We start from the raw sequence: 576,716 nt of genomic DNA, 5'->3' as shown, positions 1-576,716 counted from the left end.
GACCACTTATGACAGAGAGTATCAGTTAACATAGCTTTGGAACAAAACTAAATGCATGTTGTTGTCTGGTTCATGTGAATGCGAACTGTTTCCAATCTTCTTTTCAGATTGGAATAGAAAAGAACACATTCACCATATCTGTGTCTTACCTCACATATCTCAGGATGTATTACTTTTAGCAAAGATACTACATCTATCACAGTGGTTATGACTGGGAATGTTTATTGACTGAATTTGTGGTAGTTTATAGTCTTTTTCTAAGATCCATTCATTTTCTGCAGGAAGTAGACTTGTGAATTAAATGGCATATGATGGGGATAACATTCTTTTTTGTTTCTTTTTTTTTTTTAATGGAGACAGAGAGAGATAGGGATAGATAAGGACCGACAGGAACGGAGAGAGATGAGAATCATCAATCATTAGTTTTTTGTTGTGACATCTTAGTTGTTTATTGATTGCTTTCTCATATGTGCCTTGACTGTGGGGGTACATCAGACCGAGTAACCCCTTGCTCGAGCCAGTGACCTTGGGTCCAAGCTGGTGAGCTTTGCTCAAACCAGATGAGCCTGCACTCAAGCTGGTGACCTCAGAGTCTCGAACCTGGGTCTTCCGCATCCCAGTCCGACTCTTTATCCACTGCACCACCGCCTGATCTGGCTCTTATACATTCTTAAAGTTGCTATACCTTTGGGGTGTGATATTATTATTTATTTACTATATTGACTGTGAGAGTGGGAAGCAGTTTTAGGGACTTCTACTTGGTTTTTGTATCTATATAGTTCTTATACCAAGAATCAGTGTGGTGGTTTGGCCAATGGCTAAATTTTTTAATTTTAACTTTATATCAGGAGACCAGGGAAATGGCCACTGGACAAATCCATGGACCACTGTAAGTTGGACCTTACCCAGAACTGCATTTATTTCCATATGCCCCAATTCTAATTGGGGAGACATGATATTTTAGGCCTTTAAATATTAACGTCAATTCAGACTCTGTGCTCAATTGTCCTCAAAATGTCTCAATATGCCCCTGTTTTCAATGTGTAGTTTCTGAGGAGCAGGGATCATCAATTCCCATATGTGCCCTGACCTTGCAAGCCCAGGGTTTCAAACCAGCAATCTCAGCATTCCAGGTCGACGCTTTATCCACTGTGCCACCACAAGTCAGGCATACTTAATGTATTGTACACTTGAAAGTTGTGAAGAGAGTAGATCTTAAATGTTTCACCACAAAAAAGAAATAGTAATTACTTAGGGGATGGTGATATTAAGTAAAAGTATTGTGATAATCACTTCTCAGTGAATATGTGTATCAAAGCATTACACTGTACACCATAAACTTATATATTATGTTAATATCTCAATGAAGCTAGGAAAACATTCTTCTTCATAGGAGAATGCTCCTAAGTAAATGAACTCTTCCCTATCCAATTTATGTTCTGGTGCTCTTAATTAAGTACCTTCAGACTCTAATCCCCCATCACAAGTTTAATTCTATTATTAGGCAATAATTTGGAACTAATGTAATTGTAAAGAGAAAAATAAACATGGGCATCAGAATCACATTGTAGTATTTTTTTTAAGTGAGAGGAAGAGAGCTAGATCCTGCATGTGCCCCAACCAGGATCCACCACCCAGCAACCCCCGTCTGGGGCGCAAGATCCAATCGACTGAGCTATTCTCAGCACTTGGGTCCCATGCTAGAACCAACTAAGCCACTGACTGTGGGAGGGGAAAAAGGAGAGATGAGGGAGAGGGAAGGGTACAGAAGCAGATGGTCACTTCTCCTGTGTGCCCTGACCAGAAATGGACCCGGGACATCATATGCCGCCCTGGCACTTTACCCACTGAGCCAAGAGGCCAGGGCTTACACTGTAGTATTGACGGAAGGTAGGCATTCAGATAATAGGTAAAATGCTGATAATAGTTTCGAAAAGTTAACATGAAAATGAAGATATAAAAAATTTAAAAATCTCATAGAAAATACATGTTCAGGCTCCCTGGGGCCATAGGCCTATTTTGAGAGACATGTTATATTCATTTCTGTCACCTTAGTCTGGCATAATATCTGAGTAATATAAATGCTCTGTAGAGATGAAAGAGTATATCCCTTTATGGTTCCCTTTACTTACAATGACTGCTAATTTTCTTGGCAAACTGCTTATTTTCTGTCACTTCAGTGTGGATGGACTGTGAGGGTTTTCCAATGTTATTTTTCTCTATTATTTAGACATAATAGATTTGTACCCCTCCAAGCAAAAGACTTTTAGCAAATTGTTCACCCTTCCTGGATTTTCCACCTACTGGTACAATCTGGTTAAAATTGTTACCACTTGGGGTTGAAAGAAGAGTCAAGAACCAAGTTAGGTCTCATAAGTTCCAGTCCAGGGGTCTTTCCTCGAGGCTCTGCTACAGATCCCTTCTATGGAGTTAGATCTGTCCCATCGCCATAAACATCAGTATCGGTGAGTGGGAATGTTACACAAATTAATTATGTTTACACGGTTGATGTTATATAACAATAAAATGCACGTAATTATTGTTCTGAGCATGTGGAGTTGACATTGCTGGCCTAGTATTAATAGGACATGAATTACTTTTTAAATATGGTGTCATACTTTTTGGTAATCTATATACCTTGGCCACCTCCTCTGACATTGGTGGAACGGTTGGCATCTAACCACCGTTAATATATACAGAGGATACATTTCTAGAGCTCCCTGTGGATGCCTGCAACCATGGATAGTACCAAACCCTGTATTCGTATACAATCTTTCTTCTTATACGTACATACTTATAATAAAGTTTAATTTGTAAATTAGGACATTTGACAGATAGAACATTAGTTTTTACCACAGATCTTAGCAACCTCGGCATATGGTTTATTTTTGTTTTTTTCTTTCCTTATTAAGTCAAGAACTTTTACATTTTCTTGTAATGGAAACACAGTTTAGCTTCTCTTTGGCAAATCTGAATTGCCAGCATTACTACTCTTGCAATTTGGGGTCATTATCAAATAAAATGAGGCTTACCTGAACACAGCATTGTGATACTGTGACAGTCTTTCTGATAACCAAGATAGCTACTAAGTGACTACTGGGCTGGTAGCATATACAGCTTGTGTACACTGGACAAGGGGGTGGTTTATGCCTTGAGAGGGACAGATTAGGATGGTTAAATGTTTCATCACACCACTTAGAATGGTGTGCAATTGAAAACATACAAATTGTTCTTGCGGCAATGAATACACAGTACAATATACAGATGATGTAGTATAGAATTACAACTCAAACCTATATAATTTTGTTAGCCAATGTCATCCCAATAAATTCAATTAAAAACAAGAAAAGTATAAAAAAGTAAAACTTATGAATTGTTTATTTCTGCAATCTTCTAGTTAATATTTCTGAACCACAGTTGACCGTGGGTAGATGGGACCATGGAAAGTGAACCACAGATAAGAGGGGACAACCACAGTTGTGACTGTCAAGCAGAATTTTGCCTCTTTTCAGCTAATTTATTATATCACTTGAACCTGCACCCTTGGCTTACTTATCATAATGTTTCTCAATTAAGAAGTAGCTTAGGCCTGACCAGGCGGTGGCGCAGTGAATAGAGCGTCAGACTGGGATGCGGAGGACCCAGGTTCAAGACCCCGAGGTCACCAGCTTGAGTGCGGGCTCATCTAGTTTGAGCAAAGCTTACCAGCTTGGACCCAAGGTCACTGGCTTGAGCAAGGGGTTACTCAGTCTGCTGTAGCCCCACGGTCAAGGCACATATGAGAAAGCAATCAATGAACAACTAAAGTGCTGTAACAAAAAACTGATAATTGATGCTTCTCATCTCTCTCCGTTCCTGTCTGTCTGTCCCTATCTATTCCTCTCTCTGACTCTCACTCTGTCTCTGTAAAAAAAAAAAAAGAGAGAGAAGTAACTTAGATATTTGGTCTTAAAATATTATTGCAGGAGAAGATAAAAATGTCATGTCATAAAGTATGAAAAACTCTGAACACGAGGTTATCAGAATGTTACATATGTGTTCAGTATGTCTAAGAGTCAAAGCTAACCAGCAATAATCTATTTGGAGGAACAGAGATACAGTTTATCAATGTCCTCCCACTGATGGCAAGAGAAGAAAGGTCTTCTGTAGTCAGCTGGCTGGAACTAAAGGTCACATTGCCAGGATGAGGGAATTTGCTGAAAATGATGGTACATGAGATGAAATGATCATTTCCTTTTTGACAGTTTTGAAGTTAGGATACATAGTGTGGGAGGTGTAAGGACTACAAAGAGGATTAGGTGTAAAAATAACAAGGAAGAGTGGGAGGATAGCATTTAGTGCAGATTGTAATGTAATGTATTGTCGCTATATAGTAGGGCACATTAAAATCAGTGAAACATTATTTTAAAGTTGGTGAAAATAAATATTTTTCAAATAATTTTTATAAAGAACAGATATTAGCTTTTAATCAAGTTTAGGAATGGTTGACTCATTTATGAAATAAAATACCTTTTGATTATATTAACAAAATGAATGGATGAAGGGGATTTATAGAATCCTAAGTAAAGTGTTTGTGCCCATACTAAGTCTGTATAAATGTATGAATAGTATGTACCAAACATGGGACTCCTTTTTTTCTCAGTAGATATTGCTTGATATAGTTATGTTCTTCCAAAAAGTAAAAGAGATTCTTGATCAGCTTGGGTGGAGTGCAGAAGAAAATGCAGTTTTCTTGAGTAAATAAGCAGTGACACCACAGCACTGGAGAAAATTTCCCACACAAATTTCTTAACACTCCTGTACTTCTTATAAATGAGTGCTCCATAATAGAGAAGTCTGAGTGATCCGCACTGATTGCTGGACATAAAACATGCTTCAGCAAGGTTTTTATTCCCAGAAATGCCTAATAATAAAGTATTAGGAAAGATAGCTTTCTACTGAAATAAAAGCCCACTTTCTTGTGGGCAGCATATTTGTGACCCAAGAACACTGCCTGGTGCCTTGACAAAACAAGCATTCAATAATACTGTCTAAATGAATGTGAAAAAGAATCAGAATTGCACGCAATAAGGGTCTTTTCATAAAGAAGCTAGCAAGGGTCATGCAAGTGAAGTCCTTTGAGGGGTTTCAGGAAGGCCATTTTGCTCCTGGTCATTATCCCCATGATCATCACTACATTGCCTGCAATTGCCTATGGCAGGTTCTTGCTTTGAGTGAAGGCACTGCTTTCTATATGATTCCTTATTAAATAGAAAAAAAATTTCAGGGAAAGGTAATAAAATATCTACAATACATCACAGCACATAGATTTATACATTAGAAAATTTCCTTCCCCAAGACTGAAGGGAAGTAATGAGGGTGAGGTGAGGGATTTGGTTAGAGGGAGGAGAGATTTTGGTGGGGAGAAGAAAGAAAGGCATTTGCTAGGTCAGGCTGTATTTGTTAGGTGGTATGAAAATTACAACCCTTAATGGGAAGACAGGAAGTGAAGGAAAATAACAAAAGAAAAAAATTACTTTGTTATTTTTATATTAGAGAGGGGAACAAGAAGCTAAGTGCCTATTATATTTTACAGGAAATTTGAGAAAAATGGTAACAGAGGAGTCCTTGAATATAAGACTTCATGTTTTTTTGCCATGTGACTTGATACTTTGGCCGTAAGAGACCAGGGATCAGGGATTATGGCTAAAACCAAGACACACATTTGGCTGGCTCTTGGGTGACCTGGCCTGAATAGACACTCGCTATTGAGTGGTGATTGAATCAGACAAGGAGAGTGTCTCTCAGGAGTTTTGAATTCTGGACAAGTGGAAGCAGTCAGTAAAGAGAAAGGCAGACAAAGGGATACTGAATCATAGGAAGTAATTAGTTCAATAAACAAATATTGAATATAACAGGGGTTGGGAACCTATGGCTCACGAGCCAGATGTGGCTCTTTTGATGGCTGCATCTGGCTCACAGACAAATCTTTAATAAAAAATAATAACATTAAAAATATGAAACATGTATTACAATTCATTCATTTCCTACCGCTCATGTTCATGGTTGCGGGTGGCTGGAGCCAATCACAGCTGTCCTCCAGGACAACACCAAATTTTTATTGGCTAATGCATAATGTACACGGGTCGTTGTATGGCCCTCACGGAATTACATTTTAAAATATGTGGCGTTCATGGCTCTCACAGCCAAAAAGTTTCCCGGCCCCTGATCTATAATATGCCAGGCAATATCCTAAGGTGCTAAATATGCAGTAGTGAGCAAAAGTTTGTCTTTTTAAAAAATTTTCATTTAATGATTAGAGAGAGAGAGAGAGAAGAACATCAATTTGTTTTTTCACTTATTTATACATTCATTGGTTGATTCATGTATGTGCCCTGACAGGGGCTCAAACCTGCAAACTTAGCATAACTAACCAAATGATTTACCTATCCAGGGCCACAAAAGTTTGTCTTCATGGGTTTACATTCTATTTGGGGAGACTGGAAATAACTAAGAATAATTATATAATATTATTTCAGGTAGTGATAAATCCTGAAAGAAAAATAAATCGGAGAAGGGAATAGAATTCTTCTTTTAGAGTGAGTGGTCAAGGAAGGCTTCTCTTAAGAAGTTGTTGAATAGAGATCTAGGTGACATGAGGGAGAAAGCCATGAGGACATCGTGGGGGAAGAGTGTTTATAAGCTGAGAAAAGCTTTGAGGCAGAACTATGCTTGTCATGTTTGAGAAACAGCAAGAAGAAAGTCACTGTTGTTGGAACAATGGGAGATAGGTAATGAGATTAGTAGCTAATGAAATTAGGGCATATCTAATGATCAAATTATATAAAGCCTTACAAACCATGGTGAGGCACTGTTTTATTTTAAATATGATGGGAAACCATTGGAGGATTTTGATCAGGAAGGTGACATAAAATGATATGCACTTTAACAAAACCTTAGGAGGCTGTGTGGAGAATAACTGAGGAAGAGAGTGGAAGTGGAATGATGGGTTAAAAACGGATAGCAGAGTCCTGGAGAGAGATGATGGTGGGTTGAAGGTAGGGTATTGGCTGTGGAGGTCAGAAAAAGTGGTTGAATTCGGGCTATATTTTGAATCTAGAGCAATCAGGATTTACTCGTGGTTTTGTTGTGGCACATGAGAAACGGAGACTGAAGGATGACTTCAAAAGTGGTGGAGTGACTATAAGACAAGGCAATACCTACCTGAAACAGGAGCTCATTAGATAAGTGTGTTTTCAGTGCCAATAGTTGATTACTAGAGCTGCAGTTCGGGCTTTAAAACTATTGTTGTATCCTGAACAACAAGGAGCTATTTTTACACATCTCCGTGTTGTCTGTCTGGTCATGTGGCCCCGAGTCAGTCTCCTTCCTTCTCTATGTATTGTTGCAGTGAACTGCGTCACCTTGGTGCGTCTACATTCTCTGCAATGTAAAGGCCCAAAGAAGTATAGTTTTGCTGAGAATTCCCCAGGTTTACATAAATATTATTAATGTTATAATGTTTAATCCAAGAGTCTTGGCAGCATTCTCAAATATTAAGCTTTCATGTTGAAAAACTGGTAGCTCAGTTTAATCCTAATGTTTCATGTTTCAATAATGGTTTTTCAAAGTAAACTTAAAAATGTTTGAAATTTTAAAAAATCACCTGAAAAGAGACATGACATAATTTTTCAAAAATTATTTAGTTATTTGAATAGTAATATTTACATTATCCTGACAACTGGGTAACCACCTTGAAAACAGTAACTCTATTTGTTCATGGCTATAAGTGCCTTGCTTGTTACCCAGCAAACAGCTGGGTAGATGTGCAACAGATCTTATCTTGAGGAATGAATGAATTTATGCATGCTAACACTTAATTTGTATTGTTCTTTCCCCCCTGGGATATTCTGAGAGATTTAGTAATCTGGCACAAAACTTCTTTATAAACCATGTAGTCACTGATTTAAAAAGAGAGAGAGAGAGAGAGAGAGAGAGAGAACTACAGAGGGTAGATTTCAACTTATAGGAGTTGAGCCAGAAACTTATTTTCACTTAAAATGTGGATGTCATTTGTTTACTTGAAAAAAAAAAAACCCGCCCAAATATTGGATGTTACACAAAAATAAGCATAACTAGAATAGGAAGGGGTTATTTTTTGGTAACATCTGTGTGGAAATTATTATTAGCACTGCTAATCCAAGAGCTTAATCATTGGCATGATACCTGTATCATCAACAGATGCAAGTTTTCTGAACCTAACAGTAAAAAATGATTTTGAATAATTTTAGTATAATTTTAAAAAGAAACAAAAATGTAAACACTTTCCCCCAAGCTAGCTTATTGGTCTAAAGCTAGCCCATTTAAAAATGAATATTTAAAAAATGTGCCATTGTGTTTCTAAATTACAGTTTTTCTTTCATGTAAAACAAAAATAGATGTCTGTGAAGAGTAGTTGTTATGAAAACAGAATTTTAGTTGATGCACCAACATAATTAGAAAAAAATACAGAAAGATTTTCAAACAAACTCAATCCTCAAGATAAGAAACTAACTTTTGTTAAAAATGGAAACCTACCACTAGCCACATCTGTCAATGAAATGTTTTGTAGATGGGCTTGGGATAAAGTAGCTTGTGAAGACTCAGATTGAACTTGTAAAAGTATAGTGAGTTGCAGATAAAAGAACTGTTATGTGGCATTGGCCCGCAGCTTGCGTGCCCAATATTTGGTTTCTCCCAGTAGAGCTAAGGGTTATGTTGTAAAAAGGCTTTCTCTTCATCATATCAGTTTCAAAAGGTTAGGTTTAAAACATTGCAAATTTTCTTATGTTATTATAACTACCATATATCACTTGAAATAATTTTGAAGATATTTGTTATCAGTTTGTACTTCCTTGTGGATATCCAATTTTTCCAGCATAATTTTTTGAAGAAACTGTTCTCTCTTTTTGAATGGTCTTGGCACTCTTGTTATAAATTAGTTGACCATAGACATGGATTTATGTATGGACATATCAGTTCAATTCTACTGATGTATATAGAGTCAGCCCTTTGTATCTGTGGGTTTGGCAACCATGGATTTCACTAAACTGTGGATTGAAAACATTAAAAAATAATTACCTTCTTCCTATTACTATGTATCATAGTTAGGACTTTGATGATTGCTTCTGTCTGAACATGTACAGATGTTTTGTCATTATTCCCTAAATGATACAGTATAACAACTATTTACTCTGTATTAGACATTATAAATAATCTACAGATGATTTCAAGTATGTTGGGATGTGGTAGGTTATATGCAAATACTATACCTGGGGATTTGAGCATCTTCAAATATTGGCATTCGTGGGGGTCCTGGAACCAATTCCCCTCAGATACTGGGGGATAAATGTATGTCTAGCTTTATGTTTGTACCACACTATTTTGATTACTGTAATTTTATAGTAAGCTTTGAAATCAATCAGAAAACCTGAGCTCTCCACTCTGTTTTTCTTTTCCAAGACTGTTCCAACTATTTGAAGACATTTGTAATTCCATATGAATTATAGGCTAAGTTTTTCCATTTCTGCAAAATGGTTTTTGGATTTTTATATGGGTCACTTTGAAACTGTAGTTCATTTTGGGGGTGAATTGCTATCTTAAACATTGTAAGTCTTCCAATCCATGGAAGCAGGATGTCTTTTCATATTTATTTAGGTGTTCTCTAATTTCTTTCAGCAGTGCTCCAGGTTTGAGTGCACAAGTCTTACACCTGTCTGCTTAAATTTGTTCCTAAATATTTTATTTTTATTCTTTTTTGCTGCCATTGTAAACAAAATTATTTCTTAATTTTCTCTTTAGATTGTTTATTGCTAGTGTCTTAAATACAGATTATTTTGGAGTGTTGACCTTGTATCCTGCAATTTTTCTAAATTAGTTTATTACTTAATTTGTGTGGGATTAGCATTGCAGATCATTAGGAAAACATGTCTATCCAATTAATGGACCTGAAATAAGAGATTAACCATACAAAGAAAAAATGAAATTGAGTCTCTAATTCATACCACATATATATAATCAGTGATAGCTGCATAAAAGACAAATCTAAAAGGTATAACTTAAAACTTTAGAATAAAATATAAGATTTTTTTTAGGACTTTGGTATAGGGAAGAATTTCTTAAACATAATTAAAATAAACCATCTATAAAATAGAAGATTTAACAAATTTGATTATAATAAAGTTAAGATAATAAAAAAAATCTAAAAAAACAAACCATATCCTGGGGAAAGATATCACAAGATATAAAATTGGCATAGTGTTGGTATCAAGAGTATGCAAATAATTTTTATAATTTAATGAGACAAGATAAACTATCGATATTTGAAGAAATAGTGACCATTTCAGAGAAATTATGACTGGCAAGGAAATGTATGGAAAATATGTCAAATCTCATTAGATAATGTCATTATAATATATCATTATATTACCTATCATAATATCGCATTAATTACAATGAGATATTTTTATACCAACTAGTTTAGTAAGATTAAATTTGATAATTCAAAATGTTAGTAAGTATGTGGAGGAATAAGAACTTTTATATACAGCTGGTGGGAGTGTAAATTGGTACACTCCCTTTGGAATAAACTTTAAAATTAAACACATATATATATCATACAACCCACCTATTCCATCTAGATACTGGTTTTAGATAAACTCTTGCAGAAGTACACCACAATACATGAGCAGAATATTTATAGTAACATTGTTTGTAATAGCAAGAAACTGAAAAGAAGCCAATTGTTATTTGACAGGAGAATGGATCAAGAAATAGTCACAGAGCTGGAATGAATATAGTAATATAAATGGATCTTAAAAACAGGATATTGAGTGAAGAAATTATCATGTAGTATTATATAATTTTAAAATAAAAGTTAAAAAAATACAAATCTAAGGAATCCATGGTTTAGGGATTCATATACATGGGTTGAAACTATTTTGTTTTAAAGCAACAGAATGATGACATTCAGGATAGAGATTACTGTGAGGGAGGCAGAAGAAAAGATCAGAGAGGAACACAGATAGTTTTAGTACTATTGGTAATGCTTCATTTAAAAAATGTGTGGGCTCATATATTTTGTATGTATTTTTTGTCAAATCCACAGTAAAAAAATAAAAGAATATGAAATATTTTTAGTAAATGCTATATTGCATTTTTCTGTATGAATATTCACTAATGAGAATGAAAAGTAATATTCTTACCTTTAACTTTTCTTTGATATGGAAAGAAGTTTACTAGCTAAATAGCTGAGATATTGCTACTTTTAATAGGTCTTTCATGGGTGGAGGGACCTGTTTTGTTTCTCCATCTGAATAGATTAATGTGCATTTTCTAATTCATTTTCCCCAAGACATTTAAAACAGAATGGTCTCTGAGAGGTCACACCTGATTTACCCGTAAATCTTTTAATGGTCATTGAAGTGAGCCTTGGTAATGATTTTATTTAATTTTATATAACACCTTAGAATTCATTCATATAGTACCTTAGGATGAATTTTATGTTGGAGGTAACATAGTATATTGATCTTTTATTACTGTTTCAATAAGGATCTTTTCATTTGACATATTTTAGAGATGTATAATTTTACAAATTTTGTGAACATAATGCCAAGATAATAATGTGATAAAGAAGATTTTTTCTTCATATAATATACAGACCCAGCATCATTACAAAAATCTTCAAACTAACCTAAACACTATGTAAAAACTATGTAAATTCTATTGATTTAATGTAAGCCACAGTTCAGAGAAGCAGCCACCAAATTTTTACATGGTACCAATTCTTTCATTCATAAATAGGTGAGAATAATGCATTACCACAAAATATGAGCCAAATTTGTTCCTAAGGATCTCTCAAAAAGGTAGTTTAGGCCCTGGCCAGTTGGCTCATTGGTAGAGCGTCGGCCTGGTGTGCAGGGGACCCGGTTTCGATTCCCGGCCAGGGCACATAGGAGAAGCGCCCATTTGCTTCTCCACCTCCCCCCTCCTTCCTCTCTGTCTCTCTCTTCCCCTCCCGCAGCTGAGGCTCCATTGGAGCAAAGATGGCCCGGGCGCTGGGCATGGCTCCTTGGCCTCTGCCCCAGGCGCTAGAGTGGCTCTGGTCCAGGCAGAGCGATGCCCCGGAGGGGCAGAGCATCGCCCCCTGGTGGGCAGAGCTTCGCCCCTGGTGGGCGTGCCGGGTGGATCTCAGTCGGGCGCATGTGGGAGTCTGTCTGACTGTCTCTCCCCGTTTCCAGCTTCTATAAAAAAACAAAAAAAACAAAAAAAACAAAAAAAAGTAATTTAAACTACATGGTGCCTCTTCATTTCTAATTATGTCAAGGTGATATATATATATCATTATGATATATATATATATATATATTTGTATTTTTCTGAAGCTGGAAACAGGGAGAGACAGTCAGACAGACTCCTGCATGCGCGCCCGGCTGGGATCCACCCGGCACGCCCACCAGGGGCGACGCTCTGCCCACCAGGGGGGCGATGCTCTGCCCCTCCGGGGCGTGGCTCTGTCGCGACCAGAGCCACTCTAGAGCCTGGGGCAGAGGCCAAGGAGCCATCCCCAGCGCCCGGGCCATCTCTGCTCCAATGGAGCCTCGGCTGCGGGAGGGGAAGAGAGAGACAGAGAGGAAGGAGGGGGGGTGGAGAAGCAAATGGGTGCTTCTCCTATGTGCCCTGGCCGGGAATCGAACCCGGGTCCCCTGCACGCCAGGCCGACGCTCTACCGCTGAGCCAACCGGCCAGGGCCAAAATTTGTTTATATTTTGTGTTAGTTTCTGCTTTATTTGTTATAAAGTAGCATACCTTAATTCCACGGGTTTATGTAGAGACATCAAGGCAGGATACAGAAGAATTTTTAGGAGGAGATTTATTAATAAGCCGGCTGCATATGACTTACACGGGGTATAGCTAACCCAAATCATGTGTGTTCAAAATAGTCCTGAAGCTAGTTATATAGACTTGGTCACATACAGGTTGGGGGAAAAGAAGGGAGCATGACACAATAAGCTTACAACATTCATCTATAGGGTCTATAAAAACATTCCTATATATTAAAACTTACAAGATAACACAATAGTGATGTCGCTTTACATATTAAAGACATTCACAAATCTTTTAGTGTCTACCTCCCATTCTTTTGTCTAGAGGTATATGTTACTCTCAGGACTCCAGGAAGGGAGGAAGAGTTAAAATCAGTGTAGGATATGTAAATATTGTCTCTTATTGAAAAGAAAAGGAAGTTGTTCAGATAACCTTTATTCCTCAGAGAAGTATAGTTAAACTAACTAACCCAGTCATCCTTGTAAGCCAGGAAGCTCCCACATCCTTCTCCCTCCATTCTCTAAGGAAAGGAGGGGGCAAGAAGCCTGACTTTTTCTCTTTAAAATGGCGTTGCCAATACTAAGTTTTACAGTTCTTTGGTACCTTATTACATTCCCCATCGGTTTTATATCCTGAGTCAAATCCTTGACTCTTTTTAATGAGGTGCATGAGGCTGTTGAGTAGGAATATCAGCCTATAACATGCAACAGATATTTAGCAGGTAGACTTGATGTTTTCATTAATAGGAATACAGTCTACTGAAGAAACAAATGTTACTGGTTAATTTCTTCCAACCTGCACAAACCTTCTGCAACTTATATAAACCCTTGATTTTTATAAACTTTCTTCCTTTTTCTTTCAAAAGTATTTCTATATTTAAAAACTTTTATTATCAAAACCATTCAATTCTTTTTTAGTCAGAACTCCTATTTTAAAAATCTTAACCTTTAGTGACAACCAAGCTGGCAATAAGTAATTTTTAGTTTAAAGTATACTTCCTTTTGGAGATATCCTCCCTCTAAGTAGCTAGGAATAACAGGTTAAGTATAAGCACATATATATTTTCTATTTACCTTGTGGCTTGCCTTCTAGCAAAGGGACTTATACCTCCCTTCTGTATGACTCATAGAAGTACATCATCAAACCTTCAGACAACTTGTTCTGGCTTTCCTTTTACCTCAGTTTCCCTCCTTCCTCAAAGTCTACTTAAAAGGAGGTCCTCAGTGAGTTTCTTCATGCATTAGCCATGCGTAGACCAACCAGCTTCTGGTTTGTGGCTGGAGCAGGGCATGCCATTCTTCTTAGGGTCAACTTACAAGGGTTGACGGAGTCAGTCTCCTCTGTCCACAAGGGTGTTTCTGCTGGGACTGCAGGCTTCAACCGGCTGTGGTGGACCCAGGCGGGCATGCCTTCTACCTTGACAGCAGTGGGAGTGGTCAGGATCATGGTGTGTGGACCCGTCCAGGAGGGAGTCAGTTCTTGGGTGATGTACTTCTTTACCCAGTCTGAGTCCCCAGACTGGAAAGAATGTGCCGGATCTCCTGGCAATGTCGGAAGTGCCTCTCGGACAGTCTTTTGAATAGCCTGCTGAGTAATCTGCAGACCCTGTAAGCACTTGAGGCTGGGACACTCAGGGACAGACCCCCTCAGGGTCCTCCTGGGACAGGCTGATGCGCTCAGTGACCTGCTGGCTGCTGGAGGACAGCAAGCTGCCAAAGGCATGCTGGGAGAGGGTGGGGCACTGCCACAAATTTTGGGTGCCCACGGGCCCACTGGCACTCCTGCTGGGGGGGGTGAGCGCTGGTGGAAGTCATGGCAGTTCTTGGTGAGCAGTGTGTAGAGAGAGGGGTTGATGCAGCTGTTGCCGTAGGTGAGGCAAGTGGTCAGGTAGTTGACGATGCGTGAGCCATGGGATGTGAGCGGCTAGGCGCTAAGCTACTGGGCCAGTAGCTGTTATACCCAGAGGGGCATGAAGCATGCCCAGAAGAGCAGCACAATGCCCAGGATGAGGTGCAGCACTCTGGGGTTGGTCCGCCGCCGCGTCTGTGGGAAGGAGGCCTGCTGTGACAGTCAGTAGGCCCAGGCCAGGTGCACATAGAGCAGCCTGATGACCACGCCAGGCCCCACAATGCTGGTCTCAAAGAGCAGTGTCAGGTAGTCACAGTAGATGCTCTGGCCCCAGGCTAGCAGGCAGAGGCTCTTGTGTTCCCTGTGGACCAGCTGGAGAGCCAGCATCATAGGCAGCACCAGCAGCAGTGGCAGCAGCCACTTGCCAAGTGCCAGGATCTTGCAGTAGCCCTTGGAGTGCTGTGCGGAGTCCAGCGGCCTCAGTACTGTGGCATAGCACTCACTGCTCATGACAGTCAGGGTGAAGATGCTGGCATGCATGGTCAGGAAGTCCAGACTAAAGAGGACATGGCAACCCACATCTCCAAAGTGCCACTCCCTGGTGATGTAGGTGGTCACAATGAAAAGCATGCTGAGCAGCTAGAGCAGGTCGGCCAGCGCCAGGTTGACAACATAGACGTACATGGAGGCCGAGGTGCGCAGGAAGCGGCACACGACTACCAGCATGTACACGTTGCCCGCCACACTCACCACGCCCATGACCAAGAGCGCTGCTCCAATGGCACCTGTGGTCATCAGGTCCTCCAGGGAGCTGGGTTCCGTCAGACTGGCCCACGAGCTGTTGAGGGATGTGTTGGGGCGGCTGGATGGTTTGGGCACAGGGCTGCCTGTCATAGCTAGCACAGGGGATTCTGCTTGCAGGCGCTGGGCTCAGGGTTATCTCTGCTGCCTCACACTGGGCTGGAGGCTGGGGTGTGCTGCGATAGGGGCCTCTGTGGGTGACAAGCACATCTGTCGGTCACCACGCAGCAGCTTGAGCTCCCGCAACCGCACTGCTGCAAAAGCTTTGCCTTGCTCTGTACTGAGCAAACAAAAGAGGGCTGAGCTCTGTATGACTGGGTCCTAGTCGTTGCTGCTGCCCGCCCAGCTGCTGGTTAGGAATGCACCAAGGCCCCGCACCGGATATTAATAACTCAGGGAGCAGGTGCCAGGAAAGGGGGCACTGAGGGGTGCACCAGGAGGAGCCCACACCGGATGGAAGGGAAGACAGTGCTGCCGGCCCTGGAGGGGCGAGAGGGGGTACACATCACCCTAAGGAGGGCCACTTTTCACTGGTTTTTAAAAACAAATTTGGTTAAAGTGTCTTTTATGATTCGATTCATGCATTCTACCTGCCCTGAACTTTGGGGCCTGTAGGCACAATGTAATTTCCAATTAATATTGAGTGCCTTTTCCACTAGCTGTGAGATCTTGATACAAATGCAGGCCCATCATTAGGATGGGCAAGCTAAATCTGGAAAGAGTTTCATATAGCAATTTCTTAACAATTGTTATTGCGGTCTTATTTCTAGTAGGAAAAGCTTCTACCTAATTGTCAATTACTTTAGTAAAATCTATTTCTAATGTTTAACTCTCTCCCTGTTTCTCTTTATAATTTATTTATTTTGCTTAGTATTTATTTGGGCACAGACTAAACACTCGGACATTATGCTTTCTGCAGTAGATTCTAAGTCTGGCTTTTCTAATTTTTTCTTATTCTTAATTATCCCTTTCCTGCTGGCAAAATCTTTTTCTAATTGGTTGCAAATAAACCTTTTGCAACAAGGGTTCTAGTAAAGTCACTAAAATTTCCTAAAAACCCCACTGGATTTAGGGCTACTTTATTGGTAGTATCATCAGCTGCTTGGTTCCTCAGCTGCTTGAGTTTCTAGGGAGTCCCCCTCTTTTGGTGCCTAGATAGTGGATGAAGGCCACTATTTCAGGGGAGCAGGCTCTTGCATTGTTGGGGTGGGGGTTTGAGCCTCACCTTTGTTAGTTCTTAAGCTTTCTCCTGATGGCCCCTCTTCGGCTGTGCCTGTCTTAGATTGTTCCTGCCTTCAGGAATCTTACCCATCTTTGGCTGACCAGCCATCTTAGGGGCCAAACAGAGTTATGTGAGTGAGGGAGGAGCAATGTCCCTTCCAAAATAGTTTTATTTATTTATTTTTTTAGCAGCTGATGATGCTACCTCTTTTTTAAAACTTATAATACATTTCCTTTCTAATTTCTAGAGCTGATTGCTATGTAAAGGCTAAGTTGACTACCTTAGTATCTTCTCTGATTCTGGCTAACAGAAATTGGTGAAAAGTGTCCAAATTTCCTCACTTGCTTGGGTGTTAGAATCCCACTTAAGCCAGGCAACCAGAAACATTTTCTTGAGGTGGTCTCGATTGTCTTAAGTGGGACAGTGTATGTGCAGTACAGATTCTAACAGTCCCATTAGGGTTTGAGGCTTCCTGAGAAAGGGGATTTTGAGTTTTCTAACTCTATTGGTCACTTGGGAAAAAAGAATTTAAACTATTTCCTATTACATCTATGCCTCAAATTTTAAAGATCTAGTTAAAAGCACCAACTGAAATGACCAATATTTCATAAAATAAATCTTATATTCTACTTAATCACAAATTCCTTTTACATTCCAAGAAAAAATACCTTATTTATGCTGTAATTTTATGCACCTTAACAGATAATGTCTAAAAAGCTCAAGCAAGAGAAGCAGATTTCCATTCACATCCTTTAACTCTTTTAATCTGGGCTCAAAACTTAAATGTTTCCTACTACTACAATTAGTTATCTATTTTTTATTCTCTCCTTTCCACCTATTATGTTGAGAATTCTACTGTTAAGCCAATCAATAGTAACATTTGTCACTCTGGGTTTGGTGACCTAACATTGAACAATACTGCTTCAAAAATGATAATAAGCTGAACATTTATATACTATATAAAAAGATATCATTAATAATTATTACATTAATAATTCTTATATATTTCCTAATATTTAAACCAAGATTTCAACATCACAGGGCTATAAAACAGCAAATAAAAAGAATAACAAAAAAACTTAAAATAACATATACATTTCTAACATAGAAAATATTTTTTTCACAACAATGGATCCTTGTTACAAAAATGAAGTCTTTGTATATGGCAGATTATACAATTCTATATGCTTTATCATTAGTACAAATTTCATACAATTTACAATAAGAGGATTGTAAACCACTATCCCAATGAACCACTGATTTACTGAGAAAAATAAGGAATGGTAAAAATACACTCACTATTTCGTAACTACCCAGCTGGCAAAGAGATGCTAACCCTCTTTTTTACCCCAAGTGCTTTACACTATTAAGTCAATATAAGGGAATCAGTCTGGGTGCCTGGGATTCCAGGGAGAGGGGCAGGTGCCCAGAGCTGTAAGAGAAGCCTGTCACTTTATTTTTTTCTCTGCTGCTTTTTGTGCAGCCAGCTGCAGCCTGGCTGCCCCTACTTTTCCCACCCCCACTGCTGCCCTCAGCTGCAGCCTGGCTGCCCCTACTTTTCCCACCCCCACTGCTGCCCTCAGCTGCATCCTGGCTATGCCACCCACTTGCGAGAAGGTGCCCAGTGATAGTAGTCTGCTCTAAAAGTTGGCCATTTTAATTTACAGAGAATTTTCAAAGTATCTTTAGACAATTTTTACATTACAATTACTGGAAAATCTAATTTTGAAATTCTTAAGCATACATTCTAGTGGGCTTTGGTTCTTACTTTAAGAATCTTCTAAAGAAAAGTTCTAATTTTTTAATACTATTCCTACCCCCTACTTTCCAAATGGGTAAAACTTCTTTTGGTCGGTAAGTGGATATCTGAATATCTGAAACTAGTTTCTACTCTCTACTTCCTCTAGTCACCTCACCCTTAGTCGTCCCCACCACCTTACTCTAGCACCCTTCCCCTGCTGCTCCGCACACAGCACATCCCAGCCTGGCCTCGCACTCATCTCTAACCCAAACTGCTCACTTGCCAGCCCTTCACCTCCAGAGGCTGAAGAAACATTTCCTAGAGTGCGTCCCTCTCCTCCCATATTTAATGTCTGGGGCACTGATCTACAAAATTGAAACTGTCCAGGAGAATGCAAGGATCAGCACATCAATAAAAAGGCAAGAAAGATAAGACAGATAATAACTAGCACTCAGAATAAAGAATGTTTGACTATAGACATGTGAATTATCACACAAGAGCAGAGGCAGGAGTCGGCAGAAGAGGACAATTTCTTCAGGGGAGAAGTCAGACAGAGTGCCCTGAAACCAGAGGTCTTGGATCCAAGAAAAGAGATTTAGTGGGTCCCAGGAAAGAGGCCCATACCACGAAATGTCATGAGAAATTTTTCAGACAAAGAGAATCTACAGTACAGACAATTCATTATTGAAGAATTTTTAATACTTCTATGAATTTTGCTAGTTTCATAATTTGCGGGCTCCGGAGGACAGCCACTAAACCATATGAAGTTTATGAATTTTTCTTCACTTTTGCCCTCTGGTTTTAAGCCAGAAATTTCCAAATGAAATTACACCAGAGTTTTTCCTGACAAACAAAGAGAACTTACAAAACAGACAATTTACTATTTACATTTACACTTGACTTTTAGGCACACAGTTCAACAGAGGAAGAGGTTCCCTGGCAGGGGTCTCTCAGGTGCTCACCTGGCCGTGTCCCTCACGGGAGCTTAGGCTCAGGTACCAGATATCCCCACTCACACACCAATCACTCAGGGGTTTTAGACAGAAACAATAAAAGCAAAGAATGAGATCTTGACATGAACAGACAGCACAAAAGTGTCCCTGGAAGTCCAAGGCAGGACTGATGAACTCAGTTCCCACTAATGTCTTTCTAGAGCACAAACAGATGTCCCCACTAATGTCTTTTCCTGAGAGCACAAATAAATGTGTCCCAGAAAAGACCGAGGCAGGACTCAAACTCTCCACAATGTCTTGGTCTTAGAGAGCCCATTACATGAGTTAGATTGCATCCAGTTCTCACGCAATAATTCCAAATTGACTAGTCACAAACAGAAAAGCTAGAATTCAGGAAAGCAAAAGATTTGCCTCACTTACCTCTGGAGGTCAGAATTTTACACTCCTTGATTTTTCTGCCAAATCATCAAATTTGGGGGCTGGGGGGTGTCTGTCAAGGAGTTGTACAAACCCCACAGGAAAATGGGAGCCCTGAAATGTCTCAGGGGGCACCCCTCTTCGAGATCCAGTGAGGTCAGGCAACGCTCTGGAGAGGCTGGCTGGTCTGGGTGTCTCTACCTGGTGACGCGGAACACCAACATCCTGGACGAGCCCCCAAATGTTATAAAGTAGCATACCTTAATTCCGAGGGTTTACGTAGAGACACTAAGGCAGGATACAGAAGAATTTTTAGGAGGAGATTTATTAATAAGCCGGCTGCGTATGACTTACACGGGGTATAGCTAACCCAAATCATGTGAGTTCAAAATAGCCCTGAAACTAGTTATATAGACTTGATCACATACAGGTTGGGGGAAAAGGAGAAGGGAGCATGACACAATAAGTTTACAACATTCATCTATAGGGTCTATAAAAACATTCCTATATATTAAAACTTACAAGGTAACACAATAGTGATGTCATTTAACATATCAAAGACATTCACAAATCTTTCAGTGTCTACCTCCCATTCCTTTGTCTAGAGGTATATGTTACTCTCAGAATTCCAGTAAGGGTGGAAGAGTTAAAATCAGTGTAGGATATGTAAATATTGTCTCTTATTGAAAGGGAAAGGAAGTTCTTTAGATAACCTTTATTCCTTCAGAGAACTATAGTTAAACTAAATGACCCAGTTGTCCTTGTAAGCCAGGAAGCTCCCACATCCTTCTCCCTCCATTCTCTAGGGGCAAGAAGCCTGACTTTTCCTCTTTAAATTGGCATTGCCAATACTAAGTTTTACAGTTCTTTGGTACCTCATCACATATTCTTCCAGGGTTCTTTGTAAATTAGGCAAATAAACACATACATGTACACATTCTTGTGTCTCCTTTTTTATAGAAAGGGTGACATGCTTTGTGTCTTGCTTTTTTCACATAATATATCCTGAAGATCACTCCATGGTAGTACAAAGATTTCCCTCATTTTTTTCTATGGCTGAATGGTAGCTATCCATTTTGTGGATGTACCATAGTTGTTAACCTGTTATTTTTAAAGGATATTTGAATGATCTTCAGTTGTTTGATATGACAACTAATGCTACATTGGATAACCTTGTGGATATGTTGTTTGTATTTCTTGAAGTGTATCTTTAGGAAAGATTGCCAGAAGTGAGATAACTGGGCTAAAGAGAAGACACATCTGTAATTTTTGTGGTATTATATACTTGTTCTCAATAGAAATCACATCATTTTGCAATCCAACCTGTTTCTATACACTCTTGATGTGATGGAATGTGTTGTTAAGCTTTTGGATTTTTGCCAGTCTGATAGGTAAAAATGGATCTCAGTGTAGTTTATTTTGCATTTCTCTTATGAGATAAGTAGAGAATAGTTTAATTAGTTTACGGGCTAGGAGTATTACTTTGTGTGTGTGTGTAAACTGTTATTTTTTCACTTTTCTGTTTGTTCTAGGCCTTCTTTGTGTATATTATATATATTCACACATATATAAATACATAATTTTTGCCATGCAAACTTATTTTTTTAAATTTTAAAGTCAAACTTGTCAAATTTTTATTTTATTTATGGATTCTGGATTTGAAATAATTGTTAGAATGGCTTTCCCATTCCAAGATTATAAAGGTATTCAACCATAATATCTTCTACTTAATTTCCATTTATATGGTTTTAATTTTTATATTTAGACTTCAGAGGCATTTGGAGTTTATTCTGTCCTGATTCAATTTTATCTTTTCCAAATGGTTATCAAATTTTTCCAAAAAAAAAAAATTTTCCAGCATCATTTATTCAACTGTTCTTTTTCCCAATGATTTGAGATGTCACTTTAATGATATATTAAGATTTGACATGTACATGTTTCTATTTCTAGAAGTCATAATCTGTTTCACTGGGCTATTTATGTCTGTAAATTATAGAGGATTTGTAGTGTTTTTAAAATCTGATTGGACTAGCCACTCCCACTTTCATTACTCTTCTTTACATATAAACATTAGAAGGAATATATCTAGATCCAAGAGCTTTTGGTGTTTTTTTTGTTGTTATTGTGTTAAATTTAACTTTTGAAGAATTGATCATCTGAAGAGCATGATATATGTTTCTGTTGTTCATCTTTTTTTATGTATTTAATGAGTTCTATAGCTTCCCACATGTAGGTTTGCACATTTTTAGTTTATACGTTTTCTATTACCCACTAATTTGTATATGAATATTATTGACCCATGGGTTAATTTTCTATCCTGTTACATACTAAATTATCTTATTATAGTTTTTTTTTCATTGATTTTCTTGGGTTTTCCAGTTATATTACTATGTCATCTGATAAAAAATTTTCTCTTCCTTCCTAATTCTTATTTTTTATTGTCTTGAACTAAAATTTCCAATGCAATTTATATAGTTACTGACATTAGTTAGAATATATTCACCCTTCTTTTTAGCTTGTCCGAGGCTCTTTCTGTGCCTCACCAGGTCTGAATATTCTCTATGACTTTACCAAGCTATTCTCACCCATCTTCTTAGCCTTTATCCCAATCAGAAAGAACATGCTTTTCTTTGGCACACTTACCGAAGGCTTTGTTTTCCCTTCTGATTTGCAATTTTGTAAATGAGAAAAACTTTGTATTTGGTTTTAGTCCTTCATCAGTCAGCTTCAACCTAAATTTAATTCCTATTGTTAGGTTTTTAGTAGATGAGGACAAAGGAATAGTCCTTTTACATATGCAAAATTTTCCCATGTTTTAAGACTGCTGTAAACATATCACTCTGTCCTTACCATATAGTAAGATCATATATGTTTTATATGGGCAATTAAGATGAAATTAATAAAGCATGATTACTAATCATGGCTGTTGACTAAGCTTTTCTCACTCTCTTTTGTTTGGTTCCAAGCTTTCTGTCAGCCTGCCCATCTGCCTTTAATCTCCAAAGTGGACACACTGTATCATTGGTGTGAACTTCTTCATGATATAGAAGATCGAACAGGATGCAAAACAATGAAACGAATCTTACAAAGGTTGAACAAAGCTGAGAAGGTGAGCCTTAATATTAGGAAACAAATAATTTAAGATAAATTAATTTTTTTCTTTTAAATTTAACCTCAAGACTAATGTGAATAGAAAAACATTTTTAAAATTCTTTATCCATGTTTCTGAATTATTATTTTTTTGCTCTGAAATTTCATCATAATATACTAGGCTCATGTAAATTTGATTCAAAATGACACTTTTGATATATGGAAATAATATGAAATGTCAATCCCAAACAACCTAAAATCAGTACCAGAGATAGCAAGTAGGTTTCATCTCATGTCAATTTTAATTGACTGGCTGCTTAGAAGAGCATGTTAAGGATGGCTCTGAAGTTGTATCCAGGTTAAGGGGAGAGTGTGGTGATGTCTGCCAAGGGCGGTGATGGAGAAATAGTACCATAGGTGCCTATTTGAAACATCTCACCTATACTTCAAAGCTTTAAATATATGGGATTGCCATTTATGAACTGTGTTTTAGGAAGTGGCCCTTTTATTGATTTTTTATTTATTTAATTTATGTTTAAAAGTGACTTACATGTATTTAATGTGTCCAAGTCTGAATTTCTAAAGGTTATCTTTTTCTATGGTTAAAAATAAAAACCACTAAAAAATTATAAAAGTCTGTTGATGTTCCAGTAAGTCATTCATATGGATGATAGTGTGGTTAATCTCTGTTATGTGGGGATGATGGCAAGCTATTACTCAAAGTATTCACAAATTGCATTCATAAACTTGGGATCAAGCCCTCAGCTCAGTAGATTTAGAAACTTAATTTTGTCATTAAATTTAATTCATATGCCATGGGTGACTCACACTAACAAACTCATGAAATATGTTGGTTAATTTGTGTGTAGAAGTTTAACTTGAACAGGTACTGAAAAACCAGTCAGCCTGATTAGCTCCTGATACTTGTAGTCATGGTACCTGTAAAGCCAAATCTTAATCCAAATACAGGTATCAAATTATTGACTTACAATAAGCAATATGACTGTCATTAGAACTAGAACACTCAACGCTATGTGACTTGTTTATCTTCTCCTTGTAGGTATACCTTCATGGGAGATGAGATAAAGTTATATTCTTTTTTTGAGCATTAATTAGGACAGAGTTAGATTAATTTAATAGTTTTTTAGTAGATTTTGTTTTGGCCCAAACAGATTCCCCGATATATTATATAAGTGCTTGCATCAGGGGTGCCAAGATGTAGCTTTCTGAGGCTTCTTTATTTATATGGATTTTATTGGCCAGTTCCCCTTTGATTGACATATTTAATAAAGCTTATCATATAATTAATCACATAGCAGCCAAGTCTTTCAGGCCTGACTTCCGTTTGTCTTTGAAGGTGACTTTGCATCTTTGCTATAGAAGACCAACTTATTTCTCTAATTTGCAGGTTCTTGTGGGAAAGCCTCACTAGCTCATAAATACTTATAATTCATCTTACTAAAGAACTATGTTTAGGCTTATTTTTAAATGTGTAACCTGATGATTATTTAGTTATCTCAATTGTTTAAAATACAATTACAGAGTGAGAGGGGGGAGAATTAGATAAAGGTTATGAGCTGTGTGCAACACAAAGAAAGTTCTTAATGGATGTTAATATTCAGTAAAATCTTTGAGAAGTGCACTGCTTTTTGCACATTTTTTGCTGCATGCTCTAGCTGTGGCACTCAGACCTCCCATGCCGACAGCACATATGTTCGATGGGGTTGTGCTGTTTCAAGTTAGCCTCTAATGATGTGTGCTAGTCATCTGTGGTAATGGTCTTTGCGAAGCTGAATTGGGCTCAGGATATCATCCAAACAGTACTGAATAGCTTACTTGTTTCCTTTTTCCATTTTATTTGAGACAATGTTTCTAAGACTTTTCTCCATATAAACGTCCACATTTCTCAAATTCTGTTCTATTCAACCCTGGAAAACAAAAGCTGACCCCATCACCACCATTTCATTGGCAAGGCACACTGTTAAGCTTTACAGCAATACTTGGTTTTCTGTAGCAATTTCTAGTCGAGGATCTCTAATCACAGATTTCATGTCCTTCATTTCATTGGAACTGGGGGTGGGTGTTTTAAATTTACTTTAGTTCTGTGGTCCCTACATAGCTAATGGGACACATCATAAAATTATAATTGGTTATGGTGATGACTATTGTTTTGTATGAAATTGTTACCATTGGGTAAATTCAGATATAATTTAGGAACTTATTGCTTCATCTAAAGAGAACTAGGGAGAGTTACAAAAGACTTGTTTTTGACTAGAAAAAGATTTTATAGTTAAATAGTAAGATAATACTATACAAAACATAACCAAAAAGTGCTATTTTCCAAATAAACTACCTGTGTTTCTGAGTTGTGAAGTGGGAGGTGACCAAAGGAAGACTGTTTTGTTTAAGAAGACTGTGCTTCACTTAGATCATATGTGTTATGCACCAGATGACCATTGGCAATATTTCAAGAATATGAGAAAAACAGGTCCCAATATTATTCTCTGTGATTTTATTTATTTATTTATTTATTTATTTATTTATTTATTCTTCTTTTGCAAGTGAGAGAAGGGGAGATAGAGAGACAGGCTTCTGCATGTGCCCTGATGGGGACCCACCTGGCAACCCCATCTGGGACCAATGCTCTGCCTTCTGGGGCCATGCTTGCAAACGATGTATTTTTAGTGCCTGAGGTAGAGGCTCCATGAGCCATCCTCAGCACCTGGGGTCAATGTGCTAAAACCAATTGAGCCATGAGTAGACAGAAAAAGAGAGAGGAAGAGAGAGAAGGGAAGGATAGAAAGGTGGAGAAGCAGATGGTCACTTCTCCTGTGTGCCCTGACCGGGAATCAAACCCAGGACATCCACATGCCAGGCCGATGCTCTACCACTGAGCAAGACGGCCAGGGCCCCTTGTAATTTAAAGTTAGCGACATCTTTTGAGGGTGAGCCAGGAGTCTCTGACTAGGGCAGGTTAGAGAGGGCAATGGGACTGGTAGACCGAGTGAGGCAGAAGTGGGAGTGTTGGTAGACAGTGGGGGGTGGTAGTGGATGCTGAATCTTTGAGGCAGTGGATTCTAAAACTGATTCAACTTTTTTGGGACCAGTTTTATAAAAGGGAAGAGGTTGTGTGTGTGAGCACAGACCTGAGCCCTAAAATGGAAACACGTGGCACATGCGCTTATTAAGAAATGAATCTCCCTCTACTGAGCATAATGGGGGGGGGCACTATTCTAACATCTAGAAAGAGAACTCAGGCTCCAGTTCTGTTTCACTCCTGTCCTTCAGGGATCGGTTTTCAACTTTAGGAAACATTTTCTGAATTTAAGAAGCATTTTGCTTCCTTGATATCTGGGTTTCTCAGTTCAGAGGCATTTTTCCTTGTAACAGGATATTGAGTTGGACTTCTGTTGACAAAGACTCACAGCTGGGGACAAGGAGGCATCCAATACCTAGGACAGTCGGAAACAATTAGGGATAGACTCTGCACCACCTTAAAGCATAGACGAGGTAAGCAGGCTCGGCTATTCCTAATCATCACCTCAGCACCAACCTGTTCTCCCCTCCTCTCTCCTCCTTTGCAGCTGGATAAAGACCCAGAAGACAAAGTGAAAGAAAGGACAAGTACTGGCGCTGAGTCATTAGTCTGGTGGGAGCCATTGTGGCTTTTCTTTTTTTTTCATCCAGGGAACAAAGAGGGGCCCTCAACAACCCTAAGTCAATTTACTCATAAACATTTTTGAGCTCGGATATGATGTTTGCGTGTGCTGTAAATGTGCTGATCTGTACCTACTTGAACAAGAGAGTAGAGAGTTGGAGAAAGAGTGCACCATCCAGGAGGGGGCAGTGTGGAGCAGCCTGCACTCCCAGGGTAGGCTCATGAAGGATGGCTGTGCCTCTGACCAGTCCAGTGTGGATGTAGCTGGGCCTTAGAATCTTGACAGGAGCCCACTTAAGAGAGCTTGCTGCCAGGCACATACATCCAGGCAGAGATGTGAAGTGAAGGGCTCTTCAGGGGTGCAGACTGAAGCGGCGTGGGAAGAGAACAACCTGGCTGCAGGTTTTCCACCTCACAGAACCACCTTTACTTGATGAGAGTCAGCATCTGTCTCCTCCCCCAGGTAGAGCTCATTTCCCCCCCCCCCCCCCAGGTAGAGCTCGTCCTCCCTTGGCGTTGGCCAGGAAAGGACAACAGGGGTCAGATAAACCACTTCTCTCTTTCCAGCTCTTTCTTCCTTGCCACACAGACCTGGAAAAAAGGGTCCAGAAATGGCCTACGGAGGAAAAGTGAAAGACGAGACAATTTTCTTTCTTACTCCGATTCTTTAGGGCCTAGACGACACTACAGGAAAAAGGATGAAGTGAGCTATAAGTTGGAAGTGTCATTTCATAGCAGTTTCATACCATTCATGTTTTTTATCTGAAAAATGACCTAGAAAAACTTGTAATCTTTCTGAGATGTTTGCAATGGATAAAAAATGGAGACTTCAGCTAGTACAGCTAAAGGCAGTGATTGGAGAAATACGGAACCCTTTAGTGTCGACGTTCTGTTTGGGTCAGACCATCCTGTGCTCCGGAGCTGCCTCGCGCTGTGTGTTCCATACAAACCCAGACCCTTCTTGATTCACGCCTGTGAGTTGTGCATCAGCAGAACCTATCCCGCCTGCACCTGTTGCCCTGTGTACAAGTGTTGAGGGAGGGACTGAGAGAAACTGTAATCTAGTTGGCCCTATTCAGTTTGATCAGCAGCTCTCTTTCTTGAATAGAACAATGCAACTGAGACTCTAGAATTACAGGCACCAGTTCAAGGTGTTGCCTCAGCACCATGGTTGCTGCAAAAGCAGACCTTGCTTTAGATTCTGGCTTCAGTCCCTACCTGACACGGCCCCTTTCATCCAGCACTAGTAGCCCTCTGTCACAACCGGTGTGCTGAGATGGGATGGAGCCCCTAGACTCTTCTCCTAAAAGAAGGTCCTCAGAGATCCCTCAAGAGGAAGTTATTTATCATTAGTTTGGGATGGGGGTAGACTATTTTCTCAACTTTCTTATCACTAGGGTCTTAGGCAAAGAAACATTGTTCTCTGGGTTACATTTTGTACTTTAAATTGTGGTTAAGTAATATTCTATGTACATACTATTGGTTTTTCATTTTTCATATGGTTTACATAATCTTTATAATTATTATACTACTACATAATATTCTTCGAGAATATGTGTCACTTTTACCCCAATTTTGGACAGCGAGATGCATTTTTCCCCTATTAGAAATGTTGCTAACTTTTTTGTGTGCCTATTATTTTCCTTTTATGAATCTTTTATTTAAAAGTATTCATGGATTACTTCTTCAACAGAAGAATTTACTGAGTGTAAAGGATTAGACATTTTTACGAATCCTGAAATATATCTGCGATACATAGTTTTAAAAATAGTTTTGAATTGTCATTTGCCACTTCCAAACTTTCCACCTTTATGTCTGATCAATTTAAATACACTATTTTTTTCATATCATGCTTCTGTTCAAAACTTTTAATTGTTCTTATTGTCTCTTAGTTTGTATGAGTGAAAATGTAATGACTTCATGTTTTTCATTCCAATCTGGTTCCAGAAGTTCTTTTCACACTCGTCACCTACTCTTCCTGATGTGCAATCCTTACTCTATCCAAATCACTCTGCTCGCTGTCCCTGAAACAAACCACTTGCACTTCTTGGCCTGCACTATCCCATGTACATGAATGGGATGTCTCCACTTTCAAGCCTGAGGAAATTCTATCCATATATAAATGTGTACCTTTTAAAGACATATGATTTTTAAAAAATTTTATATGCCCAGTCCTACCCTCACAAACTTACTTTTCTCTGTTCTAAACTTTTTTTTTTTTTTTTTTTTACAGAGACAGAGAGAGAGTCAGAGAGAAGGATAGAGACAGACAGACAGGAACGGAGAAAGATGAGAAGCATCGATCATCAGTTCTTCATTGTGACACCTTAGTAGTTCATTGATTGCTTTCTCATATGTGCCTTGGCCATGGGCCTTCAGCAGACCAAGTAAACCCTTGCTTGAGCCAGCGACCTTGGGTCCAAGCTGGTGAGCTTTGCTCAAGCCAGATGAGCCCGTGCTCAAGCTGGACATCTCAGGGTCTCGAACCTGGGTCCTCTGCATCCCAGTCTGACACTCTATCCACTGTGCCACCGCGTGGTCAGGCTCTGCTCTGAACTTTTTTTTTTTTTAAAGATTTTATTTATTTATTATAGAGAGGAGAGAGAGAGAGAGAGAAGGGGGGAGGAGCAGGAAGTATCAACAACTCCCATAGGCAAGCCCAGGGTTTTGAACCGGCAACCTCAGCATTTCCAGGTTGACATACTTTATCCGCTGCGCCACCACAGGTCAGGCTCTGCTCTGAACTTTTAAAGTACTTATATTTTGTGTTGACTTTTTACCACTATTAATTTTTTCAGACTTCTCTTGTAAATATAAAAGGTTGTCCAGCATGAAATGCTCACGATTGAACAAACTAAACAAAAACCAAATCAAACAATACAAACAAGCCCCCAGAATATACTCACCCTGATGGGACAGATAGAAGCTAGAATAACTGTTATTTCAAAATAGCTGTCTTTCAAAAAAAGACAGAAATTTTGAATAACTAAGTATAGATTTAGTACTTTGAGGAAAAACATTTGAAGGGCTCTATTAATTGCCAGGAAACTCCAGCAACAACATGCATTTTTTATCCTTGAATGGTATAGTGACATAACCAGAAAAATAATATAAATATAACTCTGATATAGCAAGACTTTTACATGGGATGAGTGGTATGGTTGAAATTCTTGTTCTTTTATACTCTGAGTTATATGTCTGTTGAATTATTTTAAGAATATCTGTAAGAGGCGGAGCACAGTGCTGTTGTCTAAAATGTATACATGTCTAAGAAATGAGGTCTATAACTTGTAAGCACTGAGGGAATTCTGTCATTAACCTAAACTTTTGTATGCGGGGCGAAGGGAAGTCTGCCTACCTCTTCCTTCAGATGCTCAGGTCTGGATGGAACTTCTCTGGTTCCTTTGGTTTTTCACAGAGTATTAGCTCGGCTTGAAACAATGAAAGCATGTCTGATCACAAGCAGTTGATCCCCAGACATGTTTATTGATGCCACTATCAAGGAAAACAGCATACTGACATACAATACAAAGAAACTTGGCAGACTTTATAGTGGCAATTCAGTTTTGGCATTTATATTGGTAAAAACAGATTACAAGGCTTACTGCAGCTGAAACCTTATTTAAGCTTGCAAAATGTCTCATTCGATCAGTTGGCATTCCACTGAGAGCAACACCTCCAGCTCTAGGAATTCCTCTTAGGCAGTTTACACGGGGATAGTGTATTGAATGTGTTATATAACTTAATCTTTTTTGTTCTTCTGGGTGACCCCATTCATCACGCCCCGGTCAGTGTAATTAACAAATTTTTAACTGAACGGTGACACTTAGTGGCTAGAAATATTCATTGCAGTACTTTTCTGTAGGAATTTCCATTAACACGTCCCATGGTAATAAAGTAAATGATACCAAAATTTTGTCTTCTTGGCAAAGTAATATATAGTATTTGAAGTATTGTTGGTTTTGCAGCAGCTGTCATTCCATACCAATCCATTTAGTTAAAAAGCAAACAGGTGGCTCACACATATTGTTTGTACTACATAATTTTTAAAGTTTTCTTTAGTCCTACTGAAATAAGGACACTTTTGCTATTGATTTTAATTTATCAGAAGAATATATAAGAATGCTGTGAAGATATTATTAAGAGCCTTGTTCAAAATACTTACTTTCTTCTAAACAGATATCTTTTGACTTGAAAAATGAACAAGTATTTTAAATTAAAATAGTCAACTAATTTACACTTATACCCTTGAGACTGCCAGAAACACCCCAATCAGACAAAAGATTACCGTGTCCTTAATTAACTCCTTTGTTTTGTTACTAGGGCACATAAGAAGTTAAATTATAGTGAAGTTTAAAAATGTTTACTCCAAAATCAAGAGTTTATTTCCTTAAGGTCTAGGTTAAGTTTTCTGTCAACTTTATTGCATTTATGGATTTTTTTTTTTTACCTTTTAGTAAGGTTTTGGGACAATAATTAGTGTTTTATTTTGCTGCAGAATGAAAGCATACTGTCTTGCCTGAGGTTAATGTGTTTTTAAGTCTCTTGAGGTGCTGTGATTGGAAAGCAATTTAGAATGTTTTCTTCTGCCAGTTTCATATACAACAGAGAAATGAGTGGAAAATATCTGATTAGTGGGTGTGACAAAATATGGCATAACAGTTATGGGAAAAATGTAAACCATGTTGTTTTACTTAAATATTGGGTTTTTAACTACCAAAACAAATACAATGAAAAAAATTCTTTTGACAGAACTGATTTAGGGAGTGGGAGGGGTGAGGTGATACAATAATCTTTTACAAGTGTAGTGAAAAGGATTTTTAAAAGTACAATAAAAGGAATTACATAAAAAGCTGACTTTACAAAACAGATCAATTATAATGTGATTGTGAGATTTGTAGAAACATTTACCAAAGTCTTAAAGTAAACCATGTAGCATCCAAAACAATTGTTTTATTTAGGTACTTTGTCAGTTGAGTAAACTGAGTAAACAATTTAAACAATTAACTGAATTCTCCGCTGGTTATTTTGAACTCTCGCTCTTTGCACCTGCGTCTGTACTTTCTCTTCCAGCCCAGTGGGAGCTGGTGCCCCTCTTGGGTCCCCAGGGTATCATGGATGTACTCTTAATCCTTAACACATTGCATTGGAATTGCCTGTAATTGTCCATTTCTTACAGATGCCAAACTCCTTGAGCCTCGGTATTGTGTGTCTTAGTCATTGTCTCTAGCATCTAGCACAAGTGCCTGGCATTTAATAAGCACTCATTAAATATTTAACATTTGTAGGTGCCAGAATGTTGAATATACTTAAAGGGAAGAGGTGAAGTGAAATTTCTACCTGGTCTCTAAGGGGCAAAGGGACCCTTTACTTGTGGGGCTCTTTTTTGTGCTTGTCCAGGAGGGATGATGAGCTTCTACGCTATTGATATTATTTTTGCTGTTGGCAGTTTCAAGATATGGGTTCGGGGATCAGCCAGATATATAAAACAGGCTGTTCCAATCCAGAGTCTCTACAGTTAGGGTTCAGTTTCAGATGGTGTGCTGCAAGCTCTTTAAATAATTCTCTATATAGATCTCTCAAGGAGACTGTATTCACTCTTGTGGATGTGTGAGTTCAAGTACTGTGGTGGAAAGAATGTTGTATTTACTGAATGGAAGCTTAGTTCCTTTACCAACTGTACATTTAACCTTGATCTCATATTTAATCCCCAATTTCTTCTTTGAAAAAGTTGGATTGGATGACCTCTAAAGTTCCTTCTGAACAAGTTTTATTTTTTTAATTTATTTTTTAATAGAGAGAGGAGAGAGATGAGAAGCATCAACTCAACTTGTAGCTGCTTCACTTTAGTTCATTGATTGCTTTCTTACATGCCTTGACAGGGTTTGGGGGCTCCAGCCAAGTCAGTGTCCCCTTACTCAAGCCAGTGATGTTGGGTTCCAGCCAGCGACCTTGGGATTACGTTGATCCCTCACTTAAACCGACGAGCCCTTGAGCCCTCACTCAAGCTGACAGACTCAGAGTTTGGAATCAGGAACCTCAGCATCTTGGGTCAGTGCTCTGTTCACTGAGCCACCACCAGTCAGGCTCTACTAAGGTTCTTTCTGACTAAGGTTCCTTCTACTAAGGTTCCTCCTACTAAGGTTCCTTCTGACTAAAGCTTCTTCTACTAAGCTTGCATAGCTCATCAGACCATAAAACAAAGATGCTGAATTTTATTTCAGTTACTTAGAATGTCAAGACAGGGCTGTCCACCAGATGAAGCACAGACCAACAGGAATTGCCTACTCACTAATTCATTCTTTGATTTAATACAGATCTGCAACATAGGTATTTTGTTGACTAATGAGATAATCAATTTTATTTTCTTCTTTTAGTTCGATAAGCAAACAAGTTTTTGAACTTTTAATTTTGATATAATCATAGATTTACATATGGTTTTAAGAAATACAGAGAGAGATCCCATGGACTATTTACCCAGTGAAAACATTTTGCAAAACTATATTATAATAAAGCAATTGGGATATTCCATTGTTACAGGTTCCCTCATACTGCTTTTTCATACCCACACACACCTTCCTTCTGCTCCCACTCTTAAGCCCAAATAACCCTAGTATGTTCTCTATTTCTATAATTTTATCATTTCAATAATGTTATATAAAGAGAATCATGCAGTTTGTGACATTTTGGGATTGACTTTTTTCACATAATTCTCTGGAGATTTATCCAAGTTATTGTATATCAATGATTTTTCCTTTTTATGTCTGAATAGTATTCTATGGTATGGATGTACCACAGTTTGTTTAACCATTCACCCATGGAAAGATACCTGGATTGTCCTAGTGTTTGGCCATTATGAATACAGCTGCTATAAACATTTGTGTTCAGGTCTTTGTCAGACACTATCTCTGAGGTAAATGCCCAAGAGTACTATTTATGTGTCATATGGTAGTTACATGTTTAGGTGTTTTTTGTTTGTTTTAAAAGAAATAGCCAGATTGTTTTACAGAGTGGCAGTATAATTTTATGTTTCTACCAGCAGTATTTGAGTGATCCAGTTACTCTGCATCTTTACCAGCTTAAGGTATGGTCCCTAATTTTTATTTTAGCTATTCTGATAGGTGACATTGCATTGTGCTTTTAATTTGCATTTTACTAACGACTAATGATGTCAAACATCATTTCACGTGCTGATTTGATATCTGTGTATTCTCTTTGGTGAAATGTTTCTTTATAGCCCTTTACTTACTTTCTAATTGATTTTTAAAAAACTGTTGATTTTTTGACAGTTCTTTGGATATTCTAGACCAGGGGTCTCAAACTCGCGGCCCGCATGCAGCCCGCCGAACAATTTTGTGCGGCCCGCAGACTAATCCACGAAGTTCAAAATATTTTGGATAAAATTAAGTAAGCCTAGGGGCCTACTTGTATTTTTCATTTCTCTAGCATCCTAGCTAGATATTAGCTTAGTTAACAGCAGTTGTGATGCGAACTACAGTTTCTGGTCGTTTTGTGACACTGAGTAAACTGCATGTACGATTGTGCTTGTTGTACTGATTTTTTTTTGTTTTCAACTGCAGTGAGAAAAGTGTTGCATAACTAGTAACTAGACCTAGTGCGGCCCGCCGAACGGCTGTGATCTTGCTCTGCGGCCCACATGCTGAGTTGAGTTTGAGACCCCTGTTCTAGATACTAGACCTTTGGCGGATATGTGGTTTGCAAATATTTTCTTCCAGTCTATAGCTTGTCTTTTTACCTTTTTAACAAGGTCTTTCACAGAGCAAAACTTTAAAATTTTGATGAAATTCAGTTTATTAATTTTATAGATTGTGCTTTTGATGTTATCTTAGATATATGCCTAGTCCTGGATCCTGAAGATTTTCCCTATTTTTTTCCTAAAAGTTTTCCTGTTTTAAAATTTATATTTAGGTCTGTGATCCAATTTGAATTACTTTTTATATGAGGTGTAAAAACTGAAGTTTAAATTATTGCATATGAGTGTCAAGTTGCTCCAGTACCATTTGTTGACAAGACTACCTTTTCTCCATTGAATTGCTTTTGTGCCTTTGTCACAGATCAGTTGAGCATATCTGTATGGTTCTATATCTGTGTTCTCTGATCTATTCCATTGATCTCTGTGTCTATCCTGCTACAAGTACTACAAAATCTTGATTATTAGAGATATATAATAAACCTTGAAATCAAGCAGACTGATTCCTTCCACTTCATTTTTCTTCTTCAAATTTGTTTAAGCTATTCTAGTTTTTTGAATTTTACTGGAATTCTTATAGGAATTGTATTAAAACTCTATGCCAGTTTGGAGACATTTAACATCTTTAAGATATTGTGTCTACCAATCCACAAAAATGGTATATCCTTTTATTTATTTATAATTTCTTTCATCAGTTTTGTGGAATTTTCAGCATGCAAATAATGGACATTTTGTTGGAATTTCATTTTGAGCATTTACAAATAATATTATATATTAAATTTCAGTGTTTATGTACTCATTGCTACTATTTAGAAATAGAAATACATTTGATTTTTGCATGTTAATGTTGTATCCTCTGAAATCATGTATTAGTTCTAGGAGTTTGGTTTTGAGTGTGTGTGTGTGTGTGTGTGTGTGTGTAGAACTTTTGGGATTTTCTATGTAGATAATCATGCCATTTTTTTTAAAATAAATTTTTATTAATGGTAATGGGATGACATTAATAAATCAGGGTACATATATTCAAAGAAAACATGTCTAGGTTATTTTGTCATCAAATTATGTTGCAAACCCCTCGCCCAAAGTCAGATTGTCCTCCGTCACCCTCTATCTAGTTCTCTGTGCCCCTCCCCCTCCCCCTAACTCTCTCCCTCCCTCCCTCCCATGTCCTCCCTCCCCCCCCACCCTTGGTAACCACCACACTCTTGTCCAAATCATGCCATTTTTAAATAGAAACTATTTTATTTTTTTTTCTAATCTGTATGTCTTTTGTTTCCTTTTCTTGTTTTATTGCCAAAGCTAGCATTTTCAGCACTTTGTTGAATCAGGAGTAGAGTAGTCAAAGTGAACATTTTTGCCTGTCCCTAATCTTAGGGAGAAAGTCACCATAAATATGGTGCTAGCTGGTTATAGGTTTCTTGTAGATGCTTTTTGCCAAGTTGAAGTGGTTCCCCCTAATCTTACTATATTATGAGATCATGAATTTTATTGAAACCTTCCCTTTGATTGACTTTTTCTGATCCCACTCTGGCAGTGGAAGGAGGGGGGAGGTGCTCCATGTTTCTATCAGGTTGAGTAGAGTTCAAGTTTGTTGCCACTTGTAGGGGATGGGCTTCTTGTTACTGCTGTGTGGGAGTGGGGATTCAGGCTTCCCATATGGCTTCCTCTGACACTGTGGCAAGGGTAGCCTCATTCACTGGGTGATTGTGAAAGTCTTATTCTGCATGAGGCCTTCTTTGACCTTATTCAGTGGGGTGGGAGGTGCCTGCTGCTTTGGGGGGGAAGTTCCTCTTTTCATGTGGTCTCCAGTGACACCATGAAGGAAAGGAAAGTCACATTACTGGCCAGCAGGGAGGAGAGTCCCAGATTCTTATTTGGTCTTATTTGACACCATTCTGGTGATGGTGGTGAAGCACCTCTTGACTGTCTTTTGAGGGTAGAAGTGTAGGCTCCCCATTTGGCCTTTGCTGGTATGGGTGGGAGTAGAGCCATAGTTTTTCCTGTGGTATTGACTGGAGTAAAGCAGTTATTGCCAAAGTTTTTTGTTTCAGTAGGCTGACCTTTTCTTGGTCCTTTGATTAAAGAAAGCAAGCTTTTGTTGGGGCTATTTTGTTTGTGTCTGTGGGTGTTTCCAGGTTCCTGGATTCTTCAGCTGCAAGTCAGTGGTGTAAAAGATGGAAAGAAAACCCAAGGAATCCACCACCATGTAGTTTCTTGGGTTTTGATACTTTAACCAATCTGGCTTCTTCTTGCCACTTTTCATTCTTCTTATGTTTATATTATATGTAATGTTTGGGATTTTAGTTGTACCTAGTGGGAGGAATAAGGAAAAGTACCTCTACTCCTTCTTCCTTGAAAAATGTATCTTTTAATGTCTTAAAATGTAGATAAGAACATTTATTTGCTGCTGAGTTGAGGTATTGTTGTGAAAAAGATTGGGATAATTGACCCTGGCTGGTTGGCTCAGTGGTAGAGCATTTGTCAGATGTCCCAGGTTTGATTCCCAGTCAGGACATGCAGGAAAAGTGACCACCTGCTTTTGCACCCTTGCCCCCCACCCAGCCATGGCTGGTTGGTTTGAGTGTATTGGCCTGGATGCTGAGGATGGCTCCGTGGAGCCACCTCCTCAGGTGCTAAAAATAGCTTGTTGCGAGCATGGCCCCAGATGGGCAGAGCATAGGTCCCAGACGGGGGATACTGGGTGGACCTCAGTTGGGTGCATGTGGGAGTCTGTCTCTCTATCTCCCCTCCTTTCACTTGGAAAAGAAGAAGAAGAAAAAAGAATGGGTAATTGGGAAGAAAGAAAAAGAGTTCCATTTTTATTTATTTATAGTGTTTTTGAGTGTTTGAGAAGAGGAAAGAAAAACAAATTCTGTGACCCCCCCAAAAAAAATCAGTTCTAAAAAAAAATCTGAGTTCTGCTTGAATATTGATTCATTCATTCTTTTCTTCTCTTATTCATCATTCAGCAAACATTTATAAATTAACACTGCATGCCTGGCAGAGTGATTGTTTCTAGGGATACAAAGATAAGAAGATAATTTTTGCCTATTAGGATCTCAAAGTCTAGTGTGTTGGAGTCTGCCACCCAAATAAGCAAATAATCAAAACAACTCATGGTAAGTGAACTGAATCCTGAAGAATTTCTCTAGGTAATCTGGAAGTAGATAATCTAAACCAAGAAAAAAAAAAAAGAAAAGAAAAGGCTTGTTTAAAAGCACAGTATCATAAAATTTTGAGATTTAGGAGAATAGCAAGCATTAATGTGAAAAGTAAGGGATTTGTTTATGTCAGGGAATAGTGAGCTATAGGTTGGGTCAGATTATAGAGGGCTTTAATATATCATACTTAGGAAGTTTTACACTTTCTGCAAGCAATCAATAGTAATATCTAAGCTATGTGAGTGAGCATTTTAAAATAATGATTTTTGTTATGTTTATATTTAGGTCCATATGTATCCTTGAATATTCTTTTACATATGTGGGTATAAGATTTGCCATTCTACCCTCATCTCTCTTTTTCCTTCTACCTCTCCCTATATGATCATCTGTGGCTAGAAATTGGGGAGAGAAATGTTTGCTTAAACCTCTAGTTACTAGATACAATGGTGTAAATGTAACAGATGCACAAAAGAAGCTCAGGATGAAGCTATTGTTTAAAATCTGTTCTCACAGACAGTTGCATTTTCACTAGTTGTGAGTGTGAGTGTATATGTTTAAATATGGTATCACCCAGTTAATCCCAATAGTCACTTCACAATCTCTTCATCCCTCACAATCATTTCAGCCTACCTATCAAAATTGTTGTGTTTTTTTCCCCATAGAATCTAATAGAATTGTACACTGATGGGGCTCCATTAATTTTAGGAAATGAAAAAATCCGTATTTTGTCCAAGAAATGGGAATGTATGATTCTAGTTCATTATGCTAAAGTATATAAAATATTCTTTATCATGCAGAGTGTTACATTACTTTTTCATTGTTTTCTTTTTAATCATTTACATTATGGTCACTATCCTTCCTGTCTTTAGGCATATCCAGTTAGTATCTATAAACTCTTCCCCTCTTCTGCAATAGCATATATTTAAACCTTATGGTATCCCCAATGTATTGGTATATTTTTAAAAATCTCATATATAATAACACTTTATTTTTATGCTGTCTAAATCTTTTATTTAAAGACATCTGGCATGTTTGGCTCAGCGGACAAAATATGACAGTGCTGAAAAGTAGTATTAGCAATTCTTATGACTTCTTACATATTTTAAGATGTTTATGGCAAAAATTACATACTGTGGTGGATAGAGTAGCAGACTAAGAAAAATTTATGATATGCAATTGTTTACTTGTCTGTGACACTGGGAAAGCCATTAGCCTTTTCTATGATTCTTATTTTTTAACCTCAATTTTATAGTTATAAAAGAGGCAAAAATTGCCCCAAATATCTGCATAATAAGAATACTGAGATTTTAAATATTGGTCTTGGCTTTTTAGAAAAATATATACTATAATATATTGCTATTGTTAATGTTCCTGAAATGGCTCACTGAAATTTATTTTCTTGTAATGATTAAAAACATGCCCTTTATACGGCCATTGGTGGCTTTTTGGTTTGGACTTCTATATGAAATATAAATCAAAATATAATATTAAGCTGTACTTTCACTTGCCATAGAAATAGAAATTCTTTTTATTTTCTTAATTGTGGCAAAATTGGTATGCAAGATTCTATTTATTTCAGGTGTACAGCATTGTAATTTAATATTTGTATATACTGCATAGTGTTCATCACTGTACATCTAATTATTATATATCACTACTAATTGATCCCCTTCCCCATTTTGCCCTCCCCCATCCCCCTTACCCCTAGTAACCAGCAATCTGTTCTTGGTATCTATGAGTTTGTTTTTGTTTTGTGTTGGCTACAACACAGAGCTCACTGCTATATGATCACAGCGAGCTACCGGAAATGCCACTTTTTGTTTTGTTTGCTCATTTCTTTGTTTTAGAGATTCTACATATTAGTGAAATTATATGGTACTTATCTTTCTCTGACTTATTTCTTTTTAAAAAAAGTGGTTATATATATATATATTTAGACTTTCTTTACTCATTTTTAGAGAGAAAGAAGTGAGAAAGACAGAGAGAGAGAAGGGGAGGAGAGTAGGAAGCATCAACTCCCCTATGTGCATTTACCAGGCAAGCCTGGAGTTTTGAACTGGCGACCTCAGTGTTCCAGGGTCAATACTTTATCCACTGTGCCACGACAGGTCAGACTGGCTTATTTCGCTTAGCATAATACCCTCTAGGTCGATCTATGCTGTTGCAGGTGGTAAGGTTACATTTTTTATGGTTGAGTAATTAATATTCCATTATGTGTGTATGTGTGTGTGTGTGTGTGTGTGTGTGTGTGTGTGTGTGTGTGTATACCATAGCTTTTTTTATCCACTCATCTACTGATGGGCACTTGGGTTGCTTCCATAACTTGACTATGGTAAATAATGCTGCAATGAACATAGAGGTGCATACACTATTTTGAATTAGTATTTTGGGTTTCTTTGGATATATTCCCAGAAGTGTAATCCCTGGGTCATAATGTAGTTCCATTTTTAATTTTTTGAGGAACCACTGTACTGTTTTTCATAGTGGCTGCAACAATCTGCATTCCCATCAACGGTTGCTCCTTATAGTTTTAATTCAGACATGTTAATCTAGTGAATACTATCTCTGTAGTGAAATCATGATAAATAATGCTATTGTCTTACACATGTATAAGTACCAGATCACAGTTTGGCATTTCAGCTTGGGTGTGCTGTGCTCTGCTCGATGGAAAATGTTATCCTACTTCAAATGAGCAGAACCTTGCTACCTTATTAGTGATTTATTTTGCATAAACTTTGAAAGTCTTCGTGTTAAATTTACTGATGATATAGGGGGTTAATAAATGTTCATTCATGAGCCAGATTCCCTCATATAAGAATGATTCTGGGAAGTTCTTTGATTTATAAAATAATTAACTTCATTATAATTTTTTCACAATCATCTGTTAAATTCGTTAAAAAGGGAAACTTAATTTAATTTACTATGATGTGTGTGTGTGCATGTGTATTGAAGCCAGAAATCAAGATTTTGCTAAATCAGAGAATTCGACAGGCCAGGATCATAAGAATTTTTGTGTACCGTGACTAACATTGTGACATTTGTGAATTTCTTTTTTAGACTGAGATTATTTTAAAAATTGTGCATGCTTAGTAGAGGTGCATGAAAAGAAGAATGCTCGATTTTGATCTGATTCACAATACACATGCCAGCTATATTTTGCTTTCCTGAAAAAGTTGTACTATCTTTACTCCTCTAAATCTGTTGCCTTCTAAGCATGATACCAAAGGCAAATCTCCTGAAGAAAAAAGTGATATATTTTACTACAAGAATTGTAAAGCTTCTGTCTGCCAAAATTCACTATAAACAAGATTGAAGGGCAACTGACAACTAAGAACAATGGGGGTAAACATATGGTGAACAAGGGTGAAACCTCTTCTTTCAAAGAGCTCCTAAAATACAGAAAAGGACATAGTACATGCCAGGTCATCATTTCATGTAGAGCTCTAGGTGCTGTTATTAGTCTTATTTTATAGATAAAAAAAGTAAAGTTTGGGGAGGCCTTACTATTGGTTATGGATTCAGGCGTCAAACCCAAGTTGTCTCACTCCAGAGCTTTTACCCAGAACCACTATACTACATTGCCTTCTATTCCAATAGATGGTCAAAGACACGAACAAACAATTTGGGAAGAAAGACCTCCAATAGCTAGTAAACATGTAAAATTTTCCTCTTTCTAGAAATCAAATAAATGCAAATGAAAATAGAACACATTTTGTCTATCAAACTGACAGATTTAAAAAAATGGTAATGTTTATTATTAGCAAGATATAAGAAAATTAGACAGTTGATGAATACTTTCATTGGGAAAATAATCTTAAATATTTTTTAATATTCTGTATCATTTTAACATTGCAATTCAATTTTTAGTTCTTTATCTTGAGAGAGTAATTGTGCATATGTGAGATTTAGTTACAAGAATATGAATTCGATATTTGTTTGTAATAGCTAAGAACTGGAGCCAGCCTGAGTGGGGGATTGGTTAAAAAGCATTAGTCTGTATCTATAAAATAGAATACCAGTAGTTGTTTAAAAAGACATTTTAAAGGACTGTTTAGTGACATTTATATATATATACTGTGTATTAAGAGAATCGATCGTGTCATTAAATCATTAGGATTCTGTTTAGAATATGTGAATTTCTGCATTGATAAAAAAGTGGAAAACTTTATATAAAAATACTTAACAGTGATTATCTCTAGTTAATGGCACTATAAGTTAATATTGAATTGTCTAACTTTTCTACAAGTTTAACTTTAATCTTATTAAGAGGAAAAAAGTTACTATGAAGTTTCTTTTAAATTCTTGTTGCATCTAAGATTTTTTAAAAGCACAGTCATAGATTTACAAAAAGCAAAGTTTGATCTCTCCATCATTCTTTAATTTCTAATGAATGGTACATGTGGATCATTATTTTGGTCTTAAAATAGATAATTATCAGTAGTGTTATTCCCAAATGAACATGAATGACATTATTTTATTCATAATTTCCATGTGAATTTTTTGGTCTTATTTTAATCTTTTTTTTTCTTTTCTTTAACTTCTCCACATTTGTATTTGCCTTTCTATTTATTTTTTTCCAGAAGTATTTTCTACTTAAAAAATTGCTTCTTTTAACAGTTTGATGGTTTCCAGAGGGGAGAGGGGTTGGGGGACAGTTTCAAATGACGATAGGGTTGAGGAGTACGGACTGGTAGTAACAGAACAGTCATGGGGAGGTAAAGTACAGCCTAGGGAACCCAGTAAAAATACTGTAATCACTGGGTGTGGTGCTGGGCGGGCACTGGAAATATCAGGGGAACATCATGTAAAGTACCTGACTGTCTAACCACTATGCAGTGCACCTGAAACTGATACAAAACAATACTGAATGTACACTGAAATTTAAAAATTAAAAAAAAATTGCCTCCTGTTTTTCTATTTACTCTCTTGTAACACAGTAGTCCAATGTTCATCCTTTACATCCTTCTTTTTCCCACACAGTTAAAATTTTACACAATTGGCATAGGATGTGTTATAAGAAATGAACAATGCCTACTTGCTTATTTTATCTTTTATTACTTAACAATTAATATTTTACAACCTAGTTCTGCATAACATAATTAGTCATTTAATTTCAGCATTTGTTTATAAACTTCCATCAGTATTTTTATTTTTATTCTATGTGACTTATTAGTTAGGTTTTGTTTCTGAATAGCCGTACTTTTCTTTCCGAGCAAATTCTCTCTTCTCTGTTTTCAGCAAGTCATTTTATATTTGGAGACATGGCATACATAGTACTACTGTAGATGTTTCAAACAGGAAAACGTAAAAAATAAAAAAGCTCTGTTACTCATTTACCAATTTCTCCTGATCAAAGTTTCAACAGGTCACTAGTTATGCAGAATTTTTCATCTTGCTCACATGTATCAGGCAGAGTAAAGCAGGTAGAGACTTTGAATTGGTGTCTTTAAATCCAGAAGATGTATTTCTACGTTGCTGTGACAAATTTGGTGGTTTGATATGCTGTAATTCTACCGCTTGAACACTGAGTGGCACTAAAGCCTAGGTCACAGATAAAATATTGCCGATTCGAATTCTAAGATTCAGGGGTCTATTGATGGGCATGGATTTGGAAAAGTGCAAAAAGAATCAGTAAAAAGCACTTGAGCTAAAAAAGAAAAGCAAAGAAAAGTTAGTTTGATAATAAGTTACTTTTGGAAACTGGAAGTTTAACCGAACTATTGCTGTTATTTGCAAATTATTTGAAAACAAGAAGTAAACTGCGTTAAAATGACCAATCACGACTAATCTCTCTGCAACCTATTCTTCTCTTTTTCTCTGCAGGGCAGTGGGTGGCTGTACTTAGAAGACTGCAGACGGAGTGTACCCATATGTATGTTGCTAAGCTCTTGTGCACTCATAGTTGGCAATACCCATAGTAAACATTACTTCTGAACTCAAGCATCTTTAGAAATTATTCACTAATATCTATAAATAATGTGTTCATACATTTGACTGAATTTGGGAAATACCAATGTCACTGCAGTTTGAGAAAATTTGAATTTGGTTATTTTGGTGAAGGAAGAAAATTATATTGTGTTTTGTTGCTTCTCTAAACTTTAAATTCTTCATTCTTTTCTGCTACTACTCCATCGGTATACATATTCTTCTCTGAGAAAAGACATATTGTTAATATCTTGCAATTTGTTTCTAGCATCTATTGTATTTTGCGATATATTTCTTTTCATTATGTTAAACTTACATTTCTCTTAAATTATTTTTTCTAGGATTACAAAACACATTCTTAATTTTACAATCTGTTTAGAGTTAATATTGTGTGACTTTACCAAAAACATAAGAATTTTAAATTTGTAATGGTCCATTTGCCTGCCTCTTATCATTATTGCTGGTCATTTATAATTTTTAGAAATTAAGAGTAAAGAGAATATTTGTACTTATTCATATATTTACTGTTTCTAATGTTCTTAATTCCTTTCCTTCTAGAACTTTTCTGTGTTCTACTGTCTTCTGATCACCCTAATTTTTGATGAGAAGGAAGTTTCCATGTGAGTGCTTCTTCCCCTGTAAGTGCCTTGTCATTTTTTTCTGGCTATTTTGAACACTATTCTCTTTGTATTTGGTTTCCAAAACTTTGACCATATATGCTTAAATTTGTGTTGCTTGGATTTTGTTGGATCATTGAAATGATGCATTTATATCTTTCATCAGACAGAGATTTTGGGCCAATATTTCTCCAATTTTTTTTCCCTGCACCATTTTTTCTCTACTCTGGTCCTTGGATTTCAATTACACATGGTAGTGCTTTTGATATTTTCACACAGGTCTCTGAGGCTCTGTTCATTGACTTACTATTTTAAAAAATTTCTGCTCATAAGATTGAATAACTTCCATTGTTAATCTGAAATGTCACTGGCTCTTGTATTACCGTCATCTGCAGTAAAGATCATGTAATTAATTTTTATTTCAGAAATTGTAATTTTATTTCTGAAATTTATATATTTTTTACAATTTGTCTATTTAATTGAGATTTCCTTTTTTTTCATTCATTGTAAGCATATTTCCTCTTATCTCTTTAAGTATAATTATGATAGCTGCATCAAAATCCTTATGTACTAATTCTAACATATCTGTTATCTTGGAGTTGGGATATAGATTTATTTTCTCTTGAGAATAGGTTACTTTTTACTGGTTCTTCATTAGTTAATAATTTTAGATTAATTTATAGACATCCTAAAGGTTATGTTATGAATCATTTCTACTACTATAAAGAGTGCTGTTATTTTTATTTTAGTGGCAACTTTTTTGGTTGAATCTTTTTTTTATATATAAATAAATTTTTATTTTAATGGGGTGACATCAATAAATCAGGGTACATATATTCAAAGAAAACATGTCCAGGTTATCTTGTCATTCAATTCTGTTGCATACCTATCACCCAAAGAGAGATTGTCCTCCGTCACCTTCTATCTAGTTTTCTTTGTACCTCACCCCTCCCCCTCCTCCTCTCCCTCCTTCCCTCCCCTCACCCCCTGTAACCACCACACTCTTGTCCATGTCTCTTAGTCTTGTTTTTATGTCCCACCAATGTATGGAATCCTGCAGTTCTTGTTTTTTTCTGATTTACTTATTTCACTCCGTATAATGTTGTCAAGATCCCACCATTTTATTGTAAGTGATCCTATGTAATCATTTCTTATGGCTGAATAGTATACCATGATGTATATGTGCCACATCTTCTTTATCTAATCTTCTATATATTTTTTAGAGTGATTAAAGCCTTTAAGCAAACTCTTGGCCAATACAGCAAGAATCCATAAAAGAGTAGTGTCCTTAACATGTTCACCAAGTCCAAGTTGACCCCATCACCATGCCAAATCCCTGAAAAATGCAACCCAACCACAGTTCAGTCTGTTAGGAGCTGTCACAGGGAGCAGGAGTCCAGGAAAGTTCCCCACAGGAAAAGTCTGCATGGCACTGGAATCATTGTCACCATTCTACACTTTGCAGCTCACATCCAAGTCCCAATGACTGCTGCTTCTAGCTGGTAATGATTCAGGTAGACTGGAAAAGCCATCTGCAGCATGTGTGGATATGGAACTTCTGTTCTCCTCTGCCTGGAGAGATGAGACCAGGTTGCTTTTCCCTGGAGCTCTGCAACTGTGGCTTGGTAAAGAGAACCTTGGGATACACTAAGCTGGGTGGCAAAGGTAGATTCATAATAGAAGTTGGCAAAAGGGGGAAAGAGAGCTCTAAATTAGGAGTAGGTCCCAGCCTGAAATATGAGTGGGGCATTCTAGTAGGAGGAATAAAGGAAACACTATATATTAAACAAAGCAGCAGAAAATAGGACTATCAACACCCACAACAGAGATCTCCGAGGGAAGAATAAAAAACCTGACTATTCAGGCAAGACATAGTTAAGTGGCCCTTGTGCAAATGAGATCAGTTTACCTCCTTCTTGGAAGAAATACCCAAGGCTTGCCCACAGTGTCGTAGATGGGGCTGACAGCCCTGGGCACTTTCAGCCTTCAGTGGCAAACCCCAGCATTCTGGGCAAGGTTAGGTCATAGGAGGCTGGAGCAGGGCTGGAAGAGACTGAACCCTCCCTTAGAGGAGCAAAGGGGAAGCCTACCTTCCAGTGTCCCTGTTTCCTCACAGCAGAGGCATGTAAGTCTGGCAGGCTTTAGCTCAATGATCTTCCTTTCCACGATTGAAGCAGGACCCAGATGACATCCTATGAGACCCCTTTGGGGCATTGGAGCCTTTAAGGGTGTATCCTAAAAGCTGGTAGTTCCCCTGATTTCTATTGGGCTTTTTCTGCCTCTAGGTATCTTAAAAGCCATACTCAGAAGATCTTGCTGAGGGGTTTGAGGATCCCCATCCGCCTATATAAATCTTTTCCATATATCTGGAGCTATTTGGAAAAAGACAAAACAGTGTTATTAGCTGGATCAAATAAATAAGGTAGTAGTTCGCAGGCGAAAAAGATTTGGCGTCTCCTGTTCATCAGCATTCAAAAGAAATTAACTTTTTTTTTTTAAGTAAAAAGCATGATATGGTAGACCCGTAGGAGTTCCAGGATATGACTACTCCCTTTTAAAATTTTTTAAATTGACCTTAAAATATTTGCTGGGTACACTTTAATAATACCTTAACTTTAAAGATTGTAAGAATGACAAAATACAGTAAATGCTTTTGTTCCATATGCAGGAGCATTTTCAGTTTAGCCAGTTTAGGAAATCCAATAATAGAACAATGCATACAGATAATGAGCTATAACATGCTTAGCAGCCTCTCCTGTTCTGACAGAGGTTACTATAAATCCAGAATATGTATACACTGTAACGTGGACATAGGACTGTTTGCCAAATGAAGGTATATGAGTAACATCCATTTGCAAAGTTTTCCTGGTAGGGGTCCTTGAGGGTTAACTCCAAATGAAGGGGCAGATTGTAGTATAGGATCCCTTGGACAGGATTTCCCAATCTGCCATGCTGCTTCCCGAGAAAGTTGAAACTGTTTACACAGGGCTGCAGCGTTCTGGTGATGAATAGTATGAGACTGAATTGCTCTGTCTGTCATGGTTGCTCCAAATAATTTTCTTCTGGGTAGCTTGATCAACAAGGGCATTCCTAGGCCCTGGCCGGTTGGCTCAGTGATAGAGCATCGGCCTGGTGTGCAGGAGTCCCAGGTTTGATTCCCGGCCAGAGCACACAGAAGAAGCGCCCATCTGCCTCTCCACCCCTCCCCCTTTCCTTCCTCTCTGTCTCTCTCTTCTCCTCCCGCAGCCAAGGCTCCACTGGAGCAAAGCCACCCTGGGCGCTAAGAATGACCCCGTCGCCTCTGCCTCAGGTGCTAGAATGGCTCTGGTTGCAACAGAGCAACACCCAAGATGGGCAGAGCATTCCCCCCTGGTAGGTGTGCCGGGTGGATCCCGGTTGGGCACATGAGGGAGTCTGTCTGACTGCCTCCTCATTTCCAATTTCAGAAAAATACAAAAAAAGAAAAGAAAAAAGAACAAAAAAAAGGGCATTCCCTTGTGCTAAAGCTCCAGGGAGCATGGAGTGAGCTCGAGTATGTCCTATGAAACATGGAGCTCTATGTTGACATACAAGTCTTTGAAGAAGGAGGAACTGCTGAAAGAGTTCATCAGCATTTGTCCCTAAGACAGCAGTCTTTATAGTGGAAACACCATAAGTAAATATTTGCTGTCTGTATATAGATTAAAGGGGGAATATGGAAAATGCTGAAAAGCCATGATAATGGCATATAATTCTAGATTTGGAGCTGATTTTAAATTGACAGTTTCAGTATAAAGTTGTCCATGATTTGCAAGAGTGATTTGCCATTTAGTGGAAGTTTCCCAGAGCCATTGTTATTGATCCTTTAAAAAAAGGAACAACAATAATTTTGAGGCTCAAAACCTATAAGCTGTAAGGGTCACCTATGCCCCTTGATAATCCAGGAGGCAACAAGATCAAAATATGGAAGTGTATTCCATGGGCTATTAGATGGTTCAATGTGTCCAAGCTGTAGCTGCTCTTGTACCAATTGAGCAGCTTCCCTACATTTCTCCTGAGAAAGGGGCCATTGGTCTACCCATACAGGATTATCTGATTTCCAAGTAATTGGGTCTGCACAATGCATTACTGAGGTAGCAGGAGCTACCAAAGTCCCTATGCTAAATTTTGATATCCTAATCCACACCTTCTGGTATTGGGTGCCACTTCTATGGGGGTAAGAATTCCTCGCTGTTCTTTCCCTAGTCCCTTGGTGGGCAAAAATCCCTGATCAAGCATCTGAGTACTGACTAAACCATTAGGACTGACAAGCAACACTCCCATATTTTTCAAAACATCTCTACCTCACAAATTAATTGACTATCCAGGGAGCACATAAGGCTTAAAAAATCCAGAATGACCTTCTTAATCTTCCCAATGTAGAAAACTAGAACTTCGTTGAGGGGATTGACTCTGCTCTATACCTTGTAATTCTATGGCTGCTGCATGAGTGGGCCAGGAAGGAGGCCATTGTAGCTTAGCAATAACAGATACATCAGCTCCAGTATCTAAAAGTCTTTTAAATTTATGGTCATGTATTGTTAGTTCCATTTCAGGGCATTCCTGACCTATTTTTTTTTTAAATCCAATTGGCAAAATCAGAGGAGCCAAATCACCAATTTGCTTGGGGCCCCTTTTGCAGGATGTGGCCTGAGAAGCAGAATTAGCATCCTTATACTATTCTTCTGTCTGAATTAGCTGTGAGACACATTCTTTTTTCTTTTTTTTGATTAATTTTGATGGGGTGAGATTGATAAAATTGTCTTCTGTCACCTTCTAACTGGTTTTTTTTGTGCCCCTCCCCTCCCCTAACCCCCTTCCTCTTCTCCCCCCCCCTGTAACCCCAACACTGTTATTCATTTCTCTGAGTCTCATTTTTATGTCCCACCTATGTATGGAATCATATCGTTCTTAGTTCTTTCTGATTTACTTATTTCGCTCAGTATAATGTTATCAACGCCCATCCATGTTGTTGTAAATGATCCAATGTCATCATTTCTTATGGCTGAGTAGTATTCCATAGTATATATGTACCAAAGCTTTTTAATCCACTTGTCCTCTGATGGACACTTGGGCTGTTTTCAGATCTTTGCTATTGTGAACAATGCTGCCACAAACATGGGGGTGCATTTCTCCTTTTGGAGCCATTCTATGGTGTTCTTGGGGTATATTCCTAAAAGTGGGATAGCTGGGTTAAAAGGCAGTTCGATTTTTAATTTCTTGAGGAATCTCCATACTGTTTTCCACAGAGGCTGCACCAGTCTGCATTCCCACCAGCAGTGCAGGAGGGTTCCCTTTTCTCCACATCCTCGCCAGCACTTATTCTGTGTTGTTTTATTGATGAGCGCCATTCTGACTGGTGTGAGGTGATATCTCATTGTGGTTTTAATTTGCATTTCTCTAATCAGTAGTGATGTTGAGCATTTTTCATATGCCTATTGGCCATCTGTGTGTCCTCTTTGGAGAAGTGTTTATTCATTTCTTTTGCCCATTTTTGGATTGAATTATTTGTCTTCCTGGTATTAAGTTTTACAAGTTCTTTATAAATTTTGGTTATTAACCCCTTATCAGACGTACTGTCAAATATGTTCTCCCATTGTGTAGTTTTGTCTTTTTATTCTGTTCTTATTGTCTTTGGCTGTGCAGAAGCTTTTTAGTTTGATATACTCCCATTTGTTTATCCTGTCTTTTCTTTCCCTTGCCCATGGAGATAAATCAGCAAATATATTGCTGCGAGAGATGTCGGAGAACTTACTGCCTATGTTTTCTTCTAAGATGCTTATGGTTTCACGGCTTACATTTAAGTGTTTTATCCATTTTGAGTTTATTTTTGTGAATGGTGTAAGTTGGTGGTCTAGTTTTAATTTTTTGCAGGTTGCTTTCCAATTTTCCCAACACCATTTGTTGAAGAGGCTGTCTTTACTCCAATGTATGCCCTTACCTCCTTTATCAAATATCAGTTGTTGATAAAAGTGTGGGTTTATTTCTGGGTTCTCAGTTCTGTTCCATTGATCTATATGCCTGTTCTTATGCCAGTACCAGGCTGTTTTGAGTACAATGGCCTTGTAGTATAACTTGATATCCGGAAGTGTGATACCTCCTCCTTTATTCTTCCTTTTCAAGATTGCTGAGGCTATTTGTGTTCTCTTTTGGTTCCATATAAATTTTTGGATATGTGTTCTATATCTTTGAAGTAAGTCATTGGTATTTTAATCGGTATTGCATTGAATTTATAAATTGCTTTGGATAATATAGACATTTTAATGATGTTTATTCTTCCTAACCATGAGCACAGTATATGCCTCCACTTGTTCATTTCTTCCCTGATTTCTTTTATCAATGTTTTATAATTTTCCAAGTACAAGTCTTTAATCTCCCTGGTTAAATTTATTCCTAGGTACTTTATTTTTTTGGTTGCAATGGTAAAGGGGATTGATTCCTTGATTTCTCTTTCTGACAGTTCATTGTTAGTGTATAAAAATGCCTCTGATTTCTGAGTATTGATTTTATATCCTGCCACCTTGCCAATTCATTTATCAGGTCTAGTAGTTTTTTGACTGAGACTTTAGGGTTTTTATATACAATATCATATCATCTGCAAATAATGATAGTTTTACTTCCTCTTTTCCAATTTGGATGCCTTTTATTTCTTTTTCTTTTTCTTTTTTTGTATTTTTCTGAAGCTGGAAACGGGGAGAGACAGTCAGACAGACTCCCGCATGCGCCCAACCGGGATCCACCTGGCACGCCCACCAGGGGTGACGCTCTGCCCACCAGGGGGCGATGCTCTGCCCCTCCAGGGGGTCGCTCTGCCGCTACCAGAGCCACTCTAGCGCCTGGGGCAGAGGCCAAGGAGCCATCCCCAGTGCCCGGGCCATCCTGCTCCAATGGAGACTCGGCTGTGGGAGAGGAAGAGAGAGACAGAGAGGAAGGAGGGGGGGTGGAGAAGCAAATGGGTGCTTCTCCTATGTGCCCTGGCCGGGAATCGAACCCAGTCCCCCGCATGCCAGGCCGACGATCTACCGCTGAGCCAACTGGCCAGGGCCTATTTCTTTTTCTTGTCTGATTGCTGTGGCTAGGACTTCCAGAACTATGTTGAATAAGAGTGGTGAAAGGGGGCACCCCTGCCTTGTTCCTGATCTTAAGGGGATTGCTTTTAATTTTTGCCCATTGAGTATTATATTGGCTGTGGGTTTGTCATAGATGGCTTTTTATCATGTTGAGGTATGTTCCCTGTATTCCCACTTTGCTGAGAGTTTTGATCATGAATGGGTGCTGGATTTTATCAAATGCTTTTTCTGCATCTATTGAAATTATCATGTGGTTTTTGTCTTTCCTTTTGTTTATGTGATGAATCACATTGATTGATTTGCAAATATTGTACCAGCCTGCCTCCCAAGAATAAATTCCACTTGATCATGGTGTATGATTTTTTTCATGTATTGCTGGATCCCGTTTGCTAATATTTTGTTGACGATTTTTGCATCTAAATTCATCAGGGATATTGGCCTATAATTTTTTTTCTTTGTGTTGTCTTTGCCTGGTTTTGGAATCAGAATTATGCTCGTCTCATAAAAGGAGTTTGGAAGTCTTTCTTCTTGAATTTTTTGAAATAGCTTGAGAAAGATAGCAGTTAGTTCTTCTTTGAGTATTTGGTAGAATTCACTTGTGAAGCCATCTGTCCTAGTACTTTTCTTTTTTGGAAGTTTTTTGATAGCTGTTTTAATCTCATTTGTTGTAATTGGTCTGTTTAGGTTTTCTGATTCTTCCAGATTGATTTTTGGAAGATTATATGTTTCAAGGACTTTGTCCATTTCATCTAGGTTGTCTAGTTTTTGGCGTACAGTTCTTCATAGTATTTTCTTACAATATTTTTGTATTTCTGTTGTGTCAGTTGTTATTTCTCCACTCTCGTTTCTAATTTTATTTATTTGAGTCCTCTCTCTTTTTTTCTTAGTGAGTCTGGTTAAAGGTTCATTGATCTTCTTTACCTTTTCAAAGAACCAGCTCCTGGTTTTATTGATCCTCTGTATTGTTTCTTTAGCCTCTATGTCATTTATTTCTGCTTTGATCTTTATTATTTCCTTCCTTCTACTAGCTCTGGGCTTTACTTGCTGTTCTTTTTCTAGTTCCTTTACATGTAGGGTTAATTTCTTTATTTGAGCTTTTTCTAGCTTCTTGAGGTATGCCTGTAATGCTGTAAACTTCCCTCTCAGGACTGCTTTTGCTGTGTCCCATAAATTTTGAGTTAATGTATGCTCATTATTGTTTGTTTCTAGGAATTTTAAAATTTCTTCTTTGATCTCATTGTTAACCCATTTGTTATTTAATAACATACTATTTATTTCCAAGTGTTTGAATGTTTTCCAGTTTTTCTGTTGTGGTTGATTTCTAGTTTAATGCCATTGTGATCAGAGAAAGTGCTCGATATGATTTCAATCTTCTTAAATTTTTTGAGACCGCTTTTGTGCCCTAACATATGGTCTATTCTAGAGAATGTACCATGAGCACTTGAAAAGAATGTATATTCTGCTGTTTTAGCGTGAAAGATTCTGAAGATATCTATTAAATCGAGTTGATCTAATATGTCCTTTAAGTCTGCTGTTTCTTTGTTAATTTTCTTTCTTGAGGATCTATCTAATGATGTTAATGGGGAATTGAAATCCCCTACTATTATAGTATTGCTGTTGATCTCGCCCTTTAAGTCCATCAAAGTCTGCTTTATATATTTAGGTGCTCCTATATTAGGTGCTTAGATATTTATAATGGTTATATCTTCCTTTTGGATTGCTCCTTTATCATTATGCAGTGACCTGCTTTATCTCTAACTATGGTCTTTGTTTTAAAGTCCATTTTGTCTGATATAAGTATTGCTACCCCAGCTTTTTCTTCATTTCCATTTGTGTGAAATATTTTTCCATCCTTTTATCTTCAGTCTGTGTGCATCTTTTGATTTAAGGTGTGTCTCTTGTAGACAGCATATGTATGGGTCCTGTTTTCTTATCCACACAGCTACCCTATGCCTTTTGATCGAATCATTTAATCCATTTACATTTAAGGTTATTATTGGTATGTCATTGTTTATTGCCATTTTATTCTTTAAAACTGTATTCCTCTTTTGCTATATTCTTTTTCTCCTTTGATCTGTTTACAACAAGTCCCTTAGCATTTCTTGCAGCCTTGGTTTGGTTGCAGTGAATTCCTTGAGTTTTTTTTTTGTCTGTAAAGCTTTTTATTTCTCCTTCAATTTTAAATGATAGCCTTGCTGGATAAAGTAGTCTTGGTTGTAGGCTCTTGTTCTGCAACTTTAAATATTTCTCGCCATTCCCTTCTGGCCTCAAGTGTTTCTGTTGAGAAGTCAGAAGTCATCCTTATGGGGGCTCCTTTGTAGGTGATAGTATTTTTTTCTCTAGCAGCTTTTAATATTTTCTCTTTATCACTTAGCTTTGGTATTTTAATTATGATGTGTCTTGGTGTTCATTTCTTTGGGTTTCTCCTTAATGGAGTTCTCTGTGCTTCCTGAACATGTGAGATGTTTTCCTGCCTTAACTGAGGGAACTTTTCAGCTATGATATGTTTAAACAAAGTCTCTATCCCTTGTTCTTTCTCTTCTGCAGGAATCCCTATGATGCGAATGTTATTTCTCTTTATGTTGTCACAGAGCTCTCTTAGAGTGTCCTCAGACTTTTTGAGTCTCTTTTCTTTTTTCTGCTCTGCTTCCGTGCCTTTATTTATCATGTCCTCTAACTCACTGATTTGATTCTCCACTTCATCCATCCTGCTTTTAATTCCTTCCATTGTATTCTTTATTTCAGATATTGTATTTGTCATTTCTGACTGATTCTTTTTTATTATTTCAGTGTCCTTTTTTATATTTGCTATCTCTTCATTTTGGTTTTTGTAATGACCATCTATTGTTGTTCTAATATCTTTGCCCATCCTAACAATTGTTACTTTAAACTCTGCATCTGGTCATTTGGTTATATCTGATTCATTTAGGTCCTTTTCTGGGGATTTCTCTTGGTTCATTTGTGTTGCATTTCTCTGCCTCTGCATTTTCTCTTCACGGGAGTGGCTGTGATCACGTGCTCGGGTGCACAACCCTTGATGGCCTTGGCCTTTGCACTGCCCCCGTGGATGACGTTATGCTCAGTCCTGAGGGCACTGGTGAGCACCTTTGCTCAGCTGTTGGGCTCCACCTGTTTCTGGGCTTTTGCCCTGCCCTTGCAGGAGGAGCCCGCTTGTGGAATGGCTCTACTGGCCAGGCAGGACTGATGCCCATGCTCAGCTCTGTAGCGGAACTCTGCCCTGTTTTGGGCTTTTGGTTCCACCCTTGCGGGAGGAGCTGGCTCCCAAGTCAGACCACAAGCCTGGGTTGCACGGGCGGGACAAGGCTGTGCTCCTGCGCCCTTGCTCAGGGGCTGGTCTCCACCCTTTTCGGGGTTCCTGCCCTTCTCCCGCAGGCTGGATTACAGGCTGCCGGCAGCTGGGCTTGACCGCTTTTGCACTCCCCCTCCTCCCCAGCCAGGCAAGACTGAGCTCACACCTGAGCCCAGTGGTGGCCAGCTGGCTTCTTCCCCTGCCTACAGAACCGTGCCTCCACATCCTGCTGCCGCCCGCCCACCGGCGAGCCCTGAGCCACGTGGGTGCAGGCACTGCAACTCAGAGCCTAACACTCACTACTCTAGACACAAAAGCTCCCTCCTTCTAAGCAACTCTGCTCTGAGTGCTGTGAGGGAAGCTTGTTTGGCTGCTCTCCTGCTTCCCTTTGCTGGTATTGCTGTTTCTGGGGGAAATATTCACTTCAGATTTCGAGAGTGACTCATCCTAGGTGTTAGGATGGCTATCTCCCAAAATGTTTCTCCCTGTGCCTCCTAGATTACACTCTCTTCCTGCTACTCTGGTATTCTCCTCCCTCTCCATCCCCTGGAGCCCCAGGTGAGTGGTTGTGAGAGAGGTGTTCTGTGCGGTCCCTTTAAGAAGAATCCTGGGTCTGAGAAATCAGACACTTTCTCACAAACAGTATCCTGATTTGTTTCCAGCTAAATACTGTCCTTACGCCTCTTCTGGGCTCTGGGGATGCAGGCTGGGGCTTTGTTCCTGGGCCTCAGGACCCTCCCCTCTGCTAAACTCACTTCCCGCCACATGAGTCTCTCCCAGCTGCCATTCACTCAGGGGAGCTGTGCAGCCCTCTCCGCATTTCCGCTTTTCCTACCAGTCTCAATGTGGCTTCTTCAGGGTTCCTTGGTTGAAGAGTCCTCTTAGTTTAGTCCAAACTTGGTTTTTCCAGATGATAGTTCTTAAAATTAGTTTGTAATCCACTTTGGTTCTGGGAGGTAGATGTTGGTACGTCTGCCTACTCCAGCGCCATCTTGTCTTCCCTTGGTTGAATCTTTTAAGTATTGTGTCCCCTGAACGGTTGCTCAAATTTCAGTTTATTTATTTATTTTTTTAAGTATCTGTTTAACATTTAATAATTTTTGATTACAGATTATATTTAGTATTATATTAGTTTTGAGTCTACAGCATGATAGTTTGACATATAACTTAGGAAGTGATCTCTGTGATTAGTCGAATGCCCATCTGACACCACACATAGTAATTTCAATTTGTTGACTAGATTCCCCATGCTGAAACTTATATACCAATTATTATTTTATATCTGTTTAGTCTTTTAAACCTTTGTTGGGCTTCTTTATGCCTTCCCCATGCATGTGAGGTTCAATGAGACCCCAAAGATTGGGCAGATTTTACAGACAGAATCTGGGTCTCTATGTCTCTATTTTAATGTTTTTCATTGTACTCTCTATTGGGTATGGTGGCCCTAAACTCTGTCCTCTGCTTAAGGCCAGAAAAATTGTAGGTTAAAAGTCATACAAGTGGAAAACTTCATTCTGTGATATTCCTCTTTTCCAAGTTTTTAAAATTTTTTATTAACTTTTAATTTATTGTGTTTACATGGATTAAAGTGTCCCACTGAATATAACTCCCTCACCCCCACCCCTGTCCCCTTTTATACCCCCTTAACTCCCCTTGCCTTAACTCCCACCCCCTTCCCTCTAGCATTTATTATCTATATATCTGTGTTATGTATATATAGCTTCACTAATCCCTTTACCTTCTCTGATCCCATCCCCTTATCCCATTAATTCACAAAGGAAGAAAAGAAGAAAAGAGAAAGGATTAAACAATAAGAAAACACATGTAAAAACTATTTACAAAATGGCACTAGTCAGTCCTCAATAATCAAAAATTACTTTAGGTCTGACCAGGCGGTGGCACAGTGGAGAGAGCATCGGACTGGGATGCAGAGGACCCAGGTACGAAACTCCAAGGTCCCCGCTTGAGCATGGGCTCATCTGGTTTGAGAAAGGCTCACCAGCTTGAGCTCAAGGTCACTGGCTTGAGCAAGGGGTCACTTGCACAGCTGGAGCCTCCCATCAAGGCACATATGAGGAAACATTCAATGAACAACTAAGGTGCCGCAATGAAGAATTGATGCTTCTCATCTCTCTCCCTTCCTGTCTATCCATCCCTATCTGTTCCTTTCTCTGTCTCTGTCACACACACACAAAAATTACTTTAGATTTTTGAGATCTGATGGTGGTGGAGTAAGGAGAAGCTACACTCACCTCCTCCGAGGTCCAAACACTGGATTATAACTAAAATATAGAGCAACTAACCTGAATAACCAACTGAAGACATGCTGAAGAGAAGTCTATTTTTTAAAAATTTTTAATAATTTAATTTACTGTGTTTACATGATTCAAGTGTCCCACTGAATATAACTCCCTCATCCCCCACCCCTGTATCCTTTTTTATACCCCCTTTGCACCCCTCCCCCTAACTCCCTTCCTCCTTCCTTCTAGGATTTGCTTTCCTGTTATGTATATCTCTGTGTTATGTATATATAATTTTACTAATCACTTTACCTTCTCTGATTTTATCCCCTCACCCCCCTTCCCTCTGATTACTGTCCCTCTGGTCCCTGTGACCCTGCCTTTGCCTCTATTCCTTTTCTCAGTTCACTCTATTTATTAGGTTCCACATATAAGTGAGATCATATGATATTTTTCTTTCTCTGCATGACTTATTTCACTTAGCATAATAATCTCCAGCTCCATCCAATCTCCAGTTCCATCCATGCTGTCACAAAAGGTAAGATTTCCTTCCTTTTCACTGCTGTATAGTATTCCTTGTGTATATGTACCACTGCTTTTTAATTCACTTGTCTATTGATGGACACTTGGGCTGTTTTCAGATCTTGGCTATTGTACATAATGCTGCAACAAACATGGGGGTGCATATCTTCTTTTGAATCAGAGATTTAGTATTCTTAGGATATATTCCTAAAAGTAGGATAGCTGGGTCAAAAGGCAGTTTCATTTTTAATTTTTTGAGGAAATGCCATACTGTCCTCCACAGTGGCTGCACCAATCTGCAATCCCAACAGCAGTGCAAGAGGGTTCCCTTTTCTCCACATCCTCACCAGCACGTCTTGCATGTTGTATTGTTAATGAGCGCCATTCTGGCTGGTGTGAGGTGGTATCTCATTGTGGTTTTAATTTGCATTTCTCTGATGATTAGTGATGTTGAGCATTTTTTCATATGCCTATTGGCCATTTGATGTCCTCTTTGTAAAAGTGTCTATTCAATTTTTTTGCCCATTTTTTAAACTGGATTGCTTACCTTCCTGGTGTTGAGTTTTAGAAGTTTTTTTAATAAATTTTGTTTATTAACCCCTTATCAGACATACTGGTGAATATGTTCTCCCATTGTGTGCTTTGTCTTTTTATTTTGTTCATATTGTCTTTAGCTGTGCAAAAGTTTTTTAGCTTGTTATAGTCCCATTTGTTTGTCCTGTTCTTTATTTCACTTGCCCGTGGAGATAAGTCTGCAAAAATATTGCTATGAGAGATATTGGAGAGATTACTGCCTATGTTTTCTTCCAAGATGATTATGGTTTCACGACTTACATTTCAATCTTTTATCCATTTTGAGTTTATTTTTGTGTATGGTGTAAGTTGGTGGTCTAGTTTCGTTTTCTATTTTTTTTTATAAATTTTTATTAATGTTAATGGGGTGACATCAATAAATCAGGGTACATATATTCAAAGAAAACATGTCCAGGTTATCTTGTCATTCACTTATGTTACATACCCATCACCCAAAATCAGATTGTCCTCCGTCACCTTTTATCTAGTTTTCTTTGTGCCACTCCCCCTCCCCCTCCCACTCTCCTCCTTCCTTCCCACGCCCCCCCTCCCCCCCACCCCCGGTAACCACCACACTCTTGTCCATTTCTCTTAGTCTCGTTTTTATGTCCCACCAATATATGGAATCATGTAGTTCTTGTTTTTTTCTGATTTACTAATTTCACTTCGTATAATGTTATCAAGATCTCACCATTTTGTCGTAAATGATCCAATGTCATCATTTCTTATGGCTGAGTAGTATTCCATAGTGTATATGTGCCACATCTTTTTTATCCAGTCTTTTATTGAAGGGCTTTTTGGTTGTTTCCATGTTTTGGCCACTGTGAACAATGCTGCAATGAACATGGGGCTACATGTGTTTTTACGTATCAATGTTTCTGAATTTTGGGGGTATATACTCAGTGAGGGATTGCTGAGTCATAAGGTAGTTCTATTTTCAGTTTTTTGAGGAACCACCATACTTTCTTCCATAATGGTTGTACTACTTTACATTCCCACCAACGGTGAATGAGGGTTCCTTTTTCTCCACAGTGTCTCCAGCATTTGCTATTATCTGTCTTGTTAATAATAGCTAATCTAACAGGTGTGAGGTGGTATCGCATTGTAGTTTTGATTTGCATTTCTCTAATAACTAAAGAAGATGAGCATCTTTTCATATATCTGTTGGCCATCTGTATTTCTTCCTGGGATAAGTATCTGTTCATGTCCTCTTCCCATTTTTTTATTGGATTGTTTGTTTGTTTGTTGTTGAGTTTTATAAGTTCTTTGTAAATTTTGGATATTAGGCCCTTATCTGAGCTGTTGTTTGAAAATATCATTTCCCATTTAGTTGGCTGTCTATTTTGTTATCAGTTTCTCTTGCTGAGCAAAAACTTTTTAGTCTGATGTAGTCCCATTCATTTATCTTTGCCTTCACTTCTCTTGCCTTTAGTTTCGTTTTCTTAAAAGTACTGTTCAATTTTCCCTACACCATTTGTTAAAGAGACAGTCTTTATTCCATTGTATGCTTTTACCTCCTATGTCAGTTTTCCATTGTCCATATAGGTTTGGGTTTATTTCTGGGTTCTCTGCTCTGTTCCATTGAACTGTCTGCATGTTCTTATGCCAGTACCAATCTGTTTTGAGTACAATGGCCCTGTAGTATAACTTGATATCAGGAAGTGTGATACCATCCACTTTATTCTTCTTTTTTAAGATTGCTGAGGCTATTCGTGTTCTTTTTGGTTTCATATGAATTTTTGGAATATTTGTTCTATATCTTTGAAGTATGCCACTGGTATTTTTTTTTAATTTTCTTTTTATTTTTTAAATTATTTTTATTTATTTATTTTAGAGGGGGGAGAGAGAGAGAGAGAAGGGGAGGAGGAGCAGGAAGCTTCAACTCCCATATGTGCCTTTACCAGGCAAGGCCAGGGTTTTGAACCAGCAACCACAGCATTCCAGGTCGACGTTTTATCCACTGCGCCACCACAGGTCAGGCGCCACTGGTATTTTAATAGGAATTGCATTGAATTTATAGATTGCTTTGGGTAATATAGGCATTTTAATGATGTTTATTCTTTCTATCCATGACCACGGTATATGCTTTCACTTGTTTGTACCTTCCTTGATTATTTTTATCAATGTTTTATAATTTTCCAACTACAAGTCTTTAACTTCCTTGGTTAAATTTACTCCTGGGTTATTGATGTCACCCCATTAAAAAAATAAAATTATAAAAAAAAAATTTACTTCTGGGTACTTTATTTATTTATTTTTTTGCAATAGTGAAGAGGATTGTTTTCTTAATTTCTCTTTCGGACAGTTCATTGTTGGTGTATATACATATCACTGATTTCTGGATGATTTTATATCCTGCCACCTTGCTGAATTCATTTATCAGGTCTAGTAGTATTTGACAGAAATTTTAGGCTTTTCTTTCTTTCTTTCTTTATTTTTTTAATAATTTTATTTTTAATGGGGCCACATCAATAAATCAGGATACATATATTCAAAGATAACATGTCCAGGTTATCTTGTCATTCACTTATGTTGCATACCCATCACCCAAAGTCAGATTGTCCTCTGTCACCTTCTATCTAGTTTTCTTTGTGCGCCTCCCCCTCCCCCTTTCCCTCTCCCTCTCCCTCTCCCCCCTCCCCCAGTAACCACCACACTCTTATCAATGTCTCTTAGTTTCACTTTTAAGTCCCACCTATGTATGGAATAATGCAGTTCCTGTTTTTTTCTGATTTACTTATTTCACTTAGTATAATGTTATCAAGATCCCACCATTTTGCTGTAAATGATCTGATGTCATCATTTCTTATGGCTGAGTAGTATTCCATAGTGTATATGTGCCATATCTTCTTTATCCAGTCATCTAATGATGGGCTTTTTGGTTGTTTCCATGTTTTGGCCACTGTGAACAATGCTGCAATGAACATGGGGCTGCATGTGTCTTTACGTATCAATGTTTCTGAGTTTTTGGGGTATATACCCAGTAGAGGGATTGCTGGGTCATAAGGTAATTCTATTTTCAGTTTTTTGAGGAACCACCATACTTTCTTCCATAATGGTTGTACTACTTTACATTCCCACCAACAGTGTATGAGGGTTTCTTTTTCTCCACAGCCTCTCCAACATTTGCTATTACCTGTCTTGTTAATAATAGCTAATCTAACAGGTGTGAGGTGGTATCTCATTGCAGTTTTGATTTACATTTCTCTAATAATTAACGAAGATGAGCATCTTTTCATATATCTGTTGGCCATTTGTATTTCTTCCTGGGAGAAGTGTCTGTTCATGTCCTCTTCTCATTTTTTTATTGGATTGTTTGTTTGTTTGTTGTTGAGTTTTATGAGTTCTTTGTATATTTTGGATATTAGGCCCTTATCTGAGCTGTTGTTTGAAAATATCATTTCCCATTTAGTTGGCTGTCTATTTATTTTGTTATCAGTTTTTCTTGTTGAGCAAAAACTTCTTAGTCTGATGTAGTCCCATTCATTAATTTTTGCCTTCACTTCTCTTGCCTGTGGAGTCAAATTCATAAAATGCTCTTTAAAACCCAGGTCCATGAGTTGAGTACTTATGTCTTCTTCTATGTACTTAATTGTTTCAGGTCTTATGTTTAGATCTTTGATCCATTTTGAGTTAATTTTAGTACAGGGGGATAGATTGTAGTCCAGTTTCATTCTTTTGCATGTGGCTTTCCAGTTTTCCCAGCACCATTTATTGAAGAGGCTTTCTTTTCTCCATTGTGTGTTTTTGGCCCCTTTATCAAAAATTATTTGACTATAAATATGTGGTTTTATTTCTGGGTTTTCTATTCTGTTCCATTGGTCTGAGTGTTTATTTTTCTGCCAATACCATGCTGTTTTGATTGTTGTGGCTCCATAATATAGTTTGAAGTCAGGTATTGTAATGCCCCCAGCTTCATTCTTTTTCTTTAGATTGCTTTGGCTATTTGGGGTTTTTTATAGTTCCATATAAATCTGATGATTTTTTGCTCCATTTCTTTAAAAAATGTCATTGGAATTTTGATGGGAATTGCATTAAATTTGTATATTGCTTTGGGTAATATGGCCATCTTGATTATATTTATTCTTCCTAACCAAGAACAAGGTATATTCTTCCATCTCATTATATCTTTTTCGATTTCCCTTAACAATGGTTTATAGTTTTCATTATATAAGTCCTTTACATTCTTTGTTATGTTTATTCCTAAGTATTTTATTTTTTTTGTTGCAATTGTGAAGGGGATTATTCTTTTGAGTTCGTTCTCAATTGTTTCATTGTTGGCATATAAAATGGCTATTGACTTCTGTATGTTAATTTTGTATCCTTACTGTATTGGCTTATTGTTTCTAGTATTCTTTTTGTGGATTCTTTGGGGTTTTCGATGTATAGGATCATATCATCTGCAAAAAGTGATACCTTTACTTCTTTTCCGATATGGATGCCTTTTATTTCTTTGTCTTGTCTGATTGCTCTGGCTAGAACCTCTAGTACCACATTAAATAAGAGTGGAGACAGTGGACAACCGTGTCTTGTTCCTGATTTAAGGGGGAAAGCCTTCAGTTTTGTGCCATTTAATATGATGTTAGCTGATGGTTTATCATATATGGCCTTTATCATGTTGAGATATTTTCCTTCTATACCCATTTTGTTGAGAGTCTTAAACATAAAATTGTGTTGTATTTTATCGAAAGCCTTTTCTGCGTCTATTGATAAGATCATGTGGTTTTTGTTCTTTGTTTTGTTGATATGGTGTATTACGTTAACCGTTTTGCATATGTTGAACCATCCTTGAGATTCTGGGATAAATCCCACTTGATAATGATGTATTATCTTTTTAATATGTTGTTGTATTCGATTTGCTAGTATTTTGTTTAGTATTTTAGCATCTGTATTCATTAGAGATAGTGGTCTGTAGTTTTCTTTTTTTGTGCCATTCATGCCTGGTTTTTGTATGAGGGTTATATTGGCCTCATAAAATATATTTGGAAGTATTGCTTCTTCTTCAATTTTTTGGAAGACTTTGAGTAGAATAGGAACCAAGTCTTCTTTGAATGTTTGATAAAATTTGCTGGTATAGCCGTCTGGGCCTGGACTCATATTTTGGGGAGGTTTTTAATGGTTTTTTCTATTTCTTCTCTACTAATAGGCCTTTTTAAGCTTTCTGCTTCTTCTTGACTCAGTCTAGGAAGGGTGTATTGTTCTAGGAATTTATCCATTTCTTCTAGGTTGTTGAATTTAGTGGCATAAAGTTTTTCATAGTATTCTACAATAATTCTTTGTATATCTATGGTGTCCGTGATCATTTCTCCTCTTTCATTTTGTATTTTGTTTATATGAGTTCTTTCTCTTTTTCCCTTGGTAAGTCTTGCCAAGGTTTTGTCAATTTTGTTGATCTTTTCAAAGATCCAGCTCCTTGTTCTATTAATTTTTTCTATAGTTTTTCTGTTCTCTATTTCATTTATTTCTGCTCTGATTTTTATTATCTCCTTTCTTCGGCTGGTTTTGGGTTGTCTTTGTTTTTTTTTTTCTATTTCCTTAAGGTGTGTAGTTAAGTGGTTCACTTGGGCTCTCTCTTGTTTGTTCATATATGCCTGAAGTGATATGAACTTCCCTCTTATCACTGCTTTTGCTGCATCCCATAGATTCTGATATGTCGTATTGTCATTTTCATTAGTCTGTATATATCTTTTGATCTCTGCACTTATTTCTTCTTTGACCCATTCATTTTTTAAAAGTATGTTTAGTTTCCACATTTTTGTGGGATTTTATTCCTCTTTTTTGCAGTTGAATTCTAGTTTCAAGGCTTTATGATCAGAAAATATGCTTGGTAGAACTTTGATTTTTCTGAATTTGGTGATGTTGTTTTTGTGGCCCAACATATGGTCAGTTCTTGAGAATGATCCATGTACACTGAAGAAAAAAGTATACTCAGTCACTTTGGGATGAAATGTCCTGTAGATGTCTATCATATCCAGGTGCTCTAGTGTTTTGTTTAAGGCCACAATATCTTTGTTGATTTTCTGTTTGTATGACCGATCTAGAGCCGTCAGCAGTGTATTGAGGTCTCCAAGTATGACTGTATTTTTGTCAGTTTTTGTTTTAAGGTCAGTAAGTAGCTGTCCTATATATTTTGGTGCTCCTTGGTTTGGTGCATATATATTAAGAATTGTTATGTCTTCTTGATTCAGTGTCCCCTTAATCATTATGAAATGGCCATTTTTGTCTCTGAGTACTTTTCCTGTCTTGCAGTCAGCATTATCAGATATGAGTCTTGCTACGCCTGCTTTTTTTTGGATGTTGTTTGCTTGGAGTATTGTTTTCCAGCCTTTCACCTTGAATTTGTTTTTATCCTTGTTACTTAGATGAGTTTCCTGTAGGCAGCATACAGTTGGATTTTCTTTTTTAATCCATTCTGCTACTCTGTGCCTTTTTATTGGTGAGTTTAATCCATTTACATTTAGTGTAATTATTGACACTTGTGAGTTCCCTATTGCCATTTTATAGATTGCTTTCTGTTAGTTTTGTGTCTTGTTTGATCCTTCTCTTTCGTTTTTCTATCTTTTGTTTTTATTTGGTTGTATTCCATACATCTTTCCTCTGTTGCTATCTTTTTTATCTCATGTGCTTCTGTGGTGGTTTTTTCAATGGTGTTTACCTTTAAGTAATGAAAAGGGTTCCTACCCTGATCATTGTAGAGCACTATTTTGTGAGTTCTTTTGCACTCCATCGTCCTTTGCTACTGTTAATCTCCATCCTCTACCCCCCCCATTCTTTTTGTTGTTGTCACAGTTTAAATTTGGTTTTATTGTGTTCTTCTTGGAGCTTTTACTTGTGGCTTTGTTTTTTTTTTTTGTTCTTTGTATCTGATTGGAGAATCCCCTTTAGTAATTCCTGGAGTGGGGGTTTTCTGATGATAAATTTCCTCATCTTTTCTGTACCTGTGGATGTTTTTATTTCTCCTTCATATTTGAAGGATAGCTTTGATGGGTATAGTATTCATGGCTGAAAGTTCCTCTCTTTTAGGTATTTAAATATTGGGGTCCACTCTCTTCTAGCTTGTAGAGTTTCTGCTGAGAAATCTGATGATAATCTAATGGGCCTTCCTTTATATGTTGTATTCTTCTTTTCCCTGGCTGCCTTGAGAATTTTTTCTTTGCCGTTGGTTTGTGTCAATTTCATTATGATATGCCTTGGAGTAGGTTTGTTGGGGTTAAGAAAATTTGGAGTTCTTTTTGCTTCTTGAATTTGAAGCTTTAGTTCTTTCCACAGGCTTGGGAAGTTCTCATCTATTATTTGTTTGAGTATGTTCTCCATTCCATTTTCTCTCTCTTCTCCCTCTGATATACCTATTATTCTTATGTTATTCTTTTTGATGGAGTCAGATAATTCTTGTAGGGCTATCTCATTTTTTTTAATTTTTGAGTCTCTTTCTTCTTCTCTCTGTTGTGCCTCAAGTTGCTTGTCTTCTATTTCACTAATCCTCTCTTCTATCTGACCTGTTCTATTAGCTAAGCTTGTTACCTCGTTTTTCAGCTCGTGAATTGAGTTTTTCATCTGTTTGATTTGTTTTTATAGTTTCAATTTCCTTGGACATATATTCTTTGTGTTCGTCGAGTTGTTTTCTGAGCTCCCTAAATTGCCTTTCTGTGTTTTCTTGTATATCTTGGAGGATTTTTAGGATTTCTATCTTAAATTCTCTGTCATTTAGCTCCAAGGTTTCCAATATATTAAATTTTTTTCTCCATAGATTTTTCCTCATCTAGCTGTGTTACCTCTCTTTCTTTTATATCCATGATATTCGATTTTCTCTTCCTTAATGGCATCTGAGGGTGGTTTTGTTGATAGTATTAATGAGATTTAATAAAGAATTAAAAGTTAAAAAAATAAATAATCAAAAAGAGTTGTTTTTTTAAAAAAATTAATAATGAAATAAAGAAAAATAAAATAAAATAAAAATTAGAAAAAAGGAAATTATTCCCCCCCTCCTTTTTTCCTCTCCTCTCCTCTCCACTCTTTCTTGAGAAAACCTTGTGGTGAACTGTGAATTATATTGTACTAAATAGAACAAACAATGCCTGTAATGGAGGGCCTGAATTGGGGAGAAGTAATAAAGGGGCAAAAAATAAATAAATAAATAAAGGTTGTATGGACCCAGAAAAAGCAAATAAGAAAAAAAATTTGGGTCAAGAATAAAATGATTTGCTTTTAGGTGTTGGTTGACTAAGAGTTATGATGAGAGCAATAAGAGGGAAACAGGAAAATGGGGGGACAAATAAAACAATTGCTATTGTATTTAGGGGAACAAGAACTAGATAAAATGGAGAGCCAGGGATGGGAGCACTGCTAGTGTGTTAAAAAGGTGAAGTAAAACCCCCCCAAAATGCCACAAATATAAGTTTGAGTCCCAGATAAGATATTGTTCATTATTGAGGTTTGAATGAGAGGAGATGTAAAGGAGAAAGGAAGAAACTAATATAGAGGGAGAAAAGAAATAGAGAGAGAGAAAGAAAAGAAGGAACCACTAAAAGAAGAAAAAAAGATAAAAGAGGAGAGGGAGAGAGAGTTAAGGGTTTTGGAGTGCAACCCTCATAGAGAGAAAGGAAGAGGAAAGAAAAGATAATGGGAGATATAACACTTATGGGAAGTGTAGTTCAAGGAGAGGAGAGAGTATGACAGCAGAGAGTTAAACGACCAAATTGGAGGAGGAAAAAAAAAAATCAGGAATGAAGATAAGAGAAACAAACGAACAAATATAATGAAATGGGATAGGTTATAAAGTGTGCGGATTATTCTTGATTTTGAGAGGTTATCTTCTTGCTTTTTCTTTTCTCTCCCTCTTCCTGGTCGGTGACTCTGTACTCCGGGTTCTGCCCCTTTGGCACACTCAGGTATAGGTTTGCAGTTGATAAATATGTATGATGATGTCTTGTATTGTGCTTCAGTCTCATTGGCAGTCGAGGCTCATTAACATTTATAGGCTCTGCCAGTGAGAGAATCCGTGTCCCTGGAGCCTTTCTCCTAGTCTTTCCTTCCTCAATAAGTAGCCTGATAATCCAGCTATGGGGTTGCTGCTTCCTCTGCCTGGATAGTAAGAGGCTCAAAGAGCTGGCAACTCCCCACTCTATTCTCACTCAGCACAGGGCTCTGGGTGAGGCTCAGTCAGTCAGAGCTGCTAGCATAATCAGGCGGGGCTTCCGCCCACTCAAAGACCTCTGGCTCTGTCACTCTGTGGGATAACATGGGCGCGCACTGCCGAGGCACTTGGAGGAATCTCTCGCTCACTATCTGTGTGCAGACCAGGATATCAGGCCAGCCGCCTCACCCTCTGAGTGAAACCCCCACCCGCACAGAAAAGTTCCAGCGTTGGAATTGGCTCTCGCTCTGTCCCCGAGCGCGGCTTTTTCAAGGTGCTGGGGTGGCCCGAGATTCCGCTTTTGGCTCACACAGAGGCCCCTGACTCTGCGCCTCTGTGGGATAACATGGGCGGGCATTGCCGAGGCACTCGGAAGAATCTCTCATCTACTATCTGCGCGCGCAGACCAGGATATCAGGCTGGCCGCCTCACCCTCTGAGTGAATCCCCCTTCCGCACGGAAAAGTTCCAGCGTTGGAATTGGCTCTCGCTCCCTCCCCATGCGCGGCTCCCTCAGGGCGCTGGGGAAGCCCGGAGATTCCGCTTTCGGCCCACACAAAGGCTTCTAACTTTGCCTCTCTGTGGGATAACACGGGCGCCCACTCCCGGGGCTTTGGAAGGAATCTCTCGCCCACTATCTGCGTGCGCGAAACCCAGAGATCTGAGAAAATGGCTGCCCCGCTTGTCTTTCTTTGTCTGGGTTTGGTGCGAGTGTTAGCTTGTATTGTCCGGGTTGCGACAGGAACAGTTTTTCCTTGGCTTGGATTTCTGTGCCACAGCCTGGTTCGGCCATTTGTGCCACAGCCTGGATCTATTCACCCCCTTTGCCCGCCTCAGTTTCTATATTCTCAGTTCCCAGTGAAAGCCGCCTGTTTAGGTTAGTGAGGAAGGCAGAGCATTTCTTACTTCCTATTTCCTTCGGGGTTTGATTATATATTTAGCCAATTTTTCGCTCGACCATACCTTCGGGTGTATTGTGAAACATCTGGAGGCTCCAAGGATAGGTTTTTCTGTTTCTGGTTGAAGATCTTGTTGAGTTTTGGGGGAGATTTATCGGTATCGCTTCCTACCGCGCCATTACTCTGACATCATCTCCAATTTTAGGGTTTTCTATGTGCAGTATCATGTCATCAGCAAATAATGGTAGTTTTACTTCTTCTTTTCCAATTTGGATGCCTTTTATTTCTTCTTCTTGTCTGATTGCTGTGGCTAGGACTTCCAGAACTAGGCTGAATAAAAGTGGTGAAAGGGGAACCCCTGTCTTGATTCTAATCTTAAGGGGATTGCTTTTAATTTTTGTTCATTGAGTATAATGTTGGCGGTGGGTTTGTCATAGATAGCTTTTATCACGTTGAGGTTTGTTCTCTGTATTCCCACTTTGCTGAGAATTTTGATCATAAATGGGTGCTGGATTCTATCAAATGCTTTTTCTCCTTCTATTGAAATTATCATGTGGTTTTTGTCTTTCCTTTTGTTTATGTGATGAATCACATTGATTGATTTGCAAATATTGTACCAGCATTGCCTCCCTAGAATAAACCCCACTTGATCCTGATATATAATTTTTTTCATGTGTTGCTGGATCCAGTTTGCTAATATTTTGTTGAGAATTTTAGCATCTAAATTCATCAGGAATATTGGCCTATAGTTTTCTTTCTTTGTAGTGTCTTTACCTGGTTTTGGAATGAGGATAATGCTTGCTTCATAAAAGGAGCTCGGAAGTTTTCCCTCCTCTTGAATTTTTTGAAAAAGCTTGGAAGAATAGGTGTTATTTCTTCTTTGAATGTTTGGTAAAATTTGCCTATGAAGCCATCTGGTTCAGGCTTTTGTTTGCTGGGAATTTTTTGATAACTGTTTCAATTTCATTTGCTCTAATTGGTCTGTTTAGGTTTTCTGATTCTTCCAGGTTGAGTTTTAGAAGATTTTATGTTTCTAGGAATTTATCCATTTCACCTAGGTTGTCCAATTTTTTTTTTTGTATTTTTCTGAAGCTGGAAATGGGGAGAGACAGTTAGACAGACTCCCGCATGCGCCCAACCGGGATCCACCCAGCACGCCCACCAGGGGGCGATGCTCTGCCCCTCTGGGGTGTCGCTCTGTTGCGACCAGAGCCACTCTAGTGCCTGGGGCAGAGGCCAAGGAGCCATCCTCAGTGCCCGGGCCATCCCCGCTCCAATGGAGCCTCAGCTGTGGGAGGGGAAGAGAGAGACAGAGTGGAAGGAGAGGGGGAGGGGTGAAGAAGCAGATGGGCGCCTCTCCTGTGTGCCCTGGCTGGGAATCAAACCCAGGACTTCTGCACGCAGGCCGACACTCTATCACTGAGCCAACCGGCCAGGGCCGGTTGTCTAATTTTTTGATGTATAGATCTTCATAGTATTTTCTTAAATTCTTTTGTATTTGTTTGGTGTCAGTTGTTACTTCTCCCCTTTCATTTCTAATTTTGTTTATTTGAATCCTCTCTTTTTATTTCTTGATGAGTCTGCTTAAAGGTTCATCAGTCTTGTTTACCTTTTCAAAGAACCAGCTTCTTGTTTCATTGACCTTTTGTATTGTTTTTTTGCCTCTATGTCATTTATTTCCAGTCTGATCTTTATTATTTCCTTCCTTTTACTTTCTCTGGGCTTTATTTGTTGTTATTTTTCTAGTTCTTTTAGGTGCAGTGTTAAGTTGTTTATTTGAGCTTTTTCTTACTTTTTAAGGTATGCCTGTAATGCTATGAGATTCCCTCTCAGGACTGCTTTTGCTGTGCCTCATAAATTTTGAGTCATTGTATGTTCAGTTTCATTTGTTTCAAGGAAATTTTTGATTTCTTCCTTGATTTCATTGTTAACACATTAATTATTTAATAATATGTTATATAGCCTCAAGTGTTTGAATGTTTTTAAATTTTTTTTATTGTAGTTGATTTCTAGTTTCATGCCATTGTGATCAGAGAAGATTCTTGATATGATTTCAATCTTCTTAAATTTATTGAGACTTGTTTTGTGTCCTAACATGTGGTCTCTCCTAGAGAATGTGCCATGAACACTTGAAAAAAATGTATATTCTGCTGCTTTAGGGTGAAACGTTCTCAAGATATCAATTAAATCCAATTGATCTAGTGTGTCATTTAAGGCTGCTATTTCTTTGTTAATTTTCTTTCTGGAGGATCTATCCATTGATGTTAGTAGGGTATTAAAATACCCCGCTATTATAGTATTGCTGTCGATCTCTCCCTTTATGTCTATCAAAATTTGCTTTGTATATTTAAGTGCTGGTATATTAGGCACATGAATATTTACGATTGTTAAAGCCTCCTGTTGGATTGCTCCCTTTATCATTATGTAGTAACCATCTTTATCCCTTACTATTGTATTTGTTTTAAAGGTTATTTTGTCAGAAATAATTAATGCTATGCCAGCTTTTTTTTTTCATTTCCATTTGTGTGAAATACTTTTTTTCCATCCTTTCACTTTCAGTCTATGTTTATCTTTTTTTCTGAGATGGCTCTCTTGCAGACAGCATATGTATGGGTCCTATTTTCTTATTCATGTCCCTACCCTGTGTCTTTTTTTCTGAAGTTGGAAATGGGGAGGCAGTCAGACAGACTCCTACATGCTCCCAACCAAGATCCATCCAGCATGCCCACCAGCCGGTGATGCTCTGCCCATCTAGGGCATTGCTCTGTTGCAACCAGGGCCATTCTAGCACCTGAGGCAGAGGCCATGGAGACATCCTCAGCATCTGGGCCAACTTTGCCCCAGTGGAGCCCTGGCTATGGGAGGGGAAGAGAAAGACAGAGAAGAAGGAGAGGGGGAGGGGTGGAGAAGCAGATGGGAGCTTCTCCTGTGTGCCCTGGCCAGGAATCAAACCCGGGACTCCCGCACACCAGGCTGACACTCTACCACTGAGCCAACCAGCCAGGGCCCCTACCCTGTGTCTTTTGATTGGAACATTTAATCCATTTACATTTAAGGTTATTATTGACATGTACTTATTTATTGCTATTTTATTCTTTAAATCTACATTCTGCTTTTTCTTGATTTCTTTTTTTTTCATTTGCTGTTTTTACAGCAGGCTCCTTAACATTTTTTGCAGTACTGGTTTGGTTGTAATGAATTCCTTGAGTCCTTTTTTGTCTGGGAAACTTTTTATTTCTCCTTCAATTTTAAATTATAGCTTTGCTGGGTAAAATAGTCTTGGTTGTAGGTTCTTGTTTTGCATCACTTTGAATATTTCTTGCCAATTCCTTCTGATCTAAATGTTTCTGTTGAGAAGTTGGATGCCATCCTTATGGGAGCTCCTCTGTAGGTAAATAGATGCTTTTCTCTTGTAGCTTTTAGTATTCTTTTTTTGTCTCTTAATTTTGATATTTTAATTATGATGTGTCTAGGTGTTGGTCTCCTTAGGTTCCTCTTTAATGGGTCTCTCTGTGCTTCTTGAACTTTTGTTTCTTTTTCCTTCATCAATTTATGGAAATTCTCAGCTATGATTTCTTCAAACAGGTTCTCTATCCCTTGTTTGTTCTCTTCTCCTTCAGGAACCCCTATGATGTGAGTGTTGTTTCTCTTTATGTTGTCACAGAGGTCTGTTAGGGCTTCCTCAGTCTTTTTGAGCCTCTTTTCTTTTTGCTGCTCTGCTTCCATGCTTGTTTATCTTGTCTTCTAAATTGCTCATTTGATTCTCTGCTTCCTTCAACCTGCTGTTGATTTGTTCTAGTGCAGTCTTCATTTCTGATATTGTATTTTCATTTCTGACTGGTTCTTTTTTTGTGATTTCAATCACCTTTTTGATGCTTGCTATCTATTTAGGTGCTCATTATGTCCATCCATTGTTGCTCTAAGATCCTTGAGCATCCTAAAAACCATTATTTTATACTCTGCATTTGGTAATTTGGTTACTTCCATTTTATTTAGTTCTTTTTTCTGGGGATTTTTCTTGTTGATATTTTTGGGTGCATTTCTTTGTCTACCCATTTTGTCTATGTATAGACTACTCCTTTGGGCATGCTACTTGTGTAGGTAGCTGAATCTAGGTTTGGTGCTATCTGCCACCAGCTACTACTTGTGTTGGTTCTAGATCATCTTATGTTGGCATCAGCTGTTGTTTGTAACCTGCTGTGAGCTCCTTGTTTTCAGCTACTTCTCTTTTTACTGTTTGTGTCTGTGTTTTCTGTGCCTGGGTAATATGGGAGGGGCCAACCTGTGTATAAAGATCAGCTTACTCCTGCTTAGAGCTCACAGCAGCTCTGTAAATGCTGCAAGCTTTGTAAGATCTGCCTCTACTTTTTAGCTGCTCTGCTTCTTCTTCCTACAGCTGCTTGGTATTTTCACAGAGTCTTCTGCAGAAAGATTCTAGTTTGGACCCAGACTGGCCACACCCAACCAATTTCTCTACAGTTTGCCACCTTGTTGCTTTAGGGCATCTGTGGTTGGGATTAAAACATTAGCAGGACCCCCTTCTTCAGGGGTCTTTTGGGCAATATCTCAGTACAGGGATTGTGGCCCATACTCTAAAGCCTAATCCCTCAGCCACTGGTGGATACTCAAAATTTTATTTCTCCCCAACAAGGTGAGCAGCAGGTTCAGATCGAGTGGGGCTGACAGTCCCCTCTTCAGAAGTTCTTATAGCTGATGAGACCCTGGTCTCAAAAAGGAAGACTGGGAGAGTCTTCTCCTAGGGCTGACTGTGCCCCCTAGAAAGTGGCTAAGCCCCTTGATCAGATCCAACAGTAGGGTCACAGGCATCCATACTTTGAATGTCTATTCTCCAAGCCTCTTTCCTTTCCCTCTTTGGAGTCTAAGGTAGGATATCCAGTACCCAGGCCATATGACTCTGAAGCACCCTCCTATCCACTGCAAGTGAGCCACTATGCCAGTGCTGATCCCAGAGAGTGGGACTCACCTCAGCTGGTCCAGGTGTGAGTAGCCCTTCCTTAGTATACCACTCTAGCAAGGGTTGTTAGGTACTGAACCAAAGCTTTCCACTTCTTGCTACTGGATGTGCCAGCCCATGGCCTCTCTGGCAGAAATCCGGTGTAGACCAGTGGGAAACACTGCCTATGCCTGGCCCTCAACAACCTTCTTGGAGCTACAAGCAATCCAGAGTTTCTGGCTGCTTCTGCTGGGCCCAGTTGAACTTGGAAATACCAGCTGCACACCTAGACTGGCTTTTACCCACATAGTGCCTGGGGAAAGTTTACTTAAAAGTCCATGGTTCCCTAAGTCTGTCTTTCTGCAGCCTCTGTCTGCTGGCTGCTTGTTGGACTCGGCCACTGAATAAGTCTCTGCTAGAGTCTAAAGCCTGTGGTAATTCAGGCATTAGAAAGGGTAGTGGGTGTGGCTTCACCACTTGGCCCATGATAGTCCAGTGGGTGTGGCCTCTGAAACCTAGGGGTGTAGTGTTCCCACCCTCCAGCAAGTTTCAGTGGAATCTTTCAAGAAGTAGAAGCACCAGTCTTAGACTCAGAAGCATGGGGGTGCAGTGGGGTAGCTCTAACCTCAACACCAGAAAACTGAGTCACTGGCACCCCACCTGCTTCCTGGCCTTTCAGAACATCCCTTTTCCCTGAGTGGAGCAACAGAAACTCTCAAAGGCAGAGAAGTTGCTTTTCCACAAGCTGGTGCTGCACAAAGGGGATGCTCCACCCAAGAAAGATGGCAACTGCAGTATTGGAGAATGACTCAGCACAGAGGTTCCGGTGGCCTTCCACCACCATTTCTCTCCCTGGGCCTCCAAGTTTACACTCTCCTTACACAACTCCAGTCCTCTCAGCTCTCCCTCCACCAGACCCCTGGGTAAGTGTATGTGAATGAGATTTTTTTATGTGGGCCCTTTAAGATGGAACCTGCATCTCAGAAAGTTCAGTCTCTTTCTCGCCAACAGAAACTCACCTTTTTTCACTGCCAAAAGCTGCCTGGGAGCCTCTTCCAGGCTCTGGGGCTCTAGTCTTGGGCTTTGGGTCTGGGGCTGAGTGCCCACATCTCTCAGGGCAACCCTTCCTGCAGTGAGAGTCCCTCTGGACCCTTAGCCACCTCTCACTCCTGGGAGGGAGAGGCCCTTTCTGCATCTCTGCCCTTCCTATATGTCTCAGTGTGGCTTCTTCTGTGATCTTTGGTTGTAGACTCCTCTTCTTTTAGTCCTAAATTGGTTTTTAAGATAATTGTTCTTAAATTAAGTTGTAATCCAATTTGGTCCTAGGAGTCGGCAGTTGAAATGCCTGCCTACTCCATTACCATCTTGAAATCCTCTATAATTATTTTAAATATAAATGGCTTAAAAATTCCAGTCAAAGACACAGGGCAGCTAAATGGATAAGAATCCAAAACCCATAAGTATGCTCTCTATGAGAGACACACCTCAGAACCAAAGATACACACAGACTAAAAATAAAGGGATAGAAAAAGATATTTAATGCAAATGGAAATGTAAAAAAGCTGGAGTAGCAATATTTATATCTGACAAAGTGGACTTTAAAATGAAGACTTTAATAAGAGACAATGAAAAATACTACATAAAAATAAAGGGAACAATTCAACAGGAGAATATAAGTCTTGTAGACAGTTATGCACCCAACATAGGAGTACCTAAAAGTACAAAGAGAAACTTGATGGAGAAAAAAGGAGAGATTGACAGTAATATAGTACTAGTAGGGTATTTTAACAACACCATTAATGGATATGTTTTCCAGAGAGAAAATGAACAAGGAGTTAGTGGTCCTAAATGACACACTAGATCAGAAAGATTTAATTAATATCTTCAGAGCATTTTACTCAAAAGCAGAAGAATATACATACTTCTCTGGTGTACATGGAATATTTTCTAGGAGAGACCACATGTTAGGACACAAAGTAAGTATCACTAAATTTAAGAAGATTGAAATTATATTAAGCATCTTTTTGACCATAATGGTATGAAACTAAAAATTAATCACAAGAAAAGCTGAAAAACACACAAAGACATGAAGGCTAAATATATGTTACCAAATAATGAAAGGGTTAGCAATGAGATTAAGAAAGAAATCAAAAGATAACTTGAAACAAATCAAAACAAGAACACAACAACTCAATATTAGTGGGACACAGCAAAAGCAGTCTTAAGAGGGAAACTCATAGCTTTATAGGCTTACCTCCAGAAACAAGAAAATCTCAAACAATCTAACCTTACACTTAAAGGAACTGGAAAAACAACAATAAAAAAAGCCTAAAATGAACAGAAGGAAGGAAATAATAAAGATCAGAGCAGAAGTCAATGGAAGAGTATATAAATAAAATAAAAAATATCAATGAAACCAAGAGCTTGTTCTTTGAAATGATAAACAAAATTGACAAATATTTATAAGACTCATCAAGAAAAAATAAGAGAGTACCTAAATAAGTAAAATTTAAAGGAAAGAGGAGAAGTAACAAATGACACCAAAAATTACAAAGGATTGTAAGAAAATATTATGAATAAATATATGCCTACAAATTGGACCATCTGGAAGAAATAAATATCTAAAAGCATACATTTTTCCAAAACCTAATCAGGAAGAATCAGATCAGAGAATCTGAATAGACAGATTATAATTAGTCAAGTTGAGGCATTAATCAAAAGCTCCTAACAAACTAAAGTCCTGGACCAGATATCTTCCCAAGAGAATTTTACAAACCATTTAAAGTAGGACTAACACCTATATTTCTCAAATTAGCTTCACAAGCAGCATAATTCAAGAGGATGGAAGACTCTCAAGCTCATATTATGAGTCCAGCATTATCCTAATTTCAAAACCAGATAAAGACACTACAAAGAAAGAAAATTATAGGCTAATATCCCTTGTGAACATAGGTACTAAAATCCTCAACAAAATATTATCAGACCTGATCCAGCAATACATTAAAAAGGTCACACATCATGATCAGGTGTGATTTATTCTGGGGATGCAAGATTGGTATAATGTCCACAAATCAATAAACGCAATATACCACATAATCAAACTGAAAGATAAAAACCACATGATTATATCAATAATTGCAAAAAACGCATCTGATAAAATCCGGCACTCATTTATGAGAAAAAACTCTCAACAAAGTGGGAATGGAGGGAACATATTTCAACTTAATAAAGGCCATATATAATAATCCACAGCTACCATCACATTCAATGGGCAAAAACTACAAGTATTTTCTTTAAGTTTGGGAACAAGACAGGGATGTCCTCTTTTACCACTTTGATTCAACATAGTACTAGTAGTTTGAGCAAGAGCAATCAGACAAGAAGATATAAAAGGCATCCAAACTGTAAAGGAAGAAGGAAAACTGTCACTATTTGCAGATGATACGATACTATATATAGAGAACCATAAAGATTTCACCAAAAAGCTATTGGAACTGATAAATGAATTCAGTAACATAGCAGGATACAAAATAAATATCCAGAAATTAGTTGTATTTCTGTACACCCATAATGAACTATCAGGAAAAGAAACTAAAAAACAATCTCACTTACAATTACTTCAAAATAGAATAAAATACCAAGGAATAAATTTAATCAAGTATGTAAACCACCTATACTCAGAAAATTATAAGAGACTGGAGAAAGGAATTAAAGAAGATTCAAATATTGGAAGCATATATTATATTCATGGATAGGAAGAATTAATATAATTAAAATGTCCATACTATACAAAGCAATCTATAGATTCAAAGCAATTCCTATCAAGTTAACAATGGCATATTTCGCAGAACTAGAACAAATATTTCAAAAATTTATGTGAAAGCACAAAAGACTCCAAATTGCCACAGCACTCTTGAGAAAGAAGAACACAGTTCACAGAATCACACTACCTGATATCAAGTTATATTACAAGGTCATAGTAATCAAAAACAGCATGAGAGTGGCATAAAAACAGACATATAGATCAATGAAACAGAATGTGTAGCTCCAAAATAAACCCATGTCTTTATGTTTAATTAGTATTTGACAAAGGTGGCAGAAACATACATGGGGTAAAGATAGTCTATTCAATAGATGGTGTTGGGAAAATTGGACAGATACATGCAAAAAATGAAACTAAACCACCTTCTTCTTTTTTTTTTTTTTTTTTTACAGAGGCAGAGATAGACAGGGACAGACAGACAGGAACAGAGAGAGATGAGAAGCATCAATCATCAGTTTCTCGTTGTGCGTTGCGACTTCTTAGTTGTTCATTGATTGCTTTCTCACATGTGCCTTGACCGTGGGCCTTCAGCAGACCGAGTAACCCCTTGCTGGAGCCAGCGACCTTTGGGTCCAAGCTGGCGAGCTCTTTGCTCAAGCCAGATGAGCCCGTGCGGGACCTCGGAGTCTCGAACCTGGGTACTTCCGCATCCCAGTCCGACGCTCTAGCCACTGCGCCACCGCCTGGTCAGGCTAAACCACCTTCTTCTACAATACACAAGAATAAACTCAAAATGGATTAAAGACTTGAGTGTAAATCTTGAAACCATAGAAATCCTTGAAGAAACCACAGGTAGTAGAATATTGGACATTACTTGTAGCAATATTTTTTCTGATATATCAGCCCAGGGAAGAAAAACAAAAGTATTTTTATCAAAGTAAAAAGTTTTTGCACAGTCAAGTAAACCATCAAAAAATGAAAGGACCACTCACTTATCCAGAGGACATAGTTGCCAACAATATATCTAATAAGAGCTTAATATCCAAAATTTATGAGAAACTTATAAAAACTCAACAACTAAAAACATACAATCCAATTAAGGAATGGGCAAAGGATTTGACTAGGCACTTCTTCAAAGAGGACATGCAGATGGTCAATAGACATATGAAAGAATGCTCAACATTAGATGAATGGATAAAAGAGCTATGGTGTATTTGTACACTGGAATACAACTCAGCTACAAAAAAACCCACATATTATTTCACTTAAATGTGGAATAGACAAATAATAGATGAAATAAGTTAACAGAATAAGACTCATAGATACGGAGAACAGACTGACAGCTGTCAGAGGAGTAAGGGTGTAGCTGGGGGCATGGTTGAGATGGGTGAAGGGATTAAGCAAAGGGAAATAAAAAGAAAGACGGACACAGGCAACAAACAGTATGGTGATTGCCAGAAAGAAGGGGGTTTTGGGGAGGACAGAAGAGGGTAAAGAGGGAAATAAAAGGTATTGGAAGGAGATTTGACTTGAGGTAGTAAACACACAATACAATATATAGATAATCTATTTTATTGTATACCTGCAACTTATATAATTTTATTAAGCAATGCCACCACAATAAATTTAACTAAAAAACTATCTACCAACAAAAAAATTCCAGGACCAGATAACTTCACTGGTGAATTATATCAAACATTTAAAGAATTAATACCAATACTTCTTATACACTCACAAAATAGAAGAGGGAGAGGAACATTTCCAAACTGATTTTATAAGGCTAGTATTATTCTGATGCCAATGCCAGACAAACAATTGCAAAGTGGCTGCTGGCCAGGGTAGATTAGAAAAAAATGTCAAAATTGGACATGCATACTTGGCAGTTCTAGATATTAAAATGTTAGTCATGGCTGTAGTAAAAGATTTATGAAGTCAGGAATACAAACTTAATTCAAAGTGTGACATTCCTCCTTTTTGTTCATGATAGTTAATGATGTTATATAAAGAAAATAACTATATACTTAAACACAAGGGGATAAAATGGAAGGAAACATTTAAAAATACTGATAATAAATATCTTTTGGTGTTGGGATTGAAAGTTATTTTTTTCTACATTATCCTTTTGTTTACCATATTTTTCAAAAATGAACATTCATTTATTTATTTGTTGTTGTTTTTTGCTTTTAATCTAACTCACAAACACCATCTAAATGGGCAAGATACAACATTTTCTGAAACTACTTAGGAAACAAAAGTCTGTTTAAAATTTGTACTTATAGAATCATTCCTTTTTAAATGTGTAAATACAAAAATAAAAGACTAAAAATATGCAACTGTTAGTATTTCTTTTTTTAAACTTTATTTGGAAAATTAACTTTAACAGGGTGATATTAACCAATAAGAGTAGTACATAGTTTTCAAGTGAACATTTCTATAGCATTTGAACTGTTGATTATGTTGTATACCCATCACCCAAAGTCAAATTATTTTTTGTCACCTTATATTTGTATGTTTTTACACCCTACCCCTACTTTCTCCCCCCTTCATTCACTCAAATCCCCTTTTCTTTCCCCCACATTTCCTTCCCTCTGATAACCACTTCATTTTTATCTATGTCCATAAGTCTCAGTTTTATATCCCAACTATGTGTGAAATCATACAGTTCTTAGCTTTTTCTGATTTACTTGTTTCACTCAATATAATGTTCTTATGTTCCATCCACGTTGTCATAAATGTCACTATGTCATCATTTCTTATGGTTGAGTAGTATTTCATTGTATATATGTACCACATCTTCTTTATCAAATCCTCTATTGAAAAACACTTTGGTTGTTTTCATGTCTTGGCCAGTGTGAATAATGCTGCGATAAACATGAGGATATATGTTTTCGAGTTTTGGGAGTAGATACCCAGTAGAGGTATTGCTGGGTCATATGGTAGTTCTATTCCTAATTTTTTTTGAGGAACCACCATACTTTTTTCCATAATGGTTGTACTAATTTGCATTCCCACCAGCAGTGAATGAGTGTTCCTTTTTCTCTACAGCCTCACCAGCACTTGCTATTATCTGTTTTGTTGATAAAAGCCAATCTAACTGGTGTGAAGTGGTATCTCATTGTAGTTTGATTTGCATGTCTTGAATAGCTAGTGAAGATGAGCATCTTTTTTTTTTTTTTTTTTTTTTTTTTTTTTTTTTTTTACAGAGACAGAGGGATAGACAGGGACAGACAGACAGGAACGGAGAGAGATGAGAAGCATCAATCATTAGTTTTTCGTTGTGCATTGTGACACCTTAGTTGTTCATTGACTGCCTTCCCATATGTGCCCTGACCACGGGCCTTCAGCAGACTGAGCAACCCCCTGCTTGAGCCAGCGACCTTGGGTCCAAGCTGGTGAGCTTTTGCTCAAACCAGATGAGCCCACGCTCAAGCTGGCGACCTCAGGGTCTTGAACCTGGGTCCTTGGCATCCCAGTCCTATGCTCTATCTACTGCGCCACCTCCTGGTCAGTGATCATCTTTTTTTATATCTGTTGGCCATTTGTATGTCCACTTGGGAGAAGTGTCTGGGTCCTTTCTCCTTGTTTGCTTGTTGGTTGCTGAGCTTTGTGAATTATTTATTTATTTTGGATATTAACCCCTTATCAGAGTTGTTGTTTGCAAATATTTCCCATTTAGTTGGCTGCCTATTTGTTTTTTGTTTTTTATTTTTTTTAATATTTATTTTTGTATTTTTCTGAAGTGAGAAGAGGGGAGGCAGAGAGACAGACTCCCACATTTGCCCTTCCAGGATCCACCCAGCATGTCCACCAGGGGGCGATGCTCTGCCTATCTGGGCCATTGCTCTGTTGCAACCAGAGCCATTCTAGTGCCTGAGGCAGAGGCCATGGAGTCATCCTCAGGGCCCAGGCCAACTCTGCTCCTGAGGAAGCCTTGGCTGTGGGAGGGGAAGAGAGAGACAGAGAGGAAAGAGAGAGGGAAGGGTGGAGAAGCAGATGGGTGCTTTTCCTGTGTGCCTTGGACTGGAATCAAACCCGGAACTTCTACATGCCAGGCCAATACTCTAACACTGAGCCAACAGGCCAAGGCCTATTTTTTTTTTATTTTGACAGAGACAGAGAGAGATTCAGAAAGAGGGACAGAGACAGACAAATAGGAAGGGAGAGAAATGAGAAGCATCAATTCTTCATTTCGGCTCCTTAGTTGTTCACTGATTGCTTTCTCATATGTGCCTTGACAAGAGGGCTACAGCAGAGTGAGTGACCCCTTGCTCAAGCCAGTGACCTTGGACTCAAGCCAGTGACTTTGGGCTTCAAGCCACGACCTTTGAGCTCAAGCTAGCGACCCTGTGCTCAAGCTGATGAGCCTGTGCTCAAGCCAGATGAGACTGCACTCAAGCCAGCAACCTCAGGGTTTCAAACTTGGGTCCTCCGTGTCCTAGTTCAATGCTCTATCTACTGCACCACTGCCTGGTCAGGTGCTGCCTATTTGCTTTGTTGTCAGTTTCTTTTGCTGTGCAGAGGCTTTTTAGTTTAATATAATGCCATTCATTTATTTTTGCCTTTACTTCCCTTGCCTTTGGGGTCAAATTCATAAATTGTTCTCTACAGCCAAGATCCATGAGCTTAGTACCTATGTTTTCTTCTTACCTGAAAATGTAAGTTTCAGGTCTTACATTTAGGTCTTTGATTCATTTTGTATTAATTTTTGGACAGGGGGACAAACTGTAGTCAATTTTCTTTCTTTTGCATGTGATTTTCCAATTTTTCCAGCACCATTTATTTAAGAGGCTTTATTTTTCTCCATTGTGTGTTTTTGGCTTCTTTGTCAAAGTTGATTTGTAGTTTTATTTCTGTGCTCCTGATTCTGTTTCATTGGTCTGTATGTCTATTTTTCTGCCAGTACCATGCTGTTTTGATTATCATGGCCCTACACTATAAATTGAAGTTAGGTAGTGTGATACCTCTGGCTTCATTCTTGTTCCTCAAGGTTGCTTTGGCTATTTGGGTTTTTTTATGGTTTCATACAAACCTGGTATTTTTTTGTTCTATTTAAAAAAAAAAAGACATTAGGATTTTGATGGGGGTTGCATTAAATTTGTATATTACTTTGGGTAAAATGGTCATTTTAACTATATTGATTCTTCCAATCCATGAACATGGAATATATTTTTATTTCATTGTGTCTTTTTCAATTTATTTCAGTAATGTTTTGTAGTTTTCAGTATATAAGTCCTTCACACCCTTTGTTAATTTTATTCCTAGGTACTTTATTTATTTATTTTTTGCAATTGTAAAAGGAATTGTTTATTTGAGTTAATTTTCCACATTGTTGGTGTATAGAAAAGCAGTAGACTTTTGTATATTGATTTTGTATCCTGTGACTTCACTGAATTGGTTTATTGTTCCTAACTTTTTTTTTTTTTTTTTTTGGTGTAGTCTTTGGCGTTTTCAATGTACAGGATCGTGTCATCTGCAAAAAGTGATATCTTTACTTCTTATTTCGCAATATGAACGCCTTTTATTTCTTTCTCTTGCCTGATCACTCTGGATGAAACTTCCAGAACTAAGTTAAATAAGAGTAGAGAGAGTAGGCAACCTTTTCTTGTTCCTGATTTTAGAGTAAAAGCCTTCATTTTTTCACCATTTAACATGATTCTAGCTGGTGGTTTGTCATATATGGTCTTTATTATGTTGAGGTACTTTCTATTATGATTTTATTGAGTGTTTTAAACATGAAGAGTATTGAATGCATTTTCTGCATCTATTCATAGAATCATATGATTTTTTTTCTTTGTTTTGTTGATGTGGTGTATTACACTGATCAATTTTCATATGTTGAACCATCCTTGTGATCCTGGAATGAATCCCACTTGATCTTGATGTATTATTTTTTAATGTGTTGTTGTATTTGATTTGTAAGTATTTTGTCTAGGATTTTTGCATCTGTATTCATTAGAGATGTTGATCTGTAGTTTTCTTTTTTTGTGTTGTCCTTGCCAGGTTTTGGTATGAGGGTTATGTTGGCCTCATAAAATGTGTTGAGGAGTATTGCCTCTTCTTCTGTTTTTTTGTTTTTTGTTTTGGAAGACTTTGAGAAGGATAGGTACCAAATATTTTTTGAATATTTGGTAAAGTTCACTAGTGTAACCATCTGGTCCTGGACTTTTATTTTTGGGGAGGTTTTTGATAGTTGTTTTTATTTCCTCCCTGCTTATAGGTCTATTCAGGTTTTCCATGTCTTGATGGCTCAGTCTAAGAAGATTGTGTAGTTCTAGGAATTTATTCATTTCCTCTAGGTTGTTCAATACTGTGGTATACAATCTTTCATAATATTTTACTGTGATCTTTTGTATATCTATGATGTCAGTGGTAATTTCTACTCTGTCATTTCAAATTTTGTTTATATGAGTCCTTTCTCTTTTTTCCCTTAGTCACTCTAGCCAGTAGCTTGTCAATTTTATTGATCTTTTTAAAGAACCAGCTCTTTATTAATTTTTTCTATAGATGTTTTGTTTTTTATTTCATTTAGTTCTACTTTAATTTTTACTATTTTCTTTCTTCTGCTGATTTTGGGTTGCCTTTGTTCTTTTCTTTTCTAGTTCCTTAAGGTATGATGTTGGGTTGCTTATTTGGGATTTCTCTTGTTTCTTGATATAAGCATATAATAAAAATAAACTTTCCTCTTATTACTGCTTTTGCTGTATCCCCAAAATTTTGATATGTCATGTTGTCATTTTTATTTGCCTGTATATATCTTTAGATCTCTGCTTTTATTTCTTCTTTGACCAGTCATATTTTAAAAGTATGTTGTTTCATTTTTACAGTTTTGTGTGTTTCTTTACTTCCTTTTTACGGTTGAATTCTAATTTCAAAGCCTAAGCAAAGATGGCCCGGGCACTGAGGACGGTTTTGTGTCCTCTGCCTCAGGTGCTAGAGTGGCTCTGGATGCAATGGAGCAATGCCCCAGAGGGGCAGAGCATCGCCCCCTGGTGGGCATGCCGGATGGATCCCGGTTGGGTGCTTGCGGGGATCTGTCTGACTGCCTCCCTGTTTTCAGCTTTGGAAAAATGAAAAAAAAAAAGAAAAGAAAAGAAAAAAAGAAAATTATTCCCCCCCTCTTTTTTCCCTCTCCTCTCCTCTCCCCTCTTTCTTGAGAAAATCTTGCGGTGAACTGTGAATTATATTGTACTAAATAGAACAAACAATGCCTCTAATGGAAGGCCTGAATTGGGCAGAAGTAATAAAGGGGCAACAAAAAAAAAAAAACAGAAAAAAAGGGGGTGTGGACCCACAAAAAGCAAATAAAGAAAAATTTGGGTCAAGGATAAAATAATTTGCTTTTAGGTGTTGGTTGACTGAGAGTTATGATGAGAGGAATAAGAGAGAAATAGGAAAACGGAGGGACAAATTAAAAAATTACTATTGTATTTAGTGGAACAAGAACTAGATAAAATGGAGTGGAGAGCCAGGGATGGGAGCACTGCTAGTGAGTTAAAAAGGTGAAGTAAAAACCGCACAAAATGCCACAAACATAGGTTTGAGTCCCAGATTAGATAATTTGTTTGTTATTGAGGTTTGAATGAAAGGAGATGTAAAGGAGAAAGGAAGAAACTAATATAGAGGGAGAAAAGAAAGAGAGAGAGAGAAAAAAGAGGGAACCACTAAAAGAAGAAAAATAAAAAAGAGGAGAGAGAGAGAGAGAGAGAGTGAAGGGTTTTGGAATGCAACCCTCATAGAGAGAAAGGAAGAGGAAAGAAAAGATAATGGGAGATGTAACACTTATGGGTAGTGTAGTTCAAGGAGAGGAGAGAGTAAGACCGGCAGAGAGTTAAATGACCAAATTGAAGGAGGAAAAAAAAATCAAGAATGAAGATAAGAGAAACAAATGAACAAATATAATGAAATGGGATAGGTTATAATGTGTGTGGATTACTCTTGATTTTGAGAGGTTATCTTCTTGCTTTTTCTTTTCTCTCCCTCTTCCTGGTCGGTGACTTCGGGTTCTGCCCCTTTGGCATGCTCAGGTAGAGGTTTGCAGTTGATAAGTCTCTATGGTGATGTCATGTATTGTGCTTCAGTCTCGTTGGCAGTCGAGGCTCATTAGCATTTATAGGCTCCAACAGTGAGAGAGTCCGTGTTTCTGGAGCCTCTCTCCTAGTCTTTCCTTCCTCAATTAGTATCCTGATAACCCAGCTATGGGGTTGCTGCTGCCTCTGCCTGTATAGTAAGAGGCTCAAAGAGCTGGCAACTCCCCACTCTATTCGCACTCAGCACAGGGCTCTGGGTAAGGCTCAGTCATTCAGAGCTGCTAGCATAATCAGGCGGGGCTTCCGCCCACTCAAAGACCTCTGGCTCTGCCACTCTGTCCGGTAACAGGGGCTGGTGCCCACTCCTGGGGCACTTGGAGGAAACTCTTGCTCACTATCTGTGCGCAGACCAGGATATCAGGCCGGAAGTCTCACCCTCTAAGTGAAACCCCCACCTGCACGGAAAAGTTCCAACATTGGAATTGGCTCTCTCTCCCTCCCCATGTGCGGCTTTTTTAGGGCACTGGGGCAGCCTGCAGATTCTGCTTTCGGCTCACACAAAGGCCCCTGACTCTGCCTCTCTGTGGGATAACACAGGTGCCCACTGGTGAGGCACTCGGAGGAATCTGTCATCTACTATCTGCGTGCGCCGACCAGGAGATTGGGGAAAATGGCTGCCCCACTTGTCTTTCTTTGTCTGGGTTTGGCGCGAGTGTTAGCTTGTAATGACTGGGTTGCCACAGGCACAGTTTTTTCTTGGCTTGGATCTCTGTGCCACAGCCTGGTTCGGCCATTTGTGCCGCGGCCTGGATCTATTCACCCCCTTTGCCTGCCTCAGTTTCTATATTCTCAGTTCCCAGTGAAAGCAGTCCTATTTAGGTTAGTGAGGAAGGCAGAGCATTTCTTACTCCCTATTTCTTTCGAGGTTTGATTATATATTTAGCCAATTTTTCGCTCAACCATACCTTCGGGTGTATTGTGAAACATCTGGGGGCTCCAAGGATAGGTTTTTCTGTTTCTGGTTGAAGATCTTGTTGAGTTTTGGGGGAGATTTATTGGTATTACTTCCTACCACACCATTACTCTGACGTCATCCAATTTTTTCCATATATTGTTGGATTTGGTTTGCTAATATTTTGTTGAAGATTTTAGCATCTATATTCATCAGGAATATTGGCCTATAATTTTCTTTCTTTGTGTTGTCTTTGCCTGGTTTTGGAATTAGAATTATGCTCACCTCATAAAAGGAGCTCGGAAGTCTTTCTTTCTCTTGAATTTTTTGAAGTAGCTTGAGAAGGATAGGAGTTATTTTTTCTTTTAATATTTGATAGAATTCACTTGTGAAGCCATCTGTCCCAGAACTTTTCTTTTTTGGGACTATTTTGATAACTGTTTTGATCTCATTTTTTGTAATCGGTCTGTTTAGGTTTTCTGATTCTTCCAGATTGATTTTTGGAAGATTGTATGCTTCAAGGAATTTGTCCATTTCATCTAGTTTTTTGACATACAGTTCTTCATAGTATTTTCTTACAATATTTTGTATTTCTGTTGTGTCAGTTGTTATTTCTCCACTCTCGTTTCTAATTTTATTTATTTGAGTTCTCTCTCTTTTTTTCTTGGTGAGTCTAGTTAAAGGTTCATCAATCTTGTTTACCTTTTCAGAGAACCAGCTCCTAGTTTCATTGATCCTCTGTATTGTTTCTTTAGTCTCTATGTCACTTACTTCAGCTCTGATCTTAATTATTTCTTTTCTTCTACTACATTTGGGCTTTACTTCCTGTTCTTTTTCCAGTTCTTTTAGATGCAGAGTTAAGTTGTTTATTTGGGCTTTTTCTAGCTTCTTAAAGTGTGCTTGTAGTGCTTTGAACTTCCCTCTCAGTACTGCTTTTGTTGTGTCCCATAACTTTTGAGTTGTTGTATGCTCATTATCATTCGTTTCTAGAAATTTTTTTATTTGTTTTTTGATCTCATTCTTAATCCATTTGTTATTTAACAACCTGCTATTTAGTTTCTATGTGTTTGAGAATTTTTGAACTTTTCTGTTGTGATTGACTTCTAGTTTCATGCCATTGTGATCAGAGAAAGTGCTTGATATGATTTCAATCTTCTTAAATTTGTTGAGACCGCTTTTTTGCCCTAACTTGTGGTCTATCCTAGAGAATGTACCATGAGCACTTGAAAAGAATGTATATTCTGCTGCTTTAGGGTGAAAGGTTCTGAAGATATATATTAAATCGAGTTGATCTAGTGTGTCCTTTAAGTCTGCTGTTTCTTTTTAAATTTTCTTTCTTGAGGATCTATCTAGTGATGTTAGTGGGGTATTAAAGTCCCCTACTATTATAGTATTGCTGTTGATCTCGCTCTTTATATCCATCAAAGTCTGCTTTATATATTTAGGTGCTCCTATATTAGGTGTGTAGATATTGATAATGGTTATATCTTCCTGTTGGATTGCTCCTTTTATCATTATGTAGTGGACTTCTTTATCTCTTACTATATTCTTTGTTTTAAAGTCCATTTTGTCTGATATAAGTATTGCTACCCCAGCTTTTTTTCCATTTCCGTTTTCATGAAATGTTTTTTTCCATCCTTTTACCTTCAGCCTATGTGCATCTTTTGTTTTAAGGTGTGTCTCTTGTAGATAGCATATGTATGGGTCCTATTTTCTTATCTAAGCAGCTACCCTATGTCTTTTGATTGGATCATTTAATCCATTTACATTTAATGTTATTATTGATATGTAGTTGTTTATTGCCATTTTTTTCTTTACAGCTGCATTCCTCTTTTGCTATATTTTTTCCCCACTTTGATCTGTTTACACCATGCCCCTTAACATTTCTTGCAGCATTGGTTTGGTTGTAATGAATTCCTTCAGTTTTTTTTTTTTGTTTGGGAAACTTTTTATTTCTCCTTCAATTTTAAATGATAGCCTTGCTGGATAAAGTAGTCTTGGTTGTAGGCTCTTGTTCTGCATTACTTTGAATATTTCTTGTCATTCCCTTCTGGCCTCAAGTGTTTCTGTTGAGAAGTCAGAAGTCATCCTTATGGGGGCTCCTTTGTAGGTGATAGTCTTTTTTTTTCTAGCAGCTTTAAATATTTTCTTTTTATCACTTAGCTTTGGTATTTTAATTATGATGTGTCTTGGTGTAGATTTCTTTGGGTTTCTCTGTAATGGAGTTTTCTCTGCTTTTTGAACTTGTGATAGTTTCTCCTGCATTAATTTAGGGATGTTTTCAGCTATGATATGATTGAACAAAGTCTCTATCCCTTGTTCTTTCTCTTCTTCTTCAGGAACCCATATAATGTGGATGTTATTTCTCTTTATGTTGTCACAGAGCTCTCTAAGAGTTTCCTCAGACTTTTTGAGTCTCTTTTCTTTTTTCTTCTCTGCTTTCATGCCTTCATTCCAGTTGTCCTCCAACTCGCTGATTCGCTCCTCAGCTTTATCCATCCTGATTTTAATTCCTTCCATTGTGGTCTTCATTTCTGATATTTTATTTATCATCTCCAAATGATTCTTTTTTAATATTTAAATATCCTTTTTTATACTTGTTATTTCTTTATTTAGGTGTTTGTAATGACCATCCATTGTTGTTCTAAGATTCTTAAGCATCCTTACCATCATTATTTTGAACTCCGCATCTGGAAGTTTGGTTATTTCCATATCACTCAGTTCATTTCCTGGATGTTTCTGTTATGGTTTCATTTGGATCGCACTTTTCTGTCTTCTCATTGTATCTGTGTATTTGGGTGTTTTGTTTGTAGAGCTGGTTGAGTCTAGGCTTGGTGTTGTCTGCCTCCAGTTTTCAATTGTGTTATTTCTAGGTCTTCTTGGGTTAGCATCAGCTATTATTTGTAATCCACTTTTGGATTTGGGGTGCTTTAAAGTCTTGGTTTGTTTGTTTTCTTAACAGGTGATTGTCTTGTTTGCTGATCTCAGCAGGGGGCTTATTTGAAACTGTATCCAGGAATGCCATGTGTGACCTGAGGCTCTGAAGTCCTCTTCTGCCAGTTAATCTCTCTGGGGCTGGGTTTCTTTCTCAGCTTCAGTAGTGGGAGGTGTATCTCAGATCTCCATGAAGACCTGAGTTACTGCCCCTCTTCTCCACTTCTTGTTTTCAGCTTTGTTTTGTCACGCTGATTGGAGCTGAAGAGATGTCTGTATCTCTGTGACCTGGAAGTACTTTTGAATTTTGCTTTGTGGAAGGATCAGCCCCTCCCCCAGTTATGGCCACTTTCAGCACTGAATGAGTCAGCTTTTCAGGTCGTCACCTGCATTCCTCTCCCCCTCACTATCCGTCTCTCTCTCCTTCCTTTCTTTTTGGAAGACAAGCAGGCCCTTTCAACGCACCTCATTCCCTGGTCACCATGCAAGTGGCTGTGAGTGGTAATTACTGCTCTTTTCCTTGGAGTGAGAGCCCAGCCTCATCCCCCCTTCCTGTAAGCAGGGGAGATTCAGGCGCTCCCTACCAGGTTTGTTGTGGCTTCTTCTTTGCTCCTTGGTTTTTGAGAGCTGTTATTGTATTCTAGATTTGGTTTCTCATGCTGATTGTTCATAAATTAGTTTATAATCCAGTTTGGTGGTGTGAGCTGGGAGTCTGTGCATCTGCCTACTCCGCTGCCATCTTCAGGTCTGCCTGTATGTATCTTTTGATCTCTGCACTTATTTCTTCTTTGACCCACTCATTTTTTAAAGGTATGTTGTTTAGTTTCTACATTTTTGTGGGTTTTTTAACCTCTTTTTTGCAGCTGAATTCTAGTTTCAAGGCTTTATGGTCAGAAAATATGGTTGGTATAATTTCAATCTTTCTAAATTAGTTGATGTTATTTTTGTACCAACATATGGTCAATTCTTGAAAATGTTCCATGTGCACTAGAGAAAAATGTATACTCTGGCACTTGGGATGCAATGTCCTATAGATGTTCTTTGTCATTTATTTTTGACAACTTTTGTATAGTGTGCCTTGGAGTAGGTCTATTTGGTTTGTAGTAACTCAGCGTTGTTTGCTTCTTTGATTTGAGGCTCTCTTTCATTAAGTTTTGGAAAATCTCAATTATTTGTTTGAATAGGCTCTCTTTTCCCTTTTCCCTCTCTTCTTCTTCTGATATACCTATTATTCTTATAGTGTTCTTTTTGATGGAGTCAGACAATTCTTGCAGAGCTTTCTCAGTATTTTTTAAATTTGTGAGTCTCTCTCAAATTTGTGAGTTCTGTCTGTAGCATCTCTAGGTGCCTGTCTGCAGTGTCACTGATCCTTTCCTCTATATGACTTGTTCTATTAGCTAAACTTGCCACTTCATCCTTCAGTTTATGTATTGAGTTATTCATCTCTCTCTTTTTAAAGTTTCAATCTCCTTGGTGAGGTATTTGTTTTGTTCATTAATTTGTTTTCTGAGCTCATTAAGTTGCCTATTGGTGTCTTCCTGCATCTTGTTGAGTATTTTTACAACTTCAATATTGAATTTTTTATCATTTAGTCCCAAGGCTTCCATGTGATTGAGATATTTTTCTGGAGATATTTTTATTTTTATTCTGAAATACGTCTGTGTCTTGTGTAGCCATGGTATTTGATTTCTTCTTCCTCGATGGCATTTGAGAGTGGTATTGTCAAGAACCCTAATAAAAAACAAAAAATTGAAAAATTAAAAAAATACAATAAACATAAAAATTTTAAAAATATTACAATTAAAGAAGAAAAACTAAAGGATAAAAGATCAAATACAAAGAAAAAAACCAAACACCCACTAAATATAAGAATAAAAATATAAAAATTTAAAACATGATATTTAAAAATTGAAAATGAGAAAAAGGAATAAGAAGAAAAGAGTGTGGAAAAAAAGGAAAAATAAATTTCAGTTTTGAGAGTTTTTTTTCAGTAGGTGTTTCTGTATTGCAATTTTTAGCTCTGTGAAGTTCTTGGTCTGGCCACTGAGATGTTGCTGTCACAATTATATAGATGGGGTCACAGTTGCATTGGTGGATGGAGCATGTTGTGGGGAATTTACAGCTCTAACAGTGGCAATTTCAGGCTTCTGGGTGCTTCTTTTCACATTTCAACAGACCTGGGGAACAACAAGGAGCACCTCTGTTCTTCAGGGGACAGAGTAGCTCTAGACAGCTAGCTGTGGGGTTTGTCTCTGCCACTCTTTGTACTGTGAGGTGAGGGAGATGGGATCTGGGAGGCTGGGGATTGCACTTTAGCTTTCTCTGTTTCTGCTGAATGTAGGCTGCAGGCAGACTGAGAGAACACTGGCTGTGACCCTATGGTCTGGCTGCTTTGGTTTATATCCCCCTCTGCCCCTCTGTCTCACCTTTCCTCCTGGCAGAAGGAGCTCAGTCACTCTGAGTTTTCTTCTCCATACCCCTCAGGCAAAATTCAGAGAGTCCAGCTTTCCTCCTCCCCATAGTCCAGCAGAGAGAGAGAGAGAAAAAAAACCCCCAGTCATTCCAAGTTTGTCTCCTTCCCTGAGCCAATCACAAATGCATTTTATCTTCCACCTCCCTTTTCAACCCTGTCCCACCTTTAGTCCATTGAGTTCATGGATCTTTCAGGCATGCCTGTGATCCCACCTGGGGTTCCTTTGCTGTGTCATAGTTGTTCAATTTGTTGAAATTTCAAGGAGAGAGATCAAGAGTATCTCTCACATTATCATTACTCTGATATCATTTTTCAGTGTTAGTATTTCTAAGAAGTGAAATAAGAGTTGTTTTATTTTTTCCCCCAAAGTTTTTATAGTGAATATACATTGTTTTTAAATTAAAAACATTTCTAAATGTATAATTATGTGCTATTATGTAGGATTTCATGGGTGAGTTTTAAGGAGCCTATTAACACTTTGAAACAACATGTAAAATTGTGTGTGTATGTGTAAATCTGCTTTTATAACAAATTAAAGTATATACCTATTTAAACATCATTTACAATTTTCATTGTTTATATAACACATTTACTTTACTACATGTGAGTAGGTAGATTTATTAATTATCTCACTGCTGATCTAAAACTTTATAAGATAAGAAATTTTAAATTATTTCCATGAATTTATTTTTTACATTTTTCACATTGAACTTCAAACTCCTTGCCCTTCTGTGAAAGTAATCTAAAAAAATCTGGAATAAAATAGTTAACTGAGCACCTGTACTGTGGAGTTCCTGTAAAACTTTCTCCAAAAAATTATTCCACTGAAACGAGAGAAAATACAGAAAATGATGAATCCATAATTAATATTGGAAAACAGGAAATGAACCATCAGTCCTTAATTAAGAAAGTATGCTGAATGGAAACGTGTAGGAAATCACCTATCTGATTTTGGACCCTCTATAACTTGGATTAAGGAACTTTAGTTAAAACACCCTGAGTGTGAATGGTGATGTGAATGTAATCCCCTGCTACAAACACAGGGAAATAGGTTTCCTGAATGCCAACACCAAGAAACTGTGTGAGTGGGTGCCCTTTGTGCAATCACAAAGGAATGCATGTGAATAGGCTTTACAAAATTAACCTAGAGGTTTATAGATGCCCCTCTCTTTATGTTTGTTAATTAGCAAATAAAAAGAATGTACTGACTGAAACTAGCCCTTTTCCCATATCAACAATAATTACATTAGTCATTCTTTTCCCTGTATCACCTGATCTCTATACCCTGCAATCCTATTACCTTTGTTATGCTTCTGGTCAATAAAAGCTCTGGGATAAGGAGATTCAGGAGTTTAGTCTCCCTTGACTGCCTCTCCTTCTTCTCTTGACAACCGTTCGTGTCTTGAACAGTTTTTCCGTGTGACACCAGCAGTTCCCAGCGTGCTGGAGGACTACAAGTGGTGACCCATGACATGATTGAGTGGAATCCATGTGTGAAGAGAAATTTAGCAGCTGCATCCTACAGGGAATTCTGGTAAGAAACAGTCTCTACTCACCTTGAAGGGATCAATGCAGGTAGATCAAAGAGGGGTTTTAACATGGGTCAGGAGCTCACCAAAGAACAGTGGATTTATGTTAGGAATTTTCAACAATTGCTCCATGCTGCTCAGTGTACTGTAGAGACTAAAACATTATAGCAACTCTTACTTGCTGTATGAGAGCACTGCCCAGACTTAGAATTATAGGAGCAAGTAAGTAGAGTTTTGAAAAAGTGGTTTGAACAAGGATTAAAGGTTTCTGTTCCTCTTCTCACAACATGGAGTTATGCTTGCACTGTTTATATCCTTTGCATATTCCTGAACAGAAAGTAAAAGAAGAATCATGCACAGTCAACCTGAACCACCAGTTACAGCAACAGTGAAATTTGAGGAGGCCAATAAGGACAAAATATCTTTTCCTCCTCCCTTGCCTCTTAAGGAGCCTTCAGCTTCCCCCGATTCTCCTCTACTTTTTGCCTGGACCTGGGAAAAATCATACTCCTTCCTTAATGGAAAATTGTGTCCAGGAAAGACTAATGTTAGGAGGCCCAGATGCTATTGAAGCTACAGCTTTTCCTGTTATCATACAATAGAGACAGTGAGTCCATCAGAATTTACCTTATTCTGTATTTAAGGAATTGAAAAAGAGTATTCAAGTGAATGGAGCTCAAAGCCTATGTAAATAGGCTATGTAAGTGGGCATAGTAGAGACCCTAGGAAATGGATATGATCTGACCCCTAATGATTGGAAGGTTCTTGTGAAAACTTTAGTTTCCTCAGCTGAAGACACTGTCTGGCAAATGGAATATTATGACCTAGCTATAAGACAAGGACTTAAGAATTTTTAAAATCAGATACCTGTTACTATTGATATGCTTTAGGGGGTCAAACAATTTGCTACAAATAAAGCACAGGCAGATGCAGACCATTGGCTTTTTACCCAATGTTCTAAATAGCTGTACAGGCTTGGAGAAAAATACCTGTGTCTGGGCAGCAGCAAGGATCTTTTACAACTATACACCAGGGGGCTACAGAGCCCTATGTTGATTTCTTAAATCACTTGCAGATGGCTTTAGAAAGGCAGGTTTGGAGCAAAGAAGCTCAAGATATTCTTCTTTTACAACTTGGTTATGAGAATGCAAATAAGGACAGGGCTTGCATGTCATTATACCAGACACCCATATTGCTCAGACTTTATTGTTACCTTATGTACAGATAAATACTCAAAATAAAGAAAGAAACACTCAAGGATTTGGACATTCAGAGATTAAAGCATTCTGGTCATCTCCTATATCTCAGTGGTGACCTAAAGCAAAAGTTAAAATCGAAGGGAAAGATTTTGTTGGCATAGCCAATACAGGTGCTGATTACTCTATTATTTTCACTTCAGCCTGGCCACCTGCTTGGCCCACATGCCCTATTTCAGCAACTATGTTGGGTGTAGGAGGACTTAGTATGCCCCAGAAAAGTAGGGATCTTCTCACTTGCCAGAGGCAGGAAAGAAAAATTGGTAATTCCCAGCCTTTTATTCTTTCTCTCCCTTTTTCTTTATGAGTGAAGAGATATTCTTCAGCAATAGGGCATGACTCTACATATCCCGCCTTTTTAGATGGGGCCACTGTTCATATTACTTCCCCTTAAATTACTAACCTGGAAAACTGATGGCCCAGTTTGGGTTGAACAGTGGCCCGTAAAAGGGAAGACATTAAAACAAGTACATTTACTACTTCAGCAGCAGCCAAAGGTGGGGCACATTAAGCCATCCAGTAGTCTCTGGAATACTCCTATATTTACTATTCCAAAAAGTTCAGGAAAATGTTGACTTCCCATGATTTATGAGCTGTTAATGTGGTTATTCAACCCACAGGGCTGCTTCAGCTTGGACTGCCTTCTCCTGTCATGATCCCTGAGGACTGGCCTTTAACTGTTTTTGATTTAAAAGATTGTTTCTCTACTATCCAGCTCCACCCTGATGACCATGAGTGGTTTGCCTTTTCAGTTCCTCTTCTTAATGATCAGGAAATCATCCAAAGACATCAGTGGCGAGTGTTGCCTCAGGGAATGGGTAACAGCCCCATTCTTTGCCAATATCATGTTCATCAGGCTTTTCTTCCTATTCGGTCAGCTTTCTCTGAATCCAAAATATTTTATTACATGGATGGTATTTTAAATACAGCTTCCACTGAATAACTATTATATCAAGTTTATCATCATATTTGTCCGACCACTGTTACACATGGTCTGAAAGTTGCCCCTGAAGAGGTTCATCTTTCTATCACATGGAAATATTTAAGGTTCACTATTTGGGAGTGATCCATTCACCCACAAAAGATTCAGCTATAAATACCTCAGTCATTAACACTCAATATGCTCCAATAGTTGCTTGGCCATATTAATTGGGTTCAACCCTGTCGGGCAGATAAAATGTATTATGCTCACTTTGTAAAAGATAACGTTGCCCACATGGAGGCTGTTGCCCAGGTGATATTAATGTGTGTTGAGAATCCTTGTAGCCTGGGGCTTGGTTTTGGGATTAAGCCTTTCCCACCCTTTTTTGATGTGGGGTGGTACAATCCAATCATGCCTCAGAGAAGTGACTTTGTATTAGAGACTTCCCTATTTTGTATATTGGATTAAGAGTTTGGATTTCTACACTATAAAATAGGGAAGGAGCGGGAGCTGGCGCTCTTGGTTCCTGAGATTATCATTAGAGGAGAGAGCAGAGCAGAGAGCAAAAGGAGGCCACGTGGAGTAGGCCAGGGGAAGCAGCCAAGATGGCGGAGTGCTGAGTGAGATGCCAGTTTGTGTAGAGTTTGTATCTGGGATAAGGAAGGAGATGGGGAACTGAGGAGAATAAGGCTGGTGAGCTAGAAACCTTTGATTCTAGGAAACTCGGATAAGTCAGTGGCTTTGTGAGCACTGAATGTGATTGGGTTTTGGAGCCCAGTGTGTGTTTTTACTTGCCCGCCGGGTGCAAGCTAGAATTAAAGACGATGGCCCACCAGTTTGTGGCTCCGTTGTTTCTTTACCGACTGTCCGAATCCAATGCGAACCTGCATGGACCGGGCTGCTCTGATGCTGGCCTTGGCCCTGCCTCCTGGCTTTACAAACCCACTCTAGCCCTTGTTACTTACCAACTACATTCCAAAGTTTAAAGGGTGATTCTAATTTATCTTCTCCTCAGACCCTTTCAGATTCAGCACTACAAGAGTTAAATCAGATTGAAACAGCCCTTTAGCAGTGACAATTACACTGTTATAATCCCAGTTTTCCTGTCTCACTTTTCATTTTTAATACCACTCACACCCCTATGGGATTATTAGGTCAATTGATGCCTAATTTTTATTTTCTTGACTGGCTCTTTCTAGGAGCTTCTTATCAGAAAACTTTTACTCTACAGACAGATTTAATAGCAACTCTTATTTTTAAAGGGAGACAGTGTTGCACGCAATTAACCGGGAAGACCCATACATCGCTTATCTTCCCCTTTCAGCAGAAGACTTCCAAGCTTTGCTGCAATAGAGCTGCCACTGGCAAGCAGCGGTAGCTAATTTTTTAAATCAAGTGTTGCACCATTTTCCATCTTCCAAACTTCTTATTCTATTCATAAATGTTCCTATCTGTTTACCAATAAAAGTACTTAAAGAGCCTATTCCTACTGCTCTTATGGTATTTACTGATGCATCAAGTAAAATAGGAAAAGCTGCTATCACTTGGAAAGTTACAATATGGCAATCCTGCATAGAAGCTGGTTTTGCCACAACTCAGCGAGCAGAGCTTGGAGCAGTAATTTTAGCTCTGCAGATGTTTCCTGATCAGCCTCTCAATATCATTTCTGATTCATGTTATGTTGTCCATACTGTATTAAATACAGAGACAGAGCATAATAAATATATCCCAAATAAATCTTTATTGTCATGATTTTTAATGCTGCAGTCCCTTCTTGATAACCATATGCATCCTCTTTTTATTGCCCACATTGTGTCTCATACAGACTTGCCTGGCCTGCTCTCTACAGGCAATCAACAAACTGATAATATTGTTGCCACTTGTTCAGTTGCCTTTCAACAGGCTGCTACAGCTTATCAATTTCACCATCAAAATGACGGATCATTGAAGAAATATTTTCCTATTACTTTTTTACAGGCCAAACAAATTGTGAAGGCTTGCCCTTCTTGTCAACTTTATTTGGGAAAGACTTTAGAACCTGGCAGCAATCTCAGAGGTCTTACTCCTAATGGCATATAGCAAACTGATGTCCCTCGTGAACCTTCCTTTGGTCGTTTCAAGTATTTTCATGTTACTGTAGATACCCATTCAGGCATGATCCACACCACTCCTGCTGCCAGGGAAGCAGTACATCCTGCTATTCCTCACCTCTTAGAGTCTGTCTCTATTCTTGGCTGCCCTCAAGTAATTAAAACAGACAATGGCCCTTGCTCTACTTCTAAGGCATTCCCAATAGCTTTACAGAACTGGAATATAAACATGTTATGGGTATCTCTTCTAATGCAACAGGACAGGACTGTAATGAACGTGCTCACTGCACTTTGAAAACCTATCTTAAAAAACAAAAATCAGGGAGTTCCCATGGACAATTTGAGTCTCCAAAGAATTGATTGGCTATGGCTTTATACACCCTAAATTTTTTGACTCTTGATATGTACACAATCTTTTTGCTACCGAACAGCATTATTCCAAAACAACCAAACATTTCTCTCAGGACCAGCAGGTATAAGTTCACTGTTGGGATCCAGGATCTCCATGGGAAGGACGTTATCCTGTTTTAACATGAGGTCGAGGGTCAGCTTGTATGTCCTTACCTACAGGAACAGACTGAATCTCCTCCGAAGAGTCAAGAGACATCGTGGACCCTGAACAATTTGTCCCAGGAATACAATGCCTGAAACTGAATACAACACGAGAACCAACAAGACGTACCTCACAAGCCCTGGGAATTACTTAGGAACAACTGCAGAGCCTAGACCAGCAGACGGTAACATTGATAAATAATGTAGGAGCTGCTCCCACCCCAGAGAATAGATTCCTGGCATATTTATCTTTCATAGCTCAAAACAGTCAACAGGTATTTAGTAGAGCTCTTGTATGTTTAACTTTATTTCTTTTGTTTACTCCAACTATGTCCAATGTATATTGGGCACACTTATATAATCTTCCTTTATTTCACTCACTTACATGGTGGGATGCTGACCCCCCCTTGTCCTCCAATGACACTGCCTGGACTGGAGGTATATGGTTACCTCCTGCAGGCCCTCTAGAAAAGCAGCGGGAATGGCTTACAATTAATGAGTCTTTACACCTCCACTCTAATAATCTCCTATATGCTTTACTACCCAACCAGCTATAGAGACTTGTGTACATACCATTCCTCAAGAATGTCTTTATTATAAACCCAAAACAGATAATCAACCAGCTAACCTCACATTTATGTCTGCTGTAACTGTCAATATTATAGCCTTTAGAGAGATAAATTTTACCATACTGCCTATCATTCCACCCCGTGGCACAGGAATAGATATAAGCATTCATCCCATCCTGTTCCGTGGAATCCTTGTCATGTAAATGTTCCCTGTACCACTTCTCTTTTCAGGAATGGTACACTGTGGGACTGGGGACCCCATGGTCATTGGACCACTAATGGGCATACACTTTCTTTTAACAGCCCTTCTAATATCAGCTGAAGTGAACATGTGTTGTCAGGGCCTGTCTTACAACTCTCAGACACCCAACACTTCAGCCCTTTCCATATACAGTTATGGAGTCTAGGATTACCTTTCTATAATCGTATTCTTTCACATGGAAATTATAGTAAGCATTTCACCCTTTCTTTAGTTAGGAATCTTTCTGATAGTATTATGCTGTGCACTTCACACCCTTATGTGTTTATTATTACCCCAGAACCCCCTAATATCACTTTCACCAACCAATTATATAATATGACTGTTCCACATGGTTGGTATACCTCCGTCTCACTCATGAAAGTGTTACAAGGCTTAATATCACCTCATTATTCCTTTGCATCACTTATCCCAGGTGTGGCTACCAATTAATTTAATCCGGCCTTGGGCCGAATCTTTAACTTTACAGGTTTTAGAATCTATGTTTACCCACTGGAGACGTTCCAAGTGGTTCCAATGTACTCTTATTGCTTTTTTTGTCTCTGTATTGTTATTTTAGTTACTGCTACGGTTGCTTCCATATCCCTTACTCAGAGTATTCATACAGCTGCCACTGTAGAACATGTAATGACCAATACCACACAGCGTCTAGTAGAACAGATGCAAATTGATAAGGAAATTTTATCCAGACTGCAAGCTCTTGAGGCAAATGTGGAGTGGCTCAGAGACCAAGAACAAGCTCTTGCCACTCAACAGACTCTTAGGTGTAATTGGGAACATACCCACACCTATGTCACTGCGTTACCATATAATGAGTATCATCATTCCTGGGAACACATTAAGCAAAATCTACTTGGGGCATTTTCTACTAATTTAAGCTCTCAAGTTATTCACCTTGAGCCAGAACTTCATTAACAGCTTCTTGAAATTCAGAAAGAAACTCAAACCGATGCCTTACAGACTTTATAAGAGAGTTTCCAGTGGCTTAACCCTCCTACCTGGTTTCATGGAATTAACTTATCTTCTGGGGCATCTCTGTTCTTGTAATTTGTTTATGTTTTCTTTTAGTGATAATTTTCTGCTTTATCATCTATCTTTTCAGTGAAGTCTGAAGCCAGCGAAGAGTTCTCATGGCTCTCTTCACCCTACCGCCCACGTCTACGTCTCCTTCCTTAAAAACAAGGAAGGAGCAGGTGAGGAAATTCCTATCCGATCTTGCACTCACTTATCACTTGGATTAAGAAACTTTAGTTAAAAAACCCTGAGAGTGAATGGGGATGTGAATGTAATCCCCTGCTGCAAACACAAGAATAGGTTTCTTGGATGCAAACACCAAGAAGCTGTGTGAGTGAGTGACCTTTGTGCAGACACAAAGGAATGCATGTGAACAGGTTTTCAGACAGGGGTCCCCAAACTACGGCCGTGGCCACATGCGGCCCCCTGAGGCCATTTATCCGGCCCCCGCTGCACTTCCGGAAGGGGCACCTCTTTCATTGGTGGTCAGTGAGAGGAGCATAGTTCCCATTGAAATACTGGTCAGTTGGTTGATTTAAATTTACTTGTTCTTTATTTTAAATATTGTATTTGTTCCCATTTTGTTTTTTTTTTACTTTAAAATAAGATATGTGCAGTGTGCATAGGGATTTGTTCATAGTTTTTTTTTTATAGTCTGGCCCTCCAATGGTCTGAGGGACAGTGAACTGGTCCCCTGTGTAAAAAGTTTGGGGACCCCTGTTTTAAGAAGTTAGCCTAGAGGTTTATAGATCACCCATTCCCTTGTGCTTGTTAATTAGCAAAAAAAAAAAAAAAAAAAAAGAAAAGAAAAAAGAATGTACTGATGGAAACTAGCCCTTTTTTCATATCAACAGAAGTACATTAGTCATTCTTTCCCTTTATCACCTGATCTTCCTCCCCTGCAGGCCTGTTACCTTTGTTCTGCTTCTGTTAATAAAAGCTCTGGGAGAAGACTCAGGAGGTTAGTCTCTCTTGACTGCCTTTCCCTCTTCTCTTGACAACAGTTTGTGTCTTTCCATGCGACACCGGTAGTTCCCAGTGGGCTGGAGGACTACAGAAACTTAATTGTGTCAGATTATCCCATTTGCTAGGTAAAGTAGTTCTTCAAACTCCTAGCCCATCACTTTGTTAATCCAAATTCAGAGGGACCCGAAATATAGAAGACAGGAACAAGGTCCATCATTTACACATTAAAGCTTTATTGTCTAGCTTGGCCAAGCGGCGGGAACTCTGACAGAAATCTGACGGAGAGCGCGCTGGCCCTTTGTTCTACTTAGTTTTTATAGTTTTGTAAGTGGGAAGTACAGAAGCAAAAATTGCAATTGGGAGCCCCTTACCGCTATTGGTTATAGTCATATGTCCTTTAACATGATAGGACCACGTTCAATTTGCAAACCATACATCATTTTGGAGAAAACAAAATTTACAAGTCAACACAATGGTAGGAAGATATCTCTTTACATATTAAAAGGCCTTCCTATATTTTTTAGTGTTCATCCGCCATCTCTCTGTCCAGAGTCAGACGTATTAACCACATGCATTTACATAAGAGAGGTAGTTTCCGTGGGGACAAATGCCCACAAATGGCTCATAGTTATAAGAAAAGGTTTATTTTGGCTTTTCCCTTTCTGCACCTGGCTAGCCATTCACTCCTTTCCCCACAGGTGTGGTGGAAGGTCAGGGAATCCATGCTTTCCTTCCCTTTTCATTTACAATACAATGGCAAGAGCCATCCTGGTTATGCCAATCACACAGTACAGAGACTATGTCTCACAATTTCTCTGCACACCTTAACCCAAATTAATAAAATGTTCTCCAAGCCTCCTAAAATATTAATATTAATTCTGTAGCCTTTGGTACTTTACAACACCTGGGGGTGAAATGGCACAGTGGCTCCTCAACTTGTCAAGTCTTTTGAATATATTTTATAAATATTCCAGTAAATGTCAGGATGCTCATACCACAGGAATTTCAGTATAGGGCAATGGTTAGTAAAGGGGTACTGGTTTTAGAATGTAAGAGATAGAAATTGAGTTTAAATTTGCTTTGGAAAAAAGGCTTATTGGTTTTGATAACCAGACAACAGAAGATACTGAACTATAGTTAGATATCATGGACAATCGGTATTTGTCACTTACTACCTTTCTCTGTGCACGTGTGATTTAGATTATCCTCCAGGTACTTTTTTTTTATGAGACAAGGTCTCCATTAGCTCTAGAGCCTCAAACTTTTTCCACTAGAGAGACTTGGAGACTAGGTCTGTCTCCTGCCAAGTTTAAGAATCCAGTGGGAGCCCAACTGGTGTGGCACAGTGGATACAGTGTTGACCCTGGGATGCTGAGGTCCCAGGTTCAAAACCTCAAGGTCACTGGCTTGTTCATGGGAACACTGGCTTGAGGGTGGGATCATTGAAATGATCCCATGGTCACTGATTTGAGCCCAAAGGTCGCTGGCTTGAAGCCCAAGATTGCTGGTTTGAGCACAGGTTGCTGGCTTGAGCAAGGGGTAACTGGTCTGTCTGAAGCACCCCAGTGAAGGCATGTGTGAAAAGCAATCAATGAACAACTAAAGTAGCACAACTACGAGTTGATGCTTCTCATTTCTCTCCCTTCCTGTTTCTCTTTAAAAAAAAAAAAAAAAAAAAAAAGAATGCAGGGGAAGGCCCTGGCCAGATGCTGGTTGGTCAGAGCTTTGTCCAGAAGCATTGAGGTAGCTGGTTTGATACCTGGTAGGGGCACATACAGGCTCAGATTAATATTTCTCTCTCTCTCACTAAAATAAATAAATTAAAAAATTAAAACAAAATCCAAGGGGAAGATACTGATACTGATTGGCTCTTGTTGGCTCAGATACTCATCCCTAGATCAATGCACTCTGCCAAAAGGTTAAATGTGACATTTTCCACCAGAAAAAAGGAATACTTTTCCTGATAGGCAAAACAATACTTCCCAATATGCTATTTAAAACATGACTATAAACTTCTATCCTATAGATAGGGTAGTTAATTTTTTCTACCATTTTCCTTTACCCAATTAAAGTCTGAGACTAACAAAGGAATTTTTATATGTTTTGCGAATCCATCTTTTGGTTCTCTCTGCCTTCTACCAGTTTTCACATTCTGAAGTACAGTTATTCTGGAGATGTACTGGTGAATAAAGATAGTCTTGTAGTTATGCAAGCTATTTTCCCCCGTATCAATTTGCTCCCATGTGGCACCATTGTGGCATCATGTGGCCAGACAAGCTCAGTCTCCAACAAAGAAAAATCTGTATAAACCCTGGACTCAGAGTCCTAATTCCTCAACTCTTAGTTCAGAGCACCTCCTTTTCACGCCAAGTCTAAGACCTGATCAGGATAATTGACACAAAGAATCATCTATTTCTTTCAGGATACTTCTCACTGGTTCCCAAAGGTGTGGTCTAGTCTCTATTACCCAGACAGGAAAATCAAAATATTGGGCAATATGTTTTTTAAAGACTGTGTTATTTAGTCATGAATGGCATCAAGTGGAAGACAATATATGCAGGAAATCTCTTACTTTAGAAGGGTATGATCAAGCTAAAGATGAATCCAATTTATACTGTTATATGTAACAACATACCTATGAGTCTTCAACACCAGCATTCATATTTGTGGTGATTTCACAGATTACTATGTGGTTATTCTTTCAAAATAAAGGTACTCTTAATTTTATGAACAGTAACTGCTAGAAGCCCCTTGTACTTCTAAAGCAAACAAAACCAAATTAGGTTTTCCTTTGCCATGTACGACACTGAGGTTAGTAATAATATTTGATTTGGATAATCAATATAGATAACTTCTGTGTGGTCTTTAAAATGTTCTATAAATGTTGTACAGGTAGAGTGTGGTGGTTATTGTGGAAGCATTTTATTAGGTGCATCTCTACCTGTGATTTATTGTCTAATAAAATATCAAAAGGTTAAAGTACAGTTTATTCATACATTCATTTAGGTAATTTTTCGATGCTTTCATAAATTTACTTTATTATTAAAAAACATTTATTGAATTTGTGCATTTAGCACCACAATAGACCTTGGAAAAAACAACAGGGCAGAAGGCAGACTTAGTTTGTCCTGTCTTGGAACATAGACTAGTGGAATCTTTTGAATGAAGCCCCAAGTCAATATCTTTTTTTTTTTTTTTTCTTCTTGGGGGAAAAAAACAAAAAACTTCCTATGTTCTTTTGAAGAGAGCGGCATTGTTGTTATTCCTGATGTCCTGACCTGACTCTGGAAATTATATTTAGTTTACCTTAATGATTCATTCATTCATTCAGCTGAATGGCATTCTTTGCTTCCTGTCTCCAGCAGATCTATGTCTACCAGACCACAGGAATTAAAATTTCATGGTGAGAGGACTGATACTATGATACAGTTTAAAAATATTTGTGTACTTCTTATGTAATCAAGGATTTAATAAAGGAAATGACTCTTATTTATTGCTGATCAAACCAGTAAGCTCTTTTCTCAGTTAATGTTTCACCTCTCTTTATGTTAAAAAAAAAACACTTGTTGCTTATTTTATACATGTTCTTGAAGTTAATTTGTTTGAGGCATTATTGTTACACTGTTATAATTTGACTTGAATGAGTCTGGTTACTTCACTGTATTACTAACTTGCTGCTTACAGGGCAGAGGCTTTTACAAACAAAGCAAGAATTATCTCATAAATTGGATATGGTGAAATAATTTGAAAAGACAAGATAAGCTATTTGTTTTTACTTTACTGGTCTAGTTTTCAAGGTAAACAATAACTGATTTGTCTTTTTGAGTCCACTTCTCCTACCTGCTCCTGCCCTAATACTTCACTCCTGTCTTCCAATCTTCTAGAATATAATCGTCTATACTCCAATCTCTCCCTTCCTACTGCTTCTTAAATTGCCTCCTACAACTACATGAATTGCTCTTGTGAAAGTCCCCAATTTAACTTCCTTGTTGCTAAATACAAATGATATTTTCAGTCTTCATCTATCGTAGCTAGTGGAAATGCTATCCTTTTAGTTGTTCCTGACAAAAATGTCATCTTCCTCTTGTAGATCTCTTGGACCTGTTTTCTTTTATTACCACAGTTATCATAATTCAAGCTCTTATGACCTCTTATCAGCTCACTAGCTGGGGTCTCTGCTCCAGCCTTGCCCCAACATCTTCCATGTTACAGGTTTTCCTAACTGCCTGTATTGTCATATTACTTTTCTTCTTAGGATCCTTACATAGCTTCCTAACATTTATAGAGTAAAATCCAATCTCTTGAGTAGGGCAAACAAGGCCTTTAATAATCTGGCTTATATATTTACTTTCAACCTTTATTCCTGCCACTTCCTTTTATATGTCCCATGTATAAGGCATATACAACTTCTTAGAGTTATGGAATACATGCTATTCCTCCTGTCTGAAATCATTCTACTCTCTTTCCCCTGAGAACCTATTTCATACTTTATTATAGTAGTTGTCATATGGAGTATTAAATGACTGTTAGCCTTTTCCCACTTCCAAGTACATTGTTAGCTCTCTGAGGGTTTGTGTCTTATTTATCTTTATATTCTTTATAGCTCATGTCTACATGGTTGTATTTAGCACATAATGTAATTTATAATTTATTATAGCACATAGTCTACCTACTGCTTCATAAGCTCTGAATCAATGAACAAATGGATGGATGAATGGGTACATACATAAATACCACATTAGTAGGTTTATATTTAGGTTTGCCATCAAGGGCACATCTGTTAGACTGATTAGTTGAGAAGAGTAGGAGAGACAGCTGTGTGATTGGACTGGTTAACACAAAGTTTGGTGTGGGAAGAGTTACATTTTTGATATTGTTTGGGGATTAATGACTGTATGGCATATTTAGGAATTTGGGGAAAAATTTAAACGATAGGTTTGAATTTGTGTCAGTCTTCAATTTTACCTACTTTAGTGTCTGCAGCTGTAAAACACATCACCTTTAGTCCAACCCTCTTATTTATCCAATAAAGAAAAAAGTACTAGGGTGAGTAATCTGTCCATAGTTGCAGGACTACTAGAGACAGAGGTTTTCGATTCAATACTTTCCCTCTGTAAGAGGCAGTACAGCGCAGTAGTCGAGAAGTGCACTGAGTCCAGCCTGCCTGGACCTCAGTCCCAGCCCTGCCACTTACTGGCTTTGTAATTTGAGAAAATTCAGTATTCTTATCTGTAAAGTCAGGAAAAGTACCTACATAATAGGACTAATGTGAAGGTTAAATAAGTTAATATAATAAAGCCCTTAGAAAATGTCTGCCATATAGTAAGCCTTAAGGTATTACCCATCATTTTTTGGGAAAAGTACAGTAATCATGCCTTTTCTTCGCTACTGTGTTCCCACTGAGTCTGTGTTAGAGGATATGTCCTGCTGTATTACAGTTATTCTCATACCTCCATGTTCTTCTAGACTTAACTGTTTCAGAGATCTTGCCCTAGTCAAGGACCTAGCAGAGTGTCTGGCATACAAGGGACATTTGTACATATATTTTTAAAAAATAAGTGAAAGCTTTTTACTCTTAGAAAGTAACAATTGGATAAATATTTCACTCTTTGATACTAACCCAGGATTTATAGGCAATTTGTGAATTATCATGTTTGTAAAAGACAGTAGAAACATGGACAAAGCATGTTGGGTGCTATTTGAACAAAGAAAGACTTAAACCACCTGACTTGGGGCGTCACCACTACAGGATTTCTCACCCTGATACAGTAGTCACCACCTCAATTATTTTCTGTCAAGACATGGGTCACATGCTTCCTACTCAGTCTTTTCTGAATGAACTTCAATATGAAGTCTAAATATGAAGCAGCATTTCTATGCATCATTGGTGATAAAAATAAACTTTACATTTGGTTTGACCAGGTTCATTGTTTTAAAAATTTCTCAACATAGTACCAACTTTTTTTGTGTGTGTGTGACAGAGACAGAGAGAGACAGAGAGAAGGGCAGACAGACAGAAAGGAGAGAGATGAGAAGCATCAATTCTTTGTTGCGGCACCTTAGTTGTTCATTGATTGCTTTCTCATATGTGCCTTGATGGGGTGGGGGTGGGTCTACAGCAGACCGAGTGACCTCTTGCTCAAGCCAGTGACCTTAGTTAGGTTCAACCTGGTGAGCTGTGCTCAAACCGAATGAGCCATGCTCAAGCCTGAGACCTCACCTCCGGGTTTTGAACCTGTGTCCTCCGGCATCCCAGTCTGATGCTCTATCCACTGTGCCACCTCCTGGTCAGGCACCATGATACCAACTTTGAGTTTGTATCTTCTGCTCTTATTCTTCTTTATAGAAATTAGAACTAGGGCAAACATTTTATCTGGCAACCTGTACAAACTGGCAATCAGTTAGAGCATGATGCATGGATTGAAATTCTGACTCTGCTATTAGCTGTGTGACTTCAGCTAGTTATTTAAGTTCATTCAGCTTCAGCATGCATCTCAGGGTTGATATGAGGAGTACATGAAATAAATATAAAATAGTTGGCACAGTACCTGTAGTAAACAGTAAATAAATGGTAGGTGTTTGTTTTTAAACAGTGGATGTCACGTTGAGTCACTTAAGTTATATCCTAATGTAGTGCTATGTATTATCTGCTAAAAAATTATAGATATTTAAGATAATCATTTTTCTTTTAAGAAAGATACGTGCTATAGTTAGAGTAACATAAAGTATGGAAATCAAACTTGTCATAGGTGATGCATAGACCACCTTTATCAGGATTTCCTGTGAAAAATACAGGATCCTTGTCTTTAACTCAATGTTTTGAATTAGAATCTTTGGAGATGAGATGTGGGAATCAAATATTTTTAGAAGCACCCAAGGTTATCTAAATAGCTTATAGATAAACTTTAAGAAATACTTATCTATAAGATATGTGTTTTCTTAGAATTGTTGATTGGTTTAAATATTTCATTCTTATATGAAGTGATTTCTGTTGAATTTACTTAGACTCTAACATTGATGATGTAGTCAATGGAAAATGTCTTAATTTGTGAGGATTTGTAGTTATAGCGCCTGTATTTTCTAGATGGCATTTCATGTGAATTGAATTAATATTTCTATTAAATTTATTTTCAATGATATTAAAAAACATCCTTCTGGTTATAGTTTAATGTCCAGTTAAAAATACCATTTACAACAAGTTCAAGTCAAGTATTTAGTTTCTCTGCCTGTGTTGATTATTTAATCTTGGTTTAGAGACTGTCAACTTGCAACACCAAAACAAAAGCAAAAGCAAACAAAACAAAAACACAAAGACAAAAACAAACACCAACCTACACACTCTGACCTATTCTTGCTCTTAGACCCCCAACTGCGAGATAGTGGGTATTTCACTATATGCAATGTGAACATAGTAATGCTGTTAATGCTTTGCATGTGTTCCTTGTCTACTAGTAATGTTCTCCTAACTTTATTTTATAAAATAGCAAACCCTTCCATATGCTTCAGAATTTCTCTCAGAAATCATCTTCTTTGGGAAGTCTTGGCTGATCTCTCCTGTCTCTGCCCACATAGAAAGGATTAAGTACCCTTTCTATTTTTCTCATATACTGTCATACTCTGTTTGACAGTATCTGATTGTTTGTCTCCCTTCCAGACTGAGCTCCTAGGGGCAGGGACTTTGAATTTCTAGCATCTAGCACGATTTTGAATCAGTAGGAGCATTTAGTGACTGTTAAATGAATAAATCAATTTTTATGTATCACACTTGATTTATGAGATGATTATATTCTTGAAAAGTGGCATTAAATTCAAACACCTACATAAAAATTAATTTTTCTTACCAGAAGTCAAAGAGCAATTTTTAGTTGTTCAGTTTTGCCCTATTTTATTAATATTGAAGTAAAATAATCTTTTATAGCTTATCAAGTCCTCCCCTACCTGCATTTACTTAACTGCCTAGTGTTTCTTCATTTGGTCATTGGTAGTTAATGTCTCAGGAATGAATGATACAGTAGGAAAGACTGCTTAAGTTTCAGAAGCCTCAACCCAGCTAGACGCAGTTTCCAAATAACAGCACAGCAGGAAAAGGTGAAGAGCTAGGCTGTCCATAGCGAAAGATTCTCTGGAATGGAGGAGGGGAAGGACCAAGAACTTGAGTTGCCAATGTGCACCCTTGGAAAGAGTCCAATGTTCTTTCTTCATTAACTGAGCCCTGGTTTGAGGATGAGAAGAAAGAAAATGATAGATAATTCAAATAGGCTTGTAGAATTTGAAAGTAGAGAGAAATTGTGTCTGATTCTTTAGTAGAGGCTACGAAAGTTTCCCTCAGTCCTGATACAGCCAGGGAGACCAAAATGTTAACAGTGATTATCTCTGGGTGGTGGGATTATGAATGACTGTCATTTTTATCTTTCTCCTCCTCTGAATTTTGAAATATTTCCAGAATGAAATAGCCTTTTCATCTTGGTTTGCCTGCATTCTCCTGTCACCATAGTACATGAAATAATAATTTATTGATTTTTACAATAGAAGGTATCTTATTGATTTTTGTACCAACATATAGCACAGATTAGGTGCTTAATACATCTCTTTGTTGAATTAATAAGAAATTTAGAAAAAATTATTTTATGATTTGCCCAAATTACAGTTTCAGATGAGGTTGTCTCTATTAGAAAAATAAGCTCTTTATAAGTAATCTGGAAATACATACGAATTATAGAGCTCTGAAAATCCCAGTAAAATTAGAGCAAAAATTCAAGGTCTTAGATTATGTAAGAGCATGTACAAAATGTGTCTGAACATTCTGTTCACTAATAGTTGGGTTGCTTGAGATGAAGCTGAGAAATTGCTATAAGAAGTTTTGAGTTTTTTCTTTCCTTTTTCCTATACAACATTTATTGTCTTTCTTTGACAGTGTAAACTCAATAACAAACACTGCGAGATTTTTCTTTGTCATCATTTGAAAATATAGAGTAAAATTTACACATAAACACTAAATTATGATTATTTTAGTGTAACTTCATAAATTGATATAGAAAAAGGACAAGTTAAGCTATTATTTAGCTATAAGATTAACTCTGGGCCCTGGCCAGTTGGCTCAGTGGTAGAGCATCGACTGACTTGTGGATGTCCTGGGTTTGATTCCCAGTCAAGGCACACAGGAGAAGCACCCATCTGCTCCATCTGCTTCTCCACCCCTCCCCTTCTCACTTCTCTCTCTCTCTTTCTTTCTCTTCCCCTCCCCTCTTGCAGCCATGGAGCAAGTTAGCCCTGGATGTTAAGGATGGCTCCATGGCCTTTGCCTCAGGTGCAGAAAAAAAAAAATGGCTTCATTTGCAAGGGAGCAAGGGCCCCAAATGAGCAGAGTATTGCCCCCTAGTGGGCATGCTGGGTGGATCCCAGTATGTGGGAGTATGTCTCTGCCTCCCCTCCTCTCACTAAGCTATAAAAAAAAAAAAGATCAACTTTGTAATAAGAGTGATTGATATTGATTATTTTCAAGTTAGGAAAACAAATGATACATTCAGGACCATTTAACAAAGACAGTAATAATTAGGCTTAAAGGCTGGTAATTGGAGAAGTAAATATATTGAGGAATGCATATACTTCTTTTTTGAATGACAAGTAAAGAAAAATTAGATTTTTAAAAAATACACAGGCTTTTATTTATTTATTTTATTATTATTATTATTATTATTATTATTTTACAATGACAGAAAGAGAATCAGAGAGAGGGATAGATAGGAACAGACAGACAGGAACAGAGATGAGAAGCATCAATCATCAGTTTTTCGTTGTGACACCTTAGTTGTTCATTGATTGCTTTCTTGTATGTGCCTTGACTGTGGGCCACAGCAGACCGAGTAAACCCCTTGCTTGAGCCAGCGATCTTGGGTCCAAGCTGGTGAGCTTTTGCTTAAACCAGATGAGCTCACGCTCAAGTTGGTGACCTGGGGGTCTGGAACCTGGGTCCTCTGCATCCCAGTCCAACATTCTATCCCCTGTGCCACTGCCTGATCAGGCAAAATTAGATTTTTTAAACAAAATAAATACCCTACGGATTTAAAAAATCTGTACAGTAAGGGTGAGAAAAATGCTATTAAAAGTTAATCATTTTGTCTTTTGGTCTGCTTCTGGGTTTTTTTGTATATTTTTACCTAAGCACTTGTCAAATCGTATTATGTTTATTTTCTTCTAAACCAGGCATCCCCAAACTACGGCCTGTAGGTGGCATGAGGCCCCCTGAGGCCATTTATCCGCCCCCCCCCCCCCCCCCCTGCACTTCCAGAAGGGGCACGTCTTTCATTGGTGGTCAGTGAGAGGAGCACTGTATGTGGCGGCCCTCCAAGGGTCTGAGGGACAGTGAACTGGCCCCCTGTGTAAAAAGTTTGGAGACCCCTGTACTGTGACCTCTTTGAGTGTAAGGTTCATGTCTCATTTGTTCTTGTATAGTTGCTAGCACATGGTAGGTACTCAAATGTTCATTAAATTGAATTAAATTGGACTAAGATGCCACCCTCCAGTACTCAATCTAGAATGGAAATCTTACATGGGTTCCTCTGTATGGGTAAATTGGGGTAAAGAGTAAAAATCAAGTCTTTGTCTTAATCTTCATGATTGGAAAAACCAGTCATAAACTAGGAGAAGTGGAAATTAAGAGTCTTTTAAATCTGTACATTCCCCAAACATTGGAATGGACTTACTAATTACTTATTTTGTCTATTTCCTTTTCTGACAGTTGATGGCTAGAATCATGCTTATCAGGTTGGTGGCCAAGAACATCTGTAAAAGGGATATATGACTTGCCACCTTTCAACTGAAGTATTGCACAACGAGGCTCCTATTGTATGTCAGATTTGGGAGTGAGCATTCTAACCTTTGTTTTTAGCTGTCAAGAAAGAGCATTTTTGTTATTTCTCGAGTTTTTCAAATTTACTTAAACACTTCAGATTGCTAAATCTGTCAAATCTACATAACATGCTTTAAGTCATTTAGAACATTTGTATATGTCCCAAAAGATAGAAGTACAAAGGGATAACACATAAGTAAATGATATAAATAGTGCTATGATATATTTACATGTCACTTTTTTGAAATATCTTGAGCTAGTAATATTATCACCAACATTGTATAATGTTCAGAATATATTTCTGATTGTGTTGCATATATGAAGTTAATTTCTTTTATATCAAAAAGGGTCAAAGCAAAGAATTTTGAGTTCTAAGTCAGAAACCCAATACTACCAGGACTGAAATATGTTGTTTGAAATACTAATGTTGGCAATCACTTTTTGAATCCAGTGTCTTCTTTAAATACAATTAATATTAGATGGCCTCTTCTCTAAGATAAACATTGTATTAATGTGCATATCTTAACCCCTAGGACTTAAACAGCAAAAGGAGGTAGGAACTGAAAGGACATTGGATCCGTGCTAACTTGCATCCTTGGGGGATTAGTAAAAATTAAGATCAGCAAGAATCCCAGGATGCGGGACAAATCCAGGAAGAAAGCACACCAAGGTGACTCTGTTTCTTTCCTACTGGTCACAACATGGGCAGCTGGAGAGGAAGGTGGCTCTTCTGTTTAATGCTTTCTCTAATTCCTCTGTCTGTGTTGTTGGCTTTTGGCCGATTGCTACTTTTATTCATTCTTCAGAAAGGAAAATTCCACTTTAATTTTGCTGGGTGCTACAGGAAATAGCATCAGTGCCTCACACATAGTAGGACTGACGGAATGAAATCAGACTATTGTCTCATTCCAGTGGGGTGTCTGGGACATTCAGTTCTGTGGACAGATTCAATCTTGGAATACTTAATGCAGTGTTTGAAATTATTGCTCTCAAATTGTACTAATGAAATCTCATTGGATTTCTAAATAATAACAGGCTAAACAGGAACCCATTTTTAATCATCTGGGATCCAAAGAAACTTGACTATTGTGTAAAGAGGTTTGGACTTGGAGAAATATAAAAATTACCTGGAAGCATTTTTCTTTTTTTTTTCTTAAGAAACACAGAGAGAGAGTCAGATAGGGACAGACAGACAGGAATGGAGAGAGATAAGAAGTATCAATCATCAGTTTTTTGTAGCCACATCTTAGTTGTTCATTGATTGCTTTCTCATATGTGCCTTGACCGTGGGCCTTCAGCAGACCAAGTAACCCACTTGCTTGAGCCAGCGACCTTGGGTCCAAGCTGGTGAGCTTTGCTCAAACCAGATGAACTCGCGCTCAAGCTGGCGACCTCGGGGTCTGGAACCTGGGTCCTTTGCATCCCAGTCCGACACTCTATCTACTGCGCCACCGCCTGGTCAGGCTAGAAGCATTTTTCAAAAAGTATATTTTTAGCTACTACCTATTTTAGCATCCAACAAGGATACATAAGAATTTCCAAGGCAGACATGTGTAGTTGAAAATTAGCTGCTCATGCAATTTGACTTTCCTCTTGCCTTGCTTCTGTTTTCTTTGCCTCTGGAGTTTAGAAATCGATGGAGAAATTGAACTCCAAGGGCTTATCTATAAAACTCAGTGGTTTTATTGGTAAAAATTCTACTACTTGTTAATGCTTTCACTCCCAGTGAAGTTATCAATTCTATACCTATCTTGTTTATTGGGACTTGTTGATTATGTGGATATATTCTCTGAGGTATGAGCCTTAATTTTAAAGTTTTGGAACTATAAAATAGAAGTAGTGGATTGAGGGTCATTTTCTCTTTTTTTACTTTTCTGTGTTTTTGCCAGGCTAGCATTCTACATCTTGGATCAGAAAACTTTAGAGATATGGGCTTTCTTTATCTTTAGAGGTTGAATATCTGCTGTTGAAACACTGGCTAAGTTCTGTTACACTGATAGAAATAGTAGCTCTAACATATAGTAAGCACTCAAGAAATGGTTGTCCCAGCAATGTACTGGTAAGGTTTAATAATATTTATTGTAGGAAAATATTGATTAAATGACATTTCAAATACCATCTCATTTTTATTTTGACTCTTGGAATAAAGAGACTTTTTCCTAGTTGTGTTTTAAGTGGTTTGTTTTTTTTTTTGAACAAATATAAACTAGGTGACTTAGGGTTTTCTAGTGAATAGCCTTTCTAAAGACAAATTTTTTTTTTTCTACTCAGTTGTTTGTGATTATCTGTTAATGGTCATTTGAGTGGGAAGTGAGCTTTTATTCATCAGTTCGTGGTAGAATGTTGAGTCCCAAATTAGTAACTTCCTCATCAGATATCTTATTATTTAAGTCCTTGGAATCATCTAAATGTGTTGTGCTCAAAATTACCACTCAAATATATTATTATGATTAAAAATTCCCAAAATATATTCTTATCATAAAACATCTGAAATTTATTATAAAGAGTTGTATTAAGAAGGAAAACGATAAAAGTTATCTATAATTATAGCTGTGATGAGCATTGTGGAAAATTTTGGTGTACTGTTGAAAATAATTTAATATTCACTTCTGCTGATAAAAGGTTTTTAAAATCTGGTGTAAAATTTCATACTGAAGATAAACTATCTTAATAATTTTCAGTCATCCTCTCTTAACCCCTCTGTCATTTGTAATCTCCATGCTCTTAGTCTAGGGTCCAGTGATAGGTGGATCTCATCACTTAAAATACTTTAGATTTGTAATCAATTTAGGAAATCTGTGTAGTCATTCGGCAACAATTATCAATCACTCTTCCCTTCAAAGAGCTTCTCTTGACTCCTTTTCTTCCAGTGATTAGAACATCCCCTACCTGTTTCTTGTTGGGACTTTTAAGGCTTACTCTTATCAGATTTGTTATCTTTTCAAATGGCTTTATTTATCTTCATCATCACTGCTATCAAAATACTTTCTTTCCTTATTATTTTTGTTGGAAATTACAGAAAAGTATATTTTACTTGTAATATGTAACACATGGGTTTCTCACAATTAAAATATTGAAAATATGTCTACCTAATATGTACTGAGTCAAAAATGACTTAAATGTCTGATTATTTATGTGTTTATTTTTGTTAGGGCATACTTCAAGCTCCCTAAGGCATATACATTTTGATGTCATCTTAATTGTTTTTAAAGACCCCCCCTCAGATAGTCATAGTGGGACAACTAATAAACCTTATTAACATTATCTTGTTTGGATTATATCTCTTATGGGAATAAAGTTAATTGCCTCAGAGTGTCAACATCTGGCTGAGCTAGTTGGAGTCCACCTTGGACTAGTCTATATAAGAAGTTAGCATCTTAGGTAAGATTCATTAGACTTGCAGCACTGCTGGTTGTATATTATATGAGCAACCAGGTGTGAACAAGGATACAGGGTTTGGGTGATCCCTCTTACCCGCCCAGGGATCCAAGGCATTCAGTGCAAAACCTGGCCAGCAGCCCGAGTGAGTAGGAGCCATGTGACTCTGGTGAGTTGGAGTGTGCAACTGCCTCCTGCTTCAGAGCTACCTGATCCGAATACTAAGCAGAGCGAGTGCCGGGCTGAGTGTAAGACACTGAAGACACTGCAGAGAAAGGTGCTTATTCCAGAAACATTACAAAACATGGAGATTAAAGACCAGGGAGCCCAAATGGAGCCGCTGCTGCCCACGGTAAGAGACAACCTGCTGTCATGTAGATTTAACCGCATTTGCTGCAAAGCCTGTCAGGCAAGCGGTCTGCTAGCTAGGTGCAGCGAGTGTACTTTTGGGGGTGGTGGATAGCTCCCACAACATATGGACAGGGGTCTCCTCCCATCTCGGGTGACTGAAATGCATAACGCAAAGCACATGATTATTTCCCCCTTCTCAATATGGATGCACTACGGTGATGAAATGTCTCATGTTTGCTGCTGTTTGAAGACATGGCTAGGTTTTAGCAGCAGGGGCAGCTGTGTGTCTTTCCCTGCCTGTTACTGTCTATCTCTGTTTCTCAGGCTGTGCAGTGGTATTTCAAGTCCCTGCAAAGAGGCCCCCTTTTTATCACATTTAGCCGTGATAAATTTGCTCCTCATGCCTCGTCCCCCTGACAGGGAAGGGGATCCGCTGCTCTTGCAGCTCTAGAGGTTTAGTCTCTGCAGGAACCAGGGGAAAGGAGAGCAGAAGCCTTGCAGTGTGTGTGTGTGTGTGTGTGTGTGTGTGTGTGTGTGTGTGTGTGTGTGGTCAGTCTCTCTCAAAGGGAAACGTGTCATGGTTCACATACAAAGAAGGTATGCATTTTGGAGGAACAGGCACACAATTCAAATTTGAACATCTGAAAGGTTCCTGAAGTATCATTTGGAAACAGCCTGTTTATCTCTGGGTCTTTAAGCCTCTTCCCTAGATCTAATTCCTGGGTAAGTAGTTGATTTGCGTATCCTCTCCACAAATCTCTCTAGCCGGTTCACAGACTTTGTAGATCCTCAGGAAACATCTTCTGTATCCCGGAGCAGCTGATTTTACTGTGTTCAAAGAAAACAGAAAAGAAAAGAGAAGAAAAAAGAAGAGAAAAGAAAAAAGACCCAACAGTATTTTCTTGACGCAACAGAGATGCCAAACGAAAGCTTCCAGCATCTATTAGTGCTATCACAGCTCAGAATAGCAGGAATCTCCCTGCACCAAACCAGGCGGAGGGGCTGTTCTGAGCTCTCTGCTACTCAGGTCGGCGACCCACCTAGCGGACTAGGGACTGACAGCGAGCTGTCCATTCCGAGCCTATTTCTAGGTTTTGAACATACTTTTAAGTCAAATAATACCTCATGAGAGGTGGGCATATTCTAGGCCACTGTATTTTTAGGGCCTTACCCCTCCTGCCAGCTCAAAATTTGCAAGAGATTTCAGTTTGCATCCCGGAATCGGCTTTGGCTACTGAGCATGCCCAGTTTTCCTTAGGACGCCAGATTTGAGCCGGGAGGGAGCAAGGAAATGGGAAGAATGCAGGAGTCATCACTGAGAATGGAGCCTAAATAAAGGACAGGGAATAGGGGCAGTGTTAGAGAGGGGGGAAAAGGAAAACATGCCAGTTAGCCTGCTTACCTAAAAGCAGAGACCTTTCTTTGCAGATCAGAGTGGAATTATTTTACAAAATGCGAGTAAAAGGTTTGTGTGTCTTCCCAAACTTAAATAGATACTTGAGATGCTGTGGGTACTGAGAATAAAGGGTGTCAAGAATGTCAGAGAACTATTGTTCCCTGGATGATTGAAAGGAGCTATACACAGCAGTTGGGGAATGGATATTTAAGGAAGATTAAGATATGGGAGGGGGACCCTGTTTGGGAGGGAGGAGGTTGGAAGTTGTCCTAGAAAAGCAGTCTAAAGTCACTTTGATGTGGCATATGAGTCGTCACTCGTGGGGAACAGTTGAAGCAAATGAGCATTAACTGGAGGAATTTTGAAGAGACTGACATTATGGGCTAGATAAGCAATCAGTCTGTGGTTTGAAAGAGCAGGGAAAATACAAGTTTGTCTAGAAAAGAAGGTCTACAATAAGTTGATGGAAATTTTAGAAGAGTCCAAAGTTTGTATTTTATGTGGATAATGGCCAGTACAGAATAGTTTAATGGCAAGAGACGATTGTGTTAGCAGTTCAATTATAAGAAAAATAAGCCTGAGAGGTTGGAAAAGATGCTGAATTATTGGCCTACTTTTATAATTGTATAGAATTTTTAAGTTCCCCAAACGCTTTATGCATTTTTTTTAGTTCTGAAAACAATCATGTTAAAGCAGATATTAATATCTTATTTTTTTTAAATTTAGAAACTAAATTTATTGGGGTGACATTGTTTAATAAGAGTACGTACATAGGTTTCATGTAGACAGTGCTATAGCATTTGAACTGATTGTGTTGTGTGCCCATCACCCAAAGGCAAATCGTTTGCCGTTCCTGTATATTTGTCCCACTGTACACCCCCTTCCCTGCTGTAACCACTTCACTTTTATCTGTGTCCATGAGCCTCAGTTTTATATCCCACCTATATGGTATATATATTTGTCCCTCTTTACTATTATCTTAATTTTAAAGATGAGAACTTGAGGCACAGGGGGTTTAAATAACATATTTAAGGTCACGTAGTGAGTGATGAATCCAGGATTAGAATATAGGTCTTCTAAAACTAGTTCAGAAAAAAGAGCAGTTTTTTTCTTTTCATTTTTACATCACATTATTAACCAGGCTTATTATAATCAGATCCTGGAGTGGATTTTTATGCTTGGAAGAGAAAGAAATAGCTTTGGGTTCCATTTTAGAAAATTAGATGACTGCAAATAATTATATGAGAGGCAATATGATATAGTATTTAAAAGCAAAGTCTATAGGTCCCAGTGCAGCTTTTTACATGGTATATGATCATGGAAAAGTGATAAGCTTTAGTTTCTTCAACTGAAAAATGGGAAGTGAATGGTACATATCTCTTGGATTTTGTGAGCAGTAAATGAAATAACCTATGTCAAGTACCTGACATTTAGTAGTAAGTGCTCAAAAATTGGCTGCTATTATCATTATTGAAGGAAATATATAATAGAAACTGAGATTGAGTTCAGGTCTTCTGTAAGGTGGCTTGTCAGTACTACCTACTAAGAAGGAAATGTGGAGAGATGGAACACTGCTAAGGAAGGGGTTTTAGTTACCTCTGTGGAATCTTTGCAGGATGGTGGAAGAGCTAATTAAAAAGCTGTTGAAAACCAAGATTAGATATGGGACAGAAGCAGTCAGGTGTAGGAAGATGAAGAAGTCAAAGAGAAAGAAAAATCCCAAGACTAGACAAGTACACCTAATGAGTGAATGTGTGAATTTTGATTACAGTGAAAGGGAGAAAAGATTGTTTTTAAGCCTTCAACCTTTATCTTTATTTAGTATATATAAAGTCCGTTTTAAGGGTAAGTGAGGAGGAGTCTGTGATGTCTTTTTCTTTTCTCTCAGTTCTTCTTAGGACTCATCATTTTCTTTTGCTGAGCGTGGCATTATTGCATTTTGTAGGCCCTATCACTCGAAGGGTTGGGAAATTCAACTCGTGGGCCAGAGTACAGTCTGGCTTTGAGAGCCCCTGACTGTTATGTTTAAGGTTATTACAACAGCCATATTTCAGAAGAATTATTCACTTATTAAATGCCTACTATTGGTCAAACATTTATTTTAAAGATTTATATATTAATTTTTACAGAGAGAGAGGAGTTGTATATGAGGGGAGTAAGGGGTTACCAGGCAAGCCCAGGGTTTTGAATTGACAACCTCAGTGTTCCAGGTTGACACTCTATCCACTGTACCATCACAGGCCATGTGATCAAACATGGTTTTGATGCTGGGGATACAGCAAAGAACAAGATAGACAAAACCATGTCCACATATATCTCACAATGTTGTTCACCTAGAGATAAAGCTCAATTTTTTTTTTGAGAGACTGCTGTTTTCTCTTCAAATATTTAATCACTGTTAAAAGCTCTTTGAGATGGGCATATATGGAGAGTATATGCAACAGTCATGATGGTAATATCGCTATAGTAATGATTTAGAAGTATGTAGCCAGGAATTTAAGACATTACGTATGACTTCAAATTACATATGATTTCAAAGTACTGAATTTGTTTCTAAGAGTAACCTAAGAGTAGATTACTGGGCTATGCAAGATGCTTCCAGGAGACTATTTTTACAACTATTTCTATATTGTGCCTTTTACTCATAGGTGATATGTTATGGTTCCATGCTGGATTCCTTCTAAAATTCTGATGTTCTAAAAGGAACTTGTTTTAAGTTGAACTTATAAAAATACTCTCAGGTATGGAACTAGAGTAAAGATACTTTGTAAAGTAATTTGATAGTAAAGGATAGATGATGGAATTTAGCACCTTTAAAAAAGCAAATTTCAGATTTCCAAGAGGCCTGATTTATTGAATTATTTTATTTGTGAAAAACAGTTATGAAAAATCTCTTATATTAGTAAATCAGGGAAAAGAAAATGGGACTAAAATGTCCAAGTAACAAAAAAAGCACATAGTTGGCTAAGTCATATTGTTATTTCTATTTAACTTGAGTTGTAATTTAGATATAATATAAATGTAAAGAAAACATTCTTACTACATATGATAATACATAGGAAGCAAAATGCACTATAAGAAATCAATTCTCATTTCCACTTTCATGACTTGAATTGTTATTCTACAATGACAAGTGACTATAGAGATATAATATAATATAGGATGCTAAGGTTAGTAATGAGTAGTAGACTCTAAAGCTTACAGTATTAAGTTTATAATAAACATATTAAGTTTGGATGAGGAAGTGAGATAGTTTATAAGAGAGAGTTATAAAATATCTGGACCAACATCTGGAACTCAAATAGATTTAGAGAGCATGGTCAGAAAAATAATCACACTTCTAGTATTATTTTTTCTCAGCTCAGAATGCTGGTTACTTCAGAAGTAAACTGAGCATAGACAATAGAGCATTGCATGATGTCTCAAGTGAATGGAGAAATGTGCGTGCCACTTTCAACCCTTCTTTGTGGAGAAATTTCCATTTTTCTTTCTCTTGCCACATAGGTTACATTTCACTAGATTATTTGGCTCTCTATGAGGATACACTTTCAATTTATATAGTAAATATTAGTTAAGTGGTATTTACTTTTACTTAAAAATAGCTATAAATGAAAGTTCTAATATATTCTCCCATTTAAAAGATTGGTCTCATATACTCCCTGTGGTGTGTTGCTCTTATTTAGAAAGAGGGAATAATTAATGCATAATACATCTATTTTGTGAAATCACGTATGTTTTGGTCAGAGAAGAACTATAGAGATCAATTGGAGACTAGATTTTAGACTTACTCTTTAATTTACAGATGGTGAAACTGAATATCAATGAGATAAGGACATATATTTATGGGCATGCCATTTATACTAGTTAGTGGCCTAGAGTCCAAATATCTTGATTCCTACCTAGTTCATCATCCTTTTCACTATTGTATAATCCCTATTCAAGCGTAAACAAGTGTCAAATTAAAATGATGATGATGATTAGATAATCTTTGTGAACTAATAGATGATACTGTCTCAGGTTCATGCTAAACACAAACATCTCTAGTCTTCATAAATCCTGAAAAGTTGTTAATGTTATCTAGTCTTACAGATAAAGAAAACTAGGCTCAGAGGGTTGAATAAGTAACCCAAGTTCACATAGCTAATAAGTACTGAGCTAGGGTTTGAAAATATTGTTTCTAGTTGACTCTGCTCCCTTTAATGAAAGCCAATTAAAAAATAAAAAAGAATCTTATTATAAAATGGTCTATCACATCTACCTCTTTAAAAATCAATGTATTATGCTGCCAAGTGCTATAAAATGTAAGGCATTGCAGGTCATATATTGCATGAATTCAATTTATATAAAATATCCAGAATACGCAAATCCTTAGAGACTAAAGTAGATTAGTGGTTGCCAGGGCCTGCGGTGTAGGGAAGACTGGTAATAGCTATGCAGTTTCTTTTTGGAGTGACGAAAGTGTTCTTGAATTAGATAGTAGTGATTGTTGTACAACCTTGTGAATATACTAAAAACCACTGAATTGTACACTGCAAAATAGTGAATTTGATCTAAAAGAATAAGTTATTACTTGACTATTAACATTAATAGGGAGAATGTTGAGGGTCTCCAGAATATTTATATCAGTCATATTTATATTTATGAAAATTAAAGCATGCGCGCACGCGCGCGCGCACACACACACACACACACACTCTTTCTTCCAGATCGTCTGAACCACAAAATTTATTTTCTTTGTGATGAAGATAATGCTGAGTTTGGCCAAGGTTTCAGCAAACTATTTGTAGAACTAGAGGTCTTCTGGAATATATCTTCAAAGCTGAGTTAATAGAATAAGAAAATTATGGAGTAGAATATGTACAGAAAAAGAAGAAAACTACTTAAATTGGGCCAAATTGTATTTCTTTTCCAATCATCTTCTGAATTTTCTCTTGATTACTGAAAACTTGAACATAAGGAACATCAGGGCAAAAAAATTTCTAAGAAAAATAATTAAATTTCACTTTGTGTTATCAACATTGTTTTAAGATCATTGTTGGTCTAGCCTCATAAAGTGTTATGTTACTCTATATGTCAAACTCCAAAGAAAATTTTAATTAGCTATTTTATATTGATTTTTATAGTTTGTTTCTTCCAAGATCTCATGATGATAAGAGATGTTTTACAGATAATATATATACATAAGTGATTTACATATAAAATCTCCTATTGTAAGTGTATAATTCAATCATTTTCAGTAAATTTAAAGAGCTGTGTAGCTATCACTACAATCTGCTTTAGAACATTTCATTGCCTCCCCAAATTTTCTCCAGCCCATTTATATAGTGAATACTCCATTCCAACCCTAAACAGTGATTTGCTTTTTACTGATTTGCTTTGTCTCTGTAAATTTTCCTTTTCTGAAACTTTATATAAATGAAATTATACAATAGGTATTATTTTGTACCTGGCTTCTTTTACTTAAGTGACATGTTTTGAGTCCATACATGTGGTATGTATCATAAGTTTGTTCCTTTGTATTACCGAAAAGTATTACATTGTGTGGAGGTCTGACAGTTTGTTTATTGATAGTTTATGTCATTTATAGAGTCTCTAACTATAACTTTTAGCTGTTACAAATAATGTTGCTACAAATTCTCATGTATATGACTGTGTTGTTTTACTTGTACCATTTTACATATATCAGCTGGCCCAGTAATATAAGTGTTTTGGTTTCTCCACATTTTTGCTGACACTTGATACTGTCTGTCTTTTTGAATAGCCATTCTAATGAGTGTGAAGTAATATGCTGTTGTGATTTTGATTTGCATTTCATAATGACTAATTATCTTAGTCTATTTAGATTGTTATAACAAAATGCCACAATTCTGTTTATTAACAACAGACTTGATTTTGCACAGTTCTGGAAGCTAGGGAGTCCAAGATCAAGGAGCAACAGATTTGGTATCTGCTGTGAACCACTTCCCTGTTCATAAATGGCCATCTTTCGGCTACATTCTCGTAGCACAGAGGGAAAGTGGAGCTATCTGAGGCCTCTTTTATAAGAGTACTAATTCCTTATAAAAGACCTAATCAGCCTGACCTGTGGTGGCACAGTGGATAAAGCGTCGACCTGGAACGCTGAGGGCGCCGGTTCAAAACCCTGGGCTTGCCTGGTCAAGGCATATATGGGAGTTGATGCTTCCTGCTCCTCCCTCCACCTTCTCTCTCTCTCTCTCTCTCTCTCTCTCTCTCTCTCTCTCTCTCCTCTCTAAAAATTAATTAAAAAATTAAAAAAAAAAAGACCTAATCACCTCCCAAATGTTCTACTTTCTAATATCACATTGAGGACTAGGTTTTTTTTTTTTTTTTTTAATTTTTATTCGTTTATTTTAGAGAGGAGAGGGAGAGAGAGAGAGACAGAGAGAGAGACAGAGAGAGAGAAGGGAGAAGGAGCTGGAAGCATCAACTCCCATATGTGCCTTGACCAGGCAAGCCCAGGGTTTTGAACCAGCAACCTCAGCATTTCCAGGTCGACGCTTTATCCACTGCGCCACCACAGGTCAGGCCAGGACTAGGTTTTAACATAAGAATTTTGAGGGAGCACAGTCAATCTATACTACTAATGTTGAACATCTTTCCATGTGCTTATTAACCATTTGTATGCATTCTTTGACGAAATGTCTATTAAAATCTTTCACCCATTTTTCAAATTGTAAGAGCTTTTAAAATATATTTTGGATACAAGTTTCTTTTAAAGAATATAATTTCACAACTATTTTATCATTGGCCTTTAAGACAAAATGTTTTTTTAAATAAATATTTATTAATTTTAATGGGGTGACATCAATAAATCAGAGTACATATGTTCAAAGAAAACATCTCCAGGTTATCTTGTCATTCAGTTCTGTTGCATACCCATCACCCAAAGTCAGATTGTCCTCTGTCACCTTCTATCTGGTTTTCTTTGTGCCCCTCCCCCTCCCCCTTCTCCTCTCCCTTCCTCTCCTCCCCCGCATAACCACCACACTCTTGTCCATGTCTCTTAGTCTCATTTTTATGTCCCAACTATGTATGAAATCATGCAGTTCTTAGTTTTTTCTGATTTACTTATTTCACTCTGTATAATGTTATCAAGATCCAACCATTTTGTTGTAAATTATCCGATGTCATCATTTCTTATGGCTGAGTAGTATTCCATAGTGTATATGTGCCACATTTTCTTTATCCAGTCATCTATTGAAGGGCTTTTTGTTTGTTTCCATGTCTTGGCCACTGTGAACAATGCTGCAATAAACATGGGGCTACATGTGTTTTTACGTATCTGAGTTTTGGGTGTATATACCCAGTAGAGGGATTGCTGGGTCATAAGGTAGTTCTATTTTCAGTTTTTTGAGGAACCACCATACTTTCTTCCATAATGGTTATACTACTTTACAGTCCCACCAATAGTGAATGAGGGTTCCTTTTTCTCCACAGCCTCTCCAACACTTGCTATTACCTGTCTTGTTGAGAATAGCTAACAGGTGTGAGGTGGTATCTCATTGTAGTTTTAATTTGCATTTCTCTAATAACTAATGAAGATGAGCATCTTTTCATATATCTGTTGGCCATTTGTATTTCTTCCTGGGAGAAGTATCTGTTCATGTCCTTTTCCCATTTTTTTATTGGATTGTTTGTTTGTTTGTTGTTGAGTTTTATGAGTTCTTTGTATATTTTGGATATTAGGCCCTTATCTGAGCTGTTGTTTGAAAATATTATTTCCTATTTAGTTGGCTTTCTGTTTATTTTGTTGTCAGTTTCTCCTGTGGAGCAAAAACTCCTTAGTCTGATGTATCTTTGCCTTCACTTCTCTTGCCTTTGGAGTCAAATTCATAAAATGCTCTTTAAAACCAAGGTTCATGAGTTTAGTACTTATGTTTTCGCCTAGGTATATGGTCTACCGGAAAGTTCTGCCGTTTTTGGAATGAAACAAAATACAAATTTTTCTTGCCGTCAGTAAACTTTGTTAAATAATATAATTCCCATTATTATTAATGATTTTGTATATCCCATTTTTGAAAGATGTTTTATCTTTTTTTTTTTTTACTGAAGCTGGAAACGGGGAGAGACAGTCAGACAGACTCCCGCATGCGCCCGACCGGGATCCACCTGGTACGCCCACCAGGGGCGATGCTCTGCCCACCAGGGGGCGATGCTCTGCCCCTCCGGGGCATTGCTCTGCCGCGACCAGAGCCACTCTAGCGCCTGGGGCAGAGGCCAAGGAGCCATCCCCAGCGCTCGGGCCATCCTTGCTCCAATGGAGCCTTGCTGCAGGAGGGGAAGAGAGAGAGAGGAAGGAGAGGGGGAGGGGTTGAGAAGCAGATGGGCGCTTCTCCTATGTGCCCTGGCCGGGAATCGAACCTGGGACTTCTGCACGCCAGGCCGACGCTCTACTGCTGAGCCAACCGGCCAGGGCTGTTTTATCTTTTGATGTGAAAAATTGAACCAGTGCTTGTTTGATATCTTTTTCATTTTTGAATTTTTTGCCCTTCAAAAAATTTTGTAAGGACAAAAACAAGTGATAGTCGGAGGGTGCAAAGTCCAGGGAATGTGGTGGATGCGACAGAATTTCCCAGCATAGTTCTGCAATTTTTTGATGAGTCCCCAAAGCAGCATGTGGCCTGGCATTATCATGATGCAGTATGATGTTCTTCCTGCAACCTTACTGTATTGGTTTGTTTCTAGTAATCTTTTTGTGGAGTCTTTGGTGTTTTCGATGTATAGGATCATATCATCTGCAAAAAGTGATACCTTTATTTCTTTTCTGATATGGATGCCTTTTATTTCTTTATCTTGTCTGATTGCTCTGGCTAGAACTTCTAGCACAACATTAAATAAGATTGGAGAGAGTGGACAACCCTGTCTTGTTCCTGATTTAAGGGGGAAAGTCCTTAGTTTTATGCTATTTAATATGATGTTAGCTGATGGTTTATCATATATGGCCTTTATCATGTTGAGATATTTTTCTTCTATACCCATTTTGTTGAGTGTCTTAACGTAAAGTTGTTTCGTATTTTATCGAATGCCTTTTCTGCATCTATTGATAAGATCATGTGGTTTTTGTTCTTTGTTTTGTTGATATGGTGTATTACATTAACCGTTTTATGTATGTTGAACCATCCTTGAGATTCTGGAAGAATCCCACTTGATCATGATGTATTTTTTTAAATATGTTGTTGTTGTATTCGATTTGCTAATATTTTGTTTAGTATTTTAGCATCTGTATTCATTAGAGATATTGGTCTGTAGTTTTCTTTTTTTGTGCCTTCCTTGCCAGGTTTCTGTATGAGAGTTATGTTGGCCTCATAAATTGTGTATGGAAGTATTGCTTCTTCTTCAATTTTGGAAGACTTTGAGTAGAATAGAAACCAGTTCTTCTTTGAATGTTTGATAGAATTCACTAGTATAACCGTCTGGGCCTGGACTTTTATTTTGGGGGAGGTTTTTAATGTTTTTTTTTTTATTTCCTCCCTGCTAATTGGTCTGTTTAGGCTTTCTGCTTCTTCATGACTCAGTCTAGGAAGGTTGTATTGTTCTAGGAATTTATCCATTTCTTCTAGATTGTTGAATTTGGTGGTATATAGTTTTTCATAGTATCCTACAATAATTCTTTATATATCTATAATGTCTGTGGTGATTTCTCCTCTTTCATTTTGGATTTTGTTTATATGAGTCCTTTCTCTTTATTCCTTGGTGAGTCTTGCCAAGAGTTTGTCAATTTTGTTGATCTTTTCAAAGAACCAGATACTTGTTTTATTATTTTTTTCTATAGTTTTTCTGTTCCCTATTTCATTTATTTCTTCTCTGATTTTTATTATTTCCTTTCTTTGGCTGGTTTTGGGTTGTCTTTGTTCTTCTTTTTCTAGTTCCTTAAGGTGTGAAGTTAAGTGGTTTACTTGAGCTCTCTCTTATTTGTTTATATAGGCCTGAAGTGATATGAACTTCCCTCTTATTACTGCTTTTGCTGCATCCCAGAGATTCTGATATGTTGTATTGTCATTTTCATTTGTCTATATATATATCTTGATCTCTGCGCTTATTTCTTCTTTGACCCATTCATTTTTTAAAAGTGTGTTGTTTAGTTTCCACATTTTTATGAGTTTTTTCCCTTTTATTTTTTACAGTTGAATTCTACTTTTAAGGCTTTATGACCAGAAAATATGCTTGATACAATTTCAATTTTTCTGAATTTGCTGGTGTTATTTTTGTAGCCCAACATATGGCCAATTCATGAGAATGTTCCATGTACACTAGAGAAAAATGTATGCTCTGTCGCTTTGGGATGAAGTGTCCTGTAGATGTCTATCATATCCAGGTGCTATAGTGTTTCGTTTAAGGCCAATATATCTTTATTAATTTTATGTTTGGATGAACAATCTAGAGCCATCAGCAGTGTATTGAGGTCTCCAAGTATGGTTGTATTTTTGTCAGTTTTTGTTTTTAGGTCAATAAGTAGCTGTCTTATATATTTTGGTGCTCCTTGGTTTGGTGCATATATATTAAGAATTGTTATGTCTTCTTGATTCAGTGTCTCCTTAATCATTATGAAATGATCATTTTTGTCTCTGATTACTTTTGATGTCTGATAGTCAGCATTATTAGATATGATTATTGCTACACCTGCTCTTTTTAAAATGTTATTTACTTGGAGTATTGTTTTCCAGCCTTTCACTTTGAATTTGTTGCTTAGATGTGTTTCTTGTAGGCAACATGCAGTAGAATTTTCTTTTTTAATCCATTCTGCTACTCTGTGTCTTTTTATTGGTGAGTTTAATCCATTTACATTTAATGTAATTATTGACACTTGTGGGTTCCCTATTGCCATTTTATAAATTGCTTTCTGTTAGTTTTGTATCTTGTTTGATTCTTCTCTTTTGTTTTTCTATTATTTGTTTTTGTTTGGTTGTATTCCATACTTCTTTCCTCCTTCTTTAGTTGCTACCTTTTTTAAGTCATGTGCTTTGTGGTGGTTTTTTTCAGGGGTGGTTACCATTAAGTAATGAAAAGGGTACCTACCATGTTCATTGTAGTACACTATCTTATGAGTGCTTCTGCACTTCATTGTCCTTTGCTACTGTTAATCTCCATTGTCTCCCCCCACCCCTTTTTTGTTGTCACAGTTTAAATTTGGTTTTATTGTGTTCTTGGTGGAACTTTTACTTGTGGTTTTGTTTTGTTTTGTTCTTTGTATCTGGTTGGAAAACCCCCTTTAGTATTTCCTGTAGTGGGTGTTTTCTGATGATAAATTTCCCCATCTTTTCTGTATCTGTGAATGTTTTTATTTCTCCTTTGTATTTGAAGGATAGCTTTGATGGGTATAGTATTCTTGGCTGAAAGTTCTTCTCTTTCAGAACTTTAAATATTGGGGTCCACTCTCTTCTAGCTTGTAGAGTTTCTGCTGAGAAATCCGATGATAATCTAATAGGCCTTCCTTTATATGTTGTATTCTTCTTTTTCTGGCTGCCTTGAGAATTTTTTCTTTGTCGTTGGTTTGTGCCAATTTCATTATGATGTGCCTTGGAGTAGGTTTGTTGGGGTTAAGAAAACTCAGTGTTCTGTTTGCTTCTTGAATTTGAGGCTTTAGTTCTTTCCACAGGCTTGGGAAGTTCTCATCTATTATTTGTTTGAATATGTTCTCCATTCCATTTTCTCTCCTTTTTCTGATATACATATTATTCTTATGTTAGTTTTTTTGATGGAGTCAGACAATTTCTGTAGGGCTTTCTCATTTTTTAAAAAATTTTTGAGTTTCTCTCTTTTTCTCTCTGTTGTGCCTCAAGTTACTTGTCTTCTATGTCACTAATCCTACCTTCTATCTGTCCTGTTCTATTAGCTAAGCTTGTTACTTTGTTTTTCAGTTCATAAATTGAGTTTTTCATCTTTGTTTGATTTATTTTTATAGTTTCAATTTCCTTGGTAATATAGTCTCTGTGTTTATCGAGTTGTTTTTTTGAGCTCCCTAAATTGCCTTTCTGTGTTTTCTTGTTTATCTCTGAGTATTTTTAGAATTTCTATTTTAAATTCTCTGTCATTTACCTCCAAGGTTTCCAATATATTAAATTTTTTCTCCATAAGTTTTTCCTCATCTATCTGTGCTACATCTCTGTCTTTTGTATCCATGATATTTGATTTCCTTTTCCTTAATGGCATCTGAGGGTGGTTTTGTTGATAGCACTTCATGTTCAGTGTGTGGGACTTTCAGATGTTCCAAGGATAGATTTTTCTGTCACTGCTTGAAGAACTTGTTGAAATTTTGGGAAGGGGTATCGGGAGCGCTCCTCACAGCGCTATTTCTCTGACATCATTCCCACTTAAGTTTTTAATTTTGATGAAGTGCAACTTTTTAATTTTTTAATTATTGAATATACTTTTTGTGTTGTATCTAAGATCTCTACCTATGCCAAGGTCACAATGCTTTTTTTCTTATTTTTTTTTCCTAGAAGTTTTGTAGCCTGCTCTCACATGTATGATAATCAAAATGATAAATATATATAGATATTTTTTGTATTTTTCTGAAGCTGGAAACAGGGAGAGACAGTCAGACAGACTCCCGCATGCGCCCGACCGGGATCCACCCGGCACGCCCACGAGGGGCGACGCTCTGCCCACCAGGGGGCAATGCTCTGCCCCTCCGGGGCGTTGCTCTGCTGCAACCAGAGCCACTCTAGCGCCTGGGGCAGAGGCCAAGGAGCCATCCCCAGCGCCCGGGCCATCTTTGCTCCAATGGAGCCTTGGCTGCAGGAGGGGAAGAGAGAGACAGAGAGGAAGGAGGGGAGGGGTGGAGAAGCAAATGGGCGCTTCTCCTATGTGCCCTGGCCGGGAATCGAACCTGGGTCCCCCACACACCAGGCCGACGCTCTACCGCTGAACCATCCGGCCAGGGCCCAAAATGATAAATATTTTGAGTTAATTTTTATATATTGTTTGAGGTAAGAGTCTAAGGCTTTATTTTTTTTGCATATAGATATCCAGTTGCCTTAGCACCATTTGTTAAAAAGATCGCCTTTCTCTATTGAATTTCCTTTGCAGTGTTGTTGAAATTAAATTGACTATAAATATAAGGTTATTTTATCTGAGCTCCCAAGTTAATCTATAATGTACCCTTACCCTAATTCCACATGGTCTTAATTATTGAAGCTTTATAGTAAAATTTGAAATCAGTTTGTAAGTCCTTCAACTTCGTTATGCTTTTTCAAAATTGTTTTGGGTATTCTAGGTTTTTTGTATTTTCATATAAATTTTAGGGTCCACTTGTTGAGTTCTACAAAATTCCTGCATTGATTATGATAGAGATTGCTTTGAATTCATAGATATCAATTTGACAATATTGGGTCTTCCAAAACATGTATGTGAACTGTTTCTCCATATTATTAGATCTTTAATATTGTATGACAATATTTTTAAATTTTATTTGTTTTAAGTTGACTTCTATACACTTTATCAAGGATGTTATGAAAATTCCTGAAGCACTATTTGTACAGAAGTGCTTATATTAAGCATAGGTCCAATTTCAAATAGTTCAGAACTACAGAGTCTTCTCAAAAGATAAAAATGGAGGCTAATCTTCTGACTCTGTGGGATACAGTAAGAATGTATTATTGATGAGGACTCTGTATAGTCTTGATTCTATGATAAAGTCTTTTAGTATTACCAAGACACTCATTCATCATTAAAATTATGCTCTGAAGATCTAATATATTTTTTAAAGAAGAATTTTCCCCTTGCATATTGAATGTGGTAGGTGGCTAGAGTGCCTCCAACATTTATTTGTACCCTCCTTCTTCTTGCTAATTCTGAGAATTCAAAATTATTTAGAGGAGGCTATTGCTTCCTAATGAATATATTTTTCTTTTTGACTAATAAGGCTTTGATGTCAAAGATGATAACCTGTCAAATTCCAAAAAGCAAATGCCATAAAAAGTGGTTAGATATTGAATGGAATCAAAACATGGCTCTGTTTATAAAGCACATTTCATTATTGTTAGATTCATATTGCTTCTTTTATAAATGCATTGGTGATTTTGTGTTGCTATTTAAGCTGCTCTGGGAATAAGCCTACCCAAATGCTTCTGATTTTCTCAGAAATAAAAATGTGGTTAAGTTGGAAAAAACCCCATGTATACAGCAAATAATAGACCTAATGTACAATGTAATGTGTTTTTAGAGTATATGCTGTGTAATTGTATTTTATTAACAAATAACTTTATGATATAAAGGCCTGTCAAAAATAAGACATTATACAATTTTATAGAACACTTTTAATAGATATAAAAATTTAGTATTTCTTTCTCTTAAACAAATGAATTATTGAAACCTTAAACTCAAAAATCACCTGTATCAGAATCTTCAAGAGGCTTATTAAAAATGCAAATCCTGGTCTTTACTCAAGCTTATTGGCTTAGTAGAATATCAAGGAAGTGGTGCCAATGTACAAGCAATTTAATGAATGCCTGATTCTTATGTACTTTGCCATAATGTTAACATCTTACATAATTATAGTTCATTATCAAAACTAAAAAATTAACAGTGGTACAATTCTATTAATTAAGCCATGGTATTTATTGGGATAGTGCTGCCAGTTTTTCCATCAATGTCCTTTTTCTGTTCTAGAATTACATTTTGTGTTTAGATATCATGTCTCTTTAATCATTTCCAATTTGTGAGATACTCAGTCTTTCCTTGTCTTTTATGACCTTGAAATTCTTGCAGTGTACAAGTTAGTTTTTTGTGTGAATTATATCTCAATTTTTATTTGCCTGAGAATCTCATAATTAGAGGTAATGCATTTTTTTTTGTCAAGAATACCACTGAAGTGCTGTTTCCTTCTTAGTGCATCATATTATGGGATGGAATCTTATTTCTGGGGATGTTAACTTTGATTATAAAGGTGTCTGCTGGGTGTTTCACTGTAAAGTTAAAAATTTCCTTTTTGTAATAATGAATATCTTGGGGAGATACTTTGAGTCTATGCAAATATCTTATTTCTTCTCAAACTAATTTTAGCATTTAGCAGTGAATATTTTCTGCTTATTACCTACTTATTACTGTGGTGTTTGTCTAATGGTGATTTTCTATTTCTCTCATTTTTCCTGCATTTAGAAATTAGAATATTTTTATGTGGGAGAGCTGTCACTTTTCCATTGTTTACTTGTTAATTCAATTGTGTATTTTAATGTGGACTCAATGATATTTATTTTACAATATAGACGGTACTTCAGTTATCTCAGAATTTATTTTGTTGGCCATATGATTTCATCTTTGGACATTAGGAACTCCTTCAACTGGTTCTCATCCTTTCAATATGCTCCCATTATTTTTTGAACATCTCCTTAGTATTTGACACCATAAGATTTTCCAGAACTATCTCATATTTTCCCTGCCTTAGCTCTGGAATCAATCATATCTTCAAGGAGTGACGAGGCTAATTTTTGTGGTATTTATAAATATTGCCAAAATTTCTTCCAGAAAGATTGTATAACCAGTTTTCACTTTTACTAGAAGCTTCATTGGCACTTTAAAGCTTTGACAATTGGCCTGTAAAACATTTTATTACCATTTCCTTTTGTATTCCATTACCAATTTTGTTTGCTATTAATGTTGTTGTATAAAGTAGGTTCTTTTTAAAATACAGTTTAGAAGAAAGTTTGAACTATTTGAAAAATTCCTTAGTTTTGTTCACCTTACTCAAATAATATCAGGTATCACTGAAATGCTGCTTTTCTCTTATCTCTTTAGACAGTTGCTAACATCTCTTTTATACATGGCTGCCTTATACAATGAAGGTATAAACTGCTAGTCTCAAGCTCTGTCTGTACAGATTTGTACTAGATACTGTTTTAGTCATAAAATTTTGTTCTTCTTTGTATGAGTGAATTAAATGGTTTCTCTATTTTCTTAAAAACCATGGACATTCTTTAATTTTTCTTTTTAAGAATGAAGTTGAGAAAGGTCCAATTAAAGAGTCATTTTGGTGTCTTATCATTTTCCTCAGACTTCCTGGTTGTATCCAGTCTATGATAGTCTGGATACAGACAGATTTTATTTTTTGTATTAAGATGATTCTTGTGTACAGTACTTTCATCTGTATTATTCCTTAAGAAGAGACTGTCATTCTTATTTGAACCATCCAGGACCTTTCATGTCATCAAAACTGTGTTGAAGAAGTACCTGAAGATCCTGATAGATGATAGACTTGACAAAAGTAAAATTTCTAGACTTTCTTATATCCTGTCACTTAAAACATGGTGATTCAGATGTCATAATTCTCTGATTTAATAATTCTTTTTACCTTTATGTGATTTGAATAATATAGTCTTTAAGATTGATCTATTTTAAATTAAATAACTTAGTCACAGTAGTTATTTTGCATTTGTCTTTACATTGTAGAGTACTTTCTTTTTATATATTTAACATAAATACCCATTATAATGGTTATCATAAAAGGTAAACAGAAACACGTCCTGAATAGTTAGCCTCATAGCCTGATACTAGGAGCTGCTGGGATACTCAGTCATATAAAAGAAGTTGGAATCTCCAGTACAGACTATTTCTGTAAAGTAAGTTAATATAATATTTTGTCAAATCTTTCTAAGGACAAACATGCAGAAATGTTGAACTTAATATCAATTTTATCCATTAAAAATTCACGAAGCTTTCTTATAATTTGTGAAATTGTAACCATAGTGTGTTCATTTAAACATACTGTTTGCCTTGAAGCCAACTTTAAAAAGATCAATCCTTTACAAAATTATTTTAGTAGCTTATAATTTCACTTGTTCCCTTTAATGATTTAAAAACATTATCTATTTCCATCTTTATACTTACATTCACCATCTCTCTTAGCTATATAATTCAGTATTCTTAGTCTTTCTCATCTTATCTAAATTGATTTCCTCCATCTTTGCAGATGGTTGCATGGTTGGCACAGCAAAATAAAGGGGCTTATGTCTCTGATTCCCTAGGATACTGATATACCTCAGTGCAAAATATTCAGTTATCTCAGTAGCTCTCTTGATTTCAAATAGGCCAAATATTTTAGAATGAGTTCTATCACCTAACTTTCAACGGTTATAATGAAATTTTTAACATTAGAATCAGTTTTCCTTGGAAAAATATGCTTTTCTGATGTTTTTCTTGGTTTAGAAAAATACCTTGAAAAAATGAAAAGCTTTCAAAGTTTATTTAATCTCAGATTGTTTTATAAGACAATAATTTGATGATTATGTTTTAAGAATTTATAAATACATATTTACATTTACTTTAAAAAAGTACCTGCATATTTAGAAAACAGGAGCAAAACTGCTTGACAAAATGCATTTGAACACAAACATATGAATGGTTCATATGATATAATGAATCTGAAATATTAATTAATTTGTTTACATTATTCCCCTCCCTATTGGGTGAGAATAAAAGGGTAAAGAAGTAGCTTTACAGTCTTTTGAGAAATGAATCAAGGATTCCACCCATTTAAGGAGGTATAGTACCACCCATTTAAGGAGGTATAGTAAAATGTTCCGATTATGGCCTTAAGAAACATTTTGCACTGCTTTGATCATGATGTCTTTGTGCAGTTGATGCATGATAAAGGGAGAATAAGATCAGTATAAATAAGTAAGACTGAAAGATAATTCAGATAATTTTTAAAATTCAATCATTTCAGTGTTCTGTGTTCTTTTGTGAGATGGTAGCCAGGTGCAGCCACAGGAGGGACACAGTAGAGGATGCGGAAAACAACCTTGTCCATCCCAATCAGCAGGTCTTCAAAGGGAAAACAAATACAAATAAACAAAATAAAATTTTATGTCCTAAATTATTTTGGGACTTTTTGGACTACAATTTGAAATGACAGTTATTTAAAATAAGATAAGAATGGATGGATTGTAATTTATCTAATCCTTCATGATAAGTGATTAGGCATGGGAAAGTTAGAGACTATTTTCAGAATTAATAATTTTATAATCAGAAGCAATTGAGGAAGACATTATCCTATGTGAAATAAGCCAGATCCAGAAGGACAAACACTGCATTATCTCTCTTACACGTGTAATCAAAAATAGCCAAACTCATAGAAACAGAAAGTAAAAGAATAGTCGCCAGGGATTGGAGAGAGAAGGAAATGGGAGTGTTGGTCAAAGGGTACAAATTTCAGATATGCAAAATAATTAAGTTCTGGAGGCCTACTGTAAATAAAAAGTGAACATAAAAAATATAAAAATAATGTGGGAAAACTTTCATACAAAATATTGTGTCAACATTAATCAAAAGATGATTGAAATTATGTCAATTGATCAAGTATTGAAAATATATCAAGTGAAATTATATATGTGTCTAGGATAATATGATTATAAGAGACACTGCAAAATAATGAGGTAAAGAAAGGTTATTAAATAAATGATGTTAGGACACAGCTATCTTGAAAATTAAGTTAGATTCTTATTTCTACGTACTTTAAACTATATTGTAGATTGAACATGACAGAAAAAGATGTGGTGATCTATGTTCTTTTTGGGGTGTAACAGCACTAAAGAAACAGGAGAAATAAACATGTCTATACTATATTTATATATCTGTCTGTCTATCAAAGTAATTGAAAATTGGAAGGGATCCCTTAATTGTTCATTGATTCCTTGATTGCTTTCTCAAATGTGCCTTGACAGGGGGGGCTGCACTGCAGCCAATCCAGTGACCCCTTGCCTTGCTCAAGCCAGTGAGTGACCTTGGGCTTAATTTAAGCCAGTGACCTTTGGGCTTAAGCCAGCCACCATGGAGGGTCATGTCTAAGATCCCATGCTCAAGCCAGCGACCCTGTGCTTAAAAGCAGGTGAGCCTGCGTTCAAGCCAGATGAGCCTGCACTCAAGCCAGTGACCTTGGGGTTTTGAACCTGTGTCCCAGGGTTTTAGGCTATAGGAGTGAAGTGCTTTGTACCAGGTCCTGGGATGATTTAGGGCAGTGGAAATATTGGCTTGATTGTGTGAGTTAGAGGAGAAGGGAGTTGGGGATATCAATTTGGGTTTGGTTGGTTTGCATATCAAAAAGGTGTTTGTGGGAAAGCTGTTAACCCTCTTTAAAAGGCTTTAGCAAACATGGAAGGCTCAGTCTGTAAGGCTTTAAATACTAGAGCACCAGTAATACAGAAAACAAGAAGATATAGAACTATAACTGGCCCAGTGGTATGTGGTTGCCAAATAGACAAATACAGAATCAAAGAAAACACAGAACAAATGAATATCCTATATTGATCTATAGATTCTCTTTAAAAAGCAGATAGAAAAAGAGTACCTGTCAGGCTGTGTGTGACCATCTCACTTTATCTACATCCAAGGGTAAGAAGGATTTTGGGACTTCCCAGTAACTTTCTCTCTCTTGATTTTATATGCTCCCATAAAACTATGGACTTTGATATTTTATAAAATTGAATATATACTAGTAATATTTTTATACTACACAATCTCTTGTAATAATATTTGCTCAAAGCTAATATATGTTAGCATAGTAATATGAAAACTTAATAGAATGCATAGGGAAGAAACATGTAATTCTCATTAGCCTCACCCTGATATTTTCCACAATCTTTCACAAGTGGATTAGTGATCACTTCATGTTGGTCTCACTTTCTAATTACATATTCCTCTGATAAGCCATGACAGTGGTTTTATATTATGTGAATAAAGAGACAAGAGTTCACCTTTGATTATTTTGGATAAAGCCTGCACAAGAAAACAGACTGTATTGTTTGGACTGTGTTATATTTTCAAGAAGCTATGATTTTTAAAAATGTAATATTCCCAAAGAATTTAGTGTTGGCTGAACATTCAAATAGAAAACCAAGTAAAGGAATTTTACATAAATTTGAGAGCCAGTTAAAATAAAGAGCAATGAATGTTTATCAAATGCTGAGCATGTGTATGGAAAGTTCTTTAAGTCTTGTTCATTTTTGCTACCTGAATTATATATTAAACTCCCTTTAATATTAGAAAACATTTACATACGAATGAGGAAAAGTAAATAGCCTAAGGAAAAGGTGATAATTTTATACGGATAACACTTATTAATACACATGACAATTCTATGAATTAAATAAGGCTTTTAAAAATGTTTAGCAGAAGCTTAAATTTTCACTGAATATAAAATGTATAGTTTTATAAACTAGCTTTTATTATTACTAGGTTTAAGAAAAAAATGTCATGTAATTCTATTGTCTATTTATAATGCAGCTAAACAGATAAATTGATTAAGTTTCCATAAGAATCAGATTTCCATAAGAATCAAGGTAGTGATGCATAAAAATAAGGAGGTATTATGGTTCATAAGGAAAATATAGAGTATTCTCTGGTTAGATCTCTTAGCTAAAGCCTATTAAAGACTAGTTACATTTCTTAATGATGTTTTCAACTTGAGCTGTTAAAATTTGTTTCATAATTTTTAAAAATCAAACTCTTAGGATGTTAAAAATAAAACAATGCAAAAATTTCTCTTTGACTTGCTTTTACCAGTTTGAATTGTGCATTAAAAATATATAAAAATATTTAATACTATGAAATAGAAAACACTGGCTAAATTAATAATTTTTACATATAATTCCAGATAGTGTGGAAGTCTTTATAGCTACACATTGTGCTCAAATTCATCCTTGTACAAACCATTAACTGATTTGGAATTTATATGTGGGAATTGGGAAATATGAGGACATATTTTTAAATGTTTAAATAAGTAAATATATATTGTATAATCTTCACTATTGATAATGCTTTAGAATTTTAACTAGCAAATGATCTTTTTCGTAAATTAATAAATTGCTTCAAAATTAGACATAACCAATGCCATAGACATTTTTATCTTTGATATAGTGACAAAAGTCAAGCTACTATGATGAAATTCTCATTTGTTGAAATCCTATAGTCTACTTTTTATGTGTATTATTTCTGAAGTTTTCAGAAGAATTTGAAATATTAACCATGAAGAATTTGAAATATTAATTTATAATCAGGATGATATGTCACTCAATGCACAGGTCTCATTTTTATGCACATTACTGCAATAAAAGTAAATTTTTTATGTATTTGATCAATATTTTAGAACATTTAATACAAAATTATTTGTATATTTTTTGTTTTTTGGATTAAAGCTCCTCATTTTATTTATTTAAATTATTTTTATTAATTTTAATTTATTGTGTTAGCATGAATTCAAGTGCCCCACTCAATATAACTACCTCACCCCCACCCCCTTGTCCCCCTTCACCCCCCTCCTTCCTTGCCTTTGGGATTTGCTGTCCTGTTATCTGTATCGCAGTGTTATGTATATATAATTTAATCTCTTCACCTTCTGATCCCATTGCCTCATCCCCCTTCCCACTGACAGCTGTACTTCTGCTCCCAGTGACCCCACCTCTGCCTCTCTTCCTTTCCTCAGTTCACTTTGTTCATTAGATTACACATATAAGTGAGATCATATGATATTTGTCTTTCTCTGCCTGGCTTATTTCACTTAGTATAATAATCTCCAAGTCCATCCATGCCATCGCAAAAGGTAAGATTTCCTTTTATTTCATGGCTGCGTAATATTCCATTGTGTATATGTACCACTGCTTTTTAACCCACTCGTCCACTGACGGACATGTGGGCTGTTTCCAGATCTTGGCTATTGTAAACATGCTGCAATAAACATGGGAATGCATATTTTCTTCTGAATAAGTGTTTTGGGATTCTTAGGATATATTCCTAAAAGTGGGATTGCTGGGTCAAAAGGCAGTTTCATTTTTAATTTTTTGTGGAAACCCCATACAGTTCTCCACAGTGATTGCACCAGTCTGCATTCCCACCAGCAGTGCAGGAGAGTTCCCTTTTCTCCACACCCTCTCCAGCACTTATTGTGTGTTGTTTTGTTAATGAGTGCCATTCTGACAGGTGTGAGGTTGTATCTCATTGTGATTTTAATTTGCATTTCTCTGATGATTAGTGATGTTGAACATTTTTTCATATGCCTACTGGCTATCTGTATGTCCTCTTTGGAAAAGTGTCTATTCAGTTTCTTTGCCCATTAATTATTTTGGATCTTTATCTTCTTGGTGTTGAGTGTTAGAAGTTCTTTATAAATTTTGGTTATTAACCCCTTATTGTATGTATTGGTGAATATGTTCTCCCATTGTGTGGGTTGTCTTTTAATTTTGTTCATGGTGTCTTTTGCTGTGCAAAAGCTTTTTAGTTTGATGTAGTCCTATTTGTTCATCCTGTCCTTTATTTCACTTGCCCATGGAGATAAATTGGCAAAAATATTGCTACGAGAGATATTGGAGAGTTTACAGCCTATGTTTTCTTCCAAGATGTTTAGTTTTACGACTTACATTTAAGTCTTTTATCTACTTTGAGTTTATTTTTGTGAATAGTGTAAATTGGTAGTCTATTTTCATCTTTTTGCATGTACCTGTCCAATTTTCCCAACACTATTTATTAAAGAGACTGTCTTTATTTCATTGTATGCTCTTACCTCCTATGTCAAATATCAATTGACCATAAAGGTTTGGGTTTATTTCTGGGTTTTCTGTTCTGTCCATTGATCTATATGCCTGTGCTTATGCCAGCACCAAGCTGTTTTGATTACTATGGCGTTGTAGTATAACTTGATATCAGGAAGTGTGATACCTCCCACTTTATTTTTCATTTTCAAGATTGCTGAGGCTATTCGTGTTCTTTTTGGTTCCATATAAATTTTTAGAATATTAATTCTATATCTTTGAGGTATGCCATTGGTATTTTAATAGGAATTGCATTGAATCTATAGATTGCTTTGGGTAATATAGATATTTTAATGATGTTTATTCTTCCAACCCATGAACATGGTATATGCTTCCACTTATTTGTATCTTCCTTGATTTTTTTTAAATGTCTTATAATTTTTGAGTACTAGTCTGTTACCTCCATGGTTAATTTTACTCCTCAGTACTTTATTTTTGTTGTTGCAGTAGTGAAGGAGGTTGTTTCCTTAATTTCTCTTTCAGGCAATTTATTGTCGATTTATAAAAATGCCACTGATTTCTGATTATTAATTTTATAGCTTGCCACCTTGCCAAATTAATTTATCAGGGCTAGCTGTTTTATGACAGAAATTTTAAGATTTTCTATGTACAGTATTGTGTCATCAGCAAATAATGGTGGTTTTACTTCTTCTTTTCCAATTTGGATACCTTTTATTTCTTCTTCTTGTCTAATTGCTGTGGCTAGGAATTTGAGAACTATGTTGAATAAGAGTGGTGAAAGGGGGCACCCCTGCCTTGTTCCTGAACTCAAGGGGATTGCTTTTAATTTTTGTCCATTGAGTATGATATTGGTTGTTGGTTTGTCATAGATGGCCTTTATCATGTTGAGGTATGTTCCCTGTATTCCCACTTTGCTGAGAGTTTTGATTATAAATGGGTGCTGGATTTTATTATATGCTTTTTCTGCATCTATTATAATTATGTGATTTTTACCCTTCCTTTTGTTTATGAGATGAATCACATTTATTGATTTGAGAATATTGTACCAGCCTTGTCTCCCTGGAATAAGTCCTACTTGATCATAATATATGAACTTTTTAATGTATTGCTGGATCTGGTTTGTTAGTATTTTGTTGAAAATTTTAGCATTTATGTTCATCAGGGATATTGGTCTATAGTTTTCTTTCTTTGTAGTGTTTTTACTGGTTTTAGAATGAGGATAATGCTTGCCTCATAAAAGGAGCTTGGAAGTCTTTCCTCCTCTTGAATTTTTTGACATAGCTTGAGAAGGATACATGTTAATTCTTCTTTAAATATTTGGTAAAATTCACCTGTGAAGTCATCTGGCCCAGGACTTTTGTTTGTTGGTAATTTTTAAATGACGGTTTCAATTTCATCTGTTGTAATCGGTGTGTTTAGGTTTTCTGATTCTTCTAGATTGAATCTTGGAAGATTGTGTTTCCTGGAATCTTTCCGTTTCACTTAGGTTGTCCAATATTTTGGCACATAGATCTTCATAGTATTTTCTTACAATCCTTTGTATTTCTATGCTGTCTGTTGTTACTTCTCCTTTTTCATTTCTAATTTTATTGATTTGAATCCTCTCTCTTTTTTTCTTGATGAGACTGGTTAAAGATTCTTCAATCTTGTTTACCTTTTCAAAGAAACAGCTCTTGGTTTCATTGATCCTTTGTATTTTTTTTTTTTTAGCTTCTATGTCATTTATTTCTTCTGTGATCAATATTATTTTCTTTCTACTACTGCCTCTGGGCTTTATTTGTTGTTCTTTTCCTAGTTATTTTAGATGTAGGTTAAGTTATTTATTTGAGCTTTTACTTGCTTCTTAAAGTATGCTTGTAATGCTATGAACTTCCCTCTCAGGACTGCTTTTGCTGTGCTCCATAAGTTTTGAGTTGTTGTATGTTCATTTTCATTTGTTTCAAGAAAATTTTTGATTTTTTTCTTGATCTCGTTGTTAACCCATTTGTAATTTAATAACATGCTATTTAGCCTCCAAGTGTTTGAATGTTTTTCAGTTTTTCTATTGTAGTTGATTTCTAGTTTCATGCCATTGTGATCAGAGAAGATGCTTGATATGATTTCAATCTTCTTAAATTTATTAAGACTAGTTTGTGTCCTAACATATGGTCTATCCTAGAGAATGTACCATAGGCATTCAAAAAGAATGTATATTCTGCTGCTTTGGGGTGAAAATTGTGAAGATACCAATTAATTCCAGTTGATCTATTATGTCATTTAAGGTGGCTGTTTCTTTGTTAATTTACTGTCTGGAGGATCTATCCATTGATGTTAGTGGAGTATTAATATCCCCTACTATTATAGTATTGCTGTTGATCTCGCCCTTTATGTCCATCAAAATTTGCTTTATAGCCGGTATTGTGCTGTGTGCCTGTAGTCCCAGCTACTCGGGAGGTTGAGGTGAGAAGATCACTTGAGTCTAGGAGTTCTGGGCTGTAGTGCACTATGCTAATTGGATGTCCGCACTAAGTTTGGCATTAATATGGTGACCTCCCAGTGACCAGGTTTCCTAAGGGGGGGGTGAACTGGCCCAGTTCATAAAATCTGCTTTATATATTTAGTGCACGTATATTTGGTGCATAAGTATTTACAATGGTTATATCCTCCTGTTGGATTGCTCCCTTTATCATTATGTAGTGATCTTCTTTATTCCTTACTATGATATATATAGCCTTTGTTTTTGTTTTGTTTAGTTTTGTTTTTCTTTTTATTTATTTATTATTATTATTTTAATGGGGTGACATTGATAAATCAGGGCACATATGTTCAGAGGAATAAGAGGGAAACAGGAAAAAGGGGAAAAAATTAAAAAATTACTATTATATTTAGTGGAGCAAGAACTAGATAAAATGGAGAGCCAGGGTTGGGAGCACTGCTAGTGAGTTAAAAAAGCGAAATAAAAAACCCCCAAAGCACCACAAAGAAAAATTTGAGTCCCAGATAAAATAATTTGTTTGTGATTGAGGATTGAATGAGAGGAAAAATAAAGGAGAAAAGAAGAAACTAATATAGAGGGAGAAAAAAAAAGAAAGAGAAAAACACAAAAAGAAGAAAAAAGAATAAAAGGAGAGAGAGGGAGAGTTAAGGGTTTTGGAGTGCAACCCTCATAGAGAGAAAGGAAGAAGAAAGAAAAGATAATGGGAGATGAAACACTTATGGGTAGTGTAGTTCAAGGAGAGGAGAGAGTAAGACTGGCAGAGAATTAAACGACCAAATTGGAAGAGGAAGAAAATAATCAAGACAAGAAGATAAGAGAAACACATAAACAAATATAATAAAATGGGATAGGTTATAAAGTCTGTGGATTATTCTTGATTTTGAGAGGTTATCTTCTTGCTTTTTCTTTTCTCTTTCTCTTTCTGGTCGGTGACTCTGTACCCCGGGTTCTGCCCCTGTGGCATGCTTAGGTAGGGGTTTGCAGTTGATAAGTCTCTATGGCAATGTCATATATTGGGCTTCAGTCTCATTGGCAGTTGAGGCTCATTAGCATTTGCAGGCTCCGCCAATGAGAGAGTTCGTGTTCCTGGAGCCTCTCTCCTAGTCTTTCCTTCCTGAATTAGTAGCCTGATGATCCAGCTATGGGGTTGCTGCCGCCTCTGCCTTTGCATTTAGTGTGGAACTTCTGGAGGCTCCAAGGATAGATTTTTCTGTCTCTGGTTGAAGATCTTGTTGAATTTTTGGGGAGATTTATTGGTATCACTGTTTATGGTGCCATTTCTCTGATGTCACTCCCGGTACATATGTTCAGAGAAAACATCTCTATGTTATTTTGACATTTGATTAGGCTGCATTCCCATCACCCAAAGTCCAATTGTCTTCTGTCACCCTTTAACTGGTTTTCTTTGTGCCCTTCCCATAACCCCCTTCCTCTCCTCCCCTTCATAACCACCACACTCTTGTCTATGTCTCTGAGTCTCATTTTCCTTTTTTGTATTTTTCTGAAGTTGGAAACAGGGAGGCAGTCAGCAGACTCCCACATGCGCCCGACCGGGATCCACCCAGGATGCCCACCACAGGGTGATGCTCTGCCCATCTGGGGCATTGCTCTATTGCAACCAGAGCCATTCTAGTGCCTGAGGCAGAGGCCACAGAGCCATCCCCAGTGCCCAGGCCATCTTTGCTCCAATAGAGCCTTGGCTGTGAGAGGGGAAGAGAGAGACAGAGAGGAAGGAGAGGGGAAGGGGTGGAGAAGCAGATGGGTGCTTCTCCTGTGTGTCCTGGCCAGGAATCGAACCCAGGATTCCTGTACACCAGGCCGACGTTCTACCACTGAGCCAACCGGCCAGGGCCTGAGTCTCGTTTTTATGTCCCACCTACGTATGGAATCATATAGTTCTTAATTTTTTCTGATTTACTTATTTCGCTCAGTATGTTATCAAGGTCCATCCATGTTGTTGTAAATGATCTGATGTCATCATTTCTTATTATATAGCTTTTGTTTTGAAGTCCATTTTGTCAGATATATGTATTGCTACACCAGCTTTCTTTTTATTTTCATTTGCATGAAATACTTTTTCCCATCCCTTCATTTTAAGTTTATATGGATCTTTTGTTCTGAGTTGAGTGTCTTGTAGACAACATATGTATGGGTTCTATTTTCTTATCCATTCAGCTACCCTATATCTTTTGCATGGAGCATTTAATCCATTTACATTTAAGGTTATTATTGCCATGTAGTACTTATTTATTGCCATTTTTTTCTTTAAATCTACAATCCTCTTTTCCTAGATTTTTTTCCCTTGCTGTTTTTACAGCAGGCCCCTTAACATTTCTTGCAGTACTAGTTTGGTTGTAATGAATTCCTTGAGTTTTTTTTTTTGTCTGGGAAGTTTTTTATTTCTTTTTCAATTTGAAATGATAGCCTTGCTGGATAAAGACATCTTGGTTGTAGGTTCTTGTTTTGCATCACTTTGAATATTTGTTGCCAAGACCTTCTGTCCTCAAGTGTTTCTGTTGAGAAGTCAGATGTCATCCTTATGAGGGTTCCTCTATAGGTAATTAGCTGCTTTTCTCTTGCAGATTTTAGTATTCTTTCTTTGTGTCTTAACTTTGGCACTTTAATTATGATCTTTCTTGGTGTAGGTCTCCTTGGGTTCCTCTTTAAAGAGACTCTCTGTGCTTCTTGAACTTGTGTCACTTTTTTCTTCATCCATTTAGGAAAGTTTTCAACTATGATTTCTTCAGAGGTTCTTTATTCCTTGTTTGTTCTCTTCTCCTTTGATAACCCCTATGATATGTACGTTGTTTCTCTTTATGTTAATCACAGAGATCTCTTAGATTTTTCTTAGTCGTTTTGAACCTCTTTTCTTTTTGCTGCTCTGCTTTTGTGCTTTTGTTTATCTTGCCCTCTAAATTGCTGATTTGATCCTCTGCTTCATTAAGCCTGCTATTGCTTCTATCTAGTGCACTCTTCATTTCTGATATTGAATTTGTCATTTCTGACTGGTTCATTTTTATGATTTCAATGTCCTTTTTGATGATTGCTATCTCTTTATTTAAGTGCTCATTATGTCCATCCATTGTTGCTCTAAGGTCCTTGAGCATCCTAACAATCATTATTTTAAACTCTGCATCTGGTAGTTCGGTTACTTCTATCTCATTCAGTTCTTTTTCTGGGGATTTCTCTTGTTGATTCATTTGGGTAGCATTTCTCTGTCTGCCCATTTTGTCTGTGCATTAGGTAGTGCTGTCTGACTTTGAAATTTCTGTGGTGTCTTTATGAAGAAGATGGGCTTGGTTGTACTGACCTTCAGGTTACCTATTTTTCTTGTTTTAGTAATGCTTCTTTAGGGTATTATTTTCCCTCTTATTGTATGTGAGTATTAAATGCAATTGGTCTTTTCATAAGTATGGTTATCCCTTCAGGCTGGCTGGCCTCTAAGGGTCAACCTTGATTATATGTATTACACACTGTACAATGTCTGTCCTGTTGGGTGTATTTATTCTCCACAGGGTCCAGTGCCTGCTAGACTCCACCTTTGGGCATGCTGCTAGTGTAGGTAGCTGAGTCTAGGGTTGGTCCTGTCTGTTACCCACTACCAGTTGTGTTGGCTCTAGATCTTCTTGGGTTGGCATCAGTTGTTGTTTGTAACCTGCTGTGGGCTACCTGTCTGCAGCTATTGCCCTTTTTGCTGTTTGTGTCTGTGTGTTCTGTGCCTAGGTAGTATGGGAGGGCCTAACCTTTGTATAAGGATCATCTTACTCCTGTTTAGAGATGACAGCACCTCTATAAAAACCTCAAGATCTGTAAGGTTTGTCTCCACTTTTCAGCTGCTCCTCCTCCTCGTGCAACTGCCTGGTCTTTCCACAGAGTCTTCTGTAATAAGACTGTCATGTGGGCTCAGACTGGCCTCACCCAACCAACCCCTGTACAGGTTGCATGCTTGGTGGGATAGGGCCTCTGAGGTTGTGAATAGAACATTAGTGGAATGCCCTATGTCAGGGGTCTCTTGTTCAGGAGCTTAGAATGTGGAATGTGGCCCCTACTCCAGAGCTTAATCTCTCAGCCACTGCTGGATACTCAAATTTTATTTCTCCCCAAAAAGGTGAGCTGCAGTTTCAGATAGACTGTGGCCAATAGTCCCTTCTGCAGAATTTTTTTAAGCTGGTGAGACCCTGGTCTCAGGAAAGAAGACTGAGAGAGTACTCTCCTGGGGATGACTGTGCCCCCCCAAAGGTTGCTAAGCTCCTCAACCAGATCAAACAACAGACTCATAGGGACCCACACATTAAATGACCATGTTCCAAGCCTCTCTCCTTTCCCCCCATGGAATCTAGCCTGCGGGACAGGATATCTAGCATACAGGCTGGCTGGCTGTGGAGCTTCATCCTATCCAATGCACATGAGCCACTGTGTCAGTGCTGATCACAGAGAGTGTAACTTGCCTCAGCTAGACCAGGTGTGAGGAGTCTTTCCTTAGTATACCACTCTAGCAAGAATTCTTAGGTCCTGAACTGAGACTTTCCATACCCGGCCCCTGGATGTGCCAGCCCTGGGCCTTCCTGGCAGGAACCTGGTGTAGGCCAGTGGGAGAAACTGCCCATGACTGGCCCTCAGCAACCTTCTTGGAGCTATAGGCAATCCAGAGTTTGTGGCTGCCTCCGCTGGGTCCAAGTGTACATAGAAATAACAAGCTGCATTCCTAGGCTGGCTTTTACCCACAATGGGCCTGGGGGGGGGGTCTGCTTATAAGGCCAAGTTTTCCCGAGTCCTGCCTTCTGCAGCCTCTGTCTACTGGCTGCTTGTTGGGCTCAGCCGCTGAAAAAATCTCTGCTAGAGTCTAGCGCCTACAGCAATTCAGGGATTAGGAAGGGTAGTGGGTGTGATTCTGCTCCTCAGCCCCAGGTGTCAGTCTGTGCATACTTTTTTCACAGACCTCAGTGGGGTGTGGCCCCAGGGGTCCAGTGAGTGTGGCTTTTGAGACCCAGAAGAGTGGTCTGGAGAGAGAAACTCTCCAGACAGTTTCTATTGAGTTTCCCGTGAGGTGAAAACACCAGTCCTATAGTCAGGAAGTCTGGTCTCAACACCAGAATACTGAGGCACTGATGTGACCCTCGCTTCCTGGCCTCTAAGCATGACCTATTGCCATGACTGGGGTTGGAGAAACTCCCAAAGGAAGAGCAGTTGCTTTTTTCCAGGCTGATGCCGCACAGAGCGGATGCTCTGCGCAAGAAAGATGGTGACTGCAGTATTGGAGAATGACTCAGCACAGAGGTTCTGATGGCCGTCCCCCACAGTGTCTCTCCCTGGGCCTCCAACTTGATACTTTCCTCACGCAACTCCTGTCCTCTCAGCTCACTCTCTACCGGAGCCCTGGGTAAGTGGCTGTGAATGAGATTTTTTGTGTGGGCCCTTTAAGATATCTCCAAAAGCTGCATCTCCAAAAGCTCAGTCTCTTTATTACAGATGGAAACCCTGCTCTTTTCACTGCCAAATGCTGTTTGGGTGCCTCTTCTAGACTCTGGGGCTGAATACCCACACCTCTCAGGGCGACCCTCCCCCCAGTGAGACTCCCTCAAGACCTCAGCCACTGCTTGCTCCTGGGAGCTGGCAGCCCTTTCCACATCTCCGCCCTTCCTACCAGTCTCAGTGTGGCTTCTTCTGTGATCCTTGGTTATAGACTCCTCTTTATTTAGTCCAAAATTGGTTTTTCAATATGACTGTTCTTAAATTAAGTTGTAATCCAATTTGGTTTTGGGAGGTGACAGTTGGAATGTCTGCCTCCTCCATTGTCATCTTGGAATCTCTTCATTTATACTTTTAAACTAGTGTAGACATCAACCCAAATTTGAAATTAATTTAAAAGTCAACTTATAAATGTATAAATACATTTATCTAAGAAAATAACTCTGGATAAAAGATGCAAGCACCACATAGTTTATGGGAGTGAGGAGTTTATTTAATATGTTAATACTATGTAAAAAGGAAAGCTTTGGTTGATTGAGCCAAAAATAAAAGTTAAGGTTTTGAATACAGGTAATTTCTATTTCTGTATGTTATACATCATACATGATAAAAAAACTTCTTTTTTATCATCCTGATATCATATAGACCACACAGGTTGTATTACATTGGTGGGTCTAGTGTCATGATCCAGTTCTTTACTGTTGTAAAGAAATATCTACATACATTATTTGAAATAACTTTTGTAAGAAAAATTTATCTCTTCTCTTTTATGTGTCTATTTATATAACCATTTATTTATATCAATATGGACTCGTACATATTTATTTTTTACATTGGATTGTAACCAATACTATGTTATTTATTTTGTTTGCTCAAATTGTTCCACCTTTGGCCATTGAGAACTTTCAGATTGGATCGTAATTATTATTATTTTTTTATTGTTGCTTTAAAGAATCATGCGAATTAAAAGAAAAAGATATATGTGTCATGGATTTTAAAAAAATCAAAAGTAATAGCATATAAAAATATAATTTTTCTAAACACATTGACCTTTTGCTTTGAAAATACTTAGGACTTAAAGTTCTATAGGACCTTTACTTCTTTAGGAATTTTTTATATTTTGACAAGTCTTTTTATAAAATTATTTTAACTTACTACTGTCTAAAAAAATAGATCCACAAACATTTAATCCTTTCTTTTCCTGTTACACCATACAAAATTTATAAAAATAAAAGTATTTTATAGCCTATTGATAGATTCTTTTAGAATTAATTTCTTAGTTGAGTAAAGTTATTTATAACAGAATCCTTATCTTTGATCTACTTTGATCACTATTAATACCTTTAAAGAATCAATAAGACTACAATTTCATAGAATATTTTTTTTAGAGACTGGGACAGATTTTTATTATTTTATAATTTTCTGGGATCATATTTTATCAAGAGATTACACAAACATTTTATTACATATGATATGAATATAGGCATTTATGATAGATTTTGTAAATATATTAAAGCTATTTCTCTTATTTGGAAGTTACTAATATGGGGAGAAGATAAGATTTTTCTCAGAAATTAAAGTGCTGTCTTAAAAAATGAAAACAGGAAATAATAATAGAGATGGGACCAAGATGCAGTATTCAGGGCAATATCAGTAAGTGAAATAATTTTTTACTTGTTATTAACATGGTTTTTTTCTATTTTTAATGGTCTCATGCTGTAATTTCTTTTCTTTTTCCTTTTTCTGTAAGCAATATGTGGTTTTAGGTGTTAACTGATTTATTAATTTAGAAGATAGTCACTCACCTCAGTGTACTTTTACATTTTTTCTAGATTATCAAATTTATTGGCATACAATTGCTTGGATTAGTTTCTTATGATCCTGTGCATTTCTGTAGTGTTGTGATGTCTCTGCTTTCTTTTCTGATTTTGAGTCTTTTTTATTTTTTTCTTAGTCTAGCTAAATGTCAATTTTGTTTATGTTTCTGAAAAATAACTCTCAGTATTTTTCTTTTTCTTTTGTTTTTCTGGTCTCAACGTATTTTAGATTCCTTTTGCCAACTCAGTTCTTTGCCAAGGATATAAGATTCTCAGTCGTTTGGTCTTTTTTTCTTGTCCAAAGTCTATTTGGTGTCTGACTGGTGGTGGCACAATGAATACAGTGTCGACCTGAGGTCCCAGGTTTGAAACCCTGAGGTCCTTGACTTGAGCACGGGCTCATCAACTTGAGCGCAGGGTCACTGGCTTGAGTGTAGTATCATCAAAATGACCCCATGGTTGTTGGCTTGAGCTCAAAGGTCACTGTCTTGAAGCCCAAGGTTGCTAGCTTGAGGAAGGCAGTCACTGGTTTTGCTTGAGCCCCCCCCCCCCCACTAAATCACATATGATAAGCAATCAATGAATAACTAAAGTGATACATTTAGAGTTGATGCTTGTCATCTTTCTCTTCTTGTTTCTCTCTCTCTCTTTCTCTCTAAAAACAAACAAACCAAACAATAAAGTCTGTTTGGGCCTCTTGAAATATGACTTAATGCTTTTTATTGTTTTGGGGAAATTTTAGTAATTATATTTTCTTTTTTTGTTGATTGATTTTAGAGAGAGAGGAAGTGGGAGAGAGAGAGAGAGAGAGAGAGAGAGAGAGACATCAATTTGTTGTTCTACCTATTTATACATTCATTGGTTGATTCTTATATGTGCCCTGATCAGCAATGGAACCCACAACTGTTAGAGTATCAGGACAATATTCTAACCAACTGAGCTACCCAACCAGTGTCATAATTATATTTTCAAATACTGCTTCTTTCATTGTTTTTTTAATCTCTTGTCCTCTGACTCCATTTAAGTTGAACCGTATCACCATGTCTTTGGTTATCTCTTATTCTTTCTCTATTTTCTATAGATTGCCTCTTTAACCTTTATTCTAGATAATTTTTTTGGATTTCTCTCTCATCCACTGAGGTCTTAGTTTCAGTCATGATAGATTTTGTTTTGTCTAGTTTTTTTCTTCATAAATAGGCAATGTTACTTTATATAGTTTTAGTTTCTTAAGCTTTTTATTTGACTTTAATGTCATAACTAGTTTTAAATGCATTTTTTAAAAGAAACATTGTGTTAATTCTTTTCCATGAGGAAATCATGGGTCTGTTTCTGTTATCTGTTATTTATGATAGTTCTTATTCATGTTATTGTATCTCTTCTTTGGTTACTTGCTCATGTGCTGCAGATTGTTTATAAAATTATTAATACAAATAACTTAAGGTCTAGAATAATGTTATAATCAACTCAGATGATTTTTTTCCCTCTGCTACTTACTTCCAGGCACACAGAAAGCCAACAATTCAGGGTCATCCAAATGATTTCAATATTAGAGCTTTTCTGTGACATTCAGATATCTCCATGCATGCCTGAAGTCAATGTGTAAAGGCTGTTTTTACTTTCAGTTTATCCTTACATCTAGGTTACAGCCTTTTCACATCTCAATCACAACCACAGGTCCTCATATTTTGCTAATTCTAAGAAGCTGTTGGAAGTAAGGTTTAGCCTCTCAATCAGATCAAACCAGCTCAGAACAGCTAATCATCACTCACCTGTTTAGTTTTTGGTCTATATTTTGTCCAATAATTCCTTATTGTTTTATCATCTCTTCTAAGCTTCTAGAAAGATATTAGTTATAGTTCATCTAGATTTTAAAAAGATTTTATAAATGATTTTAGAGTTACTAGTGGGAGATTGGTATGAAATACCTAGTCCACCATTACTAGAAGTACAAAGTCCCTCTACAATGCCTGTTTGCATTGAAATTAAAGTATATCTCTAGGTGTTTCTTTATAAAACAAAACTTGGATACAATTAAAATTTTATTCTATATTGACAATTAAAAACAAGTCCCACAGCTATATTTTGCTGCTTGTTTGTTAGTTCAAATTGAGATCTGTTCTTAGAATTTCTCAGAGTGGATTGACTACATGTAAATTTAAAAAAAATCTTTAGTTTTGTAAGTAGAGTAACTAACTTTTAAGGCAAAGCATGAGTGAGTATATGGATGGCCATAATGTTCTGATAGAAATAAAATTTGTAATACCTGTTTAAAAATGTGGAACTTTTTTTGCTCCAAAACATTTAAAAGATGAAATAATGTTGTATCAGAAAATATATAGAACCATAGTAATTAGATCATATCTAATAAAAAGATTTAAAATGTTAATTCTTACCTAATGTGTAAAATTTGATTTTACATCTTCCATTTGACAACAGTTATCCTTGTGCATTTTAACTAAAATATCAAATTCATAATAAACTACTATAAAAGTTGCATTTACGTTTAAAGAAATAATTTTATAATTTATTTTACAATTTTTATAGGTTAAAAGCAATAAATAAGAGTGAGGTAACTATTTCCTTATTTTACATTTGAGAGAGTCCAATTCATTAGCTTTTAGAGGGAGAGTATCTCTAAATATAAATTTGTTTATTGCCAAGCACATTTTCCTTTGTTCCTTCTCTTGGATCACAGGTACCATGTATTTAGATTTTACCATGTTTTTGTGATTGCAATACTTGTCTTCATTAGCAGGAGTGGTTCTCCTAGTGATGATCTTAGGGCAGAGGCAAGTCAGTGAGAAGTATTTTGTGCACTATAGGTTTCTGATATTGCTCAAGTTGTCTTGGTCATAGTACTATTGTACATTAGGTTCTTGCAATGGGACAAATGAGTAGTGAACCAAGTAGGGCATACAATGAAAAGACAAGCCAGTGATCGTAATTTGATAAAAGCTCAGTTAGTAGATATTTTGGCATCATAAAAACATTTACCATTACAAACATTCTAAAACCCATTTATTTTTCAATAGCAAAACATTTGCCTTTTTTGTTTAAATTATTTTAAGAAATGCTATTGAGGTAAAAACATATTAATCCTATATTGCAGGTAATGTGATTCCTAGAGATCTGAAGAAGGAGTTAGAGGAAAATATGTAGCCAAAAGGAAGGAGAAATGTTTAAAAATAGCTATGGAGAGTTTTTAGTAAAAGTATATGAAAGAGAAGATGGTTAGAGAAATTGGGGCAGTTAGCTTTGTGTGCCATTTTTGCAGAAGTCTGCAGAGGTATAAAGATTAACAAAAGCAAAGGAATCTGAGAACAGATCCTGCAGGTGACATTGTATTTGCAAATTTCATCTAGGTTTCCAGCATTACAAAAAATAGAAAGCAGAGCATACATGAATGAACCTTAAACACATTATGATAACTGAAAGAAGTAAGTCACAAAACACCACATATTATATAAATTCATTTATATGAAATGTCCAGGCAAATCCATGTAATAGAAAGTAGTTTAAAGGTTGCCTGAGGCTAACGATGGGAGGAGAGTTGGCAGGAGAAAGTAAATGACTCTAATGGGTACAAGGCTTATATTTGGGATGATGAAAATGTTTTGAAATTAATTGTGACAGTTATACATCTCTGTGAACATACTAAAGACTATTGGATTATATCCTTTAAATGAGTTGATTATATGGCATGTGAATTATATCTCAATAAAGCTCTGAAAACTTAAAATTGCATAGTATTTTAGCATTTTATGCAACCAAATTATTTCTACTTTCCTTACCTCTCCTGATTTTATGTGTGGCATATTCCATCTGCTAAGTCACGAGTATTCAGAATTGAAAATGGAATCGAAAAATTTGCAGTAAGAACCAATGGCAGTATATGAGTGCATTATTGTTGTCAGGACTTTGACCATATTCAGCATATTCGTCAAAAGCCATTTATGGGCCTGACCTGTGGTGGTGCAGTGGATAAAGCGTTGACCTGGAAATGCTGAGGTCGCCGGTTCGAAACCCTGGGCTTGCCTGGTCAAGGTACATATGGGAGTTGATGCTTCCAGCTCCTCCCCCCTGTCTCTCTCTCCTTTCTGTCCCCCTCTCTCTCTCTCTCCTCTTTCAAAAAAAAAAGAATAAATAAAAATAATAATAAAAACAAATAACAAACAAACAAAAAAACTATTTTCAAAAAAAAAGCCATTTATGATCCTCTTGAATGAAAGTAAAGAACAAAGACACATTGTCTATTTATTAAATATTTTAGTATTCATTTTTATTGATTTAAATTTAGATATATGATTATATGAATAATTTTCAGACACACTTTCAGGTCACATGTTTTTCATTTAAAATTGTAGCCTGAACAATTTTAATTTATATTGTGTGATTTTTCTTTTCTTATTGCTGCTAATTAGGGTATTTTAATTTAAATTGCTTCTCCCCTAGCGTATCATAGAAAGTCAATTAAGAGTAATGTTTCATGACAATGTGGATGAAACAGATGAGGAGAAGGCATTCTCCTGACTAGATTTGGAGTGGAAGTCAAGACTCTCTAGACACTCAGCTTCTTTTTGAAAATGCTTTATGAAATTTTCTTACAGATTTTCTTAGAATGCCTCTGAAAATGTACTGCTTTTCTTTTAACATTATTTGTTTATGGACCTCTGAAGAATACATTAATATTTTTAGGCTTTCTATTTGCTGGTTCATTCCCATTTTGCAGAGCGAATTATTCAAACTGCATAGTTAACATGACTTGTCCAAAACTGAGCAGGAAGTAGAAGTGTTGAAACATAATTTTTCAGGAACAAATTATGTTTTTTCACTATAAATGAATATTTTAGTACATTCGGCCATTTTACTTCAGGCAACAGAATTTTATATAAACTTGCAGTATTTATAAGCTAAATACAGGATTTCATATCTGTTACTTTTAAAAAGTAAAGATAGTTTTATGAAATATGATTTATTAAGATAGTCACCTTATTAATAATAATTATTAAAGTGAATAATATCCTGACTCTGTTGAGCCATGGCATACTGTGAGTTTCATAGGTAGTGTATACCCTCTTGCTATCATAGACAATTGCTGAAGAGAACCTAAGGGGTCATCTAGGTTCTTTTCTTATTTTGAATAGGTTTTCAAATAGTTTTAGAGATTCTTCTTCTACAGTAAAAAATATTGCTTGGGTGTCCATTTTCTAAAAACTATATCTAAAATAACCAAGCTTCTTTATTCATTGTTTGAGGAGGCAAATACAGAGTGGCTCTCTAGCCTCCTTAAAATTGTAATTCTTTATAATTATTATAATAGTTTGTATAATATTTAAAAGAGCTTTCTTGCCTGAACTGTGGTGGCGCAGTGGATAAAGCATCGACCTGGAACGCTGAGGTTTCCAGTTTGAAACTCTGGGCTTGTCTGGTCAAGGCACATATGGGAGTTGATGCTTCCTGCTCCTACCCCCCCTCCTCTCTAAAATGAATAACGTCTTAAACAATTTAATAACAATAATAAAAAAGAGCCTTCTCTCTAAGGAGATGCAGGATTTAAAAGAAACACAAAAAACATTATCTGCCAATAATTCCTGTGACTAGAAATCATTCTACCCTGTCAAATAAATAGGTTAGATAGGCCGCATTACAAACATAATACGACTATAATAATAGTTATAGAAACCAACCACTTTCCTCTTGCTCCTAAGGCCCTGTTTCCCTGCATTTTTCCCCTTGGGCATCTCTACTCAGGCTGAGTCAGGTTGCCATATGATTTGCTAGTCAGTTGAAAGCTTGTATAGTTAAAATTGAAACAAGCACATTACAGCCTTGGCCACAGTAGGATCTTTCAAAGCCATATTCATATTTTAAAATTTAGCTCTAGGCCTTAGTACATCCATATTCCAGTTTCTTTACCTAGGAACTGAACCAATGACATATGCTCATCAATAGTTACCTGTTGGATCCTAACTGAAAAACCATTGTTATTTATGTGTGTCCTAAATAAAGCTTCTTAGAAGTAACTATTGTGTTTTGAAGTGGATATTAATAACTAGTTGAGGATGATAGGTTGATAACATTTCTCATTAACTTCCATTTGAGAGAAAAAATAGGCATGAACCAGGTAGTTTGGGTAGAGTCTGCTGCTCCCTCTGCCTGTGTGTCTTTGTGACGCCCCTAGCTAACCTGGTCGTTCAGTGTTGCCAATTAGATGAGGACTACAGTATCATGCTGTTCCTCACAATACCTCACTGGCCTTTTAGGAATCTCTCTATAACAGTTTGTTTTAATTGTTTATATCCTGTTTCATTTCTGAAGAGACTGAAACAATTTTTAAAATACTAGAACTAAGGTTTCCAGAGGAAAATAGTCAATTAAACCAATTTAAGAGAAATAAGAGTATATCCCCCCCCAAAAAAAAAACCCTCAAAACATATTCCCCCTGAAACTAAAGTGAAGAATGAAAACTTTACATTGGCTTGTTTTGTGCTTATACTCCCTCATCTTTTTCTTGGTGCCTAGGTGTTAGTTTCATTTTTTTTTCTACATAATTATTATAGTGACTATTTGCTACTTTCTCTGTTCTTTTTGGGTTCTTTCTTTGCACTTGAAAGACTGCATTTAGTTGTAATGTCAAATTGTGATTATTGCATCCCATTGGAGAGTAATATTATCTTACCCTCCTTTAAGATATTTGAACTTACACATAATCCCTGTTAATGGAGAAGTAAGGTAGAAGTGAGGAAAATGTAAGTTATGAAATTATTTACTTAAAGGAGGGGGGCCCAGGAGACGGGGGTGAGGGTGTTAACATGCAAGGGGAAGTAGGAACCTCTTTGCACATATAAGAGAGTTACAGAAATGTTGATAGAACAATATAATCTTATAAAATTATTTCTATATTATAATATGAATTTTTTCAACAGCTTCTGGTTTAGTAAGAAACCTTGACATTTATGTAGAAATATGAAGGCTGTATATTTCATAATTCTATGTTGTTGTTAATAGATATTTACAACATTAGGTTTCAACCTCCAAGATATTTTCTGAGGCAAAGAAACATGATCTTGAGGAAGATTTCTCCATTAGGTTTACTTTAATGCACTAGTGAAATGTAAGGCTTCATTTAAGAAGCATTTTTAATAGTGGCTATGACTATTGGACATAAAAAAACTGGAAACAAGAAGTTCTGTGGCTGTGACAATTCTAACTCAATTTATTTTTTAATCGTGCATGTAATGCTGTTTTCTTAATAAAATACATGAGAGTTTTGGCTGTGTCTATGACTGTCTTAGTCCATTTGGCTGCTTTGACAGCACCCCACGGGCTGGGTGGATTATAAACAACACAAATTTATTTCTCACATTTCTGGAGTATGGGAAGTCCAAGATCAAGGTGTTGACAAATTCAATGCCTGGTGAGAGACCACATAATGGTTCATAGAAAGCCATCTTCTTTTGCTGTATTTTTTACTTTGTTTTTGTTTTATTATATGGTGGAGGGGGTATCTTTCTGGAGTATATTTTACAAGGGCAGTAAATCCCATCCATGAGGGCTCTATCTTCATGACTTAATGACCTTCAAATGCCCCACCTCCATTTACCCTCACAATGAGGGTTTCAAAATATGAATTTTGGTGGCACACAAACATTCAATCTACTACAGTAACTATCACAAAAGTTTATGTGCAGCAATGAACAGAACAGTTGAAACTTTTGTGCAGTGCTGTAGAAAAAACACCTAAAAGTTTCCCGGGCTAGCAAATAATCAGAACAGCATTTGTGCTTAAACCTGGTAATTATACAATATTGATACAAAATAAAATTGGATATTTGATAACTAATGCAAAAAGCAACAGGAAAGAATTTTTAATTTGTAACCAGAGACAACGATCTATAGACAAGCTATTATATATTTCATTATAGTGTTTTTTGTAAATAAACTTTCTGTAATATATTTAGGTACTAAGATATCCATTACTAAAGTTAATTAGATCACTTAAATATGTAGTTCATATTTAAAACAGCCTTTTCTTATAATATTGCTTTCTTAAAAATGTTCAACATTAAAGACTTACAAAGAGAATGAAAATATAAATGGGAAACATTGACTTCTTATTTTCTAAATTTAGCAGGCTTCCCCCCCCGCCTTACAACATCAAAAAATTATATAGTACCATAGTTGCTTTTATGGGCAAAGTTAGGTCTTTTAGCTGAGCTGCTGTTCATATACATATATATAAGGTCTACCGGAAAGTTCTGTCCATTTCTATCACAAGTTTCGACACGTAAGCACATGTTTATTTGGCGCATGTGTGCCTCTCTATTTTTATCACTTAATGTATACATACTGACATAGCAAATTAACTAAAACAAAGTTGATTCACGTTAGTCTTATGTGTGAAGCGATAGTGTACCCATGGCTACTGATAAAGTTCATATACGCTGCTGTAATTTTTATGAATTTCAACAAGGAAGAAATGCTACAGAAGCATGTCTGTCACATCCACCATATTCCCCGGACTTATCACCCTCCGACTATCACTTGTTTTTGTCCTTACAAAATTTTTTGAAGGGAAAAAAATTCAAAAATGAAGAAGATATCAAACAAGCACTGGTTCAATTTTTCGCATCAAAAGATAAAACATTTTTCAAAAATGGGATATACAAATTACCCTCATGCTGGCAAGAAATCATTAATAATAATGGCAATTATATTATTTAATAAAGTTTATTGACGGTAAGAAAAATTTGTATTTTGTTTTATTCCAAAAACAGAACTTTCTGGTAGACCTTATATATACATTTTGTGGGCACATTTCTTGGGTGAGTATTTGAAGTTTTGAGAAACAGTTTAAAAAATAGTGGCAACACCAAAAATTCCTATTTCTATATTGACATTTATCTCATTTTAATGAAGATACTACAATTAAAAGTTGAACTGTATTCTAGAAAAGTCTTGTGTGACATTTGATATGCAAATTACTTCAGAAACAAGCACATATTTCTATAAGCAGAACTGAAAAGGTGTAACTGAAATAATCCTGTGAAAGACAGGTTAACCCCCAAATAGTTGCAGGTTTTGATAAATGCTACTGTGATAAGTCCTTAGAATGAGTTTATCTTCTCCTTGGAATTAATGATAAATGAGATTATCACCCACTTAAACTTTTCAAAAGAGGTTATTTTATTTTACTTTTCAGGACCATATCTTTAATGACAAAGATAGAAGATTAATATTTTAGTCTGGCCTGTGGCAGTGGGTAGAGTCTTAGTTTGAACGGAGCCAGCTGTGGTGTTCTAGTATATCACTAACTAAATATTACACATGTTTGAATTTTGGTTGAATCATCTTGTTTATGTAGTTAAAGATGTGTGTGAGGTGGCAATGATTTTCACAGAAAGAAGAAATAGAAAAGAGGTGGTCTTACAAAAATAAAAGCATGTTTGAATATTGGTTTCACTGTTCACATATCGGACCTGTGGATTTCAATTAAAGGCTAATTATAGTAGTAAGATACTTTGGATCACTAAACTGTCAAAAAAAAAGACCAAATCTTAATATATTTGATGATGTAAAGAAACATTTTTATTTTTAAGATAAACTCCATTTTAGCATAAAAAGTAAGGATCTGTACAACTTAACTCTCACTATAACACTGAGCCATAGAAAATCAGTTTGTATAACTTATTTTTTATTTTATTATTATTTTGTATTTTTCTTAAGTGAGAAGTGAGGAGGCAGAGAGACTCCCACATGTGCTCGACCAGGATCCACCCAGCAAACCCACATGGGGGTGATGCTCTGCCCACCTGGGGCCATTTTTCTGTTACAACTAGAGCCATTCTAGCGCCTGAGATGGAGGCCATAGAGCCATCTTCAGTGCCCGGGCCAACTTGCTCCAGTGAAGCCTTGGCTGCAGGAGGGGAAGAGAGAGACAGAGACAAAGGAGAGATGGAAGGTGGAGAAGCAGATAGTTGCTTCTCCTGTGTGCCTTGACTGGGAATCAAACCCGGGACATCCACATGCTGGGCTGATGCTCTACCACTGAACCAACCAGCCAGGGTCAGTTTGCATAATTTAAATGGTTGTATTTGAGGTGGTTGGATAAAACTAGAGAGAGCATAGGCTTCATTTTTCAGTGTAGTTTGTGTGTTGGTGTGTCATGAGCATCCAAATGCTTGTATTGTCTTTGTTCAAATTCAGGTCTTTCTGTGGAAACTCTTTTAAAACAATTTATTTGATTTTGAGAGAGACAGAGAGACAGAGACAGAAAGAAAGAGAGAAAGAGTGAGAGTGAGAGAGAGAAACGTTGATTTGTTGTTCTACTTATTTATGCATTCATTGATTGATTGTGACTGGGCCTGGGAATGAACCCATAAACTTTGTGTATCAAGGCTATGATCTAACCAACTGAGCTACCTAGCCAGGGTGAAAAATTCTTAACATAGCCTTCCAAAAGCTATCATTTGGTAAGAAATTATTTTATATAAATAACACTATTTGTCATTTTTTTTACCTTACCTGCAAATAAACATGCATGTTCTCAGCTATTAAAATTTTCAATGTATAAAAACCGACAAAATACTAGTAAAAGGACAAGCATCATATACATTTGATATAGGCAGATCTAAATTGAAATAAAAAAGCCATATTAGTCAAACAGTAATTGCTAGCAAAGAAATATTTTTGCGAATATAAAAATTAACATGTAGTTTTCTCATGACAAATATTGTACTGAAGAAAATTTCAGGAGCTTTGAAATGATACTTTCTTTGTTAGAGTGCCAGTTTCTCTGGCATGTATTTCCTTTTATCACCTAGGGCAATTTTTCCAACACGTAACACATGTGATGTTTTTTTCTGTGTTTGGGATAATCAGCTTTTCCCTGTGCTCATTAAGAGGAAAATAACTGCAGCCAAGGTATTAACACAAAGCAAGGTATTAACTGTGCCCAATCTCTACCAAATACCAAGTTTCTTTGTCGATTATCTAATTAACATACTTTAATGAGTTCACCAAGTTTAATGAATGCTTCATGTAAAACTAAGCACTTTCTACCTCATAGATTAATCTGACACCTGATATAACAGATCTGGCTAGATATATGAATAATTCATGACTAGTATTTCTCAAATAACAAATAATAAAGAATATAAAACATTTAATATGAAGGACTTCCTAAAGATTTAATGCATACTTACTTGAACATAGTATAATTCCTTCCAGCATCTTTTGAAATGCATGTTCTTGTTAACAATAGCTTGAAAGAAGCAATGTAATTTATGTAAATATATTTCTGTTCATGTTAATGATTTGTAAAATTCAATGAATCTTTTAATAATAAAACTCACTGCTAATAAGTTATATTCTAAAAATAGTATCGGTTATTTTGACACTATTCGGTTGATCTCCAAAGATTTTTTTAGTTTTATGATGTGAATAATAAACATTTATTTCATAAAAAATTGACTTTTGAAGTGTTGAAGTTGTAAATAGTATTTATACTAATATTGATCATTTTTGCTGACTTGTATTAATGTGTAGTTTGTGTATTTACCTCTATGTGCAACACTTCATTTACCATTATATTTGGGGGTATAATAGGTCTAAGAATTTTAAGCAACCTGTCTAAAGATAACACCAGGCTATTAAGATTTTTTTTCTCTAATTTTCTTCAGCCTCTTGAAAAAAAGAGGAGCATTTTTGGCCTGGTAGCTCAGTTGGTTAGAACACTGCCCCAATACAGCAGCGCTGTGGGTTTGATCCCCGATCAGGGCACATGCAAGAATCAACCAATGAAAGCATAAATCGTGGAACAACAAATAAATGTTTCTCTCTTTTCTCCCTCACCCCCTAAAATCAATAAATTAAAAAAAATAATAAAAAAGAGGAGCAGAGAAATTGTATAATTTTATGATGATATTTTTATAAATACTAAATATATTGGCAACAATCATTATCGTGTTTTAGGTTTTGTCTCAGAGCTGATAAAACAGACAAAAACCAACATCTCTGCACTCAAGGAGCTTAGACTCTGATAGGGAAGATAAGTTAATAAATAATTGCAATACAGTATGACAAGACCTATAAAGGAGTTCATTATCTACATACCCCAAACCATTTGTGATTCAGCAACAAGAGGAAAGGTTTAGTTTGATATTACACAGGGTAGAATGGGATAACATTGTGACAATCCCTACTTACCATTTCAGCTATATGTTTAGTATAATCTATAACCACAAGCTAATGTGGATTTTTTTTAACATATCAAAATATACCTACCATAGTGAGTTAATGTCAGTTACTTTGAGAAAAAAAAATATATTCAACTAATACTTTCATCATTCAAACTATTTTTTGCTCTTTTTCTTTTGAACGTCTATTTAGGGCCTATGGCAAAATGTTTTGACTATGGTAGCAGAGTTTCATGCTTTGAGGGTAGATTTAGTTTTTCAAGGGACCAAAAATAGCTAGAACAAAATATGTCAAATTGTTGTAAAGTACCATACCTTACTTCCATGGGTTTATGTAGAGACACCAAGTCCAAATGAATTTTTGAGGAGTTTTATTAATTAAGCCGGCTGCATATGACAAACACGGGGTATAGCTGACCCAAATTGTGCAGTCTCAAATATAGCTCTGAGGCTAGTTATATACACTTGATCACATACAGGTTGGGGGGAAAAGGAGGAGGAGGAGAGCATGACACAATCATTAACAACCTTATAACATTCGTCTAGAGCAGGGTCTCAAACTCAACTCAGCATGTGGGCCGCAGAGCAAGATCACAGCCTTTCGGCAGGCCGCACTAGGTCTACAAAAGGCAACTGTTACGCAACACTTTTCTCACTGCAGTTGAAAACAAAAAAAAAATCAGTACAACAAGCACAATCGTACATGCAGTTTACTCAGTGTCACAAAACGACCAGAAACTGTAGTTCGCATCACAACTGCTGTTAACTAAGCTAATATCTAGCTAGGATGCTAGAGAAATGAAAAATACAAGTAGGCCCCTAGGCTTACTTAATTTTATCCAAAATATTTTGAACTTCGTGGATTAGTTTGCGGGCCGCACAAAATTGTTCAGCAGGCCGCATGTGGCCCGTGGGCTGCGAGTTTGAGACCCCTGGTCTAGAGGATCTATAAAAAACATTCCTACAAATTAAAACTTACAAGGTAACACAATAGCAAAGGATATTGTTTTACATATCAAAAGACATCCTCAAATTTTTTAGTGTCCATGTGCCATCCCTGTGTCTAGAGGTACATACATCAATCACACAATTTCAGGATGGGAGGGGCTTACATGATGTCAGAGGAGAAACGTTTGTAAATCGCCCATTAAGGAGAAAGAAAGGGGAGAGGAAAAGACCACTCAAATCTTTCCTCCCTCTCCTGCACCTGGCTGGCTGTTTACCTTCTTCCTCACAGGTGTGAGGAAGGGAGGGGGTCCAAGTCTCCCTCCTCTTTTCACTCAAAACCCAGTACAAAAACATTTCTATTTATAATATAATAGCCCTTCCTAAGCATGAATGATCGGCCATGTTGAGCTGGTATAAATCACACATAAGTATAAAAATCATATTTACAAAATCTCTCTGAATGTTTGACCTAAATTATAAAATGCCTTTTAAGCTTCTTAGTAAAAGGGGGTTTCTTATCTCAGTACATAGTATGTCCCTGTAAGCCAGGAAGCTCCCACTTCCTTCTCCCTCCATTCTCTAAAGAAAGGATAGGGCAAGAAGCCTGACTTTTCCTCCTAATATATTAATATTAATTTTTTCAATTCTTTGGTACCTTACCACAAAATATGATAGCTAAATAACAGCACCAAATTATTATTATTTTTTGTTTGTTTGTTTTGGTTTTTTTTTTTTTTTTTCATTTTTCTGAAGCTGGAAACAGGGAGAGACAGTCAGACAGACTCCCGCATGCGCCCGACCGGGATCCACCCGGCACGCCCACCAGGGGCGAAGCTCTGCCCACCAGGGGGCGATCGATGCTCTGCCCATCCTGGGCGTCGCCATGTTGCGACCAGAGCCACTCTAGCGCCTGAGGCAGAGGCCACAGAGCCATCCCCAGCGCCCGGGCCATCTTTGCTCCAATGGAGCCTTGGCTGCGGGAGGGGAAGAGAGAGAGAGGGAAAGCGTGGCGGAGGGGTGGAGAAGCAAATGGGCTCTTCTCCTGTGTGCCCTGGCCGGGAATCGAACCCTGGTCCTCCGCACGCTAGGCCGACCAAATTATTTTTGTTGTTTAATAAAATAATAAAATAACAGATAAAACAATCAAGTAAGAGTGTGACTGAGGCAATCCATTCAATTTTCTTTACTTGTAAACTGACTCTAAAAGCAGTTTCAAAAGGTATCAAAATATTTTGCATTAAAGGAACAGTGCTGGCATATATTGCTTTAGTGACAGAAATTTTTTAGTAACAGTATGTATATTTTAGTTGAGTAATAGATGACTCTGATTAGAAAACTTTTAAACATGCTGCTAATTAGAGTAAGGAATGTCAGATTTTTATGGGTCCTCTTTAGGTCTTACTTGCAGTTTTGCATTTAAGAGGAGGATAGTTGGGGTTGGGGAGGAGAGTAAGAAACTTGAATGTGCCACTAAGGAATAAGTGAAGGAATCAAGAATATTTAGCCTAGAGAAGAGAGCATTCAGAGAGAGATGATAGCTGTTTGAAATTATCTGAAGGGCTTCGATGTAGAAGAATTAGATCTATTCTGTATGTCACAAGAGAATAAAACTAGAGGTAGGGAGTGTTTGCAACAAAGAAACAGTTTATCACTAAATTCTGAGGCACACAGTTTCAGAAGCTGTGATTTTCTCATCACTAGAAATATTCAAGTATATAATACATGAGCACTTAGTTATATTGAGAAGGGAATTGAAATATTAGATGACAGTATATTATCAACCTGTGATTATGTCCTTGACAGCTGAAGATTTTCCTTCCAAAATAGGTTTTACTGGTATAGGGAATCCATAACTTTCTTTACATATTTTCAATTCTCATATCTTTGAATATATTTGGGTATAATATAGTCTTTTGGAACACATTAGTTGATTTTTTTAATTATATACAGAGAATACGGATATGTATAATTTTTTCCTTTTTAGAGGAGACCGTTAAAGAAGATTTCCAAATGGGTTAATTTATCCTTATTCCTGGTTCTCTACAACTAATTTGTTCACAGAGAAAGAGGTGCATTTTCACCTTTCAATTTGTTTCACTTTGGATGTTCTACAAGATGCCATCTTTCGTTACTAACCCAAAGCATTGTGTCATGCTATCAAGGTCTAGCTTTTCATGATCTATGCTAAGAATTTTGTGTAGAAGGTCTTTCCCCTCTTTGAACAAATTATTTTGAATCTGCTTCAGGTTGAATCTTGCCTTTTGTCATGATAAGTTAGCTTCCAAATATAATTTGAAATGCTAAATACAAGCTATATGACTATAAAACAATTTCCATTAAATTTGATGAAAACAGTTTGTTTTTAGCCCAGTGAATTGACTGTCTTTTATTTTTGTGAAGGAACAAATTCAATGTCTTTGTTACCAAATTGGGATTATGGGATTGGGTAGAATTTGTGACCTTGTAGACAAAGCTTTTATTCAGGATCACTGAATGATGTATTTAAGTGAAAAGGCACTTAGTTTTTTTCACTTATTTGAGGTTATAATTAAAAAAAATACAGGTTAGTGTTTCTTTGGACTGTCCCTTTTCAAACGTAAGCAGAATAATTTGGTAATTAAATGTGCCATGTTTACTTATGGTGCAATTAGATTGGTACACAGGCACTGCTATATGCAATGCTAATGTGAGTGACACACTTAGATTTATAAATAGTTTTATGTAATGAGCACTTTTTATAGTACAGCAGGTTCTCGAATAATGGCATTTTGTGTAACATCATTTTATTATAACATTGATGAGATGCTATAGGAATTTAACTCTTGTTTATATCCATTAGCCTGTGGTAAAATTGGTTTAATTATACATTGTTTTGCTTAAAGTTGCAAAACCTATGGACAGCTTTAAGTGAGGACTTACTGTATTAAATTGATTATAAGAATATCATGTGATATGTAAACATAAGGCACAGTTGATATTTTAAAATATGAATAACCACTGATTTTCTAGAGTAGGCAAAGGAAAGTATGTTTACTTTTATTTTTATTTATAGTAACAGATGCTCATTGTTGCTATCACTCTGTAAATAGTAATGTGGTCAGTTATAATTTAGACTACCAATTAAAGCCTCCAACTGGCTGACTCAGTAGAACTGACGAGACTCATTCTGAAAATTTGATATTTTCTCCAAAAAATGATGAAAACCAGACCTCCTTTTCAGGGTTATAAGTGTAGGCTCTGGGGTCAAACAGTCTTGAGTTAAAAATTTTGGTTCTACTGCTTATTGGTTGTGTGTATCTTGCTGTCTCTCATCCTCAGTTTTTCTATCTATAAACTTGTTATAATAATTGAACCTATTTTTTGGGTTGTGATGAGGATTAAATGAAAGTGTTTATAACAGTGCCTGAGGCACAGTCATAAAATATTATCATTATTTCAGACTAGTTTTTTTCACAGTATCTAGTTTTCTGAGAAACAGCCTTTAAGTTTCTTCTAGTCAGAAGCCCTCCTCCTTCCCTCCCTTCCTCTCTTGTTTCTTTCCTTCCACCCACAAGCACTTATCGAGCATTTACTATTCTCTAGGCATTGTATATGCGGGAGGAAACTTTCATTTTCCTTGCTTATTGTATTGAAAAATCTGCTGGTCTAGAAGGTCACTTGCTTTGAGTTGTTCAGCCATACAGAATGAACAAGGCCATGGTATTGGAATCTTTGATGCTCCAACTCTTCTCATCTTTTGAGTTTGAGTTCTTTCTGCTCCTGGCTAGGTTATGTTTTATGTCCACGTAATTTACTTCCCTATGAAACTCGCTTTCAGATAGTTTTCAAGGTCACAGGATTAACTCTATCTGCAAAGGATTAGCATTTCCTATAGTCAGGAAGTTAAATTCTCCAGGGTCCAGATCAAACCTCACTGTTCTGTAAAGCTTTTTTAGACCACTCTAGGTATAAGATGTCTCTTCCTCTTCTGAGAACCTGTTGTATTCATTTGAGCCTCTTACATAGTCCTTGCTGAGTCTTTTGAATGCAGTAATTATTTTAGTATTTTTTGTATTCTTCCTCTCAGCCTATGGTACTGAACAGATACAATAATAATAAATCTTCAGTAAATGTCAGTTGATTTGATTTGTTGACACAAGGTACAGTTTCTTTATATTATGTATCTCAATGTAAAAATATAACATAAATTCAAAAAGTGCCTGAAAATAATTAAACCGTTAAATCTTTTCATAGCTTTTCAAATCTTTACATTTCAGAGTTTAGGGAATTTTTAACTTTTAAATTCTAATCATAATGCTAGGTTTTAGGGGGAACATTTAGACAGATAAAAATTATCTTTGATCTTAAAGTACTTGCAATTCAGAAGGGGGAATAGAGCATAAATAAGGGCAGAAGGAAATGGGTTTTTATTTGTGGTCACGTGTTTTGGTGGTGTGATGAAAGGACTGTTTAATTTTGATTGGGTGAATTAGAGAAGGCTAAAGTCAATGAAGTGGTATTTGAGCTGATCTTGGATGCCTGAAAGGAATTCGGTGGAAAGAGAAGGATGGTGTGGACAAACTGTCATTATACGAAGACAGGGTACTTTGTGGGATGTGCTGAGAAGTGAGGTTGGTGATGTAGTCTGGAACCAGGTTGGTAAAGACCTGATGGCTTTTGCAAAGTGAGATGATGTAGATCAAACTGTGTCTGCATGATAATAGCCCTGGTGGCCTTTCTAGAGATAAATGAGATTTGACTGATTTAAAATGGAAACTAATTTTATAATATGTTTTTCTGTTTTACACATTTTTTAGAAACTTGAGAAATATCTGGACTGCTTTGCAAAATTTAATGTTGCAACCCTTCCCAATTTCTAATAAGAAATGAGGTAATAAATATCCACCCCCCCCTTTTTGAAAAAATTAGAGACAGCAGTCTTTTTGATTATCTGAGTTCTTTATTTGCCTTATTAATTTTCTCCACTGTCTTTCACTTTGAGGGGTGTTAGAAACATGGAAACCTTTTATGCTGCATTTTTTTAGCTTTTTGCATATAGATGTTTGTGCTTTCAAGATGACATATAAACAAACAGTTCACTATTTGGCAAAATGAATTGTGGCATTAACTATTGAGGTTAATAGGCATTAACCTCATGATCCAAATTATTGATCTAATTCTCAGTCAGTATGAAAATCCCAGTGCTAAATTATACCAAAGAAAATATCTAATTTTACACATCTCTAACAATTATAAGTACTGTGAATGGATTTTTGATGTTTCCATTTAATTGTAGTAATTTTGGTGATTATAAAGATATGTGTTACAGAGGTACAAGGCAAAAGAAAAATATCTTGACATGGTGCAGTTTGGAAAATGAGGACAGTTATTTTAGGTCATCAAATAAAGGTCAATTATCCTGGAGTTTTCTGAGTATCAAGCTAATGCTTATATCATCTGGATATTTTAAAGCATGTTATTGCATGGCAAAATTGCCTTGGGCAGGGAGCTGAGGAATGAGTTGTATACTAACTGATGCACTAAACTGTCCAGCTAATAATGCAATTAGCAACATGGAATTAGCTATAACATTTCTTGAAATAGATATCAAAAGAGTCTGAGGCTAAATCTGGACTCTTCCTGACTGAGTGACTTTGATATATTGGTTTCCTATCTTTAAATAAAAAGCATACAATGCTTGCCTTGATTCCAGCTGATGATGGGTTTGTCATGAGGGTCATTATCATCACGTCACGGTGTACTTTGAAATAATTTATAAAAATATCTTAGTGAAATTTAGTCACTCTCTTTGGTGTTGGTAGTACTTATAAAAAGAAAAATTAACATTAATTTTGAATAAATCGTAAAAGAGTAGTAAACTATTTTTTTTCAAAATTCTATAAAAGGTACCTCAATATGGTAAGATTTCCCTGACAGCAATGAATATGATCTTATTTTAACAATTGGATTAAACAGACAATGCATCTTTGCATCTATATTTTGTTATAATGCCATATGAAAATTTAAAATGTCCTTGAAATGTGAGAATCTTGACTATAAAGAAATGAAGTAGTAATGCATTTTTTAAAAATGAGGATTAGAAGTTCATTGATTTCCAGACATATTTGAAAAAAGAGAATCTATTAAAAATTCTTTTAAAAAATTATTGATTGAATTTAGAGAAAGAGGAAAGGAGAGACTGACAGACAGATTTGTTTCTGTATGTGCCCTGACTGGGGATCAGATGGGCAACCTTTGCACATAGGGGTGGTGGTCTACCCAAGCGAGCTATCCAGCCAGGGCTAGGATGTATTTTTTACAAAAGCTAAGTTTCAGATGTCTGTTGGCCACATATGTATGACCTGTTTGGCAAAGGGTCTATTCAGATCTCCTGCCCACTTTTTAATTGAGTTGTTTGATTTTCTTTTTTATTTGATGTAGTCCCATTTGTTTATTCTTTCTTTTTATTTCTCTTGCCCAAGGAGATATGTTTTATTGTTGCCTCATATTTAATTTTCAAATATTTAAATATGAATGCTACTAATTCAGGTTTATCCAACCTATCTTTTATGCGGTTAATTTTTTAAATTTTTTTATTAGTTTTAATTTTTCAGTAACAGTTTACATTCAACGTTATTTTGTGTTATTTTTAGGTATACAGCATAATGGTTAGACAATCATACACTTTACAAAGCAGTCCCCCAATATTTCAAGTAGTGACCCGACCCCATACATAGGATTGGGAGAAAGGAAGTTACCTTTTGACATTACTACACTGGAATAATTTTTTTTTCTTTAGAAATAAAGATTTCTTTTGGAAAAAAAAAATACACCTTTCAAGGTGATGATCACACTTAATATCAGCCGAAAGGGCTTAAAATCGTATTTGTAAATTATTGATTAGATAAATATTCATTACGTGGTTCCTAAACAGGCAGTGTGGTGTACTGAAATGATGTGGAATGTGGTAGTAAACAGGTCTGAATTTGAAACCCAGAAATACTACTCCTGGATGTGAGACTTTAGGGAAGTATCTCTAAATCTCATTGTCCTAATCTAGAAAATGAGATAAAAATTTCCACTTTACAGAATTGTGAAGATTATGGATGATGTATCTAAAGTGCCTAATACTTGGTGGGTTCTAAGCAAATGTATTATAGCAAGTAATTAACAGATGATAACTATTATAATTATTGCTGCTGCTGCTAAGCACTGTGCTGGTAGTTGAGAATAAACATCTTTCTGTGCCAAAGGGAAAGAGTTTACTTTTTGAATACACTGTTCTAATGAAAAGGGAGACATCTGGTTGATCGCATAAAATTATATTACAAATGTTTTAATTTTCTTTTTTTAAATTTATTTTTAATTTTCATAATATGATTGAGAATAGATGACATTGTGGTTGAGAGAAGAAATATATACACGGTCTGTTTATATTTACTCTGATATGGAAAGAAACTCATTTCCTCACTTCCTCCCTGCTCTGTCTTTTCTACAAATATGTAAACAGTTTTGTTGAGCACCTACTTAGATGCAGCTACTGTGTTAAGTCCTGGGGATACAGCAGTGAACAAGACAGAAATGACTCCGGCTATTAACAAGCCTACATTTCAGTGAGAGATACAAACATAAAAAACTAAGGGAACTAATTTTATCAATTCAAACATTTGAAAACGAAAAAAAGAAAGAAAGAAACAGAGAGAAAAAAAAGAAAGAGAGAAAGAAAGAAAAAAGAAAGAAAACAAACACCTTTAAGCATGACATTTCTCAAAATGGGCAAGCATCTAGTACTTGTTTCTCTTTCCAAGTTATAGCAGCTTAATGGGACTTTTAATAAAAAGTTCTTAACACAGCAGACCTATTCCATTTCAATGATATTAAGAAAATAAAATCCATTCCAAGATTAGAATTGTGAAGTTGCAACCGGACCAGCTTACTGAAACTGTAATTAACTTCGTGTGACGGTGGCCTGTAAGGTCAGAGCCTGCTTTATGTTATGAGGGAGCAATTCCCACTTGACCACTGACTTAATTGTGCCCTCAAGGCCATCTTGAAACCTCCCGTTTTCTCCCATTCTATTTTTGTATTTTTTTCCTGATGACAAGGATGACCTTCCTCACCGTGACTATCATTCTGACGGAGGGGGCTGCACCTGAGGCCTGCCCCAGAGGGCCGGCGCAGCTTAGAGAGCTCTGAGTGTCAAATAGCACAGACATGGTACCCAACTGCTCCCAGGACCCATGTCTTGCTCTGGTAGGTTTTTTTCAAATAATAATTTTTCTAAGAATAAAAAAATAAAGTTTATTAAGTTTGTTTTTATTTTGGAAGACAGTTTTGAGATTTTAAAAACTAAGATTTAAAAGTAAAGAACCACAATACATGCTACACTTGACTACGTGACTGTAGCAAGGCTGTTAACCCCCTTACTTTTCCCTGCTCGTCTGTATAGTAGGAGCACTTGCCTAGATCTTTCCTAAGCTCCTTCTTAATTCCCAAAGAATTCTATACTTCTATAATTTTATGGACCCTGTTTTCTTGTTATCTTTCACATGTCTATGTTTTATTTATTTATAGAATATGTATTTGTAGAATTTATTTATAAAATAGCTATTTTTCTCTTCCAATTCACGTTTACCAAAAAAGAAACAATCAAACAAATAAACAATAAAGAGCCCCATAAAAATAGGCAAAACATATGCTGTTTATTTTTTAAATTTTTGAAAAAAAATATTGAAATTTTGGCTTTGCTCTTCTATTCCCTTTTTTTTTCACTCTTCTCTCGCAATCGTTTGATTCCCTCCGAGAAATAATGTTTTTGTTTCTTTCAGACTTGTATTCCAAACTAGAAATCTGTATTTTAATTAAACAGTCTGGGAAAACACTCTTTATTCTAAACCTCTAGATTAGAACTTGAGGATCTGAGACCAGGGGTATGTTTCAAGTGCTCCATGAATTACTTGAAATTACAGACACAACAGTCTGTGGATATGCTTTGTATACTTATGTGAGCAGATAGCTGTCATCAGATTACCAAAAGAGACCCGTAATTCCACAGAACTGAACATTGCTTACTACATCTGGTGGATCTCTGAGAGATTCTTTATGATATAACCATGGGATTAGGGTGGATATAATGCTTAGTTTATGTTGCGTCTGAGAACATTATGGGATCTATTATGGACCCTGGATGCAGACACTGAAATGTCACTTAAAATAAAAAGAAAGGTCATTCATTGTCTTTTTGGTTGGACTTCTGTTGAGAAGTTTGACGTACAATTACCATATCTTTTTCTTTGTCTCTATCTCATGTCTTATGTCAACTTTACACATATGATTATGTTGGATTATCTTTGCTATCTAAGAAACTTACTTTGTAGTTGATAATAGATTTCAATAACTATTATAAATTAAAGTTTTTTCTTCTAAAGCCTATGATATTTAAGTTGTAAGAAGAGCCTGACCAGGTGGTGGTGCAGTGGATAGAGTGTCAGACTGGGATGTGGAAGGATCCAGGTTTGAGATCCCAAGGTTGTCAGCTTGAGCGTGGGCTCATCTGGTTTGAGCAAAGCTCACCAGCTTGGACCCAAGGTCGCTGGCGTAAGCAAGGGGTTACTCAGTCTGCTGTAGCCCCCTGGTCAAGGCACATATGAGAAAGCAATCAATGAACAACTAAGGTGTCGCAACGAAAAACTAATGATTGATGCTTCTCATCTCTCTTCGTTCCTGTCTGTCTGTCCCTATCTCTCTCTCTCTGACTCTCTCTCTGTCTCTATATATATAAAAAAACTATATTGAAATAAATTTGAGTGTAATTATTGCAAATATTAAAAGTAGTACTAAAATATCTATTTTGAAGAATTTAAAGCCCTGGCCAGTTGGCTTAGTGGATAGAGCATTGGCCCGGTGCACAGATGTCCAGGTTTGATTCCCAGTTAGGGCACACACGAGAAAGCACCATCTGCTTCTCTTTTCCTCCCTCTCCCCCTTCTCTCTCTCTCCCCTTCTTACAGCCAGTGGCTCGATTGGTTCAAGTGACAGCCTCATGCACTGAGGATAGATTGGTGGATTCGAGCATCAGTCCCAGACAGGGATTGCCAGGTGGATTCTGGTTGGGACACATGTGGGAGTCTGTCTCTTTATCTCCCCTCCTCTCACTTAAAAAAAAAGAATTTAATTATTGTATATACAATATTATATATTAAAAGTATATAAAGTTTGACCTAAAACTGACCTTAATTCAAAATTTTTGAGGGTTACTTGTGCCTTGAGTTGCTTCAAAGAAAACTATTCAGGTATGTTTGGAAAATACAGGGCTGTCATGTTTTTTTCTCACATGTATAGTTTTATGTAAATGGTGCTTTTTGGAGTTGTGCTGTGTAGTGAACCTTGGTTAATGCTATATATATCCTTTTAGCCTATTACAAGTTCTGAGAAACTCTATAATAACATTTTTAACTTTGTTTATTTGATTGGAAAACGAAAAACAATCATATCTATTAAAATTTGGTAAAGCCAGAGCTCTACAGAACACCAGGAAAGTATTACAAATGGATTTAACCAGCTATTTTATTTTCAAAAAATAAGTTAGTAAATGTTACATACTTTGAAATATTCAGTTCAGTTTAAGTGATATGGATAGACATTCAGGTATTTTTGCCAGGTTTACTATAAAGTCTTGGTCAAATAGTGAGTGGTAAGTAACATTTATTGAGCACATATGATGTATAATCGTTATCCTAGTTATGTGATAGGCATTAGTACTAAATTTATTTCATATGTGAAAAACTAATACATAAAGAAACAGGTGACTTGATAAGATTTGACACAGTTGGCGAATGGTCGAATCAGAAATAAACCTGGATGATTTCACTATTGCATACATTGAGAGCAATACCTTTTGTTTTGTCCCCAAATCTTTGATTCTTATCATGGCAACAAAATGCTATTTTTAGAGGAACTCATGAGAGTAGGGTGGGAAGGAGTATGTCTTGAAATCACAAGGTCCTTCTTTTTCTCATTTGTTCTATTCATGGGTTCTCTCAATTTTTTAAAAGTATAGATAGAAGGCATTTTTGCTTATTATTTTCACCCATCTTTTGCTTTTTTTATTTTCCACTGTGCATTTTAAAATGTTAACTTTGGCCTGACCAGGTGGTGGTGCAGTGGATAGAGCATCGGACTGGGATGCAGAGGACCTAGGTTCAAAACCTCAAGGTCACTGGCTTGAGCATGGGCTCATCTGGTTTGAACACAGCTCACCAGCTTGAACCCAAGGTCTCTGGCTTGAGCAAGGGGTTGCTCAGTCTGCTGTAGGCCCCTGTCAAGGCACATCTGAGAAAGCAATCAGTGAACAACTAAGGTGTCGCAGCAAAGAGTTGATATTTTTCATTCCTCTCCCTTTCTGTCTGTCCCTATGTGTTCCTCTCTTTGTCTCTCTCTGTCTCTGTCACAAATATAAATAAATAAATAAATAAATATTAACTTCAGACAAATTCTTTATTACCTGACTTCCTTCAGGCCCAATTGAATTCTTTTGAGGATGCAAATTGGTCCTAATCTGCTGATTGGCTTAGATAATGAATTTGGGGGAGTGATTGAGTACAAAATGGAAATAGAACACTGTGTTCAAGCTCTCTTTGAGTACCTTCTAAGATATGGAGAAAGAACTTTACCTACTTAAAATCTTGCTAATTTTTATAATTTATATAAAGAAGTACTATATATATGAAGCTAGATGTTTATTAGTTTTTCTCAGACATAAATTAGTATAGAAAAAGTTTATATTAATGTCAAATTGAAGGATTACACAGATATTTAAAATTTTTCTTACTATAAAATATACACTTTAATAAAGTGCATAAATCTTAAGTGTGCAATAAGTGCATGTTCATGTCTACATATGCCTGTGTGACCACCATTCTGATGAAGACTCAGCTTTTCCAATGCCTGTGCCACCTCCCTCAAGCCCTTCTCAGTCACTGTCTTTCTCACCAAGCGCTAACCATTATTCCAATGTCTATCATCATAGACTAGTTTTACCTGTTTTTGAGTTTTATATATGTTGAAATCTTACAGTATGAACACTTCAGTGTCTGACCTCTTTTGCTTATCATGTGTGTGAGAGTCACCCATGTTCTTGTATATAACTAAGAGTGAAACTGTCAGGTCATAAGGAATGCATACATGTTGCTTTAGTATCTATTGCTCACAAGGTTTTCAAAGTGGTTTTATCAATTTACATTCCGACAAGTAATATATGAGATTTCTAGTTGCTCCACATACTTCTTAACTCTTGGTATTTTCAGTTTTAAATTTTAGCCATCCTTGTGAGTGTTCAGTGACATAGATATTTTACGCACTGGGAGAAACTCAAGACTTGCCTATCTTTAGTTTGTTTTTCAGTTCAACAAATATTTATTTTGAGCTCATTGTGTTCAGGGTACTCAGTTGTTCTTGGTCCAAGCTTATAGTCTAAAGTAAGTCATACTTTGCTTAATGGAACATAAAATCATTTATTCAGTATATATTTACTAATACTTGTCAGGTACTTAACTGTGTGTCTAGTCCTGGAAAGGACACAAAGTAAAAATAGAAGTGTTGTCCTTACCTTCTGTGATAGTACAGTTTGTCTAGGGCAGTAAAAACAATGCACATAAAATGTGAAATTTAAATTACATGATAGCATGTAAGTGTTAAATTGTATGTGACAGAAAGTAATACAGGAAGAAGGACTGACATTGGTGTTCTCTTGGTTTCCTTTAGAAACTCTTTTTCTCGGGTTCTCATTTTGAATCAATGAGTAAGTGCTATCAATTTTGCTTAAAAAATACCTGGAATAGCTTTGCATTTTCCACTGCTACTGCAGGTCGACATTTTTGGTTTGTTTGTTCATTCGTGTGTAGTATATTAAAATTGCTTTTTAAGTGGTTTCTCCACCTTCATTTTGCAATCCTTTTCCCCATTCTCCTATTATAAGATTCTTCCTTTAAAAGCTAGGTATCATCACTTGAAGTCACTCTCCTACTTAAAAATTTTCAACTTTTCCTTGTTGGTTTTAGGGAAAATTCAACTCCTTAGCATGTTACCTTAGACTTGATTATATTCTTGGCCCGGCAAATATTTCTAGCTTTTTATCTTGCTATTTCTCTCATACAATTTTCTAAATATTGAATTCCTTTAATCTTCTTGAACCCACTAACATGTTTCATGATTCTGCGTGTGGTATCTTCCTTTCTGTTTCTCTTTCTTAAAGACTTGGATGAAGGTTTACTTCTTTCAGGAAGCCATTTCTGATCTACCACCTATGTCTGATTTAAATGCTACTTTCCTGTGTCCCAAGTACTCAGACCTCTATGCATTATGCTTACAGAGTATTGTAATTGTTGATTCATTCATTTATTTTCTTTACTGGACTATGACCTTCTTGAAGACAAGGCTGCTGTCATTCATACTTAATAGATGGTCAGTAAATATATAGATTAGCTGGACTTTTAGCCACTTATTTTACAGGATTTGTATAGATAAACAGAATGGGATAAAGTATTTCTAAAAGGTGGAACTAACAGCAAAGCTATGAAAGTGGGACTAACATTATGTGTACGGGAATAAGTGGAGTTGTGTATAGGAAGGGAGCCTGTGTTGGAAGTACCTGACTCAAGGGATAGTTTACATTTAAAAACACAGGAATAGAGGTGGTAAAGTTGTGATGGAGGGCCTTGTGTCTGAGAGAGAGAGTTAGGCTTGATATGAACAACAAGAGGGAAATAATGTGATGGAAACAAGTTCTAAGTAATATTATTTCAATAGCAATCTACAGAATAGATTGTAAAGGACAGATTAAAGCCAGTGAGATTAAATAGAAGGCTTTCAAGGTAACTTAGGTAAGATGATGAAAGTTTAGACAATAATCATGGCTGTGCAAATACAGAGGAAGAGATAGATACAAGTAGTAGCTTAAAAACCACACTGATATGTTTTAGCAATAAATTGGGGCATTATTAAAAAAATTCTCCTCAATTTAGTAAGAAGGTAGGGTATTGGCTTATCCACTCTTATTTAAAGAATATCAAATTGCAGCCTTCTCTCTCCATCTTGTGAAGTTGATGCCACTTACTTTAAAATCTTCATTATTACTTGCTATCCATCCAAATATATTTGTACCTATCAGAGAGAACATAATGAACTCACAATCCCTCTCTGTGCAGTTGGCTGCTAACATTCATGCATGTGAGTCATATAATTTCTCGCTGTCAGCACTCCACATCAGCCATGCACTGTTTAAGACTTAATCATCATGTGGCATGAATCCAGCTAGAATCAGAATCAGGGTTTCACAGAATTTTAAAACCAGAAAGGACTGCACAGTCCATCTTCATTTTGGAAACGAGAATCTGAGGCCAGAAATATTGAGATCTATTAGTCCAGTATGCTTTCTATTAAATTATATCACAATGCATTTTCTAAACCTAAATTTCTATGTTCTAAGAACCCTTTCTAAGATCAAAAATTAGTAACTTTGTTCCTTGTATTCCTATACTCATTGAATAAATGCCTCGCTTTTAGTAGGATTCCTATATTCAGGAGGTACTTTACTTCGTTAAACATCTTCTTGCTACTTATGACATATTTGTTCTCTAGGACATTAATAGCTATTTTAATACTCTATTTCTGAAAATACTAAGTTTTCTCTTTTGATGTGATCAGTGTGGCTCTTTCTTCCTCATTTCAATTTTTGTGTTTCTGTTCCCAGAATGCAGACCTAATTAAAGAAAAAAAGGAATCATGGAATTATGCTGACATGAACCACCATAATTTCATGCCATTGGTTCTTAGTATTATTATACCTATCCCTATTTCTACTTTGAGCTGATGTTTCTATTTCTCTATTTTTTATTAAAGTATAGTATACATATAGAAAAATATGCTTTTGCTTTTGTCTTTTGAGGATAGGAAAACCTTCAGGAACAATTAGGCTCTCCTCTTTTTTCTTGACCTTAATGTAACTGTCCTTACTTTGTTCATTTTTCCAAAGTACATTTTGTAAGAAAACTAGTCCCACCAAATAGTTTGTGGAAAATATAAGGACTACCAGAAAGTTCTGTCCATTTTTGGAATAAAACAAAATACAATTTTTTCTTACCGTCAATAAACTTTATTAAATAATATAATTGCCATTATTATTAATGATTTCTTGCCAGCGTGAGGGCAATTTGTATATCCCATTTTTGAAAAATGTTTTATCTTTTGATGCAAAAAATTAATCCAGTGCTTGTTTGATATCTTCTTCATTTTTGAATTTTTTGCCCTTCAAAAAATTTTGTAAGGACAAAAGCAAGTGATAGTCGGAGGGTGATAAGTCCGGGGAATATGGTGGATGCGGCAGACATGCTTCTGTAGCATTTCTTCCTTGTTGAAATTTGTAAAAATTACAGTGGCGTAAATGAACTTTATCAGTAGCCATGGGTACACTATCGCTTCACACATAAGACTAACATGAATGAACTTTGTTTTAGTTAATTTGCTATGTCAGTATGTATACATTAAGTGATAAAAATAGAGAGGCACACATGCGCCAAATAAACATGTGCTTACGTGTCGAAACTTGTGATAGAAATGGACAGAACTTTCGGGTAGACCTTATATAATTCAATGTCAAACATATTTTGGGAATATTAACTATTATATCTCTTTTTTGAATTTAACAAGCTTATTAAAATATTCTCTAAGAAATTTAATAGTAAAGACATTTTTGCAAATTCATTTAATCTAGTGTTTTATAATTTTCTTGTCTATGAACCATTTTTGTTCTAACATTCATTAATATCCTTTAGTACTAATGCAACATAATGTGATTACTATTGCTAAATAATATCAATGCTTTTAGAGCTCTATATTTGTGAGAATGGTAGGTAGTACAGGGAAAAAGAAGTTGATTAGATGGAACTTGATTAGGAAGACAAATGAATTCAGCTTTTAGTTATTAAGATGATGACATATATGGAAATTTTTAGAGTTTAGGTTTAGTGAGATGCTGTTTTGTTTATCTAATTCTACATAACAAACTACCTAAAATCAATGGCTTAAAAAACAATTATTTATTTATGACACTTCATTCTGCCCTGGGCTCATTTGTATGGCTCTTTGGCTGTTCTCAAAGATTCTCATCTGGAGTTGGCTGGGAATGAGCTCAGCTAAGGTTGAGTGGCTGACATTTTTCTTTTCTCTTCCATGGTCTTAGATTCTCTCCCCCTCCAGGTGGTCTCTACTAGTGATGTCAAGGAAAAGCAGAGGCGGATTTAACAGTGGGTGCACCAGGCATGCACCCCGGGCCCCGACTTCGGAAGGGCCTCGCAAAACCTCAACTTTACACTTTTTTCTAATGACACCAAGTTTGGTTTCATATGTGCAATTTTAACATTCATAGTACATAATATTTTTTATTTATTTAAAAATATGGTTAACATGTATTTTTATTTTCTCCGTCTCTCTCTTTCTTTTTTAAGGGGCCCAATATTTTCTTCTGCGCCCAGGGCTTCAACTGACCTTAATCCGCCTCTGCCTTAAGGGTAGACTTCATGGCAGCTCCTGGTGCCCAGCAGTGCAAAAGTGAAAGCTACCAGGTCTACTGAAGGCATTCATTTGGAACTGGCACAGAATAATTGATGCTGCATTTTATTTTGTAAGCAAGTCAGAAGGCTAGTTTAGATTCAAGGTGAGGAGACTACAAAAAGATGTGAGTACAGGGTAAGCATAGTAGATTGGTGGCCACAATGTGGCAAACTACCACAGATGCCATGTAGCAAACAGAATAGAAAGTAGATCACCTTGAGAACAGGTGCTAACACTTACTATTTTTCTGTCACACATTACAACATTGAGGGAAGGATTTATTTGGTTTACTATTATATTCCTAGCCCTAAGCACAGTGTGAGGTGCTTAGGAGGAATTCAATAAACTTTTGTGTAATAAGTGAATATATATAAAGAGAAGAGCAGAGGGTTAAGTACTGGACCTACAGAAATGATTCACAGAATGAGAACGGTCAAAGATCCAGCCACGGGAGAGTTTTAAAATGAATCATAGTATTCATTGCAGCATTAAAGTCACAGAACATTAAGGGAGAGAAAAGCTTATAGGCTTTTATTTGCGTTCTTTGAGGTTGCAAATCATTTTTTTTGTTCTGTCTTCCTTTGATGGTAGGTTAAAATGTTTTTGGAGATTTCTCAAATTTTTAAATCTTTAATTTAACCAAATTTTATACTTTTAGGCACTTTAAAGAGTAATAGCCCTAGTGAATCTGTATTATGGTAATTTGACAGAGAGAAATAATGCTTGACAGGTAGCTGAAACATTTTTGTAAAGTGTTATCACTTTGTAAAATCTTTGATAATATGTAGGGAAAATAAAAGCTAGTAAGATCAGAAAAGACAATAGACTCTCTAGTTACAATCAGAAGTAGAAATCACATTCAATATTTTTTTATTGTGGTAAAATATACATGACTTAAATTTACATTTTAACCCTTTTGAGTATACAGTTCAGTGGCATTAAGGGCCATCACATTGTTATGCAACAATTACTACCATCCATCTTTAGAATATTTCCACATCTCATTCTGAAATTTTATACCTATTAAACATTAATTCCCCATTTTTCCTCCTCCTCATTTGCTGGTAATTACCATTATATTTTCTTTTCTGACTACTCCAGGTTTGTTAAGTAAGTGGAATCATACAGTATTTTTCTTATTGGGTTTAGCATATTTGACTTAGCATAATGTTTTTGAGATTCTCTCATGTTGACATATATATCAGAATTCCAGTCCTCTATAAGGCTGAATAACAGTCCATTGTATGTATATAGTGTGATTTGTTTATCCATTCACCTGTCAATATATATACATTTTTCTTCATGAGAAAAAAAAATTCTGCACTTGCTTTCCTCTTTGAAGTCGGTTTGAACTCTCCATATTCGCTCTTCTAATTCTACTTATTCAGGAAATTTTGGAAAAGTGCCCTGAAGAGAACAGTGAAAGACACATACCTAGTTGTAGGTAGAAAGCAGAGCCATATTTTTTCCATGTCTGGAGAAGGTCTTGAACAGGACTTGAAACAAGAAGATGGTATTAGCTGAGGATAGGGTTCTTCTTATCATAGGAAAGGGAAAGGATTGTGCCTCTGTGTGACCTTCAACAGTGTACTTGATCTGTCTGAGTCTCAGTTTCCTCAACTGTCTCACAGGTTTGTTGTGGGGATTAATGAAAGTACTTGGCTCATAAGCGGAATAAAATGAAGTTTCTTAATGTGTGTCTGTTTTTGCATCATGGATGGTGGCTTTTCACAAATACAGGCCAAGTGTTTGCAATGATATACAAGATGCAGGTTTGTTGCATAATCATTAAGGGGGCCTAGGAGAGTGTAGTCAGAAATGGGTAGTAATCTTCCACAGTTGCTGATTCTGAGGTCCAAAAAAGAATCTTCAGCATCATGTTAAGATGCTGGAGAAAGAGAAGGTAAGTAGCATATTCACATCCAGACCCCAGAGAGAAGCATTAAGTGCAGACAGCCTAATTGCAGGTGTTAACTTGCTTATCACCTGGGCAACTCAATTTTGTTAGATCCAGGGTGATTACCAGCAGGGCTTTATTTATTCAGTTATGGTTAATGATTCTTTTAAACAACACTGGGTAGATCAGTTAAAAACTAATAATAGTTACCATTTATTGAATACTTACTATGTTCTAGACCCTGTGTGAAATACATTACTTATGTTATTTTATATAATCCTCACAGTCATTCTGTGAGATAAGTCCTATTACTAATCTCACTTTCAGGGGTCTCCAAACTTTTTACACAGGGGTCAGTTCACTGTCCCTCAGACCATTGGAGGGCTGCCAAATACAGTGGTCCTCTCACTGACCACCAATGAAAGAGGTGCCCCTTCCAGAAGTGCAGTGGGGGCTGGATAAATGGCCTCAGGGGGCCGCATTGCGGCCCGCGGGCCATAGTTTGGGGACGCCTGTATGAAGAGAGGCACTATACACCAAAATGATTCAGGGTCAAAGATGTTGCAGGTAAGCCTGGAGAGGATGTTACAAAGTCACTAAATATTGTATTTTCCAAGTAATAGTGTTATTATTAACACTATTTTCCCTCTCAGGAAATTGTACTAGAGAAGAGGCCTATGCTTATATTTATTCATCTAGTGAATATTTTTAAAACATCTACTGGAGATTATATAAAGATTTTCAATATTAAGAAAGGCACAGTTCCTGCCTTCAAAGCAGCCATAGTCAGATGGTGAGAATGGATAATCAAATGCCATAATATCTAATACAAGGTCCTGGGGCAGAGACGTTAGCCCCCAAAACATCAGTAAATGTGCATGGTGAATCCCTAAAGTGGGGAAAAAAAGGTTACAAAAATCTGTATATTATGAATCTATGTGTGTAAGCACCGGAGGGGCAGACATCATAATGTTTTCAGTTGCTCTTCTCAGTGCGTTAAAACTGCAGGTCAGTCTTTCTTCTCTGTGCTGTTTATTTTCCATGTTTTCTGTAATAAACAAGCATAACTTATTAATTAGGGAAAATAGATATTTTTAAAATAATATTCCAGATTTATAAATTGAGATGATCATATAAACCAAATTTAGCAAGTGTCAGTTCACTTATGTAAGTGAATTATAATAATTTAAAACTTTAATATAGTCTTTCCTACTTTTACTGGTATTTCTCATCTATTCTTTTTTGAAAGAAAATGTCATGTAGACTTTTGTTAAGTAATGTCTACATGTTAAGAAATATGGTAATCAATGTTTATATTTCTCCTGCAGTAATTACTTTTTATTCATAAAAATAATAATATAAGTATATTTTATTCAATGATCAGAATAAGTGAAAGTGGGTTTAAATTATAACAAGAAAATTAATTATAAAAGTTTAAAATACATTTTTTCAAAGTAAACACTAAATAATATTACCAAGAAAAAATTATCCATTTCCTATTGTGTCTAAAAGTATGATAGAAAAATTATGTTTTCGAGGGTTTAGTTTTTTATCTTCTCTTAGGCAAAGTCATTTGACTTAATGATCCTTTGCTATTGCTTAAAATTTTGTAATTTATACCCTTCAAAGAAGAATCTTTTCTACATTTTTTTGTATCTAGAATAATGAAAAGTATATTCAAGAATAATGATTATCAAGTTTTTGACCCAAGTAGTCTCTCTCTCTCTCTTTTTTCTTTTTTTAGCAAGAGATAGAGAAACAGACAGACAGACAGGGACAGACAGACAGGAAGGGAGAGAGATGAGAAGCATGAATTCTTTGTTGCAGCTCCTTAATTGTTCCCAAGTAGTCTTTAAATACATCTCTGGTGTAGAGTCTGAAACACATTAGTGCTTACTGAGGTTTGGTATTTAAGACCTCAACTATTACATTATTTCATTCATTGTTTTTCTAATTTTATTAGCTAAAATGTCTATAATCCAAGCTATATTTTAAAAATATTGTGTTTTGGAATTATTTCATTGACATTATAGAAAATAACATTTTTTTAAATTAATTTTAATTTGTGTTAACATGGATTCAACTGTCTCACTCAATATAACACTCACTCTCTAGCCAAATGCCACTCATTACACCACCTCTGTCCCCCTTCAACTCCCTGCCATCCTTACCTCTGGGATTTGCTGTCCTGCTATTTGTATCTATTTATATATATTACTGTGGTTCCCCATGTATAAGACGCATTCTTTTTTGAAAAATTTGGGGACTAAAAACTGGGTGTGTCTTATACACTGTTTGTAGATTTTTTTACTTTAATTTCCTGCTTTTTAGAGCTTGTTTTTTGCGTTCATTGTTGAAGATAGTGATTCGTCTTCAGACACAGATGAGGACAAGATGATGGATGGAAGTTTTGACAGTGATGAGGAGCTGTATGAATTTTATGATGAATAAAACTTGAGTTCAATAACTTTATGTAAAACCTTTTTTTCCCCTAATTTCGGGCCCCAATATTAAGGTGCATCTTTTACATGAGAGTGTCTTATACATGGGGAAATATGGTATGGATGGACATATAATTTCACTAATCCCTTCACTTTCTCTGATCCTGTTCCTTCATCCCCCTTATCCTCTGACAGCTGTCCCTCTGGTCCCTGTGACCCCACCTCTGCCTCTATTTTGTTCCTCATTTCACCTTGTTCATTAGATTCCACATATAAATGAGATCATATGATATTTGTCTTTCTCTGCCTGGCTTATTTCACTTAGCATAATAATGTCCAGGTCCATCCATGCCATTGCAAAAGGTAAGATTTTCTTTTTTTTCATGGTCATATTATATTCCATTGTGTATATGTACCACAGCTTTTTAATCCACTGATGGACACTTGGGCTGTTTCCAGATCTTGGCTATTGTAAACAATGCTGCAATAAACATGAGATGCATATCTTCTTCTGAATCAGTGTTTTGGGATTCTTAGGATATATTACTAAAAATGGGATAGCTGCGTCAAAAGGCAGTTCCGTTTTTTAATTGAAAAAATGCCATCCTGTTTTCCACAGTGGCTGTACAAGTCTGCATTTTCACAAGCAGTGTGGGAGGGTACCCTTTTCTCTGCACCCTCTCCAGCATTTCTGTATTAATTCTTTTTTTTTTTTTTTTTTTTTTTTTGTATTTTTCTGAAGCTGGAAACGGGGAGAGACAGTCAGACAGACTCCCGCTTGCCCCCGACCGGGATCCACCTGGCACGCCCACCAGGGGCTACGCTCTGCCCACCAGGGGGCGATGCTCTGCCCCTCTGGGGCGTCGCTCTGCTGCGACCAGAGCCACTCTAGTGCCTGGGGCAGAGGCCAAGGAGCCATCCCCAGCGCCCGGGCCATCTTTGCTCCAATGGAGCCTTGGCTGCAGGAGGGGAAGAGAGAGACAGAGAGGAAGGGGTGGGGTGGGGAAGCAAATGGGCGCTTCTCCTTTGTGCCCTGGCCAGGAATCAAACCCGGGTCCCCTGCACGCCAGGCCGACGCTCTACCACTGAGCCAACTGGCCAGGGCCTCTCCAGCATTTCTTGTGTGTTGATCTGTTAATGAGCGCCATTCTGACAGGTGTGAAGTGGTATCTCATTGTGGCTTTCATTTGCATTTCTCTGGTGATTGGTGACGTTCAACATTTTTTCATATGCTATCTGTATGACCTCTTTGGAGAATTGTCTATTCAGTTCCTTTGCCCATTTTTTAATTAGATTGTTTACCTTCTTGGTGTTGAGTTTTAGAAGCTCTTTATAAATTCTGGTTAGTAACCCTTTATCAGATGTATTGGCAAATATGTTTTCCTATTGTGTAGGTCAGTGGTCCCCAACCTTTTTTGGGCCACAGACCAGTTTAATGTCAGAAAATATTTTCACAGACCGGCCTTTAGAATGGGACAGATAAATGTATCACTTCACCGAGACAAGCGTCAAGAGTGAGTCTTAGACGGATGTAACAGAATCTGGTCATTTTTTAAAAATAAAACATTGTTCAAACTTAAATATAAATAAAACGGAAATAATGTAAGTTATTTATTCTTTCTCTGAGGACCAGTACCAAATGGCCCATGAACCAGTACCGGTCCACAGCCCGGGATTTGGAGACCACTGATGTAGGTTGTTTTTTTAATTTTGTTCATGGTGTCTTCTGCTATGCAAAGCTTTTTAGTTTGATATAGTCCTGTTTGTTTATTTTGTCCTTTATTTCACTTGCCCATGAAGATATACCAGCAAAAATATTGCTACAAGAGATATTGGAGAGTTTACTGTCTATGTTTTCTTCCAAGATGTTTATGGCTTCGTGACTTACATTTAAGCCTTTTATCCATTTTGAGTTTATTTTTATGAATGGTGTAAGTAAGTTGGTGGTCTAATTTCATTTTTTTTTCATGTATCTGTCTAATTTTTCCAACACTATTTATTAAAGAGACTGTCTTTACTCCATTGTGTACTCATACCCCCTTTTATCAAATATCAATTGACCATAAAGGTGTGGGTTTATTTCTGGTTTATTTGTTCTGTCCCATTGATCTGTATGCCAGTTCTTATGCTAGTACCAAGCTGTTTTGATTACAACGGCCTTGTAGTATAACTTGATATCAAGAAGTGTGATAGGTCCTGACTGGTTAGCTCAGTGGTAGAGTGTTGGCCTGGTGTGTACAAGTCCCTGGTTTGATTCCTGGCCAGGGTACACAGGAGAAGTGCCCATCTGCTTCTCCACCCATCCTCCTCTTCTCTCTCTCTCTCTCTCTTCCCCTCCTGCAGCCAAGGCTCCATTAGAGCAAAGTTGGCCCTGGGGGCTGAGAATGGCTCCATGGCCTCAGGCTCAGGCACTAGAATGGCTCAGATTGAAGCGGAGCAATGCCCCAGAGGGGCCAAGCATCGTCCATGGTGGGCATGCTGGGTGGATCCTGGTTGGGCGCATGTGAGAGTCTGTCTGTCTGCTTCCCCACCACTTCTCAGTTTGGAATTATACACACACACACACACACACACACAAAAAAAAAAAAAAAAAAAAAAAAGAAGAAGAAGAAGAAGAAGTGTGATACCTCCCATTTTATTCTTCATTTTTAAGATTGCTGAGGCTATTTGTGTTCTTTTTTGATTCCATATACATTTTTGGAATATTTGTTCTGTATCTTTGAAGTATGCCACTAGTATTTTAATAGGAAGTGCATTGAATCTATAGATTGCTTTGGGTAGTATAGACATTTTAATGATGTTTATTGTTTTTATCCATGAACACCGTATATGCTTCTACTTGTTTGTATCTTCCTTGATTTCTTTTTCCAATGTCTTATAATTTTTGGAATACAAGCCTTTAACCTCCTTGGTTAAATTTACTGCTAGGTACTTTATTTTTTGTTGTTGCAATAGTGAAGGGCTTTGTTTTCTTAATTTCTTTTTCAGACAGATCATTGTTTTTTTTTGTTTGTTTTTTTGTATTTTTCTGAAGCTAGAAATGGGGAGAGACAGTCAGACAGACTCCTGCATGCGCCCGACCAGGATCCACCCGGCACGCCCACCAGGGGCGACGCTCTGCCCACCAGGGGGCGATGCTCTGCCCCTCCAGGGACGTCGCTCTGCGGCGACCAGAGCCACTCTAGTGTCTGGGGCAGAGGCCAAGGAGCCATCCCCAGCGCCCGGGCCATCCCTGCTCCAATGGAGCCTTGGCTGCGGGACGGGAAGAGAGAGACAGAGAGGAAGGAGGGGGTGGGGTGGAGAAGCAAATGGGCGCTTCTCCTATGTGCCCTGGCCGGGAATCGAACCCGGGTCCCCCACACGCCAGGCCGACGCTCCACCGCTGAGCCAACCGGCCAGGGCCTCAGACAGATCATTGTTGGTGTGTAAAAATGCCTCTGATTTCTCAGTATTAACTTTGTATTCTGCCACCTTGCTGAATTCATTTATCAGGTCCAGTAGTTTTTTGACTGAGACTTTAGGGTTTTCTATGTACAGTTTCATGTCATCAGAAAATAATGATAGTTTTACTTTTTCTTTTCCAGTTTGGATGCCTTTTATTTCTTCTTCTTGTCTGATTGCTATGGCTAGGACTTCCAGAACTATGTTGAATAAAAGTGGTGAAAGGGGGCACTTCTGCCTTGTTCCTGATCTTAAGGGGATTGCTTTTAATTTTTGCCCATTGATTATGATGTTGGCTGTGGATTTGTCACAGATGGCCTTTATTATATTGAGGTATCATTCCCTGTGTTCCCACTTTGTTGAGAGTTTTGATTATAAATTAGGGCTGGATTTTATTAAATGCTTTTCTCCATCTCTTGATATAATTGTGTGATTTTTATCTTTCATTTTGTTTATGTGATGAATTACATTTATTGATTTGCAAATATTGTACCATCCTTGCTTATCCAGAATAAAGATGTATGCTCTTTTTGATGTATTGCTGGATCCGATTTGCTAATATTTTGTTGAGAATTTTAGCATTTATGTTCATCAAGGATACTGGCCTATAGTTTTCTTTCTTTGTAGTGTCTTTACCTGATTTTGGAATGAGGATAATGCTTGCCTCATAAAAGGAGCTTGAAAGTCTTCCCTCCTCTTAAATTTTTTGAACTATCTTGAGAAGGATAAATGTTAGTTCTTTAGTGTTTAGTAAAATTCACCTGTGAAGCCATCTTGTCCAGGACTTTTGTTTACTGGGAATTTTTTGATAACTGTTTTCATTTCATTTGTTGTTATTGGTCTGTTTCGGTTTTCTGATTCTTGCAATTGAGTTTTGAAAGGTTGCATGTTTCTAGTAATTTATCCATTTTCTTAGGTTGTCCAATTTTTGGCATACTGATAATCATAGTATTTTCTTACAATACTTTGTATTTCTGCAGAGTCAGTTGTTACTTCTCCACTTTCATTTCTAATTTTATTTATTAGGGTCCTCTTTCTTTTTTCCTTGATGAGTCTGGTTAAAAGTTCATCAATCTAGTTCACCTTTTCAAAGAATCAGCTCTTGGTTTCACTAATCCTTCATATTGTTTTTTTTAACCTCTATTTAATTTATTTCTGCTCTGATATTTATTATTTCCTTCCTTCTGCTTCCTCTGGGCTTTATTTGTTCTTTTTCAAGTTCTTTTAGGTGCTGGGTTAGGTCGTTTATTTGAGCTTTTTCTTGTTTCTTAAGGTATGCCCCTAATGCTATAAATTTCCCTTTCAAGACTGCTTTTGCTGTGTCCCATATATTTTGGGTTGTTATATGTTCATTTTCATTTATTTCAAGGAAAATTTTGATTTCTTCCTTGATTTCATTGTTCACTCATTCGTTATTTAAAAACATGCTATTTAGCCTCCAAGTGTTTGAGTATTTTTTAGTTTTTCTTAGTTATTTCTATTTTCATTCCATTGTGATCAGAGAAGATGCTTGATATGATTACAACCGTCTTAAATTTATTGACTTGTTTGTGTCCTAACATGTGGTCTATCCTAGAGAATGTACCATAAGCATTCAAAAACAATGTATAATCTACTGCTTTGGGGTGAAATTTTCTGAAGATATCAGTTAAATCCAGTTGATCTAGTGTGTCATAAGACTGCTGTTTCTTTGTTAGTTTTCTGTCCAGGGGATCTATTGATTGATGTTAATGGGGTATTAAAATTCCCTATTATTATAGCATTGCAGTTGATCTTGCACTTTATGACCATCAAAATCTGCTTTATATATTTAGATGGTCCTATATTAGGTGCGTAGATATTTAGAATGGTTGTATCTTCCTGTTGGATTACTCCCTTTATCATTATGTAGTGTCCTTCTTTATCCCTTACCATAGCCTTTGTTTTAAAGTCTATTTTGTCAGATATAAGTATTGCTACTGCAGCCTTTATTTCATTTCCATTTGCATGAAATACTTCTTTCCATCCCTTCACTTTCAGTCTATACATACCTTTCGTTCTGAGGTGGAATTCTTGTAGACAGCATATGTATGGGTCCTGTTTTCTTATCCCTACAGCTACCCTATATCTTTTGATTGGAACATTTAATTCATTTACATTTAATGTTATTATTGACATATACTTATTTATTGCCATTTTATTCTTTAAATCTACAATTCTCTTTCTCTCAACTTCTTATTTCCTTTGCTTTTTATAGCAAGCCCCTTAAAATTTCTTGCAGGACTGGTTTGGTTGTAATGAATTCCTTGAGTCTTTTTTCTGTCTGGGAAGCTTTTTATTTCTCTTTCAATTTTAAATGATAGCCTTGCTGGATAGAGTAGTCTTGGTGCAGGTTCTTGTTTTGCATCACTTTGAATATTTCTTGACAATTTCTTCTGACCTCAAGTGTTTCTGTTGAGAAGTCTGATGTCATTCTTATGGGGGCTCTTCTGTAGGTAATTAGCTGCTTTTCTCTTGCAGCTTTTAGTATTCTTTCCTTGTCTCTTAAATTGGACATTTTCATTATGATGTGTCTTGGTGTAGGCCTCCTTGGGTTTCTCTTTAATGGACTCTTTGTGCTTCTTGAACTTGTGTCACATTTTTCTTCATCAATTTAGGGAAATTTTCAGCTTTATTTCTTCAAACAGGTTTTCTATTCTTTGTTTGTTCTCTTCTCCTTTAGGAACCCCTATGATATGTATGTTGTTTTTCTTCATGTTGTTGCAGAGATATCTTACAATTTCCTCAGTCTTTTTGATCCTCTTTTCTTTTTGCTGCTTTGCTTCTGTAATTTTGTTTATCTTGTCCTCTAAGTCACTGATTTGATCCTCTGCTTCATCCAGCCTGCTGTTCATTTCTTTTAGTGCCATCTTCATTTTTGATATTATATTTATTTGTAATTTCTGACTGGTTCTTTTTTTTATGATTTCAATGTCCTTTTTGATGTTTGCTATCTCTTTGTTTAAGTTCTAATTGTGACCATCCATTGTTGCTCTAAGATCTTTGAGCATCCTAAAAATCATTATTTTAACCTCTGTGTCTGGTAGGTTGGTTACTCCTATTTCATTTAGTTCTTTTTCTGGAGACTTCTTCTGTTGATTCATTTGGGTCATACTTTTTTTTTGTCGGCCCAGTTTGTCGATGTATTATGTAGTGCTGTCTGACTCTGAAATTTGTTGTGGTATCTTTATGAGGAAGATGGACTCAGTGGTAGTGACCTCAAGGCCACCTGATTTCCTAGTTTTTAGGAATGCTTCTTGAGGGTAGGATTTTTCTTTCTATTGTATATGAGTATTGAATACACTTGGTCCTTTTGTGGGTGCAGTTATTGCTTCAGGCTGGCTGACTGTAAGGCTCAACCTTGATCATGTGTACTAAACACTGTGCAATGTCTGTCCTATTGGGTGTATTTATTCTCTGTAGTGTCTGGTGCCTGCTGGACTCCTCTTTTGGGCATGCTGCTTTTGTAGCTAGCTGAGTCTAGGGTTGCTGCTGTCTGCCACCAGCTACCAGTTTTGTTGGTTCTATATCTTCTTGGGTTGGCATCAGCTGTTGTTTGTAACCTGCTGTGGGCTACCTGTCTGAGTCTATGGCTCTTTATGCTGTTTGTGTCCAAATTTCTTTTGCATGGGTATGTGGAAGGGGCCAACCTGTGTATAAGGATCAGCTTTCTCCTGCTTAGAAATGACAGCAGCTCTGTAAAAGCTTCAAGCTCCATAAAATTTACCTCCACTTTTCAGCTGCACCACCTCTCCTTGCAGCTGCCTGGTCTTCCCACAGAGTCTTCTGTAGAAAGACTATAGTGTGGGCTTAGAGAGCCTCACCCAACCAACCCCTCTACAAGTTGCAAGGGCAGCTGAGGTTGGGAATACAACATTAGTGAAATCCCCTACTTCAGGGGTTTCTTGGTCAGGAGCTCAGTATGGAGAATGTGGCCCCTACTCCAGAGCCTAATCCCTCAGGCACTGATGGGTACTCAAATTTTATTTCTCCCGAGCAAGATCAGCAGCAGGTTCAGATTAAGTGGGACTGACAGTTCCCTCTGCAGAAGTTCTTCCAGCTGGTGAGACCCTGATCTCAGAGAGGATTACTGAGAGAGTCCTCTCCTAGGGCTGACTGTGTCCTCCAGAAAGTGGCTAACCCCATCCACCAGATCCAACAATAGACTCATAGGGTCCCACACTTTAAATGTCCATGCTATAAGCCTTTCTCTACTTTTCCCCTGTAGAACCTAGGCCAACAGGGCTAGATGTCCAGCACCCGGGCCAGCTGACTATGAAGTTTCACCCTATCCAATGCACATAAGCCACTGTGCTGGTTCTAATCACAGAAAGTGGAACTCGCCTCAGCTCAGCCAGGTGTGAGGAACCCTTCCTTAGGACATGCCATCAGCAAGGGTTGTTAGGTTCTGAACTGATGCTCTCTGCAGCTGGCCACTGGATGTGCCAGCCCTGGGACTCCCTGGAGGGAACCTAGTGCCGACCAATGGGGGACACCACCTATGCCCGGCCCTCAGCAACCTTCTTGGAGCTACAGGCAATCTAGAGTTTATGGTTGCCTCTGCTGGGCCTATATGTACACCTAGGCTGGCTTTCACCCATACTGGGCCTAGGAGAAGGTCCCCAAAAGGCTGAGGTTTCCTGAGTCCCACCTTGTGCAGCCTCTCTCTTCTGGCTACTTATTGGGCCCAGCCACTGAACAAACCTCTAGGAGAGTCTAGAACCTTGGGCAATTCAGGGATTAGGAAGGGTGGTGAGTGTGGCTCTGCCCTAAGTGTCAGTCTGTTTAGATTTTTTTCACAGCCTTCAGTAGGTTGTGGCCTCCAGTAGTCTGGTGGGTGTGACCTCTGAAACCCAGAGGTGTAGTCTGCCTGCAGTCCAGACAGTTTCTACTGAATCTCTGTGAGGTGGAAGCACCAGTCACAGACTTGGGTGTGATAGGGAAAGCTCTGGCCTCAATGCCAGAAAACTGAGTCACTGAGTGGCCTCCTGGTTCCTGGTTGACTTCTCAGAACAGCCCTGTCTCCACAGGGTGGGATAGGAGAGATTTCCAAGGGTGAAGCAGTTACTTTCCCCAGGCTGATGCTGCTCAGAGGGGAGTGCTCCACTCAAGAAAAATGGAAACTGCAATATTGGAGAATGACTCAGCACAGGGGTTCAGGTGACCGTCCCTCACAGTGCCTCTCCTTGAGCCATCAACTTTACACTCTCCTTACACAACTCTATTCCTCTTAGCCCTCCCCCACCAGAGCCCTGGGTAATTGGCTATGAATGAGGTTTTCTGCATTAGCCCTTTAAGACGGATCCTGCATTTCTGAGAGCTCCATCTTTTTCTCGCAGACAGAAACCTCGGCTCTTTTTACCACCAAATGCTTGCTGTCTGGGCACCTCTTCTAGGCTCTGGGGCTCTAGACTAGGGCACCTGGCTCAGGGCTGAGGACCCTCCCTACTCAGGGCAATCCTCCCTGCAGTGAGAGTCCCTCCAGACCCTCCACCCTGCTCACCTGTGGGAGTGGAACAACCTTTTCCATGTCTCTGCTCTTTGTACCAGTCTCTGTGGCTTTTTCTGAGAACCTTGGTTATAGACCCCTCTTTGTTTAGTCCAAAGTTGGTTTTTCAAGATGATTGTTCTTAAATTAAGTGGTAATCCAATTTAGTCCTGGGAGGTGGCTGTTGGAATGTCTGCCTAATCTGTCGCCATCTTGGAATCCCAGAAAATAACATTCTTTATTAGGTTGGAATTGACTAAAGTATCTCTTTGGCACTTTTATGTCCTTTCTTTAGTCTTCCACTAACAACTAAAGAAAAACTTGTTTTCATAATGCTGTTATGTACTCTAGAGGTTGTCTTTATTAATCAGGAAGGAATAAAGAGAAAGTTATAAAAATAAGTAAAGTGCTGTTCTACCAGAGATTATTTCCAATAATTAAGACTTATAAATACTTCAGTTTATTGATTGCTTTCTCATACATGCCTTGGCGGGTGTAGGGGGGAGCTCCAGCTGAGCCAAAGACCCCTTGCTCAAACCAGCAACCTTGGGCTCAAGCCAACAACCTTGGGCTTCAAACCAGTGACCATGAGGTCATGTCTATGATCCCATGATCAAGCTAGCAACCATAGGGTTATGTTTATGATCTCATATTGAAGCTGGTGACCTCACACTCAAGCTGGTGACCCCATGCTCAAGCTGGTGAGCCCACACTCAAGATGGCGACTTTGGGATTTCAAACCTAGGTCCTCAGTGTCACAGGCTGGTGCTCTATCCACTGTGCCATGGCCTGGTCAGACCATATATATATATATATATATATATATATATATATATATATATTTTTTTTTTTTTTTTTTTTTTTTTTTCCCCCCCTGTATTTTTCTGAAGCCGGACACAGGGAGAGACAGACAGACTCCCTCATGCGCCCGACCGGGATTTACCCGGCACGCCCACCAGGGGGCGATGCTCTGCCCCTCCGGGGCGTCGCTCTATTGTGACCAGAGCCACTCTAGCGCCTGGGGCAGAGGCTGAGGAGCCATCCCCAGCACCCAGGCCATCTTTGCTCCAATGGAGCCTCAGCTGCAGGAGGGGAAGAGAGAGACAGAGAGGAAGGAGAGGGGGAGGGGTGGAGAAGCAGATGGGCGCTTCTCCTGTGTGCCCTGGCCGGGAATCAAACTCGGGACTTCTGCACACCAGGCCGACGCTCTACCACTGAGCCAACCGGCCAGGGCCATAGACCGTATATTTTTTATTAATGCTTTTGGGCAACAAAATTATCTCCTAGTTAAATAAACACTTCAGTAGGCAAGTAAGTACAGATGGCCCTTGGCAAAATTGTGAAGTAAAATAAATACATCTTTGGACATTTTACCTTTTCTTTTGGTGCATTTTCATTGAGCTTCTTTATCCAGATTCTTTTTGACATGCTTTGACCTGAGTACCCCATGCTCCTAGACTACTTACAATATCCTTGTACCCTGAAAAAAAAGGTGGATTTGCCTGACCAGGTGCTGGTACAGTGGATAGAGCATTGGACTGGGATGTGGAGGACCCAGGTTTCAGACCCTGACGTCACCTGCTTAAATGTGGGCTCATCTACCATTAGCACGGGTTTACCAGCTTGAGCACAGGGTCCCTGGCTTGAGCACAGGATCAAAGACATGACCCCATGGTTGCTGGCTTGAGCCCAAGGTCACTGGCTTGAGCAAGGGGTCACTCAGTCTGTTGTAGCCCCCTGGTGAAGGCACATATAAGAAAGCACTTGATAAACAGCTAACGGTCCTCAGTGAAGAATTGAAGTTTCTCATTTCTCTCCCTTCCTGATTGTCATTCCTCTTCTCTGTCTCTCTCTCTGTTTCTGTCAAAATAAAAAAGAAAAGTTGTGGACTCATGGCATATCCTAATTTTCAAAATGAATTTAAAAGTTCTATCTAAGTAACATAATTTTTTAATCTAGTAAGATATGAAATGACAGCTGAAGCTGAAAATATTTGGCACTGTTGGCATTTTTCCTGTGTCTTGAGTCACACTATGTGAGTTTGCCCATCAGTCTGCTCTGTCTCCGAGACTGTTCAGACAGAGCCCAGCTTACTTAGTGTCCTTTTCTACTATAGCAGGTGCCATTTGTATACTGAAAGGTCTCGGATCAACATCATGGAATCAATTCTCTTAAAATGGAATTTGAAAGAGATGATAACCATATTAATATAAATATTAATTATATATAAATATATACTATATGGGGACATAGATTATATAAAATATTATATAAGTTGTGCTTATTTTCTGCAATGAGCTATAATGCAATGAGATACAAATATAAACTTTCATTGTACATTGAGAAAAAAAAACACATTTATAGATTTAACCCAATAGTTTATTCCCCTTAAAAAGAGGTAGTTTTAAATTTAATTTAAAAGATGAGAGGCTGTGTTTCTATAGAAGTGTAGTTGTAATTGTCACTGTTTGAAAAATAAATAAAACTGATCACTATGTACTCCAGTCTATGACTTTTAAAGAATAATGAAATATGTTTCCTCTTTCAGGAGATCTCTAATGTCATTGAGGAGATAGTCTTTTACTCTTTTGTTTAGCAAACATTAGTCCTTTCTCTTGAGGAGCATACAGGCTAAGGAGGAGATAAAGCATGCACATAAATAGAATGAAACAAGTTTGTCAATGGTAAACTGGCATAATGGTAGTTCAAATAAAATATTGTGTGTGTGGAGGCCACATGCATAAAAAGAATATCAATGTGAAGTTGCACAGGCTAAATGACAAATGAGTGAGATTACTAACAGAGCTATGGAGGAAGGCTTCAGCACCTAGGTCAGGGGTCCCCAAACTACGGTCTATGGGCCACATGCGGCCCCCTGAGGCCATTTATCCCGCCCCGTTGCACTTCCGGAAGGGGCACCTCTTTCATTGGTGGTCAGTGAGAGGAGCATAGTTCCCATTGAAATACTGGTCAGTTTGTTGATTTAAATTTACTTGTTCTTTATTTTAAATATTGTATTTGTTCCCGTTTTGTTTTTTTTACTTTAAAATAAGGTATGTGCAGTGTGCATAGGGATTTGTTCATAGTTTTTTTTATAGTCCAGCCCTCCAACGGTCTGAGGGACACTTAACTGGCCCCCTATGTAAAAAGTTTGGGAATCCCTGACCTAGGTTGAAGACAATTTTTTTTTTTTTGGTATTTTTCTGAATCTGGAAATGGGGAGGCAGTCAGACAGACTCCCGCATGCGCCCGACCGGGATCCACCCAGCATGCCCACCAGGGGGTGATGCTCTGCCCATCTGGGGCACTGCTCTGTTGCAACCAGGGTCATTCTAGCACCTGAGGCAGAGGCCACAAAGCCATCCTCAGCGCCTGGGCCAACTTTACTCCAATGGAGCCTTGGCTGCGGGAGGGGAAGAGAGAGACAGAGAGGAAGGAGAGGGGGAGAGGTGGAGAAGCAGATGGGTGCTTCTCCTGTGTGCCCTGGCTGGGAATCGAACCCAGGACCCCTGCATGCCAGGCCGACGCTCTACCACTGAGCCAACTGGCCAGGGCAAGACAATTTCATATGTGAGATAAGACTTAAATTCTCCTTAAGGAAGAAAAAAAAAAGAAATGAAGCAGACCCTGTGAAGAGTATACTCCAGAAGAGACACTTGTATACAAGTGGTTGTAGATATTGATATATTAGCCTTGCCTTCGCATAAATTAGCAGTTTAAAGAGATTTAAAAAAATTTTAAAGGGGGAAAAATGGGGACAAAAGAGACTTGGTGGGTGGCAGCGATGTGTACAAAATACAAAACTGAGTTGCACATCTGAACCTGTATCCCCAAAATTCAATTAATAAAAATAAGTAGTTTTATGCAGGCATGTAGAAACACAAAATTATTAAATTATCCAAAGGAATATAGAGGAGTATAATTATTGTGGTACAATTTCTATGGGTTAAAACTTTGAACATTGAACATATTTGACCCATTTCATGGTAAGAAACATATTTCTTGTCTGCATTGTAGTAGAATTTTGTTATGGCAAGTTGTACTCCAAGTATTTGAATGTAAGATAGTGAGAGTTCCTTATGAAATTTAAACTTTAAAGCCAACACTTAATGCAATGTTCATATCTTCAAATATTAAGGGACCAAAAGATTCTCAAACCTAAAAAAGTTTATTAAAACCAACTTAAGTATTAATTTTGCTAAAGGAAGACTTCAATCAGGAGGAATAGTCGGCAGCCAGGAGAGTATGGACTAAGGAAGGTCACTGGGACAAACGCTGGTAGTATCCATACAGTCCAATGTAGGAAATTGTATGTGTGGACTTCTAACATCTCTACTGACCTATCTAGATATAGATGGGGTATCTTTATTTTGAACTATTAAATATTTGAATTTTATAACTAACTCTTCTAGGCTTGATGCTTTGTTAACTGAAAGGATAATAATAATTTGGAAAGACAATATTACCTCAGCAGACACATACTAATAATTAATACATCTTGGTAAGCAAACAATATTATATTTCTTAGGGTACTTGTTTAAGAGAAATACACCTTGACACATGCACTGAGGTAATGCAAATCTTTCAGGACTCTTGAGAGACAGCTGACTCTTCCTTTTATTATTCACTTTACCTACATTCTCCAATAATTTTGTCTAGAACAAGTGACTTTGAGACACATCATTTATTACATGTGACCTGTATTATAGCTGCTTAGTGTAAACAAACAAATTTTGATTTTTTGTAGGGTTGCTGCAACTAATAAATTGAATTTAGAAATTAACCCTGAAAAACCTCCACAAGGGTTCAGACCCTTCAACTCACAAAAAACTTGTATGTACACTTATATGTTTCCACTATTCTTATCTGTGTATAGGTTTCTTTTTCTCCAGACACACATCAAACTGCCTAAGGCCAGAGACCATGTTTTACTTGTTATAGGCCTCATAGAGTTTAAGCAGCATACCATACAATGAATGAAAATAAAAAACTACAGCTGCTTAAAAGAGGAATAGAACCTTTCTGTTTCTTTGTGTACTTATTTATAGAGGGAAAAGGGGAAAACAGCATTGTAAGGACAATGGCCTTACAGAGAATCACAGAGGCATGACAAACCATTTTGTTCATGGCTATAGCCAGAATAGTTGAGGTGCTTGTTTGATCTGCAAAAGGAGCATGTTTTATATGAGTTTGCTAGTTCAGGTAGTTAATTTAAAACAGAATTTAAAATCTTCTTAACCCATTTCAACAGTTAACAGGTAACCAACCATCATCAACAAAAAACAAGTTTGCAGAATTTCTTTTTTGGAAAAAATAGTAACATTTCATTCTGTCAGTATTTTGTATGTCTAAAATAAGTAATTATTTTAGTTTAAAATTACTGCTGGATTTAGATAATATTGAGATAGCTTGTTTCAAAATTCTTAGTGTGTCAACATTGAATAATTTTGTATATCTCTGTGTCTTGCAGTAAAAGTCATTATGGCCTTTAGATTTCACGAATCTGTTTAATTCTCCATCTATCTTTACACAAAAGGAATTGAATGTGAAATTGTAACTAAGAAAAAAAATTTGTTATGTGAATGTGATGCAGCAATCACTTTTTATTCTCAAAGTACTGTATTTCCCCATGTATAAGATACACCTTAATTTTGGGGCCCCAAATAGAAAAAATGTATTACATAAAGTTATTGAACTCAAGTTTTATTCACCATAAAATTCACACAACTCCTCATTATTGTCAAAACTCCCATCCATTAGCTCATCCTCATCTGTGTCTGATGACGAATCACTGTCTTCATATAGGATTTTGGAGACAAGTCCTCCCTTGGCCATTCCCTTATCTAAAATTTCAGTGATAATAGCTGTTTTCAATTTAATGTTTCTCCTTAAAGACTTTTATCTATGTATTTATAACAATTTATTTTTAATAAAACATTTATTTGTTGACATTTAGAGTTTTCCCAGCATTTTGCTATCATATACACTGTTGTTGTAAACATTATTGCACTTATTATATCTGTGTGCTCACATTCATTAGGATATTTTAATAGAATTTGTTCCCAAGAGTTAGAAGTTTTATAATTATTATAGTTCTTTTTACAGTCAGGCTTAAGGAACACACTTTCATTTAATTTAAGGCTAATTTCCACATTCTACAATCATAGCACTAGAGAGAATAAAACTCAACAGAATATATATTTAGTGACAGAAAATTGCATGATGTTTATCATATTTACCTTACTTGAATCATTTTTGAAACTACTCTTTGATTTGCCATAAGAGTACAATTTTGAAACATCTGTCTGGAAAGAAGCATGTATTTTAGTGCACTGAAAAATGACAATTGGACTTCATTCTTTCACTGTCTCCATAAATATTTTCAAGTACATATTAAGTTCAGGGAACTATATCGGGTACAATAAGAAAACAAATTGTAGGCCCTGGCTGGTTGGCTCAGTGGTAGAGTGTCGGCCTGGCGTGCAGGAGTCCTGGGTTTGATTCCCGGCCAGGGCACACAGGAGAAGCGCCCATCTGCTTCTCCACCCCTCCCCCTCCCCCTCTCCTTCCTCTCTGTCTCTCTCTTCCCATTCTGCAGCCAAGGCTCCACTGGAGCAAAGTTGGCCCGGGCGCTGAGGATGGCTTTGTGGCCTCTGCCTAAGGTGCTAGAATGGCTCTGGTTGCAACAGAGCAGTGCCCCAGATGGGCAGAGCATCACCCCCTGGTGGGCATACCGGGTGGATCCTGGTTGGGCGCATGTGGGAGTCTGTCTGACTGCCTCCCTGTTTCCAGCTTCGGAAAAATACAAAAAAAAAAAAAAGAAAAGAAAAAAAAAGAAAAAGAAAACAAGTTGTACATAGATTGTTGTCTTAATTAGCTTCATAATTGAGAATATGGTAAGGTAAAGTTATTTGTAGCTCCACAAGAAAGTACAAATGTTTTAGAGATTTCAGGGAGGAAAGTTCAGATTAAATAGCTGTGTGAGAGAAAACTAAGACCAAAAGCAGGTGATCAGGGAGGGCTTCATGGAAGATGTATTTTGTTAAATTTTGATGGATAGATAGAGTCTAGACCTCTGGATATGAAGGGGAAAGGCATTTATTCTAACAACATTTATTGAGTACTTATGCTCTGAGAAGGTACTGTGAGAATTAAGTACTTTATATTTTTAAGTCATATAATCTTCCAGGAACACTATGTATATAGGTACTTCATTATCTCCACTTTACTTATTAGGAAACTGACATATATAGAAGTTTTGTGACTTGCAAAATATTCAGGAGTTAATAAATTGCAAGGATCTGAACAAGGGTGAATATGTAATAGTACGAGCAAAGCTAGGGACCTTAGAGTGCAGAATGATTACTGGGTATGGTGAGGTGTTCAGTTTAGATAGACGAGAGGACTGTTGGTAAGATTGGATAGGTCTGCCAGGGTCATACCATGAAGGTCATCGAATGCTAGAGCAGAACATTTGTAGAGAGTTTCTGATTAGGTAGCAATGTTGTAGTTTCAGGTAAAGACAAAAAATATTGCTGGATTTGGTAACTAGCTGGTCATTAATATATCAACCATAGTTGTGTCAGGCTTGTGAAGGAAATGCTCCATAACTGAGAATGGTGAGGGCAGAGAGGTAGGAAAGGACCTGGCCTCTTCCATGATGCACTTCCCCCACCTTTAGCTTATCTTTTTATTTTATTTGTTTATTTTTAGTTTTTTAAATTTTATTTTAGAGAGAGAGAGAAAGCAGGAGAGAAACAGGGAGAGAGGGTAAGAAGCATGAACTAGTAGTTGCTTTCACTTTAGTTGTGTGAAAGTGCCTTGAGTGGGGCTGAGCTTCTCCTATGTGCCTTGAGTGGGGCTGAGCTAGTGTCCCCTTGCTAAAGCCAGTAGTAACCTTTGAGCTCAAGCTGTCATTTGGATAATCCCCCACTCAAGCCAGCGACCCTATGCTGACAAGCCCACACTCAGAGCCAGTGACCTCGAGGTTCAAACTGGTGGCCTCAGTGTTCGTGTCGATGCTTTGTGCACTGCCCCACCACTGTTCAGGATAGCTTATCTTCTTAAATGATCCATTAATTCTTCTCTTCATTGAACCAATAATAATAATAAATATTATTTATTGTACTTAATATAAATTAGAGACTGTAGGTGACGTCACAGAAATGGCGCCGTGAGCAGCGCGTCCGACAGCTCTCCCCTAAATCACAACAAATTTATCAACTAGAAACAGAAAAATTTATCCTCGGAGCATTCCGGAGTTCCACACAAACTGATAGCGAAAGGACTGTTATCACTTGAATCTGAGAGACGAGGGTGTGGAGGAATCTACCACAGGGACGTTCTTTCAAACCGCAAGGAAGTGCGCCTGTGGTGAGTCAGCCCATATACTTGGGAACCGCAAGCCGCCACCGTGAGCCGCCGCGAGCCCCCGCGAGCCACCGCGAACCGCCACCGGGAGCGGCTGCCACGAGGCGCGCCACGAGCCGCCACGAGCCGCCGCCGCCGCGAGCCGCCGCGAGCAGTCACGAGCGCGCCCGGTCCGGTTGAGCACCGCTGACGTTCCCAGCGGCCCGCACACTGCGAGTGGGGGTCGCCGGCCACCGGTGCCCGGAGCGCCCCATTTGTGCACGTGCCTTGGGCATTCCACGCACCCAGGGAGCCCTGCTGGCCCGCACACCCAGGGGACTCCATTATCCTGCGCCTGGTGCGGTCCAGCCGCCAGCGGCGGGGCGAGCAGGAGAGGCTTGGGAGATTCTCTCCGTGGGCGGGGCACCTCACCCAGCCATTCAAGCTAACAATCAAGCGTTGGGGGAGGGGCGCGCGCAGGCAGCCTAAAATACCTTCGGAAGCACAGCTGCGACCCAATCACTGAAATTAGCTTAACCCATAAAATCTGCGCACCCTCGGTTCTAATTGATAAGATCTCTCTCAGTTCAGCGATCCAAGACAAGAGGCGTGATATTTTTTAGTGCCTCTCGCTAAAGGGGCGGGGGCAACTTCTGATTGATAGAGCCTCCATATTCAGGGATAAACGCTAACAAGAAGGACTTGGCAGATAATAAGATCTATACTACACTAGTTGTAAGCAGAGACTAGAGCCTCTTCTTCCCTGCAAAAACAGGCTACAAAGTGTGGAAAGCCTGGGTTGAGAGGTCCAACTAAATGATAGGAGCTGAACAGTCACCTTGACAACAATTGACTCCCACCCCCGCCTGATTACACTGGAGGCTCTGACTGTCAGAGCCTTTCCCAAAGCCTTGCACTGAGTGGGGATAGAGTGGGGATTTCCCAGCTCTTTGAGCCTCTTACTCCCCAGGCAGAAGCAGTTGCATCCTTATAGCTGGATCACCAGGCTGCTAATTCAGAAAGGGGGGACTAGGAGAGAGAATCCTGGAAAGCAAATTCTCTCATCGTTGGACCCTGCAAACACCAACAAGCCTTTACTTCCAGCAAGACTAAAGCCAATTATATGACATTGCCATAGAATCCCATCAACTGCAAATCCCTACCTAAGAGTGACACAGGGGCAGAGCCTGGGGTACAGAGTCACCGACCAGGAAGAGGGAGAGAAAAGAAAAAGGAAGAAGTTAACCTCTCAAAATCAACAAAAACCCACAGACTTTACAACTTGATCCACTAATTTTTTTTTGTTGTTGTTGTTGTTTGTTTCTTCTATCTTTTTGCTTTTATTTCTCCACCTCGGTCCTTCTATTCTCTGCCCATCTTATGCTTCCCCTTTCTTGAACTACACTACCCATGAGTGTTGCATTTTATTTTTCTTCTTTATCCTCACCCTCCTTTAAGGTTATACTCCAAAACACTTAACTCTCACTCTCTCCTCTTTTGTTTTTGTTTTTTTTTTGTCTTGCTTTATTTTGTTTTTTTCTCTTTCTATTTTATTTCTTCCTTCGTTTTTCTCTTTTTCTTATTTTTTCCTTTCTATTCGTTTTTTCTTTTCTCATTTTACTTTCCTCCCATATAATCCTCAATCACGAACAAATTAGTTAATTTGGGACTCAAGGCTTTTTTTTGGCTTTATTTCTCTTTTTTGCTTTTGTTTTTATTTTTTTTCTTGTTTGTTTATTTTTGTGGCATTTTGGGTCCTCCCAACCCAAGGTCTCCATTGTATTTAGTCTTTGCTCCACTTAATACAACAGATTTTTACTTATTATTTTTATTTTTTCTTCTTTATTATTCTTTTTTGGTCCTTTTTTCTGGTTCCCTCTTATCCCTCTCATTATATCTCTTAGTTGACCATCACTTACAAGTAAATCATCTTATGCTTGTCTAAGATTTTCTTCCTTTTTTTTTTTTTGCATTTAGTAGGTCCCTACTCCCTTTTTTTTGCCCCTTGAACTCTTCACCCCAAATCAGGCCCTCCATTATAGGCACGATATTTCCCTGAGGAGGGGAGAGGAGGGAAAGAGAAGAGAGAAAAAAAGGGGGAAATAATAAATTATTACTGTTTTTTTTTTGTGGGGTGTTTTACCTTTTTTTTTTTTTTTTTCTTTTTACTCTTTATTAATTCTAATTAGTGCTATCAATAAGACCACCCTCAGATGCCAATAAGAAAGAGGAAATCGAATATTATGGATACAAAAGAAAGAGAGGTAACACAAATAGATGTGGAAAAATCTATGGAGAAAAGACTTAACATATTGGAAGCCTTGGAGCTAAATGACAGAGAATTTAAACTAGAAATCTTAAAAATACTCAGAGATATACAAGAAAACACAGAAAGGCAATATAGGGAGATCAGAAAACAACTCAATGAACACAAAGAATATATTACCAAGGAAATTGAAACTATAAAAACAAATCAAACAGAAATGAAAAACTCAATTCACGAGCTGAAAAACGAGGTAACAAGCTTAGCTAACAGAACAGCCCAGATTGAAGATAGGATTAGTGAAATAGAAGACAAACAACTTGAGGCACAACAGAGAGAAGAAGAAAGAGACTCAAAAATAATAAAAAACGAGAAAGCCCTACAGGAATTGTCTGACTCCATCAGAAAGAATAACATAAGAATAATAGGTATATCAGAGGGAGAAGAGAAAGAAAATGGAATGGAGAATATACTCAAACAAATAATAGACGAGAACTTCCCAAGCCTGTGGAAGGAACTAAAGCCTCAAATTCAAGAAGCAAACAGAACACTAAGTTTTCTTAACCCCAACAAACCCACTCCAAGGCACATCATAATAAAGATGACACAAACCAATGACAAAGAAAAAATTCTCAAGGCAGCCAGGGAAAAGAAGAGTACAACATATAAAGGAAGGCCTATTAGATTATCATCAGATTTCTCAGCAGAAACTCTACAAGCTAGAAGAGAGTGGACCCCAATATTTAAAGCCCTGAAAGAGAGGAACTTTCAGCCAAGAATACTATACCCATCAAAGCTATCCTTCAAGTATGAAGGAGATATAAAAACATTCACAAATACAGAAAAGATGAGAGAATTTATCAACAGAAAGCCCCCACTCCAGGAAATACTAAAGGGGGTTTTCCAACCAGATTCAAAGAACAAAAGAAAACAACACCACAAGTAACAGCTCCACCAAGAACACAATAAAACCAAACTTAAACTGTGACAACAAAGGAAAAAAAGGGGGGAGAGGATGGAGATTAACAGTAGCAAAGGATGATGAAGTGCAGAAATACTTATAAGATAGGGTACTACAATGAATATGGTAGGTACCCTTTTCATTACTTAATGATAACCACCCTTAAAAAAACCACCACAAAGACACTTGACTTAAAAAAGGTAGCAACAGAGGAAAGAAGTATGGAACACAAACAAACAAAAACAAATGATAGAAAAACAAAAGAGAAGAATCAAACTAGATACAAAACTAACAGAAAGCAATTTATAAAATGGCAGTAGGGAACCCACAAGTGTCAATAATTACACTAAATGTAAATGGATTAAACTTACCAATAAAAAGACACAGAGTAGCAGAATGGATTAAAAAAGAAAATCCAACTATATGCTGCCTACAAGAAACACATCTAAGCAACAAGGATAAAAACAAATTCAAAGTGAAAGGCTGGAAAACAATACTCCAAGCAAACAACACCCAAAAGAAAGCAGGCGTAGCAATACTCATATCTAATAATGCTGACTACAAGACAGAAAAAGTACTCAGAGACAAAAATGGTCATTTCATAATGATTAAGGGGAAGCTGAATCAAGAAGACATAACAATCCTTAATATATATGCACCAAACCAAGGAGCACCAAAATATATAAGACAGCTACTTATTGACCTTAAAACAAAAACTAACAAAAATACAATCATACTTGGAGACCTCAATACACCGCTGACGGCTCTAGATCGGTCATCCAAACAGAGAATCAATAAAGATATAGTGGCCTTAAACGAAATACTAGGACACCTGGATATGATAGACATCTACAGGACACTTCATCCCAAAGCGACAGAGTATACATTTTTCTCTAGTGTACATGGAACATTCTCTAGAATTGACCATATGTTGGGCCACAAAGACAATATCAGCAAATTTAGAAAAATTGAAATTGTACCAAGCATATTTTCTGATCATAAAGCCTTGAAACTAGAATTCAACTGCAAAAAAGAGGGGGAAAAATCCACAAAAATGTGGAAACTAAACAACATACTTCTAAAAAATGAATGGGTCAAAGAAGAAATAAGCGCAGAAATCAAAAGATATATACAGACAAATGAAAATGACAATACGACATATCAGAATCTCTGGGATGCAGCAAAAGCAGTAATAAGAGGAAAGTTCATATCACTTCAGGCCTATATGAACAAACAAGAGAGAGCCGAAGTAAACCACTTAACTTCACACCTTAAGGAACTAGAAAAAGAAGAACAAAGACAACCCAAAACCAGCCGAAGAAAGGAGATAATAAAAATCAGAGCAGAAATAAATGAAATAGAGAACAGAAAAACTATAGAAAAAATCAATAAAACAAGGAGCTGGTTCTTTGAAAAGATCAACAAAATTGACAAACCCTTGGCAAGACTCACCAAGGAAAAAAGACACAGGACTCAAATAAATAAAATCCAAAATGAAAGAGGAGAGATCACCACAGACATCATAGATATACAAAGAATTATTGTAGAATACTATGAAAAATTATATGCCACCAAATACAACAATCTAGAAGAAATGGATAAATTCCTAGAACAATACAACCTTCCTAGACTGAGTCATGAAGAAGCAGAAAGCCTAAACAGACCAATCAGCAGGGAGGAAATAGAAAAAACTATTAAAAATCTCCCCAAAAATAAAAGTCCAGGCCCAGACGGTTATACTAGTGAATTCTATCAAACATTCAAAGAAGACTTGGTTCCTATTCTACTCAAAGTCTTCCAAAAAATTGAAGAAGAAGCAATACTTCCAAACACATTTTATGAGGCCAACATAAACCTCATACCAAAACCTGGCAAGGATGGCACAAAGAAAGAAAACTATAGACCAATATCTCTAATGAATACAGATGCTAAAATACTAAACAAAATACTGGCAAACCGAATACAACAACATATTAAAAAAATAATACATCATGATCAAGTGGGATTCATCCCAGAATCTCAAGGATGGTTCAACATACGCAAAACGGTTAACGTAATACACCATATCAACAAAACAAAGAACAAAAACCACATGATCTTATCAATAGATGCAGAAAAGGCTTTTGATAAAATACAACACAATTTTATGTTTAAGACTCTCAACAAAATGGGTATAGAAGGAAAATATCTCAACATGATAAAGGCCATATATGATAAACCATCAGCCAACATCCTATTAAACGGCATAAAACTGAGGACTTTCTACGTTAAATCAGGAATAAGACAGGGCTGTCCACTCTCTCCACTCTTATTCAATGTGGTGCTAGAAGTTCTGGCCAGAGCAATCAGACAAGACAAAGAAATAAAAGGCATCCATATCGGAAAAGAAGAAGTAAAGCTATCACTTTTTGCTGATGATATGATCCTATACATCGAAAACCCGAAGGACTCCACAAAAAGATTATTAGAAACAATAAACCAATACAGTAAGGTCGCAGGATACAAAATTAACATACAAAAGTCCATAGCCTTTCTATATGCCAACAATGAAATATTAGAAAACGAACTCAAAAAAATAATCCCCTTCACGATTGCAACAAAAAAAATAAAATACCTAGGAATAAACATAACAAAGAACGTAAAAGACCTATATAATGAAAATTACAAAGCATTGTTAAGGGAAATCGAAAATGATACAATGAGATGGAAAAATATTCCTTGTTCTTGGATAGGAAGAATAAATATAATCAAAATGGCCATATTACCCAAAGCAATATACAAATTTAATGCAATTCCCATCAAAATCCCTATGAGATTTTTTAAAGAAATGGAACAAAAAATCATCAGATTTATATGGAACTATAAAAAACCCCGAATAGCCAAAACAATCCTAAGGAAAAAGAATGAAGCTGGGGGCATTACAATACCTGACTTTAAACTATATTATAGGGCCACGATAATCAAAACAGCATGGTATTGGCAAAAAAATAGACACTCAGACCAATGGAACAGAATAGAAAGCCCAGAAATAAAACCACATATATATGGTCAAATAATCTTTGATAAAGGGGCCAACAACACACAATGGAGAAAAGAAAGCCTCTTCAACAAATGGTGTTGGGAAAACTGGAAAGCCACATGCAAAAGAATGAAACTCGACTACAGCCTGTCCCCGTGTACTAAAATTAATTCAAAATGGATCAAAGACCTAAATATAAGACCTGAAACAATAAAGTACATAGAAGAAGACATAGGTACTAAAATCATGGACCTGGGTTTTAAAGAACAGTTTATGAACTTGACTCCAATGGCAAGAGAAGTGAAGGCAAAGATAAATGAATGGGACTACATCAGAATTAAAAGTTTTTGCTCAGCAAGAGAAACTGATATCAAAATAAACAGACAGCCAACTATATGGGAACTGATATTTTCAAACGACAGCTCAGATAAGGGCCTAATATCCAAAATTTACAAAGAACTCATAAAACTCAACATCAAACAAACAAACAATCCAATAAAAAAATGGGAAGAGGACATGAACAGACACTTCTCCCAGGAAGAGATACAAATGGCCAACAGATATATGAAAAGATGCTCAGCTTCATTAGTTATTAGAGAAATGCAAATCAAAACTACAATGAGATACCACCTCACTCCTGTTAGATTAGCTATTATCAACAAGACGGGTAATAGCAAATGTTGGAGAGGCTGTGGAGAAAAAGGAACCCTCATTCACTGTTGGTGGGACTGTAAAGTAGTACAACCATTATGGAGGAAAGTATGGTGGTTCCTCAAAAAACTGCAAATAGAACTACCTTATGACCCAGCAATCCCTCTACTGGGTATATACCCCAAAACCTCAGAAACATTGATACGTGAAGACACATGTAGCCCCATGTTCATTGCAGCACTGTTCACAGTGGCCAAGACATGGAAACAACCAAAAAGCCCTTCAATAGAAGACTGGATAAAGAAGATGTGGCACATATACACTATGGAATACTACTCAGCCATAAGAAATGATGACATCAGATCATTTACAGCAAAATGGTGGGATCTTGATAACATTATAAGGAGTGAAATAAGTAAATCAGAAAAAAACAAGAACTACATGATTCCATACATTGGTGGAACATAAAAATGAGACTAAGAGACATGGACAAGAGTGTGGTGGTTACCAAGGGTGGGGGGGGGAGGGAGGACATGGGAGGGAGGGAGGGAGAGAGTTAGGGGGAGGGGGAGGGGCACAGAGAACTAGATAGAGGGTGACGGAGGACAATTTGACTTTGGGCGAGGGGTTTGCAACATAATTTGATGACAAAATAACCTAGACATGTTTTCTTTGAATATATGTACCCTGATTTATTAATGTCATCCCATTACCATTAATAAAAATTTATTAAAAAAAAAGAAAAAAAAAAGAAAAAGCAATCAATAAACAACTGAAATATTGCCAAAAAAAAAAAATTAGAGACTGTACTGATTGCCCTTTTTATATTTCTTACTTAATCTTAAATAAAAGTTTATGAAAAGATAACATTATTACCTGTATTTTACAGATGAGGAAACTGGTTAGAAGCTTAAGCAACTTGCTCATGATTACTAATTGGTGAACCCAAGATTAACCAAAGCTTTTCTGCTTCCAAAGCCACTGCACCTAGAAGTTGTGTTACATCCCTGATTTAAAAGAAAAACTCAAACATTCTGTTTTACTGGACCTGGGGCGTCTATATTGCCATCCTCAGATTTGGGAAAGCTCCACTCAATCATGTATTGTTTCATAGTCTTATTTTATATGGTTGTTTTTCTTCACTTTTCTTTTTCTTTCTTTCTCTCTCTCTCTCTCTCTTTTTTTTTTTTTTTTGGTGCTATAAGAAGTCTATAACCATAACTATCTTTCTTGTAATGACTCTGCAAATATTGGTTCAATGATTACTCTGTGCCAGGCATCACTTTCACTGCTCCATGTATATCAATCACACTTAATCCTTACAACCATCCTAGCAGAATCATCATTTTACATATAAGGAAACTGAGGCAGAGTATACATAAAAATTTGAAGGTCCTAGAGCCAGGATTTAACCTTTAGAGTCTGACTCCATAGTCTGTCTTTTATGAGTCCTTTTGACAAATAAAGGTGAGTTTTGAGGTATTTTTATTTTTTTCAGTCCTTTTTGGTCTGTTTTTTTTTCTTTAAAAAAATTTTTTTTATTTAAGTGAGAGGAGGGAAGATAGACTCCCACATGCACCCCCACCAGGATCCATCCAACAACCCCTGTCTAGGGCCAATGCTCTGCCCCTCTGGGGCCATGCTTGTAAGCAAGCTATTTTTAACACCTGAGGCGGAGGCTCCACGGAGCCATCCTCAGCACCTGGGGCCAACAGGCTCAAATCAATTGAGCCATAGCTTCAGGAGGATAAAAGAGAGATAAAGAAAAGGTGGGAGGGGTGAAGAAGCAGATGGTTGCTTCTCTTGTGTGCCCTGACCAGGAATAAAATCCCTGACTTCCACACGCCAGGTCAACATTATACCACTGAGCCAACCAGCCAAGGCAGATCTTGTTTTCTTCTAAGTTGTCTATATAGATGTGAAGTACTTTTGTAACTGGTATAATTATTAAAATAAGAAAACAAATATTATCTAATATATTGTTATCTTTTTATCTTACTCTATTATGTGACCCACTATACAGATTTACTAAGAGAACTAGTAGAATGATGATGAAATTAGAAAAATAGAGCAAATTGAGTGGGGGAAAAGATAACATATTATTGAGATTTAGTCTTTAGACAGGTAAAGGTAAAGGTGTTCTACAATGCTCAAATACTTCCTCTGGAGCTGAAATTTAGTGTTGTGGCACTCGGCAGAATCTACCCCATCAAGCAGGAGTACTTATCATAGTAATTAACTAGATTTTCAGTGGGAACGGCCAGTTTCTTCATCATCTCTAAGGTCTTATATCCTGATATGTTTGCTACATACTATAGATAATTAGTGACCTATGCCCTCAAGTTCAACCAATATTCCTTGAAAAAATGAAAATAAGACAGTTTTCAACCACCTCTCAAAACAGAGAAGTAGGTACTCTGTGGGACTCTCAGTGCTTTCCATTATCCTGCTGTTTGTAATCACCACGATTGCACCATGATGACTAAGTGAGGCACACAGTGATGCAATGTCATGATACACAAATCCATTTTATTTCCATATACCAATGAAGCTGGTGTGAGAGCTTATTTGCCAAAATTGTCTGTACCAGTATTAAGCCAAAAATCATATACACATATATAATAAATGATATGCAAGGCATATATGGGATGATTTTTAAAGTATAGACAATCTCATAGAAGTAGATTTGAATATTTTTATGATATTAGAGTAGAAATATGAGTGAAACAATAAAGAGACTAAAATTTGAAACACAAATTTTAGTGGAAAGAGGAAGCATATGAGAAACAGGAGTACAACTATTAAAATTCTTCTCAGGAGCTTTTCCCTATTTTTATTATAAAACCATAAATTCTGAAGGTATATATTTATAAGATGAGTCACAGTGGGGGTTGTCTTTTAAAGTTTAATATTTTGTCTATCTTTTGTGTATATTTTACATAGTTGAGATTGTATACATAGATATACTGGGATCTTAGTTTTCATTTATATTCTGTGATGATACCCATTGTCCTTAGTCGTTAACATCTCTCATTCATAATATTCAGTAGTTACATGGCGTTTCATTTTTTTTGTTCTAACATAATTTAATTAACCTTTCTCTTATTGTTTCAATATTTTCCCCTTCTAAAATATAGCACCAAACACCTTTGTGTGTATACCTTAATCTGCATTATTTCATCGGTATTTTCAAACTGGAAATACTAGAAAGGATTGAATACATTTTAATACAATTTACCATATTACTTTGAAAAGTTGAACTAATTTATAATTTTTACCCCAGTAGTGTACAAGACAAAATGAATTACTTAAGTTTCCAGAGGTATTCTCTGAAATAAGTTTTCTTTAAAGAAAAATGAATAAATGCTTTATGATAAAATGAACTTTAACATAAAGACATTTGATTCTCTTGGATATCTTTCTGAAGTATTTACTGTTTCTCAATCTAACAAAATATTCCAAACAATATTAAAATGGAAGTCATTTTAATTGCTAAACATAGGGTATATTATTACAAGATATAACTAAAAGACAGTGATTTCTATTGGGATAAACCCTGAAACTAGGAGACAGGAATACTGAATTCTGGCCTTGGGTCTGTTTGTAAGTGACCTTGGACAGGTTGCTTAACTTCTAAATTTCAGTTACTTCTGTAAAATGAGAGCATTGAAGCATAGTCCCTGAGATAAAGAGCTAAATAAATGGTAATCGTTATAAAATTCTTGCTATTTTCAAGATGCAAATCCTCTACTATTTGGGATCTTCTGATTATTCAGCAAATCGTTAAATAGAGAAAGTTACTTTTGGCTTATGCTTTTCACCCCTTTGGTCTTTCCTCATTTAGACCAAGAAGTTTTTTTCCTATGTGTTAGCTGCTCTTCATCTCTTTTATTGAAACTTTGCTAGATAGACTGGTCAGGGAAAATATAGAAGCATTGTGCTTTACTATTATAAAAGTACCTTAATAACACTATTATGAGTAGCATATTGTAGGAATAAAAGTATTATTATTTTTTTGTGTGACAGAGACAGAAAGACAGAGAGACAGATAGATAAGGACAGACAGACAGGAAGGGAAAGAGATAAGAAGCATCAATTCTTTGTTGTGGCACCTTAGTTATTTATTGATGTGCCTTGACCAGGGAGCTACAGCAGAGGGAGTGACCCCTTGCTCAAGCCAGCAACCTCGGAGTTTTGAACCTGGGTCCTCTGCGTCCAGTCTGATGCTCTATCCACTGTATCACTGCCTGGTCAGGCGGCATCTATTAGTTTTTATTAGTCCATGCTAAATCACTGTTACATGGATCAAGTAATAGATTATAAATAAATAAATTTTCTGTTTAAGTTGATTTTATTAACTAGATGGTGAAAGGATTAAAAGCTTCTTTATACTCTGGATTTCATGTTTTTATTGCAAAGATCAATTAAATGTGTTGGCAAGAAAACACTGAAAAAATTTAGATTGTGTACACTAATTAATAGTTATCCAGAGATGGAGGATGTGGATCGTTCTGTGTTTGATGATGCAGAATTGCTCTAAGCAGTAAGCTTACTATTTTCAGAGAGCATTAGCAGCTTCAGCAAATAGCAAATACAACTGTGTCATCCTCCCTTAATACGGGGTGTTTGTACTGCAAAGGGGAGACGATAAACAGTACATGAGATCTGGGATCTTCAGGATAGCTTAAAAAGATACTGATGTGCAGATCTGCTGTTTGATGTTTCCTTCACTAGCCCTGAAGATGCTGAGACATAGAGATGGTTGTGATTATCTTTTGTAATACAGAAAATGCAATTTTTAGGGCTTTCTGGAAATAGAAAGGTCATGCAGTCTGGAACCTGTGAGCCTTTCCAATCTCTAAGTCATCAGGTATGACCTCATGAATTATAATAAAACTATTAGATTGTAGAGTTACTGCTTTTTCTAGCTCTTAGTCATTTGGAATATATTAATCTATTTAATTGTTTATTATTAGATTTTTCCCTAGGATATTTGAATAAGTAGTATTTATAGTAATAGACACCAGCTAAACAATATGAATTTAGAAGTGTGTGTGTGTGTGTGTGTGTGAGTTTGTGTTTATTTTAGCTTTTTGGGGGTAAGTGGGGATTAAGAAAGAGATTCTTTGTATGTGATTAAATAAGGTTTGGGGCTTTATAGATTTTCCCAGAGTAAGCCTGAATACTGTATCTTCTATTGGGAATAAAAGTAGCACACATTATTCCAACTTATAAGGATTCTTCATAGCTAGCTGCTTATATATAATGACATATTAAAGCATTTTTACCTGGAATTTCCTAGGCTTAGAAATAGGTACTGCTGCTATGGTGGTGTGCAACCACACAGCGATACAAGTGTGGTGAGTAGGATCATGTTTATTAGCATCTGATCTATAAGCTAATGTCCTGACATTTATATTTCAGTAACTGAACTGTCTTAAAAGGTATTGGTTTTAATAATTTCTCAGAGCTACTGAAATAATGATGCTTTTGGTCTGCATAGTGTAGATATTTGCTAAGGCATTGCTAATAGATGAAAGCAGATGTTAACTCTTGTTTTTTGGTTTTTTTTTAAAGCTGTGACATTTAAGCTTGTTTAAAGGTTTGACCCAGAGATACTATGTATTTGCTTACTTTCATTTTCAAAATAAAAAAAGGACTTGACTGCATTGAACATATTAACTACAAAGAATAGAGAATCATCACAGCAAAGAATTTAGATTTATATATCAGTTTTATCCTGAAACCTTACTTTAAGCTGTTTTTTCTTATCAAGTTATAATACATTTAACTTTACTTTGTTGTAGCATATTCTCAGAATTACATGCTTGGGTTATTACAAACTGTTCCTGTGTCTGACATTCAAATTATGAAGGAAAAATGTTTTGGTTTTTATATGATACATATTTCTGCCTCAATTTTAAGGACTTGGCAAATACTTGACCAGTATTCCATATTAAATAAGCAAAAAGAGATAAAATGTAGCAACATTTCTCACCAGAAAGACAGTTTTGAGTTTGTAATTCTATAGCATGATTAGGATTTAATGCTTCATTAAGGTGAAATGATATAGTATTAAAAATGAATATATTTATCAAAAGACAAAAGTGGAAGTCTAAAACAGTGATTTAATTCAATTCTCTTTTTAATTAAAACCACATTAAAAATTATACCTACTGATAATGGCTATAATTTATATGTTATTCAGGCTACTTAGCCAGCTTACATTCTTATTAGTAGGGAAGATTGCCATATTTTTAAGCTTGATTAGTTTTGGAATGATTTGAATATACCTTTTAGTTGCGACAAACCCTGTTTAATCTGTTAGAATTTATTTTCAGTATTTGCATGTATTAGTCACTATGAGTACATTCTGTTTCTTGGCATTGCTTTGGGATTCCTCTAAGTATTGGTTTCATAGCATTTTGCTGTTTTTTACTGTATTTATGGCCTTTCAAAAGAAACAAGTCATAAAGATTTTTTGATTACTTTCTTTTAGTAGCACTCAAATGAGATCTCAAAAGTTTTGTAAAGTGAAAAGGAATATTGTCTTAGAGTTGTTATTTCTTTTACAAACGAGAGATTTTCTCCATTGCTATGTCAAAATATGTTACATCAAAAAGTAATATTGGTTGGAATATCGCAGACATTTAAATGTAATGTCAACCTGTTCAGCCATTTTTCCTGTCCAGTAAGATGATCTTGACCTTTTAAATGGTGAAATTAATTGTAAACCTGCGGGGTAACAACTGGTCATTACATTTTTACAATGGTTGTTTCTGTCTGTATCAGTTAATACATGCATTTTATTACACATCACAAAGATTTCTAAAAGTAAGCTGCCTATAAGTAATATTTGAGTACTGTTCAATTCAGTAAACATTATGTGCACATTGATCATTTACACAATACTGTATTTTGTTTTTTGAGGAATACAGGAAAGAAAAAGTTACTTCCTGCTTTCAAGATCATGAGAAATCATATATAAGCTATGCTCACATTTTGACTTGACTGTTCAAAGGTGATTTGCTATAATCAACTTTAATTAATAAACTAATGAATCCTAGAATAAGTTATTCATAGCTTTTTCTTATGTAAATGCTTAGCATTAGAGAAATAAAATATTAGGTCAAACTATATAATTAAACATTTCATAATTTTGACAATTGTATTATATTTTTTTATAACATATATATAATTTGTTCCACCCAGGACATTACAAATTGAACCAATAAAATAACCTTATATATTTTACAAGTCTAGTTGTTCATTTATTTTGAGAATGAAGGTGCATCTAGCTCATTCACAGAAGGCAGAAGCAGGAACCCCAAGAATCAGCTCAAAACAAGACTGTGACCAATGCAGTCTAATTCCAGGCCAAGCATAGGGAATTATGTTTTATAGAAAGGGATTTTTGACTTCATAGGGATTAAACTTTAGAAATAAAGTGTAGCAAGTTTGAGAGTGTTTGATGTTAACCGGTCACTTGGGGAGTCCTTTGTATAAAATGAGCTGGGGGAGAAATGATTCACCTCAGGCTCTGAGAAGGGAACTGAGAGAAAGTAGTGTGGAAGTGGGCCTAAGCCGGAGAGCTGCTGGACATCCAGGCACATCTCTATGTCTCTTTCATTCCAATATGCCGGCGGAAAGTTGCAGGGGGGTGAATAGAGCATATGCAAACCCTTGTTTTCCCAAGACCCCAACTGGGGCATACTGCCCAATCATGCCTCCAATGTGCCTGTTTTCTTATATTAGAGCCTTAGAAAATTGATTCTAAATTCTTCTGGTTTGTTAGTATGACGGTTAAGCGTCTGAACTGCCACGTTCACTGTGTTCACATCTTAGCTATACCACTGACCAGCTGTATGACCTTGGGCAGGTTATTTAACTTATTTAACCTTGCTAGATATCAGTTTCCTCATCTGTAATATAGACATAGTAATAGCACCTATCTCAAAGAGTTGTTATGAAGACCAAGTGAGTTAATGTATATGAGTAGCAAGCACATCATTGCCAACATTAATTATTGACAGACTTTACTATATACATTCAAAAAGACAGAATAGGCAAGTGTCGGTTCATGCATTTAGTTTTGTTCCCTCTTTGTCGTTCTCCTTATTAAGTAGAAATTGAATAAAAAGCATATGGTACACTGAATAACAATGATTATAAAAAAGGCAAGCAAAGAAAAACGTGCTACCTCAGATTAAATTCTAACATCTATTACTGTTTAAAGTTTTTTTGCATCCACTCTTAGTAGGCTGATTTAAGCTTCTGTCTATAGTATTTTATGCATAGATCTTTTGCTTTCCTATGTCATAACAACTACACTCATGACCAAAATATTATTAGGCCTTTGGGAAAATTTAATAGCAATGTTGAGTCTTTTTTAGTTATAGTTAAAGATTAAAATTAAGGAGTAAAATCAAGGTTTAAAGGAAATAGTAGAGACAAGTTATATAGCTTAGATTTCATGATCTGAGTTATTTTTTAAATCCTAAAAAATTCTCAGGACAAAAATCCCCACTGAAAGTTAAGTGTAACTTGTCTTAGTAATTTTATTTTTTAATAAATATTTTTATTCTAGATGAAAGACTAAAATGAAATGTTATAAAGACAATACTATACATGAATAGAACATTTCAAGTTTCTATTTGATAAAGTATAATATTTTGAATCACTGGTGATTAATGTGAAAACATCTATTTGCTTAAAAAAATTGTCACGGTTCCTAGTACAAGTGAATAATTTAGTATGTATATGATATCTAAATGCTTTAGTGTTATATTTTGTGACATCTTTGCATTTTAGTTGCCATCTCCTGAGCAATTTTCTCTATGTGCAGCTGTTTCCTCTAGATTGGCACAGGATCAGGCAAACCTCGGCATAATGCGATTTGTTAAAACAAACTATCATACAAAACCCTACAGTGTTTTGGGCATAGTCCTGGGCAAGGATATAAAGACCGATGGGTTACTTCTTTCAGAAGGTCACAGCTAGTGAGTCATGCACTGTCAGTACAAATAACTATAACACAGTGCGAAAGGAGGAGTGCCGCAGAAATTCAAAAGAGGTGAAAGAAGCACAAATATTCTTCTGTGAGTACAATGGGCAGAATGTTTCAAGCAGAGTAGGGAGAGAAAAGAGGCAGCCTAGATGGAGTTTTAGGGAAGTATAGGAAAGAGAGCATCCAAAGTAGACCCTGAAGAATGGCCAGGATAGGAAAAGACCCTTTCAGGCAGAGGAAACAACCAGAGCAGACGAGGGGAGGCAGAAAGCAAGTAACAGGCTTGAGTGGCACAGAATAGTTCACTTTGGCCAAAGACTAGTGGGGAATTTAGACTATCACAGAGATGGTGTTATGGGAACAGATAGTATCAAGTCAGTTATGATTTCTAAACTAAGAACATTTCTGTTCTGGTCTACTTATTCTTGGGAGAAAATAAAATAAAAAGCAAAAGAGCATTACCTATATTTTACAGTCATTTTCAGAGCTGTAACCCTCCTGAGACTCTGGAAATGAAAATTAAATTCCTGAGTAGATTATTAGTAGTTAGTAGACAAAGTAGGGGGTAGAAACAAAATGAAGGATTTTAATAAAATTCTCTATCAAAATTGCACGTGAGAGTATTATTTCTCAGTCTATCCACAGCCACTCAGAATTTCTAGATTTCAGATCCCAGGGGACCTCCTGCTTGCCCCTGATGTAAACTCTATTCTACTGGTAGGTAATCTGATTTAGCTTTGGCTTTGTTTTTGACATTTCTTAGACCAACGACAATCTAGAAGGATCATTTTAATACAATGAATACACAGGCCACTATGGTGAATATTTGTATAATAAGGACTTTGTCTCAGTAAAAATTGAAAATAGAAATCGCAATTTATAATTACAGAAGTCACAGGAATATTTTAGCTTTGCTCTGTTCATTTAGAAGTGATAAAGTAAATCATCATTGCTAACACTTTTAATATGACTTCTGAATCTACTTTATCCAGCAGAAACATTTCAGTACTGCCCAAGGCTGGTTAAAAAACTGGGTAACATCCAAGAGCAGGTTTCCTGTAGATGCCATAGCTGGGATGTGACTTTTGTTATCAGGCTCAGGAAGGTGATATTTCTACACAGCGATTGTACAAAAATTGGTATTGAATTCCCTCATTTAGTACATCAAACATAGTATGTCAGAAATAAAACTTGTGTCAGTAAAAATGAAACCAGACACTTGCTCTTCTGGCTCTATCTTGAGAGCACTAGCAGACCTTCCTATAGAAGTCGCTTAATTAGAAAACCCCATTTTCTAGAAGTTCTTGTGAGGTTGCTCTTATTAGTCCCTGGGAAGGAGCCATATACACAGTAGGGAGCCAATGAGTTTCCAGTTCTTGTTTAAAATCATAGATCCATTCTTGGGAGAAACCTTGGAAATCATTGGGCTTTGGGTTGCTTTAATACTTTTAAACATTTATTTTTCTTAAGAAGCAAATAACAGACTTTAGTGAAGTAATCTTTTCCCCATCTGAGTCTTTTACAATAAAAATGATAATGCAGGAATACAGATAAGAGTAAATTAAAAACATAATTAAATATTTCTTTATCAAGCTTCTCTTTCTAAAAGGCAACAGGGCCTGGTTTCAATGAAATGCTTTGTAAAATGTAACTGCATATAAACATATACTATCTATTCCTGTTTTTAAAAATGTTATTCAATCTAATAATAATTTCAGTCTATTGTAAAGACAGGAGGGAGGCAGTATAGCACAGAGGTTAAGAGCTAGAGTTCTAGAACTGGACTCATTTGGGTCCCATACCTTTCACTTTACTGACAATCTTTATTTTAGCAATGTTACCTAATTTCTTGTTCCTAAGTATTGTCATTTGTAAAATAGGGATATCAATATGCTAATTTGTAGAATTATAAAAGAACTACAAAAGATATAAAACAAATCTATCTTTTCAAGGAACTTACATTACTGTACATGTAAAGTTATACACACACACACACACACACACACACACATTATACTTTAATTGTATATAGTATACTAAAAATATAACTAAGTGGCTTGCCGAAGACCAAAATTGCCAATAAAGGAAAGGAATATGTGGAATTCAAACCTGGAAGTCTAGCTCTAGAGCTGTTATTTTTAACTATTATGTTATACTACTTAAAGTTGTATACACTATTCCGAATGCCAATATGAGAGACAGTGTAAATTAAAATTGCCATGGCAGATATCATGGAAGAGGTGTAACTTGACTTTCATTATACTCCTTTCTGCTTTCTCTCTTACTACAAATAATATACGTAAAATCATTAGCACAGTTTCTGCTATAGGTATTTAATAAAATATAGTTGTAGTTATTATCATAATTTTTCTGATAATTTCTTCTCAATATCCCCTAATTGGTGCAACGTACTATTTGAAAACCATGACTCTGATCTACAGTAATGAGTTAAAATACCCATCAGTGATTCTTCATTGTGACTATGCACCAGAGTCACATATTTAGCTTTTTTTTTTTGTATTTTTCCGAAGCCAGAAACAGGGAGGCAGTCAGACAGACTCCGCAGTGCCCGACCAGGATCCACCTGGCATGCCCACCAGGAGGCGATGCTCTGCCCATCTGGGGCGTTGCTCTGTTGCAACCAGAGCCATTCTAGCACCTGAGGCAGAGGCCACAGAGCCATCCTCAGCGCCCAGGCCATCTTTGCTCTAATGGAGCCTTGCTGCGGGAGGGGAAGAGAGAGACAGAGAGGAAGGAGAGGGGGAGGGGTGGAGAAGCAGATGGGCACCTCTCCTGTGTGCCCTGGCCAGGAATCGAACCCAGGACTCCTGCACGCCAGGCCAACGCTCTAACACTGAGCCAATCGGCCAGGGCCCATATTTAGCATTTTAAAAACATTAATGCTTCAAGCTTATCCTCAAAGTACAAAATAAAGTCTATAATGATAAAACATTAATGCTTCAAGCTTATCCTAAAGTACAAAATAAAGTCTGTAATGATAAAACTCAAGCTTTTATATTTACAAAAGCTTTCCAAGTGAATCTGATGGGCAGCCAAGTGGAGAATGACTGTTTTACATGGCGCTGATTCCAAACCTGTACCCAAATCTACATCTTTTTTCTCCCCCCCCCCTTTTTTTTTTGTATAATATTTTTCTGAAGCTTGAAATGGGGAGAGACAGCCAGACAGACTCCCGCATGCGCCCGACCAGGATCCACCCAGCACGCCCACCAGGGAGCGATGCTCTGCCCCTCCGGGGCATCGCTCTGTCGTGACCAGAGCCACTCTAGCGCCTGGGGCAGAGGCCAAGCAGCCATCCCCAGCGCCCGGGCTATCTTTGCTCCAATGGAGCCTCTGCTGCGGGAGGGGAAGAGAGAGACAGAGAGGAAGGAGAGGGGGAGTGGTGGAGAAGCAGATGGGCGCTTCTCCTGTGTGCCCTGGCCGAGAATCAAACCTGGGACCCCTTGCACGCCGGGCCGACGCTCTACCACTGAGCCAACCGGCCAGGGCCTCTTTTCCTTTTTTTAAAGAAAGTAAGTGATTTACCCAAGGTAACACAGCTAAATTAGTAATACAGACAGGACTATGGAGTTAGACTATATATTATTAAGGATACAAATGGAGCTGTAGTAACATTGTCCATAGAAATGACTTTAAATTTTAAAAGTTTATTAGACAAGTTCAAGCATAAGCAATTCATAGCCGATATGAGGAATCACTGTTGTATCCAGTGACCCGTACTTCTGTCTCATCCTAAATTCACGGCTTCCACCTTACGGACCCAAATACATGCTCTGGTTCCAGCCATTCCTTTCACTTTCCACAAAGCTTGAAAAAGAAAAATGGATATATTTTTTTGCAGGATTTTGAGTAGAAGAATAGGTTAGAGGCTGCAAATAGGGGAGAAAGGATGGAAATAGGGAAACCAGTTAGGATTATATTGAGGTTATGCAGTTTTTTTTCAGTCCACAGAAATTATGTGTGTCCTTCTTAGTACACTGTGCCAGAAGCCAGAGGCTGCCAGTTTGTCCAATTACTAATGTTAACTTTGGTCATTTGATTAAGGAAGTGTCATCTGCCTTTGTGGCTTAAAACAGCTATTTTATTTTGCTCATATTTTTTCTGAGTAGGAATTCTGGAAGCTTTCAGCTGGATGAGTCTTATGTGGAATCTCATGCAGTTATAGTCAGATTTCAGTTGAGGCTGTAGTCTTGGCTGGATTGGATATATCCAAGATGCTCACTCACATGGCTGGCAGGTGAAAGCACTGTTACCTGGGGCTACGTGTGGCCTTTCCATGGGGCTTTGGTCCCTCATGCCATGGCAACCAGGTGTGAGAAGAAATGTTCAGAGAGTGAATATTTTGAGAAATCGAGGCAGAAAATATAAGAGATCTTCTGAACTAATTTCAGAAGTTACATAGAGGCCCTTCTGCTCTATATTGTTTGTTCCGAGAAGGCCGTTAAGATCAGCCCGAACTGAAAGGAAAGGGAATTAGACCTCCATCTCTCCATGAGGGGTATGCCCGTAGTTTTCAGTCATCTTTATTATTTGGCCTCTGGTCACAAATTATTTACATTCATCCCACTTATAAAATAGGTTTATCTGTAAAAGATATATTCCTTTATGGAATCAGACTCAGGCTGGACCTCGAGGTCCAGTATTTCTTCTAAACCAAGTCTAGGTACAGATGATGTTCCTTGAGTACAACTGAAGAAAGACACACCTGCAATGGTGAGGAAGGCTGGGATAACCACAGTGACTATTCCAAAAGAGGGACAGTGGGTGGACATAGAAGTGATTCTGATATCCAGCCAGGCATATATGGATTTTTCCCTGCTTAGGATCCAGTTCTGCTTCCTGAGAATGGTTCTTCCTAGTTTTGGATTCCCTCATCTGAATCCATCCTTTCTTTTCCATAAGTAATGGCACATGTCTGCAGCTAGGTAGCTTTCTCAATCTGCCTCCCTTCTGTTGAAATTCAAGGGTTCAAAGGTTCTTTTTATTTTATTCTCTGTCCCCTTTTATTCAACCAAATCTACATCTTAACCTCCATCTAACGTTTCAGACATTGCATCGTTCTAGATGTCTTTGCTCATTTATCTTATAGAGATCTCAGATTTAGTATGCCCCAAATTAAACTTATTATTTTTTTCTTCAAAAGCTTTTTCTTTTCTAGCATGATGACCTCGTAATCATTTCAACCTCTTTATCCCAACCTTAGTTCCAATTACTATACAAATTATGTAGATTGTTTCTCTTAAGAAGTCCAAAATCTGACCTCTTTTTCTTCATTGTCTTGACCTCAGTGTGAGTTCCTACTCGTTTCTCTCCTGGATGAATTTCTTAATTGGTATTTCTTTTTCTTCTCATCACTTATCCCCAAAGCAACCTCAGCTGACAAAGTACTGTTTCTGATATGTAAACCAGAAACAGACATTTGACTACTTAAACTTATTCTAAGCTCCTTGTTACCCTCATGTTAATTTTCAGAGTTAAGAATATACAATATTTGTTACTTTTTTTGACGTTTTCACTTAGCACAATGCCCTCAGGGGCTATCTATGTTGTTACAAGAGGCAAGATCTCCTTCTTCTTCATGGCTGAGTAATATGCCTTTTTATTAAATTTATCCATTTATCCACTGACAGACTTTGGCTGCTTCTATATCTTGGATATTGTGGATAATGTGGCAATGAACATGGAGAGTAGGTATCTCTTTGATTTATTTCTTTTGTATATATACTAAGAAGTGGGTTTGCTGGATCATATGATAGTTATATTTTTACTTTTTTTGATGAACGAGGAAGTGACATTTAAACTTAGACATCTTTAGTTAAACTTAGTCTAAATTCTACTACTTAGAGAGAGACAGGCTCTCTCAAGCCTTTAAAAATGCTGTCCTCTCTGCCTATCATGCTTTTATCCCCTCATTTTTCTTTGTTTTGTCTGTCTAACTCTTTCTTATGCTTCAATATTTATTTAGATCAAATATCACCTCCTTTTCCCTCATCTCTACGGAATGAAATAGGTGTTTTTCCTTATGTTCTTCTGGATTCCAGTATTTACCTTAATTGAAGCACCATACATGCTGTATTGTAGTCATTGATTTTCCTGTCTTGACTATGAACTGTTTAATGGCAGAGGCGGTATTTTTTATTTATTTATAGCCAGCACTAGTACAGTGCTTGGCACATGGTAACTACTTAATAAGTAAATTTTTCTTGAATAATAAAATGGGTAATGAGTATGAAATGTTCAGGGAAAGATATGGCCTAGGTCATTTGGGTAGCCATTAGAAATTAACGTTAGCTGAGGTATATAAATAGACTTGAACCAGACTCTGAAGTGATTTAAAGGTAAATTAAGGAATTTTAAATTTCATGCTTAATCAAAATAATACCTTTGTAGTGTAGCATATTGGTTAAGAGTTAAGAGTATTGACTTTCATTCAAACTGAATCTCTACTTCTTAGTAGCTGAAGTTTCCTGGAAAAGTATCTTAGCCTCTTCAAATCTAAAAATACTCATCTGTTTTGAAGACTTTTTTTTTTTTTAAGATTTTATTTATTCATTACAGAGAGGGGGGAGAGAGAGGGAGAGAGAGAAGGGGGAGGAGCAAGAAGCATCAACTCCCATATGTACCTTGACCAGGCAAGCCCAGGGTTTTGAACCGGCAACCTCAGCGTTTCCAGGTTGATGCTTTATCCACTGTGCCACCACAGGTCAGGCTATTTTGAAGACTTTTAATGGATAAATGTGTGTAAAGTTCTAATATGTACCTGGCACATTTTAAACCTTACAATGAATGGGTTAGTTATCATTATTACTGCAATTATATACAACATTGAGAAAAATCAGAGAGCTAAGTGACTAGCAGTTTTAGAATATAAAGTTGGAATTATCTAATGATTGACCATTCTGATGGCAATCAGAAAACCAAAATTTGGAACCTATATAACCTTATTAACCAACGTTATCCTGATAAAAGAAAGAAAATCAAAATTTTAATTCTAGTTCTAGTTCTATATTGACTTACTATAAATACTGAATCTATGTTCATATCCTCATACAAAAATTATATAAAATAATAGTATTAATGTTTTCCTCATCAAAATGTTGTAATCATTTGAGATGTCTAAAAAACCCAGACATATTTTAAAAAGTGGGAATTTACCTCCTTTGAAGTCGCTGATACCACTATGTTTTTGTGCCAGTTTCCTGTATTACTCTTCTTCCTATTCACCTTGATAATCTTATTTGTCCCTTAAGACACAGTTTAGCCCTGGCCGGTTTGCTCAGTGGTAGAGCATCAGCCTGGCGTGCAGAGGTCACAGGTTCGATTCCCGGCCAGGGCACATAGGAGAAGCACCCATCTGCTTCTCCACCCCTCTCCCTCCCCTTCCTCTCTGTCTCTCTCTTCCCCTCCCGCAGCCGAGGCTCCATTGGAGCAAAGATAGCCCAGGCGCTGGGGATGGCTGCTTGGCCTCTGCCCCAGGCGCTAGAGTGGCTCTGGTCACGACAGAGCGATGCCCCGGAGGGGCAGAGCATCGCTCCCTGGTGGGCAGAGCGTCGCCCCCTGATGGGTGTGTCGGGTGGATCCCGGTCGGGCGCATGTGGGAGTCTGTCTGACTGTCTCTCCCCATTCCTAGCTTCAGAAAAATATAAATAAATAAATAAATAAATAAAATAAAAAGACAAAAAAAAAAAGACACAGTTTAAGCATCAGCTAGTGGGTTTAGGTGGTCATTTATATATTCTTTAGGTCACTAAGCCTACTTCTTATAAAATAGTTGAAAAAACACATACTTGTATGTCATTTCCTTTAAATGTAAAATCCTAGAAGACAAATATGTCTTTTAAAACAGTATCCCCATTGTGTAGTACAGATTCTGGTGCATGTTAAATGAATAGTGAATTTTGACTCAATAAATAGACTGTGTTATATAAATTTATGAATGGTTAAGTATGCTTTAGGTCAGTCAAAAAGAAAAGGTTTCTGAATCTCATTCAGGGGTTGAAATTAGAAATATGTGTTATCAATTACAGTTAATTACAATAGGAGCAGAATCAATATTAGTAGTACAGTAATAGTAATAAGAATATATTACCCTGGTTGATATGTTCTGAAAATATAATAGAGTTAAAGATGAAGTAACATAAGGAGTTGGAATTATCAGATAGAATATATACAGTTATTTTCCTTTTCTCCAAAATCCTATTAAAAAGACCAAAGGTATTCTTTTAACCTTTTCTCTCTACCAAAACTAAATAAACATGGGAAGAATATGAGAGAAAAAAAAACCAGTAAAAAATTTTGAGTGACTTGATAACTGAAAAAATAGAACTGTAAACTGCCAGTGACAAAAACTGAGAACCAACCCAGTTTATACTGAAGCATCCTAAAAAACACTATGTACTTCTGAAAGGGAGAATCTATCTGCGAAAGTAAATAGTATTGCATTAAAATTTAATCACATTTCTACATCCTTTTCTTCTTTCACTTTAGCCAATGTGGCAAATATCCTGAATACTACTCCAGCAGTGAACTAGGGTTTTATTTTATGGAGACAGTTCAACAGAATCTTTATGGACTAAATAATCCAGGTACGGTTAAGGTAAAAAAGCAACATATTAAAAATGCTGTTATTTTAATTTTTTCCTCCATTTTGCTTTTAGAAAGCTGGAAGTCATGCTTTCCTCCACCAGACAGGATATTAATGCACCCAGTTAGAATCTAACAGGCTCGAGAAGAAGGTCCTAGAGATATTGACATCAAGGCTCCCCAGTGAAACAGCCAAACCAAATCACTTCTTAGTATTCTCTAAGTTGACAACTCCTAGCCATAGTCAGAACTTTCTATTTATTTATTTAGGTGAGAGTTGGGATCCTCCTGGCAACTTCCCTCTGAAGTTGATACTGAGTACTGAGCTATTTTTAGCTTGGACCAACCGAACTATCCTCAGCGCCTGGGCAGATGCTCGGACTTACCAGGCCACTGGCTGGGAGAAGGGAAGAGAGAAAGGAGAGAGGGAGGAGCAGAGAAGCAGATGGCCACTTCTCACATGTGCTCTGACCAGGAATCAATCTGGGACCATCTGCACATCAGGCTGATGCTCTATCCACTGAGTCACCAGCCAGGGCTAAAAAAGGCTTTCAATTAGCTTTTTAGTTGTATCTCTTAAATATGAGCCCACAAGCAAAGTTCATGACACTTGGTTAAGGAAAACTTCTAACGTAAAAGATAGAGGCCATTTTTTTTTTTGACACCAGAAGCAAAAGTAACAAATGGAAAAATAAATAAGTGGGACTAGTTCAAATTAAAAAGCTTCTGCACAACAAAGGAAACTATTAACAAAATGAAAAGACAACCTTCTGAACGGGAGAAAATATTTGCAAATTATACATCTAATTAGGGGCTAATGTCCAAAATATATAAAGAACTCATACAACTTAATAGAGAAAAAACAATCAGATTATAAAATGAACAAACAGAGGATCTGAATAGACATTTTTCTAAAGAAGCTAAACAGATGGCCAGCAGGTACCTGAAAAGATGCTCAGCATCACTGATGATCCATCCAAACAATGCAAATCAAAACCACAGTGAGGTATCACCTTACACTTGTTAGAGTAACTATTGTTAAGAAGATGAAAAAATAGAAAGAGAAGGAAACTTCTCCCATTTTAAAGGGCATCTCCCAAAAACTACAGTTAAACATGATACTGCTCAGAGGCTGAATTCTCTCCCCATAAGATAAGGATCAAGGCAAAAATGTGAATTCCCACTACCTTTATTCAACATTTTACTAGAAGATCTACCAAATGCAAAAGGCAAGAAAAGGAAACAAAGCCAAACAGATTAAAAAGGAAGAAATAAAACTGCCTTTATTCACAGACAACATGGTTATTTACGTAGAAAATCCCAAAGACTCTAACAAATAAACAAAACACATACAATCAATTACTTTAGCAAGGTTCTGGATACAAGGTCAACATAGAGATATCAACATACAAAAGAATGTGGTTAAAAGGGGATAGTACAAAACAGTTTCTTGGGGAGATGGAACTATCTTCTATCTTACATCTTTTTTTTTTTTTTTTTTTTTTGTATTTTTTTTTGAAGTTAGAAGCGGGGAGGCAGTCAGACTCCCACAAGCGCCTGACCGGGATCCACCCAGCATGACCACCAGGAGATGATGTTCTGCCCATCTGGGGCGCTGCTCCTTTGCAGCCAGAATCATTCTAGTGCCAGAAGCAGAGGTGCCATAGAGCCATCCTCAGTGCCCAGTCCAACTTTGCTCCAGTGGATCCTTGACTGAGGGAGGGGAAGAGAGAGATAGAGAGAAAGGAGAGGGGGAAGTGTAGAGAAGCATAAGGGCGCTTTTCCTGTGTGCCCTGACCGGGAATTGAACCCAGGACTTCCACACGCACGGTTGATGCTCTACCACTGAGCCATCCGGCCAGGGCCTATCTTATATCTTGATGTAGTAGTGGTTACAGAATATATGTATGTGATAAAACTCATAGGACTATATGCCAATTAAAAAACATAATTGTGCCTGACCTGTGGTGGCGCAGTGGATAAAGCGTCAACCTGGAAATGCTGAGGTCGCCGGTTCGAAACCCTGGGCTTGCCTGGTCAAGGCACATAAGGGAGTTGATGCTTCCAGCTCCTCCTCACCTTCTCTCTCTGTCTCTCTCTCTCCCTTTCTCTCTCCTCTCTAAAATGAATAAAAAAAAATTAAAAAACAAACAAAAAAAAAACATAATTGTAGGAGATTATTAAATCATTAGATTTACAAGATGCACTATAATATGAATACATGCAAAAATAAATGATGACAATAGGTTTTAGAAGAATTTTTAAAACTACAGTATGTTGCAGGTTTCTCAAGAAATTAAAACTAAAATTACCATATGATTCAATGATCCTATCTACCTATGGGTATACATTCAAAATAATTGAAAACAGCTCTCAAAGAGTTGTTTGCATACCTATGTTCATTGCAGCATTATTAACAATAGCCAAGAGCTGGCTCAAACTATCAATACATGTTTATTGACAGATGAATGGGCAAACAAAATGTGGCATATATATATATATATATATATATATATATATATATATATATATATATATATATAATGGGATATTATGCAGCTTTAAACAAGAGAGAAATCCTGTCACATTCTGCAAAATAGATGAAACTTGAGGACAATTGCTAAGTGAAATAAACTAATCACAGAAAGATAAATAGTGCATGATTTCATTTATATGACATACCTAGAGTAGTCAAATTTATAGAAATAGAAGGTTGAATGGTGGTTGCCAGGAGCTGGATGAAAGGGTAGTGGGATGTTGTTCAATGGGTGCTGAGTTTCAGTCTTGCAAGATGAAAATTTAAATATATGTGACACAAAAATGTGCATATAGTTAATGCTTCTGCACTGTACACTTAAAAAACAATTTGGATGGTAAATTTTATGTTGTGTGCCTAGGAAGCATAAAAGTGGAACTTCTCATTGAAAGAGATAAGAAGAGCTAATGCCAGCAAAATTGAATTAGAAATTGATTTCAAGGCATACTTTTGTTTTTCGTAGATAATCTATTATATTACTCAGCCTGATTTTAAACCATATTTGCAACAAGTGGCAAAGAATTGTGAAGGTTGCCACATGGGAAAGAACTGATACTAGTTTTATTTCTCTTCTGCATAGTGACATTTGGGACTTATGATTAGATAACTATTATGAGATCCTAAATCCAGTAACAGTTGATGAATCATGAAGACATACATTTCTAGTCATTTAGTAAATGCTATTATGAATTGAAATTGTGTTGTAGTTAGTTTCCTTGTTTGATGAAACCATCAATGACTTTGATGAAGCTAAAGAACAGTTTTTATTTTATTACAAATACCTTGTTTTAGTCTATTCTCTTTTGATTCCCCAGGAAAATGTCATTAAGGTGTATAACAGGGGTCCCCAAACTACGGCCTGCGGGCCGCATGCAGCCCCCTGAGGCCATTTATCCGGCCCCCACCGCACTTCCAGAAGGGGCACCTCTTTCATTGGTGATCAGTGAGACGAGCATAGTTCCCACTGAAATACTGGTCAGTTTGTTGATTTAAGTTTACTCGTTCTTTATTTTAAATATTGTATTTGTTCCCATTTTGTTTTTTTACTTTAAAATAAGATATGTGCAATGTGCACAGGGATTTGTTCATATTTTTTTTATAGTCTGGCCCTCCAACAGTCTGAGGGACAGTGAACTGGCCCCCTGTGTAAAAAGTTTGGGGACCCCTGGTGTATAATGTGCTCTCATTGCTTATAATTTTAAATCTATTTCATTTTTTCCTTGTTATGGTGTTTTTAAATTTTCTTTCTCTATATTCCTTGAATTTTGAAATAACTAAAATTTAAGAGCATAACTTTTTCTTTGGTTTGGTTTTGTTCTTTATTAGATCTAAAAAGAAAAATAAATAAAGCAGCCTTTCTCCATTCCCTTCCCATATTTTTGGCATTTGTATAATTAGGAAAATCACTTTGCTTACAGTTGCTATTAGTGTAATAAACATCAATTTTTTAGTATATTGCATACCTAATATTTCTACAACTTTATTAATGATAAAACATATCACTGATAATCACCAAGGTTAAAAGAAAAAAATCACTGACTTTTACTTTTAAAATAATTTTTTCACTCCTTTTCTTTTCTTTTTTTTTTTAAGTTAACATTTTTATTTATTTATTTTTTTAAAATAAATTTTTATTAATGGTAATGGGATGACATTAATAAATCAGGGTACATATATTCAAAGAAAACATGTCTAGGTTATTTTGTCATTAAATTATGTTGCATACCCTTCGCCCAAAGTCAGATTGTCCTCCGCCACCCTCTATCTAGTTCTCTGTGCCCCTCCCCCTCCCCTAACTCTCTCCCTCCCTCCCTCCCATGTCCTCCCTCCCCCCACCCCTGGTAACCACCACACTCTTGTCCATGTCTCTTAGTCTCATTTTTATGTTCCACCAATGTATGGAATCATGTAGTTCTTGTTTTTTTTTAATTTACTTATTTTACTCCGTATAATGTTATCAAGTTCCCACCATTTTGCTGTAAATGATCTGATGTCATCATTTCTTATGGCTGAGTAGTATTCCATAGTGTATATGTGCCACATCTTCTTTATCCAGTCTTCTATTGAAGGGCTTTTTGGTTGTTTCCATGTCTTGGCCACTGTGAACAGTGCTGCAATGAACATGGGGCTACATGTGTCTTCACGTATCAATGTTTCTGAGGTTTTGGGGTATATACCCAGTAGAGGGATTGCTGGGTCATAAGGTAGTTCTATTTGAAGTTTTTTGAGGAACCACCATACTTTCCTCCATAATGGTTGTACTACTTTACAGTCCCACCAACAGTGAATGAGGGTTCCTTTTTCTCCGCAGCCTCTCCAACATTTGCTATTACCCGTCTTGTTGATAATAGCTAATCTAACAGGGGTGAGGTGGTATCTCATTGTAGTTTTGATTTGCATTTCTCTAATAACTAATGAAGCTGAGCATCTTTTCATATATCTGTTGGCCATTTGTATCTCTTCCTGGGAGAAGTGTCTGTTCATGTCCTCTTCCCATTTTTTTATTGGATTGTTTGTTTGTTTGTTGTTGAGTTTTATGAGTTCTTTGTAAATTTTGGATATTAGGCCCTTATCTGAGCTGTTGTTTGAAAATATCATTTCCCATTTAGTTGGCTGTCTGTTTATTTTGATATCAGTTTCTCTTGCTGAGCAAAAACTTTTTATTCTGATGTAGTCCCATTCATTTATCTTTGCCTTCACTTCTCTTGCCATTGGAGTCAAGTTCATAAAATGTTCTTTAAAACCCAGGTCCATGATTTTAGTACCTATGTCTTCTTCTATGTACTTTATTGTTTCAGGTCTTATATTTAGGTCTTTGATCCATTTTGAATTAATTTTAGTACACAGGGACAGGCTGTAGTCGAGTTTCATTCTTTTGCATGTGGCTTTCCAGTTTTCCCAACACCATTTGTTGAAGAGGCTTTCTTTTCTCCATTGTGTGTTGTTGGCCCCTTTATCAAAGATTATTTGACTATATATATGTGGTTTTATTTCTGGGCTTTCTATTCTGTTCCATTGGTCTGAGTGTCTATTTTTCTGCCAATACCATGCTGTTTTGATTATCGTGGCCCTATAATATAGTTTAAAGTCAGGTATTGTAATACCCCCAGCTTCATTCTTTTTCCTTAGGATTGTTTTGGCTATTCGGGGTTTTTTATAGTTCCATATAAATCTGATGATTTTTTGTTCCATTTCTTTAAAAAATCTCATAGGGATTTTGATGGGAATTGCATTAAATTTGTATATTGCTTTGGGTAATACGGCCATTTTGATTATATTTATTCTTCCTATCAAAGAACAAGGAACATTTTTCCATCTCATTGTATCTTTTTCGATTTCCCTTAACAATGCTTTGTAATTTTCATTATAAAGGTCCTTTACATTCTTTGTTATGTTTATTCCTAGGTATTTTATTTTTTTTGTTGCAATCGTGAAGGGGATTAATTTTTTGAGTTCGTTTTCTAATATTTCATTGTTGGCATATAGAAAGGCTATGGACTTTTGTATGTTAATTTTGTATCCTGCGACCTTACTGTATTGGTTTATTGTTTCTAATAATCTTTTTGTGGAGTCCTTCGGGTTTTCGATGTATAGGATCATATCATCAGCAAAAAGTGATAGCTTTACTTCTTCTTTTCCGATATGGATGCCTTTTATTTCTTTGTCTTGTCTGATTGCTCTGGACAGAACTTCTAGCACCACGTTAAATAAGAGTGGAGAGAGTGGACAACCCTGTTTTGTTCCTGATTTAAGGTAGAAAGTCCTCAGTTTTATGCCGTTTAATAGGATGTTGGCTGATGGTTTATCATATATGGCCTTTATCATGTTGAGATATTTTCCTTCTATACCCATTTTGTTGAGAGTCTTAAACATAAAATTGTGTTGTATTTTATCAAAAGCCTTTTCTGTATCTATTGATAAGATCATGTGGTTTTTGTTCTTTGTTTTGTTGATATGGTGTATTATGTTAACTGTTTTGCGAATGTTGAACCATCCTTGAGATTCTGGGATGAATCCCACTTGATCATGATGTATTATTTTTTTAATATGTTGTTGTATTCGGTTTGCCAGTATTTTGTTTAGTATTTTAGCATTTGTATTCATTAGAGATATTGGTCTGTAGTTTTCTTTCTTTGTGCCATCCTTGCCAGGTTTTGGTATGAGGGTTATGTTGGCCTCATAAAATGTGTTTGGAAGTATTGCTTCTTCTTCAATTTTTTGGAAGACTTTGAGTAGAATAGGAACCAAGTCTTCTTTGAAAGTTTGATAGAATTTACTAGTATAACCATCTGGGCCTGGACTTTTATTTTTGGGGAGGTTTTTAATAGTTTTTTCTATTTCCTCCCTGCTGATTGGTCTGTTTAGGCTTTCTACTTCTTCATGACTCAGTCTAGGAAGGTTGTATTGTTCTAGGAATTTATCCATTTCTTCTAGATTGTTGTATTTGGTGGCATATAATTTTTCATAGTATTCTACAATAATTTTTGTATATCTATGATGTCTGTGGTGATCTCTCCTCTTTCATTTTAGATTTTATTTATTTGAGTCCTGTGCCTTTTTTCCTTGGTGAGTCTTGCCAAGGGTTTGTCAATTTTGTTGATCTTTTCAAAGAACCAGCTCCTTGTTTTATTGATTTTTTCTATAGTTTTTCTGTTCTCTATTTCATTTATTTCTGCTCTGATTTTTATTATCTCCTTTCTTCGGCTGGTTTTGGGTTGTCTTTGTTCTTCTTTTTCTAGTTCCTTAAGGTGTGAAGTTAAGTGGTTTACTTCGGCTCTCTCTTGTTTGTTCATATAGGCCTGAAGTGATATGAACTTTCCTCTTATTACTGCTTTTGCTGCATCCCAGAGATTCTGATATGTCGTATTTTCATTTTCATTTGTCTGTATATATCGTTTGATCTCTGCGCTTATTTCTTCTTTGACCCATTCATTTTTTAGAAGTATGTTGTTTAGTTTCCACATTTTTGTGGGTTTTTCCCCCTCTTTTTTGCAGTTGAATTCTAGTTTCAAGGCTTTATGATCAGAAAATATGCTTGGTACAATTTCAATTTTTCTAAATTTGCTGATATTGTCTTTGTGGCCCAACATATGGTCAATTCTTGAGAATGTTCCATGTACACTAGAGAAAAATGTATACTCTGTCGCTTTGGGATCAAGTGTCCTGTAGATGTCTATCATATCCAGGTGTTCTAGTATTTTGTTTAAGGCCACTATATCTTTATTGATTCTCTGTTTGGATGACCGATCTAGAGCCGTCAGCGGTGTATTGAGGTCTCCAAGTATGATTGTATTTTTGTTAGTTTTTGTTTTAAGGTCAATAAGTAGCTGTCTTATATATTTTGGTGCTCCTTGGTTTGGTGCATATATATTAAGGATTGTTATGTCTTCTTGATTCAACTTCCCCTTAATCATTATGAAATGACCATTTTTGTCTCTGAGTACTTTTTCTGTCTTGTAGTCAGCATTATTAGATATGAGTATTGCTACGCCTGCTTTTTTTTGGGTGTTGTTTGCTTGGAGTATTGTTTTCCAGCCTTTCACTTTGAATTTGTTTTTATCCTTGTTGCTTAGATGTGTTTCTTGTAGGCAGCATATAGTTGGATTTTCTTTTTTAATCCATTCTGCTACTCTGTGTCTTTTTATTGGTAAGTTTAATCCATTTACATTTAGTGTAATTATTGACACTTGTGGGTTCCCTACTGCCATTTTATAAATTGCTTTCTGTTAGTTTTGTATCTTGTTTGATTCTTCTCTTTTGTTTTTCTATCATTTGTTTTTGTTTGTTTGTGTTCCATACTTCTTTCCTCTGTTGCTACCTTTTTTAAGTCAAGTGTTTTTGTGGTGGTTTTTTCAAGGGTAGTTACCATTAAGTAATGAAAAGGGTACCTACCATATTCATTGTAGTACCCTATCTTATAAGTATTTCTGCACTTCATCGTCCTTTGCTACTGTTAATCTCCATCCTCTCCCCCCTTTTTTTCCTTTGTTGTCACAGTTTAAGTTTGGTTTTATTGTGTTCTTGGTGGAGCTGTTACTTGTGGTGTTGTTTTCTTTTGTTCTTTGAATCTGGTTGGAAAACCCCCCTTAGTATTTCCTGGAGAGGGGGCTTTCTGCTGATAAATTCTCTTATCTTTTCTGTATTTGTGAATGTTTTTATATCTCCTTCGTACTTGAAGGATAGCTTTGATGGGTATTGTATTCTTGGCTGAAAGTTCCTCTCTTTCAGGGCTTTAAATATTGGGGTCCACTCTCTTCTAGCTTGTAGAGTTTCTGCTGAGAAATCTGATGATAATCTAATAGGCCTTCCTTTATATGTTGTACTCTTCTTTTCCCTGGCTGCCTTGAGAATTTTTTCTTTGTCATTGGTTTGTGTCATCTTTATTATGATGTGCCTTGGAGTGGGTTTGTTGGGGTTAAGAAAACTCGGTGTTCTGTTTGCTTCTTCAATTTGAGGCTTTAGTTCTTTCCACAGGCTTGGGAAGTTCTCGTCTATTATTTGTTTGAGTATATTCTCCATTCCATTTTCTTTCTCTTCTCCCTCTGATATACCTATTATTCTTATGTTATTCTTTCTGATGGAGTCAGACAATTCCTGTAGGTCTTTCTCGTTTTTTATTATTTTTAAGTCTCTTTCTTCTTCTCTCTGTTGTGCCTCAAGTTGTTTGTCTTCTATTTCACTAATCCTATCTTCAATCTGGGCTGTTCTGTTAGCTAAGCTTGTTACCTCGTTTTTCAGCTCGTGAATTGAGTTTTTCATTTCTGTTTGATTTGTTTTTATAGTTTCAATTTCCTTGGTAATATATTCTTTGTGTTTATTGAGTTGTTTTCTGATCTCCTTAAATTGCCTTTCTGTGTTTTCTTGTATATCTCTGAGTATTTTTACGATTTCTATTTTAAATTCTCTGTCATTTAGCTCCAAGGCTTCCAATATGTTAAGTCTTTTCTCCATAGATTTTTCCACATCTATTTGTGTTACCTCTTTTTCTTTTGTATCCATAATACTCTATTTCCTCTTTCTTATTGGCATCTGAGGGTGGTCTTGTTGATAGCACTAATTAGAATTAATAAAGAATAAAAATTAAAAAAAAAAAAAAGCTAAAACACCCCACAAAAAAAACCCAGTAATAATTTATTATTTCCCCCTTTTTTCTTTCTTCTCTTTCCCTCCTCTCCCCTCCTCAGGGAAATATTGTGATGACCTGTGAATTATATTATGCTAAATGGAACAAAAACTGCCTATAATGGAGGGTCTGATTTGGGGTGAAGAGTTCAAGGGGCAAAAAAAAGGGAGTAGGGACCTACTAAATGCAAAAAAAAAAAAAGGAAGAAAATCTTAGACAAGCATAAGATGATTTGCTTGTAAGTGATGGTCGACTAAGAGATATAATGAGAGGGATAAGAAAGAACCATAAAAATGGAGGCAAAAAAAGAATAATAAAGAAGAAAAAAAATAAAAATAATAAGTAAAAATCTGTTGTATTAAGTGGAGCGAAGACTAAATACAATGGAGACCTTGGGTTGGGAGGAATGCTAGTGAGTTAAAAAGCAATGTAAAAAGTACCCAAAATGCCACAAAAATAAACAAACAAGAAAAAAACAAAAAACAAAAGTGAAAAAGAAAAATAAAGCCAAAAAAAAAACCTTGAGTCCCAAATTAACTAATTTGTTCATGATTGAGGATTAAATGGGAGGAAAGTAAAACGAGAAAAGAAAAAACGAATAGAAAGGAAAAAATAAGAAAAAGAGAAAAACGAAGGAAGAAAAAAAAAGGAAGAGAAAAAAACAAAATAAAGCAGAACAAAAAAAAAACAAAAGAGGAGAGAGTGAGAGTTAAGTGTTTTGGAGTATAACCTTAAAGGAGGGTGAGGATGAAGAAGAGAAATAAAATGTAACACTCATGGGTAGTGTAGTTCAAGAAAAGGGAAGCATAAGATGGGCAGAGAATAGAAGGACCGAGGTGGAGGAAATAGAAATAATAATAATAAAGGCAATAAGATAGAAGAAACAAACAACAACAACAAAAAAATTAGTGGAACAAGTTGTAAAGTCTGTGGATTTTTTTTGATTTTGAGAGGTTAACTTCTTCCTTTTTCTTTTCTCTCCCTCTTCCTGGTCGGTGACTCTGTACCCCAGGCTCTGCCCCTGTGTCACGCTTAGGTAGGGATTTGCAGTTGATGGGATTCTATGGCAATGTCATATAATTGGCTTTAGTCTTGCTGGTAGTCAAGGCTTGTTGGTGTTTGCAGGGTCCAACGATGAGAGAGTTTGCTTTCCTGGATTCTCTCTCCTAGTCCCCCCTTTCTGAATTAGCAGCCTGGTGATCCAGCTATAAGGCTGCAACTGCTTCTGCCTGGGGAGTAAGAGGCTCAAAGAGCTGGGAAATCCCCCTCTATCCCCACTCAGCGCAATGCTTTGGGAAAGGCTCTGGCAGTCAGAGCCTCCAGTGTAATCAGGCGGGGGTGGGAGTCAATTGTTGTCAAGGTGACTGTTCAGTGCCTAGCATTTAGTTGGACCACTCAACCCAGGCTTTCCACACTTTGTAGCCTGTTTTGGCTGGGAAGAAGAGGCACTAGTCTCTGCTTGCGACTAGTGTAGTATAGATCTTATTATCTGCCAAGTCCCTCTTGTTAGCGTTTATCCCTGAATATGGAGGCTCTATCAATCAGAAGTTGCCCCCGCCCCTTTAGCGAGAGGCACTAAAAAATATCACGCCTCTTGTCTTGGATCGCTGAACTGAGAGAGATCTTATCAATTAGAACCCGTGGGTGCGCAGATTTCATGGGTTAAGCTAATTTCAGTGATTGGGTCCACAGCTGTGCTCCCAAAAGTATTTCAGGCTGCCTGAGCGCCCCTCCCCCAACACTTGATTGTTAGCTTGAATGGCTGGGTGAGGTGCCCCGCCCACGGAGAGAATCTCCCAAGTAGGGAAGACCGCCCTGGCGCCTCTCCCACTCACCCCGCTGCTGGTGGCTGGGGCACACCGGGCGCAGGATAATGGGGCACCCTGGGTGTGCGGGCCAGTAGGGCACTCTGGGCGCATGGAATGCCCAGGGCACGTGCGCGAATGGGGTGCCCCGGGCACCGGTGGCTGGGGACTCTCACTCGCAGTGCGCGGGCCACTGGGAACGTTAGCGGTGCTCGCTCTGCAACTAGACCGGGCGCGCGCCAGCGGCTGCTCGCCGCTCCCGAGTGTGGGCTGACTCACCACAGGCGCACTCCCTCCGCGGCTTGAATGAACGTCCCTGCGGTAGCTTCCTCTACACCCTCGTTTCTCAGATTCAAGTGATAACAGTCCTTTCGCTTTCAGTTTGTGTGGAACTCCGGAATGCTCCGAGGATAAATTTTTCTGTTTCTAGTTGATAAATTTGTTGTGATTTTGGGGAGATCTGTCGGACGCGCTGCTCACGGCGCCATTTCCGTGACGTCACCAAGGAAGGTATCCTTTTCTTATCATTAAAATTTATCTTCTAATGTATTATTTATCTTGTTCCTCACTCAGTACTATTTTAGTTACCTAAAAAATTTAAATATTTACTTTTATTTAATTCATAATACCTTATTAATATCATTTTATTATTTACACTCTGGCTTGGTTTGTTGGTTTTCTTAAATTAGGAAACTTCGTTCCATTTTCAGTTTGCAAATTATTGAATATTGAAGGCTGATTCATCGATAATTCATTAAAATACAGACACTAGGGACTTATTTCAGTTTAAACATTTGTATACTTGACTGCTGTGTATGTAGGCCAACTCAGAACTGTCCTAATTTATGATGAGAAGGTTAAATATTTGTGCAGTATTCTGATTTTGAAGATTCTTACAAAGTAAAGAACAAGACCTTATTCACAATGAAAAAGGAGATAATGCTAATTTTATTTAAAAATGTATATGTATACCTTTATTCCCTTCCTATAATGTATAATAATGACTCCTATGAGTCTGTAATATATCAATAAAAATATCAGGATTTTGGGTGGCAGGAAACGAAAAGAGTATTGATATGTTGGAGGATTATAAATGTTATAATCTTAGGCTAAAGCACAAATAGGTACTTGAGTGGAGATCAAAAGTGATTCTTACCCTGAAGTAGAAACAGCTTAATATAAAAAAAATTCAAGTATTGTCCAAATAGAAAGGATTTCAGAGGTTATGTAGTTGATTTTTAAACTTATCTTATTTTAATTTTCTTTATATTTGTTTATGTCCTTTAGATTCTTGGCTCAGGATTTCTTTTTGCATCTCAGATATACTTTATGAAATCATTTTATTTCTTCCTGAAGTATATACTTAGAAATTCCTTTAGAAAGGATGCCATGGTAGTGCATTGTCTCAGTTTCTGTTTTTCTTAAATGTCTTTCAACTATGTTAGCTTAGCTGGGTATTCACTTCAGATTAACAATTATTTTTCCTTAGTATCCTGAAGATATTTTACTCTCCTCTGGCTTCTATTTTGATTAGTTTATCATTTCTTTGTAGATGATCTTTTTTTTCCCTTGCTGCTTTAAGACTGTGTCATTCTGTATTTACACATGATATATGTAAGTGTGAATTATCTTTTAATTACCCTATTTGTAATTCAATGTGATTCCCGAATCCAAGGATTCATGTTGTCTGTAATTTTTCTTTATTATTTTCAATCAATACTCTCCCTCATTTTCTCTATTCTTATCTACTAGAACTCCACTTAAGTATATGTTAGACTTTATCATATTATCCTCTTTTTTAAAATGATATTTTTCATATTCTTGTCATTGTTTTATATTTTCTGTATTTTTTAGATTATTTTCCCCAGTTGTCTAATTCTTACATTATTTGTTCAGTCTATTGTTTCACTCATCCATAGAGTATTTCCTTTTAAGAATAATATATATATATATATCATTATGTGTTGTACTTAACACAAAATTTATAAGCTTATTGAGGGAAAGAACCATGTCTTACTGAACTTTGTGGCTTCCATAGTACAAATAATAATATAAGTAAATAGAATTTATTTGGTACTTAATACATATTTAGTAAACTCAAGAACTTTAACTGTTTTAATAAGTCGCTCGAGACATTGAAAAAATACAGAAGATGTCTGAAGTCACAAGCTATGAATTAACTGAAGAAAAACTTTAATCCAGGCTCCACATATCTCTCACCATTTGTCCAACACTGCCCTTTGTTGACTTCCTAAATGGGAGCATAAGCAGCAGAGGACTAGGTCATACCTGTAAAACTTGTACTTGGATACCAACAAGCTCATGTGGATGTGGCAGATGCTTAGGAAAGGACACAGCAGGACAAATGAAGAGAGGCCTGTAAGACAGATGGAGACTCAGGGCATTTATGAACAAACAATATGAAGAGACTAAAGACAGCATGAGATAGCAGTAAGAAAATGTAGCAGCAATTAACACCATTTTCTGGACACAAAATTTGGTTAGTAGGTGGAACTGAGACCCTAGAAAGATTTTTAAGAACAAGGTAAGAATCAAGTCCAGAATTCAAAACAAATCTGAAAGATCAGGTGGGCAAACAAGGCAGAAACTCAATTGCAAGGTATCACAACCCTTTAAAATACTCTGGCTAATTAAAACTGTTCTTAATTTTTTAAACACTTTTTATCTTTAACCATCAGATAGAAGGCTCATGAAGAAAGATCATATTCATTAGGTCATAGTGACAGTACTAAGTACAACACTGTATGTTGTGATGAAATTACTTCTGTACTAAGATTAGCTTAGCATTGGAAGACTTTCACCCCTGAACCTTTCAACCCTGAACTTGACTTTGGAGTATTTCATGTCAACCGATGAACTTTCCTTACTTAATTGTATACTTCTCAAGCTGGTCTTTAAAGTTTGCATAGGTAGAGTTTTCTTAGTAAATGAGATAAGTCTTGAGGTTTTTATCTGATGATTTAGTTTATGCCTTCTTAGCCTTATTCCTGTAAAAGAGGGTTTCACTCTCCAATTCTTATTCTCAGTTCTATTTTTTTCTTATATGTGTAAAGATGAAATAACACATTTACCTTGCATAAGTAAATGAAACCTAATTGCCACCTCCTGATTTAGATACTTTAGAAAGGAACTCAAATACTATTATTAAAAATATAAGGGAAGCTGTGGCCAAATGGCTTAGTGATGAAAGCATAGTCTCAGCCTGCCAAGGTCGTGGGTCTGAGCCCTGGTCAGGGCACATACGAGCAACAATCAATGAGTATATAACTAAACAGAACAACTAAGTGGAATGGCAAGTTGTTGCTTCTCTCTCTTTCTCTCCCCTCCCCCATTCCTCTATCTCTTTCTCTCAAATCAAAGGAAAAATTAAAACAAACAAACAAATAAATAAAAATATATCGGGAAGGAGATAGAGTGGTTTATTGGGCTAATTTAGAATAAATATATTTTATCTGATCTAACTAATATTATATATGATAGATTTAATTTGTATTATCATAAGGTTGTATAGCCTATATTTTAGAGTAGATACCAAATTTTAAATACCTAATTTAAAGTAATATGCTAGTAAAAATAAGTGGGTTTATTTTATTTTATGAAAATATAACATACTAAATGAAATTCAAAGTTGTGTTTGACTTATGCTTAGATTTCAGTGCAGCTACTATTTTATTAAATTCTTTTTTAAAAATTTTACTTATTGATTGATTTTAGAAAGAAAGGAGAGGAGAGAGAGAGAAACATCGATTTGTTGTTCCATTCATTTAGGCACTCATTGGCCGAGTCTCGTATGTGCTCTGACTGGGGATTGAACCTGCAGCTCAGGAGTATTGGAATGATACTCTAACAAACTGAGCTTCCTGGCCAGGGTCTATTGACTCTTATGCTATGTTAATCTCTGAGCTAATGCTTTCACATCTATTGTCCTATTTAATACAACATAATACAATTAGAGGTTAAAGAGTTGACCTTTTATATTTTGTAATTCTTTACATGGCATTGAAAAAAAAAGGAATGCCTCCAGAATAAATATGGAAGCATATGTTGAATATTAACATAGAATCTAAATGTTAATTTTTAATTTTCTTTATTTCTTAATTTAAAATAAAAGATAATGAGGTCAAGAAAACCAGAAAATTTAAATCCTACCTCTTATTGATAATTAAAAAAGGTAACTTCTATAGATTAAATATTAAATATTTGATGCATTTATTGAACATTAACATTGAATCCATGTGTTGATATCAATTTTTTAATATAATTAAAATAAAAGGTAATGAGATGAATTAGAAAACCGAGAAGTTAAAATTGTATGTCTCTTATATAATGAAATAGTAACAACACATAGTATTAAACCAAGGTATGTAAATAATGTGATGAAATATTATAATTGTGGAAAATACATGTTTTAACGTTAGTGAAATGAACATCTTAGCTTTCTGTGAAGTGTTTTAACATTAATGAGAAGAACGGCCTGACTTGTGGTGGCACAGTGGGATAAAGCGTAGATCTGGAACACTGAGGTCGCCAGTTCGAAACTCTGGGCTTGCCTGGTCCAATGCATATATGAGAGCTTCCTGTTCCTCCTCCTTCTCTTTCCCTCCCTCTCTTTTTCTCTCTCTATCCTCTCTGAAAATTGAATAAATAAAGTCTTTAAAAAAAAAAAGAAGAGTGAAAAATCAATCTATTATAGCTAGTGGGGAACTATTCTAATTCTTAAAATCTATTAAAAAAAGGCAGAAGAAAAAGTGCTTGCTTTTAAAAAAATATTTCTAGGAAGAAAAATTCTGAATTGAAAATGAACTGCTTCTTTATTAATTCGTTCTCAAATGAGATGAGATTTATCAAAAAGACATGAACAAGTGAATTTTCCTGCTCATGGGATTACTGTTAAATATTGGCTTATAAAACTAGAAAAGTTTAGTACATTGAAGAGTGTACTCAAGACTTTTGATAAATCACAAAATGCATTTTATGTATTCATAGAAAGCTTAATAATATTTATAAACAATCTTAGAAGAAATTTTTGACATGTTTATGTAAATATTTTAACACTTAAAAGTGCAGGGCCAACAAAAAATTGTGCAGGGACTTATTAGTTGCTTTTTCATGAGAGTTTACTGTTTCAAGGTCACTTCAAATGTGAGAGCTGAGTTAGAAAGCTCTTTTTTCCTCTATTTTAATAATTGTTCAGTTAAAATAACAATAGCAATAAAACTCTCCCCTTTAAAACCTTTTTTTTTATGGGAGATATATTTCCAATTTATATTAGTATGTTGAAGTTCAATACAACAATATACTGCTCGCAAAAATTAGGGGCTTGGGGAACATGCAGATAGATACTCCAGTACTTTCAGCCTTTTGTATAGTGTGTTTTCACCAATGAAATAAATGTTGGTTTTGCATCTCATTTGCATAATTGAATAACTTTCTTTGTCTTGCCATTTGCTTTTCTAATGTTCCTGTTTAATAAAAAAATCACATGCTTTTTTTATTGCTTCATATTCATTTTAAAATATCCACTAATTTTTGTGAGCAGTATATTTTAATGTTTAGAAGTAATCAAAGTTTAGAAATTATAGAATGCATTTGGGTTATGGCAATACATGGAGCTTGCCTTTAAAATAGCTGAATACAAAATCGATTCAGTCATAAGCAGAGTTTTACTAGCAAGGATCATAGATAACACTATCTTTTCCTTCTCTTTGGGGAATGCATGGTAGATAAGCACTTCAGTGGTAATAGGAAGAACAAATAGTTACTCTACTGGTGTAAAGAAAAATTAAGTCAAAATAGTTCAAGAAAAGATATGTGATTTATGCGATTACAGTAATAAGTTCTTAAATGTAACATGGCAGAAACTTCAGAAATTGAAAAATAATGACTTAAAAATAATGACTTGAAAAATAAAGCATTATTGTTTGTTTCTTTGGTTAGAGGCTTGCATTGATTCAAGATGTGATTTCTTTCTTTTTTTTTCTTTTTTTTTTTTTTTTTTTACACAGAGACAGAGAGTCAGAGAGAGAGATAGACAGACAGGAACGGAGAGATGAGATGCATCAATCATTAGTTTTTCTTTTTTTTTATTTTTTATTTTTTTTTATTTTTTATTTTTTTTTTCATTTTTCTGAAGCTGGAAACAGGGAGAGACAGTCAGACAGACTCCCGCATGCGCCCGACCGGGATCCACCCGGCACGCCCACCAGGGGCGACACTCTGTCCACCAGGGGGCAATGCTCTGCCCAACCTGGGCGTCGCCATGTTGCGACCAGAGCCACTCTAGCGCCTGAGGCAGAGGCCACAGAGCCATCCCCAGTGCCCGGGCCATCTTTGCTCCAATGGAGCCTTGGCTGCAGGAGGGGAAGAGAGAGACAGAGAGGAAAGCGCGGCGGAGGGGTGGAGAAGCAAATGGGCGCTTCTCCTGTGTGCCCTGGCCGGGAATCGAACCCGGGTCCTCCGCACGCTAGGCCGAATTCATTAGTTTTTCTTTGCGCATTGTGACACCTTAGTTGTTCATTGATTGCTTTCTCATATGTGCCTTGACTGAGGGCCTTCAGCAGACCGAGTGACCCCTTGCTCGAGCCAGCGACCTTGGGTCCAAGCTGGTGAGCTTTTGCTCAAACCAGATGAGTCTGCGCTCAAGCTGGCGACTCAGCGTCTCGAACCTGGGTCCTCTGAATCCCAGTCTGACGCTCTATCCACTGCGCCACCACCTGGTCAGGCGTGATTTCTTTTTGAATTAGACACTGTTAGTTGCAGAGCCATAGTTTATACCAATGGTTTTCAAATTGCAGGCTACCGTGCATTTTTAAGTTCAAAAATAAATTAAATAGACAATCACTAGTATTTTATAATGAAATAGAATATCCTACTAGAAAATATAAGAGTACATTGTTTAAAGTAAGAGTAAATGGTTTGTGAAATTTTTGTTTTGATTACATATATGTAAATATATGATTGTGTTGAAATACATATTTCTCTCTATGGGTAATAATATAAGAATAAAGATTATTTATTCTATTTACTGGAATCAATCACCTTAATAAATATTTATCCAATAGTGTAGGAAAAATGTATTGAGAAGCAATATAACACATTTATGTGTTCTTTCCCTACTCAGTGCTAAAATTTGTTCCTAAATAAGTAAATTCATATGGAAATTAGGATATATTAATGTATTTGATTTTCAACAAATCTGAAGAGATTAACAATACAGAATGAAATAAAATTTATTTTACTGGCATATTGGGATTACAACACATCTTCTGCATTCCCTTCATCACACTCCATATTTACTTGGTAATAACGTGGAAGGGAAATATCCTATTAAAAAGTCTTGAATAGTCTGACCAGGCAGTGGTACAGTGGATAGAGTATTGGACTGGGATGCAGAGGACCCAGGTTCGAAACCCCAAGGTCGCTGGCTTGAGTGCTGGCTCATCCGGCTTCAGAGTGTGAACTTATTAGCTTGAGCTAGGATCACTGGCTTGAGTGTGGGATCATAGATATGACCCCATGATCCCTGTCTTGAACCCAAAGTTGCTGGCTTGAGGTCAAGGTTGCTGACTTGAGCAAGGGGTCACTTGCTCTGCTGGACACCCCCCCCATCAAAGCACAAATGAGAAAGCAATCAGTGAACAGCTAAGGTGCTGCAATGAAAAATTGGTGCTTCTCATCTCTCCCTTTCTGTCTGTCTGTCCCTATCTGTCCCTCGCTCTTACTCGCTCTGTCTCTGTCAAAAAAAAAAAAAAAGTCTTGAGTAGTTTTGAAATGACCTTCCCTTCTTTTTAAATTGAATTTATTGCGGTGACATTGGTTCACAAAATCGTACAGGTTTCAAGTGTACAACTCAATAAAACACCATCTGCACACTACATTGTGCTCCAATCACCCTAAACAAAATCCCTTTCTACTTCATTTCCCCCCCTTTGCCCACCTCCCCAAACTCTCACCCTCTTTCCCTCTGGCTATCACCATACTGTTGACTATGTCTATGTGTTATTTCTACATGTTTGGCTAATCCTTTTACCTTCTTTCATCCAGTCTCCCCAACACCCACCCCTCTGCCAGCAGTCAGTCCGAACACATGGAAATGACCCTTTGAACTATAAACAAAGTAGATGAATTTTAGTATATATATATTAGTGTTCATTTGTGTCTTAGGAATTTTCAGCCTAAAAGATCGTACATTTGATGTATCTGTGAAAACTTTAGAGACTATTTAAAGGGAATTATGTATATAAAACCATAAAATGAGTCACTTAACATTGAGTTACATTTGTATTCTAGTTTGTAGTTCTTTTAATTTCAAAAAAATACTAAAACTAGGTTACTTCTGCTTGCAGAAGTAACTAAATAATCAATTATAGTAACAATAATCAACTATTTTCTATTTAGATTTCTGTCTGCTCTGTTGCAAAATTTCATTTTATCATATTATTTTTATATTAGCTAATCAATAGAATTATCTTTTGTATGCAAACAGTATATATGATGTATATAAATACAGAGAAAAACAATTTTGTATCAGTTAAAAATAATTCAGGTCCTTGAAATAAAAATAAAATATTTTACTGTGTAGGGTAAAACATCATCTTATATTTTATAAAAGCTTTACATTTTTCCAGTTGTTTTAAGACATGCCATTGTAAAAGATAGTGGAACAGTTTCTTTCTGACCTTTGAACATAGGTGCATGACTTTGCTTTTAGCATTCTTCTTAACAACACCCCAGAGGGCAGAGATATATTCCAATGTGGCATATATTTGAATTTGTTTTGCACAGAAAATAAGTTTGATTTGTAAATGTATCATAAAAAGATTCTAAATAGACTAAAACTTAGATTTGTCTGGTTCAGGAATATTATTAAATTGCCTTTAGTTTTTTCTGTTGCTATCATATTATTGCTCAAATCAAGAGATATTTAAAAGTTTGCCAAGCAGAAGAGCAACAGGCTCTGAATCCTATCTCCATTTTCATTTTTATCTTTTTCATTGTTGTGTTCCTTTATTTTTAAAAAATGTTTATTGTATTGATTTTAGAAGGAGAGGGAGGAGAGAGGGAGAAAAAAGCAGGAACATCAGTCGTCTCCTGTATGTGACCTGACTGGGGATCAAACCAGGAACCTCTGCTTCTGGATCATGCTCTAACCAACTGAGCTATCCAGCCAGGGCGATTTTGTGTTTTTCTTTTCCTTTTTCTTCTCTTTCCTTTTTTCTTTTTATAAGTGAGAGTAGAGGAGATAGTGAGACAGACTCCTACATGCACCCTGACCAGGATCTACCCAGCAATCTCCCCCCCGCCCCGCCCTCCGTCTTGGTCCAGTGATTGGACCAACTGAACTATCTTCAGTTGCCGGGGCCAATGCTTCAACTAATAGAACCACTGGCTATAGGAGGCAGAGAGAGAGAGAGAGAGAGAGAGAAGGGGGAGAGGGAGGGGAAGCAAAGCAGATGGTCACTTCTCATGTGTGCTCTGACTGGGGATCAAACCTGGGACATCTGCATACCAGGCCAATGCTCTATCCACTGGGCAATCGGGCCGGGGTGATTTTTTTTCTTTTTTTTTCTCCTTTAATTCATGATTTATATTGACATTTTCCTTTCTTTTTTCTTTTTTCAATAAAAATAAATTTATATTAATTTTAATGGGTGACATTGATAAAAAAGGGTACATATGTTCATAGAAAACATCTCCAGGTAATTTTGACATTTGATTATGTTGCATACCCATCACTCAAAGTCAAATTGTCTTCTGTCACCTTCTATCTGATTTTCTTTGTGTCCCTCCCCTCATACCATCACCTCCCCCCCATAACCACCACCTTCTTGTCCATGACCCTGAGTCTCATTTTTAAGTCCCACCTATTAATCATATAGTTCTTAGTTTTTTCTGATTTACTTATTTTGCTCAGTATAATATTATCAAGGTCCATCCATGTTGTTGTAAATGATCCGATGTCATCATTTCTTATGGCTGAGTAGTATTCCACAGTATATATGTACCAAAGCTTTTTAATCCACTCATACTCTGACGGACACTTGGGCTGTTTCCAGATCTTCACTATTGTAAACAATGCTGCCACAAACATGGGGGTGCATTTTTCCTTTAGGAGCAGTTCTACGGTGTTCTTGGGGTATATTCCTAAAAGTGGGATAGCTGGGTCAAAAGGCAGTTCGATTTTCAATTTTTAGAGGAATCTCCATACTATTTTTCACAGAGGCTGCACCACTCTGCATTCCCACCAGCAGTGCAGGAGGGTTCTCTTTTCTCCACATCCTCGCCAGCACTTATTCTGTGTTGTTTTGTTGATGAGCGCCATTCTGACTGGTGAGAGGTGATATCTCATTGTGGTTTTAATTTGCATTTCTCTAATGATTAGTGATGTTGAGCATTTTTTCATATGCCTATTGACCATCTGTATGTCCTCTTTGGAGAAGTGTCTATTCATTTCTTTTTCCCATTTTTTGATTGGATTGTTTGTCTTCCTGGTGTTGAGTTTTACAAGTTCTTTATAAATTTTGGTTTTTAACCCCTTATCAGACATATTGTCAAAAATGTTCTCCCATTGTGTAGTTTGTCTTTTTATTCTGTTCTTATTTTCTTTAGCTGTGCAAAAGCTTTTTAGTTTGATATAGTACCATTTATTTATCCTGTCTTTTATTTCACTTGCCCTTGGAGATAAATCGGCAGATATGTTGCTGTGATAGATGTCAGAAATTTTACTGCCTACGTTTTCTTCTAAGATGCTTATGGTTTCACGACTTACATTTAAGTCTTTATCCATTTTGAGTTTATTTTTGTGAGTGGTGTAAGTTGGTGGTCTAAGTTCATTTTTTTGGAGGAAGATGTCCAATTTTCCCAATACCATTTGTTAAAGAGGCTGTCTTTACTCCATTGTATGCTCTTACCTCCTTTGTCAAATATCAGTTGTTCATAGAGCTGTGGGTTTATTACTGGGTTCTCTGCTCTGTTCCATTGATCTATATGCCTGTTCTTATGCCAGTACCAGGCTGTTTTGAGTACAATGGCCTTGTAGTATAACTTGATATCAGGAAGTGTTATACCTCCCCCTTTATTCTTCCTTTTCAAGATCACTGAGGCTATTCATGTTCTTTTTTGGTTCCATATAAATTTTTGGAATATGTGTTCTATATCTTTGAAGTATGTCATTGATATTTTAATTGGTATTGCATTGAATTTATAAATTGCTTTGAGTAATATAGAATGATGTTTATTCTTCCTAACCATGAGCATGGTATATGCTTCCACTTGTTTGTATCTTTCTTGATTTCTTTTATCAATGTTTTTTAATTTTCCGAGTACAAGTCTTTAGTCTCCTTGGTTAAATTTACTCCTAGATACTTTATTTTTTTGGTTGCAATAGAGAAGGGGATTGTTTCCTTAATTTCTCTTTCTGACAGTTCATTGTTGGTGTATTAAAATGCCTCTGATTTCTGAGTATTAATTTTATATCCTGCCACCTTGCTGAATTCATTTATCAGGTCCGGTAGTTTCTTGACTGAGACTTTAGGGTTTTCTATATATAAATACAATATCATATCATCTGCAAAATATGATAGTTTTACTTCTTCTTTTCCAATTTGGATGCCTTTTATTTCTTCTTCTTGTCTGATTGCTGTGGCTAGGACTTCCAGAACTATGTTGAATAAGAGTGGTGAAAGGGTGCACCCCTGCCTTGTTCCTGATTTTAAGGGGATTGCTTTTAATTTTTGCCCATTGAATATGATGTTGGCTGTGGGTTTGTTATAGATAGCCTTTATCATGTTGAGGTATGTTCCCTGTATTTCCACTTTGCTGAGAGTTTTTTTTTATTGTGAATGGCTGCTGGATTTTATCAAATGCTTTTTCTGCATCTATTGAAATTATCATGTGGTTTTTGTCCTTCCTTTTGTTTATGTGATGAATCACATTGATTGATTTGCAAATATTGTACCAGCCTTGCCTCCCAGAATAAATCCCACTTGATCACGATGTATGATTTTTTTCATATATTGCTGGATCTGGTTTGCTAATGTTTTGTTGAACAATCTAGCATCTAAATTCATCAGGGATATTGGCCTATAATTCTCTTTGTTTGTGTTGTCTTTGCCTGGTTTTGGAATAAGAATTATGCTTGCCTCATAAAAGGAGATTGAAAGTCTTCCTTCCTCTTGAACTTTTTAAAATAGTCTGAGAAGGATAGGAGTTAGTTCTTCTTTGAATATTTGGTAAAATTTGCCTGTGAAGCCATCTGGGCTAGGACTTTTGTTTGTTGGGAATTTTTTGATAACTGTTTCAATCTCATTTGTTGTAATAGGTCTGTTTAGGTTTTCTGATTCTTCCAGATTAATTTTTGGAAGATTATATGTTTCAAGGAATTTGTCCATTTCATCTAGGTTGTCTAATTTTTTGGCATACAGTTCTTCATAGTATTTTCTTACAATTCTTTGTTTTACTGCTGTGTCAGTTGTAACTTCTCCACTCTCATTTCTAATTTTATTTATTTGAGTCCTCTCTCTTTTTTCCTTGATGAGTCTGGTTAAAGGTTCATCAATCTTGTTTACCTTTTCAATTAACCAGCTCCTGGTTTCATTGATACTCTGTATTGTTTCTTTAGCCTCTATGTCATTTATTTCTGCTCTTATCTTTATTATTTCCTTCCTTCTACTACCTCTGGGCTTTACTTGCTGTTCTTTTTCTAGTTCTTTTAGATGCAGGGTCAAGTTGTTTATTTGAGCTTTTTCTAGCTTCTTAAGGTATGCCTGTAATGCTATAAACTTCCCTCTCAGGACTGCTTTTGCTGTGTCCCATAAATTTTGAGTTGATGTATGCTCTTTATCATTTGTTTCTAGAAATTTTTTTATTTCTTCTTTTATCTCATTGTTAAGCCATTCATTATTTAGTAACATGCTATTTAATTTCCAAGTGTTTGAGTATTTTTCAGTTTTTCTGTTGCAGTTGATTTCTAGTTTCATGCCATTGTGATCAAAGAAAATGCTTGATGTGATTTCAAAGTTCTTAAATTTGTTGAGACTGCTTTTGTGCTCTATCCTAGAGAATGTACCATGAGCACTTGAAAAGAATGTATATTCTGCTGCTTTAGGGTGAAAGGTTCTGAAGATATCTATTAAATCCAGTTGATTGAGTGTGTCCTTTAAGTCTGCTGTTTCTTTGTTTATTTTCTTTCTTGAGGATCTATCTAGTGATGTTAGTGGGGTATTGAAATCCCCTACTGTTATAGTATTGCTGTTAATCTTGCCCTTTATATCCATCAAAGTCTGCCTTATATATTTAGATGCTTCTATGTTAGGTGCGTAGACATTGATAATGGTTATATCTTCCTGTTGGATTGCTCCCTTTATCATTATGTAGTGACTTTCTTTATCTCTTACTATAGTCTTTGTTTTAAAGTCCATTTTGTCTGATATAAGTATTGCTACCCCAGCTTTTTTTTCATTTTCATTTGCATGAAATATTTTTTTTCATCCTTTTACCTTCAGTCTATGTGCATCTTTTGTTTTAAGGTGTGTGTCTCTTGTAGACAGCATGTGTACGGGTCCTGTTTTCTTTTCCATGCAACTACCCTATGTGTTTTGATTGGATCATTTAATCCATTTACATTTAAGGTTATTAGTGTATGTAGTTATTTATTGCCATTTTATTCTTAAAAGCTATATTCCTCTTTTGCTATATTCCTTTTCCACTTTGGTGTGTTTATATCAGGCCCCTTAGCATTTCTTGCAGCATTGGTTTGGTTGTAGTGAATTCCTTGAGTTTTTTTTGTCTGGGAAGCTTTTTATTTCTCTTTCAATTTTAAATGATAGACTTGCTGGATAAAGTAGTCTTGGTTGTAGGTTCTTGTTCTGTATTACTTTGACTATTTTTTGCCATTCTCTTCTGGCCTCAAGTGTTTCTGTTGAGAAGTTAGATGTCATCCTTATGGGGCCTCCTTTGTAGGTGATAACCTTTTTTCTCTAGCAGCTTTTAGTATTTTCTCTTTATCACTTAGCTTTAGTATTTTAATTATGATGTGTCTTGGTGTAGATTTCTTTGGATTTCTTTTTAATGGAGTTCTCTGTGCTTCTTGAACTTGTGAGACATTTTCCTGCATTCATTTAGGGAAGTATTCAGCTATGATATGGTTGAACAAAGTCTCTATTCCTTGTTCTTTCTCTTCTTCTTCAGGAACCCCTATTTTGCGGATGTTATTTCTTTTTATGTTGTCACCGAGCTCTCTTAGAGTTTCCTCAGATATTTTGAGTCTCTTTTGTTTTTGTTGCTCTGCTTCCATGCTTTCATTTATCTTGTGCTCTAACTCGCTGATTTGATCCTCAGCTTCATCCATCCCACTTTTAATTCCTTCCATTGTGGTCTTCATTTCCATATTTCTGTATTTGTCATTTGTGACTGATTCTTTTTTATTATTTCAATGTCCTTTTTTGTATTTGCTATGTCTTTATTTAAGTGTTCGTAATGACCATCTATTGTTGTTCTAAGATCTTTGAGCATACTAACAATCGTTATTTTAAACTCTGCATCTGGTAATTTGGTTATATCTAACTCATTCAAGTCCTTTTCTGGGGATTTCTCTTGATTTATTTGTGTTGCATTTCTCTGCCTTCCCATTTTGTCTTTGTATAAGAAGGGTATGACCACTGGAGTCCAATGGGTGTAGCCTCTGTGATCCCTAGATGTGGTCTGTCTGCAGGCCCGCCACCCCCTCGGCTGCTGCTGCCTAGGGCATTTGGGTATGGTATTGCCATTGCCAGCCCGCTGGGGCTGTCACTGCACTTTCCACCTCTCCTTCATGGGATGAACTGTGATCACATGCACCAGTCTACAAGCCTCGAAGGCCTCGGCCTTTGCCCCACCCTCACGGTTGAGGTTATGCACTGAGCCTGAGCCAGAAGCCGCGGCACCACGGGCAGGGATGAGCACCTTTGTTCAGCTGCAGAACTCCTCCTGTTTCCAGGTTTTCACCCCGCCCCCATGGGAGGAGTTTGCTCGTGAGTCAGCTGCAAGCCTTGGTTTGTGGGCTGGGCAGGGCTGCGTACACATGCTTAGTCACAGGTCTCCACCTATTCTGGCCTTTTGTTCCACCCCCGTGGGAGGAGCCTGCTCTGGTCACCTGCAAACTTCAGCTTGCAGGTGGGTGAGGCTGTGTGCCCATGCTTAGTTGCGGGACTCTGCTTGTTCTGGGCTTTCTTCCCAACCCCACAAGAGGAGCCAGCTTGTGGATTGGGCCGAAAACCTTGGTTCTGTAGGCCAGGCGAAGCTGCGTGCCTGTGCACCCTTGCTCAGCAGCGGGTCTTTGCCCCTTCCCCCCACAGACCGGGTTGTAGGTGAGCTCACAGCTGGGCCTGACCAGTTTTGCACTTCCCCTCCACCCCCACTGGGCAAGACTTAGGTCACACCCAGGCCTCAGTCATGGCCAGTCAGCTTTTGCCCTTGCCAACTGAATCATGCTTCTGTGTCCCACCGCTGCCCAGCCTCCAACGAGCCCTCAGCCATGTAGTTAGGGGCACTGCAGGTCAGACCCTAACACTCCATATCAGGGGTCCCCAAACTTTTTACACAGGGGCCAGTTCACTGTCCTTCAGACCGTTGGAGGGCCAGACTATAAAAAAAAAACTATGAACAATTCCCTATGCACACTGCACATATCTTATTTTAAAGTAAAAAAACAAAACGGGAACAAATACAATATTTAAAATAAAGAACAAGTAAATTTAAATCAACAAACTGACCAGTATATCAATGGCAACTATGCTCCTCTCACTGACCACCAATGAAAGAGGTGCCCCTTCCGGAAGTGCGGCGGGGGCCGGATAAATGGCCTCAGGGGGCCACGTGTGGCCCGCGGGCTGTAGTTTGGGGACCCCTGCTCCATACTGTAGTCCTGAAAGCTTCCTCCTTCTAAGCGACTCTGCTCTGAGTGCCGTGGGAGAGCTTGTTTGGCTGGTGTCCTGCTTTTCTTTGCTGATATTTCTGTTTTCAGGGGAAATATTCACTTCAGATTTGGGGAGTGACTCAGCCCAGGGGTTAGGGTTGCTGTCCCTCAAATTGTTTCTCCCTGTGCCTCCTAGATTACACTCTCTTCCCACTGCTCTGGTCCTCTCCTCTCTCCCTGTCCCCCAGCTCCCCTGGTGGGTGGTTGTGAGAGAGGTTTTCTGCGCAGTCCCTTTAAGAAGAATCCAGTCTCTTTCTCACAAACAGTATCCTGTCTTGTTTCCAGCAAAATACTGTTCATATGCCTTTTCTAGGGTCTGGGGCTGCAGGCTGGGGCTTTGTTCCTGAGGCTCAGGACCCTCCCCTCTTCACTAAACTCACTTCCTGCCACGCAGTCTATCCAGACTGCTGTTCACTCCAGGGAGCTGGGCAGCCCTCCATGTTTCTGCTTTTCCTACCAGTCTCAGTGTGGCTTCTTTGGTGTTCCTTGGTTAAAGAATCCTCTTAGTTTAGTCCAAAGTTGGTTTTTCCAGATGATGGTTCTTAAAATTAAATTGTAATCCTTTTTGCTTCTGGGAGGTGGAAGTTAGTCTGTTCGCCTACTCCATCGCTATCTTTGACTTTGTTTCTTTAACTCTGATTTCAAACACTTTGCTTTGACTTGTCTCAGCTCATGTTTTCAGAAAGAGAAGGGTCTATGGGCTTTAAAACATGCCTCCATACTGTATACTTTGCTGCATGTAAAGCATATGAAAACTGACCTTTCTAGATTGAAATATGTTGTGTATAATTCTCCATTTGAAAATACTGATTTGTAAAACATAGAGTCCAAATCTTTTTAACATTATGTTCAAGAATTAAAAAGATTTTAATACAAAACAGAAATCTTACTTTTCTAATAGTGATATACTGTGACAAGCTAAAAGTAGATTTTAGAAGATTCATTCATCTTTAGTCTAGTTTTCATCTCTCCCTTTGTGCCTTGTCTTCACTTTTAAGGCAATTTTCAAATAGGTTTTCATGTTTATATAGAAGTTGGAAATAATCTGCGTTTTACTTCACTCAGTGTTTTGTATTTTGTTTATTTCTGCATGGGCAAAATGAATTATACTCAACTTTCCTCCATTATTTTATTGATTACCAAGTCAATGAGCATATTGCTTTGAGTGTGTACAATATGCAGAAGATAGAAGCTTTTTGCAGCCATTCTAAATAGGTAAATGAGAGAAGGAGAAAGGAAGAGAGAAAAAAATAAAGAACAAAAGAAAGAAAGAAGGAAGAAAGGAAGGAAGAAAGGAAGGAAGGAAAGAAGGTAGGAAGAAAGGAAGAAAGAAAATTGAATGAAAGTTTAATGCACATGACTGTACTTTACAGTTCAGTTTGAATAAAATGCATTATACTGAAGCAAAATAATTAGAATTGCAGTTTACCTAATAATTGCTGCTCATTGCTTTCAAGGGATTAGACCCCTAACCCCATTTTTAATGGCAGTGGAAATATGTCACCCTATCATAGCATGAGTAGTGTTAAAATGAATGATTTTTATATTTTTCATTTATCGACAAGATAACTGTTTGTTTTCTGTTTTTCATCTCACGAACAAATGATGCCAAGTGAAATGTTTGGCTGCCTTTGAGTTCATGAAGAAATTAAATGATATATTTTCTTTGAATATGTGGGCAAATTATTTTATTATTTTCCTTAAATTAACCCTTGGTTATCAAATAGATTAGTCATATACAAATAGGTTTAAGTGACTGAATTAAACTCCTAAAATATTAGATCATATTAAAAGTTTATTTTGTTTGTTTATCTATTGGCTCATTTGTTGGTTTCATTTTTATATTCCACATATGACTCTAATTGTATGGTCTTTGACTTTTTCTGTCTGATTTATTGCACTTAACATGATATTATCAAGATTCATTCATGCTCTCAATGGCAGTATGTTACAGACATAGACAACAGTATGATGGTTAGGAGAGGGAAAGAGGATTAGAGAGACCAATAAAGAATAAAGGGGCTCAAATATACAGTGACACAAGGAGTTTTGACTTTGGGTGATAAATACACAATGCAAAATACAGATGGTATATTATAAAATTGTACACTTATAACCTATATAATTTTATTTTATTAACCAATGTCACCCCAATAAATTTAATTTAAAGGTTAGAAATAAAGAAGAGAAAATACTTTGAACTTCTAACCTTAAAAATGCTATTATTAATTTTAATCATATTGTTATTTATTTATTTATTTTTAAGTGAGAGGAGGGGAGATAGAGAGACAGACTCCCACATGTGCCCTGACTGGGATCCATCTCTTAACCCCTGTCTGGGGCTGATGCTCAAATCAACTGAGCCACTGTCTGTGAGAGGTGAAGAAAGGAAGAAAGAGAAGATGGAAGAAAAGAAAAGCAAATAATTGCTTCTCATGTGTGCCCTGACTGGGGATCGAACCTGGGATGTCTGCATGCCAGGCTGGCACTCTATTCACTGAACCAAGTAGCAAGGGCCACATTGTTACTTTTTTTTAACAGACATTTTGTGAACAAATATTTTCATCTCTGAAAAAAAGTGTATTTTCTGAAATGAAGAGAATGTATAATACTATAGTTAAATCTCCCTTTCCTCATTTTACAGAGAAATGATGAAGAGGCGGTTGTGGATAGGGGTGGAACTCGTTCTATTCTCAAAACACACTTTGAGAAAGAAGATTTAGAAGGTAAGATATTTTCCCCGCTTGGTTTAGCTATTCCTATCTTGGTTTCAAAGAGAAATGTGAAATATGTCACAATGTGGAGAATTGCAAAAGCTGACAACAGAGTAACGCTGGTGGTAGTGGGTGGTGGATAGGATTGCTTTGATGCAGTCTGGAATACCAACAGGCAGACCAGAAAACTGTCAGACATTCATCCAGCAGACCGCTACTGAACCCTCTACTATATTCCAGGCGCTGTGTTGTGTGCCAGTCTTTCAGTATTCACTGTTTCAGAGACTTACAATCAAGTGGAGAATGAAAAGACAACAAAATGATATCAGACCCGCAAATGTGGTGCTACGTGAGAGGGGAGACCAGGACAGGAGGGACCACTAACCTAGCCTGTGTTGTCAGAGTCGCTGTCACTGGAAGAGAGTTAAAGACAACTGTATTCTTGTTTGCCTCAGACATCTGTGAGAGGGAGCAGTGCTCGAGACATCATTTGTTTGCATTCTTTTCAATAAGAAGAAGGTCAGACACTTCAACAGAGAGGCAATATGGTGTAGTAGTAGTTCTGAAACCAAATAGTGCTAGTTTCAAATACTAGTTCTGCCTTATTTGCTATGGAAGCTTCAGCTTGTTAATTAACTTCTCTGCACCTTTGTTTTCTCAATTGTTAAAATAAAGATAACAATGATAAAGATAATATATTTCCTAAAGTTTTTATAAGAATTAAAGGAGAAATATTTAGAATAGTACCTGACTTAAGAGTTATGTAAATGTTGTCAATTATCATTACATCACAATTTAATGTATATACATTATTAGTTCATTTTAATTTTTTTACCAGAAATTATTACAAGTGAGATACAAGGTATATGGTATTTTTTTACCTTTTGGTTGGAAAGTGAAGTTCAGGTAATCTTCAGTAAAACTAATCAGAAGTAGCTCCTAATAACCCATTACAGCTGAGAAATAAGGTTTTATTCCCCTTAAGAATTGTAATATAACCACTTAAATTGCAGTTAAATGAATTGTTCTTAGGTTTTGTCTTTAGCTACAACAATTAAATAACAGAAGAATTAATATAATACTTAGAGACAACTTTCAATAATTATACCCACTGTGTGCCTGACATTCTTGCTGCACAGCAAATACCCAGGTCTGGAAAGGTTACACTTATGACATATATGTAGTGATTTGCTATGCTATCCATATTCATTACACAAATGAAAGGGAACACAAACGTGAAAAGTCTAAACTGATTTTGGCTAATAAGATAATTATTTCTTGCATTTGAAATGCCTATATCAGTTTTTTTTTCAGCAGTAGATTTACCTTCCTACTCGTGTTATGATGTAAGCTATCCTTGTATTTACTTACCACACATGAGAAAACCTAATATACAAGTAAACTAAGAAATTAGCCTAAAAATATACTCAATTCCAAGGAAAAGCTACCTTGGGTTTAAAGACTACAATGAATCAGCCACACACAGATATTTGTAAGTTACCAGTTAATAATTTACAAATAATTATAGTGGAACACTGAAAGATATTTTCAGATGGAAAATACATAACAGAAAAATAACATTTAATAAGATTATTTTAATTTTCATGTGAACATGTGTTACATTACATTTTATTTTATTGGGCATAGTTAGGAAATATGAGTGACAATACTTATTAAAAGTGATTTCTGATTGGCAATGTATAATTCATAAACCAGATTTTGTTCTTTATATTGATGTCTATAGTGGATATTTTAATCCCAGAAGTGAATAATTATGATTCACTGGTGATTGAAATTAAAATCACAGAATGCAAGTATAAGGTTACATTTTAGACTTTTGAAGGAAAATAGGAAAAACTTTATTTGTATTGACTCTCTAGATATTTCTTCTGATCCCAAATCATTCTAAGAAGATACACGTCCCAGCATTTGAGGATGCTATGGAGGATATTGCTGGGAATCACACAAAGAATGAATCTATTAGTGTTTCCTGGATTAATTACTCTGAATCAGAAACTAATGTAGGGGCAATGTGTTGGATGGTGTGAGTTAGAAAAAATCAACTGGCAGCATAGGAGAGAATGGCAAGTGGGAGGCTGCCAGTTAGAAAGGCAGCATTACAAACAGTAATGGTGCTGGTTGTTTCTCCTTTTGTGTAATCCCAAGAAAAGAAAAGAGGTCTAGTTTTTTTTTAATTTATTTTTATTGTTTTTTTAGATAAAATAGAACTGAGAATTGCTATTGAAGACAAGCACATTTTATAAAAAAATCTTCCTCCAATTAAAATTTTATTTATCTATTTTTTCTATGTTTATTGAGATATAATGGATATATAACTGTGTAAATTTAAGGTGTACAATATGATGATTTGACACACATGTTTATTGAAAAATAATTACCGTGATAAGGTTACGTAACGCATCCGTAACTTCACATACCCTTTTTTATGTGTGGTGAACACGTTAAGATCTACTTTTTTAACAGCAATCAAATAATGTTATACAGTGTTGTTAACTATAACCATGCTGTACAATAGCTCTCCACAACATACTTATTTTATAACTGGAAGTTTGTACATTTGGCCAATATCTCACCATTTATTTCCCCCACCCTACCAGCCTGTGGCAACCACAATTTCAATTAAAATTTTAAACTTGGAAATTACTATTTTTCAGAATTGAATATATACTTAGTGTAGCATCCACCGGGTATGAGAACAAACGTCGGAGACTTGCAGGAGTATAGATGTTTCTTTATTGGCCAGTTTAACCTGCGCAGGGGCGAATTCCCTGATGTCCCAAGACACCGTGCTCACAAGGAGCTGCAAATGGGAATCTCCCCTGGCACTTACAGCTAGGTCCTTATATATCCTAAGTAAGCAAGCATTATACAGAAGCAGATGTGGCAGTTACCTATTCGCTAAGGGGGGCGCACACAGCATAGCAACAGGGGCTGGGTCTAGCTCATTGGCGAATTTCAAACATAAACTTCTGATAAGGGTCTTTAACCAATGGAATGCAAACATTTGTCTTCCTTTGTTCTCAGCCTTACAGGGTCCCTATCATTACCTCCCTGTCTCTGCTCCTACACTCTGGCAATCCCAGCACACTTTCCTTAATCTAACATTTTGATCTTTTCTTGGTCCTTACACTTAGCTTGTAGAAATACCAGGTGGTTAAAAATATCTATAAAGTTTCAGGTGAAATATGTTTAATGGAAAATGATTATCTGACCAATATCAACAGCTTGGTGTATATTAGAATATTTGTACATACTATACATTCTGATGAATGATATGTCAAATATATATTTTTTCTTCTAAATCTATTTATTCTTTTGTTTTACATATATCTTGTATTTTTCCTCCCTCTTCTCTTATTACATAAAATTAAGAGCATATAATTTTACTAGATTCTCTTCACTTCCTATTTTTCTACATCATGTAGACAGTGAATTCTTTGACTCTCTGCTCATCCCTTCCTTTTTATTCCTGTTGCCTCTGCTCTAATTCTTTCCCTTTCTGTTTGCTGTGTGCTATGTCTTTCCCACAGTCCACTCTCCTTGATATTGCTAATGCTCTTTCTGAGCATACTTCTGCTTCCCATGGTAAAATGTTAGCAGCATCGCATCCCTATAACGAGACATACAGGATTCTGAGTAGAGCAAAAATTGTTGAGGTTAACCAATTTTTGTTTTTGGTCCCCCATGTTCTTGTGAGATAATACTGTTTAAAGTATAAGATTATAAAAGGAGTGATGCATTAATACCCTTGAAATTCTTTCTTGCACTTGATCTTTAGCACAAATGTAGTGGATACAATGGCCAGATACAATATACAATGCTCAGTTCCATTTGAATTTTAGATAAACAATAAGTAACTTTTTAGTAGAGGTATGCTATTTAAAAATTTTAAATTACCTTTAGCCAGAGGGTGCTGCCTCTTGCCTATGGGCATACTGAAATCAATTCATGGTTAGTGAAGGAGTTGAAGGGCCTCCCCTCCCCCCAGACTCCATTTGGTATAACTCTGAAGGGTTTTCTCAACTTCAGAGTCTCCTGTGGAATCAGCTCAGGGCTTTACTGCAACTGAACCATAATTTGTCTTCTTTTGCTCCCCAATGCTGCTGCTCATATTTCCTAACAGATGTTATTGCTGACAAGTCTCTTTAACAAACCCCCTGAACAATCTTCAGTCTGTTTCCCAAGGAAGCTGGCCCACTTACTGGTCATTTCCCTGGTCCCTCAGCAGTACTAATGGACATATTTGGTAAAGGGCAGGACCTTCACATTGGTTTCATAGCCTGTGGGTTGAGATCTGTGGTAGTGATTGAGAAGGCTCTGAAACTCCTTGCCTTGGCCATGATAGGAAATGAAAATTAGTATTGCATCTGATGAGAAATGGCAGAAATTAGTGTCATTTTTAAGGACATAAAGTATGTAGCAATTTGGCCACAGAAACTTGTCAAATCCTCGAGGAGGTAATGGACTTGAAAAAATCAGCCAAGTGGTGGCATCAATTGCAGTTGCTGTATCAGATGTAGAATCTTTGTTAGAGCAGGTTAACATGGCTTTAGGTGCATGATTTGCAGCTGTTGTTCTGGCAATTTCAGTTTTTATAACTATCAAGAAGCAGCACCAGAAATAAACATTTGCTTGTAAAGTACAATATATATTTGTGGTCTTGCTCCAGGGTTGTGTTAACTCTCCTTTCTTGTGTTATATTGCAGTACAAAAAAGGATTTGGACTGAGTGAATGTTCTGCAGAACACATTGGTTCACTATATTGATTGAAAGAATAAGAATTCAAGTGTGTTGGACAACTTGAAAAGATGGGTGCATTCCAGAGTCTGTTTTCTAGAAAATCTGATTAAAGGATGGAAGAGTGTACAATCCTATACTGAGCCAGAAATTCCAGGGTGGATAGATGGATAGATGGGTGGGGTCAGTTTCCACATTGGCCCAATAAAAATAACCAAGTGCTTCTACGTTACACCTCTCTCTTCATTGTTCATCCTTGTGCAGCTTTTCTAAGAATGGATGCTTGCACTTAAAAAAAATCAATGAATATTTTATTAGAGATATGACCATTGTTGTATTTTCTGCAGACATGAAAGTAAATTCATGACAAGTCACTAAAAATAGCACACCCTATTAATAATTAGGTGATAGTAAAGAGGAAGGTATTTTGTAGCTAAAGATGGATGCTATTATTTAGCTATTTTGACTGAACTGATCAATTTTCAATCAAGGTTGATATTGTCAAACAATATACAAGTAAACTACATTGTTCTTTTTTCTAAAATAAAAATCCCACAACTTTATATTGTGGTAAAAATGCATAAGATAGAATTGACCATCTTAACTATTTCTGAGTATATAGGTCAGTAGTTTGTTTGTTTGTTTATTTATTTATTTTAATTATGTGAGAGGCAGGGAGGCAAAGAGACACTCCTGCATGCTTCTCGATCAGGATCCACTCAGCAAACCCCATCTTAGGGCTGATGTTCGGCCCCTCTGAGACTGTGGCTCTGTTGCTTGGCAACTGAGCTATTTTAGCACTTGAGGCAGTCCATGGAGCCATCCTCACCTTCTGGGGCCAACTTGCTCATTTGAGCCATGGCTGCAGGAAAGGAAGAGTAAGGGAGGATGGGGGGTGCGGAGAAGCAGATGATCATTTCTCCTGTATGCCCTGACAGAGAATAAAACCCGGGACTTCCCACCCTGTGTCCACACTCTACCACTGAGCCAACCGGCCAGGGCCATAGTTCTGTAGTTTTAAGTATATTCACATTATTGTGTAACCAATCTTCAGAACCTTTTCATTTTGGAATACTGAAACTCTATACACATTAAACACTACTCCCCATTTCCTGCTCCTCCTACCCCTTAGCAACTACCATTCTACTTTCTGTTTCTGTGAATCTGACTACTCTACATACCTTATATAAATGAATCATGTAGTATTTGCCTTTTTGTGACTGACTTATTGTATTTAGCATAATGTCCTCAAAGTTTATCTATGCTGCACATTGTGCTAGAGTTTTCTTCCTTTTTAAGGCTGAGCAGTATTCTATTGTATGTGTATAATATATATATGGTCTACCGGAAAGTTATGTCCGTTTTTGGAATAAAACAAAATACAAATTTTTCTTACCATCAATAAACTTTATTAAATAATATAATTGCCATTATTATTAATGATTTCTTGCCAGTATGAGGGCAATTTGTATATCCCATTTTTGAAAAATGTTTTTATCTTTTGATGCGAAAAATTGAACCAGTGCTTGTTTGATATCTTCTTCATTTTTGAATTTTTTGCCCTTCAAAAAATTTTGTAAGGTCAAAAACAAGTGATAGTCAGAGGGTGCTAAGTCCAGGGAATATGGTGGATGCGACAGACATGCTTCTGTAGCATTTCTTCCATGTTGAAATTCATTAAAATTACAGTGGTGTAAATGAACTTTATCAGTAGCCATGGGTATACTATGGCTTCACACACAAGACTAACTTGAATCAACTTTGTTTTAGTTAATTTGCTACGTCAGTATATATACATTAAGTGATAAAAATAGAGAGGCACACATGCGCCATGTGCTTATGTGTCGAAACTTGTGATAGAAACAGACAGAACTTTCCGGTAGACCATATATATATATATATATATATATATATATATATATATACACTATAAACACTATATATATAGTGTTTATTTATCTGTGATGGACATGGCTGCTTCTGCCTCTTGGCTATTGTGAATAGTGCTGTGGTGAACATGAATGTGCTCTTAAAGATCCTGCTTTCAGTTCTTTTGAATATATACCCACAAGTGGGATTGCTGGATTATAGGGTAATTCTATTTATGACTTTTAGAGTAACTGCCATACTGTTTTTCACAGCAGATAAACAATTTTACATTCCCACCAACAGTGCACAAGGGCTCCATCACCTCCATATCCTCAACCACACTTTGCAATTTTCTGGGTTTTTTTTTTCATAGTAGCCATCTTAATGAGTGTGAGGTAGTATCTCATTGTGGTTATTATTTGCATTTTCCTGATAATTAGTTATGTTGAGCTACTTCCCATATGCATATTGGCCATTTGTTTATCATCTATGGAAAAACCTGTGTTCAAGTTTTTGCTTATTGTTAAATTTTTTTGTTTGTTTCTATTGATTTGTAAAAGTATTTTATATATTCTAGATAGTAACCATGTATGATTTGCAGATATTTTCTTCCATTCTGTAGGTTGCTTTTTCAAACTATTGATTGTGTCTGTTGATATACAGAAAATTTTACTTTTGATGTAGGCAGTTTGTCTAGTTTTACTTTTGTTGCCTGTGAGTTTTGTGTCATATCTAGGAAATCTTTGCCAAATCTAATGTCATAATACATTTTCCTATGTTTCCTTCTGATTTATAGTTTTGGGTCTTAATATTTAGGTCTTCGATGCATTTTGAGTTAATTTCTGTATCTAGTGTAGAATGCTTACACTTTTACTCTTCATATTCCTTTGTTGCCTAACACTATACCTGTTATAGCTTACAGTCCTCCCCACAGGTTTTTTTCCCTTAAATAATTGATATGTAAAAAACCTATTTGATGACTAGTATTTTCAATTCTTAGAAAGTATTATTAACAAAACTTACTATATTTTAAGTCAGAAAACATAGAAAAGGAAAATTATTAAAGACTTTTTGTTCAAAACTATACCAAAATGATGTCTTCTCTTTGCTTCCATTTATTAGTGATTTTCTTCCACAAAGAAATAGAAGGCTAGTTCTGCCCATACATTGCAGTTACCAGAACCCTCTTGGCAGAATAATTATTTTCCTCCTCCTATCTTTTCTTGTGTCATATGCCGTGTTACTGCGGCATATTTTTTTTCTTTGATTATAAGTTCGTTGAGGGACAAATATTCACCTCACATGTATTTATTATGTTCTCCCATGATATCCAGCACTTTAAAACTAGATAAGTGCCAACATGTATTGCATTGAATTTCATTTCTATATAATTCAATCATATGTCACTAATTATGTAAGAAATTAAATGTATATAATGTAATTAGGTGCATAATTAACATTCGTCAAATATTTAATTTCCTTTCAAGCACTTAACATGTAAACATAGTAGTAGTTTATAATTATGTTTCACTTATTAAGATAAATATAGTCACGTTTTATTGTTATTCAAGAATTCATAAATTTAAAACTTTAACAGAAAAGTTAAACTAATCTTTAAATCTAGGCCTACAAATGAAATAAATATGACATTTTCTTTATCATAGGTTGCTTTTAGCAGATAATAAAGTCAAGGATTTAATAGAGAAAATTATATGCCTGTCTTGATATTCTTTTGCTCCTTCCATTTGAGGAAACAAAAGCTAGTTTACTAGTCTTTTTCTTTGGGGACCACTTAGTGTATAATGGATGCAATGTTCAGAGAAAATGTAATTAAAACACCTGGCACAAAGCTATCATACAACGTAATTCTGATTTATCAATGGTAACACCCTCCTATATCTTCATTTCACCCAGTGCATTCCTGAACGCTTAAGAGAACTGAAATGGTTTTCTAACCTATAATCATTGCAATGTCCAAAGTGTTTCCAAAAAAAAACAAACAAAAAAAAAAACAAAGATAAAAAAAGCGCTGATCCTATACAAGGGAGTCCTTAGGTTATGACAGTATCAACATATGACTTTTGGAGTTTATGATGCTCACTCCCATAAAAACTTGAAAAAAACTGAGACGTGAGTGTTTCAGCTTATGCTGTCAGCATTGTACTTACAGACTATGCGGGCAAACTAGTTTGGTTGTGTGCGGCGGGAGAATGTGCAGTAACACGGTATGTGAGTGAGGGAGTTGGCGTTCCTCAGTACACTTACCTACGCCATTTTAGACTGTTTAAAGTGCAAGTGTTCCATTTGTGTTAGGCTAGTGTGTTTTAACTTACACCAAAATCTGGGTTACATCACTGTCATAGGAATGGAACTGTGTTGTAACCTGAGGACCCTCTCTAGTCTATTTTTTTCGTGGGTAACCAAAGTATAAGAACCAAATAAAAGAATATTCTCTTAAAGTCTTTAATCATGGAATTTGCTTTTATTCCTAAAATTAACTCTCAGGGGAGTTATACATTATTTACATATTTCTTCATTTTAATTGTTTCACATAATTTTTGTATGTCACATCAATTTTTTGATGCATAATTTATTCATGATATTTTAAAAATCTTAAGTGAGTGATAGCTTGATAATTATAGTCTGCTTTTACAGAATATCATAATTCTAAGTTGATTTGAAAGATCTAAAGTATTTTTCTAAATTTGCACATAGTTTATTAGAACATTTGTAAGTAGTTATAGATGTGTTAGCATGAAGATAGTAACAAATTCTATTGTTTAGAAGTTATTAAAATTATATAAATTCAGTTAGAAAAATCCAAGAAATATAAAAAAGTGTAAGAAGGCAAACAAAACAAAAAACCCAAATCGTACCACCTAGAAATAATACAATTAATATGTGAGCATCTGTCCTTGATTTGTTTTCCTTATTCTTCACATTCTCCCTGGTTGATACACTTCCTAGAATGTTTCTTCCACCTATAAATACTATTGGAATCCATATGGACTCCCAGATCTATCCTGTGGACCTTCATAGAATAAATATACCTAAGGTAGATACACTGAAGAGGATGAATATGACCAAAGCAGAGGTCATCTCATACAAATATTGGTTGAGCACATTGCTAAGAAAATAGCAATGTAAGTGACCGCTAACATAAAGTATTTAAAAGATTGTTATATATAAGAGAAATAGACTATTATTTTATGTTACATTGAAATAGAAGAATTTTGTATGAAGAAAAACTGTTGTTTAAAATTTCCCTATTAAATATGACTACTTAGAAATATTTAGTTTTAGAAATGTTGTGTTAACTTGAACTCTTGTTAACTTCACATGTTAAAACGAGAGGTTCCAGCCTGACCTGTGGTGGTGCAGTGGACAAAGCGTCGTCCTGGAAATGCTGAGATTGCTGGTTCTAAAACTTGGGCTTGCCTGGTCAGGGCACATATAGGAGTTGATGCTTTCTGCTCTTACCCTCTTCTCTCTCTCTCTAAAAATGAATAAAGGCTTAAAAAATTTAAAAGAAAAATGAGAGATTTCAGTTAGGTGATCACTGAAGATATTTCCATCTCCAAAGTCTCTGATCTTTAAAAGAACTTTTAGAGTATGCTTTAAATATAAATTTTTTGTTAACTTTGATTAAATATCTTGAAGTTTTTCAGTTTTCTGACTGACTAGAAAAGTTCATTAGTTTTAAATTTGAAAAGGACTGCTCACTCTGTATAAATGAAGGTTTAAAAAAATGTTCTATACATTATTCATGGTTATTGAAAACCACAGAAACTTACTCTCTTATCTTTTTTGAAGAAGACATTTGAAGTAGAGTAGGCTGTGGTTAAAAAAAAAATCAAATATAAACTTTTTTAACCAAAAAGTTATGCCTTTATCATCTTGAGATATAAAATTAGGTCATATTTGGTTAGCATTTCAAATATAATTAACTCAGAGGCACTACCTGCCTGGCAGTATTCTGGATGTCTACGGTATTTCTCCAGGAACCCCGCCCCCCAAGTTTCCCTAGGGTTACTTTGACAGGTGATTGAATCATACTTTAATGTCTCTAACCTGATGCTAATCCTCAAGAAATGAATTGGACTTCAGACTCATTCATTCATTCATTCTTCCAGATCTCTATTGAGTGCCTATTATTAAGTGCCAGACACTATTCCAGGTACCAATAATACAACAGTGAAAAAATAAAAGATGAAAATATGGGCCTTATACACTAGACTTGCCCCTCAACTTTGATCTCAACAAACAGTTAATACTGGACAGCCTAGCCTATTACTGTAGTTTCAGCTTCTTCTGCCACCAGGTAGAGGTCTGGTGGCATCCAAGGAGTTGGGGTAATGCAGGTTGCACTAGAGTTATGTGACGACCCACTATTATTTGGTGCAACGCCCTATCCACTAAAGCTCTTGATCTTTCATAATTTATCTATACAATGTTGTCCAGCTGAACCTCTTCACCTGGCTTGAGCCTTAAGTGTTAAACTTCTTAGTGACCTAAGTTTTTCATTTCCCTTATTGTAATGAGACACATGTGTCTCCTTTCTCACTGAAGGTAAGTTCTTTAGTACCAAAGTGATCATCAGAAAGGCTTTAGCATCAGTCGTTTGATGGTCATAGGTCCAGCAGTGTATGTGCACACAACCTTTGTAATCTAGTGGCTGCGTTTTGGGAGGTGGGCCAGACTCCTTTCGCAGTGGGGTGTTTCCTGCAGATGGGGATGGAAGTGGAAGAATGTTATCTCTTCCTGCTTGTCTTCATAAACCATACTCCAGAAATGGTTTAGTGACTTTAACTCTGGAAGCAATGGGATTTGGGTTTAGCTTCTCTTTTTCCTGATAGACTCTTTGGGTTCTCTGTAAATCTGAGGATGAAAATGGATGCAGGAGCGAGGATGCCCCTAATTTTACTTCCCAACATCTTAGCTCTATGCTTGTCCTTTTCCTTGCCCAAAATGATTATTTTATATTCTTTACTCAGAAGTGGGTACTTACACAGCCTCCACAAAATTGCAGAAATGTGCAAGTGGATTTTCTAGAACATGCAGTCAACCTTATTAAAGTAAATGAATCAGGTCATTTCTCTGGTTAGAAAACTGTCAGCAACCTAAAAAAAGAAAAAAAAATTAGGAAGTTTCATCTTTATATCCCCACCAGACACCAGACAGTTCTAATAATCCTCACTGCCCCCACCTTGATTTATGGTTTTTTCATTTTTGAGGTTACTTTTTCTGTGACTGATTTCACAATCACCAAAATGTTTTCACTGAATGCAGAATTAGGAAGAGGTGTGCTCAGCTGATTCCAGAGCTTCAGCACCACACCGGGCCAGCTTGTGTATGGGAGAGTGCAAGTCATAGTTTTCATCCAAAATTTCCCATAAAAACCTGAAAAATAAGAAATGTAGTTTCTATATATCAGTGTAAATCTGTGTTTATTGCAATAAATGTTTGAGGAAATAATAATTGTTTACTTCCTGAATAAAACAGGTTAAGTATATTAATATATGTCTGTGGACCCTCTGTTGCCTCACCAGCCTTCACAAGACATGCTATCTGTATTTCACTTGTCAATACAAATCCTAGTCCTTAAAGCCTGTTCTCCTCCTGTGACCCAGTGTTTGAATTCTTCAGCCTACTGCAGCATAAAATGCTGTAAAAAGGCTAACATTAAAATTTGTTTTCATTGATTTATTTAAGAAACACTTGCTGAGCTCTTGATCTTCCAGGTACTGAAAATATAAACATGATTAAACAGACCACAGTGCTCTGCCTATAGATGCTATCTTAAGCAATATATACCTGATTATATATAAATAATTAGTTATTTAATTGAAACCTTGAAATTTTTATTAAGAACTATAAAGTACTAATGGAGCATAAACTGGTGATTATATATAATAAAATTAAACATATTTGATAGATCTGATTGTTTGGGGACATATTAGTTCCTAGGAGCAACAGAGGGAAAAACCGATGACCAAGTATTCTCTAGGCCTCTGTTTTTATTACATTTGCTAATGTTCCCATTGGTCAAAACAAGTCACATGGCCAAACCCAGCTTTAAGGATTGGAAGACTAGATTCTACCCCTGATGGGAGAAGCTGATTAAATATTGTGACCATTAAAAAAAAATCTATCTTTTTATTTGCAAATACCTATATAGGAATGTCAAGCGTTGTTTATCACTATCTTAAGAGATGTTTTGTTTAATTTCTTCAGTTTTACAGTTGGATTCTGCAACTGTCTTCATGGAAATTTGTTTCCTCAATGACTCTTCAGTTGTTTTCAAGCAAGCCTCTGTGTCCTTAATTCCTGTAATTCCCAGAATAAGCTGCTTTCTACATGTGCACATGTCTTTCGAATTAATACAATACAAAACTAAATCTGGGAAATTTTACAGTTTAAAATTTTTTCTCACTTCCTGACCTATTTCCCTGAAGCAAAGTGGCAGGGCTGTTCAGAAATCCTTCTCTTTTGTATTCATTTTTTTAGGTATCCTAAGGCAGATGTTGATTTCTTTTCTCCCTCTTTCTTGCCAAATAAAACCATAAAACATAAATGGTTTTAAAATATTAGTGAAATTGCAACCTTTTGTCATTATAAAAGTAGATGCCCTACCTCACCTCTTTTTACCCCTGCTCTAACATCCCTGAACACTTCTTTTTTTCTTTCACTATCTTCTTTTTTCTTGATTTCCCACTGTTTTGCTAACTAAAACCTACTTATTATGACCCAGTTCAAGTCTTACCTTCCAGTGAATCTTTCCTTGCTTGTCCAGGTTACCCTTGATTACATTCTGTTATGAACTCCTACAGAATTTAATGCCTGGTACCACATACCTTAGCTTTAATGCAGATTGGTATTATTTACTTCTTTTATTTGTATTCAAATTTGTATTATTCACTGTTGTTGTTTTTGGGTTTGAGTCCTAACAATTCGATGGCTGTCTTTTCTTAAATGCAGATATCATAACCTGTAAGCATTCTTCATTATTCTATCTCTTGATTAATTTCAACCCTAGAGCTCTCTTGCCCACTGTAAACATCAGCTTAAGATTGTTTTATAACCTATCAAAACTGTGGGGGTTTCTGTTTTTTTGTTTCTTAGAAATTACATATTGTTAGGATTCATTCATTTACTGAAGAACTGTTGATACTTACTATATTCCAAGATTTAAAAAAATAACAGTACTGTCTCAAGATACAAAACACTACGGTTGCTGTGTTGCTCAAGACAGTATTATAAATTGATAGGAAATAGTGTTTTTGAAAATATATTATAGTACCTTTTAAACTTTGTAAATCTCAATTTTTTTAAACTATGACTTTTTTGATTAGAAATTTTAGCATTTTCAAAATATCTATTTTCTGTACAAGAATCGTTAATCATGTGACCTTTGTTTTGTATTGATTACAAATATTGCCCTAGTGTCAAGTGACTATGACCAGTACTGGTGTTTGACTTTTTCTTTCAGTTAAACAGAGCAAGAAACAACAGTGCTATAGCCTAAAATATCTCTTTGCTTTACACACACAAAGTCAACTCACACACTCTTGGTCTCTTCTCTTTCTCTCAATTGCTTTCCTTCAGCAGAGAATTTGTATTGGACTTATAGTTCTTTGATATATTCTGACAAATGATGCCTTGTGTTTTCTGACAGTCTCCATGAAAATCAAGGATCAAATGCTTATTTAGCTTAATGTACTTGACCTTTACCCATGATTGACACATCTAAATAAAATGGCTGTAGCAACTCACTAATTATGCACCAGTCATGTTGTATTCCTCGCATAGAAAACAAACAAACAAACACCCCAGTTCTCTTCAAGTGTAGATAGATTGACTTCTTCCTTGTTGGCTAAATAAAAGAGAACAATTTATCATTATTATTATTATTATTATTATTATTAATCACAGTCAAATTCCTTTCCTTCCCCAATTGCATCTTTTTTCCTTGCTGCATTTTGTAAACAGTATACTATGACTACAGGTCATATAAAGTAGTTTCAGTACTAGTACCTCTTATTCAATTCAATGGAAATATTTTCGGTAATTCTGGACCTGTTCAACAAGATATCCACATAATTTAAGTATCAAAACCCAAGATTTGTTAGCAAGATTTGTGCTAAAAAATCAGTGTTATATTTAATAAATTCTTTGTTTTCCTCATGGGAAAACTGTATTTCCCATCAACTGACATTCAGGTAAATTCTGAATAAATTTTAGTGTTCTCTATTTATCTAAAATAAATATTTTCTTTTAGTATTGCTGTTCAATTCTCCATAATATTTTCAAAATATATTCATATTTCAATGATCTTTATTTTTATTACTTTTTGGATTTTTCACATGATATAAAAATCTATTGATTGTTTAGACTGATTTAAAAGATGCTCATTGAAAGAATTCCCTCTTTAAACTTGGCTTATATCATAAAATAAAAATTATTCCTATATAATCTTACACAATACTTTAGATTAGATTTAATAAATGTTAAATTATTTCAGAATAATGACATGTATCACTAAGTTTCTTAAACTTTTTTTTATTAAGCAATATCGATGAAAATGAAAAATTCAATTTTGGATATAGTATTATAGGCAAAAATTATGGAATATTAACCTGAAAATGTTACTTATTTACATACTATTTTCCACAGAATTTTAGGTGATTTTCCAGTTTCTTAGGCCAGGGTCATTACAATTGGAATTGGAAAAGTCAATATAGAAAGAAGCAGAAAAACAATAAAATAGGACAGGAAAATTTTATTTTGCCTTCATATTCATTTAAGACACTGAGGGTAAGGAGAGTGAAGGGAAATTGGAACTAGTAAATATGAGTGTCGACTGTATTGCAGGCATCATGTTCAATGTTTTTGTCTATTGTATTATCTCATATGATTTTGGTGGAAAACTTCTAAACCCATTGATAAATTTTTAATATCTTTACTTATTAATTTTGCTCTAAAAAGAAACAAGAGGTTTTTGGATCAAAGCAGGCTGTTATTACAGCACTAACCACACTGTCTCCATGCCCCATTCTTTCTCTTCAGAGTAAGATGATGAAAACCAGATGGTTATGCACACGAGTGGGGAACCCTAAGATAATGGCTCTGGGAATTTATATAGGAATTGCTATATCTTTGAGAGAGGGAGAGAAATCTTTCCTTCCTTTTGTAAATAAATTTCAGGAAAAAGAAGGGAAGGCCCTCAGTTTATACCCTTTGGAATATAAACTGGTAGCTTTATTACCTTTGAAATGTAAACAATAAACCTGGGAGATGTGTCTATGACTCTGAAAATCTCTATTTAGTCAACCTTTAACTATCAGAGTTTATCTTTTAGCCCAGCTGCCACAGTTCTTTGCTTTAGAAGTATCTAACCATATAGAAACATATTTTCTCTATGGCTTTATAACCATAAATTGTGGCATTTTCAATACTGTTACTGTGAAGTTTCTGGCCATTAGCTTTGTTTATACCTTAAGTTTATTGATGTGTTTATTAGCATACTGCATTACAGCTAGTGCTTGACTTATGACCATGATTGGTTCCAACAGACTGGTCGTAACACAATTTGGTTCTAAGTTGAGTAGGCTATATATGTACAGTACTGTGAAATGATGTTATAAAAATCTTTAAGTCAAAGACAAAGACAATGTCCTCTTGGTAGACATCTTGGGAGAGGTTTGATGAAAAATATCCAAGACATAAAACACAAACTGCTGTACTGAGTCTGAGATAACAGTTGAAATGGTGCACGCAGAGATGGTTGTGCTGCCGGAAGCTGGTCCGCACTCTTGTACACCCAGCTGGGCAATGCTTGCACTGCTAGACGCGGAGCAGTCGTGGCTAGTGATTGTGGTCATAAAGTCGAATGGTCGTAAGTTGGATAGGTTGTAAGTTGATCAATACCTGTATGTCTGTTATTTAGATATTCCACTTCAAATATCATCTCTATTTATGCAAAGATCTATATACTCAGCACAAACTTATTGAGTGCCAAGAACTATCAAGTACTGTTCTAGATAGTTGGAATATATTAGTGAACAAATCAAAGATCCCTTCTTTTCTTGGGGAAACTATATATTGAACATTCAACATCACAAGCAGTTGTATGGTATGTAAGTGCTATAGTAAAAATAAAAATAGAGGGCACTGAGTTGCATGGAGGGTCAGAGAGCATAGGGTGTAGGCATTCAGTGTAGGACTCCCTGAGAAGGTAAAATATGAGCAAAGACTTGAAAGAGTTTAGGCACTAGCCAAGTAGGGATAATATTTCAGACATTGAAAAAAGACAGTTCCCAGGGTGGCAGTGAGCATAGCAAGGAGGCTGTGTGGCTGGAGTGAGAAGGTGTGGGGGGAGGTCAGCAGGAGAGGGTGTCAGAGTTAACAGGAACGGGGTTTGCAGATCACAGAAGGCCTTGTAAAGCCTCAGAATACCCTTGGCCTTTTATCTGAGTGGAATTGGGTAACATTAGAAAGGTTAGCTGAGAAATGACATGATCTAAATTGCATTTTAAAAGGACTATACTGGCTGCTGTGTGTTGTAACAGACTGTAGAGTCTAAAGGTAGACTCAAGAAGACCTGTTGATGGGCTATGGCAATAATGCGGGTTGGGTCTGATGTGGCCCTGACCAGAGTGGTGAAGTGAAATAATAAGTGGGCCGATTCTGGATATATTTTTAAAGTTGTCTCAACAGATTTCCTGATGGATTGGTTGTGAGCTGATAAAAAGAGAAGAGTCTTAAATGGTTTCAAGGTTTTTGGTCTGAGCAACTAGAAAAATCAACTAAGATGGGCAAGATTGTGGAGGCGAAGTTTATTGGAGGGTGTTGAGATGGGGCAGATTAGGAGTTCAGCCCTGAACATGTTGATTTTAAGATGGTTTTTGGATATGCCGTGGATGTGTCAGGTAAGCAGTTAGATAAGCCTGTTTGGAGTTTAGGAAAAGGCTTGTGCTGAAGTTACAATATTGGGAGCTGCCCACATATAGAGGGCAGTAGGGGCAGATTTATATTTTGTGGGGCAGGAAGGTTATGTAATTTTGAGGGTTTTCTGAGAAAAAGGATTTAAAATTTGAATGTAAATTAGGTACAGAGGTGAATATTTATTTAGAATGAGGTAAATTTAAACAGATACTTATTTGAAAACTTAAAATTATAACAATTGAAGAAATAGCATAATATTTTAAATTAAGTGCCTGATATACCTCTGTAATACCTTAAGTGGTACCTTGAGATATGAACAGACCAACATATGAATTTTTTAAGATACGAGCTGTGACTCGGTCTGAATTTCTGTTAGAGATCCAGGTGAAATTCTGAGATATGAGTCGTGATTCAGGAAGCTACCGCTAGTTGGCACGTTAGCGCATGGATCCAGTATCTGCAGTTTGATATACGAGTTGACTGACTTACAAACTTGGTAACAGAACAAATTAAATTTGTATCTCAAGGTACCACTGTACCTTTTCCCTACATTTTAACCTCTAATATTAAACATTTGAAAATATTTTCTGTTGAGAATATAGAAAGTTAATCCACTCTTTTCTATGATTAATTAAAATTATTTTTATTAATGATAGTCTACAAAGGTTTCTTTCATCTTTACAACTTATATAAAATTTCATGAAAAATTATAAGGTGGTCTTAAAATTTAAGAAAATGTCTATCAAGCTTCCTGCATGTATGCTCTATAAGATAGGGAAGAATTTTCCAGAGACCAATGCTGACTCTGCACAGTTGAAACCTTGCTTTTTCTCCACAACCCACATACTCTCAGATTGTGATATCACTGCATATTGTGCCATCTCTTCAGCCTTGACCCTTTGTGTCATAATGTTACATGAGTTTGGCACAATTGATAATATGAGTATTCCTGGAAGCTATTTCTACTTTAGAATAGCTAACAATAACTTACTCAAATATAGAAGTGACTGTGTGAATCCTAAACATGGTTCGTTTAAACTAATATAAATATACCTCCAACACCCTCATACACTGTTGGAAGGAATGTAAAGTAGTACAACCATTATGGAAGAAAGTATGGCGGTTCCTCAAAAAACTGAAAATAGAACTACCTTATGACCCAATAATCCCTCTACTGGGTATATACCCCAAAACCTCAGAAACATTGATACGTGAAGACACATGCAGCCCCATGTTCATTGCAGCATTGTTCACAGTGGCCAGGACATGGAAACAACCAAAAAGCCCGTCAATAGATGACTGGATAAAGAAGATGTGGCACATATACACTATGGAATACTACTCAGCCATAAGAAATGATGACATCGGATTATTTACAGCAAAATGGTGGGATCTTGATAACATTATACAGAGTGAAATAAGTAAATCAGAAAAAAACAGGAACTGCATTATTCCATATGTAGGTGGGACATAAAAGTGAAACTAAGAAACATTGATAAGAGTGTGGTGGTTACGGGGGGAGGGGGGAGAGGGAGAGGGAAAGGGGGAGGGGGAGGGGCACAAAGAAAACTAGATAGAAGGTGACAGAGGACAATCTGACTTTGGGTGATGGGTATGCAACATAATTGAAAGACAAGATAACCTGGACTTGTTATCTTTGAATATATGTATCCTGATTTATTGATGTCACCCCATTAAAAAAATAAAATTAAAAATATATATATACCTCCAACTCTGTATCTCTTAGTTTCCTCAAATGTCCCCACTCAAGTCCTCCCAATCGTGAAGGAGTCTTAAACTCACAAACTTTCTTAAAATATATGACTATAAGAACACAGTGCTAGCCCCCTCCCCCCTTACAGGTGAGCCAGTCACTGACACAAATATTCCCTTATTTGTTGATGTTTTTGCTTTCTCATAAAATAAATATCTTTATAGCTACTCAGTACTATGAGTAGCTATAAGTCTTGGCTTTTTTAAAATTAAAATACTTTATTTTTTAAAATATTTTTAGTTTTGCAGAGATTGTACATAAAGTACCGAGAGTTAGGCCCCTCCCTGTACATTTTCCCTTATTATTAATAATTTGCATTAGTGCAGTACATTTGTTATAATTGATGAACCAATAATAATACATTATTATTAACTAAAGTCCATAGTTTACAGTAGGGTTTATTCTTGTTTTGCATATTTCAATGGGTTTTGAGAGATATATATACTTTTACCTATTTAGCATTACTGTATTACAGGATAGTGTCACTTCTCTAAAAATTTCCTGTGCTCCACCTCTTCACCCCACCCTCTGAATCCTTGGCAGTCATTTATATTTGTACTGTCTCTGTCCTTTTACCTTTTCCAGATTGTCATATAGTTGGAATCTCATAATATATAGCTTTTTCACTGGCTTTTTTCACTTAGCAATATGAATTTTTGTTTTCTTAGTCTTTTCGTGGTTGATAGCTCCTTTCTTTTTATTGTTGAATAATACTCCATTATAGGGATGTATCACAGATTATTCATTCACCTATTAAAGGACATCTTGGTTGTTTCCCATTTTTGACAATTATGAATAAAACAGCTGTAAACAATTGTGTGCAGGGTTTTGTGCGGACATTGGTTTTCAACTCACTGGGGCAAATGCCTAATAAAATAATTAGGTAATGAGATTAAAATTTGGACTTATCTTATACCTTTTACAATAATTAACTCAAAAAGAATTATAAACCTAAACATAAAAACAAGAAATTATACAATTTGTAGATTACAGGACATAAATCTAGGTGACCTTGAGTTTGATGGTGATAACCTTTTATATACAACATAAAAGCAAAATCTATAGAAAGTTAATAAATTAGACCTCTTTAAAATTAAAACTTCTTTGTGAAAGACATTGTTATAGGAAAGGAAAGACAAGCCACAGGCTAGGAGAATATACTTGCAAAGGACATATCTGATAAAGGACTGTTATCTAAAATACACAAAGATAAAATAATAAAAATAGAAAAATAAAAAAATAAAAATAATTAAAGAGCATTGCCATACAAAGAGCTCTTAAAATTGAACAATAAAAAATAAGCAATCCTGCCTGACCAGGCGGTGATGCAGTGGATAGAACATCGGACTGGAATGCGAGAACCCAGGTTAGAAACCCCGAGGTCGCCAGCTTGAGCATGGGCTCATCTGTTTTGAGCAAGGCTCACCAGCTTGAGCCCAAGGTCGCTGGTGTCACTCGGTTTGCTGGAGCCCTCCAGTCAAGGCATATGGGAGAAAGCAATCAATGAACAACTAATGTGCTGCAACAAAGAATTGATGCTTCTCATCTCTCTCCCTTCCTGTTTGTCCCTATCTGTCTGTCTCTCTGAATCTCTCTGTCAGTGTCACAAAAAAAAGCAATCTAATTACAAAATAGGAAAGGATATGAATGGACATCTCACCAGAAAAGATCCACAGATGGTAAATAAACATATGAAAGGATACTCAACATCATATGTCATTAGGGAATTGCAAATTGAAACAGTAAGGATGCCACTACACATCTATTAGAATGGCTAAAATTCAAAACAATGACAATACCAAATGCTTACAAGGATGTGGTACGACAGGAACTATCATTCATTGCTGATTGGGATACAAAATGTTATAGCACTTTGGAAGGCAGTCTGTAGTTTATAAAAAGGTAAACACGGTTTTTCATGTGATACACCAATTACACTCATAGTTATTTACCCAAACGTGTCTTGGTGTTTTAACTAACCCTGCAAGATTCTTCCTCAGGAAATTTCTTCTGCCTGGTCTTTCTTGCATTTAATATCTTCAAGACATCAGTTCAGCTGTGTTTCTTGGCATCTTCTTCTTACCTGATTATGTTTGGATATGGTTTCAGATTGTTTATTTTAGCCTTGACTTGGCAACTTCTTAGGATGTTACTTCTGGCAATTGCCCATCAGATTCACATTCTACAAACAAAGGCAATATTCACCGTACCCAACCAACCAGGCCCTTTGGATTTGCCAGCATGTTTCATGGCGCCCTATATCTTTTCCTGTCTGGAAATGGTTATCTTAATCAGCAATTCTTAGAAATCTTAGCAGTTTTTAAAGTTTAGTTTAAGTACCACCTCTCTGTAAAGCCTTTATTTGCAACTCTGGGAAATATTCACTTCCTCAATTTTTCATTATTTTCCCATCCACTCAAAATGCTGTCAAGAAGGTTTTAAACAGTAATTTCTGACTGTAATGGTTAATATTTAGTTTTAATCTTGTTTGAATTTTTTATAGCATATAAACTGGTATCTGTTCCCTTCTTGAACCTCTTCCTTGGTTTCTTTTTAAATTTTTTAGAATTGTGAAATAAAGCATGCACACAGAAAAGTCAGAAAGCTTATATATATACAGTTTAATGTGTATTTGCAAAGCAAAAAATTATATTAAGAAATAAAACATTTCTAGTATCATGGAAGCTCCTCACGTGACTCTATCATCATACTTTTACTCTCCTGTATGCCAGAGGTAATAATTATTCTGACTTTTATGTTGATCTCTTTTTGTGTATACATCCTTGAATAATTTTTCTATTTCTAAAGCTTTATAAAGGGAACTCAATAATATGTTTGTAAGATTCATCTACGTTATGTGAATACACCCTAACTTTATACATTTTATTAATGGATTTTTGGGTTGTTTTGAGTGTTTTGTTTTTATAAAGAGTGCTGTTTTAAATACACATTTGTAAGCATTTCTCTAGGGTCCAGATAAATTGCTATGTCATAAGGTATAGATATTTTCAACTTCAATAGAAAATGTCATACTGTTTCAAAGTGGATCTCTCAGTAGTATACTGGTACTAGTGCTATATGAGAAACTGTTCTGCATCACACCAAGACATAGAGTTCTCAACCATTTCAATTTTTGCCATGGTGGTAAGAATATAGAAATATCTCATTTTGGTTTGATTTTTTTTTTCCTGAGAACTAATGGAGTTGAGCGCCTTTTCCTACATTTATTAACCATTTGGATTTTCTCTTGCATTATGTGCCTGTTCAAGTTTCTTTTTTGTGTGTGCCCTTTTTCCCATTTTTTATCTCAGAATTTGCAAATTTAATGCTTTGTGTCTATCCTCCCCATACTTTGTGTAATGAATTTTCTGATTTTAATGTGATAAAATTTGTTAATCATTTATTTTATGGATAATAAATTGTTTTCTTACTTGGCACTTAAAAGAAAGTGTTCAGACAGGGTAGAGATGAATAACAATTGTGTGATCAAATCTCAGATGTTTAATTGGAAGATCATGACTTCATCTTTTTATTTTTTCAAGCATTTGCTTTCTTTTTTTTCTATTTCTTTTTTTTAATTAAGTGAGAATTTAATTAAGTTTTTTAAAAACATTTGTTAGGTATTTCTCTATACAAAGCACTATGACATGTGCTAAAGATACAAAATGAGCAAATCCATAGGACTTCCCTAGAGAAAATTCATAAGAGAAAAACTACTTATAAGTAAATAATTACAAATAAGAGTCATTGTGCTTTGGTGTGTGTGATTAGGGGGAAAAGTGGTCAACCATATGTGGAGTGAGAAGATATGGAAAACATTTTAAATTCTTGAACTGAGACTTGGGAGATGAAGAAGTATTTATATTATAGTCAGAAAAAACAAAGGTGTTTTATACAGTTGGGAGAATAAAAGCAGCATTAAGTAAAAGTAGAGACTTGAGAACATCTGGAAATTCAGGAATGAAGAGCATACCCTGCCTTAGAGTGTCTGGCAGAGTGTGTTTTGAAGCCTGATCAGAGAACGAGGCAGAGGTCAAGTATTATTTAGCTTTATAGAGTTCCGAAATCTTTATGCTATAGACAACAAAGAGCAATCAATGAGTAAAGCAGGGTAGAAATGTAGTCAGATTTTCATTTTTGAAGAAAACCCCCCCACCAGTATACAAGATGGATGTAGTTGGAGAAGATAACATTAGAAAAGAAAACAGTAAGAAGAATGTTCTAATGGTCCTGGTGAGAGATGATGAGGGTTCCAACTAAGACAGTAACACTAGGACTATTGAAAAGGGGATGAATTCAAGATATGCAAAGGAGAATCTAGTGATAAATTGGGGCTGTGACATGACTGGATAGATAATGCATTTACTGAGATAGATGACAGATAGTTACTCCTTGGAGAATGAAGAGAAGGATGAATTCCATGGATATGTTAAGTTTGACACTCCTATGGGAAGGATGTCTGCAGTCTGAGCAACAGAAAGAGATTAAGTGTCAAGATATGGGTCTCAGAGATTGCTAAATATATATATTATATATAAAATGTGTTTATCTCTATCTATTATCTCTGTCTATCATCTATCTATCTATCATTTATCATCATCTATCATCCATTCATCTATTCATCCATCTATTCATCCATCCATCCATCAGTCCATCAATCCATCCATCCATTCATCCATTCATCCATCTGCCTACCTATTAGTTGAACTCATGAGGTCAAAGACACCTGGGACTCCAAGCTTGAATGAGTAAATGGAAGAAGAACCACAGAAGGAAACTGATATGAATAAAACAAAGGATCAGGGAAGAGAGCCAAGAGAAAGTTGAGTCATAGAGAAGAAAGTGGCCAATGGTGTCAAGTGCCCCAGATGGGAACAGTAGAGCTGAAAAAATTGCCACAAAACTTGGTATAGTAAGGGACTTTGGTGAAATCTGGTGTATTAAAGACTGATTGTTTCACACACTCAACTGTTATGGGAAAAGAACTGACTAGATAATTGGTTAGTTGAGGGTAGGTGGAAAGTAGAATGAATTTTTTAAAATGGAGATGTTTTCTCTAAATCTATTACTCTGGGCCCTGACCTGTGGTGGCACAGTGGATAAAGCGTCAACCTGGAAATGCTGAGGTCGCCGGTTCAAAACCCTGGGCTTGACTGGTCAAGGCACATACGGGAGTTGATGCTTCCAGCTCCTCCCTCCTTCTCTCCCTCTGTCTCTCTCTCCTCTGTCTCTCTCTCCTCTCTAAAATGAATAAATAAAATTAAAAAAAATCTTTAAATCTATTACTCTGGTTAACCAATGTCACCTTGCTAAATTTAATTGTCTAAATAAAAATAAATAAATTAAATAAATAAATTAAGACACACACACAAATGAGAATAGTATAATTTTAAACTATGGGAAATGAACATAGATTATTAAGACAGTGAATAAACTAAGGTGATTATAAAATATATAACCAAATATTAGTATATAAATATTTGTGACAAACTTGTGGAATACTTAAATTATACCAAAATAAAGAGTCAAGCCCTAAGATTTACACACATAATAAACATAAAATCTATGTGCTGGATTGAATTGAATTAACATGTGAATTGCCATCTTCTGTGATCTGGAATAATTTAGAGTTTAATTTGTGCTTTTACATCTGATAAAGGTCATCGGACACTATTTATTGGAGTTCATGTGCCCCTGGGAGGAAGAAAAAGCCATCGGCGTCACAGGCATCGTGGTCACAAACATAGAAAAAGAGACAGAGAAAGAGATTCGGGATTAGAGGATGGAAGGGAATCACCCTCCTTTGGTAAGATTGCCTTGTTTTAATTAAATGTGTATCATAATAATATTGTATTTGTATAATCCAAGTTATCAGTAGTACCTTATAGTCATAAAATTGTTTATACTTTTCTAAAATATGTTATGTTGGACCAATTTGGGGAGAAGTGAGAGAGAGAAAGCTTGATCTTTATTTTTCTCTTGTGTATCAGCTTTGTGAAGGTGAGCATTGTCTTAGATTTGTGATAGAGAAAATATATTTATACTTTGGTAGTAAAACTTAGTTGCTGTAAGTAGTTTGCAAACCCAGGGGGAAATGCTTTATTAAGTTCCCACTTACAATACTGTTAATCTGCCTAAATTTCATTCTTAGGATGTAACATTTCTAGTATTTTGAATGTTCTTTCTGTTAAAGTAGATACAGAATATCAACATGTGGTAATATGGTAGTTGTTAACAATTCCTGAGAGCCATGAGAGCCTGTGTACATGACACACCCAAGAACCAGGCTTTCAATTCCTTGACCTTCCCTTCACTGTACCCAGCTCACCTACTTACCCATAATTACTTCACCTCTGACATCGCTAGTGCATGCACTTTGCTCTCTGACTACAGCTTCTCTTCTTATTTGCTTGTGCAATTACTTGGCCTACTTTTTTTCTATCCATATAATAATCTTTGTTTCCTTAACCTATTCTGATTTTGTAGCTTGTAATTTTAGTAACACTTCTGCTAATACTCTAAATACCTTAGGTCCCCTGTATAGTTTTATTCATGCCTCACCCCCACTTTAAAATCTATGCTTATGTTGGGTTTCCTCCATGTCCCTGCTTTCTCGCCCTTTCTCCTCAAGTAGGTATGTTCTGCAGGACTTAGACATTCAACAGGGTGGATTGTAACCATTTGTATTCATGCCTTAAGTGGAGCTTCCACTCCTTTTCCCAATTTTATTGCATTTCGTTGAGTTTGGAAAAAATTATTTTACAACCTTCTTCATTGTTCTCCAACATCCCCCTTTTCACTATCACTTAGCAAATGCTTTGTACTTGAGAAGGAAAATATATCACCAGGAAGAACTCACTTAACTTCCCTCCTATTAACTATATGGACCTATATGCTTATATCTGCAACTGTTTTCTTCTTTTAATATAATAAGGGAGTTTCCTTTGCAATTACTTTTATTTCCTGTTTGGTCCCACCTGGAAATTTTAACAATTTACAGTTGAAATGACTTATGCTTTTCAACTGGATTATTCTCATCATCTTTTAAACATTATAGTTTCTCCTATTTTAAACAGTTCCTCAACCTCCCTCAAATCCACATTTCCCACATTCACCTGTATTCAGATATGAAGTAAGTTAATGACATATGAGGTTTGGGGTATTCAATAACTATTTTCACTAAGCATTGAGAAATCTATAGTCTCCGTTTTTTCATTTTTGAAATTTCTCTTTTAAGGTTCAATGCTCATAGACATATTTCTTGTCTTTTTATTTAAGAAAACTTGCCAAGATAGGCCTAGTGGTGGGTATATTAAAAAGCCTTTTCAAATATGCATACACTGGTATTTTTTCACATAGAGAATATTTTTCTGTTTTATCTTTTTGCTCCATTTTCTTTGGTCTCTTCTTTGTATTTAATTATCTGCATGCTGGATTTATGACATCTGCTCTTTGTCCTTTTCGTTTGTAGCTTAAAGTTAGTCTCATGGTATTAATTTTATTACCTGAAATATCAGTTCTGCATTTTACTAGTTCTATTAGGGAATTTGATTTTGTTGTATTTTTAGTTTTCTTAAATTTCTTTCTTATCTCATGTTATTTTCATTTAGTTTTTGTTTTCATGTTTGATAATCTATATCTATATAGTATAGTGAGAATATCTTTTATTTTTGGACATTTTGGGCAGTTTTGATGTAGATATTTTTCAGAGCCTTTGAGCCACCTAGATTTGTCAACTTTCCATTGACTTGTAGTATTTTTATAGACTCTCAAGTTTATTTTTCTTTTTACTCATCTTTTTATAAGGCAAGTTGATACTATATATGTCCAGCTATATCCTAGGATTACTTAGAAAGCATTGCCATAAGTGTGCTCCTTGTCTTCAACTCCCGCATGCGCCCGACCGGGATCCACCTGGCACGCCCACCAGGGGCGACGCTCTGCCCACCAGGGTGCGATGCTCTGCCGGGACCAGAGCCACTCTAGAGCCTGGGGCAGAGGCCAAGGAGCCATCCCCAGCGCCTGGGCCATCTTTGCTCCAATGGAGCCCTGGCTGCGGGAGGGGAAGAGAGAGACAGAGAGGGAGGAGAGGGTGGGGGTGGAGAAGCAAATGGGCACTTCTCCTATACGCCCTGGCCGGGAATCGAACCCGGGTCCCCCGCACGCCAGGCCGATGCTCTACCGCTGAGCCAACCGGCCAGGGCGCTCCATCTTCTTATAGTCAGTCAAGACTCCTTAGACTCAGGGACTGGATTGTCTGTTAGACTAAATTTTAATGGTTATTTTGAGTTTTTGTTCTTTTCTAGTATTTGAGAAAATATATTTACATCATCTTAGAAATGTTTTGTAAAAACTAAAAACAAAAAACAAGAATTAATTTGTTTTCTTTACTTCTGTCATTGTTTTTCCACAGCTGGACACATTATGTCAGTTTTTCTAGAACAGTTAATCTCAACATTAACTCTACTTGAGAGTTTTAAAAACATATTGATGGTCGCGCTTCATGCCACTCAGAATCTCCGTGGGTGGGACCCAAGCATAGGCATTTACAAAAATACCTCAAGTGATCCTAACGGATAGCTAAGATTGAGATCATCTGTTCTACGAAATGTTGCTATTCAAAGTGTGGTCAATTAGCTAGAAATATTTCCTCACATTTCATGTTATTAAAAATGCATATCCCAGGACCTACCCCAATCTTTTTGAATCAGAGTCTGTTTATTGACAAAATTTTTACAAAATTTATGTGTACATTATAATTTGTCAAGCTCTATATATTGTTTATCAAACCTTGCTGCACATAAGAATCATCTGAGAAGCTTTAAAAAATGTTAATGTGGGGCCTACTCTCAAAATCTTTTATGAGAGTTAACTAATTAAAAGTTAATTAATTTGGGGTGTTTCTCTAGGCTCTGGTATTTTTTAAAAAGTACTCCATGTGCTTTGACATCCATCAAGAATCAAGAACCATTGATCATAAGAAGCTCTGCCTCTTTATTTAGTGAAACTTGGAAATAAGTCAGGTGGTCCAGATTCTCCCTCTGATGGATCAGCCACTATTTCCGGATGCCACCTACCTCTTTCCTCCCCCAACCATCTGAGTGTCTTTACTGACATTTAGACCTAAGATCTGTTTTATCAGGTACAAATGTGGCACGCTGGCAGTCTCTAAGCAGTAGAACTTACTGGATTTCACTTTTTTCCGTTTCTTCTGGACTAATTAGTATGTGCTTTTATTTCTATTCCACAGTCAATTCAGGTACCTTGATAGTCAAGAACTGAGTCACATGATCAGATTGACCATCCCACTTGATTTGAGCTTTATTATCCTGCATAGTGAGAACATATGTGATTACTGTGCTGAAGGCTTCAAAGAAAATTTCTGATCAATAAGAATATTTATTTTACTTGGAAAGATTTTAAAAAAATCTTTTGAAGACATTCCTGCAGGTGACTTAAAATTCTTAAAAATTCATGTGAGGAAGCTATAGGTTGCTCTGCTGGGATCCTATAAATTGGAGTGTGAATTTTTGAAGACATGAAATAATTTGGGCCCATAATTCTGGAGCAACCAACAATTTAACAAAAATGATTTTGAGAGAATGTTTGAGTATTGGTACTCTTAAACAGTTGTCACTCTAATACATGAGCAACATCAGCAGAATCCCACTTTATTTTATGACCCAGTCATGTAAAGCAGTATTATTAGAAACCTGGTTATGTTAGTGCTGCATCCAGAGAAAAGTGAACAGACCTATACTATAGCCAAAAGAGATTATGTAGAAGTCACAGGACTGCAACGGCTGGTTCTAGTTCACTAGACCCACGATTGCATTGTGACTTTTGGGTGAGTCCAAAGGTGGACTTGGTTTGGGCATTGTCTGGTAGTTTGATGGTGATACTTTGATTATACAGAAAACTTTAGATATCCACAAATGAATTCAATCTACTTCAATAGCTGGAGTTAATAAACAACTGTTTATATAAGAATATGATGATTAATTATTCTCCTGCATATTGCAGTCAATTTTCTGATAACAAAAACTGCTAAACTTTTGCATTCATAATTTTTGCTTTTAATATCATCTTTTATTCACCTTGTATAATTTAAATTATATTTTCAACTGGGAACATGGAAGAGGTGTTTTAAAATGATAATTTTGAAGGATAAACTTGAAGTCAGTGAAACATGAAAGATAATGGGGAGTATTCAAAACACTTTAATGTTGATTTACTCCTTCATTTCCTAGTAAAGAATGTAACAGGAGACATAATTGCAGGATGTAAATTAAATTAATCTATAAGCAGTAGAAATACATCTTAAAAACATAAGACACTTTTTTTCCCCCTAAAGTGAGAAACGGGGAGTCAGAGAGACAGACTCCCACATGCACCCGACTGGGATCCACCTGGCAAGCCCACCGGGAGGTGATGCTCTGCCCATCTGGGGTGTTTTGGTTGCAACTGGAGCCATTCTAGCACCTGGGGCAGAGGCCATGGGGCCATCCTTAGCGCCTGGGGCCAACTTTGCTCCAGTGGAGTCTTGGTGGCGGGAAGGGAAAAGAGAGATAGAGAGAAAGGAGAGGGGTGAGGGTGGAGAAGCAGATGGGAGCTTTTCCTATGTGCCCTGGCTTGGAATTGAACCTGGAACTTCCACATGCCAGGCCGATGTTCTACCGCTGACCCAACCAGCCAGGGCCAACATAAGACACTTTTAAATGCTTATTTAAAATATGATACTCAAAAGTACTATATAGATTAGTACAACCCTGGGATTAAACCTAGGATTTATTCAGTTTTAGGTGGTAAATTATGTATACACTTTAGGAAAAAATGAAGCAAATATAGAAAACATGACTTCAAAGTGCTAATTTTTGATGGGCAATGATTTTCTATTCCTATTTAACTCCCAACTGGCTGATATATAAGAACATGTCTTTTTTTAAAATTATTTTATTATTAACTATGATAAAATATAACACTGGTATTTATAATTGTTGAAACATAGAGCATAAATGTGTAACTCAAACACCTGTGTAACTACTATCTGGGTTAGCACTCCGGAAACCCCTCTGTGCTCTTTCCCAGGCACTGTTCTCGCCTTCCCTCCCCAAAGGATCTCTAGCCTGTCTTCTTACCCTGGATGTTCTTTTGTTGTTGTTGTTGTTTTTGCCAGTTTTTGAACTTTGTATAAATGATTCAGGAGATATTTGTTTGTCTTGTTCAGTTGCTTCTTGTGTTAGTGGGATCCACCAATGTTTTTGGCTTTAGCTTTGGTTTTATTCATTGTCATTATTGTATAGTATTCATTTGCTTTTATATAACATGCATCTACTATTGATGGATATTTGGATCATTTACATTTTGAAGCTAGTATGAATAATGTTGTTGTAAATGTTTTTGTGTATGTATCTGCCACACATATGCATTTCTCATACATAGAAATCACTTAGTTGCTAAATCATAGGTTATACATATTTTCAACTTGAGGAGGTAATGCTGAACAATTTTCCAAAGTGGGGTACATATTTATACCCCACACATCCTGGAAAAGTATGAGGGCTTATGTTGTTTTACAATCTTGTCAACACTTAGCAATTTCATATTTTTAACATTAGTCATTCTGGTAATATATAAATAATGGTACGTCACTGTTTTAATTTACATTTCTTGATTACTAATGACATCAAGCAATTTTGCATATAATTTTGGGCCACTTGTATAGCCTCTTCTATGAAGTGTCTATCTAGCCTTCTGCTTTTCTTTCTTTCTTTTTTTAAGTGGATTGTGTTTTCTTATTGCTTTATAGAAGTTCTTTATATATTATAGATAAAAGTATTTTTATTGCTTTTACATGTTTCAAATATCTTCTATTTGAGTTTTGTGGCTTATCTTTTCACTGTCTTTTTTATTATTATTATTAAATGAAAAGCAGGGAGGCAGACAGACAGGCTCCCACATGTGCCTGTACCAGGATCCACCAAGCAACTCCTGTCTGGGGCTGATATTCTGCCCATTTGGGGCCACTGCTCCAATGCTCAGCAACTGAGCTATTTTAGCACCTGAGGTGGGGCCATAAAGCTATCTTCAGTGCCTAGGGCCAACTTACTTGAACCATTTGGGCCACGGCTGCAGGAGAGCGAGAAAAGGAAGGGGTGGAGAAACAGATGGTCATTTCTCCTGAGTGCCCTGACCCGGAATCAAAGCCGAACTTCCACATGCTGGGCCGACACTCCACCACTCAGCCAACAAACCAGGAACTCTTTTCACTGTCTTAATGGAGTCTTTGATGAGTCAGCAGCTTCTAGAAGAAGCTGCTAAGAGGCTGATATTTTTATTTTCTAGTGCAACTATATATTATTATTTATTTTCACTATGTTTTAGAAAACTTAAAAACAGACCTTTATCTTTATATGCCATATTTTTTATTTTAGTTTGTATTATAATCCTCTCTGTTATCAGTTACCTTAAACATAGGAAAACTTATGCTTAGGAAATTCTTTCTGATTTTGATAGTACAATAATTTATGTGATTTGCCATACAATTTAAGCATGAGAAAAAATAGTCATTGAATTACATATTTTAAACATTTGCTGTATTGAAACATAATCTGAGTCCCTCTTTAAGATGCTAAAAGACACTTTACCACTGAACCAACTGGCCAGGGTGGTATATTTAAAAATCTGAAAGAAAGCTAACATACCAGCAATAGAGTAAAAATAGAAATAACAGAAAATAGGCTAATGAGTTAGGCAGGGGTAGGACTCAACCACAAATATTTATTTATACATTAAGTATGACACTATATTTTATATTTTGTGTATATTTTTCACCTTTGACTTTTCATATCTTCTCAATTGTGACTTAGTTATAACCTAATCCTTTAAATAACTGGCTAATAAGTTTATTTTCACATATAAAATATTTAATATTATAGATTTCAATAATCATTATGTGCTTATTATTGATTTACTTATTCTTTTATGTTTTAAAAATATTTGAAAATACCAGGTGTTTTACTGGGATAACATTGAATTTATAAGATAGTTTTCTACTTTTGATCCTTCACATTAATATACATTTATTAATTTATTTAGATCTACTTTAATATCATTCAATAAAGTTTTATAATTTTTATCACAAATATATTCTATAATTTTGTTGGATTTATTCTTAACCTTATATTTTTACTTCTAAAGTAAGTGGAATATTTTTCTACTAGATTTTCTAATCATTTTTATTATAGTATAGGAGTTGAATGAATTTTTTATTTTGACTTTTATCCAGCAACCAATTATATAATCTTTTTTTTTTTTTTTTTTACAGAGACAGAGTCAGAGAGAGGGATAGATAGGGACGGACAGATAGGAACAGAGAGAGATGAGAAGCATCAATCATCAGTTTTTCATTGTGACACCTTAGTTGTTCATTGATTGCTTTCTCATATGTGCCTTGACTGTGGGCCTTCAGCAGCAGACTAAGTAACCCCTTGCTCAAGCCAGCAACCTTGGGTCCAAGCTGGTGAGCTTTGCTCAAACCAGATGAGCCCACGCTTAAGCTGGCGACCTCAGCGTCTCAAACCTGGGTCCTCCGCATCCCAGTCCGACACTCTATTCACTGTGCCACCGCCTGGTCAGGCTATATAATCTTTTAAAATATAAATAAAAGAAGAAATAATGGAGAAAAATCCCCAGGAATTTTTTTTAGCCTCATATTTTGAATTGAAGAATGAGCAAATAAAGTTGGGAATATCCAGAGGCAGAAACATGGTTGAAAGATTTAAAAAGAATAATTGCAAGATAAAATTTAACGGTGTTTTCTGAGAATAATCAGCATGGCCATGAAGGCAGTTGTTGGGAGATATTTCTCCATGGATCTCTGTCAGTTACCTTCCATCTTGTGAGCACAGCACTGACTGCCTTTGTGCCTGTCTTTCAAGGATGTTTGCATGATGAACAGACTTGGAAGATAAAGATAGCATCTCTCTCTGGAGCTGAGGGAAGGTTTGTATACTGTGAAGTGTAATAATATCTCTCTATGGTGCAAATGTAAGGGTGGCTTACTGCCCATTACAAAAGAGTTGGGTTCCTGAACAAACAAAAACCTTAAACTGAATAGACCATAGTTCTTAATGTAAACCATAAAACTGTAAAACTTTTAGAAAAAAACAAGAGAAATCTTTGTGGCCTTTAGGCAAAGCATTCTTAAAGTTGATACCAAAAGTATAATCCATAAAATGATAAAATGTAATTATCAAAATTTAAAACTCCTGCTCAGTGAAAGGCACTGTTAAAAAATATGAAGACAAGGTACAGAGAAGCAAAGAAAATATTTATAAATTACATGATCCACAGACTCATATCCAGAATATATAAAGCACTCTCAAAACTCTACAGTAAAGAAACGACCAACACAATTGAATATGGACAAAATATTTCAACAGACATTTCACCAATATAAAATATATGGATCACAGATAAACACTTGAAAATTGTCAACAATAGACAACAGAGAAATGTAAATGAATGCCACATTGAGATACTACTACATAGAACGGTAAGAAACAATTGATGACACCAAATGCTGATAAAGATGTGGAATAAGTGCAACTCTCTGATACCTTGCTGCTGGGAATGCAAAACAGCACAGACACTCTCGAAAGCAGTTCGGCATTGTCTTATAAAATTAAACATACACTTACCATAGAACCTAGCAATCCTACTCCTAGATACTTACCCTAGAGATATAAAGACTTAGGCTCAACTGAAAAACTCATAGAAGAATACTTATAGAAGTTCTATTCATAGTTACCCCAAACTGGAAACAACCTACATATCCTTCAACAAGTGGATGGCTAAGCAAATTGTGTATATTTCTACAGTGGGCTATTACTCAACAGTAAAAAGAATGAACCACTGATTCACTCAGTGACATAGATACATTTCAAAACCTCAAAGGCATTTTGCTAAGTGACTAGCAACAGTCTCAAAGAGTTCTATTTCATATTTTTCATTTATATGACATTGTGAAAAAGGAAATACTCAATGGAGACCAGATTAGTTGTTGCTTAGGGTTGGGGGGAGGACTTTGGAGTGACTACAAAGAAACATCACAAGGGAGTTCTTTGGTGAGTTATATTCAGCATAATTTTAGTACAAGTGAATTTCATCAGTCCTCTCTTCTGAATATTATCATAAAATGCAGCAAAAATGATGAGATGTATGCGTATATGAGAGAGAAATACAAGTACTGTAGTTTCTATGAGTGTTATAAATAATACAAAATAATCATTACGTTTGATTTTATTTTTGATAATACCTATGCATTATTTACTATTTTACATATTGATGCTCTCAAATGATGCTAGGTTTAATGTAATGCTAAATTTAGTTTTAACTCCCCAACTTTACTTGAGATGAGTGTTGCAATGGAGGCAAGGGAGCGTGAGTTTGGAGTGGTGATGAAGGAAGCAAACGGGACCCTTGAAACTTGAAGTTGTGGTAATGCATGTTCATGTCTGATTTTCCATAGACACCCCATCACAGCGGGTACAGTTTATTCTGGGAACTGAGGATGATGATGAGGAGCACATTCCTCATGACCTTTTCACAGAACTGGATGAGATTTGCTGGCGTGAAGGGGAGGATGCTGAGTGGAGAGAAACAGCCAGGTGAGGATTTTTGTTGAAGGGTGAATGTATACTAAAGCATTATCATGCTTTAGAAAAACAGATTTCTACTGCCATGATTTTGTAAACATCCATGAGTGCTGCTAATTTCTGTAATTGATCATCTGGCCTGGGCATATCCTATAATGGGATATGGGTCAGAATGATCTCTGAAGGCACTAATTATAGTAAATAGTGATGCAGAGCCAACAGCAGCTGCAGTTTTAAAGATAAACGGTTGCATAATCTGTATGTCATCAGGAAAACAATAGAAATCTAAAAGTAATTTACTTTTTTTAGATTGCTGGCTTATGCCCAAACTAGTGATTTATGTGATAATTTCTATGGAGGGCTTTTTAAAAGGAAAAGCAAACAATATAAGAGGTTTTATGTATAATCCTGGATTTATATACTATTTGATGAGAATAAAAATATTTTGTAATATTTTTCTAGGATAGGTATACATTCAAACATTGTGGATTTTCAAAATACCTTTCTAAAGATTACCTTTTCTATCATATGTAATTACTATTTTTATATGGCTATATAGTTGATGAATTGCTATAAAAGAGTAATAAACTAAACTTTGGGTTACTTTTTATTCTTGCTCATTTATATAACAAACATTTATGAAATACCTATTTTGTGTCAGGTGCAATGAATGTAGAACAATAACAAAACTGAGAATTTGCCTTTAACAATCTCACAGTCTAATTCAAGGACTTAGACAAGTAAAGTTGTAAATGGTCTACAATGAATGTTATGATACAAGTGTGTACCAGCAACTGTGGATTGTCACTGTGAGGATTGTCACTTACACTCTGCTTCCCAAATTTTAATGTGAATACAAATCACATAGAATCTTGTTGAAATGTAGATTTTGTAGGCGTCTCGCATAGTGTCAGATTCTAACAATTTTTCAGGTAGTATCACTCCAATGATTTTGGGTTGAGGACTACATTTTGAGTAGCAAGGATTTAAACCACAAGAGCGAAAGAGAAAGAATCAAAATGATTTTCCAGTATCACTTAATATATTTGGACTATTTTCCATGTTATCAATACATATTTACATCTTTTAATAACTGCATTTTAATTGTATGAGAAAGTTTATTTATTTAGCCAGTCTTAATAATGATGTAAATTGTTTTATTTATTTTTTTTGCTATAATTATTGCTGCAGTAATTATGTACACATACATTTGGCATTACTTTGTAGGTATTTATGTGATGCAAATTTCCAACAGTATAACTTATATACCAAAGAGAGCAGAATTTTACTTTAGAAAATATTGAAAAATTGCCTTCATAAGATGTTTTGATAATTTATATTTCAGTAAGCATTGTAGGAGAGTACTTATTTCCCCCAAATCCTTACCACACTAAATCAGCAAACTTTATTTTTATACATGAAAAATAAATTTTATTGTTCTAATTTGCATTTATTTCATCATTAATGAGATAGAACATCTTTTTATATGTTTTTATTTTATTCCTATGAACTAAATGTTTCTTTTCTTTACCCATTTTATGAAAATCATTATTTTACTTTTTTAATACCTTAAGTTGGTGGAATATTAGTTTGTGCAAAATACTTTTTTCAATTTTTTTGTGTGAGAGAGACAGAGACAGACAGGAAAGGAGAGAGATGAGAAGCATCAACTCATAGTTACGTCACTTTAATTGTTCATTGATTGCTTCTCATACGTGCCTTGACTGGGGGGCTCCAGCTGATCTGGTGTCCTCCTGCTCAAGCTAGTGACCTTAGGCTTCATAGCAGTGACCTTTGAGCTCAAGCCAGTGACCATGATCCCACATTCAAACTGGCAAGGCCGCGCTCAAGCTGGCAACCTTGGAGTTTCAAACATGGGTCTTCAATGTCCCACATCGATTCTCCATCCATTGTGCCACCATGTCAGGCTTAATTAACTTTTTAAATAAAATATTTGCAAAGTTAAATAATTTCCTTATGATACCTTCTATTATTATATTTTAAATATAAAACCAAATTTGAAATAGTTTTTATATAACCTGGATAATTTTAAAATTAAGCATCCTTTACCTTATATTTTTCTTTCAATTGCATCAATAACTAAAAATTTTGAAATTTTTAATATATATAATATATGTCATCTTCTTCTTTACTTGATAAAAAACATAATAATCTTCACAAATTAGTGATATAACTATTAATATGACAAGCTGATAAACAATTTAAAGTGCAAAACCCTCTAAGACTGGAAACATCAGTCTTCAATTGGTTATAATACATAGGTGTTCCTGGATGACTTGAAGGATTTCTTTTATATTTCTTTCTTTACTCTTATTTCATTACAATAAAGCTGAGAAGTAAGTTTGGAATATGTGTTCTGGCATGAGTAACTCTCTTATTCTCAAAATGGTTGTTGATTTTTCACCTTCCTGGTCAAATAGTTATCTATTCTTTTAATCAGTAACTTCCTTGTAACTTGCCCAGTCTCATAAAGCTAGGAGGTGACAGTGTAATACTAGAATCTGGTCTTTTACTCTGTCATAGGTGAGCAGGTAGGATTTTTATTATGTTCTAATGAATTGAGTTGCACAATGTGTTTATCCTATACCACCAAAACGGATTGCTCTTCATTAAAGAATGAAAGAGACAATCCAGTTTATTGATAGTATTCTTGAATATATTAGATAAGACCCGTTCTTTTAGCCAGGCTTCTGGAACCTTATGCATGGTGCAGCTGTTTGAGGTTCAGGGAGACATCTGATGAGCAGTCAAATAATAACAGACATGGAAGAGGAGGGTAGATGAATTTTGGCTGAGACAATACATCAGGGAAGAACAGAATGTACTTATTGAAGACTTAAGAGATGCAATGGGTTTTAAAGTGGCAAAAGTAATTTTGTTCTGATGGCTCAAATTTATTTTAAAAGGCTAATTTTAGTTAATTCATTACTTTATCTGATTTTTCAAAGGCAGCTTAATTCTAATAAATTATTAGAATAACTATTTGAAACATTTCACTCTTTTGATTAGTAACCAGGGGGATTAATAATTTTCTACCCTAATAGAAATAAAGAGGATACTTTATCAGCACATTGCACCTGTCATATATCATATCTTGAATAATTCATGCCCTCTGTTGTTGCCAAGTAAAACTTGAGCAAAGTTTTTAGATTTTGAAACTAAATTTTTGAATCATAATTATTTAATAAATGTTTGTGAAAAACAGCTGTTCGCTTTTAAAAACCCTAAAAGAAGCCATATGACAAGGCCTAACAAAATCAACACAATTAGAATGTTCTACTTAAAAATAACATAAATGTTATTAATAGAGAAGTGCTCAAAGATACCACAGCTGTGCAATTATGGAGACAACATGCTTGACTCACTGTGGTTGCCCTTTTAAAAGAGCTTTCCACAAATGAACTCAGAAGAGTCAAAGCAGGGGGTAGCAGTTAGGCCTTTTATACATACATGGTAGTATAGAAAGGATTATTACCTTAAAATGATTTTATTGATGTTGTGAAGCCATTTGATATTCACAATCAGCAAAAGTTCAAGTCATCAAGATTTTTTAGTGCAATGTGAGGTGTTACAATAATATGGATTAAGAACAGCTAGGTGGTGCAGTGGATAGAGCGTCGGACTGGGACATGGAGGACCCAGGTTCAAAACTTTGAGGTTGCCGGCTTGGGCTCATCCCGCTTAAGTGCTGGCTCACCAGCTTGAGGCTGGGTTGCTGGCTTGAGTGTAGGATCATAAACATGACCCCATGGTCACTGGCTTGAGCCCAAAGGTTGCTGATTTGAGCCCAAAAGTTGCTGACTTGAGCCCAAGGTCACTCACTGACTTGAGCAAGGAGCTACTTGCTCTGCTGTAGCTGCACTCCCCCTCCCCCAATCAAGGCACATATGAGAAAGCAATCAATGAACAAGGAATCAACGAACGACTAAGATGCCACAACAAAGAATTGATGCTTCTCATCTCTCTCCCTTCTAGTCTGTCTGTTACTATCTGTCCCACTCTCTGATTCTGTCAGAAAAACAAAACAACAACAAAAAACAGTTAATGTCCATAAAGTCTAAGTTTGGATATATTTTCTTTACACTTTCCCATTTAAAAAGGCACTTTTTGATTACATATCCTCACCCTAACCATGTTCCCACTCTAACCCTCCATATCCCCAGCTCTACCCAAAGAGGATGTTTTCTCTTGAGAATCCGTGACCCCCCTAAGGCTATAATTTTGGATAATATAGTAACCCCTTTACTTCCAATTGAGTGGAATCAGAGAATAAAAATTCTTTAGAAAGGTCAACTGAATGAGTGGAAATAGAATAATAGAAAGAGTTAATGTCTATGGAAAACATCTATTTCCAATTTGCAGAAGAATTTTATTTTGTAGATTTTTAAAATGAGTATTGTAAGATTATTATCAACTTAATCCTCAAAGAATTCATGAAACACCTATTTTAGGTTGTTATTGCTTAGTACAAAGAGATTACAATGTGTTAATAATCATGGATGAAGACAGATCCAGATATATGAAGAAAATGAAAATAATCTTTTCTGAGTTTAAATCTGCCCCTTTCCCATAGAAATGTCATGAAATTGGCCTATAATTTTGTTTTTTTTCATTGTCCATCACTTTTCATTCATGCTTGTGAGACTCTTGTTTGCTTTGGTTTGCTGTTCAAACAAATGTCAGCTGAGTTTATTTGAAAACTGGAATAAATTGCAGCACTTTAGGTCATTAACTGCAATCAAACATTTTGCAACTGACAGTATATTCAGTGACTACAGACCCTGAAACAGGACTTGGTGTGTTCTCAGTTCCAGACCTGTTAATTTCTATGTTTGACATATGAAATGAAATGGAAAAAAAACCCCAAACAAACAGAAAATATCTCTACTTATGTATTTGTGCATATATAAAATTTTTAATACAGTTTTTAAAATATTTAAATATCTTAAAGCTTTTGGCATTATTCTGAAGCTGGCACAAAGCATTGAATCTTGAAATGTTTGGTAATTAGTATTTGTAACTTGCAGTTTCCTTTTTAAGGAAAGGCTCTTCTGCTTCCTGTAACGCTCATGAAACCTGTGGTTATATCAAACCTTTTATGCATATGACTTGTATTTGGTCATCTTAACTACCAAACTGCTTAAAACTCTGAGAGACTTTGTTCTTTTCCAAAAGCTCAAGCATCCAATTAAAAAAGTTTTTATTGAATTTGTTGGGGTGATGTTGATTAATAAAATTATCCAGGTTTCAGGTACAAAATTCTACCTTATATCATCTGTATATTGTGTTGTATGTTCACCACCCTGACAGGTCTCCTCCATCACCAACTACCCCCCTCTACCCTCCTCTACCTCCCCTAACCCTTTCCTTCCTGCAATCCTTACACTGTTGTCTGTGTCTATTAGTATTTTTTTCTTTGCTTAATACTTTTACTTTTTTGAAGAAAATTATTCTAAATGAAAGAATATTTCTTTTGGATTTTTTTGTGGGGGGGGGGCAGTCAAGGACAGACAGAAAGGGAAAGAGAGATGAGAAGCATCAGCTCATAGTTGCAGCACTTTAGTTGTTCATTGATTGCTTTCTCATATGTGCCTTGACTAGGGGGCTCCAGCTGAGCCAGTGACCCCTTGCTCAAGCCAGCGACCTTGGGCTTCAAGCCAGCAACTTTTGGACTCAAGCCAGTGATCATGGGGTCATGTCTATTCCCATGCTAAAGCTAGCAACTCCATGCTCAAACCAGATGAGCCCGCTCAAGCTGGCGACTTCGGGGTTTTGAATTTGGGTCCTCAGCTTCCCAGCTCTATGCTCTATCTACTGTGCCACTGCCTGGTCAGACTGGATTTGTTTTTTAAATATCTTTTCAGATAGATGCGTAGATCAATAGAACAAAATACGGAACTGAGAAAGACCAACAAAAATATTACTGAGTTTTGACTAAGGGGCTGTTTAATAAAGGAGGAATTATCATTTCAAGAAATAGTACTGAAACAATTAGACATCATAGGTAAAAAAAAAAAAAAATATATATATATATATAAACCTCAATTTAAACTTCATAGTGTATACAAAATCTAATTAAAAGTAAATCATACATCTAAGTGTAAAATATAATGCTATAAAAGTTTTAGAGAAAACATAGAAGAAAATCTTCAGGACCTGTGGCTAGATGATAAGTTTTTAGACATGTTACCAAAAGCACAATCCATAAAAGAAAATGCTCATAAATTGAACTTCACTCAAGTTAAAAGCTTTTGTGCTGTGAGAGACTCTGGTAAAAGGATGAACAGAGAAGCTACAGACAAGGAAAATATTTGCAAACCACGTATTTGTCAAAAATATTATACATACAATATAGAAGGAACTCTCAAAGTTCAACAATATATTAAAACAAACAAATCAATTAGAAAAATGGGCAAAAACATGGCCATTTTACCAAGGAGGTGACACAATAAAAAATAGCCACATTAAAAGATGTTCTACATCATTAATCATTAGGGAAATGCAAAATAAAGCCACTGTGAAATGTCACTGTGCACCTAATAGAATAACTAAAACTACAAAATAGTTATAAAACAAATGGTGAGGTTGTAGAGACACTGGATCTCTCATCCTTTGCTGGTTGGCATAAATGTAAAATGGTCTAGCTACTCTAGAAAATAGTTTGACAGTTTTTTCATAAAATTAAATAGGCATTTACTATCTGACCAGCAATTATAGTCTTGGAAATTTATCACTGAGAAATGAAAACTTATGTTCACATAAGAACCTCTACATGAAAGTTTATATGGTCTTTATTTGTAATGGCAACCACCTATAAAAAATTTAAATATCCTTCAATGGATGGTTAAACAAAGCCTGGTACATCCATCTATACAATGGAATACCACTTAGTTATAAAAAGTAATAGTTGATATCCAACTTGGATGGATCTCAAAGGCATTATCTTTAGTGAAATAATCTCAAAAGGTTGAAAATTATATGATTTAATTTATACAACAACCTCAAAATGACAAAAATATAATGATGAGGAAAAGATTAGTGATTGACAGGGCAGAAACAAGATGATGGTTGAGGATATAAATGTGTAGCATGAGTGAGATTCTTTGTGGCGATGAACAGTGTTGTATCTTGTTTGTGTGAATCAATCTATACCTGGAATAAAGATGCATAGGCATATGCACTCATGCACACCGCATACACATTTCCTTTCAGGACTCTTAATTTAAATTTACTTTCAAAGGAGCCAAGACAAAAAGATGTAGATGTTTTCTTACTTATTTAATCACCTTCACTGTTATCTGGAAGTATAAAATTTAAGTATAATTTTCTTTATTAGAAAGGGTTTGATGATCTATGTAGATCCAGAATCCCACAAGCAGTTTAAAAATGAATTTATTATTTATTATTAGTGTTATAACAACTCATAAATAGTATCATTGTATGGGTTAGTTTATAGTTTTATTATTAAGTTATAAGAAACAATATTATTTTTTAGTAATTAAGAAACATTTTTCAGGATTTCTTACTTGAGTAAATTTTTAAACACAACATTTCAGAAGTAATTTTATATGTAAGGATGACAGAACATGCTATAGTTCCATAAACATAAATTGAAGATACTTTTTAACTGAGAGAAATCTATAGTCCCTTTACACTTCCTTTTTTTGTGACACTAAGTCATTTTTACTACCTAAGAGACTGTAAACTAGATTTCAAACTTAACATGGTTCTTCAGTCAGAATAAGTGCTGCTCTATTGATTCCCTTCTTTTGCCTTTTTTGTCTAAAAACAAAATTATATGTAAATAATATACACGGTGATAGGGGATTTAATAAAAGTTGTATCTACTCTCTTGGTGCCATGTCTGTGGATAATGTAAAAAGAGGGAGAGAATAGAGAATACTTTCGCCTTGAGATATGTTCCAGACAAGCATGAAAATCAAATGTTAAATTTTAATTTTCCACTATGGCATCAGCAAAAGATATTTTAGCTGAAAAAGTTTAAAAGTTCAACCGTGTATTATGGTAGAAAATGGGCACAGACTCTAGAGAAAAGCAAGAACAACTTGGAATTCAATCTGGGTTGACAAGATTACTGGCTAGGTGATCTTGGACAAGTTTCTATGTGTTGAATTTGTCATCATTTTACAGGTGAGAAAAACATAGCCCAGAGAAATCGAAAGACATTTGTTTGTCACATGGAAATTTAGCTATAGAGTAGGGACAAAACCTAGATTTCTTTTTACTTCCAACTAGTCCAAGACTCTCCACAATACTATCCCATTTCAAAATGTCTGCCACGAGGTTGATCCTTTGAGATATTGACATTCATAATGTGACCAGGCCTTTACTTCTAAACCTGGCAAGAAATACTAATCTATTATATTTATTAAAATTATGTTTGCCCTCATCATTCATTTTAATTAAGATTTTGGTGCTGATGTGAATAGCTAAAATGGTGATCTGAATCAGTTTAAGACAAAATAAATTATGTTAGAAAAAATTATCCTGCAGTCTCAATTTCTTAAAATCACAAAGGCTTTCTTATGTCTCATGATACATGTCCATCATGGGTCAGCGGAGGCTCTCACATCTGTTCACTGTAGTTACTCAGAGACCCCAGTTGGTATAGCAGCCTCAATCTGATGTCCAGAACTAGTCAATAGTCACATTCACACTGGCCTCACCCAGTTAGAAGGGAGCTAGGTAGTGATATCCTACTCTTTACTAAGATAGAGAACCATTTATAGTTGATGAATGAGACTATGCTATGACCATCATATGATTTATAAAGTATTATGGTCCTGTTAAGGGCTGAAAAACATTCACTAATATAAAAAATGTATGTGTATACAAAAATATTCTATAAAATTACCAGCAGTTTTAGAAATAGTTTCACTGATTTGGGGCTTAAATGTAAGTTGTTTTTAAACTTCAAGTGTTTTATAAACCTGATAGTTATTCTTTCCTATCTGTAAACTTTTGGCCAGCATAACTATTCTTCCCTACTGATTTTCTTTTCACTTCCCGAAAACTTTCTGCTCCCTGAACACTGAGGACAGATACATAGCTTTTCTTATCTTTTTTGGAACTCTGCACATTAATCATTCTGACTAGCCCTTCTGGTTAATTATTTTTGGCTAATCCTATGTTTCCCCTACTAGTTACTGCAACATATTATCCTCTGTTGGAATTGGATCATTTGGCTATGTAAAACAGTAATATAATATTAAATAGAGAATTTGAGTGGTATTTTGTTGAGAGGGGGAAGTTCGGGCAAAATAACTTAAGTAGAGGAAAATTATGGGAATGGGGACATAAAGGCAATTTATGGAAGGATTCATTAGAAATGTTGGGATTAAATGGGTGATCTATTAGGATTAGAGGGCAAGTCTCTAAAAGAATAAGGGATTTGGTGCTTATACCAGAGTAATAAAATGATTGGTTTCTCTATTTATCTTTAGAAAAAATTCTCAGATATTACTACTCATTTCACTCCAAGAGGGCAGTGGTGTCCATTTGACACTGTGATATCAAGGTTCTTCTATTCTCTATTCCTGGCAGGAAGGCCCAGGGAATTAGGGCTGAGCTCAATTCTTACAAATTTAGTCCCTAGGAGGTGATTGCGATCATGAGACTTTATACAAACAAGCCTAATAAGTATTTTTCCAATAGAATAGTCCCCAAATTATTTTAGCTTCCCTAATCAAGTAGAAAAATATCAAGAGATGCCAATATTCTATTTTAAGATCTCTCACTAAAAAAAAAGAGTGTTATTTTCTTTTGCATCATTTTTAATTAACATTATTTTTTCATGAAGTATATTTACTCTTTCTTAGTTCTATAACAGTCATTGTGACCACTGATGAAACATTTGTATTAAAATATTTTCTCAGAGCTTGCTAAACTAATAAAAATAAAATGATTTTTTTTTGTTTTAATATTCAATGACAAAAAGAATGCTTGTTAGATTAAAATGAAATAAACTGAATGACTTGGGCTATCATCTTTTACTCATTTTCAAAACCCATGAAACCAAGAAGCAATGTTAATATCTTTCTATTTCTACTTTTTATTATTGGGATAAAGCATCATTGATCTACAATATAATATTCAATGTTCTGATAATATTTATTTGTATAGGTGGTTAAAATTTGAAGAAGATGTGGAAGATGGAGGAGAAAGGTGGAGCAAGCCTTATGTCGCGACTCTTTCATTGCACAGCTTGTTTGAGTTGAGAAGTTGTATTCTGAATGGAACTGTGTTACTGGACATGCATGCCAATACTTTAGAAGAAATTGCAGGTATACTTTCCCTCCTTATCCTAATTCACTCTTATGGCTACAACTGATTTTTGTTATTACCTTTCCTTATAATTCTATACATGTGTGACCTTTTGAAAATAAATTCTCTGATCAGTGTATGAGACATTAAAAAATATTTTTCCTACCCTTTATTTAAGACAAAATAAATTGAATCTCAGAAAAACATGCACTAACTGCTCCAGTGGCAAGTCTAGAACAAGAATCTAGAAATCCTGACTCTTGTTTACTATTTGTTGTTTTTCACTATTATATTTAATTAGACTGTCACCATTAGAAAATTTAAAGAAAAAATTTATAAAGCTAAAGATTTCTTCTTTTAATATAAAAATACATAAAATAACCAAATAAAAAAAATCATTCAGTGAATGGGAAACATGTTAGTTTAGACAAGAGCAGAAAAGTCTGATCATTTATTTTAAACTCTTGAATTCCATAGGATGCCAAGTGATACAGTTGAAATTGGTTTGTAATTTAATACTCTGACTAGCCCCTGGGGTGAATGTTTTGTATTAGAAGTGTATTATGGTTCTATAACACAAGCAGTGATATTTAGAAAACATCTTTCTGGTACTCTAGAAACAGAAGCAAAGAACTCTTGCATCTTTTGGTGTGAAAAACAAAAACACATTTTAGTAAAAACAAAATAATACAGAAAGAACTGATTTTTGAATGAGTACAAATGAAACAGTTAATGGAGATTTTACAAAAAAAAAACAAAGCAAGGACTCAAGCAGCTTTAAAAGATTCCTAGTTTGGAAAAAAATTGAAAGCAGTTACATGTGTATATGCATTTTTTTTTTGTGAAATGTAAGACTTAAGGAATACTTCAATACTGTAATTTTACTATAGAGATGGCCAAAAAGAAAAAGAATAGAACCGTTTTAGATCATACAAGTGAGAAAATATTGTATTAGAAAAATAAAATATATAATTTAATCTTAGAATAGCCTCATGAAGTGTCATTTCCATTTTTCAATGAGAAAATAGAAATTCTGAAACTTTCATGACCCAGGTTCTACCATCTGACCTGAGCCGCTTATTCCTTGTTACTCTACAACTACTGACTGAAGAAAGATGAGGGTTGTAGTGGACGTTGCCCAAATTTTAGTGGCAATTTGGTCATTTAAAAAGTATTTATTTGGTTGTTGTTGCTGATAGGCATGCATACATTGCAATAGTATTGCTATGCCAGCTTTCTTTTGTTTCCCCTTGCATGGAATGTCTGTGTCATTCCTTCACTTTCAATCTGTGCCTTTACATCTGAACTAAATCATTTGTAGACAGTATATAGAGGGGCCTTACATGTATTTTATATTTATTTGGCCACCCTGTATCTTTTGATTGGAGCATTTAGTCCATTAAATTGAAAATAGTTATCGATAGCTATGTACTTATTTTGTTACTTTTTTATTGTTTTTGTAGTTCATCTCTTTTTATTTTTTCTTCTCTTGGTCCCATCTTACAATTTGATGGTTTTTTATATGTTATTTTTGTGTTTTTTCTCTTTATTTTTTGTGTATCTCTTGTAGGTATTTGGTTTGTGGTTACCATGAGGTTAATATAATATATAATTATATATATCTACAGAGCAGTCTATTTTAAAGGGACAGTCGCATAAATTCAAACTCATTTTAAAAGCTCTACATTTTTTCTCATTATATTATGTTTTGACATATTTTACATCTTTTTATTTTGTGTATCCCCTAACCACTTATTGTAGTTTTAATTGATGTTACTACTTTTGTCTTTTAAACTTTTTACTAGCTTTCAAATAGCTGATCACTACCTTTATGAAATACATAATTGCCTTTACCAGTGAGATATTTATTTTCATATATGTTTTTATCTACTTGTATATCTTTTTGATTTTCCAAATTAAAGATGCCTCTTTAACATTTCTCATAAGGCTGGTTTGATAAACCTTCTTTAGTTTTTGATTGTTTGAGAAACTCTATCTTTCAAACTTGTAGGATATCCTTACCAGATGGAGTATTCTTGCTTGTGAGTTTTTTCCTTTCAGCACTTTAAATATATCTTGCTACTTCCATTTGGCCTGCAAAGCTGCAGCGGAATAATCAGTCCTATGGAATTTCCCTTCTATGTGACTAGTAGTTTTTCTCTTGCTGCCTTGAAAATTGTCTCTTTATTTTTAAGTTTAGCCGTTTTAATTATAATCTATCATGATGTGTTTTTCTTTGGATTTATCTTGTTTGGGGCTCTCTGTGATTTCTGAACTTGAATGTCTGTTTCATTCCTTAGGTTTGGGAAGTTTTCAGCCATTGTACTTCAAATAAGTTTTCTGCTCTTTTCTTGCCTTTTCCTTCTCTGGGAACCCTACAATGTGAATATTAGTACATTTGATGTTGTCCCAGAGGCCCCTTACACTATTCTCAATATGAAAAATTTCTTTTTCTTTCTGCTGTTTTTAGTGTGGTGATTTCTACTATTCTGTCTTCCACATTACCAATCTGTTCTTCTGTATCATCTAGTTTGATATTGATTCCCTCCTTTGTATTGTTCATTTCAGTTATTGCATGTTTCAGCTTTGATTTGGTCTTTCTTATATTTTCTAACTCTTCATGTAGTTCTCAGTGTACCTTCACTTTATTTCCCTGAGTTCATTGAGCATTTTTATGACTGTTACATTGATTGAACTCTTTCTAAGTAAATTACTAATCTCAGTTTCATTAGTGTTTTGGAGGAAGGGTGTTTTATCTTGTTCTTTTACTTGGAACATATTCCTTTGCTCCTCATTTTGTTGTTTTTTTTTCTGAGTTTAGCAAACAGCTACTTCTCCTTGTCTTGAAACAGTAGCTTTGAGTAGGAGCAATCTCTGTGTAGACTGCATGTGCTAGGCAGTTTTGGCAAGCCAGCTGCAACTGGAGCAAGCATAAGAGAAGCAGTTCTAGGGTATGCCATGCCAGATCCACATTGGCAGGATGGCTGGAGCTAGGGTTTGTAGGGGCTGGGAGGTCCTGGAATGTACTACACCAGGACTGTTATGGCAAAAAATAAAAAAAAAAGGAAGAAGCTGAAGCTGATCAGTCATGGGCTGTGAGCCCCTGAAGCACACTGCACTAGGGCTACCAGTGGGATGACTGGAGTTGGCGTGTGCATGGGCTGAGCTCTCCTGGGGCATGCTGCACTGGGATCTTCTTGGCAAGACAGCTGGTACTAGGTCAAGAACAGGCCATGCTTTGGCAGGGCAGCGTAAGCTGGTGTGAACCAGAGGTGTGGGGTGCACTGGGGCAGTGTGTTTCCACCTGCTTTATAAAAGTGGATGGGAAATTAAAAATTGACACTCTCTGGGACCTCTGATCTTAGAGAGGCTTTCAGCTGTTCCTCGCCCATTTGGCAGACTCTCTAGGGTTAGTAAATAGATTTCCTTCACATATAGTCTAGGTGCCCTTTTTTTTTTTTAATTTTTATTTTTATTTATTTATTCATTTTTTTAGAGGGGGGAGAGAGAGAGAGAGAAAGAGAGAGAGAGAGAGAAGGGGGGGAGGAGCAGGAAGCTTCAACTCCCATATGTGCCTTGACCAGGCAAGCCCAGGGTTTTGAACCAGCAACCTCAGCATTCCAGGTCAATGCTTTATCCACTGCGCCACCACAGGTCAGGCAAGGTGCCCTTTTTAAAAAAATTTTATTTATTCAATTTTAGAGAGGACAGAGAGAGGGAGAGAGAGAGAGGAAGGGGGAGGAGCTGGAAACATCAACTCCCACATGTGCCCTGACCAGGCAAGCCTAGGGTTTTGAACCGGCGACCTCAGCATTTCCAGGTCGATGCTTTATCCACTGCGCCACCACAGGTCAGGCTAGGTGCCCTTTAATTGCTACTTTCTCACTCTGCCCTGGGGCATGTGAGTCTTGGGGTGCAGTCAGTGCAGTGCTATTTCTTCCAAATGCAGATCACTGTGTTAGGGGGTGGAGTCTTCATTGTTACAATGTCTCTGTCTCATTCTTCTCAGTGTGTTCCTCTATCATTTTTCATGAAGAAGGTATTCAGTTAGTCCTCAGATCTTCTTTAGAAGGAACAGTTCTATATGTAGGTGTATTTAGGTGTGTCAGTGGGAAGAAGTGAATTCAGAGTCTTTCTATACTCTTATCATAGACCTATCTCCCCTGAGCTTCCCTAATAAACATCTTAATATTTTAATTAGGAAACAAATGCCTGGAGTTTTCATAGTATTTTACAGTTTAGGAAGCTCTTTGCAGTTTAGAAAACTGTTTTGGGTAAATCTACACCATCTTTTTGATACTCAAAACAAACTTGGGGCTTACTATTATCATTGTTATCCTTATTTAATAAATCAAGGTACTAAAATTCGGAAAGTTAAATGTTGTGCCCAAAGTAAGGAGTTTATTTCTGTTACTTATGTTAGTGATAACATCACCTTTGAAAATGAATTAATCAAAATAATTGTTGGATTGGCTACATATAATGAAGCTATTAAATTTCTCAATCTGCCAAAATTAGCTCCATAAAATACCTTCATAGTTTTACTAGACTTTATATTTCTTAAAGCATATAATTTCTACTGCTTTCTTTAGGAATTTATTTCTACCAGGATATCTTATACCATTAATTTGACTAAAACTCTGTTTATTTTATTACCTTAGCTCAGTTTTATTGTCTAAATTTATGCCTTTTTTTTTTTAACACATTCTCCTTCCTCAAACTCAATTCTGAAGAATATGTGAAGGCTGTTAGCTGTGATAAATCTAGTTTTTAAAAGCAAATTACAGTTTCTAAGTGTATCCTTACAAATGGAAGTAGTTCAGAGGGAGTTTCAATGTCCCAACTATCTTTTTAGAATTCTTTCTGCTTTTCTAAATAGTCTATACTTTTCTTGCGACAAAGTAGTCCCATTTGAATGTCTCATTTTCCATGTATACCAGGCTGTAAAATGTCATTCATAAGATGTAAATAGTTTAGAGCTAACACCACATAGAAAACTATTATTACAAATACCTGTATTAATTATTATAACCTTAGACTTCTTTTTAATTATTAATGAAAGGAGATTCCCTTTCTTTGAGTAATTTTAATTTGACTTATTTAATTCAAAAATATTTATTTCTACTCTCAGTAAAATCTTATTTAAACATTTCTTACTATACCTTATAATTATTTTCTTATTGTTCACTTACTGCTATTTTTACTTTGTGACAATTAAGCTGCATTATTAAGTGATAAATCACAAATTCCACTTGCAGAGATGGGGATAATTTTTTAATTAACCTATAATTATAAATTTTGTTTTATTTTATTTCATGATAATTTGTGACCACAGTGATTAGCAATGAAACTTGAATTTTTTTCACCTCTTATTTATTATATTTTTCTATATGTTAGATGGCTACTCACATATTAGTAACCTGTTTCAGTTTCCAAATGCTAACATAATAGTCTATCTTTAAGGGTTCTAAATGTGAGTATTTTGAAATGCCCAGGCTATGCAGCATTAATATTTTTTAGATATTTTCTAGTGGAGGAATATGACCCAGATATTGTTTTAGAATGATGAAAGATTTTTATATCAATATTCTGATATGTTTTAATAGAAACTTAGATAATTAGTTAAAGAGATTTTTATAGACTTAGGAAAAAATCCCATTTATATCTGGCAGGTCTGTCAAGATTTTTTGGTGTAATTAAAGTAGGATTTTCTTTTGGATAAAACTAATTTAAAAATGTCTATTTCCCAATGTTCAGGGAACTCAGAATAAATGTAAACTTCTTCCTTCAAAATATTAACCCTTTCAAATCCAAAATTCTCAAGATATAGTTTCTTAACATGATTTCAATGGAGACTAATTGAATTAAAACTTATTCTTCTTTTTTTTTTTTTTTTTTTTTTTTTGCATTTTTCTGAAGCTGGAAACGGGGAGGCAGTGAGACAGACTCCCGCATGCGCCCAACCGGGATCCAATCAGCATGCCCACCAGGGGGCGATGCTCTGCCCATCTGGGGCATCGCTCTGTTGCATCCAGAGCCATCCTAGTGCCTGAGGCAGAGGCCACAGAGCCATCCTCAGTGCCGGGGCCATCTTTGCTCCAGTGGAGCCTCGGCTGTGGGAGGGGAAGAGAGAGACAGAGAGGAAGGAGAGGGGGAGGGGTGGAGAAGCAGATGGGCGCTTCTCCTGTGTCCCTTGGCTGAGAATCAAACCCCGGACTCCTGCACGCCAGGCCGACGATCTACCACTGAGCCAACCGGACAGGGCCTAAAACTTATTCTTAATGAAATTTTGTAAGTCATAGACAATACTGTAGTCTGTGTTAATCTTTTAAAAATACAACACTAAAAGTAAATGATGGAGGCCCTGGCCGGTTGGCTCAGCGGTAGAGCGTCGGCCTGGCGTGCGGGGGACCCAGGTTTGATTCCTGGCCAGGGCACATAGGAGAAGTGCCCATTTGCTTCTCCACCCCTCCGCCGCGCCTTCCTCTCTGTCTCTCTCTTCCCCTCCCACAGCCAAGGCTCCATTGGAGCAAAGATGGCCCGGGTGCTGGGGATGGCTCCTTGGCCTCTGCCCCAGGCGCTAGAGTGGCTCTGGTCACCGCCCCCTGGTGGGCAGAGCGTCGCCCCTGGTGGGCATGCCGGGTGGATCCCGGTTGGGTGCATGCGGGAGTCTGTCTGACTGTCTCTCCCCGTTTCCAGCTTCAGAAAAGTACAAAAAAAAAATAAAATAAATAAATGATGGAAATATTCTTTCTGCAGTATGTGTACTTTAACCTAATTTTATCAATGAGCATAAGAAATTAAAACTAAACCAAAATTTGTACCATGGAAAGATTATCAATCATTGCTCTCATCTCATTAAATACTTATTGTCTAAAATCTTTCATTGAAGTAAATATCCATAGTTTGCTCCCCTGAATGTAATATACAAATTTAGGAGCTGTGCATTTTTTTTAACATGCCTATACTATAACAGTTGTTGTTCTAGAAAGTAAATATTTTTGTAGTTTACACATTCCTGTTAGTGCTGTCAACCAAACCATAGAATTTAAAGCCATCTTATTTCCCACTCCTAGCATCTTTTATAGTTAAGACAATGGATTTTTAGGACAAAACATTTATATGATAATCTTCAGAGTTCAGAAATTTACATAGAATCTGTAAGATCTTAAAGTCTCTAGAAGTTTTCATTCAGTAGTCAAAGGGATTGATTATAATAAAATAATTGCCTGATTGGACCTAAAGGGTATTATGCTAAGTGAAATAAATCAGTCAGAGAAAGGCAAATACCACATGATTTTATTTATATGTGAAATATAAAGAGCAATATAAATAAACAAACAAAACAGAAATGACCACTAGGTACAGGGAACAACAGACTGGTGGTTGCCAGAGGGGACCAGGTGGAAAGGTGAAGGGATTGAGAAGTATAGATTGGTAGTTACAAGTAGGGCTGTAAAGTACAACATGGAGAATATAGTCAATAATATTGTAATAAATGTGTATGGTGTCAGGTGGGTACTAGAAATATTGGGGAACCACTTTGTACAGTATATAATTATCTAACCACTAAGCTTTACACCTGAAACTAATACAAAATAGTATTGGATGTAAAATATTACAATTAGAAAATAAGATTAGGAGTGACATCAGAGCAATGGTGCCATGAGGGGTGCGCCCGATATCTCCCCCTAAAATTTCAACAAATTCAACAACTAAAGACAGAGAAACAATCTCAGGAGCATCTGAAATATACACACACCAGAAAAAGGTATGATTGAACAAAAGATGGCTGAATATAAAATCTACTCTGAAGGAAATAAGATGGAAAATGGAATATTCCACTTTCCTCACTGATCTGAGGAAGGGCCACATTCATCTGGAACCAAGAGAAACAGAGGATCTGGGGCAGAGGGAAGAAGCTGGAATAGGGTGGATGATCAAGCAGAAGAGAGAGTATGCTGGCTCGACCTGAGATTGTGGACACAGGGCTAACGTGGACAGCAGGCACCAACAGAGGTTGCTGAGAGGTTTGACAGCAGAGGCTGGTGCTGGAGTGGCTTTGGGCTTTGTGTGCTCCTGGTCGGCAATTGCGGGCCGTGTTCGAGTGGCTCCACCTAGTGCCTCTGGCGAGGGTGCACGTGCTCACGGGCAGAAGGGCTAGGCCCAAGATTGTCAGCGGTGGACTTCTGTGTGGGCCATAGTTTCTGTGTGGTCCTGGCTCCCTGACCAATGGCATGGGAAGTGCACAAGGGACAGGATCCCTAGGCCTGGACCTCTCCAGGTGGGGTGCCTCTGTGAGCTGATACAGTCTCAAAGAGCTTTTCTGCATTCCCAGCACTGACTGAGATCACAGACATTGTGTACCTGAATGGGCAAGAGCAGACCTCCATGTGCACTGCAGAAGTCCTGGGGGCTGGGCATGCATGCAGCTTGCTGTGGGCTACCAAACAGGGCACAAGGGAGAAAAACCTGTGGAGATTAGACCTGCAGAGAGCTAAGACGTACAAGACATGCCTGGGGGCCCTTAGAAAGCAGCCTGATTTGTAATTGGCTCTTAGCCTGAGTCACACTGAGACATGCTAGAACTGTCCACCAGCTCTTAGTAAGGCACCAGACCTGCAATTGGCTCCCAGCCCTGGCTGCTTTTGCTCGCAGCTCTGGTAGTCACAGTCTTACCCAGAACTGTGCTTTGAGCGGTGCTGGAGGAAGGACTTGGCAGCTCTTAAAGCCTCTTGCTCTGCAGACAGTGGCTGGGGCAGCCTCACAGCTAAGTCCCTAGGCTGCTAGCTCAGGAGGGAGAGACATGGGGAGAGGAACCTGGAAAACTAGCTGAGTTTCCCATTGTGGGAGTCTGCAAACCCTAACAAGCTCCAACTACCAATGGGACTGAGGTCCAGCCTATGTCATTGCCACAGCAACACAACAACAAATCTCTGCTCAAGAGCCCCACAGAGGCAAAACCTGTAGTACAGCACCACTTGCCAAAAAAAAAAAAAAAAAAAAAAAAGCAGCTACCTCTCAAAACCAGGAAAAAAAATACATTTTTTATAACTTCTTTTTCTTTCTTCTTTTTTTCTCCACTTTGGTCATTTTATCTTCTTTCCATTTTATTCTTTCCTTTTCCTTTTGAACTTCATTAACCATAGTTGTTACATTTTTCATTCTTGTTTTTTTAACTTTTTTCTTCTTCTTTTCTCTTTTTGTTCTTTTTCTTTTACTCTCATTTAATCATCATTTATCAACAAATTATTTTATTTTGGATTCATATATTTCTTTATGGTATTTTGCACGTTTTTGACTTTGTTATTTATCTCTTTGTCATTTTCCCTCAGTTCTGGCTACTCGTTCTCTGTAGTCTTTGTTCCACTTATCATAATGGAATTTTCACTTTTTCACTGTATCTTTTCAATTTTTATCTTATTATTTTTAAATTATCTCTTAATAGTGTTATTAATAATACCACTCTCAAATGCCATTAAGGAAATGGAAATAAAATATCATCAATAAAAAAGACAGAGATGTATCTCAGATAGATAATGAAAAATCTCTAAAAAAATTTTAATTGCTTGGAAACCTTGGAGTTAAATGACAGAGAATTAAAAATTGAAGTTTTAAAAATTCTCAGGGAAATAAAAGAAAGCACAGAAAGGCAATTTAGAGCTCAAAAAACAATTCAATGAACAAAAAGAATGCATCACCAAGAAAGTTGAAACTATAAAAAGGAATCAAACAGAGTTGAAAAATTCAATATATGAACTGAAAAACGAGATAACAAGCTTAGCTAGTAAAACAGGCCAGACAGAGAAGAGGATTAGTGACATAGAAGACAGGCAACTAGGGACACTACAGAGAGAAGAGGGGAGAGACTCATGAATTAAAATAAAATGAGAAAGCCCTACAGGAATTGCCTAACTATATCAGAAAGAGCAACATAAAGATAATGGGTATATCAGAAGGAGAAGAGACAAAAAATGGAATGGAGAACATACTCAAACAAATAATAGATGAGAACTTCCCAAGCCTGTGGGAAGAATTAGAGCCTCGAATCCACGAAGCAAACAGAACACCAAGTTACCTTAAACCAAAAAACCTACTCCAAGGCACATTGTAATGAAATGATAACAAACCAATGACAAAGAAAAAATCCTCAAGGCAGCCAGGGAAAAGAAGAATACAACATACAAAGGAAGGCCCATTAGGCTATCATCAGATTTCTCAGCAGAAACTCTACAAGCCAGAAGAGAGTGGACCCTAATATTTAAAGTACTGAAAGAGAGGAACTTTCAGCCAAGAATACTATACCCATCAAAGCTATCCTTCAAATACAAAGGGGAAATAAAAACATTCACAGATATAGAAAAGATGAAGGAATTTATCACCAGAAAACCCCCACTTCAGGAAATACTAAAGGGGGTTATTTGATCAGCTACAAAGAACAAAACAAAACAAAATTACAAGTAAAAGCTCCAACAAGAACACAATAAAAACAAGATTAATCTGTGACAAGAAAAGCAAAGAAGGAGAGAGGACAGAGATTAACAGTAGCAAAGGAGGATGGAGTGCAGAGCACTAATGAGATAATGTACTACAATCAATACAATTTATATCCTTTTTATTACCTAATGGTAACCACCCTTGAAAAAACCACTATAAAAACACATGGCTTATAAAAAGAAGAAACAGAGGAAAGAAGTATGGAATACAACCAAACAAAAATAAATGACAGAAAAGCAAAAGAGATGAACCAAACAAGATACAGAGCTACCAGAAAGCAATATATAAAATGGCAATAGGAAACCCTCAAGTGTCAATAATTATATTAAATGTAAATGGATTGAACTCACCAATAAAAAGACAGAGAGTAGCAGAGTAGATCAAAAAAGAAAATCCAACTGTATGTTGCCTTCAAGAACACATCTAAGCTACAAGGATAAAAACAAATTTAAAGTGAAAGGTTAGAAAACAATTCTCCAAGCAAGTAGCATCCAAAGAAAAGCAGGTGTAGCTATACTCATATCTAACAATGCTGACTACAAGACAGCAAAGGTAATCAGAGACAAAGATGGTCATTTCATAATGATAAAGGGGACATTGAATCAAGAAGACATAACAGGCCCTGGCCGGTTGGCTCAGTGGTAGAGTGTCAGCCTGAGGTGCAGGAGTCCCGGGTTCGATTCCCAGCCAGAGCACACAGGAGAAGTGCCCATCTGCTTCTCCACCCCCCTCTCCTTCCTCTCTGTCTCTCTCTTCCCCTCCCACAGCCGAGGCTCCATTGGAGCAAAGTTGGCCCGGGTGCTGAGGATAGCTCTATAGCCTCTGCCTCAGGTGCTAGAATGGCTCTGGTTGCAACAGAGCAACGCCCAGATGGGCAGAGCATTGCCCTCTGGTGGGCATGCCAGGTGGATCCTGGTTGAGCGCATGCGGGAGTCTGTCTGACTGCCTCCCCATTTCCAACTTCAGAAAAATACAAAAAAAAAAAAAGACATAACACTTCTTAGTATATATGCACCAAACCAAGGAGCACAAAGTATATAAGATATCTATTTACTGATCTAAAAATAAAAACCAACAAAAATACAACTATACTTGGAGACCTCAATACACCACTGACAGCTCTAGATCATTTATTCAAACTGAAAATCAATAAAGAAATATGGGCCTTAAACAAAACATTGGAACAATTGGATATGATATACATCTACAGGGCATTTCATCCCAAAATGCCAGAAAAATGTACATTTTTCTCCAGTGTACATGGAACAATTTCAAGAATTGACCATATGTTGGTCCACAAAACTAACTTCAACAAATTCATAAAGATTGAAATTATACCAAGCATAGTCTCTGACCATAAAGTTTTGAAACAAGAATTCAACTGCAAAAAAGAAGTAAACAAACCCACAGAAATGTGGAAATTAAAATACATACTTCTAAAAAATGAGTGGGTCAAAGAAGAAATAAAAGCAGAGATCAAAAAAATACATACAGACAAGTGAAAATGACAATACGAAATATCAGAATCTCTGGGATGCAGCAAAAGCAATAATAAAAGGGAAGTTCATATCACTATAGGCTTATATGAACAAATAAGAGAGTGCCCAAGTAAACAACTTAACATCACATCTTAAGGAACTAGAAGAAGAAGAACAAAGGCAACCTAAAACCAGTAGAAGAAAGGAAATAATAAAAATCAGAGCAGAAATAAATGAAATAAAGAACAGAAAAACTATAGAAAAAATTAATAAAATAAGGAGCAGGTTCTTTGAAAAGATCAACAAAATTGACAAACCCATGGCAAAACTCAATAAGGAAAAAAGAGAAAGGACTCATATAAACAAAATCCAAAATGAAAGAGAAGAAATCACCACAGATATCACAGATATACAAAGAATTATAGTAAAATACTATGAAAAACTATATGCAACAAAATTTAACAATCTAGAAGAAATGGATAAATTTCTAGAACAATACAATCTTCCTAGACTGAGTGATGAAGGAGTAGATAGCCTAAACAGACCCATAACTGGGAGAAAATAGAAACAACTATCAAAAACCTTGCAAAAAATAAAAGTCTAGGGCCAGACAGCTATACTAGTAAATTCTATCAAATATTCAAAGAAGACTTGGTGCCTATTCTACTCAAATTCTTCCAAAAAATTGAAGAAGAAACAATACTTCTAAACACATTTTATGAAGGCAACATAACCCTCATACTAAAACCTGGCAAGGACAACACAGAAAAAGAAAACTACAGACAAATATCTCTAATGAATACAGATGCTAAAATCTTAAACAAAATACTAGCAAATTGAATACAACAACACATTAAAAAAATAATGCATCATGATCAAGTGGGATTCATCCCCAAATCACAAGAATGGTTCAATATATGTAAAAAAATGAACATAATACACCATATCAACAAAACAAAAAACAAATACCATATGATCCTATCAACAGATGCAGAAAAGGCATTTGATACAATACAACATTATTTTATGTTTAAAACACTCAACAAAATGGGTATAGAAGAAAATATCTCAACATAATAAAGGCCATTTATGACTAACCATCAGTTAATATCATATTAAATGGCAAAAAACTGTAGACTTTTCCTCTAAAATCAGGAACAAGACAAGGTTGCTCACTCTCTCCACTCTTACTCAACATAGTGCTAGAAGTTCTAGTGAAAGCAATCTACAGGAGAAAGAAATAAAAGGCATTCATATTAGGAAAGAAGGAGTAAAGGTTTCACTTTTTGCAGATGATATGATCCTGTACTTCGAAAACCCCAAAAACTCCACAAAAAGACTATTAGAAACAATAAACCAATACAGTATGGTCACAGGATACAAAATTAATATACAGAAGTCTATTGCCTTCCTATATGCCAACAATGAAACATCAGAAAACGAACTAAAAAATAATCCCTTTTAAGGTTGCAACAACAACAACAAAAAACTTCCTAGGAATAAACATAACAAAGAATGTAAAGGACCTATATAATGAAAACTACAAAGCATTGTTAAGGGAAATCGAAAAAGATACAATGAAATGGAAAAATGTTCCTTGTTCTTGGATAGGAAGAATAAATATAGTCAAAATGACCATATTACTCAAAGTAATATACAAATTTATTGTAATTCCCATAAAAATTCCAACGACATTTTTTAAAGAAATGGAACAAAAATCATCAGTTTTATATGGAACTATAAAAAACCCTGAATAACCAAAATGATCCTAAGGGATAAAAATGAAACTAGAGGCATTGCAATACCTGATTTCAAATTATATTATAGAACCACGATAATCAAAACAGCATGGTATTGGCAGAAAAATAGACACTCAGACCAATGGAACAGAATCAAGAGCCCAGAAATAAAACCACATGTATATGGTCAAATCATCTTTGTCTTTGATAAAGGAGCCAAAAACACACAATGGAGAAAAGAAAGCCTCTTCAATAAGTGGTGCTGGGGAAACTGGAAAGCCACATGCAAAAGAATGAAACTCGACTACAGTTTGTCCCCTTGTACCAAAATTAATTCAAAATGGATCAAACCTAAATATAAGACCCGAAACAATAAAGTACGTAGAAGAAGACACAGGTACTAAACCCATGGACCTTAGCCATAAAGAACATTTTATGAATTTGACTCCAAAGGCAAGGGAAGTGAAGGCAAAGACAAATGTATGGGACCACATCAGACTAAGAAGCTTTTGCACAGTAAAAGAAACTGACAACAAAACAAACAGCCAACTAAATGGGAGATGATATTTTCAAACAACAGCACAGATAAAGGCCTAATACTGTATCCAAAATATACAAAGAACTCACAAAACTCAACAACAAACAAGTAAACAATCTGATAAAAAAATGGGAAGAGGAAATGAACAGACACTTCTCCCAGGAAGAAATACAAATTGCCAATAGATATATGAAAAGATACTCATCTTCACTAGCTATTAGAGAAATGCAAATCAAAACTACAATTAGATACCACTTTCACAACTGTTAGATTAGCTATTATCAACAAAACAGCTAATGACAAGTGTTGGAGGAGCTGTGGAGAAAAAGGAAACCTCATTCACTGTTGGTGAGAATGTAAAGTAGTACAACTATTATAGAAGAAATTATGGTGGTTCCTCAAAAAATTAAGAATAGAGCTACCATATGACCAAACAATTCCTCTACTGGGTATATACCCCCAAAACTCAAAAACATTGTTAACATAAAGACACATTCAGACCCATGTTCATTGCAGCATTGTTCACAGTGGCCAAGACATGGAAACAACCAAAAGCCTTTCAATAGATGACTGGATAAAGAAGATGTGGCACATATACACTATGGAATACTACTCAGCCATAAGAAATAATGACATAGGATCATTTACGACAGGGGTAGTCAACCTTTTTATACTTACCGCCCACTTTTGTATCTCTGTTAGTAGTAAAATTTTCTAACTGCTCATCGGTTCCACAGTAATGGTGATTTATAAAGTAGGAAAGTAAATTTACTTTATAAAATTTATAAGCAGAGTTACAACAAGTTAAAGCATATAATAATAATTACTTACCAAGTACTTTATGTCGGATTTTTGCTAAATTTGGCAGAATAAATCTTTATAAAACAACTTATTATAGTTAAATCTATGTTTTTATTTATACTTTGGTTGCTCTGCTACTGCCCACCATGAAAGCTGGAACGCCCACTAGTGGACAGTAGGGACCAGGTTGACTACCACTGGTTTACAACAATATGGATGGACCTTGATGACATTATACTGAGTGAAATAAGTAAATTAGAAAAAACTAAGAACTGTATGATTCCATACATAGGTGGGACACAAAATTGAGACTCATGGACATGGACAACAGTGTGGTGGTTACCAGGGTGAGGGGAAGGGAGGAGTGGGAGAGGGTGACAGGATGGGAAGATGGAGAAGGGATGGGAAGAGAGGAGGGGCATAACAGAAAACAAATAAGAGGTGATGGAGGACAATTTGATTTTGGGTGATGGGTATATAACATAATTAAATGTCAAAATGATCTGGAGATGTTTTCTCTGTATCTATGTACTATAAGTGATCAATGTCACCTTGTTAAATATAATTATCTAAATAAAAATTTTAAAAAAGAATATAAGATTATAGTTTAAGTCAAAAATATAATTAAGATAAGAAAATTTGTTTTTAAAATTTCTTAGGTGTTTTTACACAAATGCTACTAGTTTTCCCAGAGCCAGTTTTAGTGCTGGAAGAGCACGACCTATTTATATTTTCTCTTCTTGCTTTTTAGCTTATCATCCAGATCCTGGCATTGTGATGCGGCAGGGTAGCCTATATTATTCAGGGATCATAACCTGCTGAGATTGTAGGACATGACTCTGGGCCCAAAACCATTATGGTCCATTATCTTTTACTTCTTTTCAAGGTTAATACTAGCATAGATTAAAGTGGTGCAGAGAACAATTTAAGTAATTAGTGAATCAGACTCCCTTTGGTACTTAAGCATCACCTCAGTATAGCATATTTTTAAGCAAGGTGATTAACTCTTTCAGTTCATTAAGATATCGTTTGATCAATCCAATAAAAAAATGGGAAGAGGATATGAATAGACACTTCTCCCAGGAAGAAATACAAATGGCCAACAGATATATGAAAAGATGCTCATCTTCTTTAGCTATTAGAGAAATGCAAATCAAAACGGCAATGAGATACCACCTCACACCTGTTCGATTAGCTGTTATTAGCAAGTCAGGTAATAGCAAATGTTGGAGAGGCTGTGGAGAAAAAGGAACCCTCATACACTGTTGGTGGGAATGTAAAGTAGTACAACCATTATGGAAGAAAGTATGGTGGTTCCTCAAAAAACTGAAAATAGAACTACCTTATGACCCAGCAATCCCTCTACTGGGTATATATCCCCAAAACTCAGAAACATTGATACGTAAAGACACATGCAGCCCCATGTTTATTGCAGCATTGTTCACAGTGGCCAGGACATGGAAACAACCAAAAAGCCCATCAATAGATGACTGGATAAAGAAGATGTGGCACATATACACTATGGAATACTACTCAGCCATAAGAAATGATGACATCGGAACATTTACAGCAAAATGGTGGGATCTTGATAACATGATACGAAGCGAAATAAGTAAATCAGAAAAAAACAGGAACTGTATTATTCCATACGTAGGTGGGACATAATAGTGAAACTAAGAGACATTGATGAGAATGTGGTGGTTACGGGGGGGAGGGGGGAATGGGAGAGGGATAGGGGGTGGGAGGGGCACAAAGAAAACAAGATAGAAGGTGACAGAGGACAATCTGACTTTGGGTGGTGGGTATGCAACATAATTGAACGACAAGATAACCTGGACTTGTTATATTTGAATATATGTATCCTGATTTATTGATGTCACCCCATTAAAAAATAAAATTATAAAAAAAAAAAAAAAAAAAAAAGATATCGTTTGATATAATTATAACTCAGAGGAATTTGCTGTGTGTTTTTGTGTGACTGATAAGCAGATGAGTTTTTTTTTACTATTTGCTTTTTCTTATATAACTCTTTCAAATAAAGATCTTATCTCTGAAAAACTGTGAAGCCAGTGACTTACAGGTTTGTGTAGTGATCAAGCCTGGAAAGACAATGTTTTAGTAGGAATTAAATGTCATAACTCTGTGCATGGTTTATTATATTATTCATTTTGATTCTGATTAAAATATTGAACTGAGGATACACATCACAGCTTATAGATGAAACTAACTTACGATGGTATAACTTTAATGTTGTAATAACCTCACTTACAACTCCCAATATGAAGTATATAATATAGATTTTTTTATATATATATAATATAGATTTTATATACACTTTTCAGTCTTAGTAAGATTTCAGTGTAAAATCACGTATGTTGAAAATGTATCCTTTCTTGTATTTCAAATTGTTCCAGGAGTATTATAATTTCTGATCTTCAAAGAACTAAGATAAAGATTAATTATTCTATACTGTCATTCATTTTCATAATTGGAAGGGTCTTGGAGGTAATTATAGTGAACATTACATTACAGATGATTTCCAAACACACATCCTACCTTTTTCCATTTTAAACAGCAAAGCGATAGAATAAAGTTTGGCAAATTATACTCTATGTAAATATGGCTCACTGCCTGAATTTGTCAGGCTTATGAGCCAAGAATGGTTATTATATTTTACAGCATTTAAAAATTGTAGCTAGAAGATTAATATTTTGTGATATAAAAATTATATGAAATTCAAATTTCCTTGTCTGTAACAAAGTTTTATTGAAACAAACATGCTTATGTGTGTACATGTTGTCTTTGACTACTTTTGTGCAATAAAGGCAGAGCTGAGTAACTCAATTATTATAAAGATTTTATGACCCATACCCCCAAAATATTTATTTCTTAGCCTACTATGGAAAAAGTTTGCCTCTGGTTTAGAGAGCTGACTCTAGAGCAGGGGTCCCCAAACTTTTTACACAGGGGGCCAGTTCACTGTCCCTCAGACCATTGGAGGGCCAGACTATAAAAAAAACTATGAACAAATCCTTATGCACACTGCAAATATCTTATTTTAAAGTAAGAAAACAAAATGGGAACAAATACAATATTTAAAATAAAGAACAAGTAAATTTAAATCAACAAGCTGACCAGTATTTCAATGGGAACTAGGCTCCTGTCACCGACCACCAATGAAAAAGGTGCCCCTTCTGGAAGTGCAGCGGGGGCGGGATGAATGGCTTCAGGGGGCCGCATGTGGCCCGCGGGCCAGGCCGTAGTTTGGGGACCCCTGCTCTAGAGTGCAAGGCAGTTATTGATTAGTTTAAGCCAACCGTGAAAGGCCCATCACTTCTACAGTGATTGGCTCAGCATAGGCAGGGCTGTGTCAATTGACATAAGAGAATTTTTTCTGGGCAGGGGAAAAAATAACTTATCTTCTTGAGAGGAACTCACAAAAAGGCAAGAAATCTGTGGATACAATATAGATATTTGTATCTAATTCCTTGTTGTTTCTGGGAGTTACCTTCTGACAATAAGGAAAATCAGCCTGAGGTTAAAGCTCACACCTAGAGAAGGGAAATACTGACAAAATCACAGAGAAATGGAATTAAATCAAGCCTAACTTTAATCTTTCTGTTTTGTAAGTCAATGAAATTCATTGTTTTAGTTTGATTTGGGGTTTCTGTTACTGAAAAACCCAACCTTGCTTCCCTCGATATAATATTATAAAATACAGCTGGATGTATTAAAACCATAACCTGCTTGATGGAAATTGCAAAGAAAGTCTTGTGCTGGGAATATTTATTGAGGGTCTCAACATTCCAATCAGTGAGTGCATTATGTGCCTTATGTCCTTAGTCCTGGCAACAGCATATGAGATAGATATTATCCCCATCTTACAAATAAGTACATCGAGATTACTCAGTTTTACAAGGTCACTGTGGTACAGTGACCCAAGTCTGTTTCCCTGCCCATTTCCCTTTCACGTTGAAGGAAAACATTTCTTAGAAGGGAGAATTCTGCTAATTTTCAAATCTCTAGTGTATTCAGTGGGGCAGTGAAAGGTAATTCATTGTGCTCTGCTTACTTCACATAAGGAGTTAGTGTCTCAAAGAAATCAAATAGAGTTAATATTTGATAATCCATAAGCAGATTAATTACACTGAAGTTTATTGAGATGATCTTTGTATTACCAAGACACTTAAAATGCCTTTATTTATTTACTTATTTTACAGGCATTTCTGACATTTCATATGGTAAATATTAATCTGCTTAATCTTATTCAATCTCACCTTTTATATTTTGTTTCATGGATATAGAGGATCTTTTGAATATAAACACATTTTTAAGGAAGGTTCAAGAAAACTGACTTTATATCAATGTAGAAGAGTTGTTTACTCTTTAAATTCAACTAACTAGATAGTTGCCTAAGCCTTCTTGTATGAGATTTTTAGAGATAGACTTTTGTTCACTTAAAGAAGGAACTTGTTCTCTACTAAAAAAAAGGAGAAAAACCATATTAAAATACACACACATTTTTCTCAATACAACTATGTCTATTTGAAATATAACTATAAGAACATTACATATTTAAAATTGAATGGTTTAAAATACCAATTTTTCCAAGACTTTCTTGTGCAAAATTTCTACCAAGACAAACCTCTAAAAGATTTTTAAACACTTTATTCTTATTTTAAGATGACTAATAATATCTAGTGTATGGATATTTGGACTTAGTAGTTGGCACCCTACAGGAAAAGCTGTGCTAATCTTCCTGCCTTCCCTCTTCAGATATGGTCCTTGACCAACAGGTGAGCTCAGGTCAGCTCAACGAGGATGTGCGCCACAGGGTCCATGAGGCATTGATGAAACAGCATCACCACCAGAATCAGAAAAAACTCACAAATAGAATTCCCATTGTCCGTTCCTTTGCGGATATTGGCAAGAAACAATCAGAACCAAATTCCATGGATAAAAATGGTAAATGTTTCTTTTTTGTACTCTTATATTTATTATAGGTGTCTGAAATTTCAAATGCTTCTAACTCCTTTAAAATATATTTTATTTGAAAATAACTCATTGAAACTCAGATTGTTGTTGTAATGTTGTTTCTTTATATATTATACATAGAGAGTTTTATTATCAAGCATCAGATTACAGAAATTTTAACAAGAATTTAGGTTTCCTGAAAGGCTCATGAAAGAATACAAGGGAAAATTTCATCTAATAAAAGGTTATAGATTTATCAAACATAAACTGTGTATCAGTTGCATCCCAAACAAGGTCCTAGTCTTCATGTCATAATTTGAGAATGGAATGCAATGCTTTGACTTATGGTCTTTTAAAACAAATATGATAATTTTTTAGTGTTTGTGGAAAAAAAGATGCTGGTTTCATGTTGCTTGTAGTCAACAAATTTCATTAGAGAATACGATGGCAAAGACCAGCTGGTGCATTGCATGTGGCTCTACATATATTAAGGCTGATTTCCAGTTCATGGGCTCATTGCTGTTGGCAGTGCTGCATCTTCAATGTCCATAGAGCTACCGCCCTCACTGGCTTCACACACTAACACAGAACACACCAACCAGTGTTTTCTAGCAGTCATGACTTACTCCTTATGATTTGAATTTCAGACTGTTTTATCCTTCCCATGTACTTTGTTCCTCCGTGCATCCATTTGGCCTTTCATCATTTACATTAAGGAAGTCAATTAAGAATGTCTTGTTAATTGTCTATTCTTTCCATTAGTCTTGTGAAGGAAAATGAAGTTACCATAAGGATAATATGAATTCATTAAACTTCCATTGGCTATAAATGTTTCTAGATTTAAAAGATAAATATTAATGAAAATTTCAAATGCTTTACTAGAAAGGCTCTGATTTCCACAAATGGACTAATGTATGTCAGCTTATGTACTTTCACTCTATTTTCAAGCTTCAGAGATGCCTTCAATGCAAATGCATGCAAATGAATTTTCCTCATACTTTGCTTTATAAAGAAATTTTTTATCCTTTCATACTACTAAATCAAATGTACTGTACAAATAAGTAGACTAAATGATTTAATACATCAATGAAAATGGCACTAATAGCTCAGAACATAGAATCAGTTCCTAATGGCAAAATAGTTTTGAAATACTCATTAGATTTTTTTAGACCTTTCAATGACTGAATGTCATTGTTATATAGAAGAGACTGTAGTAGTACATGTATTAATTTCAATAAAAGTGTTATGAGCACTTTATGGTTTATACCAATTTGTATATGTAAATTCTACTGAACATCTTTAAATTTATAACTTGTTTCAGATCACCTCATATATTTAAAATATATTCATACTCTAAATCATAATTTGCTTTGAAATATGATATACATAAAAATGACAAAATGAAGCTCTTATAATTTGAGACAATATAAATGTAGTACTTTTATTATACTTGAGATATTAGTATTTATTTGGCCTGATGATATTAAGAAAACAGACTTGGATGATTTACTAATTTTGACTATGATTCCAAAGTCCTCATTAGAATATTTCCCATGATTTAACTCTCGGTGAATGCAAACACATTAAAAAAATAACAAATGTCTGTCTTTATTTTATTACTTTTACTGGAAAGCAGACAATATAACATATATCTATAAGAAGAATATGCATTTATTTAAAGACATAAGGATCTTGGGCTAAGAACTAGCAATAGTTTATATCTCAAATTTTACAGGGGATCATGTTTGGTATAAAATAATTTTATTGCATTAAGTTCTGGGAAGAAAGAGGGTGCTGAATTTACTAGATGAATCTTGATTGTAATATGTACACCTGGACACACTACTTGTTACTGCTTTTAACTTCTGTTAAACACAGGAAGGTATGATAGAATTGTAGCCTTGAAACACAAGTCCACATACAGCTCCATATAAATATAAAGTTTTCTGAGAGCCTGATTTTTGTCTTGCTCAGACAACTGCTTAGTTTTTCTGAAAACTAGAAAATGAGTAATTCTGAAGTGATTCTGTTACCATCTGTACAATCAGCCTTTATCTGAACATATACAGATCCCTTTGAGGCATACGTTAGGGTAATAAAAACTTGGAAACATTTCTAATAAGATTCATACATCCAATTAAGTATTGTTGTATATACTATGCTGTCAGAAGTAGTTTTGTAAGCCTAGGCTTATAACACCTCCTATGACTCTGTTTTGCTTCCTCACACACTTTGCATAATTATGTGTATTGAGAATTCTGAAAATATGTATAGACCTCACCAATTTAGAAATAAATCTATCCAGAAGTTAAAAAAGCATGAAAGACCGTTATTACTAAGGTTCTCAATCTGCTTATGAACTCTAAAAACTGACAAACTCTAGACAAACAAACATATCGAAATTCATAGCCATGAACATAGATTTGAGATTTTGTTTCAAAATATGCAGATTTAATATTTTTTGTGCAGTAGTACAGAGAGATGCAAAAGGATTTCAAAATGTACAAAAGGGAATAACTATTCTTCTTATTATAAAAATATCTCTTCAGTAGAATATTTCATGTAAAAAATGGACTTTTCATTTAAGATTATAGACTAAGGATTAGAGTAAGGGTTTTCTAGAACCGTGAAAACAGAAAAAATTTTTCTTCCTAAGCATAGGATACAAATAAGTCCTCTCTGCTTTAATATACTTTTTTTTTTAGAAACAAAACATTTAAAATTCCCTCAAAAAATTTGTTAATGCTATATAAAGAAATTTAAAAGGATGATATAGAATAAGAATGCTAATTCCTTTTTTTTTTTTTTTTTTTTTTTTGCATTTTTCTGAAGCTGGAAACAGGGAGAGACAGTCAGACAGACTCCCGCATGCGCCCGACTGGGATCCACCCGGCACACCCACCATGGGGCGACGCTCTGCCCATCCTGGGGCATCGCCATGTTGCGACCAGAGCCACTCTAGCGCCTGGGGCAGAGGCCACAGAGCCATCCCCAGCGCCCGGGCCATCTTTGCTCCAATGGAGCCTTGACTGCGGGAGGGGAAGAGAGAGACAGAGAGGAAGGTGCGGTGGAGGGGTGGAGAAGCAAATGGGCGCTTCTCCTATGTACCCTGGCCGGGAATCGAACCCGGGTCCTCCGCATGCTAGGCCCCAACGCTCTACCGCTGAGCCAACCGGCCAGGGCTAAGAATGCTAATTTCTTGATTGACTTGTTCCTTTAACATGCTACCTTGGTAGTAATCTCAAGGGTTAACATTCAAATAAATTAATCTGAATTTCAAATACAAATCGTCCATAGTATAACTTTTATATATTTGTAAGATAGTGATTTCCTTGTTCCTCTGTTCCCCAAGTCTGAAATATTTTTTCATAAATTTTTTAGTGATTTTTGATAACTTACTAAAACTTATCTCCAAATACTACACTAGTTTCACTTTTTTGTGTAATTGTGTTCTGCACGTTCTCTGCAGTGCTAAGATGCAGGATGCTATGGGTTCACCATGCATTTTTAATGCCACCATGCTGTGTTTAACTTTCACTTTTCATTAAGCATCAAAACTGTGAGAATGAAATATCTGATTCTGATGTTTCAATAAAAAGTAACAGTTACATTTGACAAAACAGCAGCAAAAAATAATAGAAAAATAGTATCTTCTTTAACATCAGAACCCCAAAAAGGATATGAGTGGAAAAGACTCAAAGTAAATATATCAAGGCTATTCAAATAATTTCTTCAAACTAGATGGACTTTCTAAAAATAAAAATGAGACCTTTGTGTTAAATGATTTAGAAAACATATATTAGTATTTGTATTTACCACTTAGGTCATGCATTCAATTATGATTTGAGACATTTAGATTACAGATTTTTATAAAATATTATTACCCTAGTGATAAAGTTTATATTAAAAAATAACTTAGGACTATTAGTTTCCTTAGGTGTAGGATATCTTCATTCCACTGTGTCATTTGCTAATAATTCTAACTCTAATTCTTTTCCTTCAGATATTTTTTCTTCTTCCTATTCTGAATATTTTCAGTAGTATCTTTTAAGATCTCAAAAGGAGTTACAGAGCAGAAGGCCTCTGATTTACTTTCAGAAATGTCGGTTACTGGAGAACATTTACAAAAGTGTCGGCTCTTCAGGCTGCGTAGATTCCAGCCCTTAAAATAATATACGCATATGTATTGTGAATGGTTTTTATTTATCGTGTTGAAAAATCAGTTTTATTGCTTTGTAATCACTACTTTTACAAATATTGGACTTTTAATTTTCAGAAGCACAATGTTTTTAATGTATTTAGATCTTTATGTGCTTTCTTATTTTTTAAATGCTGTGGTCTCCTAAGTAAAATACCAAGAGTTTAAAAATTATCTTTCATAATGTTCTACCTTTGAAAAAAAAGCTAGAATAAGAATTCTTAGAATTACTTGAAGGAAAACATAGTGAAAATTTTATTTAAATGACAGAATTGAACATTGCACAATAGAAGTATTTTCCATTGTTCCAAAAAATCAAGATTACACTGTTGACACAATTGAAGGATCTGTTCACAGGCTGTATTTATTGTTGCTGCTGAGTTTTGGAATGTCAAGACTAAATTTTAACAGCGAAAATTTTCTAATATGATGTGTTTAAACTTGTTATTTCTTATTACATTATAAATTATTAATTATTTTCAGGCATAATGATTTTTTCTAGGTTTAATTATGTGCATACACTTTATGTTTTTGAAGTGTAACTCACTGATCAACATTTTCTAAGTAGCTTTTCTTTCATGTTTTCTATTCCCATAAATTAATGTATTGTTACACATGTATGTAACTTTGTCATTCATCTTTATATTTCTTTATTTTGCTCTGTCTTGTGTCTGTCTCTAACAGGCTCATCTCATCTCTGTACCTCCCTCATCTCCTACCCTTTGGGTACTCTAAATGCGTTGAAGGTTTCTGAGGTAGTGTAAACCAGTTTGGTCTTTAGGTTAATAGTAATGTACCTCCATGTCTTCATCACAGTTTCCTTCTATTGCACATGATTTTCAGTACATTAAACAGTAGCAATTGTTATACTTCACTGATATATTATTCTTCTATTGATTTGAATTTGGTCAAATAGATATTTAAATGGTCTGTTTTACAATACTTATGTACATAATTTATTTAAAGAAGAAGAAAACTATAACTAAGGACTTAAATGAGTGAATGCAATACTTAAAGATTTTTGACAACATATTTTGTTGTGTTTCAATAATATGTTTTAATGATATTGATGTTAATTAAAGTAAAATTAGTACTTTTAAAATAATCTCACTTTATTTCCCTACCACTTCATAAAAGAAATGTCTGACAGTTTCACAATGGACCCAGTGAAAAATTTATTGAGTAACGAGCAGAAAGTCAGAGCTTCAATTTTTAAGTTAGTAGTCACCTGAGTTGTTCTCAGTTCTCTCCTGTGCTTACCCCACATTTTTATGATTTGCCTTGGAAAAATTCATGTCTATAATAACTTTTTATCTGACTGATATATGATCCTTATCTGGAGGGCCTGAAAAACAAACAAATTCATGATTTAAAGGAGAATTTATTCAAGCAGATGCTAATATAAATACTACACAGTATGCACTTTAACTGATAAGATGTATAGCATATTATAATCTATAACTTTTTTTATTATTCATTGAGAGGAGGGGAGGCAGAGAGACAGACTCCTGCATGCACCTTGACCAGGATCCCACCCCCAAGCCTACTTGGGGGCAATGCTCTGCCCATCTGGGGTGTTGTTCTGTTGCTCAGCAACCGAGATCTTCTTAGTGCCTGAGGCAGAGACCATGGAGCCATCCTCAGCGCCCATGGCTGGCTTGCTCCAACTGAGCCATGGCTACAGGAGGGGAAGAGAGAGAGAGAGAGAAGTGATAGAGGAAGGGGTGGAGAAGCAGATGGGCACTCCTCCTGTGTGCTGTGACTGAGAATTGAACCCGGGATGGCCCACATGCCAGGCCGGCACTCTACCACTGAGCCAACCAGCCAGGGCCAAAATTTATAACATTTTAAAAATGAGAAATTCTTTGAGTTTAAAAGTTTGGAAAAATAAACATATATGGTAAATATATAGGATGATGTTAGGTTTTTTCCAAATCTTTACACTTCAATAGTCATGAACTCTTTTTAATTCTTATTAATGGTGTCCATTTTTCATCAGTTTTTGAATAATTTACACTGAATGTATTAAGGTTACTGAATTAATAAGTGTCTTTTTAAATTGTTTTTGGATAGTCATCTTCATGCTTCATAACAGATGTGATTAAACATTGCATTGACCTTGACTTATAGGATATAGATATATATTTAATTGAATATATTGGGGTGACACTGGTTAACAAAATTATACAGATTTCAGGTGCAATTGTACTTCATATCTTCTGTTCACTGTACTGCATATTTACCCCCCCAAGTTAAGTCTCCATCTATCTTAATATGAGCAGTGATCAGTGTGTAAAGTGATGATCATGTAAAAAAGTAGGCAAACATGTATGTTCCAAGCATTGTGGCATAGTGACTAGACATATTATCATAAAAATTAGCATTCATAATGTTTCCACACATATATGTCAGTGCTGAATCCCAACTTCATACAGTTTTGTCCTAGGAGGGAAATATCCTTGTTATAATATCATTGTTATTCTTTTAGAAGCATATTCACTTCTGTTTGAAGGTAAAATTCTATACCTGAAAATTGTCATTTTATGAACTATTGTTTTAGACATCACTGGAAAAATAAGTGATGCTCTATTAAAACCTAAATTTACTGATTCTTCTTATGTAATAATATTTGAGTTCATCAGAGTCATTTTGAAATTCAAGCCCATCACCTTCTTTTGAAAGGCAGTGATAATTGAAATACACTAAAAAATTAGTGTTTGGACCAGGGGTAGTCAACCTTTTTATAGCTACCACCCACTTTTGTATCTTTTTTAGTAGTAAAATTTTCTAACCACCTACAGTAATGGTGATTTATAAAGTAGGGAAGTAACTTTACTTTATAAAATTTATAAAGCAAAGTTACAGCAAGTTAAAGCATATAATAATAATTACTTACCAAGTACTTTATGTCGGATTTTCATTAAGTTTGGCAAAATAAATCTTTATAAAACAACTTACTATAGTTAAATCTATCTTTTTATTTATACTTTGGTTGCTCCACTACCGCTCACCATGAAAGCTGGAATGCCCACTAGTGGGTGGTAGGGACCAGGTTGACTACCACTGGTTTAGACAGATAAAGGTTATAGTTCATAACATAATTATAAAAATTATTTTAATTTATAGAATTTTCGGTAGTTGAGTAGAATGTAATTCATGTGTGGATTTTAGTTTGATAAATAGATAGCAAATAAAATTTTAAGCTTTATTTAAAGGCTTGTATTTTTTTTCAAATAACTCAAACAAACTTCTCAGTTTAATTTTAAAATAAGATTACCTATGCATTTTTTTGTATCCTGCCAAGTTTTCAGATAGTTCCTTGAAGATATACACATTTAATGTGTATTATTTCATTTTAACTAATTAATGTATATGTTGAGAAATAACTTTTGGAGTACTCTTTAAACTTTGCAAGACTTTTGATGTGATGAAATATATTTAACTACTAATATTTTTTACTATTATTTAGCTATTACTGATAAAATATGAAATACTAAATTTGTGCTTTATATTCCTATTTCATAGCCTGATAGTTTTTATGCTTATCTCCTGGATTGGCATACATTTTGTATACATATCTAGAATCCAGAACTAGCAAAGAATTTGCTACCATCTACTAGGTATCCTGCTACTTAAATACCCTCTACTAGGTCATTATCCATATCACTTAAAATATTCATAGAATATAGTTTTCAAATCCTCTTCTGATTATCAGCTTTATGAGATTATTTTTTGTAAAATTTTTTATTATTTTATAACAAGAATATCATAGAGTAAGTCTCAAAATATATTAATACTTACAAGACAAAATACAAGTGTCAATGTTTTAAACATATCACATGAGCTAAAAGTAATTTGTGAAGTGTTCTGCTTTTAAAATATATATACGAAAATATAAGCTATTCAGTTTTTTTAATTTTAAATTATAACATATTTTTTATACAATTACATAAATTTCTTTAAAGCTGCTTACTTTGCTTTGGATTGACTCTCTTTTGTGTTTTTCTTTTCCTGGATTGAATTAAATAATTATTTATTCGTGTAGTTTTATACCAGATGAAATTAATTATTAGAATAAAGCAGATATATGTTTATTTAATTTTTTCATCCCTTGAATTTCACCACTCAATTTTACAGAACATTCAGTAAATTTAGGTTTAAATATATCTAATGTTACAACTCATGCAAATATGGAGAAATGATGTGAAACTGGTGATTGAAGACATCTGTTAGTAGCACAAATGCATTATGTAAAAGGTTTTGTAAAATTACAGTTATTATTTTGAGAATGATAAATTAAATGGCTGCTAATGAACAGTTCACGGTCATAGCTGCACATTGCAGTTAGAAATGGGAGAATGAAAATTGATGCTGCTTAAGTTGTATTTGTCTAAAGTTTCTGTATATGTATTAGAAGATGTATAATCAGAATTTTGGTACATGGTTTAGGTAAATTTGCTTTAAAAAGTCATTTAAAAAATCTCAGTCTCAATCAAGTATATTATTTTACTTTGTTTAGTGAAAGCAAAGAACTCTTTCAATTTTAGAAGAATCTTAAGCTCACTACTTTCTGGACACTATAATAGTTTTAAAACACAAAAAGTTGTATCTATTAATAAATGGCCCTTGTCTGAAAGGCTTAATAGTGCACAAAGCAAAATTTTAGTAATATTTGAAAGTAAATTATTAGTATTTTAAATCATACTTGGTAATTTCAAGGTAGTGAATAGTAAGTGGGATTTCAGGAGAGAATTAAAAAAAATATTTTATTTGTATATGCTCTAGTACTATAGAGATATTCAGATGAGTACAGACTGCAGTAACTGGAGATGAGACTAAAAGTGAACTTTGAATAAAGTTGGGATTTAGGTAGGTAGAGAGAACTAGGCAGACACAAGAGTGTGTATTCCTGATTTATAAGACTGATGAGAATAAGAAGAGTAGTTTGGAGTCAGTTATTATAAATATGGTCAAGACTTTAAAGTTGGGTTATTACAAAAGTAACAAATAAGGATGGGAGAGGTTAAGAAAGAAGAGAAATACATGTGAAATTATGCAAACCTCGTTAATATTTATCATTTAATTGCTAAACATGGGAATTTACAGATTAAATTGCAACTGAAAAAAATGTTTTATAATTAGTAATAATAGAATTTAATTACAGTTTGTCAGCCATTGTCAAATTCCCAGCTTTACTGCCCACTTAGCTAATATCATAACTTTCCTGATAATTAGGGAAAAATAAAATAATTAAGTTGCTGGTTAGTGTTAATGAAAAACTAATATAATTCAAGTCCATTTATCTTTTCTCTGCAAAACAGTATCATTATGCTTATGCAATAGAATAGTGACAAGCATAAAATCATGTTCACAGTGTTTGTACTGTATGAGGTAAAGGTACTTCTAACTGAACCTCTCATATATAGAAATCTCTAAAAGTCAATGTCAAAGAATTTTTTCTCATTAGTTTTTTTAGATACAATAGAAGCTATAAATATAAATAAATATGTTATATACTTTTTAGATAAATATATTTTTACTTTTTTATTTTATTTATTTATTTTTTTTATTTTTCTGAAGTTGGAAATGGGGAGGCAGTCAGACAGACTCCCGCATGCGCCCAACCAGGATCCACCCGGCATGCCCACCAGGGAGTGATGCTCTGGCCATCTGGGGCATTGCTCTGTCACAACCAGAGCCATTCTAGCACCTGAGGCAAAGGCCATGGAGCCATCCTCAGCGCCCGGGCCAACTTTGCTACAATGGAGCCTTGGCTGCGGGAGGGGAAGAGAGAGACAGAGAGGAAGGAGAGGGGGAGGGGTGAAGAAGCAGATGAGCGCTTCTCCTGTGTGCCCTGGCCAGGAATCGAATCCGGGACTACTGCACGCCAGGCCGACACCCTACCACTGAGCCAACCAGCCAGGGCCTTAGATAAATACCTTTTTAAAAAAACTATACATTTTAAATTCTTCAGTCTAAGCTTAAATCATAGTAGAGGTCTCTCTTGTTTTTCCAAAAATATACATCATTAGTTTTGGATGAAATTTAAAAATCAATGATGTTTCCAAACAATGATTATTTTAAAATATTTCTGTAGGTGATCTTTCTTCATTAGGAATAACTATTTCATTATAGAGTTTTAATCTGAAAATTGATTTAAATTTTCTTGACTGAATTCTCCCATTTCTATCTGTAACTGATAAGAATATTTTTATTGATAGATATCTATTTATATTGACTCTTCATGCTTACCTCATAAGCTCATTAAGAAACCCATATTAGTCTAGTTTAATCCATATTTCACTCAATATGTCTAGAATTATGTAAGTAATTGTTTGTATTCTATAATAACAATCTCTTTTAGCAGGTCAGGTTGTTTCTCCACAGTCAGCTCCAGCCTGTGTTGAAATTAAAAATGATGTGAGCAGAGAAAATAGCACTGTTGACTTTAGTAAGGTAAGCTTTTCACCCTCTCATTTAAGTAAGTTGCTGAATTATTACTAGAAATTACTACACATTTTAAGAGGTGTTAACACAATTTTTTGCATGCACATTTTTTGTTACTTAGCCAAAGCTGGATATTGTTATAGATAGTGTAAGCATTTATTTTCATATGTAACATTTTAATTATTCACAAAACCTCATGCGTAAGTTTTCTGCTTCATCTTTAGGTTTGAGCCACTTGGTATAATGTATCTCTCCCAGGAAAAATAATAAATGAACTTCTCAGAGAATTTAACCAAAATTTATTGTTTAAAATTTTGCTATTTTTTTCAAAATTATTTTTTCTTCTATTTATGGCAAAGCAAATCATATAAAGTATCATTGTTGTAATTTAGAGGAAGGGATCAGTTAAAGAAAACACTAGAACCAACAAAGATTCCTATAAAAACATAATAAAGACAGACTGTTGAGGGATACATCTAATTGGAGCTAATTCAAATGAAATCATTTACTTAAATTATTCCAGGAAAATGATGAGTCTGTGAAAATAATGCAATTTTGGTTAGCAAATTCCTGACATTGTTTATGTGCTATTGTATAGACTAAGGAGAACTAACACTTAAACAGGAGAGGAGTTTCAATACTGACCAAAATTAAGGTCAACAGTTCTCTTTATCTGAGTGGCTGAAACAGTAGTAACTCAGAGTGGTTTTTGTTTTTGTTTTCATAAAGCCGTTAACACTGGCAATGGTTTTGATAGGGGGAAGAGGTGGGAATGGGAAGCAGCGGTAGAGGAAGTTGACTGCCACAAGCTACTGAGAAGACTAACAGCAATCAGCTCCTCCTTGCTGTTTCAGAATCCCTCTACCAATGCCTACGTGGTCTAGTCTAGGTCTAGTCATGTGCATGCTCTCTCTCTAGTCCTGTGCCTGGCAAAGTCTCCATGGGAGCAGGTGTACCAGCTTAAGTCTGTTAATTATGCGTGCAGGGACTGGGAGGCCAACAAAAGGGGCATACTAGTCCATGTGGGATGAAACAAAGGCATGAAAAAGGACCTCCACACCAGCAAGAGAGAGAGGTGAGGGCATACTCCGGCTATGTTTCCACGATGGTTCAAACTCATTTCACTGCATAGAGGCATATCATTCAAACATTAAGCCAATTCAAATGTAATCCATTTGCTGTTTCAAAAAGTATCTTTTTAAAGCATTACATCTTCATTCATCTGCAAGTTGGAATAAAATTGATGCAAGCTGCCATACATTTAATTCTGAAATTCTTCATTTGAATAATATCTTAAAAGCAATGACATAAGAAATTGCTTATTTATTTATGAAGGCATTAACAGTACAATATAGCCATATTTAACATTCTCAAAAACAATGATAATAAATCACATCTTTTCAACTAAATTACTTTATAACATTTTTTCAAAGGATATAACCCTTTTACACTGAATTTTATATCTCCATACCATTTTGCTTTTAGTTGTCTGACCTATCTTTGTCAGCCTCAAAAAATGCTTTGTTATATTTGAAAGGAAATGAATTTTGTCAATTGGAGTCAGTGGTATTACCATCAGGTCCCATAAAAACAATTAGAACTACAGAAAAGTGAAAAATAGACTTTCTTTCCTTTATTCCTTTTCTTCCTATTGTATTTCTAATCACTTGTCCCTTTCATCTTTTAATAGGCAAGTTAAACTTCTAGAGCCCTCTACTTAGCGCCAACCATCTATATTCCTCAGTTTCTTGTCCATAGCATGGCACATTGGAAAGAACATGGCTTTCAAGAACAAGCATGAGACCTGGAGCCCTAACTCTAGCATTTATAAACTATCTGATCTTGAAGACGTTTTCTGAACTTCAGCTTTCTCATTTGTAAAACAAGAATAATAATGCTATTTATAATTATGTTGTAGAAATAAAATGAAATAATATGTAGAGAGTTTGACACAGAGTGCTGTGAATATAGCAGGCATTCAATTCAAGGTGGCTATTATTATAGCTATTAATATTAATGGAAATAGTGACAAAAATAAATACTAAACAAGAATCTAATATATTTGGTCTTCACTGGATCACTAGTGCTTTGCACAGTATTTGGGATGTATTGTTGAATAAATGATGTGAGATTTAAAATAATTTAAGCCTTTAGTTCTGTAGTGTTTTTGGACAACCAAGTAGCACTTCTTACTTTATAACCCAGAAGGGCAGAATAGCAGTGTTTGGAAAGAACAAATATGATCCATCCATTACTATTGAAATAAAATTTAGTACCACATTTTGCTGGTACATTAGATAAGGTTTTTTAGCCTAATGATTTCAGTTTGGTTGTAAATTTGTCATAGCTCAGTCAATCTCCAGGTTACTTCGCTCATTCAAATATGTCCAGCTTTATTATGTAGATTTCAAACCCCAGTAGAATTTTGAGACATTAAAGGTAAAATAAAGTGTTTACTCATTTCATGCGACTTGATCCTATATTCTATCTATATTCAATTTACATTTTTAAACCATTTCAAAGGATCAAACTTCCTCATTTAAGGAATGTTCTTGAATATAATCTAAGTTGTCTGGTTGTTGCTTCCTATAGTGTTTTTTTTTTAGTGTATGTGAGAGAGTGATAGAGGCATAGAGAGGGACAGACAGGGACAGACAGGAAGGGAGAGAGATGAGAAGCATCAACTCCTAGTTGCGGCACCTTAGTTGTTCATTGATTGCTTTCTCATACGTGCCTTGATGGGGGGGAGGGGCTGCAGCTGAGCCAGTGACCTTGGGCTCAAGCAAGAGATCTTGAGCTTCAAGCCAACAATCTTTGGGCTCAAGCCAGTGACCATGGGATCATGTTAATGATCCCACGTTCAAGCCAGTGACACTGCTCTACTGGGTGAGTCCTCACTCAAACCAGCAAACTCAGGGTTTCGAACCTGGTTCTTCTGCATTCCAGGTGGATGCTGTATCCTCTGTGTCATTGCTTGGTCAAGCTCATCCTATAATGTTTTTTTTTAAAGCAGATATGCCAAACACTCTATCTTTTCATTTCTTAAACTGACATGTAGAGGGTGGCTATTTCTGTATTTCCTGAATGTTGGCATTATTTCTTTTATTTCAAACAAATCAAAAAAACTTTCATATGGTTTTCTATGTAGAAGGAACTTTCCTCTGCATCTGTCTTTACTCTGTGGAACATAGTATAAGAAATTTGATTATTAGATCCTTGGAATCCAAGAAAACTTAGAAATCTCCTCATTTAGAAGGTGCAAAAGCTGAATCCTAGAGAGATTAAAGAGAGCTGCTCAGGATCACTGGCTGGTTACTATCACAACACCATCGTCCCAAAGAATTCCTATTAATTTTTCTTATCCTTTCTGTAATGAGTTTAAGACTTAAACTTTTCCCGTAAAATCCCATTTTTATTTCCTTCACATTTCAGTGTGTAGCTTGTTGAGACACTTCCATTTCCACCATGATCTCTGTCTAATCTTGTTCCCCAGAGATACTACAGTTTCTCACCCACAGCTTAAGCACCAAATGCCCAGAATGAAGCATCTTTCTCTTCCTAGCATAAAAGTCTAGAGAACCCAGAAACAGGGGTGTCAATCCAGATCCATAAGAGTACACCTTCATTTCTTCAAGGTGCTATTCAGAGGAACAGACAGTTCCAGGATTAGTTTTTGCTCATTCTAGTGTTTAGGCTACTTGAGGATTGATTGTTTTAGGAATGTATTCAACCTAGTTCCTTAATCAGAGGTTTTTTTTTTTTAGATATTTATAATTTTATTATAAGTTAAATTGTGGTTCTTAAATGTGACCATTTGTTGTATTAAAAGGTAGTTATATTGTCAAATAAATTTTTGAATGAATTATATATTAACATAAATACAAAAATATAGGGCTACCCCAGGAGTAATCTATATATAATTGCTGTATAATTAGATAATATACTATATTATGTAATCTATTTTCTCCCTAGTACATGGCTACTTCAATAATAATGTAGTGAGTACAATATAATGGCTACTCCAGATATGTGTTTTTTAAGCATAATTTATTATATTTGGAATCAAAAGATAAATTTGTTAATCCTAAAATAAAATTCTGTATATTTAATGCTTTTACTAAATTACCAATATCAATTAATATATTAGGTATTATGTAATGCAAAAATATAATCATATGCAAGAACCATATGATTATACCAATTTCCTTTAGTAAAATTAAATTATTTTAGCATACCATATACTTATTGATTGAGGTACAGACTTCAACAGTTAAGACTGTGGCATCTTTCAAGCAACAAATAAGTTTATAGAAAGTTTTTCATGTATAATCTTAGCCAAAAGTCTGAGAAGCAATATAGAAAGTTTTCCAGTTGGAATTTAAACTTCTCATTAAAATGATCACAGGTATTACCAATACGACCCATATTATTTATCAATTAGAGATTTTCTTAAAAAGCGATTTTTTTTAATTTTAAATTCTGTTCCAGAATATTAACATTGTATAATTGTTATTTCCAGTGGGTGGTGATAGGGGGAGAACTGAATTGTTTACCCTTTTAGGCTCTGAAAGACTTAGAAAAATTTATTATGTTTTTCTCACAAGGCTAATATACAGTTAGTCTTTTAGTCCTTTCTAGAGAATTTATGCTTTATTATAAAATTAGAAAGCATTAGTAATTGAAAGCATTTTCAATATATGCATATAACCTAGCTAGAAAAAGAAATACAAATATTTGTAATAATTCCCATGAAATTTAACCTTCTATTAAGGTAAATAAATGTTTTGTGTCTATAAATTAAGAGATTAGATTTTATAAAAGCAAAATATTTACCATACAATATCCCAATATATATGGCTTATGTGTTTTAAAAATTTGTAATTGAAAATATATTTATAGGTTCAAAACTTTGAAATTTTTAATATTTAACATAATTTTTATAGGCAGTTTGGCTTTGTTAAATAAGTTTTTTCTTTAAAATAGAACATTGGTTCTATTTGATATTTTTAGTGAAATACTGCAGATTACTTTTATATTTAATCCTTATGATTAAATGTATACTCCATATAACGGGTGTATCTTTTGTGACATTCTTGTTTTACAGAAAAATTAAGTAGTTATAAACCTTCTAACTAGTTGCACTGAGGTCTTGATTTCAGAAAGCAACATATTTAATATAGTCACTAAAGTCTAGTTATGGGCTTTCTAAGATACTTCTAAAAGTTTTAATGTTTTTTCTTTTAAACTATTTGGAGAACTATTCTTTTTTTTTTTTTTTTCATTTTTCTGAAGCTGGAAACGGGGAGGCAGTCAGACTCCCTCATGCACCCGACACTCTTCTCTCTTTCTCTCTCTCTCTCTCTTTCTCTCCTATTCTCATTTTGATCTTTGGCCCCCATTTCATTAACACGAGAGCACAAAACCAATTACTAGAGCAGATAAAAATCTTATTCTCCCCACAAAGTGATTTCCATAAAAAGCAACTCAAACAAAACAAGAGGTAGGCCTTGTAAAATTGACTTTAAAATCGCGGCTTGGTTTGCATTGAGGCCTTGTGCATAAAAATTAATACTTACTCTGAGGAACAGTTTACATTCATTTTTCAGGCTTCACCCTTTGCGCTAAGCATTTCTTCCCGTTGATGATCACTTTTGCTTTGTGTGCATTCATTTCAATCAGACATCTCATGTCAGAAAGTCAACTATGGCTCTTCAGCCACCAAATGTTAATACTTTTCCTCTTGTTTTCTTTACTCTGCCATATCTAAATTATCTGATGAGAAATTAAAATAAAAAAATTACTGGCAAAATATATTATAGAATGTAAAGGATATAGAATAAAGATAAAGACTAAAGTCATATTATCATCTTAAGAAGGAACATGTTTATATTTCTTTTGAAATAGGCATATTTTGTGTATTAAATAAAAAATATTGTGCACAGAATATAGATAATGTAGCATAAAAATATTTAAATCTATTGGAAAATGCTAATTAAATTGTGATTAAGCCATATTTATTTAATTGAGTAATACTCTTTTCTTCCCCCAAATTTCAAGTTTGCTGATACTGAAGAAGTTTCTTTTAAAGATATTGAGTAAAGAAACTAGAGTGTTCAGCTAATTGATGACAAGTTGGAAAAATACACAAGTAGAGAAAAATAGTTATTTCTAAAGGGCAAAAGACATACTTACCTAGCTAAAAAATTATTTAAGCTCTATTTATACGAGCTGTATTTATGTAAAGTATATTAATTGATGGTTACCATATGTGAAGCACTGTGCAAGGATCTCATTTAGAAGATTTGCCAATTTTTATTGATCTTATTTTACTGTGTGATGCTTGCAGGTTGATCTGCATTTTATGAAGAAGATTCCTCCAGGCGCGGAAGCCTCAAACATCTTAGTTGGTGAACTGGAGTTTTTGGATCGAACTGTAGTTGCATTTGTTAGGTTGTCTCCAGCCGTGTTACTTCAGGGACTGGCTGAAGTCCCGATCCCAACCAGGTGAAAAGTAGAAGAGCAACTTCTCATCTTTCTTAAATCATTTTTTGTGTATATGCATGTGGAAAATAAAACAAGGAGTAAATATAAGTTACTTTGAGAGTATTTTTCTAGAAACAAATCCACAAAACTTTTATTCTTCTTGTTTATGGAGGAAGAGGAAAAGTTCTTTAAAAATTATTCTATTCTTTCCTCCTTCCTCTCAAAATTTTTATGTTTTCTTTTAGGCATGTTCCTCATCTCTGAATACCTGTGTCTATATCACCATATACATTCTTTCTTATAATTTTGGTAAAAAGTGATAAAGTGTTAGGTTTTTCTCAAAGATTGTATTTGATTATAGGCTAAAGAGGATGCTGTATATAAGTGTGGTCAAACTGAAAAAAGAACAAAGTTTTCAAGGCTTGGTTTATGCTTGAATGAGTAGGCCTTCAAAGTACATGTAAGTGCCATCATTAGTACAGTCCCTGCTGTGTCTGATGGTACTGTATGTTTCAAACCTATGTACAGTGTACCTCCCATGCATAGAGTCTGGAGAATCATTGATAGTAGCATCATGGGATTGTGGTTGAATCCAAATCAAAAGTATAAATCTAATTTGCTTAGCTGAACTTCTTTCTCATGGAACTATGCATAAATCTATCAACTTATGGATAGTATAAACTGAGCCATAATTATTTATAATTTATCTCTACTTTATATATATAAGACTGTTCATGGGAAAAAATGTACAGAAAAAAATAATTGACTTCAGCACATTAAGTTCCTAGCAATTCATCCAAGGACCTTGTTTTCTTCCCTTGTCCCTCCATTAAATGTGATTTCTATATAAAGATAGCCTTTCACTCTGATCCTATTTTTGTAGCAAAACATACCTCTCTGGGACCTCATTCTTCACATGACTAGTGCCCATTGTTTGATGCTCTGCTTCAGAAGCTGTTAGCATGCCTCCTCTTCCAACGTCAAATGCCTCAGCCAAGTTAAGATGATGTAATGTTCAGGTGCTGTGGCATCTGGGTTTGTGGAATGTTTCCTTTATGAACCTTTGGCCTTAACTCAAAACACAGCAGATTATATCACTCTCTGTGCTTTGAATATGGGTAAGATATCAGCAAAATATGGAAAAGGTTAGTCAGGAGAGGCCTCGTTTTGTAAAAGCTTAGTTAACTAAAATGGGATTCAGAGTACCTACTGAATCGAGTTCAAGGAAAGAACCTGGTTACCATTCAGGTTATAAAAAAGTTTATTCTTTTATAGAAAGTTTATTCTTTTGGAGGACTCCTAACACTTCTGATACATACCAACTTTTATTATAAAAAGGGAAAGATGAACTAAGTGCATTAAAGTGACATCTGACTGTATGAATAAGGCTAATTTTTCTAATCTCCATTCTGTAACTTATTCTGAGTTTCTGGGAATTTGGCATTTAGATATAAGATGTCAAACATTCTAATTATAGAGGTATTATTTTAGTAGTTTAAAATTTCTTTTTAGTCTTCTAAGCAGTGCATTCTTTATTATTATTATTATTATTAATTTTTAATTAGGAGAGGTGGAGAGGCAGTGAGACAGATGCCCACATGCACCCTGATGTAGACCCACCCTGCAAGCACCCCCTATTGGGCAATGCTCTGTCCATCTGGAGCTGCTGCTCCGTTGTTTGGCAACTGAGTTATTTTTAGCTCCTGAGGTGAGGCCATGGAGCTCTCCTCAACACTGGGGGCCAACTTTCTTGAACCATTCAAGCCATGCAGGCAGGAGTGGAAGAGAAAGAGAGAAGAGAGAATGGGAGAGGTGGAGAAGTAGATGGTCACTTCTCCTGTGTGCCCTGACCAGGAATGGAACCCAGGATTTCTGCACACTGGGCCAAGACTCTACCATTGAGCCAATCAGCCAGGGCCAGTGCATTCTTGTTTCACCATTTAAGACAGTGTCTGATGAACAGCTGAGTAAATGATGACTATTTATGACCATGATAGTTCCTGTATTTCTAGGGAAAGAAAAAAAAATCTCAGGAGTAGAGAAAAGTCATAATGGGGTTATGCAACCTCACTTTGAAAACTGTGAAAGTTTAGGTGACCTCATTTCATGCTGACATAGAAAAATATGTGTAGAGAACAATGGAGGAAAAATTAGGGGCATGGTAAAGTCACTGTGTAGGGAAAGATTAAAAAGGCTTGACTAGTTAGGAAAGGTGAAAAATAAAATGTTAGAAAATAGAATAAAGAAAGCCATTCAAGGTTTCTAATTATCTTTTCTTAAGAGGACAAAAGAGCACACCATGATTATAACAGCAACATATAGTAAAAATTTCATAAAATAATCTTTTGGGACTTTATAAATAGTCCATGGAATGGAATCTTAAAAAATAGCAACATGTACATAGGTTAGGAAATTTCTTAAAAGTATTATAGTTGATAAATCATCTGCCACCACAATAAACTCTTCCTGTTTTAAAGATACAGTGAACATTTCTGTGTAGTAGGAATTTACTAGGAGTCAGTTTCAACTGACACAAAAACTTAATGTCAGACCCTAGAGAACTAGGTCATATATGCTTCATGTAAAAATATGTAGAGTCCATAAAGTTTTTAAGTAAATGAAGTGTGGAACTATAGTACCTATTTTCTATACCTGTAAAAGTCATTACTCTTCATACTTAAGAGCATAAACCACTTAACAATTCAGTACTGTAGAGTTATATTGCAGAGTATAAGACATTAAAAAATGTCCACAATTTCCCTGCAGTGCTGACCTTTACAGAAACAGTACAGTTACCAGTTCTGAAGAGTCAGAGAGCACATACTGATTTCTTCAAAAATTTTTTGATGATGAGTTTGCCAGACTTTCAACCTATTTAGATGAAATATCACAGTGTAGCTGGTACTTTTATTGCTCAGCATTGGAATTAATAGATCATTAACTACCCCCCACCATTTTCTGCCTAACTGGGTTTTGATTCCTGATATTTTTTCTAGTTAATGTACATTTTCTATGCACCTACTGTGTTTTGATCATACATTCTTTCCTTGTGTATGCAACTGTATTACTTTTCTCCCCTCTACCTAGTTCTATAATTTGCTTATTAGTGAATTATTTTATTTTCATAATTCAGGAAGTTTCAACCAGATTTTACTGTTGTCACCTTACTCCTCTAAAAATTATACAATCCTTTAAACTCTCACTAACAAATGTGTAGGCTCTACCTGTAAGAAAGGGGGGAAACAGTGAGATCAAAATAATCATAAATTCCTATTGCTTAAGAATCTTAAGCATGAGTCAAGGATTAGAAAATGTTTCAAAATGATAATGAACTGTAAAAAAGTACAGAAGTATTTCATATAGAAATTCCCATCTTCAGTAATTTCTTTGAGATCAGTGATTCTGTACTACTAAAATAATTTTTATATTTCTACCATGAAACATTTATTTTATTTTCTTCTTAATTACAGATTTTTGTTCATTCTTCTGGGACCCCTGGGAAAGGGTCAACAGTACCATGAGATTGGCAGATCAATTGCAACTCTAATGACAGATGAGGTATTTATTCAAGTTCATTGGGAACATTTTTGCCCATTAGGTACACCTATCTTTTGGGGTTTCTGTATTCATGACAATTTACTGTGAATTAGATTTTTCTGTCTTGAATCCCCCTTGTTCTATGTTTTCACTATAAAGTTTTATAGTGAAAAATTTGTTTAAAAGGGGTAATAAATTCACATACATGAATATAAAGATTTAAAACTTTATTTTCTAAAAAAGGTTATTTAGTGACATTTAGAATATATTTATGAATATTTTCTACATTGTATGTGTTTTCAAAGCAAGCAGCATTATTGCTATCATTGCAAATTTTGTTTTGGGCAAAGAAATATTTAAAAAAAATTTTAACAACTTTGTTAAAGAAATAAAAGTCATATGGCATACAGTACAACCATTTGAAGAGTACAGGTCATTGGATTTTAGTATGTTCATAGTTTCATGCAAGCACAAGAAGTGGGCAAAATCATTTTAAGGCCTCAAGAAAAAACAATGGTAGTTTATCTGAATACTATAAATGACAGTAAAAACCATGTAACATCTATCAACTCCTTTTCCAATGGCCTGTATGAAGCTGTTCTTAATCTGGGAGTGTTTAATCATTAGAAGAACTATAAATGGATTTCAGGGGACCTGTGACCTCTCTGATACAGCACATACATTTTTCTATGTAAAAAGTTTGTATGTAGATTTTTTTGGACTAAAGAAAGCTTTCACCAGCTTCTGAAGGAGGTGTAGATCTCAAAAATGCATGACCATAAAGATAAAAACATAATCTGTATTATATAACTGATTTCTTCTATTCCCCAACACCTTATGGAAATTTATTTTTACTGTTTCATTGTTCTTATTGCTAAAGAAGAGCAGATGCAAAAGATCACAGAAAGGGCATAAATTCAAAATTGGGTATTAAATAACAAAAGGGATCATATATATTTAGAATCTCATCCAAATAATTTTTGATGTATTTACTGAATTTGTGGGTTTAGATACTTTAAAGTTTGTAAAAAGGCAAAATAATATTGTATATAACTTTTCATAGTCCTATGAAATATGAAAATTTGAACTTCTGTTTAGGGTTCGATAAAAATTATTCTATTATATCTGTTCAAACTATGTTTTATATCTATTTGTTGTTGATATTTACACACAGGAAGCCAAAAGCCAGAAAAAACACATTTTATTTTTATCAGCTTCAGAAAAACCAACTTATTTGAATGTATTTATTTCTTATGGCTTCCATAAAATATTTACACAAACTGGGTGATTAAAACAAGAGTAATGTATTTTCTCTTATTTTGGGTGGTCAGAAGTCTAAAGTCGAGGTGTTACCAAGGCCATGTTCTTTCCAAGGGCTTTAGAGAAGAACCTTACCTTATCTTTGTAGCTGTGGTGGCTCATGCTGTTCCTTGGCTTGTGACAAAGAGATTCCTGTCTCTCACTCCATCTGCTCATGGCCTTCTCCCTTATCTCTGTGTGTCTCTACTCTTCTGTCTCTTATAAAGACACTCATCCTAATCCAGGATGATCTCTTACTTTAATTACACCTGTAATTAAGTTTCAGGTGTACAGACCCTTATTTCAAATAGGGTCACATTCTGAGGTTCAAGTAGACATATATTTTGAGAGTACACTATTCCATCCACTGCAATGAATAACATTTTATTGAATGAATCTGGGAGAAGACAAGAGAGTGAAAAGATAAAAATAAAAAGGCTTCAGGAGAACCACAAATCTGCTCAAGAAGAACTCTTTATAAGGTAATGTTCACAATATCTTTGCTTTTAGTGTTTCCATATTTTAGTGTTTAATATTTTACAGTTTTTACCGTATTGCAAAATAAATGACAATTATTTTGCAATACTGTTCAAACACTGTCATTTATATTCCACAATTTTAGTATTGTCACTTTCTTGGATACATATATTTCATGTTATATTATGTTTCTACATCTAAGAAATTAGGATGTTACATTAAGATATCCCTAGGACATGGGTAATGTTGTATGGTGAGAAGAGCATATTGTGTCATGGGAGGTCCATACATACTCAAGGTATCTCTTTTCCTAAATCTCTCCTCCACCAATTAGGAGTCAAGATTTTATCAACAGAAAGACATTAGTATCCAAGGTTTTAACTAATCAAGTGGACATAGAATAACAGAGAAACATCCGTGTTTTGTTTTGTTTTTTAATTTTAGATTTCAAATGACAGCAGAGAAGGAACTTCCATTTATTTCCCTGATTAATGACCCACCTCATGGAGGCTAAAACATGAATCACTTAAATTTGAAACTTTAGAGCAGGGGTCCCCAAACGTTTTACACAGTTCACTGTCCCTCAGCATTGGAGGGCCGGACTATAAAAAAAACTATGAACAAATCCCTATGCACACTGCACATATCTGATTTTAAAGTAAAAAAACAAAATGGGAACAAATACAATATTTAAAATAAAGAACAAGTAAATTTAAATCAACAAACTGACCAGTATTTCAATGGGAACTATGGGCCTGCTTTTGGCTAATGAGATGGTCAATGTCCGGTTCCATATTTGTCACTGCTAGCCGTAACAAGTGATATGACATGCTTCCGGAGCCATGACGTGTGCGTCCCACATCACCGGAAGTAGTACTATACATGAGCAATGTGAGCCACACTGTACTTTGCAGCGCTGCCACATACAGTACTCCAGGAGCACAGGATGTGGATGCATACTATACTCCTCTCACTGATCACCAATGAAAGAGGTGCCCCTTCCAGAAGTGCATTGGGGGCTGGATAAATGGCCTCAGGGGGCCGCATGTGGCCCGTGGGCCGTAGTTTGGAGACCCCTGCATTTAGAGCTTCACTTTAGGTCAATTTGTAACTCTAAGAATAGTAAGATAGAGAAGCAGAAACTCAGAAAGCTACTCTAAAAGATGAGAGCTGTTAATTATAATAAGATATTAATTACAATAGTACATTAATTAACTATCAAAAATGTTTAAATATTTTTCAAAGAGGAAATAATACTTTATTGTTAAAAGCCAAGGTGGAAAATTTATTCTGCTTCTATAATTGCTTCGAAGGCTACTGAATAATTGTACTCCATAAGAACAAAATTTAACATGTTGATTCATAAAGTTTAGTTCAGTTAAGAAAAGGGTGAGTTGAATTGTATTATCAAACTGTAAATTCCATGAGAGCAGTTACCACTTATTCATGTTAGTACCTTGATATTGTCAGGTGCTCAAATAAATTTTGTTAACTGAACTTTATTTGTGTTTGTCCTCTCTGTACTGGGAACTCCTGTCTTTTTCTTTTGTATCTCCAGACTTGGCATAGTGTCTGCCTTCAGTCGGAGTTAAAAATTTTCTTTTTAATTTAAATTTTGATTTTCAATTATAGTTTATATTCAATATCACTTTGTATTAGTTTCAGGTGTACAATATAGTGGTTAGACAATCACATACAATTTCATTTATATGTGGAACCTGAAGAAAAAAATAAACAGAATAGAAATAGAATCAATAAGTGAATTTAAAAAGTGAATTAAAGACTGATTATGTTAATCATTTTAACACTACCTTATGTTGAATAATGCCATTTATTTATTTTCCTCCTTTTTCTTGAGAATTACTAGAGATAAATCATATGGTTTTGTTTATTAGCTGTACTACTAATGCATTAATCTCTTTAGATTCTTGAAAAATATTAAGCACTTTAAAGAGCTTTTGTTTATCATAACAGAATTTGAAATTGAGAATTTAAAAAAATTATGTATTTATTTAAATGTAATAATAAAGCCATTGTATATTAACACAACACACTTTTATGAAAACAAAAGCCAAAACAAAAACAAAGAAAATTATTATAAAGAGTGCAGTGTTTGTCTTGTTCTGGATTTTTGAGCCAACAATTTTCTGTCTCTATCATCTAGATTTTAAGTCAACAGTGACTGTTCAGTCAGGAAGTTTGGCCAATAGATAGTTACTGCTTAAGAAATAGATATAGTGTGACCTGTAGTGGCACAGTGGATAAAGCGTCGACCTGGAAATGCTGAGGTCGCCGGTTCAAAACCCTGGGCTTGCCTGGTCAAGGCACATATGGGAGTTGATGCTTCCAGCTCCTCCCCCCTTCTCTCTCTGCCTCTCCTCTCTCTCCCTCTCCTCTCTAAAATGAATAAATAAATAAAAAAAAAGAAATAGATATAAAATTAATGTCCTTATTTTGCCCATCCGTAAAATAAAACCTCTTACCTTTCACTATAACACCTACTATTGAAGAAGTGTTGATTAAATCTGAATCTCAAGAACTTTGAATCAATCTTCATTTTGTCCTGAATATCTTAGCTTCATTCATCTCTTAACATCATACAGTCTGATTTTTGTTACTCTCACTGTAATGAAACTTCTTTAAGTCACCATTTACAAATGGTATATTCTAAGTTTAGTACTCATGTCACTTGATCTCTTATTGCTTTTGATATATCAAAGCCTTCTTATTTCTTTTTTCCTATAAAGAACAGCTAAATGTAATTGTATACTTTGTTTTGACACTAAATATTTGAAATTTGCATTACTGCTTACCCTGAGAAGTACATCCGTCTAAATTATGTTCAAGGAGTCTTATACTTTCTCACATTTAAGTTTTTAATCAATCTAGAATTTCACTTTGTGTAATATGATTAGAGACCCAATTTCATTTTTACATAGAGAATCACTTCATTTAGTTCTGTTTATTGATTTATTTGTCATTTATTTGATGGCTAGCAATACCTGCATGTGAAAAAAATTATCCATCTCTGTGCCATTCCTATCTTAATTATAGTATCTTTACTATAATTAGTCTTGGATTCTAGTAGGAGAGATCCTTCTTTCATTTTATTCTTCATTAATTTATTCAATATGTATTTATCAAACGTGAAATATTTATCAGGCACTCTTGCCCGTACTAGGGATATATCAGTGAACAAAAAGGACAAAATCCTTTTTTTCATTGAGCTAGTAGTCTAGTGAAAAGACAGAATAACATATAGGTAAGTAAAATGTATGATATGCAGTGGTAAGTGCTAAGGAGAACACCTTGATAACAGGGAAGGGAGATGGGGGTGGGATGAGGACAGTTACAAGTAAGGGAAGGCCTTACTGAGGAGACATTTCAACAAAGAACCTAAAGGAAGAAAGGGAGCAAGCTGTTCAGATATCTGAGGGAAGAGTTTCCCAAGCAAAAAGATAAGCAAGGACAAATGCATTGAGACTGAAAAGTGCCAGGAATATCTGGGAAACAGCAAGGAGGACAACATCGCTTGGCAGGAGGGAGAAGGGGAGAGAGCAGTAGGCAATGAAGTCAAAGAGGTAACCAGCCAGTCTGTGGAGGATATTTGTAGGTAATGTAAGGATTTTGAGTTGGGATGTAGATGGAAGGTTTTGAGAACAAAAATGATATGGTATATTTCATATATTAAAAGGATCAGTGAACTACTGGGTTCAACTCTTGTGGAGGAGCAAGAGCAAAAGCAGATCACTTAAAAAGCTATTGCAACAATCTAGGCAAGCAATGGTGATGAAAGAAATCAATGCAATGCCAGTCAAAATCTCAACAGGATTTATCAAAGAGCATGATAAACTTATTGTAAGAAATATATGGAACACCGTGACCAGGCGGTGGCACAGTGGATAGAGCATCGGATTGGGACGCGGAGGACCCTGATTCAAGACCCCGAGGTCACCAGCTTGAGTGTGGGCTCATCTGGTTTGAGCAAAGCTCACCAGTTTGGACCCAAGGTCGCTGGCTTGAGCAAAGGGTTAGTCGGTCTACTGAAGGCCCATGGTCAAGGCACATGTGAGAAAGCAATCAATGAACAACTAAGGTGTCACAATGAAAACTGATGATTGATGCTTCTCATCTCTCTTTGTTCCTGTCTATCTGTTCCTATCTATTCCTCTCTCTGACTCTCTCTCTCTGTCTCTGTAAAAATATATATATATATATATATATATATATATATATATATATGGAACAAAGATCCAGAAATAGTAAAAGCAGGTTTGAAGGAGACTAGCAAACAAACACATTTGCTATGTGCTTGTTTGTTTTTCCCTAATTCACTGATGCTTTTTCTCAGTCTCCTTTTCTGAATTCTTACTTTTTCCCACTCACAACTTTAATGTGAACTTTGCTCCTTAATTATCCACTCTGGCTCCTACATTATCAGTTTCTCCTTCCCTACTATATCATTCTTATCACCTTACAAAGATGTTCTAAATGTTATCTTTTAAAAAGAAAAGAAAGAAGGGAAAGGGGAAGAAAGGAGGGGGGAGAAAAGGAGGGAGGGAGGAAGGAAGGAAGGGAAGGGAAGAAGGGAGGGATTGAGGGAGGAAAATAAAAAAAGAAAGAAAGAAAGAAAGAGAGAAAGGAAGAAAGGAAGGAAGGAAGGAAGGAAGGAAGGAAGGAAGGAAGGAAGGAAGGAAGGAAGGAAGGAAGGAAGGAAGGAGGGAGAAAGAGAAGACAGTTTCTAGTTGTATAATAATAGTGCATATTTCATGTCATTATTGTGGTATATATTTATTGCCTACTATATATTAAAAATAAAGTGGTAGAAATTAAAAACATGATCTGTGGCTTCATGGAACAGCCCTAGAGTCATCTTTGACTCTTCTATTTCTTTCACACCCAGTCCAATTCATCAGTAAATCTTCCTGGCTCTCATTTCACAGTATTTCCAGAATCCTACTGCTTCTCACTTTCTGAACTGTTATCACATGGTTTTCACTCTTATCACCAGGTCTATGCCCATTATTGCCCTTTCACTGCAATAGATTCCCAGTGGTTTTTCTCTGCCCTTGTACCACTTATTTTGTTCTCAGCACTACAGCTAGAACAATCATTCTTCTGCTCAAGATCCCTAATGGCTTGCCATCTGATTCAGAGTAAAAGTCAAAGTTCTTATTATAATCTACAAAATCCTACAGGATGTCCTTCTGCCTTTCTACCTCTCAAACCTCATCTCCTGTTACTCTCTCACTTACTCCTCCCTAAAGAATTGGCCTCCTCACTATTTCTCAAATATGACATGCATTCTCTCTCCTGAGAATCCTTGCACAGCTCCTCCCTCTGCCTGGATAGCTCTTGCTTCTGATAACTACATGGCTTACATCTTTAACTCTTTTAGGTGTTGGCTGAAATGTCTACTCATTGAAGACTTCCTTAATCAGCTTGTTTAAAATTGCAGCATCCCCCAATCATACCCTTATTTCTCTTTCCTGCTTTATTTTTCTCCATACACTTTTCACCATCCAACAAACTTATATTCAGTTACATGCTAATTTTCCATCTCCCCCTCTTACTAAATATAAGCTCTGTGAAGGAACGGATTTTTGTGGATTTTGTTCACTGTTCTATCCCTAGCATAGAAGTACTTTGCAAAATATTTATTGAGTGAATGTTCAGAGTTCATGTTTTATCATGGAAAAAAAGATTTTCCCTGTTTTAGCATAAAAAAGTATTCAACACTAATTATATAATTAACAATTTCAATAAATAATTATAATTACAGTGAAAATGTCAAGAAAAAGGAAAAGGCATTAGGGGAGTATTAACAAGCTGTCTAATCTGTTTTGAGAGGGGACCAGAGAAAGCTTTTTGAGAAGTCAGATATATGTTGAAATTAAGATGGTGAGGAAGACCAATTTAAAGTATTGGGAAAGTTGGTGATAGAAAATCAATAATACATAAAACTTTATTTTCAAATCCAACAAATTGTGATATCTACAGCTTTGAAGAGCTTTAAAATAATAGGGAATCTGCTATTCTGGATGAATTTGGACATTGAGCTATCTAAAGTAGGTATAGGACCATGTGATCTCTTAAAGCAATTTTTAAATTAAATGAGACTAAAGCAAGAAAGAGTTCAAGAAAGTAGGTATTAGAAAAGAAAAAGTAGAGTAGCTAAACTTTCATGGGAATTAAGAACAGTTGCAATTCTTAAATGTTCAGATTAGATCTCACGACCATAACAAAGATCTTTAAAAGAGGATATTCTGAGCCATAAATTCAGTGGTTTATGGCAGGAAAATCTGTGTTTTTATATTTAAAAAGTCTCCTTCTGAAAATATAACTAAACCATTAATGTATTTTTGATGTTTACATATTATCCTAAGCAAAGACTGTGTATTTATCATACCAGTGATTTTTTTTGTGAAATGTTCTTATTTGAAAGGTAAAAAAAAGCCTTTGAAAATCATTATTACTTCTTCAACAGCTTAGAATATCAAACCAGAAACTCAAATAGTCTAAATATAGAATAGAATATTTAAAGTTATAATTTTTCTATAAATTTTGGTGTATTTGGTTACTGAATATAGATTAACATTAAGAATAATATATTAGTCCCAAATATTTGTTCCATTTTCTATTATCTGAAATACAAAAAGTGTCAGAAATACTATATTTATATTATGCTTAGTATAAATTAATTTTTCCCATTTATTTTCATTTTACCTTCTTATTATATTTAGTATACCACTTCTCTGTGTGTTAGTCAGGGGAGAGTACATATGCTGCAAGAATAACCAAATGAAATCTCTGAGGCTTAAAACAACCAGGAATTATTTCTGTCATGCTATATGTCCATCAGAAATTGGCAGAGAGGCTCTGCTAATTACAGTGACAGGCCCTGTAAGAAGCTCCAGCTCCACCTGTGTTTTCTCAGTCACTATGGCAGACACAAGAAAATGTGATAAATCACACTCTGGTGCTCAGAACTTCCATCTGAAAGTGACATACGTACACCTAAACAGAACATACCCAATCCTAATATCAAAGAAGAAACGAACTGCAGTCTTATTCTGGAAGAAGACCTATAATATCTTTCAGTAGCCTAAAAGACTAGCACAGGGTGTGTGTGTGTGTGTGTGTGTGTGTGTGTGTGTGAATGCAGCTTGTACTTTAAATGGAAATACACTTTCTAAGCTGCACATAACACAATCAAGAGTTTAAATGCTATAAAGAGAGATATTTACCTGAAACCTATGTATTCTTATTGATTAATGTCCTGCCATTGAATATAATTTATAAATAAAAAATAAACTGTATAGACATGATAAATATCAGAAAATCCTATTTTCTGACCTTACTATTATTTAATAATTAGAACAAAATTAACCTTTTAAATTATTTTATGTATGCCAGGGTATGAATACTGTTAAAATTTCTAATATAGTCTATACACTTTCATCTCTATTTTTAAGCCAGGGTGACTTTCAGAAAGTTTGATTTACTACACATAAATAACCTTTGCCAAGCTTGAATCATTAATTCTAGTTTAATGAGCTTTTTTCTGTGAGGGTTTAAAGAATATTAATAGTTTTTCCCCTACCTTCCAAGTTCTTCTAGTGGGGCTAATTAACCAAATTAACAGACTCATTAACAGGAGAAAATCAAAGTTTAATACATGCACATGGGGAATTTACACATGCTAGTGTAAATTCCAAAGACGGTGAGGCAATATTGGGTATCCAAGACACTTTCGGACAGAGGAGAAAGGAGGGGTGGGACCAAGGTACAGTATTAGGTTTCAGAAGAGAGGATAGGAGATTTGCAGGTAGTTGAGGAAGCCTGAAACACTCAAGGCAAGAAGATTCTTTCTAGGTGACTCAGAAACAATGGGACACAGGGTGTATCTGGCTAACAGGCAGCTGCCTCAAGCCCTCTTGCTTACTATACTTAATTCAGATTAGACGAAGGCAGCATCCTAACATCATCCTGAATCAGGTTTCTCTCTTTGAAACTCCTGGGCAGGAAAGGGAAAAGGGTCAAATTTTCTTTCTGAGTCTTTTGTTTCTTAATAAATAGCTTAAAATCAATATTGCCCAAAAAGCAACTTCCGGGTGGCAGAATTTTCAGTCCCTTCACTTCCGTCCTCCTTTCCCTTCCCCTTTCCCACTCCTGCCTCCATCAATTTCAACCTGCAGTCCAGCCTTCTGAGAGAAAGAGGTATCTGTGGGCATTCATATATTAAACTTAATTGTAATTTACATTAAAAAACCTTTATTTTTTCAAATTGTATCATCACATATGCGATAACTGGAAATGAGAACACTGAACTCAGTTAGATTTTATAATTTTGCAAAATCTATAAATGACATTCCTTTCCCTTATAGGTGTTTCATGATGTTGCTTACAAAGCTAAAGACCGAAATGACTTGGTGTCGGGAATCGATGAGTTTCTGGACCAGGTTACTGTCCTCCCCCCTGGAGAGTGGGACCCCAGCATTCGTATAGAACCTCCAAAAAACGTTCCTTCCCAGGTATGTACATTTGAAAAGACTCCTAAAATCCTATCATTTTTGTCTTTTAAATACATTTAAGAAAATAATATAACCTGTCAAAAGGATTCAAATGATTTAAATGATAACTTCTGTGATACTGTGCTTTATAATAAGTAATATATATTTAGTGTTCCTCCTGTTTTGGGCACAGAGCTCCAAAAACCTTTGGGATTTCCCGTGGTGAGAGCAACAAAAGTGCCTTTTGTTATGTTAAAGAAGTGGCTTTTTGAACTTACTTGACTGAGGAAGGGGGCTAACTGAGAGTGAAGCCAACCACTGTTTCAAGCATTGGGACTTTCAGTTCCCACCTCCCACCAAGGAGGGGAATGGGGCTGGAGATTGAGTTAAATCACCTGTGGCCAGTGTTTTCATTATGCCTATGCAATGAAACTTCCATAAAACCCCCAAAAAGACGGAGTTCAGAGAGTGTTAAAGCTGGTGAGCACATGGAGATTGAGACACCCGGAGAGGACATGGACGCTTCTTGTCTTTACCCCACGCCTTGCATTATGCTCTCTAACACTTGCTGTTCCCGAGTTATATCTTCTTATAGTAAACTGGTGTTCTAATAAATAAAATGTTTCTCTGAGTTTTATGAGTCGCCCTAGCAAGTTAGCTGAAACCCAAGAAAGGCGTCTTGGAAACCTCTGATTCCCAAGTCCTTGAGAAGCTCACTTAACAACCTGAGTTTACAACTGGATTCTGAAGTGGGGCAGTGTTGAGGAGTCAGTATTGCAGGACTGAGCTCTGAACCTGTGGCATCTGATGCTATCTCTGGGGAGATGGTGTAAGAATTGAGCTGAATTGCAGGACAACCAATTGGTGTTGGAGCTTTTCCTGTTGGTGTTGGGAATCCCCTCTTCCTTCTACATTAAAAGTGGTACCAGAAGCTATTTAACCTTTAAAAAGGGAGAAGCATGAAATTATAGTGTCTTCCTTGATCTTCAACACACCTCACTGAGAAATTTAGTGTATTGATGATATGTTACTAAATCAAACAGTTCCTTATGCCTGGAAAGACTTTAGACCCACTTTAAAACATATTATACTGGAGGAAAAATAAATTTTTAATAAAGATTTAAAATATAGTTTAAAAACAGCCCATTACTGTCTTCCTATATTTTGATGCATCACTTTGAAGTTAGCAAGTATTAGGAAAATTCAAAGGCATGGCTTAGTCATTACATAGAAAACTCCCTATTATTGCTAGTCATATCAATGATTGGGAGAACATTTAATTAAAATTCTAATGTTTGTCTCTGGCTGGTTTGTTCAGTGGTAGAGCCTCAACCCAGGGTATGGAAGTCCCAGGTTTGATTCCTGGTCAGGGCACACAGGAGAAGTGACCACCTACTTCTCCTCCACCCCCCTCTCAGTTCTCCCTCTCTCTCTCTCTTCTCTTCCTGTAGCTATGACTCAATTGATTTGAACATGTTGATCCCAGGTGCTGAGGATGGCTCCATGGAGCCTCCACCTCAGGTGCTAAAAATAGCTCAGTTGTGAGCTTGGGCTTAGATGGGCAAAGCATTGGTCCCAGTGGGTGTTGTCAGGTGGATCCTGGTTGGGGCACATGCAGGAATCTGTCTCTCTATCTCCCCTCCTCGCACTTAAAAAAGAAAATTCTAATGTTTATATTACCATTGTGTGGGTATATGGCATAAAATTATAAAAATTCTGCTTACAAAAATCTAATGTGTATTTACTCATTGTATATATAATCCAGAAAGATAGAAATAAAGACCATTGCTATTATTTGGGGTCATTTTCTTTCTGCAGGGATGACTTTGTTTAGAGTGGTGGTCAGATGTTTGTTAAACCCACTCTTCATAGTGGATTTACTTCTCCTGAAACTGCCTCCTTCAACTGTGCCAGTTGCTATCTCCTTTGCCTTGTCTTTGGCTCTTGTCCATGAGGAATTCAGCCTGGTCTGACTTTAGTACGCTAGTTGAAGTATCAGATGCCTAATTGGCCCACCCCTGAACATAGAAGTTTTCTGGTTAGACCAGAGGTGGGCAAATGAGTAGGCATACCACTCAAACATCAGGGTTTTAAAAAACCTTATTCCCACTATCAATTTAAGGAAAATAAACTGACGCCTGTCTCATTTCTGTGTTTTCATTCTGAAGTCATTTTATAACATTAAAGATAATTTTCTTTCCTTTTCTCAGCAATTATAATTTTGTGACTCTATAACTACAGCCACATAGTTTCAGTTGGTCTACTACTATAATAAAAGAAGTTGCTTAAGGAGTAATTTTGAGGGTTATATTGTCTTATTTTTGGACTTGTATACATCTTTGCACCTATAATAGTAGAAAAGGCAATAGAATGATTCCAAAGAAAGAACATTGAGTTAAGAATCAAGACACCTGGGTTCTGCTATTATCTATTTGCATGACTTGAACGGATGCCCTAACCTCTCTGTGCTGATGTTCTACATCAGCATGTCTAATAGGACTTTCTGCAAATATAGAAATTTTCTATATTTACAGTATATAATAAGCCAAGTCACTATTGAGCTCTAGAAATGTACCTACTACAACTGAGGAACTGAATTTTAAGCTTTAATTAACTTAAATTTAAATAGCCACATGTTTTTAATAGCTATCATATTAGAAGACAACCCAATTTTGTATAATGAGTTTGAGTTGGAGATATTCTGTATGCTTCTGTACAACATTAGTATTTTTAATGTATGCTGTAAGTGAATAACATACTATGAAACTACATTTTCCTTTTATTAGATGGAGCAAATGAATTCAAGTATATTTCCTTTTATTAGATGGAGCAAATGAATTCAAGCACTCTGACTTCATACTTGTTCAAATAATACTTTCCCCCATAGGACAATTTCCATGGTTTTTATTCTTTTGAAATCTATAAATAATGGAATTTTAAATACTTTATCCTTTCAGTTAAGAGAAAAATGACTAGCCACCTCAAGTGATAATCCTTAAAATATTGGAACTTGTGTTAGTCATTATAATCACTCCCTTTTGTATGCCCTCAACTTCTTTGCTTTTCTCTTGTGCCATTTACTTGCTTGTCAAAACTACAGCCCTGTGTGAATGCAACTCTTTAGTCTGAACCTGCATTGGTAGAACTGAATGTAGCTGAAAAAAAAATTAATTCCACTGACTGATCTCACATAATTCTTGACCACATACCTCAAGTGGGCCATTATTGTTGCAAGTTCATCAGACTATTTTAGTCCAATTATTCTCTTTCATATCTGTTTTTTTCTCCTCAAACCCTCATCACATCCTTCCTGAACTTCGCCATCAGATATTATCATTTTCTGTTCCCTGAGAAATATGAAATAAATAAAACTGAATTTCCACAGACTTCTACCATAATACCTATCCACTTGCTAGCACCTGCATCCACATACTTTGCCTGCCGTATAATGCTATTGATGAATTATCCAAAGTCAGCCTTCTACCTGTGTTCTAGGTCCATCTCTTCACACCTATTCAAAGACATTATCTACCAACTTTCCTCTTTCTTCCCTATATCATCAATTCTTTTGTTCTAAATTATATCATTTTTTAAATAGAATTTTATTGGGCGTACAATATTGTTAATTTTTATATCTTAAAAAAGAATTGTCAATATTGCTATCACTGCAACCAAATGCCACAGAAGAGCTCTCTGTACTATTGGCCTCCAATTTTTCTTCAATTTTCTCTTAAATCTACTCAAATAAGTCTTTTGCTGCCATCACTTCACTAAAATTACTCACAGGATGATCACCAAACATCTCTACAACGTGAAGTTCCATGTTCAATTTTTAGTCTGCATTTTATTTAGCCTATCAATCAGCAGCAATTGACAGAATTGGTAATTTCTTTATATACCATATTTCCCCATGTATAAGACGCTTCCATGTATAAGACTCATCTTAATTTGGGGGCCCAAAATTTGAAAAAAAATGTATTACATAAAGTTATCGAACTCAAGATTTATTCATCATAAAATTCATACAACTCCCAATCACTGTCAAAACTCCTACCCATTAGGTATCCTCATCTGTATCTGATGACGAATCACTGTCTTCATATATTGCCTCATCCTCAGTTCCATCTATGGCATTTGAAATGCTACACCATTGTATAAGACACACCCAATTTTTAGACCCCAAATTGTTTGAAAAAGGGTGTGTCTTATACATGGAGAAATATGGTACTTTCTTTGCGTGGCTCCAAAACATCACATGCTTGCTTTTCACTCTTTCCTAGTCTTCTTTTCTGGCTTCTCCTCTTCTCTCTGATTTCGTTTTGTTGAATTGATGCAGTTCTCAGTCCTTACTCATATTCTCTCCTCTATCTGTTCTCATTCTCTTGGTAATATCTTCTAATTTTATACCTTTAAATACTATCCCAAATTTGTTTTTCACCTTGAACTTGAGAGTTATTTACCCAAATGCCTATCCTTTGTCTGCACTTGGATGTCTTATAGATATAGATAATCCAGATCTATATCTAACTTACAAAGTATTAACTTTGAACTAAATTGTAAGCTGTCTTATTTCTGTACCTGTGTACATTTTTGCATTTATATTAGAAAAATCAATATAATGCTCCCTGAAGTAAATGGAAACTGATCTTTTCTTAAATTCTGTTCCATCTCCACCTTTCTATCTCGGTAGAATTAACTCCACACTTAGAGTTGTGCTCATTCCACAGTTACAGTTGATCAAGCCAAAAAAAATTATTATTTTTTTCTTATGCCTGACTTCTTTTCTACCAGAAAATACTCTTGGCATTGCCTTCATTATTTATCCAGAATTATACAATTTCTCACTATTGCTCCTGCTAACACCTTATTTCAACCTACCATCGTAATGCCCCTGGATTACTGAATCAGCCTTCTAACTGGCCTTATTTCTACCTTGGCACCTAAATCTGTTCTCAACATGGTAGCCAGTGTGACTCCAAGTTATATTATGCTGCTCTTTTCTTCAAAATCCTGTACAAGTTTCTCATTGCACTGAAAATAGAAGCCAAATACTTGCAACGGGTATTAAACCTACACAACATGGCCTCCCTTTACCTCCAGAAGTCACCCCCTACCACTTTCTTCTTTGCTTGCTCCTCTCCAACCATATTCGCCTCCTTGCTGCATGTTATTTAAACCTGACAGCCACATCCTGCCTTCATTCCAGCCCACTAGCTATTCTTTCTGTCCGAATGTCCCCCAGTTATTCTCATGGAATAACTGACTCCTTCAACTTTTTCTCAAATGATATTTTCTCCCTGATCCTGCCTGGCCACTGTATTTATAATTACCATTCCCTCCTCCCAACCCATGCACTCTATACCTCAAACACCCCCTTACTCTGCTCTAAATTTTAATTTTTCCACAGCTTTTAATCTTTCTAACACACTGTAGCATTAATTTACTTATTTGTTTATTGTTTACCTTCCCCATTGGAATGTAAGGTTCACAGGCCTGATTTGTCCACTGGTCATCTAGAGGAGGGCCCTTGTACCCGACACAAATTGTCTCGCAATAAGTATTTGTTGATTGAATATATAAATTGTATAATTTGAGTAATCAAATATCCACAAGTTAATTAATTTGTTCTATTTATTTTTAATTTTTATTGAATTTATTGGGATGACATTGGTTAATAAGATTATATAGGATTCAGGTGTACAGTTCTATAACACATCATCTGTATATTGTACTGTGTGTTCACCACCCCAAGTCAAGTCTCCTTCTGTTGCCTTTTCCCTATATTTCCCTCTTCTACCTCCCCAACCCAACTTTCCTTCTTGTAATCCCTATCGTGTTATTTGTGTCTATAAATTTTAAAACATCTATTGTAAAACAATGAGGTACCTTATCTAGTAAGGAATAATTCCCCAGAAGACCAAATAATATCCCTTGCTTTCTGAGACTTGTGGAAGTTAAGAAATGTTTGACTAGGTTATTATTGACTACTGAGGGTACTGAGGGTCACTGTTAAAGCCCTTTACTAATGGATGGTAATTATTTACCCGCAAAGGCAGTTTCTTTATTAGTTGACAGAAATCCTTTTATTATTTCACTTCAGATCATTGAATCTATTCATATTCTTGGGAAACTGTGAGAAATATTAAACAATACATTTTCGTATATTTTGTGCGTTTCAAACCCATGTTTCTCATGTTTTAAACCTGTACTATTTTATCTAAATGTCCCATTGCAGGCCCTGGCCGGTTGGCTCAGCGGTAGAGCGTTGGTCTGGCGTTCAGGGGACCAGGGTTCATTTCCCAGCCAGGGCACATAGGAGAAGCACCCACTTGCTTCTCCACGCCCCCCCCTTCTTCCGCTCTGTCTCTCTCTTCCCCTCCTGCAGCCAAGGCTCCATTGGAGCAAAGATGGCCCGGGCGCTGGGGATGGCTCCTTGGCCTCTGCCCCAGGCGCTATAGTGGCTCTGGTCACAACAGAGCGACGCCCCGGAGGGGCAGAGCATCGCCCCCTGGTGGGCAGAGTGTCGCCCCTGGTGGGCGTGCCGGGTGGATCCCGGTCGGGCGCATGCGGGAGTCTGTCTGACTGTCTCTCCCCGTTTCCAGCTTCAGAAAAATACACACACACACAAAAAAAAAAAGACTGAAAAAAAAATAATAAATGTCCCATTGCATATCAGACCCTTTGATAATTCACTTTTGTTTTTCAAGTTTACAGTAGACATGAAGAACATGTTTTCATGTTTCTACTATTTTGGAATGGCAGTCAAGTAAAAATTTTAATTGCACCACTTAAAATATTTTTAATTATTCTTTTAGGCACTTTTGAATACATTGTTCTACAATAACCATTAGATGGGATTTTTATGATTTTCAGAAATCTCTATCACTGACAAAAGTAGGTGGAATAGACCTGTGGGAAAACAGCACTCACATAAACCTCAGTTAATTTGTCATTAGCTCAGTTAGAAACTCCCTTTTTCAATTGTCTTGGATCTCTATGAGTCAGAAAGTACCATATTATAAATCATTCCTTGGGTAGGAAGATATCAGCCAGAATAAAGAGGGAAATACAGTTAAACATAGCTACTGATAATACTTAATATTTATTGAACAGTTGAACTATACCAGGCATATTATACTATCATAACTAACACCTCCTCATCCCAACCCTGGTCTCTCTGTCCCCTTTCTAATTTCAGTTGTTTTAACACATAGCTTTACCTCTATCTGACATTATAGGTTATTTGTTTGTCTTTACAAATACAATACTTTTTCTTGCTCATCATTGCATCTCTAGCATCCGTAAACAATAAATGGCATATACTAGAGTAGACACTCAATAGGTATTAGATGAAAAAGTGAATAAATGTCTAAAACCCCGTTTAATTCTTGCAATCACATTAATGGGTATGAAGCTTTAGGAAACTAGATAATTTGCTGGAGGTCGTGCAGCAAATAAATAACCAACCCAGGGTTCTTAGCTACTATGCATATTGCCTCAAAGGAAAAAAATTTGTTTTGTTGTTTGTCACTAGCACCTGATATTAAAAACAAAAACACTTTCAACAGGAGAAGAGGAAGATTCCTGCTGTACCAAATGGAACAGCAGCTCACGGGGAAGCAGAGCCTCATGGAGGACACAGTGGACCTGAACTCCAGCGAACAGGAAGGTTAGTGGTTAGTGAAAAGCACTTGTATGGGACTTTAAAGACCAAATGATATACCATTCTGGTCTGTCAGGAATTACTGTTTTGAGATCTAATTTTTAAAAGTTCTTTGAATGTTATTCTTTGGGGTAAAAATGCCAATTGATTTTATTTCTTTGTAGTTACTAATAATTGTCATTACTATTAAGGCAGAACAGTGTGTACACCATTCCATTTTATCTTACCCAATCCTTCATTTTGCCATGCATAAAATGCATTCACAGATTCTTAGAATGAATAAGAAAACTGTCAGTTGCCCCTTCCAAAAGAGCCCATTGAAAGCCTCAAGTTTAAGAAGGAAATAAAAATAAATACCAAGAACTCAGTCTTGTAGAGTCTAACTCATTATATGCAAGTAGGATGTATATAATAATATTTTTTATTTTTATGGTTGTAATTTGAAAAATCAATATGATTTATTTTTCTAATCACACGTTTTTGATGAGATGAAAGCTTCAATTTATTTCTTAAAATGGTTTTTTATGGTTTTTTGACAGCTTGTCTCTCTCCAAACAATGTGTGAGCAGAAAATCAGAAACCCTTGGGTGGGTCTCTCTTCAGAGAATATGTGTACACAGCCTCCATTATAATTGAAGGCAATCGCAAGGGCTCTGCGGATTGCTGCTTGCCTTCCCCTCAAGGCCACTTCCCGTACTGCTTTCACTGTGTTTTCTAAGCTGACATTCCAGTTTCTGACAACTCTGTGCCTTTTAATTCTCCTCTCTCCTTTCCCTTTGCCTATGTTTGTCTCTGGGGAAATATCCTTTAATATCTTCTTCAGGCTCCATACCTAATTTGAGATGGTTCAAACAATTTTTTCCTTTTCCCTTTACTGGAAGCATTGGTACTCCTTCTGTTTGCCTTATTATTTTTAAATGCTGTCTTTTTATTTTTGGTGATAATATTTTTCTCTCTCTCAGGTGTAACGTGCCACATAGCTTAGTTTTTTTTTTCGAAGTTCACTTTTCCTTACTGCTTCCTAAATCCTCCCAGGTCACCAATATCCGGTATCTTCGCTTCTCCAGAGTTCTTCCACAGATTCTGTTGCTGACATGGCTTGAAGTATCCATTACTCATCTGCTCTCCTGGAGTTGCTGGTGTACATCTCGGCTGCTCTTGCACTGTTCTCTGTAATGACCTCCCACTTCGGATCTAGATTTTTGCTGCTAAAAGCACATTTATTACTCAGTAATATAAGAGCTATTTAGACTAATGTATGCTCTAATAAATACAGTGGTGTAATAGAAAGTGCTATCAAACCTATAAATATTAACAACTAATTAATAGTTCATAATCACCTCAAATTCTTTTGGGGATTAGATGAGATATACATCATAAATGAATGAATGTATAAACTACTAGATTAGATCTACTTTGAATAGTGACTTTGGCAGGTTAACACATCATTCAGAAATGACCCCCAAAATAAAAAATATGCATATGTTTTACAAAACACAGGTAGAGGAACCTAAGATGATGATGATGATGATGTGTGTGTGTGTGTATGTGTGTGTGTAAATTTCACAGGTTCTCTGCAAGAGTCTCTGAGTTGCAAATGTCCTTTTTTTTCAATTGAAAATTTACCTTCTCAATCTCTTCTACTCCATTCCCCTTTAATGGAAGGAGTCACTAGGGAAACAGCGTGTTTTATCACTAAGAAAATAGCGAGAAAGTGACTGATATGTTACTATAGAGTATATGTCAGATCAGAAAAATTAATAATATTTATAGTATTAAATTTTCAATTATACTGAAAATGTGCATTTTAAAGGCACAGTTAATTTGTTGCTCAAGAGAACAATCAGTTTTTGAGGTGATTGTTAGATTGCAAAATAATATTCCTATTTAGAAAATAAATGACAAAAATTTAATATTTTTCCATAATTTAAGTATATTCTGCATACTGGCAGTATATTGGAACATAATAGGTATTTTTTTTAACTCCCATGAAGGAACTTTACCATAGTCTTATTCATTTTAACATAGTATTCCATGGAATACAGAAAGCTTTTAGTAGTCAAGTAAGAAGTCTGCATATTACTATCAAATGTTCAAAGAATGAGAATATTTGTTCATTAATGTTCTCATTTCTAATAGTTCAAAAACATTTTAGTATTCCAATTTTAGGCAGCATTTCACAGTTTAATGTTATTCCTATCCCTCCCCCAAATCCTCTTTCAAGTGTTTTAGTGTGGTTTTGGACATTTTGGAAAAAATGGATTTATAGTAAGTAAGGTTGTTATTGTCTTGTGAATTACAGGCATTGGTATATATATACTGCTCACAAAAATTAAGGGATATTTCAAAATGAATATGAAGCGATAATAAAAGGTGTTTGATTTCTTTTTATTGAACAAGAACAAGCAAATGTCAAAGAAAGTTGTTTGATTATGCAAATGAGATGCAAAGCCAACTTTTATTTCATTGGTGAAAATGCACTACACAAAAGGCTGAAAGTACTGGAGTATCTGTACATTCCCTGATCCCCTAATCTTTGTGAGCAGTATTTAGGCAATAATGGCTCCAAACTGATGATTATAAGGTCCTCCGCTTAGTTGCCTTTGCCTAACATTGGAAACAACTGTGGAATCTGTCTTATTCAAAGGTCATTTAAATACCTGCCTGAAACAGTATCTGGTGAGGATTCCTGTGGGTTTTTTGTTGTTGTTGTTGTTTTGGCAGAAAGAGTAGGTAACTGGAGCCATGGTTAAACATGGTTAAAACTGCTTTTTTTCCCTCTAGCCTGATGTTCATTATTGGAGTATATAAAAGCCAGTTTGCCCTCCCTCCTTCACTATGTTAAATTAAATGTAAATAATTAGAAGATAGCGCCAACAGTTGTGAGTAGTAGGCCTGAGTTTATGAGTAGCTTGATGAAGAAATGGCACAGAAATTAGACTAATTCTAAAGCGCATTATTTGAAATTTGATTGATGAACAGCTCTGAAACTTATTTGAGAGAACCTGGCATTTTGGGGGGGTTGTTGACACAATATTTGGTTAGGAATTGAGGAAACATAGTGCTGCAAAGCCATCCCTGTAGATTGTGATACTACAATGTAGCAGGTTAATATTGGGTCTCATCTCAACTGATGGAAAACCTATACTATGACCTGGCAACAAGCTAATGAGCATTTTGATTTGTATGTTTTTTATATTTGGATTTCACTATTGTGTTTCCCCCCTGTCTTAGGATTTTTGGGGGACTTATTTTAGATATCAAAAGAAAAGCTCCATACTTCTGGAGTGACTTCAGAGATGCTTTCAGCCTGCAGTGCTTAGCATCTTTTCTGTTTCTCTACTGCGCGTGTATGTCTCCTGTCATCACATTTGGAGGACTGCTGGGCGAAGCTACTGAAGGTCGTATAGTATGTATTATGCTTTTCTCTGAATGTTGAAATTAATCAGTTTTAAGATTCATAGTTTGATAAGTGAGCATTTAATTTTTGATTCCTTAATGAGGAAATGAAATTTGATGTATGAGCTGGCAGATAACTTCACATGAACTTGCTAGATAAATATTGGAACTGGAAATCTGGGAGTGGAGTATCTCATAAGAATTAATCCTGGCCCTGGCCGGTTGGCTCAGCAGTAGAGCGTCGGCCTGGCGTGCGGGGGACCCGGATTCGATTCCCGGCCAGGGCACATAAGAGAAGCGCCCATTTGCTTCTCCACCCCCCCCCCCCCACTTCCTCTCTGTCTCTTTCTTCCCCTCCCGCAGCCAAGGCTCCATTCGAGTAAAGATGGCCCGGGCACTGGGGATGGCTCCTTGGCCTCTGCCCCAGGCTTTGGAGTGGCTCTGATCGCACTAGAGTGGCTCTGGTCGCGGCAGAGCGATCCCCCGGAGGGGCAGAGCATCGCCCCCTGGTGGGCGGAGCGTCGCCCCTGGTGGGCGAGCCGGGTGGATCCCGGTCAGGCGCATGCGGGAGTCTGTCTGACTGTCTCTCCCCGTTTCCAGCTTCAGAAAAATACAAAAAAAAAAAAAAAAAAAAAGAATGAATCCTGAGTCTTACATAAGCTTCGGATCTCATCTCTGGCCCCTAGTCTTAGGCTAGTTTTAGGCTATGCGTCTTACCTCACAAGAGGACTGTTACCCATTTATGCAGGCCCTGCTTCTGTTCATTCACTGATCATAAAATATGTAAACTTCTAGTAAGAAAAAGAAAAGCGAGACGAGAAAGATAGAGAAGACACATCCCTAGTCACTACCATTTATGTTTGGCTGACTGCCTACCTTGTTTTATATTCTCCTATTCCATATCTTGCCCAAAGTTGCTAAGCTCCTCATAGCAGAGGAAGAAGAAAATACCCATGTATATTAAACATTTCTCCTGAGTTATAATGGCTACCTGTACAACTTAGATAATAAAATAATTTATATCTCTACAGAGTGCAATCGAATCTCTCTTCGGAGCATCCATGACTGGGATAGCCTATTCTCTCTTTGGTGGACAGCCTCTTACCATATTAGGCAGTACAGGACCAGTTTTGGTGTTCGAAAAGATTTTGTTTAAATTTTGCAAGTAAGTGTTATATACTTTGGGCCCTTAGCCCCTTTCTACTTCTCCTGTATTTACACTTCTCCCAATGTTGCATTTGGAAATCCTCTGGGAGAGGTGGAAGAGGCTGATTTGATTCAGTTTGCCATTTTCGTCTCTGCATGAAATAAAGGAAAATGAAAAGATTTGTGTAAAATGCTTTGTAATGTTTGTAAAAAATTATATTCAGTTTTCAACACTGAAACCCCCTGTTACTTTTGTCGCCTTAGATGTTGCCTTTAGACAAAGTCTTGAAATTTAGATACTCATGGGAGGTTGAAGCTTATTTACTTTAATTTCATGAATTAGACTTAGTTCCATCTGTTTAAAATGGTGGCAAGCTGTTGATGACCTTCTTTCTGTGATTTTGTCCTCCTCCTAGAGAATACGGGCTGTCGTACCTATCTTTAAGAGCTAGTATTGGACTTTGGACTGCAACCCTATGTATCATACTTGTGGCCACTGATGCAAGCTCCCTTGTTTGCTATATTACCCGGTTTACTGAAGAAGCCTTTGCTTCTCTTATTTGCATCATTTTCATTTATGAAGCTTTAGAGAAGTTGTTTGAACTCAGTGAATCATATCCAATCAACATGCATAATGATTTGGAACTGCTGACACAATACTCGTAAGTACCATTTTCCCTGTTGGCTGTGGGGCTTTACTTTTTATAAATATTGCCATTGTTATAAGAAATATGAGGAACTTACTCAGCAGATTGAGCACCTTTAATTGATTCATGATCTGAATTCTGTACTCTCAGAAGTGAACACAATTTTAAAAGTCATCTAATGGGCTAGTCATCTGTTACTTGAGTTCTCAGTATAACAACTCTGCAAAGAATATCTTTTTGGAGTTCGGCTTGTCAAGAATTTCCACCCTGGATGGTTGCTCAGTGGTTAAGAGCATCGTCCTGAAACAAAAGGATTGTGGGTTTGATCCCTGCTCAGGGTACACACAAGAAGCAACCAGTGAATGCATGACTGAGTGGAACAGCAAATGAATGCCTCCCTTCCACTCTCCCCTCTCTCTTTCTTCCTCTCTCTGTATCTCTGATAAGAAAGAAAGAAAGAAAGATGAAAGAAACAAAGAAAGAAAGAAAGAAAGGAAGAGAAAAAGAAGAAAGAAAGAAAGAAAGAAAGAAAGAAAGAAAGAAAGAAAGAAGGAAGGAAGGAAGGAAGGAAGGAAAAGGAAAGGAAAGAAGGAAGGAAGGAAGGAAGGAAGGAAGGAAGGAAGGAAGGAAGGAAGGAAGGAAGGAAAAGAAAGAAAGAAAGAAAAAGAAAGAAAGAAAGAAAGAAAGAAAGAAAGAAAGAAAGAAAGAAAGAGAAAAAAAGAAAGAAAGAGAAAGAAAGAAAAAAGAAATTAAGCCCTGGCTGGATAGCTTGGTTGGTAGGAGCATCATCCCAGAGCACGGAGGTTGCTGGTTGGATTCCCTGGTCAGGCTACATTCAGGAGTAGCTCCATGTTTCTCTCTCTCTCTTCCTGCCTCTCACTCTCTAAAAACAAAAACAAAAAAAAGAAAAAGAGAAAAAATTCCCTGTTAAGTAGATAGTGAACCAAGGTCAATTTTGTTATATAAGCATTTATTTTTTGCAAATGTAATATTGCTTTTGAAACTTATGACATATATGGTGGAAGTACTCAGGTATTACCTGTAGAAGTTACTATACAGTTTAAGATTAAAAATGGGATCAGACCTATTGCTCTTTCTAGTTAGTATGCCAGTAGCTTAAAATTTCTCTAAGACTGTGTTTGTATACTGTATGTGAACATTATGTTTGTCCTTTGTTTGATTTAATTTGTAGAATTTTTGTTGCATGTGTGTATATATTTTTATACAAGTATTTGAAGCAATATGTTCTTTATGAATCAGTTATAACCTGTGCATCAAACACCAATGCTCTTATTAACTACTTAGAAATGGCATCAAATGTTTTGAAAATTTATTATCTTTCTTTGTTATTAGAGAACTGAGTGTTAAAATTAAACCAAAATAGTGCAATGTTATAGTTTTGTTAAGAAAGATGTAATGATAGGACTGAAAATAACATGATTTTTATTTATTTTATTTTTTAACTTTTTAAATTTTATTTTTTTAAACTTTTTAAAATTTTTATTAATTTTAATAGGGTGACATTAATAAATCAGGGTACATATGTTCAAAGAAAATATCTCCAGGTTATCTTGTCATTCAATTATGTTGCACACCTGTCACCCAAAGTCAAATTGTCCTCTTGTGACAGAGGACAATTTGACTTATTTTTCAATTATAGTTTACATTTAATATTATTGTATATTAGTTTCAGGTGTAAAGCATAGTGGTTAAACAATCATATCCTTTACAAAGTAATCCTCCCAATACTTCAACTACCCACCTGACACCATATATAGTTATTATAGTATTATTAACTATATTCCCTATTCTGTAATTTACATCTCCATTACATTTCTGTAACTGCCAATTTGTACTTCTTAATTTCTTCACCTTTTTAACCCAGACTCCCAGTCCCCATCCCCTCTGGCAACATCAGTCTGTTCTCCATATCTCTAAGTCTGTTTCTATTTTGTTTTTGTTGTTGTTGTTTATTTTGTTCCATAGACTCCACAGATAAGTGAAATCATAAAGTATCTGTCTTTCTCTTTCAGAGTTATTTCACTTAGCATAACAAACTCTAGGTCTACCCATGTTATCACAAATGGTAAGATTTCATTCTTCTTTATGGCCAAGTAATATTCCCTTCTATATAGTACCACTATGTTTTTATCCATGCATCTATTGATGAACACTTGGGTTGCTTCCATATATTGGCTATTGTAAATAATGCTGCAGTGAACATAGGTGTACATATATCCTTTCAAATTAGTGGGATTTCTTTAAATATATACCCATAAATGGAATCACCAGAGCTTAAGGCAGTTCCATTTTTTATTTTTTAAAGAAACTCTGTACTGTTTTCCATTGTGGATGCATCAACCTGCATTCCCCCCAACGGTGCAAAAGAGTTCCCCTTTCTCCATATCCTCACCAATACTTGTTGCTTGTTGATTTACTGATGAAAGCCATTCTTTCAAGTATGAGGTCATATCTCATTGTAGTTTTAATTTGCATTTTCCTGATGATTAGTAATATTGAGTATTTTTTCAAAGGTCTGTTGGCCTTCTGCATGTCTTGTTTGGAGAAGTGTCTATCCAGATCCTCTGCCCATATTTTTTTCTTTTCTTTTTTTCTTAAGTAAGAAGCAGGGAGGCAGAGAGACAGACTTCTCCATGTGCCACTCAGCAATCCCTTGATAGGGCAATGCTCTGCCCATTTGAGGCCGTTGCTCCACTGCTCAGCAACTGAGCTATTTTACTGCTTGAGGAGAGGCCATGGAGCTATCCTCAGTGCCTGGGGCCAACTTGCTCCAATGAAGGCATGCCTGTGGGAAGGGAAGAGAGAGATATACAGAGAAAAGAGAGAAGGGAAGGGGTGGAGAAGCAGATTTCACTTCTCCTGTGTGCCTTAACCAGGAATCAAACCTGGACATCCACATGCTGGGCCAATGCTCTATCACTGAGCCAATCGGCTAGAGCCCCTCTGCCTATTTTTTAATTGGAGTGTTTGATTTTTTTGCAGATTGAGTTGTATGAGTTCTGTATAAATTTTGGCTGTCAGCAGAATATCAGATATATCATTGGTGAATATCTTCTCTTGTTCAGTAGGTTAAGTTTGTGTATGTTGATGGTTTCCTTTGCTGTGTAAATCCTTTTTAGTTTCATGTAGTCCCATTTGTTTATTAATTTATTTTTGTTTCCCTTGTCCAAAGAGATATATCATAAAAAGTATTGCTAGAACAATGTCTAAGATTTTAGTGTCTATGTTTTCTTCTGGGATTTTTATGGTTTTGAGACTTATATTTAAGTTTTTAATCCATTTTGAGTTTATTCTTGTATATGGTACATAAAGGCAGTCTCGTTTCATTTTTGCATATCTCTGTCATTTTCCCTACACCATTTATTGAATAGACTGTCCTTATTCAATTGTATGTTCTTTCTTCCTTTGTTATATATTAATTGATCACATAGGGGAGTTTATTTTTTGGGCTCTCTATTCTGTTCTATTGATCTATGTGTCTGTTTTTATGCCAGCACTATACTGTTTTGATTACTATAGTATTATAGTATAGTTTGATATCAGGTAGCTGTGGCTATTTGGGGTTTTTTGTAGTTCCATGTATATTTAAGAATTATTTGTTCTAGTTCTATGAAAAATTCTATTGGTATTTTGATAAGAATTTCATTGAATCTGCAGATTGCTTTAAGCCATGTGAGTGTGGATATTTTAACAATGTTAAGTTTTATATTCATGAACACAGTATATGCTTAATTTATTTGTATCTTCAGTTTCTCTCTTCAATGACTTAGGATTTTAAAAGTAGTTTACCTTCTTGGCTAAATTTATTCCTAGATATTTTTTGATGTAATTTTAAATGGTTTTGTTTTCTTAATTTCATTTCTGATAGTTCATTATTTGTGTATAAAAATACAGCCAATATCTGAATATTTATTTTGTATTTTTCACTTTACTAAATTTATTTATCAGTTCTATAGTTTGGAGTAGAATCTTTTGGGTTCTCTATATACAGTATTATGTCATCTGCAAATAATGACAGTTTTTACTTCTTCCTTTCCCATTTAGCTGCCATTTATTTCTTCTTCTTGTCTGATTGCTATAAGACTTATAGTACTATATTAACTAAGTGTGATGAAAGTGAATATCTCTGTCTTGTTCTTGATCTTAAGTAAAACATTTTTAGTTTATTTTTTTCATTGAGTATATTAGCTGTGGATTTATCATGACTTTTATTATGTTGAGGTATATTCCCACTTTGCTGAGCATTTTAAATTTTTTTATCATAAATGTGTGCTGGACTTTGTCATATGCTTTCTGCATCTATTGATATGATCATGTGATTTTTTAACTTTCATTTTGGAAAATAACATGATTTTTAGTACTTTACTTTTTTGTCTTTGAGATAGTGTTAAACAGTATAACTGTTTTTGGACAAGAAAATCAAAGTGGAAAAAAAATAACTTTCCTACTAACAGCAAATAGTGAGGGTGCTGTGAACAGGGTTCAGAAATGGATAAAGGAGGTGAGGAGCAGTTTGATCAGAATGAGTGATAACAGTGATCCTTGCCGCTCTATTTATCTTCAGTTGCAAAATGAGCAGTGTCCCCTAATTTGGCTCTCCTTGCTAAGATATATACTTATTCTGCTTGGATTTTCAAACCTACAACATGTCAGGCACTATGTGCTAAGGAAATCATACATAATATTCTTTCTTCAGTGAGTTTTCAGTTTAATAAGGAATGCCACTAGACAACACAATGAAATAAGTGCTATGCTAAGGGGTTGGTACAGAATGCTATGGCACTACATCAGAGGAGCACTTAACTCAAATTTAGGGTTCAGAGGAGACTTTCTGGTTGAAGTGACATAGATGAAAATCAGTAGAATTTAGAAAGCTGTCAAGGAATAGGGCAGCAATGGAGTTCAGATGGAGGGAATGATGCAGGCTTGGATGTAAGCAATTCATAATTGTTTTGCAATATCTTTCTAAAGTCATATAGCTAGTGTTAAACAAGAAATCAGGCTTTATGGCTCTGGTATAATTTTCACTATACTAACAAAAACAAATAAATTCTCCAAAAGAAACAATATGGAATACATAAAACAGGTGAAAACAGAATTACCTGTATTCTGTTTGAAGTGGTGTAGAGTAGACATAGCATTTATCTACCTTTTCAGCTGTTCCCTTTATTCTTGGTGGCTGTTTCTAAGGTATTCAGACTGAGGATCACAGTTTAAAATCCCATGGTCTAGAAAGGAAAAAGATCAGAGAAGCAAGGACTGAACCCTGGATAATGGTCACAGCTAGAAGGTAGAAGAATGAAAAAAATCATAACCAATAGATAAAACATTAGAAAGAGGCAATAAAAAAAGGGGAAAAACATGAATAACATCAGGTTTTAGAAGGCAAGGAACAAGATTGTATCAGGAAATCCTTAGAGAGATTTGGTATAAAGGTCAAACAGAATAAAAAAGAAAGATCATTGCTAACTTTAAAAAATAGCATGGGGGTGGGGGGAGGAGAGGCATGACTAGAAGCCAGTTAACAAAAATATTAAGAGGGGTGTAGGTGGTAAAGAAATGGAAAAAGTATGCGTAGGCCATTTTGGTGTCAAAGAAAATGAGAAACTGCCTGCTGGAGAAGGTGATGTGATCACACAAATGATAATTTGTGTTAGAAGAGTTATGTGTGTTTAAAAATGAGAACAGAGACAGAAAAAGAGATTAGAGATGATGGAGACAGAGTAGGTAAATCTGGGATGGCACAATTCTGGGAGTCAAAAACAAGATTGTGGGGCTAAATAAAACAAATGCTTTGAGAATAATATGAGATAAAAAATAGATTGATTTATCCATGATTCCTACCTGTCATGGCAATCAAGATAAGAGGGCTCAAATCCTAAATTTCTTGTTTACATCTCTGTTTTCTTAAAGAAAAAAAGATCCCTATCAGTTTAAGTTAAACTTAGACTTTATTACAGTGTGCACATCTGAAACCTAATTTATTGAAGGCTGAGCAGGAACGTGGGCTAATCACTGTGTTCTATTGCTCTAAGAGGGCCTTTCTCAACCAGAATTAGGAAGAAAGGAGGTATGGAAAGATTGATTCATCCTGATGGGTTGTGAGGTTTTAATGTCTCTTGGACCTGACGTGGGTACAAAAAAAAAAAAAACAACACAGCGGATAAATGTCCTTGGGAAATGTGGTTACTGCACTGTCTTTCATTTAGTTTCACACCATGATTCACTGGTTTTATGCAGCAATCACTTTGTGGACGTGACTCTGATCAAGTATTGCCATTACTTGCTCTTTGGTAAAGCAAGACCAATCTTTTTTTCTAGTCATATCATTTATATACTTATTAGCATACCATTAGTCATGTGTAAAGAAAATAAATAAAAGTTATTGCTAACAAAAAATGGGTACTTTAATGTATTGTATAATCTCACACTTTTGGATGAAACATTTTGTGTTTCATGAAGTTTACATGACACTTTTAGTTGGTTTTTGTTCTTTTTACTGTGACCTAATCAGTTTTAAGGGTTGTTATACTCATGCTCACCTAGTTTTCTACTGATTTTACTAGCCTTGGGCTTTCACAGTTTTTGTGAGACAAATTCTTAGGAAATGTCAAAACTAGACTGCAGTACATCTGAGTTGCAGTCTTTACAAACTTAACATGTTTATGTGCTCACATATTTTGCTTAGGTGTAAGATATGAAAAAAGAGATCTCTTCTCCTTTACAAAGATATTCTTTATACTTGGACTTATATTTAGATCAGGGGTCCCCAAACTATGGCCCGCGGGCCACATGCGGCCCCCTAAGGCCATCTATCTGGCCCCTGCCGCACTTCAGAAGGGGCACCTCTTTCATTGGTGGTCAGTGAGAGGAGCCTAGTTCCTATTGAAATACTGGTCAGTTTGTTGATTTAAATTTACTTGGTCTTTATTTTAAATATTATATTTGTTCCCGTTTTGTTTTTTTACTTTAAAATAAGATATGTGCAGTGTGCGTAGGGATTTGTTCATAGTTTTTTTTTTTTATAGTCTGGCCCTCCAACAGTCTGAGGGACAGTGAACTGGCCCCCTGTGTAAAAAGTTTGGGGACCCCTGATTTAGATTTTCTTAAGTTCATAGTTTTACCAACCAAATAACAAAATGTCTTTGATTTCTTTAAGACTTTCTTAGTACCTCTGGCATCCCAATCTTAGAATGTGGTAACATGTAGACCTTGTGTTTGAAGCTGTAAGCTTTCCTTTTATGGTGCCAAGAGCAAGTGTCAAGATAATCAATTTAGTTTCAAGAATATATACATTACAGCAGATGATCAAACTGAATTTTTTAAGTTAGCAATAAGTAATGAGTTTGTGGAAATAACTTTCTCTAGGTTGCTTTGATTTTAAGAAATGGCAAAAATAGAATAAAGCATTCTGCTTATGGAAGATGAAATGTTTCTTCAAATATATTATAATATTCTAATGTTCTCAAATACGGTTAGCCAAAGAAAGATTAGGGTTGTATTAACTCTTTGCAGTTTGTTGGATCAAAACAAAGAGCAGGGTTTATTACTCTAGTTTCCAATAATTTAGCAACCTGGAGTTGAATAATATCCAATAATTAGCAAACTTTTAGACACTATGATCTCACTGGTCGGTTATGGGAAGTTTGTTTGTTTGTTTGTTTTTTGCTATCTCTTTGTTGTAGTTTCCAGACCAAGCCTCTATATCAGTGGTCCCCAATCCCCGGGCTGCGGACCGGTACTGGTCCGTGGGCCATTTGGTACCGGTCCACAGAAAAAGAATAAATAACTTACATTATTTCCATTTTATTTATATTTAAGTCTGAACCATGTTTTATTTTTTTTTAAATGACTAAATTCCCTCTGTTACATCCAACTAAGTCTCACTCTTGACGCTTGTCTTGTAAGTACGACAATTATATATATTTAAAAATACCACAGTTTATACGCCGGTTGCATAATTTTATTTTGTGCATTTATCCGTCCCATCCTAAAGGCCGGTCTGTGAAAATATTTTCTGACATTAAACCGGTCCATGGCCCAAAAAAGGTTGGGGACCACTGCTCTACATAATCCAGGACAGTGATTTGTTCTGGATAAATGTCATTTACTGCCTGACTTCATGCTCATAGAAGAGTATTATTTTTCTCATCCCCTTAACTAGGTTCAAGCTTTCTTTAAAGTAGAAAACATAACAATTTTATCTCCCATAGTCCCAGCATAATATTATTGTAATACTTAATGCATACAGATTAACTGAACAGGTTGTATTATAATTGACATCACCTGACCAATCATGTTTGACAAGTAAAGACAATTGTGCTTTCATAGTATCTTTCACACTACTCTTAAAGATTTCAGTTAAGAGTTTTGAATAAACTTGAGATGTTATGAGAATCTTAATATAGGATAAAAATACCCAAACTAAATTCATAAAGCTAGTTCTGACTAAAAGTTTAGACAGGGTGCCAACATGGTATAGAAGTCATCTGGTGAGAGGCAGGACTGCACCTGCAGCAGAACTCCCAAGGTTGACGGGGGGTGTGGGGAGAAGAGGTTGAAAGGAAGGTTATCAGCTCATTGACTGGTTAGTCCTCACTAATCAAAGAATAAAACTTAGATTTAGAGAAACCTCTGTATTTCAACTTTTTAAATCACTTTTTTACTACATATACACTTGACTAAACTTACCCAGAATTGCTTGCAACATAACTTTAAATTTTATTTGTATGTGTTTATTTCTGTAATGTATGTGTGACTCCACTAGCTTAGTCTCCATGATGTTAGGTACGTGACCACTAGGCAAGCACGTTTGTACCCCTGTATTAGTCACATGCTTGGCACGTGTCATATAATTAATGTTTGTTTGTTTCTTTTATATTTCTGAAGTGCTTCTTACAAGTCATATGCGTCTTTAACATAAAGTTTTTTCTCTATTTAAAAGCTGATATTAAAAAAGTATATTATCTGACATATTTGAATCAAATAAATATAATAATAGGCACTCAATAGACCATTATTCAGTGAATAAGTTTCTTGGCAAACCATCTTACTGTTGATTCTTAATCCAAACAGTTGCTATTTTTGTTTTCGCTTCCTATTTTGAGCTAAATTCTTGTTTTAATGATAAAGTCTTATCTCCAGTAGCAATAGTATCCAGTATAAGCTTATTATTTACCTGTTTTATCCTTGCTGTTTCTAATGGATTATGAGTGTTTGCACACAAGAGTAATGTCTCTTTGTCTTTCTGCTTCCAGAAAGCCAGGAGCCTGGCAGGTGCCAGTAAGCCTTCCTAAGTGCCTTAAAAATGTTACTTCTCAGATCTATCTCTAGCTATTATTTTCTTTTTCTGTAACTATAGATTTGAAAACCTAAAACATCTTTATTTTTCATACTTTCCTGTCAAGTAGCTATGAAAGGGCAGAAATTTGTACGGACATTCATATTAGACGGAGACTACTAAGCAGCAATTGGTGGTTTCTTCTTTAAGACACATGGAATGACCACAGTTCATGTGTTTGCGTACCAAATACACAGGAGTTCACTTTGTTGAGATGTGATAGCATTCTCAGTGAGAATGATTAGTAGATGGCTAATTTTATTTCTTCCAAAAAATTTATTTTGATATCTGAAAGAATGAAGCACACATCGTTTAATTTTTTTAATTATAAAAGTAGGATATATTTTGCCAATATTTCCCAATAAATGTTTATTTTATATATATACACACACACCAGTATGTACAACTGAAGAAATAATTTCCTTATATTTGCCTTCCTGAGACACACTATAGCATAATTTGCCTGTAGACGGTGAGATCTTCCATCTTCTTAATAGTTTTCCAACTGCTGGAACTTTAAAATTTTTTTAAAGCTCTATCTCTTAACTACTGATAACACATGCAGTCAGAGAAAAGCAGACAAAGCTTAAATAGGCACCAGAGTTTTTCTTTTGAAATCAAGTATTCATAATAAAATGTTCTTCCAAGAATTCTACTGTATTTTTATATCCTTAAAACCCAATGTAAATTAAAAAAAAAGAATGATAAAAACATGTAGTTATTTGACAGAAAAGATAGAAATACATAGCTATAAAAAGTTGTAAACCATTGATCTAGCAACTATCTAGCAATTTCAGTTTCTAAACATCAGTTAAAATAATTCACTGAAGTTTTAATTACAGGGAGGTTAACAATTTTTCTTTTAAAGTCCCTTTAAATACCTATATCACTTTATATCTACTGCAATGCTACGGAGCAGATAAAATTTATTTTATGACTTATTAATAATTATATAAAGCATGACAAAAAGTAGAGCCCACACTTCTCAGTGTTATACTTTTTCTATTAGATGGTGTGATCTCATTTTGCTACTCAACTTTATCTCACCTTTTGAGCACATTGACATGGATTCTTTATAAGTTTAGTATAATGGTCCTTTGTATATGATTTGATCATTTTAATGAAGGTATTTGCCATTCCTGCTGAGAAAATTTGTCTTTTGTGTACGAGAGAGAGCGAGAGAGAGAGAGAAATACAGAGAGAGGGACAGATAGGGAAAGACAGGAAGGGAGAGAGATGAGAAGGATCAATTCTTTGTTGCGGCCTCTTAGTCTCCTTAGTTGTTCATTGATTCCTTCCTCGTATGTGCCTTGACAGAGGTTGGGGAGTGGGGGGTAGGGGGGGGGCTACAGCAGAGTGAGTGACCCCTTGCTCAAGCCAGTGACCATGGGGTCATGTCTATGATCCCATGGTCGAGCCGGATGAGCTGGCGCACAAGCTGGCAACCTCAGGCTTTTGAACCTGGGTCCTTTACATCCCAGTCTGGTGCTCTATCCACTGCACCACTGCCTGATCTGGCATGCTGCTGGGAAATTCTGAGCAGATTATTCTTGATCATGTAAAATGTAGCTCCATGATTCATTCATTGTTGTAAATGTTAAGTATCACCATTACAAACTTTATAGTTTTAGTCCTGCTAAAAGAATGCCTAGAGCCATTACTAATAACTTATTTTGGAGAAAGAAATACTTCCCTTTAACTATGGAAATTAGTAGATTAATTGCTCCTAACACTATTTCTACTCAATATTTATAGAATTAGCCAAGTTCAGTTAGCTTAACACATTTTTCTATTTTCAAGTTCAATTCTTGATAACATAAGGTGTTCAGTTTAGATGCTTTACATTTATTGTTTACCAGGAAAACATCAAGTGGAGGGGTATGTATATTTAACACTGGGAAAGGAAGAAGTTTACTTTGTAAAAACATTCTATTGTCATAGTTCTCAATTGCAGGCAAAAGTTTTTATAGGTAACCCAAAAAACTACCTTTATAAATATTTTTTTCTGCAAATTAAAAATTTACTGTGAAGAGTAACAAAACATGTGCCGTGAATGAATGCTCATTACTAGTCTCAGGGAACTCTGTGTTGAGGCCAGTTCTGCTTCTTCTACTTATCCCCCTTCCCCATTATCTAGCTCGTCTCTTCATTACATAGATACTTACCTGGTGTTTTCAGAGTCTATAAGAAGTTGCTTCAAAGATGATTAGTAGGAGACTACTTTTATTTCTTCCAGCAAGTTTGATTTTCTTATTTGAAAGAATGAAGCACTTATGGTAGATTTGTTTTTTTCAGTTATGAAAGCAGAGTTTAGGGAGTAAGAGAGGTGGCCCTACTCACTCTGAAATCATATCACTTGGTATTATGGGTTGAACTGTGTTCTATCAAAATTTGTATGTGGAAACCCCAACCCTCAGTAACTTAGAACATAGTTTTATTTGGAAATAAGGCTTTTAAAGAGGTAATTATGATCAAATGAGTTTATGGGTGGGTCCTAATCAAATCTAACTGGTGTCCTTATAAGAAGAGAAAATGTGGACACACAAAGAGACACCAAGTTGTACACACACATTGAAAAGACCGTGTGAGGACACAGCAAGAGGGTAGCATCTGCAAGCTAAAGGAAGGCCTGAGAAAAAAATCAAGCTTTTTTATTTTTCGTTTTCCAAGTTGAGAGGAGGGGAGATAGATAGACTCCTGCATGTACCCCGACCAGGAATCACCTGGCAACTCCTGTCTGGGGCTGATGTTCTGTCTACCTGGGGCCAGGTTTGCAACTGAGCTATTTTTAGCACCTGAGGGGGTGGGTCCACGGAGCCATCCTCAGCACTGGGGCGACACACCTGAACTAATGGACTCATAGCTACTGGAGGGGTGAAAAAGCAGATGGTTGCTTTTCCTTTGTGCCCTGACCAGGAATTGAACCCAGGACATCCACATGCCCACTGACCACTGAATTAACCGGCCAGGGAAATCAACCTTGATGACCACAGACATATAGCTTCCAGAACAGTAGGAAAATAAATTTTGATTGTTTAAGTCTCCCAGTCTTTGGTATTTTGGTATAGTAGCCCTAGAAAACTATTAAACTAAGTAAATGCTTACAGTTTAGTTCTATTTATGATTGGCATTGTTAACAACAAACTTTCTGAGATCTTTCTCCCTGTTAATGGCAATCCATCCTTTCCACTGTTCTAATGAAAAAACCATGGATTTATTTTTTTTATTTTTATTTTTTATTTTTTTTTATATATTTTATTTATTAATTTTTAGAGAGAGAGGAGAGAGAGAGAGAGAAGGGGAGGGAGGAGCAGGAAGCATCAACTCCCATATGTGCCTTGACCGGGCAAGCCCAAGGTTTCGAACCGGCAACCTCAGTGTTCCAGGTTGACGCTTTATCCCACTGCGCCACCACAGGTCAGGCAAAACCATGGATTTATTTATGACTATTCTCCCATACACCCAGACGCCTCAACACATATAATAGATCTCTACACAAAATTTAAACACTACTTACCATACTCTCTACTTCCATAGTCTCTTGTCTAAATTATTACAGTTACTTTCCAGCTGGTGTCCCTGATTTTACACTTGCTCTTCCACAGACTGTCCTCTTTGTAGCAGTCAGTATTATTCTCCTACAGCCCAACTCAGATCATGTCATTCTGGTTCTCAAAGTCCAGCAAGGGCACTGAAAAACATTGTCTGCTATAAAATATGTTGAAAACATAATAAAACTACTGAAGGAAATATGTCAAAAATTGTAGTAACTAGTGGAAAGGCTATGAGAGATTTTCTTTTTGTTTTTATTTTATTAATATTTTAGAGTGTGGCTTTATTATTTTGGTAATTCAAAAATACTTTTGAAGTAGAAAAAGAATAGGCATAAAAAACATGTTTGGCTTCTACAGATAGATCATAATTCTCTGATTTTATGCCATATATTAATACCTAACTTGCTACATAGTGCTCTGGGGGCTAATTTAGTAAATAAAAAGACTTGAAAAAAAAATAGATCACAAGCCATTACTGCTCAGCACATACAGGAAGGTACTAATAATAACTACAAAAACAAAAAGAGATAATCTGTAATGCAGGACTAAAATTAGTAATAATGTTGAAGGGAGTTCTATCAAATTATATTTTCCAGAAGACAGCCACAGGCTCTTCTCATGGAAAGAAGACTGATCACCTCCATTAGCCTTGAAACAAAAGCAGAGACTTCTGGATGAGAGCATTTAATTATAATGTTTATTTAATCACTCTATAGCCATTTATATAAACAAGATGGCTTAGAGCACACACATTGGGCGGGGGAGAGGGAAGGTTTTCGGTTGTTGAGGCGGACAGTAATGGACAGTGTTTGGTGAAGAGTGTATTTTAAGCCAAACAATCTAGTACCACAGTCAGAATTATTGGCATTTTATACTTGTATTTTTAAAAATATAAAAGAGTACAGATATTGCCCATTCTATTGCCTTTGGATTATTGGACTTTCTACTCTAGTAACAAGAGTAATAACAACAATAACAATAATGATGATACTTAACACCTAATTAGGATTTACTTATGCCAGATCCTGTTCTAGGTGCTTTTATGTGTGTTAATTTATTTCACCTTCTTAATAATCCTTGAAATTGAGTGCTATTATTATCCCCACTTTAAGAAAGCAAATATAGAGAAGTTAAGTAACTTGTCCAAAAGTGTTCAGATACATGCTTGGATTTGCCTGAGCATAGGAACCGTGGCTGAAGAGTCCAAAGTCAGTGTTCTAAGCATTTTTGTACCTAAAGATTTTTTTTCATTAATACTTTTATCTTATGACCAGAGTCACTAAAAATTACTTTAGATGAAATTAATAGAAACACTTAGTTCAAACTTATATTTTATCTCTTTATATTGCTGTCTAGTTTATTTTTCCTTTCTTTTTCTTTTTGCTGTTTTGGATTGGAGTTATTTGACTATGTTCAGCAGAATAGGTGAAAAATAGGAAAGTGGAATTATTTTATCTCATTTCACTATTGATTTATTTATTTCGGATGTCTGGTAAGTATCCAGAGTCTTCTTTGAACCACCAAGAGTTGGGTAAAGAGATCTTTTTTTTTTTTGTATTTTTTTGAAGTTGGAAACAAAGAGGCAGTCAGACAGACTCTGCATGTGCCTGACCGGGATCCACCTGGCATGCCCACCAGGGGCGATGTTCTGCCCATCTGGGGCATTGCTCTGTTGCAACCAGGGCCATTCTAGCACCTGAGGCAGAGGCCATGGAGCCATCCTCAGTGCCCGGGCCAACTTTGCTCCAATAGAGCCTTGGCTGCAGGAGGAGAAGAGAAAGACAGAGAGGAAGGAGAGGAGGAGGGGTGGAGAAGCAGATGGGCGCCTCTCCTGTGTGCCCTGGCTGGGAATCGAACCTGGGACTCCTGCACGCCAGGCCGACGCTCTGCCACTGAGCCAACTGGCCAGGGCCTAAAGAGATCTTTTTCAAACTTCTTGTCCAAGCATGTAACCTCTGAAAACTCTCTCAGGCGTCCCCAAACTACGGCCTGCGGGCCGCAATTTGGCCCCCTAAGGCCATCTATCCAGCTCCCGTCGCACTTCCAGAAGGGGCAACTCTCTCATTGGTGGTCAGTGAGAGGAGCACTGTATGTGGGAGCCCTCCAGTGGTCTGAGGGACAGTGAACTGGCCCCCTGTGTAAAAAGTTTGGGGATCCCTGCCTGAGATTTCAAATATCAGAGGTGCTGACTGAGGAAGGAGCAGTTCTGTTTCCTGAGGGTAGTTGTTGTCAGTCACCTAACTCAGCACAGAACAATGATTTGGTTGTTGGTTGGCTATACATGATACCTGTCATGTGTAAAATATATATTTTTATATTAGAAAACATATTTTTCCTCTTTGGAATTCATTTATGAATGAGTAATGGTTTTAACAAGAGGTAGGCCTTATTAGGAGGCATAGATAACTAATGTCCACTTACAGACCCAACTCTCCAAAATAGTGTCTTTTCTATAAACTCACCATTTTAATACCATTTTAGTACTTTCAGAACATCACTGCTAAAATGTCAATGTACTCCCAATGGTATGTCCTCACTGACACCGTACAGGCACTTTGAAAAACAAACCAGGGCCCTGAGGAAATGGTGCCCACACAAGCAAAGTGAATGAAGAAGTCAAACCAGGCTGGGTTTAGGTGAGGCTGTGAGAAATAGTAATCTGGAGAGTGGTGGTGTAGTTATCATGTTAGGACAGCAGAGCTGCCAGGGCTTGGGGGAAGTGGAATATCTTAAAGGAGAGAGGTCCTGAAAGGGGAAGCTAGGAACCCTGTGCAGTGAGACGTAGATGACTTCGTTTGTTCTGGGGCCATCTCAGTCACCTGGCTGTGCTGACGGAAACGGCGAAGAGTTGCATCTGGAGGAAGCATAGTGTAGCTGAAAGAGCGGCGGTTTCAGGGTCAAACAGACCTGGATTCATATGTAATTCTATCAGCATATATGGCATTGGATAAGTTATCAAACTCTTACTTTCCTCCATCTATAAAATGTAGAAATCAAACTATTAAACTAGAAAACAAAGTGCCTCGTGTTATGCATGTGGTAGCTGTATGTATATCATGTAAATATATAATAGCTAGTATGTATACACACATATTTGTACATAGATGTACTCATGCATCTACTATAGTGTCCTTTCTTCTTTGTTATGTTACTTCTGCAAAAAACTTGCTGTATATTTTTTATTTTAGTATCCTTTTATCTTACAGAATTACTTTCCACAAATTTTCAGAAAATGCAAAAAAATTCCTATTGAACTATGGTATTGGGTCATTTTTTCTTATGTAAAATAGCAGAATAACTAACTTAGATAATTTTAATCATTAGTTACCTAAAAGGCAGAATTCTTATACCACTTGATCTAATAAATTCAGGCAATACATTACTAATTTACTTTAACAGAAAAGAGACTATTGCAGCTAATAAATGATATTAACAGTGTTCTTTTGGCAGCCCTATCATGCAGTAGGTGTCTATGATACCATTATTTGAATTCATGACAAAACTGGGTAAGGACTTGAGGCAGTTCTTTTGTATGTTCAGATTACTTAAACCTGATATCATATATATATATGCCTAGGCAACTATCTAACATAATTATTTTAATCTAACAGAGTAGATACTTTTTTATGATTCTACAAAGGAGACTTTAGAGAGCATATGCCAATTTCAGAAACGAGGCACATGATCACAAGGCCCATGTTTAAGAGCTCTTGACCAATGGGTTGGATGCCATCTATCAAAAAGGACCTTGAAGTTCTAACTGGCGGGCCTCTGAGCACTTCTCCATGTCATCTGCTGCTTTCTCACTCCCACATGCTCAGCTGGTTGGGTTTTCCAGGCGGAGGTGAAGGCAGGTAGCACTTTTGTCCCTCTGCTCACTGTCTTCAGTTTCCTATATTCTCATACTCATCCCAGGATCTACAGCTTCAGGAATATAAAAAGTTTCTCTTCCTTAAAGTTGGATGCCCCACACATGACCTTTATAAGACTTATTTTACATTTTTTAAAATTCTGACAATTTATGGCAAAAATTATTGCAAATACCTGTCCTTTTAAAAAAAATTTTGCCATGTTGATTACATAAAAAATAAAATGGTTGATACATATTTGTGTTCTAATTATAATTTTCAACACAGTTATAAATATGTTAGTTTATGGATTAACTCTGTACTCTATCCTCTCTTTACCTACCTGGTCTTTTTTAGAATAATAAAATATTTATCATTGGGACCAAGATCTGTAAGTCCAGAATATTCTCAGCCATTTTGTTCTGCTACAGAATAAAGTTAGGCTGGAGTTAAGACAGTGTTAAGTAAAAGAAGCTTCCTTTGCATGCTCTACCTCCTTGGGGCTTCATTTAGAAAAGGAGAACAGACCAGGAATCTTACACCTTCCCTCATCTTTACTGTGGTGCCAGACTGCTGCTGAGTTTTAGTTTCTCATTGTTTTTTAAGTGGGGACAAAAATACCTGTCCTAATCACAGGAGTGATCTGAGATTTAATGAGATTATATCAAAGTATTTTATAACCCATATAACAAACATATGTGATAAAATACTTTATATTGAGCATCTACTAAATTCTAGGAACAGTACTAGAAGATTTACATATGTTATAATACTTTTTGAAACCTCAACATGGCCTGGCACAATTGTTATAATTATATTCGATGTAAAATGAGATAATAAAAGCTCAGTGAAGTTATGTGATTTCCTGAGGTCAAATAGGTCGAAAGGGACGAAGTCAAGATTTATCTCAAAATTACTTCCAAATGGAGGCTTTATTTTTCTTTCCACTCAGAGCTCAGTATTTATTTAATGTTCTTGAGAATGATAGGTGGTGGCACAGGGAGCAGAGGTACAGCTGTCAGAGGGAAGGGGGAGGAGGGGATGGGATCAGAGAGGGTGAAGGGATTAGTGAAGGTATATGTACATAACACATAGATACAGATAACAGAGCAGTAAGTCCCAGAGGGAAGCGGAGAGGGAGTTAAGGGGAGAGGGGCAAAAGGTGGGGGGTAATGGGGGACATGTGTTATGTTGAGTGGGACACTTGAATCTATGTTAATGTAATAAATTAAAATTAATAAAAATTTTGAAAAAGATAAAAAATAAAAAAAAAGAATGATAGGTAGCATTAAAGAGGAAGGGGTTAGAAATCACTGAATAATCTGCCCTTTCAGCAAAGCTAACAAAGAGAACATCCTGGTAAGAATCCATGCTTATATTTTATTTTATTTTATTTTATTTTATTTTATTTTATTTTATTTATTTTTTTTTTTTCTGAAGCTGGAAACAGGGAGAGACAGTCAGACAGACTCCTGCATGCGCCCGACCGGGATCCACCCGACACACCCACCAGGGGGCGACGCTCTGCCCACCAGGGAGCGATGCTCTGCCCCTCCGGGGTGTCGCTCTGTTGCGACCAGAGCCACTCTAGCGCCTGGGGCAGAGGCCATGGAGCCATCCCCAGCGCCCGGGCCATCTTTGCTCCAATGGAGCCTCAGCTGCGGGAGGGGAAGAGAGAGACAGAGAGGAAGGAGAGGGGGAGGGGTGGAGAAGCAGATGAGCGCTTCTCCTGTGTGCCCTGGCTGGGAATCGAACCTGGGACTTCTGCACGCCAGGCCGATGCTCTACCACTGAGCCAACCAGCCAGGGCCTCCATGCTTATATTTTAAAACAGATTACCTGAAAACTCTGGGGCTTCAGACATTTTAAAAATAATTTTGATGTATAAAGTATAAAATTAGAAGGGAAAAAATAGATCTTTTAAATGAAAGAAGAATACGGTATGTCATCCCAGCCACATCCAAGCTTGTTTTTTATAAGTTTCATTCTAGACTTATTACAACCATATACAGAAATCACAAATAACATATAATAGGGAAAACATAAAGACTGCCTTTGTTTTTGGAAAATAGATGGAAAACAACAGAAAGTTCTCACCAGTGCAGAGAAACATTTTTTTCATAATTGCTATTATTCTTCTTTAGGCATTAAGATACATTTCTATTCATCATAATACAGCTATATTTTTACTCTTTATTAAAATCAGGTCTCCCAGTAAAAACAGGGTACTTCACCATACTAATCTTTAATTTCCATCACTAAAAATGTAGATATACACTCTAGTATCTAACCTCTAAGAATATTTTTCATGAAGAGTTTTAGTCATTGGAACCAATAATGGCTCAGGGAAGCAGCACTGCCTCATTCCATTGGATTTGTAGCCAACATTCTTGTTTTCCAATAAAATGAAATTTTTATGAGCAGAAACATTGGGATCCTTGGGAGTTCATCAATGAAGAAAACATTTCTGAGCAATTTTAATCAAACCAGTTCATCCCAGATCTGGGGTCTTTATTCCACACAGCACCGCCAGACACACTCATGTTAGCCCCTGTGTCTGCGCAGTTGTGGATGGTGTCAGGACTGACTCCTCCACCACTGAATTCTGTATCTGAAGACAGAAACTGGGACCTCAACAAGTGAACTTTTGGTATCATATCTTCCATGAATTTCTACCCTCCAAACACAGGTTCCACTAGCATAACCATGACCTTATCTATCTGTTTAGCCATGGTATCAAATATTCAACTGTGTGTCCTAGTTTGATAGCAAGTCCAACTTTCATCTCATTCTCCCAAATGTCTTTAATAGAAGCCCATGGGTTCTCAGTATCTTTGAGGTAAAATGTATATTGATTGGTTCCTACTGCAACTACTGTCTCAACCTGGATACCATTCTGTGCATGTCAAAGAAAGGATCTTGGCCTAGCTGCTTTTGGTGACATTTTGCCACAGGATGACCAAAGGTGATGTTTTGAACAAAATGCCCAGGTGTAGGTAGTTGGCCCCTGAAGCCAGCATCCAGGGGTAATTGGCCCCCAAATTGGCCAGGTTGCTTTTGAGATGGACAGGCTGTTCTTATGGGCTGGATGCCATGATACTGGTCCTCAAAAGCCATATTTTCCCCCTACCCTTTTTTTAAAAGGGTTAGTACTTTAATCTTTAAGCAATAACTAAAATTTCTTTCGAAATGATGATTAATTTTCCCCAATGCAAATAAAAGTAAAGACATGAGTTAAAGCTTTTAAGAATTTATTTTAGAATCAAAATATATCTTAAGTTTACTTGCTTATTATTCAAATGAGTCAGAACTAGTAGTTTGCTTTGTTTTTGCTACTTGGGTAAGAAAATTTAGAAGAGTTTGTTTGTTTAGTGATTTGCTAAAACATACAAATGATGTAACCTCAAATCTCCATTAATGGGCCTTCTGATGCTAATATATGTTTTTTGTCCCCAACTTCCTATCAAATAAAATTATTATTTCAAATAAAATTTTTCCTTTCAAATAAAATTATGTTATATATATGCACACGTATATGCATACATACATACTCACGTGTTGTATACATCTACTATAATGCTAGTTCTCTCTTATGATGTGACCTTCACAAGAAATTTGACGTATTTTCCCTATTTTGAATTTTAGTTACCTTTTATCATTATTAATAAATTTACTTTTACCAAATTTTCAGAGTATGACAATGGTTTCCTATCAAACTCCTATAGTATTGGTCCTTTATTCCTGAGGTGAAGTCACAGAAAGATCAATTTGCGAGAATTTCCCCATCATGAAACATACTACCTCTTATTAGTGAACTGGCTTATAAGCCAGTTGGCAGAATCATATATGTATAAGCAAAGGAGTAGCAGGACATTTGAAGGCCTCTGAGCCTTGCTTTTTTACCTAATGCTTTTCCATTTAATCCTGGAACAGCTGTAAAATTGGAGTAAGAGATTCAGGATAAGACATTATTGACCCGACTGATAGTTTTTGGGAGGCTACCAAAGGTGTAGTATCGAAGCCTTATTTGGAGTCGGATCCAGGACCAGTTCAAGTCCTTTAGGTTCTACTTTATTATTATTATTATTATTATTATTATTTAGTAAGAGGTGGGGAGGCAGAGAGATGAACTCCTGCATGTGCCCTGACTGGGAGCCACCTGGCAAGCACCCTACCTGGCAATTCTCTGCCTATCTGGGGCTACCGCTCAACAGAGCTATTTTAGCATCTGAGGTAAGGCCATGGAGCCATTCTCAGCACCTGGGGTGAACTCCCTCAAACCATTTGAGCCCTGGATGCAGGAAGGGAAAGAAAGAGAGAAAGAAAGAGAAGAGGAAGGGGTGGAGAAACAGATGGTTGCCTCTCCTGTGTGCCCTGACTGGGAATTGAACCTGGAACCTCCACATACCAGGCTGATGGTCTACGGCTGAGCCAACTGTCCAGGGTTCTACTTTTTTTTTTTAAATAAGTATTCATCTTATTTTAGACTATAGACATGCTACCAGAAGGTCTACTAAACTAGAATCTGGGTGTCCTCATTAAATATGAAAGCTTATTCATATTAGAGTTTGTCTTTGGATTCCAACCTGGGACTCAGAAATCAGATCTTGGTGTAACTTGCAGCTCTTACATATGTGATAACATGGATTAGGTGCCTGACCAGGTGGTGGCATAGTGGATAGAGTGTTGGAGTGGGATACAGAGGACCCAGGTTTGAAACCCCGAGGTTGCTGGCTTGAGCGCACGCTCATTCAGCTTGAGTGGGGGCTAATCCAGCTTCAGTGTTTACTCACCAGCTTGAGTGCAGGGTCACTAACTTGAGTGTGGGATCATAGACATGACCCTATGGTCGCTGGCTTGAGCTCAAAGGTCATTGTCTTTAAGTCCAAAGTCGCTGGCTTGAGCAAGGGGTTACTTGCTCTTCTGTAGTCCCCCCCCCCTTGCCATCAAGGCACATATGAGAAAGCAATCAATGAACAACTGAGGTACCACAACAAAGAACTGCTGTTTCTCATCTCTCTCCCTTCCTGCCTGTCTGTCCCTATCTGTCCTTCTTTCTGTCTCTCTCTCTGTCTCTGTCACAAAAACAAGAACAAAAAAAACATGGATTAGGCGTCTGTGGTGGCTCTAGAGATTTAGGCCTCACCTGCTCTGCCACCACACTTCTTTGTGATGGGTGTCAATGCAGAATCTTCCCTATCACAATTCTCTATTATGTCTACAAACTCTTCTTGTGAGACCTCTCAATGCTCCAAGTTTCAATAACATTCCTTCAGAGCTTGAGCTACAGTTGTTCTAGATATGCCTACATCTAATAGTTTAAATTAACAATACAAACTTTATGGGGGCTGCCTAGTCAGCAAAAACCACAGCAACAATGGAATAAAAAAATTCTTCAAAGCTGTCCTACTGTTCTCATTTTTTACATTCAAAATGTTAGGGCTCTCTGGCCGGTTGGCTCAGCGGTAGAGCGTCGGCCTGGCGTGCGGGGGACCTGGGTTCGATTCCCGGCCAGGGCACAAAGGAGAAGCACCCATTTGCTTCTCCACCCCTCTCCCCCTCCTTCTTCTCTGTCTCTCTCTTCCCCTCCCGCAGCCAAGGCTCCATTGGAGCAAAGATGGCCCCGGCGCTGGGGATGGCTCCTTGGCCTCTGCCCCAGGTGCTAGAGTGGCTCTGGTCGTGGCAGAGCGACCCCCCCCCCCCCCGAGGGGCAGAGCATCTCCCCCTGGTGGGCAGAGCGTCGCCCCTGGTGGGCGTGCCGGGTGGATCCCGGTCGGCGCATGCGGGAGTCTGTCTGACTGTCTCTCCCCGTTTCCAGCTTTAGAAAAATACAAAACAAACAAACAAACAAAAAACCCCAAAATGTTAGGGCTCACTCTGCGTGGTCTGGTCCTTCCCTCTTTCACAGTCCCACCGCCTCCTCTTCCCCCACCCCCTTTGGCTTCAGCCACTCTGACCTTTCTGAGCCTGTCTGTTCCCTGCCCTACGCCTCCCCACCTGCTGTATACTCTCTCTAGTCCACCACCCCACTACCCACCCCACACCATTACTTACTAAATTTTTTCAACTTTTAGATCTCAGTTTAAGCCTCATTTTCATAGTTTTTCCTGAGCACACAGACTCAAGGCTTTTTAGCAACCTAGATTTCCTTATAGTATTTTTCACAAATACATTTATATAATTGTGTGATTGACTGATAAGTAATTTTTTCCTACATTTAAAGAAAGCCCCCGGATCATGAATTCTTATTTAATGTTACACTTAGCATGACATCTTGCTAAGTGTAGTATTGAATTTTTAACTCACTTAAAAAGTAACTCATTAACTTTTGTTCAGTTATAATTGTGAATAATTTCATTATGACTTAGGGTGTTTTTTTCTTAAGTTATAAGGAAGGGAGACAGACAGACAGACTTCCTCATGTACCCTGACCAGAATCTACCCAACAACTCCTATCTGTGTCTGATGCTTGAATCAACTGAGCTATACTCAGTACCCCAGGCTGACTCTCAAACCAATCGAGCCACTAGCTCTGAGAGGGGAAGGGGGAGAGAAGGGGCAAAAGAAGGGGAAGAGAAACAGATAGTTGTTTCTCATTAGTGCCCTGACTGGGGATCAAACCCAGGATGTCTGCATGCTGGGCTGACACTCTATCCATTGAGCCAACTGGCCAGGGCCAACTTAGGTTTTCAATAGGTCTTTTTTTCTGTGTTGCCTTACATATAGAACAAAACATACTATAACCTGGGTTCCCCTAAAAGCACATCTTGAGATAGGGAGAACAAGTGCTATACACAAAATTGTGTCCCCTCAAAATTCATATGTTGAAGCCCTAACTTCCATTGTAAATATATTTGGAAATAGAGTCTTTAAGAGGTAATCAAGGTTAAATGAGGTTATAAGGTTATAAGAGTAGGGCCCAAATTTGATAAACAGTGTTCTTATAAGGAGAGAGAGAGAGAGAGAGAGAGAGAGAGAGAATTCTGTCATGTGAAGACACTGCAGTAAGATGGCCATCTCCGTACCAGAAAGAGAACTTTCACCAAAACCCAACCATGGTGGTGCCTGATCTTGCACTTGCAGCATCCAGGTCTGTGAGAAAAGAAATTTCTGTTGTTTATGCCACCAAGTCTATGGTATTTTATCATGCAGACTAATACAGTGATGTAAGAAAGGAGATAAAACCAATAAGAAATCAAGTTTGGGGCATAAATACAGGTGATTAATGCTTGATTCGATCAGATCTTTAAGAAGGCCTATGAAATGCAACTCAACTGTTTGCCTAGGGATAAAAAGGGGAAGCATATCCTATTGGCCTCCATTCCCCATTAGTTAAGGGAAGCAGCAGTATAAGGAGAGCAATCAAGAGATACATAGTGTAGCCTGAAGCAAAGCATCAATGTGTTGCAACTGAAAGTGACCATTGAAGCCTATGCAAAAGAGGTGGGTGATAGAAATTGAAGTAGCTCAACAAGTGTCTGATGTGTCAAACATTACCAAAGTATTATGTATTCAATATTCACAAGTAATTCTGTAAAATGATTTTTTTTAAAAACTTAGTATTTTTAGTATTTCTACAATGCTTATTCTACATGGAAAAAGACATGAAGCAGTTTCTGTCAACTAAAGTGAAAAAATAGTTACGGCTGCAAGTAAATGCTAAATCTGACATTATTTTAGTGACGCTTACAAATAGAATCTTGAGACATTTTTTAAGATGCCAAAAGAAATGATAATGATTTTCTAAGAATTGTTTATCTCAGAATCTAGACAGAATGGTTACACTAAATTAATGACCAAAAAGCAAGTTTAGTATGTTTCTTTGTCACAGAAGCAGTAAGCTTTGGGCTATATTGAAAATGACATTGAGAAACAACCAGCTTTAAACTGCTAGAGACAGATACTGCCAAAGATGCTAATTTCTTGAACATTAGTTGATGACAAGATAAGTTGCCTTCTACTGTCAAAAATAATTCAGATATCTTGAGAATATAATTCTAAGCAAGCAGGGTGTGATAAGCTGAAGAGAAATACTGGAATGGTTTCCCCATGATGCATTCATTTGAATTTTTAAGAGAGAAAAAAGACAAAGCTAAACACAGGCGGGAATTTGAGATAATTTGTACATACAGAATTAAGAAAGTAAATTTAGGGCTGCCACAAGGAGAACCAATTATTTTTTTCCAAATACATTTTCTTGTTATCAAAATAATTCATATGCATCCTGGAAAATGAAAATAGTATAGAAAGATTATAATTGAAGCACCAGTTCACTCAAAGCTTTTTATTTTTGGTGGTACCTACTTATGTCTAAATAATATGTTTATATTACCTTTTCTTGGTTTACCAATGCTAAATATGACTAATTGACTTTTGCTCTTATAAATATGGATTTAGCTCCTTTTCTACTCCCACTCTCAGTTTTCCTTCTCACTATACCTTTCTTTCCAATATACTTATATCACATCCTAAAGTCCACTATTCCTGTAATCTCTATAACCATAAATAATTGAATAACCATAATTAACATATATAAATTTCCATTTCTTGTTCCATCATCATAGATAGTTCTCTTTACTTCCTACCTTGTAAAAGGAGATAAATAAATCTCACTTTTACTTCCAACTCTATTCCTCCTTTTATCTCCTTACCCCTAATTTTACTATATTGGTTGCTTATATAATTTTATTTCATAACCATTGTTGTAAGTAATTTACCTAAAAGTTGATTCTAAAATTTAAAAAAAATTAAAACCTTTACATAGTTATAATGATGTAATTGCTCACTGTAGTCAAGAAGTTTGCAATGATTACATTTCCTCTGTTTGGCTCTAGTGTCATCACTCCTCTATGTCATTTAAAAAAACAATGTTCTGATAGATACTTCCAAAATGGCATAGGAGCTCTGAAGACCCTCTCTCTGGTGAAACAAATATAATGGTGAAAATCATTTTAAAAAGCAATAATGGAAAGTCTCTGGAAATTGTGTTAAGAGCATATAGCAAATGAAGAAATACTTATGAAAGAAAACTTACTAAATCTTGATAAGAACAATGAGTCTGTGGCACTTGAGCCAAAATCCACATTCCCCTATCCCTTTCCCAGCTCAGCCTGACAGAAGCTTCAATCTAAGCAGTTATGGTTAAGAGCACAGGGATTTCTATCCTCCTAGCTCCCAGAAGAGGGAGACAGTATCTTCCAAGAAAGGCTGGGTGATAGTTTTATTTTTAATTTTTCAGGGAGCCTGCATACTGTGTTTTACATAGTGGGTGCACCATTTTACATTCCCACTATCAGTATACGAGGGTTACAGTTTCTTTATATCCTTATCAACACTTGTTATTTTGGGGGTTTGTTTTGTTTTGTTTGTTTTGTTTATATTGATCATCCTAATAGGTGTAAGGTGATACATCATTGTAGTTTTGGTTTTTATTTCCCTGACAATTAGTGATGTCAAGCATGTATACACACACACACACACACACACACACCTGTTGGCCATTTTTAGGTCTTATTTGGAGAAATGTCTATTCAAGTTTTTTGCCCATTTTGAATCAAGTTATTTGTTTATTGTTATGGAGTTAAAGGAACACCTTATGTATTTTGAATAATAATGACTAATAAGATACATAGTTTGCAAATATTTTCTCCCATTATATAGGTTGACTTTTCACTCTGTTGACTCTTTCCTTTGCTATCCGGAAACTTTAGTCTGATGCAGTTCTTCTGTATTTTTTTGCTTTTGTTGCCTGTGACTTTGATGTCATATCCAAGAAATATTGCAAAGACCAATAAAAGATCAATGTCAAAAAACCTTTTCCCCTCTTTTTTTAAAGAAATTTTATAGTTTCAAGTCTTATGTTTAATTCTTTAATCAGTTTTGAATCGATTTTTGTGTATGGTGTAGGATAAAGGTCTAATTTTATCCTTTGCATGTGGCTATCCACCATTTGTTGAAGAGACTGTCCTTTTTACCACTGTGTAGTCTTGATATTCTTGTCAAAGATCATTTAAGTGTATATGTGATGGTTTATTTCTGGGTTCTCTATTCTGTTCTATAGTTCTATATGTCAGTATTTATGCCAGTACTGGGCTATTTTGATTATTGTAGTTTAGTACTATGTTGTTTTGTTTTGTTTTGTTTTCGTTTTTTTGGAACTGAGACAGAGAGAGACAGAGAAAGAACTGAAAGAGGGACAGACAGGGACAGACAGACAGGAAGGGAGAGAGATGAGAAACATCATTTCTTCGTTGTGGCCCCTTAGTTGTTCATTGATTGCTTTCTCATATGTGCCTTGACCAGGGGGCTACAGTAGAGTGAGTGACCCCTTGCTCAAGCCAGCGACCTTGGGCTTCAAGCCATGCTCAAACTGGCAACCTTGGGGTTTCAAACCTGAGTCCTCCACGTCCCATTCTGATGCTGTATCCAATGCACCACTGCCTGGTCAGGCTGTACTATGTTTTAAAATCAGAATATATAAGGCTTTCAACTTTGTTTTTTCTCAAGATGGTTTTGACTATTCAGGATTCTTTGTAATTTTATATAAATTTTAGGATTCTTTTTTTCTGTTGAAAATGCCATTGGAATTTTGATAGAAATTGCATTGAATTTGTAGATGACTTTAGGATGTATGGGCATTTTACAAAAATAAATCTTCCAGTAAATAAAAACTTCTTTCTTTTCTTTCAACAATATTTTGTAGCTATAAGGGTAGCTATCTTTGACCTCCTTGGTTAAGTTTATATCTAAGTATTTTATTATTTTTTATGTTATTATAAATATGAATCTCTAATTTCTTTTCATACTATTCATACTGTTCAATGCTAGTGTAATTAGTTTTTGTCTGTTGATTTTGTATCCTGCAACTTTGCTGAATTCATTTATTCTACCTTTTACTTTGTGTGTGTGTGTGTGTGTGTGTGTGTGTGTAAGTCTTTAGGATCTACTCTTTTCTTAATTCCTTATGCTTTTTTAAATTTAGTAATTTGTATTTTATTTAAGAACACAGGCAGGAAAAACTGTAAAATCTACCCAAAAAATCAACATTTTTTAGTTTCCTTACATCAGATTTGATGATTAAACTCAGGAAAGAATTCTAAGTTCAAAATAATTTGGCCTCAAAATGATAATAGTATTTCCGAGAGAAAAGTCTGATGCCGTTCTGTGAAGAAGTATGTCTATAAGTATAGTATTGGGGGAAGATTTCTGAAATTAACTAAAGTTAGTTCCGGTGGTTTCAGCTCCACCTCTTTACTTCTTTGTTGAGTGGGAGCCCTTTTCTGAGTCTGGATTCTCTGGGATTCTCCTAAGTAGGCCAGGTCCCTCTTCTACTGCAGCTGGATAAAGATGTGTATACTAGTTAGTGTTTAATAGTGGGCTGCCTAGGTTCAACTTCTGGCTCTGACTTTTCTAGCTATGTAACCTTGACCAAGTAACTTGTGCCTCTATATTTTCATATGCATAGTACTAACATTTTAATATGTACAAGTACTATTATTGCTGTTATTCTTGTTTGCTTTTCCAAACATCTTGCTTTTTGTATTCCACTGTTTTACTTATCTGTTTTGTTGATGTTTATCCTCATGTTTATTTTCAGATTATTCCTTTGCTTATTGAATTCTGAGTAATAAGAAAATATATGTGAGTTTCTTAAGCCAGAAGCTAGATCTAATTCTTTTTTTTTTTAAATAAATTTTTATTAATGGTAATGGGATGACATTAATAAATCAGGGTACATATATTCAAAGAAAACATGTCTAGGTTATTTTGTCATTAAACTATGTTGCGTACCCCTCGCCCAATGTCAGATTGTCCTCCGCCACCCTCTATCTAGTTCTCTGTGCCCCTCCCCCTCCCCCTAACTCTCTCCCTCCCTCTTCCCTCCTATATCCTCCCTCCCCCCACCCCTGGTAACCACCACACTCTTGTCCATGTCTCTTAGTCTCATTTTTATGTTCCACCAATGTATGGAATCATGTAGTTCTTGTTTTTTTCTGATTTACTTATTTCACTCCTTATAATGTTATCAAGATCCCACCATTTTGCTGTAAATAGATCTAATTCTTAATTTTAGAAAATGTTTAGGCCCTGGCCGATTGGCTCAGTGGTAGAGCGTCGGCCTGGCATGCAGAAGTCCCGGTTCGATTCCTGGCCAGGGCACACAGGAGAAGCGCCCATCTGCTTCTCCACCCTTCCCCCTCTCCTTCCTCTTTGTCTCTCTCTTCCCCTCCCGCAGCCGAGGCTCCATTGGAGCAAAGATGGCCCGGGCGCTGGGGATGGCTCCTTGGCCTCTGCCCCAGGTGCTAGAGTGGCTCTGGTCGCGACAGAGCGAGGTCCCGGAGGGGCAGAGCATCACCCCCTGGTGGGCAGAGCATCGTCCCTGGTGGGCGTGCCGGGTGGATCCCGGTCGAGTGCATGCTAGAGTCTGTCTGACTGTCTCTCTCCGTTTCCAGCTTCAGAAAAAAATAAAAATAAAAAAATTAAAAAAAATTAAAAAAAGAAAATATTTAATGATTTAATTGTGTTTTTTAAAAAATAATTTACATCATTTTAAAATAAATTATTCTCTTTGTCTTCATATAGTGTCTTGAATATATTTGCCAAATTATCTAATGACTCAGAACCAAACTTAAATAGGAAATTTTTTTCTATAGATTATCAGTAGTAGCAAAACTGTTCTAGTGCTGAATTTGTCTCTTTAAAGCATTGACAGGAAAATGAAAAGAGCATCAGCATGTTAGAGAAAACCTGGGGTTCTTCATGTGTTATATATCAAGGTGACAGTCAATAGCTTTATTGTACTTGTGAAAGACTAAAAAATGAACCAGAATTCACACTGATGATGACATTAATGATGATAGCAATCACAATTTCAAAACTACCTAAGTGCATACGGGCAATTAGTATATATAAAGCTACTTATTCTTCACAACAGTTATACTAGGTAGTCATTTTTATCCTTATTTTATGTATGAGGAAATCAAGATTTAAAGTGCTTGAATAATTTACTCAAGGCCACACAGCCAGTAAAGGACAGAGCCTTCTAAAACAAATGCCTGATTTTTTATATAGGGCCAATCTTGGACTTAGTAACCTATGGCTTTGAATAACTTGCATTAATAAATATCTATTATTTCATCTTAGGTAATTCTGTTTCCCTTTTGCTATAGCTCCTCCTTCTGCTGCCATGGAGATCACTGCAGCTACCCATGGTAGCTAATGCTTCCATATCCCATTCCCTTAAAATCTTTGTTGCCTATTTTCTCCTCATAACCTTCTGGCCTCTTAGAGGCCCAGCTCCAAGTGAGCTCAGCTGAGGACTCCACTAACCTCCCTTAGTGAGAGCAGAAACCATGCTGTACACATTGCCAAAGTCAAGTAGAGTTTCTTGCAATAATCGACACTCAAGTTGAGTGTTGAAGAATGAATGAGTAGTGGTTAAAGAGAACAGATTAAGTTCCTAATGTAGGAGACAGAAGAGTGAGTGTTACTTAGGCAGAGGTATTTACCAAATAGAAACTAAAATATATTTTCCTGTAGAGATAATGTTAGAAATGGTAGTTAGGTCTTACAGTTCTATTAATATCACTAAAGCTGAAGTCTAACTAATTTTCAACTTATGTAATTTATGTGGGTTCATCTGGTAGACAAACCACCATTTATAAAATTTTTCTATAAGAAAAATGCTTTCTGAAGGAAAAATAGCCAGATTATGAATGAAGTTTTGAAAAGAAACCATTTATAAATTGAAGTTAACCTATAAAGCCGTTAATATATTGGTAATATTTGCTTCTGTCTTCTCATTGATGAATAAAGTTACAAAGAACATTAAATTATAAACTATTTTCTATTGCATAATAATATCTCTATACCTCTTTCTTATTCTCTCTGTTGCTACTACTCAGCATTCATTTTGGTTATATGTACTAGGTACTCAAAAACTTTTGCATATTGATTGCTTGATTTTTAATAGGACTATCACTTGGAACAAAGAATAATATGTCCTGAGATGCCTAGGATTCTTCTTTCAACCTAGCTTTGATTTTTGAATTTCACAGCAAAGTTTTTAATAATCTTTACAATATGAATTAAATGACTCCAACTTTAAGTAATATGGCTTTACAATATTAATAAAAATAAGTAAATTATAATAACAGATTTGAATATTTAGCATTTTTATCCACCTGGCTGATAATATAGGGTCAAATGATCATTTCTTCCCCTTCTTTTTCCAAGTGAGAGGAGGGGAGGTAGAGAGACAGACTCCCACATGTGCTCCGACCAGGATCTACTTGGTATCTCCCATCTGGGGCTGATGCTTTGCCCATCTGGGGCCATGCTCACAATGAGCTATTTTTTGCACCTGAGGTGAAGGCCTCCTGGAGTTATCCTCAGCGCCCAGGGCTGATAGGCTTGGACCAATCCAACCACGGCTATGGGAGCAGAAGAGGGAGAGAGAGAGAAAGAGCAGAGAAAGGGGAAGGGTGAAGATGGTTGCTTCTCCTATGTGCCCTGACCAGGAATTGAACCCAGGACATCCACACGCTGGGCCAACGCTCTACCACTGAGCCAATAGGCCAGAGCCAAAAGATCATTTTAAAGTCTAGAAGGCATTCTGGTTTGAAAGGCCTCCAAAGTCCTGTGTTCTAACCTATACTTTAAAAAACTTTCTTTGACTGGGAATGAGAGGGAATGACCTCTTTCCAGGAAACACTGTAGAGTGGTCCAGTGCCCAGCTTTCTAAAACTGTGGTCTGTCCCAGCAGTGGTCTAGTACCCTGCTTTCTAAAACTGGTCTGTCCTAGAATAGTCTAGGATATCCTAATGTCTTATCTCTTGGAGGAAGGCCATGACTAGGGAAGAAGGACCCATTCCTCATTTGTTTTGAGTATCATTCCAAAAAAGATACTTATTTCACAAACTGTACCATTTTTCCTTTTCAGGTGTAACTGTGTGGAACCTCATAATCCCAGCAACGACACACTAAAAGAATGGAGGGAGTCCAATATTTCTGCCTCTGACATAATTTGGGAAAACCTAACTGTGACAGTAAGTGAAGCATTGAAAAATAAGTCATATCTTGAATTATACTACTGTTTGGGGAATTTTGTTGACATTGTGATTGAATTATTGCCACTGAGGTAATTTTTTTGAATGCTCAACTCATACTACTATAAAAGTGATACTTTTTTCTTAATTTTACTTGTTTCAGGTATTTATCAGTAAACCAGGGTCCTCTTTCATTATTAAGACTTCCTAATTGTTTCTAGGCCTGAATTGCTTTAAAGGCACACATCGTTAGCATAATATGACTCAATTAAACAAAAGCATATTAAATAAGAATGGTGTTGACCTAAATGAAACCACATGGCAGAACTAAGTCGGCCTTCTGTGTTGTAAAGAAACCAGAATGCTTTTACTTTACTCTGTAATACAGCTCCAGCTCTTCAGAATATGCTGAGGGTGAGGGGATGCTTGTTAGTATTTTAGTGAAAATATTAAAATCTTTGGGAAAAAATCATTCAAGTTATTAGAAGAACTCTGACACCTCCCTCAGGAAGGAATTCTTACTTTCATTTTCTTCTCATCTCCTATTCAGGAAAGAGGATGGCAACATATTGTTCACCTTAAATTCTAGGCCTTTAAAAAACCATTTTTGCTTATCTCCCTATATTATGATTGCCGACCGCCCCCCTCATAGCTGTATTTCTCCATTCTTCTATAATAGTTTAATATTATAATGTTGTGCACTTCCTTTTTCACCAATATTTTTATCCTTTACTTCTGTTTAGTTAAATCTCATAATTGGAAAATAGGAAGTGTTCTACTTTTAATAAATATTTTGAAAGTCTGAGTTGTTCTAGTTTCTTAGCTTTATTCTCAATTATAAACACTATGATCCGAAGCTGCTTCTACTATACCTATTTGTATAAGCATCTTCCACTTTACCTACTTGTATAAGCTCAAATCCCATTATAACCATCAGCATAAAACTAGGTGAGTTCTAGGTCATTTCATGAAACATATCATTTTCGTAAGTGAGACAATTAGTGGAACTAAGAAATCCTTTTTGTTGTACAAATGTTATAAACTCTAAATGTGATTTAAAAAAACGAGGTATAATTGACATGCAACATTATATTAATTTCAAGTGTACAACATAATGATTCAATATTTGTTTATATTATGAAGTGATGACCACCGTAAGTCTAGTTAATATTCATCACCATACGGTTACAGAATTGTTTTTTCTTGTGATGAGAACTTCTAAGGCCTACTTACTCTCTTAGCAACTTTCAAATATAAGCATATTTATAAGAGCGCTTGATCTATTGTCTATTTTGTCAATTTTCCCCATTATTTTCTTCAGAATCAAAATCAAATTACTTACCTGCTGTTTAAAATTCAGTCATGGCCTGACCTGTGGTGGCGCAGTGGATAAAGCGTCGACCTGGAAATGCTGAGGTCGCCGGTTCGAAACCCTGGGCTTGCCTGGTCAAGGCACATATGGGAGTTGATGCTTCCAGCTTCTCCCCCCCCTTCTCTCTCTCTGTCTCTCCTCTCTGTCTCTCCCTCTCCTCTCTAAAATGAATAAATAAAAAAAAATTAAAAAAAATAAAAATAAAATTCAGTCATGATCTATATTGTACTGTTGTCATTTTCTCTAGAATAAGCCTTCACTTACTCTTGTTTTCTTCTGTTATAGTTAACATTTATTCTGCTCTTTTCTTTTACCTAGAAAAATAACCTTGCATGCTTGTTCATTTATTTTTATTTTTTTTAATTAATTTATTTTTTTTCTGAAGCTGGAAATGGGGAGAGACAGACAGACTCCCGCATGCGCCGGACCGGGATCCACCCGGCACGCCCACCAGGGGCGACGCTCTGCCCACCAGGGGGCGATACTCTGCCCCTCCAGGGCGTTGCTCTGCCGCGACCAGAGCCACTCTAGCGCCTGGGGCAGAGGCCAAGGAGCCATCCCCAGCTCCCGGGCCATCTTTGCTCCAATGGAGCCTTGGCTGCGGGAGGGGAAGAGAGAGACAGAGAGGAAGGAGGGGGTGGGGGGTGGAGAAGCAAATGGGCGCTTCTCTTATGTGCCCTGGCCGGGAATCGAACCCAGGTCCCCCGTATGCCAGGCCGACGCTCTACCGCTGAGCCAACCGGCCAGGGCGCATGTTTGTTCATTTAATGGATAAACATTGGTAACGTTACCATGGTTGATCCATCCAGCAGTGTATTCATCTCTATATTTTTAGTAAACTATAGGATATTATGTCTAAAGAATCTCTTGTTTGTGTTCCTCATCTTGGCTTTTATTTCAATGCAGAAACCCCGATAATCTCATCTCTAAAGTATTTAACTTGATAATTTACTTTATGTATTTTATATTCTCTGAATAATTTAATGCTAAGTAATATTCATTCTATAGTTGCAAATCCTAAATAATAACCTTCTAAAAGACTCACAGAACAATTGACCTGGCTTGCCATGAGTTAATTTTAAATATTAGAAGTTTTAGAATCAGGCAGAGTACAGTGAACAGTGTTTTGCAATCAAAGTATATCTAGTACTATTTTTTTTAAGTTCTGTACTAAGTGTTAACATTCTGGCAGAAATTTTTATATTATTTTTCATTAGTTAAAAGCAGTTATTGCAATGGATAATTGGCTAATCTTTATAACCAAAAGGAATGCTACATAATAATAAAATTTGTAATTTTTAGGTCAACAAAGATCATTAAAATTCTTTTGTCATAGTTGTTATATTAGGATTGTTTTTTTAAAGCATAATCACAAGTATCACCGAAAGTATTTTACTAATTAAGTTCTGTTCTAACAGCTATTATAACTATATTATAAAAATAACATTATAACTTTTACTTTATATATTGTTCATTTGACCAGTTTTTTAAATTGAATTTTTACATATTTCACGAATTATAGGATTTACTTTGCTAACTCACCAAGGGCAAAACGTTTTAGCTTTCTTAGATTCTCCCAAACTGCTATATGCATAGTGAGTGTTCCATAAATACTTAATGATTATTTTGAAAATGGTCCCATATCACAAATTTACATTTTAATATAAGTCCTGTTTTTATGTATTTTTCAGCTTTATTGAGATATAATAGACAAAAATTATACATATTTAAGGTATACAACAATATTTTGATATGTGTACGTGTCATTAAGTGATTACTACAATCAAGCTAATTAACATGCTAGTCTCTCACAGAGTTGCCTTATTTTGGCGAGAACAAATAAAATCTACTCTTTTGCACATTTCAACTATATAATAGAATATTATTAAATATAGTCACTATGCTTTGAGTTAGTATCTTCAGAACTGATTCATTCTGCATAACTGAAACTTTGGAGCCTTTGACCAGTATGTTCCCATTTCTCCTCCTTCCTCCCATCCCTAGAGGGCAGGGGTCGGGAACCTTTTTGGCTGAGAGAGCCATGAGTGCCACATATTTTACAATGTAATTCTGTGAAAGCCGTACAATGACCCGTGTACCTTACGCATTATCCAATAAAAATTTGGTGTTGTCCCGGAGGACAGCTGTGATTGGCTCCAGCCACCCGCAAATACTATGAACATGAGCAGTAGGAAATGAATGGATTGTAATACATGAGAATGTTTTATATTTTTAATGTTATTATTTTTTTTATTAAAGATTTGTCTGCAAGCCAGATATGGCCATCAAAAGAGCCACATCTGGCTCACGAGCCATGGGTTCCTGACCCCTGCCTTAGTAGCTACCATTTTACGTGACTTCTATCAGTTTGATTTTCTTTGATTCCACATATAAGTGAGATCATGTAGTGTTTGTCATTCTGGCTTATTCCATTTAATTTCATTTAACATAATGTAGTCCATGTTTATTCATGTTATTGAAAATGATAGGATTTCCTTCACTTTTTAAGGTGAATAATATTCAATTTTATATTTGTACCACATTTTCTTCATCTATTAATTCATCAACACACACGTAGGTTATTTCTGTATCTTGGCTATTATGAATAGTGCTTAATTCAAGTTTTTTTATGGCAAGCTGGAATACTTAGGTTTCATTTGTTATTTATACATATACACATTTAAAACAATATATATAACTATATATATATAACTACACACACACACATATATTAGCAATATCTCAAAATTAACCATTGTAAGGAATTCTTAGGCAAGGTTTAAAATATTCACAAGCAATTAACTCCTAACTGGGTAACACAGTCTCAGCACCAGGGTAACATGTTGTTTAGCTAATACATATGTAAGGGTGAGGATACTAATGCCTACTTTAATTTCTTATTTTATCAAACTTGACTTTTACTGTCCTATGAAATTATTAATACTTATAATGTGCTTGAAGAATAATTAATAAAAATGAGTTTGTCAACAAGCATTTTTTCATTTTCTAAGTGAAACCATGTATTAGACTCAAACTAAAAGGGCAGGATTTAGATTTGGTTTTCACTTTTATATATATATTATATATATATTGTATATTATGTGTGGGGGTGCACAATTATTATAAACCAGAAGATAAATGTAGAATTTAGTAGTTATAATTTTATTAAAAATTAATATACTGTTTCCAAAAGAAAGAAAAAAATATCCTTTTCAAATTTGCTTTGAATTAAAATATGTAGGCAAGGTATTGGAAATTTATTATAGATTATAAGACAGTCAAATGATCCTTTGAAATGGAAGATGGCAGCTGTGTTCTTTAGAATTGAGAGCAAGACCCAGCCAAGTCCAAGGGACATTTCATATCTGCATAAAAGACTTGAGATAATCATACATCTATAGACAATGAGTTTACAACGGAGCTTGTAGCTTCTCTGTATATTTAGTCACTCAGCTTTCCATTAGTTTGCTTAGTAATTGTTCTACTAGTATCTTGGAACACAGATGAGAAAAGGAACTAAAAAATGCAAGGATTCATTTTTTTTTCTTTTTCTTATTTAGACAATTAAATTTAACTGGGTGATATTGGTCAGAGTACACAGATTTAGAGAAAACATCTCCACATCATTTGGACAGTTGATTATGCTGTATACCTATCACCCAAAGTCAAATCATCTTTTGTCACCCTATATTTTGTTTCTCTTTAAGCCCCTCCCCTTCCCCTATTCCCCTCCCTCTCCACCCTTTCCCTCCCCCTGGTAACCACTGCACTTTTATCTATATCCATGAATCTTAATTTTGTGTCCCACCTATGTATGAAATCATACAGTTCTTAGCTTTTTATTATTTACTTATTTCACTCAGTAGAATGTTATCAAGGTTCATCCATGTTGTCATAAATGACACTATGTAATCGTTTCTTATGGCTGAATAGTATTCCATTGTATATAGGTACCACATCTTCTTTATCCAATCCTCTATTAAAGGGCATTTCAGCTGTTAAGGGTTCATTTTTGATACTGTATTTTTACGAAGTTTTGAGAAAAGGAAAATTTAAACTATAATTAAGGCCTGAGAAATTTTTCCTTGGTTTTTTAGTTAGCCAAGTTATTGTACTCTGTATTAGCTTAACATAGATAATTGGAATTCAACTTTAGCTAGCAAGGAAAGTATTTGCAGTTAGATTAGAAAAGAAACAGAATTCTTTCAGATAATTATAAGATGTATTAACAATTCTTTCTAAGAGTCCAAGCCTTAGGAGTAGCTTTTCCAACATCTGTGGTTTATTCTAGAAATACCTTTATTTTAAAGGTATTTCTTTTCTGTTATGCTAGGACATCAGGACCTGAGGCATTGTTCAATGGGTGGACTCTGTGTTGGTGATCATTCCATCAGTCCACGTTTTTCTTTAAGATCTTTCTGTACCAATGCACAATTCAATTTCTGTTCAGGTCTAGAATATCTCAAGGATTGAGGAGGTCACTGGTATATTTAAACAATTATTTTCTTTCTTTTAAAATAAAAATAGTTTAGCAATATAACCTATTAAACAAAATAATTTAAATCAAAATGGTTTTAAAAGAAAATTTTCAATTTTGAAATATTAATGCTTAAAATGCTCCGATTTTCTTGGAGAATGAAAATTTTTTTGACTTTGCTGCCACCTCATGGCCAAGTTAGTAATTAGAAATGATCTTTCAGGAGCTTATAAAAATAATGTATTAGTGGAAAAAAGACCAGGGAGAAGTCATAGTAAATATGAGCTTTGTCTTGCGCATGTATCAGTTTCTTCTTTGTTCTGTGTGTGATCTATGTTTGTGCCCAATTTTTTACTCAGTTTTATTTTAGTAACAATATATCAAAATTTTCTTGTTTTCTTTCTTATCTTTTTTTCATAGGCTTTGGACTAGATAATTTTGCAAAGTCATTGCTCCTCTTTCATAAACTGTAATATCCCCACCATAGGCACCATGTTTGTATCACAGACCTACTGCCACCAGCAGCAGTAGGCACAGCAGATTACTTAAATTCTCTAGATCTCAGTTTCTCTAGACATGAAATCGGAATAATGACATCTACCTATTTAATAGGCTTGATGTAAACATTAATTAAGAAGATGTATTTAAACGGTTTGACATGTCTGACCCTACTAGTCACTCACTGTCAGGTCTGTCATATTTTCAGTAAATACAGTGTTAGGAACTTAGACAATATAAGGCTAGCATACATATTGATTGGCAAACAATACGTTTTAAAGATTTAAATTTAATTTGAAAAAGGCAAAAACTTTAAAAGAGGTTCATGTTCAAGTTTGACATAATATAAATTTTAGCTATTGCTCACTATCTCACCCCTCCAGATAGAATTTGTAGAGTGTAATGCGCTGTTAGGTCATTGTGAGAGCCGTAGGTGAAAAGCTTCAGCATCTTGACCTCAATTGATCTTCAAATGTTAGATTTCTGAAAGAACTATGTCTATTTTTTTTTTTAAATAGCCCCATTTGTTTTACTTCCTGTGACAGGAATGCAAATCATTTCATGGAGAGTATGTGGGACGAGCCTGCGGCCATGATCACCCATACGTTCCCGATGTCCTATTTTGGTCAGTGATCCTGTTCTTCTCCACAGTTACTCTGTCAGCCACCCTGAAGCAGTTCAAGACAAGCCGCTATTTTCCAACCAAGGTACTCACACTACAATTTTCGTGATTAAAACGTGAAGCTACATAAAGCATGTTGTGAAGTCATATGTGTTTTAAGACAAAAGAAAGAGCAGTTGCTGTGATGAAAGGAGCCCTAAAAAACTTTTGTGTAAGCAGGCTGCCAGGGCAGGACTGGAGTTAGGTGAGGGAGGGCAGTGAAGATAGAGGCTTTACATTCAGGTGCTAGGAGTGCACGTGACCTCGGGTTTTTCTTCTTGACTTCCGATCCCAAAGATAAACTCCCGCTCTTCCACTTACATTTTTGGAATTGAAAGCGCACACTGCATTACTGATTGTTGCTTTCTTGCCCAGTGAACAGTGGGAACTATTCCAGCCTGACAGATACCTCATTGGAGACACTGTTACGTTCTCTAATTGGGAAAGCCCCTGCACATTCATTGGAATACTATTCTCTTTTCCATTTTTAAAGTGTCAGTCCCTCCCCCTAACCCACCACGTTTGCATCTGCATATTTGGAAAGGAAAGTAAACAGAGAAACAGCTTAGTTCAATATTTAACACTGCAAAGTAACACCTATAATGTCTGACTCAGCCAATAGAAAACAAGAAAAAAAAAAACCACTCAAGAAAACAAGCCTTTTAAGGATGAGCCGAAGATTATAATCAAAATTACAGCCTGGGAAAACGTTTCAAGAACTGTTTCTTCCACAGGAAACTTCTGTTTTTGTCACTTCCTTCTGTAAGGTGGAAGATATACTTCTTTCCCTCAAAAGTTTAATTTGATTAAATTACTTTTCCGACATGAGACAACCATCTCCTGCATTTTTGTGTGTGTTTGTGTGTGTGTGTATCATAAAGTCATCCTAATAAAGAAGCCAGATCTTATTGATAATTATATAAGGAATTTTGCTTGAAGATGAGAAATGGCTTTATATATGAGAACTGGCTTACACAGAATAACTTTTAAATTTGCTCACTCTGTTGTGCGTAGTCCTTGCTGCCACACTTATATCCCAGATAAACTAAAATATTATGCTTCTTCAATAAAAATGCTAATTTTATTTTACAGTGCTGCAGGTTTATCATATTAAAATGTTGCCTGTATTGGAGAAAGAGTTCTAAAATTCAGCCAAATTCTGGCCAGGTGACCTTATTCTGTGTTCTAAATATCTACTCACTTAGCGTCATAATGATCTTAGATTTTAAATAAATATTAAAAATAGCACAATCACTATTGTAGCTGTTTCACAGTGCTTTAGTCTGGAAAGGCTTGAGTATGTGTTCATCTTAATGGCCGAGATACAAAAATATATATTCAAGTTCTGACAAAGCTAATGATAATACAGTGTGTCCGTAAAGTCATGGTGCACTTTTGACCGGTCACAGGAAAGCAACAAAAGACGATAGAAATGTGAAATCTGCACAAAATAAAAGGAAAACTCTCCCAGTTTCATACTATTCAGTGCAGTTCGATGTGGGCTCACACACAGATTTTTTAGGGCTCCTTAGGTAGCTATCCCGTAGTGCCTCTACAGATTCATCACTGACTGATGGCCTACCAGAACGGGTTTTCTCCACCAAACTGCCGGTTTCCTTCAACTGCTTATCCCACCAAGTAATGTTATTTCTATGTGGTAGCACTTCGTTATAAATGCGCCAATATTCAGGTTGCACTTTGGTCACGGATTTGAATTTAGTGAGCCACAGAACACACTGAACTTTCCTCTGTACCGTCCACATCTCGACTGGCATGGCCGTGGGCTGCTCCGCTGTATACACAGTGTTACATCATCATCTGTGCATGCTCACATGCTGCCACATCATCCTACAGAAACTGGGAGGGTTTTCTTTTTATTTGGTGCAGATTTCACATTTCTATCATCTTTTGTTGCTTTCCTGTGACTGGTCAAAAGTGCACCATGACTTTATGGACACACTGTATTATAGTATGCGTAAAATATAATATGGTGTTATGTCATAAAGTGTTTGTAAAGTGTAACTCTAGATTATGTTCCTGAGTATTACTATTTATAGTTTCTTCAAGTGACAAATATTTTTATTATTTTTAGGTTCGATCCATAGTGAGTGACTTTGCTGTCTTTCTTACAATTCTGTGTATGGTTTTAATTGACTATGCCATTGGGATCCCATCTCCAAAACTACAAGTACCAAGTGTTTTCAAGGTGAAGCTATCATAGCATTTACTGTTTACCTCTTCATCTCTGCAGGCCTGGTCTTCACTTAGATAATGGATATAACCCTAAAACTTGGGACTTTCATGAAAATATAAAGATATAGATCAATAAAATGTCCATAGCATGACTAAAATTTTGCTCTAATACTTTTTTTAATTTTTTGTATCCTGTGACCTTATTGTATTGGTTTATTGTTTCCTTTTTTTTATAAATAAATTTTTATTTTAATGGGGTGACATCAATAAATCAGGGTACCTATATTCAAAGAAAACATTTCCAGGTTATCTTGTCATTTAGTTCTGTTGCATACCCATCACCCAAAGAGAGATCGTCCCCCGTCACCCTCTATCCAGTTTTCTTTGTAGCCCTCCCCCCCTCCCTCCTTCCCTCCCCCCACCCCCCATAACCACCACACTCCTGTCCATGTCTCAGTCTCGCTTTTATGCTCTAATACTTTTTAAAATAGGAGCAACAGAAATAGAAACCTAGAGGACACTTGAAAATATTTTCTGTCTTTTTTTTCTAGCTGAAATATCTATTAATATATACAACACTCCTAAGAGATAAGGAAGCATTTTGAAACTAAGAGAAACACATTTTCCTGATGCAGAATTTCCCAGTGGACAGGGCTTGAAAAAGAAATAAAAACATGGGTGAAATAGAATTCTGACCATGTTACTAAGATTGTGACTTTGGGCCAGACACCTGAACCTCTCTGAGGCTCGGTTTTCTCATCTGTCAAACAGAGCTAGGGACTTCCTTGTAAAAGTGTTGTCAAAAAGACTTCCACTGAGATTCATCTCAGGCATAGGCCATGTTTAGAACCCTCCCCTGAATCCTTGATGTTACCAAGTGTCTATTTTGCTGTTTTCAGATAATGACCTGTACACATATCTAAAATAAGAGTGCTCACAGTTGTCAGCAACGTTATTTGTAAATATAAATAAATTTGCCCACTGTAAATGGTAAATATTACTTTATTTAACATAGGTATTGATTAAGAACACATATTTTCGAGCCAGTCTCTCACAGTTCAAATCCTGTCTCCTCCACTTATTTAGCTTTGGGATATTAGGCAATTTACTAGACCTCTCTGTGTCTCAGTTTTCTTATCTGAATCTCTATCTATTGTGAAGGAGAAAATTAGTTAAAATATTTAAAGTGCTTAGAATGGTGACTGTACCTTATACATGCTTTGTAAACATTAGTATTATTAATTATAGCTCACTCAGCTTATTGGCTTATAACTAGGGTTTTCCTGGTAGCAGCTGTAAGATTAAATTTGATTAAGTACTCATTAATCCAGGTAATAACTATGTACATTACTTTGTTTTTCACAGCCCACCAGAGATGATCGTGGCTGGTTTGTGACACCTGTAGGTCCAAATCCATGGTGGACAGTAATTGCTGCTGTTATTCCAGCTTTGCTTTGTACTATTCTAATTTTTATGGACCAACAGATAACAGCAGTCATCATCAACAGAAAAGAGCATAAGCTGAAGGTATATTTTAACATTAATTTTAATGTAAATTATTGTGACTTGACCATCATCAATTGATATTCATTATACTCTATAGTCTATAGTCATTTGTACAGTGAAATATTAAAATAGTGTTTTCAGGTTCTTAATTTTTATTTTCCACATTCAGGATAGTCTGTCTTACAGTAAACTTAAATTATTTTTTAATGAATCAGTTAATTTATAGCACTTGGCTGAGCTCTAAACTCTGAAATCTTACCTCTAGGACTTAAAAATTTTGCCTAAATTCTAACATCTTTACCATGTTTACTATATTTTAATGGAATAATCTATTCTAGTAAAGTGTAGCTTTACCGATATATTTTACATTGGGGATTTCTTGAATTGACCCTACATATGTCATTAGAATAGATTACATCCATTATTGGATCATTTTCAGATATTTCTCATTTTCTTTAGCTATTCCTCTCTGTAATGCCTGTGACAACAAAACCCAGTTATAAATGTATAGTTTTTAAGTGACATCTTTGTTTAGTTTTATTGAAGACTTCAATGACTTCTTTTGTTTTACAAAGAGAATATATATCTTGTTTATTATATTCTGACCCTGCCATTTTACACCTGCAAATAATCAAAATTGTTCACTGATATACAACTTGTCTGAGCTATGTAATGTGAATACTGTTACTTTTAGGAATATGTTAAATAAAATCAAAATCATTGAATGGTTACAAATGATCTAAATCAAACCTTGTAAAAAGAGTGCATGTACAATCTTGTTTTGTTCTGGTATCATGTACATACTCTTTAAACTCGAGGGAAAGGTTTGTTGTCAGAGCAACAGAAATCATGCTTGTAGGATTTATAAGTATGTTTTTTAGAAAGGTTAAAATCTCCAACTGAGCTATTTGACAGGGAATAGTAGTAACACAGATGTAAGAAAGTGTAATGATTTGTAATAAATATTACTAAAAAGGATTTTTCTGTATATATTGAAGAGAATATATATATCTTAAAACAAAGAGCTTTCTTAAGTCTCTGTAGAAAGTAACTTAAGTACTCAAAATGTGTTTTGAAAGTTTATTCAATTCACTTATGCTTTTGTCAAATAAAATTCTTAATTATGAAGAATTTATTTTACAAATATATTTCATAAAGTCTCAGGAAGTATACCAGTAGTGTGTGGTACATGTTTAACAACCAGTTCTCTACGTATAAAAAAAAGAGATTCAGATTTCTAATGTTTGCTGATTTTCATGGTATAAATACTCCCATCACGGTCCACATTATGCTACTAGTGTGACATCAACGGGCAGGAAAATTTATTGAAAATTAAACAATTGGCTCTGATAAGCCTTTATGAACTGGTTCCCGAAACATCACTGAACTATGCAATTCAATACTGGAAACTTTGAATCATTTACAGCTTTCAAAACAAGGAATTCAGACCTCCAAGTTTAATATCCTACTCATTTAATGCCAATCATTTAAAAGTATATTTCACTTTTAAAACATTAGCCTTTTACAAAAAGCAAATGCCACTGCAACCTAATTATTATTAAGGTTACATAGTTAATTAAATATATCTATAAAACAAGTGTAGGTACTCTGTGTTAAATATTGTTAGTCTGTCCCTCTCTAAAAAGTAGGAAAACACTTTTCTAGACACCAGTTTATTTTTTAAAATTGAAAACATCTATACTTTTCATTATAAAGTAATATATAATTTTGATTTTGAAATTAGATCATATACAAAGGTAAAAGAAAAAAGTGGAAAACACTGTAACTTCCCTACCTAACAATAACATTGTAACCTTTTATCATATACTCAAATATATGTTTGCATACATCTGTACCTCTCATCTCTTTCACAAAAGAGCATTATCACAGTAACCCTCCCATGGCGATGACAATACACATTTGCATGGAGATATATATATATCTATATAATATTTAGATATATATATATATATAATATTTCATTATATGATACATTGGAATGAACTGGAAGTGTCCTGTTTTACGAAGAAAATAAACTGTATAATCATTGTTTCTCTTTCAAAGGAAAATATTTTTTAGTTTTTATAATTAGGTAAAAAATCCCACAGATTTTGCTGAAAAATTATCCTTTTAATTGGATAAACTGATGGAGACAGTATTTTTTTCTAAGTATTAATGGCATCATATTAAAAGAAAATGTGGAAGTAAGTGAAGAACTGCGGAAGGTGATAGTATCTTTTTGGCCATTCTGTATTGTTTTTCTCTCAACCTCATAAGTCACACAGCACTTGCTTCTTTCCATGAGCCTGTGTTTGGTCCTTGACATTCACAGTCCTTGCCAACCCCCCAAATCAGCAAATATAATATATTTTCTTCTTTACATTTCTTGTAGAATAGCTAAAATATAGTAAAGCATGTTTTTATGTAGTCTTCCAAGTCCTTGTGTTTATAGAATTTAATGTAGAACAAAAACACTTAAGCTTTTGGTCACTAAAATAAACTTGAGGCTACATTGATAAACTATATTACATTATTTGTACATTACTATTTTATTGTACAAATAAATGACCATGTAATCAAAAGACTCATATTTTTGCCCCTTAACAGCAGGTTGGATATAGTAAAAAACAGAGTAAATCTGACTTAATCATAAACTTTTCCCTAAGTAGAAGAGCCAGTTTGTCCTTGGCCACTGAGTCTGAACACTGCATTTTCTCCCTTGGACATTGATATTTGCAAAGCAAGGTCCTTGCAGTGAAGACGTATTTTATCTACACTGAGCACTTTTTTTCCTTTTTGGCCTATAACCTTTGTCTTTTCTAAGCTTTGGTATAGTGTGGTCTACTGCTGCTGCTTTCCCTGTTAACAATAATAAAAAATCATCTTCTCTGAACATTCTTTGCTCAGAGTATTGGCCTATTCCATAGCCGTTCTTCTACCTGTGGCTTCTCTGAAATGTTTGCAGTCTCCTGGTTTTGACTGCAACCACATTGTCATGAAGGACATCTGTTTCTTGAGTATAAGTTAACCAATGTACTGCCTTTTTTTTTTTTTTTTTTTTTTTTTTTTTTTCATTTTTCTGAAGGTGGAAACAGGGAGAGACAGTCAGACAGACTCCCGCATGCGCCCGACCGGCATCCACCCGGCACGCCCACCAGGGGCGACGCTCTGCCCACCAGGGGGCGATGCTCTGCCCATCCTGGGCGTCGCCATGTTGCAACCCTCCTGGGTGTCGCCATGTTGCGACCAGAGCCACTCTAGCGCCTGGGGCAGAGGCCACAGAGCCATCCCCAGCGCCCGGGCCATCTATGCTCCAATGGAGCCTTGGCTGCGGGAGGGGAAGAGAGAGACAGAGAGGAAGGCGCGGCGGAGGGGTGGAGAAGCAAATGGGCGCTTCTCCTATGTGCCCTGGCCGGGAATCGAACCCGGGTCCTCCGCACACTAGGCCGACGCTCTACCGCTGAGCCAACCGGCCAGGGCCAATGTACTGCCTTAACTATGTTTTTTTCTCACTCGGGTGGAGCATCCCCAGAAATAATTCAATGAAGCATGCTTTGTAGTTTCTATCTCAAGCACCTGGTAGATTCCAGATCATGTGTCTAATTGTATCTAAGTCTACATCATATATTCAAGTCACCTCAGAATTCAGCTCTTCATTCCTTATCTCTCCCAGACTTATACTGTAGGTCTTTTGACTTATTCTTTATTTCCATTTCCAAAACTAGTAGTTGATTTTCTTTTAGAAGAACTTTTCATGCCACTAAAAATGGTTTTCATTATTTTCTAAGTGTTACTGCATACAAAAGAAAGCTGTGTTGCCCTGCAGAGGCTGGGCCCAACTCACTGGCTCAGTAATTTACTCCTCCCTCAGAATGAAGAAGATCAAAATGAGCCAAAATCCAACTCATTGTACCTCCTGTACCTTTGGGTTGATCACATCACAAATTATACAAATGTGAAATCACTATGTTGTACACCTGAAACTAATGGAATGTTGTATGCCAACTATACTTTAATAAACAAATTTAAAATTGCATATATACAAATTTGAGAATACAAATTATCATCTATATTAAATATAGATTTAAATCTATACTCTATCTAGCATTTTTTTTAACCTTGTTTGCTTTTTCCAAGAGAATTAGGATAGGCATAGTTTAAATGAATTCCTTTGAAAAGCATGAAACATATTCGCTTTTTCAAAAAAAAAATTCTCTAGATGTATAAAAGAGATTATTTTGCAGCATAGAAAGTTTCTGTTCAGATACAACTGTGGGTTTTTCTACATGTTTCTGTAGACAGTTCAGGCTTCTTTTGACATCATTTTTAATAAACAGCAATACAATCCCAGATCACTTGAGTAAATGAATGCATTTGCAACATTCATTTGGCACCACGTTCTCTTGATGATTATGGCATTTGATATGTTCTTTTTTGCCCTCTTTGTCAGCCTGGTTCTTCATGTCAATCTATAGTCTTTTATGTGGTTAACTTGACAGATGCAGGAAATTGCTGCCAAGCTTTGAAATGAATTTTTTCAGGAGTGGCATCTGGGCATCAGATGGTCCTCTTGGCTGGCCTCTTGTCTTGCTGCATGCTGGTTTTAGTGGGGTCTGCTGTAGCATCACCTGTTGCTATGCTCCCTTTCCCTTCCATATGTCCATTTACTGTGATTCGTGGGTGAATGTGAGAATAAAAGCTCTGGTTCTGTCTGTATTTTAGAAAAACATTCTGTAGAAATGTGATAAAAGGTGCAGGATTCTCTCTCTGATAAAGGGATACTTCCCTTTGGCTGGGCATGCCTATCAGCTAATAATTTGGTTACAAAGACCAAGTTTTTAAAGACATTTTAAATGAAAGGGAAGGAGAAGAATGATGATTAATTAGTGGAAGTGCCAGAACTGTTTTATTTCTTTGATTCACATTAAATTAGGATGCTCTCATTGTTGTATAATGTAATTGGGGGGAGTTGTATTTTTGTTTTCATTTATACTGCTCACAAAAATTAGGGGATATTTCAAATGAATGTGAAGCTGTAAAACATTTCCTAATTGCTGTGAGCAGGATACTTGTGCTTTACCAAGCTAGCTTTTAAATTAAAAAAGAAAATGATTTCCTCTGAAAGCATTATTTTGTCTGCTTCCTGAAATACAGAATCTTACTGTTTACATTTGTATCATATTTTTAAAATACTAAATAAGAGCTATAGGAAATCACTCGCATGAAGGAATCCTTGCTCATATTGTTAAGCCACAGTGAACTGGGTCCTGGGAAAGTCCAGGGCATGCTAGCTCAAGGCCCCATGTCCTCTGCCCTCTGATGTTTATCTCCCTGCTACTAGCACTTCCATTCTCTCTCAGCAGTCCTACAGCTTTGCAAAAGCCCAGGAGGCATCATTTACAGTGTTCCCTCAGAGGCAGGGACTTGAGTAAGTCCTCCAGGCTTCTCTCTTCTTCTCACTCCAGAGTCCTTAGGACAAAACAGTCCTCTAAGCTGTTAAGACATTATCTTTTAAAGAGACCCAAATTTGAGGAGTTCTATTCCATGCAACTCCATCTTCCAAAATGCTCTGCAAAAGGACCCAGGGATGTACTATGGCGCTGGTGGAGCGTATTCCTTCCTGTGCCCTTCTGTTTAGGCAGATACCAGGGTGTTCTCTCCCCACTCTCCCGCTCTTAGTAATGAAATCTTTCCTGCATTACTTGCAGAAAAAAGTTTTCCTTCACAAGGGAAACTGGGTTTAGGCATTTTGGTGAGCTGGAGCATTGCCCCTGTTCAGCTGACCCATGGAAGAGTGCCCTAAAATTGGTGACAGTGCAGGAGGAAAGGGTCCGTAGCTGGCCATCTCCCATTTTCTCCTTGTCGTCCCCTGCTCTGTTATCATTTGGCAGAAATAGGCTGGGAGAAAAGGAAGTACAATTGACTTTAACGTGTTTTTCCTAAATAAACAATTAACAAAGCAAAATAGCAGAAAGGAAATACTACCATGACAAATATGCAACAAATACTCAATATGTTTCACTCCAGGCTATGTGAGCATTCATATTAACTACAAACTGCTTACAGTTCAGTTTGGAAAAACTGCTTGTAAAAAAAAAAAAAAAAAAAAAACTCAGACAAATTTATTCTTCTAGAAAAATTGGTAATGTCTGCTCAGGCTCATGATAACAAATTTAATAGCTTTGTTTATTTTAAAATCACTCAATTTAAATTTGATTCCAAAAAATGTTTTGGGGATACATGTTTTCTTTTAAAAAGTCAGTCTGTAACTTATTAATTTCCTGTTGTATGCCAATGATTGTGCTAAAACCTATGGGAATTGTTAAGATAAATTACCAGCCCTTAGGAAACACGCTTTTATTGCAGAACCTTGAAACAAATGAGGACAGAGTAATTTCTTGTTCGACTGTGAGAAGGTAATAGTCTCTAGTGTTTGATGGGTGTGCACTGTATACTCATTATTGCTCTAAATGATCTGCAAAATTAAGTAACATAATTCTCACAACATCCCAGTGAGGTGGTCCCTGTGATCATCAACACCATTTTTCAGATAAGGAATCAGAGGCACAGAACTTCAATGATTTACCCAAGGTCATTGGTTGACCCAGCATGTGATTCCACGCCACTTGCCTCCAGAAACCAACCCCTTCACCACTTTATTATACCACTTCTCAATAAGAGTTGAAACGGAAACTAGGCCAAGCCCTTGGCTACTTCTGAGGCTTTGCTCTATCAGTTCCCCAAGGGGAATAGGAGGGGTTAATGCTGCTCTTCCCTATTTTCAATTTCCCTCTTCAGAGAAAGCTGACTTAATTACCCTCTCCAAGACAGCATCCCTCAGTTCCCCACTTTCCACATGTCCCTTGCATGCATTTTTTCTTTTTCACATTTCCCATTTGGTTCAAAAAGCACTTCCATTTATAATACCTGGAGGTCAGGGATAGTGGAGTAGGATCACAGAGGAGATAGAAATCATGAAAACTATGTTATAAAGGGAAGGCTAAATTTTTTTGGCACTGAAACTGAAACAAATGAGAACAAGATAGTATATATATGTTTAAGGAAGCTTAGGTTCCATGATATTATTTTTCTCAGTAATAGTTGCCCATTGAAACAAAAGAGAGCAATTGGAAACTGAGTGCTCGAGAAGAACTTATTTTTAGATCCAATATGAAAACATTCTTGGATACTGTCAGGAAGTAGTTTCTCTTCACAATCAGGTCATTCTTAGCTTTGTTTTTGTCACAGTCTTTACTTTGTTTTCTCAGATTCATGCCTGATTTATAATTAGCACTTAATAATTTCTCGGTGAATTAATATTGAATGAATTCTGAATAATATTAGTATGAATTAACTTGCCCATTTAAAGAAACTATGGAAGTTACTGTATTTGGTAATGACTTTACTTATATAATAGAAATAGGATAGAAACTAATATAACATTAACCTAGAAATACATTAAAGCTACTAAAGCATGTAGAAGAGATACTATGATCATAATTATAATAGTACTATCGGCAACATTTGATTAAGTGAATTATAGATCTTGAGACTGTTAACTTTTTATCTTTATTTTGCATTTTAGAACTACTTGTAGAAGACTCAGTATAGCATTTTTTTTCTATTCATACTGTTCCATGGTGGTCATGTTATTTGTCTCTATACTAAGTTCACATCCTATGAGAATCCTCTTTTTTTTTTTTTTTTTACAGAAAGGTTGTGGATACCATTTGGATCTATTAATGGTGGCTGTCATGCTTGGTGTGTGCTCCATCATGGGCCTGCCATGGTTTGTGGCTGCCACTGTTCTCTCCATCACTCATGTCAACAGCCTAAAACTGGAGTCAGAATGTTCAGCTCCAGGAGAACAGCCGAAATTTCTTGGCATTCGAGAGCAAAGAGTTACTGGGCTTATGATATTTGTTCTTATGGGTTCATCAGTCTTTATGACCAGTATTCTGAAGGTAATAAAGTCTACGGTTATGAATTTGAAAGAAGGCAGAATATATTTATATTGTTTAAGAAAATTTATTTGAATCTAAACCATCAATTTGCAAATGTTTTATGGCATGTGATGAAAGTGATGAATTTCTTTATCATGTTTATATAACTTCTTAATAAGGAAAGTTATGTGCTGTATTTAAAAATCGTTAAACACATAAAAATTTAATCTAGCAGAGTAAAGTTTGATGTGAAAATTATTACCATAATTTTGAAACGGTGACAAAGTTGTAGAAAAGAGTCACTTATTATTTCTGACTAACTTGTGACCTGAGTTCACTGCACATCTGCACAAAACAAAGCTTTTATTTTCTTGTCAATGAAAAGCTATATTCACAATTAATATTATCTAATATAAGATAGAAGTATAGAAGGAAGCAATATCATGGTCATGGTCACATACGCAGGTTTATATGTTCCATAAAACAAATAATATAAGACCATCAAAGAGTATTTCATCATATAATTTAGCATATTTGGAAATAACACATATTTCCAAGCTGTGTTATTTGTATTTTATTATAACTCAAGTTGTCTATAATTAGAAAATTCTAATTGAATTATTTAATCATTTCTATAAGTTTACTTGTATTTAATAATTTTACAAGTATATTTGTAAGAATTAATTTATAAATTATTATATAAGTAGAGATGTGATGATGCTGAACTATTCCAAGAAAAAGAAAAAAATTGAATAATCCACAATTTTGCAAATATCGGCTATAATGTATGTAGGAACAACATCTAAGTATTAGCTCCATTCTTCATCTTTAATCCAAGTATCTTATTTGAAAATAACTTGTGCTTTTTCTTCAATTGTTCTTTTACAGTTTATTCCCATGCCAGTGCTGTACGGAGTGTTTCTTTATATGGGTGCTTCATCTCTAAAGGGAATCCAGGTAAATTAATTATGGAACACAGGCATATCTATGATGACAAAACTTAGGTCTATTGATGCTAAGTCGTGTGCTAGTTAAGAAAATAACATCATCTTAGAAGCAGGATTTAGCCCACAATTAATAATAATAAATAAAAACTAGTCTGATTTACAAAAGTTAAAGAAGCTCCTCATCAGTATCTAAGGTTCATAGTCAATCTTAGGGTACTTTTTTTTTTTTTTACCATATATACATTAAAACAATAAGTTTCAGATTTCACAGCCCTTTTAGAAAACTAATCATAGTATATTAAAAAATACACAGAAATACTTTTTATCTTTTTTTAACATTATTTTTAATGAGTGAGAGAGAGACAAGACAGAGTCAGAGACAGAGATAGATTGGAAGGGAAAGAGATGAGAAGCATCAACTCATAATTGCAGCACTTTTAGTTGTTCATTGATTGCTTCTCATATGTGCCTTGATGGGGACACTTCAGCCAAGCCAGTGACCCCTTGCTTAAGCCAGTGACCTTGGGCTCAAGCCAGTGACCTTGGACTTCAAGCCAGCTATCTTTGGGCTCAAGCCAGCAACCATGGGGTCATATCTGTGATCCCATGCTCAAGTCAGTGACCCCATGCTCAAGCTGGTGAGCCCACACTCAAGCCAGTGATAGGGTTTCAAACCTGGGTTCTCAACATCACAGGCTGACTCTCAATCCACTGTGCCACCACCTCGTCAGGCACAAATACTTTTGATACTGTAATCATGGTTATGGATAGCTATCTATGAGACTAGAAAAAACAATTTCATGCATAAAAATGTTCAGTGTAACACATACTTTCAAAATATTAGAATAATCCAATTATCCAACATCAGTAAATAATTAAGTAATCTATTGTACATTTACTGAAAAGTGGTCATCTTGATGACAATAAAAGTAACGTGGTGGAAATGCTTATGGCATAATACAAAGTGAAAAAGTAGGAAAAGAAGTTGCCTACTATAGGTTATAAAGCTATGGGTGTTGGTCAGATTAAAAAGGAAGTTAGAAATGTAAAAACAATTTCTTAAGACAGTGAGATCCTGGATAATTTTTTCTTTTATGTTTGTTTTTCTATTATTATTATTATTATAACTGTATTTATAGAATTAATTTAAATATTAACCTAGTGGCTTAAAATAACAAATATTTATTATCTCACAGTCTCTGTGGGTCATGAATTTGGGAACAGTTTAGCAAGGTGGTTCTGACTCAAAATGTGTCATGTGGTTGCTATCAGGATATGGACAAGGGTTGCAGTCATCTGCAGGTTTGAATAAAGCTGGAGGATCACATCAAAGTGTCTTATAACACAGCTATATAACAGCTTATAACTGATGCAAGAGGCATCAGTTCCTGCCTGGCTATTGGTAGGAAGCCTCAGTGTTTTGCCACGTGAGTGTCTATACCTAAGTCACCCAAGTGTCTTCATGATAGGGAAATTAACTTTCTTCAGAGTGAGCAATGAGAGAAAAACAAAGGGTCACTGTCCCTTTTGACTTTGTCTTCAAATTTGCCATGGTCATTTCTTTTTACTATTTGTTAGAATCAAATCACAGTAGCCACAAGAGGAAAGAAATCAGACTTCATCTCTTCAAAAGTACTAAAGAATTTGTGGGTATATTTTTTAACCACACAAATGTATTCTAATCATTTTTAGAGGCTATTGGCAAATTGTTTCTGCTTTTGTTACTGTAATAGTTTGAATAGTGATCCCCCCAGAATTCGTTTCTACCTGGAATTTCAGAATGTGACCTTATTTGGATATAGAGTCTTTGCAGGTATAATTGGTTATGGATCCCAAGATGAGCTCATTCTAACTCAAATCACTGGGGTCTTTATAACAAACAAGAGGAGAGGACACAGAAAGACACAGAGGAGAGGGCCACATGAAGATGAAGGCAGAGGTTGGAGTTTTGCTGCCATAGCCAAGGAACATTAGGAACCACCAGAAGCTGGAAGAGGCAAGGGAACTTTCTTCCTGACAACCTTCAGAGGAAGCATAGTGTAGCCAGCACCTTGATTTGGCCTCTACAATTATGGGAGAATAAATTTCTATTGTTTTAATCCACCAAGTTTTGGTAATTTGTTACACTAACATTAGGGAACTAATATAGATTTCTACTTAAAATTTTTAATAAAAAAATAATCTTATTTTCTAACAACATTACTGATCTAAAATACATTTTCTTGAAAAAGAGACTAATTGAGGGTTTTTTATTGTAAAGTATAGCTTAGTTTTGTAGACTAAAAGGAAAATAAAAATTGTTGCTTTTTCTTTGACACAGCCTGATTCAGTGCTTTCCCAGACATAAAAAAATGTCACATGACAGCCTGACCAGGCAGTGGTTCAGTGGATAGAACATCAATTGAGACATGGAGGACCCAGGTTCAAAACCTTGAGATCGCTGGCTTAAGCAGCAGGGTCATTGGCTTGAGAGTGGGATCATAGACATGACCCCATAGTCACCGGCTTGAGCCCATAGGTCGCTGGCTTGAAGCCCAAGGTCGCTAACTTTAGCAAGGGTTCACTTGCTCTACTGCAGTGGTCCCCAACCTTTTTTGGGCCACGGACTGGTTTAATGTCAGAAAATATTTTCACGGACCGGCCTTTAGGGTGGGATGGATAAATGTATCACGTGACCGAGATAAGCATCAAGAGTGAGTCTTAGATGGATGTAACAGAGGAAATCTGGTCATTTTTTTTTTTTAAAAAAAAACATTGTTCTGACTTAAATATAAATAAAACAGAAATAATGTAAGTTATTTATTTTTTCTTTGCGGACTGGTAATGGTCCGCGGCCTGGGGGTTGGGGACCACTGCTCTACTGTAGCCCCTCAGTCAAGGCACATATGAAAAAACAATCAATGAACTAAGATGCTGCAACAAAGAATTGATGCTTTTCATTTCTCTCCCTTTCTGTCTGTCTATCCCCATCTATCCCTCTCTCTGACTCTCTCTCTCTGTCTCTGTCAAAAAAAAAAAAAAGTCACATGACAGAGTGTGGTGAATTTATCAAATTAGCACTTAAGTAGAGCACAAGGTCTGGGAGGGTGGGCTTTGGCTCAATAAGAGAAACTGAAATAGAGAAGTTTATTACTAACAGGACCTGGAGGAAGTACCTAGCTCTGGCCAGACTGGAAGGTCAGGCAAAGTAAAGACTGAGAGAAGGAAATAGGACCTCACGTACATGTGTTTATTAGGGTCTGAGGGTAGAGTGCTGGACTAGGGCCAGATTGGTTAACTTAAGTAAAGAAAGCAGAGTTTTAGGAAGTCCCTGAAAGTCTTATCTAAGGGGCACCCAATGGGAAGGTGTTGGGAGGCAGGGGAGACTGTTGTTCACAAGTGCTGTAGGGAAAGTCAAATCAGGAACTTATGTTTACTTGTGACTCTGTGGGCATCTATCTAGGGAATACAATTGCATGAGGGTCTAGTGTCATTTAAGGTCACTGCAGGCCACTAGGCTAAACAACATGGAATTTACAATACCATGGAACAGACTAGCCAAACTCTCGACATTGAAGGACAAAGGCTGCACAGGAACTGCTTTCCAGAATGAGCAGCCCGCCAGCCTCTGACTGAGGGGGAGGGAAAACCACTCAGGCCTTAGAACAGTGCTGAGCCTGACCAGGCGGTGGCGCAGTGGATAGAGCGTCAGACTGGGATGCGGAAGGGCCCAGGTTCAAGACCCAGAGGTTGCCAGCTTGAGCGCAGGCTCATCTGGCTTGAGCAAAAAGCTCACCAGCTTGGACCCAAGGTCGCTGGCTCCAACAAGGAGTTACTTGGTCTGCTGAAGGCCCTTGGTCAAGGCACATATGAGAAAGCAATCAATGAACAACTAAGGTGTTGCAATGAAAAACTGATGATTGATGCTTCTCATCTCTCTCCATTCCTGTCTGTCTGTCCCTATCTATCCCTCTCTCTCTGATTCTCTTTCTGTCCCTCTAAAAAAAAAAAAAAAAAAAAAAAAGAACAGTGCTGGGCGTTGCAACTCAGGCAAAACTTTAATGTGAGATGGTTTAAGATCATCAAACACCCAAAGTAGATAAGATGAGTCTGTTCATCCTGATACCAGGTAACATTAGCACGGGAGAGGGAGATGTTTAAGATGTGTATGTTTAAATTTAACATAAATTAGTTTTAATTACCTCATTTATAATTTCATATATGAAAGCGTATTTTGAAAGAATTAGTTTGGTAAAGCAGATGGGGAAGAATATTAAAGAGGTTTTATTTGTTTTGCAGGGTTTTGGGGGTTTTATTGGTTTTTTTTTTTAGTCTTTGGCAAAAGTTCCACAAGTACCAATTTTATCTATAATTGAAAAGTATTTATTACAGGCCCTAGGCTCACATAAATACAGCAGCAGAAGTTTAAGAAACAAAGTAAAATCATTTTGATAGGTTTCAACAGATTTTTCCCCCTGTAATTTCACTCATGTGATTTTATATTTATGAGGTTTAGAATTAAACAAAAATGTCAAATTTTGGAATTGATTGAGGTGTTTGTCTTTCAGATGAAAATTGAGGAAAACATTATCAAAGGCACATTAAAAATTTTATTGAGTTTTAAATAGCACGACTGAAATAGCAAGTAGGGTCTCACACTGAGAAAGAGGGTTAGTGAAATTTTAAGTGAGGCTGGTGGAGCTCAGGGAGTTGAAATCCACATTTGGAATTTTGTGGTTAACTCAGTTTGGAAGTTGAAATTAGGACAAGATAAATGCCTAATGCAAAACTCAGCCTATATCTATCATAGCTATCATTACTTAAGTCGTGATAAATGTGCTGAATACCAGCAGTTCAAGGAGTATGTTCATTAGTTACTTTATATGTAGTAGGAACCTGCATTTTACCTGTTTAGCAATGTTAAGAAACTTTATTATCTAGACTTCTCTCTGTGCAACATGGCAGTAAAAACAGATCACAGTGTTCTCATGCATGCTGTTTCTGTACTGAGCTATATAACTACATCTATATTCATTCCAACACTTCAGGAGTCCAAAGGAAAGCAAATGTGCCATTTAAACGATAACAATTGAAGCACCCACACAATGAAGTACACTTATGCAATCACACAACTTCACAAAGGAGAAACGGTGGCTGGCTGGGAAAAATGAGTTCTTTAGAAAGTGAAATGTTCAGTGATAAGACAGAAGATTTTACTTTATTTCTTCCCTATTCCCACTGCCAGCATATACTAAGTTTTATTTGCTTGTTTAAGGATGTAATTTTAGAAGATATTTAGGAGGTAGAAATAAAAAGGCCTAATGAAATATTTGTGGACAGTATGGAGAGGGATGAACCTGGAAAAAATTCAGCACTTAGAACTCTGCTTAGAAAATTTTCAATAAATATTTTTGGAAGGCATTAATGAATATGAATACATAAGTGAACAGTCGATGGGCTAACCTACATATGATTCTGGTTTAGATGACCAAGGAAAGATCATGCCATACCATGAGATGGGGAACATAGAGGAAAGATCGGTTTATGTTGAGTTTGGGATTCCTATTATACATGTAAGCAGATTTTTGGTAAAACAAGATATTTGATCCTAACACTTGACTCCATGCACATTTGTTCCTTGGCATATTAGAAAAATTTTGTAATATTTGACAAGACTTGTTTATAGTTTTCTTATAAACTAGCTAGGAAATAAAATCTAATAGTACTCTTTTGAAAATGCATAACAAATATTACTGTAGAAATGGCATGAAATAGGACTGTGATTAAAAATATATTCTAGCCTGGCCTGTGGGGGCACAGTGGATAGAGCATCAACCTGGAATGCTGAGGTCACTGGTTCAAAACCCCAGGCTTGCCCAGTCAAGGCACATATGAGAAGCAACCACTATGAGTTGATGCTTCCTGCTTTTCCCCCTATTTTTCTTTCTCTCTCTCAAATCAATAAATAAAATCTTAAAAAAATAATAAAACCATATTCTAAATAATCACTTCCTGTTAGAAACATTCAAAACCACAAAATTAGGCCTGAGAAATATTAAACAAAATGATGCACATACAGTTTTTTACTAAGTAAAACATAATTAAAAATTAAAGATTTTTCTGAAAATTTAACATATAATTTTGAATTGAGAAAATTAGCTTTTGTAGATAAAAATAGCCTCCAAGTCAACACTATAACAATGTTATATAGTTCAAAAATAATTGTGCAGCCTTTAATGTAAAATTTTAACAGAAATAACATTGATTCAGATGAAAATAATTTTATAAAATACAATTGAAAACACAAATGGTTTGCTAGCGCCGTATAGAAAATTGATGAAGAAATTAAATTGCATTAACAAAATTTGGTATGAAATACTTTATTAACAATAATTCATCTATGTTAAATCTTTATGGCTACAAAATTTATATTTGTAAAAACAGCACAAACCCTTGTTGGAAATCAAAGCAGCAAAGTCAAAACAGCAGAGTCAAAATAAGGAGGTCAAAGCATCCTACCCAGCTGGTGGATACGAGTGGAGAGCTCAGGAGAGAGAGAGAACTGAAGTAGAGATCTGGGTCTGGGAGACTTTATTAAGTATGTCAAAGTTGAATGTGGGTATGGATGAGCTATTCCAGGAAAGAAATGGACAGACAATGGGAGTCCAGGAAGCTCTAATGCTTAAGGGACAAATAAAGGAAGAGATTGACAATGAAAAAGAGGAAGATGGTGTTTTGTGTCTCAAGACTACACTTTCCCAGGTAGCCATATTTAGCATTGTCTTTAATATTTTTAAACTCTTCTGATTATAACCTGGGTCTATAGTCAAGAAAACGTGAGCTATTATAAAACTGAAATTGTAGTATTTCAGAGTGTATGCATAAGAGTCCCACTGTCTAGATGCCCGGAGGTCAACTTAATGTGATCCAGATGTACAGTATATTGGACCATATTAAATGTTTACTTGTTCTACTTCTATTGTTGTCTGTAAAAATCAGTTTAGTTTGTTTATCTTTTAGTTCTTTGATAGGATAAAGCTCTTCTGGATGCCTGCAAAACATCAACCAGATTTTATATATCTAAGGCATGTACCACTTCGAAAAGTCCATCTCTTCACCGTTATTCAGATGAGTTGCCTTGGCCTTTTGTGGATAATAAAAGTTTCAAGAGCTGCTATTGTCTTTCCCATGATGGTATGAAACTTCTAACTTTTTCCTGATATTCTGATTTTCTTATTGAAAATCCATGAGCTGAAATTGGAACAGTGGAGTTATCCTAAACAAGAGTTATTGGAAACTCTGGTATAAGCTTTAACCATTAAAACTAGTGACTAAGATTGGATTTGAGATTACATACAAATATCAGTGATTTATATTAGTTTTGTCTCTATCCTTCTGAAGTTGGTAATAGTTTGAATTAATTGAAGTTCAGTGGAAAAATATATATAAACTTTTAAAATTTAATGTTTAATTTGAACGAATATAAATAATGTAAAATAGCACAGGTAAGAATGGTTTAACATTTATTTAAAATAAAGCAAAGTATTAACTACATGTATTTAAGAAAACAGTTGAGTATATTTTATAATTTTTAAAATAGGTTCTTTAAATAACATATAATTAGTAAGTAGCATCATAGCTGTTATTTGGAGGATGTGGTAAGAATGGGAAATGAAGAAGCAGAAGTATAACAGTTATCTGTTATGATACACATATTTTCAAATTTTATTTTCATCTTAGTCCTAATTGAAATTGGCTTATTTCTGCCAACAAACAAACATCTACATAACCCATTTCTATTTTTACACTATTTTAAACTATTTTATTCTTTATTTCAGGTGTTAGCGCTGGTATTTGTAAGAAAGTTGATGGACTTTCTGTTTACCAAACGGGAACTCAGCTGGTTAGATGATTTAATGCCTGAGAGTAAGAAAAAGAAACTAGAAGATGCTGAAAAAGAAGTAAGTCATAGCAAAATAAATATCTCAAAAAGAAAAAAAGAGCACCTGCAACAATAGCTCTTTGCAAACTAAATTATTGTGTTTATCTTTAGATAGTGGACAAGTTTAGAAGATTAATGTTTCAGATTATAAAGTTGTAACTTGAACAGAGAGATAGAGTGCAGATCTTACAGGAGAAAATCAATCTCTAGTGAAATATGAAAATATGTTGTATGTTATTATCAACCAAATTATAGTTCATATTTCTGATTCTTTCCTCATGGATGGCAGAAACTTACTGATGCTTAATTTATGGTCACTCAATGATTGCTTTTTATTGAGTATGTAAGAAACAAAAAAAACATTATCATTATTGGTATTTTTCTAGAAGAAAGTTTTAATAAAAAAAATTATAATCAAAAGAAAAATTATTTATTCTTGAAACATGAAATGCTTAAGAGGAAACATGTTGATCTGATTTGCTTTCAAAGTGAGATAAAATTTGCTATCAAAGTGATTTAAGATTATTGTTTGAGAAACTTTGGGGATTTAATTACTTTCACAGATTACTGACTTATCCTATTCTGTTTTATATATTATAACAATTTAAGTTGTATGGAGTATTTAAAATTCCTATGTTAGTCTTGGTAAATATATATATATATATATATTTTTTTTTTTTTTAGTGAGAGGAGGGGAGGCAGAGACAGACTCCCGCATGTGCCCTGACAGGGATCCACCGGGCAAGCCCACTAGGAGGGGATGCTCTGCTCTGCCCATCTGAGGCCCTTGCTCCATTGCAACCAGAGCCATTTTTTAGCACCTGAGTCAGAGGCCATGGAGCTATCCTCAGCATCCATGCCAACTCATTCTAATTGAGCCATGGCTGGAGGAGGAGAAGAAAGAGAAGTGAGAGGGGGAGGGGTGGAGAAGCAGATGGATGCTTCTCCTGTGTGCCCTGACCAGGAATCGAATCTGGGACATCCACATGCCAGGCTGATGCTCTTCCACTGAGCCAACAGGCCAGGGCCTAGTCTGGGTCTATTTTGAAGCTAGTCATCATAATATTTTTTAAGTATATAAAAACAACAAGGAGTATAAATGAAAAAAATGACCAGTACTTCATTTAACAGAATGATTGAACCCATAAATTATAAAACATAGGAACAAAATTTTCATGTGAATAGAAAGAAAGATGAATGAAAATATTTGATGACAGTTGTGCATTTTTCCAGTTTTCCTTCTATACAGTGGTTAGTAAACGTATTCAGTTTCTTACTTACAGTATTTTTTCTCCAACCATGGATATATTTCTCTCTCCCTTGAGGAATATGTTTGCAAAGCTTTCAGTGGTCTTTGGTGTTATTCAGTCATTAGGTGAGGTTTGATTAGGCTACAAAGTCTAATGAGATTCTTGCATAGCTGATATAGTTTCATAATATGCGATTGTCTGGCATTTCTTCACTATTCCACAGTGTCTCATCACTGACAATAGACAATGATATATCTTAAACCTGTGAGAATGTTTCAGTTTTCCAAGATATTGTAGAAGCTTCGCATACTTTGACTACTCATACTTCTAATATTAATATAAAATTAAAATATATTATACAAAATTACATAAATTATATCTTTATTTTTCTGTTTGATATATTCTTATTTAAGTACAAGAGATCTTTAAAAATAATACACTAACTAGGATGTTTTGATAGTTCCTATTTTAGGTGGGGAGGCATTAGGTAAAGTTTTGCTCTCATCCTCAGATACTGTTCAAGAAAAATATGACATAATTTGGTATAAACTAAATGTAAATAGGATGGGTACCAGAATATAAAAATTATGAAGACTTAAATTATCCATACTTGATAATTAAAATTATTCAAATTGAGAACAATTTCCAAGAAGTTTTAAATTCCAAAGAAGATCATTTTAGATTCCAAACCTATGAGTTTTCCCTCAGCCTTTCCAATAATGGGAATACTATTGAGTATACTAAAGCAGTAACTTACAAATGTAATTTTGCTTTATTTTGTTTGCTTTGATTTCCTGTCAAATATCTTTACTTCTTCTGTAGAAAATAGGTAACAACAGTCCCAGCCCTATAATCATCCCTTCCACAGTATTGTCCTTAGGCCATATCCATACTGTGGGCCATTTTTGCCCTTTTAGAACTCTGTAAAATGAAAAATGATATTTCTGTATATTGTACAACATATCATGTCTGTTTTTATCATTAAAATTTTTTGTTTTTTCCTTTATATATCAATGAAATAGAAGAGAACAAATTTGATAGTAGTCATAAATGTATTAGAATCTTCAATTTTCATTGCCCGGTCCACTCACATAGCTAAATGCATACGGTACTTATATGTACATGTGCCACAAGTCCATCCTGGAATTGCTTAACCTGGGATAGGCCGAGACACTATTTAATGAACCTCTAAGCTTTTTATATTGCAGATCCACTGTACTCTAGTGAGTGTTTCCTGTTTGCTGATTATGAAGATAATGATTTTAGAATTAAATACAGTGGTACCTTGAGATTCAAATTTTTTTTTTTTTTCTTTTTTCTGAAGCTGGAAACAGGGAGAGACAGTCAGACAGACTCCCGCATGCGCCCGACCGGGATCCACCCGGCACGCCCACCAGGGGCGACGCTCTGCCCACCAGGGGGCGATGCTCTGCCCATCCTGGGCGTCGCCATGTTGCGACCAGAGCCACTCTAGCGCCTGAGGTAGAGGCCACAGAGCCATCCCCAGCGCCCGGGCCATCTTTGCTCCAATGGAGCCTTGGCTGCGGGAGGGGAAGAGAGAGACAGAGAGGAAAGCGCGGCGGAGGGGTGGAGAAGCAAATGGGCGCTTCTCCTGTGTGCCCTGGCCGGGAATCGAACCCGGGTCCTCCGCACGCTAGGCCGAAGCTCTACCGCTGAGCCAACCGGCCAGGGCGAGATTCAAATTTAATTCGTTCTGTAACCGAGCTTGTAAGTCAGTCAACTCGTATATCTTACTGCTGACACTGGACCCGTGCACCAATGCGCCAACTAGCGGCAGCTTCCCGAATCATGACTCGTATCTCAGAATTTTACTCGGATCTCGAACAAAAATATGGACAGAGTTGCAGCTCATATCTTTAAAAAAAAATTTGTATGTTGGTCTGTTTGTATTTCAAGGTACCACTGTATTACTAAATTTCCTGGAATTTGTGTTTTTCATAAGGATATACAAATACATTAAAGATTTATTGAGGCATGTGCATATGAGAAAAGTGAGGGAAAAGGCCTTGAAAGACATTAAATCAGGCAGGTTTGCAGACCCTTCTAATTTCAAATAGATTAATATAATGATCCCTTCATGTGATCCTCGGTACATGAAAAGATACGAGAGAATCAATAATACAGAGAAGAAATCATCCAAAATTGAACATTAAAATACAGGTCTGACCAGTGCCTAAAAAGAAAAAAAAAGAAAAAGATAATTCTCTACCTGACAACTGGAATGAGAAAAAGAAGTTTAAAAATGTTCATTGTCTAACTTGTCTAACTTAGAATTTGTATTAAATGAGTGCGATCAATATAGAAAGTAAGAAGATTTAAGAAGTGATACATTGAAACTTAAATTCTGGTTGATTTTCTGCTTGGTCAGCTAATCTTAGTATTTCACATTACTGAGGCTATGGACTCCTGCAGGCTGGGATCCCCTGACTTTGATTTGATCTGGGAAGATGATAAATAGCAGAGATGTCTCAAATCCTTGAGACTTGAATTTAAATAAGGCTCACCTTTGTCCTTCTGATGATAGTCACAAGCTTGTACCTTACTGCTCCAGGGTTTTCCTATCAGTGGCCCATTTCTGGTTTAATGGCATTCAGAAAACATTAGTCTGACCTTACAATTCAATAATGAGTTAAGCAGAATAAATAGCTACACAGGCCAGTCCAAGGTCGCAGAGCTTCTGTTCCAAATTTTCATGTACTTCATGCATATGCATATGCATATGCTTCAGTTTTTAGAAAGAAAGGATTATAATCAGGATAGAAATGAATATTGGAACCCTGACATTTTGCACATTGCTCTGTGTAAAGGGAAGCCTGCAGAATCAAATTCTGGATGTCCAAATGTGCTCAGAGTACCAACATGCCTTCCTTGCTACTTAAATATCCTCTAGGACGTTGTACACAGTTGACAAATGGGCTGCTGTTAAAAGCAGAAAACCCCAGCAGAATGTTTGCTCCTGGGTGGTGGGAAGGAGGTGGCGAGGAAGAAGGCGGTGGATGTTTGGGAAATCCTGGAAATTCAACTCTGGGCAGTGATCATGATAGTGACACCTCTTGGGTTATGAGAGGTTCACTCTAACATATATGCCATAAGAAAAGGCAAACAGGGGGCAAGTGAGACTTGTCATCGTATGAAGCAGGATCATGAACCAGGCCAAGAAGATGCAAAAGCAATCTAAAAACAAGTGCAATTAAACAAATTACAGAGCATGTGTTGCTGCTAAGGAAGATCAGAATTGGTCATGGATTTGGGAAGCATGGCCTGATTATTATACAGACAAATGTTATTTCTAATTGAATCTTAGAGTGAGGTAAACATATTTTCCCTCAAGCAGTGGGTTTTCAAAGTGAGTCTCAGGGCTTCCTCTGCATCAGCCAACACCCTCAACCTGTTAGAAAGGCAAATTCTGGGACTCTACTCCGCATCTTCTACTCAAATCTTTGGGGATATGGCCAATAATCTGCATTGACTAGACCTCTCGGTGATTCTGATGAGTGCTAAAATTTGAGATAAGACTTTTCCTAAAACCACAGAAGTTGTATCTCCAGAATATACTCTTTTTTTTTTTTTTGTATTTTTCTGAAGCTGGAAACAGGGAGAGACAGTCATACAGACTCCTGCATGCGCCCAACCGGGATCCACCCGGCATGCCCACCAGGGGCGACGCTCTGCCCACCAGGGGGTGATGCTCTGCCCCTCCAGGGCATCGCTCTGCTGAGACCAGAGCCACTCTAGCGCCTGGGGCAGAGGCCAAGGAGAGCCTTGGCTGCAGGAGGGGAAGAGAGAGACAGAGAGGAAGGAGGGGGGTTGGAGAAGCAAATGGGCGCTTCTCCTATGTGCCCTGGCCGGGAATCGAACCTGGGTCCCCCGCATGCCAGGCCGATGCTCTACTGCTGAGCCAACTGGCCAGGGCTAGAATATACTCTTTTGAATTCAAGGTCATGCTATCAGAATTTTTGTATTTTATAGTCCTTTAGATAAGTTATTTAGAAACAATCAAATATTCTGATTAAAAACATGTTGCATCCATCTATTTATATGAATTCTGTCTGGACACCTCCTCTGTCCTTTTTTTTCTTTTCAGCTGTCATCATTAAAGCTGCTATTGTTTGTACTTGGGGCTCTTTGAGGGCCTTACCTTTACCTGAGAAGTGGATGTAGTAATAGAAGCTACTTACTTCACTGAAGGTAGTTTGTTAGGTATCATAGTATATGAATTATAATTTTTATGCTATCAAAAATATAATTTAGATTCATAACGTAATTTTCTATCTAGCATCCTATTAATCAAAACACTCCACAAATTGCCTGACCAGGCAATGGTGCAGCAGATATCGAGCATTGAACTGGGATGTAGAAGACTCAGGTTCGAAACTTTGAGGTCACCAGCTTGAGCACAGGCTCACCAGCTTGAGCACAAGGTTGCTGGCTTGAGCCAGGGGTCACATGCTCTGCTGTAGCCCCTGGTCAAGGTACACATGAGAAAGCAATCAATGAGAAACTAAGGCGTCACAATGAATTGATGCTTCTTATCTCTCTCCTTCTTGTTTGTCTGTCCCTATATTTCTCTCTCTGTGTCTCTCTGTCTTCATCTCTCTTACTAAAAAATAAATAAATAAAATGCCCCACAAATAAACTCCAATTTTATTTTCCAATAATACTCAGCACAGGCTTTGGCTCCAGGCAGGCTGATTGTTCATTGTCATACAAACACTTCTTATTTATAACTACATTTTATCCTTGGACTACCTATTTTCTTCCTACCTCAAGTTTCATCTCTTCTACTCCCAAACTGAACAAATAAGTTTCTTTTTTTTTCTGCTGTATTCCTAGTACCTAGAAGACTACTTGTCATATAGACCAATGGTTTTCAAACTTTTTACACTTGGGGACTGATGAAAATAGGAGAATTATTTCAGAGACTGCTAAGGCAGAAATCACCCTGCCATAGAGAATTTGACTAAGATCATTGGGTCTATAATCTTCATATGGCATCAAGGTGCATAACGCTTTCACGGAACAGCACGAAATTTCTAGCGGACTAGTCTGAGGACCAGTGGTTGAAAAACATTGATGCTTAACATATATTTGTTAAATATCTCCTGGATTATTATTCACTATGGGCCTAGCACATAATACATGCTCAGTAGATGTTTGAGTGCTTTTGAATAGATTGGGTTTTGTTTGTTTATTTGTTGTTTTTTAATAATTTTATTTAAACAATTAATTTTAATGGGGTGACACAGATTTAGAGAATACATTTCCAGATCATTTTGGCGTTCGATTATGTTGTATACCCATTGATTGTTTTTAAGCCTCAATTTTGCTGCCTTTTACTGGATATAGCATTAACTGTCCTTCCCTTATTTAATATCTGAAAAATGCTTTGGACTATCTTAATTAAAAGTTGGTGTTCAATTGCAGAATGAATATTCCTTAAATTGACAAACCCCCTCAAATATTCTTGGTACAGTTTGATCATTGTCCTTTTAACATCTTCATCGTGTTGTAGGTAGGATTCAGCATATTTGTGATGGACCCTGTGTAAATGGGGTGCCGAATGGACCTCATTCTCTTTCAAAGTGATGGACACCCAGTTAGTGTTGTGCTCTCACTGTCTTTCTTTTCCTGTATGACTGAGATAAACTAGGTTGTGGCTGTCGTGATGGCTCGTGCCTGATTTGACTGCTCCTCCCCAGAAAGTCTCAATTTTTGGCTTCCTTAGAGTGCTGCCTCGGATGCAGCCGGCCCTCCATCCCGAGCCCTGGGCCCACCCAACCTCCTTCTGGCATGGAAGGCAGCGGCTGCTCTGCCACCTTCTCTTCAGATAAGCATGGCTTGGAAATGCTATCTTTAGAGGTGATGAGTTTTTGTTTGGATAGAATTATGACTAGTATAAAGCCCACACATGCTAACAAGCCACAGAGTGCAAAATAATTATTGAAAGCAATTTGAAAGAAAAGTGGAAAATCATCTGAGGAAAAAACAAAATTGTTCCCAAAGCTTTGGTCCAAGTTTTCTTGCTGTTCGATTGTATCCCGAGCCTTGTTTTTCTGCTGCCAGGCCACCTCGGCATTGATGGCTGTTCTTCTCTCCAGCTTTCTGGAATTTTGCTCTTTTAGTAAACCTTTCTACATGTCTTTCTGACACTTTATTCTGAGTTAGTCCGGGAAAATACTATATAAAACGCTTAACTTTCAGTGGATAATAAAGGAAAGAATTGCATTTTGCTTATATCTTGGTTTTACTTAAATAGCATTTGGGATCACTGAATGTTTCCACTTTATGTTCATCCATGTTTGTTAAGGTTACCTTTTCTTCAGAAAAATAATAATACCTGTCTGAAAGAATACAGATGCTCTGCTCATGGGCTCTAAGATGTGCCTATAAGTTAATATGACATATATCTTACGTTCCATATATAGTGACTAACCCAATTTCAAGGCATGCCTCATTCTAGGCTGCAGAATAGCTCTGCTCAGATGATTAAATGTGTAATTTAAAACCAATGGTACTTTCTACTCAACATAAATTGATTCTAATAGTACTACCAAATGCCAGGAGGAACAGGCATAATACACAAGTAATAAAGTACATCTCATGGACCTTAAAGAAAAAATTTAACAACAGAGAAAGAGAGTTAATTTTTGCAATGCAAAGAGGTAAGAGACACGTGCCATTGGTACCACAGAGTATAAATAAATGTAGCAGGGTTTGGAAGGAGGGGCGCTTATAAGCAGCAGAACTCATGCACTCCCCTGGCCTCTCCCTAATTCCACAGCATAGTCTGGGCAGAGATATTTGGTATGCAGACCGGCCAGGATCCCAGCAGAGGGAAGCCTGCCTTGGTCAGCAGGTTAGATGTATAAGCAAGCACTCCAATAGTAAAAATGAGAACTGCCCCTACATTATATTATATATTCATAGGTTAGTTAAAGAAGCTCTAGCAAACACTGTTTCTTTAAGTAACAAAAAATATGGCTAGGTCTCTTCAGTCTAGGCAATGTGCAAACGAGGTCTGCATACCAAGGATGCTAGGAACAGCCTTGTGTGCTCCGGTTAATGACATCAGCCAAAGGTCCTATCTCTCCTGAAGCTGATTTAAATTAGCCAAACTACTGCTGAGCTACTGACAGGGACAATGATCCTCTAAGTTATTTCTCTTTTCTCTTTTCAGTTCCCATTTGGTCAGGGATTTACCCTGCTCTTTAACTTTACACAACTTAAAATTTCATTTTTAGAGTTTGGGCCAATAATGCTAACATTTTTAAATGGTGCCAAATAGTTCTCTGAACTTGCACATTGCTAACTGACCCTTTGAAAATAAATTCATCAAACAAAACTATAATCTATATATAACTAAGTTTCTTTTTTGGTGTATGGAAAGAAGTTGATAATAACATTATTGAAACTAAACCAGGACATTTCAGTGTGGTAACATAAGATTATCTTCACCCCAAAGATATAATGTTAAACATTATATACAAAGAAATAAATATATAAAGCATTTTTACCCTTTAGGAAGGGCAGGATATTGTTATTGTAACAAGAAATCTGAAGCATAAAACAAAAACCTAACATGCATCCCTAAGTAGCCAACACATCTATGTTTTGGTCCATACAAGAAAATATCTTCTATTGAGTGTTTTCCAGTCTCTTAAGTCTCTAGAGTAGTGGTTCCCAAGGTATGATCCTCAGACCAGCATAATCAGTCGTCATCTGGAAACTTAAAAGAAATGTAAATTCTTGGGCCCTACTTCAGACCTACTGAATAAGAAACTCGGGAAGCGGGGCCCAGTAATATGTATTTTTAACAAGCCCTTCGATGACTCTAAAGTAGACTCATGTATGAGAACCACTGCTATAAACACATCCTTATTCCCTTCTAATAGAGCATGCTAGGAATATAATTTCAACTTTATAACAATAAAAACAATTATATAACTCACACTTTTGTCCTGGTAAAATTTAGATTAATTTTTTTTAAAATCTGCTTGGAAATTAACCATGTTTTAACATCAAGGAGATTGTTGTTAGCATTTAAATTACCTTGTGATATAAAATTCTCATTAATTACTTCTGTTCCTGGTAGCTGATGCTTTCTTTATTAAAAGGACCTGTGCTAGCGTTAATGAATGCAAACAAAGTGGAAGGTCCTGGGGTTAATGAGATAGTGAAACATTAATCTGTGTTTCTTCTTCAATGAAAAAAGAAGACTCATCAGGCTCACTATATATATTTTACATTTCTTTTTCCAGGAAGAACAAATTATGCTAGCTATGGAAGATGAGGGCACAGTACAACTTCCATTGGAAGGACATTACAGGTAAGGTATATAGGTAAAAAAAAAAAAAAAAGTTTGAGTAATGGAACATTTTGTTACACACTCTGCTTAAAAATTTTGTACTGCATGGATTCCTGTCGACTTTTGCTAAAGTTGTATTAGAATAAAAAGAATTAAAACTAGGAATTAAATTACTCTGTCTCAGTACAATGAAGAGGGGGAGGGAGCTATTGTTTGAAATCTTTTCTTCTCGTATTTATAATGGATACAAAAGCTCTCTTTCATAGCTTCTGAAAGTAGGACTTGAAGACAAGTCAGGATTCAATGCTGGGATAAATGAGCTAGGTATTGACTAAGTGGATCACAGCTCAACGTTTGAACTTTGGGAGGCCATCCCAAAAAGGCACTTCCAAAGAGATAATCTAGTTTCTGAGTTAAAGGATTTAGTTTCACCGGTCATTTTAGGAAATATTATGTAACTTTCTAAAATATGCTAACTGGATGCACAAAGGCATAGCAGAAGAAATCAAATTTCTAGGTTATAATAAAAATTTTAAAATTATTTGGCCCCAAATTCTCTTTATATGGTCCCAAAGGACTTAAGAATAATATAAGGCAATGCCAGTTTAAAAATAAAAAAAGCAAAGGAGAAATTTCTCTGAGGAAAAATTTGTTATAGTGTTAAGAAAGTAGGAGAGAGTCTTCTAGATCTTCAGAGTATGACTGTAAAATCATATTCCCTAGATTGAAAAAATATAATCCTGCACTATTTAAGTATGAGCACAAGTATAGAAAGTGTTTTATCTTTTTTTAAAACAATAGGTATGTTTTGAAATCCTGTTGATTGTTAGTTGAATCAGCATGTTCCTAAGTGTATTCTGTAGAATGCTAGTTTCATGTGGTTCCCCTTTCAAAGGATTATGTGGTTAAATAAATTTGAAAAATGTCTTATACTGTCTTCCAGTTTGAAGATTCACAAAGCACACTGGCATATTAAAAAACCTAAATTGTACTTCATTTTTTTAAAAGTTCAACAGTTTAATTCAGAATTTTCCAAACCCGTTTGCTCCCAAGACAAAAACTTGTATTCCGCATGACACTCTTGGGAATTACTTGACATAATATGCTTTGAGTTACCAAAGGCTGGGCAGATTAGAGGAATTAAAGAACATGTCCGGATTTGGTAAGGGAGTGACAGCAAGACCGAGGGTTTTGTTTCAGACCCTTAGTGTTTCTCTTAGTTGGATTTGTTGCCTTCTGCCTTCTGCTGAACAATCACCAATGAGGGTCATGTGAGGTTAGTCTAATATTTCTTTAGAACATAATTTTTTTTTTCATAGCAGAGTATCATTTCAACATGCAGTAGTAATAAGAGTGCTACTTTCTCCCTCAGTGAAATTTTCCTTGATTTGGCCTATGATTTACTCCTGCTGCAATTTGGTTGTGTTTCTAGCCCTGGGAATGTTTTAGAGCATTATGAATGTCACCTATAATTGGTGCCATTTTAAAATGCAAAAAAGCACCCAGCATACTATAGGTGCTGATATTACAAGCTTCCCTAGCCATTTGAAAATATCTCTGCCAAACACACTAGCTGTCTTTATTTTTTCAACAAATATTTATTGAATAAGCACGAAGTGTCAGGCTCTGTCTAGGGGAACAGCAGTGGATCAATGACTAAGAATCCCTCATGAAGCTTATATTCAAACAGACTAGAGGTTGGGGGAGATAGATAATAACAAATGACTGAGTAAAATAGTATAGTATTTCAGATGATGAAAAATATAATAAAAACCAAAAACAAAAAAGAGGAATGAGGGTGTGATGAAGGGATGGAAATAGAAATTTTAAATAGAGTAGTCAGTGAAGGCCTGAGTAGTTGGCATTTGAACAAAGGAGTGAACGGGTTGTACCACCTGAGGGAACATTACAGGTGGAAGAGTGAGCAAGTACAAGGTGCTGAGGCAGCAAGGAGCCAATAGTGTCCCAGCACCCACAGTCGGTTGGCCATTGCATTGTGGCTGTAGAGGAAAGAGCAGGGGTGTAAGAGCAGGAGATGAAGTTAGAGAGTGAGTAGAGACACAGCCTTATAGTCCATCTACTTGACTTTTACTCTGGTAAGTGGAAGCCACGTAGAGTTTGAGCAGAAGCATGAAGTGGTCTGCTGTGCTACGATTATTAGGGGAAGAGGCTAAGCAGTGAGCATGCAACCCCTGATCTCTACAATTTGAAATGAACTTGGAAAACTAGCCAAAACAAGTTTCTATGTGACTAGAATATTTTGTTTAGATTTTTATTTTTTATAATTTTTAAAATAATTGAACAAACTACATATACTTTTAATTTTTAATTATCAAAAATATTAAACAAAGGCATAAGACTGTCCTATATTTAAATTTTTATCACTAGATAACTTCAATTACTTATTTTATGTTTATTATTTCATTTTGGGTAAATTATCTAGAGATGATCCATCTGTGATCAATATTTCTGACGAAATGTCAAAGACCGCCTTGTGGAGGAACCTTCTGATTACTGCTGATAACTCAAAAGATAAGGAGTCAAGCTTTCCTTCTAAAAGGTTTGAATTCTAAAATGATGTCAATTTATACTCATTTCAGTCATTTTATGACATGAATCTATTAGCAAAAGTATAACTTTTCATCAAATTTAGATCTTAAAGTATTTCAGAAAAATCTTTTGAAAAGTGGGTAGAAATTGTAATGATCACATTTGTTGGTATGTTTTTCATCTCCCTTTCAAATTAAAAGTTAACTCCAAAACTATGACAGTGGGGAGATGGTGCTATAAATGAATCCCAGTACACAACATCTTTGGACATTCATTTTGCCCTATCTTCTGCAGTAGATTTTATTCTATTCCCTTATCACCCACTTCTCAGGAACACTGTTGAAGTCTGACCACATTTTACACACTCCCATGTCCTTTTTAAAACTCATATGGCACATGAGATGGTGATTTTGTATTTAGTGTATTTCCAGTCTCCTATTCAACTCCTTGAAAATCTTCTCTAACTTTCTTACACCAAAACTTTCAGCTCCAGAAAGTTCTGTCTATTCTTACTTCTCTGTATGAAAACATTACAAATAACTCCTGTAGTTGTGGATGATAGTTTAAATGCATGCTGGGGAAAGAGCATGTCCTTGAATATCAAGAGTCATCATAGGATTTCCAACTGAATTTTCCAGAATTTATAAATAAGTGTTCAAACTATCAGCCATCTTAGATGCTGATCGAAAGAAAAATCTCTATGTTATACTAATATTTCTTCTTATTAAAGAGTGATTAAGGGATTTGGGACAGTGGTTAATTATTAAGTTCCTTTATTTTCATGACCTTAAATTAACTTCTTCTACTTAATTTTTATATTACATTTTTGTCATAAGCTCCCCTTCCTAATCACTCTAGAAGCTGATTCCCCAAAGGTAAGACCCTCTCCATCAAACCTATTCTTTAATTGTATTTCCTTATGTTAAATGATGTCTTCTGGAAACCTGGTCAGCCTATGTTCTCTGTGTGAGTTTTGGGGAGGCAAAAGGCATGCAGAGTCGTGGGCTTAGATCCAGTATCAGACTGAGTGTTTATGGTATTCCTATGACGACTCAGCTCTTTAAGAGGGTTTGAAGCTTGAGTAAACTTTGTCCCCACATGGTTTATACAAATACATCATATGTAAATCAACAAATCTCACAGAACCGTATTTAGCAATCACATCAAATTTTTATATTAGAGAAGAAAATATATCCCTTGCAATAAGAGATTGTAAAGCTGGGCACTTTCATATGTGCATCACCATGCTTTCAAACCTGCGAGCTTATCTGGCTTCATTAGAAATTTTTGGAAACATGGTTAGAAAAGGAGGTTGTATTAGCCTTCGAGAGTGTCTCTTGTTGCTGGTTTTTGTCACCCCAAAATGGCATGCTGCTTCAGTGTCATTTCTATCTCCAACAGCATAAATAAGACAAACAAATTAGATGTGCAGAGTTTACCCAAGAAACTGGGAATTCTTTCTCTCTCTCTCTCTCTCACCCCCGCCTCTCTCTCTCCCTTTCTCTCTCTCCCTTTTTTCCTTTTCAACCCTACCCCATTCTCTGCAACTACCTCCAACACTTACTCCAAAGGAGGTTAATATAAGTTACTCAATAGGCTGTCTCAAAGACTTTTGATTGATACTGTCTTTTAACTGAACTTTAAATCTTCATGTCTTTCTTTGCTTGGCTCAAACAGAAGTTATATTTTGTTCAGAGGTGGATTTAATGGCAGGTACACTGGACACGTGCCCTGGGCCCCAGCTTCTGAAGGGCCCTGCAAAACCCCAACTTTATACTTTTTTCTAATATAAGAGGCCCTATATTTTCTTCTGTGCCCAGAGCCTCAACCGACCTTAATCTGCCACTAATTTTATTCTAAAACATGCTTTGTCTTTCTTTTCCAACTGTCCCTGCTGCAGCCTGATAGATTCATTCTCACAGTAATTCAGTTTTGCTAGAAGTCTTGGAAGAAAATCAGAGTTATGAGAAAGATAATTTCTCAAACCCTTTGACCTTTTGATATTAAAAATGGGCATTTCTCTGATTTTAAAAAGTATGAACTCAAGGTTTATGGGCTCAAAATAAATGCCAGACATAGGATTATGTGGAGAATTTGAAGATGGCTTTTCTTCCGCTGTTATGTGGATCTATACTGCAAACTCTGTCTCTGTTTTTTTTTTTTTATTATTATTCAAGCAAAAGTTTTTATGTCATGAAATTTTAGGAACCTCTTAAAGTAAATAGTAAAGTCAGGTAATGCTTTTTTACTAGAAGATCTAGTTGTTTTAAAAATATATATCTGGGTTACTTCAGATAGTAGATGAACTTCATTGAACAATGAAATAATGTGCTTTTAAGCAGGTCCAGAAGTAGACCATCTTTTATATTTTGATATAACCACTTGTTTTTATTCTTTGAACATTTGTTCCCACTAGCATAAGATTCAAACTATTGTGGAGTGAAAGTTTACCTGGAGTGTTTTGTTTGTTTGTTTTTTGTTGTTGTTGCTTTTTACCTTTAGATGTAATAAAATCTGTAGGTTTCCACGAGAAAAAAAAATATCTCTTGGTTAGGGTTAGTGGTTAATGTCTTTCATCTTCTAACAGTGGAAACGGACAGAAAGTGTGGCTTCCAAAAATCCTAAAACCAATATTAATAATAGCAATACAGTATTTCTCTTTATATTCTTTGGGATGCTGAAACATGATGACTAGGAACTATAAAAACCTTGTGCCTGCTAGACAATTATCTATGGGCAAAACCTGGCCAAAAACCAGGTTACCAGCATCTATTTCTCTTGAGACCTAAGCTGGTTCCCCGCCTTCCTGTCCCTAGTTTTTCATTCTTGCATAGACCCTGCATACCTAACAGATATACCTTGATACTTTTAGTTAGTGGAGTTTGGAATAGCAGTTATATTTTCTTCATCTTTTATTCACTTTTTGTTGTCAAGAGTATTTTATCCAGTTTAACTAAAAGAAGGATCTAAAAACTAACTGCACATTCTTCCACATCTGTGGGATATCTAACTTGATCCCAGCTCACCAGTGCTATTCATACATGGGACAAACTCTTCTGTGGCTTATTGAATGGATTGGTAGAAATAGGTCTTATTGCATAAGAATAAGTGAGCAACTGTTATGCTTTATAAAAATGACAGCCAAGATTGACATTTCTTGGGAAGGTACCTGCACTGCTAGGAAAAGCAGCATTTGGAGGCAGTCCAGGCTCTGGGACCACTCTCCTTACGCCGCTGTGCCCCTCCAGTCCCACCACATTCTTCTATTCTGGATTCTCTTTCTTGCTCTGATTTCCTAGACCCTGTCATGACTGTTGGATAAATGTTTTCCTTAACTACTATTTGGTATCATTGAAAAATAATGGTTTCAAGATTGCTTAGAAGCATAAGAAGAGGGTCAAGTTTTGCTCTCTTTTGAAAAAAAATAAGGTTAATAACTTTATTTTACTTTCAATTGTAATTCCTCAAGGGCAGGAACACTGTCTTTTCCATCTTGTATCCCTTGGTCTTTACAGAGTACTATATGATATAGTATACATATATTATATTATACATGTAATATATGTCATATAATAGATATGCAATATGTATTATAATAGTACATAATAGATATGTCTAATAAATATGTGTAATATAGTTATCACAATGAAAGTTTAGAATTGATTGGCAATGAAAAAATCAATGTAATAAGGAATAGAATAATAGTCACATAGTAAGAAAATTTAAGTTGATATTTTTTATAGATGTTTTGAGGTAGTTATAAAATTTCTGCTTCATAGTGTGCTGAAATCTAATTTAATATCAAAACCACTTGTTTTAATTGTTTTTGAAGCATATATAATTTTATTAACCATTGTCACCCCGATAAAATTAATAAAAAAGAAGACTACAGTACAAGTACATAAACAGACAAATAAACAATAGAACAGAAACCAGAAATAGATCCAACTACTTATGGAAATTAGATTATGATAAAGGTGGCACCTCCAATCACTGGACTGGAGATGGAGGCTTCAATAAATGCTCATGGGCATTCAATAAAATGCCAGTTAGCCATTTGACTTTTTTTTTCTTTTTACAGAGACACAGAGAGAGTCAGAGAGAGGGATAGATAGGGAAAGACAGACAGAAATGGAGAGAGATGAGAAGCATCAATCATCAGTTTTTTGCTGCTATACCTTAGTTGTTCATTGATTGCTTTCTTATATGTGCCCTGACCATGGGCCTTCAGCAGACCAGCCAGCGACCGTGGGTCCAAGCTGATGAGCTTTGCTCAAACCAGATGAAGCCGCACTTAAGCTGGCAACCTCAGGGTCTCGAACCTGAGTCCTCCGCATCCCAGTCTGACACTCTATCCACTGCGCCACCGCCTGGTCAGGCACCAGTTAGCCATTTGAAAAAAGTTAAGTACCACACACCACACATAAGATGACTCAAGGAATTAAAAAGCAAAACATGAAACCATACAGGTATTACAAGAAACCTTGATCTAGAGAAAAGCTTTCTAACTATGACTCAAAATCTGATACAATAAAAGCAATGATTAATAAAATTGTTTACATAAATATTTTTAAGTTATATTATAGAAATGACCATAAGCAAAGTCAAAATATAATTTAAAAAAATACAGGAAAAATATTTACAACTATATCACAGTATATATCTTTAATATATACCGAACTCTTAATATTGGGAGGGAAGCCTAAAAACCTGTGAGAAAAAAATAGACAAAGCACATAAATAGACAAGTCACAAAAAGATATAAAGATTGCCCTTAATTGTACAGATGATGTGTTGTAGAACAAAACCACTGGTTTTAAAGAGGAGAAAAAAACTAATCATAATTGGTTGTCGTTGTAACTGAACAACCGGAATGACCAAAGCAAGGACATCAGGAGGAAGCATGTCTGTGAATGAAGCTAATATTCTGATTTTTTTTTTAACTGCTTGGTGACTAATAGTGCATGAGGACTTTGCTCGCTTAACAAAAGGTTATGGAATAGAGCATTGCATCTATAGGAGTTGTGCATATGTGGAGGCCAGTATGTCTCTGTCCTGCAACCTCCTATGGATAGGACCTGTTATTCTAAAATAAAGTTCACTGGAGTAGGCGAATACCTGGCTCAGAATCCTGGCATTCCAGCTGTAAGAGAACTTGGCCATCTAGTCTGAACTGCTTTAGAGATGAGGAAACAAAGTTCCAGAGAAGCTAAATCTTAGCGTCTAGGAAATGAATGTAATTTTCTGTCCCAGCCCAGGGCTTCCTTCACTGCCCCCTGCTCTTCCTTTTCATTGGCTTTGTTTGACGGAAGAAACTGGGAGCCAGGTAGAGTCCAAGGACAAATGAATTTGGAAAGTAGGGTAGCAGACACTTGTCAGATGAAAGGAACTGAAAGTAGAAAAAAGTGAGTCATTTAGATGGAGGAGTTAAAAATACAGAATTAAGCCTCTCAACACATCCTGTGCACACTGTCATCTCTTCTCATGGAAGGAGAAAAGTGAAAAAAAAGTTGCTTTGCTCTGACCTGTAAGTAAGTGTGTGCTGAGAAGCGTGGCAGGCACCCACCGGGAGCCATAGACACGCGCTCACACCAGCTCTCAGCGCTGGCAGTGTGCCACCGATGGCAGAAGCTCCGGCACTTCTTACCTGATGGTGCCGGGTGGTGGTGACAACTGAGAAGGGCTGTTTCTAGCTTCAATTGGAGGAAAAACAACTTAAAAAACACATTCTTAGAATGTGTCTAAGTTATTGACCATTATAAAAGCTGCATCGAAAAAAGGTTTTAACTATCGCTTTATTACTTGGAGAAGAGTTATAAAACCAAGGATTTCCCCTCCTGCAACTATTTTCTAAGTTTCTATTAAGGGCCTAAAGTTTACAGTCATAGCATCTGGGTTTGTCCGGCCTCTGGGCCCAGGGCCCAGCCGGCTGTGGGTTACCCTTTGCGCCAGCAGCGGGGAGGGACACGGAGCAGCTCAGGTGCGGAGGATTCTGTGGTGGGAGCTGTGGGGAGGGAACCCCCTGCCCTCCGGAAGTTTATTCTCTTGGTATGAGCTTCGTGCATGTGAACACATTGTTTGAATTTTTCATAAAACTGTTGACAGGAGAGTAAGAAAAATGTATATCAGAAAAATATTGAAGAAAATGAAGACAAAAATAAGAGAGTCACATTACCTTCATGCCCATCAATAAAATTAACTGAAGAATAGATAAAAATAGAGGCCACTTGGGGATGAGTTTACTCTGGAATGAGGTGAAACATTGTTCCTCTGATGGACAGGCCTTGCCTGTGAAGAGACAGCCCAGGTGTCGGGAAGGCAGTGTGTGGGGTGACCACCTGCTTCCTGACCTGCCGAGGTGTTTCTGTCCTCCTGACCCGGATACCGTTCTCACGGAGAAGCAGGATCCAGTACATAAATGAGGACAGGCTGCTGGCAGCAGCACCCACAGATACCTGCTGTGACATCTTTTTTGTGTCATTTGTAGTGTCGGTGCTATCCTAAAATAGGGCATGACTGACGTTTTCAGTAATCAACAGTGATTCATTTGCCCCAAATGAAACCATGGTATTAATCTTGCATGCTTTTGGAAGTGTTTTAAAAATGTCTGGGTTTTGGTTCTGTTTTTTTGTTTTGTTTTGTTTTTTGTCTTTTTAATTTTCCCCATTCTGCAGCTTGGTTTCTATCTCACTAAGTACAGAGGATTGTTAATTGTTGCTCTCTATCTATGTATGCTTTGCAGCATGAAAGAGCAATGCCTGAGCACCCATGCGGTGCTTTGGGGTTGATGGGTTTTGTGTCTGAACAAGCAGATCTTAGGTAGCCATTCTGGACGGCAGTAATAAATTTCTCCTTTTTCCTTCCTGTAGCAATGAAAGCCGAAAAGAGAAGAAAGCTGACTCACAGCAAGGTGTTGACAGGGAGACTTGTCTATAACTTGATCTTCAATTTATTTTTTACAAATATATGAGAAGAGTGCCACAATTATGAATAAAACTGCTTTTATCATGTATTGTAAATTCTGTCTCTCATCCCAAATCCACCTTCATACTGTAAGTAGTGTAATACTTGTTTCATTTCTGTGTTTAAACTTCTGAGCAGTGAGACATCCTTCTGAGCATACATAGTAGCTAATGCAAGAGCCTCTGCACTCCTAGCTGTATATTAGGCGTTTGTAAACACTGGATTCTCATTGTCAGTTTTACGAGAGCAATAGCTTTCTTAAAGAGATAAGTCATATTTACCTAGTTTGTATTTTCCTATTGTAGTGACCTGAAAATACTTGGTAGATTCATGGAGAAGAATTTTGAAAGGTAGTCTTATTTCTTATTTTTTATAGCTTTGCATTAGTGACTTATTTCAGAAGACCCAAATCAAAGATTTAGTTAGAAAACATTTTTTAATAATTGAATTTATGCATTTTCTTGATTTAATATGATACATTTAATACTTAAGAATTTACATGTAACTAAAACCTAAATTTGAAAAAATATATAGAAACCTATTCACAACTTCTTTTAAAGGATCAGACACCAATACAAAGAGTCAAGTAGAATTTGCTTAAAATTCAAGTTGTAATTACATGATCAAATAAACTTGGCTTGCATGAAATGCTTTAGAAAACCTTTGTAAATTTTATGAGATTAAAAAAAACTATCAGAAATAAGCTGTTAAATTTCTCTCCCATTGACAACAAATATTTTCCAAATAACCCTATTACATGCATATCATGGAATACCAATGCTGAGTCATTGCACAAGAAATTCTACTCCTGTACAGTTATTCTGCTGCTAAAGGTCATGTGATGCTTGTGTTGCCTCTGAATCATGTTCTAATGTTAGACTGACATCTCCAGTTAAAACATTTTTTCTGCAAAGCTCTTTTCCACTTTTTAATTAAATGCATGTTGTAGAAAAATAATCTTTTAAATGAAATTTTTGATTTCTGTTTGAGAAGCTTCTGTAGATATTTCAGTTCATATGAAATCATCTTTATTAAGCTTATACAAGGGGAAGAAAAGTTAAGAAATTTTGAGCATTACCTAAAATACAGTGTTTCTTTCACTTCAGATAAATACGAAGTTAATAAAGACTAAATCTCATAGTATTCTGTGTCCTAAAAATGACCAGTGATCTCAACCTCATAATATTCAGTGTCTAATCTGATAATTGTCCAGGGCCCTGTTGCTTTTCTAAACTATTAATTTTATATTTTGTGTATAAGTGAACATGAAAAGTGAAAAAATGCTCTTGAGATTAAGGTTATGAGGGAAATACAACAATAACAAAGCCTTCATTACAGTCAACATTTTGATACCTTCTGAGAAATTCCCCTCACAATCTTTTAAGGAGCCATTTCTTTTATGGAACATAAGCCTAAAAAAAAATATATATATATAAGATGAATATGCAGTTAAAAAAGTCTGTGTTTATAAATGCCAAGGAAAAAATACAGAAATTTCCATTCTAAATATGTTGCCTTTGTGTATTTTATAATACAGATACTATGTTGTAAACATTCCCATTGTTTTATGATTTAGACTAGCTGTACAGCCAGTCAGTCCCATATGCAGCCACTCAGTGTTTTAATATATTAATAACTGTTCTGCTAAAAATGATCATAGTGAGTTAAAACTTTCACATGATCACTTATTTGAATAAGCAATCTATCCAATGAAATTCTGTATTTCTGAGTATTTTTATAGCCATTTTGTTCTTGTGTGAATTTTAATGATATCCCTATGTTAATCCTAATATTTTGAAATTATAAGAAATATAAGAGTAATGTAGCATATATATTTCCTTCTGATTTCAGATTCCTGGTCAAAATTAGTGAATATTTTGAATGTAATTTATTGCAAAGTTTAAGTAATGTGTACCTGTGACTAGGATATTGTGTTTTTCACAAATAAGAAATGTTATGTGGAAATAAATATTTATCCTAACTAATTTTCTTGCACATTTTAAATTGTGATGCAAATGTCTTGTCCTTTTCTCTCTCGTTGTGTTAATCAGTAGATCAATGAGAAACATTTTGATTGTTTGAATATAATATTTAAATTAGACACATCTGATATAAAGAAAACTTGATGAAGTAGACATTTCAAGAGTATGAATACAATTTAAATTTTATAAATGGAGTATTTTAAGAGTTATATTAGAGCATATGTCTTCATTTTCCTAGAGAGCACTAACTCGGGTACATAGCGTTGCTCCCATGACCGGTGAAAGCTTCTAAGGTCGTTAGCAGGATTTCTCATTTAGAAAATGGCCCAGTATTTCTAAAATTCATCTCCTCCCTGTTTGTTACCATAGGCCAGGTGAGATAGTTATTCTTTTGTGGTCATCTAGCAGTCTTTTATGGAAATAATGGCATTCAGAACTTGAACATAACTCAGACGAACAGCTGCTTCATTGGGGCCCAGACTGAGGTTGCACCTTGCTCCATATTCTGCTACTTTCTGTTGACATAACCAGTCAGCCATTGTGTTTAACATAAAGGGGACTCCCAGCATCACAACTTTTTTTTTTTAAGGTTTATTATAAAGGACAGAAGACTACACGGGTTAAAAACTGTGCTTCTTTGCTTGTCCTTACCAATGGCTCTTCTGATGGCACTGGTGTAAACCCAGAGTGTTACTGTGGTTTCCTGAGCTGACCCACTTTTTCTTCACGCACATGCAGTACTGTTGCCCCAACGTGCAAGGTGATTTATTTTCCTCAAGAAACAAGATGCTGCATTTGTTTGTTTGTTTGTTTATTTATATTAAAGATGCTGTATTTATTTTAAAAAAAGAACTCTTAACATTACAAGTTAATATTTTTCTCTTGACTTGTGAGTTTACTTTGTAATTGTCACCATTTAACAGCCTTTGATATTGGGAAGGTTTTTCCTAAGTACACTGTATAATCTGAATATCTCCTTGATGTAGTTTATTTACTTACCACTTAATAATTCTATAATACATCACCTGTATATTGTATTGTGTGTTCATCACACCCAGGCAAGTCCCCTCCATCACCATTTATTCCCCCTGTTACCCTCTTCTACCTCCCCCAGCCCCTTTCCCTCTGGTAACATTGTAATCATTATACTGCTGTCTGTGTCTATGAGCTTGGTTTTCTTTTCTTTTTTTTTTTTTTTTTTTTTTGCTTAATCCCTTCAACTTTTTTACCCAGCAACCAATCCCTTCCCCTCTGACAGTTGTCAGTTTGTTCTCTGAGTCTGTTTCTATTTTGTTTGTTAGCTTATTTTGTTCATTAGATTCCACATATAAGAGAAATCATATATAAATACTTGTCTTTCTCTGACTGGCTTATTTCACTTAACATAATACTCTACAGGTGCATCCATGCTGTCCAAAAAGATTTTCTTCTTTTTTAAGGCTAAGTAGTAGTCTACTGTGTACATCTACCACAGCTATTTTATCCACACACCTAATGATGGGGGCATGGGCTCCTTCCTGGGTCTTGGTTATTATAATTAATGCTGCAATAAACATAGGGGTGCACATATGCTTTTGAATTAGTGTTTTGGGGTTTTATGGATGCATTCCCAGAAATAAAATTGCTGGGTCATAAGACAGTTCTATTTTTAATTTTTTGAGGTAACTTCATAGTGATTTCCACAGTGGCTGCACCAGTCTGCATTTTCAACAGTGCCCAAGTGTTCCCTTTTTTCCACCTCTCCAACACTTATTGTTTGTTGATTTACTGATGATAGACATTCTGACAGGTGTAAGTGATAGCTCATTGTGGTTTTTATATGCATTCCTGTGATAACTAGTGATATTTAACATCTTTTCAGAAGCCTATTGGTCATCTATATGTCCTCTTTGGAGAAGTGTCTATTCAAGTCCTTTGCCCATTTCTTAATTGGATTCTTTGTGGAGATATTTTTGGTTTTGAGTTTCACGATTTCCTTATAAATTTTGGATATAAAGCCCTTATCTGATATATGGCAAATACATTCTCCCATTCGGTGAGTTGTCTTTTCATTTTGTTGATTGTTTCCTTTACTGTGCAAAAACTTTTTTATTTTTATATAGTCCCATTTGTTTATTTTTTTCTTTTGTTTCCTTTGCCTGAGGTGATATATTAGAAAAATTATTTCTATGAAAAATGTTTGAGATTTTACTGCCTATGTTTTCTTCCAGGAATTTTAATGGTTCCAAATCTAATATTTAAGTCTTTAATCCATTTTGAGTTTACTGTTGTATATAGTATAAGAAGGGGTGGTCTAGTTTCATTTTCTTGCATGTGTCTGTCCAATTTTCCAACAACATTTATTGAATAGACTGTCTTTACCCCATTGTATGTTTTTTACCTCCTTTGTCAAATATTAATTGACTATAAGAGTATGGGTTTATTTCTGGGTTCTCTACTCTGTCCCATTAATCTGTATGTCTGTTCTTATGCCAGTACCATGCTGTTTGGATAACTATGGCCTTGTATTATAGTTTGAGATCAAGTATTATGATATCTCCAATTTCGCTCTCCTTTCTCAAGATTGCTATGGCTTTTTGAGGTCTTTTATGATTCCATATAAATTTTTTGAATATTTGATCTACTTCTGTGAAATATGCCATTGGTGTCTTGATAAGTATTGTATTGAATCTATAGATTACTTTGGGTAGTATGGATATTTTAATGATGTCATTTCTTTTTATCTATGAACATGATATATGCTTCTGTTTATTTGTATCTTCTTCAAATTCCCTTTTCAATGTTTTATCATTTTCCAAATATAGGTATTTTATACTTTTGGTTAATTTATTTCTAGGTATTTTATTCTTTTTGAAGCAATTGGAATTGGAATTGTTTCCTTAGTTTTCCTGTTTGATAATTTATTATTGGTGTAAAAAAATGCAACTGATTTCTGGATATTTATTTATTTGCTACTTTACTGAATTTATCAGTTCTAGTAGTTTTGTTGGAATCTTTAGTGTTCTCCGTATACACTATCATGTCTTCTGCAAATAATGATAATTTTACTTCTTCCTTTCTAATCTTGATACCTTTTATTTCTTCTTGTTGTCTGATTGATATTTGCTAATATGTTGTTGAGAATTTTAGCATCTATGTTCATCAGGAATATTGACCTATAATTGTCTTTCTTTGTAGTGTCTTTATCTGGTTTTGGAATTAGAATAATCCTGCCTTGTAAAATGAGCTTGGAACTATTTCTTCCTTTTGAATTTCTGAAGTGTTAGTTCTTCTTTGAATATTTGACAAAATTCACCAGTGAAGCCAACCAGTCTAGGACTATTGTTTGTTTGGAGTTTTTGGATTACTGCTTCAGTTTCATTAGTTGTTGTAACTGATCTATTTAGGATTTCTGATTTCTCCTGATTCAGTTTGGAAGAATTGCATATTTCTAAGGATTTATCCATTTTTTCCAGGATGGCCTATAGTTGTTTTTTTTTTAATTATAATTTTATTTTTTTAATGGGGTGACATCAATAAATCAGGTTACATATATTCAAAGATCAAACAAGTCCAGGTTATCTTGTCTTTCAATTATGTTGCATACCCATCACCCAAAGTCAGATTGTCCTCTGTCACCTTCTATCTAGTTTTCTTTGTGCCCCTCCCCCTCCCCCTTTCCATCTCCCTTTCCCCCATCCCCCCATAACCACCACACTCTTATCAATGTCTCTTATTTTCACTTTTATGTCCCACCTACGTATGGAATAATGCAGTTCCTGGTTTTTTCTGATTTACTTATTTCACTTCGTATAATGTTATCAAGATCCCACCATTTTGCTGTAAATGATCCGATGTCATCATTTCTTATGGCTGAGTAGTATTCCTTAGTGTATATGTGCCACATCTTCTTTATCCAGTCATCTATTGATGGGCTTTTTGGTTGTTTCCATGCCCTGGCCACTGTGAACAATGCTGCAATGAACATGGGGCTGCATGTGTCTTTACGTATCAATGTTTCTGAGTTTTTGGGGTATATACCCAGTAGAGGGATTGCTGGGTCATTAGGTAGTTCTATTTTCAGTTTTTTGAGGAACCACCATACTTTCTTCCATAATGGTTGTACTACTTTACATTCCCACCAACAGTGTATGAGGGTTCCTTTTTCTCCACAGCCTCTCCAACATTTGCTATTACCTGTCTTGTTAATAATAGCTAATCTAACAGGTGTGAGGTGGTATCTCATTGCAGTTTTGATTTGCATTTCTCTAATAACTAAAGAAGATGAGCATCTTTTCACATATCTGTTGGCCATTTGTACTTCCTCCTGGGAGAAGTGTCTGTTCATGTCCTCTTCCCATTTTTTTATTGGATTGTTTGTTTGTTGTTGAGTTTTATGAGTTCTTTGTATATTTTGGATATTAGGCCCTTATCTGAGCTGTTGTTTGAAAAAATCATTTCCCATTTAGTTGGCTTTCTGTTTATTTTGTTATCAGTTTCCCTTGCTGAGCAAAAACTTCTTAGTCTGATGTAGTCCCATTCATTAATTTTTGCCTTCACTTCTCTTGCCTTTGGAGTCAAATTCATAAAATGCTCTTTAAAACCCAGGTCCATGAGTTTAATACCTATGTCTTCTTCTATGTACTTTATTGTTTCAGGTCTTATGTTTAGATCTTTGATCCATTTTGAGTTAATTTTAGTACAGGGGGACAAACTGTAGTCCAGTTTCATTCTTTTGCATGTGGCTTTCCAGTTTTCCCAGCACCATTTATTGAAGAGGCTTTCTTTTCTCCATTGTATGTTCTTGGCCCCTTTATCAAAAATTATTTGACTATATATATGTGGTTTTATTTCTGGACTTTCTATTCTGTTCCATTGGTCTGAGTGTCTATTTTTCTGCCAATACCATGCTGTTTTGATTGTCGTGGCCCTATAATATAGTTTGAAGTCAGGTATTGTAATGCCCCAGCTTCATTCTTTTTCTTTAGGATTGCTTTGGCTATTTGGGGTTTTTTATAGTTCCATATAAATCTGATGATTTTTTGCTCTATTTCTTTAAAAAACGTCATTGGAAGTTTGATGGGAATTGCACTAAATTTGTATATTGCTTTGGGTAATATAGCCATCTTGATTATATTTATTCTTCCTAGCCAAGAACAAGGAATATTCTTCCATCTCATTATATCTTTCTCAATTTCTCTTAACAATGGTTTATAGTTTTCATTATATAAGTCCTTTACATTCTTTGTTATGTTTATTCCTAAGTATTTTATTTTTTTTGTTGCAATTGTGAAGGGCATTATTCTTTTGAGTTCGTTCTCAGTTGTTTCATTGTTGGCATATAGAAAGGCTATTGACTTCTGTATGTTAATTTTGTATCCTGCGACCTTACTGTATTGGCTTATTGTTTCTAGTAGTCTTTTTGTGGATTCTTTGGGGTTTTCGATGTATAGGATCATATCATCTGCAAAAAGTGATACCTTTACTTCTTCTTTTCCGATATGGATGCCTTTTATTTCTTTGTCTTGTCTGATTGCTGTGGCGAGAACCTCTAGTACCACATTAAATAAGAGTGGAGAGAGTGAACAACCCTGTCTTGTTCCTGATTTAAGGGGGAAAGCCTTCAGTTTAGTGCCATTTAATATGATGTTAGCTGATGGTTTATCATATATGGCCTTTATCATGTTGAGATATTTTCCTTCTATACCCATTTTGTTGAGAGTCTTAAACATAAAATTGTGTTGTATTTTATCGAAAGCCTTTTCTGCGTCTATTGATAAGATCATGTGGTTTTTGTTCTTTGTTTTGTTGATATGGTGTATTACGTTAACCGTTTTACGTATGTTGAACCATCCTTGAGATTCTGGGATGAATCCCACTTGATCATGATGTATTATTTTTTTAATATGTTGTTGTATTCGATTTGCTAGTATTTTGTTTAGTATTTTAGCATCTGTATTCATTAGAGATATTGGTCTATAGTTGTTTTTTTGTGGAGGATGGCCTATAGTTTTATTGGCATATAGTTTTAGGTAATATTTTCTTACCATCCTTTATATTTCTTTCTTATCAGTTGTTACTTCAACTATTTTTTTTTATTTTTATTTGTCTGTGATTTCTCTCTTTTTTTCTTAATATATCTGGTTAAAGGATTGCCAGTCTTATTTATCTTTTCAAAGAACCATTTCTTCATTTTATTGATCGTTTGTATTGTTTTCTAGACTCTATTTTATTTATCTGCTCTAGTCTTTATTCCTTTCTTTCTTCTACTCACTTTGGGTTTTATTTGTTGTTCTCTTTCAAGTTCCTTTAAGTGTAAAATTAGATTGTTTATTTAAGAGTTTTCTTGTTTCTTGAGATAAGTCTGCTTTCTCTGAGTCCATAGATTTTGGGTTGTTGTGTTCTCATTTTCATTTGTATGAAGGTATCTTTTGATTTTTTTCTTGACCTCATTGTTAACCCATTCATTGTTTAGAAACATGTCATTAAGCCTCCATGTCTTTATGTGGTTTTTGTTTTTTTTCTTGTGATTGATTTCTAGTTTTATACCATTATGGTCAGAGAAGATGCATTATAGAATTTCAATCTTCTAAATTTATTGAGACTGTTTTGTGTCTTTACATGTGGTCTATCTTAGAATATGTTCTCTGTGCACTCAAAAAAGTGTATATGGCCCTGGCTGGTTGGCTCAGCTGTAGAAGTTGGGCCAAGCTGGTATGGCCCAAGCTGGTTGGCCTGGTGTGTAGAAGTCCTGGGTTTGATTCCTGGTCAGGGCACACAGGAGAAGCAACTATCTGCTTCTCCACCCTTCCCCTTCCTCCTTCTCTTTCTCTCTCTTCCCTTCCTACAGCCATGACTCGAATGGTTCAAGCAAGTTGGCCCTGGATGCTGAGAATAGCTCCATGTCTTCACCTCAGGTGCTAAAGTGGCTCAGTTGCCAAGAGACAGAGCAGCAGCCCCAGAGGGGCAGAGCATTGCCCTGGTAGGGGGGTGGCCAGGTAGATCCTGATTGGGGCACATGTGAGAGTCTGTCTCTGCCTCTTAGTTAATATATAAAAAAAGAGTGTATATTCTGATGTTTTGAGGTGAAATGCTCTGAAGATATCAATTAATCCAGCTGATCTAGTGTGTCATTTCACTCTGCTGTTTCCTTGTTGATTTTCTGTTAGGAAGATGTCAATGGAGTGTTAAAATCCCTTGCTAGCAATCTGTCAACCATGTACTATCAATTTCTCCTTTATGTCTGTCAAGTTTTGCTTTACATATTTAGGTGCTCTCCTGTTGGGTGCATAGATGTTAGCAATTCTCTTGAGAGATTGCTCTCATTACTATGTAGTGTTCTTCTTTGTCTTTTACTAGCCTATGTTTTAAAGTCTATTTTGTAAATATAAGTATTGCTACCCCAGGTTTTTTCTTTCATTCCCATTTGCATGAAATATCTTTTTACATCCTTTTACTTTTAGTCTGTATGTACTTTTTATTCTAAAGTGAGCATCTTGTAGAGAGCATATAGCTGGTTCTTGTTTTCTTATCCATTTAGCTCCCCTATGTCTTTTGATTGGAACATTTAAGCCATTTACATTTAAAGTGATTATTGATAGGTGCATGTTTATTGTCATTTTGTTCTTTTAACTATGTTCCTCTGTCTTCTTCTCTTTCTCCTCTTTTTAATTTTTTTTTTTTTTGAGCTGAGATTTTTTTTTTCTTTTCTGAAGCTGGAAACGGAGCGACAGACAGATTCCCGCATGCACCCGACCGGGATCCACCCGGCACGCTCCGCCCACCAGGGGGCGATGCTTTGCCCCTCCGGGGCGTCACTCTGTCGCAACCAGAGCCACTCCAGCGCCTGGGGCAGAGGCCGAGGAGCCATCCCCAGCGCCCGGGCCATCTTCGCTCCAATGGAGCCTCGGCTGCGGGAGGGGAAGAGAGAGACAGAGAGGAAGGAGAGGGGGAGGGGTGGAGAAGCAGATGGGCGCTTCTCCTGTGTGCCCTGGCCGGGAATCGAACCCGGGACTTCTGCACGCCAGGCCGACACTCTACCACTGAGCCAACCGGCCAGGGCCTTAAATTTATTTTTTTTTTGCTGCTCTAATGGTTGTTTTTTAACTTTACCATCCAAATCACTGTCTCAATCCTTTGTTCATCCAACCTACTATTTATTCCTTCTAGAATGTATTCTTTATTATTATTATTATTATTATTATTATTATTAAGTGAGAGGTGGAGAGGCAGAGAGACAGACTACCGCATGCACCCTGACAGAGATCCACCTGACAAGCCCAGTAGGGGGTGATACTCTGCCCATCTGGGGCTGTTACTCTGTTGCTCAGAAACTGAGCCATTCTAGTACCTGAGGTGAGGCCATGGTGCCATCCTCAGTGCCTGGGGCCAACCTGCTTGAATGAGCCATGGCTGTGGGAGGGGGGAAGAGAGAGAGAGAGAGAGAGAGAATGAGAGAGAGAAAAGGGGGAAGAATGGAGAAGCAGATGGTTGCTTCTCCTGTATGCCCTAACCGGGAACCCCAGATGTCCATACACTGGGATGACGCTCTACTGCTGAGCCAACTGGCCAAGGCTTAGAGTGTATTCTTGGTGTCTGATATATATATATATATATATATATATTTTGTCTCTGAGTGGTCCTTTTTTATTGTTTCTATGTTATTTTTCATGTTGTTGTAATACTAAGTTCCTTGAGCATCCTTTTAACCATTACTTTGAACTCTGTCTGATAAATTGCTTGCCTCCATTTTATTTAGCTCTTTTTCTAGATAGTTTTCCTGTTCATTCATTTGGAGCCTCTTCTTTGTCTCCCCATTTTGATTACTTCTTGTGTTTGTTTCTCTGTGTTAGATAGATCTGCTGTTACTCCCAGTCTTCATGGCATGGAATCGTCTTATGTAGTAGGTGTCGTGTGGGATCCAGTGTTGCAATCTCCTTGATTACCGGAGCTGGTTGCTCCAGGAATGTCACTTGTTTGAGTTTTGTGGGCCCTCTCTTGTAATTGAATCTTGATTACTATAGGCTAATTCGTGCATGAGATTGACCCTTAGGCTGGCTGTGAGGCTCTGAAACTAAGGTATCTATGCACACCTCCAACTGCAGCAGGTTCATACTGACTTCAGAACTCTGATCATGAGGATCACAAGAGAATGTGTTCAGGTCTGGATTATTTCTGCAAATTTTATCCACAGCTCAAAGCCTGTGGGTGAGGGTCAAGCCTAAGAGTCAAGACCCACAGATATTCTTATGTCTAGTAGTAGATCCTTCCACCTCAATGGAAAAAAGTCCTTACAAACCTGGCCACCTGCAGTTGTTCTGCCAGTACCCATAGGTCTGCTTTGTGACTACCTCACAACGCTTGCCTATCTGCTGCACTCACACTAATTCCTTGATGTAGTTTAAATACATAGCTTGATAGAAACTTTTTGCTGACAAGCCATAAGCAACTTTCAACATGACCTCTAGATCTTATAGAATATTTTCTTGACTCTGGCTTATCTTTTTCTGATTTCCATTGACCTATATTTCTTTTGGTTTAACTTTAGCCAATTTGCTTCTGAGCATTGACTATTTTGTTATCATTGCAATTTTATGCTCCAGATTTTCCAATATATCTATCTCATATATTCTCACAATGGAAGGAATTAAGATTACAACCATTTGAAATTTTTATGAGCATCATTTGAATAATATGATGATTCTTTAAATTTTTACTTTGAAAGGCTACTTGTTATCATTCCCTTTGAAGAAGCCCAATATTCAAGATTACTGGTAATAACTTTATTTTAGAGATCCCTTTGAGTGTTTTCCTTAGAAAGCTATAGCTCACTGATATAACTGTCACTCCGATCCAGTTCCTATAATTTCATTGACCACTATCTTTTGTGCTAGAACTCTAAAAATGGGTCTGTGATGCTTGCTTCTAAGGGTAAGGTAGATACATATCTATAACATAATGTAATATATACTAAGTTAGTGATATAAATAAAGCAGTGAATAATTTAAAGATGGAACTTTGAATAGGACAGGGTATGAGGAAAATTTATATAAGAGGGTGGAAATGGGAAAGGAAATCTACTCTAAGATTTGCAAAGATTCTCAAACACATGTCAGTATTGAAATAAAAGTGAAATAAAAAATTAAAGTATGTGTTATAAGAGCCTGACATATTAGAGATATGGCATGCTTGGAAGCCAACTAACAGTCTAATATGGTGGAGTGTTAGAAGGTTATTGGAGATCTGTAAGAAAAGTTGAAAACAAGTTGAAAAAAAATTTAAATGATGTTAAATTCTATATTAGGATATTTGAATTTTATACATTAAGAGTTTTGAGTAATGGAGAGGCATACATTTTTGGAAAGGTTAGTCTGGCAGCATAGTGGAAGATATTATAGAAAAAAAGTGGAATCACTTCCTTAGGGTTGCTGCTGCCAGAATGACTCTCAGAGGCTCAAACCAAACTCTCTATGGGCCATGTGTAAACTTCTATTAAAATTAAAACCAAACAGGCTCAAGTGTACTCCTTGGATACTTAATAAGCCATTCCAGACTTATAGCTTTATTATAAAGCTATGTAGAACAATCCTTTATATAGTATGTTTTGGGTTGTATTTGAAAGAAACATGTTATGAAAAGCATGATATCAACAGTAATCCTGAGACTATTGAAGAAATCTAAGTGTAGTACAAAGTTCAGTCAATAGCTGGCACATCTGAGTTCAGAAACCATCTACCACCCCCCACCCCCAACCCCCACCCATCCTTTTATTCTCTTCAGTGCATCATTTTTACTATAGACTTAGATTTGTATCTAAGTAGTCTTGCCATCAGTTGGTGTAAATCATAGATTCCCTGAAAGTAGGAATAGTGTTTATCCTTCCTAATTCTCCAGAGCCATGCTCCGTGTTCTGCTTTTTATACATGCAGCAAAGGCTTTGGACAGAATTATCAGTAAAATGTATCAGAAGATGCTGTTGCTGAGTTTATTAAGAATGATTAAATATCCAAAATGGATTCTCACTCATATATTAGTATTGGCACAAAAAGAAATGCTTGTTTTTGAAGGTATGTCTAGCACCTGTGGACACAGAAGCCTTAAGCGAAAACCTGTACAGTCTACAGAGTCATCAAATTAGAAGAAGATGCTTAGTGGTTGTGACTAGGTGAAAGGAAAAGGGGAAGGGAAAGTGCCAGGCATAGATACAATGCCAGAATAGAATATATATAAATCTTCACAGAAATGCAAATTTCTGTGAAGTAGGTATTTTTTACTTTGTTTAATTCAGAACTGGGGTTCAAAGAAGCTAAGTAATGATCTTTAAAATATTTTCCACCGTAAATGGTGGCTTGGAGATTATAACCCATGACCATGTAACCTCAGCTGCAGTATCCTGTATCTCCAGCAGGAGGCGAGTGTGGGTGCCTTCCTCATTCAAGAGGGCACTTCTTCTAGCTCATCTAACCAGACTCAGTCAGGTTAAGATGTATAATAGTTCTTCTCAGTTATATTACATTTTGTCACTTATATTTCTGTGATTAATACTGGAAATGAAACCTATTCAATGTAATACTTTTTCCCCCTTGCTTACAAGTCACAAATGACTTTGGATAGGAGAAACTTAATGGGATACTTAGGATTTAGTTGTTTGATGCATCACACTTCTCACTATATATGCATTTTAAATATTTGAAAAACTTGAGGTGATTGTTTAGATAAAATATTATGTAGAATAATAACTTCAATTGAGTTTGTTGAAGTTTAAAATCTGTAATACCAGAAAAAGATACTTTTCAATTTAGCTATAAGGAAATTATCATTCTTTTTATAAATTCAAGTTCTTGAGTTTAAATATTAATATTACAGAAATATGACATTCAGAAAGATGATAAATTTCTACTGAGCACGACATTGGTCTTAATAATACCATGTACTAAGATTTTCTTAGTCGTAATGTGTTATGCTTTATTACCTATGTTCACCTCTCATTCTTAACCATTTGTAGCCTTAATATATCCCAAATATACATTCCAGGTCATTCAGGATATATGTAAAAAGGTTCTCAGCCACTGCTAAAAGAACTGTCACAAAGTTGGCAAGAACAAAATTCTCTTTCTTTACACTTTGAAAAAAGGCATTTTTATGTTTTGGTATGTTTTTCATTTAAAGATTACTGAATCTTAAATATTGGAGAAATCTAGTAGTTTTATAAATGTAATTCTCACATCAACTTATAGCGAAAACAGCTAATGCCAAATGGTAGAACTGGTAGCCTCAGAACCATCTATGAATAAGAAAGGAGACACCTAGAATGACATATAGCCTAATGTGTTAATTGATCTTTATGGTGGTGACTTTGAGTCATCGAGTATACATTGGACTGACTGGTGGTACTGCAGTGGATAAAGCATCGACCTGGGATGCTGAAGACTCAGGATCGAAACCCTGAGGTTGCCGCTTGAGCACAGTCTTGTCAGTTTGAGCATGGGGTCACCAGCTTGAGCATGGGATCATAGACATGATCCTATGATTGCTGGCTTGAAGCCCAAGGTTGCTGGCTTGAGCAAGGGGTCACTGGTTCGGCTGGAGCTCCTGGGTCAAGGCATGTATGAGAAGCAATCAATGAACAACTAAAGTGATGCGACTACAAGTTGATGCTTTTTTATCTCTCTTTATTTCTGTCTCCTGCTCTTGCTAAAACAAATAAAAATACTGAATTATATTCTATGTGTGCTATTTTAGAAAGCATAGAGGTATGTAATCATTTTTAGCAACATTTCCAAAAACATGGGTTCAAAAATAATTTTAAAGTGATTTTCTAAAAATCTGGATCATAACTTAAAAAACAAACTCTATCCATAGAGAGATGTGAAGATTTCTCCCTTCCTTGTTCTATGCGCTCCTGGGTGCTAGTGCACTCTAACAGGTTGTTTATAAAAGAAATCTTCGCACCCATGTACCTGCTGAGGCTGCTGCTGCCTAAAGCTGGCACGTCTGCATATCTTATGGCACCATTAGTTCTGGGTGTTTCATACCTGCCCTCAGACTAAGTTTATATCTGCCAGAATTTATTTGTCAATTTCTTTAACTTTCTTTTCCAAAAACACTATTTAAAAACTTTTATTGGAGAATGAAACTTCTCTTAAGAGGTTCAAATGAAATCTGCTCTAACTTCAGTCACATTATTACCATTTGCAATCTTAATTATATGAAAATATATGCTGAGATTTTTTTTTTTTAAATCTCTGGGATCCATAGAAAACATTTAGCATATTTAGATACTAAAAGAACAATGAATTCATATAGTTATAAAATTTTTATTTATTTTCATTTTTTAAAATTTATTTATTGATGTTTTTAGAGAAAATAGGGAAGGGAGAACGAGAGAGAGAAGCTTCAATTTGCTGTTCCACTTAGTTGTGCATTCATTGGTTGCTTCTTGTATACTCCTTGACCAGGGATTGAGCCCATAACCTTGGCATATAGTTATAATGCTCTAATCAAACTAGCTGGCTAAAGCCCATATAGTTTTGATATTGTATAATATTTGTACAATAATATCAAGTCAGACATTGTATAATATCAGATATTATACAGTAGTCTTAATATCTGTATATTATCTCATTTGTACATCTGTTTTACAACAGTCTACTTAATATCAGATATTATATAACATATGGTTTCAGTCAAGATAAAAGGAGAATTTCTATTTAATTTGCTTTTATGACTATTAATTCAGTCCAGGGTGTGAACATCTGCTCTATGACTACTCTTCTGGATATAGAACTCTGCGAAGAGTCTTATATCCAGCTTCTTACTATGAGGGAACTTTATTAAGAAATGAAATTATAACACGTGCCCTACTTTGAATGTCAGTTTATAATTCCAATGGATGAGTGGGATTTGAGACTTTGGGTTGTTTTGTTTTGTTTTTACAGGGACAGAGAGAGAGTCAGAGAGAGTGATAGACAGGGACAGACAGGAATGGAGAGAGATGAGAAGCATCAATCATCAGTTTTTCATTGCCACACCTTAGTTGTTCATTGATTGCTTTCTCATATGTGCCTTGACCATGGGCCTTCAGCAGATGGAGTAACCCCTTGCTCGAGCCAGCTTGGGTCCAAGCTGGTGAGTTTTCCTCAAACCAGATGAGCCCGCACTCAAGCTAGTGACCTCAGGGTCTCGAACCTGGGTCCTCCACATCCCAGTCTGACGCTCTATCCACTGCGCCACCGCCTGGTCAGGCGGATTTGAGACTTAAAGTAAAGCTGCTCAAGGCATGCTTGGAAAATACAGTGGAAGCTAAATATCACAACCTTTGTCCATTTCTATACATGACTCACTAGTTTAATATTAAATTAATAGATATTTTCCATTTCTTCATTTTTAAGGTATTTATGCTATGGTTCACTCTCTCTGAAGTAAAACTTTTCCTAACAAATGGTCTGAGGTTTAGTTTAAGTTTATAAAATCAATTTTAAAAATGTGGCCATTATGCAAATAATTGAGCAAAAGAGTCATGTTTCCTAACTTATCTAGTCATTACTTTGCTAGGCTGAAGTCAGCATCTGAAATCAATGCTTTCATTTATAGTTAAATGGTCCAAAAATAGTCAAAACCTTAAGTGGCTAACTTGACTGCTTTTTATTCTACTTAGCCATCAGAGCTACACCAAGATAATATTGTTTATATTATGTGTTATTAGATTATGATCTTCATCATAGGTACCTGGAATATTATAAATTATTATAAAGTTAACCAAAATTATTTTAAGCTGATTTTTTAAAGCTTTATCTGTGTGTGTGTTAACAGAAATTATGTATGTATTACATGATAATCCTATAAACTATTTCATTTAATACATTTCTATGTACCATTTTTTGCAAGAACTGAACTCTTCATGTTTACAAGGCTGTCTGGGATAATGAACAAAATAAACAAGAACCTTTCTGGATAAATTTGTCCATATATGCCAGAATGATTTAGGATTAGTCCTAAAAAGACACAAAACTCTTTACCTCTGAAAAAAATGAAGGCACATTTATTAAATGACCAGGAGAAATTCTACAGTGTGTTGAATGGGAATAATAATACATCACATTACATTTTAGTTTTGATGTTTAAAAACAAGTCCAAGGAAGTAAAAATATTCTCTTAATTAAGATGCTCAAAGAAATAAGAAAAACTGATGCAAGGACTCCTTCAAGTTAGGATTTATGACAAAAATATTTTCATCTTTTAACAGGGCAAGCTGGTGTTCACATCTCAGTTCCAAGCTGCCTCTTTCAGGAGGAAACATCAATCTTAACACAAATTCACAATGCATCGCCGTTCCCCTTGCTGTGTTTCTGTAGCACCTAGAGCCATAACTGGCACCTGGGGGCCCTGCTTCGTTGGCAGTTTCCCTCTCATTTCTTTGGAGTCTGTTCAACTGCTGTGGTTTTACTTAGAAGTCAGTGCTTTGCACATATGATTTCCTGAGACAGGCTGACTAGTCTTTCTCAGAAAACTGCCATTCTGACTAGCTGTGAACAGCTCTTCTCTAAGAAGAGCTGACAGTATCCTGGTCAGGTCAGCATGCTTGGACTTGGGTTCTTAGCCATGCCCGGCTCGCTTCTCCCCCTACCCCCTCTTTTCTTACCCCTGCTTCAGTGACATCACTGCCCACATCCTGCCATCCCTTTACAAAAGAGAACAAGATTTGCGACTAGACCATTTAGAAAAAAATAAAATGCTTCCCAGGAAACCTATGCAAAGCTCCCATGAAAACAATTCATAGTTGTTTCAGCAACTTATGTGGACGTGATTTTAAATAGTAAATAAAACCAGGCTGAATAATTCAAATTTCTGTAAGGTTGCAAAGACAGAAGTCCCCACTTAGGGTTCTAGATATGAAATTTGGGAATAAAGTTAACCTTAAATTTCTTGATTTATCGTTTTTGTTAAGATCATCTTGACAGTGTGGTTTTATGATAATGAGAACAAAATGGCCTTTAATTAGCTTTCAATGGCATGCTGTGTTGAGATGCTAAGGTAAAGAGAAGCATTGTTTTATGAAGTGGGTCATGTGGGTGTATATATGTTGGTGGGCTGTGTTGGTACCGATTCCATGGTCTTCGTCAGTATACCACTGGAGAGAGAAAGAGGGAAGTCAGAATTAGGATGTCAGTTGTCTTTGTTCCCAGTCAATTCCAGTGAGCTCTCATGAGCATACATAGACTAAAACAGGGTGTCTTCATTCCTGAATCAGTGTATGAACTGAGATACGATCAGAGAGAGTGTCTCATTTCCTCCTAGAGCTTTTCCAAGACATTATGTTCTGTCCTTCAGAAGGTGCTGCGATAACTCACCGTGACTTTCGCTTTGCTGTACAGTGCTTTAAGGATAGGCATATTCTAATGAAAATACCCAAATCTATTTTCAAATTTGAATCAAAGGACACTTAGAACTGTATCAAGTACAAGAGGGAATATTTATCCCATTAAGCTCATTAGTTTTAATTAAGTGTTCTCAAGTGTCAAATTTCTATGACACTGTAATAAGATAAACTATTAAAATACATGAGTTTTTAAAAGGCAATTTTTCTAATATATGTCAGTAAGGAACTAGAAAAATCTATTTCATATTCCATATACATGTTTAACATAAGTGAAATCAAAAGTCAAATGTTTTATTTGCAAACACTTAGATTTTTCAATAAAGTTTTTTTATCTATATGTTTGGCATTTATGTACAAAGAGTTGATAACTTGAGGCAAAATTTATCAACTCATACTGCCTTAAACAGCTGGGACGGCGTTGCCAGGCAAACATTTATGATGAAGACATATATTAACTTCTAAAAATTGCTTAAAGTATGTGTTTTCTTTGAATAGTGAAAAAATAAACTTCAACCTCTTATAAGAATCTCACCTAAAGGATATTTACCAGGTGTTCTGGGTACCAAATGACTGTCTCACTTCTACACAGTGGGCACCATTTGAACTGAACACAGAACAGTGTGAACATTAGAAGACAGTGAGAAAAAGCAGACTTTTCTAGCTAATACAGACAAGGAAACATTTTACACAAAAGTACTTGGTGCAACACACTTACATATATACACACACATGTATATTTTTTTCCTATTAATCAGAAAAGGTCTATAGTTTCAAAAATGAATTTCACTTAATACCTAGACACCTCCTTCTGTATAGGCAACAGCTGTTCTAGGCATTTCCAACTTTATAAAATGAGCCTAATTGTTTATTGCTTTTGGTTGTTCAACAAAAGATAACATGGCAATTGCAAAACCTGAAGTGTGCTGATTATTAATATCCCACTGTTGTTAGAATGCCTAGTAACACATACTAGACAGACATGAATTTTCATATTTGAATTGAGCTATTATCATGCTGGTTTCACTTCAGAATAATAATAATTCTGCCACACATTTATTGAGTAAGTGATTACTTTTGAATCAAAATAGGGAGAGAATAAACCATCACATGAATAGGAGAGCAGTGTTTGACACTCACAGGATATGCAACATTGTGCTTCTCAACCCCAACCCTCTAACATAATGGAGCATCACTCTGTCTATGGCTCAAGGATAGCACTTCTCCAGCTGCTCAATGGAAGCATAAAAACCCTGTTAATTCTGTCCCTAACTCCTGAGACCTCTGTGAAGCACAGTATCCCAATGAAGAAAAAGCAAACCCCATCAGCAAGTGCCCACCCCTTGCACAAAGTTTTGCTATACCATTGCCTGGAAATCCACTCCAGCATCCACTAAGGCTTTGGAGATCTGAGCTGACTGCTGAAAATGAACGTTATCTGCAGGGAAAGAAAGGAAACATAAAGTCACTAATAGCAGCTCCTGTTTTCTGATATGGAAGGGTGGGAACAGCAGAAGAAGAAAGGGACTGTTTGAAGTTCCAGGACTCAGCATCCCATTTAGCCCAAGACAAGTGAGTTGTGGAAAGCAACACTGTTTTATTGAAGTAGATGTAACAGTCTTGCCCCTCATGCTTTTGTTTTGTCAGTAGTGAAATTGCAAACCTGTCTGTGATACTAAAAAGTCTAATTAACTGAAACTCACCATCTGCTGTTCCATGAATAAGGAGGTACTCAACTTGTTTAAAATTTTCAGCTCTGCTCATGACTGTTGAATTCTGGAATTGGGAAAAAAGAATGTCATTATTCAAAAAAAGATCTGCCATAAACTGATTTTTCACTTCAGTTTACAAAATAAAATGTTTTCAGCTGGGGCCCCCTTTGATACAAAATATAGCAAACCGATATTCAAGCAAATGCTGTCTCCATGCATGGCAGAATGCATAGCATGCCCTGTGCCTGGGAGACAGGACTGCAATGGGAGGGTGTCACAGCTTTCTTGCACATGTAGGAAGAGGGTACCTGCCACCCAGGCTGCATGCAAAACCCTTTGAGTTCCAGATCCCAGATTGGCTGTGTCCTATGCATTAGCACAGGGCAGAGTCTCATATTAGCAATGTATGTTCCATGGGCTTATGCTGTAGTTCAGCCAAAAAGTGTATTGCCATGGCAACCATGTGTCACATGGTGCCATACATGCTACATTTCAAAGAGCCTGTACATAGCATTTGCAACTAAACATACTCTGCAATATGTCATATGAACTTTGGTCCACATTGCTAGGCTCTGAATGAGAAGCAAGTATACCTCTTTTGGAACAGATGTTTAAAACTTAGGGAAATGTAACATATGGAAGGGGAAACGGGTGAAAAAGATCAAGAATGGCCTTAGGAAATCAGTGGGCTGTTGTCTGCTTCATTCTGTATTAGGGAAAAATGCTGCTGTTGGATCAAGTTGTTTCCAAATCAGCCAGGGAAATAGGACCAAAAATTGGGAGGTCAGTTTTGAAGACTGCACTGTGGCTTTAGGTGGGACTTTGAGGGTGGAGTCTTGGATGAAAAAGTCTTTGAAAGCCTGAAACTTGTCATCTGATCTTAATTCGGGGATGTTCACAAAGTTGGGATGAAGGTAAAAATGTCACATAGATATTTTGTGCCTCTGGGAGGGGCAGAGCTGGGGCCTGCTCTGTCACCTTGTTAAGGTTTGGGACGGGAAAGGCCAGAGCCCTCACGATGGGTTAAAACCAGCCAGCCAGTCCCACAGCGTCTTGAAGAGTCAAAGTCAACTTTGTGAGAACCAGGTTTATATTGTACAGATAGCTAGGTAGCTAACACCAGTACCAGCTTCATATTCTCGACGGGAACCCTGGCTCTCTGGCAGGAAGCTGGATGGTCTAAGGTCAGTGTGCTGTATCGAGTCCAGCTTCAGTGTCAGTGAGCTGTGCTCCCGCACACAGGCTGGGCTCTGAGCTTTGTTCTCTGTAAAATGGGAATAAGAACAACTCCTCTTCCTTCCTTACAGAGATAGGAGTCAAGAGACATGGCTTTCTCCCCACTGCCCCCATAGGTAGGTTGCTGAGGCTGATACAAGTGTTCCTGGAGAAAAGACATCCTGTCTTCACCTTTCCGGACAGAGTTTGCCAACATGTTGCAGTTCACTGAGGCTCCGAAGGTCCTGTTGTCCCGAAAAGCTCAGAGCAGACACCCTCCATTCCTGTGCAGGCCGGTTCCCACATGTCCTGACCACATTACATTTCTGACCCATGTTGAGAATTTAAAAACTTTAGGAATAAACTCCTAAAACTCATTAAAAGTGACACTTTTGTTTTACTTCATTTTTAAGAAGTGTTTTATCTTGGGAGGTGTCCCAAATAAATCCATCCAGGTACGAATCCATCCATTCATTCCAACATTACCCCATTCATTCTTCCATCTGTTTATTTTTTTTTCATCAAGTGAATCGATATTTACGTGTGATATAGCCCACTAACCCATAAAATCCACGAGAAAGAGGATTTGTACATATTGTTCATAATTCTAAGCATCTGATACAATGCTAACTATGAATAAATGAAAGTAATTGAAGCACCTGTATTGTACTATGCACAATATTTGATCCTAATTTTGCAGAGGCAAATGGAAACAGCTGGGGTAGGTGGAATAAAATATTCTTATCCTGCAATTTACTGGAAGAGGTTTTGCCTGCTTTCAACGCATACACCACACCATTAATAATAACAGCTAACATGTATTGAGTGTTTACTTTGCCAGTCAGTGTGCTGAACATCATAACAGATTTATAAGAGCACTGTTTTATTTAATCCTTATAACATTCCTGTGCAATCTTGCTTTCTACATGGAGACAATGCAATTCAGAGGTACCTCGCTCCAGGTTCCATCTGTGGGAAGCAACAGAACTGGACACAAAGTCTGACAACAGAACCCTTTCCACCTCCTGCGCTGCCTGTGATCTGGTCTTCCAGCAATGGAGCAGTGGAAATAAATTGTTCATTAACTGTCCTGGAATTTGTAGTACTCAGATACAATGGGTGCCCTTTGGCCCCTGTGTCCCCAGGCTTTCCCAGACTGAATCTATCAATTGATAGAGATCTTGGTTGGCACAATTCTGCAAGATTTGCAAGATGACTGTGCCCATGAGGCAGAGCCTAATAATGCAGCAATAGAAGCCTGAGCAAATTTCAGTCCCTTCAGGAGGAAAAAGGGTCCAAATCAATCTCCCTAAAAGACAATGAGATTCTACACTGGAGACAAGAGAGGCTGGAGCTTGAACCTCCACGGTAAACAATAATCTGAGCCCGGATCCTGAAACCCCTTTCCAGTTCTTCTGGGTGACCCTTTCTGCTGGTCCTCCTAGCCTGCCTGTGCTTACTGCACTGCTCTGTCCTCCCTCTTCCTCCCCATGTGAAATCTAGCTCTCTGTTTGCAGCACTGAATTTTAACACCTAGACCTGACCCAGATAGACATCTATGTCACCTCACCTCACCTCATTTCCAAAAACCGCACAGTCCTTCCTTGGTTGGCAGCTTGAACCGTAAAAGCCACTCCTACAACCTCCCTGAGCCATAAAACTGAGAAATGTCACTGCAACATAGAGTAATGGTTAGGAGACATATAAATACACAGGACACTTAGCAAGGAATGTGATAACTACTGGAGTTTGGACCAAAACAGTTTCTGGCTGCCTTTTTTTTTTTTTTCTTAAATGGAGTGAATACAGGCTGAAAGAAGACAATTTTTATAAACAAGTAAAACCCTGAGCCTAAGATAAATGTTGTGATGTACACACTGTAGCTGTGATGAACTAGACATGGTGAGAAATGCAACATACTGAGAAAAAGACGAAAACTGTGATAAAAGTGTCATGATGCAAATTGTTTTACATTAACAATATTACACTACAAAGAAAGAAAGACAAATACTTTAATGCAGCAAGAGAAAAATAAAACAAAAGCTTCCTCTGCAACTGCAAGAAAAGCGTGCCATTGCCAAAGCACACTTCCCCCTGCTCACTGGGAGAAGCCTCAAGGGGACCTCTCGGAGCGAGGGAGCCAGCAGCCCGAGGCACACTCCCACTGTAAGGCTCTCAGGCTGCGAGCATCATTTCCCCCAGAAGATACAGCTGTGTCACCCTGCTCATTCTCTACCAGACCCAGACTGAGCATACTGGCTTCTCCATCGAGGAAGACTCCCCACGGTCCACTGTAGGGTGCACTTTCCTCTGGGGAGGTCAGCACCCAGAGCCAGGGCAGGAAAGGTGTGCATTCATTTAAGGTCTGAGTAACAATTAGATACACTTTAATTACGCTATTTTCACCCACCCAACTTGGATAATCCCCATTTGCCTGTTGATGGAAACAGAAATAAAAAAGGAAATGGATGACTAAGTTAGAAGCCGAACAGTCTATCACCAACTACTAAAAAGGAAGCGAGGAGTGATAAATGGGCAAGGATGCAATGGTGGTGCAGTTGGCACCCTGCTGAGGCTAGAAACTTCCGGAGAGCCCTGCTGCCAGCAACAGTCTGGCGATGGGGAGGACTGGTCCAGTGGCAGTGCCGATTCCACAGCATCTCTGCAGGGAGCTGTTCCTCAAGCCCCAAGAGGAACCATCTGTAGCTGCTTGTTGGATCGTGCTGGTTCCTCTGTTACCTTCCAACAAATGAATCTTTGTATTTTTGAAATAAAGAGAGAGCTTATAAGAGTGGGGAAGTGCTGTGGGAAACAGAAGGTCTAACAATTTCTCAGCTACCCCTGGTGCCATCCAGGAACCACCAGGACACTTTGCTTCTTGACAGTAATGGTGGAGCTGCCATGTTTTGAAGCTTACTTCGTGGCAGGCACAGCTGTCTCACTTAATTCTTGCAATAACCCTGTGGGATAGGTCTGATTACCCCCATTAGCCAGATGAGGAAACTGAGGCTCAGGGAACTTATGTAGCCTCCCCAAGCTCATACTGCTAGGAAGTGCTGGAACTAGATTTTAAGTACAGGGCTAATTCCAAAGCCTATTCCCTTTAACACCGTAGTCTCATGTCCTGAGACAACTCATCACCATTTCCAGGACCTTATAGAAAGCAAACAGTCACTGGTCTAATGGACACATTATCTCAGGTGTACTGACTTCTCCACGCATTTTCCCATTTGAAACCAAAGCCATACAATTAATATTAAATGATGCTATTTTGGGGAGCATCATTAATGCCACAGAAAACAGAGGCCACAGAAAATATTTAAGAAAAAAAATCATTCAACCCACTATATCAGATGTTTTACTTGTTTACATCAATCAAACAACTGTCCCCGTGAGATGCCAGGGAAGAGCTCCCATCATCCCGACAGGGGGGCTCTACCTCAGGCCTTAGCAAGCAACACTGGCTTCTTTAAAGATCACACAGCAGTCAACATTTTATCAGCACTCAACAAACAAGTTAAGGTTTGGCTTAAATCTGAAGGTCTCTCTCCCTTTGGCATATTCTGGGATAATAGAACAAATGTCAAATCAGTACAAGATGGCATATTTACAAAATTGCACCCTGTTTTGCATAACCTAACGATGCAGCAGTTCTTAAGGATTGAACATTTCAAATCTGCTAGTAGAAGACTGCCAAATCTATGACTGTTTCACACACTTGCCAAAAGCCTATCAAATTTTGAGCAAGATGCAAAATAAATCTCCTCTACAAGTTAAATCAGTCCCTTCTGTGTGTTCCAGGCTGCCCTCTTCTCCTGGCAACAAGGCTCAGGACTTGGGCTTCATTTCCCTTGCCCTTGAGCTTATAACTCTTCTCTCATGTGTATTCATAAACCCATTCCTCCTTGGTCTTATGTGCTGCCTCATTGGCCCCCATTTGGTCTTCTCTTCCCACAGCCCTTCTTTTAACCTTCTTTGGTGTTCTACCTTGAACCTGCCTCACAAACCCCCAGAAAACCAGCTCATGTGTCTACGCACTAGGCTGCCTCGTCCCTGTTTTCAGCCTGTGGAGAGTGTCTCTGCTCGTTCTCACCATCTTCCTAAATCTAGACTGGCCTCAGACACACGCCCTCTCCCTTCCTTCCCCTCAGTATATGTGTTATATAATAGTTTTGTGCCTCTGTTTCTGTGTCAGTAAAAACTGAGATAATTAGAGCACTTATCTCAGAGAATCTGAGGGAGAATTGAATTTAACAGTTCATGTAAAGAACTTAGAATAATGTTTAGTCATAAAGCAAGCACTTAATATATGAATGATAAAACTAAATGAAATAAATGAAACTGGATCCCCCTGGTTGAGAGGAGTTGTGGGAAGGTGAAACCCTAATTCTTGGCCACCTCCTTTCCCTCCCTATATGCTTGGATGTACGGAATTCCTGGAGCTCCATGGTCAGAATCTGGAAATCACTATTCTTTTTCATACACATTAGACACTTTGTCTTATTTAAATTCATGCTTTATTACCTATTCTCTTTTCTTTACCTCCTCAAATTTTGTGGGCATGTTTTGTCTCACCAACAAGGCAATGTCTGAAAAGTGAAAACACCAGGCACTTTAAATAAGTGAGTGAAAGTCTACCACATGTTAATTTTTTTGATAGATTTGACTAAAAGACCTATGATTATGATTAACCTTATGAGAGAGACTATTCGGCAATGTTAATCAGGAAACCACTCCTTAAAGTGTGGCCACTGTTCTTAAATGCTCATTATTGCTATTGGGGGTGAGGGTTGTCCCATTGACTATATGATTCTTTTGCTCAAGTCTGTCACCATTTTTGCCTGCTGTGGACTGAGATTCACATTAGAAAAATATGTGTCTACAGAGCAACACTGCCTATTAGCTATGTTTATCACCCTACATTTTGGTTGTCAACATAGAGCTTCTGGGACCATCTCATTGAAGTTTTAAGGAGAAGAATATTTTCTTTCTTCTTTGAGTTCCTGGTATCTTTTTAAAAAAATTATTATTATTTTTTTTTTACAGAGACAGAGAGAGAGTCAGAGAGAGGGACAGACAGGGACAGACAGACAGGAACAGAGAGATGAGAAGTATCAATCATCAGTTTTTCGTTGCGCATTGCGACACCCCAGTTGTTCATTGATTGCCCTCTCATATGTGCCTTGACCACGGGCCCACAGCAGACCAAGTAACCCCTTGCTTTAGCCAGCGACCCTGGGTCCAAGCTAGTGAGTCTTTGCTCAAACCAGATGAGCCCGCGCTCATGCTGGCGACCCCAGGGTCTCGAACCTGGGTCCTCGACATCCCAGTCTGATGCTCTATCCACTGCACCACCACCTGGTCAGGCAAGTTCCTGTTATCTTTTAAAAGTGCTCCTGCTTTGCCACTTAGCAGTGGTAAGTCATTATCTACAAAAAGAGTCTTGTGGAGTCATTGCTTTTGTTAGTGCATTGGATCCAAGTCTTAGTTCCAGAGTCCCCTAATCTGGAAGACAGCTTTGTAAGCCTAGGAGAGAGTGCTTCCTCTGGTTGGATGTAGCCTCAGGGGTGCCCGCCTTCGTGAATGCATTGTGGACTAGCTGTCAGCAGTGCACCAGCTGCACAACTACACACAGCACCCCTGGCTGTGCCACTGGCATTTATAACTGATTCCCCACGTCCCTTTCCTAAACGGTAAGTAGAGCCTTTATTTCACAAAATGTGCTTCTCTTGGTGACATGGGTTTCTCTAAGTTCTTCCAAATATGGGTCATCAATGACTTAATAATGAATCTTTATTCTCATTTGAGTTTTATTATAAAAGTTGTATTCTCTTCCAAAGGCTATAATGCTGGCTACTGCACTCATGATACATGAACTAAAAACACGAACAAGGTTCGGGGCCTTGCTTCTACAAACACTGGACATTTCTATCCTGAATGTGCTGAAGACAATCAATTGGCCATAGTAGTGGAAACCATTTTTAAAATATGTCCCTCTGACCCAGGAAATGCACAGGGCAGTGAAAGCCTCTAAGAACTTATCTTCTTTGTCTTTTCAAAAAGGGTGGGATGGTGAAGGGAGGGAGGGAGGGAAAGAGAAAGAGAGAGAGAGAGAGAGAGAGAGAGAGAGAGAGAGAGAGAAAAACCACCTGGGAAAGCAAAGTAAAAGAAGACGGGGTCCAGAGGGGCAGCTGGGGCCTTGGAGGAAAATAGAATCTTTGAATATATTCTTGCCAGAGACAAAAGCACAGGCTCATTTAAAAAACAAAGGAGGGCAGCTTTATTCTAAAGCCTGCTGTGCACCAAATATAGGCACTTAGATTCAGTTCTCCACGTTCCGAGGAAGCAATATACCAGGGTGGAAAGAATTCAGCGAATGCATTTGCCTCACTTTCTCCTGCCCACCTTAACTGTTGCCCACCCAAATAATTCCTCTGTGTAACACATTGGGAACTTTCAGCTCCCTGGTACTGGCAGTTTTAATGTGTCCATTGCCAGCAACAAATTTTGTGCCAAGAAAATCCGACTCCTGGCGGTGGAAGGATTAAACAGTCCTCGGGTGCCATCTGTGCAGTGAATGGAAAGACTGACTTCGTGCACCCAGTGTGCGTGAGATGCCATTGGCAGTAGGAAGTGACTTCTGTTTACATGACTACCTCACGCAGTGAAACACCTAAGGGGAGAGATGAAAATGGCCACCCAGTAGGTTGAACAAGAGAGGGCTCATCGTGGGAATGATCCTATGGGAAGGTCTAAAAAAAGATAAAGTGGAAGATTAAAACTAATTATACTATAAGGGGAGGGCTGGTTAAAGAGGAAACACCCTGTTGGCGAATGTTCATCAGGGGAAGTAGGCGAGGTGCCATGAATTTCCTTAGATTTCAGGATATGGACTTGTTTTTAAAATGAACTTTTGACTCATCATCCACCAGCTTCTAGAGTCAGGGTTAGAGTCCTGGTCAGTACACTTTCAGTGTTCAAGAGTTTTTAGTTCACTGGGCTATCTCAGAGAGCCCCGTGGTTACTCAGCAAATATGACATACTATAGAAAGAGTAGTTTTCAAGTTTAAGCATCTTAGTTAGGTCACTGATGACAAAACTCCATCTGTAAAATTAGAGAAGTGGTGGAGACATACAATTTTTATAAGAATGTTTTCCTTCAAAGAGTTTTAAAATTAAACCAGGAAAAGTTTTAAGGTTTATGCTTATATTGGGTAATCCAAAAAATGCAAAGTTGAGTGAAGCCTTGAATAGCTAATAATACTATAGAGGGGAAATGGAAGTACAAACACACTATGAGTCCAAGAGAGATACATGGAGGATTAGAGAGATCAAGGAAAATATCCTGGCATTCAAAAGGGGATGCTACTCCTCTGGGAGAGCAGTACGAGTCTCCTAATAGATGGAGATGGAAAGGAAATGACATTTCAGGCAGAGAGAAAAGAGGACAAAGGCACACGAAAGGAAAGGCCACCAAACATTCAGAGAACAGAGAACTGTCCAGGTAAAGCGGGCCATTGTAAGAAAAGTATTGAGCACCTGGTGAAAGTGGAGTACACAGGAAAGGTCCACTAAAGTGTTGTGGGTGGGGGTTAATCTCATAGGGCTATGGAGTATAGACTAGAGTGTAGAAAGACGGCTAAGGATGGACCAATGGGTTATGGCTGTAAAAGGGGAGGTAATCATGCGACAGCAACAATACGGTTATGAAGAATGGAAAGGGTGTCTGAAGCAGTTTATTGAATGTGGAGGAGAAAGAGTGGGAAAAATTGAGTCCAAAGTATCACATGGCACAATTAGCAGAAAAAGGGAGAGCCTGATTATAGGACTGCTTTGGGTAGAAGATGATTTGTGCATCTCACTTTACAGGTTGTTACTTTTCTGTCTTGACTGAAAACACACACAAACACAAACAAGGCACTTATCCCTCCTTCCTCCCCCATTAGCCTTGTTAAATAGAGCTGAAAGTAAGAGGTAGAACCATACCATCTATACTTAACGTTGCAAAACAAGAAATTTTGAGTTTTATTGTATTTTGATCAAATAGCTTTAGAATCCTTAGTAAAAGCATCCTATAAAAAATGTACAAATAATGCTCAGAAAAATATATCAATATGAAGTCCATATCTTGAGAGTTGTGGTACAGTTGTGGTTCTCTTAAATTATTCTTGTTTTTTTTTTCTTTCTTTTTAATTGACTATCCTGGAAAGAGTTTTACATTTCCTTTGGAGAATGTAAACATCAAATGATTTGCTTCATCATCTGAAGTTTCAAGGTTTTTGACTAACAGGACAGAATTGGGAATGTTTTGGATGGGCCAAAGTGCTAGAAGGATCCCTAGTACTTACACTAACACTTCCATCTACATCAGTGTGGCTCTGTCTTTATAGAGGCATGCACACTAGCACATGGGGCTACCAGTGATAGAGGAGGAACCCAGATCGTATCTCAAATGCTATAGCCCATCTGTAGAGCAACTTGCCTACTGGGTCTCCATCAGGGATCCAGCCTGTGGGAGACTATTGAGTAATTAGGGCTCAGGGCTCAAGGGCTTTCCTGGGTATCACTTAACTGTACTTACTCATAACCTGCATTGCTCAAACCTTATGTGAAAAAAAATATGTTATATATTTGGCTATAAATAAGAAAATTATAGTCCTGTTTATACATCTTAATTATGATAATATCATAAAAATGTAATATATCGCTAAAGGTTTAGAATCTTCTAGGCTCTAAAATATGTACTGAATTTGACATGTTTTCTAAACTGAAATTTTTATAATTAAAGTAATTATCTGGTGTTGCTTTGTATTTCCAAATGAATGCATATTGTGACCTATATAGCATACGATAAAGACTGTAATTATGCAGAATATAGTAGGGGAAGCTACTGGAGTAGCTGTAGACCACCTGTGTTATTGCTTTCAATGAGAATTTTGTTGGAAATAGAACTATATATGTTTTATAGAATAGACACAATTTAAAATGTTCTTTAAACCCCTTATAAAGAGGTTATAAAATGGATCTGGCTCCTCATCTCTTACTTTGTAGTGGTCAAGGTTGTCTCCTGGAGTTGGAAGACCCATGTAACGTTCTGTGTACACTGAATCTAGGATGGAGAAAGAAAAAAAGTTAATTCATACAATAAACATTTTTCTTCCTTTTATTGCGTTACTTCACGTGCTTTAGTATGTCTTAGCTCTGTGTAGGTCTATAGTGTTACCTTCAGAAGTAACTCCTCCTCCAAGTCATTTTTATTTGGTTTGTTAATGCAGCCAGACAACTGCTCAGACTGCTGCCTTTCCTCACTCTGCCCTAGCCCATCCCACACAGCCCCCTGACGAGGGCAGAGAGAGCTCAAACTAGATGATCTAAAGCCCCATCAAGAACCCATCTTCAGGAAAGTCAAATATGAAATGCTCAGAGGTCAGGAATCTTTACATTGTCATCTGGTCTTCTATAGAATCTTAATTAGGAAGTCAATGAATGTCTTAAATGTCTTGAATGTTTTGGTCTTGACATAGTTTATGCCTTAATTTATAATATGCTATTACATTTTGGAAATCTTTAATAATGTTCAATTACTAGTTTCTTAAGTTATATATTTTTGGCCAGTTGAAATTTATTATAATAAAAAAAAGAACTCAGTTATCATTTATTTGCTGTATAACCCATGTCTGCTCAGCTACTCCATCATAATGCAAGTTAAACATCAGCTTTCTTTCACTGTGTGGAGAGGCCTCAATTTTGGTGTTGTAGTGGTTGACTGTTTTTAAAACAGATTATATTAATATCTGTCTGCTGAAATAACATAAACTCTTTTATCTATATATGGCAGAAAACATATGCATTATTGGTTTGGTTATTTTGGGTTATTAAACATTTTTGTACTATTATAAAAAATTAAATCATATATATCTACCACATATGAAATGCATATGTCATATACATATATATTATATATATCATTTTATATATGTATATATACACTAAAATATCAGTGAAAAAATTTACTATGGCTTAAATATAACTTCAAAAAATATGAAATAACGGTTTTGAAAGAATCCCCCTTAACTGACCAGATTATAGTAAATATGTGTAAGAATAGTACATTACCATTGTGCTGTATAGGTTAATGGCTTAAATTTCACTGTAATTGTACAGGTATCTTAATACTGATCTCATTAATTCGTTAAATGAAGATATCTTCTACACCACAACCCTAAGCAATGTTCTTGCCCTTTTTGTATGACTGGCATTATAGATTAAAAATTACATTGATAATGAGTGTTAATTGTTCCATATGTCTTCTTTTGATATACCACTTCTATGGAAGTCTAAATATTTTCTTCTAAAATTGGAAAGAGCAATATTTTATCACTTTGATTAGAATGAATATAGACTATATGTAATTTTACATGCCTCTCTATACTAAAATAGAAAATATATATTTTAAAGGATATTTTATGAAGTCTTTATAAAATGCTCATATCTTTTGATATTTAAATATGAATACCTTAGGTGGTATATTTGATAGGGGGAGAAATGTCCTTTAAGGGCAAAATAAAATTTTCTCCAAAAGCCACAGACTTTAATTATTTTGGTCCTAGAACATAATAAACCTTTTTTATTTGCTAACCAAATTACAAGTGTAAGAAGATGTGAAAATTTTAAAATAGTATTTTTAAAATGCATAAGGCAGCTGTAAATTTTTAGAAATATGCCTTAAGATACCATTTCTGTGTTCCTTCTATCTGACCTGTTATGTAAGATTGTTCAAATTTACCCACATATAAGAATTCTAGAAAGTTCTTATGTGTTAGGTTGGTCCATATACATTAAATGAAGTTCTCTTGTTTCTAAACTCAGAAAGAATGTTTCTATTATTTTATTGACCACCAGAGGTCTCCAAAAATAAGCTGTCTAATAGAACAAATATTAATATCAAGCAGAAAAGTGTTATATGAAAACAAATCCATTGTGTGAGGATCAAATCCTAACTATGTTCTCTAAATTTTTTTTAACAGAAAGATAGTGATGTATATTTTTTCTAACATTGGCTTCTCTTGATTTGGAGAGGCTTTAAAAATGTGTTTTCCACAAGACTGGTACTACCATATGTTAGTACATAAAATATTTAATGAGCATATTCATTATCAATGATTCTGTCCTTACAGTACATAAAGAAATTGAGATGGGGTCAAGAGAGGCACAGAAAAAAAAATTCATTTCCTCACTACCTCTGACTCTTCTCCCCTACCTACTGCTGCTCTGGGTACTCCCTCCCTCTTGGGAACTGTAGTCTTCGATGGGTATGATGCCTGATAGAACAATTTCTCAATGATGAAGATGATAGTCTAGAATGGCTTTCACTTACGTAGAAACAATGGAAAAAAATATTAAACCTTCCAGGAATGCCCCTGTCTCTACTTTCATCTTTCCATCCAAAGCCCTACTTATATTTTATCATTACCAAAAAAGAAAGAGATACATGCTTCTTTTATTCTGCTCATGTTCATGGTTGCAGGTGGCTGGAGCCAATCACAGCTATCCTCTGGGACAACACCAAATTTTTATTGGATAACACGTAATGTACATGGGTCATTGTAGGGCTCTCATGGAATTACATTTTAAAATATGTGGTGTTCATGGCTCTCTCAGCCAAAAAGGTTTCTGACCCCTGGATTATGCAAATGAGTTGCAAAACCAACTTTTATTTCATTGGTGAAAATGCACTATACAAAAGGCTGAAAGTACTGGAGTGTTTCCATGTTCCCTGATCCCCTGATTTTTGTAAGCAGTATAATACCATCCAGACTTTCACAATAGCAGAACAAGTGAGATTGTTTTATTATAGATGCACATAAAGTACAGTACAGGTAAGATAAATCAACTTAATCACTGTTGAAATACTGAAACCCAAAAAGGAATGGTTTTGTCATTTGAATTTCAAGGTCAACACTCATATCTCTTTGAATATATAGCAATTACATACCGTAGAACTCCCACGATGACACAGGGGCCACGGCTATTCCACACTTGAACACACCACTTCCTGCTCCTAGGACCATTGAGGTTACGTACCCTCCATATGACTAAGGAATGGAAACAGTTATTTTTATGGAGGTAAAGGAATTAAGAACATATGGTAAGTGAGTTGCAGTTTCCACATTTCTCACATCTTTATATACTGTGCCTCTTTCGAGATAGAAAGCGTGGTAAAGGAGGCTTAAATTGGTCTTAATTGGACAGTATCTAAAGACTACATTTTCAGAGCCCTAATCCTTTTTCTTAGCAGGTGTGAGAAAAGTATTGAAAAGTTGCTAGGTAGTACCAATTACAGAATAAATAAAAACAATAAACACTAAATCTTTACTGACTTTGACTCATGAGAAAAGTCTCCCTGCTTCCCTCCTTTTTTTCCTCCTTCCCTCCCTCTCTCCCTCTTTCTTTCCTTCCTCACTTCTCTCTTTTAACATGATAAACAAAGGTGTCAGCCTGGCTAATAAGAACTCATTGCCTAGGGGTCTAAGACATTTATTTGGACCTTCTGAGATTAAAATGATAGTATTTTCATCTTCAAATATTTACATACAGAAAGATTTATTATCCTGCTCCGGGTTGCAGTCGCTAAGATATGCACATAGAGTCATCAGCCAACTACTCACCCAGCCCCAAATTGCGATTCGTTTCGGGTCCACAAATTTCATTTCTGAAAATTTTCTACAATACATAGAAAAAGTCTGTGAATTAGTATTACACTGTCTATAGAAAACTAAGGTATATACACAAATGTGAAACCCAGACATTTGTTCTCTATTTCGCTCTATTAGAAACTGATATATTACTGCCGACAACCAAATAAACACCTGACACTAATGTCTAGAATTTTTAACTTAAGAGCCAGATGAACAAGGTTTCCTTTTGTTGAGGTCCATAAAATTATTTTCTGTGTGTGTGTGTGTGTGTGTGTGTACGTGCGCACACGTGTGTGTGTGTGACATATAATTCACAGAAAACAAATCCTGGCAGTTTTTTTCACAGCTTTATGTAAAAATTTGCAGCCCAGATGCACTTTTTTTTATGTAATTGAATTTAAATCTATCCAGATGTTTTTCAGTTTGAGTAAGGCTGCCCCAGCCATGGAGAATTATAAGGGCATGGAGAACATCTGAGTAGGATTTAGAAATGTATCTGAGCTCCCTATCTGAGAACTTAAAAATCATTCTCTAAATAAATCCCTTCTAATGCTGGGTGTTGATTAGTTAGCTCAGCACGATTAAATCAGATATACTTTTTCTTTGATAGATTAAGAAGTCTTTTTAGCACAACACTGTATTCAGAATTGAAAGCCAGGTAAATAAAAGAGAAAAATGCTTTATGCTAAGAATGTTAATCTTAGTCTTATGTCAGAAGATAATTTATTTACTTTAAAACAATCTAGCAAATGGCACAATTTCGTAGTATTGAGGGGCATGGGAAACCCTTACTTTGACCTATAAGTGACTTTGAGAATCTGTGTTTTTAACTGATGATGTATGTCTTAGGCAGCCCTGAATTAAGCTATATCATTTAAGCAATATTATTTAAAAATTTAATGTAGTTTCTTCATGTAAATTTTTAAAACTTAGAATATATATGTACAAAAATGCGCTCTAAGACATGAGTGTATAGGTGATAAGTCTTTAAAACGTGAACATAACCTTGAACAAAAATATATTGCATTAGTATCACCCAGAAGTCTCTGGGTCATTTCTCCTTTGCAAAAAGAAAACATAAAATGTTTTCCATTTATTGGATTCTATAGAGATTTTACCTAAATTTGGCCATGGTTTTGACTTTATGTAAATTGGGTCATCCAGAATGTACTCTTTTGTGCCTGATTTCTCCCATTCAACAGTCAGTTTGTAAGATTCATCTAGGTGGTTGTGCATAGTTCTCTTTAGTGGCTAAATAAACTGTTTCATTGTATAAACACACTATATCTCATTGCATTTTAAAACTTGAGCTGTATATTATGAATACGCAATTCTGTAATTTTATGGCTAGTGTCAGTCGGCCTTGAGAAGCTCTGGAAACTGTAACCTCTCTCACAAAGGATCAATTTAGAGAAATAAAACTTTATTTTAAAAATATTATAGTCTTGAACAAATTTGTCTTCTCTCTAATCTAAACCTCTCTCTCTCTCTCTCTCTCTCTTTGGTTTTAAGAAAAATAATTAATCATTAACATTGGTAAAAGAAACTCATGGATATTCAATAAAGTGATCTCTTCAGTTGTTCCTTTTCTTAAAGGCATTTTCCTCTACCCATCTAATCAGTCGTGATTTATAATTTCACAATATTATTTTAAATTACTTACTTATTATGGTTCTGCAGACACCCATACACTTGGTTATAAAAACTCAAAGGTTATATTTCCCACTTACCAGTTGAATACAATTGAATGTAAGAGTTGGAGTGAGACCTGGATTCAAATCCTGACTTAACTTGGCAAATTACCTAATCTAGTAGCCTCCATTTCTTTACCTGAAACATGGAATACCTACATCCACCTTTCAGGTTTGCTGTGTAGCTTCAATGACAATGAGGGTGAGACATTCATCATTTACATGCCCATTAAGAAGTAACCATCATTAATAAATGAAATCTCTCTTAAGTCAAATCATGTCTATCTATCTATAGCCCAACAACTGAAGAGCAGAGTATGAAATGTAATTCATACTTTATGAAGGGTTTATAATCTGGAATAACAAAGGTTGTGCTCCACAATTTTCCCCAAATTAGATGAGGAGTAACCCTCACCCAGCTGGCTAGAGGAGCCACTCCTAGGACTTCAAACCCTTCACCCCCCTCCAGTGTCATAAACACTGAACTCCTCTACTTATCCCTGCCTGTAGGGATAATTTGCTGGCTTTGTTAGATGTTTACCTAGGTGTACATTTATCCCTCTGATTGTCCACGTGAATTTCAAGTCCCTGTTCCACAAGGTGGTAGCACATACGTTAGTTTCCTTTCTAAAGTCACACACAGACAGGAATTTAGGAATTTTTTTTTAACTTTATATAAATCTATAATGACATACATTTTTATCTAAACATGATTATCTTTACAAAAAAATCCACCCCAAGAATGAAAGATTACAAATTCATGCCAGGACACTTTAAATTCTTTATACTTTAAGAATTTAAAATATAAATGGGGAGTGGGGGACATCAGATGACCTTTGAATTTATCTCCTAGTCACTCACCTGGCTGCTTCAATTTGATCTTCCACTTCAAGTGTTCCCAGCCTTCTGTTGATTGCGTGCATGATCTTATCTCCTTGGTAACCACTTCCTCTGCCGTCAAAGCTAGCTACTATAATGTTTTCTGTGCTTGCAAGGTAAGTAGCCCAGTTGAGTGTGAAGGTGGCATCTGCTTTTTGACTACAGGGGCCTCCGTACCTATGGAAAAAAAAACTCCCAAAATTTAGCCTGTATGGTTTTCCTGAATCAAATGAGGAGTGATTGTATTTCTATTCCTTGTAGACAAGAAATGTTGTTCTTTCCTGATCATGAGCCTGAAACCATGTGAGCTGCCCAGGTGTCCACAGTGAGTCTTCTAAAACTTGCCAACATGACTATAATGGTTGTGTGTTTTCTTCAAAGATGGGCATTGATTTTATCTTTGAAGGTTGTTATCAAACAGACTTAATTGGCTAACATATTTTCCAAGTCAGATATAACTTGGAAATCAAAGAAATAAATTCTCTAATAGTTGTGATAGGGGAGTTACGTTATGAAAAAACAATGAAGATGACAATAAATGCAGCTTTAAAAAAATATCTTTCCTTCTCAGCTTACAACATGGTTAGACTATAAATCTATTTCTTAGCTTGGAACCTCCTTAAGGACTTTGACTGCTCTAGGATACACATTGCATTTCCTCCACTGCTTAGCAATAAGTTGTGCACTACATACAGCTCTCTGAAACGCTGTGGAGTGGACCAAAGTATGAATGAACATGATTCTTTAAAACTTCAAAGGAAAAGAAAGAGACTATTGGAAATTAGGTATGCTGTTCAGCATTCTCTTTACTAACAAGTTTCACTCCCTTATATCTGCAGTCTTCACAAGCCACAACTTACCCCACATACAGCTATATATTTGCAAAATCTCTCTCAAGCCTTCTCATTTCCCTTTGTTAATCAAGAGCTTATCCCATCACTAGATTGCTCATTGCTTTTCCTTTAAATATGTCACCTTTGCACCATCTACAGGACTCCTGGACCCAGATCTTCTCCAATAACTTTCTTCCCTAGTCCATTTCTTCTCAGCCGCCCACAGGTTTGGACAAGTTTTGCTTGCGTGCCTTTACTAACACTTTGCTTCCTCTTCTTAGAGATGGCATTCAGAAGAACTTTAGTTTTACACAAATGGTTGTATTACCATAATTATAAACTAAAAAAATATTATAACATTCTAACTTTTAAAAGAGAAATGCACTCATGCATTTTATGGGCACATTCACATTTTTTAGCAACATATGGAATGCTTTGGTCCTCTCAATGATATTAAACTTGATAAAGTAATAGCTTCCCTTAATAGCAGCTATGTATCAACTTATTTAATACACCCTAACATTATAACATTGTTTTTAAAAACAGACAACAAAGATTCAGCTATATAAGGACAAGAAGAGGAAAATCACTGAAACGAAATGAGCACTAAATTTTCCTTTTTTTTTTTTTTAACTTTTTTAATGGAGAGGCCTAATCATTACTTATAGGGGAGTCAAGGAAGATAAAATACTGTATCACTCTTTCTAAAGGATCACTTTTTTTTAGGATTGGGGCTAAAACCTAAAGCAAATTAGTGTCACTATAGTCAAAATTAGGTTTAATGAAAATCAAATAGCACATCTGGAAGTTTAAAATACCTCTTTCTCTTTCTTTGAGATTTTAAATTTTTTTACATGAAAATGTAAATACAATGTAACAAGGTTGTGTCTGATGCTAATACATCCACCCTTCCTTCTTCTTTTTCTTTGTCTTCTTTCTTTATTTATTTATTGGCTAGTACCAACAGAAAAGTGATGTTCTTCAGTTTTCTCTCTGGATAATGGGCCCAATAGAACTTCCCATACTAGGCAAAATTACCTGGCATGCAGCAAGCCCTGAACACATTTATTGTTTTGTTTTGTTTTAATAAAGGAAATGAGTCAAGTTAGGAGAGGAACACTGGCACTGCGGCATTGTGGGCAAAGTCAGAGCAATTTTAGAAGGATTAAAGTTAAATGCACTCAATAATTATCAAAGATATCTTACAAAGCTCCCATGTTTACAATTCACATGAGTTCACAGTTACCGCTCAAAAATTTATGATTTCAGAACTTTTCTCTAGGATTTGAAGAGGTTTGGATTATAATGAATACTTTCCTATATCACATATGTTCTTTTCACCAAAAAGAGGAATGGAAAATACCAGGCAGTGATATTTCAGGAACTAAAGAAAGAGAAACCTGATGTCCTATTGAAACAAAGGCAATTATGGGAAATGTTTTGGCCAAATCTGGGGGTAAGGAAATTCTAAGGGCTGTTAATACCCATCTGCCTCATTAAAATGCCCACAATGAAAGGGTGAAAACGAGGACTTAGAATACCTTTGGAATTCCCTTGGAGTTCAGGGAAATCCAAACACAATCCATATACTATTATGATGAAAGAAGAGTGTCTTCCATCTCCATTAGAAAGAAGGTAGAAATACATGTTTGGGTTGGCGATTGCAAAATAGAAGGAAGAAATAATAAAATAGCTGCACAATGACCCAGGAAGAGAGAAAAGATGCATTTTGCTTAATTTCTTTTGCCAGTGACACTTTGCAAAAATCAATCAATCAATCAAATAAATATATAAACAAACAAACAAATAAATAAATATGATAGTTAACTTCTAAATTTTTCATTCCCTCCTCTTGAGTACTTACACATCTATTAGAAGAGGATATTTCTTGGATTTTTGAAAATGAGGAGGCAAGATCATCTGGTACCAAAATTCTAAACAAAGAGAAAGATCAATTAGTGAATTAAGAACAATGATTAGCACATGCTTTTGGTTCCTTATCTGTTAGTAATAAGTCATATCTAGAGTTTAACAATTTGTTAAATTAAAATAGGTAAAGAAAATGAACTGCTTGCATTCAGCATGCTTTTAAGAAATAAAAAAAACCATTCTCTTTTAGGTTAAAATACTAGTTCATATTAAAACAATAAAGTTGTTTCTAATATATCTATTAAATGCATCAGTGCCTAAGATAAAAGTGCATTTTAGAATTGCTAATGTTTTGTTTTTATAATTCCGTTCTTTGGCATCTGATTTACTTATCTAGTTTGTTTATGGCTTATGTTCTAAGTTTGTCTCCAAAATGTTTTCCCCTTCTTGAATATCCTTGAAGATGTTTAAGATTTTTAGTTGGCCCTGACTCTTATTTTAGAATTTTGATTTAATAACATTTTTGTAATTCTTATTGCTATCCCAGACCGCAAAGCTGAGTTCCCATTCTCAGCTGAGCATTCACAGCATGAAATCAGGTTTACACGGAGCAAACTGTTGTGTATATTCTATGTGATCTTTTGCAGATCTGTTTAATTCTCTGTGCTTGACTTAAATAATGAATCAGTTTACTTTGCTCCCAAATTCAGGGTGATGACCTAGACTAATAAATCTAAAAGATAAAAAAATAGAATTGTTTCATATTTTAATAAGATTACCTCCAGCTTCAACAAATTTAACCTGCAGGGAATGAAATTCCTTATCTCAAGAGCTGCTTCTTCCTCACATTTATCTCTTTTTTTGGTTACAATTATTTTAGTTGATGACAAAAAGGTTCAAGAGTCAGTCAAATCTTTATACAGCTTTGTTTTCCATTTGTATTTTACTAATTATTTTATGCCTTTTGATTACATGTGCTACTAAGAACAAAAATTTTAGTCTCTAGTATATTTCTAAATTACAAGTTGATCATAATGTTTTTAATGAATATGCCAAACCCACCATTTGATCTCTCTTTTGTTTGAATGAGCACTAGTTGATTGGAAGTGTTTTAGTTCCACCTTTTTAAAGATGCAGTCTGTTTTGGGGGGGGTTCTTTTTAATCGCCAGTCCCATGCCACTTTATTCCTTCCCTCTAGACTGCCCCTGGGCCTTCCTTTCTTGGAGCTTAAATGGTACAGATACCTCCCAGCTGAACCCTCCACAGCTGGCAGCTCTGTCCTTCACTCTCTATGGTTCTCCATCCAATAGTGTGGTTTCCTTGACCCTTAAACCCTCTGGAGCTCCCCACTGTTTAGCAACTGAAATAGACCGTCACAACTCAGTCTTCAGTGCCTTCTGCACCTGGCAGTCAGGGAGCTCTCCAGAACTCAGAGCCCTTGCCAGTTTAAGGCTGACACACAGGTCGGAGGTGCCTCGGATGCACTCAGTTCAAATAGCACAGCTCTGGGCTGTTCTTCAGTAGTACCCTATACTTTCTAGTGCTTTTCCTGCTATTGAAAATTAGATGAGTCTTTTTTATTAGTATCCTATATTTAAAAAAAAAAAATCTAAAATCCCGACGGACTTGCCCCTTTCTTACAAGTTGTCAGCCCTGAAAAAAAATAAGCAAGCAAATAAAAATTAACAAATGACAAGATTTCTTACTCAAAAAACCCCATTACACTTAGTGGTCCCTGAATATAATCCATGAGCAAACGCCCAGACCAGGGACTAGGCTAACTCTTGAGGTGTAGGGGGTTAGGACATTTTTAAGATTTCTCTCCTGAAACTGATGTTTCAACATTTTGTAGTCATCTCTAATTTTTTCATACAATCATCTTAGATTTTTTTTTTTTATCTCTTTGGGTTAAGGTAAAGCACATTAAGATATCAAGTTAAACACACTTAAGACAATAGTGGAACAGTTACTATTGAGATAAATGATGCTGTATTTTAAGACAAAAGAACATAAAACTAGTAGTTTTTGTGATAGACTATTTCATGTGAAAATACCCTTAAACTAGATTTATATACACTCTGAAGTGAATAATTTCAGATCAAGTTATTGTATTTAGTTTTATTTTTTTGTTATATTTTCATGAAAAGTTTCTGTTCCAAGAGAAATTGAACTTACTTGTTTCATTCAAAATAATGAAGTTCAGTTCTTTTGATGGCATCTGGACATCCTGCAGCATTTTATCCAAAGCTGAATTGTCTTCCAGGACTCTCAGTTCTAAACAAATATTTGTGATAGCAGTAATTCATTACCACGTGAAGAATTTGGATTGTGCAAAGCAATAATGAACAAATGAGCAATTAACTGAAGAGACCATACATGCTTCAGGTTATAAACCTTGTGTTCAGTGTGATTGTTAAGACTCTCTCTCTCTCTCTCTCTCTCTCTCTCTATATATATATATATATATAGAGAGAGAGAGAGATAGATATAGATATAGATATAGATATAGATATATATCCCATTAACCTAAGTGACCATTGGTGCTCCTAGTCACACACACTTTCCTAAACAACAAATGGTCAAAGAAGAGAAAATACCTTTATCATCGCTGCTGCTATGCAGAGTATAGCGGGGAATACCAGGGCCTGTTAACAAAATCAGGGAAAAATACATTTTAGCATAGTATTCTTTTTTATACAGCATTTACTACAATTTAATTTTGACAGAATTTTGATACCGTTTAACTTTGATAGAATAAATATCATCGTGGATAAGGGGCTTAATAAATGTTAGCTGTTTTCCTCCCTTGAAATAAGTGCAGTTTGAGACTGAGAGTGAGAAATATTACCAGAAAGCCACAGGGCTCAGGAGAATGCCACAGGAAATGAACTTCTGGCCCCACTGCTGCCTTGGGCGCCTTATCATTCCTGTGCCGATTTCCTCATTTGTGCACTAAGCCACCAGGAGAGCTGCTGTGCTTGCTTCCCTGGCCTTAATCTACAATCCGGGGAGGACCGCACCAGGTCCCCCTCAGGGGGAGCTCTGGAGCCACCTCACCTGGCGAGGGCAGCTCTCCCTCCTGCAGCCCCGGGGCGGCTGGCTGGCCTGGGAGCCGGGCAGCACCGCGGTATGGGAGCCAGGCAGCACCGCGGTGTGGCGCCCCACTTGGATAAGCTACTCCTTTCTGGCATGCAACAGTGTCTTTCTCACCCTGCCATATCTTCACTATTTATCCCAACTTTGGTAGTTGCAGAAGGAAAGGTAATATTTAGAAAAACTATTTTGTGAGCTGTCTAATTTTATGCAGTTCGATAATACTAGTTTTTACCTTCCTCAGAACCACAGCGAAGGGGTTATGCAGACCTGGGTCTGAATCCTGGCTTACCTGCTGGGTGGCTTAGGACAACATACTTATGCTTCAATCTCCTCATATAAAATGATGATAATATTACCTACATTATAGAGTTTCCTTAAGGCTCAAATAAGATCACGGATGTAAAACGTTTAGCCCAATGCTTTGTATAAAACGCATGCCCAAGAAACAGTGACTGAAAACAGCCATAGGGAAGAGTCATAAAGAAAAATAGAACAGTAAAGAAAATATGCCAGCAAACAAAGCTTCAGATAACTGTTTTTGGAGCCCTCTTTTTCGGTGTGGGACCGTTCTTTCCAGAATATCCAGATTCTTTCTGCCATTTTGTGAAGAAGTAATTTAGTACAGTGCTTAGTGGAGGGCTTGAGAGACAGAGGCCTGTGTTTGAATGTCGCTGTGCCTTAATTAGCTGTGTGACCTGTGGAAGTCACGTTGCCCCTCCTTGTCCAAGTCTCTTCATTTATAACAAAGAAAACAGTACTAACAATAGCAACAGAAGATAGGGCACTGAGCAAGTTAGATAGCAGGCACCATCCCCACACATTTTCTTATTTAAAAGAGCAAGTGTTATAAAGGAATCATTTTAAAATCCACAATATGTGCATATATAAAGATGAAGTGCCCTTGTTATACGTAAGCTCTGGGGTGTGATCATTTTCAGTCTAGAGCAAGCCTCTTGTTTGGAAGGAAAGGAAAGGTGATAAACTCACCATGTAGACGTGAAGGAAGAAAAGAGGACTTATATGATTGCAAAAACTCTTCAGATTCAAAAGGACAGAACTGAGCAAGGCAGAAAGAATGTTTTCTAAACAGGACACAGAAGGAGAGACTTCAGGGATGGAGATGCTGAGCAAGGAGGGTGGTAAGAAAGTTGTCGCAAGAGAGGAGGGACCATCAGCTGGGAGAGGAAGGGGAGGGGAAGCTGCCACTCTGGGGGATGGAGGGAGCTGCTTCAGACACACACTGTGGGCACCAGCTGCCGCCTCTCTATCTCCCTGTAGTCGCTTCAGACTTACCCGAACATCTCAGTTGGTAGTACTTTGCATCTTTACTAAACAATACAGAGTAGTACTGACACCTTTCTGGATTCAGCTTACAGCTAAGGCACATCACCTTTGTGTGGTCATTAAGTTGGATTCTGTAAAACCAATGGTGGTAATTAAGTGTTTGCTTAAAGGAGAAATGAAAGCAATGAATTGAATAATATCATATTGCAAGATTTCAGAATGCCAAAGCAATCCTCGAAAACTTTTAAAAGTAAAAAATATACATTATTTGATTCTTAAGAACCTCAAACCTCCCATTGTTTGGAAATACCACAATATCTAATGAAGTCATTCTGTTTTGCTGATGTCAGGTTGATTTATAAAGAATAAAGCATTTAAGAATAAGTTCAGTTTAATATATTAGTTAGGACAAGGTCCTCTTAAAACAGTCAAGAAATTAATCGTTCACCAGCTTAGAAGACTCAAGACAATGTAATAGAAATCTTACTTATAAAGATTTCTTCCTCCTGGCATTCCTTCATATTCATTACTAATGTAGTATCTGGAAAGAAAATCAATGAAGTATAGATTAATTATATGTTTAAGAAAAGTCAAGTACACTGCATTTAACTCACACCAAGCATTAGCGCTTATATGTGTATCGGTGCTTAGCCTCTCTGTATCACTCTTCCCTACCCCTGTGCCCCCAGAAGCCATTTTTCCCCATCATCTCAAAATAGGAGATTCTTTTTATTTAACTGACTAAAATACCTGAATGCAGGGATTTCTCCCTTAACTAAAGTGGCAAGTAAATCTCAAAGTAAGTCTTTTGTAAGGAAAATTTAACTGAACAATTAACACGTTGAGAGCCCATTTGTCTATACGGTTTTCCATATTTTCTGGTTTATAGCACAAAGTACTAGATGGCAGTAGCTCCGTCTTCTTGAGAGCACAGAGCCACTGCTGAAGGGGACCTTCAACACCGCTCTGAGCAGTGGCCACATTCTTCTGTGATGAGACCAATAAAGAATTATAAACGTGCCTGAGATTCTAATGAAAACTAATGCTCCCTTTCCTACCAACTTGTGCTGGCTGACAACCTGTGCAAAGTCTTCTGTTTTCCAGAGGAAGGCCGAGACAGGGACAGATAAAACAGCCTCTCCAAGCCTTCCAAAAATCCAGTGCCAGTTGATTTTAACAAAATGCCCCCCGGGTGCTGCTGGCTCAGTGTTCCGAGATGGTTAAAAAGAGGCTCCAGCTCTTCTGATGTAAAGCAGGTAAGAGCAAGAGGTAGAGCTGCTTGGTGGCAAGGAATCAAATCTGCTGAGCGTATGTGAAAATCATTAAGGCTTCCTTATGTTAAAAAGAAAAAAAATGTACTGAACACATTCCAAACAGACTACTCTTTATTTTTACAAAAATTTTCCCTATTTCTGGGCTGAGAGAGGGCATGATTACAAGTACGTTTATATCCTAGAATACTCACAGGTAGTCATCGGTAACGGCTTCTATCCTGATGACTTCCCAGGGTCCTGATGTAATAAATGTGCAATCCTGATGGGATTTTTTTAAAAAGAGGTTGATTAGACTCTCTCTAATCAAGGTTAAGAGGAGGATTAAATAATTTACAACAGGAATTCGGACAATCTCAATAATCTCAGGTCTTTTTCTTGGGTCTCCCCACCCCATCCACCTTATTCCAGGTACCACCGAGGAATTTGAATTAGTTTCTTTATTTGTGCACATTAATCCGTTTTTATCAATGGACTCTCTCTTCAGTTGGTTTAAAAAAAAAAAAAAAGATCAACCTGAGATGAATTGTGTAAGAATACTTACTACTTGATTATCTATTTGGAAAAGACAAATGTGTTTGTAGCCCTCGTTATTGCTGACAATCTTGTAGAAACTATTCCCATCAGAGGTAAAGTGAGGTTCTGCAGGCTTAAACTAGACAGTAGTAGAAAATGAAAGCATGTTAGAGCACATTAGTCTCATCTCAGTACCAACTTTAGTTTTAGAAATTGCAACACCCATGTTTGTAGCCCATGCTTCATTTACTTGCCAAATGAACCCAGAGCATCTCAAAAGAGAATTCTCCTTCTAGAAAATGCAGACACAAAGATCTAACTCCTAAAGAATTCTTCTGTGAGAAGTATAATAAATGAGGAAATGCACAGAGAGGCTTACAGAGGCTACTCCGTGCAGTGAGGTGGTTACTGTTATTCTTGGATATCTCTCTTTGGAGGATAACTGATCTGGCTCTAAGTTTGCAAAAATTAGCATTAGCCTTTCAGTTTCAAGAAGGAAATTTCCTCAACGGCACAAATGTGTTTTCTTGAAAGAAGCTAATTTTATTTTTGACTTTTTCAGGTTGGAGGTGGTTTGTAATTTGAGGATTTCTTTTCTTTTTGCCAGTCTTTTACACGGATTTCTCTTTGAAAGTCAGAAAGTGTTTAACCATTTCTGAACTAGATACCATAAGAAATGTGTCATATATTCCAGTACAGAAACATTTATATAGTTATTATTTTATTTTAAGCCTTTTCATTTTACTAAATAAGATCAACAGTTTTTAAAAAAAACAGTTGTATGAAAATATAGCACAAAATTTTCATTTTTTTACAGTTCAATAAAGATAGTTCTCAGAACATAATGTAGTTTAAGCAGAAGAGTAACCCAGCCTGAAAGGAATATGTCACTTTACAACTTTGATTTCCTTCCTACATTTGAGAGCAGGTAGGAGATAGTCTTTTAAAATTGTTGGTTCACTTCACCCTCGATGTTTTCCATTTCATCAGCTCCCATTTGGGGAACGAAGAAAAATGCTTCCTTGTTCTATTTAGCGATTCAAAGCGAATTCATTTAGGGAGCAAGCTGAGGCGTGCAGTACACTTGGTGTTCTCATTACAGAGCTCTGAAACACATTCCCCTCTCTAGACCTGTGTTCACAGCCTTATCTTTTTAATACATTTCCCTGTTTCCCCTGGATGGAGTTGTGCCTAGTAGAAATGTGTGAAAAGTGGCATCTGTCTGGTTAAATACAGAGAGGAAAAAACATATTTTTTTCAGAGAGTCGTGAGGAAGTGTAGCATGTCTCTTGCCATGGAGGAAACCACTTTTCATGTTGGCAAACCTCTCCCCTCTGCCCAATCAATGCCTGAAGAAAAAGGACGTGTGAATGCTTTCGGAGCTCCCAGCCCAGCTGGAAGGGGCCATGTTCCTGAACCAGGGGACCTCACACCAATACCCAACGAGATGCAAAATCTTGACATGTTTTATGTCACTTTGTTTTTCTCTTAATGGGGGCTTAACAGAAGTGGTCATAAAAATCAGGTGAGATGCACTCTTCATCTTTCACAAGAGGTGCCTTCATCAGCTTCCATGGTGTACAGCAATGTGCTGGGAGATTCTGCCCAAGACGTAGCGTGATGAGAGTGAAAAGCCTGAGCAGTGTCTGAGGGTCACTGTGCTTTCTTGGATAAAGCTCTGCATCTGGGGTCTATCACAGTGTGAACCCACATAAGGATGACTTCCTCCAGAGAGCTGCAGGGGGCACAAAGTGTGTGCCGCTGAATTTCTGCTGGATGCACAGAGTAGTCACTTCGCTTTTTGCATTCGTGCAGGCTGTGGATGCACATCATGCTTTCTGACTCTGAAGCAAATAACTTCAAATATGAGGTCAAGGAGCACAGTCAGCATCTTGGCTGCCTTTCAGCAGTGGTTGGTTTTAACAAATCGAGAGCTACAATTTGCCTAGAGTATGTGTTTTTTTTGTTTTGTCTCCTCTTCATTACTGCTTCTTGGCCTTTTGGCAAGCTCTAGTGTGTGCTCTTCATTGATTTTCCATTTGTCCCCCTTACTTTTTCCAACTGGATATATTATAGATTCTCTATAAAAAGATATCTCTGCAAGGAGCATTTAAATATTCTGAGAGACAGGTCAAGAAATATCTCTATTATGAAAAAATAACATTGGGTCCTCATTTGATATATCTAAATATTAAATATCTCTGAGTATCTACAGACAAACCCATAACTCTGAAACACTTACTCTTCCAACCCAGCCAGTAGTACTCATTTCAATATGTTGCCGTGCCTAGGGAGGGAAAAAAGCAAAGACACTATTTTAAAGAGAAGTGAGACATAAATTCAATGCTTCACTTATAATTTGTGGTAATATAAGTAAAGTTGTGCTTAAACAATTTAAAACTTTCTCCATTTGTATATTTGTATCTATGTTAGTATTTTTTGTGCAATTACATTATAGCATTTACCTCTCTCACCTAAAGCTCTGTCCTAGGTCCATACCCACCTGCTGTACAGAACTGGGGATAATCTCATTATCTTTCCTCCATTCGACCACTGTTTTCTTACTCCTTCATTATTCTCTCGATTAGTGGCCAATTCTCTCAAACCAGAGACCTGGGTATCATTATAGATTCCTACTCTTTTGAGGGGATGGTCACCTCCCCCCTCAGCCTCTACCATCTAGGTCCTTGACTTCTCTTGTCCTTGTCTACCACTATTGCTCTAGTTTATAGCCACACACTTTCCTTGGTCCGTTGCCCTGATCTCCTGTGGGAGAACCTGCTTGTCTTCTATCCATCCACCTAGCTCTCTATGCTGCTCAACCCCCAGCCTACCTCATTTGTCAACAGATAACTCTATGTCATTATGACCTTCTCCTATTTAAAAGCTTGAAATAGTTCCCATGTGTTACAAGATAACCAAACTCTCCAGAATTGCACCTGAGCCTTAGTCTGGATCTTTACCTTCAATTTTCACCACTGTCCTTGTCTTTCAACCCTTACTCCTATGTACCCCGGATCTTGCAGGCTCCAAACCAAGGGTCCCCAAACTACAGCCCGCAGGCCGCATGTGGCCCGCTGAGGCCATTTATCCTGCCCGCCACACTTCCGGAAGGGGCACCTCTTTCATTGGTGGTCAGTGGGAGGAGCATAGTTCCCATTGAAATACTGGTCAGTTTGTTGATTTAAATTTACTTGTTCTTTATTTTAAATATTTTATTTGTTCCTGTTTTGTTTTTTTACTTTAAAATAAGGTATGTGCAGTGTGCATAGGGATTTGTTCATAGTTTGTTTTTTTTTCATAGTTTTTTTTATAGTCTGGCCCTCTAACGGTCTGGGGGACAGTGAACTGGACCCCTGTGTAAGAAGTTTGGGGACCCATGCTCCAAACTATTCACACTGCACAGATTCTACTCATAGGACTTTTATGCCCTTATCTGCCCAGCATATGGTAACTTACTCCAGAAGGCTCCAGGTCTCTCCCGCATCATCTCCCATCCCATTGTTTCTGCCCTCAGATAAGTTAATCATATTCCTTTGAACTACATTCCTTATGCCTTGTTTATACCCCTTTAGGACACATATCCTGATATTAGGATGGTTTAATTGGCAGGAAGCAAAGAACTTGGGTTTTACAGTTTATATTCTGGCTGTTGTATGACTTGAGCAAGCTCCCTAACCTCACTGAGCCTCAGTCCTCACAGTGTGTGGCTCCTGTGAGTGTTCAAGAAATGGTAACTATTATTATTGATTTGTACAATGGCATTCCTTACTGGAACATAAACATTTTGGGAAAGCTATGCTAATTCCCTTTTTTTCTTCCTTCCTTCTTTCCTCCCTACCTCCCTTCCTCCCTCCCTTCCTCCTTCCCTCCCTCCCTCCCTCCCTCCCTCACTTTCTTCTAATATTTAGTGCTTATCACAGAACTTGGACCATAACAGATGTTCAATGCTTTTTGCATAAAGAAATAAATCAAGATACGATATGGCCAAACTTTCTGAAGTGAGACTCTGTTCTGTGCCCAAACAGGATGGTAACAGCAAGGGTAGGAATATAGAGCCCATTATCAGGAAAACAGTTTGTAGAGGTGTCCCTGACTTATGCCAGCAAACTACCGCTAGGCTTTACTCCTCCTGCGGAACTTGCTCCAAACGAGCTTTAACCCTGATCCCCCAGCCTGGCTGGGCCCCACCCCACCGCCAGCACCACAAGGTTGGATTGATGCTTGCATTTGCTTCAGTGTTGCCACCTTCTCAGACTGGTAGTTAACTATTTAAATTCTAAACTATTTACTGCTTATAGATAGTCATGGTATGGTATAGATTTGTAGCCTCTTGATATTTGCTTTGTTTCATATATACTCAACTTGTCATACCCTATTCCTTGAATTTTCTCTATGGAAACACACTTTATTGACCTCTCAGAGCCTGGCCCTCTCAGACTTTTATATTTTGACATCAACTTCTATATTATCACCTGAGCAGGTGAAGGTGCAGTGGATAGAGCATCGAACTGGGGTGCAGAGGACCTATGTATGAAAGCCTGAGGTCACCGGCTTGAGCATGGGCTCACCAGCTTGAGCCGGGGTTGCTGGCTTATGCCCAAATATCGCTGGCTTGAAGCCAAAGTTCACTAGCTTGAGCCCAAGGTCACTGGTTTGAGCAAGGGGTCACTCGCTCTGCTATAGCCCCTTGGTCAAGGCACATATGAGAAAGCAATCAATGAACAACTAAGGTGCTGCAAGGAAGAATTGATGCTTCTCATGTCTCTCCCTTTCTGTCTGTCCCCATCTGTCCCTCTTTCTGTGTCTCTGTCTCTGTCACACACACACATACACAAATACTATCTTCTGGGTTTCCAATCACCACTTTCCCAAGTAATAGTATCCATAACTAAAACAGTGTGAATAGTGAATGAAAGTGAAATAGAAGCCCCACCAGATATCAGATTATTAAAAAGTTAGTCCAGACTTACTGCCTCGGGGTCAAAGAGTTGGAAAGAATAGAAACTCAAACTTGATTTCCTGATTCTCAAACATCCACCCTCTCCCTGTTTTTGCATATAGCCCTTTGAGGATGACGTGTAATTTTAAGAGCAGAACATCCCATTCAGCCTTACCACTAAGCAAGACCATCTTCCACTGGACTCATCATAGTCACAAATATCCATTATTGAATAGTTCTGAGTCCTCCGGAGCCACTGCAAAGATATCCTTTCTTTGCTTACCCATGTCACATCACACAAGTAGTGATCCCTGGAAGGAAAGAAGGAAGGAAGGGGAGAATACTTATTTCCAGATCTGAATACAAGTAGACATTTTACTCAATGCAATGAATCTTAATGGGAATACAATTTTAAATGGTTGCTGAAAGCATTTAATACTATCATTGTGAACAAAAAAGTGGTTTTGTGGAAAGTAACCTCACAGGGTGAGCTGATCATAAATTCCTGACATGTAACTTCTCTAGTAAAAGGTTTATCTTTGTCTCGAGCAAGCCCTGTCCATTGTTTTAGTGTGCATCTAGGTTAACACACCTTTGAAATATTTCTTTTCAGACTCCTTAGAAACAAAACCACCCTCAAAAGGGCCCACAATCTTGTTAGCTATCCTGTACTTTAATCACTGTCCTGCCTTACTTTCTCCCATCTTTCTGTACTCTTCCAAAGACATAAAGAAGCTAAAAACTTCCAATCTCTGAAGCATTTTTCTCCATCTATTGGGATCTTGCTTGCAGGTGTGCCCTTCGTTTGACTCAAATTGATTTTTATAAAAATTTTCTACAAGTTACTTCAACACCATAACATTTTACCTTCTTTTTTTTTTTTTAAGCTCAAAGTATAATTTAACTTTAAACGGAAGTTAAAATAAATCAGACAGGAAAAAATTCAGCTAAAGTCATATGTGGTTTAGCATACGTAACTCAACTCCATGACTTGGGATATTTCAAGTCTTCAACTTGGCTTTGGGAAGTGACAGGGAATCAAGAAGGACATTTTCCCATCCCTTTTTCTGTCTCGTGGGAACATTACCATGAAGCCATTAACCCTGATTGAATTTTGAGTGTTTTCTGGTATTTTGATGTGCTTCTCTAGAAAATTTTTACTTGGGTGAAACTATAGCTGCCCTTTGTATCAATTTCATTTTCAAAAGAGGAAAAATTGATTCAGCTTTCTACAAACTCTGAAAATCTAATAATTATATTCTGAAAATATTCTCAAGAGTCAAAATGTGAATGACATGAAGAAATTCGGAAACCCTCTGGTATTCTAAAGTAAATTTATACAAATGGGGGTATCTCTGGAAGTCCATCCTTCCCTCACACATACCTTTAAAGTTCTTGGAACTACATTTTGATTTGTTGTGAGATGCATGGAATTCATAACTACTTTTCTGCCAGCCTCTCTAATGCTATTTGCTCTATATTTTATCTTATTTGCTCTCTCTACTTGACATTGTGATTTCGTGTAACAATTCTTTTTTCATTAATTTTAATGGGGTGACATTGATAAATCAGGGTACATATGTTCAGAGAAAACATCTCTAGGTTATTTTAACATTTGATTATGCTGCATTCCAGTGTAACAATTCTTAAATCACTCCTTTCCACAGTCTGATATCAGCCTACTTCCCTTCGTTAGAAGGGTGCCAAAGGAATTCTTTCTTCCTCCACTTCCAGTCTGGCTAAGTGGCGGTACTCCCTCCCTCACAAATGCTCTAAAACTGCCCCTCCCTCTTTCCTTCACAGGCTCTGCCTCTCCCTCCCCTGTCACTCTGTGGACTGCAAGCTCTCTGAGGCAGGGCCACAGCTCTCTTATGCACAGGATGCCCCCAGGGCCTAGCAGAATACCTGCATAAAAAAGCACTCAATAAAGTTCTGTAGGCCTTAGCTGGTTTTCTCAGTGGTAGAGTGTCAGCCCACTTGTATATGACTCAGGTCTGATTCCTGGTCAGGGCACACAAGAGAAACAATCATCTGCTTCTTCCCCCTCCCCTTCTCTCTCTACCTCTCTCTCTCTCTCTCTCTCTCTCTCTTCACCTCTCATAGCCATGGCTCTACTAGTTTGAGCACATTAGCCCTGGGAGCTGAGAATGACTCCGTGGAGCTTCTGCCTCAAATGTGAAAAAACAGCTCAGTTGCGAACATGGCCCCAGATATGCAGAGCGTTGGCCCCAGATAGCTGTTATCAGGTGGATCCTGGTTGGGATACATGCGGGAGTCTGTCTATCTCCCCTTCTTTCACTTGGAAAAGAAAAATATGTTCTGTGGAATGCAGAATTTACAAAAAGGAAAATACCTACGCTGTCCTTTGTGGCCTAAATAGTGCTGTTCTTCCTTAGCACTCACACATCACTTCCTGTTTCATTCCCTTCACAGACACTAAATCTGTGATAAGGTGCCAAAGAACTATAAAACTTAGTATTGGCAACGCCATTCTAAAGAAGAAAGGTTAGGTTTCTTGCCCCCTCCTTTCTGTGGAGAATGGAGAGAGAAGAATGCAGGAGCTTCCTGGCTTGCAAGAACAACTGGGTCAGATAAAGTCATAATTTAACTACAGAGCAAGGAAGATAGAACTCATCTAAGAATCCCTTCACTTCTCTTTTCTTAAAAGCCTTTAGAAAAGAATGTTTATGTACCTTATTTAAGAATTCCTACACTCTGACTCACCCTCCCATCCTAATGTCATGAGAGTAATGTATACATCTAGACCAGGGGTAGTCAACCTTTTTATACCTACCGCCCACTTTTGTATCTCTGTTAGTAGTAAAATTTTCTGCCCTGGCCTGTTGGCTCAGTGGTAGAGCGTCGGCCTGGCATGCAGGAATACCGGGTTCGATTCCCGACCAGGGCAGCAGAAACGCCCATCTTCTTCTCCACCCCTCCCCCTCTCCTTCCTCTCTGTCTCTCTCTTCCCCTCCCGCAGCCAAGGCTCCATTGGAGCAAAGTTGGCCCCGGGAGCTGAGGATGGCTCTATGGCCTCTGCCTCAGGTGCTAGAATGGCTCTGGTTGCAACAGAGCAACGCCCCAGATGGGCAGAGCATTGCCCCCTGGCAGGCATGCCGGTGGATCCCGGTCGGGTGCATGCGGGAGTCTGTCTGTCTGCCTCTCCGTTTCCAACTTCAGGAAAAAAAAAAAAAGTAAAATTTTCTAACTGCTCACTGGTTCCACAGTAATGGTGATTTATAAAGTAGGGAAGTAACTTTACTTTATAAAATTTATAAAGCAGAGATACAGCAAGTTAAAGCATATAATAATAATTACTTACCAAGTACTTTATGTCAGATTTTCGCTAAGTTTGGCAGAATAAATCTTTATAAAACAACTTACTATAGTTAAATCTATCTTTTTATTTATACTTTGGTTGTTCCACTACCGCCCACCATGAAAGCTGGAACATCCACCAGTGGGCGGTAGGGACCAGGTTGATTACCACTGCTCTAGACAAAGGGATCACAAGCCCCTCCTTACCCACCCCAACCAGTATGTGGTTTGGTCTATAAAATCAGCCAGAGAATGGTAGGGACTTTCTACATGATTTGGGATTGTGCCCCATGTAGCTAGCCGGCTAATTAATAAACTCCTCAAAAATTCATTTGGACTTGGTGTCTCTATGTAACCCACAGATTTAAGTACAGTACTTTACAACAAATCAAACAACAAACATTTATTGAGCACTTAGGATAGATCAGGTTCTGGCTAAAAAACTTTAAACCCCTCACCACTTCACCATCCCCCTTCTTATGGCTGGGGACACAATGTGTTCAAACCCAGGGAAAGGAGGGAATCTAGGCTCTCCTCATACAGGTGACAGATACTGAAAAAAGACCAACCCCCTTCACCCTGGGGCTCCCCTCCACTTCAGTCGTTTCTCTTGCTTATTAAGTAAGAACCGATATCACTTGCTGGTCTGCACAGCTGGCTGGTATTCAACGAACATCCTCTGAGGCTTCCCAGCTGCCCTTCTCTGTTTTGCCTGTCCTTCTGTTTGCAATGACTGCCATGTTCTAAGTCATGTAGGTTTTACTCAAATGTCACCTGTCCATGATGGTTTCCGGGAAACCCCTTCCTTCCACACCGAGCCCACCAGGATTGTGCACCAGGCTGCAGGGTCTGAGAGTGCTAATGCTTCTCTGCATGCCCAGGAGTGAGGGTGCCTCAGCTAGTCTAATTCTTCTGCATTGTGCCCAGTGCAGAGGCGTTAAATAAGGAAATGGAAAGGCAAATAAATCTGACAGGGAATATATAACACTTGCAAAGGGAATGGAAGAATGAAACACAGGATAGAAAATCAAACTTTTTGAAATTAACTTTTTAGACAAAGGGTCAGAAAACTTTTAGTAAAGGATTAGATGGTAAATATTTTAAGCTTTGTGGACCACATTCCTTCTTTTGCAACTACTTGACTCTGCCTTTCAGAGGTAGTAAGTAAACAAATGTAAGCCCTGGCCAGATAGCTCAGTTGGTGGGAGCATTGTCCGGAAGTGATCCCTGGTCAGGGCACATACTGTTTCCTGTCTCTCTCTCTCTGAAAAAAAAAAGAAAAAAAAGAAAAAGGTAAAACAAATGTGTGTGGCTGGGATCCAAGGATATGCTGAAATTTGAAGTTCATATAATTCTTTTTCTTTATAATTTTTTTTTGTCTTTTTCTGAAGTTAGAAGTAGGGAGGCAGAGAGACAGACTCCCGCATGCACCCCACCAGGATCCACCTGGCACGCCCACCAGGGGGCGATGCTCTGCCCATCGGGGGCCTTGCTCTGTTGTAGCTGGAGCCATTCTAGCACCTGAGGCAGAGGCCATGAAGCCATCCTCAGCTCCCGGGGCCAACTTTGCTCCAATGGAGCCTTGGCTGCAGGAGGGGAAGAGAGAGAAAGAGGAAGGAGAGGGGGAAGGATGGAGAAGCAGATGGGCGCTTCTCCTGTGTGCCCTGACCAGGAATCAAACCCTGGACTTCATTCGCCCTGGGCTGACGCTCTACTGCTGAGCCAACCCGCCAGGGTGAAGTTCATATGATATAATTCTTACATGTCATGAAGTATGATTGTTCTTTTGATTTTTCTTTTAAACCATTCAAAAATGTAAAAATTATGCAAACTTGCAGATCATACAAAATGGTCTGGGAGGCAGGATTTGCTCAGTGGGCCCTGATGCACTCTACACCAGTAGTTCTTACTGTTTTAGTTCAAAAATACTTTGTAAATCTAATGAAAATTATGTACTTCTCTGGGGAGGAGGGGTGGGTCAAGATATCTCCACACTCATGCATACAATTTCCAAGGGTTCCATGGACATCATTAGGAACCCGGGTTCCACAAAGAGCCTTTCCCTTTGTCTAAGGTACCCTGGTGGGAGAAGGGACAAGCAAGGAAAAAAAACCACTCTTATACATGATTAGTGGGTCACCCGGTACTGAGCCCTTTATCTAATAGCCATAAATTATGCTTTTGGGTTCAGAAATAAGCCACAGAAAATAACTTTTCCCCATTTGAAAACATTGAGTAATGGAATTTGGGAAGTCTGCCAGGACACTCACATGAGTCTGGCATCTCCCCTGCCCATTTCCAGATCAAAGGTTTGTGAACCCGTATCCTTCATTACTTTGTCATCTCCATAGACCATGGTGTACTCTGTGCCTTGTGAGTGCCCAATAAGACAGTTCACCAGCAGAACACAGCAATTTTTGAATTCTAACAGATACACACTTCTCTTCAATTCCAGTTTTTCTTTAGGATTTGGAATTAGGAGGAGACAGAATAAGGGTACATATCCCAGCCCAGAGCTGAGATCATGACCAGATGTCAGTGAGTCATGAAAAAGATATAAGGTCCCCAATAGCTCAATTGTACTTGTTATTGAAAGATTTAAGTCTCCTTTTAAACCAGAAAATCCCCAAAAGCAGGATTAGCAATTCTACTTTGCACTACATGCTGATTGTATTCCGCAAAAACAGAGCAGCAACTATTGAGTAGATTTTGGTTATGTAATGGTTGGGGGAGGCGTAGAAGAGGGACTGGGCAGGCAACCTGACCTCCCCTTGAGACAGTGACTGCCTATCCCAAGTTTGACACAATGATCCAACCAGCAATTCTAACTTCTGGAACAGGGTTTGTACAGGGGAATATGGAGCAACAGAGTAATTTCTGGACAAAATAATAGGTCACACCCATGTGGAATCTACTGTGTGCCTGCCAAGATCTGTTTTAAGTAAGTGCTCGACATAAAGCTCATGACCCTGACGTGGTAGGAACATTAGAGTTCATGTTTTGCAGACAGGGAAATGACAGTGCACAGAGGTTAAGTGACTCGCCCAAGGTCACGCACTGAAAAGTGCTGGAGCCAGGATTCAAGGAGAGCGGCTGGCTTTGGATTTTCTGCTCCCAGCGGCTCCTTCTGTAGAACCTCTACCCTTACCATGGCAAACATGCTAGTTTCACCCTCTTGCCTATTTTCAGGGTAAAATTTATCAGCCTAGGAAATCTATTCATTCCTAGAGAGTGTGTTTAACTGAATAACTAAATGTGATAAAGCAAATCGTATTTAAATGCCCTTTTAAACTTGCTTTTGAAAGTCAGGGAATTCCTTGGTAAAGTGATTGTTACCTTGCAAACAATAGGCACTTAATAAATGTCTTTTGACTGACATCAATGCCCCTGATTTGCATAAATGTTTCTTTTGGTATATTGAAGTGCTTAAAATAAGGTATGCATTACTAACTAGAAAGATTATTGGAGAGAAGACTGCTTCTATGAGCAAGTGCAGACGGAGCAGTGATTAATTCAGTGAATCACCCAAGGAAGCAGGCGTCCTGCCAGCGCCGGCCGCGGGCGTCATGCCACTCTGCTCTGACAGGGATGCCAACCCTCCCAGGGCTGCTGACAGATCCCTGAGGACAGGAATGGGTGTGATCTGCTCCTTTCTTGTAGGTGTCACTAGCTTCCCGGGTACTTCAGTTCAGTTCAGTTATCCCTTGTGTGAAAGTCCCAGACTCTGTTGTCCTTATTTTAGAGACCAAGAATCATCTACTGTTCAGAGGAGACATAGCAAGTCTTTGTCTAATGTGTCCCCTAGGAGCAGAGGATGGGGTGGGGTAGGTTATGAACTGGGTGTGATGGGTCCTCGGGGCCATTAAGAAGCTGTGGGGTTGGGTCACCTCCATAAAGCTTTCCCTTCCCAATCTTCCAGCTTCAGGACACAAAATTTGCAAATGACTGGCAGGGGACAGAAAACAGGAATTGTAATGCAAGTTCATTTTGAAGGCCATCTTTGATAATACTGATTATATATAAACTAAGACACACAGTGTCACATGTGTAATGTACCTCATCTATCCATCCACCCACACATTAACTATCCAATTATTCTTTAAATATCAATTGGGCATTTGCTATGCCTCAGGCACCCTGCTAGGCACTGGCCATGTTATTGTAAGATTGGCCCCCACCTGCAGAACTCATCTTACTTCCATTCAGCAATGTGAGCACGGCTCTAAATAAAGCAGTTAGAGGATGGATAGTTCTACATTATGTGTTGTTTTCTTCCAGACACTTTGAGCTCTCAAACTCTCAGCATGAGTGATCTCTACAAAAATGCAGAGTAACAAATCCGATCAACGTGAGCTGTAAATCAGTGAGGGTGGTAAGGAGCCTCACCCTGATTCAGGTTCAGGTTCTGGGCACTGGCAGGGTGACATGGTGCCCTTCTCTCTCTTTATCAGGAGGTGCCAATTCCTAACAAACTGCAAACCAGCCTTATCCACCTGGAGGATTTTTCCTGCTGGAAGCTCTATGGTGAAAGGTAATGCCTACTAGGAGAATTAGTGACAGGCACACGGGTAGAGGAGGAAAGAATGGTGCTGCTCCTGGCAGGGCTTCACACTCCAGGAACCCGTGAAATACCAGGTGACAGGGCAGAGGGCCCGGGCAGTTCACTAAGGGGGAGAACTAGCCTGGACTAACTTGGCCTTGCTGGGTTTTTGCATGAGGCCAGAAAATGGAGCATCACCCTGTATTAGAATGCTTTCCGCAGAGAGGATCTCAAGCCTGGTTTCAGCAAAGCTGGGACCTTATTGGTATTAACAGAGACCAGAGCTGGATTTGCATTTCCTATACAAAATATCCTGTGGCATTTCCAAAAAAACTATGCTTTGGTAAAATACTATATATTCCACACAAATATCTGAATGAGGCTGCCCTACTGTGAGCATCATGTAAAAACTACAAAGAACTACAGAGGGCGAAAAATAATTCCTTAGAACTACTGACGTTTCCTGAGCTCAGCAATTCACCCCTGCCCTTTGGAAAGTGATTTCTAAGTGGGGAGGACTCCATTTCTCCATCTGTGAAAGAACCGTGAAAATGACACCAGAGGGAATACGCAGGAAGTAAAGGAGACATGAGCAGACACCAAGCACAGTCCCAGCGGTAGAAAGCACTCAATCGATTTTAACTCAATTATTCTATTATGCTGGCCGAGCAGGTGCTAGCCCGTCTTGTTACTGGCTCCCATGCTAACTTGCTGTGTGACCTTGAGTGAATGGGTTTACCTCTCTGAACCTGTACTCTCCCGTGTCTCAGCATTGTTCTGGAGCCCCTGCAGGTTCTGTCTGATCACCTGAGACTCCCAGGGGAGGAAGGGTTGAGGGCTGGGCCTGCGACCTGTGGCACAGCCTTCCATTTGTCTGCTGCATGCTCTCTCACTAAAACTAAGTTTTCTGGGTCTTCAGACAACGTTTGCCAACCACTGGTGAGGTCTAAAGCCGCTGTAGATCTAATATTCTTCAGAGCAGGCGCTCGTGGTTCACCCTGCCCTCAGACAGACGTGGGCTGTAGACCGCGAGTTCACACCAGGCCCTCCCGCTCTTTCCCTGGAGAGCCCTGGACCTTTCGGTGCGGTTCCTCCCACGCAGGGCTCGTGCAGGGCTCCGCCCCTGTGCAGGGCTCCGCTGCCAACCTACCTGTCTGATCTGCATTCTCCAGGACACTTTCTCAGTTTCCTGGGGTCATGAAAACCCACTTCTCCCCTCCCACCTCCTGGAATGCCTGCAGCCTTTTGTTCATACCTCTGTCACATTTGCTCTTGGAGTCATTTCACAGAATGTTTTATATCCCCCACCCGATCATAGGTCTAATAAGGACAGAAACTCACCCAGAGGACGTTTGTGTGTATGAACAGTGGGTGCTCAATTGATGTCGATCAAAGAGATGGCTGGGTGGGACCTATCAGATTTTAGAACCTCTGGGTGAATTTTTATACCCTTGGACAAACTCAGAAAAAAAAAGTACTTTTAAATGTACTGATAACTAGTCTCCCTCCAGAATAAATAGGTTAATATAAATATTTCTAAACAAGTTAATGAGTTAGTGACTACAAAGCAAAGCCGACAGCATGCCTGCAGTAAACGCAACTCCGAGAGACTGGATGCTTCCATGCCGCACTTATGACAGGTCAGGAATCTGAGGACACCAGCTGAGTTTGCACCAAGGGAGTCACCTAACCGAGTGCTTACAAGCTCTTTTTTTTTCCAAGTCAGAAAGACAGGTATGAATACAGAATCCTACTTGGTCATTTTCTTAAACTCTACGTCTCATGTTCTTATCTGTAAAACAGGCATATATAATAATAGTTGTTAGAGAGTTACTTTAAAGATTGATATAATAAAGCATGTGACAATGCCTGTATCTGGCACATAGTGAGTGCTCAATATGTACTAGTTATTATTTAAAAGCAACAACAAAACCAATATAAATAAAAAACATGAATCAGGAGCAACTTGACAGCCCTCAACTGCATGCAATACGGTGGTTATCTTTACAGGAAAATAACAAGGGCGCTTAATGGCACCATTTCAAACCACCCAGTATTGTTCATTAGAGGAACTGACATCATGAGGCACATGAGCATCATGAGGTTTCCTAAATTTAATCCACAGTTTCCCTGAAATTTTCGAGTTCTTAAGAGGACCCAGAAAGCCTGTGTGATCTGACCTTACTCACATCACTCTCCTCTTCACTCAGATGCCGACCACGGTCGCCCCGTCCCCCTTGCGGTTCCTGTAATGAACCAAGCGTGTTCCCTCTGCAAGGTCCCTACACTTGCTCCTCCTCTGGCTGGAAACGGTGCCCCCAGCTATCCATGTGGAGAGTTCTCCCCCTTTCTTCACATCAGTGTTGACAGGTCACCTCATCAGAGAGGCCTTCACTGAAATCCTTCCCCCTCCCCGGCACAATCACTGTCACCTTTGTCCTGTTTTGGTTCTCTTCACAACATTTGTTACCACTTGACATTTTACATATCTCTTTATTTGTTTCCTTGGTTCTTGTCTGCCTACCCTACCTTGAGTGTAGGTTCCATGACAGCAGGGACTCTTCCTGCTCTATTCATTGTGCCAACCCATCACTGAACCTGTCCAGCACAGAAATGTACTCAACAAAGAGTGGTTAAGTGAAAGAATGAGTGACTGCCAGCCTGGGTGGCCCCATGGGAGGATACCACTGAGTCTGCTATTCATTTTTAAAGTGTTCCCCACGGAGCTATGCACCTACCCACACATCTGGGTCAAGAGTCTTACCCTATTAACACAGAAGCAGGAGCAGGGATTTGTACAGAATCTGTAATGACGGGATCGTCAGTATTTACGACAAAGAACTTTACAGTTGGATTCTCAGCTCCTGCCTAGGAAGAAACAATGATGGAATTGGTATTGACGAAAAATCATTGCACAAGTTTAAAACTGTACAAAACTCTCTGCGTCACAGCCATAAACTGGTAACAGTCAGATACATTCGAACAATTTGATATAGATAAAATGAACATAAGGGAAGGTCATGAAATGCAACCTTTTCGTGTTTGGGCAGAAACATAGACAGGCTCCAAGCACCCCTGTTTAAATAACATACATTTATAATTTATGTATACTTTATGCAAACAAGAATCAATTTCTTAAAGCCATTCGATATTTTGCAAATATACCCTGACTCCAGAAGACAAGAATTCTTCCCAGTGGTCAGCCAAAGACACAATCCAACAGGAAACTATTTTCCCTGAGCCGAGAGCCAATGATGCTAATTAGGAAGCTGTCATTTTCACTCCAAATACAGGTTCACCATGTTGGAGCTTTACAATAAATAGCATGATAGAAATTTATGAAACCTTTTAATATACACAGATAGATCTGCAACGGATGAATTAGTTAGAAATAATATATATTTAGTAAGAACATTTTATGGTTTGTTTGTTTTTTGCCAAATTCACTCATCAAAAAATAACATTTCACTGAAAATACATCACCATATTTAATCTTTTTTTTTCTTTTAACTTCCCCTGTCTTTCTAAAATGGCATCTCTTCATAAAACAAATTCAGTGAGTTAGTAAAAATAAAAAACCTTTTTCCAAATTGCTTATAGCTAAAAAACACTTTACTATTAGACGGTCCTATGGACAATACAGTAGCCATTATGATTATGACACTAGTGAAGAATCGAGACTCCCTTCTACACTCCCCTTTCCTCAGCTTACACTGCCGAGAAAGCTCTGCAATTTTCATAAACATGCGTCGGAGGGGGAGAGCAGCCTTGAAAACCAAGACATGACACTATTATTCCAAATATAGGATGTGTGAAATGAACACAAGTGCCAAATCTATAATAAAACCACTAAAACTAGTCATGTATCTGTTAATTAGTAAGTAATACAACCTGATATATAATCAAGCTTTTCAACTTCATCTAGGGCACATTCCAACTTCCACAAATGAGATGAGCTAGTGATTCAATTATAGCCTCTCTTTCCCTCCATTTGAACATTTTCAGTCCCCCTACCTCTTTCTAAAGCATTTCCCCCATCTTTTTCGGCTTGTCATTCCTCAAAGTTTTTGGAGAAATTACAAAACCTTAAATCACACTCTTTCCTGGGATAATAAAAATACTTTAAAATTGCCAGATGCTGTTGACTTCAGCAAGAGTAATCACAGCAAGCTGTTGAAGAGAGACTGACAATATTTTCATTAGTGGGAAAGGATTAAATGAAACTATTCTCCTCCCATCAAATCACAGAACCACTATATGAACAGGAGCACAGACCTTTGGATATGGAATCTTCATAGTCTTGGGGTATTGCAGTGACTCATCAGAGTAGACAGAGAATTCAATATGTGGGACACTGGTGTCATTAAATTGGGCATATGCTAAAAAAGTGCCGTTTGGAGACCACCACAGCGCGGAGTGGGTATTGAAGATTTCCTCTGAAAAAGGACAGAAATTGTTCTGTTACAAGAAGTAGCTAATAAAAATTGGCTTTGGCATTCAAAATATTGTTCTCATTAGCTTTAGTAATTACAGTAGAGTTCAACTAATGAACCACTTTGCATTTGCTGGGCTTCCAAAATCATAGTCATACAAGTGAATAAAAATAAAATTTTCAAGGATAGATCTGGATTATAAAAATAAGTGACCCATAAGACTGTTGTAGAATATTTAGCACACAACATTTAATATAAGCTCTACATGTTTTTTATTTTATAATCTACTAATTTTATGCTGCAAAACATACTAAAAGTAAATTGCACACACAGGGTTGATTTTCTTTTTAATTTTTAAACAGTCAGCATGCCAGCATACTCTCCCCAGCTAGGTAGGTGGTATGTGGCTCCATGCTATTAAACCAATATGGTGCCCAGAGTGTACTACTCTTGGCACAAATAAGGTATGGAAAGGACGAATTTAGAATGGCGAGCTGCACCATGGAACCCCTGTTAAGAAACATCTCCTTTGTCTAGGCTAGAAACTGAAGACTCCCTTGGATTAATTGCCTCCTCTGTTGTATAAACTGATGGGTAAGAAAACAGGGTCAAAGAGGGATGCAAAGGGAAAGAAGAGTCTTGATTTCCAAAACACTGTGGGACTCATTCTCGATCTCTGGCAAAATGAGCTCCTTCTCATGTTTATTATGCAGTCTATCCATGGGACTTCCAAACTCTGGCTCTTAAAATGCCAGAACCTCTTTTATCAACTGGGAATGGAGCATTCAAGTAGATGAGATAAAAATGTTTAGTCCTCTATGCAGACTTAATCCACAAATCTTGTGTTCTGCACCAAGTGTAAAGGTAAAAACAAAAGCATAGAAACTCAAATCTTAGAATTAAGAAACCGCCTGACTAGGCAGTGACACAGTGGATAGAGCATCCAAGTAGAATGCTGAGGACCCAGGTTCAAACCCAAAGGTCACCAGCTTGAATGTGGGGTTGCTGGCTTGAGTGTGGAATCATAGACATGACACCATGGTCACTGGTTTGAGCCTGTCATTTGCTATTCCTTGTATTTTCTCTATGGAAACACACTTCATTGGCCTCTCAGAGCCTGGACCTCTCAGAATTTTAAATTTTGACATCAAATTCTATCTTCTGGCTTGATCGGGCAGAGGCACAGTGGGTAGAGAATTGAACTGGGACACAGAGGACCCAGGTTCAAAACCCCGAGGTCACCAGCTTGAGCACGGGATCACTGGCTTTAGTGTGGGATCAAGACATGACCCCATGGTCACTGGCTTAAGCCCAAAGGTCATGGGCTTGAAGCCTAAGGTCACTGGCTTGAGCAACGGGTCACTGGTTCAGCTGGAGCCATTCAGTCAAGGTATATATGGGAAAGCAATCAATGAACAGCTAAGGAGCCACAATAAAGAATTGATGTTTCTCCTCTCTCTCCCTTCCTGCCTGTTCCTCTCTCTCTCTCTCTCTGTCTTTCTCACTAAAATAGATAGATAGATAGATAGATAGATAGATAGATGTAAAAATGAATTAAGAAACCATTTATCCAAATCACTTTTCTGATTATTGAGTCTTCATTACAAGTTTCTTCCAAATATTTATTTTCAACAATAGTAGTAGTAGTTACAGTATTAATAACAATAATAAAATAATAACTATAATGAGCAGTTGGCATTTAATGAATTCAGTAGACATTGATAAGCAACTGACATCTAGTATCTCAGTGAATCCTTGCAATGACTCTATGCAGACAAGCAAAAGGAAGCAGTTAGGCTTAAGGAGAATAAGTAATTTGCCCAGGATTATATAGGCAATGATTGAGAGAATCAAGAATAAATCTAGATTTGTTTGGGGTCAGTCTATCTTTTTCATCTCTATGTTGTCCCTTCCTGTCTGTCTATTTTAGCACATCTAGTAAGAGAAAACCTTCTTTTTGGTAAGGTAGCCTGCTTACCCTTTGACTGCTTTATACCTACATTGTCCACTTACATTTATGTAGCAAGTTAGAATTTACAAAACACTATTCTAATTTAGTCTTAACAAAGATGCCTGGGTGAATCTATTCAGAGCCCATTTTACAGAGAAGGCAAGTAAGGAGAGAGGGATTCAGTGAATTAGGGTGCAGGCCTTGTGATTCCAAGTCAAGGAGGTTTCCTGCTAAGAACTTTTTATATACTGAGTTGATGTCTCAGTCCTTGTGGCTTCACTGGTTCTAGTAAAAAATCAAGATGCAATTACATAAAATTAATATAATTACAGCCAGGTTATGGTTTTAAAATTTCTTGTAAGTACAGGTGGCAGGTAGTGTTCTATGTTTTGAATTGGCGGTTATTTGTAATACAAAATGTATTTTTCCATAGTGGTGATGTATTAAAACTGGAGGGCTTTCAGTCAAGATGGTGACATAGATAACCACAGTATTGCATCCTCCTGCAACCACATCAAAATTACAACTAAACTACAGAACAACCATCATTCAGAACTGCCTGATATCTAGCTGACCAGAAGGGCTATAACCAGGGATATAAAGAAGAGGCCACACTGAAATTGGTAGGACAGGCTGGTCTCACACACATGTATGGAAGATAAAAATTGGGAAGGACATCTCAGCTGCAGAGGTCTCCCTGAAGAGCGAGGGGTCTCAGCCCCACATTAGGCCCAGGAATCCAGGGCCCAAAAGAGAAGTCCCCATAACTTCTGGCTGTAAAAACAGTGAGAATTGTGGCTGAGTGAAACAGAGGGCTGCTGGAGTTCCAGGCAGTTCCTCTTAAAGGGCCCAAACATGGGCTTTCCCAGATTCACTCCCTCTGGGGCAGCAGCTCAAAAGGCATCAAGAATGTATGAGGAGAACTGAACTGTCAGATATAAGAGTAAGAGCTAGAGGGGCAGCTGTCTCCCAGAAAAAGGTGTTGGCAGAGGCCACTGTTCTTTTTCTGAGCCCTTCCCCCACAGAGCTGACAGGCAGATGCCATATCTGAGTCTCCATCAACCTAGCTCACACTATTTGCCCTGTCATGGAGATTGCTGAGACTTTGCCTTACCAGTTTTTTAGCCCACCCAAGCTGTTTCTAGTGGCATTTCCATACAAAGGGCCTGTCTTGGTTCATGCTTTGGATTTTTCTAAAATCTCTCAAACAAGCAGCATCTGGCCTCAACATGCCATACACATACTTCCTGCTAGGTGACCTTAGATTGAACATGAGTGGCAGCTGGCCGTGGTTTGAATGAACCACCTCCAATCCCAGCACAAGTAGCAGCCATTTGAAGATTGTTATGTAGTTCATATCGGGTGGCCCTGAGCAGAACACAAGCATTAGCTTATCTTAGCCACACCTCCTGGGGAGACTGTGCCACTGGACCCTAGAGGACACTTACTAAACTAAATGACTCTACCAAGCCTGGGAGGTGCAGCAGCTCTACCTAGTGCACAGAAACAAGCACAGGGAGGCTGCTAAAATGAGGAGACAGATACATGTCCCAACTGAAAGAACAGAACAAAACTCCAGAAAAAGAACTAAACAAAATAGAGACAAGCAATCTACTAGATGCAGAGTTCAAAAATACAGGTTATAAAGCTGCTCAATGAACTTAGGGGGAAACTTAGTGAGAACTTCTTTTTTTTTTAATTATTTTTAATTATTTATTTATTTTAGAGAACATAGAGACAGAGAGAGTTAGAGAGAGAGAGAGAGAAGGGGGCAAGGAGCAGGAAACATCAACTCCCATATGTGCGTTGACCGGGCAAGCCCAGGGTTTTGAACTGGCAACCTCAGCATTCCAGGTAGACACTTGATCCACTGCGCCACCACAGGTCAGGCCATCTTTTTTTTTTTAGATTTTATTTATTTATTTTTAGAGAGAGAGAGAAAGAGAGAGAGAGAGAAGGGGAGAGGAGCAGGAAGCATCAATTCCTGTATGTGCCTTGACCAGGCAAGCCCTGGGTTTCAAACTGGAAACTTCAGCATTCCAGGTCAATGCTTTATCCACTGTGCCACCACAGGTCAAAAAAAAATATATATATATATATATTTTTTTTTTTACAGAGGCAGAGAGAGAGTCAGAGAGAGGGACAGATAGGGATAGACAGGAACAAAGAGAGATGAGAAGCATCAATCATCAGTTTTTCCTTGTGACACCTTGGTTGTTCATTGATTGCTTTCTCATATGTGCCTTGACTGCAGGCCTTCAGCAGACTGAGTAACCACTTGCTCGAGCCAGCGACCTTGGGTCCAAGCTGGTGAGCTTTGCTCAAACCAGATGAGCCCACACTCAAGCTGGCGACCTCGGGGTCTCAAACCTGGGTCTTCAGTATCCCAGTCCAACATTCTATCCACTGCATCACCACCTGGTCAGGCAGTGAGAACTTTAATAAAGAGATAGAAACCATAAAAATGAAAGTAGAAAACATAAAAAAGAACCAGTCATAAGTGACGGATACATTATAGGGAATCAACATGGATTAGATAGAACCTGAAGCAGAGTTTCAAACCACAGATTTGAAAGATAAGAAATCAGAACATACCCAATCAGAATAGCAAAGTAAAAAAATGTTGAGCCTGACTGGTGGTGGCACAGTGGATAATAGTGTCGACCTGCAATGCTGAGGGCCCATCTTCGAAACACTGAGGTTGCCAACTTGAGCACAGGCTCATCTGGCTTCAGTGCAGATGACTAGCTTGAGCACAAGGTTACTGGCTTGAACCCAAAGGTCACTGGCTTGAGTGTGTGATCATAGACATGATCCCATGGTCACTGGCTTGAGCAAGGGGATCTCTGGCTTGACTGGAGCCCCCTGGCCAAGGCACATATGAGAAAACAATCAATGAACAACTAAGGTGCTGCAACGAAGAACTGATGCTTCTTATCTCTTTCCCTTTCTGTCTGTCTGTCTGTTTCTCTTTCTCTGTCTGGCTAAAAAAAAAAGAATTCGAAGAAATAAGGATAAGAGGTCTCTAGGATAACTTTCAGCAAGAGCAAGGAATTGAAAATCTATGTGAAAAAATAATAATGGAAAACTTTCCTAACCTGGTGAGGGAAGGCATACAAGTCCAGGGATCACAGAGACTTCCAAACAAGAAAAACCCAAAGAGATCTACACCAAGACACATCATAATTAAAATGACAAAGGTTAAAAACAAAGAAAGAATCTTAAAAACAGCAAAAGAAAAGCAATTAGTTATCTATAAGGAAGCTTGCATAAAACAATCAGATGATTTCTCAACAGACTTTGTGGACCAGAAGTGATTGTTAAAAAATATTGAAAGTGTTGGAAAACAAGGACCTACAGCCAAGACTACCTGATTCAACAAAGCTATCATTTAGAATGCAGGAGAACAAACAAGTGTTGGTGAAAATGTGGAGAAAGGGAACCTTTGTGCACTGTTGGTGGGAATGCAGATTGGTGCAGCTACTATGGAAATCAGTATGGAGTTACCTCAAAAATTAAAAATAGAGTTGCCCTGTGATTCTGCTTCTGAAAATATATCAGAAGGAACCTGAAACACTGATTTGAAAAAAATATATGCATTCCTACGTTCATCACAGCATTACTTACAATAGTCAAGATTTGGAAGCAACCCAAGTACCCATCATTAGATGAATGAATAAAAAACTGTGGTACATTTACATAATGAAATACTACTTAGATGTAAAAAGGACATCTTACCTTTTTGATATAGCAGAGATAAACATAGAGAGTATTACGCTAAGTGAAATAAGTCAGTCTGAGAAAGACAAGTACCATATGATTTCAATTACGTGTGGAATCTAACGAACAAAATAAACTAACAAACAAAATAGAAACAGACTTTTAGATATAAGAACGGACTGACAGCTGTCAGAGGAAAAGGAGGTTGCAGGGCTGGGTAAAGAAGGTGAAGGGACTAAGAAGTACAAATTGGTTTTTACAGAATAGTCATGAAAATGTAAAGTACAGCATAGGAAATATAGTCAATAATACTCTCATAACTATGTATGGTGTCAGATGGGCACAAAACTTATCAGGATGACTACTTAGTAAATTATATGATATCTAATCACTGGGTTGTACATCTGAAACTAATATAATATTATATATCAACTATAATTAAAGAATAAAAATTATTTAAAGTAAAAAAAAAAGACTTCTGGTCACACTGAAAATTCTGAGAATGAAGGGACTATAGCTACAGACAATAGAAAACAAAGAGAGCATTCCCAGCGCTTCCTGATACAAAGCTGTCTGTGAGAACAGGTGTCTCTGCCACCCCTCCCCCACACTCTGACCTTCTTTATGTACCCTGGACTATGTGTTCTTCCCTGACTAGAAAACTTAACTTGCTCCCTGACAATTATTTTTTTGCCATCTTTGTCTCCCTCTCTGGTCTGAATTCCCTGAGAACAGCAGTTGAGTAGCATTTGTCTCTTTGAACCTAGTACCTGGCACAGTACCTCACAGGTGGTTGGCATTCAATGTGAATTGCACTGGATTACCTACACCCACAGGTCAACACTACTCTTTCAGGGGCGTAAGTATTGCATCTTCTAAAATTATTTTATTTGCTATCCTTTCTTATATTTGTTCTCAATAAAATTCTCATTTTCAGCTCTGAGTTAGGTAAACTGCATTCATACTAAAGAGTGAATGTCATATAATTAACTTTATACTAGGACATAAAGTATTATATATATTTTAAAATATATACTAATTAAAGTAATCATCAATTAGAAAATCATTAAATAAGACAAAGTGAAAACAAAGATATTAAGAAAGAAACTTAACTGGGGACATGGGGTTGGGTAGAGGGCTCCAGTCCCAGAGTGGAGGTTCCTCTAGGAATGGACCTTCACAGTACAGCACACGGACCCGTCTGCACCTTGCAGCTTTATTTGCTCTCTTACTTATAAACCTACAGACTTTTATAATGTACTTTATTTAGATCCCAACAACTTTTCATGGCTGGAGTAGACGGGGTAGATCTGATATATGGAGAAATAAGTGTGTTCCTTTCTAAGTAGGAACATTTGTAAATTTACAAAACCACTTGTGGGACTTTCTGCCTGGCCTGTGGTGGCTCAATGGATAGAGCACTGACCTGGAATGCTGGGGTCACTGGTTCAAAACCCTGGGCTTGCTTGGTTATGACACAGATGTGAGCAATCAATCAATGAACAATTAAAGTAAAGCAACTATGAGTTGATACTTCTCACTCCCCATTCCTCTTTTTCCTCTCTCTGTAAAATAAATAAATACAATCTTAAAAAAAAATGTAAGAATTTCCCTGTAGGGACCAAAATCTCATTTTTAGAAACAGGCCCACATTAGAGCTGTGAAGCCATTCTTCTGCTTGTGAATGGCTTAATTATAAGCAGGCAAAATGAGATCCCTCCAGCTATTATCTACCTTAGAGAAGACTTCATTTAGTGTTAGAGGTGTCTTTTTTCAGGGACCCAGCTGTTCCTGAAGAAGGTCACAACTTTGGGAAGAGGCTTTATTTACCCTGTTCTCATTGAGGATCCTTGTGGGCTGTGCTGTGCTGTCCATCAAGTGCTGAAGATGTTTTTCAATTTATAAGTGAGTAGTCCTAGTAAATTTCATTCTAAGTTTTAATCAAACACTGATTTTTGAGCCATGGAAATTTAACTGTCCTTTTTTTTTGTAAATAATATTATTCATTTAATTAAACTTGACTTGACCTAGAAGACAACCAAAATTGGGTTATGAAGAAAAACTATTTTTTAACTATATAAGGAAGAAATAATAGGATGAACTAAAGAAGAGTTTTTAATAAGCATGAAGCAAGTTTGTGAACAGTTTGGAACAGTCTCAAAATGCCTTTTACCTTGGCAACTCTAGACATGAAAAATGTTTTTAAAATATTTTCTAAGTCTCTAAAACATTTTTATAATAGTTTCAGAAACTCTTTATGCTAAAAGAAAAAATAGTTATTTTTATCATTTTTAGTTCTGTTTATGACCCCTGTTTTCCTTAAGCCTTTCTAATTATTTTTTCTTTCTTAAAATCAGGAAATTATAATCTTTCCAAGTTCAAATGAACACAAATCTTCTGTAAAACAGGCATTTTCTTTTCCTCTACTCCCCTCCAAACAATATTTTGTCATCTTTTGGAATGCTGTGGGAGTACTTTGCTTTCTTTAGTAACTTCTGGGGTAGGTAGGCCTGGTTAGAGAAACATCTGATGTTAATCTGCAGGCTTTTATGACCCGTCAAGCAGAGAAGCTACCTACACAGAAAGGCTCTTTGTAGAAGTAGACTGAAGACAAAGGAGCACTGAGAGACAATGAGGACATAAGCAGCACTAGCCACCGCTAAGAAATTCTTCTTCTGTGAGATACCTGTTATTGTGAGTGCTAAAAGAGATTTGATAACATTTTTAAAAATGCAATATTTTTTAATACCATTGAATTTCTCCCTTTTTAAAGAAATGTTTGACTATTTTTTTCTATTTTGATTTAAGAGAGAGAGGAAGAGAGAGAGAGAGAGAAACATCAATTCTCAATTTGTTCCACTTATTTACACATTTATTGATTGATTCCTGTATGTGTCATGATCAGGGATTGAACCCACAGCTTTGGCATATGGGAATGATGCTCTAACTAACTGAGCTACCTGGTCAGGGCCTATTTTTAAAAACTTACAGATTTTCTGATTTAAAAATACATTAAAATGTCTACCTTCATAAACCCAGTCAGTTATTCCATTATTTATTACATCTTCTTCCCCATTTGATGTGATTCTCCGACTTGATGCACTTGGTTCATTTTTAACATAAATATCATTGTTCCAAACATATGCCTAGAAAGATTAAAAAGAATATTGATATATAATAATATATATATCTATATATATTTTATTCTGAAGTTCAAGAAAACATTTATCAATTATTTTATCCTGAAGCAATATTGGTGTGCAAGTATGATTACATTAGGTTATCCTATTTGAGCAAAAGTCATTTACTTCTTCCACCCATATTCTTAAATTATCAGTGTACAAGTACACTACAACCTCAATTAATCCTAAAAACTCTCTTAATATATGAAAAGGAAGATACTCACAAATACCATTATTTGGAAGCTAAAATATATAAGAAGGCCTAGAAGACTGACCAATTCTATAGAATGGTGTGTGTTTTGCATTTCTTTTTGGGGGAGGTGACAAGGGGAATGCAGTTGCAAGCTAGGAAAGAGACGTTCACTACAGAGAAGCATTCCATCTTCCTGTTCAGATTCTTTGGAACTTGGACATTATCTTAGTTCTACAGAACATGAAGATATATCTGTAGTGACACAGAGAAGGTCACAGAACTTGCAGAAAGCAGGTGTGCTTTAAAAAAAACCCCACAAACTACAACAGCAGAAAACCCCGCAGTACAACAGAAAGTAGATTTTAAAAGCTTAACGAACGTTTTCCCGTTAAATAAACAGTTTCCTATTAGTTGTTCAGAGACTTTCAGGAATTGTATTTATTATGTTAGACTAGTAAAGTATTATTTGATAGTGAAGTTTTGGCTTTCTAAGTGCCTAATCTGTATCAGGATTAGTACAATACTTTTTGCATATGAGAAATTTGAGCCATTATTTTTTTGACAATAAAAGAGACTCACTAACCAATTTATGACCTTCTGGTGACCATGTGATCAACTGTGTATTATTTGGGATCCTCTCTTCTGTAATCAGCTGCCTGGAAGGAAAATAAAGGGAAACAATGACTAAATGAATAAATCAGAGTGAGCTTTATTGTTTTTAAAGTATTACAGTAGAAAAGAGTAATGCATTTTATGAGGAAGTCACTGACCTTTTATTTAAGTCATAAATGTCATATGAAGCTGTGTAGGAATACCTCCATTTCTATAAAAGCAAATAGACATTTTAAGCTTCTGTGATTATTAATGGTTTTGCCAGTTGCTATAGCAGCTCAAGATGAGAAACAAAGCAATGTAACATTGTGTAATTCTAAAATTTTATCTTTTCTTATACTTATCTAGATTCTTAGAATTTTGAAATCAGAGAAATATCTTAGAGACTATCTAGTATAGTCTGGACTTCATATGTAACTTAATATTTATTTATTTATTTATTTATTTATTTATTTATTTATTTTTTCTGAAGCCGGAAATGGGGAGAGACAATCAGACAGCTTCCCGCATGCGCCGGACTGGGATCCACCCGGCACACCCACCAGGGGGCGACGCTCTGCCCACCAGGGGGCGATGCTCTGCCCCTCCGGGGCGTCACTCTGTTGCGACCAGAGCCACTCTAGCGCCTGGGGCAGAGGCCGAGGAGCCATCCCCAGCGCCCGGGCCATCTTTGCTCCAATGGAGCCTCGGCTGCGGGAGGGGAAGAGAGAGACAGAGAGGAAGGAAAGGGAGGGGTGGAGAAGCAGATGGGTGCTTCTCCTGTGTGCCCTGGCCGGGAATCGAACCCGGGACCTCTGCACGCCAGGCCGATGCTCTACCACTGAGCCAACCGGCCAGGGCCTTGTAACTTAATTTTGATATCACCTCTGCCAAGGAGCCTTCCCAGGCCCACAGTGGGCTGAAGTGCCACTTCCTGTGCAAACATTATTCCTACCACTGAGCGCAGTATATTGAGTTTGACTGTTTAAGAAGAATACAAATTTTCACTTTGCAACCAGCTTACTAGCAAAATATTTAAAATAGCTATAATTCTATTGTTGGTGATGATGTGAAGAAATGTTTACTTTCATACATTGATCATGGAAATATAAAGTATTATAGACATTTTGAAAGCCACCTAAAAATATGTATTAAAATTGAAATATACCTACATCAAAAATTTCAACAACCATCTCAAAAAGCTCAAAAACTAAAAACAAACCAAATCCAAAGAAATCAGAAGAAAAGAAATAAGAAGGTAAAAGTTGTAATCAAATAAAAAAAAACACAATAGAGATAATTCAATAAAGCCAAAAATTGATTTTTAAAAGACTAAAAGAATTGCTAAGAGAAAAAAAGGAATGAATGACTAATATTGGAAATGAAAAATGACATACCACAACAGACTATAGACATTAAAAGATTTTTAAGACCCCCCTCTTTTTCCTTCTTTCCATCTCTCCCTTATCTCCTTCTTCTTCTCCCTCCTCCCTCTCCTCTCTAAAATCAATAAATAAGATATGAAAGAAAAATAAAAGATTATAAGACCTATTACAAATATTGTTTTTGCTAATAAATATTAAATATTAGAAAAAGGGAAAATTCCTTGAAAAACAAGTTATTAAAAATGAGACCAAAAAAAATTGAAACAAAAAAGAAAAAGGACTAAATATAAAAAACATAGAAGCCTGACCAGGTGGTGGCACAGTGGATAGAGCATCAAACTGGGACACGCAGGACCCAGGTTCAAAACCCCAAGATCACTGGCTTGAGCGCCGGCTCCTCTGGCTTGAGCATAGGCTCACCAGCTTCTGTACAGGGTCGCTGGCTTGAATGTGGGATCATAGGCATGACCTCATGGTCGCTGACTTGAGCCCAAGGTCACTGGCTTGAGTAAGGGGTCACTTTCTCTGCTGGACCCCCCCCCAGTCAAGGCACATAAAAGAAAGTAATCAGTAAACAATTAAGGTCCTGCAACAAAGAATTGATGCTTCTCATGTCTCTCCTTTCCTGTCCTTATCTGTCCCTCTCTGACTTGCTCTCTGTCTCTGTAAAATATATATATATATGATATATATAATTACAAGCTTGTATTTATGAAAAAGTGTTTATAGGTGAATGCAAATGTAAATTAAAAGGAATTACTTATCTCTATGTCTGTTTTCCCTACCATACTCCTGGAAGAAGGAAATTGAGTCTTATTCACCTTTAAATACCTAGAACTTGGTCTGGTACAAGCCACATAGTATGTATTCACAGAAGAAACCCAACTAATAGTCAAAATTTTACCTATAAGGATGAAATAGATGAAATAAGGTAAACTATAAGGGCAGAGCTGAAGCACTAGCTAGGGTTCCTAACCTTGAAGAATTTTTCCTTCTTATTATTTATCATCTCCCTAACCTCTCATGTTAACAAATGTTTGTTTATTTATTTATTGTTAGTGAAAACCAATGTTTTTAAAGTTGACTGATTTTTTTTTTCCAGACAGAGAAGAAGAGAGGGAGAAAGGGGGCAGGGAAAGAAAGAGAGAGAGAGAAAAAAAGAAAGACACACTAAATTCATTGTTCCACTTATCTATGCATTCATTGGTTAGTGCCCTGAGTGGGGACTGAACTTGCAAACTTGGCACATGTGGACAATGCTCCAACCAACCGAACTAACCCGCCAAAGCCTCACCCAATATTTCTTATTAAGTCCCTAGTTTTTTTCAAGTTCTACATTCCTTTTCAAATCTGGATTATTTTGACATACCTCATGCGTGTTTCTTGGAAACCTCTGAGTATAGTACTATATACTTCCAGAGCCAGAAGGTGTGGTAGAGGCTAATAACACTGAGAAATTTTGGAAGCTTTGAGATCATTTTAGGATAACTGATCCAGTCTAGGTTTTGAAAGGAAACCCAACATGTTTGCAATGTTCATCTTTTGAAACAAGCTTATTAATCTCTTTAGAATATAAACATTGACAAGCTATCCTCTCTGAGACATCATTAGGGAAGACAGACTCCCTCTCTTTGAGGAGCTCATAGTTGAATGGGGAATACAGACAAGTAAATTCAAGAAAAGAATCACAAGAGATGCAACAGAAGTGGGTGGGAGAGGCAGGAATCTATTAATGTAGTCACAAATTAGAGTACAAGGTTGGGCCAGGGAGGAGAACCCTACCTGGAGCTTTGGAGAGCACAGGGCAAAGCTTTGGAGAGGTTAGGCCCAAGCTGTGCTGAGCCAGCAATCAGATCAGGGTTGGCCATATGCAGGGCTCATCTACTTTTAGAGAAATGTAGAAATGTGTGTCTTAATGGTGAAGCAGAAATGATTAAATTTGAATAATTTTTAAAGCAAAAAAATATATAGGAATTTACTCCTTAAAAATTTAGAAATGTATTAATAATAAATTAAGCTTTAGGGAGAAAAAAAGCCCTATAGAAAAAGTGATTGCTGGGCTCAGTTTCTGTGGCAGAGGACTTCTACAAAGAGAAGAGGTCAACAGAGCATCGTAGCAGAGAAAAGTTGAAACACAAAGCTAGGAAAGATCATGTTTAAGAGCTTTGGAGTCTTCTAACCTGGATTCAGGTATTGCTAGAGACTGTATGTTCATGCTTCCCACCCTTAAAGCATATGTTGAAATACTAACCCCCAATGTGATGATATGTGGAAGTAGGGCTTTTGGAAGGTGACTAGGTCATGAGGGTGATGTCCTCATGAGTGGGATTAGTTCCTACTGAAAGACACACAAGCGGTTCTTTGCCCTTCCATCATGTAAGGACACAGAGAGAAAAATGGCTAACTATGATCCAGGAAGCAGGACCTCACCAGACACTGAATCTGTTAGCACCTCGATTTTGGACTTCTGAGCCTCCAGACCATGAGAAATAAATTTCTGTGGTTAAGCTACACAGTCTGGTATTCTGTTATGGCAGCCAGAATGAACTAAGACAGGTCTCCAATGTATGATAGCAAACAAATTTCTTTCTAAGCTTCAATTTTCTCTTTAGGAAAGTGCCCATAATGATGACAGTAATCTCAAGTGCATGAGAATGCACATAAAATGCTTATCAGGGCTCCTGGAATTGTCAACATGTAATAAATGATTCTACTATTTCTATCTCTAGAGCATTAGGAATGCATAAAGATGCTGGAATACTCATACCAGGCTGCATAGTACTTATTTGTTTGTGTATTTACTCAGTTATTTTTTTAGCCACTTAGAATGATCATTACTTCTTAAAAATAGTGTAGAAGTAACAATTGATCTTCCTGGAAGCGCTAACTCGTCATGGAGAACCCTGGAGTAAAGTGCAAAAAACACTGCATAGCAGACCGCCAAGGAAATGAAATCAAATTAGACTTCTTTTGATGTTGTTTTGATAGATTTCCTGAGCATCAATTAGTCAACAATTTATGCTGCACAGAAAATTCTACTGGATACTCTGTGAAGTAAAAATAGAAGATACAGTTCTCTCCTTTCAATAATTTTATAATTTAGTGCATTGCAATAAATTTATGAAGTAAAAATAAGCTAATGTGTTAGAGAGTAAACGGTGAAGTGCTGGGGAACAGAGTGACAGAAGGCAATGTTAGATAAAGTGATCCCAGCAAGCCTGGGCCTGAATTACTAACAAGGGCAAGCCAGATGATGACTGGGGAAAGTTCCAGAAGAAAGCCATAGCAAATGGTTTGGCCCTTAGATAGAAACGAAAGTGATGCTTGATTAAAATAAAAAGCTGTGCACTTCAAGGTTGTTAACTTTGGATCATTGAGTCAGCTGGGAGCCCTTAATCTACCCATGCCTGGGCCCACCCAAGGCTATTCTGGGTTAATTGTATGGAGTAGGTTGTGTGTATCTGTATTTTTAAAAACCTCCCCAGGTCATTCTGAGGGGCATATATGGGTGAGAAGCACTGGCCAACAATGGTAAATACAGAGTGGTGGGAAATGGGTTCAGAGGCACAGAATGGGGTTCCATGACACAGCTTTTAAGAATGCTGTGTTAGAGCCCGACCAGGTCATGGCACAATGAATAGAGCATCAGTCTGGCATGCAGAGGGCTCAGGTTTGAAACCCCGAGGTTGCTGGCTTGAGCCTGGGGTCATAGACATGAATGAAACTATGGTCACTGGCTTGAGCCCAAAGATCTCTGGCTGAAAGCCCAAGGGCACTGGCTTGAGCCCAAGGTCGCTGGCTTGAGCAAAGGCTCACTCATTCTGCTGTAGCCCCCCCCCCCCGTATGTCATATGTCAAGGCACCTAGGAGAAAGCAGTCAATGAACAACTAAGGAGCTGCCACGAAGAATTGATGCTTCTCATCTCTCTCCCTTCCTGTCTGTCTGCCCCTATCTGTCCTTCTCTCTGTTTCTGTCTCTCGCTAAAAAAAAAAAAAAGGAATGCTGTGTTAGAATTTGAGTTTTATTCTGAAGGTGATTGAAAGTCAATGAACATGAGGGTTTAAGCATAGGCATGACATAATATTATATATAAGGTCTACCGAGGTTCTGTCTGTTTTTGGAATAAAACAAAATACAAATTTTTCTTACCGTCAATAAACTTTATTAAATACTATAATTGCCATTATTATTAATGATTTCTTACCAGCGTGAGGGCAATTTGTATATCCCATTTTTGAAAAATGTTTTATCTTTTGATGCGAAAAATTGAACCAGTGCTTGTTTGATATCTTCTTTATTTTTGAATTTTTTGCCCTTCAAAAAATTTTGTAAGGACAATAACAAGTGATAGTCAGAGGGTGCTAAGTTCGGGGAATATGGTGGATGAGACAGACATGCTTCTGTAGCATTTCTTCCTTGTTGAAATTTGTAAAAATTATAGTGGCGTAAATGAACCTTATCAGTAGCCATGGGTACACTATCGCTTCACACATAAGACTAACGTGAATCAACTTTGTTTTAGTTAATTTGCTACATCAGTATGTATACATTAAGTAATAAAAATAGAGGCACACATGCGCCAAATAAACATGTGCTTACGTGTCGAAACTTGTGATAGAAACGGACAGAACTTTCCGGTAGACCTTATAATTTAGGTTTTAAAAGAAGCACTTTGGATACTGCCTAAAAAGCATGGATGGCAGGAGGAAGCAACAGAGTAAAAATAGTATAAGCAGTTAAATATACCTGTAAACACCAGTGACACAACAAATACAAATTACCAGTGATGGCTATCCAGAGAAATACATCCATTATTACACATCCAGTGGCACTTGTTGAACTTGGCCAACTGTAAATTGAGCTGGCATTTACATTCCATTTCTATCCTAACGTCACAGTCATTATATGTTAGTCTTTAACATGAACAACTGTTATTCAATAATTCTCAACTTTGGTTGCCAATTAGAATAAAGTATGGATTAAAAAAATAATACTGATGCTGGCTTCACTCCAGAGACTTTAGTTTATTGATATGAGAATTGGACTTGGATGCTGAGAATTTTTTAAAACTCAAGTGATTTTAATCCATAGACAGCAGTAAGAACCACCAAATTAAACAAACAATAATTCATTAACTGGGAACAGATGTGCTAAAGTTGGCACAGGATTCTGATTTGCTCATAGTTGATAACTTTAGCAGAACACAGTCATCCAGTGTTCATGTTCAGGAAATAGAGCCCAGCACAGTGAATCCAGGGTAAATATTATGATTGGGAGTCACCGTCCGAAAATGGGAAATGGAATATGGGACGGTTTGCTTGGCCTGTGTACAGCAGGAATGGTGTGTGAGGTAAGGTATTTATAATAGTGTTTATCATTTATTCTAGGAAAAAAGCAGAGGTGGGTATACTCAGCTTTGTATTTCCTTTTCAATGCAGAATATCTCCACAGGTTTGTAATTTTTCTTACATGTCTCAAACCTTCCTGTACTCGACAACTGTTGTCAAACCCACAAATAATCCAAAAGCTGCAGTTAAAGTGACTGGTGAGTTGCAACCATCCTACATGTAAAGAGGATGTGTAATTAAACTGCAACCTTTCCCGAATGTGTGAGAATTCGAGGGTCGGCTGGGAAGTGCAGGAAGCTGAGTGCTCTTACAGGGCTCTGGGGGCCAGTGCCGGGGTTGCCCATCAGAACGGCCCGTAGATGGTGGGGCCTGGTGGCTGGGAAAGGCTCTCAGTCACCTGGCAGAATTTCTTCTAAAGGATGAGAAGTTTAATTCTTTCTTAAAGCAAATACTTATGGAGAGTTTTACTACACGTAAAGCTGAGACAAAGAAAATAAGCGGTTATATTACTGGATGTACCAATCAGACATGGAAGTTTACTTTTAAATCATAAGTTTTATTATGTTTTTAGTATCTATATTATATTACTTATACTTTTTAGTATTTGAAAACACTCAAATACATTTATTTCAAAACATTTGTTGGACTTATCTTTTATGAGTGAGAATGACCATATCTCCTTTTGATGCTGAATTAATGAGTTTTTAGTGCCTGTTACCTTACTAAGTGTCAATCTTAAATATTCATATTCTTGAACTAAGTTATAAAATAACATACTCATAGGATTCTTTAATTGTAACAATAAAATAACATTGCTTTTACCTTCACATAGTTGTACTCTAAGAGAACAAACTGTCCATCAGGAGATACTGAATAATCATTTACAGAATATCCAAATTTATCCTGTTAATCAAATAGAAAAAAGAACAATTAAACAATCCCATTTAACTGCCATTATTCAACACTTACTTTGTAGAAGGAATAGATCTATACATGGGGCGTATGCCTTGGGAGCTCCCAATCTAGAAGAGATGACACATTCCCTCCCACACAAAGGATCATGATGTAAGGTGAACGGTGATCAGGGTTAGAGAACCAGGGCGGGAATGGTTAATTTTAACCAAGAAAAGACTGCTGTGAGGATGGGATTCAGAAACAGAAAACTTCTTAGTAGGGGGGAACAGCTTGAGAAAAAAGAGTATGCATATTTAGAGGCTGTCTAAAAGTTACATGTAACCTAAATACAGTATAGGTTATATCAAAGTTTAAGCTGAGAGGACATAAAATTAGAATATAATTTTAATATAATTAAATTAAAAAGCAGAACAATGACTATTTTTGCATATAGATGTGATAGACTTAGCTGTTTTTTGTTTGTTTGTTTGTTTTGTTTTTTTTAACAAAGATGCTCTAGGGATACAGTGCCTGAGATAAGATGAGAGGGTTGTGTCAACCCTGGACGTGGGTAATGCAGTGGTCTGGTCTAGAGTATGGAGTTAAGGACACAGATGAGAATACTTGCTATCTCACAAGAACAAACGAGTCTGTGAACCAGAACTCCACAGTGGGAATGAAAATCTAAGAGACACTTGAAGTTGCAGAGGGCTTGCTGAGTAAATATGGAGGAGGAGGCATAAACCAAGGAGAAGTGTGACTTGGTGGAGAGCACTGTTTACCAAAACCGGGAACTCAGGAAGAGGAATAGGATGTTTTCAGTTCGCTAGGAGAGTGAAGGGGAAATAACCAGTTAAGTTTGGGATACCGAGTTTAAATTGCCCGCAGATCATTCATGTGCAGAGGCAAGCAAGCCATTAGAAATAGAGGTTTAGATCTGGAGGGGGGTTAGGGTTAAAAGTGGGTACTGGAGCACCAGGGCCAGAAAGAGAGAGGGTGCTGAGGCTGTGGAAGTGCAGGAAATTTACTGAAGGATAGCATGCAAAGTGAGGAGGGGGGCAGCAAATGAAGACAGAGCCCGGAGGACACTTACATTTAGGAGTATGGGCAGAGGAGGAAGAATCGTCAAAGGAGACTAAAAAGTAGCCAAGGCAGGGAACATTCCAAGAAGGAGAGAAAGATCCACTGTGCCATATGCTGCAGGGAGAGTCCAACAGCATGAAACGATAGTACTCAGGATTTAAAAGGTTATGAAAAAAATCCCCAGAATTTCCTTAAAGTGTGAATTAATTATGTGATTAAACATACAAATGTACTGTTCTCCAAGAAAATGGAGCTGTTTCCATATTCGGCATTGAATAGCAAGATATTATTCTCTTGCTTGTAGAGATATTCGTGGTCTAAAGAGAGAAAACGGCCAGATCAATATTTCAAGTTGCTATTAAACACCTTCATAAGCTACAAATTATGCAATAAAAATTTAAGATTTAAGTTTGCACAATTACTAAATAAGCATTTCTAAGTTTGAAAAACATGAAGTGATGACTATTACACTAGTATGAATTCACTTTGGTTTCAATTCACATTTAATTTTCTATAGTTCATATCAAAGAAATAAGGTTTCTAGCTTAACTTCCTTTGTACCTTTAGGTAAAAAAAATATTCTTTCCCAAATGGTTTAAACAACAAGGATATCTTCTCAGTGCCATAGAAGTGCTTCACAATCTAACTACAGTAAACTAAAGCATAAAATCTGTCTCCTTCCTACCAAAAATCCTTACCTGAAACCCATCGTAAGCTGTAGAACTTCACTCTAAGAGTATTTTTTAAATAATCAGTCAGAGTGTAGGTCCTGCGACTATCAGCTGCACCATCATCTGTAGGTTGAAAAAAAGCCAAGTGTTCAATAAAGTGGAATAACTTAAGTTGTGCATAAAATAAACAAATGGATTTCAACAATCTACACTGGTTACAAGGTAGAGAAATATGCTCACAAAATGCAAAGCACATTTTGAAAGATTTTGAACTGGTGGATGGAGTAAAAATGCATTTAACTGTTACAGTGTATATGAATGTGTATTTCACCATTCATTAGTGCTGTATTAATGACCTTCATTATGAAGGTCTTGATCAACAATGTCCAATAAGCACATAATGTAAGTACATTTTCTAGTTAGCTATATTAAACTTTTTAAAGATATTAATTTTAATAGCATATTTTATTTAGCTAAATATATCCAAAATAGCATTGTAATGTTTAATCAATGTTTAAATGCTATAACTGAAATTAAAAAAATAATAATTTTCCGGCTCTGGCCGGTTGGCTCAATGGTAGAGCATCGGCCTGGTGTGCAGGAGTCCTGGGTTCAATTCCCGGCCAGGGCACACAGGAGAAGCGCCCATCTGCTTCTCCACCCCTTCCCCTCTCTTTCCTCTCTGTCTCTCTCTTCCCCTCTCGCAGCCAAGGCTCCATTGGAGCAAAGTTGGCCCAGGCACTGAGGATGGCTCTGTGGCCTCTGCCTCAGGCACTAGAATGGCTCTGGTCGCAACAGAGCGATGACCCAGATGGGCAGAGAATCTCCCCCTGGTGGATCCCGGTCGGGCACATGTGGGAAGTCTGTCTGACTGCCTCCCCATTTCCAACTTCAGAAAAATACAAAAAAAAAATTTCCTTTGGTTTGAGAGAGAGAAAGGTGGGTGGTAGGTAGAGAAAGAAAAAAGCATCAACTCATTGTTCCACTTCGTTATTCCATTGAGTTGTATACTTGTTGATTGTTTCTCACATATGTCCTAACTGGGGATCGAACCCATGACCTCCACGCATGGGGATGACGCTTTATCCACTGAGCCATCTGGCCAGGGCATTAGTGAAATCTTTAACAATCTTTTTTCTTTTTTTCATACTAAATCTTTGAAATCTGGTATGACTTTTACAATTACAGCATATACTAATTCGATTAGGCATGTTCCCAGGCAATAGCTTCATATGGCCATGTTGTAGACAGTAGGAGTCTAGAACATTCTTTCTTAAGGCCCTGAGGTTCTCTTTCAAGCCCTCTTGCAATACAGAAACCATTAAGATATGCTGATTACCCAACTCAGGGATCTTTGTTTCTATTGTCATTTTTCCTTAACTTGCTGGCTGTTTTCATGATAACCTTCTCTAACTCATTGACCATTATTTGATCATCTCCTATTTTGACTCTTATGCTTCTCCATTGACCTCTGAGGCAAAAATGCTTTGATACTGGGACCTTCAGCTTTCTACTCTTTTCCCTCTATATTATTTCTTCTAGAGAACTCCAAAGAATGTGGCTTTCTAAGTTTCGGGCATATTTTCCACTTAAATAAATGACAAAATCTATACTCATTACCACACCTCAAACACATTTCCCATCCTGTGTTGGGCCATTTTAGTTGGCCTGTCTCGTGCTAATCCTATACCTACTTTATCTAAAATAATTGTCTTCCTTCCAAAACTAGTTTTCTCTAGGGAATTGTGTGGTTTTATATTCTTTTACTGGTGGCCCAAATTCAAAGTCTGAAAATCATTTTGGGTATCTTCTTCTCTTTTACCATTATTTCCACCCAAACCACCCTCTTGATTCTTCCTGTGAAATCTTTATTTCCAGGTATCCCTGCCAGCAGTTTTTCTCCGGTCCAATCCTTCCACGGCACCACCACTATGATGGTTTTTCTGAAATGCCACTTTCATCCTGGTGATCTCTTCCTCAGAGCTTTCAGTGATTCCCCACTGTCTAGAGGAGAATTCACTCTTTAGTCTGATATTTGCGGTTTCCACAATCTAACCTGACACTCCCTTTCTAACCTTATTTCCCCTCTTTCCTGCATGAAACTTCTTACCTAGTCATACTGATCTGTCCATTGAACCCAGTAGACTTTCTGAGGCTTTTTAGCCTCTTCTGTTCATTGTCCAAAACCACGTACCTGCAATGTCTTCAACTGTTTCCCTGGCTTCACAATCCTCCTCCCTGCAACTCCCACCTCTTTCATGAAAACTTCAGTTCTGACTCCTCTGACTTTGCCCCTTCTACTGTTCATTTGGCTCTTATAACAATGACTTGTGTTAATAACTATTTTTTCATGCCTGCATGCCTACCTGTGTGGTCTACACAGCTAGGCCATGTAGGGTTTTGTATTTGTTTTTGTTTTGCATCAACTTTAGCACCCAGCACAATTTAATGTCATGGTAAGTAGGCACACTCACAAAAAGTTTTTGGTTTTTGTTGATTGACAAAGGATATCGTCCAACAAACATAGTCAAGACCATGCAATTCTTCTCCCCCAATTCCAGATCCTCCGCTGATGACAAACAACCTCAAGTCTTTTTCCAAATTCTCACTTCTTCCCTATACGTGCAAACATACACTCACAAAACCAGCCACCATCCTAACGTTACTGTAAGTGCAGTTCTTACTCTTGGGGGATTGTGAAGCCAGCAATACCTTCTCGTGTTAATATTTTACAGCCTATGGAAAGGTTATTCTCTTAAAGGAAATCCTCTTTCAAATATGTTAAGATTTTATTTCTTTGGATCTTATCACACAATCTTGATTCTGCCTATAAAACTTTTAGGTTTAAATAGATAAAATTGCTACACCTCACTTTATTACTTCATTGATTTTGCTTACGCCTAGTTTGTTAATAAGGTAAAAACAGTTTTTTAAAAAAGACCAAACTTTTTATTTAAAAAAAAAAGCAGGCCTGCATTTCACCTCCAAAAGTTAGTAAGATATTTGTGTTTATAAGAAGAAACATAGCAAATGAGTAAAACCCTTGAATTTGCCAAATTCAAACAAGAGTAAAGCCTTATTTCACAGCAAATATTAGTTGAAACTCATATTTGACTACAAAACTGCAAATCTGATTTGTTCACAAAATGCCCTCAGTTTTTGTATTCAGCCAATCATTCTTTCATACATTAAATAATTATAAAGTAAGTATATACTATTGGAAAGATACTATTGAAAACATATGCCTTGCTATCAAGAAATATTAATCTAAAATATACATAAAACATATCCCCAAATTAGAACAAATAAAGATATAAATGGTTAGAGATATTCACAGTACTAATGTTATCTGTTAATACATATTGAAATAGACCTATAGAATCTGTCTCACTTTTCTACACACACGCACACGCATATACACACGCACACAAATACATTACAATAAACTGAATGTTTGTCACCCCCCAAAATTCATATGTTTAAATCTTAACACCAATGTGATAGTTATAGGAGATGAAGCCTTTGGGAGGTAACTAGGTCATGAGGGTGGAGCCCTCATGAATGAAATCAGTGCCCTTAAAAAAGTGACTTCACCATGTGAGGACACAGACACTCACCAGACACCAAACATTGAATCCGCCAAGGCCTTCCACTTCCCAGTCTCCGAAATTGTGAAAAATAAACATTTGTTGTTTAAGTAACCCAAACTATGGTAATTTGTTATAGCAGCCTGAACTAAGGAATATATATGTAATATACAGCTATATCACTACCGAACATTTATCACTGACTCCTGATCTTGTAAGAGAAAAATGAATTAAATATCTTGAATAGATCACGTACGTAGTATATATACCCAGATTTTTCAGAATAATACAATTACATCTGAAATATTAAATTAATTGAAGTAAAATTCCCTGTGATGTCACTTGCTGCCCAGAGCGCTGCTCTTCACATTCATACTGTGTCTATCACTGAGCACTTACTTGCCCTTCTCAGACACTGCTGGGCTCATTTTCTCATTAGGCCAGAGCTTTTCTAAACCCATCCTCTCTAGCATGCTCAATCTCCTTTCTGCTCATAATGGGCCCAGCGTCATTTTGATCTGTCTGCTGAGGATCCAAATATCAACATCAGTGCCACACTCTTGCTATGGCCCAAGACACCCATGCCAGGCCCATGGCACCCTTGTCTTTTGTTGGGTTCAATCAGCTCCTTCACAATGACCCTGCAAATTGGCTTCCGTATCCTGGCTACCCAGCCCAGAACAGCACTGCTAAATTGGAGCAAGTAGAGCAACAAATGTTCCTTGTTTTTTGCCTTGCCATTTGATAAGCAGAGAGCATTGGAAGACACTTTTGAAACATCTAGCTAAGCGAGTTCTGTGAGATGTGAGTGCCAAGTCCAGGTTTTGACCTTTAGCAAGTTCATAGTTTGCTGCCAAATTACAACCTATTCTGTCAAGCATTTAGAGGACATGCTCATGTCTCTCCTTCCTGTCTACTTGCTCACTGACAGGGCACTGCTGCGGAGACAGATGAAGGTCTTTGGCTGCTTGTGTGGTTTTCCTGGTGGGCCTGGGACACGTCGTTCATTTGACTTATCAGTTCAAAGCACTGTGCTAGCCAAGTAGAGCAGTTAATCATATGTTACCCATCAGCATATACAGATACTCTTAATTCATGTCTTCAGTTTAAAAATCAGGAAAAGGTTAACAACTTTATGCTTTACTTCTTTGATGGGAGCAACTATTAGGTTGAACCATCTGAAAATGCCATTTTTATTAGTCAAAAATGTTAGAATAACAGCTTCTAAAATAGTTCAGCCCAAGAATAAATTCTCACCAAAGGCTGCATTTTAATGAATTCTTGCTATGGGATCAAAATCACTTCTGAGTACAAGGAATTCCAGAACGGTAGGATTCAAGTCGCAGAGTAGTATGGTCCTATGGAATATTCTTGCTTTGATAATTGTTCCTTTATGATTACTGGGTATTTTAAATATTTTTATACTTAAAAATAAACTTTTTCTGTCTATATTAAGCTATGATATATAATACTTCTACTTCACAAAGATAAACTGTTTTAGTAAATAAATGGCTAATAAAATGCGACTAAAATGAAATGTGCTCTTTACAGCTCATAAACTCACAAAGTTGTTAAACAGGGGGAAAAGATATCTGGTAATAGAGTTCTTGTGTTCCATATGGTAATCAGTTAACATTTTACATTGATGCTAGGGAAATAAAATGACTGTTACTTCAGAATTTGATATAACAAAATAGCAGCCTTGACATAGAGACAGAAGAAGAAAAATCCAGGAGGCCAAAGAAGAAATTGACTAGAAGGTTCCTTATGTCCTGTGCTATTCAGCAGCATATGCAGGCTACCACCCATCTATATTGACTCAACAAATACCAGTAAGGGGTTGGGTACCCTAGTGGCACTGAAATCAGAGAGCCTGGATTTGAGCCCATATCTAATTCTCCCTCTAGGGCCTTGGGAAAGTTACTGAGTCTTTCAAAACCTCACCACAAAGACAACAAACAGCGTGGGGATTGCAACAAGGAAAGGGGGTGTGGGCAGAGGCGATGGAGGTTAGAGAGGGGATAGATGGTGAAGGAAGGAGACTTGACTTTGGGTGGAGAACACTTAATGCAATATACAGATGATGTAGATTTGTGCACTTGAAACCAGTATAATTTTATTAACCAATGTCACCCAATAAATCCAATAACAAGATTTTAAAGAGAAAAAAAACCTCACTTCTAAAAAAAAATCTACAAATGAGATTAATAGCTGTATCTAGCCCATAGGGATTCACCACGATTAAATGAGATAACATGTGTAAAGTGCTTAGGTCAGGACTTATAATTTAAGGAGCCCTCCAGATACGTCACACTGTGCTGGGTGAAAGGACACAAAGATGAATAGGAGGGAGTCTCTCCCCGGGAGTACTTAGAAATGGTGCTGAAATTAGGAAATTCACTCCAGTAAAATAATAGCCATTTAGTTTCACCATGTTCATATCCCCATTGGTAGTAAAAAAAGGACCACATTGAAAAAATATCTAGGACACACACAATCTAATAGTTTGCTAAGCACTAATGAACATTGTTTTCTTCCTTTGACATGTCTAATACCATCCAAAGCATCCACAGTGAAGGTCTGCTGTGTGGAAGGGAAATGCTGGATGTAGTGGACTCAGAGAATTTGTGAAGAGGGATGATTTTCTGATACCATATGTGAAAGGCATTAGCATATAACTGCAGTAATCAGATTTGCCTTCTCAGTAAGAGAAACATCAGGTACATCAAGTGGCCTCTGAAAAATGCCTTGTCATTGCATTTTTCTACAGCTGGAGCTTGTGTAGAATGTGGGACTGCATACTCTTAAGCATTCACCCTAAGATCAGAGTGTCAGACAGACAAACTTTTGTTAAGGATGTTATTAATGTATTTTCAATGGTCGACTAACTGTTATGATACACATTTCCCAGAATAGCAACAATTTGGAAAAAAGAAAAAAAATTAATGGTGGTGGGGGGTGTCTGTCATGACTCTAGCCTCACCTCCTCCTCGCCTTTTCCTCTGCTCCATCCACAGAGGTCTGGCGCTCTGCCACAGACACACTGGGCCTAGTCTCGCCTCAGAGACTTTGAACTGTCTGCACCCTCTTCCTGTCCTGTTCTTCTCCTCAGATAGCACCAAGGCTTGCGGCTTCTTTGCCTTCCTCGGGTCTTTATTTAAATGTCTTTCTTCCTCGGACTAACACTTGCCCCTCCAGCCCCCGCCCCAGCACCACCACCTGCCAGGCTGTTCGATTCCCTGCCCTCACCCCTGCAAAGAGCCAGGAGGTTCAGCACACACAGGAAGCCGACACTAAACAGGATGTCAGGGCTGCTATGTACATTTATGAAATGGAAATTGTTTTATCATTATATTTTTCTGATCCTAGCCACTCCCTCTTCCCTTGATAGGATTCTTCTGGAAACAAACAAGACCAGTACAATACTGGCCAAACAGAGTTTACAAGGTTTTGTATGTCTCACTGTGCCGACAGTCAGCCAGTGTAATCCAAGGTGATGAGAAAGAGTTGAAAAGTGGACACTTCTGAATTGTACGGATAAATGACCCACAGGCCCATGAAATATGCAAATATTTTAACGAAGTTCTGGTTTCTCCTGAAAACTACTGACATCAATGGAGGGTGTTACAGTGCAACCTAAGAGCAAATCGTTTGTGTTAGGAAGAAAACTGATTAGAGCATCAGCATTTGAGGAAGTTTGAAGCTCTAATAGTATATCATTCAAGAACTTTCCAGAAAGATTTACAGGTATTATCAACAATGCTATTCTCTGTGCCAAGTGTTTGTCTTCCAGAATTTAAGGAAAAATGATCATTGGGAAACAAAACTGTGACAGACATTGTCCTTTCCAGCATTTGCCAGGCAAAACTTTCAAGAGTGTGAGACAAGTGTTATTACAGTGCCTGCCTTTGGATATGTTAAAATAATAAAAACATTGAAAATACACCTAAAGAATAATAATTGCAAATGCTTACAGAGTTCCTCCAGTGTGCTGGGCTGTTCTAGGCACTGTACATATAATAACTTATTCTCATCTTCATTTTCCAGGTAAGGAAATTGAGGCACGGACAGGCATGGGCAATAACTGGACTTAAGTCCTATGACTAGTGAGCACCAAGCCACATCTGAACCAGGCAATATGGCTCTAAAGTTTGTGATTATGACCATTCTTCCAAACAACCTAAACATCTGGGAAAGTGACTGCACGTAGTAAATACTATGTTGGCAGTGTTTGTGAATTGGTATAGATGAATTAGACTTTTGGGCAGTGTTGAATTCAAAGTTTGAAATTAATGTCAACAGACAATAATAGATAGAAACATTTGGGCTCCGGCAATTTGTTAGGTTTCATTAAAACGTAATTTGTTCTAATGCTCCTAAGTCAAAGGGAGTCAGAAAGAATTTGTGCCTTCTGAGAAACTGACAGTACAGTGTGGGCCCAACTTCCACTCAGATCCTCCTCTTCTTGATTCCTTAGGGACTTTGTTTTAAACTCCTCCCCCTCAGCATCTTTGATTTCTTTTCACTGCTTACTTCTGCCTTGTCCTTAAGGATGCACAGGGTGTATGTATCTTAAAAAATATTTACCTGATCCTGCTGCTTCCTCAAGCCATCGCTTCTCAAATAAACAGTCCACATCTGTGGCCTTCACTTTCCCACAGTCCCTCGGTGCGCCTTCTGATCTATCCCTTACTGCTTACACCATTTCTCCCTCCCTGTTGTCTTTATTGTTTATTTTCTATACCATATATTTTACCAATTAATCAAATAATTTTATATCGCTATTTAAATATTTAATCTGAACAGTCTTATCTTAACTAGACTATAAGTAAACTGGAAGGATGAATTTATTTTACCTTTATCAAACAACTGTTAGTACTATACTCTAAAGATAGGAGGTACAAGTGATCTAGTACTGGATGACTTGACTTTATATTTATAAATGTAAGTATTTTTATTAGAATTAAACATTAAAACTTTTCATCAAGAAATTAAAAAAAAAATTTTTTTCCCCATGAGCTCTAAGATAATACCTTTAATTCACCAAATACTTGTCAGGTTGTATTGTGTTGAAGAGTTTCCCCACAAAAATCATGTCCAGCTGGAATCTTAGAACGTGAACGTAGTTGGAATTAAGGATTTACAGCTATAGTTCATTAAGTTAAGATGAATTAGGTTGGGCCCTAAGCCCAATGACTGATGTCGTTACATTTACAAGAAGGCATATGAAGACATACTTTTGCTGACTTAGAAGAGAGATAAGATCATGTGGAAGCCCAGAAGGAAGAAGACCATATGAAGATGGAAGCCAAATTTGGAGCCACACAATTATAAGCCAAGGAACACCATGGGTTGCCCTAAGCACCGGATGTTAGGAAGAAGCAAAGAAGGATTATTCGCTGGAGTCTTTAGAGCAGTGGTTCTCAACCTTTCTAATGCCGTGACCCCGCAATACAGTTCCTCATGTTGCAGTGACCCCAAACCAAAAAATAATTTTGATGGCTACTTCATAACTGTAATTTTGCTACAGTTATGATTCGGGATGTAAATACCTATATGCATTATGTATTTTTCGATGGCTTTAGGCGACTCCGCTGGGGTCGTGACCCACAGGTTGAGAACCGCTGCTTTAGAGGAAGCAGGGCCCTGTCAACACCTTGATTTTGACTTTCTAGTTTATAACTGTGAGCAAGTAAATTCTTGTGTTAAGCCATCCAGTTTGTGGTAATTTGTTATAGCTGCCTTAGGAAACTGGTACAGCCACTCACAGTGTTCTTCAGTGTATAAAGTGCTACATGTAAGAGTGAATAGAACATGAAAATCTCCTATCCTCAGAAAGTTTACCTTCTGGGGGGGGGGGGAGGCATAAGAACAAATAGTAAGCAAATAATGCATATGGTAGGTGGTACCACAGAGAAAATAGGCGGGAAAGGGGAAAAGGAGTGTTAGGTCTGGAGCATGCAGTACGGTAAGGGAAGTTCCCACCAACAAGGAGGCATTTTAGCAGAGACCTACAAAAGGTGAGAGAGTGAGCAACAGACAGCCCCAGGGAAGAGGAATCCTGGCAGAAAGAGCATCCTGTGAGGCAGGATGAACAAGCAAAGGGAAGAGTGTAGGAGAGCAACTCAGAGAGGCAAGTCAGTGGAGTTCAGATCACCTGGGCCTTATTAGTCATTGTGTGGACTCGGGTTTATTCTGAAAGAGATGGGAAGCTATCGAATGGTTCTGAGCAGAAGAGGCTGTAATCTGACTTATGTTTAAAAATGATCACTATATTAGTTTTCTATTGCTGTATAACAAATGACCACAAATGTAGTGGCTTAATACAATGCCAACATATAGCTCAGAATTTTGTAGGTTGGAATTCCAACCTGGCATGGCTGGGTGCTCTGCTTAAGGTCAAAAGCTGAAATCAAGATGTTGATTGGGCCCTGGCCGGTTGGCTCAGCGGTAGAGCGTTGGCCTGACGTGAGGGGGATCTGGGTTCGATTCACGGCCAGGGCACATAGGAGAGGCGCCCATTTGCTTCTCCACCCTCCCTGCTCCTTCCTCTCTGTCGCTCTCTTCCCCTCCCGCAGCTGAGGCTCCATTGGAGCAAAGATGGCCCGGGCGCTGGGGATGGCTCCTTGGCCTCTGCCACAGGCGCTAGAGTGGCTCTGTTTGCGGTGGAGCGGTGCCCCGGAGGGGCAGAGCATCGCCCCCTAGTGGGCAGAGCGTCGCCCCTGGTGGGCATGCCGGGTGGATCCCGGTCGGGCGCATGCGGGAGTCTGACTGTCTCTCCCCGTTTCCAGCTTCAGAAAAGAAAAAAAAAAAAATCAAAAAAAAAAAAAAGATGTTGATTGGGCTGTGTTCTCACCTGGAGGCTCTGGGGGAAATGCTTGCTTCCGAGTTCATGCAGGTTGTTGGCAGAATTTGGTTCTACATGGTTGCAGGACTGAGGGCTCTGCGTCCTTGCTGGCTGCCAGCAGGGGCTGCTCTCACCTCCCAGAGGCCACCCACATTCCTTGACATATGGTCCCCTTCATCTCCCCAGGCAGCAGTGGCACATCAAATTTTTTTTGTGCTTCAAATCTCTGACTTCCCCTCTTGTGAGAAGCCAGAAGAACTTTGCTCATGTGATCAAGTCAGGCCTACTCAGGTACTTTCTCTTTCTTAAAATAGACTGTAATACAGAACATAACTTAATTACCAGAAATAAATCCATCACATTCACAACCTCAGAAATTAGGCAAAGATTAGTACCTGGGGGAAAGCAGAAAATTTGAAGAGTCATTTAAAATTCTGTGTACCACAATCACTTTGTCCATTGTACTAAAAATATACTTTAGGGAGGTAAGAAAATAGAGTATTTTTACAATAATTCAGATGAAAGGTGTTGGTGTCTTTGACTGGGGTGGTAGCAGTGAAGGTGGTGAGATATGGTCAAATTCAAAGAGTGTGAAGGAAGAAGTGATAGAATTTGCTGTTTTATTGGATATTGAGTGTGAATGAAAGAGAGGAGTTAAGAAGGAATGGATTTTGACTTTGGCAACTGGAAAAATGGAATTGCTATTTGTTGAGACCAGATGTGCTAAAGAAGAAGTAGGTTTGGGGGATAAAGACTTTTGGAAAATGCACCTAACCAGGTGGTGGCGCAGTGGATAGAGCAGGTGCGGCCAACGTATGGCCCATTGGCTGGATCTGGCCTGCGAAATGAGTTTATGCGACCCGCGATTAAATTTTTAATATTCTCCGCTACTTTAAAATCTCAGCTACTCAGAAGTGGAAGCGTCTTTGAATACTGGAAATCGAGATATTTCAGAAGATAGTGATACATGGAAAAGAATTCTGCGTGTGACTAATCTAGGGTTAACTTCCAATAATTGGTCAAATGGATTCGCGATACTTCTTTATTTTTTTAAAAAATTCCATTATAAGATTTACAACTTTTGTACTCATCTGTACTCGATATGAACTGTTTGACATTTAGCGGCGATGTGAAGCCCACATTCTTTTAGGTGGAGTTTGCCAGTGCGCACCCAAGGCCAAACAATTCGTTATTTTTGTGGTCAAGTGTGCTGAAAAAAGTGGCATTGTAGCATAGACAATAGCTGCAGTTGATAACTGAAAACGTGTCCAGGCTGTTTGTAAAACAAAATAATTGTTTTATTTGCGATATAATCCCTTCAAGCTCATTCTATTAATTAAATATTGTTTTAATTGACTGTGATACAGTTTGGATATTTTTATGGTATGTAATTATACTTTTATTAAAATATATTTTTATTAAAATAATATTGTATATTAAATTTTTTTCACTCACATTTATTCATAAAAGAATTACATAATGAAATTTTGTTTACTTAAACAAATTGTTTTAGTATTTAACATTTTTTAATTTTAATATTTCATCCAGCTTGTGAAAAAAGTTTTCTTTCTAATCTGCCCGGGAGGCAAAAACTGTTGGCCACACCTGGGATATAGAATCGGCCTAGAATGCAAATGACCCAGGTTCAAAACCTCAAGGTTGCTTGCTTAAGTGCTGGGTTGCTGGCTTGAGCGTGGGATCACAGACATGATCCCATGGTCACTGTCTTGAGCTCAAAGGTCACTGGCTTAAAGCCCAAGGTCACTGGCTTGAGCCCAAGGACACTGGCTTGAGCAAGGGGTCACTCGCTCTGCTGTAGCTCTGCCCCCCACCCCCACTTCAAAGCACAAATGAGACAGCACTCACTGAACAACTAAGGTGCTGCAATGAAGAATTGATGCTTCTCATCTCTCTCCCTTCCTGTCTGTCTGTACCTCTCTCTGTCTCTCTGTCTCTCTGTCTCTCTCTCTCTCTCTCTCTCACACACACACACACACACACACACAAACACACAAAAACTTTTGGAAAATGCTACTTGAGATGTCAAAAACATCCAAATGAAGTTCTCCACTTAGTAGCTGCATATATACATGTAAAATTCAAAAAAGGGTCTGGTATGGAGTTGTGAATTTGGCCATTGTTAGGTAATAGATGGTGGCAAAGCCATAGGAGTGAATGAGATCACCTTGTAGAAAGATGAAGAAATTTCAGGATAGAGCCCTGGGGAGTGGTTCAAGTTAGAAGTAAGACACAAGGAGGAACTCCTCCAGAGAATGAATGGAAGGGAGCATATAGGGAAGTGGCAGGCAACTAGGACAGAGAGGAACCCCAGAGGTGTTAATGTATAAATGGCTAAATATTATAAGAGAAGGAAGAAGAGGAAATCAGACATTGAGGAGCCTGCTTCCTTACTTCACTGGGATGCTGCATTTCTGAACACCCCTGGAGATCTCCCCAGGGTACAGCAGCTACATCCCCAGACTATGGAGGGAGGTGCTTCTGTGTTTCCACTTTAAGATATGTGAGGTGAAAGCCAAGATGTTGGCCATAGAAGCCTGTCAGTCTAGTCTAGAAGAAGGATCTGATTGGCTAGTGGGAGGAACCAATGCAAGCCTGGAAAGATTAAGGAACTGACTGATTGGTTTAAAGAAAAGCTAGTCTTTCCCAGCCCAAAATATCAACACAGGCCTAACAAGGAACCAGCCCTTCTCCTTCTCTTCCTGCCTGAGAAGATGGGATTGCTCATTCTCCCGCAAGTTTTCTTTGCAACTCCAGTGGCTGCCTGAGGTGGGCAGCTGCACGGGCTCCAAGCTGGGGTAAGATTAGGACAGGGACAAACTGGATCGACCCATGGCACAGAAAATCTGGACTCTTCTCATTATACTGGGCATAATGAAGACAAGACTGGACTTTTTTTGGCAGGACAGATGGAGATAAGACACTGGGAACCTGGGGGCAGCCTTCTGTTTCAACCCTGAATAAATTTTACTGCAAAAGCCTCATTCCCTTTATATGTGGGTCCTGTAGAATGCTTTTCAATGACTCTGTGAGAGAGCACTATTTCCAGCATCAGTGGAGAAAGTAGAGAAGGAGGGTGATCAACTGACAGAGCAGGAGAGACTCAGAAGAAAAAAACTGAGCTCTGGATTTGGTAACACAGAGGTTAGGGACGTTGGTGAGAACAGAGCTGTTTTAGTGCCTGAGTGAAGATAAGCCTTATCCCAGTGGGTTTAAGAGGGAGCTGGGAGAGAAACTGTGGGCAGTGATAGTAGAAAACTCTTTGAGGAGCCTTGTGGTGAGTAAGTAGAGCAGGGCAGGAACTGAGAGATTAGCAGAGCTCTGTGGGCTGGAGAGGGCCTTCCTACCTTCCTTTCCTCCTTCCCTCCCTCCCTCCCTCCTATCCTTTCTTCCTTCCTTCTTACCATCCTTACTTTTAGAATGTAAGAGAATACAGCATATTTATATAGAGAGAGGGAAAATGTTGATGCAGCAGGCAGGGAAAATAGCTAGAGCCCTGTCTTTGAGTAAGCAAAAGGGGATTGGGTCAGTGCAAAAAGGACCGTTGGCCTTGGGCATGCTGGGAGAGTTCATTCCTTGTCCTGGTAGATGCAGTGCAGGTGAGTGCGCAGGTGCCTACACACTGGAGGGAATTGAGGAAGTTCTCTTCTGATGGATTTCTGAAAGCAGGAGGCAACTTTGTCAGCTAAGAAAGATCATGGGGGAGTAGGGTGGCAAAGCTAGAGGTTTAGGAAGAGAAGACACAAGACAGAGTCCATCAGGAGAGTGGGCGAGTGAGCAAGTGGGGAATATGTGGACATTGCCAGACAGTTCGAAGGGGCCACTTGATACTGGGTTATGAATTTTATTTTCAGGAGAGCCAAACCATTTTAATTTTAATGAAATCATTTCATGCAGATTTTTTCCTTCTTGGAAATTTTACAACAAAGATATGAGTCATCAATTTAATTATTTTTGTCCATGTCAGAGTAAACATATGGTAACTTGTAGACACTGTGAGATTATTTTGTTCGCTTTTATTTAGTATGTTATTTTGTTTTATGGGCATGAATTATTTCCAATTCTACTTTTACAGATCTAGTTTTTACCATGTATTTTTAAACTCTGTCCATTTTATTTTATGTTGACTGTGCATATTTTCTATTAGTTGAATAAAATATGACAGGTTATATGTGCTTTTATAAGAAAATTGAGAGTATTTTCCCTCAGGTGTCTATGGCCCACACTACTGTCTCAGATTTATATCTTAAATGCTGTAAAAAGGAAAGCTTCCTCATTCTTTATCTCTCTAAATGCCAGGCGAAAGCACGTGCTGGGCTCAAAATGCCCTCAGGATAGAAGTGGTTGCATCAAAACACCCTTGTCTGCAATAAACTCAGGTGGTTAAGAAAGAAAGTGAGGAGAGGGGAAGGAGAGTGTTATATGTTCAAATACTTTGGCAATAAGAGCTGGCTTGCCATCTATTTTCTTTTGTTAGCGAACTAAATCTTTTTTATGTGAAAAAAAAGAAGCAATAATAAACTATATCATATGCTTACATAGACCACCCCCAATTCTTTATTTTAGAACTTCCAATTCAACTTAGGTAATTAACCTTCTTTTTCTCCCTTCTTCTCCCATGTGCTAAGGAAGGTAGTTTTCTCCTCCTCTCAGAAAGGTGGGTCGGTGGGTCTTGATTAATCTAATCCAAGGTTGGTAATTCATTGCCATTGCCAATGATAGTTTTGAAATGGACAAATGATGCAAATCCAACCAATACGAAATGAAGGAAGGTCTGCTGTGGGCTGAAAGACTTTTGGAAATGTTTTTTCTCCCTGATAACACAGATTATGAATGAGGAAAAGCATCCCCTGCTGCCTTGGGAGATGCCTGTGTGAGCAAATGATGGGCTGCTGCGGCAGCCATGCCTGAGTCTGAGGACAAGCTTGAGAGTGAAAGCCAACAAGAATCTGAAAATAGGCCCTGGCTGGTTGGCTCAGCGGTAGAGCGTCGGCCTGGCGTGCGGGGGACCCGGGTTCGATTCCCAGCCAGGGCACATAAGGAGAGGTGCCCATCTGCTTCTCCACCACCCCCTCTCCTTCCTCTCTGTCTCTCTCTTCCCCTCCCGCAGCCAAGGCTCCATTGGAGCAAAGATGGCCCGGGCGCTGGGGATGGCTCCTTGGCCTCTGCCCCAGGCGCTAGAGTGGCTCTGGTCACGGCAGAGCGATGCCCTGGAGGGGCAAAGCTTTGCCCCTGGTGGGCGTGCCGGGTGGATCCCGGTCGGGCACATGCGGGAGTCTGTCTGTCTCTCCCCGTTTCCAGCTTCAGAAAAAATACAAAAAAAAAAAGAATCTGATAATAGCAGAGCTGAAGACAGAAGGAACCTGGGTCCTTAAGGATGTTGATGGATCACTGTGTTCACTGCCTTATTCTGCATTTCCTATTTCATAAAATGCTAATAAGAACACAATAAGAAAACTCCATAGTTGAACAACCTTAGGTCATTTAGCCAAAAACATTCTGACGCACTCCCCGTGCAGAAGCAGGGGACTGTGAATGGCCGAGCGCTGTACATTTGGTGAGCTGCATGCCTGGGAGCCAGCCTGATGGCTCCAAGTTTGGAGGGTGTGTATTCAGGCCTATGAATTATTAACTCTTTATGCTTGGTTGTTTTCTGTGCAAACTTCACTGGACAGCATTTATCATTTGCTTTTTAATGATTTTATAGCACTTTGATCATTTGCTAGAAAAACATTTAGCACTTTTATCATAGTTAATGTTTATGTTTCCTTTAAAACTGTGAACTATTTGAGAACAATGGCCTTATTTATTATTTTTATATCCCTAGTGATCAACAAAGTGACTGCCACATAGAAAATGCTCAACAAGTATGTGCTGACCTGAAGGATTAGCTGCTGTTGACATGTGTGTGCTGGCGCACGATGAGGAAGGCCCTCCTGTGCTGACGGTGGAAAGGGGAAGCAGATTCAGCAGGAAGAGGGAAGCAGGTCAGAGAAACTGTTGTCAACCGGCTCTTGTTGGAAGGATAGAGCCATGAGGGCAAGAAAACGTTCTCCATTTTGATGACCCAGCAAGCTGTTTAAGGAGTCATCTCTCTCTATTCTTTCTCACTCCTCATGTTCCCATACATTATGACTTACCTCCAAAATACATCCTGCCTTTTTTTAAAAAAACATCTCCAATGCTACTACCCCCATCCAATCTGCCATCTCTCACCTGGACAAACCACTCTTCATCCCCCACCACTATCTACACAGGAGCCAGAGATGTATTATAGAAATGAAAATGGGATCTCGCCACACTCGAGCTTAGAAGCAAAGAAACGCTTTCCTGGGTCCCTCCATCCATCTTCTCCAACACACTCAGAGGTGGATTTAACAGCAGGCGCACCGGGGGCGCACCCTGGGCCCCCAATTCTGAAGGGCCCCGCAAAACCCCAACTTTACACTTTTTTCTAATGACACCAAGTTTGGTTTCATATATGCAATTTTAACATTAAAAATACATAATATTTTTTATTTATTTAAAAATATGGTTAATATGTATTTTTATTTTCCCTATCTCTCTCTCTCTCTCTCTTTTTTTCAAAGGGCCCAATAATTTCTTCTGCGCCCGGGGCTTCAACCAACCTTAATCCACCACTGAGCACACTATTTTTGCCCAAGCATATATTACTTTCTGATGTTACTCATATGCTTGCCTACAACCTACCTGCCCCATGGATTGTAAGGATCCACGGTAGTAGGTTGCTCATCTCTACTGTTTAGGACCAAGTCCCTGAACCTGCCGTAACAACTGCCATGCAGCAAACAATCAATATGTGTTGGAGTTAATAAATATGGCCTCTGGCCACGAAAGAGCTTTAGCACTGAAGAGGTTTTAAATACAGTAAAAGAATAAAGAAAAAATACAGGGAAATAGAAACCATCCATTAAACTTATGGACCTGAAATTGAGCAGGTGGGGCTTTAGAACAACTGAGGAAACAAGAAGAGGAGATTTTCGCCCTACAAAGATGGTATTAAGGTGACAGGAGCCATCCAGTTAGTTTTGCAGGATGCAGTGTGAAGTAGTCAGGGAAGGGGTGGGTGATAGTATCTACTTGACATTCACCTCGCAGACCCCCTCTTCCTTCATTATATATCCTGAGCCATCATGGCCCTCAGGGTGCCAGGAATAAAGTCTCTGCTGGTTTTGGCTCTGCCTTAAATCACCTCTGCTTTGAATCATAGATGCTAGATTATGTGACCTAAGCTCATAACTTACTTCTCCAGTGAGCCAAATAATGAAAATAATGTCCACATTAATGTGTACCATTTACTAAAGCAAATGGTTTATCATTAAATAAAAAAAACTTCTTAAGAAGTTATAATTTTGAAGTACAATATAAAACTTCAAATACAACAGTTGGCAAAAATAAAACAGCTAACTCAGAAGTTCCGACTCTGTGGTTTCAGTTTACTCTCCAAGAGGCACACCCTCTGTTGGAGGCCACAACAAGCTGTGAAGACTAAAGGTAAAAATATTTACAACATACTGATTTACAACAATGAAAGGGTTAGTATCAAGTCATAAAGCGGTGATTTATCATTAACGTAGAAAAACTCTCACCAAAGCATTTTTTAAATCAGTTTTTTTTTTTATGAGAATCAGCAGATGCAGGAAAGGCTAGAAGTCAAAAGACTTGGATTTCCAAGTTCTAGTACTTACTCACAAAGCCCTTAAACTTCTATGCTTCTGTTTCTTCAGTGTAAAAGACAAGATACTGATACCTCTCTCTGACATGGATTGTTCTATGAAGATTTAAAGAAATAATACAACATGCATTGGAAACAAAGTAGTAAATCTGGACCTATTACTACTATTCCTAAAAACACTACATAGGACCAGCCAAAAGTGTGGGATGTCAGTCCTGAGCTGGAAGATGTTGCCTGTCTACAGCTTTGCACAGGGAAGGAGGCAGCGACAGCAGGTGCTTTTCCTCAGAACACCATCCAGGGATTAGCAATCCTGAAATTATAATATAGGCATACGAATGGGAAGTTGTAACATTTATGCTCATATGTCCTCATTAATTTTATACTTGAGCACAAGCTAACAGAATGCTTTGGGTTTAAGAGCACCAGCTCTAGAGTCAGATTGCCTAATCCTAACTTGGCGAAACTTAAAGCAAGTGCCTTAACTTCTTTTGGTAGACAGCCTTCAAGATGGCCCCCAGTCATCACCACTGCCAGCATTCACGCCCCTGTGTAACGCCCTTGCACACTGGGAAAGGGTGCCCTTGCACACTGGGAAAGGGTTGCTTTGCGTGACAAATAGAATACAACAGAGGCTAGGTCATAAAAGGCACTGCAGCTTCCTACTCGGTTGTTCTCCTGGATCCTTTATTCTAAGGGAAACCAGCTGTCCAGGTACCCTGTGGAGAGGCCCATCTGGGAGGGAACTGAGGCCTCCAGGTAACAGCCACATGAAAGTGCTTGGAAGTGAGTCCTCCAGGCCCCAATTAAGCGTTCAGATGACAACTTTACTGCAACCTAAAGGACCTTGAGCCAGAGCCACTCAGCTAAGCCACTGCCAGATTCCTGACCCACAGAAATGCTTGTTGGTTTAGGTTTGGGGGTCATTGTGCAGTAATAAATGACAAAAGCACTCTCAATTTCTAAAAATCCTCTGTAAAAAATGGAGATAACAGTACTTTTGTCAAAGGACTGTTGTAAGGATCAAATGAGAAGTGTATTGCAAACCCTCTGCCCCACACCTGGCAACAGAGTGAATGACATTGTCTCTTATTACATCTTTGCATACCTTCTTTTCCACAGGCAAGGTGGTCCCACACACATTTACAGTCACATCCTCTGCAGGCCTCCACATTTTGTTAAGTCTTAAAGTTTCAACTATCCAGATCCAGCTCTAGTCAGTTCTTTTAGATCATCTTCTAACCACCCTTCTGGCAAAGAGTCTTCCCTTTTTCTCTCTGGTCTCTCTCGGGATGAGAGGCAAGATGTCTAAGAGAAAGGAATCTAAGGCACATGCTATGGCTAGGGGAACCAAAAGCCAAAATAGCTGGCCTGAAAAAGACCAACCCACTGACCTCATGAGCACTCGACAAAGGTTGACAATAGTTAACTGAGCTAGCTGGAGTCAATTCGAGCTTTTACAGAGCTCACTGTTTAGAAATTGTCCCTGAAATATACAAAGCTTTCATTCAGGCTTATTTCTGTGCTTTTAAGCCTGGAATAGATCCTGGACTTCCTCAGGCAAACTTCATAGATGTTATCTTTTCTTTCTCTGATTATTCCTGTCTCCTTTACATTTGAGTTTCCTTTTATTGCTGATGGTTGGGTGAGCAGTCAAATTTCCTATCCACTGAAAAAAGAAATTAAGGAAATTTATGGCTAAAGCAGTGCAAAGGAAAAAAAAGAATAAATCTGTTTCTATCCCATAATAAAACTCGATAATAAAACCATCTGATACATAACAAAATGCAACTATTTGACAAATATTTAAGAGCTCAGCCTATAATATAATTTAAAGGGAGCAATAAAGAAATCACAAATACTGAGTGAAAAGGCTCTACTGCCACTAAGCATGAGGATTTCTACAATTCCATTATGAGTAAAGTATTTTTTTTATATATTTTACTGCTGATTCTCTGGGAAACTGAATGCTTAAGTATGTAATATCCTTTAAAATAAGATATTTGAGGAATTTTAAACAAAACGCAATCCTTTATTATATATAAAGGTGAATTTTTAATTTTGCTCAGTGACATGCATAATTCCTGCCATTAAGGAGTTTTTATTATTTAAATAAAATGACAGAACTATTAAGTAGGCATCTCTTTCTCTTTCTCCCTTTCTCTCTCATTCCCCACCTCTTCTCTGGGCGTGTATAGTTCTGCTGAAGTCATCCTTTCACATGGAAACATTTAACCTTCTCTGAAACCAGCCTCTCAGGAAATGAACTTGAGTTTGCTCATTTCTTCCTCCTTACTTTTGGCTGTTTATTTCTTTCCTTTCCACATAATCTAGCATTTTATTTTGTTTTTTATTTTTCTATCAAAATTTTCTTTCTTTCCTTTTCTCTTTTTTTCCTTTCTTCCTTTCCTTTCCATTTATGTTTCCTCTCTCTTGCCTCCCCTCCTCTCTTCCTTCTAGGTATTTGCTTGATTTCAAACCTGGATTGATAATACAAAGAACATTTCTTGTGTAATGGCTCTGGATTCTTTGTAAGAATGCTGTCCCTTACAGTGGCACAGCCCAGGAATGGTACAGCTGATTTGGTGAAAATGTTGTGATAAGGCAGGAGTTGAAACAAGATGAATTCCCTTTTCTCCTCAAATATACATAGTATACACGCCAATTAAGAAATAGGAGACAAATAACTTGAGTAAATAAAGCATACAATGAAACCACATCTCCACCCAGGTGCCCCAAGAGGCATTCTTAGCCACCCTTCCTTTACTTCCTATGTTCTCAGTGACCAAAGTCTAATCATTAACATTTCTGAGAACCTCTGTATAACCTCTACATCAGGGGTCCTCAAACTGAGGCCATTTATCCGGCCCCTACCGCACTTCCAGAAGGGGCACCTCTTTCATTGGTGGTCAGTGAGAGGATCATAGTTCCCATTGAAATACTGGTCAGTTTGTTGATTTAAATTTACTTGTTCTTTATTTTAAATATTGTATTTGTCCCCGTTTTGTTTTTTTACTTTAAAATAAGATATGTGCAGTGTGCATAGGGATTTGTTCATAGTTTTTTTTTATAGTCTGGCCCTCCAATGGTCTGAGGGACAGTGAACTGGCCCCCTGTGTAAAAAGTTTGGGGACCCCTGCTCTACATTCTGGTCTGCACATCGATGTCCCAGGACATCTTCCTTGGTTTCCCTCAAGCCTTGCTCCACTTCAACCCGCCTTCCTGCTGTCATGCCCAATGGTTTGGGCATGCCCAGAATTCTCCAGCAGTTCTTCATCACCTACAGGTTAAAATCAGACTCTTCCTATTGCCCACCGTTCTCTCTTGCTAAAAGTCTTTTTTTAATTTCAGGTTAGACAATGTGATCTTGTGTCTCTCAAGGCATTCACACCCAAGGCATTCACCTTTTTTTCTGGAAAACCTTACCTCCACAACCTGATGTTAAGCATTCAAGCCCCCCACCACCACTCCCTCCAAAAGGAGCCTCTTATGAGAGTTTTCTCCATACTTTACCAGAATTGATCCTTCTAAACCCAGAGGACTTTGTTCAAGCCTCTCTTCAAATTTCATTTGGAGAAGAAATTAAATGTCCTTTAAGGCAGTGGTCCCCAACCTTTTTTAGACCACGGACTGGTTTAATGTCAGAAAATATTTTCACGGACCAGCCTTTAGGGTGGGACGGATAAATGTATCACGTGACCGAGACAAGCGTTAAGAGTGAGTCTTAGACGGTTGTAACAGAGGGGATCTGGTCATTTTTTAAAAATAAAACATCGTTCATACTTAAATATAAATAAAGCGGAAATAATGTAAGTTATTTATTCTTTCTCTGCAGACTGGTGCCAAATGGCCCACGGACCGGTGCTGGTCCGTGGCCCAGGGCTTGGGGACCACTGCTTTAAGGGAAATAAGACAGCCCCTCCCCAGGCTTCATGAGTTACTCAGCCAAACAAAACCTGTGTAGTTTATGTGATCAACTCCCATACAAAGACAGTTGTGTGACCCAAGCCTCTAGACCATTTCACTGCCCACCTGAGGTGGCTTATCAGAGTACAGTGTTCCGTCCCTTCAGAAAAGTTCTGATAATTACAGTTTTACCAATCCTTCTAGTGACATTGTGGTGCCTCAGTGACATTTTGGAGAAAAACAGGTATTCTGTTTACTTTGATTTGTTTACATATTTGTTTCCCACTAAAGTACTATAAACTTCTTGAGGTCAGAGATCCTTATAAAATTTAATTTTGTCTTTGCAGCAACTAGCATAGTACCTGGAATATAATGTAAAGCAGATGAAATATTTATGAATCGTATGGATGATCCATCCGTTTGCATTCTGTGTGTGATTGTTTAAATATACAAAGTACCACTTTATGAAGAGTTATATTTCAACAGTTCACAACAGAATCAAATGTAAGTGACTGCCTGTTATCTAACAGTCTAAAATGGTGGTAAGCATTGCTCTATGTAACTCAAATCACTATCAATAGGTCAACAAACTTGGTTATTTAACCTTTGACACATTTGCCCTGACCCTGAAATTGTCAGGCAAACATTTTTTAATTAAATTTATTGGGGTGACATTGGTTAATACATCATATAGGTTTCAAGTGTATATTTCTATGATACATGATCTGTATATTCTGTGTGTCTACCACCCAGTGTCAAATTATCTTCTGTCACCAAATATTTGACCCCCTTTACCCCACAACCACTTACCCCCTTTTCTCTGGTAACCACCAAGCAAACATGGTTTTTGAAAGCTCTATAAACTAATTCTAACTGTCACCTTGAAATCTGGATAAGACCCCCTTGGTACATAAGCACTGTGTACACATTTCCTGTTCGACTACAGGATTCAGAGTAGATGCTTCAGTTAGCGGCCTAGAATGTGTAATACTGAAGTGAAAGTACATATTTAAAAGGAAAGTTGAGCCCAGAAGAGACCCAAACTAATTATTCTCACTTGCTTGCATCCAATAGTGTGCACTATATTATATGGATGTTTTATTAAGAGCTAGGGCTAAACTGGGACCGTTGGCCAAACTGAAAGAAATGAAGGTGGCTTATGAAAGAACCCACCAAGCATCACTGATCCCACCCCTGCTCTGAATATTAGCATGTGATACATAAGCTTTATGATTTTAGTCTGAAATACTGACACATATAACTTTCTGGCATCCCAACTGTCTGATGGGTTTCCATCATTCCTGAAGGGAAAAACCTGGAGGCCCTGTGTACTGTCTTTTCTCAAACGGCATTTTGGGGCTTACTTAATATCCCCCAACCCCCATGACAGTTGGGATCTTTATTTTTTTTAATATTTTAAAATTTTATTTATTGATTTTAAGAGAAACAGAAAGGGAGGGAGAGAGAGAATTATCAATTTGTTGTCCCACTTGCGCATTCATTGGTTGGGTCTTGTATGTGCCCTCACTAGGGATCCAACAGAGAACCTTGGCATATGGAGAGGACGCTCTAACCAACTGAGCTACCCCGCCAGGGCTCCATTTGGGAATCTTTAAACACGGTCTCTTTTTTTTTTTTTAGTGAAGATCACAACCGTGAACATTTAAAAATTTAATTTAGCCTTGATACAAAGAAACCCTAAGACTTCCCCGCTAATTTCAGTAAGTATGTATGAGTTATACGTAAACGTTGCGGCTGCCATCTCTGGCAGCAACACCGGAGACCCTGGAAGGGAATCGAGCTGCCACCCTACAGGCAGCAACGCCTGGGAAGCCTCGGCTACAACCTGTCGCACTGGTCCCAGCCCCCAGGAGAATCCCTTGTTTTTTCCTCAGTGTGGTAAAACAGAACCAGATCTTGTACTCCAACTGTCTTATCTCTTTCAAATATTTCAAACTTACTGCCTTTGTTCAGCAGGACCACGGGCACGGTGATGACGGTGACGAGCGCAGCTGTCCCCAGCAGTCCCAGGAGCACCTTCCATTGTGTCTGCAAGCCGGTTAGATCACGTCCGATTAGAGCCAGCCCCGCAGCCCTCGTCTGGGTGAAGGGTCGGGGCCGGGGCTGCACCCGGGGCGGCGGGATTTGCGGCTGGCGCGCACTGGGAGAGGGGCGCGGTGGGCTGGGAGGGTGTGGAGAGAACCAGTCGGAGGCTAAGAGCGGTCGTCTTTGAACTTGTGGCCTCTGGGAACGTTACAGTTTGCTTCTCTACGCCTGCACGTCAGAAGCCAGCGAGGGTTCGGGCGTGCGTTCTGCGGGCGGCTCTGCGGGCAGCCCGAGGCTCTGCGTCTCGGTCGAGCACAAGCCCCGCACGTCCAAGAGCGACGCGAGCGCCCTGGGACGTCCCTCCACCTGTCGGAGGGCGGCCCTGAAGCGTCCGTCTAATGAGGTCCCTGGTTCTGTTCCGAGGGGCTTGGGGGACCATTTGGAAAGAGTTTGGTGAAGAAGCACCTACAACTAGACCCTGGGGCTGGAAGCAAGAGGCGCGCAACGCACTTACCTTCATCGTCGGCGCCTGCTCGGAACCGGGCGTCCGGCGCGGGGCGGGGGGCAGAAGTCAGCGGCCGCAGAGACGCTCTCCCGGCTCCGCCGCTCCCGGCCGCCGAGTCACTGGGCGACGGCAAGTTTCGGCCCCGAGTTAAACATTAAGTGAAAGGCCGGCCCGCTAGGTATAAAGGGCCGCGGGGCAGGCTGCGGGAGAAGGCGCGCGGCTCCGGACACTCGCATCCCGGCGGGGGGCGCCCGAGAGGCACCTCCCCGGACTGTCGGGGGCGCTGAGCCGCAGCCGGGCGGCGCGGGGTGCAGGGCCCCGGGGACTCGCCGGAGCCCTTGCGAAACCCAGATCCGGGATAAGCTGGAGCCCGGCATCCGACGCGGACTCCGAGGACGCCGACGCCGGGACCGTGGTCCTTGGAGCTCAGCTCCTGCCACCTCGTGTGGACAGGCAAAGGAGCTGAGCCCAGAGAGGGCACGAGGCTCTGCAAACTCCCACAGCTCCCTGCTGGCAGCTGGAACTAAAATCCCGGTCTCTGTCTCTTGCCAGAGAAATGCATATTAGGGGGTAATGGTGTGTTTAAAGCTTCTGGAAGGAAAAAAGAGAAGGCGAGTGAATGAAATTTAGAAACTAAATATCTGGATTCCCTCTCAGCAGAGAACTTCCGGCTTGTCCAGCAGGCTTACCTTCTTATCAAGATGCCAGAAATAATAACACCAACACTTGTGTGGAACTTACTTTTTCCTCAGTAAGTTGCCCTAAGCAATTACTGTGTTTATTTTACAGGAAGGAAGCCTAGGCAAAGAGAAGTTAAGTCACCTGACCACTTCACCCAGCGATGAAGCGGTGGAGCCTGCATTCAGAGCCATGTCCTTAACCACTGCTCCACATGGCCGCTCACCTTTCAGTCTTGCAGAGATTTGGAGATGAGAAAATGCTCAGGTGTAGCTTTGCTTTTCCCCAGCTCCTCATTATCCCCTGTAAGTCTGTTCATTCATTCATCTCCATGTTCTCCAATTTGTAATATTTGAGTGGCTCCAATGCATCAGACTCTTTTATTATTATTATTTATTGATTTTTTTTAAGAGAGAGAGAAAGGAAGGAAGGGAGATTAGACAGAGGAAGGGAGAGAGAGAGAAACATAGGTTTGTTGTTCTACTTATTTATGCATCAGTTCATTGATTCTTGAATGTGCCCTGACCAGGGATAGAACTGGCACCCTTGCCATATGGGGAGGATGATGTAACCATCTCAGCTACTCAGCCACTTCTCTGCCTCTTTTAGAAACTGAGGTGAGAAAGTGGAACAAGTCAATGAGGTGTGTGCACTTGGTACATAAAAAACACAAGTATATATTTGCCTTTAGAGTCTCTTTGCCTACTTCCCCCCTTGAGGATAAAAGCCCTCTTCAGTTTGTTCACTGCAGCTTAAAAAGAAAAAAACAACATCTCTGTCCATAGTTAGAGGTAAAAGATGAAAAATACAAGGTTGTATGGAGTATTAAAACATGATTATGAATAAATTCAAATTTCCCGTCTTTATCTCTGTAATGCCAGTGACTGTGGCCATGCAGGTTCTCATTGGATTCAGGCAGATGGTAAGGAAACCATGCAGGAGGATGGTGGGCCATTCCATTTATCAGAGCTTGCAATGGGGAATGAGCAAGCAGGCAGGGCAAAACTGCTTCTTCCTCTCTCTCAGGATTCACAAGCAAAACAGGCACGGGGTGGGCAATGGAGGGTGGAAGTGGGCCTTCTCTCAACCAAGAATATTAAGTAATGGCCCCTCCCAATGGCAGCAGGCAATATGCAATTTACAATCTGCTGCCCTGAGGTAAGCGCCTGCAGCCTTACATAGACTATACAGACATGGTGTAGTACTGTGCTCATGCACCAATCAGGCAAAGTACAAGCAGAGCAAGCCTAACTTGGAACACACTTGTTTGCCCAGCAATCTCCATGCTAGATTTTGCTTCTGCCTTCATGAATCTTTCCCCCTCTTGAACATTATTAGTTGCTTATGGTACTTCATCCACTCAACCACACCCACCGCCAGAGGCTCAAATTGAACTTGTGTGTGTGTGTGTGTGTGTGTGTGTGTGTGTGTGTGTGTGTGACAGAGACAGAGAGAGGGACAGATAGGGACAGACAGGAAAAGAGAAAGATGAGAAGCATCAATTCTTCCTGGCAGCATCTTAGTTGTTCATTGATTGCTTTCTCATATGCACCTTGACTGGGGGCCTATAGCAGAGTGAGTGATCCCTTGCTCAAGCCAGTGACCTAGGACTCTAGCCAGTGATCTTGAGCTTCACACTAGCAACCTTTGGACTCAAGCCAGTGACCATGGAGTTACGTCTATGATCCCACACTCAAGCCAGCGACCCCGTGCTCCAGCCGGTGAACCCATGCTCAAGCGGGTAAGCCTGCACTCAAGCCAGATGAGCCCACACTCAAGCCAGTGACCTCGGGGTTTTGAATCTAGGCCTTCTGCATCCCAGTCTGAAGCTCTATCTACTGAGCCACCTCCTGGTCAGGCTCAAACTGAAAACTCTTTATCTTCTTCATCATCCTTGACCCACACTTCTCTGATCATCTCTATCGTCATTAAAAGTGTTCTTATTCACCATTCACAAAAACTGAAAACTTAGTCATCTCATGTTTTCTTCTTTACTTTCCAATTACATTCACTTGACTACCAATTCGTCACCAATTATGCCTTTATAAGTATATCTCAAACTCATTCCCTTTCCCTCTTTCAACTGCCAGCAAAAGCGAGTCAGTAATGCTACTGGAACTTTGTGAACTGGAGCTGTGAAAAGAGGCGGTCAAACAAGGAACACAGGGAATAGCGCCACACTGGGGGCTCAGTGTTGGCCTCTGCTCTCACCAGTCTGTGCACTCAGCAATGAAGGAAGGAAGCTCCTAGTCATATCAGCCTTGGGGAGAGTTTTCCATACACCTGAGCCTATGCTTAACCTCCATGCCTACATCATGACAGTGTTCATCCAGCAAGCTCTGGGGAGGCTGAGGAGAGATTGGATGCCATCCATGGAAGAGATCATCTTGTCCTCTGGAGGACAGGACATGAGACACAAATGTCTTCACACTTGGTGCCCACTTCAAAAAATTTTTTTCACTTGTCTCCCTCACAAAAACCTCTTTGTCACCAGTCTTTTAATCTTGTTTTTTTTTTTTTCAAGTCCCTAGGAAACAGCTGGCCAACACATTAGCCACCACTTATGAGTCAGTGTAGTGTTTGTTATATTAGGCCATTTCTTTTTCCATGCAAAATGGAAAAACAGATATAGTACTCAACAATCTGTCTGTTAAGAAGATTTCTTTTTCTACTCTATTTCAGGGCATCCCTATGAAGGGCTCTGAGGCAGCAATCATCCACATAATGACAGGTACCAACTTACTTTGCATAAAGCCCACTTTTTTCCCTCTTCTGTTGCTTGGTTATACAGTACTCCCATGAAACTATAGGTGTGTTGAGGGTGAGAGACTGAAGCAATGGAATAGGGCACCATGGAATCTAAGTTCTCTGCTCATGTGAATTTCTTGTGCCTCTGAAACACATGGGCTCATTTCCTATGCCTTATAGATACCATTGTCACTTAGTATTGGGATGCTGCTGAACATGCCCAACTATCATTTGATAAATCAGGTAACAATCAATTTATTAAAGGTAGTTCAGGTTATATAGTTATTTGGTGTTATGGGTTGAATTGCCCCTCCAAAGAAGATATGTTGAAGTCTTAATCCCTGATATTTTCAAAAAGTGACCTTCTTTGGAGATTGAGTCTTTATAGAAGATAATCAGGATAAAAAAAAAAGTCATTAGGGCCCTGGTCGGTTGGCTCAATATAGAATGTCAGTCTAGCATATGGAAGTCCTGTGTTTGATTCCTGGTCCGGGCGCACAGGAGAGGTGCCCATCTGCTTCTCCACCCTTCCCCATCTTGCTTCTCTCTCTGTCTCTGTCTCTTCTCCTCCTCTCCTGCAGCCATAACTCGATTAGAGCAAGTTGGCCTTGGGCACTGAGGATGGTTCCATGGCCTTCACCTCAGGTGCAAGGGTCCCAGATGGGCAGAGCATTGCTCCCTAATGGGCTTGCTGGGTGGATCCCAGTCAAGATGTATGCAGGAATCTGTCTCTGCCTGCTCTCCTCTCACTGAAATTAAAAAAAAAAAAAGTCATTAGGGTCAGCTCCATCCCAAATGACCAGGCTCTTCACTTATAAAAAGAGTAAATCTGGCCCTGGCCGGTTAGCTCAGTGGTAGAACGTCAGCCTGGCGTGCAGAGGTCCCGGGTTCGATTCCCAGCCAGGGCACACAGGAGAGGCACCCATCTGCTTCTCCACCCCTCCCCCTCTCCTTCCTCTCTGTCTCTTTCTTCCTCTCCCGCAGTCAAGGCTCCATTGGAGCAAAGATGGCCCGGGCGCTGGGGATGGCTCCTTGGCCTATGCCCCAGGCACTGGAGTGGCTCTGGTCGTGACAGAGCGACGCCCCGGAGGGGCAGAGCATCGCCCCCTGGTGGGCAGAGCGTCGCCCCCTGCTGGGCGTGCTGTGTGGATCCCGGTCAGGTGCATGCGGGAGTCTGTCTGACTGTCTATCCCCATTTCCAGCTTCAGAAAAATGCAAAAAAAAAAAAAAAAAGAGTAAATCTGGACACACAGAGAGAAGATGATGTTAAGACACACACAGAAAGGTAGTCATCAACAAGCCAAGGAGAGAAGCTTGAAACAAATCATTTCCTCACAGGCCTGAAAAGAAACTAACTTTGTCAATACCTTAATTCTGAACTTCCAGCCTCCAGAACTGGGAAACAATTTATTTCTGTTGTTTAAGCCCCTCAGTTGGTAGTAATTTGCTACTGTAGCCATAGCAATTTGGTGTTCCATAATCATACTTTCTGTCTCTACCAAGATTACTAAAAAGAGAGGAGCTCAGGAAATGGGGGATGAGTGAAAAAAGTGAGGATGAATAAAAGGCACAAACTTCTAGTTATAAAATAAATAACCCATGGAGACTGTAAGAACAAGGGCAGATGCAGATTCTCGTTGGATTAAGGCAGATGGTAAAGGAACTGTGGAGCCAGAAAATGATGGGCCATTTTGTTTATTAGAATCTCATAACAGCGGACGAGCAAACAGGCAGGGAAGACCACTTTCTCCCATCTCAGGAACCTACTAGTCTCAGCACTCCCCAGCAAAACAGGCCACCTGAAATCTCAGGGCTCCCAAGCCCCTCAGCACTCCCTCTCTCTCTCTGGGCTCTCCAGCCTAAACAGGCTGGGGGAAAATACCCCTTCTCCAGCAAACAGTAGCAAACAATGGCCCCTCCCAAGCAGGAAGGCAATCAGAAATTTGCAATCTCCTGCCCCGAGGGCCAGCACCACAGCCTTACATAGACTGTACACACATGGCGCTACCCCAATGCAAGTGAACAAAACTAAAAAACACTTGTTACAAACTTGTTTTCCCAACATTCCACCTCTTTAGAATTGCTCTCTTTACAATCTACATCACAGGCATCCCTGTGTGAAGAATGAGGTACATTACATAAACTAACAGACTATAGCAACAACACAAGTTATACAATTGCAACAATTACAAAAGTGCCCTTCACAATGTCTCCCTGAGCACTTTGCCCAAGGTGCAAACTGAAAAACTGGAGGCCCATCCCTAGCCCCGTACAAGACATACTCCACGGTAGGTGGGAGGGCCTGCGTAGTCCACAGCTGTGTCTATGAAAACTGTAAAGTGTTCTTGGTGCGTCTCTTCAACTGGATGAAAAGCTTCTCTGTGCAGGAAGACCTCCACCAGCACTGTACTCCCCTCCCCATCAGGGTCTCTCATACTGTCCAAAAGTGGCATGTCCATTCAACAAGGGAGCCGGTGCCCCACTCTGGTCACAGATGATGGGTCCATTTCACCTCTCAGTAATCAGTCCAAGATAGACAGCCCAGTTGTTTGAGCAAATCACCAAGGTAAATGTCCATTACAGGCAACTAGGTTCACATAGGGCCTCAGGCCTCCCCCTCCTCCCCGTAGTCATGGCATCCCCAAAGACTCTGCCCCAAGGAGAAGCACGTGGCAATAGTGGCCAACTTCTTCACCTCTTCTCCAGAGAGCATGATGTCATCCACCCTTATGTCCCACAATCACAGGAAGCCTACCAGGGGCTCAGTAGGTACTCTTTGCTGCTGGGTTTTTAACTTCTGGATGACCATTGGCCAAGCTCTGAGTGTGCAGATGGCAGCTTCAGCCTGAGCCTCCTCGTCCTCAGAAGAGGAGCTGGAAATGCCTGCTCCTGCTGACTCAGAGCCACTGTGCCAGCACAGCTCCATCTTCAGCTCCTGCGGCAGCCAGCTGTCGGCCTGAAGCTAAGCCCACATTTGTTCTTCCAACAACTGCCACTGCCAACGTTCAGCTCCCAAGGCAAACTGCAACTCATAAACCTGTAGATTGCTCCAATTCCAGGCACTGTTGGTGCTCTGCAGTTCTTTAACCTGGTCAGCCTCCTTTTCCAACATTTGTTCCAGTTCAAGCCATTGCTGGTTCTTAGCCTTTAGCCTGAGCTGCAGTTCTCAGATCTGCAGCTCCTCATGGAGCTTTAGACCTTGAGCAGCTTCTCTCACAGAATTCCTGGTTTGCTCTTGCAGAGTAGTAAAACACACCCAGCCTACGGCCCCTAAAAGGAGTGCAATAGGGAACTACACACTGGGAGCAACAGCCACTCCCCTACCCCACTCCTCAAGGGTGTCCGTGGCTCCATACCAATCTGATCAGAATCCTGCCGGCTACAACGGATGTTAGGCCAGTGGCAGCTGTGATGGCCATGCAGGTTCACATTGGATTCAGCAGATGGTAAAGGAACAGTGGAGCCGTGGATGGGGGGCCATTCTATGAATTAAAGTCTCATAACAGTGGGATGAGCAAACAGGCAAGGAAGACTGCTTCCCTCTTTACTCACAAACCCCCATCAGCTTCAGCACTCCCCAGTCAAACAGGCCGGGCTGAAATCAGGGCTCTCCAGCCCCTCTGCTCTCCCTCTCTCTCTGCACTCTCTTCTCCAGTTCCACAGCCCCGACTCCTTCTCCAGACTCACCCGCTAGACCAGTGGTAGTCAACCTGGTCCCTACCGCCCACTAGTGGGCGTTCCAGCTTTCATGGTGGACAGTACCAGAGCAACCAAAGTATAAATAAAAAGATTTAACGATAGTAAGTTGTTTTATAAAGATTTATTCTGCCAAACTTAGTGAAAATCCTACATAAAGTATTTGGTAAGTAATTATTATTATATGCTTTAACTTGTTGTAACTCTGCTTTATAAATTTTATAAAGTAAAGTTACTTACCTACTTTATAAATCACCATTACTGTGGAACTGGTGAGCAGTTAGAAAATTTTACTACTAACAGAGATCCAAAAGTGGGCGGTAGGTATAAAAAGGTTGACTACCCCTGCTCTAGACTCTAGTGCTCCCCAGTAAAACCCAGGATGGGGGCTTCTCCAGCAAACAATAACAACCAATGGCCCCTCCCAAGCAGAAAGACAATCTGCAATTTTCAATCTTCCGCCCTGAAGGCAAGCACCCACACCCTTCCACAGACTATTCACCCATAGCGCTGCCTCAATACAAATGAGCAAACCTAATACACATGTTTCACACTTGAAAAACACTGGTTTGCCCAACAGAGATGTAATATATAGGGAATATAGTCAATAATATTGTAATAACTTTTCACAGTGACAGATGGTCACTAAACTTAACATGATGATCACATTGTCAGGTTTAGAAATGTGGAATCATTATATTGTTAAGGTGACCTACTTTTTTACAATGAAAAGGAGGACAAAAATAAATTGAAGAAAACAATATTGTAAATAAAAGAAACATTTTATTCATTGCAACAATAATACACTATGATATGATAAATGCATAATAAAAACATTTGTAATATTTTATATTGTAATTATGCTTACATGCTTATGAATTTTATATAATAATTGTAAGAAAAAAGTACTCATTTAGATATCGAAATGAGTACTTTTCCATTGAATGAATACTTTTTGTCAATGTATAATCTTGTAACAATATATTGGAAATATTTGAACAAGAAGTATTCTTTATATTGAATTTTACGGTAAGTGCTGCAGTTAGAATATCAACATTCAATCTTGATTTTTCACTTGTTTAAAAATCATTAGCAATTGAAAAAACTCTTTCAACTTCTGCATTAGTTCCAAGGCAGCACAATGTAAATTGAACAAGAATAAATAAATTTTCACATGGAATATGTTCGTTTTTGAAATGGCTGAATATTTCCACCCATCTTTTATCAATTTTAACATGTTCATTTTCCCATTGTATTAATTTTTTAGAATTTAAATATACATTCAGTATTCTAATTTCTTCAAAGAGACAATTGCCATCTTCTTTGATGTCTGGCATTTTTTCAGATAAAAACTCAAGACAGGATTCTATTTTGTCCAATATACTTGAGATGAAGTAAAAAAACACCATTGAAAATTGTTATTTCCCATGATGTTTGTTTCAGACTGTTCTTCAATATATTGAAAACAAGTCTGGTAAAAATTCTGCACTTCTTTGATAAACTTTTTGTTATGCCAGAATTTGATTCCTCTAAGTCTGACAATTTTCTTTTTATAATTAAAAGGAGAAATTTTTCTTCAAAACGAGATTTATATTGAAGGATTAAAATCATTCAAAATAAGACTAACTTCTGCAGCTGAAATGTGTTCACCTTTAATCTTTTAAATTGTTCTGTGAAAAATAGATGCTTGATTATGTACAAAGTACATTAATATCTCAGATATTTTATTATTGAAAAATGATTCCAGGATTTTAGGACATTTGTCTAAACTTAAAAAATATGAACAGAGAGACTCAAATAATTGTAGAACACGCTCTATAGCAGGTGTTAGAGCAAGCCATTTAACTTTTGAATATTCTAAAAGTGTTTTGTATTCAACATTTGCTTCTTCACAAAATTGTTTTAAAGTAGCAACACGAATGGTAAAATGACTAAATGCAAATAAATTGTAGTTATTATTACTTCTACATCAATTGGCATGGCACATGGCACTGTGTTGATTGCATTTGACAAAATATGTGCATTACAACCTATTTCCAGTATTTTCTTTTGGAGTAACTCTTGTAATTTTATATACACATTATTCACCCCTTTGCATCTTCGCCCACCAAAATTTGTATTTGTATTATATCAGCTTGTTAGTGCAACATTGGATTTCAAATTGTTTTCATTTATTATTCTATATAGATGGTTTGACAAAATTTCAGAAGTTTCACCCTCCATGGATTCTAAATTTAAAATTTTTACTTGAATGCCCTTGGTAACATTAAAATATATACTATTATTGGATACAATTTAATTTCATTATGATTTGATGCATCAGATAAAATCGTTATAAATGCTGCAGTTTCCAAGTCCTCTGTAAGTATTTTGTCACAATAATTTTTAAATACTGATTTCAAAATAAGCTTGCATTTTGTCCTGGCACATAAAAATTTTGCATTGTGAAACTTTTTCGATAATTTAGTTGTACAATCCATACAACGAAAACTTTGATCATGAATTATGGTATGAAATGCAAATGTTACCTCCATTCCAGTTAACTGTTTTTCTCTTCAGACTAATTTGAAGGTTTTTTTTTGTTTGTTTGTTGTTGTTTTTTTTTAAATATCTTTTTATTTTTTAATTATAATTGACATACATTATTATATTAGTTTCAGGTATACAACCCAGTGATTGACATCATATAACTTACTAAGTGATCATCCTGATAAATCTTGCACCCATATGCACTGTACATAGTTATTAGAGTATTATTGACTATATTTCCTATGCTGTACTTTACATCCCATGACTATTCTTTAACAATCAATTTGTACTTCTTAATCTCTTTGCCTTTTTTGCCCGTTTCCCCAAACACCTTCTTATTTGGCAAATGTTCTCTGTATCTATGAGTCTGTTTCTATTCTGCTTATTTATTTTTTAGATTCAATTATTGATAAATACGTATTTATTGCCATTTTCTTGCTCATATTTCTTATTTATTTTTTCTTTTTAAAGAAGACCCTTTAACATTTCATATACTGGTTTGGTGGTGATGAACTCCTTTAGCTTTTTTCTTATCTGAAAAGCTTTTTTATCTGTCCTTCTATTCTAAGTGATAGCTTTGCTGGGTAGAATAATCTTGGTTGTATGAATAATCTCCATGCCTTTCATCACTTTGAATAATTTTTGCCAATTTCTTCTGGCCTGCAAAGTTTCTGTTGAGAAATCAGTTGACAGTCTTATGGGAGCTCCCTTGAAGGTAATAAACTGCTTTTCTCTTGCTACTTTTAAGACTCTTTCTTTGTCCTTAATCTTTTGCATTTTAATTATGATGTATCTTGGTGTAGGCCTCTTTGAATTCATCTTGTTTGGGACTTGTGCTTCCTGGACTTGTATGTCTATTTCCTTGAGCAGGTTAAGAGAGTTTCCAGTCATTATTTTTTCAAATAGGTTTTCAATTTCTTGCTTTCTCTTTTCTCCTTCTAGCACCCCCATTATGCATATGTTAGTATGCTTGAAGTTGTCCCAGAGGCTCCTTATACTATGCTCAATTTTGTGGATTATTTTTTATCTTTGCTGTTTTTTTTTTAAGATTTTATTTATTGATTTCAGAGAGAGGAGAAAAAGAGAGAAGGGGGAAAGGAGTGAGAAGCAGTTACCTCTTATATGTGCCCTGTCCAGGCAATCCTGGGGCTTCAAACCAGTGACCTCAGCATTCTGGGTTGATGCTTTATCCACTGTGCCACCACAGTTCAAGCTCTTTTTGATGTTTTTAGTGGGTGTTTTTTGCTTTCTTTTTTTTTTTTTAAATAATTTTATTTTTTTAATGGGGTGACATCAATAAATCAGGATACATATATTCAAAGATAACAAGTCCAGGGTATCTTGTCGTTCAATTATGATGCATACCCGTCACCCAAAGTCAGATTGTCCTCTGTCACCTTCTATCTTGTTTTCTTTGTGCCCCTCCCCCTCCCCCTTTCCCTCCCCCATTCCCCCCTCCCCCCGTAACCACCACACTCTTATCAATGTCTCTTAGTTTCACTTTTATGTCCCACCTACGTATGGAATAATGCAGTTCCTGGTTTTTTCTGATTTACTTATTTCACTTCGTATCATGTTATCAAGATCCCACCATTTTGCTGTAAATGTTCCGATGTCATCATTTCTTATGGCTGAGTAGTATTCCATAGTGTATATGTGCCACATCTTCTTTATCCAGTCATCTATTGACGGGCTTTTTGGTTGTTTCCATGTCCTGGCCACTGTGAACAATGCTGCAATAAACATGGGGCTGCATGTGTCTTTACGTATCAATGTTTCTGAGTTTTGGGGGTATATACCCAGTAGAGGGATTGCTGGGTCATAAGGTAGTTCTATTTGCAGTTTTTTGAGGAACCACCATACTTTCTTCCATAATGGTTGTACTACTTTACATTCCCACCAACAGTGTATGAGGGTTCCTTTTTCTCCACAGCCTCTCCAACATTTGCTATTACCTGTCTTGCTAATAATAGCTAATCGAACAGGTGTGAGGTGGTATCTCATTGCTGTTTTGATTTGCATTTCTCTAATAGCTAAAGAAGATGAGCATCTTTTCATATATCTGTTGGCCATTTGTATTTCTTCCTGGGAGAAGTGTCTGTTCATATCCTCTTCCCATTTTTTTATGAGATTGTTTGTTTGTTTGTTGTTGAGTTTTATGAGTTCTTTGTATATTTTGGATATTAGGCCCTTATCTGAGCTGTTGTTTGAAAATATCATTTCCCATTTAGTTGGCTTTCTGTGTATTTTGTTATCAGTTTCTCTTGCTGAGCAAAAACTTCTTAGTCTGATGTAGTCCCATTCATTAATTTTTGCCTTCACTTCTCTTGCCATTGGAGTCAAATTCATAAAATGCTCTTTAAAACCCAGGTCCATGAGTTGAGTACCTATGTCTTCTTCTATGTACTTAATTGTTTCAGGTTTTATGTTTAGATCTTTGATCCATTTTGAGTTAATTTTTGTACAGGGGGACAAACTGTAGTCCAGTTTCATTCTTTTGCATGTGGCTTTCCAGTTTTCCCAGCACCATTTATTGAAGAGGCTTTCTTTTCTCCATTGTGTGTTCTTGGCCCCTTTATCAAAAATTATTTGACTATATATATGTGGTTTTATTTCTGGACTTTCTATTCTGTTCCATTGGTCTGAGTGTCTATTTTTCTGCCAATACCATGCTGTTTTGATTGTCGTGGCCCTATAATATAGTTTGAAGTCAGGTATTGTAATGCCCCCAGCTTCATTCTTTTTCTTTAGGATTGCTTTGGCTATTCGGGGTTTTTTATAGTTCCATATAAATCTGATGATTTTTTGCTCCATTTCTTTAAAAAACGTCATTGGAAGTTTGATGGGAATTGCATTGAATTTGTATATTGCTTTGGGTAATATAGCCATCTTGATTATATTTATTCTTCCTAGCCAAGAACAAGGTATATTCTTCCATCTCATTATATCTTTTTCAATTTCCCTTAACAATGGTTTATAGTTTTCATTGTATAAGTCCTTTACATTCTTTGTTATGTTTATTCCTAGGCATTTTGTTGTTGTTGTTGCAATCGTCAAGGGGATTATTCTTTTGAGTTCATTCTCAAATAATTCATTGTTGACATATAGAAAGGCTATTGACTTCTGAATGTTAATTTTGTATCCTGCGACCTTACTGTATTGGCTTATTGTTTCTAGTAGTCTTTTTGTGGATTCTTTGGGGTTTTCGATGTATAGGATCATATCATCTGCAAAAAGTGATACCTTTACTTCTTCTTTTCCGATATGGATGCCTTTTATTTCTTTGTCTTGTCTGATTGCTGTGGCAAGAACCTCTAGTACCACATTAAATAAGAGTGGAGAGAGTGGACAACCCTGTCTTGTTCCTGATTTAAGGGGGAAAGCCTTCAGTTTAGTGCCATTTAATATGATGTTAGCTGATGGTTTATCATATATGGCCTTTATCATGTTGAGATATTTTCCTTCTATACCCATTTTGTTGAGAGTCTTAAACATAAAATTGTGTTGTATTTTATCGAAAGCCTTTTCTGCATCTATTGATAAGATCATGTGGTTTTTGTTCTTTGTTTTGTTGATATGGTGTATTACGTTAACCGTTTTACGTATGTTGAACCATCCTTGAGATTCTGGGATGAATCCCACTTGATCATGGTGTATTATTTTTTTAATATGTTGTTGTATTCGATTTGCTAGTATTTTGTTTAGTATTTTAGCATCTGTATTCATTAGAGATATTGGTCTGTAGTTTTCTTTTTTTGTGCCATCCTTGCCTGGTTTTGGTATGAGGGTTATGTTGGCCTCATAAAATGTGTTTGGAAGTATTGCTTCTTCTTCAATTTTTTGGAAGACTTTGAGTAGAATAGGAACCAAGTCTTCTTTGAATGTTTGATAAAATTCGCTGGTATAGCCGTCAGGGCCTGGACTTTTATTTTGGGGGAGGTTTTTAATGGTTTTTTCTATTTCTTCTCTACTGATAGGTCTGTTTAGGCTTTCTGCTTCTTCTTGACTCAGTCTAGGAAGGTTGTATTGTTCTAGGAATTTATCCATTTCTTCTAGGTTGTTGAATTTAGTGGCATAAAGTTTTTCATAGTATTCTACAATAATTCTTTGTATATCTACGGTGTCCGTGGTGATTTCTCCTCTTTCATTTTGGATTTTGTTTATATGAGTTCTTTCTCTTTTTTCCTTGGTAAGTCTTGCCAAGGGTTTGTCAATTTTATTGATCTTTTCAAAGAACCAGCTCCTTGTTCTATTAATTTTTTCTATAGTTTTTCTGTTCTCTAATTCATTTATTTCTGCTCTGATTTTTATTATCTCCTTTCTTTGGCTGCTTTTGGGTTGTCTTTGTTCTTCTTTTTCTAGTTCCTTAAGGTGGGAAGTTAAGTGGTTCACTTGGGCACTCTCTTGTTTGTTCATATATGCCTGAAGTGATATGAACTTCCCTCTTATCACTGCTTTTGCTGCATCCCATAGATTCTGATATGTCGTATTGTCATTTTCATTAGTCTGTATAAATCTTTTGATCTCTGCACTTATTTCTTCTTTGACCCATTCATTTTTTAAAAGTATGGTGTTTAGTTTCCACATTTTTGTGGGATTTTTTTTCTCTTTTTTGCAGTTGAATTCTAGTTTCAAGGCTTTATGATCAGAAAATATGCTTGGTACAACTTCAATTTTTCTGAATTTGCTGATGTTGTTTTTGTGACCTAACATATGGTCAATTCTTGAGAATGATCCATGTACACTGGAGAAAAATGTATACTCAGTCACTTTGGGATGAAATGTCCTGTAGATGTCCATCATATCCAGGTGCTCTAGTGTTTTGTTTAAGGCCACTATGTCTTTGTTGATTCTCTGTTTGGATGACCGATCTAGAGCCGTCAGCGGTGTATTGAGGTCTCCAAGTATGATTGTATTTTTGTCAGTTTTTGTTTTAAGGTCAATAAGTAGCTGTCTTATATATTTTGGTGCTCCTTGGTTTGGTGCATATATATTAAGAATTGTTATGTCTTCTTGATTCAGTGTCCCCTTAGACATTATGAAATGGCCATTTTTATCTCTGAGTACTTTTTCTGTCTTGTAGTCAGCATTATCCGATATGAGTATTGCTACACCTGCTTTTTTTTGGATGTTATTTGCTTGGAGTATTGTTTTCCAGCCTTTCACTTTGAATTTGTTTTTATCCTTGTTACTTAGATGAGTTTCCTGTAGGCAGCATATAGTTGGATTTTCTTTTTTAATCCATTCTGCTACTCTGTGCCTTTTTATTGGTGAGTTTAATCCGTTTACATTTAGTGTAATTATTGATACTTGTGAGTTCCCTATTGCCATTTTATATCTTGCTTTCTGTTAGTTTTGTGTCTTGTTTGATCCTTCTCTTTCGTTTTTCTATCTTTTGTTTTTATTTGGTTGTATTCCATACATCTTTCCTCTGTTGCTATCTTTTTTATCTCATGTGCTTCTGTGGTGGTTTTTTCAATGGTGGTTACCTTTTAGTAATGAAAAGGGTCCCTACCCTGTTCATTGTAGCAAACTATTTTGTGAGTACTTTTGCACTCCATCGTCCTTTGCTACTGTTAATCTCCATCTTTTCCCCCTCTTTCTTTTTGTTGTTGTCACAGTTTAAATTTGGTTTTATTGTGTTCTTCTTGGAGCTTTTACTTGTGGCTCTGTTTTTTTTTTTTTGTTCTTTGTATCTGATTGGAGAACCTCCTTTAGTAATTCCTGGAGTGGGGGTTTTCTGATGATAAATTCCCTCATCTTTTCTGTATCTGTGAATGTTTTTATTTCTCCTTCATATTTGAAGGATAGCTTTGATGGGTATAGTATTCGTGGCTGAAAGTTTCTCTCTTTCAGGACTTTAAATATTGGGGTCCACTCTCTTCTAGCTTGTAGAGTTTCTGCTGAGAAATCTGATGATAATCTAATGGGCCTTCCTTTATATGTTGTATTCTTCTTTTCCCTGGCTGCCTTGAGAATTTTTTCTGTGCTGTTGGTTTGTGTCAATTTCATTATGATATGCCTTGGAGTAGGTTTGTTGGGGTTAAGAAAACTCAGTGTTCTGTTTGCTTCTTGAATTTGAGGCTTTAGTTCTTTCCACAGGCTTGGGAAGTTCTCATCTATTATTTGTTTGAGTATGTTCTCCATTCCATTTTCTCTCTCTTCTCCCTCTGATATACCTATTATTCTTATGTTATTCTTTTTGATGGAGTCAGATAATTCTTGTAGGGCTATCTCATTTTTTTTAATTTTTGAGTCTCTTTCTTCTTCTCTCTGTTGTGCCTCAAGTTGCTTGTCTTCTATTTCACTAATCCTCTCTTCTATTTGACCTGTTCTATTAGCTAAGCTTGTTACTTCGTTTTTCAGCTCGTGAATTGAGTTTTTCATCTCTGTTTGATTTGTTTTTATAGTTTCAATTTCTTTGGACATATATTCTTTGTGTTCATTGAGTTGTTTTCTGAGCTCCCTAAATTGCCTTTCTGTGTTTTCTTGTATATCTCGGAGGATTTTTAGGATTTCTATCTTGAATTCTCTGTCATTTAATCCAAGGTTTCCAATATATTAAATTTTTTCTCCATAGATTTTTCCTCATCTAGCTGTGTTACCTCTCTTTCTTTTGTATCCATGATATTCGATTTTCTCTTCCTTAATGGCATCTGAGAGTGGTTTTGTTGATAGTATTAATGAGATTTAATAAAGAATAAAAAGTTAAAAAAAAATAAAAAATCAAAAAGAGTTGTTTTTTTTTTTTAAATTAATAATGAAATAAAGAAAAATAAAATAATAATTTTTAAAAAAAGGAAATTATTTCCCCCCTCCTTTTTTCCTCTCCTCTCCCCTTTTTCTTGAGAAAATCTTGTGGTGAACTGTGAATTATAACAAATAATGCATGTGATGGAGGTCCTGAATTGGGGAAAAGTAATAAAGGGGCAAAAAAAAAAAAAGAAAAAGGGGGGCGGTATGGACCCACAAAAAGCAAATAAGGAAAAAATTTGGGTCAAGAATAAAATGATTTGCTTTTAGGTGTTGGTTGTCTAAGAGTTATGATGAGAGGAATAAGAGGAGAACAGAAAAATGGGGGGACAAATTAAAAAAATACTATTGTATTTAGTGGAACAAGAACTAGATAAAATGGAGAGCCAGGGATGGGAGCACTGCTAGTGAGTTAAAAAGGTGAAGTAAAAACCCCCAAAATGCCACAAACATAAGTTTGAGTCCCAGATAAGATAATTTGTTTGTTATTGATGTTTGAATGAGAGGAGATGTAAAGGAGAAAGGAAGAAACTAATATAGAGGGAGAAAAGAAAGAGAGAGAGAGAAAAAAAGAGGGAACCAGTAAAAGAAGAAAAAAGAAAGGAGAGAGAGAGAGTTAAGGGTTTTGGAGTGCAACCCTCACAGAGAGAAAGGAAGAGGAGAAAAAAGATAATGGGAGATGAAACACTTATGGGTAGTGTAGTTCAAGGAGAGGAGAGAGTAAGACCGGCAGAGAGTTAATCGGCCAAATTGGAGGAGGAAAAAAGTATCAAGAATGAAGATAAGAGAAACAAACGAACAAATATAATAAAATGGGATAGGTTATAAAGTCTGCTGATTATTCTTGATTTTGAGAGGTTATCTTCTTGTTTTTTCTTTTCTCTCCCTCTTCCTGGTCGGTGACTCTGTACCCCAGGTTCTGCCCCTTTGGCACGCTCAGGTAGAGGTTTGCAGTTGATAAGTCTCTATGGCGATGTCATGTATTGTGCTTTAGTCTCGTTGGGAGTCAAGGCTCATTAGCATTCATAGCCTCTGACAGTGAGAGAGTCCGTGTTCCTGGAGCCTTTCTCCTAGTCTTTCCTTCCTCAATTAGTAGCCTGATAATCCAGCTATGGGGTTGTTGCTGCCTCTGCCTGGATAGTAAGAGGTTCAAAGAGCTGGCAACTCCCCACTCTATTCCCACTCAGCACAGGGCTCTGGGTAAGGCTCAGTCAGTCAGAGCTGCTAGCATAATCAGGCGGGCTTTCCGCCCACTCAAAGACCTCTGGCTCTGCCACTCTGTCCGGTAACACAGGCGGGCACCCACTTCCGGGGTGCTTGGAGGAAACTCTCATTCACTATCTGCGCGCGCAGACCAGGATATCCGGCCAGTAGTCTCACGCTCTGAGTGAAACCCCCAACCGCATGGAAATTTGCAGCGCTGGAATTCGCTCTCGCTCAGTCCCCGTGCGCGGCTTTTGCAAGGCGCTGGGGCGGCCCGAGATTCCGCTTTTGCCCACACAAAGGCCCCTGACTCTGCCCCTCTGTGCGATAACACGGGCGCGCACTGCCGAGGCACTCGGAGGAATCGCTCACTACCTATCTGCGCGCGCACACCAGGATATGAGGCCGGCTGCGTTTCCCTGAGTGAAACCCTCACCAGCATGGAAAATTTCCACCGTTGGAATTAGTTCTTGCTCCCTCCCGTGCGCGGCTTTCCCAGGGCACTGGGGCTGCCCAGAGATTCTGCTTTCGGCCCACAGAAAGGCCTCTGACCCTGCCTCTCTGTGGGGCAACACGGACACCCACTTCTGGGGCTTAGGAAGAGATCTCTCGCCCACTAACTGCGCACCAACCAGGAGAACGGGTAAAATGGCTGCCCCGCTTGTCTTTCTTTGTTTGGGTTTGGCGCGAGTGTTAGCTTGTATTGCCCGGCTTGCCACAGGATCAGTTTTTCCTCGGCTAGGATCTCTGTGCCACAGCCTGGTTCGGCCCTTTGTGCCGCAGCCTGGATGTATTCACCCCCTTTGCCCGCCTCAGTTTCTATATTCACAGTTACCAGAGAAAGCCGCCCTGTTTAGGTTAGTGAGGAAGGCGGAGCATTTCTTACTCCCTATTTCCTTCAGGATTTGGTTATATATTTAGCCAATTTTTCACTCGACCATACCTTCGGGTGTATTGTGAAGCATCTGGAGGCTCCAAGGATAGGTTTTTCTGTTTCTGGTTGAAGATCTTGTTGAGTTTTGGGGGAGATTTATCGGTATCGCTTCCTACTCCACCATTACTCTCTAATTTGAAGTTTTAAAAAAACGTGTTACTTTACAATTGGAAACTGATGCATCTAATGATTGCTATGTTTGTTGGTAGTCGAGTGTTTTGTTATCGTTGCTCTGCCCCCAACTGCAATACAAAATTCTCTGCTGCAAATATTGCAGAAAACAGTGGTATCTTTCTTTGATATGAGGAATGGAAATTCCTTTTTCAATTTATCATTGAAATGGCATTTTTCTCTTTTTTGGTTTTTCCATCCCTTAAATACAATTTAAAATAAAAAATAAAATATAGAGCAATGATGCAACATTACATCATGGTAGGCAAATTTTCCGGAAGCAAAATTAACAAAACTAAATATCAAATGAAACCACTAATTTGGAGTGATATTCAGGTGTATTTATCATTTTCTAATTAAAAAGCAACTGTTTTATGCAACTATTTAATCAAAATGTGCTATTAATAGATATGGTTTGAGGTTTGAGTTCCACTTTAAAACTCGAATTTCAGGAAAATTCTTGTAAATAAAATAATATATATTTGGAAATTATTAATTAGATGAATTAATAAAATGTGAATTGTACTTACCTGTCTATGATTGAATATTTACTGAGAAAGAAATAATCGTGAGTCTACAATGTCATATGTGCTGTGTTGTGTTTCAGTAAGAAGTACACAAAGCCATTTGCATGCTCAGTATATCACACTCTCTCAAGGTTTCCTGTGCAGAGTGTATGCATCTCATAATCGTGTCTCACCGCACCATACTGATCCTTGATGAATCATCATGTCAAATACAAATACATCACATCACATGCAATGGATGGACTCTGCATCAATCGAATATGGACATTTATAGATTAGTCTTCCAATATCAAAGAGGAGGACATGTAGCCTGATCAGGTGGTGGTGCAGTGGATAGAGCATCAGACTGGGATGTGGAGGACCCAGGTTCGAGACACCAAGGTCGCCAGCTTGAGCGTGGGCTCATCTGGTTTGAGCAAAGCTCACCAGCTAGGACCCAAGGTTGCTGGCTTGAGCAAGGTGTAGCCCCACAGTCAAGGCACATATGAGAAAGCAATCAATGAATAACTAAAGAACCGCAACAAAGAATTGATGTTTCTCATCTCTCTGCATTCCTGTCTGTCTGTCCCTATCTATTCCTCTCTCTGACTCTCGCTCTGTCTCTGAAAAAAAAAAAGACACTTTTCAAGGAAGGACTGAACTTACAAAAGAAGGACTGTCCTTTTTAAAGGAGGATGATTGGTCATCTTAATATTGTGCACCTGAAACTAATATAATACTGTACAACTATGCTTTAGTAAAAAATTTAAAAATTATACACAATCAATTTCAAGGTAGAGGCACTGAGGACCTGGGCAGGGCAGAGGATAAAGAAGCACATAAAAATAAAAATAAAGAGAAGATAGTTTTTATACAGTGAATAGTCATTAGCTGCTGCAACCATCATCCAAGACAAGCCCCAAAGTTTTGAGGTATTTTATTATACATCATAGATAATAAATTAAAAAGATGTCATGGCTTTATTCTAAAAACTGTAGTTATATCTCCTGTGATTCTCCTATTGGGGCTTACTTGATGCTCTATACAGTATCTCTGGTTGCCACAAACACTTCTAGCAACTTTTGTGTCTGCTAGGTCATTAAAATACTGTGTGTCCCAGTATCACAGCAGCTTGCACTATAGCCAAGACCTAAGGAGCCCTCTCTTGCTCCAAGCTCCATTCAACACAGATAGCCTTATAGGTTTCTGGTATATGGTGTTTCCAAAAGCTAAAGAGTTCTGGCAAACATTGTCCCTCTTCGTGGTGGGCATACTAGGTATAATGACTTAACTTTTTAGTGGGCATATCTTGACATGCTCTAAACAACTGAATACCTTGAAATTTTTAAAAATATACATGGGATTTATCCTCTACTGTGTGGCCACATTTATCTTATTAAAGCATTAAGGAACTTGTTACTTGCTGTATGCCAGGGCCAGTTAGTATAATGTCACCAATGTTGTGGACCAATGTGATGTTCTATGGGATATCAAGATGTTTAAGTTTTCACTAGACTATGTTATAACAGAGAACAAAAGAATTGACTTAGCTCTGAACTAAGATGTTAAAAATAAGCTGTTACCCCTTCCAGGTGAGAGAAAACTTTTTTAGTTGGTCTTTATTAATTAAACTCGAGGGAAGTGTGCTCATAAGATACCAGGACTGTATTGTTTGATCCAATAAAGTTGTCTGTCTGAAATGGTAGCTAAGATTGATCCATATTCATTTTTTACAATCCATTTTACTTTGCACAGGCTGAAAAGGCAAGTTAATTTAGTGTGGGATAGGAAACAAGTACTCCTGCATATTTCAGATTTTTTGATAGTGACACCCATCTTTGTACTTGTTCAGGAATGCAAATGGCTTTGTATTCACCATATAGTGAATCCAAATCTGGAGGGACAGAGCCAGGGACTTTCACTTGGTCTTTCCTGCCATAATCTTTCTTCATGGGTTAGGAGATAAATGAGCCAAGGAATGCAGTCAGACTCCAGAACCTGGAAAGAAACAAGGACATGAATTCTCCCTCAGAGCCTCTAGAAGGAACACAGCTCTAATGACACCTGGAGTTTAGTCCAGTTGGACCCATTTCAGACTTGTGACCACCACAACTGTAAGATAATAAATTTGTGTTGTTTTAAGCCACTGGGGTTAATGATAACTTTGTTAGAGCAACAACAGGAAACCAATTCACTGCTGCACCAGAGTGGTGTTTTAACTCCATAAGAATTAGTATAAACCTATGTCCAGTATTTAATAACTCCTGGGAGGTCTCAACTTTTCTTATTTCAAGGACATCTTCACACTTAGCTGTATGTCATGTGTGCTTCTAAGGAAGACTTGGGAGAAGATATGAGGTATGTATTGTGACAACAGTGCAGGGTCCTTCCTCAAAAAGATCCGGTCTTCATTTCAAACAAGGCTTTCTGGGACTATCAACTGGTTTGAGTTTGTAAACTTGATGAGAGACCATGAATTTATGTTATGACAACTTAAGAGAGATTTCTTCCCCAGACATTAGAATTATTTGGATAATTGAAATTAAGCCATAGTTTTGCTTGCTGCCCAGCTACTTCCTTCTGAAGTGTCCCATGGTAAATGAGCCACCACCACTGCAAGCCAAATACTTTTATTACCAGTTACCCCTGCAGCTGTTTACGGTAATAGCTCCTATTAAGAACTGTGGCTTGGAAATGGAATCATCTAGAGTGAACTGTTGGCCTGGAGGGATAAATCCAATAGCACAAAGCAGAAAGCAGATCAAAACCAGAAAGAATAAATACTTTGGTCTCTTTCTCTTTCTTGTCTTCAGTGCCTTGTTGGTGCCTTTCCTTGACTGAACGCAGAAGCAGAGGGCAAAAGAGCCTTATTAATCTTAATTTTAATTTTATCTAAATAGAGGATGCTATCTTTAGGGATCAGCCTCCTAAGGCACTGGACAGGCAACACAGGGTGAAGAATGATGGGAAAGCCAACTGAAAAATAACCAAATAAGCAGCCCAACACCATTACAGATGATATTATTTGCTAAACTGTTTCTTCATAAAGATTGAAAATGTTCCAGTTAGTCTTATATTTTTCTCCCCATCTTTCTCTCGGTAGTGCCTAATAATGTGCCTGGGACACATCAGTGGTCAATAAGTGAGGGTTGAATAAATTTTAAAAAACCTAAAATTATAAACAAAGAAAAATAACACGAGATCTTTCTCTGTGTTCTTGGGGACTGCAATCAGAGCTGGGGGAAACAGGATCCCACACTGGAAAGATGGGGAAGAGGAAGGATGGCATGGCGGAAGTGTGTGTGGGGGAAGCAAAGGAGTGATGAGGAAGTTGAACAGATTTTACTCCTTATGCTCAGCCCTGGATGATAAGTAAAGGTATTTATTTCTTTATGTCTCTTTCTCAGGGGACACTTGCCCTTTTCTTAATCAGGGAACTCTGCCCTGCCTGGGGAAATGGCTTGCTGCTATTTCAAGGCCGAGCCTCTTATCTCACATTCTCAGGACTCCAGATCAAAACTTGCTCTTCCTGGTTCCCTTCACCACTGATTCCATCTGCGTCTGTTCACTTTTCTGCTTTCTCTACTAACCATAGTTTAAAATATCATTCTTCTTGCACTTTAGGTAGAACCAATTTACAATAAAATTCATTTCCATGAAGAGGTACATAGATTATAGGCAGAGAGCTAGCTGGACCATCCTGGGGATTTAGATATATGGAAAGAAGAAATTTCAGGCCAAAGGGATAAGTACACACAAAGGTTGAATGAGAAAGCTGGAGGAACTTTAGGGAATGTCTGTTAGAGTAGAGCATTCTAGAGAGTACTGCAAAATAAATGTCAGTCATGAGCACATTCTTTGGTCTTAAATTCAATATCCAGTGTACTAAGGAATCACTGAAAGCTGTTTTCTAGGAAAAGGAATCCAGTCAGGCATAAAGTTTAGACATAAGAATCATACAATAGTGCGTGCTGGAGAGATAAGGGAAGAACTAGAGATGGGAAAAGACTCAAGAAGCTTGATGTTACATAATTAAAATGGGCAGGTGCCTCTCTCTGTAGAGCTTGTCATAAAAAGACTTAAATCATGTTGACTTGCACTTGTTAACAAAGAACGTGATAAAAAAAAAACTGTTTCCCAACTGTGGTTTGTGGTGTTTTCTTTGCCCCAGTTAGCAGTAATAACAAATAAGAGGATTTTTGTGCATTCAGTGCTTAATAAAAGTCTTTGCTCCTTGTTAGATCAGACACCAGCCACACAGTGAAGACATTTCTGCTCTTTTTTTGTTGATGTCCTTGGGAAATTCTCTGTTTTTTGTTTTGTTTTTTAATTAAAAGAATTTCTTATATTAGCCCCCTCAACTTAAGAAATACTATATGGCCTGACCTGTGATGATGCAGCGGATAGAGCATTGATTGGCCTGGAACTCTGAGGTTGCTGGTTTGAAACCTGGGGCTTGCTCGGTCAAGGCATCTCCGACAAACAACAAGCTAGGAATGAACAACTAAAGTGGAGCAACTATGAGTTGATACTTCTTGCTCCACCTACCCCCTCTCTTCTTTCTGTAAAATCAATCAGTACAATCTCTAAAAAGAGAAAGTACAATAATAACTATATAACATTATGAGAAAATGTGTTTAAGATCCTTAGAGCCAGATTCTCACAAAGTGGCTGTGGCTATGATGACATCTCTTTCTTAGTGTTTTCCAAGCGGTAAACATGTGCTACATGTGAGGGTGGTGGTTTATTTTTATGAGTCTGCATTAGTGGTTGAGTGAAGTGACTGGGCAGTGGTTGCTATAATTTAGCAAAAAGTAATAGCAAAGATCAGTAAAGCATGGCTAACCAAAAAGAAGAGATCTAATTTGTCCTGAAAGGAACCACTCCTTTGAGTGCTAGGTCATATTCAGAAAATCATATGTAAGAAAGTCTCCTGATTTTGGTATGCATTGTTTTATAAGTAACAATAATGAGAAAATACCTATACTTCATGTTTGATATTGGACTAGAGTGAAAAATGTGTTATTTCTTCTTTTTTAAATTGTGGCAAAATATACATAACAAAATTTGCCATCACAATAATTTTTAAGTGTATAGTTATTTATTTTTCTTTTCAGAGTAATTTAAAGTTTATTTTAGTGGATAGATATACAATTTTAAATTATTCATTTAGGACTCTCTTTTTCCTTGGCAAGATGGTGGAAGTACAATTTAATGTCTCATTGTATACTTTATGGACTAGCATGTGGTTTCTGCTACTTGAGTTTCTCTTTATAAAAGAGATATAGGATGAAAAAGAATGACTACATGGGAAATTGGATCTTCTTAATTACACCATATGGGAGTCTTTGCTATGGGTATATGCAAAGACCTTTATTGTGATGATACTTTGTGCTTTGAAAGAAGACAGGACAGTAGCTATAATAGTTCACAAGGAAAGTAAAGCAAGAACTATAAGACAGATGCAGTCCAAGAGGGATGATCAAATGTTACTTAGCTCCACATTTGAAAACCATAGCCTTAGATAAAAGTATTTTCTGCCTGACCAGGCAGTGGCACAGTGAACAGAGAGTCGGACTGAGATGCGGAGAGCCCAGGTTTGAGACCCCGAGGTCACCAGCTTGAGTGCAGGCTTATCTGGTTTGAGCAAAGTTCACCAGCTTGGACCCAAGGTCACTGGTTTGAGCAAGGTGTCACTCAGTCTGCTGTAGCCCCACGGTCAAGGCACATATGAGAAAGCAATCAATGAACAACTAAAGTGTCACAACAAAAAACTAATGATTGATGCTTCTCATTTCTCTCTGTTCCTGTCTGTCTCTATCTGTCCCTCTCTCTGACTCTCCTCTATCTCTGTAAAAAAATAAAATAAAATAAAATTTTAAAAAGTATTTCCTTAGCTTGCATTTACATAGTATCTACAGCGTGTTGCTCAAATCTTTTTTTTATTCTGTACTCTCTTCCACTGCCTCACTAAAATCTATTTTAGATTTTTCAAACTAGCCTACCCCCCATGAAACTGAAGTATGACAGATATACAGTATTTCTGCTTATATACTATATGTTCTCTATATATGAGCTTTATACATAAGAAGAGTGATTGTATATATATAATTTTTGCTCCCTCCTGGTGACTGTATTGCCTTCACCGAGATGCATGCTTTACAGTTCTAACACAGATGTGGCAATTCCTTGGGATCAGCAGGATCTCATTACTCTTTTAGAGCATCGGTTCCAGCATTTGAGAGAAATAGTGTGTCCATTCTGGGAAAGCTAACCTCTGAAATCCTAATACTGAGAGACTGAATGTGCAAACATGAAATGGTCAGACCATATATGGCAATTGGATCCAGACTCACAATGTCTCCAGAAATCTGCCAGAGTGAGTTGACCAAGTTGGTTAAAAAAAAAAAATCCACAAGAAATTAGAAGAGCATTTTATTCATAAATGATTGCAAATCAGAGAACAAGCCCTTGTTATGAATCAAAGATAAGTTCCAAGTTGGGAAGAAAGTATAAGTGAGAACAGGATTTTTAAAAGGAAAAGAGTTGCTAGAGAAATAAGGTTATAAACTTACATCATTCATTTTCTGATTGTTGGGAACAACTGAACTTTCAATGGTAGGTGCAATGGATAACATATGATCAAGCACTTATCAGCATCCTTGTTTTGGTCCAGGCCACAGAACAAAAGCTTTCTTGGGTAGACCAGTTCTAGTACAGAGGGTATTGCTTAGCAGCCACACAGGGGGTGTGATTTATCAAACAGTACAATCAGCACAGGGGGGCTGCTGGCTCTGCAGGTGGCTTTGGAGCCCCAAAGAGCAAAATTATGCCATGTAAACAGCTTCAAAACTCAAGCAGCAAAAATCCAAATCATAGGCCATGAGTTACTGCATTTAAGTTCTTGTAAGTCCTCAAAGCCAATCCACCATTGACTCAGTCAATGACTGCCAGACTGCCTATATTTTGCCTTTGCTTCCAACTCAAGATCAACCAGGAAAAGATTAATGTGCTCCCCGATCTAATCTCATAAAATGCTCCACTTAGAGTTAGCTTGCCTCCAGTTTCCCCAGGCTAATAATCTTCAATCAGAGTAAGTCTCCCTCTTTTCACTATGAAACACTCCCACTCCCCTGCCTTCCTTTGAGTCCAAATTCCAGGTTATGGTCATTGATACTTTTGATATATTGAGCTCTGAAAAACCAGCCTTTGTTTTTGTTCTCATTTAGATGGCCCTTGTTTATTTGCATATAAGAAATAAAGATGCAGCCATGAAAGAACTTACATATTTAAAAAGACACCATCAGTAATTCTCCTCTTTCTTCATTCCAGTGTTTCAGCAGCTAGCATACTCATTCATTGGTTTCTCTTTTTTTCTTCAACCCTGCCAAAGGCTATTATTTATCTTGCCCTTTATCAGCCATACTTTTTAAATAATTTAAATGATGTGTCCATATTTATTAGCTACTTCACTATAACAGTTATAATATTCAAAGATACTTGAAAATGCAGGCAGGAAGTCATTCAATAGGAGTCTTATACATATAAAGAAAATATTATTTGAGTTTATTAAATATTTATGTTAACTTTGACTTTGATGGGGTCCAGAAAGAAGCTTAGTGCTCAAGTGACTAGTTCTTGAGAATTTTATTAGATTGTTATTCTCCTTATAACAACACTTTATGTCATATCCATCAGTGTATTAGCATTAATATGTTGGCAGATAAACTAAGAAAGATACCAGAAGAGACTGAAAGATGTATTGTGAATTTGATTAGAATATTAATTTTAAATCAGATCATATGATTATGAATAACAATAAAAAGACTACCCACCCAAAGTCTTTTGGATAGAAACCAGATGAGGGCTATAAATATTGAGAAAAAAACCTAATCAGAGGCTACTTGATCAGAGCTCAGGGCTTTTTTTTTTTCATTAAGTGAGATGCAGGGAGGCAGAGACAGATCCCCGCATGTGTCCTGACTGGGATCCACCTGGCAAGCCCCCTACCAGGCAATGCTCTGCACATCTGGGGCCACTGAACTGTTGCTCTGCAACCAAGATATTTTAGCACCAGAGGGGAAGGCCATAGAGCCATCCTCAGTACCTGGGGCCAATTTGCTCTAACCAATTGAGCTATAGCTACAGGAGGGAAAGAGAGAGGGGGATGTGTGTGTGTGTGGGGAGGGGTGGAAAAGCAGATGGTTGCTTCTCCTGTGTGCCCTGACAAGGAATCAAACCCAGGACTTCCACATGCGGGGCCAACCTTTAACCACTGAGCCAACCAGCCAGGGCTGGCTCTGGCTTCTATAAATGGAAGACTAAAAAATTTCCACGTGCTAGATCTATTATGTAACATATGATATATATTACAGAAAATTAAAAAATATTTTGAGTGTAAGTAGTTGTTTATCTATATTTAGCTTTGATTTAACCAAGGTGGATGTATATTGAGATGCTACTTTGAAGACATGGGAATATCGTGGTGAACATGTCAGGCTCATCACTAGGACAACCATGTTTACAAACAAGTTAACAATTGTTAATCCATTCAAGCTTGCTAAGCAACACCCAACATCAAACCTCAGATTAGGCTTTACTGGCCCCCCAAAAATCATTTTTAGGGGAGGCTGAGGGAAGTGATTAGAACTCCCACTGGCTATATGACTGCACAGGGCTGTAGATTGGATGTTTAGTGTGGAGGTCCTCTTTGCTCCTTCTTGTAAGTGCCTAACCTTGTTTTCTTCTCAGGTCTTGTAGTCTCTCTCATCCTCGCTTCTATGCCAAGTACCCCCTTCAAATCTGTCCCCTCGGGCAAAGGCTCCATGCCTCCCCATCTTCTTCCACTCTCCAACTTCACCTAGTCTGATGAACAGACTTGTTTCGTGGTTGACAAATTGGCATAATGCATTTTATCTAGACTTTTGAGGCCAGAGGTCCTTCTGGCTTCTTAAAAGTTGTTCCAAATACAACCTGCACCTCTGCACTTACCTCTGTCGCTACCCTTATCATATTCTATCAAAATGAATGTTGACTTTCTGTCTCTCTTACCCTGCTTTGAATGTGGCACACATGTTTATTAGTTCTTGTGCTTTTACAGCAGTGTTGGGCTGGAGTGAATTCACCAAAGCCACGAACACAGAAACAAACGCTTCTTCCAAGCACTCAATATACCACCTGGAAGACAGCATAGAGAACAAAAAAAAGGCAGAGATATTAAAGTCAGACAAGCCTGAGTCTGTCATCCAATTATTATATGCCCGTGGGTCTCTTCTTTTAACTTACTTCACAAAGTTATGGAGCTTTAATGAGATAATAACTGAGTAATCTCAGCTACTCCTTGAAGCTTTCAAATTTATCTATTTGCTGATGATTTCTCCACATATCTCACTGGGATCTTTCTACTGGAT

The 576,716-nt window shown here is 37.1% G+C and overlaps 2 protein-coding genes and 2 pseudogenes across 7 annotated transcripts; 1 reads left to right on the top strand and 3 right to left on the bottom strand.

The window, feature by feature from the left end:
• Positions 1-14,473: 14,473 nt before the first annotated feature.
• LOC136306500 (urotensin-2 receptor-like) lies at positions 14,474-97,258 on the bottom strand (annotated as a pseudogene).
• Positions 97,259-114,387: 17,129 nt separating this feature from the next.
• SLC4A10 (solute carrier family 4 member 10) lies at positions 114,388-444,659 on the top strand. Of its 6 annotated transcripts, XM_066279001.1 has the most exons (27): positions 211,146-211,376; positions 254,199-254,280; positions 279,273-279,419; positions 289,146-289,284; positions 299,437-299,597; positions 319,407-319,595; positions 330,167-330,258; positions 331,235-331,324; positions 336,596-336,753; positions 340,203-340,290; positions 350,433-350,579; positions 358,127-358,227; positions 361,456-361,630; positions 362,652-362,785; positions 363,183-363,428; positions 395,118-395,223; positions 402,116-402,277; positions 404,324-404,437; positions 405,790-405,951; positions 413,643-413,894; positions 414,762-414,830; positions 421,820-421,993; positions 422,638-422,760; positions 432,271-432,338; positions 434,761-434,877; positions 435,704-435,742; positions 441,737-444,659. In XM_066279001.1, exons 1-26 carry the CDS (start codon positions 211,296-211,298, stop codon positions 435,714-435,716), a joined length of 3,390 nt encoding a protein of 1,129 aa, XP_066135098.1. In that variant the 5' UTR covers positions 211,146-211,295; the 3' UTR covers positions 435,717-435,742; positions 441,737-444,659. The 6 variants fall into 6 exon arrangements, with proteins under 6 accessions (XP_066135097.1, XP_066135098.1, XP_066135096.1 ...); XM_066279000.1 differs by lacking the exons at positions 211,146-211,376; positions 435,704-435,742 and adding an exon at positions 114,388-114,590; XM_066278999.1 differs by lacking the exon at positions 435,704-435,742 and having other exon boundaries at positions 330,170-330,258.
• LOC136337939 (ribulose-phosphate 3-epimerase-like) lies at positions 382,654-383,196 on the bottom strand (annotated as a pseudogene).
• A 14,150-nt stretch (positions 444,660-458,809) lies between the features above and the next one.
• On the bottom strand, positions 458,810-548,430 carry DPP4 (dipeptidyl peptidase 4). Its single transcript, XM_066279193.1, has 26 exons — positions 548,098-548,430; positions 547,499-547,586; positions 523,511-523,606; positions 523,038-523,129; positions 521,658-521,738; positions 514,281-514,333; positions 514,094-514,166; positions 513,161-513,281; positions 504,307-504,467; positions 502,796-502,899; positions 492,349-492,484; positions 489,474-489,518; positions 487,260-487,370; positions 486,910-486,977; positions 485,932-485,985; positions 485,454-485,575; positions 483,662-483,709; positions 483,240-483,338; positions 481,059-481,128; positions 478,344-478,538; positions 475,762-475,816; positions 475,089-475,188; positions 472,138-472,202; positions 461,870-461,942; positions 461,531-461,604; positions 458,810-459,920 (listed from the first exon to the last, which is right to left on the bottom strand). The coding sequence occupies exons 1-26, from the start codon at positions 548,101-548,103 to the stop codon at positions 459,819-459,821; spliced, it is 2,292 nt and encodes a 763-aa protein (XP_066135290.1). The 5' UTR covers positions 548,104-548,430; the 3' UTR covers positions 458,810-459,818.
• Positions 548,431-576,716: the final 28,286 nt, after the last annotated feature.

The sequence above is a fragment of the Saccopteryx bilineata genome, chromosome 5 (genome assembly GCF_036850765.1).
Source record: "Saccopteryx bilineata isolate mSacBil1 chromosome 5, mSacBil1_pri_phased_curated, whole genome shotgun sequence".
Classification (NCBI taxonomy): domain Eukaryota; kingdom Metazoa; phylum Chordata; class Mammalia; order Chiroptera; family Emballonuridae; genus Saccopteryx; species Saccopteryx bilineata.
The sequence above is the reverse complement of the archived record's forward strand: the minus strand, read 5'-3'. Positions and strand labels throughout refer to the sequence as shown.

Bases quoted from the DNA above. Each gene is read 5' to 3' on its own strand.
- DPP4 (XM_066279193.1), bottom strand. The intron at 523,607-547,498 runs GTAAGTTTGAAA...TTCAACCTACAG, and splicing joins GGTCCTGCTGAACAAAGGCA to ATGATGGTGCAGCTGATAGT. The intron at 486,978-487,259 runs GTAAGTATTCTT...AAATCCCATCAG, and splicing joins TCCAAATAGATAATCAAGTA to GATTGCACATTTATTACATC.
- SLC4A10 (XM_066278998.1), top strand. From the start codon at position 211,296: ATGCAATTTTTAGGGCTTTCTGGAAATAGAAAGGTCATGCAGTCTGGA. The intron at 299,598-319,406 runs GTATACTTTCCC...TTCCCTCTTCAG, and splicing joins TACTTTAGAAGAAATTGCAG to ATATGGTCCTTGACCAACAG. The intron at 363,429-395,117 runs GTAAGTACCATT...TTTCCTTTTCAG, and splicing joins GAACTGCTGACACAATACTC to GTGTAACTGTGTGGAACCTC.